The following is a 576,716-nucleotide window of genomic DNA, read 5'->3' on the forward strand; positions in this document are numbered from 1 at the left end:
CTCTTGTTTTTGTAATGGTTTTATTTAATTTGAAGAAGGGATTTCCTGGCCCAAAAAAGGGAAAGAAGAAAAGAAAACCACCAGTTTAAACATTCTGCTTCCCGCTTACCTTTTGTCATCATTAGCATGAGAAGAGCTAGTCATTTTGTAGTTATTCAACATATATTTATTGAGCAGCAACTGTATGCCAGGTCCGTGTTAAATTCTGGGGATATAGCTGTGAACAGGACAACCATAGTCATCATTCCCTAATTTTCTTAAAAATTATTTTCAAGATGTTTATCAGGTCTACTGTTAGGCCTCAGGCTTCCAGGCAAAGCAATACATGAAATCTCTAGAAAGTCAGAGCTGAATGGAGCCCTGCAAATATTTTTTTATATGTGTGATATATAGAGATTTGATATATAGAAATAGAGATACTGAGGTCCAGACTTGTGAGGGCTTTTCCCTGAAGTGTTTCCCAAACCTGTATGATCCCGAGGCTTTTTGGTCCATCTTATTTCCCTGTGGTCTTTGGGAGTGTCCCTAGATATCATGGCTGTGATGTGTACCCCATATCAAGGCACTAAATCTAGCTCAGTGCACTAGCTCTAGATTTCTAGATAAACCCTTGTGGGATTAAGAACAGTAAAATAAACAGGCAACCTTCCTTGACTGTTACCATGGAAATACCAGGGCTCATTCGTGCCGATTGTGATTGACTCGTTAATTCCCACAGTACTGTTGGCTACCATGTGGTCTGCTTTCCCACCCATCCCACTTTGCTCCTAGGAGGCAGAGATGAGGCTCTCAGCAACTGCCTTTGTTGAATTGGTTCATACCCACTGCCATATCACTCTGTTCTCTCTTACCACTCAGATAGGGTGAGAGGGTATTTGAACCATGTTTGACATTAACAGCCACAGACCCCTTCTGCTCCCTCTGCCCTGTGACAGGCCTTCAGAGGCCCCCTAAGTCTTCTCTTCTCTAGGACAAAAAGTGCTGGCTCCTTACATGGTTCTTCATGCTGTTGCTTTTCAGGCCCTTCTACCCTGCTTACTCCCCTCTGGCTCTGTATCCTTTTCTCCAAGTTCCTCTGAAAACAGGGCTCAGAATTGAATGCTGCTCTGCTTCAGTGTTGGGACTACCTTCCTATTAAATCTCTCATTCCACCTTCTCAATGTGTTTCTTCTTTTTTTTCTTCCCTATTTTAACTAGAGGTTTTATTTATTTTTTTCCCTGAACCTCAATATCTATATCTTTATTTTTATTTCTTTAAGTATAGTTGATTTTTCCCTAACTTAAAATAGCATTCTTTTTGGGGGGACAGTCACATTCCATACCAGCTCATGTTAAACTTACATACCCTCAAAAATGAGTGAATGAAAAAAAGCATATTGATTGACTCCTAAACCAAACCTCTATTCCTCATTGCTGTGGAAAATTTGATATAGTTACCAGATCCACCAAAGAAAGGGGATGAAAAATAAAAACAAGACTCCAGAGCACTAGTTATCTCTCCTGGCCTTTCTCCCCTGAGAAGCCTAGGCAGTTGTGTGTTGTAAGAGCTGAGGGCAACATTTTGGGGTTCTCTGACTACTACCATATTCTTATGTCCCGTCTCTTATTTCCTTGATAAAGGCAGTTTCAATTATTTGTATTCCCTTTAGAAAGTCATGTGTCTTAAATACTAGGGCTGGAAATTTTGAGAGGACATTGGATTTTCCCCCTTTCCTTGATAATATTGTGTTCAAGGCGGCCTTCCTGAGGCTGTGTTTTCTTTATACTCTCTGGCAAAGACTTTCCCCCCATTTCTAATCTTAAGTATAATTTTAAAAAATAGCATTAGAGGAAGTTTGAAAATAGGAACAAAACCAACTAGAATCTACCAAATATAAGAGAACTGTTTGCACTTTTGCATAATTCCTTCAAATATGTCCATATGTATATGTATTTACAGAGTTGTTATCATAGTGCCATAACATTCTTTTTTTGTGTGCCATAATATTCTCTGTCCTGCTTTTCAACATTGTATCATAAACACTTCTCCATGTTTCTAGATAATCTTCCCAAACATTATTTTCAATGGCTACATAATATTCCATCAAGTTAAATGTACCAGAATGTATTTATAATCTACCATTAGCTTTAAAGAAAAACAGTTGACAAAACACTTCAGGGTTTTACCATCCTATGGGCAGTTACATTTCTCCTAATAAATAGCTTAATGTTCTCTTGTTACATCATATGTAATGTAATAGAAAGAAAATGATGGCCCTGACAAGGACAATGAATATCATACTGGGGAATTAGAAAGCTGACTGACATCTCTATCTGTTCTCTCTTCCACAGCCCACTTTTTGCTTCTCTTTCATTTATGTCATATTCCATACTGATGTTAAGATCTAGTATCCCTGTTGCACTTTGGGCATTTGATAATAATTTCTACCTTCCCTGAGACCTTTCAAATGGGAGCCATGAACAAAACTATTAAATACTTCCTGAACTGACTTTTGAGGATGAATGAGCTGCCATGATGGCTTCTTCTGTTTCCCAATGTGGTCACTCACCGATACCAACTGCTTACCCAGACATAACATGCTGATATGACACTGGTACCAGTTTTTTCCAGCTATGCTCACAGGCCTACCTTAGGGAGAAAAAGTTGGAGCAGGGTTGAGGAAGTCTTTGCCCCCTTGCCTAATGCCAAGATGGAAAAGTTCTTGCTAGATGATGTGCTCACTGCTTTCCCTGCTCCACTGTAGCTAAGATACTTCTGATAGGGTGAGAAAGAGAAAGAGAGAGGGAAGGAGAGAAGGGACAGAGACAGATGCAAGCAAACCGTGGGAGTTAGGTATTTGGCAGGATGGGCATCTAGGAGTTTATTGCCTCTCTCCCTATACATCAAGGAAAGCTTTCTAGGGAGGCAGCATTTTGGGAGTTACTTCAGTAAAGGTAGTGGAGCTAAAAGAGTATTGTGGGAATAGAGGGCATCTTCTTCCCGGTTAGGAATTGGAATGAATGAATGTAGAGCATCTTGAGCATGGCAATCAGTGAGGGTGGCAGCATTAGTTAAATAAATGTCAACACAGGTGCAGACTATTAATTTTCAAACTGTTGAAAGACACTAATTAATGGCTGAATTGGAGTGTGAAAAGAGATAAAGGAAGTGAGATTTTGGTAGAGGTTGGTAAAGGGCATTGAAGCCGGGAATCAGGGTCTTCCTGGAGTATGCCTACATGCCCTAATTGAAAGCAGTATTAGGGGAGACAAAGTGGAGGTAGAGACAGGGCCAGAAGTGGTAAGTCAGTTACTGCACTGCTCTTTATTATATTAGAGGCTCAACACGTAAGAAAGCTGTTACCGTGTTTCCCCGAAAATAAGACCTAGTCAGACAATCAGCTTTAATGCGTCTTTTGGAGCCAAAATTAATATAAGACCCAGTCTTATTTTACTATAATATAAGACTGGGTCTTATATAATATGTTATAGTATAATTAATACAATACAATATAATGTAAGACCGGGTCTTATATTAATTTTTGCTCCAAAAGACGCATTAGAGCTGATTGTCTGGCTAGGTCTTATTTTCGGGGAAACATGGTATGAAAATCGCATTTAGGTTTTTTAGATGAAAGCAAGTGACCATAATTCATTCTCACCAAGAACATGTTCACATACTAATAGTTTCTAATGAGGACAGTGGCCATTAGTTAAAAATCTACACCAGTATATTTAATATGGACGACTGTGTGTATGTTTGTGTGTTTGTTTTGCCCTACAGTATGCCCCGAGTCTGATTGTGTTATCTCAGTGCTCTCTTATTAGACTGAGAATCTTTCATTGATTCTTCCCTTTCATCAATGGCTAGCTGTATTAATTCACCTGATTTTTTCCCCTTTTTTTACAAATGTGTCCTGAACACTTACCCTGTTAAAAACATCATGCCTGAACACTTATAGGCTTGTTGATTGGGCTCATCCAAACGATCTCTCCTGGCCAGCTACCTTAGATGGCTAAGAGATTGCTTTAAGGAATAGTTTGGATTTGTCAATTCCTGTTTGCTTTTTGGAAGTTTTCCTGCTGGGGCCTCTGTTGCCAAATTGTTTTCAATGTTATGAAGACCTTTTGAGTCAGTCCTATAAGAAATAGAACTTGAGAGAGTGAATAGATCCAGCTAAACCAGTAGCTACTAAAATGAGTAAAAGTGTTTGCGCTTAACCAGCTTCTGAGAGAGGGCTCTATGACTTCTGGGGTCCTTGTCGTGGAGGATAGTGGGCAAAGCTCTATACTCTGGAGACTTTGTACCCTGAAGACCTTTGCTTGAGATCCAGCTTTCCTAGTTTCTCACTGGTGGAGTGGTTTCCTTCTTTAAACCTCAATTTCCTCAGATGAAAAATGGAAATAATTATTCCCTGTCTACTTCATGGAACTGAAATTAGGCTCCTAAGTACTTAGGAAGTAGTAAAGACCTTGAGGAATCAGGGAAATCCTCAGCCTGGGCTCTTTCTTTGTCTGCAGGGCTACCTGAAGCAATGCCGGAAGAGAAGGGACATGTTCAGCGATGAACAACTGAAGGTGATCTTTGGGAACATTGAAGACATCTACAGATTTCAGATGGGCTTCGTGAGAGACCTGGAGAAACAGTACAACAATGATGACCCCCACCTCAGTGAGATAGGACCCTGCTTCCTGGAGCACGTAAGCATCTTCCCCTTTGGGGAGGGTTTTGAGAGAGGTTACGAAGCAATGGAAGGAGTGTCTGAGCTGTCTGGTCCTGCTCAGCTGCTTTGTCCTGTGGTAGGGGATGGATTTCTCTCTGACTCTGATGTTGACATCTTTGCCAGGGTATCAGGATTTAGGAAGGTACTGTGATTTGGACTCTCTTTCTTTACCTTTCCCCTCCCTTTTCTCTCTCCTTCCTGACCATTACCAGTAGGATTTTTCTTCAGCTTCTCTTTTCTGTTCCTGTTGGGTTCAGTTTCCATGGGATCCAGTGTTTTAAAAAGGATTGAAATTATTCACTGCATGGAGAACCCAGGAATCTGAGAAATAGGAGAGACCATGGTCAGCGTGAAAGTGGGCACCTATGAGGCATTTAGGGGAAAGCACTAGGGTAGGAGAAGTGATGCGTATAGGAAAAGAGGCCACATGATTTAGAGGAAGTAGTTCTAGGAAATAGGAAAGTGAGAATTTGAGTCCTGTGTCTGTAATGGCTGTCTGGGTACCTTTGGGTAAGTCCCTTACCTTCTTTGGGCCTCCTCATCTAGAATATAAAGTTTCATTGTATACTTCTGTGGTTCTCTAACATCTTTTGGGTCTCATTCACAAGTGACTTAATTGTTTTAACTCTTTCCACCTTTGTATAAAGTTTTTAGTTTTAAAGAGACAATATATGCACATGATACAAAATTCAAATGACACATAAAAGTGTGCAGCTAGAAGTTTTCTTGCAACTTTCTCCTTCTTTGTTTATAGGAATGTGTGTTGGGGAGTGGTGGTACATATCCGTAAGACTATCCCTATGTTCTGTGATTTGCTAGAAGGACTCATATGACTCAGCATATAGTCATACTCATGGTTATGACTTATTACAGCTAAAAGATACAAACCAAAATCAGCAAAAGGAAAAGGCAAATGGGGTAAAGTCTGGAGGAAACCAGGCTCAAGTTTCCAAGAGTCCTTTCCCAGTGGAGTCATACAGGATGCACCTAATTCCCCTTGCAGTGAGTTGTGACAACTCGTTAAATGTTGTTTACCAGGGAAATTCATTAGGGATTCAGTGCCCAAGGCTTTTATGGGGGGAGGCTGGTCATGTAGGCCCCCTCTGCCTAGCACGTACCCAAATTCTAGACTCCCAGAAGGAAAGGAGGTATTCAATATAAACCACATTGTTTATACAGACAGTTTAGCACAGAGAGCCAGTCTTGTCAGGGAATGTCGAGAACCCTCTTGAGATCCAAGGTCCAAGATGCCAGTTAAGGGTCAGCATTTCAAGCATGTCTTTCTAAGGGTAGCATTTTCAGGCATGATATGTAAACTCTTTTCTGTGCCATATTTAAAGTGGTTCAGCCATTCCAGAAAGTATCTAGAAAGTATTTATCAAAGTTTAGCATGTGTATGACTTAGTGGTTCCATTCTTGAAGATGTATCCCAGAGAAGTTCTCGCAGAGGTCCACGAGGGAGCATTTACAAGGCTGTTCATTGCATGGCAGTGTTGTATGTGGGAGAGTGTAATTAGAAGCCATTTAGGTATTTATCACCAGAAGATGGATAAGAAATAGATAAGGAATGCTTACTGTGGGGTATTTTATAGCAAGAAACAACAGAGTAGTTGTATGAACCTTTTAGCACTGCGTATAGATATCATAAACATAGTGTTGAGTGAGGTAAGTAGAATATAGAATATTGGTTCTCTGTTGAAGCCTGCCCTGTGCATTGTAGGGTGTTTAACAGCATTTCTAGTCTCTACCCACTGAATGCTAGTAGAAACTCTCCCACCCCAGTTGTGACACCTGTAAGTGTCTCCAGACATTGTCAAATGTCACCTGAGGAACAAAAAAGGACCACTTATCTATTGGAATGATCATATGCTCTTATCCCTTAATCTGTTAATGTAGTGAATTTGGATTGAGTAATTTTTATATGTTAAATGAATGTTGCATTGCTGGGATAAACCCTACCTAATCATGGTGTATTATCCTTTTTTATGTAATAATTTGCCTTGAAAAAATTGGATTGTTTGCCCTTTTATTAATCAGTTCTAGGATTGTTTTTATCGGCTTTTCTAAGGTATAATTACACACAGGATTCACCAATTTTAAGTGTATAATTTGATGAGTTTTAGGAGACCTATATAGTAGTGTACATATCATCATAATCAAGATACAGAACATTTCTATCACGTCACCAAGTTCTCTCTTTTTCCCTTTGTAGTCAATCCCTGCTCCCACCCTTGGTCCTTGGCCAACACTATTCTGCTTTCTGTTACTGTAATTTCACTTTTTCTAGAACGTCATATAAATGGAATCATACAATAGTAATCTTTTTTTTAAAGTTTTTTTGGGTGGCAACTGTTAGTAAAATTACATAGACTTCAGGTGTACAATTCTGTAATAGATCATCTGTATATCATGTTGTGTGTTCACCAAGAGTCAGTTCTCTTTCCATCACCATATATTGGATCCCGTTTACCTCATCTACCACCCCCTACCCCCTTACCTTCTGATAACCACTAAACAATAGTAATCTTTTATGTTCAGCTTTTTTCACTTAATATAATACCTTTGATATTCATCCATGTTTTTGAATGTATCAACAGTTGGTTTTTTTTATTGCTTAGTAATATTCTATTGCATGGATATACTACCCATTTACTAGTTCATTCCATGACATCTCGGTTGTTTACTAAGTTGTTTACATTTGTGGGATTACTGATTGCGTGGTAAGTGTTCGTTTAACTTTGTAAGATACTGATAAACTATTTTTCAAAGTTGTTATACCACTTTGCTTTCTTCTAATATATGAGTTCCATTGCTACCCATGGTTGCTCTCATGTGGTATTATCAGTATTTTTTTTAATTTATTTTTAAATTTATTGGGGTGACAATTGTTAGTAAAATTACATAGATTTCAGGTGTACAATTCTGTATTACATCATCTATAAATCCCACTGTGTGTTCATCACCCAGAGTCAGTTCTCCTTCCATCACCATATATTTGATCCCCCTTACCCTCATCTCCCACCCCCCACCCCCCTTAACCTCTGGTAACCATTAAACTATTGTCTGTGTATATGAGTTTTTGTTTCTCGTTTGTTTGTCTTGTTCTTTTATTGTTTTGGTTTATATACCACATATCAGTGAAATCACATGGTTCTCTGCTTTTTCTGTCTGACATATTTCGCTCAGCATTACACTCTCAAGATCCATCCATGTTGTCACAAATGTTCCTGTATCATCTTTTCTTACCGCCGAATAGTATTCCATTGTGTAAATATACCACAACTTCTTTATCCATTCATCTATCGAAGGACATTTTGGTTGTTTCCATGTCTTGGCCACCGTAAACAAAGCTACAATGAACATTGGAGCACACATGTCTTTATGGATAGACGTTTTCAGATTTTTTGGGTAGATACGCAGCAGAGGGATTGCTGGGTCATATGGTAATTCTATTCGTAATTTTTTGAGGAACCTCCACACTGCCTTCCATAACAGCTGCACCAGTCTGCATTCCCACCAACAGGGTATGAGGGTTCCTTTTTCTCCACAGCCTCTCCAACACTTGTTACTATTTGTCTTTTTGAGGATAGCCATTCTGACTGGGGTGAGGTGATATCTCATTGTGGTTTTGATTTGCATTTCTCTGATGATTAGTGATGTTGAGCATTTTTTCATGTCTATTTGCCATTTATATGTCCTCTTTGGAGAAATGTCTCTCCAGGTCTTCTGCCCATTTTTCAATTGGGTTGTTTGTTTTTTTGTTGTTGAGTTGCATGAGTTCCTTGTATATTCTGGATATTAGCCACTTATCGGAGGCACTGTTTGCAAAAATCTTCTCCCAGTCAGTTGGCCGCCTCTTTATTTTGTTAAGTTTATTCCTAGGTATTTTGTTCTTTTTGCTGCAACTGCAAAAGGAATTGTTTTTTGTATTTTTTTCCCTGAGATTTCATTGTTAGTATATAGGAACGCAATGGACTTTTGTATGTTGATTTTGTAGCCAGCAACTCGACTGTATTCGTTGATTGTTTCTAAGAGCTTTTTGGTGGAGTTTTTAGGGTTCTCTATATATAGCATCATGTCATCTGCAAAGAGTGATAATTTAACTTCTTCATTCCCAATTTGGATGCCTTTTATTTCTTTCTCTTGCTTGATTGTTCTGGCAAGGACTTCCAACACTATGTTGAAAAGCAGAGGTGATAGGGGACATCCCTGTCGTGTTCCTGAACATAGAGCAAAGGGCTTCAGATTTTCTCCATTAATTATGAGATTAGCAGAGGGCTTGTCATATATGGCCTTTATTATGTTAAGGTATTTTCCTTCTATACCTATTTTATTAAGTGTTTTAATCATAAATGGATGTTGTATCTTGTCAAATGCTTTTTCTGCATCAATTGATATAATCATATGATTTTTGTCCTTTATTTTGTTTATGTGATGTATCACATTGATGGATTTGGATGTTGAACCATCCTTGTGCCCCGGGATGAACCCCACTTGGTCGTGATGAATAATCTTTTTAATGCATTGTTGTATTCGATTTGCTAGAATTTTATTTAGGATTTTTGCATCGGGATTCATCAGAGATATTGGTCTGTAGATTTCTTTTTTTGTATTGTCATTGTGACACCAGGTTTTGGTATTAGGGTAATGTTGGCCTCATAAAATGAGTTAGGGAGTACTGTCTCTTCTTCAAATTTTTTGGAAGAGTTTGAGCAGGATTGGTATTAGATCCTCTTTGAAAGTTTGGTAGAATTCACTAGTGAAGCCATCTGGTCCCGGACTTTTACTTTTGGGAAGGTTTTGGATGACTGATTCAATTTCGTTACTGGTGATCGGTCTGTTTAGATTTTCCAGTTCTTCATGGTTCAGCCTTGGAAGGCTATATGTTTCTAAGAACTTGTCCATTTCTTCTAGGTTGTTGAATTTCGTGGCATATAGTCCTTCATAGTATTCTTGGATGATCCTTTGTATTTCTGTGTTGTCGTGATAACTTCCCCTTTTTCATTTCTGATTTTGTTGATTAGTGTCTTCTCTCTTTTTATCTAAGTAAGCCTTGCCAAGGGTTTGTCAATTTTGTTAATCTTTTCAGGAACCAGCTCTTTGTCACATTAATTGTTTCTAGTGTCTTTTTATTCTCTATTTCATTTAGTTCTGCTTTAATTTTTGTTATTTCCTTTCTTCTGCTGACCTTAGGTTTTACTTGTTCTTCTTTTCTAGTTCTTTCAGGTGTAACATGAGGTTATTTATTTGTGAGTTTTCTTGATTCTTGAGATAGGCCTGTAATGAGATAAATTTCCCTCTTAAAACTGCTTTCGCTGCATCCCAAAAATTTTGGTAGGATGTATTTTCATTGTCATTTGTTTCTATGTATCTTTTGATCTCTCCTCTATCTTCTTCTTTGACCCAGTCGTTCTTTAAAAATATGTTGTTTAATTTCCATGTCTTTGTGTTTTTTCCCGCTTTCTTTTTGCAGTTGATATCCAATTTCAAAGCCTTGTGATCAGAGAATATGCATGGTATTATTTCAATCTTCTTAAATTTGTCGAGACTGATTTTATGTCCCAATATATGGTCTATCCTTGAGAATGTTCCATGTACACTAGAAAAGAATGTATAGTCTGATGTTTTAGGATGAAGTGCTCTATAAATGTCAATTATGTCCATTTCATCTATTGTGTCATTCAGGGCTGATATTTCGTTATTTATTTTCTGTTTGGATGATCTATCCATAGCTGTCAATGATGTATTTAAGTCCCCTAGTATAATTGTGTTTTGGTCAATTTCTCCCTTTAGTTCTGTTAGTAGTTGCTTGGTATATTTGTGCTCCCTGATTGGGGGCATAAATATTGATGACTGTTATGTCTTCTTGTTGTACAGTCCCTTCACCATTATGAAATGTCCATCTTTGTCTCTTGTTATCTTTTTCACCTTGAAGTCTGTTTCATCTGATATCATTATGGCTACACCTGATTTTCTCTGGGTACCATTTGCTTGGAGTGTCAATTTCCACCCTTTCACTTTGAGTCTATGCTTGTCCTTGTAGCTGAGATGTGTCTCTTGGAGACAGCATATGGTTGGGTTTAGTTTTTTGATCCAATCTGCTACTCTGTGCCTTTTTATTGGTGAGTTCAGTCCATTTACATTTAGGGTGATTATTGATATGTGAGGATTTCCTGTCATTCTATCTTTAGTTTTCTGGTAAGGCTGTGTCTCCATTGTTTCTTTGCCTTTTTGTTGTTGTCTATTATTTCTGTGTGGTGGTATTATATGATGTTTCCCTCTGTTTCTTCTTTTATTACAGTATGTATTTCAGTTCTGGATTTTTTTTGAGTGGTTACCCTTAAGTTTATGTGAAAGAAAGTTTGATATTTAGAGTATTCCGTTTTCTTAAGCATACTTACTTTCTCCATTCCCGTATTCCGATTCAGGCCTTTACTCTCCCCTTTTTTATGTTTTGGTTGCCACAAATTGTCCCTGTTGATGGTGGTCGAATAGCCTCCTTTAGTATTTCTTGTAGTGCAGGTCGTGTATTAGAAAATTCCCTCAGCTTCTGTATGTCTGGAAAGGTCTTTATTCCTCCTTCATATCTAAAGGATATCTTTGCTGGATATATTATTCTTGGCTCATAATTTCTCTCTTTCAATAGTTTGAATATTTGGTTCCACTCCCTCCTGGCTTGTAGAGTTTCTGCTGAAAAATCTGATGATAATCTAATGGGCTTTCCTTTGTAAGTTACCGTCTTCTTTTCCCTGGCTGCCTTGAGGATTCTTTCTTTGTCGTTGATTTTAGACAGCTTCAATACAATGTGCCTTGGAGAAGGCCTGTTGGGATTGATATAATTAGGTTTTCTATTTGCTTCTTGGATTCGAGGTTCCAGTTCTTTCCACAAGTTTGGGAAGTTCTCATCAATAATTTGTTTGAATATATTCTCTGTTCGCTTCTCTTTTTCTTCTTCTTCTGGTATGCCCATTATTCTTATATTGCTCTTTCTGATGGAGTCAGAAAGTCCTTGTAGAGTTCTTTCATTTCTTTTAAGTCTCAAGTCTCTTTCTTCTTCCATCTGTGTCATTTCCAGGTTTCTATCTTTGATGTCACTGATTCTTTCCTCCATCTGGTCAACTCTACTACCTAAGCTGGTTATTTCATTCTTAATTTCTTCTATTGAGTTCTTAATCTCCAGAAATTCTATTTGGTTCTTTTTAAAATTTCAATCTCTTTCGTAAAATGCTCATGCTGTTCTTTGATTGTGTTTCTGAGTTCATTTAACTGCCTATCTGTGTTTTCTTGCATCTCGTTGAGTTTTTCAGAACTGCAATCTTGAATTCTCTGTCATTTAAGTCACATATTTCTGTATCTTTAAGTGCCTTTTCTGGAGACTTTTCACTTTCTTTCTGAGCTATCTTGTTGCCTTGGTTATTCATGGCAATTACCGGTTTACTGTTTCTCTTCGTAGACATCTACAGAAGTGGCTTCTGCAACAGGTTGATAGGAAGCGATCTTTCTTTTGTTTTCCAGTACTTATTGGTAGAATGTTTTATTTTTTCTCCGACTGCAGCTTATTTTTCTGCTCCCACACGATAGTACTATGTTTTCTCCGCACTATTCCAGCTTCTCAAACAATGGGGGGATTCTCTGGGAGACGGGCTTCTCCTCTGTTAATAGTTCGTCTAGGTCACAGGCTGCAGTGTCCCGGTCAGTATGTGGAGATCTTTTGATGTTCCAAAGCTCTTCCAGCACCTGATTCAGAGCCCCTATGTTTCACCAGTTCTGTTTCCTCCTACAGGGATCTGCCCAGATAGGTGGGGCTAGGGGCGGGGTGAGTTGTGAGAGGTGGCCCAGAGCAATGGCCGCGACCACCACCACAGCTGGTCCTGTTTCTACAGCTCCCTCCCCTTGCCAGAACTAGTTGGGCAGTGAATCTGTGTCTGTGGTCCACAGTTCTCAGAACAGCAAATATTCTGTTCTTTTGATCTGACACTGCTACTGTTCTGCTTCTAGCACTGGGCAGGTGGGGGCGGGCGAGCTCTGGGAGGATAGGGAGGGGTGGCTAGTCTCAGTGCCTAAGGCTTCCATTCTCTGCTTGGCAGTGAGGTCTTAAACCACCGTTTTCAGCCTTTTTCCCTCAGTCTTTTCTCCGAGGTCTCTGCCGTGAGCGTTGGGTTCAGCCGTGTTATATGCTGTCCCCTCAGCCCTGTGGGGCCCTGGCGGAGCCCTAGCAGTCCGAGTTCTTCCCTCTCCCCCAGCTGCGGTAGCTCTGGGATGCAGCGAGCTCGGAGCACTGAGCTAGGTGTGCGTCCTATGCCTGCGCGGTGCTCCGTCTCTGCACTTCTCCCTTCCCTCCTCCCCAGCTCGCGCGATTCGCCCACCTGTAGGTGATTTCGGTAGTGGGCCTCTTCGTCTTGCCTGTCTGCTGTGCAGGGAGTCCTTTGTGGTGTTATTGTTGTTCGATTCTTTGTAAATTCCAGGGGAGCTTTACAGAGCCTCACCTCACGCCGCCGTTTTTACCCTGTTCAAATAATAATTTTTAAGTCCATGTGTAATAACTCCATCTTGATTTTTTTGTCTATCAATTTCTATTGCCTGTTATTTCTCTTAGGTTTTTTTTCATGTATCATGTTTTTGTATGAGTACTGAAGAGTGTATAAGAAAAACTATAGAGGTTTTTTAAAACTTGGAAATAATTACAAACTTACCGAAAAATTGAAAAATAAGAAGAGTACGAAGGACACCTATATACCATTTTCCTAGATTCACCTATTGTTAACATTTCACTGCTTTTACTTTGTAGTTTGAATATGCTCTCCCTCTCTCTCCTTCCTCTCTCATTATCCCCTCTTTCTGTATGCATATTTATATATGCATAGATACATACACATATACATACACTTAATTATTTTTCCTCAGCTATTTATGTTTAACTTGCCTACACCACAGCCTCTTTACCCCTAAATATTCCAAGGTATATTTCCTAAAGGATATTCTATGGAGACAATTTCAGGCTCTGGGTGATGGGATTCCTTTAAGCAGAAATTTATTATATTTTTCTGGCTTTTCTCAGTACAAGATTTATCTAAAACAACTTAGCCTGCCATTGCCAGAAATGGAACTTCTTACCTATCTCTTTTTATGATCTAGTGCCAGAGTTTTATTGCCAGAGTGTGTTTTACTTTGCAAGGGCCAGTCTCCCATCATTACCCTTCTTTAATATAATTTCTTTATTATTCCTATTTATTTGTTTTTTCTATTTGACTTTTTACCATCAGTTTGTCTATTTCCCAAATAATGCCTTTATTTTGTATTATTAAATTATGAAATGTTAGGAAAGTTGGATATCATTATCATTTTAATATTCCTGCATAAGAACAGGGTCTCTTTTTCTATTTCTCTGAAACTTCTTTTGGAATTCTCAGTAGCCTTTCACTTTTTCATTATTTTTCCTCTGCTCACAGCAAGATGGATTCTGGATATACTCTGAGTACTGTAACAACCACCTGGACGCCTGCATGGAGCTCTCCAAACTGATGAAGGACAGCCGTTACCAGCATTTCTTTGAGGCCTGTCGCCTCTTGCAGCAGATGATCGACATTGCTATTGATGGTTTCCTTTTGACTCCAGTCCAGAAGATCTGCAAGTATCCCTTACAGTTGGCTGAGCTCCTCAAGTATACCGCCCAGGACCATAGGTAAGGGGAAGCAGGATGAAGGAGAGAGCCTCCTCTACTTGTTGGTCCTCCCTTTTGTCTTTTCTGAGCTTCTGTTAGGTTATCTGCACAATGAGATGATGACATTATCTCTCTTGCGTCACAAGGCTGTTATGTGTATCAAGTGATGGAATGCTTGTTAGATTTGCTTATAAAGTTGTAAATTAGTGTGCACGCAATGTCAGTATACATCATTGTTATTGTGCCACTTAGACCCTGCCTTCAGGGAGCTTATAGCCTGGTCCTTAGTCCTGAGTTTAGCCAAAGGAGTCAATCCAGATGGAATATTGTTCAACTGATTTATTCTACTCTGCTTGATAGATTCAAATATCCTGGTAACAGCTTGCCCAACTGTATTGACCTTAGATTTCTTCTGCAAGGCTATATCCCTGGTCTTCTTCAGTCTTTTCTACCCTCCTCTGCCTCATTTCAACTGTACCTTTTACTTAGACCCAGAGCACGACTGGGGGGAAATAGACTTGAGACTTGCCCTGAGTTCTTCTCAAAGGTTTTCAGTATTTTCAAGAAAATCAACTCAAAATGGACCAAGGAGCTTCTCTCTCTTAGAATGGAAATGAAACCCCTAAACCGCTACCAGTAAGGTGCATGTTGGGAGTCATCTCCAACAATGGTGTTGGTCTACAGTGAACCATCCCCCTCTTGCGCATGCTTTATTTCATGACCTAGAGTCCCCAGCCTGTTTCTAGCATGCCTTTAATTGGTATTAAATCCCTGACCTTGACTTGTTGGCCCAGCTCTCAGCTTTCTTTCTGATTAAGCACTCCAAGAAGAAAGAAGACCTTTGCCCAGTTTTATTTTGCTTTCTGCCTGATTCTTATTAGACCTGCTTCCATCTTTCATTTGGCTCCATTATCTGATTTCCTTGGAGCTGACTTCTAGACCTAGTTGCATAAGGCCATGGGTGTGGGCCAATTGGTTTTGTTTATGTCCAACTTCTAGGCCAATCCCTGGGTGCGTTTTGAAGTTGATGTTGTTTCTTTAGCAAACCATGGCTCATGTGCTTCAGTGGTTCTGGAGCCCTGAACATATTTCAGTATAAAGCTAAATACAGTGGCACTGGACTCTCCCTTTGTGTGAGTAACAACACCAGTGGTAGTTCTGCCTGCCATGATGTGTAGGATGTGAGGGAGGAAGGTGGAGAAGGATCCTGCACAGGAGAATTCTGCTCTCTCCCCAGTGAATCTGTTTACTAGCTGGGGGATGGTGGGAATGCTCATTAGAAATTTGGAGGTGACCAGATCTCACTTGAAAAGATTTAATACAACCCATTGCCAGAACTGAGTACCAAGTTTTCTAAGGATACAGTTTTTTTGTGTGAGCACTAATAGGTCACAGAAGAACTCCCACTAAAATTAAGATCCTTTAAAAATAAAATGAAAATATTTATGGCACCTGAAATGGAAAGGCCCTTTATGGAAAGTATTCTAGTCAGATTTCCTCCTTCAATGTCCGGGAAAACTGAAGTCCAGACTAGGAAAACAACAAAGAGCAAGTCTGTGGCAAAACAGGGACACAAATTGTGATCCGTGGTCTGGGAACCTAGCTTTTTAAAGAGACTTCTGAGTGATTTTCATACCCAGGAAGGTTTGTGAGCCATTGTATTAACCAGTCTAGAAGGTGTCCTCCAGCTCTGCCAGTGCATGGTTTCATGAGCCTAAATGACCTCCACGGTATACTTCTTGGTGCTAAGTGACCAGAAGCAGCCTCTATTGTACCTAAATCTCAGTGGAGCGGCCTTCAAACCAATAGTTTTAAAACCGGGATATTCAAAGAGTGGTTCTCAAATGTTTTTATATCACAGCTCATCTCCCACCTACCTCTGAATATCTGTTCTGTGGAACCTAGCAAGAGGCTCTAAAAAATCATACTTGGGGATTGATGATATCAATTAGGTAATTATATACTGCATAATTGCTTTTAAGAGCCCAGAAAGACCATTTTCAAAGCACAGCCAAAAGCTATGTTAGTTTCTTAGGTGAAAGCAACCCCAGGGCCTTACTGGGTTTAATGGGAGCCAGTAAGACAGGACATGTGCCTGGCACTTGCCATTCCTGTGCTCCTTCACCTTGTGACTAGAACCCCTGCCTCAAGGCCTTTTGGCCCTCTGGGTCTCCGGCCCCCTTTCCTTCTACCTCTTGAGCTCCAGAGTGCTGAGAGAATGGCTTGGGCAATAGCAGGCTACATCAATCCCTGTCCTCCTTCATCATGACCGGTGGGGCCCAGCATTATCCCCAGACCACAGGCCACGCCACCCCTTGTGGCAGATTTCAAAGCTGTCAAGATGACACCTCCTGTGATGCATGTCATAGAGTAGCTTGGATTTGTAGGCAATTAGAGGCTGCTGTCAGCTTGAAGCCTTATCAGATAGGTGTTTAGATAGGTAAGTCTGAAATGCAGGCAGTCAGAGTGGCTTCTGAGGTAGAAGATTAGATGGATGGAGAGTGATAAATGGAAAATACTACCTTTCCTTACAAAAGGCTGACATGTCCCCTCCCCACCACCCAACCTTCCTTAAGCTGACAAGAATGTAGACTGTATACAAGAAGGAGTTCATCTGACATGTCTGGAATAATACAATCTTGTTTAAGTCAGTCTCCTCATTAGCCGGCTGGACCCAGACCTCATCTGGAGACTTGAGAGCACTGAGCAGGGTTCAGGCTGGACCACAGCTATTCACTTCTTCTCTTGCCCACTCCTAAATCTGTGGGGGCAAGTTAGAGATGGGCACATCCCCCCTCTAACCATTGTGAGAAAGGCAGCCAGCTAAAAATGGCAAAGTTTGGCTGACAGTAATGGCACAGTGGCAGCGATGAATCAATGATTGAGTTGGGCATGAGGTAATAAGCATTCTCATGCCAGTGCTGTCCAATAGAACTTTCTGTAATGGTGTAAAGGTTCTAAATCTGTGCTGTCCCATATAGTAGCCATGGGACATGCATAGCTATTGAGTACTGAGAAATGTAGCTGGTTCAACTTAGGAACTAAATTTTTAATTTTACTTCATTTTGATTAAATGTGGCTAGTGGCTATCATATTGAACAGTGTACCTCTGTGCTTTACCTCCCAGAAAGTGGCTTAAGGTATTTTCCTTATGCCATCAAATCAGAGAGAGGAATGGAATGGGAAACTGAAATTGGGCCCAAAGAACAGGGACACTTATTTATGTCAGCATGTTCTACACTGCAACCACCCCTTCCTTTATCACCCTATCCTGCTTCTAAATGGCAGGCTCGAATAGTACTGCCAGGAAGAAACTGACAGTGTTACAGAACCCAAAAGATCCCCCATAGGCTGGAGCAAGTAACCAAAAGAATGAGATGTAACATGAACAAATGTAAAATGTTGCAGTTGTGCCTAAGAAATCAACAGTTCAAGTACAGATGGAGAGAGATGCAGCTTCCTGATTGTATGCTTTAAAGAGATTTAGGAAGTGTTAGTCAACCATAAGCTCAATATGAGTCAGCAGTAGGGTCCAGAAGAAAAACTGATAATAGCTAACATTCATAAAGGCTCAGGATAAAGAGTAAGTTTTGTTTTGTTTTTAGCAGAGTTGTCTTGAGGCAGAATAGACTGGTTAGGAGGTGTAGTAAGCATCCCGTCCCTGGAGGTGATATAATGCAATAAGTAGTGTTTGAAGACTCGCCTGGCAGGTGTACAGAAAACAGATTGGAGCTGCGGAGACCAGCTAAGAGGAGGAGCTACACGGCACCTGCCCTGGCAGTTAGAATTTCCTTCCCTGTGCCTATGTTTGGTTCTCCACCCCACACTTCAACATCTTAGAAAATGAAAAGACAGTTGCTGTGAATCTTCTTTTTTCTTCTCTCTTTCTAATTGGTGCTGGGACAATGAGCAGGTTAGTAACCACAAAACATGTTCAGCTTCTCTAAGAAAATATTATTTAAGACTGAATTCATCTTCCTGCCTTCTCAGTTTATTGTAGCTCCACCAAATGTCTGGGATCTCACTTTCAATCGTCCTTTAACAGGAGTCGTTCAGTGGAAATCAGATCAGACAAGCAGAGAAAACTGGGCAGGGTGATATAACCTTCAACAAATGGGCCATCCATAGTCCTAGGAAGCTGGGCCTAGGGTTGTATTTCTGGGACTAGAGGCTTTTAGAGGCAACCCATGTGATGTCTATACTAGAGGAATGTTCGATTTGTATTAATAATACTGCTAACATTTACTATGAGCCAAGAGAAAAATAGTTTACATGGATGATTAAACCCTCAACAAATCCTACTGTAATTCTCCCCATTTTATGGGAAACTGAGCCACTGAAAGGGTGAATGAGACTTGCCAAAGGCCTCACCATTAGTTAATGGCAAAACTAGGGTTTTAGCCCAAGGAGTCTGGCTCCAGACTCTGTTCTAACCACTGCATACTATCTCTATATTGTACAGGAGGAAAGGAGTGGATGTTATTTCAGTCACTGGAAGAGTTCCCTAGAAATAGGTGATAGAAGAGATAGTAAAGTTGTCTGGACCATTCCATCTGTGGGGCTCCCTTCTTGGTTCTTGGCTAGTTGTATTGGATAGGACACAAAAACAATGGTGTAAAAAAGATAGGAGTCTATTTCTCTTTCATGTAAATGAAGTCTGTAAGGAGGCAGTCTATGGCTGCCATGGTGGCTCCATGGTCATCAGAGACTTGGGTTCCTTCTAAATTTCTGTTACCCTATTCCTAGGAATATGGACCTAACCCTTATGGTACAAGATGGCTGCTGGAATTTAAGCCATTGCATCGACATTCCAAGCATCAGGATTGAGTAAGGGCCAAAGAAGGGCATGTTGTTTTCCTTAAAGGACATTTCTCAAAAGTTCTGCCCAATACTTTAATTTACATTTCATTGGACATAACTTAGTCGCATAGTCACCCCTTACTGTAAAAAAAGGATGGGTAATGTACTCTTACTCCATGTGGCATGAGTTCTATCTGAAAATCAGGGCTCTATTATATTAGGTTGGTGCAAAAGTAATTGTGGTTTAAAAGGTTAAAAATAATTGCAAAAGCAACAGTTACTTTTATACCAACCTAATACAAAGTAGGAAGCGGAGAATGGATGTTAGGATTGGCACCCAGCATATTGATTCTCTGGCACATTGATTCATTCAACTTGTACTTTTGTGTCTTCACAGTGACTACAGGTATGTGGCAGCTGCTCTGGCTGTCATGAGAAATGTGACTCAGCAGATCAATGAACGCAAGCGACGTTTGGAGAATATCGACAAGATTGCCCAGTGGCAGGCCTCTGTCCTAGACTGGGAGGTAGGATCCTTACCAACAGAGACATTGGGGAGTCTGAATAGCTTAGCCGGAACTTCTCATAGCCAAGGATGGGCGAAGAGGGATTAAATTTGAGGAGTAGCAGGAAGGACTTAGATTAGAGCCAAGGTAAAACTTCCTGCTAATGAGAGGTGTTGTGTACTTGAATAGCTTTCAAAGAAGGTTGGAGAAATCTATGTGGCAGCATTGAGAAAGGAAAGGATCATCTATCTGGGTATTGCCAGGAAACAATTGGGTTGATTCAGTTGCCTTTCAGAGCTCTTTCAAGTCCTGGAATGTCATCACCACTAGATGAATACTTGGATAAGGAATCGTACATGCTAATTCACTCCCAGAAACAGAATACAAGGTTGGTTCTCTGGTGCAGGCTAGCCAACATCTTTTCCTCTCGGTGGGATCATCTCACCCTGACATAACTACTAGGTACACCTAAACCTGTGCACTTCAGGCCATGACCATCATCCCTGCCAAATTGACAGACCAAATTCTGGTTTGTTTGTGTGTGTGTGTGTTTAATCATCTGCTTACAAAAATAATCCCGGGTAGCCTTCCATTCCATTAGACATAGCCCCAACCTCTTTGAACTCAGAAAGCCTGTAGTGGCTGAAGTCATGAAAGACTTCCCTTCCTAGGTGCTTACTTGCAGAGGACGTGGACAGCCTAACAAATAAATGGAGATTTTACCTCTGTAATGCCAGTGCTCTGTTGAGGTTTCTGTTCAATAGAAGCACGGCTGTGAATGTTAAGGCCTCACAGGTACTAGTGTGTTGAGCACGCTATTCAGTGTTTTTCTCTGGTGCCCACCAACAGAACCAAGAGTAATGGCATTTCACATTTATCTCTCAGGCCCAGGTTGTGAAATCTGACAGCCCACAGGCTAACATAACCAAAGCAGGAGAGACTAGACATGCTACCAGGGAGGAGGCAGCAATCTTGTCTCGTGGCCTCAACTCAGGCATCATTTCCTGGGATTGAGAGGTAGTATTTCTGTAAAATTTTAAGTAGTTTAGCACATTCCAAGGGAATTAAGCATCAGCCTTACAAACAGCTACCTAACCAAGGTCCAGAAAGAAATCATCTTTCCTTTATTCTACTAACTCTGTTCCTCCTTAATGTAGGTAACTGGAAAAGACCACAATTCTGAGCAGCTGGCATGTTTTTGAGTTTTATTTGAAGGATAATGTCCTTATACAGAGTAAAAAAAAAAGATTCTTTGAGATTCAGAGAAAGGAATGAATCTATATAAAGAGATTCTCTTGCTCATAAGATGAAGCCAGCATTGACCCAGACTTGTTAGGGAATCATGGCTTCTCCTTCACTTGTGTTGGGTTTGCTTTGGCTAGTTGCCTGATCAGAGGCACAGGGCTGGACCAAATGACCTTTAGCTAGCCCATCAACTCTAAGGCACTCTAAAACTGTGGTTGGTTAGCAGGCCTCTTTTTCTCTACCCCTGGCAGGGTTCTCTGTAAGAGGAGATTCCCAGTAGCAGTTGTCTTCCTACTTCCTAGAATACCTTCCCAATGCCTGGAAGACCTTCTAGTCCCTTCACATACTCTGGGGCTTCATTCCCTGCAGCTGGGGCCATGGAGGACCAAGAATAGCTTGAAATCCCTTGGTCTATCCAGGGAGCTTCATTAATACCAAATTCAAAGGTGTAAGCTATGATTTAAAGACTTAGCATCTCAGGAGGAATTTCATGTGTTTTTGTCTGTGGGTAAGGGGTGGAACAAAAAAGGAATTCTGAGCCAAGATTGATAGAACACTTTATCTCAGCCTCCTTTGTTCACATGATTGATTGGTCTTCTAATCTCATGCAAGCCCCCACAACCCTGGCACCCTCCAGCTTGGTGAAGCCCTTCTTCATCTAAATTGGTAAGAAGAAAAATTCCTCGTGGTCCCCTTTTCAGACTCTGGGGTCACTGTGGAACTTACTAGCTCCAGAGAAATTGCCCTCTAGGAAGCCTTTTCTCCAGCAAGGCCTTGTGGGTGCTTATCAGAGTCCTAGGTCTAAAGTGTCTGTAATGTTCGTCACATCTATTCTTAAAAACTTCTAGAATGTCAAATTCACCAGGACTTTTAAAGGAACCGCCCCCACAACAACCTTGGCCATGTTTGTGCTCATGTGTATACATACACACATGCACATGTGATGATGCTGGAAGTCTGAGCAGCCTATTCCTGACCAAGGTCACATAGCAAATCAGTGACAAAACTAAAAGTTAAATATAGTCTCCAGATCCCCTGTGTGGTGTTCTTTTCACTGCTGCATCACATGCTCTGACAACCTTCTTCATCCTGTAGTCCAATTCCTTTCCTTTGTGATACTTCAGGGACTTGTATTTGCTGTAATGGTCCATATCTAAGCAAGACAGTAAGTCTGCTTAGATATGGGGGGGACACAAATCCCAGTACAGCTAAAGGTGGATGAGTACAGGTTATCTCCTCCAGAAAGCAGTAGGACATGCCTCTACTCCACGACTTGCTGGCCCTTAGCACAGGTTGCCCAACCTCACTGGTTCCCTGGTATAGGTTCTTTGTATGTTCCACCTGTCCAAGCAGTTGAACAGGCAGAGAGAGGTCCTGCCAGCTTGCTGAAGCTGCTGTGGACAAGCCTTACAGATCAAGAAAATGAAGCAGTGCTTTGTTATCTCTGCCACTGCCATGCCTCCCCCACATGTTTGCATAAACAGCGTGGCTGTCAAAAGCATCCACGTGATAATTTCAGCTTAATTTGTCAAATCAAAAAGAAGTCATAGAGGAAACCTTTAGAGCTTAATCTCCCTTGAAGAGGAACTTTGAAGGAGGGTGGAGGGTTGATGGCATACAGGCAGTTGGTGCCTGCTCAATAAATAAGAGCACCTGGCTAGAGAACAGGAGGTCTTACATTTTCCAGACCTGACACTGCCTCAACTTATTCCATGAGCGTTCTGGGTCTTTTGCCTAACTCCAGTTACCATGCCAGCCTATGGGGACTAGAGTTCATGAAGTACCCCCCTGCTCTGCCCCACCCCCCGTGGCTCCTAAAAAATAAATGGATGAGTGAAAGTGTTTACCTATACCTCTAAGTAATAATAAATACTTTAGAGAAGCTTAGGGAAACAGCAGGGAGAAGAAACCTGTTCCCAAGGACTGCGGTTTCTGGGGAATTTCCATGTCTGATTTCTGTGATTCTGATGTTTGGTTGAGTTGTCACTGTACCTTCCTTTACACTCATTAGATCCACTTGAAAGGAAGGGAGAAGGGACAAATCCCTGACAGCTTCTTTTTTTATCTTTTAAATGTACCATGCTGACATTGTTTAGTAAAATTATATAGGTTTCAAGTATACATTTCTATAACACATCATCTATATATTGTGTGTTCACCACCCAGAGTCAGTTCTCCTTCCGTCACCATATATTTGATCCCCTTTCCCCTCTTCTACCATCCCCCTCCCCCTCCCCTCTGGTAACCACTATACTATTGTCTACGTCTATGAGTTTTTGTTTGTTTTCCCACATGAGTGAAATATGGTTCTTGACTTTTCCTGTCTGACTTATTTGACTTAGCATGATAATTTCAAGCTCCATCCATGTTGTTGCAAATGGCAGTATTTCGTCTTTTCTCATGGGCGAGTAATATTCTGTTGTATATATGTACTCCATCCTGACAGGTTCTTTTTAATCTTTCTTTTCTGGAGATTTTTACCAGGAGTCCAAGTTTGGAGCTCATGTTTGGGAACTTGGTTATGAGTGGTTGTGATTTCCTCCTCATGGCACCCCTCCCCTCACAGCCTGGTTGTGTAATACACAATGACCTGCTTCCAGTTTACCATTGGATGATTTAATCCAAAGAAGTTAGAGGAAACACAAAAACCCAACATTGATGGAGGCAGCAAAAGCATCTATTTAAAAGCTAACGTGGCTTGATGAGGCATACTCCTGGGACGAGGAGATCAAATGTGGGGCTGGATGGATTTGTTATTTCTCTGCCCTCCTGTCCACAGGCAGCATTGAAAATAAACTCTATGAAAAGGATGGCATTTCCATTGTTCTTTCCCTGGATCTGCTCAGGCCACAACCACACATCGGACAGTCATTCTGTAATCAGAATGGAGTGCTGAGCATTGGGATTTTGAGATGAATGAGATGTGGTCTTGTGTATCCAGTGCAGGCAGATAGGTTATAGGCAGAGGGAACAGTGTAAACAAAATCCTAAAGGAATGGAAGAGAACAGGAGGCCCATGGGGAGGGATCAATTGGAAAGGATTGCACTTTTGGGGACAAGGCGAAGAAACGTGTAGTGTAAGTGAGACAGAGGAGGCAAAGGGTGAGAGCTCTGAACTCGGAGAGGGCCCTTTCCTTCACATGAACTGAATTGATGCTCTCAAGCAGTCATATGAGGTGAGCCAAACAGGAATCACTATGTTATCTCCATTGTCTAAGGAAACAAACTGAGGGTGGTTAAGCTACTTCCCACGGGCACAGAGTAAGTTGGTAACAGCACTGGGCCCAGAACCCAAGTCTTCTGAGAGTCTCACCTCAGAAGTTTCCCAAATCCGCGGATTGCTGCATTAAGAGATCATCATTCTACTGTGGTTTGAGACTTTGGAGCATGGACTTTGGAGGGAGTCTGGCCTAGATTCAGCCACTTTGGAACAATTACTTCCAATTTCTCTGAACTTGGTTTTGGCAGTAATAACAGTACATTATTGTGTTGTTGTGAGTGTGAATAGGAATATGTGGCACAGGGTACAGGGCACACAGTAATTGTCAGGATAGTAACTATCATTTATGTAGATCATACAGTGTGATGTGCACTTTCCTAAGCATTGTATATATATACATTTATATAATCTTCAGAACAGGCAAATGAGGTGGGTACTGTTATTACCCTGATTTTAAATATGAGGAAACTGAGGCACAGAGAGTCTATGTGAGTTGCCCAACATCAACTGTCAACCAGCTTTGTGAGCATAGGTGGTGTATTTTTTCAAGTTTTTGTTTGTTTTTGTTTTCGTTTGCTTGCCGGAGTTACATGTGGCAAGAACTACTTAAAATAGAATTAGATTATTCCTGGCTGGTATAGTGGGTGGACCAGATGACACTGAGTAATCCTCCTGGTCTGTTCATTCTGTTTAACATGTGGTATCTCTAAAAGTAATCATGGCCATCTTTGCATGGCATTTGCATGGCTCCTTTTTTATAGATTTCTTTTATTTCATACATACTCAAAATGGATGGTGGCACATTTTCCTGGCCTACTTCAGTGTGGGACATGGCATACTGATACCACTCTCACCTTTTCATTCCTCCAACAGGAAAGTCCTGCACAGCTCCCTCATCCTAAGGGCTTCCTCTCTCAGCCTTGGGCCTCCAGAGGTGCTGTGCTAATATGTGGGCCCCTCAAGGAGGAGTGTTTATCTAAGTTCCAAGGTATCCCTGAGGTGGAGTCTGAAGTTACAGTAGTACCCCTGACCTTTCTTTCTGAGATTGTGTTATTAGAAAATATTTCTACTGAGCTCCCCTTTTCCTTCTCATCCCTTAGAATGGAAAAAAAAAAATGGTATGCTCGAAACAGCTGGAAAAACTGAGACCCAGAGAGAGGAAGGGTCTGACCGTCCAGTGATTTTTGGCCTAGAGACAGTATAACGTAGTGGCAAGAGTGAGCACATTCTCTGGAGCTGCAGAATTAGGGCTGGGTTGTGGATCTGTACCTAACTAGCTGGGTGACCTTGGCCGATCACTTGACTTCTCTGTACCTTGGATTATAAAATGAGAGCAAGAATATCTACCTCCCAGGCAATTATGAGGCTCAGAAGACATAGGGTGAAAGTATGTAACATGATGTCTGACCAATTAGGTGCTCAGTAAATGTTAATTTTCCTGAGTCCTGGGCCACTGATTTTGACCCCATCTTCACATAGGCCCTAGAACACACATCCCTGTGCCCGTCGCTTTGGCATAGTTTGCCTTGTGTTCCATGATTTCTGAGCATACCTGTATTAGTCTCCTCCACTGAGATGTGCGCTCCTTGAGAACAGGTACCAAGTCTAGCTTGTCATCTGATAGACACCCCCACATACTTTTGACCTAGCAGAGTTACCATAAAGAAGGGGCCCTTGGAAACTCTGGAAGTAAATGACTTAGGAATCAGGTGTCTTGGTGCTTTTTTGCATCTGACTCTGCATAGCAAGGAAGGGAGAAGTGGTTTCAGGCTCTCTGGATAACAAACCAAGGAAGCATGTAGTTGTGAAGCTTCCTATTTAATCAGTAGATTTTAATGAACTGAGAGCAGAAGGAAAAACTATTTGAAGGGAGTGAGAGAATTCTATTTCCCTCTATTATCATCATCTTCTTGCTGGACCCTGTACGCTTCTTCTTGTCTGGAAAACAGAGAGACTTCTACCACCTGCCAGGCTTACTCTTCAGGTACAGGAATGAGTCTAAAAGACTGGAACTAGGATGAAATACTGGGGCAGAGAAAGATATTCATAGAGAAAAACAGAGAGAATGAGAGAATTAACTTCATGGCAGCTGGTGCCCCTAGGGCCAGAGGGCAACTGACTATAGCAGTCCTGGATGGGGGGCTCATTTGACCTCAGGGTGAACAAGAGTATGAGTCTTTCCAGCTCATGGAGACTTTTAAGGATTCCCAGGAGGCCTTCCCTTTATCCCTCCTTCCCCTGCAGTCCTTTCTGTCCTCCACCTGCCCCTGAGTATGCCCAGCCCTAGGTGCCTCCAGGTAAGTGATGGGTCCATCCCTTCTACTTGGCTACTTCTCACTGTCACGTGTCCTTCCCAGGGCGAGGACATCCTAGACAGGAGCTCGGAGCTGATCTACACTGGGGAGATGGCCTGGATCTACCAACCCTATGGCCGCAACCAGCAGCGAGTCTTCTTCCTGTTTGATCACCAAATGGTCCTCTGCAAGAAGGTAATCCCACCCCCTTCTTCCCTGAGGGCTATGGGCACTTCAGGTGGTACCAGCCCCTCTTTCTGCATCATCCCCAACTCCCAATGAAGTAGGCTAAAACTGATGGGTGAAAAACAGGAGATTAGGAGAAATTCCACATCAGGATCACTGGTATGGCATGAAGATCACAGGCAGAGCTGGCTTACGGGCAGTGAAACTCTGAAGTTGTACATTTTGTCTTGGTATCTTTATTAGCATTTACCCTCCTGCCCCTCATGGTGATTCTTCTCACTGTCTTCCACCAACAACTGACAGCCTGTTGGTTTATACCAATTGTTAAAAATTGTAAATATTTCTATCCCAGTTGGTGAACAGTGGCTTCCCTGTGCACCTCCCCCTATTTCCACTCTAATGACTCTGGTCACCTGGCCCCCTGATTGCCGTAAGAACCAACAAGGGGCATCCTAACTTTCCCTCTTTCCCTCACAGGTAGGTACCCTTTGTGGCATAGGAATTTCCCCTGTATCCTTACCCATTTTCTACGCAAGGTGTGTCACTTCCCTACAACTCTCAACCGTGCTATTCTCCATCCTCCATTCTCTGTAATCCATTTGAGAAGTCTTGCTTTTCTCATTGACCCTGGCTGACTCAGTGTGAGTGTTGCTTTCCTGGTTTCTTATCCTTGGCAAGTAGGAGGATGGCATATATTCTCAGACTGATTCCTCCTGATGGGATACTGTTCCCCTCATCTCCTCTCTCATGATAGAGAGTGCAGACCACTTTGGCTCCAGGGAGTAGTTGGGGAAAATTTGGGACCAGGGAAAGTGAAAAACGAGGGAAAAAACAAAGAATGCTTAGAGTGACTTTCAAAATTCACCATCCTACCCTTGACTCTTTCTCCATTACCCAATCCCTTTGTTCTCTTTCTCGTCCTGTAGCAAACTTGTCTGAAGAGGAATGCTGAGTCATGAAACACCTGATTGAACACTGTCATTTTTTTTCTAGCCTGGAACACGAACCATACTTTTGATTTAAAGCCCCCTGTTCTGTGTGTACCACATCTTACATTTTATCTTTGTCTATTTGCCTTTGACAGTGGACTGAGAGGACAAATTGAGCTTCGAGTCTAAATGCCTCAGTTTTGGGGGATAAGCTTTGAATGCTAGTTCTGGAACCAATAGCTGGTTAGTTAATGGGTACAATAACTACCTTCATTGGGAGCTGACCCTGAAAGAGAACCTTTATGATTCTGGAACTTAGCCAAACACCCAGACCTCTTTTTAGCTCCCCCCAACTCTTCCTAGGACTTCTATCAAATCAGTAGGCAGGATTTTTGAGGGTTAATTTAGAAAGCCAATGAAATTCTCAGAATACCAGCCATGTCACCAGTAGGCATGTGCCCATTCTTCCCACTGAGGCATGTTTGCTCTCAGAATAACCAGTCATAGAGAGACAGAGCAAAATAATTAGGAAGCTGATTCATTTTAGGGACTCCTGCCATTGAGACCCTGTTAATTTTGGCATCTGTCAGCCAAGGTTCAGATTATTTTGATTAAAATGTGAAACATGGCTCTAGAAAGCAGTGGCTATAGGATATAGGGTCAGGAGCCAGGACAAAATAATGAGGCAAAGGCTAGGAATAAAGGGGAGAAACAAAATGAACAGCAGGCTTAGGTTAGGAGCCAAGGGGCAATAGAAGACCAAAATGATGAGTCAACTCTAGATCAGTTAGTAGGAGCCCATTATTAAGGAAAAACAGAAATCCATGTATAGGAAAGATTGAAACACCTATCCCATCTATATCTGAGATAATTTGGCCCAGTCCTAAGTTCCCATCCTGAAGATTCTCTTAATTCCTAGTCCGTTATATAAAATCTTCCCCAGTTTGTAATTGTAAGTTGGAATTGCCTGAGCCACTTAGAAGAGCTTGAAAAACTGGTAGCTTATTTCAGTGTGTGTGTGTTTATGTGTATGCGCGCACATGTATGTGTGTCTGAAGATACTTTGTTCGTTTATTTTAAAATTTAATTTATTGAGGTGACAATGGTTATTAAAATTACATAGGTTGCAAGTGTACAATTCCATAAAACATCAGCTGTATACTTTTAAATGTCTATTATAGTAGGTTTGAAGATACCAATGGCTTCTAATTATGTGATCCCTTCTTTAACTTTTGCTGTCCTCCCTCTTTCCTTGTCACTTTCTTTTGAAAAATTTACATAAGACTCTTTGTTCTCTTTCTCCTTGTCCTCTACGATGGCCATCTTTGCTTCTCTGTATCTCACTGCCCTGTTATTTTGGTTAGCATATGTTTTGTTATTTTTTCCTGAGATGATTATACTGGAAATTATTTTTCTGCTTTAGGGGATTTTCCCCCTTTTTGTTGATGTTTTTCCTTTCACTTTTTACTGAGGAAAGAAGGAGTGACTCTTTTCCCTCTCCTCAGTTATTCATCCATTGATGCTCCTACAGCCATGCAGTTGCCCCAAACAACCTTTTCCCTATGTCGTCTGTCATCAGTTGTGCCAGTCTGGAATACTCTATTATCCCTGAGTCATAACTACTTGGTATTTGTGTTGCTTGCACCATATTCTTGGAGGATTAGAACTAAACAGAATGTAATGATGTGTGTGAGAGAGAGAGGACTTCTTCTGTTCAAGGAACTTTCTGCATTTGTGCCCTTTCTTCTTTCACTGACTGTCCAAACTTGGAGGATGAGCCATTTGGGACAACTAGAAATGCAAAAATAGCAACACAGATGGGGCTAGAGCAGAAAGAAAATGAGGACTTGAAACCAGAAAACCTTGGTCCTAGACTCTACTGTCTGTTTCTAATTTATCCTACCTTGGGAAGTTCTTTAAGTCTTAGTTTTCCTCAGTGTCACATCAGACTGATGACAAAATTTGTCTCAGGAGGCTTTGAGAAGAATCACCTGAGTTAGTGGAAAGCAATGAAGTATAGTGTTAAGAGCATGGATTCTAGGGTCAGACAAGAGGACACCAATTTCCTTTTTCCCATGAGCTGCATTGTGTGACTTTGGACAAATTCTCTATGCCTATTATTATCCCCTCATTTGCAAAATGAGAATCATAATGGTGTCTACATCGAAGAGAAATTGCAAGGGTTAAAGGAGAATATGGTTTCAGTGGCTGGCAAACAGTGAGTACTTAGTGAATGCCAGCTATTGGTACTACTACTGTATACTCAGTGTTACAATCATTTATTCAACAAATTTTTATTGGGCAGCAATATAAAGAATGTTAAACAAGCACAGATTTTACAGCCAGATAGTCTGGACTCAAAACCCCCCTCTGCCATTTAGTATGTTTTTCCAGGACAAGTTTCATAACTGCTCTATGTCTACAGTTCCTCATAAAATGGAGTTATAACAGTATCCACCTTGTAGAATTGTTGTAAGGATTATTTAAGTTAAGAAATGAAAAACATTTGACATTAAGGGTTGACTGCATAAATAAAATGTGATACATACACAATTGAATATTATCTACCCTTAAAAAAGAAGGAACTTGGAGACATCATCAATATAGCGGCATGAGGTGAGCCTCTGTAAATCTCCTTTGGATTTTACAACAAATGGGACAACTATAATTCCACAAAGAACTCCCTGCACAGCAGATAGGCAAGACGAAGAGGCCCACTACTGAATTCACCTAAAGGTGGGCCAATCGCGCGAGCGAGGGTGGAGGGAAGGGAGAAGTGCGGAGACGGAGCCATGTGGGCACAAGACGCAGATCTACCTGAGTGCTCTGAGCTCGCTGCATCCCAGAGCTACCACAGCTGTGGGAGAGGGAAGAAATCAGATGACAAGGGCTCTGTTTGTGTCCCACAGGGCTGAGGGGACAGCATATAACACAACTGAACCCAACGCTCATGGTAGAAACCTTGGAGAAAAGACAGAGAAAAAGGCTGAAAACAGTGGTATCAGCCCTCACTGCTGAGCAGAGAACAGAAGCCTTAGGCACTGAGACTAGCCGTCCCCTCCTTATCCTCCCAGAGCTCGACCCACCCCCACCTGCCCCGTGCTAGAAGCAGAACAGTATGAGTGTCAGATCAAAAGAACAGAATATTTCCTGTTCTGAGAACTGTGGACCACAGACACAGATTCACAGCCCAACTAGTTCCGGAAAAGAGGAGGGAGCTGCGGAAGCAGGCCAGGCTGTGGTGGTTGTCACCTCCATTGCTCTGGGCCACCTCTCACAACTCACCCCGCCCATGGCCCCACCTATCTGGGCGTATCCCTGCAGGACGAAAGAGAACTGCTGAAACATACAGGCTCTAAATCTGGTACAGGAAGAGCTTTGGAACTTCAAAAGCTCTCTGCATACCCACATGGACACTGCGCCCTGTGACCCAGGTGAACAATTAACAGAGGAGAAGCCCGTCTCCAAGGGAATCCCCCCCATTGTGTGAGAAACTGGAATAGTGCAGAGAAAACATAGATTTACAGTGTGAGAGAGAAAAAAAGGCTTCAGTTGGAGAGAAAATAAAACATTCTACCAAGAAGTACTGGAAAACAAAAGAAAGACCTCTTCCTATCAACCTGTTGCAGAAGCCACTCCTGTAGATGTCTAGGAAGAGAAATAATAAATCAGTAATTGCCATGAATAACCAAGGCAACAAGACAGCTCAGAAAGAAAGTGAAAAGTCTCCAGAAAAGGAACTTAAAGATATGGAAATATGTGACTTAAATGACAGAGAATTCAAGATTGCAGTTCTGAAAAAACTCAACGAGATGCAAGAAAACACAGAAAGGCAGTTTAATGAACTCAGAAACACAATCAAAGAACAACATGAGCATTTTACGAAAGAGATTGAAATTAAAAAAAAAGAGTCAAATAGAATTTCTGGAGATTAAGAACTCAATAGAAGAAATTAAGAATTAAATAGCCAGCTTAGGTAGTAGCATTGACAAGATGGAGGAAAGAATCAGTGACACTGAAGATAGAAACCTGGAAATGACATGGATGGAAGAAGAAGATTTGAGACTTAAAAGAAATGAAAGAACTCTACAAGAACTTTCTGACTCAATCAAAAAGACCAAAATAAGAATAATGGGCATACCAGAAGGAAAAGACAGAGAGAAGGGAACAGAGAATATATTCAAAAAAATCGTCGATGAGAACTTCCCAAACTTGTGGACAGAACTGGATCCTCGAATCCAAGAAGCAAATAGAACACCTAATTACCTCAATCCCAACAGGCCTTGTGCAAGGCACATTGGATTGAAGCTCTCTAAAATCAACGAAAAAGAAAGAATCCTCAAGGCAGCCAGGGAAAAGAAGACTGTAATCTACAAAGGAAAGCCCATTAGATTATCATCAGATTTTTCAGCAGAAACTCTACAAGCCAGGAGGGAGTGGAACCAAATATTCAAACTATTGAAAGAGAGAAATTATGAGCCAAGAATAATATATCCAGCAAAGATATCCTTTAGATATGAAGGAGGAATAAAGACCTTTCCAGACATACAGAAGCTGAGGGAATTTTCTAATACACGACCTGCACTACAAGAAATACTAAAGGAGGCTATTCGACCACCATCAACAGGGACAATTTGTGGCAACCAAAACATAAAAAGGGAGAGAGTAAAGGCCTGAACCGGAATATGGGAATGGAGAAAGTAAGCGTGCTGAAGAAAATGGAATACTCTAAATATCAAACTTTCTTTTACATAAACTTAAGGGTAACCACTCAAAAAAAAAATCCAGAACTGAAATATATACTGTAATAAAAGAAGAAACAGAAGGAAACATCATAGAATACCACCACACAGAAATAATAGACAACAACAAAAGGCAAAGAAACAATGGAGACACAGCCTTACCAGAAAACTAAAGATAGAATGACAGGAAATCCTCACATATCAATAATCACCCTAAATGTAAATGGACTGAACTCACCAATAAAAAGGCACAGAGTAGCAGATTGGATCATAAAACTAAACCCAACCATATGCTGTCTCCAAGAGACACATCTCAGCTACAAGGACAAGCATAGACTCAAAGTGAAAGGGTGGAAATTGACACTCCAAGCAAATGGTACCCAGAGAAAATCAGGTGTAGCCATAATGATATCAGATGAAACAGACTTCAGGGTGAAAAAGATAACAAGAGACAAAGATGGACATTTCATAATGGTAAAGGGACTATACAACAAGAAGACATAACAGTCATCAATATTTATGCCCCCAATCAGGGAGCACCGAAATATACCAAGCAACTACTAACAGAACTAAAGGGAGAAATTGACCAAAACACAATTATACTAGGGGACTTAAATACATCATTGACAGCTATGGATAGATCATCCAAACAGAAAATAAATAATGAAATAGCAGCCCTAAATGACACATTAGATGAAATGGACATAATTGACATATATAGAGCACTTCATCCTAAAACATCAGACTATACATTCTTTTCTAGTGTACATGGAACATTCTCAAGGATAGACCATATATTGGGACATAAAATCTGCCTGAGCAAATTTAAGAAGATTGAAATCATACCAAGCATATTCTCTGATCCACAAGACTTTGAAATTGGATATCAACTGCAAAAAACGAGCGGGAAAAAACACAAATTCATGGAGATTAAACAACATACTTTTAAAGAACGACAGAGTCAAAGAAGAAGTTAGAGGAGAGATCAAAGATACATAGAAACAAATGACAATGAAAATACATCCTACCAAAATTTTTGGGATGAAGCAAAAGCAGTTTTAAGAGGGATATTTCTCTCATTACAGGCCTATCTCAAGAAACAAGAAAACTCCCAAATAAATAACCTCATGTTACACCTTAAAGAACTAGAAAAAGAAGAACAAATGAAACCCAAGGTCAGCAGAAGAAAGGAAATAACAAAAATCAGAGCAGAACTAAATGAAATAGAGAACAAAAAGACAATAGAAAAAATTAATGTGACAAAGAGCTGGTTCTTTGAAAAGATTAACAAAATTGACAAACCCTTGGCTAGACTCACTAAGATAAAAGAGAAGACATTAATTAACAAAATCAGAAATGAAAAAGGGGAAGTTATCACGGACACCACAGAAATACAAAGGATCATCCAAGAATACTATGAAGGACTATATGCCACCAAATTCAATAACCTAGAAGAAATGGACAAGTTCTTAGAAACATATAGCCTTCCTAGGCTGAACCATGAAGAACTGGAAAATCTAAACAGACCGATCACCAGTAATGAAATTGAATCAGTCATCCAAAACCTTCCCAAAAGCAAAAGTCCGGGACCAGATGGCTTCACTAGTGAATTCTACCAAACCTTCAAAGAGGATCTAATACCAATCTTTCTCAAACTCTTCCAAAAAAATTGAAGAAGAGACAGTACTCCCTAACTCATTTTATGAGGCCAACATTACCCTGATACCAAAACCTGGTAAGGACAACACAAAAAAGAAAACTACAGACCAATATCTCTGATGAATACAGATGCAAAAATCCTAAACAAAATTCTAGCAAATCGAATACAACAATGCATTAAAAGATTATTCATCACGACCAAGTGGGGTTCATCCTGGGCACAAGGATGGTTCAACATCCACAAATCCATCAATGTGATACATCACATAAACAAAATAAAGGACAAAAATCATATGATTATATCAATTGATGCAGAAAAAGCATTTGACAAGATACAACATCCATTTATGATTAAAACACTTAATAAAATAGGTATAGAAGGAAAATACCTTAACATAATAAAGGCCATATATGACAAGCCCTCAGCTAATCTCATAATTAATGGTGAAAAACTGAAGCCCTTTGCTCTACGTTCAGGAACACGACAGGGCTGTCCCCTATCACCTCTGCTTTTCAACATAGTGTTGGAAGTCCTTGCCAGAGCAATCAGGCAAGAGAAAGAAATAAAAGGCATCCAAATTGGGAATGAAGAAGTTAAATTATCACTCTTTGCAGATGACATGATGCTATATATAGAAAACCCTAAAGACTCCACCAAAAAGCTATTAGAAACAATCAACAAATACAGTAAAGTTGCCGGCTACAAAATCAACGTACAAAAGTCCATTGCATTCCTATATACTAACAATGAAATCTCAGAAAAAGAAATACAAAAAACAATTCCTTTTGCAATTGCAGAAAAAGAATAAAATACCTAGGAATAAACTTATCCGTGAAGGACCTATATGCTGAGAGCTATAAGACATTTTTGAAAGAAATGGAAGAAGACACAAAGAAATGGAAAGACATTCCGTGCTCATAGATTGGAAGAATCAACATAGTTAAAATGGCCATATTACCCAAAGCAATATACAGATTTAATGCAATCCCCATTAAAATCCCAATGGCATTTTTTAAAGAAGCAGAACAAAAAATCATCAGATTTATTTGGAACCACAAAAGTCCCAAAATAGCCAAAGCAATTTTAAGAAAAAATAACTATACTGGAAGTATCACACTCCCTGACTTTAGCTTGTACTGCAGGTCTACAATAATTGAAACAGTATAGCATTGGCAGAAAAACAGACACATAGACCAATGGAATAGAATTGAGAACCCAGAAATAAAACCACATAAATATGACAGATAATTTTTGACAAACACACAAAAAACATACAATGGAGAAAAGACAGCCTCTTCAATAAATGGTGCTGGGAGAATTGGATAGCCATGTGCAAAAGAATGAAACTGGACTGCTGTCTGTCTCCATGTACCAAAATTAATTCCAAATGGGTCAAAGACTTAAGCATAAGACCTGAAACAATAAACTGCCTAGAAGAAAACATAGGTACTAAACTTATGGACCTTGGGTTCAAAGAGCATTTTATGAATTTGACTCCAAAGGCAAGGGAAGTAAAAGCTAAAATAAATAAATGGGACTATATGAAACTTAAAATCCTCTGCACAGCAAAAGAAACCATTGAATAAATAAAGAGGCAACCAACTGAATGGGAGAAGATTTTTGCAAACAGTGCCTCCGATATAGGGCTAATATCCAAAGTATACAAGGAACTCATGAAACTCAACAACAAAAAACAAACAACCCAATTGAAAAATGGGCAGAGGACCTGAAGAGACATTTCTCCAAAGAGGACATACAAATGGCAAATAGACATATGAAAAAATGCTCAACATCACTAATCATCAGAGAAATGCAAATAAAAACCACAATGAGATATCACCTCACCCCAGTCAGAATGGCTATCATCAACAAGACAAATAGTAACAAGTGTTGGAGAGGCTGTGGAGAAAAAGGAACCCTCATACACTGTTGGTGGGAATGCAGACTGGTGCAGCCGTTATGGAAGGCAGTGTGGAGGTTCCTCAAAAAATTACGAATAGAATTACCATATGACCCAGCAATCCCTCTCCTGGGTATCTACCCAAAAAATCTGAAAACATTTATACATAAAGACACGTGTGCTCCAGTGTTCATTGCAGCTTTATTTACAGTGGCCAAGACATGGAAACAACCAAAATGTCTTTCAATATATAAATAGATAAAGAAGTTTTGGTATATATTCACAATGGAATACTATTCGGTTGTAAGAAAAGATGAAATAGGACCATTTGTGACAACATGGATGGATCTTGAGAGTATAATGCAAAGCGAAATAAGTCAGACAGAAAAAGCTGAGAACCATATGATTTCACTGATATGTGGTATATAAACCAAAAACAACAAAATAATAAGACAAACAAATGAGAAACAAAAACTCATAGACACAGACTATAGTTTAGTGGTTACCAGAGGGTAAGGGGGGAAGGGGGTGGGAGATGATGGTAAAGGGGATCAAATATATGGTGATGGAAGGAGAACTGACTCTGGGTGGTGAACACACAATGGGATTTATAGATGATGTAATACAGAAACATACACCTGAAATCCATGTAATTTAACTCACAATTTTCACTCCAATAAACTTAAAAAAAAAAAAAAAAAGAAGGAACTCGTGCTAGTTGCAGCAACATGGATGAACCTTTAGGTCATTATGATAAATAAAATAAGACAGAGGAAATCAAATACAGTAAGATCTCGCTTATATGTGGAATCTAAAACAGTTGAATACATAAAGACAGAGAGTAGAATGGTGGTTGCCAGGAGCTGGTGGGGGAGGAGGAATTATGACAATGTTTGTCAGATGGTAAAAGCCTTTAGTTATACAGGATGAATAAATTCTAGAGAGCTAATGTACAGTATGATGACTGTAGTTAGCAATACTGTGTTTTATACTTGAAATTTGCTAAGAGTAGATTTTACATTTTCTCATCACAGAAAAGGTAACTATGTGATGTGATTAATATGTTAATTAGCTTGAAGTGGTAACCATTTCACAATATATTTGTAAATCAAAACATCATGTTGTACACCTTAAATATATGCAATCTTTGTCAATTATACCTCACGAAAGCTGGGGGAAAATGCGAAATATTTAGAATAGTGTCTGGCACATAATTTATGCTGGTCAAGTATTCACTGTTGCATAGTTGTTATTATTTTGTTAGTATGTTCTCTAGATACTGGAATACAATAATGAGAAAGATAAATCCATTCCCAGCCTCATGTGCCTTCCCCAAGATCTAGAGAGAAAACCAGGGTGACCCAGGCTAGAAGGTAATAGGGCCCCATCTTAAAAGGTAGGGAGGACCTTAATGACAAGCAAGTGAGGCAGACTGCAATTCTGAACATTCCCAGTTGCATTCCCGTATTGCAGCATCTGTCATTTGTACAAAATGTCCTACAGTGTCTCACTAAACCCCATGAAAACCCAGTGAGGCCAAATTCAAACAGCTCCCAAGTATGTAATGTTATGGACAGGTCAGCTTCTTACTGGAGTCATGGCTAGGGCCAGGATGCTTGTCTGCAGACCAACAGGGCCCTCCTGGAGAAGCACTAACTCCCTTCATATCCTTCATTTTGGACGAGTGGAAGGGAAAAGGAGGAAGGTTGGCATACTATCAGAGACAACTCCAATAAGGCAGGGAACTTATAGTGACCTAGATAGCATCTGTGGTGAACACCTATTTACCATGTTCCTATGAAAGCATTCAGTCCACCATTAACAAGTGGCATGTGGGCAGCCTGGTCCCAATAGGACCACAGGCAACCAGGGCTCAGAAAGCTTTGATTCCTTGCCACGGGCAGAAGCTGAGCAGAGAAACTTCTGAGGCTTTGTCTGCTGTCCTTCCCTGGACAATCCCTGAGTGAGGCAGACCAAAGAAGGTACTGGCGCAGAGTAAATGGCACTAAAAGCTGTGGAACAGAACTAATGCAGCTCAGCAGTGTGGTGGCTGAGTGTCAGTTATATAAGGGTGTATAGTCGGTGCTAGCATTCAGAAAAGGGAAACCACAATGAAGAGCCAGAGGGTGCAGTCAGGGAAGGCTTCTTTGGGGAGGAAGAATGTGTGAATTTGACCTTGAAAGCTAGAAGTATTGGAATAGGAGGCATCGCTGAGGCAGGGAGGAGATAATGATGCAAGCCTAAGTATAGATCTATACTGAAAGGTGTATGGGATTTCCAGAGATAGTGGGGTAGCTATGTAAATTTTTAAATATTCAGGGTTACCGTTGCTTTGATTTATTTTCAGGCACAATATTTAACTTACTTTGAAAGAAGCAGTGAGATTTTTAAATTCATCAAAAGGTGTTTTAAAGCACTACAAAATATTGTTCTGGGAGCAAGAAAGCTCAGCACCATATTTATCAGAGAATAATGGCCTCATGGCATGGTGATTGCATGTTTAGATTTGAGCTTTACAATCATTTTGCAAGGTAAGGATGACTCTCCTAATTTCACAGATGAGGAAATTAAGGCTCGGAGAGATTAAGTGGCTTGCCCAAGACCACAGAGCTAGTAGGTTAAGCAGCTAGGACTCAAACTCAGGGCTTTGGATTCTTCACTCTTTCCACTGTTCCATGCTACTTTGTGGCCTTAGCTACCCTTTCTGAGTGGATTTTCTGAACAGTGGGTCATTCTTAATCATTCCTATCACATCCTTACACTTGACTCTATAGCTAATCTGGTGCCTAGAAACTCATATTCAACCCTCTGGGGAGGCAGAAAGAGCAGGAAAAGGGAGAATTTTAATGACACATCTCTCACCCTCTTCCCCTGCTACAGAGCTAGAATTCTGTCTAGTTGCTTGGTATCCTTAAATACCCAAAGAAACAATAGGAGATTCAGTTGACACTTTTAATTTAGCTCCAAGATCGTGTACATCCTTTCCATTTTTGGAAACCAGCAAAGATTTTGAAGGATAACAATGATTATGAAATTCCAACTCAGAGGGAAAGGAAGCTGGAGGCTGAAAGTAGGAATATAGGGAGGTTGAGGCTGCCTGTGTTCTAGCCTGGTGGGCACCCACCTATTAGCTGTGTGGTCCAGACCTGGATTCCTAGGTCTATGTGTAATTAATTGTATTATGTATTGTAAGGCAGGTTTCAAGCTTTTACGAGATCAACCTAGACTACATTGATCCATTCTCCTCAGCTTGTCCTGCTTTTGTAGTTAGATTAGCCATCAGGACCCACTTTTTGTGCACATGCCTCTCAAAGTGTTCTGAAGATGTGGAAGTCCGTGCATAGGAGCCACCCTGTTCTTTTGGCCAGAAATGAGCCTGTCGATTTTGAGCATGGTAAAAGGAACCCTGGCTCCACAATAGGCTTGAAGCAACACTGGCCCACTCTGTATAGCTGACCTCTTCCTCTCCTGTGAACTTGGTGCCAGGAGCACCCATCAGATCAGATCCTATCTGTACTCACAGCCTATTTATGTGCATGATCATTATGAGAGGAAAAAGAACAATGTAATACCATGTTTCCCTGAAAATAAGACCTAGCCAGACCATCAGCTCTAATGCGTCTTTTGGAGCAAAAATTAATATAAGACCCAGTCTTATTTTAATATAATATAAGACTGGGTCTGATATAATGTAATGTAATGTAATGCAATATAAAGTGTTAATACCGGGTCTTATATAATATAATGTAAGACTGGGTCTTATATTAATTTTTGCTCCGAAAGATGCATTAGAGCTGATGATCCGGCTAGGTTTTATTTTCAGAGAAACACGGTAGTTATTTTTTGCAAAGCAACTCAACAACATCTGTATTTTCCAGCCTGAAGCTGCAAGATTGACAAATCCTTAAGTGCAGCCTTCCCCAGCACCACTGAAAAGCCCAGTTTACCACACAGTGTGAAGAGTTAGGATTGGGAATGTGGGTGGCAAAAGGCAAATCCTTTGCAGGTAGCCTGTAGCTGAGAATTAAGGTGTGTCAGGCAATTTGAGATAATGGGAATAGTTTAACCAAATCATATAATATTAGTAAAATTTAATGAGCATTTCTGACTGTATCAGATTGTCTAAAAGGCCAAATACAAGCAGAGAGAAGGGACAGTTGGCCAGAAAGGGCTCCTGCTACTCCCAATAGAGGACATCTGTTATGACAGGGCTCACTGGGGCCCTCTTTGGCCAGACTCAGCCTCACATGCCCCTATGTTAGGTGTTCTCTTAGGGGAAGTTTAGGGCAGTACTGAGAGGAGGAGGGGCTGAAAGGCCACTCTGAGAAATACTTATCAGACCTTACATTCCATAGGCCCAGTGGTCATTTCATCTATCCCTCAGTTTTTCTTTTTTTAACTTATGAAATATTTGACATTCAAAAAGATATAAAAATAATGTAATGAGCACCCATGGACTTATTTTAAGAAGTCCAGAAAAAAATGTATATACATTTTAAGAAAGGAAAACTGTATTAAAGTTGTAATACTTAATATATACCCATAACAAAAGATGAATACAAGTCACATTTGACTTCTGCAATTACAAGAGGTGCTCAAACTCTTTACCATCAGCATGCAGACACTTCTGATTACAGCGAACTACTGCTTGAGCAACGTTAACCAAAGTGTCCACTTACATACATTTTTTTGGCACCCCTGGTAATTACTTTACAAATAATCTTCCTCCTCTCACTCTCTGCTTCTTCTCTTCCTTCCCTGCCTCTCCCCATGTTCTTCTCTGTACTCTCTTGAATTTGACATGCATCATTGTCATATATTATTTTTATCGTTTTCGTACCTGTGTATGTATACCTAAACATTCTGTGGCAATGCTTTGTATGTTTTTAAACCTTATATAAGTGGACTAGATATAGATGAGATAAAACTATACAGAAAGGAAACCAGGGGAATGATAATCATTGGATTTAAGATCGAGATCGCTTTGGCATCGTAGCTTTTGGATTGGGTGGTGGGTTCACCAAAACTTAATACATTATTAAAAGTAAGTAAGTAAATCAGTAGAGAAATAAGAGCACCATGCATGGACTGATGATGAGTGTTTCATGGACTGAGATTAATCCAATTCTATGCAACCAGGAGCAAAACAACAATGATAACAACAGATAGTCAATATACTCTTTGTATCCATCTACAACTTTTATTTTCTCTCACAATAAGATTTGTGAGTTCATCCATGTTGATATATGAAACTCTTTGTTCACTTTTACCCCCGTTTCTCCTGCTAGACTAAGCCTGATCCAAAAAATCCCCAGAGACTTAAGTGTTTCACCCTCCCCAGGTAATCCTTCCTGGCCAACAGCCTGTGTCCACTTAGCTATTCTTACTGTTCATCCTGCCTCTGATATGCACTGGCCTGCTGGAATTCCTCAGTGTCTTTAGGTAATCAAGCCAGCTCATATGATATGTCTGGAAGGTTTGCAAATATTTTGGAATAAGAAAAACCTTTTCTAGCAGTGCTTGTGTGGTTTACTACTTCCTGTTTTCCATCAGCAATCTTGCAACCACATAGAAGGAACGATGTTGGGGTCTGAGACAGAGCTTCTGGTGTATGACAGAGGCTTTCTCTAAGAGCATCTAGTTAACCAACCTGTCACTGTCATACTGCTAAGCTAACCTGCCCCAATTTACACCAAACCAATTCCCATTGATATTCCAAAACAGTGGTAGTGTTAAGTGTTAGTGTCCTCCTGTGCCCATGTGCCAACTGTTCTGGTACCAACTCTCCACAAACCTTTAATAAAAAGCCTTCTTTTCCTTCCTACCTAGGACCTCATTCGGAGAGACATCCTATATTACAAAGGCCGCATTGACATGGATAAATATGAGGTAGTTGACATTGAAGATGGCAGAGATGATGACTTTAATGTCAGCATGAAGAATGCCTTTAAGCTTCACAACAAGGAGACTGAGGAGGTACATCTGTTCTTTGCCAAGAAGCTAGAGGAGAAGATACGCTGGCTCAGGGCTTTCAGAGAAGAGAGGAAAATGGTACAGGAAGATGAAAAAATTGGTAAGTGACCTGAGAGGAGAAAGAAGAATATAGAGGATTTGAATTAGTTTTCATTTTTTTAGAGGTGGAAGGGAGATTTCAATTTACTTTCTTGGTTCCCTATTATTAGGTTCTTTATGGTAGATACCAGTAGTTTCCATTAGTCAGGGTTAAGTGACAGTTATAGGTTGGCCTCCCCATACAGTCTCATTATTAGACAAGACTATTACACTGAAAATAAACCTCAGGTTCGATTCCCTCAAACATATGAACATTTATTAGCATGCAAACACAAAAGCAGTCATACAACCGATTCTGTGATCTCAGTGCAGTCCCAGCTGTACTTAGATATATGCCAACATCTTCTGTGAAAAGGTTAGTCAAGGCAGATTTGGTAATATTATAGCTACAGGATTTAGCTAACTTTTTAGTCAGAATTTGGTGACAGAATCTTCTGTTGAGTTTCAAGACATAGCATCTGTTTTCAATGTCAAGTTTTAGGCTTCCTTCTGAAGGATATAGGCCATAGGACTCACTGGATTCTTAAACCCAGTTTTTGGGAGGGCTAAGGTGGCTGTAAGACATTTGTGGCCAGTGCACATTTTGAATAACATTCATTTTACCAATGAAAGTTCATTTTTAACTTGCGTTAGGCTAATTAGGCCTCATGCGTTAAGATGACTGAATTGTTGGTAGCAATGACCTCTAGAGTAAAGATTTCTGGGTGTTTAATATGTTAACAAATCACCTGTTGAGTGTATATTCCTGATTAGGGCACTTCAAATGTTAATTAAATACTCCTAGAGTATAGATTAAAATGAATGTATATGTGTATATCACACTTTCTGAATGAAAGTATTTTAAGTAGATTATAGAAAATATATCAGGGTCCAAAACCATAACCACTTTCCATTCACACTAAACCATACTCTTTGGCTTGAATGAGGTTCCCTTTTCTAGAGAGGATATAGCTGGTAGAGATATTTTTTATGCTGCTTCCCCAACTGTGGGATTTAGGTGCCATTGGATGTAGCTTTGTGCTTTACAAAGTGCTGTCAGGTCTCTTGCCCATTGTCCTTTGCTTCTGGTATAAAAATACAAACAGCCAAGTTTTGTAGTTACCTGAGGAAACAGTTTCCGTTTTTGCCTTGCTCCTCATGGGATTAGACTTGACCTTAAAATATCTGTATGCTCAAGTTGATAAAAACTGCCTCTAGAAAAATGGCACTACCCACTGAGTCCTGGTACAAATGGATTCTCCTATTTTTCAGTGTTGGGGTTTGAAATGGTCCAGAGGCAAGGAAGGATAATCAGAAAGACACTGCTTAGTCTAAACCTGGTCTCCTCAGGTTTGGGGTAGAACGCACATTGATAATTCACATTGTAGTCAAATTGCTTTAAGCATATGGGCACTGAATTGGCATATGATGTACAGTGGTACAGGGATACTACTGGCTGCTTCTCTTAATAGTAGGCTGTAGCAGCCTGTGACACTGCCTAGGTTGTTAGAGCTATTAAAGGAATTGTCTTAGTGTGCTTTCTAAAGCCTTTAGATCAACTAGAAGATTCCCTACCATTCCCTCTAGTTACAACATGATATCTCAAACACAATGCCCTGATAACATGAAACTTTGAAAATCTGCTTCTAATGGAAAAGCTTCCAGAAGTCCAGAAGTTATTTCCTGACAGGCCTATGTTCATCTTTAAAAAAATAAGTTTTTTATTTTATTTTTCTGATTATAAAAGTAATCACTTTCATTGTAGGCTTTCATTTGTAGGTTAAAAAATATAAGAAAAAAATTAAAATCATACATTAATATATCACCCAAAGCTAAATTTTATAAATATTTTAATATATTTTCCCTATCTTTTGTTTCCATAATAAATAAAAAACCAGGGGGTTTGAATCTTTTGGTCTCCCCCCAACCCCTGTCTCTCCATGATGGATAGATACGATTTTATATCCTTATTTTTCACTTAAAATGACATCATTAGCATTTCCCTAAATAATTTAACATTTTAATCATTTTATGGTTATCATATGGATTTAAGATAATTTTTTGTATTTTATTTCTACTTTTTAATTATAAAATAAATACATGGTCATAATAACCATTGAAACATATGAAAACGTAATAAAGTTTAGCAGTCTTTTTCCTTCTCTGTCATTCCTGTGCTATGTGAGATAATCAGTATTAACTTGGTGTGCCTTTTTACATACTTATGCTCATATAAATGTATATACACACATCAGACTGTAAACGTTTGTTTACAGCATTATACATATTACTTTGTAACTTGCTTTTTTATTTTTCAATTACAGTTGACATTCAATGTTATATTAGTTTCAGTTTTACAGGATAGTAGTTAGACATTTATATAACTTACGAAGTGATCCCCCCGATAAGTCTAGTACCAATCTGGCACCATACATATTTATTACAATATTATTGACTATATTCCCTAGGTGAACAATATAAAATTGAATTATAACTCTTTCTATCAGTCAGGGTTCAACTAGAGAAGCATAACCAATAGGAGATGTATCACTATTAAGAGATGTATTACAAGGAATTGACTTATGTGATCATGAAGCCTGGCAAAGCAACTCCAAAATTGTAAGGCAGGCAGTCAGGAATGGCAGACATGGGCAGGCTTGAACTCATGGGCATAGGCCAAAGCTGTCATCTACAGGCAGGAAGACCATGAGAAGGATGAAACTCCACGTACATGGGCTGAAACTATGAGGTAGAGTTTCTTCTCTCTTGGGGGGAGATCTCAGCCCTACTTGTTTTTTAAGTGGTAAAAAGAATTACTATGAGCTCTATGCTCTAAACCAATTTTAAGTGCACAATATAATAGCATAAATGATAGGATCAATGTTGTACAGCAAATCTCTAGAACTCATTCATGTCTTGTATAAATGGACTTTATACTTATTGAACAGCAACTCCCCATTTTCCTCTCTCTCCAGCCTGGGAATCACCATTCTGCTCTGTGTATCGCTGAGCTTGACCTCATATTTAGTTTAGATAACTCATACAAGCAGAATCTTGCCATATTTGTCCTTCTGTGACTGCCATATTTCACTTAACATAATGTTCTTCAGATTCACCCATGTTGTCACATATGGCAGAATTCCCTTCCTTTTTAGGCCTGAGTAATATTCCATTGTATGTATATACCACATTTTTAATCCACTCATCTGTTGATGAACATTTAGATTGTTTTTACGTCTTGGCTATTCGGAATAATACTGCAATCAACATGAGAGTACAGATATCTCTTCTAGATCCTGATTTCAGTTATTTTGGATATATACCCAGAGGTATTTTTTTGTAATTTTATGAGGACCCTCCATACTGTTTTCAATAGTGACTGCATCATTTTAATTCCCAAGTATACTATGGTTCCAGTTTCTCCACATCCTTGCCAATACTTATTATTTTTTGTTCTTTGATAATAGCTATCCAAACAAGAGGGAGGTGGTATCTTCTTGTGGTTTAGATTTGCATTTCCCTAATCATTAACGATGTTGAGAATCTTTACATACTTATTGGCCATGTGTTTGTCTTCTTTGAAGATGTGCCTATGCAAGTCATTTGCCACCCCTTTTTTATTTGTTGTTGTTGGTTGTTTGTCTGTTTTGTTTTGCTGTTGAGTGTTCCACATAGAAGTTCCTTATATGTGGAAATTAGCTCATTATCAGATATATGGTTTGCAAATATATTTTCTCCAATTCCATAGGTGGCCAATTCATTCTGTTTCTTTCTTTTTTGTGTGCAGAAGCATTTAAATTTGATGTAGTCCCACTTGTCTGCTTTGCTTTGTTGTCTGTGCTTTTGGTGTCAGATTGAAGAAATCACTACCATGACCAATGTCAAGAAGCTTTTCCCATGTGTTTTCTTCTACGACTTTTACAGTTTCAGGTCATACATTTAAGTCTTCAGTCCACTTTGAATTGATTTTCATGTATGGTATAAAGTGGGAGGAGGTCAATTTCATTCTTTTGCATGTGGATATCCAATTTTTCCAGCACCATTTGTTGAGAAAACTCCTTTCCTAATTGTGTATTCTTGGCACTCTTGTTTAACTGTATATGTGTGAGTTTATTTCTGGGCTCTCTGTCCAATTCTTTTGGTCTGTACATCTGTCTTTATGCCAGTCTCATACTGTTTGAATTACTGTAGCTTTGAATGTTTTGAATCAAGAAGTGTGATGCCTCCAGCTTTGTTCTTTTTGCTCAAGATTGCTTTAGCTGTTATGGGCCTTTCGTGGTTCCTTCTGAATTTTAGGGTTGGGATTTCCGTTTCTATAAAAATGCCATTGGAGTTTTAATAGGATTACATTGAATCTATAGGTTGCTTTGGGTAGAATGGACATTTTAATAATATTAAGTCTTCCACTACAAGGAAAGAAAACTACAGGCTAATATCCCTAATGAACATAATGGAAAAATGCTCAGTAAACCAGTAGAAAACAGATTTCAGCAGCAAAAAAGGATCATACACCATGACCAAGTGGGATTTATCCCTGGGATGCAAGGATGCTTCAATGTATGCAAATCAACTAGTGTGATACACCACATTAACAAAATGAAGGCTGAAAATCACACAATCATCTCTATAGATGCCGAAAAAGCATTTGACAAAAACTCATCACCCTTTCATGATAAAAACTCACAGCAAAGTAGGTTTAGAAGGAATTTACCTCAACACAATAAAAGCTATATATGAAGGCCCATAGCTAATATCATATTCAAAGGGGGAAAAACTGGAAGCTTTTTCTTTAAGAGTAGGAAGAAGATAATGATGCCTACTTTTACCACTTCTATTGAACATAGTAGTGGGCGTACTAGGCAGAGAAATTAGGCAAGGAACCAAATAAAAGACATCCAAATCAGAAAGAAAGAAGTAAAATTATTCTTTTTGAAGAGGATATCATCTTATATATAGAAAACTGTAAAGACTCCACAAAAAGCTCTTACAAGTAATAAATGAAGTTAGCAAAGTTGCAGGATGCAAAATCAACATATAAAAGTCAGTTGTGTTTCTATACACTAACAACAAACTATCTGAAAAGGAGATTAGTAAACAATCCCATTTACAATCACATAAAAAGGAATACAACACTCAGGAATAAATTAACCAAGGAGGTGAAAGGCTTATACACTGAAAACTGCAAAACATTGTTGAAAGAAATTAAAGAAGACAAAATAAATAGAAAGACATTCTGTGTTCATAGATTGGAAGGCTTAATATTGTTAAAATGTCCATTCTACCCAAAGCAATTTACAGATTCAGTGCGAACCTATTAAAACTCCAATGACATTCTTTAATGGAGATAGAAAAGACAATCCTAAAATTCATGTAAAACAACAAAGGACCCATAATAGCTAAAGATATCCAAGAGAGAAGAATAAAGCTGGAAGCATCACACTTCCTGATTCAAAATATTTTACAAAGCTACAATAATTAAAAGAGTATGGTACTGGCATAAAGACAGATATGTAAACCAGGAGAATAGAATGAAGAGCCCAGAAATAAACCCACATATATGCAGTCAACATGTCTTCAACACGGGTGCCAAGAATACACAATTAAGAAAAGATGGTTTCTTCAAAAAATGGTGCTGGGAAAATTGGATGTTAACACAGAAAAGAATGAAATTAGACTCCTACCTTACAACATATGTGAAAATCAACTCGATGGATTGAAGACTTAAATATATGACCTGAAACTATAAATGTCCTAGTAGAAAATATAGGGTAAAGGCTTTTTGACATTGGTCTTGGCCAGGATTTCTTGAATATGATACCAGAAATATTGGAACAAAGCAAAAATAGACAAGTGGGACTATATAAAACTAAAATACTTCTACACAGCAAAGGAAATAATCAAAAGGACAGAAATGCAACCTGTGGAATGGGAGAAACTATTTCAAACCATATACCTGATAAGAGGTTAATTTCCAAAATATATAAGGACCTCCTACAACTCAATAGCAAGAAATCAAGTAACTCAATTAAAAATGGGCAAAAAATCACACTGATGTTTCTGTTATTTCATTAATTACTTTTTGCCATTTGATTTTTTCCTTCCTTCTGAGACTTCTATTATCTCTGTAAATATTTCCTGTTGTAATCGCTTATCTTTTTACTCATTATTTACTTTTCTTTGGATTTCTTCTTTTGATTGAGAAATATTTTTCCACTTTACACCATTCTTTATTCAACCATTCTCCATTTAAGAGCCTCTTAAATCATGTTCTCACTTTTCTTTGACCCTCTGTACTGTGAAATGCATCTTTGTAGCTAAATCTTTGTCCAAGCTTCTTGCTGCATTTCTTTTTCAGTTTTCAAGACTTTGGATATGTGTTGCCAAAATTACTCTTCCAGAAATATTGTACTAATGTATACATTTAATAAAGGTCTATGTTTATCTTAACAAAATCATGTGTTTTTATGTTTATAGGATTTGAAATTTCTGAAAACCAGAAGAGGCAGGCTGCAATGACTGTGAGAAAAGTCTCTAAACAAAAAGGTAAAGCTGCCTTTAATCACCACTAGCTACCCCCAGCCCCACTCACTCTCTTTATGAGACTGGGAAGCCATAGGCTATGTGCTTGCATATTTGTAGGCTTATTGCCCTGCTGAAGTTCTCTTGAGGTAATGGGGAGTGTCTGGGTCTCAGGTGTCTCTGATGACAGGTGGCAAATGGCCTTAATAGTTTAAAGCTTAGGAATGAATAGTGTAAGGTAGTTATGTCCAAAGATAGCTCATTGGTGCAGGGAAAGATAGAATCTCTGAAGAAGGTTAAGATTAGTGAGACAAAAATCCTTACATACAAGGGAACCCACATAAGGCTATGAGCAGATTTCTCAGCAGGAACCTAGCAGACCAGGAGAGTGAAATGACATATTCAAAGTGTGAAAGACAAAACTGCCAACGAGGAATACTGTACCCAGGAAAGTTGTCCTTCAGAAATGACCCAATGGGTCAAAGAAGAAATCAAAAGGTGAACAAAAAATTATCATGAGATGAATGAAAATGTAAACACAATATACCAAAAGTTATGGGATGCAGCAAACGCCGTTTTAGCAGGAAAGTTTATAGCTATAAATACCTACACTGAAAAAGAAACAATTTCAAATAATCAACCTAACTCTACACCTCAAGAAAAAAGAAAAAAGAATAAGCTCAAATTTAGCAGAAAAAGAGGAAATAACAATCAGAGTAGAAGTAAACAAAACAGAGAACAAAAAAATTAGAAAATGTCAATGAAATTAAGAGCCAGCTTTTTGAAAAGATAAACAAGACTGACAAACCTTTAGCTGGATTAAGAAAGAAAGACTCAAAAACAAACAAACAAACAAAAAACATGAGAAATTAAAGAAGATATTAGAAATGATATCACAGAAATAAAAATAATTATAATATTAAGAACAATTATACACATCAAATTGGATAACATAGAAGAAATGCATAAATTCCAAGAAACATACAGTGTACCAAAACAGAATCATAAAGAAATAAAAAAATCTGGAGGATTACATCATAAAAATGGTGGCGTGAAGTGAGCCTCTTGAAATTTCCCCTGGAATTTGCAACAAATTGAACAGCTATAATTCCACAAAGGACTCCCTGCACAGCACACAGGTAAGACTAAGAGACGCACAACTGAAATCATCTAAAGGTGGGCAAATAGGGTGAGCAGGGGAGAGGGAAGGGGGAAGTGTGGAGATGCAGGCTGCGTGGGCACAGGATGCAGACTGGAGCTCAGAGCTTCTAGCTCCCTGTATTACGGAGCTATTGCAGTCAAAGGAAAGGGAAGAATTTGGACTGCTAGTGCTTTGCTTATGGCCCACAGTCCCACCTGAGGGATCAGCATATAACACAGCTAAACCCAGCGCTCACAGCAGAGACCTCGGAGCAAAGACTGAGGGAAGAAGGGTGAAAACAGCAGTTTAAGACCTCACTGCCAAGCAAGGAACATAAGGCATAGCCGTGGAGCCTAGCCGACCCCTCTCACCCTCCAAAGATCTCCCCACCTCGACCCTCCCAAGGCTAGAAGCAGAACAGTAGCAGTGTCAGATCAAAAGAACAGAATATTTGCAGTTCTGAGAACTGCAGCTTGCTACTGCACTGCCCACACTCACAGCCCAACTAGTTCCGGTGAAGGGGAGGGAGACTTGGGTGCAGCACTGGCTGTGCTGGTGGTTGCTGCCGTTGCTCTAGACCACCTCTCACAATCCACCCTGCCCCTGTCCTCACCTATCTGGATGGATCCCCGGAGGAGTAAACAGAGCCGCTGAAACGCATAGGCTCTCAAACTGGTGCAGGAAGAGCTTTGGAACTTCAGAAGCTGTCCACATCCCCCCATGGAAGCGATGCCCTGTGACCCAGGCAACCTGCTCACAGAGGAGAAGTTCGCATTCCAGGGAATCCCCTCATTGTGTGAGAAGCCAGAACAGTGTAGAGAAAATGTAACACTACAGCATGAGAGAGAATGAAAGGCTGCAGTCAGAGAGAAAATAAAACATTCTACCAACACCTACTGGAAAACAAAAGAATAACCTCTTCCTATCAACCTGTTGCAGAACCCAGTCCTGTAGATGCCTGGAAATAATAATTCATTAATTGCCATGAATAACCAAGGTAACAAGGCAGCTCAGAAAGAAAATGAAAAGTCTCCAGAAAATGAACTTAAAGACATGGAAATATGTGACTTAAATGACAGAGAATTCAAGATTGCAGTCCTGAAAAAACTCAACGAGATGCAAGAAAACACCCACAGGCAGTTTAATGAACTCCGAAAAACAATCAAAGAACAAAATGAATATTTTACTAAAGAGACTGAAATTTAAAAAAAACCAAATAGAATTTCTGGAGGTTAAGAACTCAATAAAAGAAATAAAGAACGAAATAGCCAGCCTAGGTAGTAGAGTTGACCAGATGGAGGAAAGAATCAGTGACACTGAAGACAGATATCTGGAAATGACACGGATGGAAGAAGAGAGAGACTTGAGAGTTAAAAGATGTGAAAGAACTCTACAAGAACTTTTTGACTCCATCAGAAAGAGCAATATAAAAATTATGGGCATAGCAGAAGAAGAAGAAAGGGAGAAGGGAACAGAGAGTATATTCAAACAAATAGTCAACGAGAACTTCCCAAATTTGTGGCAAGAACTGGATCCTTGAATTGAAGAAACAAATAGAACACCTAATTACTGCAATCCCAACAAGCCTTCTCCAAGGCACATTGTATTGAAGCTGTCAAAAAATTAACTACAAAGAAAGAAACCTCAAGGCAAGCAAGGAAAAGAAGACTGTAACCTACAAAGGAAAGCTCAATAGATCATCATCAGATTATTCAGCAGAAACTCTACCAGCCAAAAGGGAGTGGAATCAAATATCCAAAGTACTGAAAGAGAAAAATTATGAGCGGAGAATAATAAATTCAGCAAAGATATCCTTTATATATGAAGGAAGAATAAAGACCTTTCCAGAGATACAGAAGCTGAGGGAATATTCTAGCACACGACCTGCACTACAAGAAATACTGAAGGAGGCTATTCGACCTGAAACAAAAAAGCAAAAGAATACAAAACCATGAGTAGTATTATGAACAGACAGAAGCAGGAAATGGCAACCCCTACACCAAATAGGACACTATACACTTAAACATAACATACAGGCTAAAGAAGGAAAGAAAAAACACTTAAAAAAAATAGAGGAAAAAGACAACTTGCTGCTGTCACACAGAAATCAACTCACAGTATAAATAAGGATAATTTGTGAAAACAAAAACATAAAATGGTAGAAAGTAAAGGTCTGAACTGTCACAAAGGAATGGAGAAAATAAGCATACTAAAGTAAATGGAATACTCTAAATATGAAACTTTCTTTTACATAAACTTAATGGTAACCCCTCAAAAAATCCAGAACTGAATATATAACATAAAAAAGAAGAAACAGAGGGAAATATGATGGAATACCACCATGCTGAAATAATAAACAGCGACAAAAAGGCAAAGAAACAATGGAGACACCATCCTACCAGAAAACCAGAGCTAGAATGATTGGAATTTCTCATATATCAATAATCACCCTAAATGTAAATGGACTGAACTCATCAATAAAAAGGCACAGAGTAGTAGATTGGATCAAAAAACTAAGCCCAACCATATGCTGCCTCCAAGAGACACATCTCAGCTACAAGAACAAACATATATTCAAAGTCAAAGGGTGGAAACTGACACTCCAAGAAAAAAGTATTCAGAGAAAATCAGGTGTACCCATACTGCTATCAGATGAAACAGAGTTCAGGATAAAAATGGCAACAAGAGATAATGATGGACATCTCATTATGATAAAGGAGACTTTACAACAAGAAGACATAACAATCTTCAATATTTATGCCCCCAATCAGGGAGCACCGAAATATAAGCAAATAGTAACAGAACTAAAGGGAGAAACTGACAAAAACACAATTATAGTAGGGAACCTAAACACATCATTGACAGCTATGGATAGATCATTAAAACAGAAAATAAATAATGAAATAGCAGCCCTAAATGACACATTAGATGAAATGGACATAATTGACATGTATAGAGCACTTCATCCTATAACATCTGCCTATACATTCTTTTCTATTGTATATGGAACATTCTCAAGGATAGACCATATGTTGGGACTTAAAACTAGCCTCAGCAAATTGAAGAAGATTCAAATCATCCCAAGCACATTCTCTGATGACTAGGATTTTAATTGGGTATCAACTGCAAGAAGAAAGCAGGAAAAACCACAAATATGTGGAGATTAAGAAACATACTTTTAAAGAACAACTGGGTCAAAGAAGAAATAAGAGGAGAGATCAAAAGATACATAGAAACAAATGAGAATGAACATACATCCTACAAATTTTTGAGATGGAGCAAAGGTAGTTTTAAGAGGGAAATTCATATAATTACAGGCCTATCTCAAGAAAGAAGAAAAATCCCAGTTAAATAACCTCACGTTACAGCTTAAAGAACTAGAAAAAATAGGAACAAATGAAACCCAAAGTCAGCAGAGGGAAGGAAATAATAAAAATCAGAGCAGAACTAAATGAAATAGAGAACAAAAAGACAATAGAAAAATTAATGCAACAAAGAGCTGGTTCTTTGAAAAGATTAATAAAATTGACAAACCCTTGGCTAGACTCACTAAGATAAAAAGAGAAAAGACACAAATAAACAAATTCAGAAATGAAAGAGGGGAAGTTACCACGGATGCCACAAGAACACAAAGGATCATCCAAGAATAATATGAAGGACAATATGCAACCAAATTCAATAACCTAGAAAAAATGGGCTAGTTCTTAGAAACATAGCCTTCCTGGACTGAATCACAAAGAATTGGAAAATCTAAATAGACTGATCAACAGCAATAAAATTGAGTCAATCATCTGAAATCTTCCCAAAAGTAGAAGTCTGGGACCAGATGGCTTCTAGTAAATTCTACCAAATATTCAAAGAGGATATAATGCCTGTCTTACTCAAACTTCTTCAAAAAACTGAAGAAGAGACAATACTCTCTAATTCATTTTATGAGGCCAATATTACCCTAATACCAAAACCTGGTAAGGATAACACAAAAAAGAAAATTACAGACCAATATCTCTGATGAATACAGATGCAAAAATCCTAAACAAAATTCTAGCAAATCGAATGCAATGATGCATTAAAAAATTATACATCATGACTAGATGGGGTTCATCCCAGGGGCACAAGGATGGTTTAACATATGCAAATCCATCAATGTGACACACCACATAAACAAAATAAAGGACAAAAATCATATGATGATATCAATAGATGTAGAATAAGCCTTTGACAAGATACAACATCTATTTACGATTAAAACACTTAATAAAATGGGCATAGAAGGAAAATACCTTAACATAAAAAAGGCCATATATTACAAACCCTCAGCTAAGGTAATTAATGGTGAAAAACTGAGCCCTTCGCTCTACGTTCAGGAACACGACAGGGCTGTCCCATATCACCTCTGCTTTTCAACATAGTATTGGAAGTCCTAGCCAGAGCAACCAGGCAAGAGAAAGAAATAAAAGGCATCCAAATTGGGAATGAAGAAGTTAAATTGACATTTTTTGCAGATGACATGATGCTATATATAGAAAACCCTAAAGACTCCACCAAAAAGCTATTAGAAACAATAAACAAATACAGTAAAGTTGCCGGCTACAAAATCAATGTACAAAAGTCCATTGCATTCCTATATACTAACAATGAAACCTCAAAAAAAGAGATAAAAATAACAATTTCTTTTGCAATTCCGACAAAAAGAATAAAATACCTAAGAATAAACTTAACCAAGGATGTGAAAGGCATATATACTGAAAAGTATAAGACATTTTTAAAAGAAATTGAAGAAGACACAAAGAAATGGAAAGACATTCGTGTTCATGGATTGGAAGAATCAACATGGTTAAAATGGCCATATTACCCAAAGCAATTTACAGATTTAATGCAATCCCCATCAAAATCCCAATGGCATTTTTTAAAGAAATAGAACAAAAAATCATCAGATTTGTATGGAACCACAAAAGACCCCGAATAGCCAAAGCAATCCTAAGAAAAAAGAACAATGCTGGAGGTATCACACTCCCTGACTTCAGCTTGTACTACAGGGCAACAATAATCAAAACAGTATGGTACTGGCAGAAAAACAGACACACAGACCAATGGAATAGAATTGAGAACCCAGAAATAAACCCACATAAATATGGACAGATAATTTTTGACAAAGAAGCCGAAAACATTGAATTGAGAAAGGACAGCCTCTTCAATATATGGTGCTGAGAGAATTGGAAAGCCATGGGTAAAACAATGAACTAGACTGCTATCTGTCACCTTGTACCAAAATTAACTCAAAATGGATCAAAGACCTAAACATAAAACCTGAAACAATAAACTGCATAGAAGAAAACATAGGTACTAAACTTGTGGATGTTGGGCTCAAAGAGCATTTTACAAATTTGACCTCAAAGGGAAGGGAAGTGAAAGCTAAAATAAATCAATGGAAGTATATCAAACTAAAAAGCTTCTGCACAGCAAAAGAAGCCATTGACAAAATAAAGAGGCAACTGACCGAATGGGGGAAGACTTTTGGAAACAATGCCTCTAATGAGGGGCTAATATCCAAAATATAAATATGTTTGGAAACCTCACTGAACTATTTGTACAGTGCTTCCAATGTAAATGCCTGGTGGCTAGTTCACAAACTTAATTGTCACACCTCGGAAAGGCGGAAGTGAAATTGATTCTTTTTGCCTATGGCAAGATTTTATATATAGAAAATCCTAAAGACACCACCAAAAATATTGTTAGATCTAATCAATGAATTCAATAAGGTTGCAGGATGCATTACAACCTACAAAACTGAGTACCATTTTTATACACCAACAATGAATTTTCTGAAAAACAAATAAAACAGTCCACCTATAATAGTATGAAAAATGATAAAATTCTTAGGAATATATTTAACCAAGGAGGTGAAAGATATACATGTATACTGAAAACTCTAAGACATTTATGAAATAAATTGAAGAAGACACACAATGAAAGCTTTCCTGGATTGGAAGAATTAATATTGTTAAATTGTCCACAATGCCCCAATCCATGTATAGATTCAATTCATTCCTAATCAAGTTTCCAATGGCATTTTTAACAGAAATAGAAAAAAAAATCCTGAAGTTACTGTGGAAACATAAAAGATTTTGAATAGCCAAAGCAATCCTGAGAAAGAACAAAGCTGGAAGCATCGTACTTCCTGACTTCAAATTATATTACAATGCCTTCGTATTCAAACAGTATGCTACTGGGAAAAATAGTTACATAGACCAATGGAGGAGAATCTAGATCCCAGCAATAAACTCATGTATATACAGTCAACTAATATTTGACAAGGGAGCCAAGAATACTCAATGGGAAGGACAATCTGTTCAAAGTGGTTCTGGAAAAACTGGATATTCGCATGCAAACGAATGAAAGTAGACCCCTATCTTACACCACTCACAAGAATTAACACAAAATGGATTAAAGACTTCAATATAAGACCTGAAACCACCCAATTGCTCTAAGAAAACATAGGAGAAACGCTTGTTGACATGGGGCTTGGTAATGAATTTTTGGATGTGACATATAAGGCAAAAGCAACAAAAGCAAAAAATAAACAAGTGGGACTATATCAAACTAGAAAGCTTCTGCACAACAAAAGTCAACAAAATGAAAAGTGAACCTATGAAATAGGAGAAAATATTTGCAAGCTACCTATCTGATAAGGGATTAATATTCAAAATATATAGGAACTCATACTATTCAATAGCAAAAAAATTAAAAGAAACAAAAATACACAAATAGTCCTTTTGGAAAATGGACAAAGGACCTGGATAGACATTTTCTCTAAGAAAATAGAGACACTACAAGATAATACAGGCCAATAACCATGATAAATATAGAAGCAAAAATTCTCAAAAAATACTAGCAAACTTTGATGGAAGGAGAACTGACTCTGGGTGATGAACACACAATGGGATTTATAGATGATGTAATACAGAATTGTACACCTGAAATCTATGTACTTTTACTAACAATTGTCACCCCAATAAATTTAATAAAAAAAAATTAAAAAAAAATACTAGCAAACTAAATTTAACAGCACATTAAAAGGATCGTATACCATTTTCAGGCGGGATTCATCTTTAGGGTGCAAGGGTGTTTCAACATGTGTAAATCAACAAATGTAATATACCACATTGAAAAATGAAGGATGAAAATCACATGATCATCTTAGTATATGCAGGAAAACCATTTAACAAAAATCAACATCCTTTCATGACAAAAACTCTCAATAAATTGGGTTTACAAGGAACGGACCTCAGTATTATCAATGCCTTATATGACAGGTCCAACACTAATAATATTCAATGGTGAGAGGTTGAAAGGTTTTCCACTAAGATCAGGAACAAGACAAGGGTGCCAACTCTCACCACTTCTATTCAACATAGTGCTAGAAGTCCTAGCCAGAGCAATAAGGCAAGAAAAATAAAAGTCAGAAAGAAGTAAAATTACCTCTGTTTATAAATGGCATGATTTTTATGTAGTGAGAACTCTAAAGACTTTCTCAAGAATTGATAATGTTAGAACATTAGAATAAGACAGGAAATCAGTAATGTTTCAGGACAGAAAATCAATGTACAAAAATCAGATGGATTTCACTAACGATGAACATCCAAAGAGAAATGGAGAAAATCCCATTTGCAATAGCACAAAATAGAATTAAATACTGGGAAATAAATTTAACCAAGGAGGTTAAAGACCTGTACAATGAAAACTATTAGATGTTTATGAAAGAAATTGATGAAGACACAAATAAATGGAAAGATATTTAATGTTCATGGATCATAAGCATTAATATTGTGAAAATGTCCTTACTACCCAAATCCATCTGTAGATTCAATGAAATTCCTCTTAAATTCCATGGCATTTTTTACAGAAGTAGATAAAACTATCTTAAAATTCGTATGTAACCACAAAAGACTCCAAATAACCAAAGCAATCCTGAGAAAGAAGAACAAAGCTGGGAGCATCATGCTTTCCAATTTCAAACTATATTACAAAGCTATGATAATCAAACAGTATGGTACTGGCATAACAACAAACATATAGAACAATGGAACAGAATTATAAACCCACACTTATAGTCAACTAATATTTGTCAGGACACCAAGAATACTCAGTACGGAAAGGATAGTCTCTTCTATAAATGGTATTGGTAAAATTGAATAGTCACATGCAAAAAAAAAGTATTGGACCTCTATCTTACACCATTCACAAAAATTCAAAATGGATTAAAGACTTAATTGTAAACCCAATACTGTAAAATTCCTAGACATAAGGAAAATAGTCCTTGACATTAGTCTTGGCAACAAGTTTTTGAATATGACATCAAAAGCACAAGCAACAGAAACAAAAATAAACAAGTGGGACTACATCAAACTACAGCAAAAGAAACAACACAATGAAAAGACAGCCCACGGGATAGGAGAAATATTTTCAAAGCATATATCTGATAAGGAATTAAAATTCAAAGTATATTTATCCAAAGAAACCCAAAACATACTTTGAAGGGACACATGCATCCATATGTTCATTGCAGCATTATTTACAATAGCCAAGATAGGGAGTCAACCCGAGTGTCCATCAATGGATGAATGGATAAAGACAAGGATATATATATATATATATATATATATATATATATATATATATATATATATATATATATATATATATATATTATGGACTATTATTCAGCCATAAAAAAGAATGAAATCTTGCTATCTGCTGCAATTTGGATGGATCTAGAGGGTATTGTGCTGAGTGGAGTATGTCAGAAGTGAAATACAAATGTTATATGATTTATATGTGGAATCTAGAGAACAGGATAAATGAACAATTAAAACAGAAACAATCTCATAGATACAGAAAGCATTTTGATGATTACCAGAGTGGGAGAGGAGTTGGGGGGATGGGTGAAAGGGGAGGGGCATTAAGAGGTACAAATGGGTCGTTACAAAGTAGTCATGAGGATATAGAGTATAGCATGGGGAATACAGTCAATATTGTAATAACTACGAATGGTATCAGATGGGTACTGGATTTAACAAGGTGATCATTTCATAAGTTATACAAATGTCTAATCACTCTGTTATACACCTAAAACTAATAAAAGTGTAAAAAAAGAAAAATATTTTAAAAAGTAAAATTCAAAGTGTATAACCAACTCATACAACTCAATGGCAAATAAACAAAGAAAACAAAACAAATAAGTAGTCCAATTAAAAAATGGGCAGAGGACCTGAATAGACATTTTTTCCAAAGAAGACATAGAGATGGGCAGCAGATACATGAAAAGGCCCTCAACATCACTGATTATCAGAGAAACAGAAATCAAAATCACGGTGAGATCTCACCTCATGTCTATTGGAATGGCTATTAACAAAAAGACAACATAACAAGTGCTCGTGAGGATGTGGAGAAAAGAGAACCCTTGTGCACTATTGGTGAGAATGTAAATGGTGTGGCCACTATGAAAACAGTATGAGGCGTTCTCAAAAAATTAAAATTAGAACTGCCATCTGATCTAGCAATCCCATTTCTGAGTATATATAGGAAGGAAATGAAATCAGGATCTCGAAGAGATATCTGCACTCTCATGTGTTCATTGCAGCATTATTCACAATAGCCAAGATGTGGAAACAACCTACTTGTCCTTCAGCAGATGAATGGATAAAATAAATGTGGTGCATACATACATACATACATACATACATACATACATACATGCATACATACATACTCACACAGTGGAATACTATTCAGGCATAAAAGAAGGAATACCTGCTATTTGTGGACCTTGAGGGCATTGTGCTAAGTCAAATAAGTCAGATAGTAAAACACAAATACTATATGATCGCACTTATATTAGGAATGTAAAAAACGCAAACTTATAGAAACAAAAAGTAGATCCGTGATTGCCAGAAGCTAGAGTTAGAGGAAGTGGGGAGATGTTGGTCAAAGGAAACAAACATCCAGTTATAACATGAAGAAGTACTGGGGATATAATGTACAGTATAGTGACTGTAGTTAACAATACTCATCATATATTTGAGAGTTGCTGAAAGAGTAGTTCTTTTTTTTTAAATTTATTGGGGTGACAATTGTTAGTAAAATTACATAGATTTCAGGTGTACAATTCTGTATTACATCAGAAAGAGTAGTTCTTAAATGTTCTTACCACAAAAAAGGTAATTATATGAGGTGGCGTATGTACTAGCTAACCTTATTGTGGTAATCATTTCTCAGTATATACGCGTACATGTTTCAAATCATCGCGTTGCACACCTTGAACTTACACAATATTGTCTGTCAGTTATATCTCAACAAAACTAGAAAACAAAAAATACTGCCTTTTAGGGAAAAAACAGTTCCTTCCTACTGAAGTGCCAATGGCTGATGATGACTTAATATGATACTACTTCCAGGGTAATAGGATCAAGTCATCAAACAAAGAAGCTATAATGTTGAAATTTTAGATACTGGCCAGCAGATGAGGAAGGTACGTGGGAGCAGCAGAGAGGTCTTTCTTGCATTCTGTGTCATATGTTATATGCCTCAGACTATTCTGTTCTGAATGTAGATTAGGATTAAACTTTAAATTTAGGTCCCTTGGTTCCCTCAATCCTCCATTCATGTGGATTTTGCTTTATGGTTGCAAACCCTCCTAATGAAAGTTGAGAAGTCATTGAAGCATTCCTTTTGAAAGGTCACAAATATATTCTAAGTCTCCCTTGTGTTCCATGAATCATATCTTCTGGTAGTGAGTTTGTTTTCCCTCTCAACTACCAATATCACTTTCCTATTAAATACAGTTTCGTTACTCTCAACCTGATATAGAATACTAGATCACGCATACCTTAGCTTTTAGAAAAACATTTCGGGTAAGGGGGGCGGGGGGTGGGGGTGGGAGATGAGGGTAAGGGAGATCGAATATATGGTGATGGAAGGAGAACTGACTCTGGGTGATGAACACACAATGGGATTTATAGATGATGTAATACAGAATTGTACACCTGAAATCTATGTAATTTTACTAACAATTGTCACCCCAATAAATTTAATAAAATAAAATTTAAAAAAAAACAAAAAAAAAAACATTTCCCCCCAATTATCTGTCCTGAAGTCAGTAGTTCATAACAAGCCTCTTTTATCACTTCCAGGGGGGTAGTGGAGGAGGTAGAAAATGTTGTTTGACGTTAAATGGAGATCATTGGGTTATTTGCAGGACCAAGCCCTGCATAATGTATTATGGTCTCTTGGAAAGAGCTCTGAACTGAGAAGTCAAAGGATATGGGTTCTAGCCCTTGCTTTGTGACCCTGGGTATGACGTTTTCCTCCAGGTCTCAGTGTACTCATCTGTAAAATGGCTGATGGAAATAACCCAAGTTTCTCTGTGATACTGTGTAGATGGGAAAGCATGTTTGTTGCAATAATCACCACACCATTCCAAAGTCTGTTAAGGAATGTAATTCTTCCCTTGGATGATTTTCAGTTCTAGTTCACACTCTCTAAAACAGACTGCCTTGAATTTTCTGCTCAAAGTCATCCTTGGGTAATTTGAGAAGTCCCTTGCTACTTAACTTATACCCTTTCCCTTTGATCTTCCATCTACTCTAGGTGTCAACTCTGCCCGATCAGTTCCTCCTTCCTACCCACCACCGCAGGACCCGTTAAACCAGGGCCAGTACCTGGTCCCCGACGGCATCGCTCAGTCACAGGTCTTTGAGTTCACCGAACCCAAGCGCAGCCAGTCACCATTCTGGCAAAACTTCAGCAGGTTAACCCCCTTCAAAAAGTAATACCTGCAGGGAGGCAGATAATTTTAAAATAAAGTAAATAAAATTATATTTATAGATGGACCTTTTTTCGGAGAAGCACTGTTGAAATTTATATATATATATATGTATATATATATGTATATATATATATGTGTATATATATGTATATACATATATATATATACATACACACACACACACATATATGGATGTATACACACATGCAGAGACCCTTGAGTGTGCATACACACACACACACACACACACACACACACACACACACACATACACACACAAGGACCAAAAATGTTTTCTGTTGTTTTGGAGAAGTGAAATCTGTAGTTGGTAGGAAGAGGTACCAATGACTTCCAAACATGTGATCCCTTCTAAAAAGTTTTCTGTTCTTACCCTGTCCCCCTCCCCTTTACTTTCAGAAATTGACATTTCTATTTGTTCCTTTTCTTGTTGAGATAATCTCTTTGCTCCCCTGTGATTCCTTGACTTGACTTGTCATTATTACCTTAGTTGTATTTGTATTGTTGTTGTTGGGGTTTTTTTTGTGGGTTTTTTTTTTTTTTTTTTTTTTTTTTTTGTGATGATACTGATGCTGATGACTTTTTAATTTAATTTAATGTGGTGGAGTTTGGAAGTTTGGAATTTCTTTTTTTCCCCTTTTCCCTTTCACTAGGTAAAGGGAGGAGGGTCCCCATTCTCTTCTCCCTCAGCTGACCGTCTGTGAATGTTTCTGCAGCCCTGCAGTTGCCCCAAACAGCCTTTTCCCTGCATCTTCTGTCCTCAGTTGTGCCAGTCTGGACATGCTCTGTTGTGCCCTGTGATAACTGCTCGATATTTCTATTGCTTTCACTGTGTTTTAGGTGTTGTAGAGGGATCAAAACCAAACAGAAGCAAGGGATTGTCAGAGTATAATGATGCTGGAGAGGACTTGTGTTCAGGGAATATTCTGCATTTGGGCTGTTTCTTTTCCTAGCACTGGGGTTTCCCATACTGCAGCACTGCTGAGTCATGATAGTTTTGTGTCTGGGATTTCGTTTGGGCAAATTCTTCTTCTTCAAGACACTTTGGTTATGGTTTTCCTTCTAAGCCTATCCCACCCCTAACCTAAAAGATCTGAACTGGAAGCAAAGAGGCTGAGACTCTGCCTCCTGTGGGAGGAATTCCAACTGCCTCCAGCAGCAAGTAGGTTTACGGTGGGGCTCCTCACCGCCATGAGTTTGAGCACCTGCTCATCCCTGTTTCCATTTGCAAATTGTTTAGGCATCATTGATAGGAGTCTATGAAGGGGTCAAAACAGAGTCCACCTGACCAATATCATGAGCTGTCTTTAAATTATTGACCTGGACAGGATCCAAGGCTGACAATAACCTCTTACAGGAAAGAATAGGGATGGGTATGGAAAGAGACAGCCTTGGCCCAAGATTTGTACCTGCAGTTCCTACCATTCAAGTTATGTGAGACTTCCCCCATTGTTAGCAGATTGCGTGGACATTCTTCCATGGCGCCTTCCTTCCCCTCTTCCTATTTTCCTTCTTTCTCCTGCTCTCCTGGCAAAGAAGGATTGTTGGTGTTGACATAGTTAAAACACTTCAGGTACTTGAAGGAGGCCCTGTTTCCAACATTCTCCCATCTCACGACATTTGAAGCAAGTAAGTGAGGACCCCAGGGTACTTTTCCCTGTGGAGAAAGGATCTGAGACAGAGATGCTATCCTCAGGCTCATTTTTGGCAGGCTTTACACTTGGGCAAAACTAACTTCTCCCACAAAGAGGCAGGTTCCCTGTGGGTGCAGGAGTATTTACCCCTCCCACATGGCCTTTTGGGTGGATAGACCTTGAATAGCAAGGAGAATGGGGCACAAAGGAGTGAGTATTGGCACTGCTATGCAGAGCCACTCTAGTGAAAAATCTGTAGATTGTGAGTCTGTCCTGGACCCCATGGGAGAAGACTTCATCATGAAAGGTCCTCAGCTTATTGAGCAGCAGCCATGTTTGCATGGGGCCCTCAGTGTAGCTGGTTTGATTCCTGCTCTATGTCTCCTGGCACAGGTGAGGCCATGTCCAGCCTGGAATGTTTTCCTCTGTGGGAATCAAATTACAAGACATTTTAGCTCCCATTTCAGCACACACAAATCGGACTTGTGGAGTAGGCCAAGGATAAGCTTGCGCCAGGCAGAGGTCCAGGGCTCGGGACTGGCCACCACTGCTCAGCACATGACCCAGCTACTTCAGCCCCCTTGGCAAGGGACCTGGTACCCAGTGCCTAAGCTAAATTGGCCTCCCTGGCAAATAGGATGTGTTTCAGTGGCTGCATAGGCCTCCCTTGAACTTACATCCTTTTCCTACTTGTTATTCCTTCCCAGTAGGCTTCCCCTTGACATGTTTTCCAGGGTCTTGGGGCACACCGAGAGGACATGCTTAGACAAGTCCCTAGACCTACATACAACATCTCTTGACCATGCCCTCTTGTCCCCACACTCCCCTGGGCCTGTGCCCAGAGCTCCAGGATCAGGGATATCACCTCTTGCCACCATTCTCTCATCTACCCATCTCTCATCTACCCAACCCTCTGACCTCACCAGATACCAATAACATGAAAACAATAAGAAATCAATTTGCCCTGGGTTGTAGTGTTCCACCAGCCTATGGCAGCCAATCAGACCAGTGGCCAGCAGCCCCAAGGGGAGCCCCATTATATGGGTTCATGGTCCAAGCCTATTCTGTGTCCTTACAGCAGTGCTATCCCCAAGAACTCTGTAAATCTTCTCTGTTTCTGCATGGCCCTGAGCTCCCTTTTCCTCAACTCAATGAGGCCTGGATTTGCTCTTCAAAAGGCTTTGCTAGTGTGTTCTATGGGCCCTGCTGTGGGATGGTCCTAACACAGAAATCTAACTCCTTTTTCTCTCCCTCTCTCCCCTTCTCTCTATGTGTATATCTCTAATGGATTTATAAGGACAGCAACAAGGAAGTTCTAACAATTCTAGTGTAAAGCCGAATAGTGATCTTTTAGTGCTTTGGGGATGGGGTGGGCTGGGGTGGATGGATGGGCAACAGTGATTTTGATTACCCCTGCTGCTCTGCATTTGCCAGTTTATTATTTTTTCTTCTATCTGACTGTTTGACCCTGTCAAACAAGTGTCAAAGTTGTGTGTTTAAAAAACTGTTTAACAACAAAAATATGATGTTGTAATGACACAAAGCCTTATGAAAATATTTATGGAGTTCAATAAAAGAAGTAAAAAGACACCTCCAGGCATAGCTCATGTGCCATTTCTCTCTCTCTCTCTCTCTCTCTCTCTCTCTCTCTCTCTCTCTCTGTGTGTGTTTGTGTTTTGCCAATTACAAAATAAAGGGAATTTACCTGCTGTAGGGGCAGCATACCCCAACCTAATCTTGGCCTGCCAACCCTGCTGTACCATTTCCAGGCATTCTATTGGCTGTGACCTTCCATGTTCTTTCTGGAAGAGCTGGTCACAAGAATCAAGTTTGATCCTGTAATCAGGGCACTTACAGTTTCCTTATGGATGGGACTGTCCTTCAAGTTGCATGGCTCTTTGACCAGACTTGAAGGTCCATTCCTAACCTTGTTCTTTTTCCTTGTAGCTGCAAGTTCAGTACCTGCCCTGGGGACTTATGGAAGCATAAAAGCTGTTTTTTTGCACCCAGCCAGAGACCATATCACTTAGGAATCCCCTACCCCCAGTTCTTTCCTAATGCTTCTGGTCCTGTCTCCTCAGAGGTAGACACATTCCTTATGCATTCCCAAAAGTGGGTGGAGTGACCTTACTGTTTCTTTCTTCATGCTGTCACCTACACATAGATGCTCCTTGCTGCCCACATGGCCCCCAAGTGGTGTCTTATGCTGCCCATCAATGACACAATAGTGCGTCTATTCTGGCACTGCCGCACCTGCCTTTTTTTCCCTACTTAAAATCAGTTATAAATGAAAATTTAGCACACCACCTGCCTTTCTTGAGAACAACTAAACACTGACCCTAATAAAGCACTTGTTTACTAAAAGGGTCCAGATAATTGTTCCAACCTACAAGGTTGGGAGGAAGAATAGGTATTGTGCCTCTGGGTTAAGGTGTAACCCCTGTCTTTCTACATCTTGGGGATGCCCACCCCAGGATTTGGAGAAAGTGATGGTTAAACCATCTCAGTAACATTTACCCCTTTTCCATTTCTTGGCTCTCTCCTCATTTAACCTTTTTCTCTACTGTCCCCACCCTTTCCCTTTTCCATGGGGTCTGCCAGCTCTCTCCACCAAACTCAGAAAGCTCAGTTCTCAGCAGTCAGCCTCCCCAGCTTCCAGACATGAGTCTCAATTACTTCCTACAGAGCAAGAGGCCTGCATCTGGTCTTAGTGCTCCCTGACTGCCTTCTGAAGATCCTAGACTGGAGAGTGGGGAGACAAATGGTGAGGGTCTTAAACTCCTGGATACAGCTGGTTATCTCCTAAGGTACCTAAAATCAAACATGGCTTATCTGCAGAAGAATTACAGTAGCACATAGGTTTTCGAACATCTCCATTGAACATTTCAGTTTATGAACGCTGTAAATTTTATGGATCTATGGTATCATTAGATAGTAAAATTCATGCTAAATTTTCAGTTTTAGGGGTTGATTTTAAAGGTCTGGAATGGATTCATCCATTTTGCATTCCTTTCTATGGGGAAACCGTGTCTGTTTTCAAATGTTTCAGAACTTGAACGGTCTTCTGGAATGGATTATGTTCGAAAATGAGGTACCACTGTATTTCTGAAAACACCATATGGTCCACATGATAAATCCATATTCTTTATTACCATAAAACATGGCTGTACTACTTACAAACGTATTTGCTAAGAGCAATTACCCACTTCCCTTAGTTTTATTACAGAGTACTCTATATTCACTGACGAGAGTGCTGCTATATTCATTTATGGAAGTGCCACTTGCCTGTCTACTAAGTTTCCAATTTGCTTTGTCTAATTACTAAGTTTCTCCACTTGACTGGGAGTGGACGGGGCACTGGATTTAAGTATCATTTTCAGGAGGCCTTCAAAAGGGGAGGGCCATAGGGCCTTAACCCATCCCACGGTCATTGTGTCAAGGATGATAGCTTCTTGCTCTACTTTCCTCAGGATTTTCTGGGAGGCTCAGGGGTTGGGAGAGATGTCTTATGGTATGCCCAGACGGCCAGAACTAGAATGGAGAGAGGATACTCATCCCATTTTCCAGGAAAGGCTTCATCGTAAGTCATCACTGGCCTATTTCTATCCTGTAAAGATTCCCACCAGGTCTATGGAGAAGGCCTACGTTTTGATTAAGGACAACAATTCCTCCTATTTTCAATGACCTTATATAAGGGTCTCATATAATCTTTATGACAACCATTTGGCAATGGGGTTATTAACCACACTTTACACAGGAGAAGACGGGGGCTCACTTAAAGTGGCTAGTCAAGGTTCCCAGCTTGTGGGTATTCTTCACCTATCCTCCATCCCCCTTCAAACTGATCTCAGAGCTTCTCACTCTCAGAGTATTCCTGGGGGGTGGCATGGATTTAGGGGTTGGAAGCTAGGATATAGAATGAGCTGATACTAACACGTGAATGAGTGTCGCTCCCTGTACTTTCATTGAGGGCCCTATTAAGTTTTCTAATCTAGGCCTGCAACAGGTTACTGCAGCTATACGAGTACCAAGAACAAGTGGGAAGAGGACCAAGGTCTCTGCTGTGGGCTTTGGCTTACTTCAATGTTTCAGTCACTGAGGTCACCACTGTGCAACTTGGCCCACTTAGCTTTCCGACCTTTTGGGATTTCCTTCTTTATATTGACCTGCTCACCCCTGGCTCCCAGAGGTTTCTGTTCTGACCAGGATATTGGGCTGATGAGATAGATCTTGCTTTATAGGCCTTTTACTGCCAGGCCCAAGAAAACAGTGTGAGACTTCCAAGCATCTCTCAAAGTCCTACTACCTGCAAGACAACAGTTCAGCCTAGCCATAGGTTGATTAGACTAGCTGGGTTTGCAATACAGTTGGAGGGATGTTTGGAGGTAAAATTCATGTCCCCTGGATGCACACTATTCTGGTTCCATCTCTCCCATTTCTGTCTTGGGCTGTGACCTCCTTCTCCACTAAGCCATGAATGTCATATGGACACTTTTTTCTTATATGGTAGGGGAAGAGTAAAAAGGAGTGGCCCATGGGCATAGAGTGGCCCTGTGCTCTTCAGAAGCAACTTTTCTATTTAGCTCACCAATAGATCATTTAAGGCAGCTTCCTAGGTGCCTATGTCAATCTTGAGAATAGCCATGCCTCTCCACAGTCCTGCTGCCAATCAGCTAAATTAGATTCAACCCGCATATCCTAAATATGTAATCTGAGCCAGGCCTTGTGGTAGATACACTAAGGATGCCAAGATGACTAAAGGAAAATCTGTATCCATAGTCACCCAGAGTTTAGTGAGTATATATTGTAAGCATGGGCCATAAGTGGGATGGATGAGGGCCTGGAGGCACTCAGAAAATGTGGTTAATTCCGATTGAGGAAGATCTCTAATCAAGATAAATTTGGTTGTGCTATAGTAACAGATATCCCCAAAAGCTCAATGGCTTATCATAGAAGAGTTTATTTCTTGTTCATGCAAATCCTGCTGTGGGTCCAGGTGACTCTTCAGGGCAGCTGTTCTCCATGTGATAGTGCACAACCTGGGATGATTTTGCCTTACTACACTTCCATCTCCACACATATTTCCATATTCACCAGAGCTGGAGAGAGAGCCCCACAGTGTTCCTCACAGTTAAACTAGCCCTGCTTTCAGTCATAGTCCCAACAGCCAGAACTGATCCCATGGACTCACTCAACTTCAAAGGAGCAGAAAACTGTAAAAGTCATTTGACTCAGAAGAGCAGAAGAACTAGATATGGATGAACATTAGAAATCTCTACCAAAGAAGGAAAGGTTTGAACTAGACCTCAAAAGACAAGGAAAATTCTGTTATGAAAGTTAGAGCAACTGAGAATATAAGGTGACCATTCCACATACAATATCATCCTTCTGATACCAATTGCAAGTCCAAACCAAGACCACCCTTAGGTATGACAATTCACTAAAAAGATTCACAGAACTCACTGTTATACTCACAGTTACAGTTTATGAAGTCTAAAGGATACAGACTAAAATAAATGAAGGGAAGAAGCACAAGGCAAGTCCAAGAAAAGTAATAAATGGGGAGCTTCAGTTGTCCTCTCCCTGTGAAGTCAAGACAGTTATTTTTTCTGCATCAATATGTGACAATTTGCATGGAGTACTGCCAATCAGGGTAGCTTCCCTAAGGTTCTAGAGATTTTAATGGGGCCACATCATTGCCCCTGTGGCTGATCTCAGTCTCCCATCTACTCAGGAAGTGATCTGATGCTGTATTACCCAGACCCCGATCCTAAATCACATTGATGTAGCCAAAAACCTCACCCTAAATCATATTATTAGATTCCTATCAGACAATGACATTCCTAGCACTTAGAGATTTTCTCGCAGAAGGTGAGGTGAAAGACCAGACCTCTCTTTGGGCAAGGAAAGATTTTCTTTCTTTTTTTTTTTTTTTTTTTTTACCTACACACATGTGTAATAAGCAGGGGCAGAGGGTGGGAAGAGAAATAGAGGGCATTCCAAGTGGAGGAAATAGCATGACTAAAATCCTGGTGGATTAGATCAGACTGAGTAAAAAACTCTGTATATCACTTTATACTAATTTATTTATTAATCCAGCCAATATGTATGTGCATGCTTAACGCTCCAGTCTCTGGCATATAGAGGTGAACAAATTTGACACCACTCCTACTTGCAAGGTGCTTATGGAGGGGTAAATCACCTTCAGGTACAAATTCCTTTGTAAGTGTACATTCTTGGGATAAGATACGTGAGCTTCCAAGCTCTGGTAGCAAACCACCCACAAGTAAAGCTTCAGCCAGACTTCTAAATGTCTGGTCACTGGATTCCATGCCCTTTGTCTCCTGTTCAGCATTAGCTAAGGCATCCCACACTCATTTCCAGCCCCATACCTATAGGTATATATACTTTCCCCATTTCACAGATTAAACAACAGGATCAACTCAGAAGCCTTTTTGAATTATTAATAAATACTACCTAGCATTTATGGAACACTTGCTAATATGCTAAGCTCTGTGATAGTCCTCACCATAGCCCTAAGGGATAGGTATGAATATTTTTCACATTTTACTGATGAGGAAAGTGAAGATCAACATCACAGAGTTAATGCGTGAGCTGGGCTTGAAACTCAGACCTGCCCCATGTGAGGTTCTTATAATACTGTACCACCCATTCCTATAGAAACATGGCACTAGACCAAACACCCAGAAACTGTTGAATATATTAGAGCTAATGATAACATTGATAAGAATAAAAGCTAACATATTGTAGCAGAGGCTGTTGGTCTTCTCTCCATTTCCCCTTATCATTTCTGTGGACACAAACCTGACTTTTAATATCCAGCACCTGCATCTTTTTTGGAGGGTTGCCCTCAGGCTACAGGAACCCACTTTGCCCAGAATATAGCAGGCCAGAACTACCTTGGAATTACTGCTTTCTCTGCCTTGAGAGTAGCCCTTACCAACGACCAGTGAGGGAGAGGTATAAATGTCCTGGTTCCCTTGACCCTCAGGTGTGATAATTCAAACGTGTGTTTAACTCTTTCCCCCCAATTTTCCTAGTGATTAAGCTTCAGCTGCCCACTATGGTAGCTGGTTCAATAAGAAACCCTGTCAGGTGGGGTCTCTGGTCCTGCTCCCCACACAAGAATGCAGGACATGGTGAGGCCAAAAAGGAACACACATGGAGCCATAGATAGGGGAGTCATACAACTATAGTCTTGCTGGTGGCTGGGTTGGAGACACAGGAAGCAGAAGCCACAGTATCGACAACCTACCATCTGCTTCTCTGCCAACAAACCTCACTTGCTAACTGCAATCTGCCTTGCTAACTGCAATCCACTCTTGATAACTCAGCCACCATCTTTTTGCTGGCCCCCATTTTCTGCTAGTATAGCCACGGCAGTTATATTAATGGCCAATGGCTCACTGGTTACGGCTGATGGCCAACTAGCCACAGCTGATGGCCATCCAATCACAGTTGATGGCCATTTACTACCCGAGTGAGCACCTTTCCACATGAGGGTGAGAGCCTGGAAACTGTACTCCTGGCTTTGTCCCCACACTCCACCCCTACAGGGTCTCTCCTCACAATCTGCACAACAAGTGTCTTCCGCAAGGGGCCCTGTGTAAGGAGCCTGGAGGTGAATGCAGTATCCTGAACACAGCTAGGCTCTCTGGGCACAGCCAGCATTTCTCAGTGCACCAGCAGTCCTTCTGGTCACAGCCAGACATCCTGGGCTTCTTAGGGTACCACCAGTTTCCGTGGGCATAGCCAGGGCCTCTGAGGGCACTGCCACTCTCTCTGGGCACAGCCAGACTTCCTGGGCTCAGCCAGAGTTCTCAGGGCACTGCCACTCTCTCTGGGCTCAGCCAGACTTCCTGGACACAGCCAGGGCCTCTCAGGGCACTGCCATTCTCTCTGGGCACAGCCAGACTTCCTGGGCTTCTTAGGGTACCACCAGTCTCCCCAGGCACAGCCAGGTCTCTCAGGGCACCGCCAGTCTTTTTGGGCACAGCCAGTCTTCCTGGGCACAGCCAGGGTTTCTCAGGGTACCACCAGTCTGGGCACAGCCAGGGTTCTCACATATTCTCGACAGCGGCCGGTAGAGACACAAAAGCAAACATCCGCCAGTTCCACTACATGGTGGTACGTTCCCAAGCAAGTAGTCAAGTGGTCCATTAAATTAGGGATGGAACCCATGCCCCACAGTCCACAGTCGTTCGCCAGGGCTGTGCACTGGCCTCACAATCTGTGCCCCCTCCGCAGGGCAAGGGCTCCAAGTCCTCCCCAACCTGGGGGTGAGGGCCTCAGCAAGCACTTCCCAGCCCATAGGGCCACAAAGACCTTCGCTTTCTCTAGCCTATGCTGGTTGGGGAAGCGTCCACGTCTTCCCACACCTCCACGGGGTCCAGCTCTCTGGCAGCTGCTCCTCCTGGTCTTCTTAAGACTGAGCTTTCATACGTATAAACTGCTCCATTACCTTTCAGAGAGTTTTGGCCAACACCATACCCTGCTCGCTGTGCCATTTGTCATGCAGGGTGTCATGCGGGGTCTCTGGTCTTGCTCCTCACACAAGAATGCAGGATATGGTGAGGCCAAAAAGGAACACCCACATAGATAAAGGAGTCATACCACTATAGTCTCACTGGAGACTGGGTGGGAGACACAGGAAGCAGAAGCCACACTATCCGCAACCAACCTCACTTGCTACCTGCAATCTGCCGTGCTAATTGCAATCTGCTCTTGCTAGCTCAGCCACCACCTTCTTGCTAACCCCCTTTTTCTACTAGCGTAGCCACGGCAGTTATATTAGTGGCCAATGGCTTACTGGTTATAGCTGACGGCCAACTAGCTACAGCTGATGGCCATCCAATCACAGTTGATGGCTTTTTACTACTCGAGTGAGCACCTTTCCACGTGAGGTCGAGAGCCTGAAAACTGCACTCCTGGCTCTGTCCCCACACACACCTTATTGGCTGCATTCACTTCCTTGTATCACTTACCTACTTTCCTCATATCAGATGGTGTGCTTCTTTGGGAGATTCATCCAAGACACATGAATCAGTGCTCACTACATATTGTGTCAAGTGTTATACATTCTCATTGAAACATTCATTGGTGCTTTTGTCAATTAGGAATTGTGTTTGGCTGTATAAAATAGGACCCCTCAAATAAGGCAAACCCCTTTTTAGATCAGACTCAATTAAGAGACACATATTTAAACAAAAGGGAAGAAAGAAATAGTGGCATTTCAGGCAGCAGCTGAGAGAGTGACATAGCACCAGGAAGTCTTTATTGGTGTGGGGACAGAGCCAGGAGTGCAGTTTCCAGACTCTCGGCCTCACACAGAAAGGTGCTGGCTCAGGTAGTAAATGGTCATCAACTGTGATTGAATGGCCATCAGCTGTGGCTAGTTGGCCCTCAGCTGTAACAAGTGAGCCATTGGCCACTAATATAACGGCCGTGGCTATGCTAGCATTAAATGGGGGGCTAGCAAGAAGATGGTGGCTGAACTAGCAAGAGCAGATTGCAATTAGCACGAGAGAGTGTGGATTGAGGATCGCGTGGTTCCTGTTTCCTGTGTCTCCCAGGAAGCGAGATTATAGTGGTATGACTCCCCTATATATGGTTCCGTGGGTGTTCCTTTTTAGCCTCACCATGTCCTGCATTCTTATGTGGGGAGTGGGACCAGAGACCCCTCATGAAACCCCACATGACAATTGGTATCCCAGAAATCCCATTAGGGAAATGGTTGTATTGAGGCAGAGCAGTGCAGTAAAATTATTTTCAAATTTCAGGGTCATTAGATCAGTTTAGTTGAGCATGACTAGCATTTTAAAAAATGAAATGAATGGAATGGAATTACTAGAATAGAATAAAATAGAGTACTGCAGGTAGAAAACATATGTAGTGTTTTGGAGTTGAAAGGTATGTGTATTGGGGTGCAATATTAAAGGTATTTCTTACTGTAGGTTGTAACAAAGAATGTTCCAGAAACAGTGGTGTGAAGCCAAACTGCCTGGGTTCAAATAATAACTCTACTGTTTGTTGGCTATGTGACCTTGGGTAAGTTACTTAACCACTTCATGCTTCTGTTTCCCTATCTAAAATAAATAGGAATTATAATTGTACTTATCCATGACTTAAAAATTGTTGATTACCTTTCTAGTAACTATTTCTTCTTTCTTATTTGCAACTTGAACACTCATTTTGTTTGAGGCAACCATGTGCTCAGTTAAATACTCATTTTTCCAGCCTTTCTGTAGCAAAAGGTAGCCGTATGACCAACAACTGACTAAGGAAATGTAAGAGAAAGAATGCTGATAGAGTATTGGTTTCTATTTTTTTTCTCTTTCTAAAGTTTTTATTAAAAAATATAGTTAACATACAATATTATATGAGTTTTGGGGGTACACCATAGTTGTTCAACATTTATAGACCTAAAATAGTGATCACCATAAGTCCGGCAACCACCTGACACCATACTGTGTTATCACAATATTATTGACTATATTCCCCATGCTGTATGTTATTTGTTTTATACCTGCAAATTTGGGCCACTTATGGCTCCTCATCTTTCCCCACTTTTAATTTTCCAATAAGTTTATATTCAATATTATTTTATATGAATTTCAGGGGTACAACATAGTGGGTGTCATTTATATAATTTAAGAAGTGATCCCCCTGACTAGTCTAGTATCCACCTTGCATTATACAAGGTCAGAAAATTAAGTTCCCTAACTCATCCTAGAAAAAGTGCTTCATATCTCATCGTTGAATATCACTATGGTCACCTTCGAAGTACTACTCCCCTTGGGAAGCTACTACACACCGACACCAGCGCCTAGTCCACCCTTCAAAGCAATTTTGGAACTCTTTTTCTGGAATGGCCATCAGAGCTGTCATCGTATTACTCTTGATGTCCCAAGTGTCATCAAAATGGCTACCTTTCAATATTTCCTTTATCTTCGGGTAAAGAAAGTCATTGGGGGCCAGATCAGGTGAGTAGGGAGGGTGTTCCAATACAGTTATTTATTTACTGGCTAAAAATTCCCTCACAGACAGTGCCATGTGAGCTAGTGCATTGTCGTGATGCAAGAGCCATGAATTGTTGGTGAAAAGTTCAGGTCATCTAACTTTTTCACGCAGTCTTTTCAGAACTTCCAAATAGTAAACTTGGTTATCTGGTTGTTGAGTTGATACAAATTCATAATGAATAATCTCTGTGATGTCAAAAAAGTTTAGCAACATTGTTGCAACAGGTTTGCAAACTTAATTGTCATACCTCATACATAGCTATTACCATATTATTATTTTTTTAAATTTTATTTTATTAAATTTATTGAGGTGACAATTGTTAGTAAAATTACATAGATTTCAGGTGTACAATTCTGTATTACATCATCTATAAATCCCATTGTGTGTTCATCACCCAGAGTCAGTTCTCCTTCCATCACCATATATTCGATCCCCCTTACCCTCATCTCCCACCCCCCACCCCCCGCCCCCCTTATTATTATTGACTATATTCCCTATGCTCTAAGTTACATCCCCATGACTGTTTGGTAACTACCAATTTTTGCTTCTTAGTCTCTTCACCTATTTCACCCTGCCTCCCAAACCCCTCCCATCTATCACCCCAACAAATCTAGTACCCATCTGACACCATACACAGTTATTACTATATTATTGACTATATTCTTTATGTTATACCCTACATCCCAATGACTACTTTGCAACAACCAATTTGTACTTCTTACTCCCTTCCCTTTAATTCATTCACATACTGAAGCCTCCTCCCATCGGCAAACCATCAAAATGTTATCTGTATCTATGATTTCTGATTTGTTTGTTTATTTATTTTGTTCTTTAGATTCCATACATAAGTGAAATCACATTGCATCTGTCTTTCTCTGTCTGACATACTCCACTCAACACAATACCCTCCACGGCCATCCATGCTGCCACAGATAACAAGCACCCATTCCCTTCCATGGCTGAGCAATATTCCGTTGTATATATGTACCACCTCCTCTTTATCCATTCTTTCATCTACAGACACCCAGTTTTCCCCGACATCTTGGCCATAGTAAACCATGTTACAATGATCATATGGATACACATGCCCCCTCAAAGTAGCGCTTTGGGTTACTTTCGATAAATATGAAAAATTGGGATTATTGGGTCTTTTCTTTGTCTCATTATAGCCTTTGTTTTAAAGTCTATTTTCCTTGGTATAAATGTGGCTACTCAAGCTTTTCTTGTTTGTTTGTTTCCATTTTCATTAAATATCTTTTTCCATCTCTTTACTTTCCATCTGTGTGTCTTTCAATCTGTAGTGATATTTTGTAGGCAGCATATGTAAGGGTTTTGTTTTCTTAGACATTCAGCCTTCCTATGTTTTTTGATTGGAACATTTAATCCATTTACATTGAAAGTAATCATTGATAGATATGTAGCTATTGCCATTTTATTATTCATAATTTTGATTTTTTTCCATTAAAAGATGTCCTTATAATATTCCTTGTAATACTGGTTGGGTGATGACTAACTCCTTTAGCTTTCTCTTATCTGGGAAGCTCTATCTGTCCTTCAATTCTAAATGATAGCCTTGCTGGTTAGAATAGTCTTGGTTGTACATCCTTGTGTTTCATCACTTGGAGTGTTTCCTGCCATTCCCTTCTGACTTCAAAGTTTCTATTGAAAAATCAGCTGACAATTTTGTGGGGTCTCCCTTATAAGTTACTAGTTGCCTTTTTCTTGCTGTTTTTGGGATTCTCTCTTTGTCTTTAACCTTTGTCATTTTAATTATAATGTGCCTTGTTGTAGTCTTGTCTGGATTCATCTTGTTTGGGACTCTCTGTGCTTCCTGGGCTTGTATGTTGGTTTCCTTCACCAGGTTATGAAAGTTTTCCGTCATTGTTTCTTCAGATAGGTTCTCAATCCCTTGCTTTCTCTCTTCTCCTTTCGGTACCCCTATGACACAAATGTTGTTACTCTTGATGTTGTCCCAGAGGTCTCTTAAACTCTCCTCATTTTTTGGGGATTCTTTTTTCTTTTTGCTGTTCAGATTGGGTGTTTTCTGCTACCTTGTCTTCCAAATTGTTGATTCATTCCTCTGCTTTAACTAGTTTGCTGGTATTCCTTCTGGTGCATTCTTCATTTCAGTTATTGTAGTCTTCACTTCTGACTGGTCCTTTTTTACGGTTTCCATATTCTTTTTTATGCTTGCTATCTTTTTGTTGAAGTTCTCACTAAATTCCTTGCACATCCTTATAATCATTGTTTTAAACCCTGTGTCTGGTAGTTTGCTTGCCTCCATTTCATTTAGTTCTTTTTCTGTAGCATACTCCTGTTCTTTCATTTGGGACTTATTTCTTTGTTTCTTCATTTTGGCTGCCTCTCTGTGTTTGTTTCTATGTACCATGTTTCCCCGAAAATAAAACCTAGCCAGACAATCAGCTGTAATGCGTCTTTTGGAGCAAAAATTAATATGAGGCCCAGTATTATATTATATTACATTATATTGTATTATTATGTTATATTATGTTGTTACATTATATTATATATTATATAAAATTATTAAATTTTAAATATTAAATTTTGCTCCAAAAGATGCATTAGAGCTGATTGGCCAGGTAGGTCTTATTTTCAGGGAAACATGGTATGTGGCAGATTTGCCATGTCTCCCAGTCTTGGCTGGATGTCCTTATGTAGTAGGTGCCCTGTGGGGCCCAGTGGCACAGTCTCCCTGGTCACCCCCTCTGGGTACGCCAAGAGTGTCCCTTGTGTGGGTTCTGTGTGCCCTCCTGTTATAGTTGAGCCTTGATTGCTATTGGCACATCAGTGGGTGGCATTGACCCTCAGGCTGATTGGCTGTGGGGTTTGGCCCTGTCTGTAGCTTATGGGCTACTGTGGAGGGGTGCTTACCCCAGTGAGTGGGATTCACCCCAGTAGACTCTGGTGCCTGATGAGACCGCCCTTTATGTAAGCTGCTTGTGGGGCTAATTGGGCAGTGTTCTGCTGTGGTCTGAAGTGAACCTCCAGGTACATTGGTTCTGGGTTCTCTTCGGAGGGTCTTCAGTGCAGGCCTATGCCACCCCTGCCTGTGGCCAGCCAGGGACTAGTTGGTAAGAACTACAAAGCATTCCATGTTTTTTTGCTGCCTGTGCTAAACCTGGAGGCATGTGGGAGAGGCCATGCTCTGAACCGGGGATGCTGCCAACAGTACTGAGCCTGGGGTAGCTCTGCAAAAAACCAGGACACCCCAAGGCCTACTGTCACCTGCAGGCTCCCTAAAAGCTCAGCCACTGACAAAGCTTTGTGTGGTATGCAAGTTGGATGAGGCAGGGTCTCTGGGAGTCACTAGAATGGGAAGAGTTGTGTTCATCAGGTTAATGTAGATTCTTGTTTGGTGCCAGTGCTGAGCTGGAGCTACTCAGGAAAAGTATCAGAGCACACCAAATACAGTCATCACCCTCCCAGGGCCCATAGACTCCAATAGTTTTCAAAGAAAGAGTGCAATTCAGCAGGGCTGGCTGCTCACCGAGAAAGTGCCTTGGGCATTAGGGGAGTTTGGTGGGTAGTGGTCCTTGTGCAGCAGCCGGGTGGAGCCCTGCACTTCACCAGGCCATTCAGATTCAGATTTGGCCACAAGCATAGGGGGCGGGCTGAACACATTAAACATTGTGGCTGCCTGCCCAGCTATACCAGAAGAGGACCCCACACAGGGAAAATGGTGACTGTCCTCCAGCCCTAGCCTCAAAGCAACACAACTCAGTCTGCTTCCCATATGCCTCTGACACCTTCTGAGTCGTGGTCCTTCTGCTGGAGCCCAAGGTGAGTACCTGTGAGCAAGTGAATCTGTGAGGGCTGTTTAAGAGGACATCTGGGTTTCCTGCAACCTTCCGTTCTGGAATCCCCACTGTTTTTTACAGCCAGGCGTTGTGGGGACTCCTCTTGCTGACATCAGTACTCCAGGCTGGGGAGCCTGGAGTGGGGCTGGGGTCCTTCGCTCCTCCAGGGGGAACCTCCATGGCCAAGGTATCCCTCCCTATTTTCAACCGCCACATGAAGGTTTGGGACCAGCCTGGTTCATATCTTCACCCCTCCTACCAGTCTCAACATGGCTTCTTCTTTATATCCTTAGTTATACAACTTCTGTTCAGCCAGACTTCAGATGGTTCTCCAGATTTATCGTTCTGTAATTTAGTTGTAATTTTAATGTGTTCACAGCAGGAAGCAGGCACTGTATTTATCTGCTCTGCCATCTTGGATCTCTTTGGGGGCTGATTTCTGATCAATCTTTTGCTCTCCTGATAAAAAGGAGAAATACAGCTGACATCAATACCTCTTCTCTTTTCCCTACTTCAAATGCAGATGTGATGCCTGGAGCTATGGCAGCCATCTGTGACCATGAAGTACCAAGCATGAGGCCAGTGTCCTACATAATAAGGATGGTAGCAAGTAAAGACAGGAAAAGACTCAGTCTCTAATGGTATCAATATACTACAGAAATAATCAGCAACCTCTGGATTATTATGTGGAGAAAAGAAATTCCATTTTAATGGTTCACAATTAGATGAAGTTTATGTTACTTGAGACAAAAAGAATTTCTGACTCTCATAAGGATTTGTCATGATTATAAAATAAGTTAATACATGTAAAAACACCTACAACATTGGTAGCTCAATAAAATTAATGCTGTTATTATTTTTATTACACTAAATCACTGTAAGGTTCAGAGAAGGAAAAAAGGAAAGGAGGTGTTCTGGAATCATAGTTTCCTCTTCTGTAAACTGAAAGGGGTTGCTCATAGGCTGCCAAAGCCTGTCCAGCTCCCTGTGCCATGAAAGTAGAAGTAGAATGGTTCAGAAAAATCTTGAAAGTTTTACTGTGTCCTTTTTGGGCTCATCATGTCTTCTGAGCTCACTGAGGCTGGAAGCCCAACACAGCTGAGGCAAGGGATCTTTCCTGGCTTCTCCTGCTGTTCTTAGTTCTAAGAATTAAAAAGAGCCCATTACATCTGGCATTCACCTGGGCTTCATACCTATCCAAAGAGAGATTGAGGCCATTCCCTTTACCTGGTAAAGTGTAGATGTCTATAAAATGAAAACCACTCATTATTTTACAGGTAATCAGTCACTTCCCTTCCGCCTGAGGAAACCCCTAATAGAAAGAGCTCATGCTTGTAACCCCTAGAAGTCCCTTCTTCAACTTTCCTGTTCCTATCCCTTTCCCTACTCACATAGGAGACACAGGCTTAGCCCCCCCCCGCCCCCCCCCCCCCCGTATCATAGAGAACCTGGGATAAGTCACTTCTGTCCTACTCCAGGCCTGGGTGCCCCTGGAACTAGGCCAGTGGTCAGAGGGAAGCACACAAGGTCATTCACAAGCAATATAAAAAAATATTGTAACTTCTCTACTATCTAAAAAAAATAAGAAGGAACTTAAGCTGTCTCAATAATTAAACATGGATTGTCAGTAGCACATGATTATAATTTATAATAAATACACCTATATTAGGAAGGTGTGCTCAGAAATGATTTACTGATGAGGTGCATTATCCAAAAAGTTGAAAAAAACACCATTCCTTATATTTTTAAAAAGATTTTTTGAGTGCTTGCCATGTATACAAATTCTATTCTAAGCTGACCCTACAGAATTCTATTTTGACCCTACAGAGCAGGATCTACCTCAACATGGCACTGGTGTCTGCCCAATCTGTCCTTGGGTGTGTCATTCTTGAAAACAGCTGCGTGATGCTCCAACTCATTTCAAGCTGGCTACTGGGTGTGCCAGCCCCAGGGCCACCTGGGAGGGATCCCACTGCAGGTCAATTTCAGCTGTAGCCTGTGTCCCACCTGGGGCCACCTGGCAGGAGCCACAAATCAATCTGCAGATGGCCACCACCTGTTCCATGCTTGGAGGTGCCTTGCGAGGCCAAGCCACAAACCACGGCCGACTGCCGCTAGTGCCAGGCTCAGGGCTGCTCAGCCAGAGAGGTACAGGACACTCTCAAGCTAGATGCTGCTTGTCTGGGTTCCGCAAAACTTTGAGAGACCCTAAGGAAGTCTGGAGCATGAACCAAGGCAGGCAGTTTGTGCAAAAAGAGCCACTGGAAGTGACTTGGGTGTACCCAAAAGTTGGGCAGGGTGGGGTCTTAGAATCACCAGGGCATGGCAAACGAATGGTATCGGCCAGCTTGATGAAGACTCAGATATGGCGGCCTCCTGGGTCTGTACACCGGGAAGGGGGACGGCTCACCAAAGAAACAATGGCTTCTACCAGCTCCTCCTTCTGAGAGAAAGCTGCTCCTCCAGCCCTTGTCTTGAATCCAGACATTTCAGTACCCCACCCGCCCATATACCCCCGTCTGCTCTCCAGCTGCTGCCCCAGAGTTGGAGCCCAGAACCAGTGATTCTGTTGGTAAGTCCCTGTGCGGTCCCTTTAAGAGCAGCACCTGGGACTCCAGCTAGCCTCCATCTCACTCAGCCACAGTCTCCTCTGGTTTTTACAGCCAGAAATTATGGGAACTTCTCTCCCCAGCACTGGATCCCTGGGCTAGGATCCCTTGCTTCTCGGGGCGGGGGGACCTCCACAGCCAAAATACCCCTCCTGATTTTTAATGATCACATGCAGGTGTGGGACCAGCCTGTTCCGAGTCTCTGCCCCTCCTACCAGTCTCAAGGTAGCTTCTTCTGTGAGTCCTTAGTTGTAGGGCTTCAGTGATCACTTCTTTAGGTATACAAATGTTAAATAACTATTATGTACACCTGAAACTAATATAATAATATTGTATGTTACTTGTAGTTTAATAAAAATCTTTTAAAAAGTCAAATTGACCCAAAATTAACTAATTGACTAATTACCCTCAAACAAAACAGCAAATAAAAAAGTCCTGATCATCTGTGTTGTTCAACCCAGTTATCAGAATCACTGCATACCTCTTTATCTCTTGTCAAAAATCTACAACATCTTTACCATTGCTTTTTCTACCTCCAATTCTCCCTTTACCAATTCATCCTCACATAGCAGCCAGGATTTGCCTTTTTAAAATCCTATCTGATTGCTATTTCTTTAACTAAATATTTTTGATGAGTCTGGTTGACTATTGGGGACTGCAAACTCAAATTCTCAGAGATGAAGAAGGTGATAGAAATGAGCTGAAAGAGAGTTGTGGGAACTGGAAAGAACTGAAGAATGTGTGGCCACATAGAAAATCATTCAAAAGCATACTTTTAAAAGAACACTAGTTTTTTAACTACATATTTACATAACAAACATATTTAAACCCCCAAATAACAACAGAAAACAAATTTATAAATCAACTATTTTATCTGATGACTCAAACCTGACCTACTGGCCTAAACTTCCCAGCCTGGAATACAAGGGCTTTTACAACCTGGCCTAAGGCTAGGTTTTCTGGTTCATCTCTTGGCACTGCCCTCTCTCTCCAACAACACAAAGCTTCTTGCCCTTTCTCAGAATTATTTGCAACCTCTGTGCTTTTGTGCCTTTGCTAGCTTTTGTGAAGAATGCTCTTATGCTCTTTTTGCTGCTCAACACCTACACACCTTTCAATTTTCTAATAAAGTGAAACTACTCCTCGGAAGGCTCCATTTAGTAGAATTAAACATTCCCTCTTCAGTAAAAAATCCCATCATGCCCTCTTCATTATTTTATTGATACTATTTAATTGTTTCTCAGAGTGTGGTTTTTGACTCTATTTAATAGGTTATGAATCAATTCAGTATACGGATAACCAGCTTAAAAAAAAAAAACCCAGGGAATACAATAGAATAAAAAAAATATCAGGTCCATAACATGTAATAAGGACAAGTATTATTTTATTAAACTTCTGTTTCAATTATATACAAATGTATGTGTGTATTGGGTCACAATGTAAAACATGTTTTTTACTATGAGTTGCATTAAAAAAATTTGACAAATGTGAATTAGTATATTAAAAAAAAATTCTATCCTTTTAATATGGCTGTATCCTCTAATAGACTGAACATCTTGAGAGGCTGAATCAACATATTCACCATTGTATTCACCCACAATAAAGCCTAGTGGGAGGCCTGACACATAGTAGGTGCTTTTTAAAAGTTGATGGCATTGTTGAATGAGGAAAGTGAGAGCTAGTAAAGGTTACTAGGCAAAGGTAAGAGATAGTACTACAATCAGGTCCCCTGATTTTTCTGATTATATGTTCCTTATTAAAGTCTATAGCAAAATTGAGGAGCCTTATCTGGGCGATGCTGGTTGTACTGCTTCAGCCAAACCCAACCTGCCTGAAACTGCTCAGTGAATGATGTCATTATCAGTCATTTCCAAAGCCAGATATTTGAGTCTTTCTTCACTATAGTTCTCCATTGATCCACTCACAACCCCTCACTAGACACAATTGTTCACCAAATCATATAGAATAGATCTCACAAATGTCTCTCTGATTTGACTTCTCTTCACTTGGACTGCTGCTTCAGCCTCCTACTGTGTTTCCCCGAAAATAAGACTGGGTCTTATACTAATTTTTGCTCCAAAAGACATATTAGGGCTTATGTTCAGGGGACATCATCCTGAAAAAATCATGCTAGGGCTTATTTTACAGTTAGGTCTTATTTTTGGGGAAACACAGTAAGTGGCTCACCTCACTTTCGGTCTCTCTGCCACGCTGTCCAGAGTGGACATCCTTAAAAACAAGTCATTTTTTTATTCCTTTGCTTTAAAATTTCCATTGTTTTGCCAAGTTTGGCTCCATTCTAGTCTCTCAGCCTGTCTCCATCCACTTCCCACCCCACCCTTCATTTACCCTTCCTGTCCTCTAGTCCTGGCTGGGTCAGGGGTGGGGGAAGTGTTTTTAAGAAAAAAGCAATGTCAGTCCCATTTGCAGAGTCTCATGTAATTAATCTAGGGTGGGGCCTGGACATCAGTGTATTTTAAAAGGTCCTTAGGTGGTTCTAATATACACCTAGGTTTGAGAACCACCTGTCTATCCCCGAACTTCTGACATTCCCCTAATGTGCCATGGCATTTCAGGTCTCTATGCTTTTGCACTTACTGTTTCCTTTGCCTAAAGAACTTCTTTCTTTTTTTTTTAATTTATTGGGGTGAAAATTGTTAGTAAAATTACATAGATTTCAGGTGTACAATTCTGTATTACATCATCTATAAATCCCATTGTGTGTTCACCACCCAGAGTCAGTTCTTCCATCACCATATATTTGATCCCCCTTACCCTTATCTCCCACCCCCCACCCCCCTTACCCTCTGGTAACCACTAAACTATTGTCTGTGTCTATGAGTTTCTGTTTCTCATTTGTTTGTCTTGTTCTTTTGTTGTTTTTGGTTTATATACCACATATCAGTGAAATCACATGGTTCTCTGCTCTTCCTGTCTGACTTATTTCGCTCAGCATTACACTCTCAAGATCCATCCATGTTGTTATAAATGTTCGATAGATGAATGGATAAAGAAGTTGTGGTATATATACACAATGGAATACTATTCGGCGGTAAGAAAAGATGATATAGGAACACTTATAAGAACTTCTTTTTATTACTTGATCTTTGAGCCCCAAAGAAAAGTGATATCCTCTTTGAAACTTTCCTTTATTCCCTCAGGCAGCCTTTTGTTCATTCCTCTGTTTCAGCAGTGATCACCTCATAGTATGTAATTTATTCTCTGTTTCTTTTTTAAAACATGAGACACCACATTGTTTTGTTATGATCAGTTTACAAGCTTATAGTTAGGACATAGGTTCAGTTGCTGTTACAGGAACCCAATTTAACACTGGCTTAAATAAGATAGAAGTTGATTTGTCTCTTACTTAATAGTCTAGGCCAGTGGTTCTCAACCAGGGGCCCCAAGGAAATATTTGTCTGCTGATGGTTCTTGTGGCAGGGGGTTCTACTGACATCTAGCAAATAGAGGCCAGGAATCCTGAAAATATCTTACAATGTACCACAAAGAATTTTCTGGCCAAATGTTAATAGAGACACTGTTTAGTCATGAGCAGTTCAGGGCTGATAGGATGGTTCTGCTCTGTGAGCTTATCCTTCCATCTTTTACTCTACCATCTCTGCAGGTTTTCTCACATCTGAATGGCTCACCAGTATAGCTCACCAGCCAGAGAGAAAGGGAAAGAGGGACAAGAAGGAAGACACACCTCTTTCTTTTTTTATTTTTTTATTTTATTAAATTTATTGGGGTGACAATTATTAGTAAAATTACATAGATTTCAGGTGTACAATTCTGTATTACATCATCTATAAATCCCATTGTGTGTTCATCACCCAGAGTCAGTTCTCCTTCCATCACCATATATTCGATCCCCCTTACCCTCATCTCCCACCCCCCACCCCCCGCCCCCATTACACCTCTTTCTTTTAAGGCATGACCTGAAAGTTGCACACATAAATGCTCACATCCTATTGCCCCAAACATGGCCACACAGTTTGCCTAGCTACATAAGATGTTTGGAAGTATGGTCTTTAATCTGATCTGCTATGTGTCCTGCCATGAACTTTATTATTATGTAAGAAGGGGAGACAATTATAGACAGTTCCTGACTTATGGTAGTTTGACTTATGATTTTTGACTCCATGATGGAACAAAAGTGACATGCATTCAGTAGAAATTGTACTTCAAATTATGAATTTTGATTTTTTCCCAGGCTAGTAATATGTGGTATGATATTCTCTTGTAATGCTGGGCAATGGCAGTGAGCCACAGCTTCCAGTCAGCTACGGATCACAAGGGTAAACAATCGATAATCTACATTATACTGTGTTGCCAGCATTTTTGGACACTGTGTTTTCACATCCTATAATGTCTATAAAACAACCATCTGGGTCTCTTGCTTCTGGTGGGAAAAATAAGAGGAAGGCAATAACCCTTGAGATGAAACTAAAGATCATTGTCCAACTGTAGGCAAATGTAAGTGTTCTGAGCATGTTTAAGGTCAGTTAGGCTAAGCTATGATGTTTGGTAGGTTAGGTATATTAAACTCAATTTTGACTTATGGTATTTTCTACTTATGAGTATGATGGGTTTATCAGGATGCAATCTCATTTGTAAGTCAAGGAGCATTTGCAGTACTTTCTGCCACAGTGCCTATCCTACTAGATGTTGTCTCCAGAGTGAATATTGTGTCTCATTCATCTCTACATCCTCAGAGTATTGGCTAGACCTAGCACCTGGAACCCAGTAGTTGTTCAGGAAAGGCTTGCTGAATGAAGGGCTATAAACCAGTCTTAGATGCGACATTGGTCATCTGAAGACTGGTCTTCATTTTCAATCTCAAAATTTGTCATAGATACAGACCTATATTATCATTTGCCTTCTTTTAAAATTTTTTATTTAAATATATATATATATATATATATATATATATATATATATATATATATGTGTGTGTGTGTATATATATATATATATATATATATATATATATATATATATATATATTTTGATTATGGTTGACATGCAATATTATATTAGTTTCAGGTGTACACCATAGTGATTAGACATTTATATACCTTATGAAGTGATCACCCCCAAAATCTATCTGGAACCATGCATAGTTATTACAATATTATTGAATAAATTCCCTATGCTGTATTTTATATCCCTGTGACTATTTTGTGTAACTGGTAATTTGTACTTCTCAATCACTTTCACCTTTTTCTCCCACCTGCCCACCCCCCCATCTAGGACTCTCAGTTTGTTCTCTATATTAATGAATTTATGTTTTGTTTGTTGATTTATTTTGTTTTTATAGATTCCACATATGAATGAAATCATGGTATTTGTCTTTGTCTGTCGTATTTCACTTAGCATAATACTCTCTAGGTTCATCCATGTTGTTACAAATGGCAAGATTTTATTCTTTTTTATGGCTGAGCAATATTCTATTATATATATGTACCACATCTTCTTTATCCATTCATCTATTGATGGACACTTAGGTTGCTTCCCTAGCTTGACTGTTGTAAATAATGCTGCAATGAACATAGGAAATCATATATTTTTTCAAATTAGTGTTTTGGATTTCTTTGGATAAATACCCAGAAGTGGAAGTGTTGGGTCATATAGTAATTCTATTTTTAAATTTTGAGGCACCTCCATACTGTTTTCCATAGTAGCTGCACCAATTTACAGTCCCACCGACAGTGGACGAGGGTTCCTTTTCTCCACATTCTCACCAACACTTGTTTGTTGATTTATTGATGAAGCCATTCTGAAAGGTGTGAGGTGATATCTCACTGCAGTTTTGATTTGCTTTTCCCTGATGATTAGTGATGTCCTCTTTGGAGAAATGTCTATTCATGTCCTCTGCCCACTTTTTTAATTAGATTTTTTTTTTTTTATGTTGAGTTGTATGAGGTCTTTATATATTTTGGACGTTAACCCCTTATTGGATATATCATTTGCAAATATTTTCTCCCATTCAGTAGGTTGCTTTTTTGTTTTGTTGATGGTTTCCTTTGTGATGCAAAAGCTTTTTAGTTTTATGTAGTTCCATTTGTTTATTTTTGCTTCTGTTGTCTTTGCCCTAGGAGACATATCCACAAAAATATTGCTAGGACCAATGTCATATAATTTATTGCCTGTGTTTTCTTCTAGGAGTTTTATGGTTTCAGGTCTTACATTTATTACTTGACTTCTTTTTGATTGCCAAGACCCTAGTAGGGCAGTTGCATGAGCTTCCTCATGACCCTATGGCACCTATCTCCCAAATGTCCACAGCTTGGAGTGTTACCTTGAAATTCCTTCCTGTTTGGTGCTATCTCTGGCCAAAGAGAAATACAATCATAGCCCAGAGTATCTTTTGGAATTATGGTGAAGTTATATTTGTTGGCTGTGGGATAGCTATTTAGATCTCCTTGAAAATGTCAATTGGGCACTGTCACAATCTGCCAGTCCTCCTCAGGCCACTTCCATTTGTTTTACCTATAGCAGGAATAGTCTATTAAAAATCATTCCAAACTGATATTACTTATTTTTTATTATTCTTTATTTAATTGCTTATAATTTCACAAGTATGACAGACCTTTTGGCAGCTGGAGAGTAGAGGAGACAGCTTGGGATGATCCTACACCACCACACACATCCTTTCAGAGGCAAAGGAAGGAGCTGCCTCTTGGTTCCACACCATGTTGAGTTTATGATAAAGTGAATGATTCCTCCCATGTTTTCCCCTGGCTTTACCTCCTGCTTTTCAACCCAGCTTTTATCTCATTGAGTCCTTTCAATTTTTCCTATGGGTAATCTAGCCAATGGTTCACAACCCTCTTCTGGCCACCACTTTCCAATGTGAGCACCAAAATGAAGACTTGTTAAATGATTCCCAAATGGACTGATTACCATGCAACTATTTATTCTATGAGAGCCAAAGTTGGGAACTGAAGCATGTTAAAATAGGAAGGACCCTGGACTGAGCCTCAAGGTCTCTCAGTTCTAGCTTGCCTTGGTTAATAAGTCACTGAGTGATCTTGGACATGTCCTTTCCCTTCTCTCTACTTCTGTTTCTCAATTGGTATAAATTAAAAGGGTTATACTAGAAAACTCCTGAAAGGATTCCAGTTTTATTAGGCCTTTACATCAGTAAAGTGTTTTCACATGTACAATCTCAATGGTTTGTGAGCTCTGTAATCAAGCAAATCTGATTATGAATCCAGGCCTGACCACTTTCTAGGTGTGTGATCTAGGGTAAGTTATTTATTCTGATTTAGTTTCTCTTGGCCAGCAGCCTTCAGGGGAATAGAATGGTGTGAGAAGCAGAGCCCTTGTCCCCCCAAGTCCAGCATTGTGAGGGACTCAGGTAGCCTTCTGGATTTTCTTTTCACAGTTTCACGGAAGGGAGAAAGAGGGAGGTGAAAGTAGAGTGTCAGCCTGGGGCTCTCTCCTTTTCTTCCAGAACAGTGTGTATCCCACTCTCCTCTTTCCATAGCCCAAGTCACTCTCTTTATGGGGAAGAGACAGGAATAGAGAGATTATTAAAAAGAGGCATTCAGGTCCAGACACCCACTGTGTCCTGCTCTGTTACCTAGGGAAAGGCAATGACCTCTTTGTGCCTCAGTTTCCACCTTTGTAACACGAAGGGTTAGGACTAGAGATCTGTAAGGGCTCCATATGGCTCTTGAAGTCCGGGGCTCTCCACTCACTGTGGTCACCAACACCCCCTACCGCATGTCCTTTGCCCCTTACCAGTTACTTCCTTAGAATCTGTATCCTCATAACCCCTCCAGTTGCCAGAGTGCTGTTCTTTCTGTTTCTACCCATCCTGGCCACAGCAAATTGTGGTACCCATCTGCCCCCAGACCTCATCTTCTGGGCAGACTCAATCTCCTGCCTCAGAAGGCCTGAAGCCAGCTCCAGAACTGTTCTCCTTGGAGAGCACTTGCATTGACGTCTGTGTTTCCTCTCCTTCCCCAAACCCCCCCCCCCCCACATCCTTCCCGGATACTATGCTAAATCCAGGCCAAGAAGAAATCGGCCTGGGGGAGGGAACTGGTGGGCTCTTGAAAGGAAGAAAGGGAAATGCAACCCCATCAGGAGCTCCCTCCCTAGCGCACTGAAGCGTTTAGCTGTAGAGTCATCAGTGGGTTAGAGACGCCCTCCTGGATAGCTGTACTAGTCTCCTCTGGGCTCCTTACAGACGACCGACCGCACTCCTCCAGGCTCCCTTTCCTGGTTCCTCCCTCCTTTCCATCCTCTTCCCCTGTTGTCCCAAACTTCCTCCCTCCAGAGAAAAACTTTGCCGCCTCCTCTCAATAGAGAGGCAGAAAATTGGGAGCGCCTCAAGGAAACTGAGCGGACCTGTGCGGTCGCCGACGCCTCAGTCGCAGTTTCGGAATAGGGGTGCTCTGAACCCCAACAGCTCACCTACAGCCAAAGGTTGCCAGGGAATTGCGGGCCTGGGAGGAGACAGGGTGTTAGGCAGAGAGCGAGAGTCCCTGTGAGACTGCCCAGGCTGTGCTGGTCTCACGCAATAGCTGGGTATCTCCGAGGCCCTAGGAGAGGTCTCAGGGGAAGAGGGAGCCCTGGGTTGAGAGAATAGCAACGGAGGCGGGGCGCGCAGGGGCGGTAGGGTCAGAATTCAGAGGTGAGAAGCCAGAGGACACAGTTTAGATCCCTTATCTTAAACTCTTAACCCCCACTTCCTGCCTTTTTCATCGGAGCAAGGAACGAGAAAACTCAGGAGGAAGCAAGAGTGCAGCACTGCCCTCTGTGCCCCAGGATGCTCGCGTCCCGCCATGGCCATGGTGCCCTGGCTGCCTTGGTCTCCCGCTTCCTGATCACCCTGCTCCGGACTCCAGGTAAGCGACGGGGCGCCTCACAGCTGACAGAGCGCCGCGTGCAGTGCTGATGTTCAAACCTCGCAGCTTACCCGGGAGAGGTCAGGTTAGGAGTGCCAGACAGAGAATAAGGGGTCTTCATTGGCCTGTGGCCTGCTGGGCGGACCTCTGAGCCTAGACCCGCAGCCAACTAAGGCTGGAGGCTACCGTGGTCAGCAGTGGGCCAGCGAAGAGAAACAGGGAGCCCCCAAGGCGAGTGTGGCCAAACCTGTGATAAGAAATTTTGGGGCACAATGGTTGGTAGCCCTTGGGTGACTTTCCTAACACGAAACACACACTCGCTGCAAAAGATCTAGAAAATTCCCCTGTGGGAGTGATATCTTCATTTATTCTAGGTTATGGAGCATTGCCTTTCCCCTCTGTTGTATTGCCATAACTCCTGCAGGTGGGCGCTGATCTTTCTACAGAGCCTCTAGGCAGAGTGCAACCTATATCGCCAAGATTAAGTCCTTAAATTTTGAGGAACTGAGCAATTAAAGGGAAAAGACACATTTGTAGTCTTTCTCTGACCTTTGAAGGGCGCGATGAGAAAAGAAAGGGACAAAGAATTCAACTTGGTTTCTTTTTTGGATGCAGTTTTTCAAATGTGTTGTTGTTTATAACGCTTGAAGATTTGTCTGTCCCAAATATGTTTTAAATTATATTTTGAAGGAAAAAGCCCAGAAAAACAACAAAACAAAAACAAAGAAAGCCCCAACTAAACACAGAAGTCATTGTTTGGGTCAGCCTTGGTACTCTTTCCTGTAAAGCAGAGGCAGGTGAAGTGACTCTCTGGTAGATGGTGCCTGCTGTTTCAAGTAGTGATAGTGATTGCTTTCCCAGCCTGGAAACCCTAGAAGGTCCTCAACCTTTTGCTGGAGGGCCAAATGCTTGAAAACACTAGCAGGATTGTAAGCAGCACCTGTCCATGCCTTTGCTGGAGTCTCGATGTGACTTGCTTAGCTGCCTTTAGATCTCCTGAGATGCCAAAGTATTCACAAAATACCAGGGCAGAGCTATCCATCCACAGTCCCCCAGCCAATTCCTGATGTGGCCTAGGTGTGGGGAAAGCAGTAAACACGAGACACAATTGGAAAATCTGAATAGCTTATCTTTTAGTTGCCACCTGCATTTTCCTTCATCATCCGATTTTCTGTTCTTGGAGTTTCAATACTCTCTCCCATCTTTTCCAGGCTTGTGTTGAACCGAACCTTTATATCACCAGTAAAAATCTGGAGTTGTGACTCCTTGGTCAAATTATTTAAATTACTTGGACCTCTAAATGTCCATTGAGATCATTCAGTCCAATATAATGGTAGTGATAATACATCATGTGTTAGTCATTTAACAACTCTGTCTTGAGATGTCTGTGGTAGAGTGTGGAGAGGTGAGTATCTGAAGAACTGGTTTTTGGTCCTGGCCCTATCATAAATACATCATGTTCCCTTCTTCTCTATGAGCCTCAGTTATTTACTTGTAAAATAAAAGAACAAATTCTCATTTGACTTCCATATTCTTTATCAAGGAGAAAGAGCATACCAGATCAGAAAGAGTAAACCAAATATTGGTGGGAAGGAGATAACATTTGCAATGGATTAGAGATAGACAGTAGCTTACTGCCAGAATTGGGTGTCAGTCTTCCAGCTAGAAGAATGGTTGGGCACTGAGAAAACATGTGGATACATACTACTGAACCACTGAAAATAGTCACTAAGTAGTCAGCGATGTCACATATCTAGAGATGGTTAGCTATAGTCCTATATTTCAAAAAGAAGTAAAATTATTACAAAATCCATGTTATTGATGCTTCTCTTTGTAAGAATATAGAATTAATTATTTACAAGTTTATTACCAAAGCTGTTAGAAGAGGAATTCATAATCATTAGGTCTGATGTTGGTTCATTGAAGATAGGACTTGGCAGAACAACTTTTTGCAGTAGGATTTCTGGAATGAAAACAGAGGAATGCTGGAGAAATAGAATATTGGGGCCTCCCAAGGCATTTAGTAAAGTCTCTTCCTGTTAAGATATGTGGAGATTAGACTTAGGGGAATTTGTAAATGTTTGGAATAGCCTCAGAAATGCTGGTTAGAGGGTACACAAAAGATATATTTTTAGAATGGATATGAGTCTGGAGGATAATTTCTGAATGAGGACAAAAAAGCTATGCTTTGGCTTCATTCTCTGATAATTTTGTGCTTGAGTAGAAGGATGATATTGATGGCATAGTGAGCAAATAATCAAATAAAAAGAAGGGAGATATAGTCAATTATAGAAATAGAATAAAAAAGGGCAATAAGAAATTAAATAAGCACAAATGCAAGTTCATGACTGTGGGTTGCCCTCCCCCCAAAACAAGAGAAAGGGGGAAATAAAACCTTTAAGAAAAGAATTAGGAAGACATGACTTATAGACACATATTTGTGAAAAAGACAAAAGATAGGTATTTTTCAACCTATATTGCATTGTTGACATATTGAACTTACAGGCAAGTAAAACATATATTTTTATTTTAGATGATCTTAATAAAATAAAATCCAGACCCAGAAAGGCTCAGAAAGATGCAAAAAGACCCAGAAAAGTTCCACTCTCTTCTTCACTGATCAGGCTACATCTGTTGTACTGCAGAGTGGCTTTGGGCCCCACATTTTCAGAGAGACACTAACAGACTGCAATGTTTTCATAAGGGATAAAATAGGATAGAGAGAGTCCTTGAAAGTTTTTCAGGTAAGGAATAAAAAGTATAGGGATATTTAGCTGGGAGAAGAAAAGGCTCTTTGAAATGGGGTAGGGTTTGGGTGGGATGGGCTGGGAAAGCTGTCTACAAGTGGTTGAAGAGCCTTTTTGCACACAAGAACATTCCAACCATTTCGACTGCTGCAAATGAAATGTGCTAACTTAGGGGCCAGAGAATTCCCTGTAACTGTGGATATTCAGAAAGGAATAAAATTACAAAGAATAAAGTCCCCCCCCACCTCCTTGTGATAGTCCTGTGGATATTTGAAGATGTCTCACTACTCTGTGCTAAACTAGCCTAGGTCCTTCCATACTTTTTCACATAACATGGTTCTGGATCCCTTCTCTGTCTCAGTCATCCTTTTCTGGACATAACACATTTATGGCTTAATTAAATTAGGGAGCAAGAGGCCAAACAAGAAAACAAGCAAAAACAAAAAGCTTTATTATCTGATGAAATTATCAGTCCATGCAAGGCTCTCTGGCAATGATTTGGAAGAGTAAAGGTTGAAATGATTGGAAGAAAACAGATGTGGAGAAGCTTTGTGGATTCTCAAATACATTTCATATCTGTTATTCAAGGATTCCATGATCCCAGTAAATATCATTTGCTGCATATACATAGTTGATGTTTATTAAGGATCTAAGGCATAATAGAAGTTGCTAAGTAAAACTAGCTGAAACCTGGGCATACGGTAGTGATTTGATGAACAAAAAATTGTGGTTCTTGCAAGGGAAGGATACAACCATGTACCTGTCCCTCTGCTACTTCAAAAGGCCAAAGTGGAAGTTAACTGATCCTCAAACGTAGGTGTTGTCTTCATGGTGGTAACCTGAACCATCTGAATTATGGTGGCTCAGACACTTATCTCTAATTGGGAATCTTTTGAAAAATCCATTATTTTCATCTAGTGAACCTAATGGGCATCTTACCAAATGGTGTATGTTGGGGGGGGAGTTGGAATCTTTAAGATTCAGCTGAAATTAATTTCTTGGACTTCTTTTCTGTTAGGGCTGCAAAAGGACAGGACATTGCATCTCTGAAGAGTAGGTGGAATAGAAGCAGAGGCTTGGTGACTGGAATGGTGATGTGTTCAGGGTGCATTACACATTCCTTATATTTGGTAGCCCCAGGCTCTCTGTTTTGAAGTCTTGTAAAAGTTCCCTCAATTTCTACCAGCTTTCCTGCTGTCCTCCCTCTCTGCCTTTCTGTATAATGGAGATGTACAGCTGGCCTGATGCTCACAGTTGTCAGCATTCCACACATCTTGGATGCAAACGCAGCTCCTAGAATGGGGCCTGGTGTTTTTGTCTTCGGGTCAAAATGCTGAACTTTGCACTGCTGACCTCTAGCGTTCCAGGGGTGGGGATGATGGGGAGGCCAAGTAAGTTAGGATTTGATCCCTCTATCTGTACCTCCTTCAACTGGAGAAGCTCTACTCTTATTTTATATACTGAGTTTAGAATAGAAGTTCATTTGAAATCATGATCCAGCTGCTAAAATTAAAAAGAAAATAAACGGAAGCATGCTGGACTAGATGATCTCAAGGGCTTTCAAATTTCTGAGAGTCCATGAGTCTCAGACATCATTTCCAAGGAAACTGAAGTTTCCTAGGAGCAGGGGATCTTAGAAAGTTAACCCTGTCTTTCCCTTTTCTAAGTGGTAATGTAATATATTTGAAGAACTTGGGCCCAGCCCCTTCAAATACTAAGGTTCCAATTTATCGACTTGGTATTTAAAGTGCCATCAATGTTCTTGCAGCCATCTAGGAGCCAAACATGTGTTCTGGAATCCTGGGATCAAATATTTGGATTTCTTGTCTCATCTATAGAATCATATGGCCACAGATGGTCAGAGCTGCAAGTTCTCTCTTAAGGTGACCATACACCCCGGTTTGTCCAGGACAGCTGGTGTCACCTATTGTCACTGATTGTTAACGTTTTTCAGCTCTGATGATAAATTATATGGTCACCCTACTTTGAAGCCCACTGGTCTCACCCCTCTGGGTTACAGTCAGGAAACTGGAGGCCCAGAGAGGGGAAGAGACTTGTCAAAATTCACACAGCAACTTAATGCCATCTCTGGAAATCTGGCTAGAATTATACACCTGGTTCTTAGTACTGTAGCATTGATCTGGTAAAATGAGTATTTCCTTTTAATTTGTTTTAAAGAATTTCCCAGCAGGTACTCATACCTCTAGTTCTTAGTACTACTCTGTTTATTCCTCAGGCCCAGTCTGAACATATATTGTTTCCTAGCTGTACTTTTCCAAAGATATCAAAAGAAATACATAGGCAAAGAGCTCTCTGTCTTCTACTTTTAGGATTTCTCAAACGATTAAATAGGGGTGGAATTTCTTGATGCTGGCAATACTGGTGAGTCTGGCTACTACATAGGTCTCTCTCCAATGGAGACTGCATTTCCTCAATTCTGTGTGGAGCCCACCCAGCTGCCTTTCTGATGAGATGAGCTCTTCCATATCAGCCTCATGAAACAATAGATTCTCCCTGCTAGAGGGAAGAGACTGAAGAGCATTTAAAACTTGGTCCTTCCTTTATTTAACTCTTATATTACCTTCTTGCCAAGTAGTTGTCCAGTTTCTGCTTGTACATCAATAACTTAGGATACAGCTTGTTCCATCTTAGGAAATCTCTGGCTATTAAAATATCTTCCTTATGTTCAACTTAGACATTGTCTCCCTGTGGCTACTGCCCACTAATCCTAAATCTAATCCCCCACTTTGGGCAATGCAGAACATAATTATCTTCACTTTTCCCATAATATCCCTGCAGAGATCTGAATATGAAAGGAAGTTAACATTTAAGTGTTTATTATGCCAGATACTATTTTAAACACCTTACCTTATTAGCTTGTTTAATCCCCCCAATAATTCTCAGGGAAGTACTATTATTCACCTTATTACAGATCAAAAAACTGAGACAGGAATGAGCAGTGACTTGCCCAAGACAGACACAATTTGAAGTGAAGAGGCCTAGCTCATGATCTTAACCATGTTCTAATTTATGCTCTTAACCACTAGGCTGCACTGTTGAAATCATGTCTCTTGTTCCTCCTGAGCAACCCTTCTCCACCTTGCTTTTCTTTCCTCTAATAAAGTGAACTTAGGCTCGTAACTCAATTGGCTCCCATCTGCCCCTCCTCAAAAATTAACAATAAAGCCTTTTGCAGGGGAAGGAGACTTTCAAAGCTGGGGTTGGGCCACCTTAGCAGTGGATAGAGGGAGAGGTGAACAAGTGGAGAAGATTCTTATCTGAGAGGTGAACTTGTGGCTCTTTGTTATTTCCTTGGCTCTTTCCAATTTCAGGGCAAGCATTGGCCATAGATAGATCCAAATTTGGCCCCAGTCTGTCTGGCACCCCTGGATGGGAAGGAAATTTATGGATATTAAGTCTATTTTCAGATCCTACCCAGTTTAGCTTTGCTTCTCCAGATAGGTTTCCTTAGATCTTCCTGTGTTCTTTCATAACTGTGGGAAAGACACTGTCAAGGAAGTAAATGAGGATGTTTGCCCACAATCAGAGATTGTTTAGGAAAAAGGGTCAAGGTGGTTTGACCCTTGTACAATCTGACCAATTCTCTCTTCCTCTCTCTTCCTGTCTTATACCCCCCGTGCTTCCTAGCTTCCTTCTGTTTCCACTTCCCCCTCTTTCCCTGCAAAAACTCCCAGGCGCCCTTCATCCAGGCTGCATTGATGGTGTAAAGAGTATGTTTTGGGATCCAGATAACCTGATTCTGGGTCTAGCTTTGCCATGACTTACTGTGTGATGTGAAAGTGTCTGTTGCTCTCTCTGAGCATCAGTCTCATCATCTTAAAATGTGAGAATTGGACTAGAGACAATCTTTGAAGTGTCCTGCTGCTTTGAAGCAGAGTTCTCTATTTCACTCTCCATCATCTGTATCTTTCAGTGTTTCCTTGTTCTCCTTCTCTTCTCTTCCCCTGAATTTCCAAAGTTGTAATAAGAAAGCACCATCCATTTTAGGATCAGAATTGAGGATTTACCCAGTCTCCATTGGTGGAGACAATTTCAAACAGAGGCAGAAAGAATTGTGATAGTTTATTTTATTAGGGGATACAATCACTTATTGATGGCAGGGATGCTACATTATAAGAATGTAAAACAGTAGAAATTAAAAGTGGCAGAATTATATAAGTAGATGAAAGATTTTTAAGCAGGTACAAAAATGGTGGAGACATTTATTAGAAATTGATTTGACAGTATGTGGAATTCTTTCCAAATGTGATGTTAAAGTTTAGGCAGGAGTTACATTTATTTCTCACTTTCCTAAAGAATAGAAATATGATGACGAAATGGCTGGAAATGGAGGAACATGATGTGATGGGTCTGTCTGGGTCAACTTTATCTCCAAAAATGCAAGTTCACCATATGGGGATGAGAGGAATTTAAATATTTGCTTCCCTGGGCTATAGGTTAGAACAGTTAGCAATCAAAATGTCACTTTTTTTTTTTTGCTTTTTAAACTCAATTTTACCTGAGGGAAAATGTACACATGGTAAAACACACACACATTTTAAGTTTATAGTTTGATAAGTTTTGACCAATGTGAACACCCATATACGTAGCTACCACCATTGCAATCAAGATGTGCATGATTTTCATCATTCCAGATAGTTCCTTTGTGGCCTTTTATAGTCACTGAGTTTCTTTTTTTTTTACCTCCACTCTACTGATATGTGGTCTGTCTCTATAGCTTAGTTTTGCCTGTTCGAGAATTTTATATAAATGAAATCATACAGTTTGTACTCTTCTGTGTCTAGTTTCTTTTGCTCAGGAGATTTTCTTTTCTTTTTTCTTTTTTAACACGCTCATTTTTATTATTGTGGTAAAAAAAAAAAAAACCACATAGCAAAATTTACCATCTTAACTATTTTAAGTGCATATGCACGTTGTTGTGTCACAGATCTAGAATTTTTTCACCTTGCAAAACTGAAACAACTCCCTATTTCCTTCTCCCTCCCACTCTCATAACCATATTCTACTCTGTGTTTCTATGAGTTTGACTACATTAGATATAAATGAAATTATTTAGTATTTGTCTTTCTGTGACTGGCTTATTTCACTTAACATAATGTCCTCAAGGTTAATCCATGTTGTAGCTTATTGCAGATTTTATTTTTTTTAAGTGAAGCATAATTGGCATAAAATATCCTATTAGTTTCAGGTGTAAATCATAGTGATTTGATATTTGTATACATTATGAAATTATCCTGCAATAAGTCTAGTTAACATCTGTCATCACATAAAGTTATTACAATATTATTGACTACATTCTCTATGCTGTACACTACATCACCAATAACATTTATTTTTTTAAAGACTTTTATTAGAAAATATAGCTAACGTACAATATTATATCGGTTTCAGGTGTAAACTATAGTTGTTCAACATTAACATACCTAAAGAAGTGATCACCATGATAAATCCAGCAACCATATGACACAGCACCACGCTATCACAATATTATTGACTATATTTCCTATGCTGTACATAACATCCCCATGACTCACTTGCTCTATATATGGAAATTTGAACCTCTTATTCCCCTTCACCTTTTTCCCCCTTTTTAAAATTTTTCAATTACAGTTAACATTCGATATTATATTGTATTAATTTCAGGTGTACGCCATAGTGGTTAGACATTTGTATAATTTAAGAAGTGATCCCCCTGACTAGTCTAGTACCCACCTGGCACTATATATAGTTAATACCATATTATTGACTATATTCTCTATGATTTACATCCCATGACTATTTGTAACTACCAGTTTGTACTTCTTAATTCCCTCACCTTTTTCATACTGTCCCCCAATGTCCCTCCCATCTATCACCCTGATAAATCTAGTACCCATCTTACACCATACATGGTTATTACAGTATTATTGACTATATTCCTTCTTCGATACCCTACATCCCCATAACAACTTTCTAACAACCAATCTGTACTTCTTAATTTCTTCCTGTTTTTCATCCACCCTCTCAACTCCCCTCCTATATGGCAACCATCAAAATGTTCTTTGTATCTATGAGTGTGTTTCTGATTTGTTTTTGTTGTTGTTGTTCTTTAGATTCCACATATAAGTGAAATCACATTGCATCTATCTTTCTCTGTCTGATATACTTAACTCAGCACAATACCCTCCAGGTCCATCCATGATCCTGCAGATGGCAAGAACCCATTCCCTTCCATGACCAAGCAATATTCCATTGTATATATGTAGCACCTCCTATTTATCCATTCATCCATTGATGGACACCCAGGCTGCCTCCACATCTCGGTTTTTGTAAATAATGCTGCAATAACCATATGGATGCACACATTTCCTCGAGGTAGCATTTTGGGTTTCTTCAGATAAATACCCAGAATTGGGATTACTGGGTCCTTCTTTGTCCTTGTTACAGACTTTGTTTTAAAGTCTATTTTGTCTGGTACAAGTATTGTTACCCCAGCTTCTTTTGCTTTTATTTCCATTTCCATTTTCATTAAATGTCTTTTCCCATCCTTTTACTTTCAGGCTGGGTGTGTCTTTCAATCTAAAGTGAGTCTCTTGTAGGCAGCATATGTAAGGTTTTGTTTTCTTATCCACTCAGCCACCCTATGTTCTTGATCCAAGCATTTAATTCATTTACATTGAAAGTAATTGTTGATAGATAGGCAACTATTGCCATTTTATTATTCATATTTTTTTTATCTTTATTTCCTTCTTAAAAAAGTCCCTGTAACATTCCTTGTAATACTCGTTTGGTGGTAATGAACTCCTTTAGCTTTTTCTTGTCTGGGAAGCTCTTTATCTGTCTTTCGATTCTAAATGGTAGCCTTGCTGGATAGAGAAATCTTGGTTGTAGGTCCTTGCTTTTCATCATGTGGAATTTTGTGACAATTCTTTCTGTCCTTCAAGTTTCTGTTGAGAAATCAGCTAACAATCTTATGGGGCTCCCTTATAAGTTACTAGTTGCCTTTCTCTTGCTTTGAGGATTCTTTGTCTTTAAACTTTGCCATTTTAATTATAACGTGTCTTGGTGTGGGCCTATTTGGGTTCACCTTGTTTGGGACTCTATGAGCTTCCTGGGCTTGTATGTCTATTTCCTTTGCCAGGTTAGGAAAGTTTTCAGTCATTATTTCTTCCAATAGGTTCCCAGTCCCTTGCTTTCTCCCTTCTCCTTCTGGTACCCCTATGATGCAAATGTTGTTACACTTGATACTGTCCCAGAGGTCTCTTAACCTTCCCTCATTTTAAAAATTCTTTTTCCTTTTGCTGTTCCAATCAAGTGTTTTATGCTACCTTATCTTTCAAATTGTTGGTTCAATCCTCTGCTTCATCTAGTCTGCTGGCTATTCCTTCTAGTGCATTCTTCATTTCAGTTATTGTGTTCGTCACTTCTGACTGGTTCTTTTTTATGGTTTCTGTCTTTTTTTTTTTTAAATGCTTGGTATTTCTTTGTTGAAGTTCTCACTGAGGTCCTTGAGCATCCTTATAACCAGTGATTTGAACTCTGTCTCTGGTAAGTTGCTTGCTTCCATTTTCTTTAGTTCTTTTTCTGGAGTTTTCTTCTGTTCTTTCATTTGGGGTGTATTTCTTTGTTTCCTCATTTTGGCTGCCTTTCAGTCTTTGTTTCTCTGTATTAGGTAGATCTGCTATGTCACACAGTCTTAGCCAGTTGGCCTTAAGTAGTAGATGCCCTGTAGGGCCCTGTCATAGTCTCCCCTGTCACCCACTCCAGGTGCTCCAGGAGTGTCCCTTGTGTGGGTTGTGTGTGCCCTACTGTTATATTTGAGCTTTGATTGCTATTGACATATCAATGGGTGGGATTGATCCTCAGGCTGATTGGCTGTGGGATTTGGCCCTGTTTACAGCTTACTGGCTTCTGTGCTTGGGGCTTACCACACAGATCCGGATGTGCCCCAGCAGGCTCTGGTGCCTGTTGAGACCACCCTTTTGGGTGTTCCACATATAGGGCTAACTGGGCAGTGCTCTGATGTGATCTGAAGCAAACCTCCAAGTATATTGTTTCTGAGGCCTCTTGGGAGGGGTTTCAGTGCAGGTCCAGGTCAGCCACTGCCTGTGACCAGCCAGGGACTACCTGGTGAGGGCTACCAAGTGATCCACAGTTGGTCACTGCCTGTGCCAGTCCTGGAGGCGTGTGGGAGAAGCCGCACTTCGAACAAAGGACATCTGCCACCAGTACTGGGCCTAGGGTAGCTCCACAGAAAGCCAGAAGACATCGAATCTTGCTGATGCCTGCTGCAGATTGCAGGTTCTGGTAAGGTTCAGCTGGTAAATCCTCCTGAGGTACAGAGTTGGGTGTGGCAGGGTTTCAGTGAGTCAGCAGGGCAGAGCTGCAGAGCTCACCAGACCAATCAACTTCAGATTTGGCCGTAAGCATAAACATAGGGGGAAGGCTCAACACAGAAAAGATGGCAGCTGCCTGCCGGTTGCAGGAGAGTTGGACGGCACACGAAGAAAATGCTGACTGTCCTCCAGGCCTCCCCCCAAGGTCACATACATCAGTTTGCCCCCGGTATATTTCTGACATCCTCCCGAGTCACTGTACCTCTCCTGGAGCCCAAGATGAGTGCCTGTGAGTGAGTGAATCTGTGCATGGGCCCCTTATGAGGATGGATGTGTTTCCCGCAGCCTTTTGTCCTACCAGGATTGTGGGACTCCACTGTTTTTCACAGCCAGATGTTGTGGGGGCTCCTCTTCCTGACACCAGTACTCCTGGTTGGGGAGCCTGGTGTGAGGCTCAGGTTTCTTGCTCCTCCATGGGAAACCTCCATGGTCGTGATAGCCCTCTCAATTTTCATCTGCCATATGGAGGTTTGGGGCCAGCCCGTTTCGCATCTCTGCCCCTCCTACCAGTCTCAAGGCAGCTTCTTCTTTATATCCTTAGTTATAAAACTTCTGTTCAGTCAGACTGCAGATGGTTCCCCAGGTTGATTGTTCTGTAACTTAGTTGTAAATTTGATGTGTTCACGAGATGAGGCAAGTACGGCGTTTATTGACTCTGCCATCTTGGATTGTTCTCTCAATGACATTTTATAACTGGAAGTTTGTACCTCTTAATCCTCTTTATCTATTTCACCCATCCCGAACCCCTCCCTGTTTGATAACCACTAGTTTTCTATATCTATAAACATGTTTCTGTTTTATTTCTTCTTTGGCTTGTTTTTTTAGATTCCACATATAAGTGAAATCATATGGTATCTGCAGGGAACAGAGTAGGTTCTTGATAAATATTTGCTAATAGGATGAATAGAATCACTCAGATCTCTGCTTGTATATATGGGGAAATTTGTGATTCAGAGTGGGGAAGCAACTTGTTCAATATCTTACTGTTACTGTCAGAGCTGGAATTGGAAGAGCCTATATCCTTTGACTTCTAATTCTTCCCACTATATGAAGTTGCATGTATAATTCAGTAAGTAAATCATTATATATTTTATTTTAAAATTATATACCTGTGAATCAGGTTACATTGTTTAATTTTCTCAAGGCTTCATTGACTTAAGACCTATGCTTATATTACTCAGGAGCATGCCAAGATCTAGAGAAAAGGATGGTCTCCATTCCAGAGCCCTTTCTACAAGGGTAGGAGAATCCCTCTCCGCTGAGTCTCTGAGGTGGTAATGGAGGAAGTGGCATTTAAGGTGGCATGCTCACTAATTAGAGCTTTCATTAATTCCATATTCTACTTGTTGTCATGTCACCTATGTCCCATTAATTAATTGCCTCAGAACCCAGGATCCTAAGTTCCCCAATCTTTGGAGAGATGACAAAAACCTGTTTTAGGTTTGATTCTTTTTCCTACTTGTGCCTTCCCAGCTGCACTTGATGAGTTGGAATACCTAAAATAAATACTGCCATTAACAGTCCATATCAAGCCTGGGCACCAAACTTGGGGTTAAGAAAATCATATTTATTATAAATTGGTCTCACCAGAGAAAGTCATGAGAGAGCCAGCAATCTCCAGAACTGTTAGCCTTTCCTCCTGTGGGGAACAGTCTGACCCATTGATAACAAGATACCAGAAAGAAGCAACATGTTTTAAGCGGGAATGGTACACAGCAGAAAACATTCACAATTTTTCAAGAAAGGAGATACAAAGAAAAGAAATTTGACTGTGTTGACTGATTTTTCTGCTTTTAAACCCAGAGATTTCAGTTCAGTGTAAACAGTGATGTGAAGTTCTGAACACTAAAATGTGATTCAAATAACTGGTGAGGAAAATGTTGAGGGAGAGAGCAACAGTCTTTTTTGTTGTTTAAGTCATCCATATACTTCTTTAGAAAAGCCATTTTCATTTTTCTTCAATACCCTGGTTTATCATCATTGTTAGTATTATTTTTAAATTTTCCCTCTGCGATGAGTTCCTGGAGACAAAGAAAGGTAAATGACTCCTTCTCACACAATGGCCCCAGTTTTTTAGTTGAAAGTGTCTGGGGGGTTTGTTGATCTGGCCATCTGATCTTGACAATCTCTAGGTGCTTGTTTTACCACAACGTATTATTTTGAATTTCAAACATGGTGTTTTAGTTCCTTTGGTTTCTTCGAATACAGCCGGGTGGTGGGATGGGAAGCTAGAAAGGTTGAGAGGCTGTGGACTGTGCATAGGTAAATGGGAGGACATGGGGAGATAGGGAGGACATGGAGAAGTAGGGAACACAGGGAAGGGGGCTGCTGTTTTAATGTAAACAAAGCAAACAGCTTATATTTGAGCTCCTGTCAATGCAGTTTAGCAGGTCACTGAAATCAAAAGTCAGTGTATGAGAGAAGTTGTTTAACGTTTAATAATTATGTAGAGTTCTGGAAACCCAGAGTCCAATTAGCATAAAGTTATTAATTATAGCACTTACCTTAATCACTTAATTCTGGACCATTTTAGGTTTTATATTTTTGGAGGGGATGTAGGGAGGCAGGCAAGCAAATCTCTTTACATTTTTCTTTCTCTCTAGATCATCACAATTACTATAGACAAAGAGCTTTTTCTCCAATTTTGTGCAGAGTATAAAGACAGTTTTCTTCCTTCAATCACTAAGGATTTGTAATTTGGTGTGCAGGGAAAGTTCTGGAACCAGCATGGTGCAGTGCAAAGAACAATGGCTTAGGAGTTAGGACACTGGGTTCCAGGCCTGACTCTGCTGCTTGTTCACTTTTGACTTAGAGTCCAGACAGAGGAAGTGACTAGTGCCCGTATTTATACTCTAGTATTAAGGGGGAGAACTTGGTTTTTTCCAAGTTTGGACAGGCTGTGGTTCTGGCATTCTAAGAAATGAGATGCATCACACTGCAGTTTCTCCTTGCTTTGGAGTCCATCCTCCTTGTAATTTTGGCAGATGTTACTTGTTTGGCTTCTGTAAGACAGGTCCATTGGAGTCATTAATTTCCTAACTTTTCACCTCAGTACTACTAATGGTTGAAGAGCATGAATGTGTGGCTTTTGGAATCTTGTGACCTGGTAGCCATCTTAAAATGTCCTTAAAACTTTTTTTATTGCAGTACAACATATGTGCAGAAAAGTATACATACAGATTTGTGTACAGCTTGATAAATTTTCACAAACTGAACACACCTGTATAATCAGCATCCAACTCAAGAAACCGAACATTACTAGAACCCAGAAATGAATCTTCTACCCACTTTGAATACAACCTTTCCAAATGTAATTATTATCCTGTATACAAACAGTGTAGATTAGTTTTGTGGGGGTTTGTGTTTATAGAATTATAATCAGTATGTATTCTTTAGTGTCTTCTTAAAGATTCATCCAAATTGTTGTAAGTAGCCATAGATCATTCTTGCTTATTGCTGTGTAATATTTCATTGTATGAATACATCACAATTTGAAATGTACCTAGTTTTTTGCAAGCTATTAATTTAGGCAAAAACTGTTTGCTTCATAACATGGTGTTTCCAAAAATTTCAGTCAAACAACGAATCATAAAAATCCTTCAATTTTCACAACAAAGAAGAAAAACAAAAGCACAAATAAGATTGATTGTCGTTAAAATCTTAGAATCTGTTGGTGTTGTTTTTGTATGTACACACAAAATCTTTTAAAAGAGTAAACCATCCTTTCATCTTCCAGTAATTCACCAAAATGACCAACACAAAGGGAAAGAGGAGAGGCCACCACTACATGTTCTCTAGGCCTTTTAGAAAACATGGAGTTGTTCCTTGGGCAAATCTACAAGAAATGCGATATTGTAGACATCAAAGGAGTCGGCACTGTTCAAAACGGAATACCCCACAAATGTTACCATGGCTAACCTGGAAGGGTCTACAATGTTACTCAGCATGTGGTTGCCATTATTGTAAACAAACAAGTTAAGGGCACAATCCTTGCCAAGAGAATTAATGTTCTTATTGAGCATAGTAAGCACTCTAAGAGCTGAGATAGCTTCCTGAATGGTGTGGAGGAAAATGATTAAAAAAAGAAGGAAGCCAAAGAAAAAGCTATCTGAATTGAACTGAAGCACCAGCTTGCTCCACCCAGAGTAGTACACTTTATGAGAACCAGTGGAAAGGAGCCTGAGCTGATGGAACCCATTCCCTATAAATTCATGGCATGATAAGTGTAAAAAATAAAAAACCTTGTACTGTTAAAAACATTTCTCTTAAATGAGTAGAAATGTGGTGTCCCCTCCCCCCAAAATTTGTTTAAATTTTGTGTCCTAATTCTTTGGGTGATGACTTTACCATTCAAGTGTAGTGTTTTTTCTTGCTGAAATACATGAGGTGGTTTATTGTGCAACTCCATTGGTTATGAAACTGCAAATAAAGAAAGAAAAAAGAAAAACAAGAGACAGAAAAGAAAAGAAGAAAAAAGCAAACCTTACCTTCACCTTCCCTTAAATCCAAGTTCTAAAGAGAAAACTTTGCCTGTATAAGTTTGAGAACCACAAACCTGGAAGACTTTGTTTTTTGACCTTAGCAATGGGGAAATGAAGAGAAGAAGCTCAAGTTACTTGTCAGGCTCAGTAAAACTCAGTTACTTGGCTCAGGGTTTTGTTGTCATCAGCCCACCCTCATGTTTTATCTTAGCCCAGCAATAAAGATGATCCTGGCAGATGGTCTGGGCCAGGAAATTTATGTCTTGGTTGATGCAAAGTTACTTTATTTGATGTTTCTATTTTTCTGTGGACAGAAGAGAAATAGATAACAATTACCAATTGTTTAGTGCTTCACCATTTGCAAAGCAATTTTCCTGACAATTCTATGAGGAATGTGATTATTATATTCTGCTACCTATCCCATTTTACATAAGAGGAGACCCAGACTCAAGAAATTTGGTGCTTTGTTTGCCTACGATGGCAGAGCTGATCAGTATCAAGGCTTAAAGGATGATTATATAAGTACTGTACAGGTTTCAGCTGTTACAAGCAGATCACATGTGCTTCTCAGACTTCATGAGGATATACAGTGGTTGCTCAGACTAAATGCTTCAAGGTGTAATGCAAATCATGTTTACAACTGGCTTCCATTCTTGCCTTCTCTGCTGTACTTGTATACCACATCCATATTAATCATCTGGAAACACTTCTTTCATCATGCCACTTCTTATATCAAGAGCTACAAATTTCTCATTGCCTTCATGATCAAGTCCAAATTCCTTGGCACATCTTTGCTCAGACCCTCTCACAATTTGATGCCTACTTCACCTCCCCAATACGAGTATGTAGAAAATAAAGTAGGGGAGAACTTCCTCAGGATACAACCTTCGTCCTGTTTTAATTACCCATCTGGCTTCTCCCATGGCAAGTCTCCTTCCTGCCCTGGGAGAAGGGGGAACACAGACTTCTGAAATCTTGACTTTGGTGAGGCGTCAGTTTGGCCTTATCCATGTGACCTTGCACAAGTTATTCAGCCAGGCTGGTCTTCAATTTCTTGAGTTTTTACAGAGGAAAAAAACAATTCTAGCGTGCCATGAGAATAGTCCTTTTTTCCTTCAAAAATTCCCTTTAATGCCAAGACATGGTAAATGGAGGGAACTAGGACCTGAAGAGATTTTGACCCAGTGGGTTTCCCTCCAGAATCACAGCAGGTAGGGTATGAAATGTTTTGATTTTCTTAGAAGGCCACTGGAAGCCTTTGTTGTTATTATTGACATTAGGGGTATGATGGTATAGGAGTGAAAAGGCTGGCTGTGTTTGGACTGACTATTGTTCTCTGTTAAATGTTAGGAAGAGAAGCAGAAACCCAGCTCTGTGTTCCTGACCAGGAGAGCCTATTCTTTGTTATCACAGAGAAGGAAATGATGTTCTTGCTAAGCTGCTTCCATTATGTCTGATGATAATGCCTACAGAATGGGAGGATTTCAGCAGTCAGAGGCTTTGCTTGGCCTGGGCCCCTGCTGTGCCATGCCTGAGCAGAAGTGCTCTACTCAAAAGTCATCCCTATAGGAGAAAAATCTGCTGGCATGGTCTATGATATTAGCAGCACTAGGGCACCAATGAAAATATCCCAGCAGATGCCAAAGAAGCTGGTTGTTAACCTGGCAAGAGGCCAACATTTGATACCCAGGGTATTGCAAAACAACAGGATGTCAGGGATTGGAAGGACTTTAAGGGTCCTGTTAGGAACCCCCTATTTTCAATTTCAAAACAGGTGACTGATCATAGCTTTTCTGAGTCTTTCCTTCTTCAGGCTAAAGAACTATATATATATATATATATATATATATATATATATATATATATATATATATATATATATATATTTAAATATTAGCCAGCCAGGAAATTTCTGGTCACCTTACAGAGTCCCTAGAGCAGTGATTTTGTTGCTTCACACTCTGAAGATCTTTTCTAAGAAGGTTAGGGAGATTTCCACTGGGGTTAGAAAAGTAAATGATTTGCAGCCACATGGCAGGAGAGGTTTAAGTTTACCAAAGGGTAAATTTGAGACATGCGTCATCAAGAGGTCTCTTGGCTTTCTTTACATATCCTGAGGAAAATCATCCAAAGTCACACAGGATGCAAACTTGGAGTAGCCTGAATGATTTTCAGGGAAGAGGAGACTATCCTGTAGCTAGATGGTGAGGGATCATTGAACTTTTATAACTCCTGGAAAATGGACGTTTTCTCTATCCTTTTGCCCAAATACTATAGGCATTATCACTTCTCTGCTTCCCATCATGATTCCCTTCCCCATTCTCCAATTTTTTTAAATAATGGGGCCAAGAAAGCATGGCCATTTGCCCTTAGGTACCACATTCACTTAGAGACTTCAAACCAAGTATAAACAAAAGGAGAAGAGAGATTACATTTCCCTAGGCCAGTTACTTCATTTTCTTTGCCCTGCTGCCCACTTTAATTAATCCTCTTGACTCTAGACAAATGAACAAACTGCTGCCCAGCTGACCAAATGCTGTGATGACAAAGATAGTCAGAGTTTGTTCATCGACAGTCCAATCCCTTCTTATTTTACATATAGGGAAAATGAGTGCCAGAAAAACTTCGTCTAAAGCATCATGGCACACTGGTGGCAGAATCAGTTAGAGCTCTGTTTTTCTGGTCCTTTTAACTACATCTCTCAGCCTATGGGATATGAATTCTAGAGCACGAAAAGTTTCTGCTAAAAATTATTTTGGAATTTAAGTAGCAGGGCTTAAGGCTTTGGTCCCAGTTAAAATGCAAGTATAGAGGGTAGGAGTGGAAGGAAAACATTCTCTTAATAGTTTCTGGTAACTTAGTGTGAATAAGTTTTCAGGTTTTTTTGTTTGTTTGTTTTTGTTTTTTACCTCAGATCACTTTTACAGGAAGAAGAAATTATGTGGGCAGCATGTACCCAGGGAGAAAAATACAGTGGCAAAATAACTGGGGAAATGGGCATGATTCCAGATTTTTTCTGGAATAGAACAGTTGCCTCTGCTCATCAATCCATGGTAAAGACACTAACTCCACCTGCCTGCTCTCAGTATGATCTGAGGATAATATCTCCTAAATGGTGCCAAGGCCAGGAGGAAAATTGTTTCTTTAGAATGCTGGTGTTCAACTAAAAGTACTTGCGTGCTCAATTCTGTTGAGTGTTGACTGAGTATAGCACAGTGTGGGATGTACGTGTAGAGCCTTGCTGAAGAATCTGCTTCCTAGGAGTATTCTACGCTGCCATATTTGAGCTTGGGGTTGCTAAACAACTGCCTTGAATTAACTCTTCCCAACATATTAGGTTGGTGCAAAAGCAATTGCAGTTTAAAAGATTAAAATTGAAAAAACTGAAATTACTTTTGTACCACCCTAATAGCATGGTGTCAAATGGCTTCTCAAGGTTAGAGAGAGGAACCAAGAGAAAACACTAGGTAAGCATGGCATGGATTGAGTCCCATTTGTGCTGGCCAGGACTAGGTCCTTGCTAGGGCCAGCTACGTGCAAAATGACAACTACACTTAGCCACCATTTCCATGTCTATGCTCCCTAAGGCTCTGGGGCAGGTAGAAGAACCCACTATATGCTTTGCAGGGATGCCACGGACTACAGGGATACCATGCTTGAGGGGTGGAGATAGGAGTGAAGAAACTTACCAACATCAGTGAGAAAAAAATATATATAAGATTTAAAGAGAGTGGGAAAATCCCCAGATCATCAAGACAATTTTCTAGATTAATTTACTCCCTGTTATGACTTCTATTTATCTGCTGATTACCTGTCTCTTCCTCACATCTAACTATCCCGGCATGTGTCTCCTGACCCCTTACCCGTCTAAGGATCATCACCTAAGGAGCTGACTAAAAACTGACAGCAGCCTCTTATGTATTGAAAGGAGAGGGCCCAGGAATGGGAAAGGATGTGGAAATGATATATTATGAGTAATGGTTGAGGGACCTTGGCATGCTTAGGAGAAGAAAGACTTGGAGGAGGAGTGGCAAGAGGTTTATGGTTTCATATTCTTATGACAGCTCTCAGCTGAATATAGAGAAAAGAACCCTTGGAGATTAGGATTCTAATCCAATTTCTGCTACAAATCCTCTGTATGTACTTGAACAAACTTCTTCTCTTTTTTGAGCTTACCTCTCTTATTTGTAGGTCAAGAATGCAGAACTAAGACACATGGGTGGATGTTTCACTAAGATACAGATTTCAGCTCAATTTAAGGAAGAAATTCCTACAATCAAAGTTGTCTAAAGGGTTTCCTTAAGAGGTAGTCTGTTCCCCATTGGGACTGCTTTTGAATTTATTGCCTATTTGTATTTCATCTTCTGGGAAATTTCTGTTTATATTCTTTGTCTACCTTCTTAATTGGGATTTTGACTTATTCTTACTTGTAGGAGCTCTTTATATATTTAACCTTCATTAGTTATATTATAAATATTTTCTACCAGTCTATTGCTTATCTTTTTAAAAATATAACTAACATACAATATTATATTAGCTTCAGGGGTACACCATAGTATATATATATATATATATATATATATATATATATATATATATATATATATATGATCACCATGATAAGTCCAGCAAGCACCTGACACAGCACTATGCTATCACAATATTATTGACTATATTCCTTATGCTGTATATTACATCCCCATGACTTACTTATTTTATACCTGGAAATTTGGACCACTTATTCCCCTTCACCCCCCTCCCCCCATTTTTTAATTTTTTAATCACAGTTGACATTCAATATTATTTTATATTAATTTCAGGTGTACAGCATAGTGGTTAGACATTTATATAATTTAAGAAGCGATCCTCCTGACTAGTCTAGTACCCACCTGGCACTATACATAGTTATAACCATAAGATTGACTATATTCCCTATGCTTTACATCCCCGTGACTATATTGTAAGTACCAATTTGTACTTCTTGATCCCTTCACCTTTTTCACCCTGCCCCTAACCCCCTCTGAACTATCAGCTTGATAAATCTAGTACCCATCTGACACAATACATAGTTATTACAATATTATTGACTCTATTCCTTATACTATATCCCACATACCCGTAACTACTTTTTAAAAACAATTTGTGCTCTTTAATTCCTTCCCCTTTTTTTCACTCACACCCCCAATCACCCTCCCATCAGGCAACCATCAAAATGTTCTCTCTATCTATGAGTCTGTTTCTGTTTTGTTTGTTCATTCATTTTGTTCTTTAGATTCCACAAATAAGTGAAGTCACATTGCATATGTCTTTCTCTCTCTGACATACTTTACTCAACAAAATACCCTCTGGGTCCATCCATGCCACCACAGATGGCAAGAACCCATTCCTTTCCATGGTCAAGCAACATTCCATTGTATATATGTACTACCCCCTCTTTATCTATTCTTCCATTGACAGACACCCAGGCTGCCTCCATATCTTGGCCATTGTAAACAATGCTGCAACGAACATATGGATGCACAGGTCCCCTTGAAGGAGCCTTTTGAGTTTCTTTGGATAAATATCATTAAGTGGGATTACTGGGTCCTTCTTTGTCTCTTCTTATAGCCTTTGTTTTAAAGTCTATTTTGTCTGGTACAAGTATTGCTACCCCAGCTTTTTTTTTTCATTTTTCATTTTCATACCATGTTTCCCCGAAAATAAGACCTAGCCAGATCATCACCTCTAATGTATCTTTTGGAGCAAAAAATATTGTAAGACCTGGTATTATATTATATTACATTATATTACATTACATTACATTACATTACATTATATTATATTATATTATATTAAAGACCCGGTCTTATATTATATTAAAATAAGACCAGGTCTTATATTAATTTTTGATCCAAAAGATGCATTAGAGTTAATGATCCGGCTAGGTCTTATTTTCAGGGAAACATGGTAAAATATCTTTTTCCCACCACTTTACTTTCCATGTGTGTCTTTCAATTTGAAGTGAGTCTCTCATAGTCATCATATGTAAGGCTTTTGTTTTGTTATTCATTCTGCCCTCCTATGTCTTTTAATTGGAGCATTTAATTTATTTTCATTGAAAGTAATTGTTGATAAATTATAACTATTGCCATTTTATTATTCATAATTTTGATCTCCCCCTCCCATCTTAAAGAAATCCATCTAAGATTCCTTGTAATACTGGTTTGGTGGTGATGAAATCCTTTAGCATTTTTTTGCCTGGGAAGCTCTTTATCTGTCCTTTGATTCTAAGTGGTAGCCTTGCTGGATAGAGTAATCTTGGTTGTAGGTCTTTGCTTTTCATCTTGTGGAATATTTTGTGACAATCCCTTCTGTCCTTCAAGTTTCTGTTGAGAAATCAGCTGACAATCTTATAGGGGCTCCCTTGTAAGTTACTAGTTACCTTTCTCTTGCTGCTTTTTGGGTTCTCTCTTTGTCATTAACCGTTACCATTTTAATTATAATGTGTCTTGGTGTAGTCTTGTTTGGATTCATCTTGTTTGGGACTCTTTGTGCTTCCTTGACTTTGCCAGGTTAGAAATGTTTTTTATCATAATTTCTTAAAATAGGTTCTCAATCCCTTGCTTTCTCTTTTTTCCTTTTGGTAACCCCATGACGTGAATCTTGTTATGCTTGATGGTGTCCCAGAGATCTCTTAAACTCTTCTCATTTTTTTTTTCGGATTCTGTTTTCTTTTTGTTTTTCCAATTGTGTGTTTTCTGCTACCTTGTCTTCCAAATCGCTGATTCAGTCCTGCTTCAATTAGTCTGCTGGTGATTCCTTCTAGTGTATTCTTCATTTCAGTTATTGTATTTTTCACTTCTGACTGGTTCTTTTTAATGGTTTCTATGTCCTTTCTTATGCTTGCAATATCTTTGTTGAAGTTCTCACTAAATTTCCTGAGCATCCTTATAACCAGTGTTTTGAACTCTGTGTATGGTAGGTTGCTTGCTTCTATTTCCTTTAGTTCTTTTTCTGGAGTTTCTCCTGTTTTTTTATATGGGACATATTTCTTTGTTTCCTCATTTTGGCTACCGCCCTGTGTTTATTTATATGTATGTAGTAGATCTTCTATATCTCACAGTCTTAGCTGGGTGGCCTTAGATAGTAGGTGTCCTGTGGGGTCCTGGCACAGTTTCCCTGGTCACCTTCTCTGGGTGCTCCAGGAATGTTCCTTGTGTAGGTTGTATGAGCCTTCCTCTAGTTGAGCTTTGATTACTATTGGCACATCAGTAGGTGGGATTGACTCTTTGGCTGACTGGCTGTGGGGTTTGTCCCTGTCTATAGCTTCTGGGCTGCTATGTCGGGGGCTTATGCCTCTGAGTGGAATTCACCCCAGTGGGCTCTGGTGCCTGTTAAGAACACCCTTTGTATGTGCACTTGTGGGGCTAATTGGGCAGTGCTCTGCTGTGGTCTGAAGCCAACTTCCAAGTATGTTGGCTCTGGGGCCACTTGGGAGGGGCTCCAGTGCAGTCTCAAGTCATCCACTGCCTGTGACTGGCCAGTTACTACCTGGTAGGACCTGCAAAGTGATCCGCAGTTGTTCTCTGCCTTTGCTAAAGTTGGAGGCATGTGGGAAAGGCCACAGTGCGAACCAAGGATGACTGCCACCTCTACCAGGCCTGGAGTAGCTCTGCAAAAAGCCAGGATATCCTGAGACCTACTGCCACCTGTCAGCTCCATTAAGGTTCAGCAAGTGACAAAGTCTCATGCAGTATGTGAGTTAGGTGAGGCAGGGTCTCTGGGAGTCACTAGAGTGAGAAGAGTTGTGTTCACCGGGTTAATGTAGACTCTGGTTTGGTGCCAGTGCTGAACTGGAGCTACTGAGGAAAAGTCTCAGAGCACACCTTAGCCAGTTGCCCCCTGCTGGAGCAGGCAGACTCTAATAGTTTTCTATGAAAGAGTGCAATGTGAGTGGGGCTAGCTCCTCTGGAGAAAGTGCCTCTGGCATTAGGGCAATTGGGTGGGATGGGGTTCCAGTGGAACTCACCAGGCCAATTAGATTCAGATTTGGCTTTGTGGGGGAAGGCTCAGCACAGGAAAGATGGCACTCTCCTGCCAGCTGCAAGGGAGAAGGATCCCACACATTGAAAATGGCAATTATCCTCCAGCCCTTGCCCCAAGCCACCCATCTCAGTCTGACAGCTGTATGCCTCCAATGCCCCCTGAGCCACCATCCCTCCTCTGAAGCACAGGGTGAGTGCTTAGGAGTGAGAAAGTCTGTGTGTGGGCCTGTTAAGAGAACATCTGGGTTTCCCACAGCCTTCCATCCTACCCAGATGGTCGGAAACCACACTGTTCTTCACAGCCAGATGTTGTGGGGTCTCCTCTTTCCAACATCAGGACTGCAGGCTGGGGAGTCTGGTGTGGGGTTGGGGTCCATCACTCCCCTGGATGGAACCCCCATGTTCGAGATATCCCTCCTGATTCTCAACCAACACAGGGAGGTTTGGGGATAGCCTGTCTCCTGTCTCTGACCCTCCTACCAGTCTGGACATGACTCCTTTATAGCCTTAATTATAAAACTTCTATTTATCCAGTTTTCAGATGGTTCTTCAAGTTGACTGTTCTATAATTTAGTTGTAATTTTAATGTGTTCATGGAAGGAAGCACACATAGTGTTTATCTCCTCTGCCATTTGGATCTTACTGCTTATCTTTTAACTTTGATCGTTTGTTGTATAGAAGCTTTAAATTTCTCAGCATTTTCCCTTGTAGTCCTTGTATTTTATATTTTGCTTTAAAAGCACTTTCTTTCCCCAAGATTTTACAAATATGCCTTGATACTTTTATAATGTTCTAATACTTGTATGGTTTTCTTTCTCTCTCTTTTTATAATTAAAGTATTAAGATATCTTTCATTTATATTTGTATATGGTGTGAGGGAGTGACCTAACTTATTTTTTGTAAATAATTGACAATTGTTCAACATTACTCATTTAATATGTCACATATACACACTCTTTTCAGTTCCATTGATTTGTCTATTCTTGCACCAATGCCACACTGTGGAAATGGCTGTAACTTTATGGTATGTGTTGATACCTGGTGGAACAAGTACCTGTTCAAAGATTAGTTTGTTTGCTTTTAATGTCTTGCTTTTTTATGCATATTTTGTCTTGCAGGTGATCTTTAAAGTTTGCCTGTCAATTTCCACAAAAAATGTATTTTGGGAGTTAGACTGGAATTTATTTTATAAATTCAACAGGAAGAATTAGTATATATAAAACAATAACTTTTTTGCGGAACAAATAATGTTTCCCTTTTTTATTTTTTAATAATTTTTAAAAATTATCTGTACTACATCATCTATAAATCCCATTGTGTGTTCACCACCCAGAGTCAGTTCTCCTTCCATCACCATATAGTTGATCTCCCTTACACTCATCTCCAACACCCCCATCCCCCTTACCCTCTGGTAACCACTAAACTATTGTCTGTGTCTATGAGTTTTTGCTTCTCATTTGTTTGTCTTGTTGTTTTAATGCTTTGGGTTTATATACCACAAAACAGTGAAATCATATGGTTCTTTGCTTTTTCTGTCTCACTTATTTCACCCAGCATTATACTCTCAACATCCATCCATGCTGTCACAAATGTTCCTATATCATCACTTCTCACCACCAAACAGTATTCCACTGTGTATATATACCACAATTTCTTTACCAATTCATCTAGCGAAGGACATTCCAGCTGCTTCCATGTCTTGGCCACCATAAACAAAGCTGCAATGAGCATTGGAGCACACGTGTCTTTATGTATAAATGTTTTCATATTTTTGGGGTAGATACCCAGGTGAGGGACCGCTGGATCATATGGTAAGTCTATTCGTAATTTCCTGAGGAACCTCCACACTGCCTTCCATAATGGCTGCACCAGTCTGCATTCCCACCAAGAGTGCATGAGGGTTCCCCCCACCACAGCCTCTCCAACACCTCTTACTATTTGTCTTGTTGATGATAGCCATTCTGACTGGGGTGAGGTGATATCTCATTGTGGTTTTTATTTGCATTTCTCTGATGATTAGTGATATTGAGCATTTTTTCATATGTCTATTTGCCATTTGTATGTCCTCTTTGGAGAAATGTCTCTTCAAGTGGTCTGCCCAGTTTTCAATTGGGTTGTTTGTTTTTTTGCTGTTGAGTTTCATGAGTTCTTGTATATTTTGGATATTAGCCCCTTATCAGAGGTACTGTTTGCAAAAATCTTCTCCCATTCAGTTGGTTGCCTCTTTATTTTGTCGATGGTTTCTTTTGCTGTGCAGAAGCTCTTAAGTTACATATAGTCCCATTTGTTTACTTTCACTTTTTTTTTTTAAATTAAATTTATTGGGGTGAAAATTGTTAGTAAAATTACATAGATTTCAGGTGTACAATTCTGTATTACATCATCTATAAATCCCATTGTGTGTTCATCACCCAGAGTCAGTTCTTCCATCACCATATATTCGATCCCCCTTACCCTCACCTCCCCCCCCACCCCCCTTACCCTCTGGCAACCACTAAACTATTGTCCGTGTCTATGAGTTTCTGTTTCTCATTTGTTTGTCTTGTTCTTTTGTTGTTTTTGGTTTATATACCACATATCAGTGAAATCACATGGTTCTCTGCTTTTTCTGTCTGACTTGTTTCGCTCAGCATTACTCTCTCAAGATCCATCCATGTTGTCACAAATGTTCCTATATCATCTTTTCTCACTGCTGAATAGTATTCCATTGTGTATATGTACCACAACTTCTTTATCCATTCATCTATCGAAGGACATTTTGGTTGTTTCCATGTCTTGGCCACCGTAAACAAAGCTGCAATGAACATTGAGCACACGTGTCTTTATCTCTAAATGTTTTCAGATTTTTGGGTAGATACCCAGGAGAGGGATTGCTGGGTCATATGGCAATTCTATTCGTAATTCTTTGAGGAACCTCCACACTGCCTTCCATAACGGCTGCACCAGTCTGCATTCCCACCAACAGTGTATGAGGGTTCCTTTTCTCCACAGCCTCTCCAACATTTGTTACTATTTGTCTTGTTGATGATAGCCATTCTGACTGGGGTGAGGTGATATCTCATTGTGGTTTTGATTTGCATTTCTCTGATGATTAGTGATGTTGAGCATTTTTTCATATGTTTATTTGCCATTTGTATGTCCTCTTTGGAGAAATGTCTCTTCAAGTCCTCTGCCCATTTTTCAATTGGGTTGTTTGTTTTTTTGTTGTTGAGTTGCATGAGTTCCTTGTATATTCTGGATACTAGCCCCTTATCGGAGGCACTGTTTGCAAAAATCTTCTCCCATTCAGTTGGTGGCCTCTTTATTTTGTCAATGGTTTCTTTTGCTGTGCAGAAGCTTTTAAGTTTCATATAGTCCCATTCGCTTATTTTAGCTTTTACTTCCATTGCCTTCCAGCTCAAGTTCATAAAATGCTCTTTGAACCCAAGGTCCATAAGTTTAGTACCTATGTTTTCTTCTATGCAGTTTATTGTGTCAGGTCTTATGCTTAAGTCTTTGATCCATTTTGAATTAACTTTGGTACATGGTGACAAATAGCAGTCCAGTTTCATTCTTTTGCACGTGGCTATCCAATTCTCCCAGCACCATTTATTGAAGAGGCTGTCTTTGCTCCATTGTATGTTTTTAGCTTCTTTGTCAAAAATTATCTGTCCATATTTATGTGGTTTTATTTCTGGGTTCTCAATTCTATTCCATTGGTCTATGTGTCTGTTTTTCTGCCAATACCATGCTGTTTTGATTATTGTGGCCCTGTAGTACAGGCCAAAGTCAGGAAGTGTGATACCTCCATTATAGTTCTTTTTCTTAAGATTGCTTTGGCTATTCGGGGTCTTTTGTGGTTCCAAACAAATCTGATGATTTTTGTTCTATTTCTTTAAAATATGCCATTGGGATTTTGATGGGGATTGCATTGAATCTGTATATTGCTTTGGGTAATATGGCCATTTTAACTATGTTGATTCTTCCAATCCATGAGCACGGAATGTCTTTCCATTTCTTTGTGTCTTCTTCAATTTCTTTCAAAAATGTCTTATAGTTTTCAGCATATAGGTCTTTCACATCCTTGGTTAAGTTTATTCCTAGGTATTTTATTCTTTTGCTGCAATTGCAAAAGGAATTGTTTTTTGTATTTCTTTTCTGAGATTTCATTGTTAGTATATAGGAAGGCAATGGACTTTTGTGCGTTGATTTTGTAGCCAGCAACTTTACTGTATTCGTTGATTGTTTCTAATAGCTTTTTGGTGGAGTCTTTAGGGTTTTCTATATATAGCATCATGTCATCTGCAAAGAGTGATAATTTAACTTCTTCATTCCCAATTTGATGCCTTTTATTTCTTTCTCTTGCCTGATTGCTCTGGCAAGGACTTCCAACACTATGTTGAAAAGCAGAGGTGATAGGGGACATCCCTGTCGTGTTCCTGAACGTAGAGCAAAGGGCTTCAGTTTTTCTCCATTAATTATGAGATTAGCAGAGGGCTTGTCATATATGGCCTTTATTATGTTAAGGTATTTTCCTTCTATACCCATTTTATTAAGTGTTTTAATCATAAATGGATGTTGTATCTTGTCAAATGCTTTTTCTGCATCAATTGATATAATCATATGATTTTTGTCCTTTATTTTGTTTATGTGATGTATCACATTGATGGATTTGTATGTTGAACCATCCTTGTGCCCCGGGATGAACCCCACTTGGTCGTGATGAATAATCTTTTTAATGCATTGTTGTATTCGATTTGCTAGAATTTTATTTAGGATTTTTGCATCGGTATTCATTAGAGATATTGGTCTGTAGTTTTTTTTTGTGCTGTCCTTACCAGGTTTTGGTATCAGGGTAATGTTGGCCTCATAAAATGAGTTAGGGAGTACTGTCTCTTCTTCAATTTTTGGAAGAGTTTGTGCAGAATTGGTATTAGATCCTCTTTGAAGGTTTGGTAGAATTCACTAGTGAAGCCATCTGGTCCCGGACTTTTGCTTTTGGGAAGGTTTTGGATGACTGATTCAATTTCACATTGGTGATCGGTCTGTTTAGATTTTCCAGTTCTTCATGGTTCAGCCTTGGAAGGCTATATGTTTCTAAGAACTTGTCCATTTCTTCTAGGTTGTTGAATTTGGTGGCATATAGTCCTTCATAGTATTCTTGGATGATCCTTTGTATTTCTGTGGTGTCCGTGATAACTTCCCCTTTTACGTTTCTGATTTTGTTAATCAGTGTCTTCTCTTTTTTTATCTTAGTAAGTCTAGCCAAGGGTTTGTCAATTTTGTTAATCTTTTCAAAGAACCAGCTCTTTGTCACATTAATTTTTTCTATTGTCTTTTTGTTCTCTATTTCATTTAGTTCTGCTCTAATTTTTATTATTTCCTTTCTTCTGCTGACCTTGGGTTTTACTTGTTCTTCTTTTTCTAGTTCTTTAAGGTGTAACATGAGGTTATTTATTTGAGAGTTTTCTTGTTTCTTGAGATAGGCCTGTAATGAGATAAATTTCCCTCTTAAAACTGCTTTCGCTGCATCCCAAAAATTTTGGTAGGATGTATTTTCAAACTTTCACTTTTATTTCCATTGCCTTTGTAGTCAAATTCATAAAAAACTCTTTGAACCCAAGGTCCATAAGTTGAGAACCTATGTTTCCTTCTATGCACTTTATTGTTTCAGCTCTTATGCTTAAGACTTTGATCCATTTTGAATAAATTTTGATACATGATGACAGGTAGCAGTCCAGTTTCATTCTTTTGCAAGTGGGTATCCAATACTCCCAGCACCATTTATTGAAGAGGCTGTCTTTCCTCCATTTTATGTTTTTAGCACCTTTGTCAAAAATTATCTGTCAATATTTATGTGGTTTAACTCTGCATTCCCAGTTCTATTCCATTGGTCTATGTGTCTGTTTTTCTGCCAATAGCATGCTGTTTTGATTATTGTAGCCCTGTAGTACAAGCTAAAGACGGGGAGTGTGATACCTCCAGTGTTGTTCTTTTTTCTTAAGATTGCTTTGGTTATTCAGGGTCTTTTGTGGTTCCAAACAAATCTGATGCTATATGGTTCTATTTCTTTAAAAAATGCCATTGGGATTTTGATGGGGATTGCATTGAATCTGTATATTGCTTTGGGTAATATGGCCATTTTAACTATGTTGATTCTTCCAATCCATGAGCACGGAATGTCTTTCCATTTCTTTATGTCTTCTTCAATTTCTTTTAAAAAATATCTTATAGTTTTCAGCATATAGGTCTTTCATATCCTTGGTTAAGTTTATTCCTAGGTATTTTATTCTTTTGCTCCAATTGCAAAAGGAATTATTTTTGTATTTCTTTTTCTGAGATTTCATTGTTAGTATATAGGAATGCAATGGACTTTTGTACTTTGACTTTGTAGCCGGCAACATTTCTGTATTCATCGATTGTATCTAATAGCTTTTTGGTGGAGTCTTTAGGGTTTTCTATATATAGCATCATGTCATCTGAAAGGAGTGACAATTTAACTTCTTCATTCCCAATTTGGATGCCTTTTATTTCTTTATCTTGCCTGATTGCTCTGGCAAGGATTTCCAACAGTATGTTGAAAAGCAGAGGTGATAGGGGACAACCTTGTTGTGTTCCTGAACGTAGAGCAAAGGGCTTCAGTTTTCACCATTAATTATGAGATTAGCTGAGGTTTTATCATATATGGCCTTTATTATGTTAAGGTATTTTCCTTCTATACCTATTTGATCAAGTGTTTTAATCATAAATGGGTGTTGCATCTTGTCAAACGCTATTTCTGCATCAATTGATATAATCATATGATTTCTGTCCTTTATGTTTTTTTTATCTCATGTATCACATTGATGGATTTGCGGATGTTGAAACATCGTTGTGCCCCGGGGATGAACCCCTCTTGGTCGTGATGAATAATCTTTTACATGCATTGTTGCATTCAATTTGCTACAGTTTTGTTTAGGATTTTTGCATCTGTATTCATCAGAGATATTGGTCTGTAGTTTTCTTTTTTGTGTTGTCCTTACCAGGTTTTGGTATCAGGGTAATGTTGGCCTCATAAAATGAGTTAGGGAGTACTGTCTCTTCTTCAATTTTTTGGAAGAGTTTGAGCAGGATTGGTATTAGATCCTCTTTGAAGGTTTGGTAGAATTCACTAGTGAAGCCATCTGGTCCCGGACTTTTGCTTTTGGGAAGGTTTTGGATGACTGATTCAATTTTGTTACTGGTGATCAGTCTGTTTAGATTTTCCAGTTCTTCATGGTTCAGCCTAGGAAGGCTATATGTTTCTAAGAACTTGTCCATTTCTTCTAGGTTATTGAATTTGGTGGCATATAGTCCTTCATAGTATTCTTGGATGATCCTTTGTATTTCTGTGGTGTCCGTGATAACTTCTTTTCCATTTCTGATTTTGTTAATTAGTGTCTTGTCTCTTTTTATCTTAGAGAGTCTAGCCAAGGGTTTGTCAATTTTGTTAATCTTTTCAAAGAACCAGCTCTTTGTCACATTAATTTTTTCTATTGTCTTTTTGTTCTCTATTTCATTTCGTTCTGCTCTGATTTTTGTTATTTCCTTTCTTCCGCTGACCTTGGGTTTCAATTGTTCTTCTTTTTCTAGTTCTTTAAGTTGTAACGTGAGGCTATTTATTTGGGATTTTTCTTGTTTCTTTGAGATAGGCCTGTAATGATATAAATTTCTTCTTCTTGTTTGCCAAAAATTTTGGTAGGATGTATTTTCATTGTCATTTGTTTCTATGTATCTTTTGATCTCTCCTCTAATTTCTTCTTTGACCTGGTCATTCTTTAAAAGTATGTTGTTTAATCTCCATGTATTTGTGTTTTTCCTGTTTTCTTTTTGCAGTTGATATCCAATTTCAAAGCCTTGTGATCAGAGAATATGCTTGGTATGATTTCAATCTTCTTAAATTTGCTGAGGCTGATTTTGTGTCCCAATATATGGTCTATCCTTGAGAATGTTTCATGTACACTAGAAAAAAACGTATAGTCTGATGTTTTAGGTTGAAGTGCTCTATAAATGTCAATTATGTCCATTTCATCTAATGTGTCATTTAGGGCTGCTATTTCGTTATTTATTTTCTGTTTGGATGATCTAGCCATAGCTGTCAATGATGTATTTAAGTCATCATTGTATTAATTGTGTTTAGGTCAATTTCTCCCTTTAGTTCTGTTAGTAGTTGCTTGGTATATTTTGGTGCTTCCTGATTGAGGGTATAAATGTTGATGACTGTTATGTTTTCTTGTTGTATAGTCCCCTTTACCATTACGAAATGTCCATCTTTGTCTCTTGTTATCTTTTTCACCTGAAGTCTGTTTCATCTGATATCATTATGGCTACACCTGATTTTCTCTGGGTACCATTTGCTTGGAGTGTCAATTTCCACCCTTTCACTTTGAGTCTATGCTTGTCCTTGTAGCTGAGATGTGTCTCTTGGAGACAGCATATGGTTGGGTTTAGTTTTTGATCCAATCTGCTACTCTGTGCCTTTTATTGGTGAGTCCAGTCCATTTACATTTAGGGTGATTATTGATATGTGAGGATTTCCTGTCATTCTATCTTTAGTTTTCTGGTAAGGCTGTGTCTCCATTGTTTCTTTGCCTTTTTGTTGTTGTCTATTATTTCTGTGTGGTGGTATTCTATGATGTTTCCCTCTGTTTCTTCTTTTATTACAGTATATATTTCAGTTCTGGATTTTTTTTGATTGGTTACCCTTAAGTTTATGTAAAAGAAAGTTTGATATTTAGAGTATTCCATTTTCTTCAGCACGCTTACTTTCTCCATTCCCATATTCTGGTTCAGGCCTTTACTCTCCCCCTTTTTATGTTTTGGTTGCCACAAATTGTCCCTGTTGATGGTGGTCGAATAGCCTCCTTTATTATTTCTTGTAGTGCAGGTCGTGTATTAGAAAATTCCCTCAGCTTCTGTATGTCTGGAAAGGTCATTATCCTCCTTCATATCTAAAGGATATCTTTGCTGGATATATTATTCTTAGTTCATAATTTCTCTCTTTCAATAGTTTCTATATTTGGTTCCACCCCCTCCTGGCTTGTAGAGTTTCTGCTGAGAAATATGGTGGTAATCTAATGGGCTTTCCTTTGTAGATTACCGTCTTATTTTCCCTGGCTGCATTCAGGTTTCTTTCTTTGTCATTGATTTTAGACAGCTTCAATACAATGTGCCTTGGAGAAGGCCTGTTGGGATTGAGGTAATTAGGTGTTCTATTTGCTTCTTGGATTCGAGGATCCAGTTCTGTCCACAAGTTTGGGAAGTTCTCATTGACAATTTGTTTGAATATATTCTCTGTTCCCTTCTCTCTTTCTTCTCCTTCTGGTATGCCCATTATTCTTATATTGCTCTTTCTGATGGAGTCAGAAAGTTCTTGTAGAGTTCTTTCATTTCTTTTAAGTCTCAAGTCTCTTTCTTCTTCCATCCGTGTCATTTCCAGGTTTCTATCTTCGATGTCACTGATTCTTTCCTCCATCTGGTCAACTCTACTACCTAAGCTGGTTATTTCATTCTTAATTTCTTCTATTGAGTTCTTAATCTCCAGAAATTCTATTTGGTTCTTTTTAAAAATTTCAATCTTTTCGTAAAATGCTCGTGTTGTTCTTTGATTGTGTTTCTGAGTTCATTAAACTGCCTTTCTGTGTTTTCTTGCATATCGTTGAGTTTTTTCAGAACTGCAATCTTGAATTCTCTGTCATTTAAGTCACATATTTCCATATCTTTAAATTTCTTTTCTGGAGACTTTTCACTTTCTTTCTGAGCTGTCTTGTTGCCTTGGTTATTCATGGCAATTAATGATTTATTATTTCTCTTCCTAGACATCTACAGGAGTGGCTTCTGCAACAGGTTGATAGGAAGAGGTCTTTCTTTTGTTTTCCAGTACTTGTTGGTAGAATGTTTTATTTTCTCTCTGACTGCAGCCTTTTTTTCTCTCTCACACGGTAGTGCTGTGTTTTCTCTGCACTATTCCAGCTTCTCACACAATGGGGGTATACCCTGGGAGGTGGGTTTCTCCTCTGTTAACAGTTCACCTGATTCACAGGGCGCAGTGTCCCGGTGGGTATGCGAAGAGCTGTTGAGGTTCCAAAGCTCTTCCTGCATCAGATTCAGAGCCTGTATATTTCAGAAGTTCTGTTTACTCCTGCAGGGATCTGCCCAGATAGGCGGGGCCAGAGGCGGGGTGATTTGAGAGAGGTGGCCCAGAGCAATGGCGGGCGACCATCACCACAGCCGGTCCTGCTTCCACATCTCCCTCCCCTTTGCCGGAACTAGTTGGGCCGCTAATCTGTGTCTGTGGTCCACAGTTCTCAGAAGAGCAAATATTCTGTTCTTTTGCTCTGACATTGCTATTCTTCCGCTTCTAGCACTTGGCAGGTTGGGGCAAGGCGAGCTCTGGGAAGGTAGGGAGGGGGCGGCTAGTCTCAGGCCTAAGGTTTCTATTCTCTGCTTGGCAGTGAGGGCTTAAACCACCATTTTCACCCTTCTTCCCTCAGTCTTTTCTCTGAGGTCTCTGCCATGAGCATTGTGTTCAGCTGTGTTATATGCTGTCCCCTCAGCCCTGTGGGCCAGAAACGGAGCCCTAGCAGTTTGAGTTCTTCCTTCTCCTGCAGCTGCAGTAGTTCTGGGATGCAGCGAGCTCGGAGCACTGAGCTAGGTCTTCGTCCTGTGCCTGCGCGGCTCCGTCTCCGCACTTCTCCCTTCCCTCCTCCCCTGGTCGTGTGATTCGCCCACCTTTAGATGAATTCAGTAGTAGGCCTCTTCGTCTTGCCTGTCTGCTGAGCAGGTAGTCCTTTGTGAATTTATAGTTGTTCGATTAGTTGTAAATTCCGGGGTAGATTTATAGAGGCTCACCTCACCGCGCCATTTTGATGGCATCTCTTTTTTCCTGTCTCTTTGTTGAAGTTCTCACTCAGATTATTGAGCATCCTTATAACCAGAGTTTTGAACTCTGTGTCTGGTAGATTATTTGTCTCCATTTTGCTTAGTTCTTTTTCTTGAGTTATTTTCTTTCATTTGGGACATATTTCTTTGTTTCCTCATTTTGACTGTGTCCCTGTGTTTTTCTTTCTATGTTTTAAGTAGGGATGCTATGTCTTCAAGTCTTAGCAAAATGGCCTTATGTGTTAGGTGTCCTGTGGGACCTTGTGATGCAGTCTCTCTGATCACTTGAGCCAGGTGTTCCAGGTGTGTCCCTTGTGTGGGCTCTATGTTCCCTCCTGTTTCAGTTCAGTTTTGACTACTATTTGCACATCAGTGGGAAATATAGAGTTGCAGGCCGATTGGTTATGAGGACTGACTGTGACCACACTGGGTAGCTGTTGTATAGAGGTTGACCCTGTGTCAGGATTTGCTTTAGTGGGGCTCTGATGCCTGCTAAGTGTGCCCTTTAGTCCCATTTGTGGAGTGGTTGAGTGGTGCTCTGGTGTGGTCTGAAGCTGGCCACTGGGTGTGTTAATTCTGGGGCCTCTTGGAAGGGTCTCTGATGCAAACTAAGATCAACCACTGCCAGTTCCCTTCCCAGGGCCACTTGGTATGAGCTACAAAGCAATCTGCAGTTTGTTACCACTTTATCTAGGCTTGGAGGTTCCTGGAAGAGGCTTAGCTGAAAAAAGTCTGGCTGCCTCTAGTGTCAGGGTTGGGACTGCTTAGCAAGAAGGACAGGGTATGCTGAGGCCAGATCTGCTTGTTTGGATTTTGTGAACGTTTGAGAAGTTTTAGAAAATTTGCAGCATGAGCGAAGAGAGTCATTTGTGTGGAAAAGGCATTAGAAGCAGCTTAGGTGGGCTCTCAAGTTGGTCTCAGGGAATCACCAGGGCAGAGCGAATGGTGTTAGCCAGGTTGATGCAGACTCAGATATGACACCTGCTTTTGTCTGTATGCTGGGTGAGGGGAGGGCTCAACAAAGGAACAATGTCTTCTGCCGGCAGTTCTGTCTTGGAGAAAGCTGCGCCTCCAGCACTCACTTTGAAGCCAGACAATTCGATTCCTCCCTGTATGTCCTTGGCATCTTTGGATCTACTGCCCCAGTGCTGGAGCTCAGAGCTAGCGAGTCTGACAGCAAGAAAGTCCATGTGTGGACCTATTAAGAGAAATTTGTGGGGGTACAGCAGCCCTCCATTTCACTCAAATGATTTTTATAGCCAGTTGTGGAGACTTCTCTTCCCAGAACTAGAACCCAGGGCTGTGTAGCATGGTGTTGGGCTGCGGCTTCTCACTCCTCAGGGGGAACCTCTGTAGCTGAGATATCCCTCCCAAATTTTAACCATCATATGTGGGTGTTATGACAGCCATTTCACGCTTCAGCCATTTCTACCAGTCTTGATGCAGCTTCTTCTGTTTATCTTTAGTTATAGGATGGCTGTTCAGGTAGACTTCAGGTGATTCTCAATGATGGTTGTTCTGTAATTTAGTTGTAATTTTTATGTGGTAATGGGAAGAGGTGAGCACAACATTACTGTATTTTGCTGTGTATGATCTGCTCCTGTGTACAATGTGTACCCACGTTTTTGGCCCAAACTTTCAGGGGAAAAAATCTTTCACTTTACCTTTTTATTTCAATTTTTTATTTGTTTATATTTAGGTACTTATATTTTATATTATAAAATAATTTTAACATTTTTTTAGCATATTATGGTACAAGAAATTTTATGTAACAAATAATTACAAAACAAAAGAACAGATATAAGGTACAAGAAATTTTATGTACCGGTAACAAATTTACAATATTTATGCATCATAGAAGGCCAAGAACTCTTCATCATTGCAAGTTCATCGTAAATTCAACAAAACTGATTATCATATTCTAGGGTATTATTTTGCATACAGATATCATTATTGATTTCTATAGTTACACTTTTAACTCATACACATGAATAAAAGAATTAAAAACATTTACACAGCTACAGAATTACTACTACCCATATATAATATGCATCTTTTTTCCCCTCACAAATTTGGGCCAAAAAGTGCACTTTATACACGGCAACATACAGTGCCTACTCCACCATCTTGACTGGAAGCCTAATATATCTTCATACAGGTATTTTTGTCTTCAGTAAGTTTCATTTCTTAATAAACATTACACAGTTATTTGGTTTATTCTTAGATATTTAATACTTTTTGTAACTAGTATGGAAAGTACCTTTTTCCCCATTACATTTTCTGATTGGTTATTGCTGGTATAGAGAAAAGCTTCCGGCTTGTTTGTATCAATCTTATATATGGTCAGCTTACTGATTTCTAATAGCTTTTGCTGAACTTGAATATAGGTCAATAATTATTATCTAGAAGTAATGAAAGTATAACTTCTTTGTTTTTAATATTTGTAATTTGTATATTGTTCAAAGTTCAGTTGTAGATGACAGAAACCTCCCTAGATATGCTAAGTAGAAAGCCATTTAATACAGTTCACTGAATAATTGTAAAATTGTTGGAAGGTTTGGCAGATTAGACTCTAGGTTTGCCCTCAAGGTGTGACTTCCAGAACAACTGCCAAGGAAACAGCTACTTTTCTGCTAGGATCAGTAGACTTGGTATTAAGAAATGGCTGCCTCAGTTGCTGGCTGCAGGATCACTCCACTTTAGCTATGACTGGGGATCAGATCAGGAATCTACCCCCCGGATTGTTGGTTCCAGAGCCATACCATGCCTGCTGGATGCACATCAGCAAAATGGATGTCTTGCGTATTACTTTTATTCTCACTAACTCAGTTCCAAATTCAAATTGTGCACTAGTACAATTGATTGGTGGAATCTAAATCATATATACCTTGGAAATGTAGTTTTTTACTTTCCAGGCTGTACAGCACATAGAGGCACACTAGAAACAAGTTGGGAGTTACGTTAATCTAAAACATTAGCCACACTCCTTACTTTTTTTCTTACTTTCTTCCCATGGTTGGGATCTCTAGTGCAATGTTTTTCGATGTTTCATGAGGTTTGCTGTAGATTTCTAGTAGCTTTATTTTATTGGGTATAAGAAGTCTTTTTTTGTTTGTTTGTTTGTTTTTGTTTTTAGTATTAAGCTATCGCATTGCATTCCTGGTATAAACTATACCAGTTTTATGTCAGGTCCTCATATGTTATTTTAATTCACAGCTTGCTTCAATTTCCTAATGTTTTACTTAGAATTTTTTTAAAAAATTTTCTGTACATAAATAAAATTGGCACATAGCCTTCTTTTTTTGTGCTGTCCATATTCACTTTTGATTTGGGGTAATACCAGCTTCTTAGAATGAGATGGGAAGATCTACATCTTTTCCACCTTTCTAAATATAGTTTATATAATTAGTTCATAACGTGGAAATTATACTTACATGTCATTATATAGTCATGAATTTTTCCCTGGTTGTTTTTTCCATGTGCATTTTTTCTCCTAGGTAATTAGCAAATCTCATGAATGTAGGACCTTGCCTCATAATTTGTCCACCTTTCCATTGCACAGAATTGAGGCATATAGCAGATTCTCAATTAAAAACTAGGTGAATTCCCTGCCTTCTCAGAAAACACCTTTTTGGCAGAGATATAGGAGTACTAATATCTCAGACATTTTACCAATCAAGGAGGGAAGAAGCAGAAAACTGAGGGAGAAAGTGATGAGGAGAATGCAGGGAAAAAATAAGTGACAGAGAAGGGCTTTCATTGACCTTGATTTACCTAAACATTTTTTTAATTAAATTTATTGGGGTGAATATTTATTGATGTGTATATATTGCTGAAAAACAGCCCAGTTCCTGGATTCAGAGCTGGGTCTGGTCCTGATGTGGGATGGAAACCATCATCTCCATGAGTCAGGGATAGCCTGTCTAGTACTGGGGCAATGGCAGGATAAATTCAAAACAGCACAGGGCTGAACTAGCTGATGGATTTCATACACTTCCTTCCACCCAGGCCTTTCCTAGGCCCACCTACTCAGCCCACCCACCCATTCACTCATTCTCTTCCATACCCTAGTTGCTATCAAAATCAAATCCTGGTTTCACTGCCCATAATGATGCAAGGAATATAAAAGATAAAGAGAACCTTTTCAGAATGCATAGCTGTGGTAAGAGTGGGGTGCATTCTCTTTCCAGAGATCATCCATCGTTTTGCACTCTACAGACTATAAATGTCTTGGACAGGCACTTCAACTCCTTCAACTACAGGCAGATTTGTAGTTTTGTTTCAAGCAGATCGCTCTTCTAAAGTTTATAAAGGATTTATATATATTATTTTATTTACTCTTGAAAAGAATTGTAAGAAGTGGGTGTCATTACAGATGTGGAAACTGAGGCTTCCGGGAGGTTAAAGTCTTTCATAGGGTCATACACAGATAATAAACCAGATATTACTATTTTCACACAGAGCTGTTTTAAAGATCCATTGAAAAATGATAATGGGAAAAGCACATTGTAAATTATAGAGTATTACACATGTGTAAGGGATATTATTATTGTTATTATTATTGCACATATTAATCAGATATTTGGAATGGGAGAGTTTGGGGTGCTTAGCCCTTGGCTGGAGCTGGGAGTAGAGAATAATACACATGGTATGCAAGAGCAAGAGGAAATATATTTACTGCCCTCTGGGAACTAGGTGATCTTGTTGGTATAAACTAAGATATATTCTAATATAAGAAACAAGTCAGAAGGCAACCTAAGCAGAATAATTAAGTGTCTACTGTGTGGTTGTGAATAAGTGCAATGTAAACAGGAAGAACATGAGAGATGGTCACAGTTGTTAGTGACCGACAACATTCATCCAGTGGGCCTGGAGCTCTGTCTACATGGAATGGTGAGTGGAATTTGGATAAGTGGAAAACAGCAAGAAGAATTTCTAATGTGATAAAAAATACCATATGTAAAAGTGGGAAGGCAAGAATTAGCCCCATGATAAGTGAGGCCTCCTGACTGACTGTGGCAAGCACATGGTGGGTAATTATGGGAGACCAAATTGGAAAGGTAGATTGGAATCACATGATTGTGGGACTTAGGTTCATTTATCAATTTGTGCTCCAGCTGAGCTGCATGGAATGGGAAGTCTAGAAGAAAGGACTAGAAACAGACAAGGTAAGCACTTACACAGAAATGATAGTTGAAGGTATGAATGTAGATTAGCTTTAAGAGAGAAAGGATGTGGTGTCTCAGTTACAGGGTAGAAGAGGAAGCCAGTGAAGAAGACATCTTCTTCAGTCCTGGGGGACCCTATTTACCATGACTTCTTGAGTACTTTAGCAGCAATCTCCTGAAGCTATAAAGGGAAATGAGATGACATTTCCTCTTTAATGAGAGCCCACAACATGCTTAATTGCTCCATTAATTAAAAACCAAACAAAATCACAATAAAACTTCTCAAAGCAACCAGAGAATTTGTAAGTGGACTTTCATGATTAGACTTTAAAAACAAAAACCAACCAACCAAGAAACAAACAAAAACAGTAGAAAAGTTTTTCAGGAGGTCAAATATACTAGGGAGGTTGAGTGCAATGCCTGCTGGCTTCCTTCTCATACCTTGTGGGCTTTCACCTTGAATAATAAAAGACTCAGTTTTGGAAGAAATACTTGTATTGCTAGTCTTTCAATTTTTTCCCAAGTTGGGTTTTCCAAGCCATCATTAATGTCAAACAGGTTTTGGTTGTAAGCTCAGAAGGAAAGGCCCTCCTTGTTTCAGACCTGGGAAGGAAGGGGCCTTGAAACCCCAGAGAAGCAGACAAAGGAATTCCGTACATTATTCCTTTGGTTGGGGGAGGGAAAAGGTAGGTTAAACATAGGATTTCCTTTTAGTGTAGTAAATAGACTGAAGGCCATTTGTCAACAGTTGGTAGTAATACATTTCACTACCCCCACACCAGTCAACATCAACAGGCACCCAAAAAATGGAGAAGAGAATTCTGGGCAAGCTAATGCAGAAGGCTGACTCTACTTGGGTAGTGAATTTGAAACCTGACCTCTCTCTTATTACACAGGATTGGCACTGGGTGGAAAGTTTCCCTCTAATCTGTGAGTTGTTTGAGTAGGGACTAGCAATCCTAACATGTGTGCTCTAATATCTCATTGTGGTTTTTACTTGTATATCCCTGATGGTTAGCGATGTTGAGAACCTTTACATGTACCTGTTGGCCATTTGTATTTCTTCTTTGTAAAAATGTCTATTCAGGTTCTTTGTCCATTTATTTAAATTTACTTTTTTAAAAACAATTTTAAAATAATGTGTATTACTTATGTTAAAATAATGCATATTAATTGTATGAACTTTTAAAAATAAAGTAATTTACCACCATGGATCATGCACTATATACAATTTTTGTGTATTTTTCCAGACTTTTCTTGTGAATATATACAATGTTACATATGAAGTACAAATAGTATTATATTTTAATATAATTATATTTTCACTTTTTATTAACTCATCAACATTTCCCCATTTCATTAAATATTTTCTACAACATGATTTTTATTGAATTGATATTAATTCATTTGTTCAATTAATATTTATTATGGAGTGTACATAACACATATGAGTGAGCCATATTTTATTTAATGAGACATTATTGTTAGACATTTCAATTATTTCATTGTTTAGCTGTTATGAATAAGGTTCACATAATACCTTTGTATGTAAATCCTTAATTTTCTTTCTGACAACTTTCTTAGGACAGATCCTAGAATTGGAAATCCTGGATCTGATTATATGTGTATTTGCAAGACTTTTAATACATTTTGTCAAATTGAACTTCAGAAAGAGTATATCATTTTTTCTGTGCCCTGCATGAGACAGCCATCTTGCCCTATACTTGCCAGCATTAAATATTATCCTTTGGAAAAGCTTTATAAATTTGAAAGGCAAAAATATATGTTACATTCACTGGTGTTGCTATGTCTCTTCAATTTGCACTAGTATCACACCATTTAAATATTGTTTATTAAAAATAAATTTTAATATCTAGTTAAATCCCCCAACTCTTGTTACTTTGCTTTAAAAAGTAACTCATGTGTAAGTCTTAGCCATTTATTCTGCCAAATCAACTTCAAAAATGTTTACTTCCTTAAATTTACAAATTACTTTGAAAGGGATTAGACAGATTTACAATATTGGGTCTTACCATCCAGGAGCATAATACACATCTCTAAATTTTCTAGATATCTTTTATTTTTCTTAGAAAAGTTTTGTAGTTCACCTCACATATATTCTGAACATTCTTGTTTTGATTTTATTTATTTGTAGGTATTTCATAGTTCTATTATGATTGTAAATCAAATATATTTTTGTTAATTTCGAACTCATTTGTGCTGATGTGTGTGTGTGTGTGTGTGTGTGTGTGTGTGTGTGTGTGTTTACATATATATGAGAGAGAGAGAGGAGCCATGCTTTACATTACTTTCAGGTGTACAAATCAACATAATGATTAGACATTTACACCCCTCACAAAGTCATAAACCTGCCCCAAGTCTACTACCCCTCTGACATCATATATAGCTATTACAAAACCATTGACTACATTCCCTATACTGTACTTTACATCCATGACTACACACACACACACACACACACACACACACACACACACACACATACACACACACACTGTCGGACAATTAAGCTTGCAAATTTGTTGCAATGATGCTGCTAACCTTTTTTGACATCAGAGGGATTATTCATTATGAATTTGTACCAACTGGACAGTTAACCAAGTTTACTATTTGGAAATGCTGAAAAGGCTGCATGAAAAAGTTAGACGACCTGAGCTTTTTGCCAACACATGGCTCTTGCATCACGAAAATGCACCAGCTCACACAGCACTGTCTGGGAGGAAGTTTGTAGCCAGTAAACAAATAACTGTATTGGAACACCCTCCCTACTCACCTGATTTGGCCACCAATGACTTCTTTTTTTACCTGAAGATAAAGGAGATACTGAAAGGAAGACATTTTGATGACATTCAGGACATCAAGAGTAATATGATGATAGCTCTGATAGCCACTCCAGAAAAAGAGTTCCAAAACTGCTCTGAAAGGTAGACTAGGTGCTGGCATCAGTGTATAGCTTCCCAAGGGGAGTACATCAAAGGTGACCATAGTGATATTCAGCAATTAGGTATGTAGCACTATTTCTAGGATGAATTGTTCAACCTAATACATATATATTATACTTACAGTTATTATACTTATAGTTGACATTCAACATTATTATATATCAGCTTCAAGTGTAGAGTGCAGTGGTCAGGCATCTACACAATCTATGAAATGATCCCCTCAATAAGTCTAGTACCCATCTGGCATCCTACATAATCTTTACAACATTATTGGTTATATTCTCCATACTGTATTTCAGATCCCTGTGACGATTTTGTGACTACCAATTTGTACTATCTAATCCCTTCACCTTCTCCCCCATTCCCCAAACACCCTCCCATCTAGTAACCATCAGATTTTTCTCTGTATCTCTGAGTCTATTTTTGTTTTGTTTGCTCATTTATTCTGTTCTTTAGATTCCACATATAAGTGAGATCATATGTTATTTGTCTTTCTCAGCCTGACTTATTTCACTTAGCATAATATCCTCTAGGTCCATCCATGTTGTTGCAAATGGTAAGATTTATTTCTTTTTTTGTGGCAGAGTAATATTCTATTGTATGAGTATAAATGTACCACAATTTCTTTCCAGTCGCCTATTGATGGGCATTTCAGTTGTTTCCATATCTTGGCTGTTGTGAATTGTGCTGCATAAACATAGGGGTGCACATTTTTTTGAATTAATGTTTTGGATTTCTTTGGATAAATACACAGCAGTGTAATTGCTGGGTCCTTCTTTGTTGTTATATTCTTTGTTTTAAAGTCTATTTTGTCTGATATAAGTATTGATACAGCAGCTTTTTTTCCATTTTCATTTTCCTGATATATCTCTTTGTATCCTTTTACTTTGTCTCTGTGTATCTTTCAATTTGAAATGAGTCTCTTGTAGGCAGCCTATGTATGCATCTTGTTTTCTTATCCATTCAGCAAACCTATCTTATGATTGAAGTATTTAAGAGACTTATATTTAAAGTATTTTTCTTTTAAATTTATTGGGGTGACAATTGTTAGTGAAATTACATAGATTTCAGGTGTACAATTCTGTATTACATCATCTATAAATCCCATTGTGTGTTCACCATCCAGAGTCAGTTCTCCTTCCATCACCATATGATTGATCCCCCTTACCCTCATCTCCCACCCGCCACCCCCTTTACCCTCTGGTAACCACTAAACTATTGTCTGTTTTTGTTTCTCATTTGTTTGTCATGTTCTCTTGTTGTTTTTGGTTTATATACCACATATCAGTGAAATCATATGGTTCTCTGCTCTTTCTGTCTGGCTTATTTCGCTTAGCATCATACTCTCAAGATCCATCCATGTTGTCACAAATGTTCCTATATCATCTTTTCTTACCGCCAAATAGCATTCCATTGTGTATATATACCACAACTTCTTTATCCATTCATCTATCGAAGGACGTTTTGGTTGTTTCCATGTCTTGGCCACTGTAAACAAGGCTGCAATGAATATTGGAGCACACGTGTCTTTATGTATAAATGTTTTCAGAATTTTGGGTAGATACACAGGAGAGGGATTGCTGGGTTATATGGTAATTCTATTCGTAATTTTTTGAGGCACCTCCACACTGCCTTCCATAACGGCTGCACCAGTCTGCAATCCCACCAACAGTGTATGAGGGTTCCTTTTTCTCCACAGCCTCTCCAACACTTGTTACTATTTGTCTTGTTGATGATAGCCATTCTGACTGGGGTGAGGTGATATCTCATTGTGGTTTTTATTTGCATTTCTCTGATGATTAGTGATGTTGAGCATTTTTTCATATGTCTATTTGCCATTTGTATGTCCTCTTTGGAGAAATGTCTCTTCAGGTCCTCTGCCCATTTTTCAATTGGGTTGTTTGTTTTTTTGTTGTTGAGTTTCATGAGTTCCTTGTATATTTTGGATATTAGCCCCTTATCGGAGGCACTGTTTGCAAAAATCTTCTCCCATTCAGTTGGTTGCCTCTTTATTTTGTCGATGGTTTCTTTTCCTGTGCAGAAGCTTTTAAGTTTCATATAGTCCCATTCGTTTATTTTAGCTTTTACTTCCATTGCCTTTGGAGTCAAATTCATAAAATGCTCTTTGAACCCAAGGTCCATAAGTTTAGTACCTATGTTTTCTTCTATGCAGTTTATTGTGTCAGGTCTTATGCTTAAGTCTTTGATCCATTTTGAATTAATTTTGGTACATGGTGACAGATAGCAGTCCAGTTTCATTCTTTTGCACGTGGCTATCCAATTCTCCCAGCACCATTTATTGAAGAGGCTGTCTTTCCTCCATTGTATGTTTTTAGCTTCTTTGTCAAAAACTATCTGTCCATATTTATGTGGTTTTATTTCTGGGTTCTCAATTCAATTCCATTGGTCTATGTGTCTGTTTTTCTGCCAATATCATGCTGTTCTGATTATTGTAGCCCTGTAGTACAAGCTAAAGTCAGGGAGTGTGATACCTCCAGTACTGTTCTTTTTTCTTAAGATTGCTTTGGCTATTCGGGATCTTTTGTGGTTTCAAACAAATCTGATAATTTTTTGTTCTATTTCTTTAAAAAATGCCACTGGGATTTTTATGGTGATTGCATTAAATCTGTGTATTGCTTTTGGTAATGTGCCCATTTTAACTATGTTGATTCTTCCAATCCATGAGCATGGAATGCCTTTCCATTTCTTTGTGTCTTCTTCAATTTCTTTCAAAAATGTCTTATAGTTTTCAGCATATAGGTCTTTCACATCCTTGGTTAAGTTTATTCCTAGGTATTGTATCCTTTTTGCTGCAATGCAAAAAGGAATTGTTTTATGTATTTTTTTTCTGAGATTTCATTTTTAGTATATAGGAATGCAATGGAATTTTGTACGTTGACTTTTAGCCGGCAACTTTACTGTATTCGTTGATTGTTTCTAATAGCTTTTTGGTGGAGTCTTTAGGGTTTTCTATGTATAGCATCATGTCATCTGCAAAGAGTGATAATTCAACTTCTTCATTCCCAATTTGGATGGCTTTTGTTTCTTTCTCTTGCCTGATTACTCTGGCAAGGACTTCCAACACTATGTTGAAAAGCAGAGGTGATAGGGGACAGCCCTGGCGTGTTCCTGAACGTAGAGCAAAGGGCTTCAGTTTTTCACCATTAATTATGAGATTAGCTGAGGACTTGTCATATTTGGCCTTTATTATGTTAAGGTATTTTCCTTCTATATCTATTTTATTAAGTGTTTTAGTCATAAAAGGATGTTGTATCTTGTCAAATGCTTTTTCTGCAACAATTGATAGAATCATATGACTTTTGTCCTTTATTTTGTTTATGTGATGTATCACATTGATGGATTTTCGTATGTTGAACCATCCTTGTGCCCTTGGGATGAACCCCACTTGGTCATGATGAATAATCTTTTTAATGTATTGTTGTATTTCATGTGCTAGAATTCTCTTTAGGATTTTTGCATCTGTATTCATCAGAGATATTGGTCTGTAGTTTTCATTTTTTTGTGTTGTCCTTACCAAGTTTTGGGATCAGGGTTATTTTGGCCTCACAAAATGAGTTAGGGAGTACTGTCTCCTCTTCAATGTTTTGGAAGAGTATGAGCAGGATTGGTATTAGATTCTCTTTGGAGGTTTGATAGAATTCACTAGTGAAGCCATCTGGTCCAGGACTTTTGCTTTTGGGAAGGTTTTGGATGACTGATTCAATTTCGTTACTGGTGATCGGTCTGTTTAGATTTTCCAGTTCTTCATGGTTCAGCCTTGGAAGGCTATATGTTCCTAAGAACTTTTCCATTTCTTCTAGGTTATTGAATTTGGTGGCAAATCGTCCTTCATAATATTCTTGAATGATGCTTTGTATTTCTGTGGTGTCTGTGATAACTTCCCCTTTTTCGTTTCTGATTTTGTTAATTAGAGTCTTCTCTCTTTTTATCTTTGTGAGTCTAGCCAAAGATTTGTCAATTTTGTTAATCTTTTCAAAGAACTAGCTCTTTGTCACATTAATTTTTTCTATTGACTTTTTGTTGTCTATTTCATTTAGTTCTGCTCTGATTTTTGTTATTTCCTTTCTTCTGCTGACCTTGCGTTTCACTTGTTCTACTTTTTCTAGTTTTTTTGTCAGAGAATATGCTTGGTATGATTTCAATCTTCTTAAATATGCTGAGGCTGATTTTATGTCCCAATATATGGTCTATCCTTGAGAATGTTCCATGTACACTAGAAAAGAATGTGTAGTCTGATGTTTTAGGATGAAGTGCTCTATATATGTCAATTATGTCCATTTCATCTAATGTGTCATTTAGGGCTGCTATTTCGTTATTTATTTTCTGTTTGGATGATCTATCCATAGCTGTCAATGATGTATTTAAGTCCCCTAGTATAATTGTGTTTTGGTCAATTTCTCCCTTTAGTTCTGTTAGTAGTTGCTTGGTATATTTTGGTGCTCCCTGATAGGGGGCATAAATATTGATGACTGTTATGTCTTCTTGTTGTATAGTCCTCCTTACCATTATGAAATGTCCATGTTTATCTCTTATTATTTTTTCATGCTGAAGTCTGTTTCATCTGATATCATTATGGCTACACGTGATTTTCTCTGGGTACCATTTGCTTGGAGTGTCAATTTCCACCCTTACACTTGGAGTGTATGCTTGTCCATTTAGCTGAGATGTGTCTCTTGGAGACAGCCTATGGTTACGTTTACTTTTTTGATCCAATCTCCTACTCTGTGCCTTTTTATTGGTGAGTTGAGTCCATTCACATTTAGGGTGATTATTGATATGTGAGGATTTCCTGTCTTTCTATCTTTAGTTTTCTGGTAAGGCTGTGTCTCCATTGTTTCTTTACCATTTTGTTGTTGTCTATTATTTCTGTGTGGTGGTATTCTATGATGTTTCCCTCTGTTTCTTCATATTACAGTATATATTTCAGTTCTGGATATTTTTTTGAGTGATTACTCTTAAGTTTATGTAAAAGAAATTTTGATATTTAGAGTATTCCACTTTCTTCAGCATGCTTACTTTCTCCATTCTCATATTCTGGTTCAGGCTTTTACTCTCCCCTCTTTTATGTTTCAGTTGCCACAAATTGTCTCTGTTGATGGTGGTCGAATAGCATCCATTAGTATTTCTTGTAGTGCAGGTCGTGTATTAGAAAATTCCCCCAACTTCCGTATGTCTGCAAAGGTCTTTATTCCTCCTTCATACCTAAGAGATATCTTTGCTAGTTATGTTATTCTTTGCTCATAATTTCTCTCTTTCAGTAGTTTTGAATATGTGGTTTCACTCCCTCCTGGCTTGTAGAGTTTCTGCTGAAAAATCTGATGGTCATCTAATGGGCTTTCCTTTGTAGGTTACCGTCTTCTTTTCCCTGGCTTCCTTGAGGATTCTTTCCTTGTCATTGATTTTATACAGCTTCAATACAATGTGCCTTGGAGAAGGCCTGTTGGGATTGAGGTAATTATGTGTTCTATTTGCTTCTTGGATTCGAAGATCGAGTTCTGTCCACAAGTTTGGGAAGTTCTCATTGATGATTTGTTTGAATATACTCTCTGTTCCCTTCTCTCTTTTTCTCCTTCTGGTATGCCCATTATTCTTGTATTGCTCTTTCTGATGGAGTCATAAAATTCTGGTAGAGTTCTTTAATTTCTTTTAAGTTTCAAGTCTCTTTCCTCTTCCATCCGTGTAATTTACAGGTTTCTATCTTCGATGTCACTGATTCTTTCCTCCATCTGGTCATTTTACTACCTAAGCTGGTTATTTCATTCTTAATTTCTTCTATTGAGTTCTTAATCTCCAGAAATTCTATTTGGTTCTTTTTTTAAAATTTCAATCTCTTTCGTAAAATGCTCATGTTGTTCTTTGATTGTGTTTCTGAGTTCATTAAACTGCCTATCTGTGTTTTCTTGCATCTCATTGAGTTTTTTCAGAACTGCAATCTTGAATTCTCTGTCATTTAAGTCACATATTTCCATATCTTTAAGTTCCTTTTCTGGAGACTTTTCACTTTCTTTCTGAGCTGTCTTGTTGCCTTGGTTATTCATGGCAATTACTGATTTATTATTTCTCTTCCTAGACATCTACAGGAGTGGCTTCTGCAACAGGTTGATAGGAAGAGGTCTTTCTTTTGTTTTCCAGTACTTGTCGTTAGAATGTTTTATTTTCTCTCTGACTGCAGCCTTTCTTTCTCTCTCACATGGTATTGCTATATTTTCTCTGCACTATTCCAGCTTCTCCCACAATGGGGGATTCCATGGTAGATGGGCTTCTCCTTTGTTAATAGTTCTCCTGCGTCACAGGGTGCAGTGTCCGTGTGGGTATGCGGAGAGCTTTTGAAGTTCCAAAGCTCTTCCTGCACCAGATTCAGAGCCCGTATGTTTCAGCAGTTCTGTTTACTTCTGCAGGGATCCGCCCAGATAGGTGGGGCCAGGGTGGGGTGAGTTGTGAGAGGTGGCCCAGAGCAATGGAGGTGACCACCACCACAGCCGGTCCTGCTTCCACAGCTCCCTCCCCTTTGCTGGAACTAGTTGGGCTGCGAATCTGTGTCTGTGGTCCACAGTTCTCAGAATAGCAAATATTCTGTTCTTTTAATCTGACAGTGCTACTTTTCTGAATCTAGCACTGGGCAGATGGGGAGAGGGCGAGCTCTGAGAGGGTTGGGAGGGGGCGGCTAGTCTCAGTGCCTAAGGCTTCCATTCTCTGCTTGGCAGTGAGGGCTTAAATCACCGTTTTCAGCCTTCTTCCCTCAGTCTTTTCTCCGAGGTCTCTGCCATGAGCGTTGGTTTCAGCCATGTTATCTGCTGCCCCCTCAGCCCTGTGGGTCATAAGTGGAGCCCTAGCAGTCCGAGTTCTTCCCTCTCCCACAGCTGAGGTATTTCCGGGATCAGCGAGCTCGGAGCACTGAGCTAGGTCTGCGTCCTGTGCCTGTGCGGCTCCGTCTCCGTACTTCTCCCTTCCCTCCTCTCCTGCTCGTGTCATTTGCCCACCTTTAGGTAAGTTCAGTAGTTGGCCTCTTCGTCTTGCCTGTCTGCTGTGCAGGGAGTCCTTTGTGGAGTTATTGTTGTTCCATTAGTTGTAAATTCCAGGGGAGCTTTACAGAGGCTTACCTCATGCCGCCATTTTGATCAGCTCCACCACAAATTTAATAACCTTGAAGCAATGGAGAAGTTCTTAGAAATATCTAACCTTCCTAGACTGAATCATGAAGCACTGGAAAACCTAAATAGGCTTATGAACAGTATGGAAATTAAAACAGTCATCAAAAACCTCCCCAAAAGCAGAAATTCAGGACCAGATGGCTTCACTAGTGAATTCTACCAAACATTCAAGGGTGACTTAATACCCGTCCTCCTCAAACTCTTTTAAAAAATTGAAGAAACAATATTTCCTAATTCATTTTATGAAACCAACATTACCCTGATACTAAAACCTGGTAAGAAATCACAAAAAGTAAAAGTACACACCAGTATTTCTGATGACTACAGACACAAAAATCCTGCAAAAAAAATACTAGCAAATACAATAGAACAATACATTGAAAAGATTGTACACTGCAATCAATTGGTGTTCAGTCCAGGGAAACAACGATGGTTCAACATAAGCAAATCGATCATGTGACACACCATGTAAACAAAATAAATAGAAAAATTATATCACTATATTAATAGATGTAGAAAATATATTTGACAAGATAAACATCCATTTATGATTAAAACATTTATAAAATGGGTATAGAAGGAAAATATCTCAACATACTAAAGGCTATATCCAACAAATCCTCTCAGCTAATGTCATGTTTAATGGCGAAAAACTGAAAGCTTTTCCTCTATACTCAGGAGCAAGACAGGCATTCCTCCTATCAGCATAATATTGGAATTTCTAGCCAGAGCAATCAGGCCAGAGAAAGAAATTAAAGGCATCCAAAGTATGAATGAAGAAGTTAAGTTGTCACTTTTTGAAGATGATGTGATTTTTTACATAATAAACCCTAAAGGTTCCACAAAAAAAACTATAAGAAACAATAACCAAATACGTTAAAGTTGCAGGATACAAAGTCAATGTAGAAAAACCCATTATATTCCTATATACTAACAGTGAAATCTCAGAAAAAGAAATACAAAAAACAATTCCTTTTGCAATTGCAGCAAAAAGAATAAAATACCTAGGAATAAACTTAACCAAGGATGTGAAGACCTATATGCTGAAAACTGTAAGACATTTTTGAAAGAAATTGAAGAAGGCACATAGAAATGGAAAGACATTCTGTGCTCATGGATGGGAAGAATCAACATAGTTAAAATGGCCATATTACCGAAAGCAATATACAGATTTAATGTAATCCCCATCAAAATCCCAATGACATTTTTTTAAAAGAAATAGAACAAAAATCATCCGATTTGTTTGGAACCACAAAAGACCCCAAGTAGCCAAAGCAATGTTAAGAAAAAAGAACAATACTGGAGGTATCACACTCCCTGACTTTAGCTTGTACTACAGGGCTACAATGATCAAAACAGCATGGTATTGGTAGAAAAACAGACACATAGACCAATGGAATAGAATTGAGAACCCAGAAATAAAACCACATAAATATGGACAGAAATTTTTCACAAAGAAGCAAAAAACATACAATGGAGAAAAAACAGCCTCTTCAATACATGGTGCTGGGAAAATTGGAAAACTACATAGAAAAGAATGAAACTAGATTGCTGTCTATCCCCATATACCAAAATTAGCTCAAAATTGATCAAAGACCTAAATATAACTCCAGAAACAATAAATTGCATAGAAGAAATCATAGGTACTAAACCTATGGACCTTGGGTTCAGAGAAGATTTTATGAATTTGACCTCAAAGGCAAGGGGAGTAAAAGCAAAACTAAATGAATGGAACTATAACAACTAAAAAGCTTTTGCACAGCAAAAGAAACCATCAGCAAAATAAAGAGGCAACCAACCAAATGGGAGAAGATATTCGCAAACAGTGCCTCTGATAAGGGGCTAATATCCAAAATATATAAAGAACTCAACAACAAGAAAAAAAAAATCCTATTAAAAAATGGGCAGAGGACCTAAACAGACGCTTCTCTGAGAAGACAGAAGACATACAAGTGGCCAATAGATATATGAAAAGATGCTCAACTTCTTTAGCAATTAGGGAAATGCAAATCAAAACCACAATGATATACCACCTCACTCCTGTTAGAATGGCTATGATTAACAAGGCAAGTTATAACAAGTGTTGGAGAGGTTGCGGAGCAAAAGGAACCCTTAGACACTGCTGGTGGAAATGTAAATTGGTACAGCTACTATGGAAAACAGTATGGAGGTTCCCCAAAAAATTAAGAATAGTGTTACCATATGACTCAGCAATCCCTCTTCTGGGTATCTACCGAAAAACCTGGAAATATTTATTTGTAAAGATGTATATACTCCTATGTTCACTGCTGCAGTATTCATGGTAGCCAAGATGTGGAAATAACCAAAGTGTCCTTCCATAGATGATTGGATAAAGAAGATGTGGTACATATATACAAACGAATATTATTCAGCCATAAGAAAAGATGAAATACTGCCTTTTGAGACAACATGGATGGATTTTGAGATTATCATGCTAAGCGAAATAAACCAGACAGAAAAAGTCAAGAAGCATATGACATCACTCATATATGGGATATAAAACTGAAAGCAAGAAATGAACGAGATAAACAAACACAAACTCATAGACACAGACAGCAGTTTAGTGATTATCAGAAGAAAAGGTGGGAGAGGGAGTGGTAGAAGAGGGTAAAGTGTGTCAAATATATGGTGATGGAAGGAGAACTGATTCTATTTGGTCAACACACAATGCAATGTATACATAGTGTATTATAGATTGTACACTTGAAACCTATGTAATTTTGCTAACCAATATCAGCCCAGTAAATTTAACACAAATTAAAAAAAATAATAATATATAGGGTTCAGGCAAGGATTAAGTTATATAATACATATAAGGAATTTATAACATTTCTTCAATAAATGACTGCTATTATTATGTTAAAAACGATTTTGATATCAACACCAACATTTTTCCATGATTTTTTGGATGTATGTTTGTTTGTTTGTTTTTTTCCAGTTTTGTTGAGATATAATTGACATACAGCACTGACATAAAGTATATAGCATAGCGACTGGACTTATATTGTGAAATGATTACCACAATAAGTTTATATATCTCATATAGACACAAACAACACAGAAAAAGAAAAAAATATTGTGTTTTCCATTGTAATGAGAACTCTTAGTATTTACTCTCGAAGTTTTAACTATAGTCGTCATGTTGTACATTACATCTCTAGTACTTATTTATGTTATAATTGGAAGTTTGCAATTTTGACCATCTTCATCCAATTTCCACCCCCCACATACACACATGCACCCCACCTCTGGTAACCAGAACTGTGATCTCTTTTTATGAGGATTTATTTTGTTTTAGAGTCCACATATTAAATGTGACCATAAGGTATTTGTATTTCTTTATCTGAATTACTTCACTTAATATAATGCCTTCAAGGTCCATTCATGTTGTTACAAATGGCAGGATTTCCTTCTTATTATGACTGAATATTCCATTGCATATGCATATATATATATATATATATATATATATATATATATATATATATATATTCTATCACATCTTCTTTATCCATTCATCTGTCAATGGACACTTAGGTTGTTTCCATATCTTGGCTATTGTAAATAAAAATGCTATGAATGTGGGGTACAAATATTTCTTCAAAACGGAGTTTTAACTTTCTTTAGACATAATTCCAGAAGTGGAATTTCTGGATTATATGGTAATTCTATTTTTAATTTTTTGAGGAACCTGCATACAGTTTTCCACAGTGACTATACCAGTTTACAATTCCACCAAACATATTCTTTTCTCCACATCTTTATCACCATTTATCTGTTTTCTTTTCTTTCCCTCCTTTTTCCGCTCCCCCCTCCCCTGTTCGAGCCATTATTTCTCAGTCTAGTTATATAGTACACAGCTCCCTGACCCATGCTGGTATTATGAGCCTTGTGCTTCCCCTCGTGGGCCCACGGTCAGCCACTCACAGCAGCTGCACTGGCAGCTCCTGGCAGAACATAGTAGCCCGCGGCAGCTCACGCCGACTTTTGGCTGCTCACCACAGCCCAGCTCCAGGGAGAGCTGTTGTTCACAATCTTAGCTGTAGAAGACGCAGCTCACTGGCCCATGTGGGAATCAAACTTGCGACCTTGGCATCAGGAGCACGGTGCTCCAACCACCTGAGCCACTGGGCCAGCCCAATCTCTTTTTTTTTTTTTTTTGGTGATAGCCATTCTCACAGGCAATAGGTGATATCTCACTGTGGTTTTGATTTGAATTTTCCTTATGATTAGTGAGGTTGAGAATTTTTTCATGTATTCATTGGCTGTTTGCATATCTTCTTTTACCAAGATTTTTAAATCTAGACTTTTGTCTTCCTACACCTTCTCCTTCCTTACAATCACTGTTCCTGCCTATATTCCTCAAGTGTACCTGAAAAGTAGAAATTAATTAGAAACTGCAGAGGGATAAATGAGCCTACCTTTCACAGTGGTAGTGGTTTTTTTCTTTTTGTTTCTGTTTAAGAAATGTCCATCTGCCTTTGCTGTAGAGAGGTAGTAGACCTATGTTGGCCAAGATTCCACAGAGACAGTGTAGCGTGGGCTGGTTTCCGGTCTGTTTTTCCTCTTTTGCAGCAACAATGGTCTAGGCATGTCATGGCAAGCACTTACAGGAAACTAGTGCCCTTGTGACTCTTCCCTATCTGAGTATTCCTGAAGAAAACTCTTCCTTGGTAACTCCAGGAAGAATGTGCCAAACTCTGGTCTCTCATCTTTTTTGTGGACCTCCTCTCTGATATATTTTCTCATTTCTTCCTTATGTTTTTTCACTCACAGAACATAGGTGTCAGCATGTAATGGAGGAATGGCATGAAATGTAGAACAACTGAGCTCAAAATTTTTCTTCTATAATTTTTAGCTGTATCACTTTGGATAGTTCGTTTCTTTCTCTGGGCCTCAGTTTCCTCAGCTCTAAACAGTTGGAACATTGTAACTGCTTGAGCATGCTGAATATATAAAATGATAGTGGACAGGAATATGCTTTGTAAGCTGTCATGAGCTATCCAAATGTAAGGGCTTGTTATGAGTATATCATCATTAAGATCCCAGAACCAACTAATGTCAGTCATCAATATGGGAAATGTGAGCCTGCCCTGCCTTTACATGTTTGTGTGCAGTCTATTGTTTTGACAGGTGGTATCAGCTTATCAAAATGGCACATAAACCTAGCAAGGTACAACTGTATTGGTGCTCACCTTTTGTTGCCAAAATATACAAACAAATAAACAAAAAGCATACTGACCTTTTTAATGCTAAATGTCATTAATGAAGCCTTCAACCACTTAAGGAAATAAACAAATGATTTCATTAAGAACAGACATGATGGAGAGACATTTCACTGGCAAGGTTATATGAATAGTAACTAAGAGCATGAAAAGATATTCAACATCATTAGCCATTAGGGAAATGCTAAGACCACGATACAGCTACTAGAACAGCTAAAATAAAGTATAGTAACAATATAAAATGCTGGTGAGGATGTAGAGAAACTAGATCACTCATACATTGATGGTGGGAATGCACAATGATACAGGACTCTCTGGGAAATAGTTTGGCAATTTAAAAAAAAACTAAAAACACAATTTCGTGTAACACAGTAAGTGCACTCTTGAACATTTATTCCATAGAAATGAAAGCTCAGTTTACTAAAAAACCTTTATTTACATGTTCATAAAAACATCATTAATAATAATAATAATATAAATAATATACCCAACCTAGAAATAGCCCAAATGTTAAAGATATTGTGGTACATCTATACCAAAGAATACCACTCAGCAAAAATGAGGAACCAACTATTGATGCATACAACTTGGATGAATTTCCAGAGAATTATGCTGAGTGAAAAAAGGCAATCCCAAAAGTCACATACTGTATGATTGTATTTATGTAAGATTCTCAAAATGTAAAAGAAACATTGTAGAGATGGAGAACAGATTAATGGTTGCCAGGGGTTAGGGATGGTGAAGTTGGGAGAAGTCAGTGGATATGACTATAAAGGAGATCTTTGTGGTGATGATTTTGTATCTTAATTGCAGTGGTTATATGATCTGGACATGTACCAATGTTAATTTCCTAGTTTAGATATTGTACTATAGTTAAGTAATATGTAACCATTGAGGGAAAATTGAATGAAAGATAAAACTGTACCATCTTTGCAACTTTCTGTGATTCTATACTTAAAGTATAGAATGTAAAACTAACTCAGTGGCTTATCTCAGGTAGACTTGAAGTAGGTCCCTAACTCTTCAGTCCAGTCTTTCCTGGAATCAGGGTGACATAGAAGCCAAAGTAGGGGTTGGATATCTAACTAAAGAGGGAACCATCACACTGTTACTGCTTCCTTTGAAGTGGGAGGTGGATTTCAAACCTGCAAACAGATGAAGCTGAAGTTGCTTGTGAAAGGCCCACTACTTCTTAGCAAGTCTCAGAGTTAAACCAATAAACAGGGAACAGGATCATTCCTTTAAACTCATGTCCTGAACCCACCCTTCTGGATCTCTGCAAAATGGCTGAACATGTCATTTGGTTGCTGTTGGTGAGCCATAACCTGCTTGTTCAGTGTTCTGAAGAATTAACATGGACATAGCAGAGTGAGTTTGAATTTTCTCTACTAGGTCTTTTCAATTTCCAACTTTAATTTGCTTTATTTACAATTAATATCTGTTTGTTGTTGTTCATGCGTTTGAGTGAGAGTCTTGAAATCTGAGACAGCACGTCTCAACTAGTTCAATAAAGATGGTTTCTGCCTGATGTTGATGCCCAATATTCAAGGCCCAAACCATCCAAAAGATGAAGTGTTTTAGTATGAATTGTCCACTTGAGGCCTTTCCTTGATCCTGATTACTGCTCTCACAGCTCTGACATGAGGGTTACACAATGTAGCTCAAATATTCCAACCTAACAGCATTTGTCCTTGTGCCCTGCCCAACAATCCTCTCCATGCTCAACTTTGCCCTTGGGGAATCTTCCTGTCTGTCATTGTCCTCAGGGTACTTTCCCACCTGGAAGACCCACTCCTTTCCTGCTAGTCACATTCCACCAGATCTTTAATACCTAACTGAAATGCTACTTCCTCCATGAGGTTCTTCTAATCACCCTGGCTTTCAGTGGCTCTCTCACGCCTCTTCTCTAGGGCATTGTTGGTAGCACCTTCATATGTAGAATATCTCAGGTCCTCTGAATATTCATGATTTGGGGATATGTCTTATATCTTTTTCTGTCAGTGTTAGCTCCTAAAGCCTGGTTTATCTTGTTCATTCCTATTTCTGCCCTCTACCCTCAGCATGTAGCCCAGGATATGGCATATAATAGGGTTCAGATTGCTAAATGTGAATGAACCCTCTGCCCATTTCTAATTGGGTTGTTTGTTTTTTTGGTGTTGAGTTTAATGAGTTTTTTATACATTTTGGATATTAACCCCTTATCAGATGTATCATTGACAAATATCTTCTCCCATTCAGTAGGATGCCTTTTTGTTTTATTGATGGTTTTCTTTGCCGCAAAAAAACTTTTTAGTTTGATTTAATCCCATGTGTTTATTTTTTCTTTTACTTCCCTTGCCTGAGGGGATATATCAGTAAAAATATGACTAATGATAACGTTTGCAAATTTACTTCGTATATTTTCTCCTAGGAGTTTTATGGTTTCAGATCTTACATTTAAGTCTTTAATCCATTTTGAATTTTTTCTTGTATATGGTGTAAGCAAACAGATATATGAAAAAATGCTCAATCTCACTAATCATTAGAGAAATGCAAATAAAAACCACAATGAGATACCATCTCACACCTGTCAGAATGGCTATCATCAATAAATCAACAAACAAGTGCTGGTGAGGATGTGGAGAAAAGGGATCCCTCATGCACTGTTGATGGTGTTGCAGATTGGTGCAGCCACTATGGAAAACAGTATGGAGGTATCTCAAAAAATCGGAAATGGAACTACCTTATGACCTAGCAATTCCACTCTTAGGTATCTATCCAGAGAAATCCAAAACACCAATTCAGAAAGATTTACGCACCCCTATGTTTATTGCAGTGCTATTCACAATAGCCAAGACATGGAAACAACAGAAATGCCCATCGGTAGATGACTGGATCAAGAAACTGTGGTACATTTCTACAATGGAGTATTACTCGGCCATAAAGAAGAATGAAACCTTACCATTTGCAACAATATGAATGGACCTAGGAAACATTATGCTAAGTGAAATAAGTCAGAGGGAGGAAGACAAATACCATATGATCTCATTTGTATGTGGAATCTAAAGAATAGAATAAATGAACAAACTAATCAGAAACAGTCTCAGAGATATGGAGAAAAAAACAGGGTTGTTAAAAGGGTGGAGGGTGGGGATGAGGGAGAAGGTGAGGGGATTAGAAACACAATCAGTAACCACAAAATTGTAACGGGGATACGGGAAAGGCATTTTGGGGAACATAATCAATAATGCTGTAAAGATTTTGTAGGGTATCTGATGGACACTTGTCTTATTAGGGAGACCACTAGGGATAGTAGATTGGGGGGAAGGGGTTAAAAAAATGTGAATGAGTAACTTGTATCACCTCACTATTCAGGTAAGCATTAGACTTATGTTTTGATTTTGACATATAGATTTTTTTCTGTATTTGTCTCCATCACTGCTAACCACTTAGGGCGGTAAGCTCCCAGAGGGCAGGGATGTAATCTGTATATGTTTTCTTTAAACAGGATCTAGTAGAGTCTTAAACTTGCATTTTCATATAGTGGAAAGACCATTGGCTTTCCAGTCAATAATTATTGGTTAGACTCCTGATTTTACCAATTAACAGCTGTGTAACCTTGGATAAGTTCTTTTACCTCTCTGAAACTTCAATTTCTTTGTCTATAAAATAGAAATGATAATATGTATATTTCAGAGGCATTGTAAGACTGAAAATAAATTACACATGAAAGGCACTTGACATATTTAGTGATTATAAGATTTCCCCCTCCCCTCTTCCTCTTTAATTCCTTTGAGCATAGTCTAGTCACTGGAAGGAAGCTGAAGTGGGCAACCTGTAGGACTGGATTCTAGTCTTTGTTCTGCCATTTACTCACTGTGTATCCTAAGGCAAGTTTCATCCTCTTTGGGCTTGGTTCTTTCATCTGTAAAATGGAGATGGTGATAATTTCTGTTTTCTTTTCCTCATATGTTTATTAAGACAATCAAATATGATAGTAAAAACAAAGAGTTTCTTTAAAATGTCTAAATGTAGGATATAGTTATTGTTATATTCTGGTAAATACTTTTGAGGGATAAAGGCACAACACACAGGCTAACTTGAAATTGACAGAACTCACCTGACTGTGTCCTTATTCATTCAAAATTCATATTGTTCCATTTGGGTCCCTATTTTTTCTATCTGGTCATTTCCAAGACAAATGGCTTTACGTATGGCCAAAACATGAACTGATCAACTATAACGGAATTAACTGTTGTGGACATGATTTCATCTTTGCCTCTGATTCCAGGTCATCTTTACCTGGGTAAGTTAGATCAGAGTTATTTTCCTGAGCATTCTGGGTATCCTCCATTTTGTAGTTTTGGTTTCTTCTCCAGCAAGAATGTATTATCTCAGTGGTCACAAGGAGAGAAAAGTGAGAGAAAAGATTCAAGTGTCATCTTCCTAGCCTCCTGGTGAGTTCATGACTATAGATGAAAAAATCATCAAATGATATTTCTACAAGACAAGGTAGCACTAGATGGGGGATTCCCTATCATTGAAAATGGAAAAGCTTCATACTAAGCTTTTGATATTTAGAAGGAGAAAAACGTAAAGTACTTTTCCAAAACCTAGAGATCTCCAGGAGGTGAGAAAAAATTACTGAAATTCTTCATTGTGGTGAGGTGGGGAATGCTGCCTGCTCTTCCTAATGAGAATCTCAGAAAAGCACAGGGGAAGGGCAGTGTTGGGAAGTGTTGCTGACAAGATTGGCCTTGGCTTTTGTTAGAATGACCAAGAAAAGGACCAACCAAGAAAAGGAGTCATTTGGGATCTACCAGTTTTATCAACTTTATTGAGCTAATATTTACATAGAATAAAATGCACATTTCAATGGACTTTTACAAATGTAAAAGTATCTATGTATATCAGGAGATTTTGAAGCCTCATCTTATGGACTTTTAAACCACAATTTGGTGGTGAGCATGCTATAATGCATACAGATATTAAATGATAATGTTGTACACCTGAAACTTATGTGTTATTAACCAGTATTAACTCAATTAAAAAGAAGTTCTGTCAGAAGGAAGTCTTGATGCAGAAGTATCTGCTCAAAGACAAGGCAAGATCCAGAGGTTGTACATAGAATTCTGTAGTTGTATTATCAGTATATTGGCAAAGGAAAGAATAGTAGGATACAGTTTGCTCTCATAAAGAAGCCTATATAATTGTGGCTTAAAATAAGAGAGTAATAGAGATTTCTGGAGGCAAGCAATCAAGAGCTCTGCTCTATAAGCTCATTGAGGGACCCAGGCTCCTTCTCTCTTACTGCTCCACTACATCTAGGGTATTGTCCTATCCACATTGTCCACCACCACATACATATTTCAAGTATAAGAAAGAGGGACAGTAGGCAATTGAAAAGCACACTCCTACCCTTATAACATGGAACAACTTTAACCCACCATTTTTATTTGCATCCAATTTGTCAGAACATGGTCATATACATAGGAGGGAAGTGAGGATGTATAGTGTTTATTCTGGGCAGCTATGTACCCAGCTACAAACTCCATTAGTGTGTTAGAGAATTTTTATCACAAGACAATTCGCTTTTCCTGCCACAGGTGGTTACTCTAGGCCAAGTGACTGATTGTTAGCTCCTTAGCATGTATCTATGAGGGTTTTGTTCCCTGCACTCACCAGAGAAACTGGAGCCTTCTCTGACCTATCTATTCAGTCTCAGTCAGAAAGTACTCAATAGCCAAGTTTCAGCTGAACAGTCCACCTTTGCCTCTTTGCCTTACCTCTACACCTAACCAGCAGAGATCTGCCAGGCAAGTAAACATGGCCCTTCCCAATGCTCTGATCTCTAAATTTCTCCTTTTTTGTTGTTGTTACAATGCAAAACCTACAAGTTTTGTTTGGGTCTTTCTAGATTTATAGTTGACTGCAAATGTTCCGAACTCTGGGGCTATTTTCATCAAATCCCTCCTGTAAATCACACCATACAAACTGTATTTCTTCCCTTCTTAATCATTCTTTCTCCTCCCCCACTTACCACATCCATCAATCAGGCTGGTCAAGCCAGGACTCAGGGCCCTGATAAGGCTGTCTCTGTATTTCATGTTCCATTTTCCTCTGGAAACTGCTCTGGGAAACCAAGTGCTCCTTGTCAATGAACACAATGGGACTGAGTAATGAACTGCTGCAGTAAAAGGCCAGACCTCTGGAGAAATGGTCTTGAACTCTTCAGATCCCAGTGCAAATTTTCTTGCTCTATAGTTCTGTCTTCTATGGGAAGCAGACTTCCTCCAGGGCATGACTCTCATGAGGAATCCAATGAGGATGGGCATTCATATTCTCCATTTCTTGAGCTTTTAATGCCATGGAATGTCAGAGTGAAAGGGGATTTTTAGAAATCACAAAGCCTAGGTAGTCTAGTTCCCTTCCTTTTATGGATAAACTATGACCCAAAGGAAATAAACATGATATATCCAAGATCACATGGCCAGTCATCAGCAGGATCTGGCCTAGAAGGTAGGTTTCTTGATACATAAAGGTTAATGTGGATTGAGTATTGCTATGTACGATGCTTTCTAAGCACTTATATGTATTAACCCACTTAATCCACACAATAGCCCTATCAAGTGGGTCCTATTATTATCATCTCCATTTTACAGATAAGAAAACTGAAGCCCAGATTGGTTAAGTAATTTGTCCACAGTCACAAAACTAATAAATGGGAGAGTCAGAATTCAAACCTAGGGGGTCAGCTCCAAACCTCATACTCATAAGCACTCTGCTTTCCTGTTACTCAGAGTCTGGCAGGACCTGGAAGATTATTTACCCCTGCCTGTGCCTGACCTATGATTGTTTTCCTCAGTCAGCCCGTGATCATACACTGCAGGTAACACCAAGCCCAGTACTCTTGCCTCAATATCATGCTTGTGCCTTTAATCAGAGAAGGTTTTCTGACTGTCAATACTGTAGGGCTGATTGATTTCCTCTTCTGAAGGATGGTTGGAGTAGCCAAGTCTGTAGCCAGAATTAACAAGGGAATATTTAAAGGAACAGACAGACCCCTGTAGGCCAGTTCTTCCACCCAAATTGTCTTATCTGTCAACTATCTGTCTTACCTGGCAAATACAGAAAACGGCAGACCTTCTCTGGAAATGGCAACAACTGCGTCCTGCTGATCCCAGGAAATTTCCCACCCATAGCCCATCTGCAGAGAGGCAGCTGCAGATTCTGTGAGATGGAACGGCAGTGGATTGTATACTGTAGGCTCGCTGCTGCTGAACTGACTCCTGCAGCCTGCTTTATGCTGTACGTTCTGGCATTTGCAGTGCTGATTGCTCTTCCTGAAGGGGAGTCTTCGCAGCAAGGAGGTCACAGGAGGGGACACATGTACAGTTTTAGTTTATACTGTCCTTTGGAAGCATAGTTTTAAGAAAATGGGAGAGATGCTTCTAGTTATCTATACTCTTCAGAAATTGCAAAAATGTATAGATCATACGTGCCACAGGCTTCTTTGGGGGCACAGGGAAAGAAAGCAAAGCTGAAGACACAAAGAAACTGACAGCCTGCAGAGGGGGAAGGGAAACGAAAGGAGAGCACTTCTGTGAGTCTCTGGAGTGCCATTAATAAGAAGTGTCCCCTTAGCTTCCTTCATGGTGTTTCCTCTTCATCAGCAATTGGCACACCCAGAAAGCATTTCCAGCCCTTATTCAAGGACAAGAAAGTATCTGCCTGACCGTGGCCTGTGATCAACAATAGAGGCAATCTTGTGGTTACCAATTTGTGCTTTCTAATCCCCTTATCTTCTCCCTCTTCCCCACCCCCTCCCAACTAGCAACCATTAGTTTTTCCTCTATATTTCTGTTTATTTTGCTCATTTATTCTTTTCTTTAGATTCCACATATAAGTGAGATCATATGGTATTTGTCTTTCTCCGTCTGACTTATTTCACTTAGCATAATGTTCTCTAGGTCCATCCATATTGTTATAAATGGTAAGATTTCATTCTTCTTTGTGGCTGAGTAATACTCCATTGTATAAATGTCCCACAGTTTCTTAATCCAGTAGTCTACTGGTGGGCATTTCTGTTGTTTTCATGTCTTGGGTGTTGTGAATAGTGCTGCAATTAGCATAGGGGTGCACATATTTTTTCAAATTAGTGTTTTGGGTTTTGCTGGATAGGTACCTAAAAGTGAAATTGCTGGGTCATAAGGTAGTTCTATTTCCAGTGTTTTGAGATACTTCGATACTGATTTCCACAGACGCTGCACCAATCTGCAATCCGACCAACAGTGCATGAGGGATCCCTTTTCTCCACATCCTCACTGGCACTTGTTGTTTGTTGATTTATTGATGATAGCCATTCTGACCAGAGCGAGATGGTATCTTATTGTTGTTTTTATTTGCATTTCTCTAATGATTAGTAAGGTTTGTGGAATATAATCAATAATGTTGTAAAGATTTTGTAGGGTGTCCGATGGATACTTGTCTTATTAGGGAGTCCACTTCATGGATGCTATAGATGCCTGACCACTGTGCTGTACACCTGAAGTTGAAGCTGAGTAATAATTAATGTCAACTATAATTTAATATGTATATAGTCACAGGGTGTGGAGTACCACATAGTGAATAGAGTCAATGAAATTGTAACCACTATATACAACGTCAGAGGGGTAGTAAATTGGGGGAAAGCAGTTATCACTTTGTGAGGGGTGTAAATGTCTAACTACTACATTGTTTTGTACCTGAAACTGATAATAAAAAAGAAATGTCCCCCTCTACTCCCTAGCTTTCTTCATGGTGTTTCCTCTTCATCAGCAATTGGCACACCCAGAAAGCATTTCCAGCCCTTATGCAAGGAAAAGAAAGTATCTGCCTGACCTTGGCCTGTAATTAACAAGAGAGACCATTTTGATCCAAGCAGCTCCTTCAGAAGGATACACTTTTCTGCTGCTGATGTATTGACAAACCCGACCTGGTGTTTCCTCTTGACAAATGTTGGCATAAAGGGGTAGAAGTGAGTTTGCCTCACCACCAGCAGTTCTAGAGTTTGGGGTATTATTTGGCAGAGGTTTGAAAAGAACACGTCTGGGTGTCAACTCTAGATGAAAATGATTTTGGGGGTAAATGGCTGTATGAGATGCAGGAAAGAATTTGGTTTTAGACTTCTTTGTTCCCTCATTCATTTTAGCTCTAAGCCCCATGTATCTAGGGAAGTTATAAATACTTCATTCTCACTCTTTTTCCAGATGTATTCTTGTCAAAGCATCAAAGCAGCTTAATGATTGTCAGAGGCAGTGCTGACATTCAATCACAATGCACTGAGCTACTGGTTAGAACTGTATACTATAGTGGTTGGCTAGGAGTACAGTCTTTGGAACTAAGTGCTTGGGTTAAATCATAACGCTACCACTTACTAAGTGTGTAATCTTGGGCAACTTAATCTCTCTTTTTTAACTTATTTTTATTTATTTATTTTACCTTTGGTAAAATGGGGATAATAGTACTACTTATTGATACTTGTAATATCCCTTAATAAGTGTTAGCCATGCTTGAATCCTATTCACTCTTGTTATTTTTCTGGCCAGCACAGGACTAAGATCCTTTCTGTCTAGGCCCCGTGTCAACAGTTCAAATTTGTGTCAGAATTTTTCTCTTTCAAGCTGTTGGATTTTCGCTACTGACTTTTTTAAAACATGTTTCTTCCTTTAAGTCCAGGAAATATATACAAAGGAGCTTCTTTAGCTTTCCCTTATTTAATCCGCTTTCCTAAATTTTTTAAAGTTTATTTTACTTCTAAAGCATAGTTTCTTTACAAACCCAAGTTCCATAACCTCTTGCTCCAAAGCAATAGCAAGGTGTACATGTTCTCAGTTCGAGGTCTTCTCAGTTCAGCCATTAGTGCATCCAACCCTTAGGTATATTTTCATTATTTTGGCCCGATCCAAATTAAACTGTTACTCTTGTTAACAACCACAGAATTCAGAAGAGGGATCACACAGTCCTCAGATGCACCCATGCTGTCTCTGTGTTACTCTGTACTTTTTGTGTACACCCCAAACTCTCTCCACCTGGCATTCACATTGAATTTGAACATATTTTGTTAGACATGACAACTCCCAGCCCTTTTTCTCTCTGTTTCCTGAGAACCACCCCTCCATCACTTCCAAGGAAAACAAACTCTTAGCCAATGGGGCAGAAGTCCAGAAAATCTGAGCAAGCTTAAGTTGAAGGGAGAAACACTGAGAGACCAGCAGAAGGGCATGTGCTAAGTGAACGGGGTTTGGAGGTCATCATCCCTAACATTAGAGAGACATGCACATTTCTTCTCCCTTTTTCTTTCCCTTTGTCTGCAGTTGGTACGTGTGAGGCTCCAGAGGGTGATTATGATCTAGCAGAAAGTGAACCTGACCAGAGCCAGATATTTGACTTTTGAATGTAGTTAGTCCCAGGTGTTCCCTGGATCAAACTTGTGTGGCTTTTAGGCAAGGCAACTTCTGGGTCTTGGTCTTTCTCATAAGAAAAATGGAGTTAATAACATATCATTCATGGAGATGCTAGAAGTAATTTATGGGTGTGTGTATATAACATGTTTGGCAGAATAGAAAAACACTAAGTAAAATTTAGGAGGGACTCCTTAACCCATCCCTAGGAGCCCAGAGACAACAGTTATGAGAGTATGTGTATGAGTGTTCACTTGTACTTGTGGGGTAAAGTCCTTCCTGCATATAAAAGACTGTGTTCCAGGTGTACCTGGTTTACCATTTTTTTATTAGTTTCAGGTGCACAAGACAAAGCAATACTTAGACATTTATGATTTATATACCTCACACTGTGTGAACCCCCCTTTCCCCATCCACTATCCCTCTGACATCGCACAGAGCCATTACATTTCCACTGTCTATATTCCTAATGCTGTACTCCGCTTCCTGTAACCATATACATACACACATATATAAAATAATAGTTGGCATTCATTATTATTCAGCTTCAGGTGTACAGTGCAGAGATTAGGCATCTACATCATCCCTGAGGTGGTCTCCCAAATGGGACAAGTGTCCATCGGATACCCTACAAAATCTTTACATGATTGATTACATTCCCCAAATTAATATTCAAAACCCCATGGCTGTCTTGTGGTTACCGACTATTTTCTAACCCCCTCACCTTCCCCCTTATCTCCCCCCACCTATCTAGCAACCCTCAGTTTTTCCTCTATGTCTCCAAAACTGTTTCTGATTAGTTCATTCACTTATTCTTTTCTTTAGATTCTGCATATAAGTGAGATCATATGGTATTTGTCTTTCTCTGTCTGACTTATTTCACTTAACATAATGTTCTCTAGGTCCATCCATGTTGTTGCAAATGGTAAGATTTCTTTCTTCTTTATGGCTGCGTAATACTCCATTGTATAAATGTACCACAGTTTCTTAATCCAGTCATCTACCGATGGGCATTTTGGTTGTTTCCATGTCTTGGCTATTGTGTATAGTGCTGCAATAAACATAGGAGTGCATAAAGATTTTTGAATTGGAGTTTTGGATTTCTCTGGATAGATACCTAGGAGTGGGATTGCTGGATCATAAGGTAGTTCTATTTTCAGATTTTTGAGATACCTCCATACAGTTTCCCATAGTGGCTGCACCAATCTGCATTCCCACCAACAGTGCACAAGCATTCCCTTTTCTCCACATCCGCACCAGCACTTGTTCTTTGTTGGTTTATTGATGATAGCCATTTTCACTGGGGTGAGGTGGTATCTCATTGTGGTTTTTATTTGCATTTCTCTGATGGTTAGTGAGGTTGAGCATTTCTTCATATATCTGTTTGCCATCTGTATGTCCTTTTTAGAAAAATGTCTCTTCATGTCCTCTGCCCATTTTTTAATTGGGTTGTTTGTTTTTTTGGAGTTGAGTTGAGTGACTTTTTTATAAATTTGTGATATTAACCCCTTATCTGATATATCACTGGCAAACATCTTTTCCCATTCAGTAGGATCCCTTTTTGTTCTATTGATGGTTTCCCTTGCTGTGAAAAAACTTTTTAGTTTGATGTAATCCCACATGTTTATTTTTTCTCTTACTTCCCTCGTGCAAGGGGATATATCAGTAAAAATCTTAATCCGGGTAATGTCTGTGAAGTTTCTTCCTATATTTTCTTCTAGGAATTTTATGGTTTCAGATCTCACATTTAAGTCTTTAAGCCATTTCGAATTTATTTTTGTATATGGTGTAAGGAGGTGGTCCACCTTCATTTTTTTGCATGTGCCTGTCCAGGTTTCCCAGCAACATTTATTGAATAGACTGTCTCTACCCCACCGTACATTCTTGCTTCCATTATCGTAGATTAAATGGCCATATAGCCATGGATTTATTTCTGGGCTCTCTATTCTGTTCCATTGATCTATGTGTCTGTTTTTATGCCAGTACCATGCTGTTTCGATTACTGTAGCCTTGTAGTATAATTTGATGTCAGGTATTGTTATACCTCTCACTTTGTTCTTATTTCTCAAGACTGCTGAGACTATCCGGGGTCTTTTATGGTCCCATATAAATTTTAAGATTATATGTTCTATTTCTGTGAAAAACGTCATTGGTATTTTGATAGGAATTGCTTTGAATCTGTATATTGCCTTAGGCAGTATGGACATTTTAACTATATTAATTCTTCCTATCCATGAACATGGTATGTGTTTCCATCTATTTGTATCTTCTTTCATTTCTTTCTTCAGTGTCATAATTTTCTGAGTACAGATCTTTTACTTCTTTGGTTAAATTTATTCCCAGGTATTTTATAGTCTTTGGAGCAATTGTAAATGGGATTGTTTTTTTTTTAATTTCTCCTTCTGATATTTTATTATTGTTATTTACAAATGGAACTGAATTCTGAATATTGATTTTGTATCCTGCTACTTTACTAAATTCATCTACCAGCTCTAATAGTTTCTTGGTGGAGTCTTTAAAGTTCTCTATATATAGTATCATGTCATCTGCAAAGAGTGTTAATTTAACTTCTTCATTCCCAATTTGGATGCCTTTTATTTCTTTTTCTTGTCTGATTGCTGTGGCTAGAACTTCCAGCACTATGTTGACTAGAAGTGGAGAAAGTGGGCAACCTTGCCTTTTTCCTGATCTTAAGGGGAATGGTTTTAGGTTTTTCCCATTGAGTATGATGTTATCTGTTGGTTTATCGTATATGGCCTTTATTATGTTGAGATATGGTCCCTCTATTCCCACTTTCTTCAGAGTTTTTATCATAAATGGCTGCTGAATTTTGTCAAATGCTTTTTCTTCATCTATTGATACGATCATATGAGTTTTTTTCATTTTGTTATGTGGTGTATCACAGAAATTGATTTGTGGATGTTGAACCACCCTTGCATACCTGGGATGAATCCCACCTGATCATGGTGTATGACCTTTTTAATGTATTGCTGAATTCTGTTTGCTAATATTTTGTTGAGGATTTTTGCGTCTATGTTCATTAGCGAATTGGGCCTGTAGTTTTCTTTTTTTGTGGTGTCTTTGTCTGATTTTTGGATCAGGGTGATAGTGGCTTCGTAAAAAGTGTTTGGGAGTCTTCCCTCCCTCTGGATTTTTTGGAAGAGTTTGAGGAGAATAGGTGATAATTCTTTTTTGAACGTTTTATAAAATTCACCTGTAAAGCCATCTGGTCCAAGGCTTTTGTTTTTTGGGAGATTGTTGATTACTGATTCAATTTCCTTGGTGGTAATCAGTCTATTCAGGTTTTCTGTTTCTTCTTGAGTTAGCCTTGGAAGACTGTACGCCTCTAGAAAATTGTCCATTTCTTCCACATTGTCAAATTTGTTGGCATACAGTTGCTCATAGTAATTTCTTAAATTTTTTTTGTATTTCTGTGGTGTCTGTTGTCACTTCTCCTCTTTCATTTCTGATTTTATTCATCTGAGTCCTCTCTCTCTTTTTTTAATGAGTCTTGCTAAAGGTTGGTCAATTTTGTTTATCTTCTCTTAGAACCAACTCTTGGATTCATTGATCTTTTGTATTGTTTTTCTGGTTTCTATTTCACTTATTTCCACTCTGATCTTTATTATCTCCTTCCTTGAACTCCCTTTGGGCTTATTTTGCTGTTCTTTTTCCAGATCCCTTAAGTGTGAAGATAAACTGTTGATTAGTGATGTTTCTTGTTTCTTTAGGTAGGCCTGCAATGCTATGAATTTCCCTCTTAGGACTGCTTTCACGGCATCCCATAGATTTTGGGTCATCGTGTTTTCATTTTCGTTTGTCTCGAGATATCTTTTGATTTCTTCCTTGATCTCCTGCTTGACCCATTCATTATTTAGTAACATGTTATTCAGCCTCCATGAATTTGTGTGTCTTCCAGTTTTTTTCCTGTAGTTCATTTCTAATTTCATAGCACTGTGGTCAGAGAAGACAATTGGTATGATTTCAATTTTCTTAAATTTATCAAGACTTGTTTTGTGGCCTAACATATGGTCTATCTTGGAAAATGTTCCATGTGTGCTTGAGAAGAACGTGTATTCTGCAGCATTGGGGTGAAATGCTCTGAAAATATCGATTAAATCCAAGTGGTCCAATGTATCATTTAAGGCTGTTGTTTCCATATTGATTTTCTGTCTGGAAGACCTGTCCCTTGTTGTCAGAGGTGTGTTGAAGTCCCCTACTATGATAGTGTTACTGTTGATCTCTGTCTTTATGTCAGTCAATATCTGTTTTATATATTTAGGTGCTCCTATGTTGGGTGCATAGATGTTTACTAGGGTTATGTCCTCTTGTCGGATCGATCCCTTTATTATTATATAGTGCCCATCTTTGTCTTTTAATATTTTCTTCATTTTAAAGTCTATTTTGTCAGAAATAAGTATTGCAACTCCAGCTTTTTCTCATTTCCATTTGCATGAAATATCTTACTCCAACCCTTCACTTTCAGCCTGTGTGTGTCTTTTGATCTGAGGTGAGTCTCTTGTATACAGCATATACAAGGGTCTTGCTTTCTTATCCACTCAGCCACCCTATGTCTCTTAATTGGAGCATTTAATCCATTTACATTTAAAGTGATTATTGATAGATACATAGTTATTGCCATTTTTAAATTTGTAGTTAGATTGTTTTCATCTTTCTTCTATTTACAGAAGTCCTTTTAGTATTTCTTGCAATGCTGGCTTGGTGGTAATAAATTCCTTTAGCTTATTCTTTTCTGGGAAGCTCTTTATCTCTCCATCAACTTTAAATGATAGCCTTGCTGGATAAAGCAATCTAGGTTGTAGGCCTTTGTTTTCCATCACTTTGAGTATCTCCTGCCACTCCCTCCTGGCCTTCAATGTTTCTGCAGAAAAGTCACTTGATAGTCTTATGGGAGGGAGTTCCCTTGTATGTAACCCTCTGTCTTTCTCTTGCTGCTTTTAGGATTCTCTCTTTGTCTTTAACCTTTGCCATTTTAACTATAATGTGTCTTGGTGTGGACCTGTTTGGGTTTATCCTGGTTGGAACTCTCTGCACTTCCTGGGCTTGTATGTTGGTTTCCTTCATCAGGTTAGGGAAGTTTTCAGACATTATTACTTCAAATATGTTCTCAATCCCTTGCTTCCTCTCTTCACCTTCTGGTATTCCTATGATGCACATGTTGTTGCACTTGATGTTATCCCATAGGTCTCTTAAACCATCTTCATTGTTTTTTTATTCTTTTTTCTTTCTGTTGTTCTGTTTGTGTGATCTCTGCTGACTTGTCTTCTAAGTCACTGATTCGATCCTCTGCTTCATCTAACCTGCTGTTAATTCCTTCAAGTGAGTTCTTTATTTCAGTAACTGTGTTCTTTAGTTCTAACTGGTTGTTCATTATGATTTCTACATCCTTCTTTATGTCATCTCTAAGCTCCTTAAACATTCTTATCATCAGTGTTCTGAACTCTGTCTCTGATAGGTTGGTTACCTCTGTTTCATTTGGTTCCATTTCTGGAGGTTTCTTCTGTTCTTTTATTTGGGACATGTTTCTTTGTTTCCCCATTCTGGCTGACTCTCTGTGTTTGCTCCGATGTATTAGGTAGATCCCCTAGAGTTCTTAGTTCTTGCTGGGTTATCTTATGTAGTATGTGTTCTTTATATTTGACTTGCACTACTTCGTTCTTCTCCTCTGTATGTGCTCCAAAGATGACTCTTGTGTTGTGTATATTGTCCTGTTAAAGAAGATCTTTAATTGCTTTTCGCTTGTGAGTAGGTGGGGTTAACTCCTAGACTGACTAGTTGTGAGACTTGGCTCTGCCCACTGCAGGGTGTTCTGCTGCGTGAGAGTTGACCACTTAAATGTGGTTTGGCCTCTATGGGCTCTTGTGCCTGTAGAGAATTCCCTCTGGGTGTGTCCCTTGTAGGTCAAACCCGGTAGTACTCTGTTTTCGTCTGGAGTTGGCCTCTGGGTATGTTGAATCTTGTGCCTCTTAAGCTGCGCCCGGTAGGGCAATTTCAGAACAAAGCAAATCACCAAGCACAACAACAACAGCAGCAGCAAAGAAAAAATCAAATACATTCACATGTAAAAACAACCAACAACCCCCACTCAACACAGGCAAAGATATCAAAGATATAAAGAAAAAAAAAAAAACCAAAACGAAAAGCAGCGCCAGTCTTGGCTTACGCCCACCAAGTAATCTCCAGGTTTTCCTCTGCTCTACCAAAGAGTCCCCTGCGTATTGTGCAGGCAGAGTCGGTCACCTGGTGCCCAGAGTGACATTGGGACTGCAGATTTAGATGTGTGGGCCTGAGGGGTCTGGATGGTAGTTTTTACAAAGCCAGTGCAGTTTCTGCTCTTGCCTGCACATATGCACACTGAGAGTAGCACCACCAGCCCTGTGTTCAGTTCTCCTGAGTCTTAGGGCACTTCTTCCGTGTGTGTGTGTGTGTGTGTGTGGCGGGCAGGAGATATCTGAGCTGCTAAAAGCTGGGAGCTGCATCTGCCACTTACTGCTGATCCCTGGGTGTGCCTCTGCAGTTGTTAATTGCCTTGCCCTAGGCAGGCCAGAATGGGTGGGGGCTGGGGATGAAGGGGTCTTTTCTCTCCCAGCCCAGCCATGTTGCAGTCTTCCTGCAGGCCAGAAAAGGTGGTGGTTGGGGGCAGAGGAGACCCCTCTCTCCTAGCCCAGCAAAAACCACACTCTTCCCAGCCTCCTCCCTGGGCCAGAGCCATCTGCCAGTCTTCCTAGAGCCCAAGCACCAAGGCTCCTTTGCAATCTGACACCACTCCTCAGTTCAGGGGCCAGTTCAAGTCTCTGGAAGGGCGTGGGCAGGATTGGAAGAGCGGGGGAGGGGCCCAGGTATGGAGTTTGTGTCCTTTGTCCAGCCTAGGGCTTATCTTGAGGTATCAGCTGAGGTTATTGCCTCAAATGCTAGATATGCTGCCCCCTTGGCGGGAGAGATCAGCTGTGGGACGCAGGGGAAGAGCCCACCTCCTGGCTATTATGTTCTCTGTTCCGTCCTGGGATCCCCTGCGACTCTGCAGCTGCGGGTGTCGCCGACGTTTCCAACGCCTCAGATGCCGGCCGTGTTTCCGCAACCGTAGTTGCGGCCGCGTTTCCACAGCCACAGATTTGGGCCTCACCTCCACAGCCAAAGGTGCAGGCCAAGTCCCCACAGCCGTAGATGCGGATCACATCTCCACTCTGCTCCCTTCCCTCTTCCGCTGCTCGCCCAATTTTCCCACCTGCACGAGTAATCCTTGCATGAGTGTCTTAGCTGTTCTGCGTGATGAGCAGAGAGTCCTTTGATGGGTTATAGATGTCCCGTTTCTGATAAGATCCGGAGGAGAACTCAAAAAGTGCGCCCCGCTGCCGCCATTCCTATGACATCACCCCTGGTTCACCATTTGATTAAACTTCTCTCACCAGAAAAGGCAAATTTCCCCCCAAAATAGGAGTTGGGGACTATAAATAGTATTATTAAAGAATTCTGGCTTCTACAAAAGCATTTTTCAAAAAACAAAACCAAAACCAACAGCTAGTTGTTGTACTTGGGCTACCAAGCTGTACTGAACACAAGTGTCCTGGGAGCTCATGGAAATATTTCTCTGTCTCCACACACACAATTTTATATTCCCAGGTAGAACCCAGATGCAGGAGACAGTTTCTTAGCCTTGATTATTTATGTCAGTGGTGGACATTATAGGCACCAAGACAGAAAATTAAGGAAATTATTGCTGTGAAATAATCACTATCATCATCATCATCATCATCATCACTTAATGAGTAACATGTTTTCAATATATTAACTAATTTATTCTCACCTCAAACCTATGTGATAAGTTTTGTTATTATCCCCGTTATATATATAAGACAACTGTGGCAGAGTTAAGTAATTTCCCCATGGTTACATAGGTAATAAATGGTAGAACTGGCTCCCAAACCCAGGTGGTCTGCCTCCACATTCTGTGTTCTTAACCTCTGCACTAGATATGATGAATTACTGAAATATTCCAAACCACATAATTTATTAACTCAACAAGCATTTATTAAATTGATTACTCCCTTGTGTGGGCTCCCACAGCTTTTTCATACCTTTTGTAGCATTTAATATTTTCAATGCAAATATTTTTTGATGTCTGTTTTTCTTACTAGACTGGGAGCTCTTTGAGGGTAAAGACCATGCCTGAAGCCTGTTTCACTCACGGTATCACTTATACTAGAACATGGCATGTTCTTTGAGCTGGCCATGGGGCAACCTCTGCTATGTGCTTTGGAGTCAGGTAAATAAACACAGTCTCCAGCATCAGGGAGCTCCCAATCTCTGAGATGGCCAGACATAGGAAAGATGGCATTCCATCATAAGGCAGAGTGAAATGAGACCTGTAATTATTGTCCGTACAGTTTGTTGCTGGAACCTCAGGTAAAGGGTGAATTAATTCTCAATGAACCTGGAATAAAATGTTCTGGGTAATATTGCTATGAAATATAATGTAAAATAACACCATCACTCAATACAATTTAGCTTTAGTTTTATTTTAGTCAATTTCTTAGACATTTTGGCATTAGGGCATTAGCCCTGGTATTCAGAGAAAGATAAACTATACTTCATAGATGCAAACAGCACAGTTTAATGTAATGAGCCATTAAAGACACACATCAGAGTCATGCAGACCCAAGGTTGAATCCCAGCCCTTACACTTATATGCTATCTGACTCTGAATCTCAGGTTTCTTTTCTTTAGCCTTGGTTTTCTGAATTGCTGAAAAAGATAATAATAGTACCTACCAGATGGATTTGTTGTGTTAATCAATGGGTTAAAATAAATAAAACTATTAACAGATTTAGTAGGTACTGAATAAATAATAGTTTCCTTTCATTTCAAACAATTAACAATAAATATATTTGTTTGCTGGCTTATTTACTTAAGTTTTATTAGTTATTTTGAATAGGCAATTTATTCTCATAATATGTAATTGAAAACATATGTAAGGGTGTTGTACAGGTCAGCTGCAGCTTCAAAAATGCTTCCTAGCAAAGTAACCCCAAACCCAGCACCAGTATCACATATATTAAACAAAGGACTTCTATGATAGTATCTGCAAATAACTCTCAGAACTGAAAAAAGAAAAAAAAAGACAAATACCACCCCCACCAAAGACACAAATATTTGAACAGACACTTCTTAAAAGAAGTTATATGGGTGGCCAATAATCATATGAGACTATGTACTACATTATTAATCATCAGAGAAATGCAAATTAAACCCCAATTAGATACTTCTGCATACCCTTTAGATTGGTTATAATTATAAAATACTGACCATATGAAATGTTCGCAAAAATGTGGGTCAAATGGAACTCCCATTCTCTTGCTAGTGAGAATGCAAAATGGTCTAAACACTTTGGAAAACAGTTTGTCAGATTCTTAAAAAGCTAAACATATGCCCATTACATGCCCCAATCATTCCACCCCTAAGTATTTATCTAAGATAAATGACACTGTATATCCACACAAAGACTTACATGAATGCTCATAGCAGCTCTATTCATAATAGCACCAAATCGGAAACAACCCAAATGTCCATGAACAGGTGAATAAACAAAATGCGATATATCCAAGCAATGGAAAACTGCTTGGAAATATAAAAGACGGGACTTTCGATATATACTATAACAGGAATGTGTTTCAAAGTCATTATTCTGAATGAACGAAGCCAAGTATGAGAGTATATACAATTCAATTTATTTAAAATTGTAGAAAATTCAAACTGATCTATAGTGAAAGAAAGCATATCATTGGTTGCCTGGGGCAGGGGTGGAGAGAAAGATGGATTACAAAGGGGTACAGGGAAACTTGGGAGTGATAGATAATTATCTTCATTGAAGTGATAGTTTCATGTGTGTATTCATACATTAAAACTGATAAAATTGTAAAATTTAAATTTGTGCTGTTTTTTACTTTAATTATACCTAATTAAGTTATGTTTAAACAACATCAGTGCCATACCATATTAAATATTTACTTCTTGCTCATGCAACTGTGAGACTTCTGGTGTTCTGATGATTTAGAGTGATTCTACTGGGTTTAGCTTGAGCCTGTGGGGCCTAGGTCTGCTCCAGTTGTCTCTCATTTTTCTTGGACCAGCAACCTACCTAGGTCCAGTTTTGTTATAGTGATGGCAGAAGAGGAAGTGATTGAATAAGAACATGCAGTGTCTTTTAACACTTCAGAGTGACATTGGTGCACTATCATTTCAATCCAAATTCCATTCTCTAAAATCAAGTCACATGACCAAGACCAACATCAGTGAGTTGGGAAAATAGAGTTTTTGAACTCTATTGGGTAGTATGGAAAAGTAATTGCAAACAGTGATTCAGAACATCACAGGTGTATACAGTGAAAAGCCCCCATTACATCCACTATTCTCTACCATCCCAGTTTCCCTCCCTGGAGACAACCACCAACACCTAATTTTTTTGTGTGTCTTCCAGTTATATGCCTGCATAAGTTAATATCTACATTTTCTTCTTTTACATAAATGGTTATATGCTATACATACTGTTTTTATTTTATTTATTTTGGAGACTGCTCTATAATATTATATAAAAAGCTTCTTTTTTTCTGTTTTACTTCTGTATATGCCCTCATATGTAGGTACCATAATTGGTAGGTACCATAATTGGTAGGTACCATATGTAATGTAGGTACCATAGGTACCTCATATGTAGGTACCAGTCCCTTATCTATAGGCATTTTAGCTATTTCTAATAGTTTGCTATTACAGAAAATCCAGCAATTGGCTTCACGTACACATCAATTTATACATATGGAATGATATTTGGATACATCTGATGACTAACTTAAAACATTCTAAAAGCAATAAATTTTATTTTGGTTCAGGTCTTGCCAGTAAAGAGACACTGATGAAACCAGAACTGAGCATTCTTGGAGATCAAGTGGTGATCCAGGCTGGTGGAATATTTGACATAACCTGCAGGTAATAATACCAAGGCCCTTGAACTTTCCCTGATTAAAAGAACCATGGTAGGGAGCTCAGAAAATTTTTTTTTTATCACACGCCATATTCTTTATTCCTTTTACAACAATAGATAATAAGTTCTGAAAGGTCATATTTCTTGCTATAAGTTTTCACAACGTGTACTTCTCTGGGTGGAGCTGGTTAACTTTTAAGCTGAATCCAGGTGTCTGTCTTTGGTTCCCTTTTCTTATCATTAACTTTTTCACACATTTCAAGAAACTAATTTGACTTTTAAAGTCCTTAATATGCAGAATGTACATTAATTCTTTTGGCAAGGATCTTGCTCTTAACTTATTTGTTTATAACAATGCCAGTAGCACAGCATGTTACAACTGGAGCAGACCTAGGAAATGTTACCTATTTCCTTGATATCTACAGCATCACATTTCTTGTAGATTCACCTGTATGTGGCCAAAGGAACAATTTCATGTTTTTAAAAAAATATCTAGAGAACTAAAAGTGGGTTCCTCTTCTCTTTCCCTTTGTGTTCTTCATTTTGATGATTATTAGAAGATGAAAATTCTAGTAGAAAGAGGATAAGTTCAGTTTGAATGATCCAGGGAGAATCTTACACTATATGAACAGTAAGTATGGGGGTGGGGGAAAAAAAGCAGGTTAGAGATGGAGATGTGAGAATCACTCAAACAAACTGGAGGAAAGTTGAAACTATATGAATAGAGGAGCATAATAAGGGAGTGTGTGTTGAGTGAGGAGAGGAAAAGGTATACGTCATAATCTTGAGAAGCCCTTGTGCTTCAAGATTGCATGGGCAGGAAGGGTATTTGGAATAGTGCATGAATAATGAGTAAGAGGAATAAACAAGAGAGAATTGTGATAAGGGAGAGGAAGTTTTAAAGAAAAAAGGAGTGGTCAAATTCTGTGGCAGATACATGTGTAGGTGCTCAATAAATGTGTATTGACTCTAACTGAACTGAAAGCAGAGTACAGCGCCTCCTCCTTCTTTAAGCTAGCCAATGCCTCAGTGTATAGGTAAAGGTTAGGTTGTAATGTATGCAGTAGGAAACCCAAGTTAACAGTGGGTTTTAGAAATAAAGTTGAATTAAAAAGACCAAAAGGTGGATATCTGGGGCTAACATCCCAGTCCCATGCAATCATTAGAAACTCAGACTCCTGTATTGTAATCTTCATTAACTAACAGCTTCCACTATGTGGTCCAAAACGGCTACTCAAACTCCATCCACCATGTCTGCATTCAAGCTAGTTGAAAAAAGGAAGGTAAAGAAAGACATGCCCTCTCTCTCTCTCTCTCTCTCTCTCTCTCTCTCTCTCTCTCTCTCTCCCTCCCTCTCTCTCTCTTACTTTCGCTCTCACTCTTGCTTGCTCTCTGCTCAAAGACTTAATTTTATTTTATTTTTCAACAATTTTATATTGTTTCATTTACAGCTGATGAAATATTAGTTTCAAGTGTACAACATAGTGATTAGACATTTATACAACTTATGAGGTGATCACCTGATGAATCTAGTACGAATTTGACACCGTACATAGTTACTACAATATTATTGTCTGTATCCCCTATGCTATGACATCCCAGTGACTATTTCGTAAATGCCAACTTGTACTTCTTAATCCCTTTCTCCTTTTCATCCATCACACGAATGCCCCTCCCATCCGGCAACTATCAAAATGTTCTCCATATCTGTGAATTTCCTTCTGTTTGTTTGTTTATTTTGTTTTGTTTTTAGATTCCACATATAAACATATAAGTGAAATAATATGGCATTTTGCTTTATTTTTTTTCTGATTTTTTTTTAATTTATTGGGGTGACAATTGTTAGTAAAATTACATAGATTTCAGGTGTACAATTGTGTATTACATCATCTATAAATCCCATTGTGTGTTCACCACCCAGAGTCAGGTCTCCTTACATCACCATATATTTGATCCCCCTTACCCTCATCTCCCACCCCCCACACCCCTTACCCTCTGGTAACCACTAAACTATTGTCTGTGTCTATGAGCATCTGTTTCTCATTTGTTTGTCTTGCACTTTTGTTGTTTTTGGTTTATATACCACACATCAGTGAAATCACATGGTTCTCTGCTTTTTCTGTCTGACTTATTCCACTCAGCATTACACTCTCAAGATCCATCCATGTTGTAACAAATGTTCCTATATCATCTTTTCTTACCGCCGAATAGTATTCCATTGTGTATATATACCACAGCTTCTTTATCCATTCATCTATCGAAGGACATTTTGGTTGTTTCCATGTCTTGGCCACTGTAAACAAAGCTGCAATGAACATTGGAGCACACGTGTCTTTATCGCTAAATGTTTTCAGATTTTTTGGGTAGATACCCAGGAGAGGGATTGCTGGGTCATATGGCAATTCTATTCGTAATTTTTTGAGGAACCTCCACACTGCCTTCCATAACGGCTGCACCAGTCTGCATTCCCACCAACAGTGTATGAGGGTTCCTTTTTCTCCACAGCCTCTCAAAGACTTAAGCATAAGACCTGACACAATAAACTGCGTAGAAGAAAACTTAGGTACTAAACTTATGGACCTTGGGTTCAAAGAGCATTTTATGAATTTGACTCCAAAGGCAATGGAAGTAAAAGCTAAAATAAATGAATGGGATTATATGAAACTTAAAAGCTTCTGCACAGCAAAAGAAACCATTGACAAAATAAAGAGGCCACCAACTGAATGGGAGAAGATTTTTGCAAACAGTGCCTCCGATAAGGGGCTAGTATCCAGAATATACAAGGAACTCATGCAACTCAACAACAAAAAAACAAACAACCCAATTGAAAAATGGGCAGAGGACCTGAAGTGACATTTTCCAAAAAGGGCAAAGAAATGGCAAATAGACATATGAAAAAATGCTCAACATCACTAATCATCTGAGAAATGCAAATAAAAACCACAATGAGATATCACCTCACCCCAGTCAGAATGGCTATCATCAACAAGACAAATAGTAACAAATATTGTTCTTTTTTCTTAAGATTGCTTTGGCTATTCGGGGTCTTTTGTGGTTCCAAACAAATCTGATGATTTTTTGTTCTATTTCTTTAAAATATGCCATTGGGATTTTGATGGGGATTGCATTGAATCTGTATATTGTTTTGGGTAATATGGCCATTTTAACTATGTTGATTCTTCCAATCCATGAGCACGGAATGTCTTTCCATTTCTTTGTGTCTTCTTCAATTTCTTTCAAAAATGTCTTATAGTTTTCAGCATATAGGTCTTTCACATCCTTGGTTAAGTTTATTCCTAGGTATTTTATTCTTTTTGCTGCAATTGCAAAAGGAATTGTTTTTGTATTTCTTTTTCTGAGATTTCATTGTTAGTATATAGGAAGGCAATGGACTTTTGTACGTTGATTTTGTAGCCAACTTTACTGTATTCGTTGATTGTTTCTAATAGCTTTTTGGTGGAGTCTTTAGGGTTTTCTATATATAGCATCATGTCATCTGCAAAGAGTGATAATTTAACTTCTTCATTCCCAATTTGGATGCCTTTTATTTCTTTCTCTTGCCTGATTGCTCTGGCAAGGACTTCCAACACTATGTTGAAAAGCAGAGGTGATAGGGGACATCCCTGTCGTGTTCCTGAACGTAGAGCAAAGGGCTTCAGTTTTTCTCCATTAATTATGAGATTAGCAGAGGGCTTGTCATATATGGCCTTTATTATGTTAAGGTATTTTCCTTCTATACCCATTTTATTAAGTGTTTTAATCATAAATGGATGTTGTATCTTGTCAAATGCTTTTTCTGCATCAATTGATATAATCATATGATTTTTGTCCTTTATTTTGTTTATGTGATGTATCACATTGATGGATTTGCGGATGTTGAACCATCCTTGTGCCCCGGGGATGAACCCCACTTGGTCGTGATGAATAATCTTTTTAATGCATTGTTGTATTCGATTTGCTAGAATTTTATTTAGGATTTTTGCATCGGTATTCATCAGAGATATTGGTCTGTAGTTTTCTTTTTTTGTGCTGTCCTTACCAGGTTTTGGTATCAGGGTAATGTTGGCCTCATAAAATGAGTTAGGGAGTACTGTCTCTTCTTCAATTTTTTGGAAGAGTTTGAGCAGGATTGGTATTAGATCCTCTTTGAAGGTTTGGTAGAATTCACTAGTGAAGCCATCTGGTCCCGGACTTTTGCTTTTGGGAAGGTTTTGGATGACTGATTCAATTTCGTTACTGGTGATCGGTCTGTTTAGATTTTCCAGTTCTTCATGGTTCAGCCTTGGAAGGCTATATGTTTCTAAGAACTTGTCCATTTCTTCTAGGTTGTTGAATTTGGTGGCATATAGTCCTTCATAGTATTCTTGGATGATCCTTTGTATTTCTGTGGTGTCCGTGATAACTTCCCTTTTACGTTTCTGATTTTGTTAATCAGTGTCTTCTCTCTTTTATCTTAGTAAGTCTAGCCAAGGGTTTGTCAATTTTGTTAATCTTTTCAAAGAACCAGCTCTTTGTCACATTAATTTTTTCTATTGTCTTTTTGTTCTCTATTTCATTTAGTTCTGCTCTAATTTTTGTTATTTCCTTTCTTCTGCTGACCTTGGGTTTTACTTGTTCTTCTTTTTCTAGTTCTTTAAGGTGTAACATGAGGTTATTTATTTGGGAGTTTTCTTGTTTCTTGAGATAGGCCTGTAATGAGATAAATTTCCCTCTTAAAACTGCTTTGGCTGCATCCCAAAAATTTTGGTAGGATGTATTTTCATTGTCATTTGTTTCTATGTATCTTTTGATCTCTCCTCTAATTTCTTCTTTGACCCAGTCCTTCTTTAAAAGTATGTTGTTTAATCTCCATGTATTTGTGTTTTTCCACTTTCTTTTTACAGTTGATATCCATTTTCAAAGCCTTGTGATCAGAGAATATGCATGGTATGATTTCAATCTTCTTAAATTTGTTGAGACTGATTTTATGTCCCAATATATGGTCTATCCTTGAGAATGTTCCATGTACACTAGAAAAGAATGTATAGTCTGATGTTTTAGGATGAAGTGCTCTATAAATGTCAATTATGTCCATTTCATCTAATGTGTCATTTAGGGCTACTATTTCGTTATTTATTTTCTGTTTGGATGATCTATCCATAGCTGTCAATGATGTATTTAAGTCCCCTAGTATAATTGTGTTTTGGTCAATTTCTCCCTTTAGTTCTGTTAGTAGTTGCTTGGTGTATTTGTGCTCCCTGATTGGGGGCATAAATATTGATGTCTTCTTGTTGTACAGTCCGCTTCACCATTATGAAATGTCCATCTTTGTCTCTTGTTATCTTTTCACCTTGAAGTCTGTTTCATCTGATATCATTATGGCTACACCTGATTTTCTCTGGGTACCATTTGCTTGGAGTGTCAATTTCCACCCTTTCACTTTGAGTCTATGCTTGTCCTTGTAGCTGAGATGTGTCTCTTGGAGACAGCATATGGTTGGGTTTAGTTTTTTGACCCAATCTGATACTCTGTGCCTTTTATTGGTGAGTTCAGTCCATTTACATTTAGGGTGATTATTGATATGTGAGGATTTCCTGTCATTCTATCTTTAGTTTTCTGGTAAGGCTGTGTCTCCATTGTTTCTTTGCCTTTTTGTTGTTGTCTATTATTTCTGTGTGGTGGTATTCTATGATGTTTCCTCTGTTTCTTCTCTTATTTCAGTATATATTTCAATTCTGGATTTATTTTGAGTGGTTACCCTTAAGTTTATGTAAAAGAAAGTTTGATATTTAGAGTATTCCATTTTCTTCAGCACTTACTTTCTCCATTCCCATATTCGGTTCAGGCCTTTACTCTCCCCTTTTTGAGTTTTGGTTGCCACAAATTGTCCCTGTTGATGGTGGTCGAATAGCCTCCTTTAGTATTTCTTGTAGTGCAGGTCGTGTATTAGAAAATTTCCTCAGCTTCTGTATGTCTGGAAAGGTCTTTATTCCTCCTTCATATCTAAAGGATATCTTTGCTGGATATATTATTCTTGGCTCATGATTTCTCTCTTTCAATAGTTTGAATATTTGGTTCCACTCCCTCCTGGCTTGTAGAGTTTCTGCTGAAAAATCTGATGATAATCTAATGGGCTTTCCTTTGTAAGTTACCGTCTTCCTTTCCCTGGCTGCCTTGAGGATTCTTTCTTTGTCGTTGATTTTAGACAGCTTCAATACAATGTGCCTCGGAGAAGGCCTGTTGGGATTGAGGTAACTAGGTGTTCTATTTGCTTCTTGGATTCGAGGGTCCAGTTCTGTCCACAAATTTGGGAAGTTCTCATTGACAATTTGTTTGAATATATTCTCTGTTCCCTTCTCTCTTTCTTCTCCTTCTGGTATGCCCATTATTCTTATATTGCTCTTTCTGATGGAGTCAGAACGTTCTTGTAGAGTTCTTTCATTTCTTTTAAGTCTCAAGTCTCTTTCTTCTTCATCTGTGTCATTTCCAGGTTTCTATCTTCGATGTCACTGATTCTTTCCTCCATCTGGTCAACTCTACTACCTAAGCTGGTTATTTCATTCTTAATTTCTTCTATTGAGTTCTTAATCTCCAGAAATTCTATTTGGTTCTCTTTTGAAATTTCAATCTCTTTCGTAAAATGCTCATGCTGTTCTTTGATTGAGTTTCTGAGTTCATTTAACTGCCTATCTGTGTTTTCTTGTATCTCGTTGAGTTTTTTCAGAACTGCAATCTTGAATTCTCTGTCATTTAAGTCACATATTTCTGTATCTTTAAGTGCCTTTTCTGGAGATTTTTCACTTTCTTTCTGAGCTATCTTGTTGCCTTGGTTATTCATGGCGATTACTGGTTTACTATTTCTCTTCCTAGACATCTACAGGAGTGACTTCTGCAACAGGTTGATAGAAAGCGGTCTTTCTTTTGTTTGCCTGTACTTGTTGGTAGAATGTTTTATTATTTCTCCAACTGCAACTTATTTTTCTTCTCCCACAGGGTAGTGCTATTTTCTCTGCACTATTCCAGCTTCTCACAGAATGGGGGGATTCCCTGGGAGACAGGCTTCTCCTCTGTTAATAGTTCGTCTAGGTCACAGGGCGCAGTGTCCCTGTGGGTATGGGGAGAGCTTTTCATGTTCCAAAGCTCTTCCAGATCCTGATCCAGAGCCCGTATGTTTTAGCAGTTCTGTTTACTCCTGCAGGGATCCGCCCAGATAGGTGGGGTCAGGTGCGTGGTGAGTTGTGAGAGGTGGCCCAGAGCAATGGCGGTGACCACAACCACAGCCGTTCCTGCTTCCATAGCTCCCTCCCCTTTGTCGGAACTTATTGGGTTGTGAATTTGTCTGTGGTCCACAGTTCTCAGAACAGCAAATTTTCTGTTGTTTTGATCTGACACTGCTACTGTTTCGCTTCTAGCACCGGGCAGGTGGGGGCGGGGCGAGCTCTGGTAGGGGAGGGAGGGGGTGGTTAGTCTCAGTGCCTAAGGCTCTGTTCTCTGCTTGGCAGTGAGGGCTTAAACCACCGTTTTCAGCCTTTTTCCCTCAGTCTTTTCTCCGAGGTCTCTGCCGTGAGCGTTGGGTTCAGCCGTGTTATATGCTGTCCCCTCAGCCCTGTGGAGCCCAGGTGGAGCCCTAGCAGTCCGAGTTCTTCCCTCACTCGCAGCTGCGGTAGTTTCGGGAAGCAGCGAGCTCGGAGCACTGGGCTAGGTCTGCGTCCTGCGCCCGCGCGGCTCCGTCTCCGCGTACTTCTCCCTTTCCTCCTCCCTCCACTCACGTGAATCTCCCACCTGTAGGTGATTTCAGTCGGTAGTGGGCCTCTTCATCTTGCCTGTCTGCTGTGCAGGGAGTCCTTTGTGGAGTTTTTGTTGTTCGATTCTTTGTAAATTCCAGGGGAGCTTTACAGAGACTCACCTCACGCCGCCATTTTTCCGGAAAACATTTTCTCCTTCAATTTTCAATGATAGCTTTGCTGGGTAGAATAATCTTGGTTGTAGGTCCTTGCCTATCATCACTTTGTGTATTTTGTGCCAATACCTTCTGGCCTGCAAAGTTTCTGTTGAGAAATCAACTAGTAGTCTTATGAGAGCTCCCTTGTAGGTAACTAGTGGCTTTTCTCTTGCTGCTTTTAAGATTCTTTCTTTGTCTTTAACCTTTGGCATTTTAATTATGATGTGTCTTGGTGTGGGCCCGTTTGGGTTCACCTTGTTTGTGACTCTGTGCTTCCTGGACTTGTATATCTATTACCTTCACCAGGTTGGGGAAATTTTCAGTCACTATTTTTTCAAATATGTTCTCAATCCTTTGCTGTATCTTTTCTCCTTCTAGTACCCATATGATGAAAATGTTGGTATGCTTGATGTTGTCCCAGAGACCCCTTAAACTACCCTCATTTTTTGAAAATCCTTTTCTCTTTTTGCTGTTACAGTTGGGTGTTTTCTGTTACCTTATCTTCTAAATTGCCAATTCAATCCTCTGCTTTATCTACTATTGATTCCCTCTGATGTGTTCTTCATTTCAGTTACTGTATTTTTCTTTTTTGACTAGTTCTTTTTTATATATTCTATCTCCATTTTTATGCTTCCTATCTCTTTGCCGAAGTTCTCCATGAGATCACTGAGCATCTTTGTAACCAGTGTTTCAACTCTATGTCTGGAGATGGCTTGTATCCATTTTGTTCAGTTCATTTTCTGGACTTTTGGTTTGTTACTTCAATTGGGACATGTTTCTTTGTCTCCTCATTCTCACCACCTCTCTGTGTTTGATTCTATATATTAGGTAGAGCTGCTATATCTCTTCGTCCCAATAGAGTGACCTTATGTAGTAAGTGTATTGTAGGGCACAGTGGCACAGTCTCCCTGATCACTAGAGCTGGGTGCTTCAGCTGTGTCCCTTGTGTGGATTGTGTGTGTCCTCCTGTTGTAGTTGAACCTTGGTTGTTGTTTGCACATCAATGGGAGGGATTTACCCTCAGGCTGATTGGTTTTGAGTATTGGTCATGACTGCAATGGAGGAGTTGTTGTGCAGGGGGCCAACCCTAAGGAGCAGGAATTATTTTAGCAGGGCTCTGGTGCCTGCCCAGTCTGCCCTTTTTGTGCCTTCCTAAGAGATGGCCAGATGATTCTCTGGCTCGATCCAAAGCTAGCCACTGGGCATGCCAGCCCTGAGGCCTCCTGGGAGGAGCCCTGTTCCAGACCAAATTCAGTTGCAGCTTCTATTCTGCCTGGGGCCAAATACAAGTCACAGGCAGGAGTCACAAAGCAATCTGCATACTGACACCTGCTCTGGGCTGAGAGGTACCCAAAGAGGCCAAACCATGAACTGAGGCTGGCTGCCACTAGTGCCGGACTTGAAGCTGCTCAACAACAGATAATGGACATGCCAAGGCCAGATGGTGCTTTTTTGGGTTTTGTGAATCTTTGAGAAATTTTAGGAAATTCTGTAGCATGAGTCAGACACACCATTTGTATGGAAAAGCCACTGGAAGCAACTTGGGTTGGCCTTCAAGTTGGGTGGGGCAGGGTCTCAGGTAGTCACCAGGGAGTGGTAAATGGTGTTAGCTAGGTTGATGGAGACTCATATATGGTGCCTATCTGTATGATCAGTCTGGGTGAGGGAAGGGCTCAACAATACAGTTCGTCTCCCATATGTCCCTGGCACCTTTGGAGCTGCTGCCCCAGCTCTGCAACTCAGAGTGAGTGAGTCTTTTATTGAGTAAATCCATGCACAGGCCCTTTAAGTGGAATTCCTGGGACTCCAGCAGCCCTCGGTCCCACTCAGCCACATTCTCCACTGTTTTTCAGAGCCACAAGTTATGGGGACCTCTCTTCCCAGAACTGGTACCCCACACTGGGGATCCTTGTGTGGGTCTGGGACTCCTCACTCCTCAGTAGAAACCATTGCAGCTGAGCTATCCCTCCCAATTTTTAACCACCATGCATGGGTGTGGTATCAGCCCATTCCACATCTCTGCTCTTCCTACTAGTCTTGAGATGGCTTCTCCTGTACATCCTTAATTATAGGACTTCTGTTCAGCTACACTTCAGGCAGTTCTCAATGATGGTTGTTTTGTAGTTTAGTTGTAATTTTGATGTGGTGTGACAAGAGGTAAGCACAGCATTTACTTACTCTGCCATCTTGACTGGAAGTCCACGCCTTCTCTCTTTAAGAACATTTCCCAAATGCTCTATACACCACTTGTGCTTATATCCCTTTGATTAAAACTTTGTCACATGGCCACACTTAGCTGTAAGAAAGGTTGGAAAATGTAGTGTTTTTTTTCCAGGAGGCCATATACCCCACTAAAAAAGTGAATACTTTATTACTATGCAAAATCAAGAACAGATATTGCCATGCCTAGTGATTTACACTAGATAAAGTGTAGCAATAAGAGTGATATTTATTTTCCATTTCCATAGCACAACTAGAAGGTGGGGTCCTCCCATCCTAGGTCTTGTACTCCCCCTCCAGAGGATCCCCTTTTCTCCTAGCTCTAAGCTTCCAACACTATAGATGAATATTTATCAGGGGATTTGAGCAAAGCATTTTGTTTTTGGAAGCTGTCTTTTCCCCACCTGTTGGCCTTCTCAGCCACTTCTCTGCATGTAAATCATAATTGAGGTGCCAGCCTCAGCGCATTATCAGCCACTGCTCACACAAGACTACTTTATCCCAGTGACCCTGAATGGTATCTGACCTATTAGCCATCAAATAGAAACTGTCACCAATAGCTTTCATGTGTCCTGGACTGTCATGTTCCACTAGATCATACTTAACCCCAGGGCCTCTTTCCAGGGCCTTTAAGCCTCATAAAACCCAGCTCTCATTGACCATAAGTTGTGAACACTTAACCCCAGGTGAAGAATTTGAGACAGACTTGGCTGTGGCAGGGAGACTGGTTAATACTTTAGGGGATATTTGTTTCAGTGCTAAGAGGATTCCATAAAAAGCTCATCTGGGAGACAGACTAATAATGCCTTGGGTGTAAATGGGGGGATAAAATAAGGAAGATTGCCTCGTGAAATCACAAATGACTTCTCAGAAGGTTTCAGAAATATAAGGGGCTCCTCTAAATCCCTTATTAAAAATGGGGAAGATGAGGACTGAAGAGGTGACAATATTTACCCAAGGCCACATAACTGTGCAGTGGCAGGGCTGCTACCTTACTTACAATTTGCACTACACTAAAATAAATTTTTGAATGTTCATTCACTTACTCTTAAATTATCATATATATACCAGGGGTGCCAAAACAAAATGTATACACATGACTTGTATGCATCTTTTGTTATCAGTATATACTGAGCATTACAATTTTAATACAGTTTTTTCCTTTCTTAAAATGTATATACATTTTTTGTCACACCTTCTGTATGAGGTCTGACAATTAAGTTTGCGAACTTGTTGCAACGATGTTGCTAACCTTTTTTGATATCAGAGGGATTATTCAGTATGAATGTGTACCAACTGGATAAACAGTTAACCAAACTTTCTATTTGTAAGTGCTGAAAAGGCTGTGTGAAAAGTTAGACGACCTGAAATTTTCGCCAACAATTCATGGCTCTTGCATCATGACAATGCACCAGCTCTCACGACTTTGTCTGTGAGGACGTTTTTAGCCAGTAAACAAATAACTGTATTGGAGCACCTCCCTACTCACCTGACCTAGCCCCCCATGACTTCTTTCTTTACCTGAAGATAAAGGAAATATTGAAAGGAAGTCATTTTGATGACATTCAGGACATCAAAGAATATGACAACAGCTCTGATGGCCATTCCAGAAAAATAATTCCAAAATTGCTTTGAGAGATGGACTAGGTGCTGGCATGCATGCATAGCTTCCCAATGGGAGTATTTCGAAGGTGACTAGTGCTATTCAGCAATGAGGTGTGTAGCACTTTTTCTAGGATGAGTTTGTAATCATAATTGTCAGACCTTGTATATATCTTTCAAAAGAGATTCAATATACTAATATATTTTAGCCCCACTTCAACCCCATAGAGTAGGTATAAAAAAAGGATTGTTTTCCTCATATATTCATTCAAGAAACATATATTTAGCACCTACTATGTACCAGATGTTAGGCTAGGTGCAGACGATATGGTACTAAACAAAATAGGCAAAGATCTTTGCCCTCATGGAGATGACATTCTTGTGGGAGAGACAGAAAATAAACAAAATAAGTAAGAAAATTGTATAGTATATTAGAAGATGATAAGTGCTGCGGAGAAACTATCAGGGTAAAGAGACATAGAGTAAAGGGGAGGTGTTTCTTCTAAACTGTTGGTCAGGATAAAAGTGTTATCTTAACAGAGACATAAAGGAAGGAGCCATGCACATATGTGGAGGAAGAATGTCCCATACAGAGGGAATAACAAATGCAAACACCTTAAGATGGGGTAAATTTGGCATGGTCATGAAACAGTAAGAGGTTGGTGTGGCTGGAACAAAATAAGTAGTGGGGAGAAAGATAGGAGATTAGAATAGAGAAGTGCTAGAGTTTTATAGATCACAGTGAGGATTGGAATTTATTCTGAATGTCATGGGAAACCACTGGAAGAATTTAAGCAGGGGAATGATGTGACCTTATATAGTTTTTTAAGTCTCCCTCTGGATGCTGTGAGGGTTATGGGTTATGGAGAGCAAGAATCAGTGGCTATTGCAGCGTTCCAGGTGATGGGGGCTATGACAGGCTGCCAATAGTAGAGGGAATGACAAGTGGTCAGGTTCTGAGTATTTTAAAAGTAGAGCCTACAGGATCTTCTGATGGATTGGAAGTGGAGTATGAGAGAATGATACCATGTTTCCCCGAAAATAAGACCAGGTCTTATATTAATTTTTGCTCCAAAAGATGCATTAGGGCTTATGTTCGGGGATGTCATCCTGAAATATCATACTAGGGCTTATTTTCCAGTTAAGTCCTATTTTTAGGGAAACACGGTATGATTCAGAAATGATTCCCATGACAGATAAAGCTGATAGCCACAATAGCTACCATTTGTTGGGTAGTTATTCTGTGTCAGGATTTGTTCAAAGTACTTTACATGGATTGACTCAGTAAACCTTCACAATGAATCTGTGAGGTAAGTTCTATCAGTCTCACTTTATAAATGAAGATACCAAGGCCTGAAGTAAAGAAGGGACTTGTTAAGTATCCAATACAAGAACCAAATCCTCCTGACTCCCAAGCCAGTGGGCTTTTCATTATGCAAACATACATGCAACTCTTCATACTTTCCAAGACTTGGCAAATCTGTGGAGCAGGCTGAGCTCATGTTTTCTTTCCTAGCTCCAACAGGGACTTACCATGCTCCCTTGTGTTGGACTTGTATCCATCTGCTCAGCTGGGCCTTACTAATGTTTCCTGGTCCAAGTTACCCAAGTTCCTGAGCCTTAAGCTGCAGGCCTTTGGTGGTCTTACAGGCAAATACAGAATCTTGTGGAAGGTGGGTGGAGGAAATGAATCAGCCTGTGAGAAAGCCTAAGGCTCTGGAATGTGATTCTCCCCAGAATGTTATCAGGAATAGGAGGCCTAGTCATTCCAAGCATTCAGCTGCTCAATCCCTGGCATGAGAATATGCTGTTGGAGTCACTGGAATTCAGTTTCTTTCTCAGGAATGTTTTAAAAAGTGTTCTCTCAGGCTCAACCAAATATCCAGGAACACAGCAGAGCATCAGACATGGAGTCCAAGAATAGGTCTAAATCTGGAGTGAACACATGTAACCAGCTCCTCCTCCTTTACCTCCACCCCTACTTACTCATCCCAGACCTTCACCTTTGTGCGCTTGCCCAAGCCTGATCTCTTTAAAGATCCCCATACCCTGGTCATCCCCACTCTACCCTAAATAATAAGTCCTGTGCCCCACCTTCAGGAAATCTATTAATCTAATGCATGCCCAACTGATACTGAAATATTTTGGTAAGGCATATTGCCACAGATTCCTTCTAAAGTCAATGGAAGAGTAAACCCCCAATGTGATACAAAGTTATTTATTATTAAGAAACAACAATTGTCAGAGATTTCATTAGTGATAGAATGGGATACTGTGGGGAAAAAGAGGGTGATAGTCAGTTTTCCACCACTAGAGGTATTGAAACTGAGGTTCAGTAGGTTGGGATTCTGTAGTAGGAATTCAAGCATCAGATAGAGGCTTGAATTCTGGGCTCAGCAAATTATAGCCCTTGCAGCCATTATTATTATTATTATTATTTTGGCCCTATAAGCTAGGGTTTTGTTTTATATATTTAAAGGGTATAAACATAAGAATTCGAGACAGAGACTCACAAAGCCTAAAATATTTATGGGACCCTTTTATAGAAACCATTTTGCTTTTATAGAAACCAAGTATAGTCAAGACGGTGGAGTAGGTAGAGCCTGTGCTCACCTCTTCCCATGAACACACCAAAATTGCAACTAAATATAGAGCAAACTTTGCTGATAACTAGCTGAACAGAATCCCTATAACTAAGGATATAAAGAAGAAGCTATACAAAGATACAGAGGCAACACACAGAGAGAACACCATGTGACATGGAGGTAGAGAGTGGAGGGATGCATCTACAAGTCAAGGAATATCAAAGATTGTCAACAACTACCAGAAGCTAGAAGAAAGGCATGGAACAGATACTCCCCCAGTACCTCCAGAAGGAACCAACCTTGCCAGCACCTTATTTCGGACTTTCAGCTTCCAGAACTGTAACAAGGAAAAGACGTACACAGACTGCCTTCAGTGATGAAAATGAATGCAATATTTATGCCCCTTTTCCTTGACAGACTGGATACAAGAGGAAATACAGGCTTACCAATAAAGGAAGATCTGAAAATACCTTCCTTACCCAAAGATGCACAGGAACATGGGAATGCATAGGAAGTAACTTCATCACCTCAGCCACCATAGGTCACAGGCTTTGAGACCAAAGTGTATTTCAATTAAAGGTAGTTCAGCATTAGTGGGGATGTGTCCAGAACTACAGTGATGCACACCTTGTCATTGTTCATCTGGAATTCATATTTTCCCAAAGAATGCCTTAAAGGGGCCTGTTTTTCTCCATTAGATATGGGATACCTCTAGAGGGCAGGATGTCCCTGGAGCGACCTCGAACAGCTTTGCCTCCCTTCTGCACCACACCCCAGTGCAGTCTTGCAGCTGGGTGGATTTCCTTACATCTTATACCACAACACAGCCACAGCAATGTATGCAGGAAAGAATGCATTTAGATTGCTTTCCTCAGAGCTGCAGTGCCCAAGGCAATAGTTAAAGCTTTTAGGACTCAATTCCTGCCTGTACCTTGCCTGGTTTCTGAGTCACCAGGAACTAGTAATTACCTTCACTGATGTTCTAAAGTGATGATAAACTCCCCCCAAAAAAAGTGAAGAAGCCATGTTGTGACAGGTAGGAGAAGCAGAGATGTGGCCTAGTCAGGTACCACACCTAAGGTGTGGCAACTCACAACCTGGAGAGAAATCACAGCCACAGTGGTTCTCCCTGAGAAGTGAGGGCCCAAACCCTACACCACGTTCCCCAGCCCAAGAAATCTGTGGTGGAAGATGAGTCCCTATAATATCTGGCTTTGAAAACAGGCAGGGTTACATCTGAGAGAGACAAAGGGCTGGGGGAGACTGAGATACTTCTAATAAAGAGCCTAAGAAGAAATTCACTCACTCTAAGCTTCAGTACAGAGTAAGCACATTGAGATGTACCTGGGACATACAAGGAGAAATTAAATAGACTAACTTTAGAGTGAGTGCTAGAGGGGCAGGGATCAGTGGGAATTCTCTCTGGGGATGGAAACACTGGTGGGTACTATTTTTTGTTTGTTTCTTGTGTGTTCTTTTTCCACCTGGCTGGCCTGGAGTAGGTACATACCAAATCTGTCACCCTCTTTATTGATTGATTGACTGATTGGTTTTCACTTACAGTTAACATTCAATATTATTTTGCATAGTTTTGTTCTCTACTAACCTAGTTAACACCATTACATTACCCCAGTGAGGGCCTTTCCAAAGTAGCTCCAGACGTGCCATACATGATAGCCAACCTTGGCTAAACTCATAACTTATTTCAAGCAGCTCCAAACCCACCACATATGGCAGCTGGCCTCAACTCATATTGTAACATTTCTCAAGTGTCCCCAAGTCCGGCACAAACAGTGACCAGTCTCAGCTCACATTATAGCTATTACCATGTGGCCTCAAGCTTGGCAAAGTGGTGACTGGTTCTGGCCTACACCAGAGTACCTCCCAAGAGACTCCACACCCAAAACACCTGGTGGCTGGCCTCAGCCTGCACCAGAGCCCCACCCAAATGCCTCCACTAGTGACACACAGATGGGCAGCCTCAGCTGACACAGGAACACCTCTAAAGCAGTTCCCACTCATGGGGCTAGCCACCACACATCAGAATTTCTGTAGTAATCATGGCCAGTCCTCACAGCTAGTTGGCCTATTTGTCAACCTGACCCACTAGTGCACCTGTAGTAATTGCAGCCAAACTACAACAGGAGGACATACACAATCCACGCAGGGGACATACTTGGACCACCTGGCTCTGGTGACCCCTGAGCCCCAAGGGACACCTTCTACAAAAGGCTACTCTTTCAAGACTGAAAGATGTAGTGTATCTACATAATACATAGAAACAAACACAGAGAGAGAGCCAAAATGAGGAGACACAGAAATATCTACCAAATGAAAGAACAGGACACAACTTGAGAGAAAGAACTAAATGAAATAGAGACAAGAAATTCACCAGATAAAGCATTTAAAACAATGGTTATGAAGATGCTCAAGAACTTGGGAGAAGAATGAATGCACTCAATGAGAACTTCAACAAAGAGACAAAAATATATGAAAAAAGAACCAATCACAACTGAAGAATACAATGACTAAAATGAAAAATACAGTACAGGAAATCAAGAGCAGATTACATGATGCAGCAAAAATAATCAGTGATCTGGAAAAAAGATAATGGAAATCACCCAAATGGAAAAGCAAAAAAGAAGTAAGAATTTCTAAAAATGAGGATAGTTTAAGGGATCCCTGGGACAACATCAAGAATACCGACATTCATATCATAGGGTTCCCAGAAAGAGAAGAGCGAGATAAAGGAACAGAAAACCGATTTGAAGAAACAATAGCTGAAGAATTCCCTAACCTGGTGAAGGAAACAGAAATCCAATACCAGGAAGAACTCAAAGAGGCTCACTCCAAGACACATTATAATTAAAATTTCAAAAGGTAAAGATAAAGAGAGAATCTTAAAAGCAGCAAGAGAAAAGCAGCTAGTTATGTACAAGGGAACCCCCATAAGACTAAGTTAACAAAACAAAGGATAAAAATCGTGTGATCATCTCAATAGACACAGAAAACACATTTGACAAAATACAACATCTAATCATGATAAAAACTTTCAACAAAGTAAGAATAGAGTTAACATATCTCAACTTAATAAAGGCCATATATGACAAACCCACAGCTAACATCAGATTCAATGTGAAGAAGCTAACGGGTTCTCCCCTAAGATCAGGCACAAGACAAGGATGTCCACTCTCACCACTTTTATTCAATATGCTATTGCAAGTCTTAGCCACAGAAATCAGACAAGAAAGAGAAATAAATTTATCCAAATTGGAAAAGAAAAGATAAATTTGTCACTATTTGCAGATGACATGATACTATATATACAAAACCCTAAAAACTCAAACAAAAATCTATTATAATTAATAGATAAATTTAGTAAAGTGGCAGGATGAAAAATTAATATACATAAATCAGTGGCACTTCTATACACAAAGAATGAATTAGCAGATAGAGAAATTATGAAAACAATCCCATTTACAATTGCATAAAAAATACGTGGGAATAAATTTCACCAAAGAAGCAAAAGGTCTGTACTCTGAAAAGTATAAGACATTGATGAAAGAAATTGAAGATGACACAAATACATGGAAATGGAAATATATACCATACTTATGGTATATAAGAATATTGTTAAAATGTCTATACTATCCAAAGCATTCTACAAATTCAGTGTAATCCCTATCAAAATATCAATGGAATTTTTGACAGATTTGGAAAAAATAATGCTAAAATTAATTTTTATTTAATTTATACTTTTATTTATAAGAATCACAAAAGACCTAGAAAAGCCAAAGCAATCTTGAAGGGGGGGAAACAAAGCTGGAGGTATCACCCTCCCTGATTTCAAACTATACTACAAAACTATAGTAATCACACAGTATGGTCCTGGTTAAAAAACAGACATATAGATCAATGGAACAGAATAGATAGCCCAGAAATTAACCCATACTTATATGGTCAATTAATCTGTGACAAAGTAGACTGGAAATACAAAGGGGAAATGACACTCTCTTCAATAAATGGTTTTGGGAGGACTGGACAGATACATGCAAAAAAAGTAAAGCTGAACACCTTTCTTACACCATATACAAAAATAAACTCAAAATTGACTAAAGACTTAAATGTATGACCCGAAACAAACAAACAAACAAACAAACAAACAAACAAACAAAAACTCCTAGAATAAAAGACAGGCAGTAATGTCTTAGACATCAATTTTAGCAATGTTTTTGGATAAGTATCTTCAGGAAAGGGAAACAAAAGCAAAAATCAACTAATGGTTCTATATCAAACTAAAAAGCATTTGCACAATAAAGAAACCATAAACAAAACAAAAAGTGAATGGGAAAAGATGTTTACAAATGCTATACATGATAGGGGGTTAATATCCAAAATATATAAAGAACTCATACAACTCAATGTAAAAAACAAACAAACAAACAAACAAACAATCTGATTAAACAATGGGCAGAGGACCTGAGCAGACATTTCTCCAAAGAAGACATACAGATGGCCAACAGACATGAAAAGATGCTCAGCATCACTAATCATTAAAGAAATGCAAATCAAAACCACAATGAGACACCACCTTACACCTTTCACAATGGCTATTATCAAAAAGTCAACAAACACAGTGTGAGGGATATAAATGATAAACGTCTAAGTTTTGCTTTGTCTTGTGCACCTGAAACTAATTAAAAAAAAAAAAAAAAAAAAAAAAAAAGTCAACAAAATTCTGAGCTTCAGAAAACCCAGATCTGCCTCTGAAACCCAATGCTATAATCAACAATGTTGTAAAGATTACGTAGGTTGCCAGATGGGCACTGGACTTATTAGGGAGACCACTTCATAGACTGTGTAGATGCCTGACAACTGCATTGTATACCTGAAGCTGAAGTTGAATAATACTCAATGTCAACCATACACACACACACACACACACACACACACACACACACACACATAGTGACGGAATGTGGAGTACAGCCTAGGGAATATAATCAGTCAATGGAATTGTAACAGCTATATATGATGTCAGAGGTGTAGTAAATCAGGGGGGTGTTATTACTTTGTGAGGGGTGTAAATATCTAACTATTACATTGTTTTGTACACCTGAAACTAATAAAAAAGTTAAAACTAGCTAAAACTATATAAAATGATGAACTCAAAAAAAAAAAAGAAGTAAAAAAATAGGAAGTGTTGGTGAGGATGTGGAGAAAAGGGAACCCTTCTGCACTTTTGGTGGGCCTACAAATTGGTGCAGCCACTATGGAAATCAGTATCAAGATTTCTCAAAAAATTAAAAATAAAGCTATAATATGACCCAGCAATCCCTCTTCTGGATATTTATCCAAAGAAAACAAAAACACTCATTTTTACAGATGTGTGAACCCTTATGTTCCCTGCAGCATTATTTATAATAGTCAAGATATGGAAGCAACCTAGGTTTCCATTGATAGATGAATGGATAAAAAATGGATAAAGAAGATTTTATATACACACACACATATGTAATGGAATATTGCTCAGCTATAAAAATAAATGAAATCTTGCCATTTGCAACCACATGGGTGGAACTAGATGGCATTATGCTAAGTCAAATAAGTCACACAGAGAAAGACAAATACCACATGATTTCACTTATTTGTGGAATCTAAGAAGACAAAACAATCAAATAAAACAAAACAGAAACAGACTCTTAGATACAGAGAACAAACTGATGGTTGCCCGAGTGCGTGAGGGGATAGCTGAAAAGTGAAGGAGGATAAGAGGTACAAACCACTAGTTATTAATAAAATATATTCACAGGGATGTAATATACAGCATAGGGAAAAGAGTCAATAGTATTGTAACTTTGTATGGTGACAAATGGTTACTAGACTTATTGTGGTGATCACATTGTATGGAATGTACTGTATTTTGCTGTGTATAATGTACACTTTTTTGCCCAAATTTGTGAAGGAAAAATAAGGATGCACATTATACATGGGTAGTGCTAACTCCTTATCTATGTAAATGGTTTTAATTCTTTTATTTATGCTTATGAGTTAAAAGTGTAACGCTAGAAATCAGTAATGGCATCCATATGCAAAATCATACCCTGGAATACGATAGTCGGTTGTGTTGAACTTACGACCAACTTGCAACAATGAAGAGTGCTTGGATTTCTATGATGTGTAAATATTGTAAATTTGTTACTGGTACATAAAATTTCTTATACCTTTTATCTGTTCTTGTGTTTTGTAATTATTTGTTACATAAAATTTCTTGTACCATAAAGTGTTAGAAAATAAATGCTAAAATTCCTTTATAATACAAAAAACAAGTATTTAAATGTAAACAAATAAAAATTTAAATTAAAAATTAAAACAAAAGATTTTTTTCTCCTGAAAGTTTGGGCCAAAAACATGGGTACGTATTATACATGGGAGTGCATTATATATGACAAAATACGGTAAATGTTGAATGACTATGTCATACACCTGAAACTAATATAATATTGTATGTCAACTATACTTTAATTGAAAAAAAGAAACAATTTCGGCTACCCTTGAACCCACGATGCTGTTTGCTTGCTTACTGGCTTTTATCTGGGGTCAGAGAAAACTATGTGGAATAATCCTGAGGACTTCCCAGGTCAGGTTGGGTTGGACTGGGACATTGTCCAGAGCAGTTAGAGGTACTACATACCTAGGGGTGAAAATTGGAAGAACAGTATCAGTTGTTGGCTCCAATGGGCAGGTATGAGACTCCAGTCAGGTGAGGCAAGCAGGGTTCAGGAAATGTGAACTCTAGGAACAAGTTGTCATTGAATCCAAAGCCCAACAAAAACAATAGACTTTCAAAAGGCAGCTGAAAACAGTACAGAATGTGTATTAGTTTACTAGGGCTGCCACAAAAAAGTACCCTATACTGGGTGACTTGAACATCAGAAGTTTATTTTCTCACAGTTCTGGAAACTAGAAGTCCAAGATAAAAGTGTCGAGAAATTTTGTTTCTCATTAGGCCTCTCCCTTTGGATTGCAGATGGCTACCTTCTCATTGTGTCCTCTCATGGTCTTTGCGTGTGCATATCCCTGGTATCACTGTGTGTCCCAATCTCCTCCTCTGATAAGGACACTGATCAGACTGGATTAGGGCCTACCCTAATGGCATCATTTTAACTTAATTACCTCTTTCATTCAAGGCTCTACATCCAAATATAATCACATTTTGAGCTGCTGGGGGTTAGTGCTTCACGATAAGGACTTGTGGAGGACACAAATCAGTCTATAAGAGGATGCACCTTCTCTTAGGTTGTTTGACTATGAGGACACAGAGTATATTTCAAGATCCCAGATTGAGGCTGGACATACCCTGAAGAGGTCAGAGTTCAAGTAGGAACAGAGACTCCAGTGGTAGGGAGTGAACAGCCAATGGAGGACTCTGGAGTCAGGCTGAAGAACTGTGACTTGGATTCATTTCCTTCTCACTTCCAGAGACAAAACCTGGTTCTAACTTCAGGGTGCAGGAGCTGGAAGGTGAGGGATGGGGTTGTGAGATGTGGGCAGAAACTGCACTGTTGTTCTCTATCTGATTTTCCTCCTGGTCTTGCTTTCTATAAACCACACCCTTTTATTTTTTAGCAGTCTTAACCACAATCATCGTAACATATTATCTTTTCAAAATGGTTGGAAATACATTGCTTTTAAAGAATGCACTCAAGGTGAGCAATGACCCCCCCATATAGCACTTCATGGTTTACCTTCTGTTCACTTCAGTGAATTTATGAGTCATGATAAACAGTAGTCTAACAAATATGTAAATGCTGGAGACGATATGATATGATATGGGGAAGGGTATCTTTCTTTGACATGAGAACAGCAGTCAAATCTAGCTCCATCCTGCTTCCTAACTCCCACTGCCTTTCACACAAGCCGAAGGCTTGCATTTGCAAAACATTTTTACGTAAGGTCTCTGAGGGAAACTTCACAGCATCCTGTAAGAAAAGGATCATAGTCCCGGTTTTTACAGATGAGAAGCCTGAGACCTAGAAAGGTGAATTAACTGGACAAGGTGATATAACTAAACAACGGTAATGCTGAGATTCAATATCCAGGTTCTTTTGCCCTGATTGCTTTTTTCCCCAATTATTGTGCCACAGATTCTTCTTATTATGAGGAAGTGGGAGGAGGAGAAAATAATCGCTGGTGAGATGAGGATATAGAGCCCAGTTGTTTTTTCTGATCTTGGAAAAAATGTAGTAAATTTTGACTTAATTTTGTCCCTGGTTCTCTACCACTGTATGAAGGGAGTGGTAGTCTAGTCACATGTCTTTTCAGAACTTATTTCCCAGAAAAGCATTTGAAATTCAGTGAGGCAATTTGGTATAATTCAAAGATAAAAATAAAAACCTAGACTGGGACCTAGTACATATGACTTTGAGTTTGGGTCCTGCTGGCAACTTTCTGGGCAAGGCCCTTTACCTCCCTGAGTATTGGTATTCTCATTTGATCAGTGAAAACAACAAATCCAGAAAGAACCTAAGAAATCACTTAACCCAACATTATCCTGTGCCTTTAGAAGTTTATTGTCAAATGCTCCAAAGTCCATCTATTGGTGGAGAGAGCTGGGCTAGGAATATTGAGTAGAGGAGGAGATACACCAGGAGACAGGGAGAAAGAAGGATGAAAATGTAAATCAAGTTTTCAGATGCTCCTCATGCCCACAGTTAAGTGTTCTAATCTTCTGTGCCTATTCTTTCAAGGGAACTGAGCTATCCGTTATAACTATTCCTTTAGAACCCAGGTTGGGAGCTGGAGCAACATTACTTCTTCACTATCCCTCCCATACCTGACCAGCATGTTTTCTTTTTGTTGTGCTTTCAGGGGATCGGCTGCCATTACCTGGACCTGGGGCACTGGGTCTACCGGGGGTCGGGCCCGCAACTTGGAGCATCCCTGCTCTGATAATCCCCTTGTTACTTGCAACCAGCTCACCATCTTCCACACAGAAGCCGGTGACACAGGTTACTTCATATGTAGCTACAAGGATGTTGCTGACATCAAGGATCCTAATGGCAAGGCCAGTGTATACGTGTATGTCCAAGGTAAATGAGTGAGTGCCTTCTGCTTTGGGACTGAAGGATTTTGCATTTTTTCTGGATGTGTATGTACATGAAACCCTAGGTAAGCTTGGAATAAGGTGCAATGATTTTCTATGGAAAGGGGAGAAGCAGGAAGACAGTAAAGCAAGAACATGCCTTGTGCTTTCTAAATTCTGTTAATGACAGTCCAGCTGTGCCTTCCATACTCACATGTATTACAAAGGTGAAGTTTTTGATCCTTTACCCCAGGAGACAAGAAAAATAGTATGAATTAGTTTCCAACCTGAGTAGTTACCAGCAGTGTATGAAAGGAAGGAGATGCAGAGAGGCAGATGCCCCTGATAAGCTATATAAGCAACCTTGGCTTTATCTCCCTCTACCTCCAGCTGACCAGGAGGCTCTTTCATTTTTTAATTTATTGGGCTGACAACTGTGAGCAAAATTACATAGATTTCAGGTGTACAATTCTGTATTACGTCATCTATAAATCCCACTGTGTGTTCACCAACCAGAGTCAGTTATCCTTCCGTCACCATATATTTGATCCCCCTTACCCTCATCTACCACCCCCCAACCCCCTTACTCTCTGGTAACCACTAAACTATTGACTGTGTCTATGAGTTTTTGTTTCTCATTTGTTTGTCTTGGTTTTTTGTTGTTTTTGGTTTACATACCACATATCAGTGAAATCACATGGTTCTCTGCTTTTTCTGTCTGACTTATTTCGCTCAGCATTACACTCTCAAGATCCATTCATGTTGTCACAAATGTTCCTATATCATCTTTTCTTACCGCCGAATAGTATTGCACTGTGTATATATACCACAACTACATTTTTTTAAAATTTTATTTTATTAAATTTATTGGGATGACAATTGTTAGTAAAATTACACAGATTTCAGGTGTACAATTCTGTTTTACATCATCTATAAATCCCATTGTGTGTTCATCACCCAGAGTCAGTTCTCCTTCCATCACCATATATTCGATCCCCCTTACCCTCATCTCCCACCCCCCACCCCCCAACCCCCTTACCCTCTGGCAACCACTAAACTATTGTCTGTGTCTATGAGTTTCTGTTTCTCATTTGTTTGTCTTGTTCTTTTGTTGTTTTTGGTTTACATACCACATATCAGTGAAATCACATGGTTCTCTGCTTTTTCTGTCTGACTTATTTCGCTCAGCATTACACTCTCAAGATCCATCCATGTTGTCACAAATGTTCCTATATCATCTTTTCTTACCGCCGAATAGTATTCCATTGTGTATATATACCACAACTTCTTTATCCATTCATCTATCGAAGGACATTTTGGTTGTTTCCATGTCTTGGCCACCATAAACAAAGCTGCAATGAACATTGGAGCACATGTGTCTTTATGTATAAATGTTTTCAGAGTTTTTGGGTAGATACCCAGGAGAGGGATTGCTGGGTCACATGGTAATTCTATTCGTAATGTTTTGAGGAACCTCCACACTGCCTTCCATAATGGCTGCACCAGGCTGCATTCCCACCAACAGTGTATGAGGGTTCCTTTTTCTCCACAGCCTCTCCAACACTTGTTACTATTTGTCTTGTTGATGATAGCCATTCTGACTCGGGTAGGAGATATCTCTTTGTGGTTTTCATCTGCACTTCTCTGATGATTAGAGATGTTGAGCAATTTTTCATATGTCTATTTGCCATTTGTATGTCCTCTAAGGAGAAATGTCTCTTCATGTCCTCTGCCCATTTTTCAATTGGGTTGTTTGTTTTTCAGTTGTTGAGTTTCATGAGTTCCTTGTATATTTAGGATATTAGCCTCTTATCAGAGGCACTATTTGCAAAAATCTTCTCCCATTCATTTGGTTGCCTCTTTAATTTGTCAATGGTTTCTTTTGCTGTGCAGAAGCTTTTAAGTTTCATATAGCCCCAATCGTTTATTTTAGCTTTTACTTCCATTGCCTTTGGAGTCAAATTCATAAAATGCTCTTTGAACCCAAGGTCCATAAGTTTAGTACCTATGTTTTCTTCTATGCAGTTTATTGTGTCAGGTCTTATGCTTAAGTCTTTGATCCATTTTGAATTAATTTTGGTACATGGTGACAGATAGCAGTCCAGTTTCATTCTTTTGCATGTGGTTATCCAATTCTCCCAGCACCATTTATTGAAGAGGCTGTCTTTCCTCCATTGTATGTTTTTAGCTTCTTTGTCAAAAATTATCTGTCCATATTTATGTGGTTTTATTTCTGGGTTCTCAATTCTATTCCATTGGTCTATGTGTCTGTTTTTCTGCCAATACCATGCTGTTTTGATTATTGTAGCCCTGTAGTACAAGCTAAAGTCAGGGAGTGTGATACCTCCAGTATTGTTCTTTTTTCTTAAGATTGCTTTGGCTATTCGGGTCTTTTGTGGTTCCAAACAAATCTGATGATTTTTTGTTCTATTTCTTTAAAAAATGCCATTGGGATTTTGATGGGGATTGCATTAAATCTGTATATTGCTTTGGGTAATATGGCCATTTTAACTATGTTGATTCTTCCAATCCATGAGCACGGAATGTCTTTCCATTTCATTGTGTCGTCTTCAATTTCTTCTAAAATGTGTTATAGTTTTCAGCATATAGGTCTTTCACATCCTTGGTTAAGTTTATTCCTAGGTATTGTATTCTTTTTGCTGCAATTGCAAAAGGAATTGTTTTTTGGATTTCTTTTTCTGAGATTTCATTGTTAGTATATAGGAATGCAATGGACTTTTGTACGTTGATTTTGTAGCTGGCATATTTACTGCATTCATTCATTGTTTCTAATAGCTTTTTGGTGGAGTCTATAGGGTTTTCTATATATAGCATCATGTCATCTGCAAAGAGTGATAATTTAACTTCTTCATTCCCAATTTGGATGCCTTTTATTTCTTTCTCTTTCCTGATTACTCTGGCAAGGACTTCCAACACAGTTGAAAAGTAGAGGTGATAGGGGACAGCCCTGTCATGTTCATGAACGTAGAGCAAAGGGCTTGAGTTTTTCACCATTAATTAAGAGATTAGCTGAGTGTTTGTCATAAATGGCCTTTATTATGTTAAGGTATTTTCCTTCTATACCTATTTTGTTAAGTGTTTGAATCATAAGTGGGTGTTGTATCCTGTCAAATGCTTTTGCTGCATCAATTGATGTAACCATATGATATTTGTCCCTTATTTTGTTTATGTGATGTATCGCATTGATGGATTTGTGGATGTTGAACCATCCGTGTGCCCCGGGGATGAACCCCACTTGGTCGTGATGAGTAATCTTCTAAAGCATTGTTGTATTCGATTTGCTAGAATTTTGTTTAGGATTTTTGCATCTGTAGTCATCAGAGATATTGGTCTGTAATTTTCTTTTTTTTGTGTTGTCCTTACCAGGTTTTGGTATCAGGGTAAAGTTGGCCTCATAAAATGAGTTAGGGACTACTGTCTCTTCTTCAATTTTTTGGAAGAGTTTGAGCAGGATTCGTGTTAGATCATCTTTGAAGGTTTGGTAGAATTCACTAGTGAGGTCATCAGGTCGAGGACTTTTGCTTTTGGGAAGTTTTTGGATGACTGATTCAATTTCATTAATGGGGATCAGTCTGTTTAGATGTTCCAGTTCTTCATGGTTCAGCCTGGGAAGGCTATATGTTTCTAAGAACTTGTCCATTTCTTTTAGGTTATTGAATTTGGTGGCATATAGTCCTTCATAGTATTCTTGGATGATCCTTTGTATTTCTGTGGTGTCTGTGATAACTTCGTCTTTTTCAATTCTAATTTTGTTAATTAGTGTCTTCTCTCTTTTTATCTTAGTGAGTCTAGCCAAGGGTTTGTCAATTTTGTTAACCTTTTCAAAGAACCAGCTCTTTGTCACATTAATTTTTTCTATTGTCATTTAGTTCTGCTCTGATTCTCGTTATTTCCTTTCTTCTGCTGACTTGGGTTTCATTTGTTCTTTTTCTAGTTCTTTGATATGTAACATGAGGATATTTATTTGGGATTTTTCTTGTTTCTTGAGAGGCCTGGAATGATATAAATTTCCCTCCTAAAACTGCTTTCACTGCATCTCAAAAATCTTTGTAGGATGTATTTTAATTGTCATTTGTTTCTTTGTATTGTTTGATCTCTCCTCTAATTTCTTCTTTGACCCGGTCGTTCTTTAAAAGTATGTTGTTTAATCTCCATGTATTTGTGTTTTTTCCTGCTTTCTTTTTGCAGTTGATATCCAATTTCAAAGCCTTGTGATCAGAGAATATGCTTGGTATGATTTCAATCTTCTTAAATTTGTTGAGACTGATTTTATGTCCCAATATATGGTCTATCCTTGAGAATGTTCCATGTACACTAGAAAAGAATGTATAGTCTGATGTTTTAGGATGAAGTGCTCTATAAATGTCAATTATGTCCATTTCATCTAATGTGTCATTTAGGGCTGCTATTTCGTTATTTATTTTCTGTTTGGATGATCTATCCGTAGCTGTCAATGATGTATTTAAGTCCCCTAGTATAATTGTGTTTTGGTCAATTTCTCCCTTTAGTTCTGTTAGTAGTTGCTTGGTATATTTCGGTGCTCCCTGATTGGGGGCATAAATATTGATGACTGTTATATCTTCTTGTTGTACAGTCCCCTTCACCATTATGAAGTATCCATTTTTGTCTCTTGTTATCTTTTTCACCTTGAAGTCTGTTTCATCTGATATCATTATGGCTACACCTGATTTTCTCTGGGTACCATTTGCTTGGAGTGTCAATTTCCACCCTTTCACTTTGAGTCTATGCTTGTCCTTGTAGCTGAGATGTGTCTCTTGGAGACAGCATATGGTTGGGTTTAGTTTTTTGATCCAATCTGCTACTCTGTGCCTTTTTATTGGTGAGTTCAGTCCATTTACATTTAGGGTGATTATTGATATGTGAGGATTTCCTGTCATTCTATCTTTAGTTTTCTGGTAAGGCTGTGTCTCCATTGTTTCTTTGCCTTTTTGTTGTCTATTATTTCTGTGTGGTGGTATTCTATGATGTTTCCCTCTGTTTCTTCTTTTATTACAGTATATATTTCAGTTCTGGATTTTTTTTTGAGTGGTTACCCTTAAGTTTATGGAAAAGAAAGTTTGATATTTAGAGTATTCCATTTTCTTCTGCAGGCTTACTTCCTCCATTACCATATTCCGGTTCAGGCCTTTACTCTCCCCTTTTTTATGTTTTGGTTGCCACAAATTGTCCCTGTTGATGGTGGTCGAATAGCCTCCTTTAGTATTTCTTGTAGTGCAGGTCATGTATTAGAAAATTCCCTCAGCTTCTGTATGTCTGGAAAGGTCTTTATTCCTCCTTCATATCTAAAGGATATCTTTGCTGGATATATTATTCTTGGCTCATAATTTCTCTCTTTCAATAGTTTGAATATTTGGTTCCACTCCCTCCTGGCTTGTAGAGTTTCTGCTGAAAAATCTGATGATAATCTAATGGGCTTTCCTTTGTAGGTTACCGTCTTCTTTTCCCTGGCTGCCTTGAGGATTCTTTCTTTGTCGTTGATTTTAGACAGCTTCAATACAATGTGCCTTGGAGAAGGCCTGTTGGGATTGAGGTAATTAGGTGTTCTATTTGCTTCTTGGATTCGAGGATCCAGTTCTGTCCACAAGTTTGGGAAGTTCTCATCGACAATTTGTTTGAATATATTCTCTGTTCCCTTCTCTCTTTCTTCTCCTTCTGGTATGCCCATTATTCTTATATTGCTCTTTCTGATGGAGTCAGAAAGTTCTTGTAGAGTTCTTTCATTTCTTTTAAGTCTCAAGTCTCTTTCTTCTTCCATGTGTGTAATTTCCAGGTTTCTATGTTCGATGTCACTGATTCTTTCCTCCATCTAGTCAACTCTACTACCTAAGATGGCTATTTCATTCTTAATTTCTTCTATTGTGTTCTTAATGTCCAGAAATTCTATTTGGTTCTTTTTTAAAATTTCAATCTCTTTCGTAAAATGCCCATGTTGTTCTTTGATTGTGTTTTGGAGTTCATTAATCTTCCTTTCTGTGTTTTCTTGCGTCTTGTTGAGTTTTTTCAAAACTCCAATCTTGAATTCTCCGTCATTTAAGTCACATATTTTCATATCTTTAAGTTCCTTTTCTGGAGACTTTTCACTTTCTTTCTGAGGTTTCTTCTTGCTTTGGTTATTCTTGGCAATTATTGATTTATTATTTCTCTTCCTAGACATCTACAGGATTGGCTTCTGCAACAGGTTGATAGGAAAAGGTCTTTCTTTTTTTTCCAGTACTTGTTTGTAGAACGTTTTATTTTCTCTCCGACTGCAGTGTTGTTTTTTTCTCTCTCACATGGTAGTGGTATGTTTTTCTCTGCACTATTCCAGCTTCTCACACAATGGGGGGATTCCCTGGGAGACGGGCTTCTTCTCTGTTAATAGTTCACCTGGTTCACAGGGCACAGTGTCCATGTGGGTATGCGGAGAGCTTTTGAAGCTCCAAATCTCTTCCTGCACCAGGTTCAGAGCCCGTATATTTCAGCAGTTCTGTTTACTCCTGCAGAGATCCACCCAGATAGGTCAGGCTAGGGGTGGGGTGATTTGTGAGAGGTAGCCCAGAGTAATATGGGCGACCACCACCACAGCCGGTCCTTTCTCCACAGCTTCCTCTTCTTTGCCGGAACTAGTTGGGCTGCGAATCTGCATCTGCGTTCCACAGTTCTCAGAACAGCAAATATTCTGTTCTTTTGATCTGACACCGATACTGTTCTGCTTCTAGCACTGGGCTGGTTGGGGCGGGAGAAGCTCTCGGAGGGTAGGGAGCGGGCGGGTAGTCTCAGTGCCTCAGACTTCCATTCTCTGCTCGGCAGTTAGGGCTTAAACCACTGTTTCAGCCTTCTTTCCTCAGTTTTTGCTCCAAGGTGTCTGCTGTGAGCATTTCATTCAGCTGTGTTATATGCTGTTCCCTCAGCCATGTGGGCCATAAATGGAGCCCTAGCAGTTCAAGTTCTTCCCTCTCTCACAGCTGCAGTAGCTCCGGGATACAGCGAGCTCGGAGCACTGAGCTAGGTGTGTGTCCTGTGCCTGCGCGGCTCCGTCTCCACACTTCTCCCTTCCGTCCTCCCCTGGTCGTGCGATTCGCCCACCTTTAGGTGAATTCATTAGTAGGTCTCTTTGTTTTGCCTGTCTTCTGTGCAGGGAGTCCTTTGTGGATTTATAGTTGTTCGATTAGTTGTAAATTCCTGGAGAGATTTACAGAGGCTCACCTCACGCCACCATTTTGATGATGTCTCCTAAACCAGGAGGCTCTTATCATTTTGATCTCCTTTCCAGAACTTCTGTGGCTTGGCGCTATGGTGCAAAACCTGGATGATTACTCCTTTTGGATTATAATTTCCTCTTTGAGAACACAGAGGGTAGCTTTCAGAAGCGTGTTTTCTTTCTCTTCTAAATAACCATTCTCTCTCTGAACCATATCTTCACTTCCTTATACATTAACTGACAGCCCAATTTTCCATAAGGCCACACGGTTAGCCCTGAAGAAGATCTAAATTCCAACCCAAAGTCCTCCTAGGTTTTCAAAGCCAGGGGTTAAGCATGTCTAGTTGACCATAGTAAAAAGGGCTAGAATGAAGCAGAAACAGCTCTAGGCTAGTAAACCTGGATTCTAGTCCTGACTTCACTGTTTTTTAGCTTAGGGACCTTGTACAAATCACTAGTCTCTCTGATTCTCAGTCTCCTCATCTGTGAAATTCAGGCTTTTCATAAGGATTAGAGATAATATATATAAAACATTTTAATTCAATGCTTTACACTTAGTAGGCATTGCATAAAATATATAAAAATATTTTATAAACTGTTTGTTGTCATACAAAAGAAAATGTGGGTTATTGTCACTATGTTATCCCTGATGGAACAACCTTAGCTGCTCTGTGATGAATCCTAGGTGAGGAGGAGATACTAGTGGTGAAAAGGCAATGGTACAATAACTAGATATCATCATCCAGGGAAGTTTATGACTCAGCGGGAAGACCAGCCTGCCAGGAAATCAGGATGTTGACAGGGAGATAGGCTGAGACTGAAATAATGACATAAAACTTGGGAGGTCCTGGAAACTTGGGAGGCTAAAGAGGTTGTGCCTCATCTTATGTTCCCTAACCCTTGATTCTCGTTTCAAGCTGAAATGAAGTTTGAAGTCTTTTGTTGTTGTTGTTGGTCTGAGCTCTCCAAACAGATTTGGAAGTGAGTGTGAAGATCCTGAGATTTGACTCAAATCAGAAATATGAAGGCTCTTCTTAGAGATACTAACCTCCATGAATTTACCTTTGAAATGTTTACGTCCCCACTACCCCAACCCTTACTCCCTAGATATCATGCTGCTATCCCAATAGGAGACACTGTGAGAATAATAAGCCTTGGTATATGCAAGACCCTTCCAGTTCTGGCTTGCATTCTGAGAGCTGGCCTCTTAAAATGCAGAATCTCTGGGAGTGAGGCCTTGGCATCTGAATTATTATTTTTTATTTAGGTATATTGTGTATACAATATTATATGAGTTATATTCATTTTTCAGGTATACAATATAGTGATTTGACATTTTGATACCTTATAATGTGATCACCCAACTCATTCTAATAATCATCTGTTACCATGCAAAATTATCACAATATTGTTGAGTATATACCCTTTGCCCTTTTCATCCATTTCCCCACACCCTCCTTTCTGGTAACCATTCCTTTGGTCTCTGTTTGTATCAGCTGTCTTTGTTTTGCTATGTTTGCTTGTTTGTTTTGTTTTTTTTAGATTCCACATATAAGTGAAATCATACAGTATTTGTCTTTTTCCTGTCTGACTTATTTCACTTAGCGTAATACCCTCTAGATCCATCCATGTTGTCACAAATAGCAATATTTTATTTTTTATTGCTGTGTAATAGTGTATGTGTGTGTAAAACATTTTTATCCACTCATCTATTGATGGACACCTACGTTGCTTCCATATCTTGCCTACTGTAAATAATTATGCAATAAACACACAGGTGCATATGCATATATCTTTTCAAATTAATGTTCTCATTTTTTTTAAATAAATACCCAGAAGTGGAATTGCTGGGTCATATGGTATATCTATTTTTAGTTTTTTGAAGAATCTCAATACTGTTTTCCATAGGGGCTGCACTGGTTTACAGTCCCAAAAGTGCACAAGGGTTCCCTTTTCTCCGCATCCTCACCAACACATGTTATTTGTTGACTTTTTGATAATAGGCATTCTGACTGGTGTGAGGTGATGTCACATTGTGGTTATCATTTACATTTCCCTGATAATTAATGATGTTGAGCATCTTTTCATATGTCTGTTGGCCATCTGTATGTCTGCTTTGTAAAAATGTCTTTTCATGTCCTCTGCTCATTTTTCGATCAGATTGTTTATTTTTTATTGAATTGTATGAGTTTCTTATATTTTGGATATCAACCCCTTATCAGATATATCATTTGCAAATATATTTTCCCATTCAATAGGTTGTTCTTCTGCTTTATTGAAGGTTTCCTTCACTGCACAGAAGATTTTTGTTTTATGAAATCTCATTTGTTTATTTTTGCTTTTGTTTCTTTTGCTTAAGGGGATGTATCCAAAAAGATATTACTCAGACTGATGTCAAATAGTTTACTTCCTATGTTTTCTTCTAGGAGTTTTATGGTTTTAGGTCTTGCGTTTAAGTCTTTAACCCATTTTGAGTTTATTATTGTATATGGTATAATAGATGATCTAGTTTCTTTCTTTTCTTTCATTTTTTTTGCATGCATCTATTCAGCTTTCCCAACACCATTTATTGAAGAGACTGTCCTTACTGCATTGTGTACTCTTGCCTCCTTTGTCATAGATTAATTGACCATATAGGCATGGGTTTATTTCTGGGTCCTCTATTCTGTTCCATTGATCAATGTGTCTGTTTTTGTGCCAGTACCATAGTGTTTTGATTATTGTAGCCTTGTAGCATAGTTTGAAATCAGGGAGTGTAATACCTCCAACTTTGTTCTTCTTTTTCAAGATTGCTTTGGCTATTTGAGGTCTTGTGTCATTCAATATAAATTTCAGGATTATTTGTTTTAATTCTGAGAAGAATGACATTGGTATTTTGACAGGAATTACATTGAATCTGTAAGATTACTTTGAGCAGTATGGTTATTTTTACAATATTAATCCTTCTGATACATGAGTACTTTATATCCTTCCATTTACTTGTATTCTCTTCAATTTCTTTAATCTCTTATACTTTTCAGAGTACAGGTCTCAACTCCTTAATTAAATTTATTCCTAGGAATTTTATTCTTTTTGAAGCAATTATAAATGGGATTTTTTTCTTAATTTATTTTTTTGATTGTTTATTATTAGTACATAGGAACATAACAGATTTCTGTATATTAATTTTGTTTCCTGCTACTTTACTAATTCTTTTATTCTATTAACTTTTTCCTGGATTCTTTAGGGTTTTCTATACATAATATCATGCCATCTGCAAATAGTGACAGTTTCACTTCTTTCTTTCCAAATTTGATGCCTTTTATTTCTTTTTCTTGTCTTATTTCTGTAGTTAAGACACCCAGTACCATATTGAATAATAGTGGTGAGAATGGGTATCCTTGTCTCATTCCTCATCTTAGAGAAAAAACTTTCAGCTTTTCACTATTGAGTGTAATGCTAGCTGTGGGCTTGTCATGTACAGTCTTTATCAAGTTGAGGTTAGTTCTTTCTATTCCCACATTGTTGAGAGTTTTTATCATAAATGGACATTGAATTTTGTCAAATGCTTTTTCTTTATCTTTTGAAATAACCATAAGATTTTTATGCTTGGTTTTATTGTTTTGATGAATCATGCTAAATGTTTTACACATATTGAACCACATTTGCATTCATGGTATAAATCTCACTTGACCATGGCATATAATCCTTTAATGTACTGTTGAATTTGGTTTGCTAGCATTTTGTTGAGAATTTTGTCAACTATGTTCACCAGGGATATTGGCCTGCAATTCTCTTTGTTGTAGTGTCTTTTTTTCTGGTTTTGGTGTTAACTTAATGCTGGCTTTGTAGAATGAGCTGGGAAACATTCCTCCCTCTTCATGTTTTTGGGGGAGAGTTAGAAAAGGATAATTACTAATTATTCTTTAAGTTTTTTGTAGAACTCACCTGTGAAGCCATCTGGTCCTGAACTTTTGTTTGTTGGGAAGTTTTTAATTACTGTTTCAATTTCATTTCTAGTAAATTGTCTGTTCAGATTCTGTTTCTTCCTAGTTTGGTAGGATGCTTTATTTTCTCTCCAACCACAGCCTTTTATTCTCTCTCATGCTGTAGTTTTATATTTTCTCTGCACAATGGGAGGATTCTCTGGAAAGTGAGCTTCTCCTCTACGAGCAGGTTGCCTGGGTCTCAGGGCACCACCTCTGTTGGGGAGATGTGGAGAGTTTCTGAAGTACCAAAGCTTCCTGCACCAGTGTCAGAGCCTGTGTGTTTCAGTGGCTCTGTTTACCCCTGCAGGGATCTGCCCAGATAGGTGGGGGTAGGAGTGGGGTGGGTTGTGAGAAATGGCTGTGAGCAATGGCGGTGACCACCACCACAGTCAGTTCTCCTTCCACAGCTCCCTTCCCTTTGCCGGAACTAGTTGGGCTGCGAATCTGTGTCTGCGGGTCCCAGTTCTCAGAACTGCAAATATTTTGTTCTTTTGATCTGACACTGCTACCATTACGTTTCTAGCACTGAGCAGTTGGGGGTGGGGCGAGTTCTGGGAGAGTAGCTTCAGGTGTACAAAACAACATAGTGATTAAAGATTTACATACCTCACAAAGTGATAATCTCAGCAAGTCTACTCCCCATCTGATACCATACATAGCTATTACAATACCATTGACTATATTCTCTATGCTGTACTTTACATCCCATTACTATATACAGAGGGTGCCAAAAAATGTATACACATTTTAAGGAAGGAAAAAACTGTATTAAAATTGTAATACTCAATATATACCAATAACAAAAGATGAATACAAGTCACATTTGACTTCTGTAATTACAAGAGGTGCTCAAAGTGGTTACCATCTGTAATTTTTTTTAAATTTATTGGGGTAACAATTGTATATAAACCAAAAACAACAAAAGAACAAGACAAACAAATGAGAAACAAAACTCATAGACACAGACAATAGTTTAGTGGTTACCAGAGGGTAAGGGGGGTGGGGGTGGGAGATCAGGGTAAGGGGGATCAAATATATGGTGATGGAAGGAGGACCATCTGTAATTTTAATGCACTTTTTTCCTTTCTTAAAATGTGTATACATTTTTTGGCACCCTGTGTGTGTGTGGATGTGTGTTATCATATTTAATTATAGTTGACATTCAATATTAATATATATTAGTTTCAGGCGTACAGTGTAGTGGGTAGGCATTTATATAATTTATGAAGTGATCCCCCTGATAAGTCTGTTACTCATCTGATACTATATATAGTTTTTACAATATTATTGACTATATTACCCATACTGTGTTTTGCATCCCATGAGTATTTTGTAACTACCAATTTGTACTTCTTAATCCCTTCATCTTTCTCACCCATCCCCCCAACCCTGCTCCCATCTAGCAACCATCAGTTTGTTCTCTTTATCTATGAGTCTATTTCTTTGTTTTTTTTCAGTTTGTTCTTTAGTTTCCACATATAAATGAGATCATATGGTATTTGTTTTTCTTAATCTGACTTATTTCACTTAGCGTAATACCATATAGGTCCATCCATGTTGTGGCAAATGGTAAGATTTCATTTATTTGAGAGTAACACTTCATTGAATATATGTACCACAATTTCTTTATCCAATTGTCTATGGAAGGGTATTTTCATTGTTTCCATATCTTGACTATTGTTAATAGTGCTGCAGTAAACATAGGGGTCTGTATCTTATTCATCTCTTTTCACATTCTCTGTTTTCAAGTCTATTTTGTCTGATATGAGTATTGCAATCACAGCTTTCTTTTCATTTGTATTTACATGGAATATCTTTTTCCATCCCTTTACTTTCAGTCTGTGTGTGTCTTTTGATCTAATGTGAGTCTCTTGTAAGTACCATGTAGATAGGTCATGTTTGGGATCTAATTTTAAAAAGCTTTCCTGGTGTAATTAACCTGGTGTCAGTAATTAGATAAAGTGTATTTTTTTCTACTCTGACGCTCAGGCATTTCTCTATCTTAATAATGGCTGGTTGACTCTTATATCTAATACCTGAGAGGAATATGAAAGGACAGATCCCCCAAGGAGAATATTAGAGGTTACATATAACTGAACTGGTGGAATAGTTCTTCACGAAGGCTTTCTGGAGAAGAAACTAGGTCTCAGGTTCTGTATGTGCAAGAGTTCATTCCAAATTTGATTCTGTCTTGCAAGGGTAGTAAAGTAACTGAGATTAGATTGACCAACTGACAGTAAGGACTTTCAGACACCAGAGAGAAGGGTGGGGTCAGGTGATCTTTAAGGTTTTGTCCAATATTAAGAATGTCTGAGTCTGTGATCTAAACATGGGCAGGACTGGAATGGTGCTGGGATTTCTAGGCAGGGGAACAATACAAGCAAAGGAGTAGAGACCATAGGAACTGCTTGGGTCAGAGTGAGTGGATGAGAATAACTGGTGTGGAAGGATTTAGGGAGAGGGACATTTGGGAGAAGGCTTATTAAGGATAAGTTCTCTCTCTTGAGCAGTCCACCCAAGATACTCCTCTAAGAAATATTACTAACTAACACCATAATGCATTCCACACTTAGATTTTCTCTAAGAAAGGAGCTTGATTCCCTGTCCATCTCATTACGCTTCTCCCTGCAGAGTGAGAAATGGCAGAGCAATATGGCCTCTTCCATTTGGAGAGACTTGTCTAACTTCAATTTTGTATTCCAACCTCTGACTCATACAAACTTTTTTCCACTACCTTAGGCACTCAGCTAACCCTAGCAGATGACACTTCCCAGCAAGTAATACTTTCCCTGCTCCTGTGAGAGGAGGTCCAGAGCTTAAGAATGGGGAGTGAAAGGAGGAGGGCTGGACACCACAGCAATTTTACAGCTGTATCATAGCCCTCCTCGATAGCTGGGGACCTGAGGCTGCAAATAATGCAGACCCTCATGAGTGGGATTAATGTCCTAATAAAAGAGACCTCAGAGAACTCTCTTGTCCCTTCCACCATGCGAGGAAACAGCAAGTAGATGACTGTCTGTGTACAAGGAAGCAGGTTCTCACCAGTCACCAAATCTGTTGGTGACTTAATCTTGGACTTTACAGCCTCCAGAATTGGTAGAAATAAATTTATGTTGCTTATAAGCCACCCAATCTATGGTGTTCTGTTATAGCAGCTTGAATGGGCTAAGACACCACCCTATTTATAATTGAAGGGCAACATTCCCTATGCACTTCCAATGCATTATTTATTGCCATAGCACATTTCCCACCATCTAACATTCCATATGTGTTACTTAGTTTTTGTCTGTATCCCTCACTATTCTGTAAGATCTATGAAGACAGATATGATTTTTGTCTCTCTCATTCAATGCTCTATTTTTAACTTCTACAAACAACACACAAAGTTGTTGTGTAAGTGCTTGTTTAATGAATCAATGCTTGAGGCCTAAGTCTTGAGGAATACCTAACCTGGGCCATGACGTATTTGAAAGTGCTGGAATAGTACCTCTTTAAGTGTGTATATGATGTCAGCAATGTATGTGTATAGAACGGGAAAAGAATATCATACCCACTTTTCCCTGAAGTGGACATATTCCTGAGAGGCTGACCTATGAATCAGATGGTTTAGGGCAGCACTGACCAAAAGAGATATGATGCAAGCCACATGTGTTATTTAAAAATTTCTGGTAGTTATATTTAAAAAGGTAAAAAGGAATAGGTGAAATCAATTTAAATAATATATTTAAAATAAGATATACAAAATATTATCATTTCAACTTATAATCAACATAAAATATTAATGAAATATTCTTTTTGTCTTACTAAGTCTTAGAAATGCTATGTGTATTCTACATTTACAGCATATCTCAATTCACGCTAGCCAAGTTTCAAGTGCTCAATAGCCACATGTGACGGGTGGCTACCATATTAGATGGAGCAGCTTTAGGAGCTCAGTCCAAAGCGGCCCTCTTCCTTTTAAGAATAAAGCTAAAGGTATACAAGATGTCAGAGGGGTAGTAGCTTGGGGGATGGGGGATATTATTGTGTGAGGGGTGTAAATGTCTAACTATTATTTTGTTTGACACCTGAAAGTAATTGAAAAATAGAATAAAGCTAAAGGTATAAGTGAATGCATGTTTCATCCTGTTGTCTTCTGGGAGAAACTCCTTCTTTTTTTTTTTGGCCCCAAGATGCACATTACTCTCTCTCTGAAAGAACATGGGGTTGGTGTTGCTTTCTCTGCTCTTCTCATGTGGAAAGCCAAATGGAGGGATGGAGGTGGACGGGGTGCTGCTTACTTTGAGTCTAGATCCTTAGGCTATGAGGAGCCAGTGATATCAGCCCTCAGTTTGGGCTGCATCGCCACTTTCCTCAGCTCGTGGTGTATAGTTCTCCTTTACCTCCTCCTATAAGCCCTCAGACCTTCCCTTCTGCATAGAGCAAGGAAACCTGGAGAGTTCAGATCACAAAGATGAAAATAGCTTTCAGCCCAGCAATCGCTTCTCTGTACTTTGAATGACTCAGCTTTTCCATTGTATTCTGATAAAGATCTTAGAAGGAGGTCACATGTGTATAGGTTTCTTCCACACCTTTTCCTCTTCCCTCTAGATTTTGCTATTGACCCAAAGTACCCAGGCATTGTGAATCTCTGGTCCACACCCTGTTTTCCATTAGGAAACTACTCTCTTCAACAACACAATAGCTGAGTCAATAGAGATAGGACAGGTCCCTGTTACCCAGGATGGGAGTGTCCTTTCCTCACCAGCCCCAGTCCAGCTCTGGACTGGCTGTGGTCTAGCACTGGGTCAGTCCAATGATTCATAAAACACAGAAAAAAATGAGACTCTTAAGGGCAAGGTCCATAATTTCACTCCCTTGTAACTTGTCAGTGCTGGAGCATGCCAGGGGTAGGGGTGGGGATGCTAACAGGAACTGTTCTGGATGGTTTTATCTGAATACATCTTGGTTTAGGGCACAGGTGTGGAGCCAATGACTCCGAGAACTACAAGATTATCAAGGTCTGTCATGATCCATAGAGGTTGGTTTATCATACCCCCTCAAAAAAGAATTAGAGAAAACAAAGACATGTTTAAGGTCACATAGGGAGTTAATGGCAGAACAGAGGCTAAGACCCAGAGTTCACAATTCCTAAAGTCAAGATCCCAACTTTTGGAGTAGTTGACTTCATATTATCCTCCTTAGAGCCAATGTAGTGTGCATGGGGTCTCCCACATCACTTGCTGGGGAGAGCGGTTTGGGGCTTTTAAGAGGGCTGAACTCCATGTCGTCAACCAGAGTATATCTGCTCTTATTTGCTTTGCTTGTGTGTTTATGTATGTGTGAGGTACATATAAGATTTCAGTTTATCTTGACTCTTTTTTTTAATTTATTGGGGTGACAATTGTTAGTAAAATTACATAGATTTCAGGTGTACAATTCTGTATTACATCATCTATAAATCCCATTGTGTGTTCACCACCCAGAGTCAGTTCTCCTTCCATCACCATATATTTGTACCCCTTATCCTCATCTCCGACCCCCCACCCCCTTACCCTCTGGAAACCACTAAACTATTGTCTGTCTATGAGTACTTGTTTCTCATTTATTTGTCTTGTTCTTTTGCTGTTTTTCGTTTATATACCACATATCAGTGAAATCATATGGTTCTCTGCTTTTTCTGTCTGACTTATTTCGCTTAGCATTATACTCTCAAGATCCATCCATTTTGTCACAAATGTTCCTATATAATCTTTTCTTACCGCCAAATAGTATTCCATTGTGTATATATACCACAACTTCTTTTTCCATTCATCTATCGAAGGACATTTTGGTTGTTTCCATGTCTTGGCCACTGGAAATAAAGCTGCAATGAACATTGGAGCACACGTGTCTTTATGGATAAGTGTTTTCAGATTTTTTTGGGTAGATACCCAGGAGCAGGATTGTTGGGTCATATGGCAATTCTATTCGTAATTTTTTGAGGAACCTCCACACTGCCTTCCATAATGGCTGCTCCAGTCTGAATTCCCACCAACAGTGTATGAGGGTTCCTTTTTCTCCACAGCCTCTCCAACACTTGTTACTATTTGTCTTGTTGATGATAGCCATTCTGACTGGGGTGAGGTGATATCTCATTGTGGTATTTATTTGCATTTCTCTGATGATTAGTGATGTTGAGCATTTTTTTATATGTCTATTTGCCATTTGTATGTCCTCTTTGGAGAAATGTCTCTTCAGGTCCTCTGCCCATTTTTCAATTGGGTTGTTTGTTTTTTGTTGTTGAGTTGCATGAGTTCCTTGTATATTTTGGATATTAGCCCCTTATCGGAGGCACTGTTTGCAAAAATCTTCTCCCATTCAGTTGGTTGCCTCTTTATTTTGTCGATCGTTTCTTTTGCTGTGCAGACGCTTTTAAGTTTCATATAGTCCCATTCGTTTATTTTAGCTTTTACTTCCATTGCCTTTGGAGTCAAATTCATAAAATGCTCTTTGAACCCAAGGTCCATAAGTTTAGTACCTATGTTTTCTTCTATGCAGTTTATTGTGTTAGGTCTTATGCTTAAGTCTTTGGTCCATTTTGAATTAATTTTGGTACATGGTGACAGAAAGCAGTCCAGTTTCATTCTTTTGCATGTGGCTATCCAATTCTCCAGCACCATTTATTGAAGAGGCTGTCTTTCCTCCATTGTGTGTTTTTTAGCTTCTTTGTCAAAAATTATCTGTCCATATTTATGTGGTTTTATTTCTGGGTTCTCAATTATATTCCATTGGTCTATGTGTCTGTTTTTCTGCCAATACCATCCTGTTTTGATTATTGAAGCCCTGTAGTACAAGCTAATGTCAGGGAGTGCGATACCTCCAGTATTGTTCTTTTCTTAAGATAGCTTTGGCTATTCAGGGTCTTTTGTGGTTTGAAACAAATCTGATGATTTTTTTTTTCTATTTCTTTAAAAATGCCATTGGGATTTTGATGGAGATTGCATTAAATCTGTATATTGCTTTCGGTAATATGGCCATTTTAACTATGTTGATTCTTCTAATCCATGAGCATGGAATGTCTTTCCATTTCTTTTTGTCTTCTTCAATTTCTTTCGAAAATGTCTTATAGTTTTCATCATATAGGTCCTTCACATCCTTGGTTAAGTTATTCCTAGGTATTGTATACTTTTTGCTGCAATTGCAAAAGGAATTGTTTTTTGCATTTCTTGTTTCTGAGATTTCATTGTTTCTACATAGGAATCCGATGGACTTTTGTTCGTTGATTTTGTAGCCAACCACTTTAATGTACTTGTTGATTGTTTCTAATAACTTTTTGGTGGAGTCTTTAGAGTTTTCTATATATAGCATCATGTCATCTGCAAAGAGTGACAGTTTAACTTCTTCATTCCCAATTTGGATGCCTTTTATTTCTTTCTCTTGCCTGATTGCTCTGGCAAGGACTTCCAACACGATGTTGAAAAGCAGAGGTGATCGGGGACAGCCCTGTCGTGTTCCTGAACGTAGAGCAAAGGGCTTGAGTTTTTCACCATTAATTATGAGATTAGCTGAGGGCTTGTCATATATGGCCTTTATTATGCTAAGGTATTTTCCTTCTATACCTATTTTATTAAGTGTTTTAATCATAAATGGATGTTGTATCTTGACAAATGCTTTTTCTGCATCAATTGATATAATCATATGATTTTTGTGCTTTATTTTGTTTATATGATGTATCACATTGATGGATTTGTGGATGTTGAACCATCCTTGTGCCCCGGGGATGAACCCCACTTGGTCATGATGAATAATCTTTTTAATGCATTGTTGTATTCGATTTGCTAGAATTTTGTTCAGGATTTTTGCATCTGTATTCATCAGAGATATTTGTCTGTAGTATTCTTTTTGGGTTGTCTTTACCAGGTTTTGGTATCAGGGTAATGTTGGCCTCATAAAATGAGTTAGGGAGTACTGTCTCTTCTTCAATTTTTTGGAAGAGTTTGAGCAGGATTGGTATTAGATCCTCTTTGAAGGTTTGGTAGAATTCACTAGTGAAGCCATCTGGTCCCGGACTTTTGCTTTTGGGAAGGTTTTGGATGACTGTTTCAATTTTGTTACTGGTGATCGGCCTGTTTAGATTTTCCAGTTCATCATGGTTCAGCCTTGGAAGGCTATATGTTTCTAAGAACTTGTCCATTTCTTCTAGGTTATTGAATTTGGTGGCATATAGTCCTTCATAGTATTCTTGGATGATCCTTTGTATTTCTGTGGTGTCGTTTGTAACCTCCCCTTTTTCGTTTTTTCATTTTGTTAATTAGTGTCTTCTCTCTTTTTATCTTAGTGAGTCTAGCCAAGGGTTTGTCAATTTTGTTAATCTTTTCAAAGAACCAGCTCTTTGTCACATTAATTTTTTTCTATTGTCTTTTTGTTCTCTATTTCATTTAGTTCTGCTCTGATTTTTGTTATTTCCTTTCTTCTGCTGACCTTGGGTTTCATTTGTTCTTTTTCTAGTTCTTTAAGGTGTAACATGAGGTTATTTATTTGGGATTTTTCTTGTTTCTTGAGATAGGCCTGTAATGATATAAATTTCCCTCTTAAAACTGCTTTCGCTGCATCCCAAAAATTTTGGTAGGATGTATTTTCATTGTCATTTGTTTCTATGTATCTTTTGATCTCTCCTCTAATTTCTTCTTTGACCCAGTCGTTCTTTAAAAGTATGTTGTTTAATCTCCATGTATTTGTGTTTTTTCCTGCTTTCTTTTTGCAGTTGATATCCAATTTCAAAGCCTTGTGATCAGAGAATATGCTTGGTATGATTTCAATCTTCTTAAATTTGCTGAGGCTGATTTTATGTCCCAATATATGGTCTATCCTTGAGAATGTTCCATGTACACTAGAAAAGAATGTATAGTCTGATGTTTTAGGATGAAGTGCTCTATAAATGTCAATTATGTCCATTTCATCTAATGTGTCATTTAGGGCTGCTATTTCATTATTTATTTTCTGTTTGGATGATCTATCCATAGCTGTCAATGATGTATTTAAGTCCCCTAGTATAATTGTGTTTTGATCAATTTCTCCCTTTAGTGCTGTTAGTAGTTGCTTGGTATATTTTGGTGCTCCCTGATTGGGGGCATAAATATTGATGACTGTTATGTCTTCTTGTTGTATAGTCCCCTTTTACCATTATGAAATGTCCATCTTTGTCTCTTATTATCTTTTTCACCCTGAAGTCTGTTTCATCTGATATCATTATGGCTACACCTGATTTTCTCTGGGTACCATTTGCTTGGAGTGTCAATTTCCACCCTTTCACTTTGAGTCTATGCTTGTCCTTGTAGCTGAGATGTGTCTCTTGGAGACAGCATATGGTTGGGTTTAGTTTTTTTGATCCAATCTGCTACTCTGTGCCTTTTTATTGGTGAGTTCAGTCCATTTACATTTAGGGTGATTATTGATATGTGAGGATTTCCTGTCATTCTATCTTTAGTTTTCTGATAAGACTGTCCCTCCATTGTTTCTTTGCCTTTTTGTTGTTGTCTATTATTTCTGTGTAGTCGTATCCTATGATAATTCCATCTGTTTCTTTTTTTATTACAGTATATATTTCAGTTCTAGATTTTTTTTTTTGACTAGTTACCCTTAAGTTTATCTAAAAGAAAGTTTGATATTTACAGTATTCCAATTTCTTCAGCATGCTTACTTTCTCCATTCCCATATTCCGGTTCAGGCCTTAACTCTTCCCCTTTTTATGTTTTGGTTGCCACAAATTGCCCCTGTTAATGGTGTTCGAATAGGCTCCGTTATTGTTTCTTGTAGTGGAGGTTTTGTATTAGAAAATTTGCTCATTTTCTATATGTCTGGAAAGGTCTTTATTCCTCCTTCATAACTAAAGGATATCTTTGCTCGATACATGATTCTTGGCTCATAATTTCTCTCTTTCGATAGTTTGAATATTTGTTCCATTCCCTCCTGGTTTCTAGAGGTTTTGCTGAAAAATCTGATGACAATCTAATGGACATTCCTTTGTAGGTTACCATGTCCTTTTCCCTGGCTGGCTTGAGGATTCTTTCTTTGTCATTGATTTTAGACAGCTTCAATACAATGTGCTTTGGAGAAGGCCTGTTTGTATGAGGTAATTAGGTGTCCTATTTGCTTCTTGGATTTGTGGATCCAATTCTGTCCACAAGTTTGGGAAGTTCTCATTGACAATTTGTTTGAATAGATTCTCTGTTCCTTTCTGTCTGTCTTCTCCTTCTGGTATGCCCATTACTCTTATATTGCTCTTTCTGATGGAGTCAGAAAGTTCTTGTAGAGTTCTTTCATTTCTTTTAAGTCTCAAGTCTCTTTCTTCTTCCATCGGTGTAATTTCCAGGTTTCTGTCTTCAATGTCACTGATTCTTTCCTCCATCTGGTCAAGTCTACTACCTAAGCTGGCTATTTCATTCTTCATTTCTTCTGTTGAGTTCTTAATGTCCAGAAATTCTATTTGCTTCATTTTTAAAATTTCAATCTCTTTAGTAAAATGCTCATGTTGTTCTTTGATTGTGTTTCTGAGTTCATTAAACTGCTTTTCTGTGTTTTCTTGCATCTCGTTGAATTTTTTTCAGAACTGCAATCTTGAATTCTCAGTTGTTTAAGTCACATATTTCCATATCTTTAAGTTCCTTTTCTGGAGACTTTTCACTTTCTTTCTGAGCTGTCTTTTTGCCTCAGTTATTCATGGCAATTACTGATTTATTATTTCTCTTCCTAGACATCTACAGGAGTTGCTTCTGCAACAAGTTGATAGGAAGAGGTCTTTCTTTTGTTTTCCAGTACTTGTTGGCGAATGTTTTAGTTTCTCTGCGACTGCAGACTTTTTTTTTCTTCTCTCTCACAGTAGTGCTATGTTTTCTCTGCACTATTCCAGCTTCTCACACAATGGGGGTATTCCATGGTAGACGGGCTTTTCCTTTGTTAATAGTTTTCCTGCGTCACAGGGCATAGTGTACATGTGGGTATGCGGAGAGCTTTTGAAGTTCCAAAGCTCTTCCTACACCAGATTCAGAGCCCGTATGTTTCAGCAGTTCTGTTTACTCCTGCAGGGATCCACCCAGATAGGTAGGGTCAGGGGCGAGGTGAGTTGTGAGAGGTGGCCCAGAGCAATGGTGGGACCACCACCACAGCTGGTCCTGCTTCCACAGCTCCCTCCACTTTGTTGGAACTAGTTGGGCTGTGAATCTGTATCTGCAGTCCACAGTTCTCAGAACAGCAAATATTCTGTTCTTTTGATCTGACAGTGCTACTGTTCCGCTTCTAGCACAGGTAGATGGGGGCAGGGTGAGCTCTGGGAGGGTCGGTAGGGTGTATCTAGTCTCAGTGCCTAAGGCTTCCAGTCTCTTTGGGCAGTGAGGGCTTAAACTACCGTTTTCAGTCTTCTTCCCTCAGTCTTTTTTCTGAGGTCTCTGCCGTGCGCGTTGGGTTCAGCCATGTTATATGCTGCCCCCTCAGTCCTATGGACCATAAGCGGATCCCTAGCAGTCCGAGTTCTTCCCTCTCCCGCCGCTGAGGTAGTTCCAGGATGCCGCAGGATTGGAGCTGTGAGCTACGTCTGATTTCTGCGCCCGTGGGTCTCCATCTCCGCACTTCTCCCTTCCCTCCCTCCCTGTTCGTGTAATTCGCCCACATTTTTGTGAATTCAGTAGTGGGCCTCTTCGTCTTGCCTGTCTACTATGCAGGGAGTCTTTTTGTGGAGTTATTGTTGTTCCATTATTTGAAAATTCCAGGGTAGATTTACAGAGGCTCACCTCACGCTGCCATTTTGATCCTGATCCCAGGTTGTGTTTCTCCACATATGCCTGTGCATCCACAACGCAGCTTCTAGTCTATCTTGACTCTTAAGAGCACTGACTTTAAAGCTTGATAACCTGGGTTGAAATCGTGACTTACATAACAGCTATGCGGTTTCTTACATTACTTAACGTCTTGTGTTTCAGTTTCCTCATTTATAAAATGGGAATAGTAATCAACCTTATACAGCTCTTGTGTGGATTGCACAGTGCTTAGATTAGGGATAGGTACAGAAGTGTTCAGTAATATTAGTCATCAATATTATATCATGTATAGAAAGGGTTTCACTGTTTTAGATAAAATTTTTAAACCACTGCTTTGCACCCAATTCTTTTCTTTTCTAATTATTATTATTAGTTTCAGGTGTACAAAACAACATAGTGATTATACATTTATATACCTCACAAAGTGATAACTCCAATTAGTGTATTACCTATCTGACACTGTACATAGTTATTGCAATATTAATGACTATATTCTCAATGCTGTACTTTATATTACGTGACTATTCTTTTAATTATAGTTGACATTCAATATTATTTTATATTAGTTTCAGGTGTACAGTGTAGTGGTTAGACATTTATATTCTTTTCAGCACTTCCTGTCAATATCTTCTTTTTTCTTAAGTATCTACAGACATTCCAAGGCCTCCTCTAGCTTGTACCTGCATGGTGTCAGGGTTTGGGCAATGTGTATCAGATCACTGAGTGAAGACTATGGAGAAAGAGATTGGAAGACAGATTTCTATTAACCTAATTGTGTGAACCTAGCCAAGTCTTTTCCTCTTTTTGAGCCTCAGTTTTCCTGTCTCTAAAGAAGTGGACTGATCTAGCTGAACTAGGTGGTTCCTATGGTATTTTCCAGCTCCAAAGACCTCTGTATCCAAAAATACCTTGTGAAACCCCTACTCAGATACTCTCCAGGGTAAGTTCTCTTATGTGGTTTCTGAACCATTTTTTACCACAAGCTTTTCAGCTCAGGAACACCAAAATTTCCCTGTTTTTTGGAAGCCTAGAGTCTCTGCTGGCAACTGGGAAGGAAGAACACTTATCTGAGGGGCTCAAGATCTCCAAGACATTTTCACATTGCATTCATGGCTGTAAACAAGTTGAACTTGAGTCATGTTTGTCTCACTGGGCTCCATTGCTTCCTCTCCTTTTCCTTGCATAAGTTATACACTAGGTGTCGGGATGCCAGTGTTTCCATTGCTGTCCAGATTCTTGGGGCCATCTGTGTTTTACTGGGTTTCACACTAAGGAGCTATACCTAAATTGGACATCAAAAGAAAACCTGGATACCAAGAGCCTCTGTGCCATTTGATCTGAGCCCTTCTATCTTTCACAGTGTCTTCCACCACTTCCCATTAACCTATCTCTGAGCAGTTATCAGGTGACACAGATCAGCCAAGAAAAGTTTATCAAGTAAAAACCTCTTCTACAAGCAAACTCTGATTCACTGAATTCTAGCCCTGCTGGAAGCTTGGAAAGGAGTTTCAGTGCATTTACTTTTTGCATTGGACTCTTAGAGACAAGGCTGTCAGATCTGATGGGGGAAATTTAGGAGTATGTTTTTCAATATTTTGGGTCCGCTGTGTTGATCTGTTTGTATACATTTACATGTTATGTTCCCTAAATCCTAAAACCAAGTTTATCTCATGGCTTGTGGCATGTTCTGGGCCTGCCACCTCCACATTTCTGCTCATGAGGTGCTCCCATGCTGGAAAGTCACCAGACATTCTCCCCCATCTCTGCCTGAAAATCATATCCATCTCTCAAAGGACCATCTTAAATTTCACCTCTATCATCTAGAATGCCAGAATGCTGAAAATGAAGGGAATCTCACATTCTTTCACTTATTAGATGTTTGTTGACTTCTTACAATATGTCTGGCATCATGATAAATACTAGACACACACACATCAATTAAGATGTGTTCTCTGCCCTTATGTAATAGACAGTTTTGGAGGGAGCAGAATGACATGATATTTCGAATAAATATTTTAACAAATCTTTCTAATATAGCCATAGTGCTTAACCATTTTGGAGTCAACATCAGGATTAGGTTCGTTTGTAACTTAAAATCCTAAACAATAGTGACTTAAACAGGACATAAAGGTATTTATCATGACGTCATAAAAATGGTGGCGTAAGGTGAGCCTCTAGAAATCTCCCCTGGAATTTACAACAAATTGAACAACTATAACTCCACAAAGGACTCCCTACACAGCAGACAGGCAAGACCAAGAGGCTCACTACTGAAATCACCTAAAGTTGGGCAAATTGCATGAGTAAGGGAAAGAAGGGAGAAGTGCTGAGACGGGGCCATCAGGGCGCAGAACCAAGATGCAGCTCGGTGCTCCAAGCTGGATGCATCCCGGAACTACCACAGCTGCAGAGAAGGAAGAACCTGGACTGCTAGGGCTCCGTATATGGCCCACAGGGCTGAGGGGAGAGCATATCACACAACTGAACCCAACGCTCACGGCAGAGACCTTGGAGCAAAGACTGAAGGAAGAAGCTGAAAACGGTGGTTTAAGCCCTCACTGCCAAGCAGAGAATGGAAGCCATAGGTACTGAGACTAGCCGCCCCCTCCTTGCCCTCCCAGAGCTCGCCCAGCCCCCACCTGTTCAGTGCTAGAAGTAGAATAGTAGCAATGTCAGATCAGAAGAACAGAATTCTTGCAGTTCTGAGAACTGGTTCCCAGACATGGACTCACAGCCCAACTAGTTCTCACAAATGGAAGGGAGCTGTGGAAGCAGGACTGGCTGTGGTGGTGGTTGCCCCATTGCTTTGGACAACACACACAACCGAACCCGCCCCTGTCCCCACCTATCTGGGTGGATCACTGCAGGAGTAAACAGAGCTGATGAAGCAAACAGGCTCTGAATCTGAAGCAGGAAGAGCTTTGGAACCTCAGAAGCTCCCCACATCCCCCACGGAAGGATGCCATATGACTAAGGTGAACTGTTCACAGAGGAGAACCCCGACTTCCAGGAAATCCCCCATTCTGTGAGAATCCGGAGTAGTGCAGAGAAAACATAACACTACAGTGTGAGAGAGAATGAAAGGCTGCATTCAGAGAGAAAATAAAACATTCTACAAACACCAACTGGAAAACAAAAGAAACACCTCTTTCTATCAATCTGTTGCAGAACTCACTTCTGTAGATTTCTAGGAAGAGAAATAATAAATCATTAATGGCCATGAATAACCAAGACAACAAGACAGCTCAGAAAAAAGTGAAAAATCTCTAGAAAATGAACTTAAAGATATGGAATTATGTGACTTAAATAACAGAGAATTCAAGATAGCAGTTCTTAAAAACTCAACGAGAAGCAAGAAAATGCAAAAGGCAGTTTAATGAACTCAGAAACACAATCAAAGAACAAAATAAACATTCTACGAAAGAGATTGAAATTTGAAAAAAGAACCAAATAGAATTTCTGGAGATTAAGAACTCAACAGAGGAAATTAAGAATGAAATAGCCAGCTTAGGTAGTAGAGTTGACCAGATGGAAGAAAGAATCAGTGACATCAAAGATAGAAACCTAGAAATGACAAGGATGGAAGAAGAAAGAGACTTGAGACTTAAAAGAAATGAAAGAACTCTACGAGAACTTTCTGATTCCATGAGAAAGAGCAATATAAGAATATGGGCATAGCAGAAGGAGAAGAAAGAGAGAAGGGTACAGAGAATATATTCAAACAAATTGTCGATGAGAACTTCCCAAACTTGTGGACAGAAATGGATCCTCGAATCCAAGAAGCAAATAGAACACCTAATTACCTCAATCCCAACAGGCCTTCTGCAAGGCACATTGTATTGAAGCTGTCTAAAATCAACGACAAAGAAAGAATCCTCAAGGCAGCCAGGGAAAAGAAGATGGTAACCTACAAAGGAAAGCCCATTAGATTATCATCAGATTTTTCAGCAGAAACTCTACAAGCCAAGAAGGAGTGGAACCAAATATTCAAACTATTGAAAGAGAGAAATTATGAGCCAAGAATAATATATCCAGCAAATATATCTTTTAGATATGAAGGAGGAATAAAGACCTTTCCAGACATACAGAAGCTGAGGGAATTTTCTAATACACTACCTGCACTACAAGAATGCTAAAGGAGGCTATTCAAACACCATCAACAAGGACAATTTGTGGCAAACGAAAGTTAAAAATCGGGAGAGTAAAGGCCTGAACCGGAATATGGGAATGGAGAAAGGAAGCATGCTGAAGAAAATGGAACACTCTAAATATCAAACTTTCTTTTACATAAACTTACACTAACCACTCAAAAAAAATCGAGAACTGAAATATATATTGTAATAAAAGAAGAAACAGAGGAAAGCATTATAGAATACCACCACACAGAAATAATAGTCAACAATAAAAAGGCAAACAAACAATGGAGACACAGACTTACCAGAAAACTAAAGATAGAATGACAGGAAATTCTCACCTATCAATAGTCATGCTAAATGTAAATGGACTGAACTCACCAATAAAAAGGCACAGTGTAGCAGATTGGATCAAAAAACTAAATCCAACCATATGCTGTCTCCAAGAGACACATTTCAGCTACAAGGACAAGCATAGACTCAAAGTGAAAGGGTGGAAATTGACACTCCAAGCAAATAGTACCCAGAGAAAATCGGGTGTAGCCATACTAGCATCAGATGAAACAGACTTCAGGGTGAAAAAGGTAACAAGAGACAAAGATGGACATTTCATAATGGTAAAGGGGACTATACAACAAGAAGACATAACAGTCATCAATATTTATGCCCCCAGTCGGGGTGCACCGAAATATACCGAGCAACTACTAACAGAACTAAAGGGAGAGATTGAGCAAAACACAATCATGCGAGGGGACTTAAATACATCATTGACAGCTATGGATAGATCATCCAAACAGAAAATAAATAACGAAATCACAGCCCTAAACGACGTATTAGATGAAATGGACATAATTGACATATATAGAGCACTTCATCCTAAAACATCAGACTATACATGTTTTTCTAGTGTACATGGAACATTCTCAAGGATAGACCATATATTTGGACATAAAATCAGTCTCAGCAAATTTAAGAAGATTGAAATCATACCAAGCATATTTTCTGATCATAACGCTTTGAAATTGGATATCAGTTGCAAAAAGAAAGCTGGACAAAACACAAATACACGGAGATAAAACAGCATACTTTTTTATTATTATTTGTTTCAGGTACACAAGACAAAGTAATACTTAGACATTTACCATTTATGTCCCTCACACTGTGTGAACCCCCTTCCCCCATCCACTATCCCTCTGACATCGCACAGAGCCATTACATTTCCACAGTCTCTATTTCTAATGCTGTACTCCACTTCTTTTAAGTATATACATACACACACACACACACACACACACACACACACACACACACACACACACATATATATATATATATATATATATATATATATATATATATATATATATATATTTATAGTTGGCATTCATTATTGTTCAGCTTCAGGTGTACAGTGAAGTGATCAGGCATGTACATCATCCCTGAGGTGGTCTCCCAAATGGGACAATTGTCCATCCGATACCCTACAAAATCTTTACAACATTATTGAATACATTCCCCAAATTAATTTTCAAAACCCCGTGGCCATCTTGTGGTTACCACCTGTTTTCTAATCCCCTCACCTTCCCCCTTATCCCCAGCCCCCCATCTAGCAACCCTCAGTTTTTCCTCTATGTCTCCAAAACTGTTTCTGATTAGTTCATTCACTTATTCTTTTCTTTAGATTCCACATATAAGTGAGATCATATGGTATTTGTCTTTCTCTGTCTGACTTATTTCACTTAACATAATGTTCTCTAGGTCCATCCATGTTGTTGCAAATGGTAAGATTTCTTTCTTCTTTATGGCTGCGTAATACTCCATTGTATAAATGTACCACACTTTCTTAATCCAGTCATTTACTGGTTGGCATTTCGGTTGTTTCCATGTTTTGGCTGTTATGTATAGTGCTGCAATAAACATAGGAGTGCATAGAGATTTTTGAATTAGGGTTTTGAATTTCTCCGAATAGATACCTAGGAGTGGAATTGCTGGATCATAAGGTAGTTCTATTTTCAGAACTTTGAGATACCTCCATACTGTTTTCCATAGTGGCTGCACCAATATGCAATCCCACCAACAGTGCACAAGCGTTCCCTTTTCTCCACATCCGCGCCAGCACTTGTTGTTTGTTGATTTATTGATGATAGCAATTTTGACTGGGGTGAGGTGGTATCTCATTGTGGTTTTTATTTGCATTTCTCTGATGGTTAGTGAGGTTGAGCATTTCTTCATATGTCTGTTTGCCATCTGTATGTCCTTTTTAGAAAAATGTCTCTTCATGTCCTCTGCCCATTTTTTAATTGGGTTGTTTGTTTTTTTGGAGTTGAGTGACTTTTTTATAAATTTGTGATATTAACCCCATATCAGATATACCATTGGCAAATATCTTTTCCCATTCAGTAGGATCCCTTTTTGTTTTATTGATTGTTTCCTTTGCTGTGAAAAAATGTGTGATGTAATCCCACATGTTTATTGTTTCTCTTACTTCCCTCACGTGAGGGGATATATCAGTAAAAATCTTACTCCGGGTAATGTCTGTGAAGTTTCTTCCTGTATTTTTTTCTATAAATTTTATGGTTTCAGATCTTACATTTAAGTCATTAAGCCATTTTGCATTTATTTTTGTATATGGTTTAAGGAGGTGGCCCAGCTTCATTTTTTTGCATGTGTCTGTCCAGGTTTCCCAGCACAATTTATTGAATAGACTGTCTTTACCCCACCGCACATTCTTGGTTCCATTGTCGTAGATTAAATGGCCATATAGGCATGGATTTATTTCTGGACTCTCTATTCTGTTCCATTGATCTATGTGTCTGTTTTTATGCCAGTACCATGCTGTTTTGATTACTGTGACCTTGTAGTATAATTTAATGTCAGGTATTGTTATACCTCCCACTTTGTTCTTATTTTTCAAGAACTCTGAGGCTATCCAGGGTCTTTTATGGTCCCATATATATTTTAGGATTATATGTTCTATTTCTGTGAAAAACGTCATTGGTAGTTTGATAGGAATTGCATTGAATCTGTATATGGCCTTAGGCAGTATGGACATTTTAACGATATTAATTCTTTCTATCCAAGTACATGGTATGTGTTTCCATCTATTTGTGTCTTCTTTCATTTCTTTCTTCAGTGTCTTATAATTTTCTGAGTACAGATCTTTTACTTCTTTGGTTAAATTTATTCCCAGGTATTTTATAGTCTTTGGAGCAATTGTAAATGGGATTGTTTTTTTTTAATTTCTCCTTCTGATGTTTTATTATTGGTATATACAAATGCAACTGATTTCTGAATATTAATTTTGTATCCTGCTACTTTACTAAATTCATCTATCAGCTCTAATAGTTTCTTGGTGGAGTCTTTAGGGTTCTCTATATATAGTATCATGTCATCTGCATATAATGTCAATTTTACTTCCTCCTTACCGATTTGGATGCCTTTTATTTCTTTTTCTTGTCTGATTGCTGTGGCTAGAACTTCCAGCACTATGTTGAATAGAAGTGGAGAAAGTGGGCAACCTTGCCTTGTTCCTGATCTTAAGGGGAATGGTTTTAGCTTTTCCCCATTGAGTATGATGTTAGCTGTGGGTTTATCATATATGGCCTTTATTATGTTGACATATGAACCCTCTATTCCCACTTTCTTAAGGGTTTTTATCATAAATGGCTGCTGGATTTTATCAAATGCTTTTTCTGCATCTATTGATATGATCATGTGATTTTTATTTTCATTTTGTTAATGTGGTGTATCACATTAATTGATTTGCGGATGTTGAACCACCCTTGCATAACAGGGATGAATCCCACTTGATCATGGTGTATGATCTTTTTAATGTATTGCTGAATTCTGTTCGCTAGTATTTTGTTGAGGATTTTTGCATCTATGTTCATTAGAGATATCTGCCTGTAGTTTTCTTTTTTGTGGTGTCTTTGTCTGATTTTGGGATCAGGGTGATAGTGGCCTCTAAAAAGTGTTTGGGAGTCTTCCTCCTTCTGGATTTTTGGAAGAGCTTGAGGAGAATAGGTGATAATTCTTTTTGAATGTTTTGTAAAATTCACCTGTAAAGCCATCTGGTCCAGGGCTTTTGTTTGTTGGGAGATTGTTGATTACTGATTCAATTTCCTGGTGGTAATCAGTCTATTCAGGTTTTCTGTTTCTTCTTGAGTTAGCCTTGGAAGGTTGTATGCTTCTAGAAAATTGTCCATTTCTTCCAGATTGTCAAATTTGTTGGCATATAGTTGCTCATAGTAATTTCTTAAATTTTTTGTATTTCTGTGTCTGTTGTCACTTCTCCTCTTTCATTTCTGATTTTATTAATTTGGGTCCTCTCTTTTTTTAATGAGTCTGGCTAAAGGTTTGTCAATTTTGTTTATCTTCTCTAAGAACCAACTCTTGGATTCATTGATCTTTTGTATTGTTTTTCTGGTTTCTATTTCATTTATTTCCACTCTGATCTTTATTATCTCCTTCCTTGTACTCCCTTTGGCTTATTTTGCTGTTCTTTTTCCAGATCCCTTAAGTGTGAAGATAAACTGTTGATTAGTGATTTTTTCTTGTTTCTTTAGGTAGGCCTGCAATGCTATGAATTTCCCTCTTAGGACTGCTTTCGCTGCATCCCATAGATTTTGGGTCATCGTGTTTTCATTTTCGTTTGTCTCGAGATATCTTTTGATTTCTTCCTTGATCTCCTGGTTGACCCATTCATTATTTAGTAACATGTTATTCAGCCTCCATGAATTGGTGTGTCTTCCAGTTTTATTCCTGTAGTTCATTTCTAATTTCATAGCACTGTGGTCAGAGAAGACAATTGGTATGATTTCAATTTTCTTAAATTTATCAAGACTTGTTTTGTGGCCTAACATATGGTCTATCTTGGAAAATGTTCCATGTGCGCTTGAGAAGAACGTGTATTCTGCAGCTTTGGGGTGAAATGCTCTGAAAATATCATTTAAATCCAAGTGGTCCAATGTGTCATTTAAGGCCGTTGTTTCCATATTGATTTTCTGTCTGGAAGACCTGTCCCTTGTTGTCAGAGGTGTGTTGAAGTCCCTACTATGATAGTGTTACTGTTGATCTCTGTCTTTATGTCAGTCAATATCTGTTTTATATATTTAGATGCTCCTATGTTGGGTGCATAGATATTTACTAGGGTTATATCCTCTTGTCGAATTGATCCCTTTATTATTATATAGTGTCCATCTTTGTCTTTTCATGTTCTTCATTTTAAAGTCTATTTTGTCAGATATAAGTATTACAACTCCAGCTTTTTTCTCATTTCCATTTCCATGAAATACCTTACTACAGTCCTTCACTTTCAGCCTGTGTGTGTCTTTTGATCTGAGGTGAGTCTCTTGTATACAGCATATACAAGGGTCTTGCTTTCTTATCCACTCAGCCACCCTATGTCTTTTGATTGGAGCATTTAATCCTTTTACATTTAAAGTGATTATTGATAGGTACATAGTTATTGCCATTTTTGAATTTGTAGTTAGATTGTTTTCATCTTTCTTCTATTTACAGAAGTCCTTTTAGTATTTCTTGCAATGCTGGCTTGGTGGCAATAAATTCCTTTAGCTTATTCTTTTCTGGGAAACTCTTTATCTCTCCATCAACTTTGAATGATAGCCTTGCTGGATAAAGCAATCTAGGTTGTAGGCTTTTGTTTTCCATCACTTTGAGTATCTCCTGCCACTCCCTCCTGGCCTTCAATGTTTCTGCAGAAAAGTCATTTGATAGTCTTATGGGAGTTCCCTTGTATGTAACCCTCTGTCTTTCTCTTGCTGCTTTTAGGATTCTCTCTTTGTCTTTAACCTTTGCCATTTTAACTATAACGTGTCTTGGTGTGGACCTGTTTGGGTTTATCCTGGTTGGAACTCTCTGCACTTCCTGGGCTTGTATGTTGGTTTCCTTCATCAGGTTAAGGAAGTTTTCAGACATTATTATTTCAAATATGTTCTCGATCCCTTGCTTCCTCTCTTCACCCTCTGGTATTCCTATGATGCACAAGTTGTTGTGCTTGATGTTATCCCAGAGATCTCTTAAACCATCTTCATTGTTTTTTTATTCTTTTTTCTTTCTGTTGTTCTGTTTGGGTGATCTCTGCTAACTTGTCTTCTAAGTCGCTGATTCGATCCTCTGCTTCATCTAACCTGCTGTTAATTCCTTCAAGTGAGTTCTTTATTTCAGTAATTGTGTTCTTTAGTTCTAACTGGTTGTTCATTATGATTTCTCTATCCTTCTTTATGTCGTCTCTAAGCTCCTTAAACATTCTTATCATCAGTGTTCTGAACTCTGTCTCTGATAGGTTGGTTACCTCTATTTCATTTGGTTCCAATTCTGGAGGTTTCTTCTGTTCTTTTATTTGGGACATGTTTCTTTGTTTCCCCATTCTGGCTGACTCTCTGTGTTTGCTTCAGTGTATTAGGTAGATCCCCTAGGTTTCTTGGTTTTTGCTGGGTTATCTTATGTAGTAAGTGTCCTTTATATTTGACTTTCACCATTCTCCTATTCTCATGTGCGTGTTCTCCAAAGGTGACCCTTGTGTCGTGTACATTGTCCTGTTAAAATTGGTCTTTAATTGCTATTGGCTTGTGAGTAGGTCGGATTGACTCCTAGGCTGACTAGTTGTGAGATTTCGCTCTGGCCACAGTGGATGTTCTGCTGCATGAGGGTTGACCACTCAAATGAGGTTTGGCCCCTATGGGCTCTTGTGCCTGTAGAGAATTCCCTGTGGGTGTGTCACTTGTAGGTCAAACCCAGTAATACTCTGGTTTGGTCTTCAGTTGGCCTCTAGGTGTGTTGAATTTTGTGCCTCTTGAGCTGGGCCCTGGTGTAGGGCACTTTCAGAACAAAGCAAATCACCAAGCACAACAACAACAAAGAAAAAACCAAATACACTCATATGTAAAAACAACTGATAACCAATACTTAACACAGGCAAAAATATCAAAAATACAAAAACAAAACAAAAAAGCAGTGCCAGTCTTGGCTTAAGCCCACCAAGTAATCTCCAGGTTGTCCTGTGCTATACCAAAGAGTCCTCTGCATCTTGTGCAGGCAGAGCTAGCCACCTGGTGCCCAGAGTGACCTTGGGACTGCAGTTCTAGATGAGTGAGGGTATGGGGACTAGATTGTAGGTTTTACAATGTCAGTGCAGTTTCTGCTCTTGCCTGCAAATACGCGCACTGAGAGTAACACAGCCAGCCCTGTGCCCATGTCTCCTGAGTCTTAGGGCACTTCTTCCTTGTGTGTGTGTGTGTGTGTGTGTGTGTGTGTGTGTGTGTGTGTGTGGAGGGTGGGAGGTTTCTGAGCTGCTGAAAGCCCAGAGCTGTGTCTGCTGCCTGCTGCTGACCCCTGGGAGTGTTTCCGCAGTTGTAATTGCCCTTCTCTAGGCAGGCCAGAAAAGGTGGGGGCTGGGAATGGAGGAGTCTTCTCTCTCCCAGCCCAGCAGTGTCACACTCTTCCCAGCCTCTTCCCTGGGTCAGAGCTGTAAGCCGGGTCTTCCTAGATCCTGAGTGTTATGGCTCCTCTGTAATGTGACACTACTCCTCTGTTCAGGGGCCAGCTTGTGTCTCTGGAAGGATGGGGGTAGGATTGGGAGAGTGGGGGCAGGGGCCCAGGTGTGGTGTTTAAGTCCTTTGTCCAACCTAGGGCCCAGCTGGACGTCTCAGCTGAGGTTACTGCCTCAAATGCTGGATACGCTGCTCTCTGGGCAGGAGAGATCAGCTGTGGGATGCAGGGAAAGAGCCTGCCTCCTGTCTCTTGTGATCTCTGTTCTGTCCTTGGATGTCCTGTGTCTGCTGCTGATGCGGCCACGTCTCCACTTGGCTCCCTTCCCTCTTCCCCTGTTCGTCCAGTTTGCCCACCTTCAAGTAATCCTTGTAGGAGTCTCTTTGCTGTTATGTGTGATGAGCAGAGTGTCCTTTGATGGGTTATAGATATTCAATTTGTTGTATGTTCCAGAGAAGAACTCAAGAAGACCACCTTGCTGCTGCCATTTTTATGGCGTCACTCCTGCATTCTCAAATTATGAATGGATTTATGATTTGGGGTGAGATGAAGGTGGGACTTTGGGGTTTTAACAAACAAGCAAAGAGAACAGAGGTGGAATGGAGTAGAAAGGAATGGATTGCGGTATGAGGGAGACAGGTTTGATGAGCAGAGCATCCCTATGTCTCAGAAGTAGGTTCTGAAATTTTTATCATGAGAGAAAGCAAATGAGAATCTTTCAATATTTAATGTGACCAAACGGTTGTATGGGTTCATATCCATTTTTAAAAATTTCTCCTTTGTACAGTATTGCTATGAAAAAATCAGAAGGAAGGAAAATAATTAATTGAGCACCCAGTATAGGCCAAGTACCTGCATATATGAGTATGTTATCTTATTTAATTCTCACTGTGACTCTATGAGTAGATATTAATTTTCCCAGTTTGGAGATTAAGGCACAGGAGCAATTAATAAGAAAATATACTAGAATTGGGAGCCTGAAGAGTGATGGGAAAATTGATTTATAAAATGTGAAGTCAAAGTTTGCAAGTGAGGACCTTAGGGACTCAGCTCCCCAACTTCCATAAGTAAGGTACTGGAGCTGGAGAGAGTATTGTGGTTCCAAGTCTCCTTGATGGTAAAATACTGAAGTCTAACTAGGCCGCCAGTCTACTTCTTTGGGCCCTTAATTTGAATATCTATACTTTTGCCTTGTTCCTATATGAAAGGAATATCATTTATCTTTTAGGCACCTCAATTTACTCATTTGGAAATACCTCTACTACTGGCACTGTTTGTTGTAATACGTCCTACAACCTTATATCAGTAGTAATTTTCACTCACTCAACAAATATTTATTGTCTGCCATGTGCCATAAACTGTAGTAGGTGCTGATAGTAATTGTGGCAGTAGTTGGCCATGTCTTATACTGAGAGCAACTGTTCTTTATGCTGACTGTAACTGTGGATTCTCTGGTCTCCTTGTCTCCCCCCCCCCATATATTTTTCTGCATCTTGAAAACATGAGCTGTTAGGGTAGACTGTCCCTACTTCATGTGGGACCTATTGTCTGGGGTTACCAATTGCAGAGTTTTTTGAGGGATCCCACCCTTTTTCTGGCCAGCACCACCCAACTCCATACAAGTTGCTCTCATAGAAGCTGATCAACTAGGAAAGCTGATTTATAGTTTAATTCAACAAGGATCTATCAAAGATTCCCCACAGTAGACTCATAGATAAAGCAAAATGTTAGAGCTGAGGGGTTTTAGAAATCTCATCCAAGCTTCCAAGTTCGCTTTGGTTAACCAAGAACCCCCTCCATTAGGCCATTTGCAAAAGTGAGGAGATGTGGCTCCCAGTCCCTGGGTATTGAAACTAAAGTGAGAGGGTAGAGGGCTTGAGATCACTACAGAAAGTCAAATTTTATGAAGACTCTAGCCAGTAATGAGTCTAAGCCCAGATTTCTTTCATCTCCTGCTTTGATTCTCCTAAGTCATTTTCTTAGGATAGTTTGGAAAGAGTCCAAGTGTCTCTTTGTTTTACTTTTGGCTATTAGATATTGGACTGCAGGAACAGAAAGATCACTTTAGATAAAAGTAAGTACTTCTGTGATTTTTAAATTAAATTAAATTATAGTTGACATAAAATATTAGTTTCAGGTAAAAATACATAGTGATTCAACATTTATATTTCTTACGATGTAATCACAATAAATCTAGTAACCACCTGTCATGATGCAAAGTTATTATGATAATATTGAGTATTTTCCCTATGCTGTACATTACATCCCTGTGACTTTTTTTTAAATAACTGGCGGTTTGTACCTCTAATTTCCCTTCACCATTTCCATGTATCTCCCCATCCTCCTCCCCTCTGGCAATCTTCAGTTTATTTGTATCTATTAGTCTGTTTCCATTTTGTTTTATTTGTTCATTTGTTTTGTTTTCTTAGATTAAGTAAAATCATACGGTATTTGTCTTTCTCTGTGTGATTTATTACACTTCACATCATACCTTCTAGGCCCACCCATATTTTCACAAATGGCAAGATTTCATTCCTTTTTTAACCATTGTATATATATATATATATATATATATATATATATATATATATATATATATATATATATATATATATATAGTTTATCCATTCATCTATTGATGCACACCTAGGTTGATTCCATATCTTAGCAGTTGTAAATAATGCTGCAATAAACATAAGAGTGTATATATCTTTTCAAATTAGCATTCTGGTTCTCTTCAGAATAAATATATCCAGAAGTAGAATTGCTGATACACATGGTAGTTCTATTTTTAATTTTTTTGAGGAACCTCCATACTGTTTTCCACAGCAGCTACACCAAGTTACCAACAGTGCATGAGAATTCCCTTTTCTCCACATCCTTACCAACACTTGTTATTTGTTGTCTTTTTGATAATGGCTGTTTTGACAAGTGTGATGTGATATCTAACTGTGATTATGATTTGCATTTTTCTATGATTAGTAATGTTGAGCACCTTCCATATATCTGTTGGCCATCTCTATGTCTTTGGAGAAATGTCTGTTCAGGTCCTCTACTCATTTTTTAATCGGATTGTTTGTGTTTTTGATGATGAGTTTTATGAGTTCTTTATATTTTGCATAGTAACCCCTATTTGGATATATCAGTTGCAAGTATCCCATTCAGTAAGTTGTCTTTTTATTTTGTTGATTGTTTGCTTCACTGTGCAAAAGATTTTTGGTTTGATGTTTTTGTTTAGTTTTGTTGCCCTTGCCTGTGGATACATATCCTGAAAAATATTGCTAAGACCAGATACTTGGTTGTGATTTGCCCATGTGCACCACTGTAAGGATGCATTATACACATTCTTTGCCATGTTCTCTGGATAAATAGGCACTATCTCCTTGTGGTTGCTGAAATTTCTTTAGCTGATATGATCAGTTATAAGACAAGAGTTTATTTGAGTGATTTACTTCTTCAGCTGCTTCTCAAAACCCTTTGATTCTTGGATATGGCTTTGTAAAGCTGATGCTAGGACCTCTCTGAAGGTTCCAGAGATGGATGGAGCTTATTAGCATAGATACCACAAGTCTTGGCTCTCCTAACTCTATCTCTGTGATTTATATAATTGCTGACCCTCAGTTTTCTCATCTTTAAATTGAGGATAATATTACCTATCACTCTGAATTGTTATGATGCTTAATGAAGAGGATAGATGTAACTTGCCTAACACTGTTACATAACAGCAATTTTGTTTTACAGTGGCCATTGCTGTTATTATTACTTGAACACAGTTCTCTTGAGCACAGTTTGGTGTTTTTTTACTCCCACTCTACTCTAGTAGTCATCACCTGCTCCTTTTTGCATCTATTCTGCCTCTAATTATGGACCTTTTTACTCTTCAGTTCTCCCTGAGATATCCCATAATTTTCTCCCTCTTATTACTTCCCCATCCACTTTCCTTAAATTCAAATATTGACTGATTGAGTCATACCTATATTTTAGCAGCATAATCTAACAAATAGGTAAATCCAAAAATAAATGTTAGTGTTATGGAGAGGAAGCAAAATCAATTTCAGACTTGTAGCCTATGTAAGTGAGAGATTTCTGATGCCATTAAAAGAGATGGGAAATTAAAGGAGTTTTTGGAAGGAACATGATATGTTTTAGATTATATCACGGAAGGTCAAGTGGTTGTAGCTCAGCTCAAGAGACATCTCTTGACTGCAGATAGACAAATGGCTGGACGTTTTGCAGGAGAATTGCTGGAGTATAAATAAAGTCATAAATATGATCTCTAACTGAAGCCACAGAAGGAGCTGTGATTACTGAAGAAGAGAGCTTGTAGAGAAAAAAAATGGACAGTTGAGGCATGAACGTACATTAGAGAAAAAGAGAAATTGGAGCTAACAGGAGAATTTGTAAGCTGTCTTGTGCAGTATTTAGTGTTTAAGAAGTACTAGCAAGGACATGTTGAGGAGTGACAAAGTACAGAATAAGGACTAATATTAGGTTCCGTTGAAGAGGGAAAACCGAGGAAGCAGGAATATATAGCAACCAAGATTATTTTCAAAGATACACAACTAAAAGCTCACTTTCTCTAAGTATTCTCAATTCTCTGATTGACATTCTGCTTACTTATAATGTGAGAAGTGCTTACACTGCAAGTGCCTATTATAAATTTATTGATTGGGTCCAAGATCTCTTATAAGAAGACAAAGTAGATGCAAGCTGAGCATGCTTGTGGTCATTCAAATGCATTTTCATTTATAAAAGGACAGTAGTAATTTGATTTTCATGTGTATGGGGAGCTGGTACTGAAATAAATGATCATCATTGGTATACAATTATAATATGCCTAATTTATTAATCACTATAGATATTAGCTCAAATGGTTGTGACATAATCATTATGTGCAGGGAACCCATATGTTTTAAAGCAGTTTATATGGAAAAGCAGTAGGGAGTTTAGATGATGGAAAGTTTGATGTGTGTCAGAAACACCATGATGTGGATGAGAGATTTGACTTGTACCATGTGGCCTAGTGAGGTTGAACTAACAGAATTGATTTCTCTTACCTTTATGAACAGACTTGTGTACTTTCCTGGCCCTTGTGAAAAAAAATCCCTGGCCTGGGAGTAAGGAGACCTGTGTTCAAGTCCTGGTTGATTCCCTTGTTGAGTCCTTTTCCTTCTCTGAACCTTAGTTTCTTATAGTAGAGAAATAAATATAATAATCTCTAAGGGTCGTATAAAAACTAGGGACTCTAACCTGATGACAATACCAACCCTGGTCTGATTTCTCACCCCGGCAGATGACAAGCAGATCTTTGTGCAGACCTACAGCGATATGCCACTGGTGATCACTGTGTTTACTGGAACCCAAGAGGTGGTTGTGCCATGTCGGGTCACTTCTCCTGATGTCAATGTCAAGCTTCAGTTGGTAAGTTGCATTATCGGGATCTCAGATAGAGGACTTGCTGCTATTTAGAGTATGAAATACAGAGAGTAGCGGACAGTATTTCAGTCTCATTTTTGGTACTTGCTCCAGCTATGTTGTGTTTGCTTCTTTGAAGCAGCACATAGAAGCAGACATACTACCATTTTGCCTTGGACCAGTGTCACCACAAGAGGGTTGTACAAAGTAGGGGGAAAGGAGATGGATGCTTAGATGCTTAGATGTCCTGTAAGGACCAATGTGGATGACATTTAAATATCCATGTCCAGAGATCTGGGGCCAGATTGTTTGTTTTTATTAAATAGAGTGAAAATGATGGATAGTTTTCAGAAATACGTATAAGGAGAAGAGGAGAGGGAGTGGAAACCCACCTATCTAGCTTGATTAGTTAAATCAATCTTGGTGATAAACGTAGAAACATATGTCCCTTGTAGATCACTTCACAGCTACCAAAGCCCTCAGCATCCATAGTTGTATAACATTACTACAAATTTTAAAATTGATTCATGTATATCATCTCCTTTGAAATGCACATGTAACTGCTCTGTAAAGTGGATAAAACTGGCTTTATTATTTCTATTTTACATATGAGGGATCTTAGGCTTAGAGAAAAGGAAGAACTTGCTTATGGTCTATATTTCATAAAGGTAAGAGTCAAAAGTAAAACCCAGGTATTCTGATTCCCTTTCCAGTGTTCATGGCCTCCTTCAGAGTGACAGGCTACCTCTGTTCCTCTCCTGGCTGCGCTGTTCCTTTGCTCCCAAGCCCTTTCTCATTTTCTTGTTAGGGAAAAGTTGTGAACCTTCCACAGCAGCAGGCAAAGATCCTCTTATTCTGCTTCTATAGAGGGAGTGTTGGCACTTTCCCCAGTGCCTTTTGTCAGTACAGCTGTGACAGCTAAGAGGTGGGTCAGCCAGGAAATTGTCTGGTAGCAGCAGCTGATGTGGCATAGGAAGATGCATAAGCCCACTTGGCAGGAGAATATAAGCTCTAACAAGTTCCACCAGACCCTGGAATCTGCTAGCTACTCCATGAAGGCCACACTATCCTTTTTGGTAAGCCCTCCTCTTCCCAAGGCTGTCTGCCCCTAAGGTTATTAGAAAGTCCTTTATATGCTCAGTGAAGCAGTCCTCAGAGCCATGCTGAAGTCCTCTCTCTACTGAGCCACCAGCTCCCACTCTTCCCTGGGACATTCTATCAACTCTTCTAAAGGAAAAAGGAAGGTGCTCCTTGTCTTTGCGACTTGGTCCAAAAAGAAGCAGTGGTGCGTGGGGATAGGTGGATCAGGGAGGATGCAGTCTGTAATAGAGTTTATGTGCTTGGCTGGCCACCTCATCCTTCCTCTACCTACTATGTAGGGAAGGTGGCCTGATCCACCCACCAGGACTCCTTTTCCTCCTCTCCAGGCTAGCCTCCGGTGGGACTTGGAGTCACTGTGTCTCTTTCTTCTGCCAAAAGGAAACACTAGGTGGGGAAGGGACTGAACTGGCTAATTTCAGACATCCTTTTCTAAAATTAAACCTCACTAGTCAGCCAATTTACCTCCAGAGGATGTCCCTGGGTATGGGAGTAGAGATATAACCAGGATTTGCTTTTCTCTAAGGCCTTAGCTGCTGTTCTACCTAAGATTTAATTAGAGTAGGCAATCTCATGGTAGCCAGAAAACCCACTTCCACTCAAAGGAGATTCAAAACACCATCCCATAACATTCCACATTCTTTTATAATCGACTGACATTTTCCACAGTTCATGTTAACTTCTTTATTATCTCACTGTATTTTGAATAAAAAAATTCATCTTAACTGCTGCCATTTAAAGAGAGCTATAGGCTGAAGACCCTACATCAACCCTTAGACACGAGTTTCAGCCTGAAGCTTGGCTACTGTGATCTGAGAGGTGGATAAAAGGGATGCCCCTGAAGAAGGTATAGGAGAGTTGTTTTTTTTAATCACACTGTAAATACTGTGTTTCCCCGAAAATAAGACTTAGCCAGACAATCAGCTCTAATGTGTCTTTTGGAGCAAAAATTAATATAACACCCGGTATTATGTTATATTATATTATATTATATTATATTATATTATATTATATTATATTATATTATATTATATTATATTATATTATATTATATTATATTATATTATATTATATTATATTATATTACATTATACCGGTCTTATAGTAAAATAAGACCAGGTAATTTTTGCTCCAAAAGATGCATTAGAGCTGATTGTCTGGCTAGGTCTTATTTTCAGGGAAGCACGGTATGCAGGTTGGATAATGATCTTTAGCCAGGTAGGGGACTGAATGTGGATATACCTTGTAAAATGCAATAGGCTGTACAACTAAAAGTACTGTATAATGACGATCATTAGGACTGAAATTTCACTTCTTGGTTGTGTATGTCTACTTCCTGCTCTGTCACACAAGACCCACATAAGTGTTTGCTTTCTCCTTCTTGCCTTGTCAGTCGCATCACTGGATTTCAGTGATACTCAGAAGGTGGAGGAGAGAGAAGAGTGCCCCTTTTTCTAACGTGTTGCTTCAGCAGAAGTGAGCTTTAGTTAAAAGAGAGCCAACAGTGTATTCAAGGGAATTTACCCAATACTAACAGTAACTAAAGCCAAATTCATGAAGAAGAAAAACACAACTCATCCTGAGGTCAAATTCAATATAATTTGCTTCAGTCCAACACAAGTACCACTTACTACTTTGTGCCAAGCACTGCCCAAATATAGTAAAAGCAAATTACCATAATGAGTTACCATAAACTGAATGGCTTAAAACTACAGAAATATATTCTCTCATGAGTCTGGAGGCCAGAAGTCTGAAATCAAGGTGTTGGCAGGGACATGCTTCCCCTAAAGCCTCTAGGAGAGAATCCTTCTTTGCCGTTTCCAGCATCTGGTGGCTCCACACATTCCTTGGCTTGGGGCTGCATAACACTGACCTATGTCTCTGTCTTTACATGGTTTCCTCCCTCTGTCTCTCTGTGTGTTTTCTCTTCTTCTGTCTCTTATAAGGACATATATCATGGGATTTAGGGCCCAGCCTAATCCAGGATGATCTCATCTCACGATCCTTAAGTTAGTTATATCTACAAAGATTCCTTTTACAGATACAACCTTTTACAGAAATAACATCTCATTCACAAGTCCGAGTAGATATGTCTTTTGGGGGGAATCACTATTCAACCCACTATAGGCCCTTACCAGTGCCAGACACTCCGCTGAGAGCTTTACTTGCATGATCTCATTTAATATCCACATTTGATGTTCTCAGGGTTCAATTATTGCCTACCAAGTAGTGTGGTATTAGTGTGTGTATGTGTGTGTGTGTGTGTGTGTGTGTGTGTGTGTGTGTGTGTGTGTGTGTTGGGAGAAGATTTCATACTGGCCTTAGTAATTTGTTTGAACAAATGCCCTATTAGATGCCTGTATGTACCAGACACAATAGGAGTGCAGAGGAGGAAGAGACTACTTGCCTAAGGCAGTCTTAAGTGAGGGGGTGAGCTAGTGACAACTGGGTCCTGATAAATAAGCAGAAACACCATAGGTAGATAATTGGGAAAAGAACACAAATAGAGATGAAAATATGAAGGGATAGCTAGTATTATTGGTTGAAAGTTATAGAAATCCAACCAAATCCAACATACTAGAATTGCCTTAGGTAAAATCGAAAGTGTATTTCAAAAGGAAGAGTATGGCTAAGCCTCAGAGGCATGTGTTCAGTAACAGCTCCTCTCTCAAATACCACAGACCTGCTTCTTTCATAAAGGGGATGTGGTTGTCTACACTGCAGTAAGTCTTCATTGCCAAAGAAGAACTGAGAGGCATTCCCTCTCTGACAACAAATTAGAAAATTATCAACTTAGAAAATATAGGAAGGGTTTAATTGCCCTACCTAGAATCCTATGCCCACTTCTTGACCAATAACTGTGGCCAGAGAGGCAGGCTTTGTATGAAATTGGCAGCTCCCATACCAGCTACATACTTAAATCACATGTTTGTGTAGTAGGGAGAGGGATGTCAGAGCAGGTTAGTAGGAAGGGGTAGAGACAATAATAAGAGGAGGGTCCTATTCTGAGAAACTGTGTCTAATATAGATAAATTAAGTGTCTAATATAGATCTAATTTAGGATGGAAGGGAAGGGGAAGGGCAGAACAGAGAGATTTTGAATCTAATAGCAGAGATTTTTAACCTTGGCACTACTGAAATGTGGTTTCAGATAGTTTTTTGTTGTTGGGTGTGGGCTATCCTGTCCATTGAGGGATGTTTAACAGCATCCCTGGCCTCTACCCACTAGATACCACTAGCAACTCATTCCTCCCTTTACCAAATGTCCCCTGGGGAGCAAACCCCCTCCCCCATCCTCTTGAGAACCACTGATCTACAACATTAATTAAGTGAATGAAGTGCTTTCTTAGGACTGAAGCTTTAGTTGATCAAATGGAAAACCAATTAAGACACAGAGTTTTCATTTTGGCTTTGCAATCAGATTGTGGAATATTTTAGTATCCCACTGACACTGAGTTTCTGCATAAGCATGCAATAAACTCAAGTTTTTTGACTCTCCTCTATTACTGGATTCAGTTACCTTCTCAGTCATTCTCTCTTTTTAAAAAATTATCCCATGTTATTTGTGTTTTCCTTATCTCATGCTATTGATTTTTAATTGTTAGGTTCACTGAGGACCCTAGTGTTTGGTAGTTAAGTACATTTAGGTGATGGTGAAATTAGTAATGATATAAGGGCTTCTCAAAAGGGTCCAACAAAGATTCTGGTGAAAAGTGATTTTTGAAAAATGCTTTTAAATATTTTGATTTGATTTAATAATTAAGAAGTTAAAAGACATGAAACTAAAAAGAAATGTGGTAAACTTTCAACTCTAAGTTTTGTTTTATTAGACAAAAATGATGATCTTATTCTGAGGTTAAGGATAAGAAGTCTCTGAGTAGATTCTGTTGGGTAATAATAAGAGAACTAAACTGGGAGTCAAAAAGAGATAGAACCTAGCAATTTATGAATGCCTGTTTCATAATGCCTTCAGTAACATTTCATATAATTTTTAAAATTCAATTTTGATTGGCAATAAACATAGTTGATGGAATATTAAGTGGCTGCAAAATTTATGTTTATAAACTTTTGGATAACATAGACAAATGCTTAGGCTTGACTAGTGATTGGCAACCTTTTTCTGTAAATGATCAGAAAATAAATATTTTATGCTTTGAAGGCCATATGTTCTCTGTCACAATTATGCGATTGTAAACCCCGAAGCAGCCATAGACAATATGTAAATGAATCAGTGTGGTCATGTTCCAATAAAACTGTATTTATGAACACTGAAAAAAAAAAAAAAAAGAGATAGAACCTCAGTGTTGGAAGAGACCTTGGAGTCTAATTTTCTACCTGATACAAAATTTTTTTTATAGCATCCCAGACAAATAGTCATCCAGCTCTTCCTTCATGAGGTCACTATCTTCTGATTAAGTCAAAATATGCATCATTGTCATTTCCACTCATGGGTCATCATTTTACCCTCTGAAGTTATACTCAAGTTTAATTCTTCTCCCAAGTTCCCAAGTAAGAATTCTTCATATACTAGGAAAAGAGCTACCCCACCCCCAACCAATCACCAATCTCACCTACCACTTTCCATCCTCAAATGTTCTCTTTTGTCAGGCTAAAAACGTTCTGTTTCTTAAAGTATTCCTTATAGCACAAGGCTTCCAGAAACTTCATAGTTCTGATCATCCTCTTTTGGTCATGCTTCAATTTGTAAAGATCCTCCTTAAAATATAGGGTCTATTCTCACACACCAGTGGACATTAATTGGTATAGTCTTGCTGTGATGGACTTTGGCAAAATACATCAAGTGCCTGGAAAATGCTTGTACCCTTTGACCTAATAATTATGCATCATGTCTGGTGAATAAGCAAAGACTTAAACATAGATATATTCATTGCCACATTATTGTAAATAGCAAAACCAAAAATTATTATAACAAACATTTAACAATAAAAGAATGGTTAAATAAATAATAAAATAACCAATATTATACTGCCATTAAAATTATGTTTATGAAAAGTTTTTAGTAATATGAGAACATGCTAATGATATAATGTAAAATGGAAAATAACAGGATAAATTGTATTTACAGTATAAGTATATTTATGTAACAATGTATACCTACATAGCAAAAGGACTATAAGTAAATATGTTTTGTTGTTCCTCGTGGCTGTTTCTGGGTTATAAGTCATTAGTATTTTTCATTATTTTCTCCAATATTTTTGAAAAATATTCACAATTGGTATGTATTACTTTTTTATTCACCAAAAGAAGATTTAGCAATCCAGGTCTGTTTAGAAAGCACTAGCTGAGAGTAAGCATTCAGTCTATACTGTTTGCAGCTAGAACCCTGGGGCCTAGCACAGAGTAGACACTATTACATGTTAAATGTTTGATTGAATGAATGAAAATACCAGCTACAAATGGACTTTATGTAGGCCACTAAGTTCATTAAAGTCTTTTTCACATGTCCTTTCCTGAGACAGAAAGAGCCACCCACAGTGACAGAGCATCAGTAAATATCAGATGCCCTGATGACCAGATGTAGAAACTGGGAACCTGACAGTTCTGGTTCTCTCACGTATCTTAAAAAGAAGGCCATAGTGAATCTTAGTATAGGCTCTAAACATCTCTAACAGAAGAAATCTGAGCCTTGATATTTAATCTAATAATAAGCAATCAGTTGGGCAAGGTATCCCCTATAAACCTCATCTGTAAAATGAGAGTAACAGTAATACCTACCTCATAGGGTTGTTGTGAAGATTAAATGAGCTAATACAGTGCCTGGCACATACATAGCAAGTGTTGTGTAAGTGTTTACTAGTACAATTATTATTTGTTGAGTATCTACTCTGAGCCCAGAGCTGTGCTAATCTCTGAGAAGAAAACAAAGGCTAACCATCCCAGACTCAATCCGGAGGCAGTTTGGGCCAGAGAGGGGGAGGACATGCTATTTCTCTCCTATGGCTTCAAAGCAGATCGCTTGGGCATGATACTGAGGACTGGTGAGAACTTTACATTTATGTCTTCCTGTGTCCTCTTTTCCTTGCCCCGCAGTTACACTCTGCCACATTCAGCTATGCAAGCCAAAACTGGGATCCCCGGAAAGGCTTCACTGTGACCCGACCCTCCTACCACTTCTACAGCAGCATGCTCCAGTGCATTGCTGAAGTCAATGGGAAGACACACAGGTCATTGTATCTCCCACAGCGTTTGGGTACGTGATCTTGTGCTTTCAGGTTAGGAAATGGGATCCTGCTCCTCCTGAGAATCACTTCCTATTTGTATAAACCTTACTCCAGCTACAATCTCTTCCATATTAATAACCAGGGATTCTAAGCTTTTGTTTTAAGAACTGTATGTATGTCAGTAAAAAAAAAAAAAAGAAAGAAAAAATAAGCCCAGTTTTGGACTGTTTCCAGTTGCCTGATTTGTTGACCCATAAAATTAATGGTTTGGCAGCGTCTAGCAATAAATACTGAGCTTTTATAAGTATTTATAAAACTATGAAATGATAGCATATATTGTGGCTAAACAATAGACATCTTGGAGCTCTGTGTTAATGTTGCCTTTGTATAGAAGTCAAGATGGGCCTCTAACTCAGGGAAGACCCGTTACTCAGAGAATTCAGAAAGGTGGCAGAGTTAGCCACAGAAGGGCTGAATGGCTTGAGATAGTAGAACGAAAATCTTCCTGATGGAGAGGTTATTGAACTGGTTATAAAATTTCCTAAGCAGGATTCTAGAATCCTTTTCACTGAAAAACCTTAAGAACTAGAAAGATAATCCCTGCCACCACCACCAAGCTTCTTGATATAGTTTATGTAAAATCTCATCTAGTGGTTTCTGAATCATGGAACCTTCTGTTTTGGTTTTGAGTCTACATTTCCCAACTAAGAAAGGGAATGAGGAATTGGGAATTCTAAAATATACTCCATAATCAAGATTTTTAACCTTGCCTTCTTTGTCAGTATCACCATGCTATATGATCTATTTTCCAGAAACCAAGAGAGAAAATATCTCCATCAGATACAACCACCAGAGACTTCTAATGGGAGACACCCTTTTCCTGCAGTGTGTTGCAGAGACCACGTTCAATGGACGAATCAAACTGAACTGGGTGTTTAATCGGCAAGATGTAAGGACACTGTTCCTACTCCAAATATTTACAAATCTGCCCATATCCTCTCTCCCTGCCATTCCCAGTCGGTTCCTACTCTGGGTCAAGAACCAGGCAAAGTGCTAAGCGGATCAACAAAACTGAGTAATAAGCAGCTTCTGCATTTAAGGAGGACAGTCTTGTTGGGGGACTGGCATTTCACTTTGCATCATATCAAGGTTCATTAGTTATATATGTGATTTAATAGAAGTGCAGGAAAAATGTCAGCTCTTCATAGGGATTTTCTTCAGCTTCCTGTAGAGCTGTGATAAGTTAGGTACCCAAGAGTGCGCAATAGTATCAATTGAAATTATATTCCTTTTTTCTTTCCCTCCCCACAGTCCAAGACAATACCCAGGTGTTGTGAAGTGAAAAGGAACTTGTATCAAGGGTCCCCTGTGTACAAAAGCTATAGCAACTTGACCATCTGGAATGTAACTATGGAAGACAAGGGTTTGTACATTTGCAGGGAAGACAACAACAATGCCCTGCAAGCCAACATCACCATCACAGTGTACAGTATGTAAAACTTTCTTTCCCAATTCTTTCTTGAGGACTGGCCTGCCTTCTGTTGTCTCCCTATGTACCATGTTTCCCTGAAAATAAGACCTAGCCAGACCAACCGCTTTAATGCATCTTTTGGAGCAAAAATTAATATAAGACCGTGTCTTATTTTAATATAATATAAGACTGGGTATAATATAATATAATACAATATAATATAATGATATAATATCGGGTCTTAGTTTAATATAAGACCGGGTCTTATATTAATTTTTGCTCCAAAATATGCATTAGAGTTGATGGTCCGGCTAGGTCTCATTTTTGAGGAAACACGGTATAAGGAATCATGCAGACATATCTTCATTTTCTCTCCCAGTATTACGGTCTCTAAGGCTTAGAGTCCCAGTGCTTTGGTGTGGAAATCAGAAAAGCTAGCAAATGTCAGGAAGTCCCTTTTTTGTTCTTTCACTCTGCCATGGGGAGCACTGTGATTTAACTCACACACTTTTGCATCTTGTTGACTAGTTAATAGTTGTATGTTTTAAGAACTTGGGGTGAAGTAGCTCATCAGTATTTTGGTCTGTGTAAAGACTAGATTCTTGAATCTTCTCTCTCCTTTGCCAATTTGCAGTATGACCTTGGATAACTTCCTGAGCTTCATTTTTCTCATCTATCTATCATCATCATCATTTTACTCATCATCATAATATAATGTTTGAGGGTGCTTCTAGCTTGTTTTTCTGATATCAGTGTGACCATAGATTGCCTAGTGGAAAGACTTAAGTGAACTTCAATTTAATCTGATTACCTTGTGTTTGTGAAGTTCTTTTCTTACAAAGACACATACACATACATATGCATGCATACACATATCCTCACACATGCTCACACACATTGATATCCATATGCATCCTAGCACAGTTATATAGATATACCTAATTTTTGCATGTATACATGAGAACCCTAAGCCACAAACACTAATATCTATCCACACACAAATCCTTAAAAATACAAACACACACATTCTGGGTGTTTTCTGTAGTAAGAAATTTAACCATTTAAGCTCAGTTCAACCCTCTACAGTATGGTTTGTAAGGTAACCTACCTTAGTTCTATCAGCTTCTGGGTTCCATATAGCCACTGCTATCAATTGGGCTGCCTTTTGTTTCAAGCAAAAGAAAAACTGACTGAAAATAAGGACAATAATCTCATACAACGAGGAGTCCTGAGGTTTACAGTTCCAGTGCTGATAGACTTAATGGATCAGCAGTGTCCTCTAGAAGCCAGGTTCCTTTCCCTGTTTTACTCTGCCACTCTCAGAATCTTCAAAGTGCCCCTCATGTCACCACATGCCACAGTCCCAGACCCCATATGCTAATAATAGTGTCTTAGAGACAGGAAAAAGTGAAAATCCCATGACTTGTGTCTCTTTTTAAGAGTTTCAAAAATCTTTCCAAGAAGTCCGTAAGCTAATTTACCCTTTTGTTTCATTGTTCAGGAATACATTACCTATCCATGTTTAAATAATCACCTGGCAAGGAATAAGACCAACATGATTGGCTTAATTAGGTAGTTCTCAACTCACAGGAAGTATTGGAAATGCATGAGGGCATTTTTTCTTTATAAAAATGACTAGGAGTTACTACTGGCAATGATTGAACAGAGCAAGGATTATAAACAGCCTTCAAATTTTAAAATAGTATTGCACAACACAGAATTATCCCGTACAAAATGCCAACAGTGCTTCCCTCCAATCCACATTGAGAAACACCAGCTTATGACTGTTGAGATTGATCCTCTGGGGCTGGGAAGGATGTGACTGCTAATAGAAAGGGTGAACAAAATTGGGATTCAGTTATACCTTCTTTTTCTGACTCCATCCTTGTTCTACTTCCAGAGAAAGGCTTCCTCAATGTGAGTTACAAGAGAAGACACATCTATGAGGTGACAGCTGGGCAAAGTATGTTCAAAATGGGAGTAAGGGTGGATGCTTTCCCTCGCCCCAATATAACGTGGTAAGTAGAGCATTCTTTCCTGGGTGTCTCTGTTTCCCAGAGTATTTTAACCCCCACCCTTAAGAGCTGCCCCTTCAACACACCCTTACTGAGGGTCAGTCATGTAGCAGAACCTGGGGTCGGTACTGAAGACTCAGAAATATACTCTAACCCTAACCCTATTTTCAGGAGACTCACAGCCTCAGAAACTAGTGCTTTATCTCCTCCTCCACAGGTTTCTTTGTTTCCTCTTTCCTTTCTTGATCTCTCATATGTTTGGAAAAAAATGTGTTTTCTACTCTGAAAAGAGAGGAAGAGGTATGGATGGGAAAGTAGCCAAACCACTGTAGAATTCCACAATCTCAGATTTGGAGGGAGTCTGGAAGGTGACCTTACCCAGTTTAATAGAGGTCCTTGAATACTAGGATAAGAAGTGATAAGGTAGAAAGAATATGGGTTTTTGAGCCAGACAAACCTGTGTACCAGTTCCAGTTCATCAAGTTACCAACCAAGTTACTTAAATCCTCTGAACTTCCGTTTCTTTATCTGTAAAATCTGGATGATGATGTCCTATGTTATAGAATTGTTCTGAGGAGTAAATGATAAATTGTTGCTGTTGTTGTTATCTGTATTGCTTATTAAGGTATGTAATAGAGAACCATCAAAGATTCTGGAGTCAGGAGTGATAGATTTGAAGCTAAGCTTTAGGAGGATTAATGTGGCCTTATGTGGTTTGGAAAGGAGAAAGACTGGAGAAATAGCTACCAGTTTAGGGGGTTTTAGCAATAGTTCATGTGAGACATAATATGGGCCTGCATAATCTGGAGACAATGGGAATATAAGAAGGGATAGATCAGAGAAACATTGCAGAGGAGAATCTTCAGGATTCAGTATCCAGTTAGATATATGAATCAAAACCCAAGGATCTGAAATGCTTCACAGTTTTCAAGTTTGGTGGAATATGAGACTGGTGGTGCTATTAACAGCATGAGTTTCATCAGGATGAAAAGGGGAGCATGAAAGAAACACGATGATGAGCTCATTTAGAGGCGGTTAATGAATATTTGGAAGTATGGGTCTGAAAGTAGGTGTTGAAGCTGTAAACTGGAGAATGGATAAATACCCCCAGGCAGAGTGCATAGAGAGAAAATAGCCCAAAGGTGGAACCCAGGGGAACATTTATTTATATTGGGGGTGGGTTGTTTATAAGCCTTTCTTATCCTACTACTATGAATTACTGATGTTTACACAACACCCTACATGTATTCAGCTCACTAGCAACTCCTAAAATTTCTTATTCAAAGCCCTCTTTCTCATTTCACTGGTCTGCTGAAATATTTTAAGTGCTTGCTCTGTATGGAGCACATATTTAAGGGGGAAGGAAATAGAAGACGAGTCAGGGAAGAAGAGAGAGAAACAATGATTAGAACAGTGTCCCAGAGGCTAAGAGAGGAAGACTTGGTCACTAAGTCAAACAATTCAGAAGACCTGAGGGTTATAAATACTGACAGAAGGTCACTGGCTTTCATAAATAAGGCACTGCTGGTGAACTTGGGGAATATGATTTTGAAAGAGTGTCAGGGAGGAAAACCAGAGTTTAAAATGTTAAGGAATGGATGGAAAGTGAAGAAGTGAAAGCATAACTGAGGGCACTTTCCAAAAGTTTTGACTATTAAGGAAAGAGGAAGAGAAAGATTCAATCTTTAACTACCAGTGTGGCTATTCTAAGGTACTCCAGCCTGGGAATTGTATGGAAATGATTCCAATGTTTTGCCTTTCCTTGCTGATTATGATGAAGCCTAACCCAAATGCCCCAGAAAGCTGGATGTGCTAGAGGTCAGCACTGTACTAATCATTCTTTCCCCATGCCTCACAGGTTCAAAGACGGAAAGCCACTCCCAGTAAACCATACCATTCAGCCTGATCCTCTTAAGTACAAACTCACAATACTGGAAGTGAATGTAAAGCATGCTGGGAACTACACTTTTGCCCTGAGCAACATCAAGCATGGCCTCTACAAAAACCTAACCATACAACTGATTGTCAATGGTGAGTTTTGGGGATTCGGGAGTCATGTGACTGTTCTGGGTTCCTGTCTCTATTTTGTTAGGAAAAAAAAAGATTCAAAGCAGGGATATGATAGGAACTACCTCAGGTATGCAGAGACAAGGGTTTTGACGCTGGTTTTTGGTCACCAGGAGTTTGCTGATTAGCCCTCTATGCTGATAAAATTTTCAGAGTTCTGATGAATTCATTTCCTGTAATTTTCTGATACCAGAGACCTTAAAATTGGTCTCTTCTTATTGAGAAAATGTAATTTGAGGTTAAGAGAGCCAAAACTCCATCTCAGTACCTTTTTCTGTACATGAAAGGGACTGGAAGGAGAGTATTATATTGTCTTCCATGGCTTATCCTAGATCCACTCCAGCTGATTTCCCTTGAAACTGAACAAAATGATATAATCAGACATTCTGAGCACAGCCACCACTGTCTGCCTCCAGTTTTATCTAGCAGCTTGAAAGCCAGAGTGACTTAGCTAGCTTGTCTCTTCCCCCAAACCAATGCTCAATTCTAGTCTCTGTCCCTGCATTGTCTTCCAGCAGAAGAGCTTCCAACCATTATGAGAAGCTTAGCTTACCTTTCACCTATATGTTGGTTTCTGATAAGGAGGTGGGAAGTGGTGGAGTCCATGATAAATAAGAGACATTCTTGGATAGAATGGTAATTTCTTTTTTCAGCCTTTGCTCATCATAGAGCAGACTAAGAAGGCAAAGCCAGGTGGGTTCTTATTTGGCTCTAGGACTATGCCTCCCCATCCTTTCTTCCTCCACACCAATGCTTTACAGAGGTGTAGGTAGGGGTTGGGGGAGGGGAGAGAAGCTTCCTAGATTCTTATCCAGCATCTTTGTGTTATACAGCATCTTTGTGTTATCTATGTTATTTGTCCATTCTTGCTTACCTATGAAAGTTCCCTGGATTTCTCCGGGCCTTCCAATATCAAAACAAGTGGGATAATTTGAAAATCTAAAAATAGCTATCACCACTATCTCCACCACTACCATGATTGCCATGGTTAGATAATTTCCAGTCTGGAACTGGGATAAGCACTCGGAGGCTTGTTGACATCCCTGCTGGTCTCCTAGTCAAGGCTTATCACTTGTTACCCTGGCAGTCAGTTGGGCACGTAATAAAGGAAAGTTTAGGCTTAGAATCTATTCTCAAACCCAGATTCTCTGATTCAAGCTTTTACTGGACTTGTGACCTTTAGCAATTCCCTTTGCCCTTATGATCCTCTCTTTTATCATCTTTAAAGTAAGTATCATGATACCTGCCTTATAGGGCTGTCATAAAAATAACACAAAGTGAAGAAAGTCTCATCCTTTGTTGCCATCTTTTCCTTATCATTTATCAGAGTCTTCTGTTAAAATTGTTGAACGTTACTTCTTCGGCAGCATTTCTTAGGCACCCTAGTTCCCAAGAAATAGTTTCTATATCAAGTGAAATGTCAAGACACAGATTATAGTCTATTCCAACTAAATAATGGCCAAAGCCAAAACATAGACCAAAATTCCTCATCTGTACCCACCATTATCACTTTCTCTATGTTCCCCCTGTGCTAAAACTATTCTTTGCCTCAGGATTTCACCATTGGAATATCTGAAGAGGAAAGAAAGAGGGCAAAAAAAAAAAAAAAAAAAAAAAGAAAAAAGAAAAAAAAAAAGAAAGAAAGAAAAAACAAAAACAAAAACAAAAACAAAAACCTGTTAACACTTTCCATCCGTCCTAAGGGTTCTCTAGTTAAAAGCTGTGTAGGTTGTGTTTTTTCAAAATCATGTGGACTTCTTTTTCTCTTATGATTCCAACTGATGCCTTAGTGCTACCACCTTATTAGATAAACTCATTTCAGAGTTTTCCAGGACCAAAAAAAAAAATCTCTGACCATGGTAGATAGGGAACAAAGGTGCTGGCCACCAGCTGTGATCTCTTTCCCCACATCCTTACAGAGTGAACTGATGAGGCTTTGTTTTCTCCTCTTACTGAAGCCCACACTTGCCTTTCACAGTCCACTGATGGCTGAAGAAATAGTTGATCTGTAGGCACGGGGTTGGGGGGAGGCATAAGTCTGTAGTCTCTGTATTAGCTCCCTACACTAACCCCTGCCTACCTGAAAAGAAATCTGGAGTACAAATTTTGGTCCTAAAAGACTCAGATAGTTAAGTCTGATTTAAGTGCCCATACAGACAGGGTTGCATAGCCCTGGACTAGGCCTACAGGATACATGATTAAAATATAACTATGGGTTCTCACTTTTCAACCTGCATATACTCTAGTAGAAGAAATAGAAAAGCAGCATAGCAGCACAGCCTAGCAGAAATAGCCTACCGTCCCAAATGGGAAAAATCACTCCAGATATAAAGCTAGGAAACAGGGGTCAGGAGAGAACAAATAACCCAAGTAGGGGTCACCCAGCTAGTTCAAAGCATAGGAGCATCTGATTATACCACCTTATCCTGTTCATTTTAAAGATGGGGGAAAAACTCAGGGCCAGAATGAGGAAGTTACTTATCCAGGGTCTCATATAGCAAGTTAGAAAGCAGCCAAAACTTAACGTAACCTTCTGTGTTAGTTAAGTTCTAGGTTTGGCTGCTGTTTTAGATACTCCAAATGACAATGACTAAACTTATTGTGGTGATCATTTCACAGTGTATACAAATATCAAATTACTGTGTTGTACACTTGAAACTAATAAAATGTTATATGTCAATTATACCTCAATAAGAATTAACAATATTAATATAACAAAGTAATTACAATAATTTCTTAAATATGCTTAAACATTTGAAGACTCATAAAAAAACAACAACAACAATAACAGTGACTTAAACAAGATAATACAGAACCACCCTGGTCAATGATCCAGGATCCTTGCTGCTCTGCTGTTCCTAAGGTTTTGTTCTTTTTTTTTTTTTTTAATTTATTGGGGTGACAATTGTTAGTAAAATTACATAGATTTCCAGTGTACAATTCTGTATTACATCATCTATAAATCCCATTGTGTGTTCACCACCCAGAGTCAGTTCTCCTTCCATCACCATATATTTGATCCCCCTTACCCTCATCTCCCACCCTCCACCCCCCTTACCCTCTGGTAACCACTAAACTATTGTCTGTGTCTATGAGTTTCTGTTTCTCATTTGTTTGTCTTGTTCTTTTGTTGTTTTTGGTTTATATACCACATATCAGTGAAATCACATGGTTCTCTGCTTTTTCTGTCTGACTTATTCGCTCAGCATTACACTCTCAAGATCCATCCATGTTGTCATAAATGTTCCTATATCATCTTTTCTTACCGCCGAATAGTATTCCATTGTGTATATATACCACAACTTCTTTATCCATTCATCTATTGAAGGACATTTTGGTTGTTTCCATGTCTTGGCCACCGTAAACAAAGCTGCAATGAACATTGGAGCACACGTGTCTTTATCTCTAAATGTTTTCAGATTTTTTGGGTAGATACCCAGGAGAGGGATTGCTGGGTCATATGGCAATTCTATTCGTAATTTTTTGAGGAACCTCCACACTGCCTTCCATAACGGCTGCACCAGTCTGCATTCCCACCAACAGTGTATGAGGGTTCCTTTTTCTCCACAGCCTCTCCAACATTTGTTACTATTTGTCTTGTTGATGATAGCCATTCTGACTGGGGTGAGGTGATATCTCATTGTGGTTTTGATTTGCATTTCTCTGATGATTAGTGATGTTGAGCATTTTTCATATGTCTATTTGCCATTTGTATGTCCTCTTTGGAGAAATGTCTCTTCAAGTCCTCTGCCCATTTTTCAATTGGGTTGTTTGTTTTTTGTTGTTGAGTTGCATGAGTTCCTTGTATATTCTGGATACTAGCCCTATATCGGAGGCACTGTTTGCAAAAATCTTCTCCCATTCAGTTGGTGGCCTCTTTATTTTGTCAATGGTTTCTTTTGCTGTGCAGAAGCTTTTAAGTTTCATATAGTCCCATTCGTTTATTTTAGCTTTTACTTCCATTGCCTTTGGAGTCAAGTTCATAAAATGCTCTTTGAACCCAAGGTCCATAAGTTTAGTACCTATGTTTTCTTCTATGCAGTTTATTGTGTCAGGTCTTATGCTTAAGTCTTTGATCCATTTTGAATTAACTTTGGTACATGGTGACAAATAGCAGTCCAGTTTCATTCTTTTGCACGTGGCTATCCAATTCTCCCAGCACCATTTATTGAAGAGGCTGTCTTTGCTCCATTGTATGCTTTTAGCTACTTTGTCAAAAATTATCTGTCCATATTTATGTGGTTTTATTTCTGGGTTCTCAATTCTATTCCATTGGTCTATGTGTCTGTTTTTCTGGCAATACCATGCTGTTTTGATTATTGTAGCCCTGTAGTACAAGCCAAAGTCAGGAAGTGTGATACCTCCATTATTGTTCTTTTTCTTAAGATTGCTCTGGCTATTCGGGGTCTTTTGTGGTTCCAAACAAATCTGATCATTTTTTGTTCTATTTCTTTAAAATATGCCATTGGGATTTTGATGGGGATTGCATTGAATCTGTATATTGCTTTGGGTAATATGGCCATTTTAACTATGTTGATTCTTCCAATCCATGAGCACGGAATGTCTTTCCATTTCTTTGTGTCTTCTTCAATTTCTTTCAAAAAAGTCTTATAGTTTTCAGCATATAGGTCTTTCACATCCTTGGTTAAGTTTATTCCTAGGTATTTTATTCTTTTGCTGCAATTGCAAAAGGAATTGTTTTTGTATTTCTTTTCTGAGATTTCATTGTTAGTATATAGGAAGGCAATGGACTTTTGTGCGTTGATTTTGTAGCCAGCAACTTTACTGTATTCGGTGATTGTTTCTAATAGCTTTTTGGTGGAGTCTTTAGGGTTTTCTATATATAGCATCATGTCATCTGCAAAGAGTGATAATTTAACTTCTTCATTCCCAATTTGGATGCCTTTTATTTCTTTCTCTTGCCTGATTGCTCTGGCAAGGACTTCCAACACTATGTTGAAAAGCAGAGGTGATAGGGGACATCCCTGTCGTGTTCCTGAACGTAGAGCAAAGGGCTTCAGTTTTTCACCATTAATTATGAGATTAGCAGAGGGCTTGTCATATATGGCCTTTATTATGTTAAGGTATTTTCCTTCTATACCCATTTTATTAAGTGTTTTAATCATAAATGGATGTTGTATCTTGTCAAATGCTTTTCTGCATCAATTGATATAATCATATGATTTTTGTCCTTTATTTTGTTTATGTGATGTATCACATTGATGGATTTGCGATGTTGAACCATCCTTGTGCCCCGGGATGAACCCCACTTGGTCGTGATGAATAATCTTTTTAATGCATTGTTGTATTCGATTTGCTAGAATTTTATTTAGGATTTTTGCATCGGTATTCATCAGAGATATTGGTCTGTAGTTTTCTTTTTTTGTGCTGTCCTTACCAGGTTTTGGTATCAGGGTAATGTTGGCCTCATAGAATGAGTTAGGGAGTACTGTCTCTTCTTCAATTTTTTTGGAAGAGTTTGTGCAGAATTGGTATTAGATCCTCTTTGAAGGTTTGGTAGAATTCACTAGTGAAGCCATCTGGTCCTGGACTTTTGCTTTTGGGAAGGTTTTGGATGACTGATTCAATTTCGTTACTGGTGATCGGTCTGTTTAGATTTTCCAGTTCTCCATGGTTCAGCCTTGAAGGCTACATGTTTCTAAGAACTTGTCCATTTCTTCTAGGTTGTTGAATTTGGTGGCATATAGTCCTTCATAGTATTCTTGGATGATCCTTTGTATTTCTGTGGTGTCCGTGATAACTTCCCTTTTACGTTTCTGATTTTGTTAATCAGTGTCTTCTCTTTTTATCTTAGTAAGTCTAGCCAAGGGTTTGTCAATTTTGTTAATCTTTTCAAAGAACCAGCTCTTTGTCACATTAATTTTTTCTATTGTCTTTTGTTCTCTATTTCATTTAGTTCTGCTCTAATTTTTGTTATTTCCTTTCTTCTGCTGACCTTGGGTTTTACTTGTTCTTCTTTTCTAGTTCTTTAAGGTGTAACATGAGGTTATTTATTTGGGAGTTTTCTTGTTTCTTGAGATAGGCCTGTAATGAGATAAATTTCCTCTTAAAACTGCTTTCGCTGCATCCCAAAAATTTTGGTAGGATGTATTTTCATTGTCATTTGTTTCTATGTATCTTTTGATCTCTCCTCTAATTTCTTCTTTGACCCAGTCCTTCTTTAAAAGTATGTTGTTTAATCTCCATGTATTTGTGTTTTTCCGCTTTCTTTTTACAGTTGATATCCAATTTCAAAGCCTTGTGATCAGAGAATATGCATGGTATGATTTCAATCTTCTTAAATTTGTTGAGACTGATTTTATGTCCCAATATATGGTCTATCCTTGAGAATGTTCCATGTACACTAGAAAAGAATGTATAGTCTGATGTTTTAGGATGAAGTGCTCTATAAATGTCAATTATGTCCATTTCATCTAATGTGTCATTTAGGGCTACTATTTCGTTATTTATTTTCTGTTTGGATGATCTATCCATAGCTGTCAATGATGTATTTAAGTCCCCTAGTATAATTGTGTTTTGGTCAATTTCTCCCTTTAGTTCTGTTAGTAGTTGCTTGGTGTATTTCGTGCTCCCTGATTGGGGGCATAAATATTGATGACTGTTATGTCTTCTTGTTGTACAGTCCCTTCACCATTATGAAATGTCCATCTTTGTCTCTTGTTATCTTTTTCACCTTGAAGTCTGTTTCATCTGATATCATTATGGCTACACCTGATTTTCTCTGGGTACCATTTGCTTGGAGTGTCAATTTCCACCCTTTCACTTTGAGTCTATGCTTGTCCTTGTAGCTGAGATGTGTCTCTTGGAGACAGCATATGGTTGGGTTTAGTTTTTGATCCAATCTGCTACTCTGTGCCTTTTTATTGGTGAGTTCAGTCCATTTACATTTAGGGTGATTATTGATATGTGAGGATTTCCTGTCATTCTATCTTTAGTTTTCTGGTAAGGCTGTGTCTCCATTGTTTCTTTGCCTTTTGTTGTTGTCTATTATTTCTGTGTGGTGGTATTCTATGATGTTTCCTCTGTTTCTTCTTTTATTTCAGTATATATTTCAGTTCTGGATTTTTTTGAGTGGTTACCCTTAAGTTTATGTAAAAGAAAGTTTGATATTTAGAGTATTCCATTTTCTTCAGCACTTACTTTCTCCATTCCCATATTCCGTTCAGGCCTTTACTCTCCCCTTTTTGAGTTTTGGTTGCCACAAATTGTCCCTGTTGATGGTGGTCGAATAGCCTCCTTTAGTATTTCTTGTAGTGCAGGTCATGTATTAGAAAATTCCCTCAGCTTCTGTATGTCTGGAAAGGTCTTTATTCCTCCTTCATATCTAAAGGATGTCTTTGCTGGATGTATTATTCTTCGCTCATGATTTTTCTCTTTCAATATTTTGAATATTTGGTTCCACTCTCTCCTGGCTTGTAGAGTTTCTGCTGAAATATCTGATGATAATCTAATGGGCTTTCCTTTGTAAGTTACCATCTTCTTTTCCCTGGCTGCCTTGAGGATTCTTTCTTTATTGTTGATTTTAGACAGCTTCAATACAATGTGCCTTGGAGAAGGCCTGTTGGGATTGAGGTAATTAGGTGTTCTATTTGCTTCTTGGATTAGAGGGTCCAGTTCTGTCCACAAGTTTGGGAAGTTCTCATTGACAATTTGTTTGAATATATTCTCTGTTCCCTTCTCTTTCTTCTCCTTCTGGTATGCCCATTATTCTTATATTGCTCTTTCTGATGGAGTCAGAAAGTTCTTGTAGAGTTCTTTCATTTCTTTTAAGTCTCAAGTCTCTTTCTTCTTCCATCTGTGTAATTTCCAGGTTTCTATCTTCGATGTCACTGATTCTTTCCTCCATCTGGTCAACTCTACTACCTAAGCTGGTTATTTCATTCTTAATTTCTTCTATTGAGTTCTTAATCTCCAGAAATTCTATTTGGTTCTTTTTAAAATTTCAATCTCTTTCGTAAAATGCTCATGCTGTTCTTTGATTGAGTTTCTGAGTTCATTTAACTGCCTATCTGTGTTTTCTTGTATCTCGTTGAGTTTTTTCAGAACTGCAATCTTGAATTCTCTGTCATTTAAGTCACATATTTCTGTATCTTTAAGTGCCTTTTCTGGAGATTTTTCACTTTCTTTCTGAGCTATCTTGTTGCCTTGGTTATTCATGGCAATTACTGGTTTACTATTTCTCTTCCTAGACATCTACAGGAGTGGCTTCTGCAACAGGTTGATAGGAAGAGGTCTTTCTTTTGTTTTCCAGTACTTGTTGGTAGAATGTTTTATTTTTTCTCCAACTGCAGCTTATTTTTCTTCTCCCACACGGTAGTGCTATGTTTTCTCTGCACTATTCCAGCTTCTCACACAATGGGTGGATTCCTGGGAGATGGGCTTCTCCTCAGTTAATAGTTCGTCTAGGTCACAGGGCTCAGTGTCCCGGTGGGTATGTGGAGATCTTTTGATGTTTCAAAGCTCTTCCTGCTCCAGATTCAGAGCCCGTATGTTTCAGCAGTTCTGTTTACTCCTGGAGGGATCCGCCCAGATAGGTGGGGCCAGGGGCGGGGTGAGTTGTGAGAGGTGGCCCAGAGCAATGGTGGCGACCCCTACCACAGCCAGTCCTGCTTCCACAGCTCCCTCCCCTCTTCCGGAACTAGTTGGGCTGCGAATTTGTGTCTGTGTTCCACAGTTCTCAGAACAGCAAATATTCTGTTCTTTTGATCTGACACTGCTACTGTTCCGCTCCTAGCACCGGGCATGTGTGGGCGGGGCGAGCTTTGCGAGGGTAGGGATGGGGTGGCTAGTCTCAGTGCCTAAGGCTTCTGTTCTCTGCTCGGCAGTGAGGGCTTAAACCACCATTTTCAGCCTTCTTCCCTCAGTCTTTTCTCCGAGTTCTCTGCCGTGTGCGTTGGGTTCAGCCGTGTTATATGTTGTCCCCTCAGCCCTGTGGGCCATAAAGAGAGCCCTAGCAGTCCGAGTTCTTCCCTTTTCCGCAGCTGCTGTAGTTCCAGGAAGCAGCGAGCTCGGAGCACTGAGCTAGGTCTGGGTCCTTTGCCCTCGTGGCTCCATCTCTGCACTTCTCCCTTTCCTCCGCCCTCCAGCTCATGTGAATCTCCCACCGGTAGGTGATTTTGGTAGTGGGCCTCTTCATCTTGCCTGTCTGCTGTGCAGGGAGTCCTTTGTGGAGTTTTTGTTGTTTGATTCGTTGTAAATTCCAGGGGAGCTTTACAGAGGCTTACCTCATGCCGCCATTTTCCTCCCAAATCGGTTTTGTTCTTATTCATATGGTCTGAGGTAGTTTTCTATCACCAAATGGGGAAAGAGAACTCACACTCTACCGTTTAAGGACATGACAGGGAATTTGCACATACACCAGAACTTAGTCTCATGGTCACCTTAGCTGCTAAAGTGGTTAAGAAACATACTCTTTAAATAAGCAGCCATATTTCCAGTTATAAAATCTATTACTGTAGATGAAGGGGAAGAAGAAATAAGGGAAAAATAAGCAGTGTCTGCCATACATACTGTTACACAACTATAGTTCAAAGACAAAGCCCTAAACTTTGTCTTCAAGCATTTGTCCTTTCCTGTAGTTTCTTTGATTAACACTTATATCACCTTCAGTTCTGGATAGGGTTGTAGTCATATTTCTAACCCAATGACTCATGGTAAGATAACAGAGAGCAGGTGGTGCTGTGCTTGGTTGGATATGCTCATTAATGTGACCCTAAAGACCTTCAGTCTTGGGGAAGTGGAGTTAGCAGAGTTGGGTACATGGGTGCTCTCCTCAATTGCTGCAGCCACCACTGATAACTGGCCCCACACTCATATTTGGGGGAGATTGAAAGTTTAGCAGCTCAGTACAGAAGAGTCTCTGTCTGTCCCTCTGATTGCCCTGACTATCATAGGAACCATCAGACTATAGGCTGCCCCACAGTTTCTGAGCTTCCCCTCCATTGCTCTTCGTGTCATGGAAGGCATGACTGGGATATGTGGCCTTGCTGAATGGAAGAGTAGAGAGAGAGAAAAGGGAGAAAGGGAGGGATAGGATTGGCTCCACTCCCAGCTAGGAAGCAATGGAAATCCCCATTGAGGGGGTCTATGAAGATGCTCTCCCCACATCCCTAACATCTGCTCTTCTTACTTTACCCAACCACTTGGGCTCCACTGGGAAAACTTCTTAACATATTGTCCAGAATATTTTTAGATCAGGTCATTTTGCATGCCCTTTTTCATAGCCTCCCAGCCTCCCCAAGAGCAGATCACCCTTCAGAGGATTTCTGTCAAAAGCCAAGATAATGCAAAGTGATTGAATTTGTGCTAGTACTAACTGGATTGTGGCAGGATGGGAAGAAGCATCCCCAGAGACATATAAGCCTTACTCCCAAATCAAAATTTTCCAAATTCTATCTCTCACTTCCACAATTTCTACATTTGTAGAGTCGGTGTGATAATAATATATAACCGTAGACACCTTTCTGTCTAGTATATGTTTATCCTGGAAAAAGTAAAACTCTGTCTATCTTGTATGACCCTGAAAGACAGAAACTTAATTGAAGGGAGTCAGTTTCTGGCTAAATATAAGAATTGTGTCTTTTAAACTATAAAACTTATTTCAAACCATATTATAAAGCTATAGTAATCAAAACAGTATGATAGTGGCATAAAAACAGACACATCAATCAATGGAAGAGAATAGATAGCCCAGAAATAAACCCACATATATATGGTTAATTAATTTATGACAAAAAAGTCAAGAATATACAATGGGAACAGACAGTCTATTCAATAAATGGTGTTGGGAAAACTAGAGAGATGCATGCAAAAGACTGAAACTGGACCACTATCTTACATCATATACAAAAGTTAACTCAAAATGGATTAAAAACTTGAATGTAAGAGCTGAAACCCTAAAGCTCCTAGAAGAAAACAGGAGGTAAGCTCCTTGACATTGATCTTGGCAATGATTTTTTGGGCCTGACTCCAAAAGCAAAGGAAGCAAAAGCAAAAATAAACAAATGAGACAACATAAATCAAAAAACTTCTGCAACATAGTGAAAAGACAGTCTACTGAACAAGCAAAGTTATTTGCAAATCATATCTAATAAAGGGTTAATATAAAAAATATACAAAGAACTCATATAATACAACAACAAAATGATCCAACTTAAAAAAAATGGGAAAAGTATCTGAATAGACATTTTTCCAAAGAGGACATGCACATGGCCAACAGGCACATGAAAAGCTGTCAAACATCACCAATTATCAGGGAAATGCAAATCAAAACCACAATGAAATATCATTTCACACCTGTCAGAATGGCTATCATCATCAAAACAAGAAATAACAAGCGTTGGTAAGGATGTGGAGAAAATGGAACCCTCATTCGTGTGACGGGCCAGCCGCCACGAGTCGATCAGTACCTGAATGGGGGAGTGGGAATGAAATAAAAGACACACACAAATGCTAATGCGGCCGGTCTTCAGTCATGCTGAAGCCCTGAGTTTATTATCTCTAACCAATATATACAGTTTGAGTACGTGCAGTTAAACGAAGAAGATATGCATTATCTCAGTGAAAGTAAATCTTTCCAGCCTCAACCTTACTTTGACATAGAAGATACAAGGTCACTGAAACTCACAAAAGTAAATATCTCAAGGAGACAGAACCTACCAATTGTCCAGAAAGCCCTTAGTTTTCTGTGTCTGGGAACTGGCCGTTTTCACCACATTCCTCAGCAGCCATTAGGCGCTTCTCAGATAAGGTAGAGGCAATGTTATGGGGGCAGAAACCAAGCCAGTCTGCAAGGTTCAGGGCTGCAAGAAACCATGGCTCCCCACACATTCGGTGTTGGTGGGAATGTAACTTGGTAATGTATTTACATATAGTCGTATACATACACACATAATAGAATACTACTCAGCCTGGAAAATAATGAAGTATTTCTACTTGTGACAACATGGATAGATCTTAAGTGTATTGTGCTAAGTGAATTAAGTCAGACAGAAAAGGGCAAACGTCATATGATTTCAGTTATATGTGGAATATGAAAACAAACAAGCAAACAAACAAAGAACCAAATGAACAAACAAAATAAAACCAAACTAGAGTTGTAGATACAGAAAACAGATTGGTGCTTGCCAGAGGGAAGAGGAGTTGGGGAGTTGGGAGAGTGGCCAAATGGGTGAAGGGGATCAAGAGGTACATACTTCTAGTTATAAAATAAGCAAGTTATAGGGGTGTAATGTACATCATGGGACTATTGTCACTAATATTTTATTAACACTGTATGGTGACAGATGGTAATTAGACTTATTGTGGTGATCATTTCACAATGCATACCAATGTTGAATCATTATGTTATATACCTAAAACTAATATAATATTGTATGTCAATTTAAAATTAAAGCAAAATAACAACAATAAAACAATGACATTTTTGAATAATGGAACAACTATCTTGTGAGACAATGAGCATCCTGTGTATAGAGACAGCACAACTACTTGGTAGAGATGGGATAGGAAATGTTTTGATATCCAAAGGCCTTTAAAGCCCTGATAATCTTGAGACTGTTTTCCAACACAGATTATAAAAATAGCACATTCATTAGCCATGTGCATTCAGTGTTAAACCCAGAGTTGCATGCTAAATATAGAATTTAGTACCAGTACCTTTAATGTCTGTGACCTAGGCCTGGCTAGAGAGGGAAGTATAGGACCGAAAAGTGTGACCAAGTACTGCCCGTCTATCAGCCTCAGCAGTCCTTCCTGGGTCTTTACTACCTCTGACAGCCAGAGCCAAAGAGCAAGAAGAGAAAACATTTCCAGGGTGGATCACAGAATTGATGAAAAATAAACCTTACTTTTTCTTTCCTTCTGAACATGTCTTCTCAGTCAAAATGCAGACAGGAACACCATATTGTTTTCCACTTCCTAAGTCAGTTGAACACTAGTTTTCATGGGGGGGAAATGCCCAGAGAAAAGAAGCACAAAATAAAACTAAACAGAATTCATTAGGTCAATTCTCTCTCCCTCTCCTTCTCCTTATGAGTCATTTAGGACAAATGGTCATCCAAGTCAAGGCCAGTCCAGCTTGCAGCTCCACTGGCTGTTCCCATCTCCCAATTATTTGCTCCCTGCACCTAATTAGTGCCGGAATGTTCTTTCAGTCACTGGAAAGTCTGAAGAGAAGGGTGAGGCCAGGAAGACCTCTGGAATTAGCAGTTAAGCTTTTCAAGGCTGTTCCTGTTCCTTTCAGTGTCCTTCCTTAGTTAGAGAGAGGCAGGCAGCTATCCATCACAACCTGGTGGGATGACTCCTTTGGGCTCAAATGGAGCCAAAAGAGCCAGTCTGGCAAGTAGATGAATGCTGACAGGAGCTTTGTGGAAAGGCCTGTGCCAAGGGTTCTTGTTCTGAGCAAGTGAGCACATAATATCTCCCTGAACATTATGTAGAATCCATGTGTACCTGTGATCAGAACCTTACCTTTCAGGCAGACCTCAGGGCTCCCCGGCTAGGTACTGCATGCCAAAAAGTTCATAAACGCTGTTTCTTTTACCCAAATGAGGGGCCAGGGGAATAAGGGCACAGGGCTTTTGCCAAAAATCCTAACTATGTGTCTTGGCTACTTTTTAAAACTAACTAACTAACTAACTAACTAACTAACTAACTAACTAACTAACTAACTAACTCTGTCTCTATCTCTGTCTCTTTCTCTTTCTCTGGTTCTTTCTCCCTCCCATCACTTGGGAGAGAGGCAGCAGAAATAAAACAATTCTTTCCCTCATTCATAAAAAATCAATTAATCAAATGTTTATTGAGCTAACTACTATTTTCTAGGTACTATTCTAGAGACTGGGGTTGTTGCAGGAAATAAACGCACAAAAATAATTCTAGCTTTCCTGAAACTTATGTTATAGAAGAATACACATAGGAAAACAAAACCAATAAATAGTACTCATAAGTACTCATAAGTATTATGGATAAATAGAAAGCAATGGCAAGGGGCTAGTGAATGATGATGGGATGATGCCATTTTATATACCTTATTTTTTTCTCAATCTTTGATTGGCTACTCCCTAAACAGCTAAATCAGTTTGAATTCAGGTTCTTATGGAGCCAAATATGCAGAAAAGACAGATGTGACTTGAAGAAAGAAAAGTCATTGGCACCACATGGGCCAGGTATAATTATACAGAATTATGCTTTAGGCATTTTCCTCTTGAATTCTTCACTCCCTCACCATAACAAAAACAAATTGTAAATTGCTAGTGGTAATCCACGACAGTCTTTCCTCTGAGGTCACCTAACCCAACAGCCCTATTTGTTTGTTTGTTTATCTATCTACTTATTAAAGTATAGTTGTTGTGCAATATTATATTAGTTTCAGGTGTACAACACAGTGATTTGACATTTATATACCTTATGATGTACTCACCACAGTAAGTGCTATAGTCATCTGTCGCTATACAAAGTTATTACGATATTATTAACTATTCCCTGTGCTGCACATTATGTCCCTGTGACTTAATTTATTTTATAACTGGAAATTTGTACTTCTTCTTCCCTTTCTCCTTTTTCACCAATGGCTTCACCATCACCCCACCTCCAACCCCTCTGGTAACCATCAGTTTGTTCTCAGAAACCTGTGAGTCAGTTTCTGTTTCCAACACCTTATTTTAAAGTTGGGGATGATGAAGGAATTGGCCAAGGTAATTCAGTTAGCTAATGGAAAAATCTGAGACAGAGCCCACACTCAGGTGCTCTAGTTCTTTGGAGCTGTCTCACCGGTTTTGAAATGTACTTCTTATAGTTCATGTCCTATACTCCAAAGCCAATGTAGATGGCTGAATTGGAAAACCTAGTTTTTCCTCCTCTGTGTCTAATTTACTCTCACACTACAAAGAGTCTTACAATACTTCTAACACCAGATGTGTGGGTGTCTTTCCCCCACCAAGCAATTCTATGTGACACCAGCTGGGTGTCCTACAATTTCACTCTCATGAAACTTAAACTATAGAAGGGTATCCACCTGGAGATAGATTCCCACAGGTTACGGGCTCAGTCTCACAAGGCAGCCCCCATTTCAGATGCCAATCACAAGTAATAGGTCTCCCAGTTACACACAACTTCTGAGTGACTGGCCTACAAATTGGAAGTTCCCACAACCCCCTCCTCAGGTTTGATTAATTTGCTAGAGTGACTCAAAGAACTCAGGAAAACACTTACTTATATTTGCCAATTTATTAAAGGATATGATAAAGGATACAGATGAAAAGCATGAAGAGTTACATAGGGTGAGGTCCGGGAGGGTACCTTTGGAATTGGGGTATATCACCCTCACTGCATGTGGATGTGTTCAGCAACCTGGAAGCTCTTTGAACCCTATACTATTGGGATTTTTATGTAGGTATGATCTGTTATCAACTCCATTTCCAACCCCTCTCCCCTCTCTGGAGGAAGTGGGTAAGACTGAAAATTCCAAGCTTCTAATCATGGCTTGGTCTTTCTGGTGACCAGCCCCTATCCAAAAGCCGTGCAGGAGCCCACTCAGAATTGCCTAATTAAAACAAAAGACACTCCTATCACCCAGGAAATTCCAAGGGATTTAGGAGGTCCATATCAGGAACTAGGGTCAAATACCAAATATTAGAACAGAAGATGTTCCTAGTGCTTTTATCATTTAGGAAATGCCAAGGTTTTAGGAGTATTGTAATCTGACATTGGCCTGGGACGTGACTGCTTAAGATGGTTAGATGCAGGGCATAGATCACTAGTAGCAGAGAGGGTGTTTTATTTTCGATAAAGAGATAAACTGTTTTTTTTCTGACTTGTACAATATTGGAAAAAATTAAACCCTGAACCTTTAATGGGGGCCCCTGTAATTTTAAGAAACTCCCAGTTACTCCTATCAGCTTGAAGTTCTAAAATTGGTTTCAGGAATTGCCTTCCTATATATCTGAAGCAACAGCAATGCAATCTATCCTCTTAGGGATCTGAACCCGAGGAGCATTATGAATCTCAGCAGTTTCTCTTCACTAGACAAGGGGAAGGGTGTACCCCCAGCCACCAGATCAATCTATAAAGCACTTTTGTGCCCATGGTCTCAATTCATCCTCATGAGTACTCTGAAATATGATTTTTATTCCTGTTCTTCATAAAAATCCCAGGATGTAGATACTATTGTTACCCAATTCAAAGATGGCGGGATCAAGGCACAGAGAGGTTAAGCAACTTGCTCAAGATCTCACAGCAGGCAAGTGGCAGAACTAAGATTTTAACCTATGCAAAGGTTCTAGAGGCCATGCTCTCAAACATGGAAAACCCCAATGGGAAGTTCCAAAAATACTCGTAGCTTGAACATGACCTATGAGATTCTTTCCAGTGGCTGTTCTGGAAACCCCTGCCTTGCTGCCAGGCCCTAGAAATGCCTTGATCAGTCTAGAAAAGAAACACTTTCCTTTACCTTCTTAGATCTGGGGAAATTTGCCCTAGTTGGTGAGCTTATCCTAGGTCATCTCAGGCCACTTTCCAAGTCTTTCTGATGAATTTTATGTAATTTTTTTTGAATGTATCAGAGGACCTGATCACAGGCTCCAGAGGAAATGATAATTTGAGTTGGGATGTTCCTGCCATAGTAAGAGAACGTTTGGGAATGAGGCCACAGTTCCCAGAGGACAGGGCCCTGGCTTTGGAGTTAGACAACTTTGAGTCCAAATTCTAGCTCTGTCACTAGTTGTGTGGCTTTTGTCAAGTCCATTGATCTCTCTGAGCTTGTTTTCCTTGTCTTAAATGTGGATGACACTGACTGCCAAATGGAATTATGAGGATTAAACAAGATGATAAGTGTAAAGCACTTATCACAGGGCTCTGGCATATAACAGTTGCACCAGAAATCTCTCTCATCTCTGAGAATGAGAGAAAACATGGTATAATGCATGGAGCTTCATGCAGTTTTGGCGTATGGCAGAATTCTGCTTCACTTGTTCCTAGCTGTGTGGCTTTGAGCATATCTTTTAATTTAGAACACCCTTTTCTCTTTTCTTTGAAACAAGGGTAATAATACCTGTTTCTTAGGGTTCTTATGAAGATTGAATGAGTTACTTCATTGAAACTTCTGGCATGGTGTAAGCCTAAATAAACAGCAACCTCTTTTATTATGAACAAAATGTAGTGCATTACAGGCTGGCATTCCACAAATGTAACTTCCATTCTTTCCCCAGAAATCAGTCTTGACCCGTCAGATAGTTAAGTTGACTGCCATTTGACTCCTGCTCAATCTTAATTTTCTTCAGGTCTAAGTACAAAGCTTTTCAAATAACTCTTCCCACCCAACCTTGCAATATACGTAATAATGCGCAATTAGCTTACTTCTTTATTGGAATCACAGTATTCAGGCTTGCATTAAGATTTGCTGTTAGAATCTTTCCCATGATTCTTCTTAGACTCAAATCATATTTACTACCATTCTAGGCTCACTTGATGATGTCACTATTTGAGACTGACTAAAGAAAATGGGTGGACTTTCTCCAAGTTCTCAGCTCTGTAGAACTTTGAGACTATTTGCTCCAACTCAATTAGGTTTAATTCCAAAAACAATGACTCCAGCCAGGATAGCTTAACCAATCAGTGATGGCTCTCTGGACTACCAAGTGCCCATCACAATGGTGATTAACTTACCCAACCAAATTTGAAGGGCATAATATATATGAGGTATATTTGGGATAATCATGCAGAAACTAGCCTTTCAAGTCATTAAGGACCTCCTTGACTGTTTGTGATTCAGGGGACTCATAAAACAGTGGTGGCATTGGGGACAGTTGTCACTCCTAGGTGGCTGTAAATACATTTAAAATAATAGACCGCATGGCTCTGAGCTTCCACTGCCTGCTTGGAGCTCCAGACGCCATTCTCAGGAAAGCCAAGAACTCCCAAGAATAAAGTGACCTTTGTGCCAATATCCTTATACAAACAGTACCTTATTCACTACCTGTCATGTTACATAGCACCCAAGAGGCACTCAAGAAATATCTATTGAGTGGATTGAGAATTCTATAGATTCAAATAACCACAAAAAGTCAGTGCTGAGAGAGAAACAATAACCATTTAGACTTAATGCACCCCCAATCTGGCAGATTGGGTAACTGAGATCCAAGAGAGAAAGAGACTGACTCAGGGTCACACAGTGACCTAAATATACCTGCCCTGTTACAAGACATGGCATATGCCTGCAAATCTGGATGTGTTTACAGTAAAGGGATTTAGAATCATAACTGGGGGACAATATCCCTTGTCCTAGGATTTTCAATCAGTACTTATATGAATCTAAATGTTCCAGACCCTTAGAGAGTGACACTAGCCCTGCCAGAATTAATTCTCCAACTGGACCCTTTGGATCCAGCTTGATTATTTATTTCACCCATCTATTAATCCTCTCATTATCATGTGTATTCATTCTCTACCAATACCAATCAAGAGCAAATATTCTTAATTATTTCTATAGTTCCTTTAAAAGGGAGCAGTTCCATTATCACATCCAGCACTGGAAGTCAAAGACTCCAACACTGTTTTTGATCTGATAGTCACATGCCCTTTCATTCCTAAGTTCTTAATACTGGAACCAAAAATGCACTCAACGAAAATGAAAAAAAAAGCTCTGAGATCATGGAAAATGGGAACAATACATGTTGATCCTGGAATTCATTTACCAGAGGAAATCCGGTAGCTGTCTTTATTTTACTTGCTTCAAACAAAGGGAAGGGTGCAGGACAAGGAAATTGTGTAAAGCGGAGGTGGGACTTGATTCCAGGCGGAGCCGGGAATGTCTAAGTAGCTATTGCTAGAGGTAGTATTGTGAGAACCGCAGGTTCAAGGGCAGTACTGCTCCCAGCCAGAGACACGCAATTATATTAGCTGTTCTTTTCTTAGAATGTGTGTATTTCAGAGGCTGAGCGAGCCAATTTTCCAGCCCTTCCCCTCTCATCTAGAGATACCTATTTGAGCCTAGAAAAGGTGAGAACCCTTTTAAAGTTTGATGTAACAGCCAAGAAGCAGAAAAGGAAAGATATTGCTGATCCTGGGATAGAAGCTAAAGTTGGTAAGGCCTGGGAGGGGAGAAGTAGAAGGAGGGAGTGGAAGAGAACATTGAAGGCAGTCACCAAGTAAGAAGCACTGGGCAACAGTTTGTATTTACTAATCCCCAGGAAAAAAGCATCAGTCAAGGTCAAAACAAGCCTGGTCAGCCTACCCTCCATCCCATCATGTAGAAATTGTTTTTGCTGTAGTAAAGACCTGTTAGTTAACTCTTAAATTTTCTTTGTAGAAATACAACTCAGGTCTGGTTTAAACAGGAATGCTCAAACACCCAAACCACATCCCCACTTTTCTGAAGGTTTGAAGATCTCACAACAGCATTGGAGGCAGCAACACTGAAAAGCAGAGTGGAATTCTGCTTTGCCTGACATGATACAGAACTCTGGCCTAACACATTCTTTCAAACATGTATTTATTGAGCACCTGCTGTGCACCAGGCACTGTACAGGCTCTGGAGGTACAGCAGGGAGTAACACTGACAAGAGTGTTCTGTTACTGAGTTGTTCTTGTAGTGAATGTGGGAATAAAGAGGAGAGATCAAGTATGATGCATGGGTTTCTGGCTGAGGTGACCGAACAAATTACTGAAAAGAAGACGAATGGGGGAGGAGGGAAGAGAGGAGTTTTCGTTTTGAAAAGAGGCACAATGTAGTGGTTATAAATCTGAGTGCTTGAGTCAGATTGTCTAGGTTTAATTCCTCACTTCACAATCTTACTAACCTTGGGCAAATTACTTCACCCTCTGCATCTCAGTTTATTCATTTGTAAAATGGGGCTAAAGGAAGTCCATACTTAGTTGGGATGTTATGAAGTTAAGTGTGATACTATCTATAAAAAAATACTTAAAAACAGTGCCTGACACTTGGTAAGCGTTATATATAAGTTCGATATATTATTATTATTATTATTATTATTATTATTATTGGAAATATTGAGATTGAGACATATATGGAACAGTATAGCTGTAAACAGTTATGAGAGAGGGCTTTGGAGCTAGAATACCAGCGTTCATAATCCAGCTCTTCCACTTACTAGCTATGTGACTTTGGGAAAGCTACTTAACATTTCAAGCTGTCAGTAGGGATAATCACTGTATCAACCTCACAGGGTGAGGATTAAATGAGTGCATTTGCATAAAGCACTTAGAAAAATGCCTTGTACCTGGTTCAATTAACTATAAGTAGCATCGATATTATTAGTGTTATCATTCAACTAGAGAAATTAAGCAAGCAGTTGGATGTATAAGTAACGGACTCAGAAATGAGATTTGTGCAAATCAGATAGAAACCTTTTATTGTTGTTGGTTTTCTTAAATCCAAATGCAAAAAATAAATGTTACAGAAAATAGAAAAAGGCCAATTGATAGCTTTTGTAATTAAGTTCAACATATAACACTTGGGCATTGACTTTGTGCCCAGGGTACAGAGATGAACCTGATGTCAATCCTGCCTTTAAGTAAACTTCCAATCCAAAAGACTATTGTAAAATCCACACATCCTGCCATTTGGGTCCTTGGAATTTACTTCTCTTCAGCAGGGCCCTATTATGCCTACTAGAGGTGAAATATAAAAAATAATCACAAGTAGGGCACAGACACTGATCAATCAATTCAGGCTTTAATGCTATCTTGGAGCTTTGGGCCCCTGTTGGGTCAGATATTAACCCTTTAGTTGCTAGGTCACGGGGATGACATGGGGAAGGGCCTGTTCATGGGGAGGGATCAGGGTGGTGACAGTGAGGAGAGGGCACTTAGGAGGTGGGAGCAGCAGCTACTTATAAACTGATGCAGAAATATTTCAATATTCTAACCATTGGAATTCCTGTATTGGTAGTACCAACTAATATATCAAACATGGTGAGGGACCTTAATCTCTACCATTTTTTTCTCTTGTCCAGAAAAACCTAAGATCTACGAGAAGGAGACAGATTTGAAGAACATCCAGCCAGTACTCCTAGGCAGTGAGAACATCCTTCGCTGTACAGCAAGTGGTCTACCTTTGCCCTCCTTCATGTGGGCCTGGGAGCCCTGCAGCCATAAAGATGAGTTGTAAGTGACTCGCAGACCAAAGAACCTCACATGGTTCAGAATCTTGGGTTTACTGAGCTACACGATGGACTGGCAGTCTTAAGATCTTACCAGGAGATTTTCTTTTTCATATCATGTGACAGGTGTTGTCCATGGTTTTGGAATGGGGCCCAGGAAGCTAAAAGAAGAGGTAGTACTCCAATAGGTGTCAAATCCCAGGATTTTGCCAGTTCCTTTTAAAATCACACCCTCACATTAGAGGTATAAACAACTGTTATGGTTAACAGGCCAGGGAAATTTAGATTTAGATTGTGACTTGAGATTTAAGTGGGAGGAGGAACGGAATAGGGCAGGTTTCCAAGTATCTGTCATTGCATGGAAAAAAAATACTGTGTTTTCCCGAAAATAAGACCTAGCCGGACAATCAGCTCTAATGTGTCCTTTGGAGCAAAAATGAATATAAGACCCAGTTTTATTTTAGTATAATATAAGACCCAGTCTTTTATATTATATATTATATTATATTATATTATATTATATTATATTATATTATATTATATTATATTATATTATATTATATTATAGACCCAGTCTTAATTTTTGCTCCAAAAGACATATTAGAGCTGATTGTCCGGCTAGGTCTTATTTTCGGGGAAACATGGTAGTAATGGTTTTGGAAAGTGGACATGTTTCATTTGTTTGAGAATTGCTTCCATAATAAGCCTGATTGGAATTATAAACCCACAATGGGAAAATCTGTCAGCCAATAGCATTTTTAGATCTCAGCACACTTATTTAGGCTCCTGTGATCCTTGTGTAGAAGATAGGGCAGGGATTCCTCTTCCCCAGTAACAAATGGAGATACAGAGGCTAAAGGGGATAAATGACTCACTTGTCACAACACAGAAGTCGAGATAAATCACAATGAGAGCCAGTTACCCTAAGAGTTTCCATTTATTGAAGCCCTACTGTATGCCTGGCACATATTAGATACTTTGATTTTTGCTTCAGAGCAATAAGCTCTATTTCAAAATGACTGCTTTTATGTGGTCCCTATAAGAATTTTGAGTTACATGTTGCCTCTATAAGAATCAGGGGAAAAAAGGGAAATTCAGAGAGGTAAAGTGAATTGCCCCAAATCCCAGAGTAGGCAGCATTTAAGAATACTTTATCAATGCTCACCACCCATCTCCTACCACATAACCCCCCTACAGGCTTGCCACATGCAACAAATTCCCTGCTTTTCCGTAACTCCGAAAGGGTGCAGGGAATAGTTCTCTTGGATTCCCACTGTTGTCTGAAGGTTGACATATTAGTTGACCAGGGAAGTTCATATTATTAACTCATTGCTGCACTGTGCTGAAGGTGGAGTTCTAAGCACATGGTAATGAATGAGGGAGTATCACTAGGAGATAGTTGAGCTCTGAGTGGGGAGAGTCTAGGAAATCTAATTTGGAAGGAACAGAGTTTGTTGATGTGGCCTTGGTTCAGAGGAAAATGTAGGAAATACAGTTATCTGACCAAGACCTAGATCTTCAAACAGCAGGGGCTCTCAGTCTTTGTCCCACAGGTACTTTCCAACCAGCTCTCATATGCCAGCTCCACTCAATTGCTTCCTGCTTATAAATAGGTCCTTGGGAAACATCCTTATCGCCTCTCAATAGGCACAAAGAAAGTGCTCTTGGGGGAGAATAACAGTGGCTTATCCATTTGCTTACTTTGGTTCTGCCCCGCCTCCTTTCCTTCCTCTGACATTCTGTAATTCCCAAGTTACCTCCATTGTTCTCACTCAGCTGAGCTACAGTAAAGCCAGGTGTATTTTTTACACCAATTTTCTATTTGGAAGAAAAGAGGAGGGTGAAATGTGAATATTTTTTCTGCGAGAATGCCTTTTCCAAGTGCCTCTCCTAACAAAGTTTTTATTAAGTAAATGGCTATTGAGTACGTATTATATTCTAGAAGTCATGCTAATTCCTATTACATTTATATAAAAATTGAATGGAGTTAATATTAGCCACATCATGAGGTTGTTTAGAGATTCAATTCTTGATTGTACATCAGATAAATACCCAGAAGTGGAATTGCTGGGTCATAAGGTAGTTCTATTTTTACTTTTTTGAGGAAACTCCAAATTGTTTTCCATAGTTGCTATACAAATTTGCAATGCCACCAACAGTGCACGAGGGTTCCCTTTTCTCCACATCCTTGCCAGCACTTGTTTGGATTTATTGATGATAGCCATTCTGACAGGTGTGAGGTGATAACTCATTGTGGTTTCAACTTGCATTTCTCTGATGATTAGTGATGTTGAGCATCTTTTTATGTGTCTGCTGGTCATGTGTATGTCCTCTTTGGTGAAATGTCTATTCAGGTTCTCTGTCCATTACTTAATTGATTGTTTGGGGTTTTTGTGTTGAGTCTTATGAGTTCTTTGTAGACGACTAGATAAAGAAAATGTACATATATACAATGGGATATTACTCAGCCATGAAAAAGAATGGAATCCCGCCATCTGTGACAACATGGATGGACCTAGAGGATATTATGCTAAGTGAAATAAGCCATACAAATACCATATGATGTGACTTATATGTGGAATCTGAAGAAAAAAATAAATGAACAAACAAAACAAACAGACCCAGAGATACAGAGAACATACTGATGGTTACCAGACTGGAGGGTTTGGGGGGGCTGGGTGAAAATTGTGAAGGGATTAAGAAGTACAAATCAGTAGTTACAAAACAGTCATGGGAATGTAAAGTACAGACTAGGGAAGATAGTCAATAATATTGTAATAACTATGTACAGTGCCAGGTGGGTGCTAGACTGACTGGGGGGATCACTTCATAGGTTATGTGGCTATCTAGCCACTATGCTGTTCACCTGAAACTAACATAAAATAATACTGAATGTCAACTGTAATTTAAAAATAAAAATACAAAAATATTGACTGTACATGAAGAACAAAAGAGGATTATGATTGGGGCAGGACCTACTTTGGATAAAAAAGACATATTTTGGCAAAGAAAGGCTTTATGAGGAAGAAATATCTAATCTCAGACTTAAAAGATAAGGAGCCAGCCATTCAAATAGTTATGCAACAGAAATATAATTTTCTAGTAGCCACATTATACAAAGTAAAGAAAGTAAAATTAATTTTAATAATATATTTAACCCAATATATTCAAAATAGTGTCATTTAATAAGCAATCAATACATTAATGATATATTTTCAGTCCTATTTTTCATATTGTCTTTGAAATCTTGTGTGTATTTTATACTTACAGAACATCTCAATTTGGCTTAGCCTCATTTCAAGTGCTTATTGGAATCTCCAAACAAGTCCACAACATGGCTAATATTAGCTCCATTCAACAGTTTGGGAAACTGAGTCTCAGAAAGGGGAAGTGAGTGGTCAGAAGCCACACAAGTTTGCAGTGCTTGGGCTGAATTGCAGTTCTGCTGAGTACAAGTGCAGTGCCTTACCATTCCCTCTAGTAATCTGACTTCCTACATGTCTTGGCTGGCCAATAGTGCTCCAGAGCTATTCTCATGAGCCTCTCCTCTTTGTTGAAGGTTCAGAGTAAAAGAGCTTATTCAGAAAGAGGTACCAAGTAAAGTAGAATCTAATAGGGCTTCATATTCTATATGAAGCAAGGGTATGGCCTAAATAAGAATAATACTTTTTCTTATGTTTACTGACCTCCAGCCACAAAGACCTCCTTGTTCCTGGAACATGTCAGGCATGCTCCTAGCTCAGAAACTTTGCATTTGCTCTTTCCTCCACCTGTAATTCTCTTCCCCAGAAATCTTTATGGCACACATTTGATTTCTTTTAGACTCTGTTCAAATGTCACCTACTCATAGGGGCCTTTCCTGACCATTTTGTCTTCTAAACTATGTACCTTTCCAACCCATTAATCTATTTTTATTTAACCATGACACGGTTCAAATGACTTTACATACTCTAGATCAGGGGAAACTTCCTGTCCAGAATCTTCTGGATGACATATCTTCCTAGACTAGAAGACAAGCTCTCTGCAGTACTTGGCATGCATTTCTATCAAGAAGACTGTAAATGTGGTCTCATTCTTTTCCAGGTGTATGGAACGGGGCAAGCGGATCCAGCTTTCCAATGTGACTCTGAAAAGTGATCTCCCTACAGGCAACAGGATCCTGTCCATTGAGGAGACGGTAGTAACAAGTGGAGAAAAGACAAAGGTAGAATTCTTGGAGTTGCTGTGGTAGAAGTAACCTCATAACCTGTATATGAGTGGGCCTGCTGTTCAGGCGCCGATGTCACATTCCAGGAACTCCTGGGATCTAGGGTCTGGTTGAAGACTGTTGATTATAAAAACCAAGCTTTAGTCATGGCGTAGTCACCTTTAAAAGAAATCTACTCTTAGGTCAACTCTTTCTGTGTCCCAAGGTGTTGAAAATAGCCTTGCAAGGGAGGCTATTGTAAAAGCACCTGCTCATCTGGAATTCTGGAATCTCTGGGGCAAGTGGGGAAAGGAAACATTAACAAGTCATTTTGGGGGAAAGGGGCCAGAGAAAGGCTTTTACAATCCGATACAGCACATACACACAGCACATAGAGGCCTCGGTTTACCTTGATGCTGTCAGACCTGTGCTCAACCCCTCTATCCAATGAAAGAGGCAAAAGAAAATGCCAAAATATGGACACCAAGTAGAATGTGGCAAATGGAGAAAAAAGGAACATTAATTAAGGTCTGTAGGATCTTACCAACAATAGCAGTGCTGTGCGATGGAAAACCCATCAGACTGGAACCCAGAAGACCTCTTTTGGAATTCTGGCTCCATCACTTACTCACTGGCTGTGTGAATTTTGGCAAGTCACTTCCCCTCTATGGAGCTCAGTTTCACAATAAGTGAAATTTATTCATTCATTCAACAATTATTCATTGTGTCTACTATATGTCTGGGACTGTGACAAGTATAAAGCAGACATCCTTTCCGTCTTCATGGAGCTTATTATCTATCATGGGATATGGATAAAAACAATAGACTAGTAATTTTTACAAATGTAGATTACTGTAATGTCCACAAATAAAAAAATGAGTGTAATTTCATGGGGGGGGGCATGACATGCTTTGGATAAAAAGACATATTTTAGTGAAGAAAATCTTTCTAAGGAAGAAATATTTAATCTCAGACTTAAAGGACAAAGAGCCAGCCATGCAACCAGTTATGTAACAGAAATATATACAAACCACAAAACTAAGCCACATATGTAATTTTGAATTTTCTAGTACGACATCATACAAAGTAAATAAAAGTGAAGGTAATTTTTGTAATATATTTAACCCAATATACCCCAAATATTGTCATTTCATAAGCAATCAATAGAAAATATTAATGATATTTTCAGTCTACATCTTTGAAATCTTGTGTGTATTCTATATTTACAGACATCTCATTTGGCACAACTGCATTTCAAGTGCTCACTAGCCACATTTGACTCATGGATACAGTATTAGTACACATCTAGGCATTTTATTTATTTTTACATTTTTAAAAATGTATTTAATATTTTTAAAGATTTTTATTAAAAATAATGTAAAGATTTTGTAGGGTGTCAGATAGTCACTTGTCTTACTAGGGAGACCACTTCATGGATCGTGTAGATGCTTGACCACTGCACTGTACACCTGAAGCTGAAGCTGAATAATATTGTATGTCAACTATAATTTTATATATATATATATATATATATATATAAAACTATATATAGTATGTCAACTATAATTTTATATATATATATATAAAATTATAGTTGACATATATATGTATATAAAATTATAGTATATATAATTTTGCTGTATATATATATAGTCATGGGATATGGAGTATAGCACAGGGAATAGAGTCAATGGAATTGTAACAGATATATACAATGTCAGAGGGGCAATAGATTGGGGGAGGGGTTTAGCACTTTGTGAGGGGTCAAATGTCTAACTATTGCATTGTTTTGTACACCTAAAACTAATAAAAAAGATCGTTATTAAAATATGTCTAACATACAATATTATATTAGTTTCAGGTGCACACTATTAATTATTAAGCATTTATATATCTAAAGAAGTGATCACCATAAGTCCAGCAACCTTCTGACACCATACCACATTATCACAATATTATTGACTATATTCCCTGTGCTGCACATTACATCCCCATGATTTATTTGTTTTGTACCTTGAAATTTGGACCTCTTATTCCCCTTCACCTTTTCGCCCATTTTAAAATTTTCAATTACAGTTGACATTCAATATTATTTTATATTAATTTCAGGTGTACAGCATAGTGGTTAAACATTTATATAATTTAAGAAGAGATTTCCCTAACTAGCCTAGTACTCACCTGGCACTATACATAGGTATCACCATATTATTAACTATATGCCCTATGCTTTACTTTACATCCCCATGACTATTTTGTAACTATCAGTTTGTACTTATCCCTTCAGACGTTTTCACCCTGTCCCCCAACCACCTCCAATTATCACCCCAACAAATGTAGTATCCATCTGGCACCATACATAGTTATTACAATGTTATTGACTATATTCCTTATGCTATATCCTACATCCTCATGATTACTGGATAACCACCAATTTGTACTTCTTAACCCCTTACCCTTTTTGACTTTATTCCCAACCGCCCCCCCCTTGCATCTGGCAACCATCAATATGTACTCTGTATCTGTGAGTTTGTTTCTGTTTTGTTTGTTTATTTTGTACTTTAGATCCCCACATATAATGGAAATCACACTGCATGTGTTTTTCTCTGTCTGACACTCCACTCAGCATAATACCCTCCAGGTCCATCCATGCCACAGCACATGGCAACAATCCATTCCCTTCCCTGGCTGAGCAATACTCTATTGTAGATATGTACCACCTCCTGTTTATCTACTCTTCCATCAACAGACACCCAGGCTGCCTCCACATCTTGGCCATAGTAAACAATGCTGTGATGAACATATGGATGCACACATCCCTTCAAAGTAGCGTTTGGGTTTCTTCAGATAAATACCCTGAAGTAGGATCACAGGGTACTTCTTTGTCTCTTGTTATAGCCTTTGTTTTAAAGTCTATTTTGTCTGGTATAAGTATTGCTATACCAGATTTTTCTGTTGTTTTAACTTCTATTTTCATAAAATATCTTTTTCCATCCCTTTACTTTCCATCTCTGTACGTCTTTCAATCTGAAGTGAGTCTCTTGTAGGCAGCATATATAAGGGTCTTGTTTTCTTATCCATTTAGCCCTCCTATGTCCTTTGAGTGGAGCATTTAATCCATTTACATTTAAAGTAATTTTTGATATATATGTAGCTATTACCATTTTATTATTCATAATTTTGATTTTCTTTTCATCTTAAAGAAGTCCCTCTAACATTCCTTGTAATACTGGTTTGGTAATGATGACCTCCTTCAGCTTTTTCTCGTCTGGGATGCTCTTTATCAGTCTTTCGACTCTAAATGATAGCTTTGCTGGGTAGAGTAATCTTGGTTGTAGGTCCTTGTTTTTAATCACATTGAACATTTTCTGCCAATCCCTTTTGGCCTATAGTTTCTGTTGAGAAATTATCTGACAATCTTATGGGATCTCCCTTATAAGTTACTAATTGCCTTTCTCTTGCTGCTTTTAGGATTCTCACTTTGTCTTTAACCTTTGCCATTCTAATTGTAATGTGTCTAGGTTGGGCCTCTTTGGTTTCATCCAGTTTGGGACTCTCTGCACTTCCTGGACTTGTATATCTATTTCCTTCACCAGGTTAGGAAAGTTTTCAGTTATTATTTCTTCAAATAAGTTCTCAATTCCTTGCTTTCTCTCTTCTCCTTCTGGTACCCTTATGATACATATGTTGTTATGCTTGATGTTGTCTCCTAAACTATCCACATTGTTTTGGATTCCTTTTTCTTTTTGCTGTTCCAATTGGGTGTTTTCTGCTACCTTGTTTTCCAAATCGCTGACTTGATCCTCTGCTTCATCTATTCTGCTGGTGATTCCTTCTAGTGCCTTCTTCATTTCATTTATTGTATTTTTCACGTCTGACTGTTTTTTTTCTATGGCTTCTATGTGTTTTTTTTTTATGCTTGCTATCTCTTTGATGAAGTTCTCACTAAGTTCCTTGAGCATCCTTATTGCCATTGTTTTGAACTCTGTATCTGTTAGGTTGCTTGCCTCCATTTTGTTCAGTTCTTTTTCTGGAGTTTTCTCCTATTCTTTCATTTGGGATGTATTTCTTTGTTTCCTCATTTTGGCTGCCTCTCTGTTCATTTCTATGTGTTAGGTAAATCTACTACATCCCTCAGTCTTGACCAGGTGGCCTTATATACCGTGATTCCCTGAAAATAAGACTTAACCAGAAAATAAGCCCTAGCATGATTTTTCAGGATGACATCCCCTGAACATAAGCCCTAATGTGTCTTTTGGAGCAAAAATTAATATAAGACCCGGTCTTATTTTGGGGGAATCATGGTAGTAGGTGCCTTATGGGGTCCAGTAGCACAATCTCCCTGGCCACCTGTGCTGGGTGCTCCAGGAGTGGCCCTTGTGTGGGTTGTGTGTGCATTCCTTTTATAGTTGACTCTTGGTTGCTATTGGCATGTCAGTGGGTGGGATTGAGCCTCAAGCTGATTGGCTCTGGAGTGTGGCCACATTCATAGCTTACAGACTGCTGTGCGGGTTGCTTACCCCAGGGAGTGGGATTCGCCCTAACAGGCTCTGGTGTCTGTTGAGACCGCTCCTTGGTTGTGCTGCTTGTGGGGCTAATTAGGTTGTGCTCTGCTGTGGTCTGAAGCCAACCTCCAAGTATGTTGGTTCTGGGGCCCTTTGTGAGGGGCTCCAGTGCAGGCCCAGATCAGCCACTGCCTGTGACCAGCTGAGGACAATCTAGTAGGAGCTACAAAGTGATCTGCAGTCATTCACAGCCTCTGCTAAACCTGTAGGTGCATGGGAATGGCCACACTGCAACCGAGGACATTTGCCACTAGTGCAAGGCCTAGGGTAGCTCCACAAAATGCCAGGACACCCCGAGGCCTGCTGCCACCTGCTGGCTCCCTTAAGTTTCAGCCACTGCTAAAGCCTTGTGCAGTATACAAGTTGCATGTGGCAGGGTCTTAGGGAATCAATAGAGTGGGAAGAGTTATAGTCACCAGGTTAATGTAAATTTTGGTTTCGTGCCAGTGCTGAGCCTAAAGTTACTCAGCAAAAGCCTCAGAGAACACAGACGCTAGTCGCCTCCCACCTGGTATATGTGGGACTCTGATAGTTTTTCAAGAAAGAGTGCGATGTGGGTGGGGCCAGCTGCTCTTGGAGAAAGTTCCTCCAGCATTGGGGAAGTTGGGTGGGGCAATGTTCCAGTGAGTTAGCAGGGTGGAGATGCAGACCTCACCAGACCAATCAGATTCAGATGTGGCCTGTGGGGGGAGGGCTCAACACAGGAAAGATGCCACCTGCTTGTCAGCTGCAAGGTAGGAGGACCTCCTCACAGGGAAATGGCAACTGTTCTCTAGCCCTTAACCCAAAGCAACATGCGGTTTGCCCCTGTATGCTTCTGACACCCCCCAAGTCACTGTCTCTCCACCAGAGCCTAAGGAGAGTGCCTGGTAGTGAGAGAGTCTGTGTGCATTCTGTTTAACAGTATATCTGGGTTTCCCACAGTCCCACCCAGATGGTTGGGATTCCCCACTGTTTTATACAGACAGATGTTGTAGGGGCTCCCCATTCCCTGTACCAGTACTGAGGGCTGGGGAGTCTAGTGTGTGGCTGGGGTCTCTTGCTCCTCCAGGGGGAACCTCCAGGGCTGAGATATACCTCACAGTTCTCAACCACTCCACAGAGGTTTGAGGCCAGCCTGTTTTTCCTCTCCACCCCTCCTACCAGTCTCAATGTGGCTTCTTTATATCCTTAGTTATAAAACTTCTGTTCAGCCAGATTTCAGATGGTTCTCCAGGTTGATTGTTCTATAATTTAGTTGTAATTTTCATTTGTTAATGGAAGGAAGCAGGCACAGTGTTTATCTACTCTGCCATCTTAGACCTTCCATCAAGGCATTTTCTAAGACACTAAGGCCATAATGTGTTCGTTTGGCAAATTTGAGAAACAGAGAGAAAGACAGTGTAGCTAGAGTGTAGTGAGGGAGAGAGTGATAAGAATTGAAGCCAGAGAGGCAGACATGGACTTGATGATGCAGGGCCTTGGAGGACATAGTAAGACTTCATCATTTCATCCTCAGTGCAAAGAGAAGTTGTGCAAAGATTTTAAAAGCATGACTCAAAGTATCTTTTAATGAGATCACTTGGTTTACTGTCTGATTTCTTTGAAAACTCGAATTGGTTTGAAGGGAGCAAGAGAGGAATCAGATAGATCAGGTAGAAGTCTATTTCTGTGGTATAGGCAAGAAGGGTACTGGCCTGTACTAGGAAGGTTGCAGTATAGATAGAAAGAAATTTATGGACTTTGGATATATTTTGGAAGCATCACTGACAAGTATTGCTGATAGGATGTATGTGTTTGGAAGAGAGGGAAAGAGAAACCAAGAAATATTCCAGACGTCATCAAAATAGCAGTGTGAGGTGAGCTTCAGGAAATCTCCCCTGGAATTTACAAAGTATTAAACAGCTATGCCTCCACAAAGGACTCCCTGCACAGCAGACAGGCAAGATGAAGAGGCTAACTACTGAATTCACCTAAAGGTGGGCAAATTGCGCGAGCAGGGGAGGAGTGAAGGGAGAAGTGCAGAGACAGAAATGCGCAGGCGCATGACAGTGACCTTGCTCAGTGCTCCAAGCTCGCTGCATCCTGGAACTACCACTGCTGCGGGAAAGGAAAGAACTCGGACAGCTAGGGCTCTGTTTATGGCACACAGGGCTCAGGGAAGAGCATAAAACAAGACTGAACCCAATGCTAACCACAAACACCTCAGAGCAAAGACTGAGGGAAGAAGGCTAAAAACGGTTGTTTAAGCCCTCACTGCCGAGCAGAGAATGGAAGCCTTAGGCACTGAGACTAACCTCGCCTCCAGACCCTGCCAGAGCTTGCCCAGCCCCCACCTGCCCAGTGCTAGAAGCGGAACAGTAGCAGTGTCACATCAAAAGAAAATAATATTTCCAGCTCTGAGAACTGTGGTCCGCAGACACAGATTCACAGCCCACAAGTTCCAGCAAAGGGGAGGAAGCTGTGGAAGCAGGAATGGCTGTGATGGTCGTCACTGCCATCGTTCTGGGCCACCTTTCACAACTCTCCCTGCCCCTGTCCCCACCTATCTGTGCAGATCCCTGCAGGAGTAAACAGAACTGCTGAAACACACGGGCTCTGAATCTGGTGCAGGAAGAGATTTGGAACTTCAAAGGCTCTCCGCATCTGCACAGGGACTCGGCACCCTATGACCCAGGTGAATTGTTAACAGAGGAGAAGCCCACCTTCCAGGGAATCCCACAATTGTGTGAGAAGATGGAATAGTGCAGAGAAACCACACAACACAGTGTGAGAGAGAAAAAAGGGCTGCAGTCGGAGAGAAAATAAAACATTCTACCAAAATGTACTGGAAAACAAAAGAAAGACCTCTTTCTATCAACCTGTTGCAGAATCCACTCCTGTAGATGTCTAGGAAGAGAAATAATAAATCATAAAACTCCACGAATAACCAAGGCAACAAGATGGCTCAGAAAGAAAGTGAAATGTCTCCAGAAAATGAACTTAAAGATATGGAAATATGTGACTTAAATAGCAGAGAATTCAAGACTGCAGTTCTGAAAAAACTCAATGAGGTGCAAGGAAACACAGAAAGGTAGTTTAATGAACTCAGAGACACAATCAAAGAACAACACGAACATTTTACCAAAGAGATTGAAGTTTTAAAAAAGAACCAAATAGAATTTCTGGAGATTAAAAACTCAATAAAAGAAATTAAGAATGAAATAGCCAGCTTAGGTAGTAGAGTTGACCAGATGGAAGAAAGAATCAGTGGCATCAAAGATAGAAACCTGGAAATGACATGCATGGAAGAAGAAAGAGATTTCAGACTTAAAAGAAATGAAAGAACTCTACAAGAACTTTCTGACTCCACCAGAAAGAGCAATATAAGAATAATGTGCATACCAGACGGAGAAGAATGAGAGAAGGGAAGGGAGAGTATATTCAAACAAATTGTCGATGAGAACTTCCCAAACTTGTGGACAGAACTGGATCCTTGAATCCAAGAAGCAAATAGAACACCTAATTACCACAACCTCAAAGGCCTTCTCCAAGGCACATTGTATTGAAGCTGTCTAAAATCAACGACAAAGAAAGAATCCTCAAGGCAGCCAGGGAAAAGAAGACGGTAACATACAAAGGAAAGCCCATTAGATTATCATCAGATTTCTCAGCAGAATCTATATAAGCCAGGAGGGAGTGGAACCAAATATTCAAACTATTGAAAGAGAGAAATTATGACACTGCTACTGTTGTGCTTCTAGCACTGGGCAGGTGGGGGCAGGGCGAGCTCTGGTAGGGTAGGGAGGGGGTGGCTAGTCTCAGTGCCTAAGGCTTCCATTCTCTGCTCAGCAGTGAGGGCTTAAACCATCGTTTACAGCCTTCTTCCCTCAATCATTTCTCCGAGGTCTCTGCTGTGATCGTTGGTTTCAGCCATGTTATATGCTGCCCCCTCAGCCCTGTGGGCCATAAGCAGAGCCCTAGCAGTCCGAATTCTTCCGTCTCCTGCAGCTGCGGTAGTTCCGGGATGCAGCAAGCTCGGAGCACTGAGCTAGGTCTGCATCCTGCGTCTGCGCGGATCTGTCTCCTCACTTCTCCCTTCCCTCCTTTCCTGCTCGTGCGATTCACCTAACTTTAGGTGAATTCAGTAGTGGGCCCCTTTGTCTTGCCTGCCTGCTGTGCATGGAGTCCTTTGTGGAGTTATTGTTGTTCAATTAGTTGTAAATTCCAGGGTAGCTTTACAGAGGCTCACCTCACGCCGCCATTTTGATGACATCAATGACTCTGGTAGTTTTGATCATGCTGAGCTTTTTCAACACTAATGAAGGATCTGTTGAGTATAAGGAAGATGTTATTTACATCATTCCTATATATAGAAAAACTGAGGCATACACGACCTCTGGAATATATGATGTTTCATGAAATTAGGGCTGTTTGCCCACTTTGTTCAATACCACTAGAATATGACTGGCATACAATAAGTGCTTAATAAATATTTTCCAAATAAAGAATAAGAGTAGAACATTTGCAGAAGTAAGAGCAGTCCAGAGTTGAAACAATGGGTTCTTTTCTGGGCAATGAATTAAGACTGATATGGACAAAGGAGAACATATTTATAGACACTTAAAATATAATTGGGAAAATAAGACACATATGAGTTCAGTGATAACTAACAAAAAGGCAGTGTGTGCTCATCACCAAATTGCAGGACAATGGGAAAACCTAGCTAGATGCAAGTTTATCTCTGTATTCTGCCACTCACTGGCCTTGTGAATTTGTCATGTAACCCTTCTCTTAAGTAGGCTTCCTTTTCTTAAGTAAGCTTTCCTATAAAATGGAAATAGGATGACCTTCCTGCCAGTGATCTTGTGAAACATAAGTGAGATATTATATGTCAAGTAATTTAGCACAGTGCCTGATACGTAGGAGGTGCTTGTTAAAGGATAGATATTATTGCTTGTTATTACTGATACTAATGAACACAGAGGAGAAAGCTATCATTGGAATTGGGGATTAGAAAGGGTTTCACAAAAGAGTTTTGATTTGAGATAAACACATAAAAGTTTGATAGAATACATATTTCTGCTTTTTCCCCCAGTAGGGTAAAACATTTCTAGAAGGTAAAGACTAGAATTAGTCTGTATTCTATATTGCCCTTTTAATAACTAACATATGTCAACTAGATCATAGAAATGGGAATCCAAGAATGTGAAATGGATCTATATGGTGGCAACTTTCTACATTTTACATGACATAGTACAATATTGTCTCTATGAAGACTGAAAATTTAAGGATGCACAATATAATCCATAGAGGAAAACAATAAAAATATAATTCAAAGAGGAATAGATAATAAGTTATTACATTAATTAAAATGCAATAATAAAAATGTTCAAATAACTCAAAAAAATGCAGGAAAGGAAGAACAACGAAACAAAATCAAAGAAGACAAATAGGAAACAAATGATAAAAGGTTAAATCTGAATATGACCATATGATAATTATATTAAACATTTATAGGCTAAACACTGAAATGAATGGGCAGAGATATATAGATAAAAATGCAAGACTTAACTATGTGCTGTGTACAAGAGACACATTTTAAATATGATGCAGATAGATTTAAAATAAATGCATAAAAATATATACCATGCAATCATAAGAAGGCTGGAATGGTTTTATTAATACCAGATAAAATTGACTTCATGACAAAAGTGTTACCAGAGAAAAGAAGGGGACCTCTTAATGATAAAGGGTCAATTCATCAGGAATACATAATAATCACAAATGTGTGCCTCTAAATATATAAAGCAAAAACTGACAAAGTTATAGGAAGAAATGGAAAGTTCTACAAAGTAGGTTTTAATATTCTTTCTCTCAGAATTGGTAGAACAACTACACAAAAAATTTAAAGACAGAAAATTTGAACAGTGTTCTCAGTCACCTTAGGTTATTGATATTTTTAGAACACTACATCCCCCAAAAAACCAGAATGCACATTTTTTTGCAAGTGCACACAGTATATTCACCAAGATAACCCAGGTGCTAACCCATAAAACAAGTCTCAAAATTTTTGAAATGAATGAAATCATGTGGAGGTTGTTTTCTGATGAGAACATAATTAAATTAGAAATCAATAACAATATGATATCTAGGAAAACCCAAAATATTTGGACATACCTAACATGGTTGCATGAAATTCTCCTGTGGGTTAGTAACTATTAGATGAAGGGAAGATAAAAAGAACGTTCAGATTTGGGGATGGGGACAATGACTTGTGTTGGCAAATTCCTTTCAGGGCTCTACTAAAGCCTTGGAAGATGAGAAGCACTGTTCAAAGGTCATTTTGTTGACCAGGCCTGAGGATCTTTATGCTTAGCTGTTAAAATTTTATGTGAGCACATAGGTTTTCATAAATGGCCTAATTCAGGGTTCCAGACTGAAAATAATGAACACTATCAACTTGGATTAAAATAGACACAAGCACAAATACACATGCTTGCACACACACACACACACGTGCCCATGTGCACACACACACAATCACACCATACATTTCGATTTAAAGATGCTAAACATCTATGGAAATATCTGCATCTTTTATGAAGTCATTTTTCCTCTAGAATAATATGAATTTGGCCTTACTTCTTATGGACATTCTGTTTCTACACAGGTCTTATTTGATTGAGAGGATCCTTGGGTATCCCAGCTTTGAGCACAGGAGGAAGGCTGCAAAGGGAGGCCTAGGACTTGCTTGTGTTGAGGAGGAAGGTGAAGTTCAGGTACCCAGGATGTCACAATTCTAAAGACCACTCTCTTGTACTACCAACAGCAATGAATGTGTGTCAGTTTGCTATTGCAGCTGTAAGAGATTACAGCAAACTTGGAAGCTTAATACAACACAAATGTATTATCTTATAGTTCTGTGGGTCCTAAGTCTAGGTAAAGTGTTGCTCTGCTGGATCCCCTGCTTAGAGTCTCACAAGGCTGAAATCCAGTTATTGATAAGGCTGTCTTTCTTTCTGGAGGCTTTAAGGAAAAATCTGCTTCCAAGCTCATTTAAGTTGTAGGACTGCTGTTCCATTTCCTTTTTGGCTGGCGGCTGGGGTTTATCTCAGCTTCTATAGGCTGCCCACATCCCCTGATCATGGCCCCCTTACTCTAACTTTAAAGCCAGCAACATCGTGTCGAGTCTTTCTCATGCCTTTAATCTTGCTCTGCCTCCCTCTAATGCTGCATTTCTCTAACTCTTCTGTGTCCCACTTCCACTTTTAAGAACCCATGTGATTACATTGGGCCCACCTGGAAATCCAAGATAATCTCCCTATTTTAAGGTCAGTTGATTATCAGCCTTAATACCATCTGCAAAGCCCTTTTGTCATGTAAGGAAATATCTTCATGGGACTTAACAACAGGAGGCAAAAGTCCTGAGGATCAAAATTCATAAGGCATTACCCAATAAAGTGCTCAAGGGACAATTCTGAGTGAGGTCAAAATTTGTGAGCTTGGAGACAAATCTTGGAGAGAAAGAGAATCAGGTAAAGGAAGATTTTTGAGTGATATATCTTATTTAAAGTTAAACAAAATAAAATTATTTTTTAAGGCTTTATTTACATCCTCCCTCAAAATGATTTTTGTTCCAGCTCTGGTTATGTATTAATTGTGTGATACCTCAGTGAGTAGCTTGCCTAGGTTAAAGGGAATAGCACAGCTAGGAGGAGATGTAAGAAACCTAAGAGCTCATCTTGCCTATTTTTCACACTCTGCAGATGAGGAAACTGAAATCCAGAGAGGTAATGGTTCTCCAGCCAATTGATGGTAGAACTGGGACTAGAATCCAGGTCCCCTACTCCTGTTACCGGAGAGTGGGCTATTTTTGTTGAGTGGGCTGTTCTCGGCGTCTCGTGCAAAGAATTGAGCAAGACACAGAACTAAAGTGGTAAAAGAGTAGTTTATTAGAAGAGATAGTACACTCCAAAGGATTTGGATCAGGCCCCGAGCAAAGGCAAGGCTCAAAAGGGTTAAAGGGCTTGGACTGGTGAGCACTTGGAGTTTTTATCCATTTTTTCTCTAGAATGGACTGTTCCTTTCCTGACATGGGACCTCTTGGTTGACACCTGTGATTGACAAGAGGCAATTACCTCATCTTTTTAGACTGCACATGTTACTTCCCAGAATTCATTCTGTTATAATGATATTAATGAACTCCCAGGCATATGTATGATATTATAATGTGATGGTATAATGAGGCCCAAGTGAAATGAAGGTCGTCGTGGCCTTTACTGCTCAGGTATGAATGGCCGGTTTAATCTAGTTGGGTATTTTGTACCCATTTGTTCTTCCTAGGGGTAGATAATTACAATGAAAAGGGAAAGTTTTGGGTGGAGAGGGGAGGTTTTTTGGGCGGTCGCATTCTGTGAGTTGTGTTGGACGTGCAGGAATGCAGAGACCCGATGCCTAGCTCTAACTGCCTGCCTTGTTTTCTGCTTGAGTGACATGATCCCCATAAAATCTCTATGGGAAGTTGAGGGACAGAAGGTCTTGTCTTCTGTATCTGCTTTCTGCTGGGCAGGGGCGTAGAGCTGTCCCTACCTATTGGGGGATTCATGGCATTCTCACCCTATCTGATCTCAGATGAGAGGAAGGGGTCTTGAGATCCACCTGGAAGACCGTGTTGGCTTCTTTGGTTGTGACTGGTAACCTTGCTGGGTCATCCTCTGCATCCCCAAGGCCCACGAATGAGGAAAAAATAGATTTTAATTAATCCATTGAGGTGTTGTTAATTGTCCAGGAGTTAGGCCCGGAACTGGTAGGAGAGAGCATTAGGCGTCAATAATTACAATCAACAAGTATGAATCAGAAGTTTTAGGGTAATTATCTAAAGCAGGGGTAGAAGCTGAAAAACTGGGGAAATGGAAACTTAAGGATGAAGGTAATTTAAATTTTCTTTTTTTTTTTTTATTAAATTTATTGAGGTGACAATTGTTAGTAAAATTACATAGATTTCAGGTTAAATTTTCTATAGGAAAGAAAACTCAAAAGTTTTTCAGTTTTGGGAGGGGGCTACTCATTGGCCCGTATCACTCCTAGTCCAGTATGTCATATCAAATTGTTCATGTCTCACAGTGGTAAATACAGTTGTATATCTTAAAGATAAAATTTATTTCAGGTCTTCCTTCCTTCTTTCCTTCCTTCCTTCCTTCCTTCCTTCCTTCCTTCCTTCCTTCCTTCCTTCCTTCCTTCCTTCCTTCTTGCCTTCCTTCCCTCCCTTACTTCTCTCTCTCTCTCTCTCTCTCTCTCTCTCTCTCTCTCTTCAAAAATACATCATCATAATGGGGATAAATAATTGTGAAAGTAGACACTGTACACTAGCACTGTAAGGGAGTCCAGGTGTTCCTACCCAGTCAATGGCAACATTGGAAAACGGGCATCTTCAGCTGAAGAAGTAGTCACTTAACATTCTTTTTTAGGATCTGCATGATAGACCCTGCAGATTCCACAGTCCTCAAAGGAAAACATTGTTAAGCAATCAGACTCTGGTAATGAGCATGACCTGAACCCAAATTGATTAATCTCAACTAAGTCCATACCTTGAGATAGGACACGTAATAAAAAAATAATTTGGTCTAGTTAATATCAATGAGTATATATTTTCCTCATAAGCCTCTTGGTAAACTGGTTGTAGAAGAAATATGATTGATGACAGAAGACAAGTAGGAAAAAGCTTGTTTTTGCCAATAGAATCCTGAATTTTCACCTGTGCTCCACTCTTAGATAATAAGGTACTTTTTGTTCTTCAGAGCCTACTTATTCAGAGCCTGCTTTCTAGGTCTCTTTCATCTTCTCCATCCACCTTAAATTTTGTTTTTCTATTGATTATCTCCATGACAGTCAATGGATAGGAAAAGAGGAAGACAAATAGTTCAGATTTCTGAGATATTCTAAGCCAAAGACTAGTGGGAAAGAGGTTAAGTCTAATGCTTAAAAAAAAAAAATCAGACTTGGATTTTCCACTTTCTTCACATAGATTTACTATTATTATTATTATTATTATTATTATTATTATTACATTAGCCAGAATGATTATTATCTCTTCTGAATTCCTTTAATTTCCAAGGCAGTAAAATACAGTGGTGAAAAACAGGGGTTCTCAAGTCAACCTATAGTTCTAGATTTCAATGTCACTTCCATTATTTCCAAGCTTCATGGCCTTCAGTATTTCACCTCTCTAAGCTTTAGTTCCTCATCATTCAAGAAAGGTATTATTAATAGTTTCTACTTTATAGAGTTGTTGGGATTATTAAATTAGATGAAATGAGATAGGACATATAAAATACTTATCATTGTGCCCGACACCGAGTACAAAGTATTAAATATTACCTGTCAATATTTTGAAACTTATGCTGACTAGGGAAATTAACTCCTATATGGCAGGCTTGTGAAAGATTCTATATTTATAACAGTTTCCCCATGAAATTAGATAATTTCTTATTTTCAGCCCCTTTCCAGGAGATCAACATTCAAAGAAGACCTTGAAAAATGTTTGTTAAATGAATGAATGAATAAATAAATATAGCCCTACTTCCCAGGTAGCCTCATGTATTAGTCACGATGCCCCCCGTTATGCTATGGAAACAAACAACTCCAAAATCTGATTGGTTCAAAACCACAAAGGTTTATATCTCGCCCATGCAATATATTCAATTGCTCATCAGAAGTAGAGCTTTTTTTTAAATTTAGGTTGGTGCAAAAGTAATTGCGGTTTTTGCAATTATTTTTAACCTTTTAAACCGCAATTATTTTTACACCAAACTAATAATTGTAGCCATTTAGAGATGGAGGCTGGCAGATTAGCCATTATCTCAAACACGACTGATTGTTATGCTGGAAAGAAAGAGCTCTGGAGGGTTTCACCATAGCAATTCAAAGTGCTCCAGCTTAAAAAAGACCAGCATCATTTCCATTCTCAAATCCTTGGCCAGAAATAAGTCACATGCTGCACTGAACCAGAAGGGATCCAGGAAGGAAAATCTACTATGTGCCCAAAAGGGGTAAGAATTAGAAATATTTGGTGAATAGCATTAATATCTACCATACCTTGTAACTATGACTAATGAATCTCTTCTCTCTCTTTAGACTCTGAGCACCCTGACCATATTGACCAGCAACATTTCTGGTATATACTACTGCACAGCTGTAAACAAGGTTGGCACAGATGAGAGAAGCATTCAATTCTATGTCTCAGGTAAATTCTGAACCAGAGAGGATAAAACAGACAAGATACATCTTTCATGATGTAATTAAAGATGCATGGAAAATGTACTTTTTCTCAAATCTAGGCCTGCAAAGTTGACTGAGAATCAGAAATTGAAAGCTCATTATATGAGCTTAAGGTAAAATTCTGCTGAAATGCAAATATCCTGGAAGGGGCAACACATTAAGTCAGTATTAGACATGAACACCTTAGCCAGAATCTGATTGTTATAACTTTCCTTTGAATTTTAGTGTAATTGTTTTATCTCTTTATTGAGGTGACAATTATTAGTAAAATTACATAGATTTCAGGTGTACAAGTCTGTATTACATTATCTATAAATCCCATTCTGTGTTAACCACCCAGAGTCAGTTCTCTTTCCATCACCATATATTTTATCCCACTTACTCTCATCTCCCACCCCCACCCCCCTTAACCACTGGTAACCACTAAACAATTGTCTTTGTCCATGAGTTTTTGTTTCTCATTTGTTTGTCTTGTTCTTTTGTTGTTTTTGGTTTATATACCACGTATCAGTGAAATCATATGGTTCCCTGCTTTTTCTGTCTGACTTACTTCGCTTAGCATTATACTCTCAAGATCCATCCATGTTGTCACAAATGTTCCTATATCATCTTTTCTTACCATCGAATAGTATTCCATTGTGTATATATACCACAACTGCTCTATCCATTCATCTATCGAAGGACATTTTGGTTGTTTCCATGTCTTGGCCACTGTAAACAAAGCTGCAATGAACATTGGAGCACACGTGTCTTTATGTATAAACGTTTTAAGATTTTTGGGGTAGATACCTAGGAGAGGGATTGCTGGGTGATATGGTAATTCTATTTGTAATTTTTTGAGGAACCTCCACACTGCCTTCCATAAGGGCTGCACCAGTCTGCTTTCCCACCAACAGTGTATGAGGGTTCCTTTTTCTTCACAGCCTCTCCAACACTTGTTATTATTTGTCTTGTTGATAATAGCCATTCTGACTGGGGTGAGGTGATATCTCATTGTGGTTTTAATTTGCATTTCTCTAATGAATAGAGATGTTGAGCAATTTTTCATATGTCTATTTGCCATTTGTATGTCCTCTTTGGAGAAATGTCTCTTCAGGTCCTCTGCCCATTTTTCAATTGGGTTGTTTGTTTTTCTGTTGTTGAGTTGCATGAGTTCCTTGTATATTTTGGATATTAGCCCCTTATCGGAGGCACTGTTTGCAAAAATCTTCTCCCATTCAGTTGGTGGCCTCTTTATTTTGTTGATGGTTTCTTTTGCTGTGCAGAAGCTTTTAAGTTTCATATAGTCCCATTCATTTATTTTAGCTTTTACTTCCATTGCCTTTGGAGTCAAATTCATAAAATGCTCTTTGAACCCAAGGTCCATAAGTTTAGTACCTATGTTTTCTTCTATGCAGTTTATTGTGTCTTTTATGCAGTTTATTGTGTCAAAGACCTGACACAATAAGTCTTTGATCCATTTTGAATTAATTTTGGTACATGGTGACAAATAGCAGTCCAGTTTCATTCTTTTGCACGTGGCTAGCCAATTCTCCCAGCACCACTTATTGAAGAGGCTGTCTTTTATCGATTGCATGTTTTTCACTTCTTTGTCAAATTTATCTGTCCATATTTATGTGGTTTTATTTATGGGTTCTCAATTCTATTCCATTGGTCTATGTGTCTGTTTTTCTGCCAATACCATGCTGTTTTGATTATTGTAGCCCTGTAGTACAAGCCAAAGTCAGGAAGTGTGATACCTCCAGTATTGTTCTTTTTCCTTAAGATTGCTTTGGCTATTCGGGGTCTTTTGTGGTTCCAAACAAATCTGATGCTTTTCGTTCTATTTCTTTAAAAATGCCATTGGGATTTTGATGGGGATTGCATTAAATCTGTATATTGCTTTGGGTAATATGGCCATTTTAACTATGTTGATTCTTCCAATCCATGAGCACGGAATGTCTTTCCATTTCTTTGTGTCTTCTTCAATTTCTTTCAAAAATGTCTTATCGTTTTCAGCTTATAGGTCTTTCACATCCTTGGTTAAGTTTATTCCTAGGTATTTTATTCTTTTTGCTGCAATTGCAAAAGGAATTGTTTTTGTATTTCTTTTCTGAGATTTCATTGTTAGTATATAGGAATGCAATGGACTTTTGTACGTTGATTTTGTAGCCAGCAACTTTACTGTATTCGTTGATTGTTTCTAATAGCTTTTTGGTGGAGTCTTTAGGGTTTTCTATATATAGCATCATGTCATCTGCAAAGAGTGATAATTTAACTTCTTCATTCCCAATGATGCCTTTTATTTCTTTCTCTTGCCTGATTGCTCTGGCAAGGACTTCCAACACTATGTTGAAAAGCAGAGGTGATAGGGGACAGCCCTGTCGTGTTCCTGAACGTAGAGCAAAGGGCTTCAGTTTTTCACCATTAATTATGAGATTAGCTGAGGGTTTGTCATATATGGCCTTTATTATGTTAAGGTATTTTCCTTCTATACCTATTTTATTAAGTGTTTTAATCATAAATGGATGTTGTATCTTGTCAAATGCTTTTTCTGCATCAATTGATATAATCATATGATTTTTGTCCTTTATTTTGTTTATGTGATGTATCACATTGATGGATTTGCGGATATTGAACCATCCTTGTGCCCCGGGGATGAACCCCACTTGGTTGTGATGAATAATCTTTTAATGCATTGTTGTATTCGATTTGCTAGAATTTTGTTTAGGATTTTTGCATCTGTATTCATCAGAGATATTGGTCTGTAGTTTTCTTTTTTTGTGTTGTCCTTACCAGGTTTTGGTATCAGGGTAATGTTGGCCTCATAAAATGAGTTAGGGAGTACTGTCTCTTCTTCAATTTTTTGGAAGAGTTTGAGCAGGATTGGTATTAGATCCTCTTGGAAGGTTTGGAAGAATTCACTAGTAAAGCCATCTGGTCTAGGACTTTTGCTTTTGGGAAGGTTTTGGATGACTGATTCAATTTCGTTACTGGTGATCGGTCTGTTTAGATTTTCCAGTTCTTCATGGTTCAGCCTTGGAAGGCTATATGTTTCTAAGAACTTGTCCATTTCTTCTAGGTTATTGAATTTGGTGGCATATAGTCCTTCATAGTATTCTTGGATGATCCTTTGTATTTCTGTGGTGTCCGTGATAACTTCCCCTTTTTCGTTTCTGATTTTGTTAATTAGTGTCTTCTCTTTTTATCTTAGTGAGTCTAGCCAAGGGTTTGTCAATTTTGTTAATCTTTTCAAAGAACCAGCTCTTTGTCACATTAATTTTTTCTATTGTCTTTTTGTTCTCTATTTCATTTAGTTCTGCTCTAATTTTTGTTATTTCCTTTCTTCTGCTGACCTTGGGTTTCAAGTGTTCTTCTTTTTCTAGTTCTTTAAGGTGTAACATGAGGTTATTTTTTGGGATTTTTCTTGTTTCTTGAGATAGGCCTGTAATGATATAAATTTCCCTCTTAAAACTGCTTTCGCTGCATCCCAAAAATTTTGGTAGGATGTATTTTCATTGTCATTTGTTTCTATGTATCTTTTGATCTCTCCTCTAATTTCTTCTTTGACCCAGTCGTTCTTTAAAAGTATGTTGTTTAATCTCCATGTATTTGCGTTTTTTTCCTGCTTTCTTTTTGCAGTTGATATCCAATTTCAAAGCCTTGTGATCAGAGAATATGCTTGGTATGATTTCAATCTTCTTAAATTTGCTGAGGCTGATTTTATGTCCCAATATATGGTCTATCCTTGAGAACGTTCCATGTACACTAGAAGAAAATTTATAGTCTGATCTTTTAGGATGAAGTGCTCTCTATATATGTCAATTATGTCCATTTCATCTAATGTGTCATTTAGGGCTGCTATTTCGTTATTTATTTTCTGTTTGGATGATTTATCCATAGCTGTGAATGATGTATTCAAGTCCCCTGGTATAATTGTGTTTTGGTCAATTTCTCCTTTAGTTCTGTTAGTAGTTGCTTGGTACGTTTCAGTGCTCCCTGATTGGGGGCATAAATATTGATGACTGTTATGTCTTCTTGTTGTATAGTCCCCTTTACCATTATGAAATGTCCATCTTTGTCTCTTGTTACCTTTTTCACTCTGAAGTCTGTTTCATCTGATATCATTATGGCTACACCTGATTTTCTCTGGATACCATTTGCTTGGAGTGTCAATTTCCACCCTTTCACTTTGAGTCTATGCTTGTTCTTGGAGCTGATATGTGTCTCTTGGAGACATCATATGGTTGGGTTTAGTTTTTTCGATCCATTCTGCTACCCTGTGCCTTTTTGTTGGTGAGTTCAGTCCATTTACATTTAGGTTGATTATTGATATGTGAGGATTTCCTGTCATTGTATCTTTAGTTTTCTGGTAAGGCTGTGTCTCCATTGTTTCTTTGCCTTTTTGTTGTTGACTATTATTTCTGTGTGGTAGTATTCTATGATGTTTCCCTCTGTTTCTTCTTTTGTTACAGTATATACTCTGGTTTCTCTTCAGATCGTATAAATCTTTCGCCTTTTAATCATTCTTTAAAACTAAAAGCATTATAATTTATTGTAAATATTTTAAAAGTTTTTAGACATAGATAAATCATTTCTTAAGCCAATTGCTTACCTATTCTTTTGTAGCAGTGAACATAGGCTTTAGAATCAGATGTGTCTTCCTGGGTTCAACCTTTCCTCTGCTTCCTTCTAATTTTTTTTTGCATTTTCTCATGGATTGTATGACCTTAAGGAAGTGGCTTCAACTCTTTGACCTTCTGTTTTCTCACATATACTGTGGAAGTAATGATACATACTCCAGAGGGTTAGTGTATGAGAATTAAGTGAGATAGTATCTATGAAGTGTCTATTAAGTCCTTGATAAATGGTAACTATTTTGTATACATTCTCCAACCACGGAAAATAATAAGAAAATCTATGTAGCCTGTGTAGTGAAATACTGGGCAAAGTCATAGTAGGCAATCAACAGATATTTATCTCTCTGTGCATCCTCCTACCTTATTTTGCTCCTAAGCAAATTAGGGGGAAACATAACAGAGTGAGGCCAAGAAGAAATAATGGGAGCAGGTCAGGTACCTGGATGGTCAGAATGCTTCATCAAACCAAGGTGGAGGGAAAGTTGTTGAATAGGAGAATGAGTTTTAAAATGAACTCTAAAGTGTTTCACACTTCTTGTTCACTACTTAGTGATGTATAATGATGGTCACAGTGTAGCTTATCATACATACAAAAACAAGTGAAAGTTTAGGAATAACAGGTGGTGAGCAGAACTAAGCTCTCTGGAGATTTTTAGTTTAAGGCAACCTCACTCCTAAATTGTCTTTTCTGGAAGATGGGGCTGAGACTCCAGAGAAAATAATAGTATGTACCATGGATAGCTAACCTTGACAAGTCAGGTGTGAAAAATTACAACTGAGCTGTTTCATTCAGCTGAGAGCTTGTGCAACTTCTGGAGTGGAGTTGGAGAACTGAGCACAATGGATGATTTATTGGCATAAACAGCTGCTAGTACAGATAGCTGCTGAGTTCCGATTGGCTCATGGCTTTCCCAAAACAAAGGCTTCTGAAGACATTCTGGAAACGTAAGATCAATGAGTCTGCCTTTCTTATTCTGGAGACTGATGGATTCATACATCATAATAATAACAACCACCACAGCTAACATTCATCGAGCTCTTCCTATGTGCCAGGTACTATGCTATATGCTTTAAATGGTTTAATGCAACTAATTCTCACCACAATCTTGTTAAGTGGACACTGTTATTTTACAGATAAAGTAAATGTAGTAAAGCTCAAATATAGCTAGAATGAGGTGGAGCTAAGTGGCATGGCTGCAGAATCTATGCTCTTAATAACTTACTTAATCTCACCAAATCACTGAAGCAACCTACACTATATGGAGAAATTGGCATGGCTTCTATAAAAAACCTCTTCCAAGACTCACACTGTGAAGCAAAGCACCCTGATGGTCAGGGCAAAAACCCTATTGGCCTAGCTTCTGAACAATTATGTCTCTTTTCACTTGAGATATTTACTCCCTGATAACCACTGCTGCCACAATTCTGGCCTCAGAGGGATTCTGTTCCCCTGTTAATACTCAGGGCTAAAGATGGAAAAGGGGTCATTTCCTTGATTCTCTGTAGCTCAGCTGGATCAAAGTGGAAATATTCAAAATAATTTTATTGAAAGTTACGAAAAACTCAAGAAATATAACCACTTAGGAGGGTGTCATAAAGCTAGACAACCTGGCTCATCTTCAGCTCATGATTCACCACAGAGCTTCCTTCTCAGCTTACTCAAAGACAGTTTCTGTGTAGCAGAAAACAGTTTATACTTCTATCTCCAGAGTCTGGGGATTCTTAGATTCCTTGAAGCCTAAGACAAAGGCCTCCTTTCTAGCTTATTCTAGTAGTGTTCTTTATGTTTTTGTTTCAGTTGATTTCTTGGATACTAAAATATTATTCCTGAAAATAATATCATAGCCATCCTTTAGGGAAGAACTTATCCATATAGGCCTCATCAAGATGAACTTCTTAGAATTGCATGGTACAGCAAGCCGCAGTGTAATGTTCATACAGAAAGTGTACACACATAGAAAGAGTCATTCCTTTATAGATCCTGATGGGAGAAATCAGGCCTGCCTCACTTATGGGAATTATTTGAGAGGATACATGTAGCTAAGAAAGAAACATTGAATATAATTCATTTAGACTTTCAGAAAGCCCTCTGAGTAGAAACTTTGAGAATTTTCCACCATAGAAAAGGAACGAAGTCACAATGGTATTGGAAGAATGATTTATATTAATGGAGCAAAAGAAGACCTTCTCTGGTTGAGGATATATAAATAACAGTGTGTGCTCTGGAATTTGTTCTGAGAACAGTCTTCTTGATCTGAAAAGAGTGTTCACAGTGATAGTTTCCAAGCTTACAGGTAATACTAAGCATTTTTAGATAATGCAGAGCTGAGCCAACAGGGAGACACCTCAGGATGATTTCAGGAAACAATGGGCCCAGGAACTAAGGACAGCAGTCAGGCCAGAGAATTGGTGAGGGGAATGAAGAGCAGTTTAAGTCAAAACCATCCTGGCCTCTCTCTTATTCTCTCCAAGTCCTGTACAAAAAGTAATAATAAGGTTGACAGGGTAGCCCTGTGTCTGTAGTTTTAATAGAAAGAGTGGGCTAGAAGACAGAGGACTGGACTACATCTTATAGTAGGCCTGGGGTCTGTGAGTGAACAGATGTTCCCGCCACCACACATACATGAGAATGAGTCATTGAGAATGGAGGCAGCAAATTTAGTCTTTTCCATTTTTTTTCTGGACAGCAACTTCTCTCCTTTCTCAAGTCATGTAATAGCTGTATGGAAAACAGCTGGAGTGAGCTGAGAAAGGTTCAAGGAGAGTGTCCTAACAGAACAGCATGGACTCCCAGTTGAGGGAAAGGCTGGGGAGGAGGAAGCTTGTGTATTCTGAATAAAACAGAATGATTTCTTAAAATCCCTGGCGGCACACTGCTCTGCCAGACACACATAATTCCTGTCCCTGTTCTGGATGCCCAGAAAAAGAGACTGTTTTGTGTCTTACCCTTTATCTTCAGAAAGACAGAGAGGAGTAAACAAATGTGCAGACACTTGGCACTCCTGACTACCAAATGTCAAACATGGGAAGTAGTCCCCAAGGGAGATAGGACTGTTCAAGCAACTCACCCTACTTCTCAAACACCATCACCAATTATGTATAAAATATACTGAATTTAACTATAATTTCATTGCTCTAATTTCAGCTTCTTCCCCCACTCTCATTCTGTTCTCCATGGAAACAGGCTGGTGATTCAACTTTCAAGCACCGTTTCGTAGACTTAGAGATTGTTATGCACCCCAATCAGCTTGATTTTCCCTAAGTAGCTCAGAGAAAAAGGCTGAAAGATTTTGTTTATGCATCAGTCATCTTCATTACCAATGACTGCCCCATCTAATTTATTCTGGGGAGGTGGGGGGAATAGGGTGGTGCTAGGTCATAGGAAAACTATAATCCAAGACCAAAGGAGAATTATAAATGAGAAATTAGAAAACCAGTGATATAGTCTTGGCTCTATTGCTAAACCTGGTTGTATGATCTTGGTAAATTATTTCCCTTCCCTGGGACTCAGCTTGCCCATCTATAGTATGAGAAAAAAAAACCCAGTAGAGATAAGCTGATGCAATAGCAATTCCATAACAATGACTTTGGGAAGGGTCTTAAGATATAATGTATGAAGCATAGGAAGAGAGAGGGAGATGGGAAGACTGGGAGGGGTGGGAGATGAGGAAGGAAAGGATCTCTGTTCTTGCTATTCCAGACTCTGAAAATCTGCCCTCTGTTACTTGCACATTTTGTGAATTTTTCCACTTATATAAATATTTGTGTCCATTCATTAGCACATTTCTGACATGTTTACAGGACATCTGATATGTTATTTCAGATCATTTTGCCCCTCTTTTGCCTAGTCCAAACCAGAGGCAGCTGGACTGTCCCAATAGCTTCAGAAGCAGAAACCATGGAATGTAGAAGTTTTAAATTAAATCACTCATAGATAAAATCCCAGGAAACTAAGACCTTATTATTATTACTATTATTATTATTATTGCTGTTGTTGTTGTTGTTATTCTAATTAGTATTATTTGCAAATATAGAATGAGCCAGGCAAAACCTTCTTTCTTCTGTCATTTTCTAAGATCAGCTTAGGTGCCCAATGTAGGTGGCTGCCTTAACTGAGAAGAGGGACCTCGGATGACGGTATAGATTTTCTCAGGGCTCTTTAACATGATGATGACTTCGTGGTTTTAGGGGAAATTTACCATATGTACAAGCAAGTTTCCAGGAAAGGGCATCCCCACTCTGATCCCAAGCAACCCAGAGCACAGTGTCAGCAAGGAAAACCTGTAAAGATTTGGCTTTACAAATGTAATTGCAGACAGTTCCTACCAGCTCTTTTCTCTGTCCCCATTGGTGGGTAGAGCCTTGAGCCACCACAGTTTACTACAAACTGAGTTTCTTTCTTCTCTAGAAGGAATGACTGTTCTAAGCTCACATGCTTAAGCCCCAACATAACAGAGGGACTTTACTCTTGTCAAGTTGCTTCTCAGCGTGGAGGACTACTGATCTGAATAGGACCTCTCTGAGCAGATGACATGAGAAAAGTAACGGTCATATTCAAAACTTCTCTGCCAGAGCATATGTCCAAAAGAAGCAGTGGAATGAAGTAGAATTGAACCCCTTCTAGTCTGTGTTGTTCAGAATATAAAAAAGATAACCCACAAGGATTCTCTGCCTGAACGTAACAGTGGAAGTGACATATGAACTACTCATCTTTTCCAGATATAATTAAACTGAGTATTAAAAACATAGGCACCTAAAAGATGGAGAGTAGTACAAACTCAAAATGGAGTCTCCAAACTCTTCTTTATCCTAAGGCTAAGCACTAATGGCATAAGTGGGACTTTTCCCGAGTATAACTCAAGTCCCTGGAGGATTTTTATTTTCAAGCAAATTAATGCTTTTTGAATGCTTTCACCCCTGCCCCAACTCACAGTTGTTGTTTTTAATAATTACAACCAAAAGCACATGTCTAATTATTTTCATTCACTGAGCTTGTCTGTAATTTTTTATGGCCAATGACTGTAGGTTGAAACCTGTTCTTTTAGGGAACAAATAGCTAGTTTAAAGAGACTGAGCTGTTACAAGCTGATAATTTGGGCTCAGAGGACCTTTGGCAACTGCCATGGTTTATATCTGAGTTTTAGCAATGCTAAAACAACTGCAAAAAAGCTGGAATTCAGATACCCAAAGCCCCTTGGCTACCTCTGGCAATCTTCCAAAGACTTTGATGTATATGACCTCAATTCTTTTCCATTTGTCACAAAAATCAATGGCATTGTGGTTTTCAGATAGATTTGGGGTTTCAGAAGATGCTCTGTACTTCCCATATGCCTCAGATGGGGAGTTTTCTGGACAGCTTTTGACTTTTCCAGAAGCAAATCGCATGGGAGGGTATTCCTAGAGAATTAAGGGTGAAAAAAATAGAGTGTAGAAAAGCTTTTGTTATTTGTCCCCTTTCAATGTCCTAGAATTGCACATTGCCAAGATCCTAAAATTCCTTATAGATCACCTAGTCCAAACTTCCTCTCCCTTCTCCTAATGTTTCAATTACAACCACAACATTTCCTCCAAGGAGTCATTCAACTTCAACTTGAGTGTCTCCAGTGATAGAGAACTTTTGCGTTTCCCTGAAAATAAGACCTAGCTGGACGATCAGCTCTAATGCGTCTTTTGGAGCAAAAATTAATATAAGACCGTGTCTTATTTTAATATAATATAAGACCGGGTCTATGATATGATATGATATGATATGATATGATATGATATGATATGATATGATATGATATGATACAATAATATAATATAATATAATACCGGATCTTATATTAATTTTTGCTCCAAAAGACGCATTAGAGCTGATGGTCTGGCTAGGTCTTATTTTCAGGGAAACACGGTCTTCCCCTACTTCCTGAGGCACCCTTCTCCTTCTTGGGGCATGTCTATTAGAAAGTTTGTCCTTTTACTAAATTTTCTTCCATCCACACTCCTAATCTCACTGAAGTAGCAACAAAGCCTGTCTGCTTATTCTTCCTAACGACAGACCTTCAAAGATCTGAAGACAAAAATATCCAGATTTTAATCCCTTCATCTGGTCCCCATAAGTCATGATTTCTAGAGTGCACACCATATGAGAAAATAAGTATTTTATATGTATGAGTCATTGGAGACATCTATATTAGGCTGAGGTGGGAGAAATAAGGCAGTGACACATCCTCTGAAACATCAGGCTTGAAACCCATTAATTCATACAGCCATATAGGGGAAGGGAAAGAAAGAGAAAGGAGGGAAATTAGAGGCTGAAATGCAGCCAGCAAAACTAGCTACCACTTCCTGTTAGATTCACCGGTCAGGTCAATTGCAGTCATGCAAACACAGCAACCTTCTTGTCTCTCTCCTAAAAAGCTTTAAATGTCGATGTCTTAGTCAGCTTAGACTCTCATAACAAAATACCACAGACTGGATGGTTTAAAGAACAGGAATTTCTCACAGTTATTGAACCTGGGGAAGTCCAATTAACATGCTGTCCAATTTGCTTCCCAGGTGAGGGCTCTCTTTCTGGCTTGCAGAGAGTGGAGAGAGAGAAGATTCTGTTCTCTCTTCCTGTTAGAAGGACACTAATCCCATCATAATGGCTTTACCCTGATTACCTCATATAAACCTCAAATTACCTCTCAAAGAATCCACGTCCAAATAGCATCACATTGGAGGTTAGTACCTCAACATATGAATTGGGGGGCACAAAAATTCAGTCCATAATAATCAAGTATCTCATCCATTCCAGTACTCAGTTCTTTGTTAAATAAGGCACTATTAGCTTCAGAGGCTATAGCTGAAAAATACCTTCATGGCATAGAATTCAGGGCTTTGATTTTACCTTTCACAATTTCAGACATGCATGAGAACTTTTGTCAGGAAGCATGATCCAGCCTGGCCTGAAGCATGGCTGTTCACCTTCATGAGACCCTCTGGCCTTTTGGAGCCTGACTGTATAATAGTTTTAAGCCTAGTAACTATAGCTATGCTAAACTCATCTCCCAAAAGGCAGTCTCCAGGATCCCCATCAATATCTTGTTGTCAACTGCATTACAGAAAAGATGATCATTACATACAACATCTTAAAACATTGGTCAATGATTGTTGAGTCTTCATAAAGTGCTTTGTAATAGCCAAGAAGGGATTCCTTACCTAAAGCAGTTTTATACTCTAAGGAGTCAAGAAAAGGTAATGAGTGAGACAAGATGGAACATCATGAAAAATACTCAGGGACACTTATGAGAATAAAAATACATTATGTGATAGTTTGCTCTAAATTTTGAAGTATAGTCAATGCATATTATTTGCCTTCCTATTCTTGATAAGGTATCTTCAAGCATCATACAAACCAACTGATAATAAAGAGAAACATGTAACAAATACCTCAAGGCATTATGTATATAATGTCAGATAGTATTAGCACAGAAAAGGAAGTGGTCAGTTTGGGCAGGGGCAGCCAAAGGGGCTTCAAAAAGACCAGAACAGTGATGGATGAATAGGTATGATTCAGGAAAACAGAGAGGTTGGGAATGGCATTTCAAGGGAAGAAGGTGGCATGAACAAAAGGTATACAGGTTGGAATTGATCAATCAACACTCATTCATTCTACCAATATTTATTAAACATCTGTGACATGATAAGTGCTATGCTAGATATTAGGGCTATTGCACTGACTAAAACTTGTGTGGTCCTTGTCCTCATAGAGTTTACATTGCAATGATAGAAAGAAACAATAAATAAATGAATAGCTATTTTGTACTTGTGATAAATGCATGAGAGAGAGAATAGTTAGGTAGAGAGGGGAAGCCTACTTTACAGTGGGTGGTCAGAGAAGACCTATATGAGGAGGTAACTTTTAACTTGGCCCTAAAAGATTACCAGAAGCCAATGTAATATAATTGTGGAACATGTGGAACAATTGAGCATGTGAGAACAGATTTATGGAGAAGCTGGATGACATAGTTGGTGAGGAAGAGTGGGGCCTTAGAGGGGCCTACCTTGAGGAAGGAATATAAACTTTATCTGGAGGCAGTGGGGGAGTCATTGAGAGCTTTGGAAAGGGGTTTTGATCAAAGTTATGGTGCAGGAGGATAAATGAGGTAGCTTGAGAAAATTAGTTTGGAGAATGGTGTGACTGGAGGAGAGCAACTCAGTTAGGGAAACATTATAATTGTCCAGGCATGAGGTAATGACTGCCCAGGCTAGGATAGCTGCATAGTGGAAACTGAGAGGAAAGATGAAGTGAAAGCTGTGGCAAAGGAACAATTCATAGGACTTAGCAACTGATGGGAGGTGGAATGCAGAAGATGAGGGAGAGAGAAGAATCAAACATGATAGTGAGCTTTTAATCCTTGGTTATAGCAAATAGATGTCTTCCACCAGAGAAAAATTCAAAAGACGAGTTGGTCTGAGGGAGAAATAATCAGAGGTTTTGTTGAGTTATTGTTGACATGATAGTGGGATCCCCAAGTGGAAATGTCCAGTAGACAAATGGCAATGTGGCCTAAAACTGGCCATGGAGAAAAACAATAGCTCCAAATTGGGCATGTGATTATGGGAATAAAAAAATTAAGGGATGGGGGAAATTATCCTGTATTCAGCAATCACCTATTAATGCCTGAATGGGTCTTCTGCATTAACTGGATGCTGGGATTCAGGACTATGGAGTTTCACTACCCTACCGAGTGGGTTAGATAACAGGGGCACAGATTTTGAAAGCTGTCAGCTCAGTTGTTCAGCCAGCCATATTCTTCAGTCAAGAATATCACAGCTGTGAATGATTAAGAGGTAGACTTTATCAAGATAAATATTGGTACAAGGCACATTAAGCAAATCTTGGGGTGCTGGAAGCAAGTAGCCACAAGAAATGATAATACAATTGTATGACAAGTAGAATGTTTTAATCATTTATTTCTATCTCAAAACTTTGACTGCAAGATAACATTCTATCATTTCTGACCCCCAACACACACCCCACACACAAATGCAATGGAATGGTTAAAACTCTTAAGCCTGGATCAGCACCACCAGCAGTTCTTATCCAACAACTAACCTCCCAGACTGTAGCCATTTCTGTTTAAAAGAAAGTGTGTGTAGAGTTGTGTGTGTGTGTGTGTGTGTGTGTGTGTGTGTGTGTAATGTTCTGATGTGAAAATTGATGTATCTCTTGGGGGTAAGAACATTGGTATGACAGTCAATTTTTTCTTTACAATTTATATCAATTCTATTTGCAAAAAAGTTTAAAAGTGTTTCTGTATGCTGTCTTCCAAGTGAAAATCTGGGTATCCTGAGTTTCATTTCAAGATCCTCTCTTTTCTTTCCAGATCACATCTGTGGGAAACTGGTCAGTGTTACCATCTGGCTTAGAGCTGTTGTGCTACATTTTTTCTAGGGGAATTCACATTTAAGTGTATTTTCCTGCATACATCATGTTTTAATTTAATAAAAAGTATCTCTAGCATAGATTCCAAAATAAGAAATTACCTGTGGAGAGGCAGCATGAAATGGCAAAAATGCAAACTCATATCAGTAGACCTGGGGTTTCAGTCTTGTCTCTGCAATTTATTTGGTATATGTTTTTTTCTTTTTTAGTTAGTGAAATTAGGTTGATGGTATCATTAGTTTTGAAAAGTAACATAAGGGGATTGCTGTGAAGGTTTGTAAGTTGGACAATACATATGGTAGCCATCTATAATGGCAGACTTTCAGACTCTGATACTTTAGTGACATTATTGGGTTGGGGAACTATTTGGCCTATCACATTATATCAGTCAAGAAGCTTCATTGTCTACCTTCTTCAAATAAGCCTTCTTGGGAACTAATTCAGAGCTGTACTCAGTATGTGGCTAAAAGTGGCCTCTGCCATTGTTGGCATTTAGAATGAAATGCAAGAAATGTTGGGTTTCTACAACTGGGCACTTGTCCTCGAGGGAGTATGTTTTGTCTCTGCAATGTGGCTTTCAGGAAAAAGAACAAAGCATGTGTTATATAGCAGTTTCTCCTGCCTAGTCATATTCACAGTGACATTTCTTCACCTTCACAGATGTGGCTGGTTTCGTGGAGGCAGAACCCCTGGTCTCAATGATCGAGGGCTATGATGCTCGGCTCAAATGCAAGGCAGCTAAATATATCTACAATCATCTCGCTTGGTTCAGCCCCCTTGGAGAGAAGTTTCCTGTTATAGACACAGAAACCTTAAAAAATAACTACTCCATCTCACTGACGCTGGTGATTAAGAATGTGACCCAGAAGGATAAAGGGCAGTACAAGTGCAAGGCTTGGGCCCAGAGGAACATCACCAAAATGATGCAACATAATACTCAGCTCTTAATTAGAGGTAGAATTGGAGGGGCTTTCTCATAACTTCTTAGCATTTAAGCCAACTGCTGGGTGGGCTATGGAACCATGATATGGCTCTTGCTTCTGTATTACTTATAGGCTAAGCCAGTCAATCTTTTGTTTCCTGAAGCCTCTTGGGGATATTCCAAGGAATAGATCTCGAATGAATTGTATTCTCTGTCAAACAGATGAAAGAAAAATTTGGAAAAGGAACTTTTTGATCCTTCTAATACCAAGACTCTTCAGCAGTCAGTTTTATTGCTTGAGGTTGCTAAGGGTCACCTTAGTAAGTGTGAAGATTAAGGAATAACTTGAAGGACACAAAATGTAAACCACTGCACACTTTACCCATACAGTAGATTTTTATCCCTATCCATCCTATCTTCTCCTGAATATGGTAACACTTAACCATCCAAATATCTGATTAGACATGAGGGGTGAGACAAAGATTAAATGCCGTATTTGTGGTACCCTGCATCAAAATCTTGTCTTTTTTTTACCCTGGTCTCTACAGAAAGAGTGGCTCCATTCATTGTTGAGAATCTCACCAATATTGAGGTCAACAGCAGTGGCAAGATTTTGCTGGATTGCAAAGTGAATGGAACACCATGGCCCAAGATCGACTGGTTGAAAAATGGAGTTCCTGTTCTCCCTGCTTCAGGTGAGTCTGAAGATCTTGTGTAGTTATTTCCAAGTCTGAGGACCAATCAGGAAGGCTTGAATTGGTGTAACAACTTACAGATTACTTGACTTTGAAACCGTTCCAAGTTTGATTTAATGAGATGGGGCTTCACATGTTCTAAGACTGGGCTTCAGGGATAACACCTCAGATACTAATGACGGGGGTATTGTCAATGCAGGAATCTTTTTTGAGAACAACACCCTTATTATTGAGCGAGCCAAGAAAGAAGATGAGGGCTTATATCTATGCAAAGCAACCAATGAGTTGGGGGAAGTCAGCACAGCAGCTTTTATCACTGTGGAAGGTAAGTTGGAAATTCCTGGCTACATTGGTAATCAGTAATGGAACTCAGAAAAGAAAATAAATGCATTTGGTGATGGGTGCACAGTGTGGAAGAACAATGAAGAAGGCAAGCATGGGTATACATACAAGTACTGTCCTTAATATATCCACTTTCAATGGGAAGGTGTGTGGAATAGTTTGATTTGGAAAACCTGAGTTCACATCCCAATACTTGTGAACTTGGTGGGATCTAGGACAAGTCATTTAGCCTTTCTGGGTCTCAGATTTCTCATTTCTGAAATGAGAATAACACCAGCTGTACTCTATCTCTCACAGTACAAATGAAGGCCAAGACACAGGAATGCTTTACAAAATATAAACTATCAAATGAGAGTACTTTTTTTTTGGTTGATTGGAAAATATTGGGAGGCATTTGGAAATAAAACCAGAGAATGTTAGACCTCTGATCACCTTTCATTGTAAATATGAAGCCTAAAGAGAGTAAGACACTTGAAGCTTATGGAAAGGTCTTTTGACTGCAGTGTCCTATGCTGCTATGATGAGTATTTAACTGTTAAGTGCAAAGCTGTGTGTGTTCAAAGACATGTTACTGGTTGGAATACCGTCTTGGCCTCACTGCAGCCATTTGAACATTCAGCTATTCTTGTCTATCGCATATCAGGCAAACCATATAAGCTGATTTAACAATCTGGCCTCCCAGGGATCTGAGATAATCCACAGAGTGTGTACTATAAAAAACAGAAATTATAATAATATGAATAAAATAGCTAAAATAAATTGTCTGCCATGTATTGTGTTACTTTCACTTCTCATTATCTCCTTTATTTAATCCTCTCGATAACTCTATGTGGTATTTCATTATTCCCATTTTTAGATAGGGAAACTGAGTCAAAAAGAGGTTAGTAACTTGCTTAAAGTCATGCAGCTGGTAAGTGGTAGAGCCAGGATTTAAACTCAGGCAATTTTCTGCCACAGAACCAATGGAGCTATGAATATACATACATACATACATACATACATACATACATACATACATGCATATATATATATATATATATATATATATATATATATATATCCATATCCAGTATGTTTTCAACTCGTATTTTGAGTCATCTAGTACAATTATCAGGGATGTTTTTCTCTAAGTATCAGTAGGCAAGGCCCACACACCATAAAAATTTCACACATGCATACACACATTTTGGCGACATTAGTCCTTTAGAAATAAAATGTGCTTTGTAAAAGGCAGTAATTTTCTCTTGCTTCTCCTCAGTCTCTGCAATGAATTAACTCATTTTCCTTTTAATAAATTCTGACTTCTTTACAGGCTCTGAAGAGAAATCTAATATTGAAGTCATCATTCTTGTTTGTACTGGCCTTGCAGCTACCCTTTTCTGGCTTCTTCTTACCCTGGTCATTCGCAAACTCCGAAAGGTAAGGGACAAAAAGTATTTTGGGGCCTTGGGGCTGGCGCATTCTGTAGTTTAGATGGTTTTAAGGCTGAACCTGGTTTATGTTTTTGTCTCAGATCAGTTTCTTGAAAGATGGCAATATTTATCCAGGCTAGGGAGAGTGTGTCCAAGCAGTGTGTGTGTGTGTGTGTGTGTGTGTGTGTGTGTGTGTGAGAGAGAGAGAGAGAGAGAGAGAGAGAGAGAGACAGCGAGAGAGAAGTGTGTGTGTGTGTGTGTATGTGTGTGTGTGTGAGAGAGAGAGGTGTGTGTGTGTGTGTGTGTGTGTGTGTGTGTGTGTGTGTGTGTGTGTTGGGGACTAAAATGTAATAGAGTTTTTACTTCCTGCCTCCTAAAACATTGGGAACTGATAGAAGAACACATCTTCCCACTCAGATTCTATCTTGAATTTTTCGTTAGTACAGCTAATGCTGTCAAGGATTATTTTTAGGGGATTGTAATGTATCAGCTGGGTTGGTGGCTAATATTCATACTTATATCTATATAAATATTATATCTACTAATGTGATATGTTTTCATAGAACATGGATTAACATATAGTTGCCACAGCTAAAGCCCTACTAAGTGATAAATGGGCTTTTATTTACTTTTGTTTCTGAGGCTACTTGTTTTTAAAAAAACATTTTTCATGTGTTAAGAACTCCATTTTGTAAAAGTTAAACTATTAGGGGAAAAATTAATGTGAACTTAGGCACAATCTCCTTTTGCTGAGCACTGATGCAGGTAATTGGCAGGAAGAGAAGATTAGGTCTGTCATTCCTGATGAAATGTGTCAGAAGTCTTCTAGGCCAAGCTAATGGACAGCTGTGGTAGACATTCCAGGAGTGTGATGGAGCTCCAAGTTTTCCTGCTAGTTAAGCCACTGGGTCATATCTCAGCCCCAAGCCATGCTAGCTGTCACGGGTCCTTTTCTTTCTTTAGACTCCAGGAACTCAGATTCCTTTTCTCAAATGATGGCACCAACTTTACCCTATTTCAGATTCCCCTCTAGGCTGGTTATAGAATTGGCCAGTCTTATTGGTTTCCCTTTCCTTGCTAACATTGAACACAAGAACCACATCTTTTGACTTAAAAGGGTTTCAATGCTATTACAGAGAATAAATAGAAAGAGACAAAAATGAATGCAGGGATGGGAGAGGAGGTTGACAAAATGTCTTGCATCTTATTAAAGATCTCCTAGATATTAGCTCTAGTCTGGGATCCCTTATTCCACATGTCTTCCTGATTTTCTTCTTTATTAATAAAGGTAGAACTTAACATATCTTCTCCTTTCCCTAGAACAAACTTCTGCTTCTTTTTTGCCAACATCCTGACATAAGGATGCATCTAGGATGGCAATAAAGGTTGGAAGTAAAAGATTGTATCTTAGCATCAAGTTGGTCTTTTTTTTTTTAAATATTAACATTTAATGTAAACATTTATTAAACATTTACAATGCAGTAGATACTGTGCTAAGTGTGTGAAATGAAATATTTGTTTTATTTTATTAAATTTATTGGGGTGACAATCGTTAGTGAAATACATAGATTTCAGGTGTACATTTTTATCTCAGGGGACTTCTAGGTGCATGATGTCCATCCTGGTCACAGGAAAAGCAACTCAAGGCCATCATTTCCCATTTGGTCTCCACACTGAAGTTTGAGGTGGAGTCATCTACTCTTTCCTGTCTTTCTTAATCACAGGATCAGTAGATGTTTGATGTGCCTCAGACTGTGGTCTTTGTTGGGGCCAGAGTCATAATCTCGCAGCATGCACATATTTCTTCTGTTCCTAACTTAGTGTGTGACTTTCGACAAGTTATTTTACCTCTCTGATCTTACATTTCTCCATCTGCAAAATGAGGGGATTGGACTAAAGGCCCTGTTTTCAAAGTTTTTTTTTTTTTTTTTTTTACAGAGACCATCAGTGAAAAATACACTTTCTGCCATGATCCAGTATATAACTGAATTAGGAGTTTTATTAAAAATTACTTACTTGTACTGCATGTAATACTCTCATATTTTCTTTCTTTTTCTTTTTTTAAATGCTGGCTGTGAACTTCTATATTTTTCAACCAACTGATAAGCCATAACCCAATCTTTGAAAGCCTCTAACTAGTTATAATTTCCTATGAGTCCATTTTTCTAACTCTTTCTTTTTTAACTGAAATTGAATCTTCTCTATATTGAGAGAGTGATCTACACTGGAAAATTTAGGGCTGGGACTTAAAGTTTTTGTGGCATTAGCTAGACTCATCTTGGAGAGAGAGAAATGATCCACTTGGCTCACTTCCTCTAAGACTGTCACATAAGTAATAACGTCAGTAAATTACACCATCTGGGGCTTGAGAAACCTAACCTCAAGCCCTTAGTCAGCTGTCATACCTTCATAAGGAGTGAGAGAAAAGTGACTGACAGCAAAGGCTGCTCTTGGAACCAGAGAATGTGGAAACAAAAAAAGATGCTGAAGCTCAACTAGAGCAGTATTCCTAAAACAAAATAGAAAGCATACCAGTAAAATGTCTAAATTCTGTGCCATTGATTCCAGGAGTGAGGAAGTAGGAAGGAAGTGCTGAATAGAATAGAAATAATAGTCCCAAAGTAGATGATGAGAGATGGAGGAAGGAAGGGCCAGGAATTGGTTGAGAACAATGATCTCTGATTCTCTTTATGGGTGAAAAGCCCAAAAGGAGGAAGTGACTTGCCTAAGGTCATGAACTCCTTAATGGAAAATCCAGAATGAGAACACATATCTAGTTATTGTGTTTTTTTTGTTTTGTTTAATGAAAACAAATAAATGGGTAATAATAACGTATCATTGTGTTTGAAAATATAGGAAATCCCAATATATGAAGAAAAAAAAAAAATAGTATTCACAGACAACCAATAATAAATTTTGTTGGATTTCCATCCTTTTACTTTATTGTGGATTTTGAGAATGGCTGATGTCATATTATATATTGCATTTTTGTATGCAGTATTAATCCAATTTAATATAATCTTTTACTATTTTACTCACTGAAAACATCATTTTAGTAGCTACAGAATAGATCTAAAACCAATTGAACATATAAATCCCAGTTTCTTACATTCCCAGTTTCTTACTAATAAAAAGAACCACGATGAATATCTTTGGACATAAAGGTTTTTTTCTTGATATTTTAATATTAAAATTTAAAAGTAGAGAAAAGTTAAAAGAATTTTAAGTAAACACACATACACCCACTATCTAGATTCAATAATTAACATTTTTTTGTATTTCCTTTATCACATATCTACTTTTCTATCAATTTTACTATTTATCCATCAACCCATTTTATATTTTGATGCATTACAAACCAAGTTGCAGACACTATATTTTACCTTTTAATATTTAAGCATGCATATTATTAACTAGAGTTCTATTTATATAACATTCTCTCTTTAAAATTTATGTAGTTAAATGCATAAAACATAGGTATACCATTTGATGAGTTTTAATACATGCATATACCTTGTGTCACCCCAATCTATCTAAAGATACACAATATTACCATCACCTCAGAGAGTTCCAACTTGGAGCCAGTCCCCATCCCTATCTCCATCCCCACAGAAAGAAGTGCAGTTTTGAATTTTTTTACTGGAGGTTTGTTTTGTCCATTATAGAAATTCATGTAAAAAAGAATCAAACAGTATATTAGATTTCCTCCATTTAGCATAGTGTTTTGAGATTTGTCCATGTTATATGCATTTTATTATTTTTAATTGTTTATTCTTTGTGATTGCTGAGTAGGATGTCATTGTATAAATATAAGAGTTTGTTTAGCCACTTCCCTGCTAATGGATCCCTGGGCTGTCTCCATTTTGGAACTATTATGAATAAAGTGCTGTGAACATTTTACCAAGTGTACCTGGTGGGCATACGTATGCTATCATTTTACTTGGAAAATATCTAGAATTGAAAGATATATGTCATAGGACAGGTGTATGCTTAGTTGATTTTTTTTTTTTTTAATTAAATTTATTGGGGTGACAATTGTTAGTAAAATTACATAGATTTCAGGTGTACAATTCTGTATTACATCTTCTATAAATCCCATTGTGTGTTCATCACCCAGAGTCAGTTCTTCCATCACCATATATTCGATCCCCCTTACCCTCACCTCCCCCCCCCCCCTTACCCTCTGGCAACCACTAAACTATTGTCCGTGTCTATGAGTTTCTGTTTCTCATTTGTTTGTCTTGTTCTTTTGTTGTTTTTGGTTTATATACCACATATCAGTGAAATCACATGGTTCTCTGCTTTTTCTGTCTGACTTGTTTCGCTCAGCATTACTCTCTCAAGATCCATCCATGTTGTCACAAATGTTCCTATATCATCTTTTCTCACTTTAACTTGCAGAAATATTTCCAAGTGGTGTGCCATTTTACAATTTTGCCAACAATGAAAAAGGTCTGTTTTTCCACAACCTCACCAACAGTTGATGTCAATCTGTGTTTTTTTTTTTTAACATTCAGTATTGTTTTATATTAATTTCAGGTGTATAGCATAGTGGTTAGACATTTATATAATTTAAATATCTATCCTCCTGACTAGTCTAGTACCCACCTAGCACTATACATAGTTATTACCATATTATTGACTATATGCATATTCCCTATGCCCTACATCCCCATGACTATTTTGTAACTACCAATTTGTATGTCTTAATCCCATAACCTTTTTTACCATGCCCTACAAACCCTTCCCATCTATTACCCAGATAAATCTAGTACCCATCTGGCACCATAAATAGTTATTACAGTATTATTGACTATATTCCTTATGCTATACCTTACATCTCCATGACTACTTTGTAACAACCAATTTGTACTTCTTAATCCCTTCCCCTTTTACAACCCTCCAAACTCTCTCCCATCTGGCAACCATCAAAATGTTCTCTGTGTCTATGAATTATTTTCCGTTTTGTTTGTTTGTTTGCTTGATTGCTTGCTTGCTTTCTTCTTCTTGTTTCTACATATAAACAAAATCACATTGCATCTGTTCTTGTTTCTCTGAAATACTCCACTCAGGGCAACACACTCCAGGTCCATCCATGCTGCCACAGCTGGCAAGAATCCTTATCCTTCCATGGCTGAGAAATTTTCCATTGTATATATGTGCCACCTAATCATTATCCATTAATCCATTGATGGAAAAATAGGCTGCCTCCACATGTTGTCCATTGCAAACAGTGCTGCAATGACAATATGAATGCACAGGTCCCCTTGAAGTAGCATTTTCGGTATCTTCAGGGAAATACCCAGAAGTGGGATTACTGGGTCCTTTTTGTCTCTTGTTATAGAGTTTGTTTAAAGTCTATTTTGTCTAGCATAAGTATTGCTACCACTGTTTGTTGTTTGTTTGTTTACATTTTGCTTTTCTTTTCTTCAAATTTTTTAATTTTTCCTTTTTCAATTTATTGCGGAGACAATTGTTAGTAAAATCACACAGATTTCAAGTGTACAATTCTGTATTACATCATCTATAAATCCCATTCTGTGTTCACCACCCAGAGTCAGTTCTGCATCCATCACCACATACTTGATCCTCCTTACCCTCATATCCCACACCCCAACCCCCCTACCCTCTGGTAACCACTACACTATTGTCTGTGTCTTAGAGTTTTTGTTTCTCAGTTATTTGTCCTCTTCTTTTGTTATTTTTGGTTTACATACCACATATCAGTAAAATGATATGGTTCTCTGCTTTTTCTGTCTAATTTATTTCGCTTAGCATTATACTCTCAAGATCCATCCATGTTGTCACAAATGTTCCTATATCACCTTTTCTTACCACCGAATAGTATTCCACTGTGTATATATACCACAACTTCTTTATCCATTCATCTATCGAAGGACATTTTGGTAGTTTCCATGTCTTGGCCACCGTAAACAAAGCTGCAATGAACATTGGAGCACACGTGTCTTTATGTACAAATGTTTTCAGAATTATTGGATAGATACCCAGGAGAGGGATTGTTGGGTCACATGGTAATTCTATTTGTAATTTTTTGAGGAACTTCCACACTACCTTCCATAACGGCTGCACCAGTCTGCATTCCCACCAACAGTGTATGAGGGTTCCTTTTTCTCCATAGCCTCTCCAACACTTGTTACTATTTGTCTTGTTGATGATAGCCATTCTGACTGGGGTGAGGTGATATCTCATTGTGGTTTTGATTTGCATTTCTCTGATGATTAGTGATGTTGAGCATTTTTTCATATGTCTATTTGCCATTTGTATGTCCTCTTTGGAGAAATGTCTCTTCAAGTCCTCTGCCCATTTTTCAATTGGGTTGTTTGTTGTTTTTGTTGAGTTGCATGAGTTCCTTGTATATTCTGGATACTAGCCACTTATCGGAGGCACTGTTTGCAAAAATCTTCTCCCATTCAGTTGGTGGCCTCTTTATTTTGTCAATGGTTTCTTTTGCTGTGCAGAAGCTTTTAAGTTTCATATAGTCCCATTCGTTTATTTTAGCTTTTACTTCCATTGCCTTTGGAGTCAAGTTCATAAAATGCTCTTTGAACCCAAGGTCCATAAGTTTAGTACCTATGTTTTCTTCTATGCAGTTTATTGTGTCAGGTCTTATGCTTAAGTCTTTGATCCATTTTGAATTAACTTTGGTACATGGTGACAAATAGCAGTCCAGTTTCATTCTTTTGCACGTGGCTATCCAATTCTCCCAGCACCATTTATTGAAGAGGCTGTCTTTGCTCCATTGTATGTTTTAGCTTCTTTGTCAAAATTATCTGTCCATATTTATGTGGTTTTATTTCTGGGTTCTCAATTCTATTCCATTGGTCTATGTGTCTGTTTTTCTGCCAATACCATGCTGTTTTGATTATTGTAGCCCTGTAGTACAAGCCAAAGTCAGGAAGTGTGATACCTCCATTATTGTTCTTTTTCTTAAGATTGCTTTGGCTATTCGGGGTCTTTTGTGGTTCCAAACAAATCTGATGATTTTTTGTTCTATTTCTTTAAAATATGCCATTGGGATTTTGATGGGGATTGCATTGAATCTGTATACTGCTTTGGGTAATATGGCCATTTTAACTATGTTGATTCTTCAATCCATGAGCACGGAATGTCTTTCCATTTCTTTGTGTCTTCTTCAATTTCTTTCAAAAATGTCTTATAGTTTTCAGCATATAGGTCTTTCACACCCTTGGTTAAGTTTATTCCTAGGTATTTTATTCTTTTTGCTGCAATTGCAAAAGGAATTGTTTTTTGTTATTTCTTTTCTGAGATTTCATTGTTAGTATATAGGAAGGCAATGGACTTTTGTGCGTTGATTTTGTAGCCGCAACTTTACTGTATTCGTTGATTGTTTCTAATAGCTTTTTGGTGGAGTCTTTAGGGTTTTCTATATATAGCATCATGTCATCTGCAAAGAGTGATAATTTAACTTCTTCATTCCCAATTTGGATGCCTTTTATTTCTTTCTCTTGCCTGATTGCTCTGGCAAGGACTTCCAACACTATGTTGAAAAGCAGAGGTGATAGGGACATCCCTGTCGTGTTCCTGAACGTAGAGCAAAGGGCTTCAGTTTTTCTCCATTAATTATGAGATTAGCAGAGGGCTTGTCATATATGGCCTTTATTATGTTAAGGTATTTTCCTTCTATACCCATTTTATTAAGTGTTTTAATCATAAATGGATGTTGTATCTTGTCAAATGCTTTTTCTGCATCAATTGATATAATCATATGATTTTTGTCCTTTATTTTGTTTATGTGATGTATCACATTGATGGATTTTATGTTGAACCATCCTTGTGCCCGAGGATGAACCCCACTTGGTCGTGATGAATAATCTTTTTAATGCATTGTTGTATTCGATTTGCTAGAATTTTATTTAGGATTTTTGCATCGGTATTCATCAGAGATATTGGTCTGTAGTTTTCTTTTTTGTGCTGTCCTTACCAGGTTTTGGTATCAGGGTAATGTTGGCCTCATAAAATGAGTTAGGGAGTACTGTCTCTTCTTCAATTTTTTGGAAGAGTTTGTGCAGAATTGGTATTAGATCCTCTTTGAAGGTTTGGTAGAATTCACTAGTGAAGCCATCTGGTCCAGGACTTTTGCTTTTGGGAAGGTTTTGGATGACTGATTCAATTTCGTTACTGGTGATCGGTCTGTTTAGATTTTCCAGTTCTTCATGGTTCAGCCTTGGAAGGCTATATGTTTCTAAGAACTTTTCAATTTCTTCTAGATTATAGAATTTGGTGGCATATAGTCCTTCATAGTATTCTTGGATGATCCTTTGTATTTCTGTGGTGTCCGTGATATCTACCCCTTTTACATTTCTGATTTTGTTAATTAGTGTCCTCTCTCTTTTTATCTTAGTAAGTCTAGCCAAGGGTTTGTCAATTTTGTTAATCTTCTCAAAGAACCAGCTCTTTGTCACATTAATTTTTCTATTGTCTTTTTGTTCTCTATTTCATTTATTTCTGCTCTAATTTTTGTTATTTCCTTTCGTCTGCTGACGTTGGGTTTTACTTGTTCTTCTTTTTCTAGTTCTTTAAGGGGTAACATGAGGTTATTTATTTGGGAGTTTTCTTGTTTCTTGAGATAGGCCTGTAATGAGATAAATTTCCCTCTTAAAACTGCTTTCGCTGCATCCCAAAAATTTTGGTAGGATGTATTTTCATTGTCATTTGTTTCTATGTATCTTTTGATCTCTCCTCTAATTTCTTCTTTGACCCAGTCCTTCTTTAAAAGTATGTTGTTTAATCTCCATGTATTTGTGTTTTTCCGCTTTCTTTTTACAGTTGATATCCAATTTCAAAGCCTTGTGATCAGAGAATATGCATGGTATGATTTCAATCTTCTTAAATTTGTTGAGACTGATTTTATGTCCCAATATATGGTCTATCCTTGAGAATGTTCCATGTACACTAGAAAAGAATGTATAGTCTGATGTTTTAGGATGAAGTGCTCTATAAATGTCAATTATGTCCATTTCATCTAATGTGTCATTTAGGGCTACTATTTCGTTATTTATTTTCTGTTTGGATGATCTATCCATAGCTGTCAATGATGTATTTAAGTCCCCTAGTATAATTGTGTTTTGGTCAATTTCTCCCTTTAGTTCTGTTAGTAGTTGCTTGGTGTATTTGGTGCTCCCTGATTGGGGGCATAAATATTGATGACTGTTATGTCTTCTTGTTGTACAGTCCCCTTCACCATTATGAAATGTCCATCTTTGTCTCTTGTTATCTTTTTCACCTTGAAGTCTGTTTCATCTGATATCATTATGGCTACACCTGATTTTCTCTGGGTACCATTTGCTTGGAGTGTCAATTTCCACCCTTTCACTTTGAGTCTATGCTTGTCCTTGTAGCTGAGATGTGTCTCTTGGAGACAGCATATGGTTGGGTTTAGTTTTTTGATCCAATCTGCTACTCTGTGCCTTTTTATTGGTGAGTTCAGTCCATTTACATTTAGGGTGATTATTGATATGTGAGGATTTCCTGTCATTCTATCTTTAGTTTTCTGGTAAGGCTGTGTCTCCATTGTTTCTTTGCCTTTTTGTTGTTGTCTATTATTTCTGTGTGGTGGTATTCTATGATGTTTCCCTCTGTTTCTTCTTTTATTTCAGTATATATTTCAATTCTGGATTTTTTTGAGTGGTTACCCTTAAGTTTATGTAAAAGAAAGTTTGATATTTAGAGTATTCCATTTTCTTCAGCACGCTTACTTTCTCCATTCCCATATTCGGTTCAGGCCTTTACTCTCCCCTTTTTGAGTTTTGGTTGCCACAAATTGTCCCTGTTGATGGTGGTCGAATAGCCTCCTTTAGTATTTCTTGTAGTGCAGGTCGTGTATTAGAAAATTCCCTCAGCTTCTGTATGTCTGGAAAGGTCTTTATTCCTCCTTCATATCTAAAGGATATCTTTGCTGGATATATTATTCTTGGCTCATGATTTCTCTCTTTCAATAGTTTGAATATTTGGTTCCACTCCTCCTGGCTTGTAGAGTTTCTGCTGAAAAATCTGATGATAATCTAATGGGCTTTCCTTTGTAAGTTACCGTCTTCTTTTCCCTGGCTGCCTTGAGGATTCTTTCTTTGTCGTTGATTTTAGACAGCTTCAATACAATGTGCCTTGGAGAAGGCCTGTTGGGATTGAGGTAACTAGGTGTTCTATTTGCTTCTTGGATTCGAGGGTCCAGTTCTGTCCACAAATTTGGGAAGTTCTCATCGACAATTTGTTTGAATATATTCTCTGTTCCTTCTCTCTTTCTTCTCCTTCTGGTATGCCCATTATTCTTATATTGCTCTTTCTGATGGAGTCAGAAAGTTCTTGTAAGTTCTTTCATTTCTTTTAAGTCTCAAGTCTCTTTCTTCTTCTATCTGTGTCATTTCCAGGTTTCTATCTTCGATGTCACTGATTCTTTCCTCCATCTGGTCAACTCTACTACCTAAGCTGGTTATTTCATTCTTAATTTCTTCTATTGAGTTCTTAATCTCCAGAAATTCTATTTGGTTCTTTTTTAAAATTTCAATCTCTTTCGTAAAATGCTCATGCTGTTCTTTGATTGAGTTTCTGAGTTCATTTAACTGCCTATCTGTGTTTTCTTGTATCTCGTTGAGTTTTTTCAGAACCGCAATCTTGAATTCTCTGTCATTTAAGTCACATATTTCTGTATCTTTATATGCCTTCTCTGGAGATTTTTCACTTTCTCTCTGAGCTATCTTGTTGCCTTGGTTATTCATGGCGATTACTGGTTTACTATTTCTCTTCCTAGACATCTACAGGAGTGACTTCTGCAACAGGTTGATAGAAAGCGGTCTTTCTTTTGTTTGCCAGTACTTGTTGGTAGAATGTTTTATTATTTCTCCAACTGCAACTTATTTTTCTTCTCCCACACGGTAGTGCTATGTTTTCTCTGCACTATTCCAACTTCTCACACAATGGGGGGATTCCCTGGGAGATGGGCTTCTCCTCTGTTAATAGTTCGTCTAGGTCACAGGGCGCAGTGTCCCAGTGGGTATGCGGAGAGCTTTTGATGTTCTAAAGGTCTTCCTGCTCCAGATTCAGAGCCATATATTTCAGCAGTACTGTTTACTCCTGCAGGGATCCGCCCAGATAGGTGGGGTCAGGGGCGGGGTGAGTTGTGAGAGGTGGCCCAGAGCAATGGCGGCGACCACCACCACAGCCGGTCCTGCTTCCTTAGCTCTCTCCCCTTTGCCGGAACTACTTGGGCTGTGAATTTGTGTCTGCAGTCCACAGTTCTCAAAATAGCAAATTTTCTATTATTTTGATCTGACACTGCTACTGTTTCTCTTCTAGCACCGGGCAGGTGGGGGCGGGGCGAGCTCTGGGAGGCGAGGGAGGGGCCGGCTAGTCTCAGTGCCTAAGGCTCCGTTCTCTGCTTGGCAGTGCGGGCTTAAACCACCGTTTTCAGCCTTTGTCCCTCAGTCTTTTCTCCGAGGTCTCTGCCGTGAGCGTTGGGTTCAGCCGTGTTATATGCTGTCCCCTCAGCCCTGTGGAGCCCTGGCGGAGGCCTAGCAGTCCGAGTTCCTCCCTCACTTGCAGCTGCGGTAGTTTCGGGAAGCAGCGAGCTCGGCGCACTGAGCGAGGTCTGCGTCCTGCGCCCGCGCGGCTCCGTCTCTGGGCACTTCTCCCTTTCCTCCTCCCTCCACTCGCGCGAATCTCCCACCTGTAGGTGATTTCAGTCGGTAGTGGGCCTCTTCGTCTTGCCTGTCTGCTGTGCAGGGAGTCCTTTGTGGAGTTATTGTTGTCCGATTAGTTGTAAATTCCAGGGGAGCTTTACAGAGGCTCACCTCCCTCCACCATTTTTCCGGAAGTCTGTATTTTTTACATTGTATGTTTTTGGCTTCTTTGTCAAAAATAACTGTCCATATTTATGTGGTTTTATTTATGGCTTCTCAATTCCATTCCATTGGTCTATGTGTCTGTTTTTCTGCCAATACCATGCTGTTTTGATTATTGTAGCCCTGTAGTAAAAGCTAAAGTCAGGGAGTGTGATACCTCCAGAATTGTTCTTTTTTCTTAAGATTGCTTTGGGTATTTGGGGTCTTTTGTGATTCCAAAGCAATATGATGAATTTTTGTTTTATTTCCTTAAGAAATGCCATTGGGATTTTCATGGGGATTGCATTAAATCTGTCCATTGCTTTGGTTAATATGGTCATTTTAACTGTGTTGATTCTTGCAATCAATGAGCATGGAATGTCTTTCCATTTCTATGTGTCTTCTTAAATTTATTTTAAACTGTCTTTAGTTTTCAGCATATAGGTCTTTCACATCCTTGGTGAAGTTTATTCCTAGGTATTTTATTCTTTTTGCTGCAATTGCAAAAGGAATAGTTTTTTTGTATTTCTTTTTCTGAGATATCATTTTTAGTATATAGGAATGCAATGGACCTTTGTACGTTAATTTTGTAGCTGGCAACTTTACTGTATTTGTTGATTGTTTCTAATAGCTTTTTGGTGGAGTTTTTAGGGTTTCCTATATATAGCATCATGTCATCTGCAAAGAGTGATAATTTAACTTCTTTTTTTTTTAATTTAATATTATTAAATTTATTGGGGTGACAATTGCTGTCCCCTATCACCTCTGCTTTTCAACATAGTGTTGGAAGTCCTTGCCAGAGCAATCAGACAAGAGAAAGAAATAAAGAAATTAAATTATAGAAGTTGTGGTATAATTTAACTTCTTTATTCCCGGTTTGGATGTCTTTTATTTCTTTCTCTTGCCTGATTGCTCTGGCAAGGACTTCCAACATTATTTTGAAAAGCAGCGGTGATAGGGGACAGCCCTGTCGTGTTCCTGATCGTAGAGCAAAGGACTTCAGTATTTCACCATTAACTATGAGATTATCTGAGGGCTTGTCATATGTGGCCTTTACTATGTTAAGATAGTTTCCTTTTATACCTATTTTATTAAGTGTTTTACTCATAAATGGATATTGTATCTTGTCAAGTGCTTTTTCTGCGTCAATTGATATAATCATATGATTTTTGTCCTTTATTTTGTTTATGTGGTGTATCACATTGATAGATTTGCGGATGTTGAACCATCCTTGTGTCCCAGGGATGAACCCCACTTGGTCATGATGACTAATCCTTTTAATGCATTGTTGTATTCGATGTGGTAGAATTTTGTTTAGGAATTTGCATCTGTATTCATCAAAGATATTGGTCTGTAGTTTTCTTTTTTGTGTTGTCCTTACCAGGTTTTGGTATCAGGGTAATGTTGGCCTCACAAAATGAGTTAGGGAGCACTGACTCTTCTTCAATTTTTTGGAAGAGTTTGAGCAGGATTGGTATTAGATCCTCTTTGAAGGTTTGGTAGAATTCACTAGTGAAGCCATCTGGTCCCGGACTTTTGCTTTTGGGAAGGTTTTGGATGACTGATTCAATTTCGTTACTGGTGATCGGTCTGTTTAGATTTTCCAGTTCTTCATGGTTCAGCCTTGGAAGGCTATATGTTTCTAAGAACTTGTCCATTTCTTCTAGGTTATTGAATTTGGTGGCATATAGTCCTTCATAGTATTCTTGGATGATCCTTTGTATTTCTGTGGTGTCCGTAATAACTTCCCCTTTTTCATTTCTGATTTTGTTAATTAGTGTCTTCTCTCTTTTTATCTTAGTGAGTCTAGCCAAGGGTTTGTCAATTTTGTTAATCTTTTCAAAGAACCAGCTCTTTGTCACATTAATTTTTTCTATTGTCTTTTTGTTCTCTATTTCATTTAGTTCTGCTCTGATTTTTGTTATTTCCTTTCTACTGCTGAGCTTGGGTTTCACTTGTTCTTCTTATTTTAGTTCTTTAAGATGTAACATGAGGTTGTTTATGTGGGATTTTTCTTCTTTCTTGACATAGGTCTGTAATGATATGAATTTCCCTCTGAAAACTGCTTTCGCTGCATTCCAAAAATTGTGGTAGGATATATTATCATTGTCATTTGTTTCTATGTATCTTTTAATCTCTCCTCTAATTTCTTCTTTGACCCAGTCGTTCTTTAAAAGTATGTTGTTTAATTTCCATGTATTTGTGTTTTTTCCTGCTTTCTTTTTGCAGTTGATATCCAATTTCAAAGCCTTGTGATCAGAGAATATGCTTGGTATGATTTCAATCTTCTTAAATTTGCTGAGGCTGATTTTATGTCCCAATATATGGTCTATCCTTGAGAATGTTCCATGTACACTAGAAAAGAATGTATAGTCTGATGTTTTAGGATGAAGTGCTCTATATATGTCAATTATGTCCATTTCATCTAATGTGTCATTTAGGGCTTCTATTTCATTATTTATTTACTTTTTGGATGATCTATCCATAGCTGTCAATTATGTATTTAAATCCCCTAATATAACTGTGTTTTGGTCAATCTGTCCCTTTAGTTCTGCTAGTAGTTGCTTGGTACATTTTGTACTCCCTGATTGGGGGCATAAATATTGACGCCTGTTATGTCTTCTTGTTGTGTAGTCCCCTTTACCATTATGAAATGTCCATCTTTGTCACTTGTTATCTGTTTCATGCGGAATTCTGTTTCCTCTTATATAATTATGGGTAGACCTGATTTTCTCTGGATGCCGTTTGCTTTGAGTGTCAATTTCCACCCTTTCACTTTGAGTCTATGCTTGTCCTTGTAGCTGAGATGTGTCTCTTGGAGACAGCATATGGTTGGGTTTTGTTTTTTGATCCAATCTGCTACTCTGTGCCTTTTTATTGGTGAGTTCAGTCCATTTACATTTAGGGTGATTATTGATATGTGAGGATTTCCTGTCATTCTATCTTTAGTTTTCTGGTAAGGCTGTGTCTCCATTGTTTCTTTGCCTTTTTGTTGTTGTCTATTATTTCTGTGTGGTGGTATTCTATGATGTTTCCCTCTGTTTCTTCTTTTATTACAGTATATATTTCAGTTCTGGATTTTTTTTTTTTTTTTTTTTTTTTTTTTTTTTTTGTGGTTATCCTTAAGTTATGTAAAGGAAAGTTTGAAATTTAGAGTATTCCATTTTCTTCAGCACGCTTACTTTCTCCATTCCCATATTCTGGTTCACGCCTTTACTCTCCTCCTTTTTATGTTTCAGGTGCCACAAATTGTCCCTGTTGACGGTGGTCAAATAGCCTCCTTTAGTATTTCTTGTAGTGCAGGTCGTGTATTAGAAAATTCCCTCAGCTTCTGTATGTCTGGAAAGGTCTTTATTCTTCCTTCATATCTAAAGGATATGTTTGCTGGATATATTATTCTTGGCTCATAATTTCTCTTTCAATATTTTGAATATTTGGGTCTACTCCCTCCTGGACTGTACAGTTTCTTCTGAAAAATCTGATGATATTCTAATGGGCTTTCCTTTGTAGGTTACCATCTTATTTTCCCTGGCTGCTTTGAGGATTCTTTCTTTGTCGTTGATTTTAGATAGCTTGAATTCAATGTACCTTGGAGAAGGCCTGTTGGGATTGAGGTAATTAGGTGTTCTATTTGCTTCTTGGATTCGAGGATCCAGTTCTGTCCACAAGTTTGGGAATTTCTCATCAACAATTAGTTTGAATACATTCTCTGTTCCCTTCTCTCTTTCTTTTCCTTCTGGTATGCCCATTATTCTTCTATTGCTCTTTTTGATGGAATGAGAAAGTTCTTGGAGAGTTCTTTCATTTCTTTTAAATCTCAAGTCTCTTTCTTCTTCTATCTGTGTAATTTCCAGGTTTCTACCTTTGATATCACTTATTCTTTCCTCTATCTGGTCAACTCTACCACCTTAGCTGGTTATTTCCTTCTTAATTTCTTCTATTGATATTTTTTTAAATTTATTGGGGTGACAATTTTTAGTAAAATTACATAGATTTCACGTGTACAATTCTGTATTACATCATCCGTAAATCCCATTGTGTGTTTACCACCCAGAGTCAATTCTCCTTCCATCACCATATATTTGATTCCCCTTACCCTCATCTCCAATCCCCCGCCCCCCTTACCCTCTGTTGATTTCTTAATCTCCAGAAATTTTATTTGGTTCTTTTTTAAAATTTCAATCTCTTTCGTAAAATGCTCATGTTTTACTTTGATTGTGTTTCTGATTTCATTAAACTGCCTTTGTTTTTTTCTTCCATCTTGTTGAGTTTTTTCAGAACTGTATCTTGAATTCTCTGTCATTTATGTCACATAATTCCATATCTTTAAGTTCCGTTTCTGGAGTTTTTACACTTTCTTTCTGAGCTCTCTTGTTGCCTTGGTTATTCCTGGCAATTACTCGTTTATTATTTCTCTTCCTAGAGATCTGCAGGAGTGGCTTCTGCAACATGTTGATAGGAAGGTCTTTCTTTTGTTTTCCAGTACTTGTTGTTAGAATGTTTTATTTTCTCTCCGACTGCAGCCGTTTTTTCTCTCTCACATGGTAGTGCTATGTTTTCTCTGCACTATTCCAGCTTCTCACACAATCGGTTGGGGGTTCCCTGGAAGACAGTTTTCTCCTCTATTAATAGTTCACCTGGGTCACAGGGCTGAATGTCCGTGTAGTTATGCGGAGATCTTTTGAAGTTCGAAAGCTCTTCCTGCATCAGATTCAGAGCCCATATGTTTCAGCAATTCTGTTTACTCCTGCAGGCATCCGCCCAGATAGGTGGGGCTAGGGGCGGGGTGAGTTGTGAGAGGTGGTTCAGAGCAATGACGCGACTACCACCACACCCAGTCCTGCTTCCACAGCTCCCTCCCCTTTGCAGGAACTAGTTGGGCTGTAAATCCATATCTGCGGTCCACAGTTCTCAGAACAGCAAATATTCTGTTGTTTTGATCTGACACTGCTACTGTTCCATTTCTAGCACCGGGCAGGGAGGGGCGGGGCGAGCTCTTGGAGCTAGGGAGGTGGCAGCTACTCTCAGTGCATAAAGCTTCCGTTCTCTGCTCGGCAGTGAGGGCTTAAACCACGGTTTTCAGCCTTCTTCCCTCAGTCTTTGCTCTGACATCTCTGCCTTGACCGTTGGGTTAAGCCATGTTATATGCTGTCCCATCAGCCCTGTGGGCCATAAATGGAGCCTTAGCAGTCCAAGTTCTTCCCTCTCCCGCAGCTGAGGTAGTTCTGGGATGCAGGGAGCTCAGATCACTGAGCTACGTCTGCGTCCTGCGCCCGCGTGGTTCCGATCCACACTTCTCCCTTCTCTCCTCCCCCTCTGGCGTGATTTGCCCACCTTTAGGTGAATTCAGTAGTGGGCCTCTTCGTCCTGCCTGTCTGCTGTGCAGGGAGTCCTTTCGGGAGTTATAGTTGTTCAATTAGTTGTAAATTCCAGGGCAGCTTTACAGAGGCTCACCTCACGCCACCGTTTTGATGACATCCTCCATTTTCATGAAGTATCTTTTTCCCATTCACTTACTTTCAGTCTGTTTGTGTGTCTTTCAATTGGAAATGAGTCTCTTGTAGGCAACATGTGTAAGTGTCTTGTTTTCTTATCCGTTCAGCCACCCTATCTTTTGATTGGTACATTTAATCCATTTACATTTAAAGTAATTGTTGATAGATATACAGTTATTTCCATTTTATTATTCATGTTTTTGCCTTTTATGTCTTAAATATATCCCTTTAGCATTCTATTACTAGTTTGGTAATGATACACTTCTTTAGCTTTGTCTTGTCTGGGAACCTCTTTGTCTGTCCTTTGATTCTAAGTGCTAGCTTTGCTGGGTAGAGTAATCTTGGTTGCTTTTCATTACTTGGAATATTTCATGCCAATCTCTTCTGGCAGGTAGTTTCTGTTGAGAAAACAGCTGACAGTCTTATGGGAGCTCCCTTGTAGGTAACTAACTGCTTTTCTCTTGCTGCTTTTAAGATTCTTTCTTTGTGTTTAAAATTTGTCATTTTAATTATTATGTGTCTTCGTGTGGGCCTCTTTGGGTTCATCTTGTTTGGGACTCTGTGCCTCCTGAGATTTATGTTTATCCTTTTCACCTGTTTAGGGAAGTTGTCTGTCTTTTTTTCTTCAAATAGGCTTTCAATTCCTTGTTCTCGCTCCTCTCCTTCTGGTACCCTTAAGACACCAATGTTGGTACGCTTGATGTTGTCCCAAAGGCCCCTAAACTCTCTTCATTTTTTTGGATTCTTTTTCATTTTGCTGTTCTGATTGGGTGTTTTCTGCTACTTTATCTTCTAAATCTCTGATGCTATCCTCTGCTTCATGTAATCTGCTGATCCCCTCTAATGTATTCTTCATTTCAGTTATTGTAGTCTTTATTTCTGACTTCTTTTTTTGTATTCTATCTCAATTTTTATGTTTCCTATCTCTTTGTTGAAGTTCTCCCTGAGATCATTGAGCAGTCTTATAACCAGTGTTTTGAACTCTCCATCTGGTAGATTGCTTGTTTCCATTTTCTTAATTTTTTTTCTAGTGTTTTGTTTTGTTCTTTTATTTCAGTCGTGTTTTTTGTCTACCCTTTTTGGCTATGCCCTGTGTTTGTTTCTATATATTAGGTAGGGCTCTTAGGTCTTCCAGTCTTATTAGAGCAGCCTTATGTAGTAGGTATCCTGTGGGTCCCAGTGGCAAAGTTTCTCTGGTCACCTGAGCTGGGTGCTCCAGGTGTGTCACGTGTGTGGGTTGTGTGTGCCCTCCTGTTTTAGTTGATTGCTGTTAGCACATCAGTGGGTGTTTTGATCCTGACTAGCTGGGAGATTGGCCAGGACCACAGTGTGTTAGTTTCTGTGTGGGTGCTGACCCCAGGGAACAAGATTTTCCCCAGTGGACTGTGGTGCCTGTTAGTCCACCCTTTGGGTGTGCCACTTGCGGGGCTATTTGGGTGGTGCTCTGTTGTGGTCTGTAGCCTGTTACCTGGCGTTTTGTTTCTGGAGACACTTTGGAGAGGCTCTTGTGTAGGACAATGTCAGCCACCGCCTGTGACCATCCTGGGGCTGCCTTGTAGGAGCTACAAAGTGATCCACGGTTGGTCACTGTCTGTGCTGGTCCTGGAGGAGCTTGGAAGAGGCCACACTGTGAACCAGGGCCAGCTTTTACCAGTGCCATGCCTGGGGCAGCTGAGCAGAAGGCCCAGGGCACCCTTAGGCATACCTCCACTTGCCGGCTGCCTATAAGGCTAAGACCCTGAAAGAGCCCTCGAGTGGTATGCAAGTTTGATGAGACAGGGTCTCGGAGTAATCATGCTGGGTTGAGTGGTGTTCACCAGGGTAATATAGATTCAGATTTGGTGCCAGTGCAGAACCTGGGGCCACTCAACAAAAGGCACAGCACACTGAGAAAATTCATGGTCTGCCTAGGGCCCCCTGACTCCCAAGCGTTGTCCAAGTAAGACTGCAACATTGGCCCTGCTGGCTATCTGCTGCTGAAAGTCTCCTAACCCCGATTGCTTTTAGTTCTAGATGTTTTGGGGCCTTGTCTCTCAGGTGCATGTATAAATATTTGGGGTGCTCAATGTGGGTTTTAAAATCTTAGCTTCTCAGAGTGAAGCTCTGGGTTTTGAGTTCCCTCCCAATTGTGAGTCACTGTGACTATGGTGGGGTTTATGGTGAAATTTTGTCTCAGCTTTTTGCACCCACTTGAATAGGTATTTTTTTCATTTGCCTGATGAGTAAGAGTTGCTCAGCTAGTTCCCTGGCCCCCAGAGGAAATTGGTTTATATGTAGCTTATAAAGATCGTGAGTTCAGGATTTTCCTACATCCACAACTTGAATTGTAACCTTTGAGATATTCTATTATGTGTCTGCTACTTCCATTTGGTCTATTGTGTGATTCAAGTCCAACTTTTTCTTATTGATTTTCTGTTTGGGTGATTCATCTATTCTTGAAATTTGGGTATTTATATCCCAAGCATTATTGCATAGTTGTGTATTTCTCCCTTCAGGATTATTAGTATTTTCTTAATATATTAGACACTGATTTGCAGTTTACATATGTTTATGATTGTTTAATCTTCTTGATGAAATGGCCCTGTTATTATATAATGGCCTTCTTTTGCTCTTGTTACTTGTTTAGTCTTAAACTCTATTTTGTCTGCTAGAACTATAGCCATCCCCATTTTCTCTTGGTTTCCAGTTGTATGAAATCTCTTCTTCCATTTATTTATGTGAACATATGTGTGTACTTAAAGCTTCAGTTGAGCCTATCATAGGTAGCATATAGTTACATCTAGTTTTTATTAATTCATTCAGCATCTCTGTGTATTTTTATTGGTGAATTCAATCCATTTACATTTAGAGTAATTATTGATATATAAGTAATTATTGATATATAAGGACTTACTAATACCATCTTATTAATTGCTTTTTGGTTATTTTGTAGTCCATTTTTCATTTATTCCTTCTCTTTCATGTACTAATTAGTGTATTTTCATTCATCTGAAAGAACTTTTAACATTTTTTGTAAGGAAGGTCTACTGGTGATTAATTTCCTCAGCTTTTATTCTCTGGGAAAGTATTTCTCCTTCATTTCTGAAGGTTAACATTTCCGGATAGAGTATTCATGGGTAACAAATTTTCTTTTAACACTTTGAATATATCACTTCCCTCTCTCCTGGCCTGTAAGGTTTTTGATGTTAAATCCACAGAAAGCCCAGTAGGACTCCTTTGAATGTTACAAGGTGGTTTTTTTTCCTGACTGCTTTGAGGATTCTATTTTGTTTTGACAGTTTCATTTTTATGTGTCTTGAAGAAGTTTTGAACTGAGATAATGGGGTAACCTATTAGCTTCTTGAACTTGGATGTTTAAGTCTTTCTCCAGGTTTGTGAGATTCTCAGCTATTAATTTTTTAAATAAACTTTCTCTTCCCTTCTCCTTCTCTTCTTCTGGAACTCTGAAGACTTTGATTTGTTTTTTTGTTTGTTTGTTTTATTTTGTTTTTGATTGCTTGTTTTGCTTGGTGCTATCCCATAGAGCACATAGGCTTTCTTCTCTCTTTTTCGTTCTTTTTTGTTGTTTTTCTCCAATGACTGGATTATTTCAAAGGTTCTAGCATGTAGATCATTGATTCTATCTTTTTTTGGTCTATTCTGATAATGCTCTCTATCACATTTGTTGTTTTATTCATTGAATTCCTCATATCCAAAATTTGGATGTTTGGTTCTTTTTTATATTTTCTAGATCTTTGTTAATTTTCTCATGTTGTTCATACGTTATTTTCCTGATTTTGTTCAACTGTCTTTTGTGTCTTCTTATAGCTCACTGAGTTACCTCAAAATGGCTAATTTAAATTATTTACTGGGTAAGTCACAGAATTCCAGTTTTTTGAGATTGGATACAGGAAAATTATTGAAATTTTTAAATGATGTTTCCTTGATTTTTTCATTTTCCTTGGAGTTTCGTGTTGATTTTGCATTGAAGTAACAGTCACCTCCTTCAATCTTTACTAGTTGCCTTCAGTTGGGAGATACTTTTCCTTGGTTCTGCTTATATTTGGGGCTTTCTCCAACCTTATAAAAATGTACTTGTCTCATGCTTCTTGCTCTCTCTTATGGGAGAATTCCTAAACTTGCATATTTTCTCTTTATCTTATAATTTACCAAGCTGGCTTCTGGAAACCTCTCTTGTTTCCCTGAAAGTTGTGCTACAGCTCAAGTTTGTGGTTTCTCACTTGACCTCAGAGCTGAATCTGTTTTCTGCACACACTTCTTGTTTGCTGGAGCTTGCTCTTGCCACTGTATTTGGGAGGATGCATAAGAAGCTGGCTACAGTGTGGGAGGAGTTGTGGTTTTAACATCGGGGTATTAGAGGTGCCCACATATTAGGTGTGTGGATCCTCCAGTGAGGATTTTCCACTGGCCCTTGTGTGGGTTTCCTGCTAGAGTGATTTTCTGCTTATAATTAGAAAGTTTAATCCATTTATACCTAATGTAATTACTGACATTAAGGCACTTACCTCTGCCATTTTGCTGTTTTCTCTATGTCTTAAACATTTGTTTTTGAAGTTCTTCTTTATAACTTTCATTTATAATTGATTTTTTCTAGTGTCTCAAGTGCTGTGCCATGTCACAGGTTGTTATGGCAAATACCTGTGCCTACAAATGCTTTGGTATAATGATACCTGGGAAGCTACCCCTTCCCTGGTCATGCTCCAATTTGTATAAAACAAAGAGAAGATTTTTTTCACTTGTGTTTGAGGGAGTTGCCAGGCATGTTGAGACATACAGCTATGATATTTTTAGAATAAACCTCATATTGCTCCCCCTGGCACTAGCAAAATGCACTAGGCGTGCTTGCTACGAGCTTTATGGCTTCTGCCAATATGGGGTATAAAGGATGAAAGGCAGGTAATTTTAAATGACACAGAGCTCTAGTACCATAAAGTAGATGCTTCTTTCTTTCCCAAGTCTTTCCCAGTTGTCATAAGGTTTTTTTGTTTGTTTGTTTGTTTTATTTATTAAGATCTTTTTTTTTATTGGGGAAGGGGAACAGGACTTTACTGGGGAACAGTATGTACTTCCAGGCCTTTTTTTCCATGTCAAGTTGTTGTCTTTTCAATCTTAGTTGTGGAGGGTGCCATTCAGCTTCAAGTTGTTGTCCTTTCAGTCTTAGTTGTGGAGGGCACAGCTCAGCTCCAGGTCCAGTTGCCATTTTTCTAGTAGCAGGGGGCACAGCCCACCATTCCTTGTGGGAGTCAAACCAGCAACCTTGTGGTTGACAGGACGCATTCCAACCAAATGAGCCATAGGGAGCTCAGTGGCAGCTCAGCTCAAGGTGCCGTGTTCAATTTTAGTTTCAAGGGGTGCTGCCCACCATCCCTTGTGGGAATCGAGGAATCGAACTGGCAACCTTGTGGTTGAGAGGATGCGCTCCAACCAACTGAGCCATCCAGGAGCTCAGCAGCAGCTCAGCTCAAGGTGCCGTGTTCAATCTGGGTTGCAGGGGGCACTGTCCACCATCCCTTGCGGGACTCGAGGAATTGAACTGGCAACCTTGTGGTTGAGAGCCCACTGGCCCATGTGGGAATCAAACCCGCAGCCTTCGGAGTTAGGAGCATGGAGCTCTAACTGCCTGAGACACCAGGCCGGCCCTGTCATAAGGTTTTGACTAGGTTCACAGTTATGCAAAAGATTATTCTGAACCTTTTTGCCACCTCATTAGTTGATTTTTGGGGTGGACATAACCATAGATTTGCCTACTCTGCCATGTTGGGCACTATCCCTCTTTTATTATTGATTTTTAACTAGTTCTTTATAATATGGTAATTAATTTGTTATGTTCATGTAACTATTTTCCTAGTTTGTTGTTTTTGTTTTAATTTTTCTTCATGGAGTGTTCTTTATTATATTTATGTTCTTGATGTGTCATTTTGACTTTATGAAGAACACCATAATGTAAAATGGGAAACTCTAGAGACCTAGTACATCATCAGAAGATCGAAAAAGTAATAACATGGTTTTACTTTTCCTTTCTGCAGCCCAGTGTGTCAGAAATCAAAACTGGCTACCTTTCCATCATCATGGATCCTGAAGAGATGCCCCTTGATCAACAATGTGACAGACTTCCTTATGATGGCTCTAAATGGGAATTCCCTAGGGACCGGTTACAGCTGGGTGAGCAGCAATCTCTGTTATGTGACACTTCCACATATCTTTCACTATAGTTACAATATCATTGAGTAAAATGCCCCCAAAGAAGTAGTGACTTCAAATCCAGAATAAACTTGGTGTATTGTATGTAGTGCTGTTTAACTGCATTCAGGATGGACCAAGACAAAGTGGGATGCGTTTCAAAGATGGTAATGGGGAGAGGAGAAGCCATATATTAGGGGAGCAGAATGGCATTGTACACATAGCATGAGACTGAGAGGTTTTAGATGTACAAACTCAGTGACCTTAGGCAAGTCAAGTTGCTTAACTTCTCTGATCCCCTTTTTTTTATTTTTTTTTTATTTTTAAAAAATAAACTCATAGACACAGACAATAGTTTAGTGGTTGCCAGAGGGTAAGGGGGGCGGGGGGTGGGTGGTGGGTGATGAGGGTAAGGGGGATCGAATATATGGTGATGGAAGGAGAACTGACTCTGGGTGATGAACACACAATGGGATTTATAGATGATGTAATACAGAATTGTACACCTGAAATCTATGTAATTTTACTAACAATTGTCACCCCAATAAATTTAATTTAAAAAAAAATAAAAATAATTGTTTTATTTTTCATTACAATTGACATACAATATTAGTTTCAAGTGTACAACATAGTGATTAGATATTGGTATAACTTATAAAGTAATCAACCCAATAATTCTAGTACCCATCTGACACTATACATAGTTGTTACAATAATTTTTGCTATGTTCCTTATGCTGTATTTCATATCCCCATGACTATTTTGTAACTACTAATTTGTACTTCTTAGTCCCTTCCCCCTTTTCACCCATCCCCCAAAACCCTCCCAGTTGACAACCATCAAAATGATCTCTGCATCTCTGAGTTTGTTTCTATATTGTTTGTTTGTTTTTTTCTTTAGATTCCACATATAAGTGAAATCATATGGCATTTATCTTTCTCTGTGCGACTCTATTTAGTACAATACACTCCAGATCCATCTATGTTGTTACAGATGGCAAGACTTCATTTTTTTATGGCTGAGTAATATTCATATATATATATATATATATATATATATATATATATATATCACCTCTAATTTATCCATTCAACCATTGATGGACACCCAGGTTGCCTCCATATCTTGGCTATTGTAAATAATTCTGCAATGAACCTATAGATACACATGTCCCTTTGAAGTAGTGTTTTGAGTTTCTTCAGATAAATACCCGGAAGTGAAATTACTGGATCCTTCTTTGTCTCTTGTTATTGCCTTTGTTTTGAAGTCTATTTTGCCTTCTATAAGTATTGTTACCACAGCTTTTTGTTTATTTGTTTGCATTTTCATGAGATATCTTTTTCCATCTCTTTACTATAAGTCTCTGTGTGTCTTTCCATCTGAAGTGAGTCTCTTTTAGGCAGCATATGTAAGGGTCTTGTTTTCTTATTCATTTAGCTACCCTATCATTTGGAGCATTTCAGCCATTTACATTTAAATAATTGTTGATAGATATGTAGTTATTCCATTTTAATATTCATATTTTTAATTTTTTTCTCATTCTTCTTAAAGAAGTTTCTCTAACATTTCTTGTAATACTGATTTGGTGTTGATGAATTCCTTTAGCATTTTCTTGTCTGGGAAGCTTTTTATCTGTCCTTCGAATCCGAATGATAGCTTTGCTGGGTAGAGTAATCTTGGTTGTAGGTCCTTTTCATCGTTTTGAATATTTTGTGTCAATCTCTTTTGGTTTGCAAAATTTCTGTTGAGAAATCAACTGACAGTCTTATGGGAACTCCCATGTAGGTAACTAACTGCTTTTCTCTTGCTGATTTCAGATTCTGTCTTTGTCTTTAACATTTTTCTTTTTAATTATGATGTGCCTTGGTGTGAGCCTCTTTGCATTTATCATGTTTGGGACTCTCAGCACTTCCTGGGTTTATGTGGCTATTTCCTTCTCCAGGTTAGTGAAGTTTTCTGTCATTATTTCTTCAAATAGGTTTTCTTTTCTTTCTTTTTAAAGTTTATTGGGGTGACAATTGTTAGTAAAGTTACATAGATTTCAGGTGTAATATTCTGTATTATATCATCCACAATTTACGTTGTGTGTTCACCATCCAGAGTCAGTTCTCCTATCACCATATATTTGATCCCCTTTGCCCTCATCTACCAGCCCTTTCCCTCCTTACCCTCTGGTAGCCACTAAACTATTGTCTGTGTCTATGAATTTTTGTTTCTCATTTGATTGTCTTGTTCTTTTGTTGTTTTTGGTTTACATACCACATATCAGTGAAATCATATGGTTCTCTGCTTTTTCTGTCTGACTTATTTTGCTTAGCATTGTATTCTCAAGATCCAGACATGTTGGCACAAATTGTCCTATTTCATCGTTTCTTACCGTTGAGTAGTATTCCATTGTGTATATATACCACAACTTCTTTATCCATTCATTTATCAAAGGACATTTTGGTTGTTTCCATGTCTTGGCCATCATAAATAAAGCTACAATGAACATTGAAGCACACTTGTCTTTATGGATAAATAAATGTTTTCAGTTTTTGGGTGTTTTTTTTTTGTAGATACCCAGGAGAGGGATTGCTGGGTCATATGGTAATTATATTCGTAATTTTTTGAGGAACCTCCACACTGCCTTACATAGTGGCTGCACCAATCTGCATTCCCACCAACAGTATATGAGGGTTCCTTTTTCTCCACAGACTCTCCAACACTCGTTAATTTTTGTCTTGTTGATGACAGCCATTCTTTTTCCTTTCTTTTTTTTTTCTTTTTCTTTCTGCCTTTTTTTTAAAAATTTTATTTCATTAAATTTATTGGGGTGACAATTGTTAGTAAAATTGCATAGATTTCAGGTGTACAATTCTGTACTACATCATCTATAAATCCCATTGTGCATTCACCACCCAGAGTCAGTTCTCCTTCCATTACCATATATTTGATCCCTTTTACCCTCATCTACCCCTCTCCCCCCCTTACCCTCTGCAAACCACTAAACTATTCAATGACAGTCATTCTAACTACTGTGAGGTGATATCTCATTGGGATTTTATTTGCATTTCTCTGATAATTAGTGATGTTGAACATTTTTTCATGTCTATTGGCCATTTGTATGTTCTCTTTGGAGAAATGTCTATTCAGGTCCTCTGCCCATTTTTCAATTGGACTGATTATGGGTTTTTTCTTGAGTTGTATGAGTTCCTTATATATTTTGGGTATTAGCCCCATATTGGATGCACTGTTTGCAAAAATCTTCCCCCATTCAGTGGGTTGCCTTTTTATTTTGCCGATTGTTTCTTTTGCTGTGCAGAAGCTTTTCAGTTTGATATAACCCCATTCATTTATTTTAACTTTTACTTCCCTTGCCTTTGAAGTCAAATTCTAAAAACCCTCTTTGAACCCAACGTCCATGAGTTTAGTACCGTTTTTCCCTGAAGATAAGATCTAGCTAGACAATCAGCTCTAATGCATCTTTTGGAACAAACATTAATATAAGACTCGGTATTATATTATATTATATTATATTATATTATATTATATTATATTATATTATATTATATTATATTAATTAACGGGTATTATAATATATTATATTGTGTTGTATTCCATTGAATTGTATTATATTATATTATATTATATTATATTATATTATATTATATTATATTATATTAAAGACTTGGTCTTATATTATAGAAAAATAAGACCGGGTCTCATATTAATTTTTGTTCACATTAGAGAACGCATTAGACGCATTAGAGATGATTGTCTGGCTAGGTCTTATTTTGGGGGAAACACAGTACCTTTGTTTTCTTCCATGCAATTTATTGTTTCAGGTCTTATGTTTAAGTTTTTGATCCATTTTGAGTAAATTTTGGTACACAGTCACTGATAGCAGTCTACATTTATGCTTTTGCACGTGGCTTTCCAATTCTCCCAGCAACATTTATTGAAAAGGCTGTCTTTCCTCCATTGTATGTTTTTGGCTTCTTTGTCGAAAATTATCTGTCCATATTTATGTGGGTTTATTTGTGGGTTCTCAATTCTATTCCATTGGTCTGTGTGTCTTTTTTTCTGCCAATACAATACTGTTTTGATTATTGTTGCCCTGTAGTACAAGCTGAAGTCAGGGAGTGTGATACCTCCAGCATGTTTTTTTTTTTTTCTTCTTAGGATTGCTTTGGCTATTTGGAGTCTTTTGTGGTTACATACAAATCTGATGATTTTTTGTTCTATTTCTTTAAAAAATGTCATTGGGATTTTGATGGGGATTGCAATAAATCTTTATATTGCTTTGGGTAATATGGCCATTTTAACTATGTTGACTCTTCTAATACATGAACATGGAATATCTTTCCATGTCTTTGTGTCTTCTACAATTTCTTTTAAAAATGTCTTATACTTTTCAGTGTATGAGTCTTTCACATCCTTGGTTAAGTTTATTCCTAGGTGTTTTATTCTTTTTGTTGCAATTGCAAAAGGAATTGTTTCTTGTTTTGTTGTTTTTTTTTTATTTATTTTCCTGAACTTTCATTGTTAGTACATAGGAATGTAATGGAATTTTGTACGTTGTTTTTGGAGCTGGCAACTTTTCTGTAGTACTTTATTGTTTCTAATATATTTTTGGTGGAGTCTTCATGGTTTTCTACATATAGAATCATTTCATCTGAAAAAAATGACAGTGTAAATTCTTCATTCCCAATTCACATGCCTTTTATTTCGTTTTCTTGCCTGATTGCTCTGTCTAGGACTTCCAACACTATGTTGAAAAGTACAGGTGATTGTGTTCCTGAAGATAAAGTGAATGACTTCAAGTTTTAACTGATAATTGTGATGTGAGCTGAGGGTTTTTCATAGATGGCCTTCATTATGTTAAGGTATTTTCCTTCTATACCCATTATATTAAGTGTTTTAATCGTAAATGGAGATTGTATCTTTTCAAATGCTTTTTGTGCATCTATTGATAAAATCATATGATTTTTGTCCTTTATTTTGTTTATATGGTTTATCACATTGATTGATTTGTGCATGTTGAACCATACTTGTGCCCCTGGGATGAACCCTCCTTGGTCGTGATGCATAATCTTTATCATGCATCATTGCATTTGATTTGATAGAATTTTGTTTAGGATTTTGTATCTGTGTTCATCAGAGATATTGGTCTGTAGTTTTCTTTTTGTGTTATCCTTACCAGGTTTTTGGTATCAGGATAATGTTGGTATCACAAAATGAGTTACGGAGTATTATCTCTTCATTTTTTTTGGAAGAGTTTAAGTAGGACAAGTATTAGATTCTCTTTGAATGTTTGGTGAATTCACTAGTGAAGCCATCTGGTTCCAGACTTTTGCTTTTGGAAAGGTTTCGGATGACTGATTCAGTTTCCTTACTGGTGATTGGTCTATTTAGATTTTCTAATTCTTTGCGATTCAGCCTAGAAAGGCTATACGTTCCTAAGAACTTGTCATTTCTTCTAGGTTACTGAAATTGGTGGCTTATATTCCTTCATAGTATTCTTGGATGATGCTTTGTATTTCTGTGGCATCCGTGATAACCCCCCCTCTTTCATTTCTGATTTTGTCTTTTCTCTTTTTATCTTAGTGAATCTAGTCAAGGGTTTGTCAATGTTATTAATCTTTTTAAAGAACCAGCTCTTTGTTGCATTAATTTTTTCTATTGGTATTTTGCTGTCTATTTCATTTAGTTCTGCTCTGATTTTTATAATTCCTTCCTTCTGCTGACTTTGGGTTTCATTTGTTCTTATTTTTCTAGTTCTTTAAGTTGTAACATGAGTTTATTTATATGGAATTTTTCTTCTTTCTTGAGCTAGGCCTATAATGGTATAAATTTCCCTTTTAAAAGTGCCTTCACTGCATCCAAAAATTTTGGTAGGATGTATTTTCATTGTCATTTGTTTCTATGTATCTTTTGATCTCTCCACTAATTTCTTCTCAGTCATTCTTTAAAAGTATGTTGTTCTTCTCAGTCATTTTTTAAAAGTATGTTGTTTAATCTCCACATATTTGTGGGTTTTCCTGCTTTCTGTTTGCAGTTTATATCCAATTTCAAAGTCTTGTGATTAGAGAATATGCTTGGTATCATTTCAATCTACTTAAATTTGCTGAGGCTAGTCCCAATGTATTTCCCAATGTATGTTCTATTCTTGACAATGTTCCATGTACACCAGAAAATAATGTATAGCCTGATGTTCTAAGATGAAGCACTCTATAAATGTCTGTTATATCCATTTCATCTTACGTGTTATTTATGGTTGATATTTCTTTATTTATTTTCTGTTTGGATAATCTATCCATAGCTTTCACCTACTATAATTCTGTTTTGGTCAATTTCTCCCTTTAATTCTGTTAGTAGTTGCTTGGTATATTTCGGTGCTCCCTGATTGGGGGCATAAATATTGATGACTGTTATGTCTTCTTGTTCTATAGTCCCCTTTATCATTCTGAAACATCCATCTTTGTCTCTTGTTACCTTTTTCGCCCTGAAGTCTGTTTCATCTAATATCGGTGTGGCTACACCTGATTTTCTCTGGATACCATTTGCTTGGAGTGTCAATTTCCACCCTTTCACTTTGAGTCTATGCTTGTCCTTGTAGCTCAGATGTGTCTCTTGCAGGCAGCTTATGGTTGGGTTTAGTTTTTTTCATCCAATCTGCTACTCTGTGCCATTTTATTGGTGAGCTCAGTCTATTTACATTTAGGGTGATTATTGATCTATGAGTATTTCCTATCATTTTATATCTTGTTTTCTGAGCCTTTTTGTTGCTGTCTATTGTTTCTTTGCCTTTTTTGCTGTCTATTATTTCAGTGTCGTGGTATTCTGTGCTTTTTCCCTGTGTTTCTTCTTTTTTTTTATGTTATATATTTCATTTCTGGAATTTTTTTGAGCGGTTACCATTAAATTTATGTAAAGAATGTTTCATATTTAGAGTATTCCATTTTCTTTCTTTCTTTGTTTATTTCTTTATTTATTTTAATTAAAGTTTATTGGGGTGACAACTGTTAGTAAAGTTACATAGATTTCAGGTGTACAATTATGTAGTACATCATCTACACCTCACATTATGTGTTAACCACCCAGAGTCAGTTCTCCTTCCATCACCATACATTTGATCCATTTTCTTCAGTGTGCTTATTTTCTCCACTGTCTTGTGCCAGTTCAGACCTTTATTCTTTCACCTTCCATCCTTTTGTTGTCACAGATTATCCCTATTTATGCTGTGAGTTGATTTCTGCACTGCAATAGCAAGTTGTCTTTTTCCATTCTTTTTTTTAAATTTTATTTTATTAAATTTATTGGGGTGACAATTGTTAGTAAAAAATTACATAGATTTCAGGTGTACAATTCTGTATTACATCATCTATAAATCCCATTGTGTGTTCACCACCCAGAGTCAGTTCTCCTTCCATCACCACATATTTGATCCCCTTTACCCTCATCTCCCACCCCCCACCCCCCTTACCCTCTGGTAACCACTAAACTATTGCCTGTGTCTATAAGTTTCTGTTTCTCATTTATTTGTCTTGTACTTTTGTTGTTTTTGGTTTATATACCACATATCAGTGAAATCATACGGTTCTCTGCTTTTTCTGTCTGACTTATTTCGCTCCATTCTTTTTTTCGCGTATTTTTCTTCTTCTTCTTTGCGCTGTATGTTATGTTTAAGTGTATAATGTCCTATTTGATGTATGGGTTGCCATTTCCTAGTTCTGTCTGTCAGTTCATAATACTACTCATGGTTTTGTACTCTCTTGCGGTTTGTCTCAGGTCAAATAGCCTCCTTCAGTATTTCTTGTAGTGCATGTCATGTTAGAAAATTCCCTCAGCTTCCATATCTCTGGGTAGGTCTTTATTTCTCCTTTTAATCCAAAGGACATCTTTGCTGGATATATTATTCTTGGCTCATAGTCTCTCTCTGTCAATAGTTTGAATGTTTGATTCCGCTCACTTCTCACTTGTAGATTTTCTGCTGAAAAATCTGATGCTAATCTAATGGACTTTCCTTTGTAGGTTACCGTCTTGTTTTTCCTGGCTGTGTTGAGAATTCTTTCTTTGTCCTTAATTTTTGATATCTTCAATACAATGTGCCTTGGAGAATGCCTGTTGGGGTTGAGGTAATTAGGTGTTCTATTTGCTTCTTGGATTCGAGGATCCAGTTCTTTCCATAAGTTTGGGAAGTTCTCATCAACTATTTGTTTGAATATAAAGTCCTCTCTGTTCTCTTCTCATTTTCTTCTTTCTGTATGCCTATTATTCTTATATTGCTCTTTCTCATGGAATCAGACAGTACTTGTAGGGTTTTTTCATTTCTTTTAACTTTCATGTTTCTCTCTTCTTCCATCTGTGTCATTTTCAGATTTCTATCTTCAATATCACTGCTTTTCTTTTCCATCTGGTCAGCTCTATTAACTAATATGGCTATTTCATTCTTCCTTTCTTTTATTGAGTTCTCAATCTCTAGAAATTCTCTTTGGTTCTTTTTTTAATTTCAATCTGTTTGGTAAAATGTTCATGTTGTTCTTTGATTGTGTTTCTGAGTTCATTAAACTGCCTGTCTGCGTTTTCTTGCATCTCATTGAGATTTTTTTCAGAATTACAATTTTGAATTCTCTGTCATTTAAGTCACATATTTCCATGTCTTTAAGTTCATTTTCTGGAGATTTTTCATTTTCTAGCTGAGCTGCCTTGTTTCCTTGGTCATTCATGGCAGTTAATGGATTATTATTTCTCTTACTAGGCATCTACCAGAGTAGGTTCTGCAACAGGCTGATAGGAAGAAGTCTTTCTTTTGCTTTCCAGTAGGTGTTGATAGAATGTTTTATTTTCTGTCCAACTGCAGAGTTTTATTCTTTCTCATGCTGTAGTGTTATATTTTCTCTGTACTGTTCCGGCTTCTCACAATGAGGGGGTTCCCTGGAAGGTGGGCTTCTACTCTGTGAGCAGGTATCCTGGGTGTCAGGGCACCAACTCCATGTGGGGCTGTGGAGAGCTTCTGAAGTTCCAAAGCCCTTCTTGCACTAGTTTCAGGGCCTGTGTGTTTCAGTGGCTCTGTTTACCCTGAAGGGGTCCACCCAGATAGGTGGTAGCAGGGATGGGGTGGGTTGTGAGAGGTGGCTCTGTGCAATGGCTGTGACCACCAGCACATCCAGTCCTGCACCCAAGGCTCCCTCCCCTTTGCCAGAACTAATTGGGCTGTGAGTCCATGGCTGCAGTTCTCAGAGCTTCAAATATTATTTTCTTTTGATGTGACTCTGCTACCATTCTGCTTCTAGCACTGGGCAGGTCGGGGTGGGGTTGGGTGAGCTCTCGGAGCGTAGGTAGGGGTCGGCTAGGCTCCGTGCCTATGCCTTCCATCGTCTGCTTGGCAGTGAGGGCTTGAACCACCATTTTTACCTTCTTCCCTCAGTCTTTGCTCCAAGGTCTCTGCCATGAAGGTGGGGTTCAGCTGTATTATATGCAGATCTCCCAGGTGGGAATGTGGACCATAAGGGGAGTGCTAGCAGTCCAAATTCTTCCCTGTCCCATGACTGTGGTTGCTCTGGCATGCAGGGAGTTCAGAGCTCCATTCTGTGTCCTGTGGCCCAGGAGGCCCGCATCTCCGCAATTCCCCCTTTCCTCCTCCCCTGCTCACCCAGTTTGCCCACCTTTAGATGATTTCAGTTGCACATCTCTTAGCCTGTCTGCTGTGCTGGGAGTCCTTTGTGGAATTATAGCTCTTCAATTTGTTGTAAATTCCAGGGGAGATTTCAAGAGACTCATCTCTCACCTCCATTTCTATGACATAATCCCAATTTACATATTATTAACAGGTATGTGTTAACAGCTTCACCTGAATAACAGGTTTGTATATATAGGCCACCATAAATCTGCCCCAACCCACATGGTTCTTTCTATCAATGTCTGGCATGGCAGAGCCCTTTATTCACTTATTCCACACATATTTATTGGTCACCTACCATATATTAAGCATTTTTCCAGATGCCTGGGATATGTCAATGAAGAAGTCAGACTTCATGGAACTTATTTTTGATTGGGGGAATTGATAATAAATATTCCAGTGTAATGTTACCTAATGGTAAGTGTTATGAAGGGTAATAAGGGAAGTTGAAGAAATGGAGAGTAACAGTATTGTTACTTCACATGGGGTGGTGTAGAAATGCCTCCCAGAGAATGCTGACTTCACAGTTATGATGCCCATTACAAGAAGCCAACTATTCATTTTTCACTGGAGTCTTTCAGTGGCTATTGCTCATTTACACTTCTCATCCCCTCAGGCAAAATCCTCGGCCATGGTGCCTTTGGTAAAGTGGTAGAAGCCTGTGCATTTGGCATTGACAGAGCTTCAACTTGCAAAACAGTGGCAGTGAAAATGCTTAAAGGTAATGTTTATATTCCTTTTGAGGCCATTGGGGGCATCTGCAAGGATGCTTGGTGTCAGGTAGAAAACCGGCTGTAATAGATATGAAGTTGAAATACTGAAGGGAGTTAACTATAACCAACTTTCACCCTAATTTGATCAATATTTTCCATGGAATCTTTAGCCATGGGCACATGAGCCAATCATCATGGTACCTTGTGTGTTAGCCTATTTGTCCTCTTTTGTATTCAGAAACATAAATATAGAAGAAAAGATTTGGGATTTTCAGTTGTTGGTAAGGCGAATATGAGTCAGCAATGGTATTTGGGCACCAGAATTCTTACATAGTCTTCTATTGCATGAGTAGAATTATATGATATAGAATAAGCTTGGATAGAATTGTACCTGGATTCTGCACTGTTCAGTCTGCATAAACCTCTAGTGTGATTCCAATCTTGAATAGATAAACTTGTGTGTATTTAAGCATCCTAATACCATTCAGTCCATGTCTCTGATTCCACATAGAAAAGCATTTAAATCAAACTGGGCCAATCCGCCAATTACCTGTCCAGGACATTAATTCAGAAAAAAATTTTTATCACAAAAGAAGTAGCTATCAAAGAATGTCATTTTCAAAATTAAAAAGTGTAATATAATTGAGGCTGTCAGTACATAAAGCTCAGAATCCAGGCAGGCTAGTGCATGGGAAGCTATTATGTATCCATTTATAATATTGTTTGGAAAGCACAAAAGTTAATCATTGTGTTCTGGACATTTCTACCAGAATTCTTTAGCAGTAAACAGGATCTCCTATGCTCCTGCTGCCTTTCCCAGGGGAAACAACTCTTTTATGTGTTACTGTGTTTGTTTCAAGCAGATTGTGCAACTTCCAGTGAGTTTAAGGCTTTGATGTCAGAATTGAAGATCCTTATTCACATCGGCCACCACCTCAATGTGGTTAACTTGCTGGGTGCCTGCACCAAACCTGGAGGTAAGGAGTCTTTCACACCTGGCCATAACTGCCCTCTAGGGATCAGAGCACTCAGAAGCAAAGTAGGCCCTCATTTAGACAGGCCTTCAAGTACAGCATGTGAATTCTTCATAGAGACCTTCCTATGCACAGAACCTCTAGATCCCAGGTTCTTTGGCCCCCTGTTCTAGGCAATACTGTGCAATATGTAAAGGGATCAGATGTATCTCTAAGATTCTTGCCAGCTTGGACATCCTATGGATTCTTAGACACGTTAGTTGAAGAGAAAATATTGGGGTGCTAAGGAGGTATGCCAATACATTCAGGGAAAGGGACTTCATAACCCTCTTGAGTTTCCCATTTCAGCTTCCACCTTCTTAGCTTAGCACCCGCCACCATAACTTAAGGAGGGATTTCACACACTAAGTCAATTAGAAATTCTACAACCCCTGTCCATTTACAGATTTGAAGCCACTTCTTGACTATACCAAAAGCCTTTTGTTCCTCTTTTAAATCGCTACTGTCCATTGCCCTTTCATTTAACTTTATCTTAAACAACATTTTGTGAGCCCCTACTGATTTTATGTAAGGCACTATGCCAGAGGCTTGGAAGGAGTTTGTGGAGGGTGGTGCTGCTGAACTACACAAATAAATAAAAGATGCCTTCAAGCCACATATAATTTGTGATGTGTTCAAGCACAGATAAAATGTAGGCTATGGGAAACCTGCAGACAGCCTTAAGCCATGGAATAACACAATGATAGTTAAGTGATGCCTTTCAGTAAGATAGTGGTGTTGGGGGGTGGGTAGGGTAACAATGTGAAGAGTGAAGACAGGAGCCCTGATTAGTCAATGGATGAAATATCCAGCTGGTTGGATGCGCCTTTGCCTTCGTCATTGGACTGTAAGCTGCATGTGGTCAGGTGCTCTGTCGTGCTCATTCTTCTAACCTTCGTGTTAGCCAGCCGAGAACACCTCAGTAAATGCTCATTGTGGCTTATTGATTATACTTTTCCCTTTCTGCCAAATTTTCCTTCATCCCACTCATCAGCCAGCCAGATGTTTCTGGAATAAGTCACCATTTTATCCAGCACAATTAATCAGTCAACTGCTTTGCAACTGGAGAAATCCTTTATGAGATTTTAGGAGATCCTTGGTCAACAGGTTACCTGGACAAGGCTATCCCAAGAATTAGTAACCCTTCATCATCATTCCTGGAAAGATGACTGTGGGCTGTACTTTTGGCAGGTCCTTTGATGGTCATTGTAGAATTCTGCAAATATGGAAACCTGGCCAACTTTCTGAGAGGAAAGAGAGGAGATTTTATTGCATCCAAGGTAAGTTTCCCAACTGAATTCCACACTCCATCTGCATTTTTGAATCCTATATAGATGTTTTCTAATGAGAGAGAGAGAGAGAGAGAGAGAGAGAGAGAGAGAGAGAGAGAGAGAGAGAGAAGGAAGGGGAGGGGAGGGGAGGAGAGGAGAGGCATCCGATAGAAATTTAAACTCAGTGATCTCTGAAGTCACTTCCAATGCTGAGGTTTCTCTGAAACAGGCTACTCAGCATTTTCCTCTCATTGGCTGAAATTATATCTTTGGTTCGTGTCACCCTCAGATTACACTATGAGGTTCAGAGTAATCAGGTAGCCTAAGATCCTATCATGCCCTTATTCTTCCATAGCCATGAACCTGAGTTCTCTGAAATCACCTGAGACCTGGGAAAGGGTCCTTCATCTTCCCTAATTGTAGCAAAGACAAAGGGAGTAAAGTAATGGTGATAAAAAAAAAAAAAACAGAGGGTGTCTCCATTTTATGATATTCTCCATTTCTAAGCACAGAGCTCAGGAATATGGTATTCAGACACCCTTTGTGGTACCACATGCCATCATATATCCCGGTACTAGGAAGGTCTTCTGACTTATGGGGCAAGGAAACCCTTTAAACAGCCAGATCTGGGATGTTTCCTCTCATCATGGATGAGTCAATTGACATCATGGCATAGAGAACAGAGCCCTCGACTGGTAGTCAGCACTGTTGCTACCTCCCAAACTATCTGTTTCAGTAATTGCCTCACACCTCTCTAGGCCTCAGTTTCCCAATGGAAACATAAACTAGGGTGGAATAGATAATTTGTAAGTCTCTCCCAGATCTGAGGCTCTATTTAATCTCTCAGGCTCTGATCAATATGGATAAAAATGTGAAGATCTTTCATGATTCTGACGGCAAGCCCACCCAGCTGATTAAGCACCGTCTGGAGAGTGTGGCTAGCACAGGAAGTTCTACCAGCTCTGGCTTCATTGAAGACAAGAGCTATAGTGAATCTGATGAGGAGGAAGAAAGTAACCGCCACCTTCTGGGGGCTACAATAACCCACCGCGTAGGTATGTGGGGCCCTTTTCTGGCTGACACTCAAGGCTACCAGATGTTTGAGGGTAAGGGCTGGGTTGGAGGGGTGAGGCCACTATCCCAACAAGGTCAGACCAGGGTTGTGGGAGGTGGTGTAGAAAACCATGTGCCTTCTTCTATAATTGTTGATACTCAGCTTAGAGGACTTGTGGTTCTAAGCTCAACTTGCACTTCTATTAGCAATCAGAAGTAGTTTACAATGACATGGTCTCACATTGTTCTAGACCTTTACAGTTTCCAAAGTCCTTTCCAATGAATTCTTTCCTTGAGCTTCATGACTTCCCTGTGAGATGAATAGGGATGCTTATCTCAATTAGACAGAGGAGAAAACTGACACTCAGAACAGGGATAATAGAAAATATATTTAACAGATACTGCCTGTTAGTCAAAATATTTAACAGATACATAAGATATTGACAAATGGGTATTAATATGTAAGTATTAATACAGATATTAAAATGTTTTGCAAAATATAGCACAGATAGTGGCCAATCAGAATAGATGCCTGATGTAGCCCTAGAGCAGGGTCTTGGGGTTGCTGGATTAGGGTAAAGTCTGGGCAGGAATGGAATAACTATAGTGGTGGGGGCACTTGGAGAGCTCGGAGCAGTAACTACTTACCAAGTAGTATGGAAATATTTCAAGAGTAAGCAACTATTATAGCTGTACCAGTGTGTACCACCTCAATATTGGTCTGTCTCAGCTAATTAAGAGAAGTAGGAGTTGAACTCAAGTATCCCTTCCATTTTACTACCCCTGTGGTTTGAACTGACAGGTTTAGGCACTGACTTTGAGTGACACTTGTCTTATTCTGCTTGAGGTTTCTGCCTGACTGTGGCATCCACTGTTGCCCCTGATCTTTCTGGTTTGCTATGGTCCTGGTTCTGCTCTATTCCTCTTATTGTCCTTTTGGTCACACATGAATTAAGTGTGCTATCTGTCTGGCTTTAATGCATGTTGAAACATTTCCTGGTCTGAGAGTTAGTAGACCTGGGTTTTATTACTGACTGTGCCACTGATGTACTTACAGTGTGATCTTGGAAAGTCACATCTCAAGGCTTTGTTTTTCCTACTTGTAAAGTGAAATCAATAACTTGGACTAGAATCATTGTAAAGGCCCTTATAATCCCAATCTGGTGTTGTTAGAACACCAGGAAGGGAGGAAGGAATTTCTGAACTTTTCATCTATTGACAGAAATTGGGGAATGGTGATCTAGCAACGAGTGTGGTATGTAGTGACCATACGTTGTGATTACAAAAATTCGGACCTGTTGTCACCATGAATCATGGAAATTTCCTGAAAATTTCCAAACTTTGGCATCCAACAGACATCTTTAAGATTCTCTCTTGTACCCAGAATTGGCAAAGAAATCTGGACAAACCGTGTGTTCATTTTTTGGCGGGGGAGAATTGAAATATATGGTAACCAGACAGTAAAGGTATGAGCTCTTGAACCCCAGAAGACATTCTTATTATATTTGATTTACAAGATTACATGCCCATCACTTAAAAATACACATGAGTTCTTAGTAGAGTAAGTCCAGCCAAGGTCCTTTTGTCAAAAACCTTTGCCCCCATTCTGCAAGATTTTATGGAAGGCAGGACTTTCTTCCTCTCTAGGTCTTCCTACTGCTATCTCTACAGGCTTGTGAGGATGTTTTCAACAACTGGCCTTTCTCTATTCCCTTTTTTTCTCTTCTCTAGACTCAAATAATCTCTACAAGCACCCTCTCACTTTGGAGGACCTGATCTGCTATAGCTTCCAAGTGGCCAAGGGAATGGAGTTCCTCGCTTCCAGAAAAGTGAGCATTCATTCTTCCTGTTCTTTAATTTCCACTATTTGGGGAGGAAGGGAGATGGATTTCCATGATACCAGCTTCCATAGTAGTTTGTTTTTTTCTTTTCTCCCTAAAGTCTCCTCTTATACTTGTTTGTCTTCCCTTTTCTAATTGTTCTTTGAAAAATTCACACATTCACATTGCAGACAGCTACTCATTTGCCTACCTGCAGTTGTTAGCGACTTACTTTTCACACTCTAATATAAGAAATGGCTGGAATATTTAATGCCAGAAGTGCAGGTTATTATATATTGAAATAAAAATTTTCAGGAAATATCTGTTAATTGGTTGTTATGTTCTCTATGCTAACAGCTCGAGGTACAGACATGAAAGATACAAGTTCTCTTTCCTCAAAATTCACTGAGAAAAACAGGTACCACATATAACAAATAGGATAGACCCTATGATAGAAGTATGAAATAAGTGTGTTGTGACTGTATGAAAGGAAGCCTCGAGAATCTGTACTTTTTTCGGAGGAAGTTATATTTAAGCAATATCATGAAGACATGAAAACTAGGAAATTTTCCATAATTCTAAATACTAGAACATAAGATGCATGGAGGTGGGGCAGATGAGGAAATGTAGCTGAACAGAGAGCTTGACATTAATTATGAAAGGCTTTGGACATCATGCAAAGAAAGTTAACTTTGATGGTTTCCAGTTGTCACAAGATAAAAATGTTTAAGCAGGAACATGCTCAGGTTTGGGCTTTGGGGACCAGAGTGGACCATGTACTAGTTAATGGGACTAGACTGGAGATAACAGTTTGTGGACCATTGCAGTTGTTAAAATGAGGGAAAGGAGGGGTCTCTCTGACCCAGAGCACTAGCAATGGAATGCAGTGGAGAGAATAGATCTATGTTCTAAGGTAATATCCCAGTGTCCAAAGGACAAAACATGTTAGTGGTAGCCAAATGTGAGGAACCATTCCAGCGTAGTGGAACCTAGCCAAATTTCACAACAGATGAACTCATCAGTCTCTCAGTAAATGTTAGCTTTAAACACATATTTCTGAGGCTGAACACTTCTAAGGCACATTCCTGTTCTGGGTTTTCATTCCTTTCTCCAGCACACTCAACACCCAGCCCTTCTCATGGATGAAAATCTGTAAGCCTGCACCATCCTAGAGCCTAGCAGCTCTCCGAGCCTCCTTTGTCCCTTTTCTTTAGTGCATTCATCGGGACTTGGCTGCACGGAACATCCTTCTAGCTGATAATAACATTGTGAAGATCTGTGACTTTGGTTTGGCCAGAGACATCTACAAAGACCCTGACTATGTCTGGAAAGGAGATGTAAGTTCAAGGTTCCCTGGCATAAAGCCCCAAACCCAGGCTCTTGGGCTCTGTTGGGGTTATGGCTGTTATTCTCATGGCTCTCTCCCATTTTGATTTTCTAGGCAAGACTCCCACTTAAATGGATGGCACCTGAAGCCATTTTTGACAAGGTTTATACTACTCAGAGTGATGTGTGGTCGTTTGGAGTCTTGCTGTGGGAAATATTCTCTCTGGGTAAGTGCTTCTCTTTATGGCCACCTTCTCACCATTCCCAGTCAACATTGGCTACAATCCCAGAATTTGAAAGACCTCAGGTAGTGGATACAATGGATTTGGGCAGAAAACACTTGTGACCAAGAACCAACAAAAACGGTCTCATTTATTTACTGATTGATCAAATTTATTCAACAAATAATTTATTGAGAAACTGTTGTGGGCCAGGCATTCTGAGTGCTATGGTTACAGTAGTAAACAAAGCAGATGATAATCCCTGCCACCATAGATCCTACATTGTAGTCAGAAAAGACTGACCTTAAACACTTAAATAAAATATAGATCATTTTAAATGATGTTGGGTAGTATGGAGAAAAATTAAGAGGAGAGATAGGGAGTACTGGGATAGAGCAGAATGTGGGTTGGTTTTTAAAATGGGTGGTTAAGTTGAGCCTCACAGAAAGTAAAATGCTGCAGTAAAGACCTGAAGAGTGAGGAAATGAGCCACACAGCTACTGTGTTTCCCCAAAAATAAGACCTAGCTGGACAATCAGCTCTAATGAGTCCTTTGGAGCAAAAATTAATATAAAACCCGGTATATTATATTATATTATATTATATTATATTATATTATATTATATTATATTATATTATATTATATTATATTATATTATATTATACACCTGGTCTTATAGGGGCAAAGGAGGCTTTTCACATATGTAGGGTGACTTTTGAGCAGATTAGGAAAAAGAGAGGTAGCTAGCCATCTGGCCATCTGGAATGAGAACATTCCAGGCACAGCAAACAGTGAGTCCAAAAGCCCTGAGGTTAGAGCATGTTTGATGTGTGAGAACAACAGTGAGATGTTGTGGCTGGAAGGAACTGGGTGAAAGGTGAGTGCTGGATGATGAGCATAGAGAGATAGCCAAGGACAATTTCATGTGGTGCCTTATAGGCTATGGTAAGGACTTTAGATGGAGCTGAAGCAGATATATTAGCATGGAGAAGATGCCCTATCTGACTTCAAGACAGATCTGAGTATGAATCTCAGTGTGGCCTCTCATTAACTGTATCACTTGAACAGGTCACTAACTACTCCAATCTGGGTCCCAACATCTATAAAACGGGGTTAATAATTATGGTATCACAAGGTCATTGTGTTAAAGTACTATTTGAACTATAAAGTGGCTTACAAATATTTAGTGTATTCTCCAAAGTTTGGAATTCCAGTCTCCCCAATCTGACCTCAGATTTTTGACATGGGTGGCTAATACTGTATCTAATACCTGAACAAAAGCAGAAGAAAACCAAATGGTAGACTGTTTCATAAAAATAAAAATAAAAGACCTTTCTTCTTACAGCATGCGTATGTAAATTCTCATTTGCATATACATTGTGGTAACTATGTTGTTTGGGTTATTAAACTTGTATGATAGTATAATGGATGGAATTTTGCTGAAAAACTCATACCTGGCTCAGGAGGAGAGTGGGAGAAGGCTCATAAGTCTGAGTCTTCACACAGGTCCTGAGGTTAGGATCAGGTGGAAGGGAGAGAGCAGGGGCCAATTCTTACTAAGCCTAGAGTGTTGAATCAGTCCAAACCCAGAGCTGAAAGAAATTACTGGGAAAGTAAGACGAGTTTTTTGTTTTGTTTTGTTTTATTTTTAATTAAAGTTTATTGGGGTGACAATTGTTAGTGAAGTTACATAGATTTCAGGTGTACAATTCTGTATTATATCATCTATAAATCACATTGTGTGTTCACCACCCAGAGTCAGTTCTCCTTCCATCACCATATATTTGATCCTTTTACCCTCATCTCCTACCCCCCCCACCCCCTTTACCCTGTGGTAACCACTGAACTATTGTCTGAAAGACGAGTTTTGAAATAGGAAAATATTTAGTTTGAGAGGATTTATGACTTTCCTTTGAAGGCAACCCTGTGATCAGCTACCAGGGGCAAGATGGTAGCTCAAGGTATCTAAAAGATAGGTTGATGGGAGAGAAAGAGACCAAGCAAGGGGTCTAAAAAGCTTAGTCAAAACCTGAGGCTCAAGATTGCCACAACCTCATGCCAAGATAGTCTTCCCAAGAATTATGATCTATTCTGGCCTTGCAAGGAGCATTGGGAGTGTTTTCCTAAGGAGGTGTTGACCCACTTACATATGCCACTTAAAAAGTGGAAACTGTTTAACAGACACTTTGCTCAGAGTACCATCATAGTGACCTATACAGTAGGCACTCAAAAAATTGGCTGCTTGTGGAAAGAACAAATCACAGCTTGACCCACCTAGTTTGAAAATGAGCTCTTGCTTCCAAGACTGCAGTTGTACCCACTGACTGAACTTATACTGACTGGTTGAGCAACACCTTCACCAAGATCCAGTGTTAACATTTGGTTCCACCAAGAGAAGTCACAGGGAGGCCCACTTTTGGCTGAGTAGGCGTAACAGACAACTACAACAACTAGGGTTAATGAAAGATGCTACTTAATGGTCAAATCCAACTAGTTTGGGGCAGCTGGATGGCTCAGTTGGTTAGAGCAGGAGCTCTTAACAAGGTTGCTGGTTTAATTCCCACATGGGATGGTGGGCTGCACCCCCTACAACTAAGACTGTAAACGGCAACTGCGCTTGGAGCTGAGCTGCATCCTCCACAACCAGATTGAAGGACAATGACTTAGAGCTGATGGGCCCTGGAGAAACACACTGGTCCCCAATATTCCCCAATAAAAAAAATCCAACTGGTTTTGTGCCCTTATATTTTGAGCAATAATACATAAATTTCCAATTCTCAGTACTGTTTTACTCTGCCTATTTTTTTTTTTTTTTTTTTTTTTTTTTTTTTTTTTTTTTTGCCCTTTATTGCCATTTTTTATTCATATATATATTTTTTTTTAATTAGTTTCAGGTGCACAAGACAAAGCAAAACTTAGACATTTATCATTTATATCCCTCACACTGTGTGAACCCCCCTCCCCCCATCCACTATCCCTCTGTACGTTCCCAAAACCTCTCACCTTCCCCTTATCCCCACCACCCCGCCCCTCTAGCAACCCTCTGTTTTTCCTCCATGTTTCCAAAACTGTTTCTGATTAGTTCATTCACTTATTCTTTTCTTTAGATTCCGCATATAAGTGAGATCATATGGTATTTGTCTTTCTCTTTCTGACTTATTTCACTTAACATAATGGACCTACTCTGCCTATTTTTAACCCTAGAACTAGGCACAGCAATTAGCATTATGAAAACCCAGGCAATAGATTTGACATACGTGATGTCACATTTGATGATATATGCTGAAATTCTGACACATGAGTAAAGTAAAACCTGGTTTCTATTCATTTAGCATCTATTAACATAATCACAAACCATTGCTTTTTAAAAGAAAAAAGAAGAACCATGTACCAATTAAATGGATTAGAAGTTTATTACATCAGAGCTATAATTTAATTAAACAAACATTTGGTGTGTGCCTTCCACATTAAAGGCATTGTGAAGTAAGACAGTTCCTAGCTTCCAGTGGCTAACAATTGAGTTGGGAAGAGAAAAATACACCCAACTAATTCTAATGCATGACAGACTGTGACAAGCCCTATAATAAGAGTCCAGACAAAGTACATAAAGAACACAGGAAGGATAAGATGAGTTTCTACTTCTGGGGAAGAAAGGATATGTAGAAAAGCCTCTTAGAGAATGAGCAAGCTGAATTGGGCCTTGGAGGATAAGAAAATGAAAATGAAGTTTGAGGAGGAGGTTTCAGAGAAAGGTATGGGTAGGGTATTTCAGAAAGAGGAGAGTATGAGCAAAAGCATAATGTGGAAGAGTGGTTTAGGTTATGGATATGTTTAAAAAAACACTTTTGCCTAACTGATCACTTTAATCCAGGACCCATGGAAACAACACTATTATTAAGTCTCAAACCAGACAAGCATATGTATCTGTCTGTAGTTTTAGGCATAATAAATACTTGTAAATATATTTTATATGTCTGACCACAGCTTTATGTATGATACATACTGTTTGATAGCTTTATTAAGGTATAATTGATATTTTTAAAACTGCACATACTTAATATATACAATTTTACGAGTTTGGACACATTCATATACTGACATATAATCGCCACAATCAAGGTAAAAACACATCCATCACCTCCAAAAGTTTTCTTTTGTCCCTTTGCTATTTCTGTGTGTGGTTAGAACATTTAATGTGAGATCTACCCTATTAACAAATGTTAAGGTGCACAGTACAGTTTTGTTAACTATAGGCACTATGTTGTACAGCAGATATCTAAAACTCATCCATCTTGAATAACTAACATTACACAAGTGTACAACTCCACATTTCCACCTCCCCATTCTCTGACAAACTTCATGGCATTTTCTGCTTCTGTGTTAGACTATTTTATGAGTACATGCCTCATGTAAGTTGATCATGCAGTGTATGTGTCCTTTTCTCCTTCTGTGACTGACTTATTTTACTTAGCATGTTTTCCAGTTCCATCCATGTTGTGACAAATTATAGTATTTTGTTTTTCAAGGCTGCATAATATTCCATTGTTTGTGGATATATATCACATTTTCTTCATCCATTCATCTGAAAATTTGAGCTATTATGAAAATTAACTATTATGAACAAGGCTGTGATGAACATAGGAATAGAGATTTTTTTTTTTGAGGTCCTGATTTAAATTCTTTTGGATACAAACTCAGGAGTGAGATTGCTGGATCTTATGATAATTCTAGTTTTGATTTTGTGGGGAATTTCCATGCTATTTTTTTATAGTGGCTGTACCATTTTACATTCCCACCAAGTATACAACAAATATAATTTGTGCACATCCTTGCCAATACTTATCTTTAGTTTTGTTGTTGTTGTTTTTAATAACAGCCATCCTAATAGGTGTGAGGTGATACCTTCCTGTGATATTGATTCGCATATCTCTAATGATAAGTGATGGTGCGCACCTTTTCATGTATGTCTTTTTGAGAAAAAGGTCTATTCGAGTCATTTTCTTATATTTTAACTGGGTATGTTGAGCTAGAGTTGTTTCTTATATATTTTGGAAAATAATATTTTATCAGATACATGATTTGCAAATATTTTCTCCCATTGCATAGCCTGACTTTTCACTCTATTAATTGTTTCCTTTTCTGTGCAGAAGCTTTTTTGTTTGATGTAGTCCTTCTTGTATATTTTTGCTTTTGTTGCCTGTGCTTTGGTGTCATATCCATGAAATCATTTCCAATATCATGAAACTTTTCCTTTAGTGTTTTTTTCTAGGAGTTTTATAGCTTCAGGTCTTAGTTTAAGTCCCTAATCAATTTTTTAAAAATTTATTGGGGTGACAATTGTTAGTAAAATTACACAGAATTCAGGTGTACAATTCTGTATTACATCATCTATAAATCCCATTGTGTGTTCACCACCCAGAGTCAGTTCTCCTTCCATCACCATATATTTGATCCCCCTTACCCTCATCTCCCACACCCCACCCCCCTTACCCTCTGGTAACCACTAAACTATTCTCTGTGTCTATGAGTTTCTGCTTCTCATTTGTTTGTCTTGTTCTTTTGTTGTTTTTGGTTTATATACCACATATCAGTGAAATCGTATGGTTCTCTGCTTTTTCAGTCTGACTTATTTCGCTCAGCATTTGTTCATCCTTTCCATTGTTTTTTTCTAATCTCTATTTCTTTTATTTCCATCCTGATCTCTATTGTTTCCTTTTTTCTGTATTTTGGTCTTCACTTGTTCTTGTTCTAGTTCCTTGAAGTGTAATTAAAAGCTACTCTGAATTGAGGAACTTTTGAAAATAATTCAAATTACCTGAATTACATCACAGTCTTCATGCTTTATAAAAGTAATTATCACTCCATATGAGACATTAAGTATTCATGTTACAGACAATGACTGATGACCCCAAGGATATGCAGACCCCTTGCTATAACTCCAGTCTTCTGGGAAGGTAATGATCCACAGGTTTGGAAGTATTGGATTAGATGACACAATCTTAACTTATGAGACCTGAAATATCACATCAACAAAACAGTCCCCAAATCTGGAATGAAATACAGTAAGCAATAATACATTACTTCACATAGCAAGGGAGAGGTGACTAAAATTAATAGTATGTTACAAGTTACCTTGAGTTAAGTAACAGATGAGGTTTCTATTGTTTAGCTAACTTGAAAAAAACTAAAAACTTGAAACCAAAGTTGTGTCTTTCTCCAAATATTAAGTGTATACAGTTTGATAGTTCATCATTCTTATTAGTCTTACTCTAGGTTTCATCTTTGGGTTGTTGTTTTTTTGTTTGTTTGTTTTTTGTTTGTTTGTTTTTTGGTTTGTTTGTTTGTTTTTTGTTGTTCTTATTTGTTGATGTTTTCCTTCTAACTCCAATTTTCTATTTTAAACACCTGTAAGCCATTTTAAACACTTTTGGAGATTTAGGTGGGGTACAAATGACTTACACTAAAAAGTTTTTATAGATACTCATTGTTTAAATGAAATTTTAACAATATTGACACCGTCTTGAATCTTAAAGACCTAGCAAATGTATTGTAGTTTTCAGAACTATTGAATAGAAGCAACCAAATAAGAGTCATGACTTTTGAAATGTAGCCTACCCATGCACAGACATAGGCGTTCAAAGAGACTTGTGCTTTAATATTTTGTAATCTCTTAATCTACTTTAAACTGTGATTTGAACTTGGGAAATGTACTTTTCCTTTACCATAAAACATATTTGTAATTAAAATTTCCATTTATCAACTTGAAATTTACTCTCAGGCCTTATTTCTCTTTCGAGTTTGGATGCCACCAAGACTAAATTTCCCAAGTTTGAGACAGATGTCCACACTGGCTGGAAATCTGCTTCCTTGTTGCTCTTGAGACCTGGACTACAATAGAATGTGATAGGTTAAAGTATGCTATGAAAGGGCATTCAGAGACTGCAAAAGCAGATATTGTTTGATTAAAAACAAAATTACCCATCTTATATTGAAAGGTGGGTTACCTCATACACTGTTGGTGGGAATGCAGACTGGTGCGGCCGTTATGGAAGGCAGTGTGGAGGTTCCTCAAAAAATTACGAATAGAATTACCATATGACCCAGCAATCCCTCTCCTGGGTATTTGTACACGTGAAATCTATGTAATTTTACTAACAATTGTCACCCCAATAAATTTAATAAAAAAAAAAAAGAAAGAAAGAAAGGTGGGTTACATTCCAGCAAATTACAGGGAAATGGCTGAATATATTATTTAAAGGCATGAAATTGTTGCCAAGTCAATGGAAAGTCATCAGTAGGTTTTTAAAACCCCTACCTTCATCTCAAAACACTTTATAAATATGGTTTCTGGGAGAATCATTTATGTCAGGTCTCTGAATTGCCAAGGTAGATGGAAGTCTTATGTCATATGCTCTATGTAGATCTGGAGCTGTTTGTCCCTCCTCAAAATTCTCTTTAGGTCTCTGCCTTATACGATCTTGATGGGTTGTTTATCTCATGAGAATGAATGGGATATATGTTTTTTCTTATATCCCAGGTGCCTCACCATACCCAGGAGTGCAAATCGATGAAGATTTCTGCCGTCAGCTGAAGGAGGGAACACGAATGAGAGCTCCTGAGTATTCCACTCCTGAAATGTAAGTTATTCTTCAGGCTAAGGGGCATCAGACAAAATTAATTTGGATAAAAGAGTCAAAGTAAACATAACAGATAATAGAAGATAATACATGAAATTTTATTCAATGCCAAGGCACTTCTTTTGCACTTCTCAAATGTACACATATTCCTCAGAGTTATTGCGGGTTTAGTTCAAGACCCTCACAATAAAGTTAATATTGCAGTAATGCAAGTCACACATTTTTTTTTGTTTCCCAGTGCATATAAAATTTATGTTTACACTAAGCTGTAGTGTGTTAAGTGTGTGATAACATTATATCTAAAAAAGCAATGTACGTACCTTAATTAAAAATATGTTATTGCTAAAAAATGCTAACCATTAACAGATTTCAGCAAGTTGTAATCTTTTTCTGTTGGAGTATCTTGCCTTGATGTTGATGAAAATGCAATATCTGTGAGGTGAAAGGCAAAATAAATTGATGTATGCCTGTCATAATTGAAAAATGATCTAAGAATCTAGAAATACAAATTTCATGTGAAGATGCATATACTGACATTTTTCATCAAATTCATAAGTTGTAGAAGGTATTCATGTATTAGATGTAACCATAGCACTGGCTAGGTCCCTTCTAGCCTTAGATTCTATACTTACATGTTTATTTTTCAAAACTTTGAATAAAAATTACCATCCAGAATCTTGAGTTCCCAGAACAGCCTCTCTTGGGCTTCTGGCAGAGATATGGTGACACACGTTACACCAAACTGGAGCCAAGTTCTTGGGATCTCTTACTGGATCACTAATTGAATCTACACAATTACAACAGGTGCTAAAAGCAGATTTGAAGACCTGTAACATCACAGAGATGTATAGATAAGTTAATGGCTTCCAATTGTTTTAATCAACAGCAATTCCAGCAAAACTGTATTTACTACTTAGTTGATGGCTTATTGGCCTAAGTCATTGGAAAGAACAGGTTTGGATTCCAGTGTTGCTGCTTAAAATCTAAAAATGATGGCATTTTTACACCATTTTATAAAGATGTATAAAGATATTTGAAGATCAAACTCCAATTATATAAGCTTCTAGATCATGAGGAGAGCCTAAAGTCCAAGAGTATTTGAAGCCACTTGGCCTCATGACAAATGTAGCAATCTCCCCATCCACATCATTCTTGTACTGCCAAAGGAGTTTGGCAACAAACCTAAATGCTAAGTTGTTCTCCTTAAGTTATGGCTTTCTAAATATTCAGGGGTTATAAGTGGACTAATTAAGGTTGATTACATGCATACAGACCTGCAACAAGTGGGCATGAAGGGGACATAGGAGTAATGAACAGGTACGGACCAAGCAAACTTTTCAGAAACCTCATTCTACGACCATAGCAGAGAATATGGGTTGAGGGGTAACTGTGAAGATATGATTTGAGGTGTCACCCATAGGAAAAGTTAGAGAATCAATGTGAATGGGGAATGGAGACTTTCTTGGCATTTTTTTTCAATCTTCAGCTACCAGACTATGCTTGATTGCTGGCACAGTGTGTACACCCTGAGACCCAACTTCTCTGACCTGGTTGGGCGTCTTGGAGATCTCCTTCAGGCCAGTGTTCAACAGGTATCCATTACTTTTATTCTATCATTCAGCATCTTTTTAGTGTTGTGTACTAAGTCACAGTTTTTGGAGCTGTGAACACTGTAATGCCAATATTCAGTGCTCAGGGAGCTCATAATCTAGCCTGTGGGAATGTGAGGAAAATACTTATAATAGGAAAAGTAAAATGGGAAAACAAAGAAAATAATAAGCCCCCAAAGAGGGTACATGTGATTAGAGACATCTCAGTTCTTCATTAAAATATTTGTTGATCATCTTGTCTGTGCCAAGTAGTACACTGGGCACTGTTGATGTAAAGATAAAAAGACATGGCCTCTGCTCTCAAGCAACACACAATCTGGTAGAGAAGACAAATAAGAAAACCAAGGCTTGTAGCAGAGTATGATGATTACCAGGAAGAAGGGATATAAGAATCTTGAGAGATGAGCAGAAGTTAAACTATTAGAAAAGAGCAAGAAGGATTCAAAGCAGAGGGAACAGCATTTTCTTTTTTTTTACTCCCTTCATTTACTTCATGAGTATCTGTTATGTAGCAAAACACAAAGACAAAAATGTCACACCATACTCTCAAGCTTACAGCCTAGTAAATATACAATGTATGTCTAATAATCCAAAATTTAGATTAGTATTCATTTTCTTTGATAACCAGTGTTAGAGTTTTTAAAAGTAAAACTTGGAGAGAACCTAAAATGGAAAAATTCAGAGAGTGAAATAAGTTATTTTTTCCAGTGTTACAAATGTCAACCTTAGTTCTGAAAACAGCCTTGAGGTATTTTGAGGAAGATATCCAATTTCTCACTATTAAGTACCATGTTAAGTGAAGATTTTTTTGTAGATGTTCTTTATCATGTTGAGGATGCCCTCTTCTATTCCAAATTTGCTGAGAGTTTTTATTATGAAAAAACTGTTGGATTTTGTCAAATACTTTTTCTATATCAACTGATAAGATCAGATAGTTTTTCTTTTTTAGCCTTTTGATATGGTGGACAGTACATTGATTGATTTTCCAGTGTTGAACCAATATTTCATATCTGAAATAAATCCCACTTGAGATTTTATATAGATATAGATATAGATGATATTGATATAGATATAGATATAGATATAGATTCCATTGTATACATGTACCACAATTTCTTTATCCAATTGTCTATTGATGGGCAATTGGGCTGCTTCCATATCTTGGCTATCGTAAATAATGCTGCAATTAACATAAGGGTGCATACAGTGTTTTGGATTTATATACCTCAACAAAACTGGAGGAGAAAAGGGACCAATGAAGCGTTCTTCTTTTTTATTCAGTTTCAGGTGTACAAAACAATGTAACAGTTAGACATTTCACCCCTCACAAAGTGATAATCCCCCTCCCCCAGTCTATTGTCCCTCTGACAGCATATGTATCTATTGCAATTCCATTGTGTCTATTCCCTATGCTGTACTCCATAGCCCATGACTATATATAAAATTGTCATTATACACAGATGACATGATACTATATAGAGAGAAACCCAAAGACTCCACCAAAAAAACTATTAGAACTGATAAATTAATTTAGTAAAGTAGCAGGATACAAAATTAACATTCAGAAATCAGTTGAATTTGTATACACCAATAATAAACTATCAGAAAGAGAAATGAAGAAAACAATCCCATTTACAATTGCTTAAAAAATGATAAAATACTTAGGAATAAATTTTACCAAAAAAGTAAAAGACCTGTGCTCAGAAAATTATTAGACACTGAAGAGAAAGCAAAGAAGATACAAATAAATGGGAGCACATACCATGCTCATGGATAGTGTGTTTTGGTTTTGGGTTTGTTTTTTTTAACCATGGATACCTACAACAGCAAACAATCCACCTCTAATATTCAAAGTAATTTATTAATTCAGGTATTTACAAGCTACTTACATTGCTTTATAGCACTAAGTATGCAAGTTGAGGCAGGAAGTAGCTTTTGGAGCTGTATGGCTAAATGAGTTTCTCAGCATGTAAACTTGGTACATGTATGACTCTGGGAAAGTCATGTCCCCAGCTCTTTTAAGGCTCAGGTTTCTGAACTGGAAACATATAAAATGAGGAAATTGAGTGGTCTCCATCCTCCCCCTCTCCCTTACTTTCTAGAATCTGAAGCTATACAGCACTTGATTGTGATGATTTTCTTAATACTGGAGTAGTGTGCTGTCTATTTCTCAGCAGTGAGATCCAAAGCAGCACTTTGAATTCCATTTTTGCTGTATCAGATTCAGAGCAGGTAAAATACACAAGGCAGGATTGTTGCTTAGACTCAGGACTGTGAACAGGGAGAGGACAGGGAAAAAACAGGTAAATTACAGGTCATGTTGTAAACTGAGACATTTATGGAAAAGCCCATCACCTTCCCACATGACCATGATTTAAAAAATGACAATACACAGTAATTAAGAAAAATTATCTGGAACAGAATCCTTTCCTTACACTTGTTAACTTTCTGACCTTGGGCGTATTACTTAACCTCCCTATGCATCTGCAAAATTGGGTACTAATAGTACCTTTCTTCATAAGATGTGATCAGTAAATGCAAAAAAGTAGATCTAAAGCACTTATTACAGAAGCCGGTACGTAGTAAGCAGTGCTTAATGCTAACCATATTTAATCATGTTTCGAATTTGGTTATTAGATAATGGATTACATAGAAAGCTAAGGGTTAGATGATGTAATCAGACAACTCTAAGGGCGATGAATAGCAGGAAAACCTGTGTTTTAATGGGGAAACTATCGCCAACACTGCGAGACTTGTTAAGCTCAAATTTGCCCTACCTTCATCCCATGGAGGATTATTTACTTAATAAGAGAGAGGGTAGAGGAAATTAAGAAGGAAGAAGGGAAAATCCCTTATAAAACATTTTTTATAAAGAACATTGTATCCATAAGTTTGTAAATACATCTTTATTAATCCATCTCTATGGCACAAAAGATGTGGCTGAGAGCTAAACTTTTTAAGCAGGTTTTTAAGGTAAATAAAAAAGTAGAGCAAACTTCTGAATTGTCCAATAAAGGCCAACAGCTCTTCTTATATAGCCAGATGCCACCAGGAAAGGAAATCACAAATTCAAATTAACATATCTGTCCCTTGGGGATGATAGACATGTCTGTTTTCTCATGCAGGATGGCAAAGACTACATACCCCTCAATGGCACTGGTGGAACACCCACATTCGTGGCCCTGGATCCTGTACAAGAAACCATAAGCAATAACATCACCATGGAGGCCAGGTGAGGTCCAGTAGCTTCTGCTTCTTTGAGGTGATGGTTTAGAAAACTATTAACAAGCATAGTTGTCTAGAATCAGTAATTGTTTGGAAGGGGTGAGAAATTATATTTTTCTCTTCCCAGTCTGAGTTCTGAACCAACTGAAACATAAATGATAGTGCCAATTTAAGGTCTTCCTTCCAGCTTTATTGTTAAAATAAACTAGATTAGAGAATTGGTTTACAGGTGCAACCAGATGGACTTGTTAGCAGTCTCCTGGATTAGATTTACCCAAAATTGCAGGGCTTCTCCTCCGGGAGAATACACTCTTTGCAAGGAAGGAAGTCCTAAAAAGAGGGAGGACTTGAGAAGAGCATGACAATTACTTCTGCTCACCAATCTGATAACTCACTTTCCATCTCACAGTTGGGGCGAGGTGTTTGAAAGATTGGGGAGGAGTGTGACTTTTACAGGTTGTCCTCCACATGAAAATGAGAGATGTTAAGAATAAGTGTTACTGCCAAAAGGGAGCTATAAGAATAGTAGTTAGAGAGAGGCCCAAGGACAAATGAGGGTAAATAAGTACAATTCAATCGACCGAGGTGAACAATGAACACTTATTAAATAACTTTGTTTTCAACATTAGTGTTAGGCACATTTATGTTCAATAAGGCCGCTCAAAACAACTGACAAGCTACTAGGGAGATAAGACATGCACAGTAATGAACAAGTCTAGGGAGTTTTGTCAAGGGAGCAGAAATAAGTTATATGAATTGTCTTTTTAATTACAGTTGACACTCAATATTATGTTAGTTTCAGGTTTACAGCATAGTGGTTAGACATTTATATAACTTACAAAGTTATCCCTCAATAAGACTTGTACTCACCTGGCACCATACATACTTGTTACAATATTATTGACTATATTCCCTGTGCTGTACTTTACATCCCCATGACTATTTTATAACTGCCAATTGGTAGGGATTAAGTCTTGTGGGAGTTCAGAAAACAGAGAAATCAGCATAGTCATCAAACAGAGTAACCATTTACAGTTGTGTAATTTGTGTAAGACACAAGATACTCAACTCAGGGGGCAAATGGGGACTGAATCCAGCTCATGTTCTGCTTAACAATCCCTATGCCCTGACACAGCTCTGTCTGCCTAGAGGAAGAGATATCTTTCACAGATTTGCTTTACTATTCATTAAAAGTCAGGTTGAGGATTCCATCAAAAGGTGGTAACTGTTACTTAATCTACACAAAATCTAGGTGGTCTTGGCCTCAGGGGAAGATTCCTAGAGGAGCTGAGACTTAGAGTGAGCCCACGAAGGGTGAGCAGCATTTACACAGTAGTTCCTCATATCCTATCTTATGGTTGAAAATTTGTGTGATTCCAATGATATTGTGCTGGACCTAGGTGTACTATACAGCCCCATTACTAATCATATAAATCGTTTCTAAAGGGATTCATTTGCCAAAGTATCCCATATTTTAGACATCACCTGGTTCAGTCAAGTCTAGCCTATTTTGCATTTGATTGGTTGACATTTCTTTCTAACACTTTAAGCATTTAATGAAGGATACAAGTCACAGTGTTCTACAGAGAGAGGACAATCATGGAGTTGTCCCAGCTGGAGTGTTAAGGAATAGATAGCACAGTCCTTTAGATTCCACCTTTCTCTTAAGAATGGAGAGCCAAAGATATGAGGGTCAGAATTTTCCAGTCCGTCTGGAGAAACACTGAGAATTGAGCTCCAGTCTATGAGGCCTTGTCCAGTAGTTTATTCAACACCCCCTCTTATTGTTCAACCACTGGCTGGGCCTATTATTTTCAACACTATGATTTAATAATGAGGAGGAAAAGAATGCCTTCTCCACTTAGAGATTTTTCTTTAGGAGAGCTACATGATGAAAGTCTTGGAGAGAAGGGAATTCATTTTATAAAGCCAGCCCAGTCCTCAATATGGGGTCATTGGGTCAGTGAAGCTGCTTCAGGACAGAATTCCTCTCTGGAAACAACAAGGACACTGACATAAAAAATGCGCATCCTGGAAGCATTCCTTTTTTATTGCCATCTAGAGTAAGTCACCTATAAGATGACATAGGAAAATCCACCCACTGTTTGCCTATGAAGATCAGTAATTAGACAGCTATCCACAAACAAAAACAGTTCTGCGAGCAAACTGGAGTCCACTTCAGAAACTTCAGCAACATAATGGAAGAAAAAAACTGGAGAATAACAAAAAGGAAAACAAATCAGCTTTATTTTGCCTGCATCATCCCATTTCCCAAGCCAGTATTTCTCAGTGCCTAGATGGAACTCCCCACCTAGAAAAAATTTTCCTCACTGGGAAATAGACAGTGGGGTGAATGTCCCAATTCCCCAGTTTTTGAAGGCATTATACCCAGGACTGGCTTCAGTTTCACCCCACCCAGAGACTACTAACAAAACTAGATGTATAGGAATAAGGAAGAAAAACAATGGCTGCCAATATCAGCCATGCAATAGGAGTTACCATGGTACTCAGTCTCAGTAGATGTTACCACTAAAGAAACCAAAAGCCAGTACAGCTACTGTGGACCCCCTGCAGATTTTACCAGTTTTCACATCATACATATATACATTGGCAAAATACCAGCTGCCTGAATACCTTCCAGCTCCCTCTTCCCCAGACCCTGTACCCCCACAAGATACAGGGTCTCCATTGGCAGCTAGCCCAGCCCTCTGAAGCTGCATGAGTATAAGACCTCATCCTATACACCTGTACAGAAGTGTATCCTCATCCTATACATCCTATACACTACTAATGTGCACACACTTGCAGTTAGCCCCTTCAGCTGTGCACCTGTATGCCACTGGCCTGCTGCTGGTCATCTATCTCCATTGACATGTGCCTTGGGGAGATCATACAGTAACAAGAGGGATCAGGGACCCTGCAGCTATTCGAGGGCTTAGGTCCAGTCGTGTCTCATATCACTGGCTGGCACCAAGGGGCTCACCTACAGCTATCTGTTCCAGGTATGTACATGTATGCCCAAGGCCTGACTCTCAACACTGGTCTCCATTGACATGTATCCATGGTGAGACCCAGCAGCCATGGTAGAGCATGCCAACAGTCAGGGCCCCTTCAGTGGCCAGTGTACTTGCATTTACACAGGGGAGAGAAGAAATATGGATATCCACATTTATGAAGCTAATAAGTCACTTCAAAATTTCAACCCAAAATTATCTCTAAGACACATTATAATAAAACTGTCTAAAATCAAAGACAGAGAAGTGGTATCATCAAGGTAGTGACATAGGTCATTCCTGAATATGCTTTCCGTCACAAGAGCAACCAACAACTATTTATAAACAAAACAATTCCCTTGAGAGAATCCTAGAACACAGAAGTGTGGCTGAAGCATCCTCCTGCACCACAGATATCAAGACAAGCTGCATTAGAAGGGTAAGAGGAATGGCTACACAATGACTGCATTGGCCCTCACCATGCCAGAGCATCACCAAGCAGAGAGGTCTTTCCTGAACCTACGGTGTTTCCACTGGGAAAAGAGAGCCTAGGGGAACATCCAGGCCCCTGCCCTCCCCCCACACAAACACCACTGTGGATGTTTGTGGAAGCCACTGCTCTGGTCTTAGGAAATGGGAATTGTAAGGGAATCAGTGGGGCTCAACCACTGGGAACATGACTGTGATGGAGAAGAGAGGAGTGTCTTGCAACAACCAGCACTTGGGTCTTAGAAGACTGAGGTTCTACCTGCAGAGCCCAAGTAGTAGACCCAAGCAACAGCTTTGCTCATCTGCAGAAGCAAGATGGTGATGCAGTCCAACGCAGGAGCTCTGTTGGGTGCAGGTCTACTTGATTTGTTTTATTGGACATGGAATCTTGTCTGTTTATACCCAGGCAGGGTAGCTGAGTCATAGGTGCACATGCTATGGAGAGTGGCTTCCAGCACCATCTGACCAGAAGAGCTGGCCAGAAAATCTGAAAGCTTTGTAACTCAGCAGTGCTCTAGCCAACAGGCAAGCAGGCAGAACTGATGGCCCCCAGGCAAAGCAAATACTGGGAAACAAGTATTCACCTGCTACGCCCAGGCAGAAGACTTAATTCATTGCTTCATCCACTACTAAGTGTAGCTCCCAGCCCCTCCTGACCAGATATTCTGTTCAAGAAAATATGGGCGTGACGTCATAAAAAATGGCAGCATGAGGTGAGCTTCTTGAAATCGTCCCTGGAATTTACAACAAAGTGAACAACTATAACTCCACAAAGGACTTCCTGTGCAGCAGACAGGCAAGATTAACAGGTGTACTACTGAAATCACATAAAGGTGGGCAAATTGCGCGAGTAGGGAAGGAGGGAAGGGAGAAGTGCTGAGCCTGGGCACTGCGGGCAGAGAACGCAGACCTAACTCAGTGCTCTGAGCTCGCTGCATTCCAGAACTACAAGAGCTGCAGGAGAGCGAAGAGCTCGGACTACTTGTGCTCCACATGTGGCCCACCCGGCTGAGTGGAAAGCATATAAGACGGCTGAAGCCAAGACTCACGGAAAAGACATCGGAGAAAAGACTGAGGAAAGAAGCCTGAAAACGGTGGTTTAAGCCCTCACTGCCAAGCAGATAATCGAAGAGTTAGGCAATGAGACCAGCCGCACCATCTCTAACCTTCCAGAGCTCCCGGCCACCCACCTGCCCAGTGCTAGAAGCGGAACACTAGCACTGTCAGATCAGAAGAACAGAATATTTGCAGTTCTCAGAACTGTGGTCTGCAGACACAGACTTGTAGCACAACAAGTTCCGGCAAAGGAGAGGGAGCTGTGGAAGCAGGACCAGCTGTGGTGGTGGTAGCCGCCATTGCTCTGGGCCACCTCTCACAACTCACCCACCCCTGTCCCCACGTATCTGGGCAGATTCCTGCAGGAGTAAACAGAACTGCTGAAACACACTGGCTCTGATCTGGTGCAGGAAGAGCTTTGGAATTTCAAAAGCTTTCCACATGCCAACAGGGACGGCGCCCTGTGATTCAGGCAAACTGTTAACAGAGGAAAAGCCCGCCTTCCAGGGAATCCCCCCATTGTGTGAGAAGCTGGAATAGTGCAGAGAAAACAACACTACAGTGTGAGAGAAAAAAAAAAGGGCTGCAGTCAGAGGGAAAATAAAACATTCTACCAACACGTACTGGAAAACAAAAGAAAGACTTCCTCCTATCTACCTGTTGCAGAACCCACTCCTGAAGATGTCTAGAAAGAGAAATAATAAATCATTAATTGCCATTGATAACCAAGGCAACAAGACAGCTCAGAAAGAAAGTGAAATGTATCAAGAAAATTAAGTTAAAGATATGAAAATATGTGATTTAAATGACAGAGAATTCAAGATTGCAGTTCTGAAAAAACTCTACAATATGCAAGAAAACACAGAAAGGCAGTATAATGAACTCATAAACGCAATCAGAGAACAACATGAGCATTTTACCAAAGAGATTGAAATTTTGAAAAAGAACCAAATAGAATTCCTGGAGATTAAGAACTCAATAGAAGAAATTGAGAATGAAACAGCCAGCTTAGGAAGTAGAGTTGACCAGATGGAGGAAAGAATCGGTGACATCGAAGATAGAAACCTGGAAATGATACAGAAGGAAGAAGAAAGAGACTTGAGACTTAAAAGAAATGAAAGAACTCGACAAGAACTTTCAGACTCCATCAGAAAGAGCAAAATAAGAATAATGGGCATACCAGACAGAGAAGAAAGAGAGAAGGGAACAGAGAGTATATTCAAAAAAATAGTCGACGAGAACTCTCCAAACTTGTGGACAGAACTGGATCTTTGAATCCAAGAAGCAAATGGAACACCCAATTACCTCAACCCCAATAGATCTTCTCCAAAGCACATAGTATTGAAGCTGTCAAAAATCAACGACCGGGAAAGAATCCTCAAGACAGCCAGGGAAAAGAAGACAATGACATACAAAGGAAAGTCCATTAGATTATCATCAGATTTCTCAGCAGAAACTCTAGAAGCCAGGAGGGAGTAGAACCAAATATTCAAACTATTGAAAGAGAGAAATTATGAGCCAAGAATAATATATCCAGCAAAGATATCCTTTAGATATGAAGGAGGAATAAAGACTTTTGCAGACATGCAGAAGCTCAGGGAATTTTCTAATACACGACCTGCAGTACAAGAAATACTAAAGGAGGCAATTCGACCACCATCAACAGGGACAATTTGTGGCAACCAAAACATAAAAAGGGGGAGAGTAAAGGCCTGCACTGGAACATGGGAATGGAGAAAGTAAGCATGCAGAAGAAAATGGAATAATCTAAATATCAAAATTTCTTGTATATAAACTTAAGGGTAAACACTCAAAAAAAAACCAGAAATGAAATACATACTGTAATAAAAGAAGAAACAGAGGGAAACATCATAGAATACCACCACACAGAAATAATAGACAACAACAAAAAGGCAAAGAAACAATGGAGACACAGCCTTACCAGAAAATTAAAGATAGAATGACAGGAAATCCTCACATATCAATAATCACCCTAAATGTAAATGGACTGAACTCACCAATAAAAAGGCACAGAGTAGCAGATTGGATCAAAAAACTAAACCCAACCATATGCTGTCTCCAAGAGACACATCTCAGCTACAAGGACAAGCATTGACTCAAACTGAAAGGGTGGAAATTGACACTCCAAGCAAATAGCATCCAGAGAAAATCAGGTGTACCCATACTGATATCAGATGAAACAGACTTTAGGGTGAAAAAGATAACAAGAGACAAAGATGGACATTTCATAATGGTAAAGGGGACTATACAACAAGAAGACATAACAGTCATCAAATTTATGCCCCCAATCAGGGAGAACCGAAATATACCAAGCAACTACTAACAGAACTAAAGGGAGAAATTGACCAAAACACAATTTTACTTGGGGACTTAAATACATCATTGACAGCTATGGATAGATCATCCAAGCAGAAAATAAAGAAAGAAATATCAGCCCTAAATGACACATTAGGTGAAGTGGACATAATTGACATATATAGAGCACTTCATCCTAAAACATCAGACTATACATTTTTTGTAGTGTACATGGAACATTCTCAAGGATAGACCATATATTGAGACATAAAGTCAGCCTCAGCAAATTTAAGAAGACTGAAATCATACCAAGCATATTCTCTGATCACAAGGCTTTGAAATTGGATATCAACTGCAAAAAGAAAGCTGCAAAAAACACAAATACATGCAGATTAAACAACATACATTTAAAGAATTACCGGGTCAAAGAAGAAATTAGAGGAGAGATCAAAAGATACATAGAAACAAATGAGAATGAAAATACATCCTACCAAAATTTTTGGGATGCAGCAAAAGCAGTTTTAAGAGGGAAGTTTATCTCATTACAGGCCTATCTCAAGAAACAAGAAAACTCCCAAATAAATAGCCTCATGTTATACCTTAAAGAACTAGAAAAAGAAGAACAAGTGAAACCCAAGGTCAGCAGAAGAAAGGAAATAACAAAAATTAGAGCAGAACTATGAACTAGAGAACAAAAAGACAATAGAAAAAATTGATGTGACAAAGAGCTGGTTCTTTGAAAAGATTAATAAAATTGACAAACACTTCGCTAGACTCACTAAGATAACAAGAGAAAGCACACAAATAAACGAAATCAGAAATGAAAGAGGGGAAGTTATCATGGATGCCAAAGAAATACAAAGGATCAGAATACTATGGATGACTATATACCACCAAATTCAAAAACCTAGAAGAAATGGACAAGTTCTTAGAAACATATAGCCCTCTTAGGCTGAATCATAAAGAATGGAAAATCTAAATAGACCTATCACAAGTTAGGAAATACAATCAGTCATCCAAAACCTTCCCAAAAGCAAAGTCCAGGATCAGATGGCTTCACTAGTGAATTCTACCAAACCTCCAAAGAGGATCTAATACCTGTCCTACTTAAACTCTTCCATAAATTGAAGAAGAGACAGTATTTGTAACTCATTTTATGAGGCCAACATTACCCTATACCAAAACCTGGTAAGGATAACACAAAAAAAGAATACTACAGACCATTTCTCTGATGAATACAGATGCAAAACCCTAAACAAAATTCTACCAAATCGAATCCAATGCTACATTAAAAAGTTTATTCATCACGAACAAGTGGGGTACATCCCAGGGGCACAAGGATGGCTCAACATACTCAAATCCATCAATGGGATACATCAGATACACAAAATAAAATACAAAAATCATATGATTATATTAATTGATTCAGAAAAAGTGTTTGACAAGTACAGCATCCATTTATGATTAAAACACGTAATAAAGTAGGTATAGAAGGAATATACTTTAACATAATGAAGGCCATATTTGACAAACCCTCAGCTAATATCATAATTAATGGGGGAAAACTGAAGCCCTTTGCTCTACGTTCGGGAACACAACAGGGCTGTCCCCTGTCATCTCTGCTTTTCACCATAGAGTTGGAAGTCCTTGCAAGAGCAACCAGGTAAGAGATAGAAATAAAAGGCATCCAAATTGGTATGAAGAAGTTAAATTTTCCCTATTTTCCGATCATATGATGCTCTATATAGAAACTCTGAAGACTACATGAAAAAGCTGTTAGAAACAAGAAACGAATACAGAAACAATAAACAAATTGATTTTGCCGGCTACAAAATCAATGTACAAAAAGTCCATTGCATTCCTATATACTAACAATCAAATCTCAGAAAAATATATAAAAGAAAAACAATTCCTTTTGGTATTGCAACTAAAAGAATAAAATACCTAGGAATAAACTTAACCAAGGATGTGAAAGACCTATATGATGAAATGGTAAGACATTTTTTAAAGAAACTGAAGAAAACACAAAGAAATGGAAAGACGTTCCGTGCTCATGGATTGGAAGAATTAACATAGTTAAAATGTCCATGTTACCGAAAGCAATATACAGATTTAATGCAATTCCCATCAAAATCCCAAGGGCATTTTTAAAAGAAATGGAACAGAAAAAATCATCAGATTTGTATGGAACCATAAAAGACCCCAAATAGCCAAAGCGATCCTAAGAAAAACGAATAATGCTGGAGGTATCACAGCTTGTATTACAGGGCAAGAATAATCAAAACAGCATGGTATTGGGAAAAAACACACACAGACCAATGGAATAGAATTGAGAACATACAAATAAACCCACATAAATATGGACTGAAAATTTTTGACAAAGAACCAAAAAAACATGCAATGGAGAAAAGACAGCCTCTTAAATCAATGGTGCTGGCAGAATTGGAAAGCCACATGAAAAGAATGAAACTGGGCTTCTATCTGTCACCATGTACCAAAATTAATTCAAAATGGATCAAAGACTTAAGCAGAAGACCTGAAACAATAAACTGCATAGAAGAAAACATAGGTACTAAACTTATGGACCTTGGGTTCGCATTTTATGAATTTGACTCCAAAGGCAATGGAAGTAAAAGCTCAAATAAATGAATGGGACTATATCAAAATTAAAAGCTTTTGCACAGTGAAAGTAACCATCAACAAAATAAAAAGGCAACAAACTTAAAGGGAGAAGATTTTTGCAAACAGTGCCTTTGATAAGGGGCTAATATCCAAAATACACAAGGAACGCATACAACTCAAACAAAAAGACAAACAACCCAATTAAAAAATAAGCAGAGGACCTGAATAGACATTTCTCCAAAGAGGACATGCAAATGGCCAATAGATGTATAAAAAATGCTCAAAATCACTAATCATCAGAGAAATGCAAATAAAAACCACAATGAGATATCACCTACCCCAGTTAGAATGGCTATCGTCAACAAGACAAATAGTAACAAGTGTTGGAGAGGCTGTGGAGGAAAAGGATCCCTTATACACTGTTGGTGGGAATGCAGACTTGTGCAACCACTATGGAAGGTGTTGTAGAGGTTCCTCAAAAAATTAAGAATGGAATTATCATATGACCCAGCAATCTCTCTCCTGGGGAAGTCCAAAAGACCTGAAAACATTTATACATAAAGACACGTATGCTCCAATGTTCATTGCAACTTTATTTACGGTGGCCAAGACATGGAAACAACCAAAATGTCCTTCGTTAGATGAATGGATAAAGAAGTTGTGGTATATGTACACAATGAATACTATTCGGTGGTAAGAAAAAATGAAATAAGACCATTTGTGACAACATGGATGGATCTTGAGATTATAATGCTAAGCGAAATAAGTCAGACTGGAAAAGCAGAGAACTATATGATTTCACTGATATGTGGTATATAAACCAAAAACAACAAAAGAACAAGACAAACAAATGAGAAACAAAAACTGAAAGACACAGACAATAGTTTAGTGGTTATGAAAGGGTAAGGGGGGAGGGGAGTGGTAGATGAGGGTAAAGGGGATCAAATATATGGTGATGGAAGGGGAACTGACTCTGGGTGGTGTACACACAATGTGATTTATAGATGATGTAATACAGAATTGTACACCTGAAATGTATGTAACTTTACTAACAATTGTCACCCCAATAAACTTTAATTAAAAAAAGGAAATTAATAATAGGAGGATAATTGGAATATTCACATATATGTGGAAAGTAAAAAAATATATGCATCTGAAAAATTAATGTGTGTGAGGGATATAAATGATAAATGTCGAACTATTACATTGTTTTATACACCTGAAATTTAAAAAAAAATAATGGATCCAAACTAAATAATTCAAAATGGAAATCAAAAAGCATCTTAAGACAATTGAAAACGGAAACACACACAACAAAACTTATGGAATGCAGCAAAAACAATGGTAAGAAGAAAATTTACAGCAGTAAATGCCAACATTAAGAAAAACAAAACTGTCAAATGAACAACCCAAATTTACACCGTAAGGAACTAGAAAAACACATGCAAAGTAAGTCAAGGTTAGCAGGAGGAAGATATAAATAAGATCAGAGCAGATAAATGAAATACATAATAGATAAACTGTAGAAAAGGTGAACCAAATTAAGTTTTTTGAAGATAAAACTGACAAACTTTTTTCTTGGCTAGATATGCCAAGAAAAATGAGGCTTAAATAAGTAAAATTATGAATAAAAGAGGAGCTTTAACAACTGATACCACAGAAATACAAAGGATCCTAAGAGACTATTATGAATAAGTAATTATACACCAAGTAATTGGACAACCTGGAAAAGTGGATAAATTCCTAGAAATATGCAACTTACCAACTCTGGATTATGAAGAAGTAGAAAATGTGAACTGACTAATAAAGTGTAAGGAGATTGAATCTGTAATCAAAATCTCTTAACAAAGAAAGTGTCCGTACCAGATGGTTTCCCTGCTGAATTCTAACAAACGTGAAAGAAGAATTAATGCCAATTCTTCTCAAACTTTTCTTAAAAAATGAAGAGGAAGGAGGATTTCCAAACACATTTTACAATTCCAGCATTACCCTGATACCAAAGCCAGATTAGTACACTGCAAGAAAAAACAAACAAACAAAAAAATTGCAGGCCAAGATCCCTCATGAATATAGATGCAAAACCTCTCAAAAAATACTAGCAACCCAAATTCAACAGCTGTAAATGTATCATACACCTTGATCAAATGGAATTTATTCATGGGATACAGCAATGGTTCAACATATGCAAATAGGTAAATAAATAAAATTAGTAGAATTAAATACAAAAATCATATGATCATGGCAATTGATGCAAAAACCTCATTTGACAAAAATCAATATCCATTCATGACAAAAACTCTCAATAAATTAGGTGTAGAAAAACATACTTCAACATATAAAGGCCATATATAACAAACCCAGAGCTAACAATGTACTCAATGGAGAAAATTTGAAAGTGTTTTTCTGTAGCTAAGGAATAAGACAAAGGTACCCACTCCCACCACTACTTTCCAACATAGTACTATAAGCCCTAGCCCATCAATTAGGCAACAAAAGTAATAGAAGGCATTCATTTAGAAAGAGACAAATAAAATTGTTTCTGTTTGCTGATGATATGATATTGTAAATAGAAAATCCTAAATTGTCTACTGAAAAACTGTTACAGCTAATAAATTCATTAAAGTTTTGGGATACATAATGAATATGCACCCTTCTATACAGCAACAATAAACTATCTGAAAAAGAAATAAAGAAAACAATGCCATTTACAAATTATAAAAAGCTTTAAAATTGGACTAAATTGGACTAAGCAAGTTAAAGACATGTATGGAAAACCATCTTTTCTGTGGTATTCATGGTAACTTCTCTTTAATTTCTAATTTTGTTTATTTGTGTCTTTCTCTTTTTATTTTAGTGAATCTAGCCAAGGGTTTGTCGATTTTATGGATCTTGAGTTTATTATGCTAAGCAAAAGAAGTCAGACAGAAAAAAGTTAAGAACTATATGACTTCACTCATATCTGGGATATAAAACTGAAAGAGCCAAAGGAACAAGACAAACAAAGAAACAAAAACTCATAGACACAGACAACAGTTTAGTGGATACCAGAGTGTAAGGGGGGTGGGAGGGTGGTAGATGAGGGTAAATGGGGTCAAATATATGGTAATGGAAGGAGAACTGACTGTGGGTGGTGAGCACACAATGTGATATATATCTGATGTATTATAGAACTAGACACTTGATACCTATGGAATCTTACTAACTATTGTCACCCCAATAAATTATTTTTTTTTAAATTCAAAAAATATGTATATGGAAAACCGTAATACATCAATGAAGGAAATAAAAGAAGACAGAAATAAATGGAAAGATATCCTGTGTTCATGGACTAGAAGAATTAATATTATTAAGATGTCTATCCAAACCAAAGCCATCTATAAATCCAATGCAATCGCCATCAAAATCCAATGGCATTTTTTTTAAGTAGAAAAAGAAATCCTAAGATTTTCATGAAAAAAGATTTCAATGGTGTCACAAAAGACCCCAAATAGTCGAAGTAACATTTAGAAAGAAGATCAAAGCCAGAGGCATAATACTTTTGATTTCAACTATATTACAAAGCTATAGTAATGGTACTGGCATAAAAAAACAGATATGTAGACCAATGGAACAGAATTGAGAGACCAGAAATAGATCCACACATATATGGTCAACTAATATTTGACAAGGGAGCCAAGAATATTCAATGGGGACAGGATAATATCTTCAATAGATGGTTTTGGAAAAACTGGGTATATGCATGCAAAAGAATAAAATTGAGCCTCTATCTTATACCACTCACAAAAATTATCTCAAAGTGAATTAAGGGCTTAAACACGTATACTTGAAATTTGCAGTGAAAGTAGAACTTTATGTTCTCACCACAACAACAAAATGGTAATAATGTGAGATGAAGGATGTGTTAACTAACCTTATTGTGGTAAGCAGTTCAAAATATATATGTGTATCAAATAATCACATTGTACACCTTAAATTTACACATCGTTATATGTCAATTATATTTAAATAGATAGAAAAAAATTTCCATCTCATTATCTCGATGCCCCATGTCCTTGCTCAGCAGCCACTAGTTGGTGAAACTATCAATGTTTAGGCCTGGATTAGTAAGTAAACCCTGCCTGGACCACCCCGCAAAATTTCTCATTAACAGATTTTATATTAGTTCAGGAGACTCTGTCAGTAACTATAACAAAAATACTAAGGGCTAACATTTATCAAGTATTTACTAATTTCCAGGCATTACTAAAATTATCTTAGATGTATTTACTAATGTACTGTAAATTATACCTTAATCACTATTATTACCTCCATTTTATAGATGAAGAAACTAAGACACAGGGAGGTTAAGTAATGTGTCAAAGGTCTCAGAGCTAGGACTCAAACCCAAGCAAAGTGGTCCCAGAGCCCATGATCTTATCTGCCTGTAAAATGCCAGAATTGTCTTCCCACTTCTCTGCTGCATTTTCCTCAAGATCTTTGAACAGTGGAAACTATTATGGGGTATTTTGGAACCAATGGAAACATCTGAGAGACAGACAGTGAGAGAGAACTACCTCTTATACATGTATATTTTTCAGCCATGTCTAAAACACCTTCATATCTGCTTCTACAATGGACCTTGCAAGTATCCTAGGAGCCATGTAGGGTAGATCTAACTCTATTTGTCAGAAAGTAAAATTGAGGCCTTGAGCTGAGACTGATACCCAGTCTTACAACTCTCAGCTTAAGACTATTTTCCCCTCCATCATCACAATGGCTCAAAACTAAATTGTGTCCAGAAGAGAAAGTTTTATGCAATTAGTGTATGTTTCTTATTCCAGTTTTTGTTTTGTGATACTTTTCATGGATTGTGAATAAATAAATATCAAGTTTGGCTTTTTCATGAAGTTGATGCTTTCGTCATTGACCCCTCAAAGTAGCTTTAGGTCTGTCCAAGTCATCTGTAGTTTACAACTATAATTGGATCACCTGATTTTAGGGTTGATACCCTCAGTTAAGACATCCAAAACAAAAGGAGGATGGAAAAAATATACTTAAGTTTTTTACAGGCATCAATGAAAGAGAAGTCAAAGCAATAAACTAGCTCAGAATCAATGAATTTCACTCAATTACAGAGTTTCGTTTGTTTTGTTCTGTTTTTCCCTCTAAGGATAACCTGAGACATATAAGAATTTCCTAGTCAGAGAAGCACTAAAGTGGAAGAAAGTATTTAGGGGAAGGAAGTACTTTGAGCTGTGAAACGAAGCTATTATCTTTGCTGAAAGTTTTCTCAGTGATTTTTCTTAGACCCATAGAATTTCAGAGCTTTGATGGGTTTTGGAGGTAAAGGGAAGTGAGTTCTGATTTAGGACTCAGGAGACCTTGATTCTGATTTATGACATAACCTTAGGCAAGTCCCTTCCTCTCTCTGGAACATGGTTTTCCTGCCAAGCAACATGAGGAAATTGGTCAAGGTCAGTGGTTCTCAAACTTCAGTGTGCATTAGAATCACCTGAAGGGCTTGCTACAACACAGATTTCTGGGCTCCATCAAAAAATTGTAATTTAATAGGTCTGGGAGTGTATTGGAGATTCATAAATTTTTAACAAGTTCCCAGGTGATGCAGTTCTGGTCCATGAATTATACTTTTCCTTTTACGTTTTTATTTTTTTATTGTTTAATTATAGTTAAAATTCAATATTATATTAGTTTCAGGTGTACAGCATAGTGGTTAGACATTTATATAACTACCCACCTGGCACCATACATAGTTATTATAATATTATTATCATAAATTATATAAATATCTAACCATTATGCAGTACACCTGTGCACTTGAAACTAATATAAAATAATATTGAATGTCAACTGTAATTGAAACAAAATTAAAAGAAGTACAAATTGGCAGTTACAAAATAGTCACAGTGATATAAAGTCCATGGACCATACTTTGAGAACCACTTGTCTAGTTTACTTCAAAGGGCCTCAGTGCTCTAGAGTCCTAAGTTAGCTCACTTGTACCAATGGTTGTTTAACTTCTTCTCAGTCATGGGATACATTTTGGCATCTAATAAAGGCTATTGACTCTTTCCCTAAACTATGTGTATACTTAACTTTGCATACAATTTGAGGAGGTTTATGAGGGCTCTATCTTTGTACACTTGGTGATAGGTCTTCCAGGTTAAAAACTCTTGATTATGAACAATACTCTTCCCATTTTACAGATGAGGAATTTGAGTCTCTAAAGCCTGGGTGGTGACTTGCTGACAGAAAACTATCAATTTGAAGAGTCAAGAATCAAGCTTAGGAGTCTTAAAACTATTATGGGCTAATTTGGGAATGCCACACTGCCTCAAGTGTCATTGATAGAGTCACAGCCTTTTCCCACGGGCATTGTCAGAAGATTTTCCAAAGAGCTAAAACATATACTTTCTAAAAACCATGATATAGGCCGAAATGTCTAAAACTCTGAAAGGAATTGTCACATAAGAAGCAGCAATCCCAGAAGAGAGAAAAGAGGACCTCATACTAGACTCTTCTTTTTTTCCACAACAGCATTGAACCCCAGAAGGATCAATTGATTGGGTCATTTAATGAGATGAAGATGCCCAAGGAAAATAAGGAAGCTGTACTTGAGGTTAGTATTTTTTTATTTCTCCATAGGTCCAGTGACAAGATACCTGGTGATTCCTTTGTAAAGCATTCTCTAAGGTAACTCACATGCACTTTGGGATTGACCTGAGATAGAGCCCAGATTGCTGACAAGAATAAGAGATGAACTGGTAAGACAAAGTGAGAATGAGAATGGTACAAAGGCCCTTGGAAAGTACTTAATTCAATCACCATTTAACAGAGAAAATCTGAAGACGTGATGGGTGATGTGACTTACAGGTCACAGGGCTAGTGGCAGAAGTGTAAAAACTCAAATTCATGCCCTTTATGACCTCATAAAAAGCTTATTACGTTAAAAAATGATGAACTGGAAAAATATATCAGGATTTTAAATCCCAAAATAAAATTAAATGAATAATTTTCCCAGTACAATCATTAACATAAAGCACTTGAAAGAATACCTTGTAAAATGTAAATGTCAGATATTATCACTGAAAGACAAATTTATGGCTGCTGCCTTAGCTAAATGGATGCCACTTTTAAAATCTAGCCACTGAATCTGGCACAAATTCTTTTTTTTTAAATTAAATTTATTGGGGTGACAATTGTTAGTAAAATTACATAGATTTCAGGTGTACAATTCTGTATTACATCATCTATAAATCCCATTGTGTGATCATCACCCAGAGTCAGTTCTCCTTCCATCACCATATATTCGATCCCCCTTACCCTCATCTCCCACCCCCCACCCCCCGCTCCCCTTACCCTCTGGCAACCTGGGGTGCTTCTTTTTGAAAACCTTCCAAGACAAATGTAATTCTACACAATAACCTAGGACAGCAGTTCAGCACATAAATAGTGTTCCAATATAATAACAATAGATTATTTTCCAAAAGACCCCAGTATTGCTTATCATATGGTGTGGATCTAGGGTATCACTGCAGCATTTCCTCAAACCTAAACCAAAGAAAGAAACTCAAATAACCTTACAGCCCTTCTGCTTTGTTCCTGTTTATCCCTAACCACTAATAATGTCTTCTGATCCGTGGGAATGTATTCAATGGACACTTTGCTATATTTGGCACTCCATAGCCAATCAATAATAGGACAACTAAACAGAAGATCAACAGGGAAATAGAAGACTTGACCACTACACACCACCTAGAACTAATAGATATCTATATACCATTTCACTTGACAACTGCAAACTACACTGTACTGGAGTACACATAAAACATTCTTTAGAATAGATCATGTGTAAGGCAATGAAAGAAGCAACTGTTGACTTAAAGGACTTGAAAGCATGCAAAATATGTTATTGAACAACAGAAGAATGAAATTAGAAATCAACAATGGAAGTAAATTTTGAAAATTTGAAAATATACAGAAATTAAACAACATATCCTTAAACCAATGAGTCGAAGAAAATTTATTTTGGGGCCGGCCCGGTGGCTCAGGTGGTTAGAGCTCCATGCTCCTAACTCCGAAGGCTGCTGGTTCGATTCCTACACGGGCCAGTGGGCTCTCAACCACAAGGTTGCCAGTTCAATTCCTCGAGTCCCACAAGGGATGGTGGGCAGCGCCCCCTGCAACTAAGATTGAACACAGCACCTTGAGCTGAGCTGCCGCTGAGTTTCCGGATGGCTCAGTTGGTTGGAGTGCATCCTCTCAACCACAGGGTTGCCGGTTCGACTCCTACAAGGGATGGTGGGCTGTGCCCCCTGCAACTAGTAACGGTGACTGGACCTGGAGCTGAGCTGCGCCCTCCACAACTAAGACTGAAAGGACAACTTGAAGCTGAACAGCACCCTCCACAACTAAGATTGAAAGGACAACAACTTGACTTGGAAAAAAGTACTGGAAGTACACACTATTCCCCAATAAAGTCCTGTTCCCTTTCCCCAATAAAATCTTTAAAAAAATATATTTTAATTATAAAATATATTGAGATGAGCACAAACAAAACATATCAAATCTTACGAGATGTAGACCAAGCAGGGCTTAGAGGAAAAAATATAGCTGTAAACATCTTAATTAAAAATTATATTAAAATTATATATTAAAAATTACAAATATATCAGAGGGTAAGTGGGAGGGGAATTCTAGAAGAGGGTAAACAGGATCAAATATATGGTGATGGAAGGAGAACTGACTGGGAGGTGAACACATAATAGGAGATATAAATGATGTATTACAGAATTGTACAACTGAAATCTATGTAACTTTACTAACAATAGTTATCCAAATTAACTTTAATTTTAAAAAAAAGCTCATCCCTCCCCCCAAAATTATAAATCAATAACCTATCCTTCTACCTTAAGAAACAGGAAAAGTAAGAAAAAAGTAATCTAAAAGCATGCAGAAGGAAGGAATAATAAAAGTCAGAGCAAAAATAAATGAAATAAAGAGGAGAGAAACAAGGCAAATCAACAAACCCCAAAATTGGTAATTTGAAAAGAGCAAGAAAATAAACTTTTAGCCTGGTCTCACCAAGGCGAAAAAAGAGGATGTTCAAATTACTAGAGTCAGGAATGAAGGAGGGGACATTACTACTGACTTTACATAAATAAAAAGGTTTATAATGGAATCTTATGAGTAACTGTATGTAAAAAAATTAGATAGTCTGAAAATGGACAAATTCCAAAAAGACACAAATTACCAAAATTGACACAAAAAGAAATAAAGTGAATAGACCTATAACAAATACTGAGATTGAATCAGTAGTCAAAAATGCCCAAACATTCAGATCCCAGGACCATATGGTTTCAGTGTTGAATTCTCATAAACATTTAAAGAAATTAATATTAAGTCATCACAAATTCTTCTAAAAATAGAAGTGAAAGCACCACTTTCCCATTCATTCTATAAGGCTAGCATTACTCTGATATCAAAATGAAACAAAAACATCAGAAAAAATACAATGCAACCATTATTTCTTGTAAATATAAATGCAAAAATCCTCAACAAAATACTAAAAAACAACCCCACAACATATTAAAAGATGATGCACACAACTAAATAGGATTTATCCCAAAAATTCAAGGTTAATTCAACATTAATGTAATGTACCATATTAATACAATAAATTTTTAAAAAATTTGTCTCAATAGACACAGAAAAAAGCATTTGACAAATTCCCACATCATTTTATAATAAAACACAAGAAACTAGAAATAGAAGGGAATTGATGTGATAAACAGCATTAATGAAAACCTCAGAGCTAAAATCATACTTAGTGGTGAAAGACTGAAAGCTTTCCCCCTTACAACAGAAACAAGACAAAAATGTGCACTCTTGCCACAGCTATGAGAATTATACTGGAGGTACCAGGCAGGAGAAAAAAAAGGCATAGAGATTGGAAAGGAATAGGTAAAACTATGTGTATTTGCAGATAGTGAGATATATTTATCTTGTTTGATTATATATATTTACATATACTCACATATATAAAGCATCCACAAAAAAACAAGTAGACCTAATAAATAAATTCAGCAAAGCTGCTTTAGAATACAAGATCAACACACAAATAATAAATCAGTTTATTTCTATACACTAGCAATAAAGAAACCAAAAAAGAAATCAAAATAACTCCATTTACAAAAGCATCAAAAAGAGTAAAATACTCTTTTTTTAAGGAATAAATTTAACCTAGTATATGCAAGACATAGACTTTTACAAGAACAAAACATTGTTGAAAGAAATTAAAGAAGACATAAATTAGTGGGAAGATATTCTGTGTTTATAGATTGGAAAAATTAATATTGTTAAGACATCAGTACTACACAAAGTAATCTACAGATTCAATATACTCCCTTCAAAAATCCCAATAGTGTTTTTTTCTTTTTGTGAAATAGGAAAGCCACTCCCAAAATTCATAGGGAATTGCAGGGATCCAAAGCCAAAATAATCTTGAAAAAGAACTAAGTTGAAGGACTCAAATTTCCTAATTTCAAATCTTACTACAAAGCTACAATGATCAAATCAGAGTGGCACTGGCATAAGGATAGGCATGTAGATCAATGGGTAGAATTTAGAGACCCAAAATAAATCAGTACATCTATGGTCAATTGATTTCAACAAAAGTGCTAACACCATTCAATAAGGGAAAGATGTAAATTTTTTTCTACAAACAGTGCTGTGAAAACTGGTTACCCACATGCAAAATAATGAAGTCAAACCTGTATTTTACATCATGTATGCAATTAACTCAAAGTAGACTAAAGTCTTCAATGTAAGAGATAAAACTACTAAAGCTGTAGGAGAAAAAAAGTATCATAAATCTGTGTTACTTTGGATGAGGGGATGATAATTTAGATGTGAAATCAAAAGCACAAGCAACCAAACAAAAAAATAAATTGAACTTCACTAAAATTACAACTTTCGTTCTTCATGAACACTATCAAGAAGGTCGAACAACAACATACAGAATGGAAGAAAGTATTTGCAAATAATATATATGTAAAGGATTCGAATTTAGAATATACAAATCACTCTTAAAAGTAGACAATAAAAAGAAAAATAACCCAATTGAAAAATAGGCAGACGATTTGAATATTTTCCTCCAAGGTAGATATACTAATGGCCAACACAAGAAAACATGCTAAATGTCAGTAGTCATTAGTAAAATGCAAATTAAAGCCACAGTGAGATACTACCTCACACTCAAAAGGTGGCTGTGAAAAACAAGAAAAGAAAAAAAAAAACACAGACTATATAACAATGAATGGTGAGGATGCAGAGAAATTGGAACATTCATACATTGCTGGTGGGAATATAAAATGATATAGCCAAGACATCATGAAAATGGTGGTGTGAGGTGAGAATCTGTAAAGCTCCCCGGGAATTTATAACTAATCTAACAACAATAACTCCGCAAAGGACTCCCTGCACAGCAGACAGGCAAGACGAAGAAGCCCACTAATGAATTCACCTACAGGTGGATGAATCACGCGAGCGGGGGGGGGGGGGAGGAGGAAAGGGAGAAGTGCAGAGACAGAGCCACGCAGGCGCAGGACCTAGCTCAGTGCTCCCAGCATGCTGTATCCCGCAAGTACCATAGCTGCAGGACAGGGAAGAACTCGGGCTGCTAGAGCTCCGTTTATGGCCCACAGGGCTGAGGGGGCAGTGTATAACACGACTGAACACGATGCTCATGGCAGACCTCGGAGAAAAGACTGAGAGAAGAAGGCAGAAAACAGTGGTTTAAGCCCTCACTGCTGAGCAGAGTATGGAAGGCTTACACACAGACAAGCCGCCCCCTCCCTACCTTCCCAGAGCTCGCCCCGCCCCCACCTGCCCAGTGCTAGAAATGGAACAGTGTCAATCAAAAGAACAGAATATTTGCTGTTCTGAGAACTGTGGACCGCAGACACAGATTCACAGCCCAACTAGTTCCGCCAAAGGGGAGGGAGCTGTGGAAGCAGGACTGGCTGTGGTGGTGGTCTCCGCCATTGCTCTAAGCCACCTCTCACAAATAACGCTGCCCCTGTTCCCACAATCTGGGTGGATCCCTGCAGGAGTAAACATAACTGCTGAAACACGTGGGCTCTGAATCTGGTGCAGGAAGAGCTTTGGAACTTCAAAAGCTCTCCGCATACCCACATGTACACTGCGCCCTGTGACCTAGACGAACTATTAACAGAGGAGAACCCCGTCTCCCAGGGAATCACCCTATTGTTTGAGAAGATGGAATAGTTCAGACAAAACATAACACTACCAATGTGAGAGAGAGAGAGAGTAAAAAGGCTGCAGTAGGAGAGATAATAAAACAATCAATCAACAAGTACTGGAAAACAAAACAAAGACCTCTTCCTATCAACCTATTGCAGAAGCCACTCGAGTAGATGTCTAGAAAGACAAATAGTAAATCAGTAATTTCCATGAATAACCAAAGGCAACAAGACAGCTCAGAAAAAAAGTGAAAAGTCTCCAGAAAAGGAACTTAAACTTATGGAAATATGTGATTTAAATGACAGAGAATTCAAGATTGCAGTTCTGAAAAAACTCAACAAAATGCAAGAAAACACAGACAGGAAGCTTAATGAAAACAGAAACACAATCAAAGCACACCATGAGCATTTTACGAAAGAGGTTGAAATTTTAAAAAAGAACCAAATAGAATTTCTGGAGATTAAGAACTCAATAGAAGAAATTAAGAATGAAATAACCAGCTTAGGTAGTAGAGTTGACCAGATGGAGGAAAGAATCAGTGACATCGAAGACAGAAACCTGGAAATAACACAGATGGAAGAAGAAAGAGACTTGAGACTTAAAAGAAATGAAAGAACTCTACAGGAACTTTCTGACTCCATCAGAAAGAGCAATATAAGAATAATAGGCATACCAGAAGGAAAAGAAAGAGAGAAGGGAACAGAGGATATATTCAAACAAATTGTCGATGAGAACGTCCCAAACATGTGGATAGAAGTGGATTCTCTAATACAAGAATCAAATACAACACCTAATTACCTCAATCCCAACAGGCCTTCTCCAAGGCACATTGTATTGAAGCTTTCTAAAATCAACGAAAAAGAAAGAATCCTCAAGGCAGCCAGGGAAAAGAAGATGGTAACCGACAAAGGAAAGCCCATTGGATTATCATCAGATTTTTCAGAAGAAACTCTAAAGCCAGGAGGAAGAGGAACCAAATATTTAAACTATTGAAACAGAGAAATTATGAGCCAAGAATAATATATCCAGCAAACATAACCTTTAGATATGAAGGAGGAATAAAGACCTTCCAGACATACAGAAGCTGAGGGAATTTTCTAATACACGACCTGCACTATAAGAAATACTAAAGGAGGCTATTCGACCACTATCAACAGGGACAATTTGTGGCAACCAAAAAACAAAAAGGGGGTGAGTTAAGGCCTGAACCAGAATATGGGAATGGAGAAAGTAAGCATGCTAAAGAAAATGGAATACTCTAAATATCAAAATTTCCTTTACATAAACTTAAGGGTAACCACTCAAAAAAAAAATCCAGAACTGAAATATATACTGTAATAAAAGAAGAAACAGAGGAAAACATCATAGAATACCACCACACAGAAATAATAGACAACAACAAAAAGGCAAAGAAACAATGGAGAAACAGCCTTACTAGAAAATTAAAGATAGAATGACAGGAAATCCTCACATATCAATAATCACCCTAAATGTAAATGGACTGGACTCACCAATAAAAACGCACAGAGTAGCAGATTGGATCAAAAAACTAAACCCAACCATATACTGTCTCCAAGAGACACATCTCAGCTACAAGGACAAGCATAGACTCAAAGTGGAAGGGTGGAAATTGACACTCCAAGCAAATGGTACCCAGAGAAAATCAGGTGTAGCCACACCGATATCAGATGAAACAGACTTCAGGGTGAGAAAGATAACAAGAGACAAAGTTGGACATTTCATAATGGTAAAGGGTACTTTACAACAAGAAGACATAACAGTCATCAATATTTATGCCCCAATCAGGGAGCACCGAAATATACCAAGCAAATACTAACAGAACTAAAGGAAGAAATTGACCAAAACACAATTATACTAGGAGACTTAAATACATCATTGACAGCTATGGATAGGTCATCCAAACAGAAAATAAATAACCAAATAGCAGCCCTAAATGACACATTAGATGAAATGGACACAATTGACATTAATAGAACACTTCATCCTAAAACATCAGACTATACATTCTTTTCTAGTGTACATGGAACATTCTCAAGGTTAGCCCATATATTGGGAAATAAAATCAGTCTCAGCAAATTTAAGAAGATTGAAATCATACAAAGCATATTCTCTGATCATAAGGCTTTAAAATTGGATATCAACTGCAAAAAGAAAGCAGGAAAAAACCCAAATATATGGAGATTAAACAACATACTTTTAATGAATTACGGGGTCAAAGAAGAAATTAGAGGAGAGATCAAAAGATACATAGAAACAAATGACAATGAAAATACATCCTACCAAAATTTTTGGGATGCAGCGAAAGCAGTTTTAAGAGGGAAATTTATATCATTACAGGCCTGTCTCTAGAAACAAGAAAAATCCCTAATAAATAACCTCATGTTACACCTTAAGGAACAAGAAAATGAAGAACAAGTGAAACTCAAGGTCAGCAGAAGAAAGGAAATAACAAGAATCAGAGCAGAACAAAGTGAAATAGAGAACAGAAACACAATAGAAAAAATTAATGTGACAAAGAGCTGGTTCTTTGAAAAGATTCAGAAAATTGACAAACACTTGGCTAGACTCACTAAGATAAAAAGAGACAAGACACGAATTAACAAAATCAGAAATGAAAAAGGGGAATTTATTACGGGGACCACAGAAATACAAAGGATCGTCCAAGAATGCTATGAAGACATATATGTCACCAAATTCAATAACCTAGAAGAAATGGACAAGTTCTTAGAAAAATATAACCGTCCAAGGCTGAACCATGAAGAACTGGAAAATCTAAACAGACAGATCACCAGTAACGAAATTGAATCAGTCATCCAAAACCCTCCCAAAACAAAAATCCGGGACCAGATGGCTTCACTAGTGAATTCTAACAAACCTTCAAAGAGGATCTAACACCAATCCTGCTCAAACTCCTCCAAAAAATTGAAGAGGAGACAGTACTCAATAACTCATTTTATGAGGCCAACAGTACCCTGACACCAAAACGTGGTAAGGACAACACAAAAAAAGACAACTAAAGACCAATGTCTCTCATGAATACAGATGCAAAATTCCTAAACAAAATTCTCGCAAATTGAATACAACAATGCATTAAAATGTTTATTCATCACGACCAAATGGGGGTCATCCCCAAGGTACAAGTATGGTTCAACATCCGCAAATCCATCAAAGTGATACATCACATAAACAAAGTAAAGGACAAAAATCATATGATTATATCAATTATTGCAGAAAAAGCATTCGACAAGATACAACATCCATTTATGATTAAAACACTTAATAAAATAGGTATAGAAGGAAAATACCTTAACATAATAAAGGCCATACATGACAAGCCCTCAGCTAATCTCATAATTAATGGTGAAAAACTGAAGCCCTTTGCTCTACGTTCAGGACACAACAGGGCTATCCCCTATCACCTCTGTGTTTTATCATAGTGTTGGAAGTCCTTGCCAGAGCAATCAGGCAAGATAAAGAAATAAAAGGCATTCAAATTGGGAATGAAGACATTAAATTATCACTCTTTGCAGATGACATGATGCTATATATAGAAAACCCTAAAGACTTCACCAAAAAGCTATTAGAAACAATCAATGAATACAGTAAAGTTGCCGGCTACAAAATCAACGTACAAAAGTCCATTGCATTCTTATATGGTAACAATGAAACATCAGAAAAAGAAATACGAAAAAATATTCCTTTTGCAGTTGCAGCAAAAAGAATAAAATACCTAGGAATAAACTTACACAAGGATGTGAGGGACCTATGTGCTGAAAACTGTAAGACATTTTTGAAAGAAATTGAAGAAGACATGAAGAAATGGAAAGACATTCCATGCTAATGGATTGGAAGTATCAACATAGTTAAAATGGCCATATTACCCAAAGCAACATACAGATTTAATGCAATCCCCATCAAAATCACAACAGCATATTTTAAAGAAATAGAAAAAAAATCATAAGATTTGTTTGGAACCACAAAAGATCCCAAATAGCCAAAGCAATTTTAAGAAAAAAGAACAGTACTGGAGGTACACACCCTGACCTTAGCTTGTACTACAGGGCTACAATAATCAAAACAGCATGGTACTGACAGAAAATGAGACACATATACCAATGGAGTAGAATTGAGAACCCAGAAATAAAACCACATAAATATGGACAGACAAATTTGACAAAGAAGCTAAAAACATACAATGGAGGAAAGACAGCCTCTTCATTAAATGGTGGTGGGTGAATTGGATAGCCGCGTGCAAAAGAATGAAACTGGACTGCTATCTGTCACCATGGACCAAAATTAATTCAAAATGAATCAAGGACTTAAGCATAAGAACTGACACAATAAACTGAATAGAAGAAAATATAGGTACTAAACTTATGGACCTTGGGTTCAAAGAGCATTTTATGAATTTGACTCTAAAGGCAATGGAAGTAAAAGCTAAAATAAACGAATGGGACTATAAGAAACTTAAAAGCTTCTGCACAGCAAAAGAAACCATCGACAAAATAAAGAGGCAACCAACTGAATGGGAGAAGATTTTTGCAAACAGTGCCTCAGATAAGGGGCTAATATCCAAAATATAGAAGGAACTCATGCAACTCAACAACCAAAAACAAACAAACCAATTGAAAAATGGGTAGACGACCTGAAGAGACATTTCTCCAAAGAGGACATACAAATGGCAAATAGACATATGAAAACATGCTCAACATCACTGATCATCAAATAAATGCAAATAAACACCACAATGAGATATCACCTCACCCCAGTCAGAATGGTTATCATCAACAAGACAAATAGTAACAAGTGTTGGAGAGGTTGTGGAGGAAAAGGAACCCTCATACACTGTGGGTGGGAATGCAGACTGGTGCAGCCATTATGCAATACAGTGTGGAGGTTCCTCAAAAAATTACGAATAGGATTACTGTATGACCCAGCAATCCCTCTCCTGGGTATCTACCCCAAAAATCTGAAAACATTTATACGTAAAGACACGTGTGCTCCAATGTTCGTTGCAGCTTTGTTTACGGTGGCCAAGACATGGAAACAACAAAAGTGTCCTTTGATAGATGATTGGATAAAGAAAATGTGATATATATATATATATATATATATATATATATATATATATATATATATATATATGCAATGGAATACTACTCTGCCATGAGAAAATGTGAAATTTGGGACAACATGAGTGGATCTTGATATTAAAATGCTAAGTGAAATAAGTGAGATAGAAAATGTTGAGAAGCATATGATTTCACTGATACGTGGTTTATAAAACTGAAAACAACAAAAGAGCAAGGCAAACAAATGAGAAAGAAAAACTCATAGACACAGACAATAGATTAGTGGTTACCAGAGGGTAAGGTGGGAGGGGGGTGGTAGATGAGGGCAAAACGGATCAAATATGTGGTGATGGAATGAGAAGTTACTCCGTGTGGTGAACACATAATGTGATATACGATGATGTATTACATAATTGTACACCTGAAATCTATGTAGCTTTGCTAACAATTGTCACCCAATAACCTGTAATTTAAAAAAAAAAAAGAAATGACCCTAACTTTACACACATCACTTCCATCCATATCCAAATGTCCGGAATAGTCATAGGGTGGCATTTAGCTTCAAGGGACCCTAGGAAATGGTTTTTAGCTGGGTGTTATGTGCTCAGCTTACTAAAAGGAAGAAGGATAGTCTGGATTCTGGGAGCCTTCATCAACCTCTCAGATGCCTGGTTCCATGGGCCGAATAGCATACTAATACTTGTATCCTTTTTCTCTCCAGGACATTGAAGGAGATTATGCAACTGAGCTGAATTGGGATGAGATCAAGAGCCAGAAACGCCTGGAAATTCACTCCTGGCCACATGGGATCATGGCCTTAAGGTGAGTACAATATTTAGAGATATGGAGTCAGGGGACAGAAACACATATATGATTACAATCCACAGTGTCAGTAAAAGGTATGTTACCTAAGAGATGGTTTCTCCCTCCCACAGGTATTCAGGATATGAGTGCTCTTTTGCGCATTCGTGATGAGAGACACATTTTACCAGATACTCACTGACGTTCTATCCATTATACCTAAAGCCCTCACCTTCTCAAATTATTCTAATAGAATTTGAAACCACTTAGAAGATAGATTAACCAAGGTTAATATTGGGGATTAATAGGTATTGAGAAGAGAAGTCTTCAAAACTGTTAATGCAAACTTTATTCACATATTTAACTCCTATTATATGCCAGAAGATGGGGATGCAAAAAGAAATAAGATACAGTCCCTGAGTTTAAGGAACTTAAAGATTAGATTGTAATAATCTGTTTGCATTCTAGTTTTTCTACTGCTCTGTAAGTGCTGTTCATTGTTTTCCTAGGCTGGCAGAGGGCCTTTTTCCACACCCAGATTGTGGGTTGTGTAAAGTAAGGGATTATACTGTGTTTTCCTGGCCACCATTTATAGGCCCTCTAGTATAAAAGGTGCTCAGTCAGAGACTGGCTCCCAGCACTGTTTGACGCAAATGGCACACATTCATTCATTGATGTATTCACTCATTTATTTCAGCAAATATTTACTGCACACCTATTTTGTGCTGGGAGTTATTGTAGTGCTACCAACACATCTTGAAAAGAGAGAGTAGGAAAGGGTGTCACATGAGACAAGATCTTTGGGTTTTAGAAGGGCAAGATCATTTAGGCTTTGTGATCTTAGAATTTTTTTTTAATTTATTGGGGTGACAATTGTTAGTAAAATTACATAGATTTCAGGTGTACAATTCTTTATTACATCATCTATAAATCCCATTGTGTGTTCATCACCCAGAGTCAGTTCTCCTTCCATCACCATATATTTGATCCCACTTACCCTCATCTCCCACCCCCGACTCCCCTTACCCTCTGGTAACAAGTAAACTATTGTCTGTGTCTATGAGATTTTGTTTCTCATATGTTTGTCTTGTTCTTTTGTTGTTTATGGTTTATATACCATATATCAGTGAAATCATATGGTTCTCTGCTTTTTCTGTCTGATTTATTTCCCTTAGCATTATACTCTCAAGATCCATCCATGTTGTTACAAATGTTCCTATATCATCTTTTCTTATCGCTGAATAATATTCCATTGTGTATATAAACCACAACTTCTTTATCCATTCATTTATTGAAGGACATTTTGGTTGTTTTCATGTCTTGACCACCGTAAACAAAGCTGCAATGAACATTGAAGCACACGTGTATTTATGTATAAATGTTTTCAGATTTTTTGGGTAGATACCCAGGAGAGGGATTGCTGGGTCATACGGTAATTCTATTCGTAATTTTTTTTTATATAATTTTTTTAAATTTATTGGGGTGACAATTGTTAGTAAAATTACATAGATTTCAGGTGCACAATTCGGTATTACATCATCTATAAATCACATTGTATGTTCACCACCCAGAGTCAGTTCTCCTTCCATCACCATATATTTGATCCCCCTTACCTTTATCTCCCACCCCCCAACCCCCACCCCCTTACCCTCTGGTAACCATTAAACTATTGTCTCTGTCTATGAGTTTCTGTTTGTCATTTGTTTGTCTTGTTCTTTTGTTGTTTTTGGTTTATATACCACATATAAGTGAAATCACATGATTCCCTGCTTTTTGTGTCTGACTTATTTCGCTCAGCATTACACTCTCAAGATCCATCCATGTTGTCGCAAATGTTCCTATATCATCTTTTCTTACCGCTGAATAGTATTCCATCATGTATATATACCACAACTTCTATATCCATTCATCTATCGAAGGACATTTTGGTTGTTTCCATGTCTTGGCCACCGTAAACAAAGCTGCAATGAACATTGGAGCACACATGTCTTTATCTATAAATGTCTTCAGATTTTTTGGGTAGATACCCAGGAGAGGGATTGCTGGGTCATATGGTAATTCTATTCATAAATTTTTGAGGAACCTCCACACTGCCTTCCATAACGGCTGCACCAGTCTGCATTCCCACCAACAGTGTATGAGGGTTCCTTTTTCTCCACAGCCTCTCCAACACTTGTTACAGTTTGTCTTGTTGATGATAGCCATTCTGACTGGGGTGAGGTGATATCTCATTGTGGTTTTTATTTGCATTTCTCTGATGATTAGTGATGTTGAGCATTTTTTCATATGTCTATTTGCCATTTGTTTGCCCTTTTTGGAAAATGTCTCTTCAGGTCCTCTGCCCATTTTTCAATTGGGTTGTTTGTTTTTTTTGTTGTTGAGTTTCATGAGTTCCTTGTATATTCTGGATATTAGCCACTTATCGAGGGACTATTTGCAAAAATCTTCTCCCATTCAGTTGGTTACCTCTTTAGTTTGTCGATGGTTTCTTTTGCTGTGCAGAAGCTTTTAAGTTTCTTATAGTCCCATTCATTTATTTTAGCTCTTACTTCCATTGCCTTTGGAGTCAAATTCATAAAATGCTCTTTGAACCCAAGGTCCCTAAGTTTAGTACCTATGTTTTCTTCTATGCAGTTTATTGTGTCAGGTCTTATGCTTAAATCTTTGATCCCTTTTGAATTAATATCGGTACATGGTGACAGATAGCAGTCCAGATTCATTCCATTCCACGGGGCTATCCAATTCTCCCAGCACCATTTATTGAAGAGGCTGTCTTTCCTCCATTGTACGTTTTTAGCTTCTTTGTCAAAAATTGTCTGTCCATATTTATGTGGTTTTATTTCTGGGTTCTCTACTCTATTCCATTGGTCTCTGTGTCTGTTTTTCTGCCAATACCATGCTGTTTGGTTATGGTAGCCCTGTAGTACAAGCTAAAGTCAGGGTGTGATACCTCCAGTATTGTTCTTTTTTCTTAATATTGCTTTGGCCATTCGGGGTCTTTTGTGGTTCCAAACAAATCTGATGATTTTTTGTTCTATTTCTTTAAAAAATGCCATTGGGATTTTGATGGGGATTGCATTAAATCTGTATATTGCTTTGGGTAATATGGCCATCTTAACTATGTTGATTCTTCCAATCCATGAGCACGGAATGTCTTTCTATTTCTTTGCATCTTCAATTTCTTTCAAAAATGTCTTATAGTTTTCAGCATATAGGTCCTTCACATCCTTGGTTAAGTTTATTCCTAGGTATTTTATTCTTTTTGCTGCAATTGCAAAAGGAATTTTTTTTATTTCTTTTTCTGAGATTTCATTGTTAGTATATAGGAAGGCAATGGACTTTTGTGCGTTGATTTTGTAGCCAGCAACTTTACTGTATTCGTTGATTGTTTCTAATAGCTTTTTGGTGGAGTCTTTAGGGTTTTCTATATATAGCATCATGTCATCTGCAAAGAGTGATAATTTAACTTCTTCATTCCCAATTTGGATGCCTTTTATTTCTTTCTCTTGCCTGATTGTTCTGGCAAGGACTTCCAACACTATGTTGAAAAGCAGAGGTGATAGGGGACAGCCCTGTCGTGTTCCTAAACGTAGAGCAAAGGGCTTCAGTTTTTCACCATTAATTATGAGATTAGCTGAGGGTGTTTCATATACAGCCTTTATTATGTTAAGGTGTTTTCCTTCTATACCTATTTAATTAAGTGTTTTAATCATAAATGGATGTGGCATCTTGTCAAATGCTTTTTCTGCGTCAATTGATATAATCATGTAATTTTTGTCCTTCATTTTGTTTATGTGACGTATCACATTGATGGATTTGTGGATGTTGAAGCATCCTTGTGCCCAATGGATGAACCCCACTTGGTCATGATGAATAATCTTTTTAATGCTTTGTCGTATTCAATTTCCTAGAATTTTGTTTAGCATTTTTGCATCTGTATTCATCAGAGATATTGGTCTGTAGTTTTCTTTTTTGTGTTGTCCTTACCAGGTTTTGGTATCAGGATAATGTTGGCCTCATAAAATGGGTTAGGGAGTACTCTCTCTTCTTCAATTTTTTGGAAGAATTTGAACAGGATTGATATTAGATCCTCTTTGAGGTTTGGTAGAATTCACTAGTGAAGCCATCTGGTTCAGGACTTTTGCTTTTGGGAAGGTTTTGGATGATTGATTCAATTTCGTTACTGGTGATCGGTCTGTTTAGATTTTCCAGTTCTTCATGGTTCAGCCTAGGAAGGCTATATGTTTCTAAGAACTTGTCCATTTCTTCTAGGTTATTGAATTTGGTGGCATATAGTCCTTCATAGTATTCTTGGATGATCCTTTGTATTTCTGTGGTGTCCGTGATAAATTCCCTTTTCATTTCTGATTTTGTTAATTAGTGTCTTCTTTCTTTTTCTCTTAGTGAGTCTAGCCAAGGGTTTGTCAATTTTGTTAATCTTTTCAAAGAACCAGCTCTTTGTCACATTAATTTTTTCTATTGATTTTTTGTTCTCTGTTTCATTTAGTTCTTTTCTGATTTTTCTTATTTCCTTTCTTCTGCTAAACTTGGGTTTCACTTGTTCTTCTTTTCTAGTTCTGTAAGGTGTAACATGAGGTTATTTTTTTGGGAGTTTCCTTGTTTCTTGAGATAGGCCTGTAATGAGATAAATTTCCCTCTTAAAACTGCTTTCGCTGCTTCCCCAAAATCATGGTAGGATGTATTTTCATTGTCATTTGTTTCTATGTATCTTTTGATCTCTCCTCTAACTTCTTCTTTGACCCAGTCGTTCTTTAAAAGTATGTTGTTTAATCTCCATGTATTTGCGTTTTTTCACGCTTTCTTTTTGTAGTTGATATCCAATTTCAAAGCCTTATGATCAGAGAATGTGATTGGTATGATTTCAATCTTCTGAAATTTGTTGAGACTGATTTTATGTCCCAATATATGGTCTATCCTTGAGAATGTTCCATGTACACTAGAAAAGAATGTATAGTCTGATGTTTTAGGATGAAGTGCTCTATATATGTCAATTATGTCCATTTCATCTAATGTGTCATTTAGGGCTGCTATTTTGTTATTTATTTTCTGTTTGGATGATCTATCCATAGCTGTCAATGATGTATTTAAGTCCCCTAGTATAATTGTGTTTTGGTCAATTTCTCCCTTTAGTTCTGTTAGTAGGTGCTTGGTATATTTCGGTGCTCCCTGATTGGTGGCGTAAATATTGATGTCTGTTATGTCTTCTTGTTGTACAGTTCCCTTCACCATTATGAAATGTCCATCTTTGTCTCTTGTTATCTTTTTCACCTTGAAGTCGGTTTCATCTGATATTATTATGGTTACACCTGATTTTCTCTGGGTACCATTTGCTTGGAGTGTCAATTTCCACCCTTTCACTTTGAGTCTATGCTTGTCCTTGTAGCTGAGATGTGTCTCTTGGAGACAGCATATGGTTGGGTTTAGTTTTTTGATCCAATCTGCTACTCTGTGCCTTTTTATTGGTGAGTTCAGTCCATTTACATTTAGGGTGATTATTGATATGTGAGGATTTCCTGTCATTCTATCTTTAGTTTTCTGGTAAGGCTGTGTCTCCATTGTTTCTTTGCCTTTTTGTTGTTGTCTATTATTTCTGTGTGGTGGTATTCTATGATGTTTCCCTCTGTTTCTTATTTTATTACAGTATATATTTCATTTCTGGATTTTTTTTTGACTGGGTACCATTATGATTAAGTAAAAGAAACTTTAATATTTATAGTAATTCATTTTCTACGTCATGCTTACTTTCTCCATTCCCATATTTCGGTTCAGGCCTTTACTGTCCCTCTCTTTATGTTTTGGTTGCCACAAATTGTCCCTGTTGATGGTGGTCGAATAGCCTCCTTTAGTATTTCTTGTAGTGCAGGTCGTGTATTAGAAAATTCCCTCAGCTTCTGTATGTCTGGAAAGGTCTTTATTCCTCCTTCATATCTAAAGGATATCTTTGCTGGATATATTATTCTTGGCTCATGATTTCTCTCTTTCAATAGTTTGAATATTTGGTTCCACTCCCTCCTGGCTTGTAGAGTTTCTGCTGAAAATTCTGGTGATTATCTAATGGGCTTTCCTTTGTAAGTTGCTGTCTTCTTTTCCCTGGCTGCCTTGAGGATTCTTTCTTTTTCGTTGATTTTAGACAGCTTCAATACAATGTGCCTTGGAGAAGGCCTGTTGGGATTGAGGTAACTAGGTGTTCTATTTGGTTCTTGGATTCGAGGATCCAGTTCTGTCCACAAGTTTGGAAAGTTCTCATCAACAATTTGTTTGAATATATTCTCTCTTCCCTTCTCTCTTTCTTCTCCTTCTGATATACCCATTATCCTTATATTGCTGTTTCTGATGGAGTCAGAAACTTATTGTAGAGTTCTTTCATTTCTTTTAAGTCTCAAGTCTCTTTCTTCTTCCATCTGTGTCATTTCCAGGTTTCTATCTTCGATGTCACTGATTCTTTCCTCCATATGGTCAAGTCTACTACCTAAGCTGGTTATTTCATTCTTAATTTCTTCTATTGAGTTCTTAATCTCCAGAAATTCTGTTTGTTTGTTTTTTAAATTGCAATCTCTTTTGTAAAATGCTCATGCTGTTCTTTGAGTGTGTTTCTGAGTTCATTTAACTGCCTATCTGTGTTTTCTTGTATCTCGTTGAGTTTTTTCAGAGCTGCAATCTTGAATTCTCTGTCATTTAAGTCACATATTTCCATATGTTTAATTTCCTTTTCTGGAAACTTTGCACTTTCTTTCTGAGCTGTCTTGTTGTCTTGGTTATTCATGGCAACCACCTATTTATTATTTCTCTTCCTAGACATCACCAGGAGTAGCTTGTGCAACAGGTTGATAGGAAGAGGTCTTTGTTTTGCTTTCCAGTACTTGTTGATAGAATGTTTTATTTTCTCTCCTACTGCAGCCTTTTTTTCTCTTACACTATAGTGCTATGTTTTCTCTGCACTATTCCAGCTTTTCACACAATGGGGAGATTCCCTGGAAGGTGGGGTTCTCCTCTGTGAATAGTTCACCTGGGTCACAGGGTGCAGTGTCCTTGTGGGTATGTGGAGAGCTTTTGAATTTCCAAAGCTCTTCCTGCACCAGATTCAGAGCCCACGTGTTTCAGCAGTTATGTTTACTCCTGCAGGGATCCACCCAGATTGTGGGAACAGGGGCAGCGTTATTTGTGAGAGGTGGCCCAGAACAATGGCGGTGCCCACCACCACAGCCAGTCCTGCTTCCACATCTCCCTCCCCTTTTCCGGAACTTGTTGGGCTCTGATTCTGTATCTGTGGACCACAGTTCTCAGAACAGCAAATATTCTGTGCTTTTGATCTGATACCACTATTGTCCTGCTTCTAGCACTAGGAAGGTGGGGGCGGGGCGAGCTCTGGGAGGGTAGGGAGGGGGCAGCTGTCTCAGTGCCTAAGGCTTCCGTTCTCTGCTCAGCAGTGAGGGCTTAAACCACCATTTTCAGTCTTCTTCCCTCAGTCTTTTCTCCGAGGTCTCTGTCGTGAGCATTATGTTCAGCCGTGTTATATGCTGTCCCCTCAGCCTTGCAGGCCATAATCAGAGTCCTAGCAGTCCAAGTTCTTCCCTCTCCCTCAGCTGCCGTAGTTCTGGGATTCAGTGAGCTCGGAGCACTGAGCTAGGTTTGCATCCTCTGCCCGTGAGGGTCTGCCTCTGCACTTCTCCCTTTCCTACCCCCCTGCTCATGTGATTCGCTCGCCTTTAGGTGAATTCAGTAGTGGGTCTCTTCGTCTTGCCTGTGTGCTGTGCAGGGAGTCCTTTGTGGAGTTATAGTTGTTAGATTTGTTGTAAATTCTAGGGGAGATTCACAGAGGCTCACCTCATGCTGCCATTTTGATGATGTCTCCCTAAAGTAATTCTTGATTGGTATGTGCTTAGTCCATTTTGTTAATTGGTTTTTTAATGTTTTTGTAGTTGTTCTCTGCTCATTTTTTCTTCTCTTTACATCTTTTATTTATATTAACCTACCCCCAAAATCCCCTCCCATCATTCACCCTGATAAAGCTAGTACCAATCTGACACCATACATAGTTATTACAATATTATTGGCTATATTCCTTATGCTATACCCTACACCCCAATGACTACTTTATAACAACCAATATGTACTTCTTAATCCTTTCCCCTTTTTCACCCACTACTCTCAACCCACTCTCCCATCCAATAACCATCAAAATATTCTCTGAAGTGTAAGATATTCATAGTAGCAGTAGTACGAGTGCTGCACAGTGCATTGTGCCATGTCAAAAAGAACAAGACATAGTTCCTGTCTAGAACAATAGACATGGAAGACAGATGAGTGATTCAGAGATGGCAGTGGTTGGATAGAAGCAGTTTTATGGCAAGTTATATTAAATTCTGAGACTATTGGAAGACTTGTTTAAAAAGGGAATTTACAAAGTAAATCCAATTTTGAGAATAGATCTTGGAAATGTTTGCTTCAAGTGATTTAGGTTTTCTTATATTTATTAAAAGTGAATTACATAAGATAAGAATGTACATTTTGTTAATAAAATTTCACTTTCTTATGTTTAAAAAAATGTTCTGTGTATCTATGAGTTTGTTACTGTTTTGTTTGTTCATTTACTTTGTTTTTTAGATTCCACACATATAGGAAAACACATTGCATCTGTCTTTCTCTGTTTGATATACTCCACTCAGCACAATACCCTCCATCCATGCAGCCACAGATGGCAAGAACCCATTCCCTTCCATGGCCGAGCAATATTCCATTGTGTATATACCACCTACTCTTTATTCATTCATCCATCGATGGACTCCCAGTCTGCCTCCCCATCTTGGCCTTGTAAACAATGTTGCAATGGACATATGGGTACACATGTCCCTTCAAAGTAGTGCTTTGTTTTCTTTGGATAAATACCCAGACGTTGTATTACTGGGTCTTTTTTGTCTTCTGTTATAACCTTTGTTTGAAAATCTGTTTTGTTTGGTATAAGTATTGCTGTGGCAGCTTCCTTTTCTTTCTTTCTTTCTTTCTTTCTTTCTTTCTTTCTTTCTTTCTTTCTTTCTTTCTTTCTTTCGTCTCTCTCTCTCTCTCTCTCTCTCTCTCTCTCTCTCTCTCTCTATCTCTCTCTCTCTCTCTCTTTCTCCCTCTCTTTTCCTTCCTTTCTTCCTTTTCTTTTCCTTCCTTCCTTCCTTCCTTCCTTCCTTCCTTCCTTCCTTCCTTCCTTCCTTCCTTCCTTCCTTCCTTTCCATTTTTGTGGAGTATTTTTTTTCCATCCCTTTACTTTCAATCTGTGTGTCTTTTGACATGAAATTAGTCTCTGGTAGGCAGCATATGTAAGGGTCTTTTTTGTTTGTTTGTTTGTTTTTCCATTCTGCCACCCTATCTTTTGAGTGGAGTATTTATTCCATTCACAATTAAAGTAGTTGCTGATAGATATGTAGTTATTGCCATTAATTTTTTATATTTTTTATTATTTTTTTCATCTTAAAGAAGTCCCTTTGACATTCTTTGTATTACTGGTTTGGTGGTAATGAACTCCTTTAGTGTTTTCTTGTCTGGGAAACACTTTATCGGTCCTTCAACTCTAAACGATAGCTTTGCCGAGTAGAGTAATCTTGGTTGTAGTCCTTGTTTTTATCACTTTAAGTATTCTGTGCCAATCCTTTCTGGCCTGCAATTTCTGTTGAGAAATCAGCGATGGTCTTATGAGAGTTCCCTTGTAGGTAACTACCGTGTTTCCCTGAAAATAAGACCTAGCCAGACAATCAGTTCTAAAACATCTTTTGGAGTAAAAAATAATATAAGACCCAGTATTATATTATATTATATTATATTATATTATATTATATTATATTAAGCATACTACATTAAAGACCGGGTCTTATAGTAAAATAAGACTGGGTCTTATATTAAATTTTTGCTCCAAAAGAAGCATTAGAGCTGATTGTCCAGCTAGGTCTTATTTTCAGGGAAGCACGGTAACTGCTTTCCTCTTGCTGCTTTTAAGATTCTCTGTCTTTAACCTTTGACATTTTAATTATGATGTGTCTTGATGTGGGCCTGTTTGAGTTTATCTTGTTTGGGACTCCCTGCACTTCCTGGGCTTGTATATCTATTTTCTTTGCCAGGTTAAGGATGCTTTACATCATTATTTCCTCAAATAGTTTTTCAATCCTTGCTCTCTCTCTTCTCCTTCTGGTACCCCTGTGATGCATATGTTGGTATACTTGATGTTGTCCCAGAGGCCCCTTAAGCTATCCTAAATTTTTTAGATTTTTTTTTCTGTTCTGATTGGGTATTTTCTGCTACCTTATCTTCTAAATCACTGATTTGATCCTCTGCTTCATCTACTTTTGATTCCCTCTATTATACAGTTCATTTCAATTATTATATTCTTTATTTCTGATCCGTTCATTTTTTGTTTTCTGTCTCCATTTTTATATTTCCTATCTCTTTGTTGAAGTTCTCTCTGAGATCATTGAGCATCCTTACAGCCAGTGTTTTGAACTCTGCATCTGATAGAATGCTTGTCTCCCTTTTGTTTAGTTCTTTTTCTGAAGATTTGTTCTTTTATTTGGGACATGTTTCTTTGTCTCCAATTTGGCTGTCTCCTTCTGTTTGTTTCTGTGTATTGGGTAGGGCTGCTAAGCCTCCCAGTCTTAGTAGAGTGGTCTTATGTAGTAGGTGCCTTGTGGGGCCCAGTGGTACAGTCTCCATGTTCACCTTAGTTAGGTTCTGCAGGTGTATCCCTTGTGTGGGTTGTGTGTGTCCTCCTGTTGTAGTTGAGCCTTGATGATGTTGGCACTTCAGTGGGAGGGATTGACCCTCAGGCTGATTGGTTGTAAGGACTGGCTGTGACTACAGTGGAGGAGCTACAGTGCAAGGGCTGACCCTACAGAGCTGGATTCACTTTAGCAGTGCTCTGGTTCTTGCTGAGTCCACCCTTTGTGTGTCATCCTTGGAGGTGGTTGGATGAAACTCTGGCTCAATCTGAAGCTGGTTACCAGGTGTGGTAGCACCAAGCCTTCCTGGGAGCTGCCCCACCACAGGCCAAGTTCATCAGTATCTGTGCCCTGCCCGGGGCCTCTTGTCATGAGCCACAAAGCAATCTACCGATGGCCACTAGTTGCACTGGGCTTTGTAGTGCTTTGAGAGGCCAAGCCACAAACTGAGGCTAGGTCCCACTAGTGCCAGGCTTGGGGCTGTTTACCAAGATGTACAGGACACACTGAGGTTAGATGCTGCCTGTTTGGGTTTTGTGAAACTTTTAGAGATTTTAGAAACCTTTGAGAGATTTGTCTTGGCAGCATAAGCTGTATGGAGAAACCACTGGAAGCAGCTTGGGTCGTCCTACAAGTTGGGTGGGGTGGTGTGTCAGGGCAGCACCAGATTGGGGCAAACAAATGGTGTTAGCTATGTTGGTGGAGACTCAGATATGTGTGTCTTTTCTTTCGATTTGTTGGTTTTCTTTAGTGTTTGTAGGGGTTCCTTTATTTTTATTTTTTGTGTATTTTTGTAGGTTTTTGGTTGTAGTTTGTAGTTACCATGAGGTTAATATTATATACATGTTTATCTATAGCAATCTATTTTAAGCTGATGGGCATTTAAGATCAAACAGATTATAAAACCACTACCCCTCCCCAACATTATATTTTTGATGTCATATTTTATATCTTTTTATTTTTTTTGTGTCCCCTATTTGTTTAGTTATAGGTAATTTTGCTACTACTTTTAACTTCCATATTGGCTTTTTAAGTGTTTGATCCCCTATGTTTATTATATATTTGCTTTTACTGGTGAGATTTTTTTCTTTCCTGTATTTTCTTATTTCTGGTTATGGCCTTAGGTTCTCTGCATAAAGAAGACCCTTTAACATTTCTTGTAATTACAGTTTAGTGATTGTGAACTACTTTAGTTTTTGCTTGTCTGAGAAACCCTTTATCTCTCCTTCAATTCTGAATAACAATCTTGATGGGTATAGTATTCTAGGTTGTAGGTATCTTTTTTGCATCACTTTAAATATTTCCTGCCACACCCTTTTGGCCTGTAAAATTGATGATGAGAAATCATCTGATAGTCTTTTGGGGTTTTATGTGACTTATTTACCTCTTGCTCTATTCAAGTTTGTTTCTTTACCATTTTTTTCTTTTCTTTCTTACCTTCTTTATTTATTTATTTATTTATTTATTTATTTATTGACATTTTAATGATATTATGTCTTTCTGTGAGTCTTTTGGGATTCATCTTGTTTGGAACTCTTTGTGTTTCCTGTACCTGGATGTCTGTTTCCTTCCCCAGATAAGGAAAGTTTTCAGCCATTATTTCTTCAAATATACTTTCTGCCCTTTTCTCTCTCTTCTCCTTCTAGAATCACTGCAATAGAAACAGTAGAGCACATGATCTTGTCCCATAGGTCCCTTATACTACCCTCATTTTTAAATCTTTTTTTTTTTTCATTTTGCTTCTCTGATTGGGTGATTTCCACTATTCTGTTTTGCAGGTCTTGCTAATCTGTTGTTCTGGATTAACTAATCTGCTGTCAATGCTTTCTAAAGTATTTTTTCATTCCAGTTATTGTATTCTTCATTTCTGATTATTTATTTATTATATTTTCTACCTTTTGTTGAAATTATCTCTGAATTCTTCTGTTCCACTCTCAAGTTTATTGCACATCCTTATGACTGTTTCCTTGAATTTTTTATCATGCAAATTATTTTTCTTTATTTCATTCGAGTTTTTCCTCTGGGATTTTTTTCTTTCTTCCTTCATTTGAGCCATATTCTTCTTTCTCCCCATTTTGTTTAACTTTCTATTTTTTTTCCTATGAGCTAGAGGAAATAGCTATCTCTTTCAATCTTTAAAAAGTAGACTTGTGTAGAAGTAGCCTCTGTGAAGACTGTCCAGGACGGTTTATAGGCTGGCTGAAGTTGAGGCAGGCTTTGCAGGGACTGGTGTGTTGCATGGCCAGAAAGAGAGGGTTCCAGGTGGGGTAGCCTGGTGTACATTCATGTGCTGTAGCTCCTTATTGTTCTGGCTATCCCTGGTCAGAATGCAATCAGGGCTTGGGAACCTTATATTAATTTTTGCTCCAAAAGACATGTGTGTGCTTCCTTGCCCATCTGATCTGGGCATGGCTGCCCAGTGTGTGTGTGTGGCATACCCTGTTGCTTTGTCTGTTACTGAGCTGAGTCTGTTAGGAGCTGCTGTGTGTGTGTGTGTGTGTGTGTGTGTGTGTGTGTGTGTGACAGCACCCTATTTGTTCCACACTTTCTCCAGGCAGGGCAACCCTGTATTCACATGCAGCAGTGCCCTATTAGTTCTACACTTTCTCTATATGGGGCAGCCCTGTGTGCATGTACCATGATGCCTTGATAGTTCTTCATTTTCTTTGGATTCTGTAATCCTATGTGCACATACAGCATCTCCTTACTAGTTCCACACTTTCTTCCAATGGGGTGGCCCTGTGTGCAGGCACTGCATTACCTTGCTATTTCCACACTTTCTCTGGGTGGTGTAGCTTTATGTGTATGCGCAGCAGCACCCTACTGTTTTCACACTTTATCTGGATGAGGAAGCCCTATGTACAAGAACTACAGTGCCCTGCTAGGTTTACACTTTCTCTGGATGGGGCAGCCCTATGTGTGTGTGGAGCTCAGTGGTTGTGTGCAGCAGTACTTTGTTGTACCTGCTGAATCAATTTCCAGGTGGAGGGTCCCTGTATTTGAGCACTCTGGCACACTTCTGTTCCTTTTGTAGCTAGCTTCATGAGGAGTGCCTTGGGATGGTTACAGCAGCCCTGAAGTTTGGCCAGATCACCTGAATAAAGCACCCTCTTGCTATCCAAGTGCAGGGGAAATGCAAAGAATTGCACTCACTGGTCCCTCTGGTCCTGGGGAGTTCCCTCAACTCCTGAAGAGCTCTAACAGTTCCCCAACCTTCTCTGTGTCGTCTCTTTCTTTTGTTTGTTGTGCAAAAGCTGCTAATTTGGCCCTCTGTTATCTCTCAGGAAGAATTGCTCTAAATATGAATATACATATGATGTGTCCTTGGGAGGGGAAAAGCTCAGCATCTTCCAATGCCCCATCTTGGACCTGCCTCTCCTTAATGTCTTTTGATGATTCCTGGTTTCATGCCTCTTAGGATTCCTGTCTAAAGATACATGGTAGATAAAGAGTAAACTCTGTGAATTCACTACATTGTTGTACCTCAAATCCTCAGATTCCTAAGCTATTTGGCTTCTTTTTTCCAGTTTTCAGAGTCCTTCTATCATTTCCTGTTGAGCTGTTTCCAAGACATTTAGTTGTATTAAAATGGGAGTCACAGAGAAATGAAAGTGTATGCCATTTTGTTAGTATTTGCTTTTTATTCTTCACAGCTGCACTATTCATTTCTCCTGAGCCAGCTCATTCCATCAAGCTGGGATATTGGCAGTCCCACTAGTCATTGAATGTCATCCTCAAGAGTTTAGGGAAAAATGTGTACTGTGATTCATCTGGGAATGCTATTAAGCCAGCAATAGCCCTGAGCAAGGGCAGAGCAGTTTATTGCTCTTTGTTCATGTTGGGAAAGAATGTGTTCTCTACACATCCTCCTGTAGATTTCATTTGAGATCTGCTGGAGATTCAGGTTTCAATGTTGATTCATGATTTGTGTAGTTTTCAGGGCAGCCACCTGTGACATAAAGTAATTCCAGTTTCTTGTCCTTTTTCCTTTTCATGTGCATCACATTTAACCAGGTTCAGTTTTTCAGAAAGCCACTAGACTTGGCATTGGGCTGCAGGTATAAACTATGTTACTCTGGGTCAGCCACCACCTATTCTGCCATATGTTGGGCTCAAATACAGCCATATGCACAATCCCTTTGGCTGCAGCATTCTCGTATCTAGCATGACAATTCCACTCAAAGACCAAGGCGGCCATATATGGTTGTGCAGGTTGTGTCCTGTACAAGGGTACCCAGGCCATGTATCCTATCATGGTGACACATCTATTTTTATCCCAAAGAAAAGGGCCCTTTTCTGTAATCCACACAAAAACGCCAAATGGTCTACTGGAAGCCCTGTCAATGTTCATCCCTCTACAGTTGCTCCATGATGACTAAGGAAACCTAATACTTCTAATTGGAAGCATTGATTTGAGCATTCCTCTGAAAATTTTGGAAAAGAGACTTAACTACCTTTCTGAGCTTCATTTTCCGTATTTATATAATGACAAAAAATAATGGTTATTTTGTATGGACATTTTAAGTGAAATTAAATGAGACTGAATACATACAAGTGGTTGTAAATTGTGACGTTCTATACAACTGGTGGTCATTGTACTGCAGTCTAGATGAAGAAATAAAACAAACATTAAAAAGTCACCAACCAAACAAAGCGTGGAACGTAAAATGGTACAAGGGATGGGGCAAAGGGACAGCATTAATACTAACAGCTAACACGTTTAAAACACTTACCATGTACCAGTCTGTTCCAACTACCGTGCTTCCCTGAAAATAAGACCGGGTCTTATATTAATTTTTGCTCCAAAAGATGCATTAGGGCTTATGTTCAGGGGATGTCATCCTGAAAAATCATTCTAGGGCTTATTTTCTAGTTAGGTCTTATTTTCCAGGAAACACGGTAGTTTATGTGTAAAAACATATTTTGCCATTACAATTCTATGTGGTTATTATGTATTTCCTTGATGAGGAAACTGAGGCACAGAGAGCCTTAGTAACTTAACCAATAGCATAGCTGGGATTTGAACCTAAGAAATCTGGCCTCTAGAGTCCTCTCTTCTGACTACATACTTTAAGAGTTCAGAAAGGGAAGGCTTCCATACTGGGATGGTAGGGTGTGGCTTTCTGGCAAAGTGGGATCTGAATAAGACCTGTGAAGATGAGTATAATTTAGATGAGTGTGTAAGAAGAGAGAAGGTATTCCAGTTAGAAAAAGGCATGAGCAAAAGCAGAGAAAGAAGGAGGCCAAGAAGTGTTTGACAGGTAGGAGAATAGACAGATTTGGCCATGGTGGGGAAATGAGGTGGCTCCAGGTCCACTTAACCACGGCCTACTTTTAGGACAAAGCTTAAAAGTTTATTCTCAATGTGAGATGATATGACACTTGTTATCATAGCCTCTCTCAAGTCAGGCAGCTTTTACCCAGGAGATAAATGTCTTAAGCCACAAAAGAGTAAGCGGTAATGGTGAGAGTAAGGCATCTACTACCTGCCAGAGAAACCATATATCTTTAAGTGATAAGACACCATATCAGGGGTCCACTTTGCTACAGAGGCCTGGGCCCCTCATACATGACTCCCTATCCCCATATTCCCTGAACCCATGCAAGCTTATTTAAGGAGGGTATGGGGGAAGCTGTAACATTTTTTTCAACTTGAAAAATTCTAGATGTAACTGAATTAGATTCCAGGAAAAATAAATATGTGTTTTGTTTCCTATGAGCTGGCGTAGAATAAAATTATAGCTCTTAATCAAAGTTACTATGTAAAGTACTCTCATTAAATACTCATTAAGAGCTCTGTTAACCTCGTAGAAAGATGGGGGTTCTTGCCCCCAGATCATAACCCAGCATTTGGCTCCAGAAGGCCTGGGACCCAAAATAGTCTGTACAACAAGGAAGGACCCTTGAGTCAGTGCCCACAGGCACTAACCTCCACTCAGGGCTGCCAAGGATTATTGGATGAGAGAGACACAGAGAGAAGGAAGTTCCATTCTGCCTTAGGGGCTCAGGATGAGGAAGAGAGGGAATAGGAGTAGAGAGACTCAGGGCCCTGATGCCACTACAGTGCTCCAGGATTCAGAGAAGGGAATTGCTTCCTGCTGCCCCACCCCTACTGAAACCATTCTGGGAGGCCAGGAAACCTTTCACTCCTGCTTTTACATATGAGGAAAGTGAGTGATAGTCAAGAGAAAAACTAGTGTAGGGTGACAGAGGATTCTTCTTGTGGCAGAAAGCATGATACCTGAAAGCTTTAAGTTAAACTATATGTAATTGCCGTTTTTATAGGCCAGAAATAGTCAAATAAGATACTAGAGCCCAAAAGACTTTAAAGATCCTCTAATCCAACTCTCTTTCCTCATATTCATCCTACAGATGAAGAAATTGAAGCCCATAATGTGACTCTTCCAAAGTTACACAGCTCTGTTGAATTTCCTGGGGCTTGAAGCAGTATTAACAGTGAATACAAGCCACATTGTAAATATTCCTGGTGGCTTTCCCCAGTCAGATTAGAAACTGCCTGCTAGAAAGGACCACAATTCCAATTCCTATTTCTTCAGTTTCCCCATTTGCCTAGCACAAGATCACCACATCAGTGCATTTACACCTACACTGACCTTTGACTTCCCCAAAGGGAGAAACTTGATATTTTCAAAAGGAGCTTCCTCAATGTCTGCCAGCCTCTGGAACTCCTCTGTCTAAAATATGCTCTCCTATCTGCCAAACTATCAGTCCTAAGCTAAGCATGTTTTTTTTTTTTTCTCTCCCTCTGACCAGCCTGAGAACTGTCAGCAAGAACAACGAGACCATTCAGAGGGAGACTGAGATGGAGTTTGTAAAATACCACTCAGCCCTTGAGCTTGAAGAGGAAGACCAGATGAAAGAGACTTCCCTCCTGCCACTGGATCCTACCCTCGAATGCCACAGTCCACCACCCGACTATAACTCTGTGGTCCACTATAGTATCCTACCCATGTAATCTAATACCAGTGCCCTTCCTTTGCTGCCCCTTTTCAAACTAATCTCTTTTTGCCTCAGAAATCCCCAATTCTTTCCACGTCCAGGTCATAATAACAGAATTACTAACTTGGGATTGGAGAATGAAAGAACATCTCGACAGAGAATCTCTATTCTTCACACCTTTGGGGGATACAGCTGGCCTAAACCAGGCCCCCAGGCCTGATAGAGAGACAACAAGATGTTCAGTCCCATTTCTTTTCCTATTAAACACCAGTTACCCTACTTGGGTGTTACAGACCCACAACAGCACCTTCAGTAATTCCATATGGAACCATCCCAACTTGGCCCATTATACTTCTATGAGGGCCACTGAAAGGAACAATCTCTGTTGACCCCTCAAAGACCTGCAGAGCCTCCAATAAGGAACTTTGACCCCATCATATTCAGATCTTAACAATCAGCCTCCAAGCAGGGCTTCGTAGACTTTTACCTGGATAAAAGTCTTAGAAACAATTAAAGCAGCCATTGTTCAGACCTAAAATCGACTAGGGTTTGACAGTGGAAGTAGTAGACAGCTCTTTGCCTGCAATGTTTCCCATGAGGCATCTAACACTCCACAGCCTCCTTTGCATTCAAGCAATTTCTAACAGCTCCAATGGAAATTGGGCATGCCTTGTATATTTAGGATACGCTCCACATACACTGCCAGTATCATCACCTTTGTGTTGTTCCCATGCCAGAAAACATCCAATCAGATTCTCTGGCTATTACCCAATACTCATGTGGATTTCAAGAACACCATGACTTTAATATATAAGCCCCCAAATCCACATGTCAGGTAAACAGCAGCGCACAAAGTGTATCTGCATGGACTCAGACAAAAGAAATGAGGGGAGGGTTTGTACCTGCTGCCCTTCCAGATTGGCCTGTACTTCTCCACTTCCAGAAAGCCCCTGTAGCTACCTCTCTGTTGAAGAAGGAACCTGTAGTTATCCTCCTGGGGGCCAAGGGTGATTATGCTAAATACTGACACTATCTGTAGTCTCCCCTTTCAAAAGCAACTATGCAGTTGAATCACATCGAACAAGGCAGTGCCTCCCAACTGCACCCTAAACCAAAGATCATGAAGTTACACCAGGCTAGACAACATGCTCATCCCTGGATTGCATGAGGAGACTATCCACTGACTTTAAAAGTAGTGAGCCTCTTCCTCTGATTCATTTTCATAGCATCAGGGGGAAAAAAGAAGCAAGCAGCATTCTACAAAAATGAGCACCTGAAAGACACTCTGGTTCTTTCCTACTTCCCCTTTTGTAAACAGGAAAAGTAAGAACCAGAAAAGAGAAGGGGCTTGCATGCATGTTTCCTGACTACTACTCAATGCTTTCCATTGTTTGGACGATGTAGCCACACATGTGCATATATATAAACACCTACTAATATAAACAAGAATGCCACTGGAAGAAACCCCAAGAGTAGTTTTTTTTTCCCCCCTTTGCTTTCTTTTTGGCTAGCATACACCCAGAAAATATGTCTTCTTCATGGAAACAGAGGCCTGGGCTTCTGCTCCAACTACTCCCATCTCTTCTGTAGTGGCCCAAAGAATCCTAGAACTGCTCAAAGTCAATTTTCACTTGTGACCCAAGAGCGTTAGTGATGTAAAAGGCAGTGAAAGTCAGGCTAGGTCCATGTCCTGTCTATTTAAGAAGTTTGTAAAACTGCCCAGACACACAGGGCTATAAGTCCTAGAAAAACCCTGGTTTGGGGATACTCAGAACCAAGAGGTAACTGCAAACCTTTTTACCTGCCCATGACTTAGCCTACTGACAATACTAGAAACATCTGTGCTTGGCTCAACAAGTAGTGCCACGTGTGTGGTGGAAGAAATGGGGGAATCACCACCAGCCTCCAACCACTGTGTATCCTTGAAAATAAGACCTAACCGGAAAATAAGCCCTAGCATGATTTTTCAGGATGACATCCTCTGATCATAAGCCCTAATACATCTTTTGGAGCAAAAATTAGTATACGATCCAGTCTTATTTTCAGGGAAATACAGTACTACCAGGGTGGTCTTCTTCTTCCAGCTTTCTTCAGGAAGTGATTATGTTGTGGCTGTGCTCCCAGGAAATGGTCTGAATAAGCTTTGCCACTGACTTAAGTAGATCCTGTGAGTTGAATGAAGTAAGCTACCACTAGGAGGTTATGGTGAAAGGCCAAGCCTTGTTCCTTCCTCTTGCCTGTCTCTGCTGAGGAAATTATGGGTCTAGAGATAGGAAGAAATTGATCATCATTTGAACACCTATCCAGTGAGAATTCCCAGTTGTCCCTGATGGTCAGCAGCTTTGCTATGGGACAGCCTTGGCTAACACAAATTATGCGTAGTGGGATACCCAGGAACAGAGTCAATGATACTCTCGTCACATTTATGATTTAGCTTAACTGGGGGAAAGAGTCTTTCAAGTGTTCAAAAAATTCTCCAGTGATGTGCATCATTCTTCTATCCAGTGTTTTAGTGAAGAGAAGTTCATCCCATAATTTGTTCAGCAAGAGGATTCCCCTTTGGCTGGACATGCTTGTATTGCATCTGCTTTATAAAAAAGTGTTTCCTTGAGGCAGACACTGACCAGAACTTTCAACAGGACTTCATGTAGCTACAAAGGCAATATAGACATCTTTAGTAAATTCCAAGGATCCCTCACAAGATGTCTCAGGAAATATAATTTATGAAGAAATGACCACATTCCTCTCCATAAGATTTCATGATGGGTTGCTTAGACCAGCAAACAACAGTAACATTTTAAAGTGTTAAACTGTTGAACTAAATGTTACTCTGAAGTTCCAGCTTTTGAATTGATATCATTCATACCTTATCTTGTTAGTATAATTAAGTCTGGACTAGCTGTCCTAGAGCAAAAAGCCACTTCAGAGTGGGCTGCCTTGGCCCAATTACTTAAGGCAATTGCCTCCACTTTTTCACTACTGTTCTCAACTGCTGAAGATCTCTTTTGTCTCTGTCCCCATTCTCCACTGTACCTCATATTGTGCCAAGGCCAGGGAAGATAAGCAGTAAGGGAGGCTCCTCACTTCTGTTTACCCCCTGAATGGGGGAAAACTTCCATCAAGAATGTCCCTTCTCACCTGAAGGGTGGGCAGGTATCCCAGACCTCTGCAGACCATAGTGAGCAGGTATAGTGAAGCAACCAGCATTCCATTACCTTATTGAAATATTCTTGTCCACAGCCTACAGTGGATACATTACCCAAATGTTACTGTCTTTTGTAGATATTTTACTAATCTATTGTTTTAAGCTTAACTATTACTCCTTCAAATTACTAGAGTATATTTTTATGTAGCCATATACACATATATACAGAAATGATGTTTCTAACTTGTTATGCCAAACCAAAAGTTGCATATTATAATGGCAACCTTCTGCAGGTTGAACCACTTCTCATGCAGAGTGAACAATGGTTTCCAATAATAGTTCCAAATGTCAGACACTTCATTCCTCTCTGGGAATTACGAGACCATATCTTCTTGCACTGAGCTGCTTCCAGTGCTCCAGGTTGGGCAAATGTTCTGTCAAGCTCTAGGTAAGTTTCACTCTGCTGATAGCTCCCTTTCACTCAAGAGGATGAGAAGGAGAAATGAAGAATGGGTTGGTATTGACTCTGTTACCTATACAATTACTTGTGTGGTTGGGGAGTGAAACTTGAATTGTTAAGGGAGTCCAACTAACCACGTTTCTCAGGGATTGTTGCATGGTCCCCAGGAGTATTTCTAGTAACTTTTCTTTCTCTAATTTAGTTGGTAAAGTCTCAAGATCTTGCACTCAACATGATGGACTTTTCTTTGTCACATCGTCTGGACTACTTAACTTATTATTTCCAGACCATGGGAACAAGGCCCTTAGGACTTGGAGACACTTTTAACTCTCCAAACGAAAATTCTGAGGCCTCCAATATCCTTCTTAGGAGAATAAATGCATAGCTCATTGATAATTGCTTTTATTTGCCTATTTGGACTCCTGTGTATCTGTGAGTGCTTAGCAGCATACTTGTTAGGGAATCACTCCCAGGAGTTGGCAAAGGTGATTTTGCATGGCTGGGAAGGGTACTTTGGCTAAGATGCCCCCCTCTGCTCTGCAGTTCTACAAACGCCTCCAAGAGGCCCTCTGACCCCAATATATATATATTCATGCCAAAAGTAGCTGATAACAGAGATAGGACTGGTTTGCATACAGAGTGCTAATCTCACTCTGGTATGGTCACCAGCAGCTAGGCTGTGCTTTGTTTCCACAGTCCCTCCATTCCTCATAGACAATGTGATTCCTCCCAGAGATCCATTCTTACCTCATTCCGACCTCTCTAATCTTATCTCTTGGAAGGCATTTGAGGCGAGCTATTCAAAGAAATCACAGACCACTCTCTCTCTGGCACCCAGAGATACACTTACAGCTAAGGTAGCAGCAGTAGTGCAACCACAAGGACATGCCTGACTGGCCCTGCCAATAAGTAGTCTAATGCAGCACTTCAGTTCTTTGAGACATGGAACTCCTCATCTGTCTCAAATAAGTCCTCACTGTATTATTCTTCCTCTCTGAATTATATAAAAGGCTCATCAACCTTTGGGGCCATCCTACCCTGCTGGTATTTCTCCCCTACCAAGATGATGCCATTCTGAACTGGGACAACTATTCCCCTTAGGTAAAAGAAAACCATTTGCTCCCGAAATAGGGTAACAGAAGAATGACAGGACGTTTTTGGTAGAGGATTGTCCTTTAACCCCTACCTTGTAATATCAAATTTTCAGTTTACCACACAGAGAAAATGGGAAGCTCTCCTTTGGACTGATGATAGTGCAATGCTAATACGGAGGTGGGCAGAGGGCCCTGGCTGGCCAATGAATGAATGTCAGGATAGTGCAATGTAGGGCTCAACAAATTTCCAGCTCTGATAAAAATTCCACTACATAAAAAGCAACCCTCTACCTCCCATAGCTCACATTTCCTTTGTAGACCTTGCTCTCCCTAACTACAAACATGCCAGAAAAATCCTAAACCTAAATAAATCCCCCATAACATACAGCTTTTCCCTAGCTTTCCCCTTAGCCACATGGAGAATGTACCCATGTGAAGAAATCCTCCCCTTCCATAAATTGTATCTTATTATTATGTAATCAAATCGTATTGTATCTTTTATTTTAAATATAGAACTATATATGTACACAATCCAGAGTCATTGTATCTCTGATCTTATTTGGCATTTATATGTTTGTGAAAGCTTTAGCTGCTGCCTCTTCCAAGCAGTACCTCTACTTCCTCTATCACTTCTACTTGGGATGGTTTTACAAAGATGAATATTATATGTGAAGTAAACAAACTTTCAGAAGACCACAAGTTTCCATTATTTCACAGGTCTGTGAAGGCAAAGAAGTGGCCTAGCTGGTTTTCAATCTGGCTTAGGACACACCTGTACTGCTGGTATCCTGTGACAACCAGGAGGGTGTTCCTGGAAACATTCAGGTTCGTCACTGGTGGGTATCAGGGAACCTGGGCCAATGGCTGACCAGTGTTTGTCTTTCTCTACGCTACAGTGTATTCGGGACGGCAAATGCAGGGTCCCTGTTTGGAAAAGAAGCTAAATGCAGAAGTTGCTCAGATTGTCCAAATAAGCAACCAGTCTCTCTTTTTTTAAATCAGTTTCAGGCGTACAAAACAACATGATTAGACATTTACACCCCTCACAAAGTAAAAACCCCCCAAGTCTATTAATCTCTGACATTGTATATATCTATTACAATACCATTGACTGAATTCCCTAGGCTGTACTTTACGTCCCATGACCATACATGTATCTCCATATATATATATATATATATATATATATATATATATATATATATATATTCAAGGCCAACAGGAAGAGTATATGCAGAAATGCAAAGTATTTTATAAATGATGAACATCAGGGAAATCAGACAAGAATTTTAAGCAGAATGTAGATGATGATGCACTTCCATGAACAATAGTGCAGATAGCATGGTTTCTATAACCACAGGGCAGTGAGAAGTGAGGAGAGGAATAGAGCAAATGGTATGACCTGGAAGTTGACAAGCACATATACCTTTCAAGCTCAGATTCAAAAATCATCAGACAAAGAACTTTAACATAGGGAAAGCCACCAAGTCATTTATAACTTTATCCTTAAAAATTTGATTCCAGCATTCAGAAATAAATGCTGACTTAGCTCCTTCTATGTAGCAAGCACAGACCCAATGTGAATAGATGTACCTACTTGGTGCCAGGCACCATGCTAGGCTTATGGATATAAAGGTGAATAAGACAAAGCTCATGTCTTAAAGGAGCACAAAGTTGATTCTGAATGAAAGAGATCATTAGAGACAGTACCAAAAATTTAAGTCCTAAATTCCATGTGTTGGTGGGGATCTAGAGCAACAGGAACACACATATTTTGCAGGTGGTGGAAAAGGGTAATTGGGAAAGAAATGATTTGGGATTAGTTAGTAGAGTTGAAGGGGTGAATGCTCTCAAACCTAGAAAATGTGTTCCGTGGGGCAGACCATAGAAAATCTCCTAAAACATATTCATAAGGAGAATGTACAAGCTGTTCATTACAGCATTATTTATGATAACCAAAACCTGAAAATACTATGCAATAGGTCTGACAATTAAGTTCACGAACTTACTGCAATGCTGTTGCTAACATTTTTTGATATCAGAGGGATTATTCATTATTAATTTGTACCAACTGGACAAACGGTCAACCAGTTTATTATTTGGATGTGCTGAAAAGGCTGTGCAAAAAAGTTAGACAACCTGAACATTTCACAAACAATTTATGTCTTGCATAACGACAATGCACCAGCTCACACAGCATTGTCTGTGAGGGAGTTTTTAGGCAGTAAACAAATAACTGTATTGGAACACCCTCCCTACTTACCTTATCTGTCCCCCAATGACTTCTTTCTTGACCCGAAGATAAAGGAAATATTGAAAGAAAGACATTTTGATGACATTCAGGACATCAAGGGTAACACGACCACAGCTCTGAAAGAGTCATTCCAGAAAGAATCTCAAGAGACGTCTTCAAAATGGTGGCATGAGATGTGCCTCTGTAAAGATCCCTTGGAATTTACAACTAATCGAACAACAATAACCCCACAAAGGACTCCCTGCACAGCAGACAGGCAACACGAAGAGGCCCACTACTGGATGCACCTAAAGGTGGACGTATCATGCCAGCGGGGGAGAAGGGAAGGGAGAAGTGCTGAGACGGAGCCATGCAGGCACAGGACGCAGACCTAGCTCAGTGCTCCAAGCTCGTTGCATCCCACAACTACCACAGCTACATGCAGAACTCAGACTGTTAGGGCTTCCCTTGTGGCCACAGGGCTGATGGGGCAGCATATAATAGGGCTGAACCCAACACTCATGGCACAGAAGTCAGAGAAAAGACTGAGGGAAGAAGGCTGAAAACCGTTGTTTAAGCCCTCAATGCAGAGCAGAGAACGGAAGCCTTGGGCACTGAGACTAGCGGCCCCCTCCCTACTGTGGTGGTGCTCGCCCCCATTGCACTGGACCACCTCTCACAACTCGCTGCGCCCCTGGCCCCACCTATCTGGGCGGATCCCTGCAGGAGTAAACAGAACTGCTGAAACATACAGGCTCTGAATCCGGCTCAGGAAGAGCTTTGGAACTTCAAAAGCTCTCCGCATACCCACAAGGACACTGCGCCCTGCAACCCAGGTGAACTATTAACAAAGGAGAAGCCCGTCTCCCAGGGAATCCCCCCATTGTGTGAGAAACTGGAATAGTGCAGAGAAAACATAGCACTAGCATGTGAGAGAGAGAAAAAAAAAGGTTGCAGTCAGAGAGAAAATAAAACATTCCATCAACACATACCGGAAAACAAAAGAAAGACCTCTTCCTATCAACCTGTTGCAGAAGCCACTCCTGTAGATGTCTAGGAAGAGAAATAATAAATCAGTACTTGCCATGAACAACCAAGGCAATAAGACACCTCAGAAAGAAAGTGAAAAGTCTCCAGAAAAGGAAATTAAAGATACGGAAATATGTGACTTAAATGACAGAGAATTCAAGATTGAAGTTCTGAAAAAACTCAACGAGATGCAAGAAAACACAGAAAGGAAGTTTAAGGAACACAGAAACACAATCAAAGAACAACATGAGCATTTTAAGAAAGAGATTGAAATTAAAAAAGAACCAAGTAGAGTTTCTGGAGATTAAAAACTCAATAAAAGAAATTAAGAATGAAATAGCCAGCTTAGGTAGTAGAGTTGACCAGATGGAGGAAAGTATCAGTGACATCGAAGATAAAAACCTGGAAATGACACGGATGGAAGAAGAATGAGACTTGAGACTTAAAAGAAATGAAAGAACGCTACAAGAACTTTCTGACTCCATCAGAAAGAGCAATATAAGAATAATGGGCATACCAGAAGGAGAAGAAAGAGAGAAGAAAACAGAGAATATATTCAAACAAATTGTCGATGAGAACTTTCCAAATTGGTGGACAGAACTGGACCCTCGAATCCAAGAAGCAAATAGAACACCTAGTTACCTCAATCCCAACAGGCCTTCTCCAAGGCACATTGTATTGAAGCTGTCTAAAATCAACGACAAAGAAAGAATCCTCAAGGCAGCCAGGGAAAAGAAGACGGTAACCTACAAAGGAAAGCCCATTAGATTATCATCAGATTTTTCAGCAGAAACTCTACAAGCCAGGAGGGAGTGGAACCAAATATTCAAACTATTGAAAGAGAGAAATTATGAGCCAAGAATAATATATCCAGCAAAGATATCCTTTAGATATGAAGGAGGAATAAAGACCTTTCCAGACATATAAAAGCTGAGGGAATTTTCTAATATACGACCTGCACTACAAGAAAAACTAAGGAATGCTATTCGACCACCATAAACAGGGACAATTTGTGGCAACCAAAACATAAAAGGGGGGAGAGAGTAAATGCCTGAACCGGAATATGGAAATGGAGAAAGTAAGCGGCCTGAAGATAATGGAATATTCTAAATATGAAACTTTCTTTTAAATAAACTTAAGGTTAGACAGAGAAAAAAAATCCAAAACTGAAATATATACTGTAATAAAAGAAGAAACAGAGGGAAACATCATAGAATACCACCACACAGAAATAATAGACAACAACAAAAAGGCAAAGAAACAATGGAGACACAGCCTTACCAGAAAATTAAAGATAGAATGACAGGAAATCCTCACATATCAATAATCACCCTAAATGTAAATGGACTGAACTCACCAATAAAAAGGCACAGAGTAGCAGATTGGATCCAAAAACTCAACCCAACCATATGCTGTCTCCAAGAGACACATCTCAGCTACAAGGACAAGCATAGACTCAAAGTGAAAGGGTGGAAATTGACACTCCAAGCAAATGGTACCCAGAGAAAATCAGGTGTAGCCATAATGATATCAGATGAAACAGACTTCAGGGTGAAAAGGATAACAAGAGACAAAGATGAACATTTCATAATGGTAAAGGGGACTGTACAACAAGAAGACATAACAGTCATCAATATTTATGCCCCCAATCATGGAGCACTGAAATATACCAAGCAACTACTAACAGAACTAAAGGGAGAAATTGACCAAAACACAGTTATACTAGGGGACTTAAATACATCATTTACAGCTATGGGTAGATCATCCAAATAGAAAATAAATAACGAAATAGCAGCCTAAATGACACATTAGATGAAATGGACATAATTGACATATATAGAGCACTTCATTCTAAAACATCAGACTATACATTCTTTTCTAGTGTACATGGAACATTCTCAAGGATAGACCATATATTGGGACATAAAATCAGCCTCAGCAAATTTAAGAAGATTGAAATCATAAAGCATATTCTCTGATCACAAGGCTTTGAAATTGGATATCAACTGTAAAAGAAAGCGGAAAAACACAAATACATGGAGATTAAACAACATACTTTAAAGAAGGACTGGGTCAAAGAAGAAATTAGAGGAGAGATCAAAAGATACATAGAAACAAATGACAATGAAAATACATTCTACCAAAATTTTGGGATGCAGCGAAAGCAGTTTTAAGAGGGAAATTTATCTCATTACAGGCCTATCTCAAGAAACAAGAAAACTCCCAAATAAATAACCTCATGTTACACCTTAAAGAACTAGAAAAAGAAGAACAAGTAAAACCCAAGGTCAGCAGAAGAAAGGAAATAACAAAAATCAGAGCAGAACTAAATGAAATAGAGAACAAAAAGACAATAGAAAAAATTAATGTGACAAAGAGCTGGTTCTTTGAAAAGATTAACAAAATTGACAAACCCTTGGCTAGACTTACTAAGATAAAAAGAGAGAAGACACTGATTTAAAAATCTGAAATGAAAGAGGGGAATTAATCACAGACACCACAGAAATACAAAGGATCATCCAAGTATACTATGAAAGACTATATGCCACCAAATTCAATAACCTAGAAGAAATGGACAAGTTCTTAGAAACATATAGCCTTCCAAGGCTGAACCATGAACAACTGGAAAATCTGAACAGAGCAATCACCAGTAACGAAATTGAATCTTTCATCCAAAACCTTCCCAAAAGCAAAAGTCCGGGACTAGATGGCTTCATTAGTGAATTCTACCAAACCTTCAAGGAGGATCTAATACCTATCCTGCTCAAACTCTCCCAAAAAAATTGAAGAAGAGACAGTACTCCCTAACGCATTTTATGAAGTCAATATTACCCTAATACCAAAACCTGGTAGGACAACACAAAAAATGAAAACTACAGACCCATATCTCTGATAAATACAGATCAAAAATCCTAAACAAAATTCTACCAAATCGAATACAACAATGCATTAAAAAGATTATTCATCACGACCAAGTGGGGTTCATCCCCAGGGCACAAGGATGGTTCAACATCCACAAATCCATCAATGTGATACATCACATAAACAAAATAAAGGACAAAAATCATATGATTATATCAATTGATGCAGAAAAAGCATTTGAGAAGATACAACATCCATTTATGCTTAAAACACTTAATAAATAGGTATAGAAGGAAAACACCTGAACATTATAAAGGCGAAATATGACAAGCCCTCAGGTAATCTCATAATTAATGGAGAAAAACTGAAGCCCTTTGCTCTATGTTCAGGAACACGACAGGGCTGTCCCCTATCACCTCTGCTTTTCAACATAGTGTTGGAAGTCCTTGCCAGAGCAATTAGGCAAGAAAAAGAAATAAAAGGCATCCAAATTGGGAATGAAGAACTTAAATTCTCACTGTTTGCAGATGACATGATGCTATATATAGAAAACCCTAAAGACTCCACCAAAAAGCCATTAGAAATAATCAACGAATACAGTAATGTTGGTGGCTACAAAGTCAACGTACTAAAGTCCATTGCATTCCTATATACTAACAATGAAATCTCAGAAAAAGAAATACAAAAGACAATTCCTTTTGCAATTGCAGCAAAAAGAATAAAATACCTAGGAATAAACTAAACCAAGGATGTGAAAGACCTATACGCTGAAAACTATAAGACATTTTTGAAAGAAATTGAAGAAGAACAAAGAAATGGAAAGACATTCCGTGCTCATGGATTGAAAGAATCAACATATTTAAAATGACCATATTACCAAAGCAATATACAGATTCAATGTAATCCCCATCAAAATCCCAATGGCATATTTTAAAGAAGTAGAACAAAAAATCATCAGATTTGTTTGGAATGACAAAAGACCCCAAATAGCCAAAGCAATCTTAAGAAAAAAGAACAATACTGGAGGTATCACACTTCCTGACTTTGGCTTGTACTACAGGGCTACAATAATCAAAACAGCATGGTATTGGCAGAAAAACAGACACATAGACCAATGGAATAGAATTGAGAACCCAGAAATAAAACCACATAAATATGGACAGATAATTTTTGACAAAGAAGCTAAAAACATACAATGGAGGAAAGACAGCCTCTTCAATAAATGGTGCTGGGAGAATTGGATAGCCACGTGCAAAAGAATGAAACTGGACTGCTATTTGTCACCATGTACCAAAATTAATTCAAAATGGATCAAAGACTTAAGCATAAGACCTGACACAATAAACTGCATAGAAGAAAACATAGGTACTAAACTTATGGACCTTGGGTTCAAAGAGCATTTTATGAATTTGACTCCAAAGGCAATGGAAGTAAAAGCTAAAATAAACGAATGGGACTATATGAAACTTAAAAGCTTCTGCACAGCAAAAGAAACCATTGACAAAATAAAGAGGCCACCAACTGAATGGGAGAAGATTTTTGCAAACAGTGCCTCCGATAAGGGGCTAGTATCCAGAATATACAAGGAACTCATGCAACCCAACAACAAAAAAACAAACAACCCAATTGAAAAATGGGCAGAGGACTTGAAGAGACATTTCTCCAAAGAGGACATACAAATGGCAAATAGACATATGAAAAAATGCTCAACATCACTAATCATCAGAGAAATGCAAATAAAAACCACAATGAGATGTCACCTCACCCCAGTCAGAATGGCTATCATCAACAAGACAAATAGTGACAAATGTTGGAGAGGCTGTGGAGAATAAGGAACCCTCATACACTGTTGGTGGGAATGTAAACTGGTGCAGCTATTATGGAAGGCAGTGTGGAGGTTCCTCAAAAAATTACGAATAGAATTGCCATATGACCCAGCAATCCCTCTCCTGGGTATCTACCCAAAAAATCGGAAAACATTTATACATAAAGACAGGTGTGCTCCAATGTTCATTGCAGCTTTGTTTACAGTGGCTAAGACATGGAAACAACCAAAATGTCCTTCGATAGATGAATGGATAAAGAAGTTCTGGTATACGTACACAATGGAATACTGTTCAGCGGTAAGAAAAGATGATATAGGAACATTTGTGACAACATGGATGGATCTTGAGAGTGTAATGCTGAGTGAAATAAGTCAGACACAAAAAGCAAAGAACCATGTGATTTCACTGATATGTGGTATATAAACCAAAAACAACAAAAGAACAAGACAAACAAATGAGAAACAAAAACTGATAGACAGATGCAATAATTTAGTGATTACCAGAGGGTAAGTTGGGTGGCGGGTAGGAGATGAGTGTAAGGAGGATCAAATATATGGTGATGGAAGGAGAACTGACTCTGGGTGGTGAACACACAATGGGATTTATAGATGATGTAATACAGAATTGTACACCTGAAATGTATGTGATTTTACTAACAATTATCATCCCAATAAATTAAAAAAAAAGAGTTTCATAATTGCTTTGAAGGGGGTCTAGTTTCTGGCCTTGTGTGTAGCTTCCCATGGGGAGTACTTTGAAGGAGACCATAGTGATGTTCATCAAGGTATGTAGCACTTTTTTTTGTATTACTTTATCTTTTTTTATTAGTTTCAAGCACTCAAAAGAATTTAATAGGTAAATATTTATCATTAATATCCCTCACACTGTTTCAACCCCCCTCTCCCCATCCACTATCCCTCTGACATCGCACCCAGCCATTACATTTCCACTGCCTCTATTCCTAATGCTGTACTCTGATTCTTGTAACTGTACACACACACACACACACACACATATATATGTATGTATGTATCTATATAGACATACATATGTATGTATCTATATCTATATCTATATCTATATCTATATCTATATCTATATCTATATCTATATCTATATCTATATCTATATCTATATCTATATCTATATCTATAAACTTGTAGTTGTCATTCATTATTGTCCAGCTTCAGCCTCAGGTGTACAGTGCAGTGATCAGGCATCTACATCTTCCCTGAGGTGGTCTCCCTAACGAGACAAGTGTCCATCGGATACCCTACAAAATCTTTATAACATTATTGATAACATTCCCCAAATTAGCTTTCGTGATCCTGAGGCAATCTTATGGTTACTGACTGTGCTTTCTAATCCCCTCACCTTCCCCCTTATCCCCACCACCCTCTCATCGAGCAACCCTCAGTTTATCCTCTATGTGTCTGAGACTGTTTCTGATTAGTTCATTCACTTATTCTTTTCTTTAGATTACACATATAAGTGAGATCATATGGTATTTTCTTTCTCTGTCTGACTTGTTTCACCTAAAATAATGTTCTCTAGGTCCATCCATGTTGTTGCAAATGGTAAGATTTATTTCTTCTTTATGGCTGTGTAATACTCCATTGTATAAATGTACCAGTTTCTTAATCTAGTCGTCTTCTGATGGGCATTTCTGTTGTTTCCATGTCTTGGCTATTGTGTATAGTGCTGCAATAAACATAGAGGTGCATAAATTTTTTTGAATTAGAGGTTTGGATATCTCCGGATTGATACATATGAGTGGAATTGCTGGATCATAAGGTAGTTCCATTTTTAGATTTTTGAGATACCTCCATAATATTTTCCATAGTGGCTGCACCAATCTGCAATCCCACCAACAGTGCACAAGTGTTCCCTTTTCTCCACATCCTAGCCAGCACTTGTTGTTTGTTGATTTATTAATGATAGCAGTTTTGACTGGGGTGAGGTGGTATCTCATTGTGGTTTTCGTTTGCATTTCTTTGATGGTTAGTGAGGTTGAGCATTTTTTCATACGTCTGTTTACCATCTGTATGTCCTTTTCAGAAAAATGTCTCTTCATGTCCTCTGCCAATTTTTTAATTGGGTTGTTTCTTTTTTTGGAGTTGAGTTGAGTGAGTTTTTTATAAATTTGTGATATTAACCCCTTATCAGATATATCATTGGCAAATATCTTTTCCCATTCAGTAGGATCCCTTTTGTTTTATTGATGATTTCCTTTGCTGTGAAAAAACTTTGTAGTTTGATGTAATCCCACATGTTTATTTTTTCTCTTAATTCCCTTGCCTGAGGGGATATATCAGTAAAAATCTTACTCCTGGTAATGTATCTAAAGTTTCTTCCTATATTTTCATCTAGAAATTTTATGGTTTCAGGTCTTACATTTAAGTCTTTAAGCCATTTTCAATTTATTTTTATATATGGTGTAAAGAGGTGGTCCAGCTTCATTGTATTGCATGTGTCTGTCCAGGTTTCCGAGTATCATTTATTGAATAAACTGTCTTTGCCCACCATAAATTCTTGCTTCCTTTGTCGTAGATTAAATGAGCATATAGGCTTGGATTTATTTCTGTGCTCTCTATTCTTTTCCATTGATCTATGTGTCTGTTTTTTATGCCAGTACCATGCTGTTTTGATTACTGTAGCCTTGTAGTATAATTTGATGTCAGGTATTGTTATACCTCTCACTTTGTTCTTATTTTTCAAGATTGCTGAGGCTATCTTGGGTCTTTTATGATTCCATATAAATTTTAGGATTATATGTCCTATTTCTGTAAAAAACTTTGTTGGTTGTTTGATAGGAATTGCGTTGAATATGTATATTGCCTTAGGCAGTATGGACATTTTAACTATATTAATTCTTCCTATCGAGGAACATGGTATGTGTTTCCATCCATTTTATCTTCTTTCATTTCTTTCTTCAGTGTCTTACAATTTCCTGAGTACATATCTCTTATTTCTTTGGTTAAATTTATTCCCAGGTATTTTACAGTCTTTGAAGCAATTGTGAAGGATTGTTTTCTTAATTTCTCCTCTGATATTTTATTATTGTTATATACAAATGCAACTGATTTCTGAATATTAATTTTGTGTCCTGCTACTTTACTAAATTCATTTATCACCTCTAATAATTTCTTGGTGGAGTCTTTAGGGTTCTCTATATATAGTATTATGTCCTCTGCATATAATGACAATTGTACTTCCTCCTTAGCGATTTGGATGCCTTTTATTTCTTTTTCTTGTCTGATTGCTTTGGCTAGAACTTCCAGTATTATGTTGAATAGAAGTGGAGAAAGTGGACAGCCTTGCCTTGTTCCTGATCTGAAGGGAAATGGTTTTACCTTCTGCCCATTGAGTATGTTAGCTAGGGGTTTATCATGTTATGTTTAGATATGATCCCTCTATTCCCACGTTCTTAAGGGTTTTTATCATAAATGGCTGCTGGATTTTATCAAATGCTTTTTCTGCATCTATTGATATGATCATATGATTTTTATTTTTCATTTTGTTAATGTGATGTATCACATGAATTGATTTGCGGATGTTGAACCACCCTTGCATACCAGGGATGAATCCCACTTGATCATGGTGTATGATGTTCTTAATGTATTTCTGAATTCTGTTCATTAATATTTTGTTTAGGATTTTTGCATCTATGTTCATTAGAGATATCGGCCTGTAGTTTTCTTTTTTTGCAGTGTCTTTGTCTGATTTGGGGATCAGGGTGATAGTGGCCTCGTAAAAAGTGTTTGGGAGCCTTTCAGCCTTCTGGAAGAGTTTGAGAATTATAGGTGATAATTCTTTTTTGAATGTTTTGTAAAATTCACCTGTAAAGCCTTGTGGTCCAGGGCTTTTGTTTGTTGGGAGATTGTTGATTACTGATTGAATTTCACTGGTGGTAATCAGTCAATTCAGTTTTTCCGTTTCTTCTTCAGTTAGCCTTGGAAGTTTGTATGCTTCTAGAAAATTGTCCATTTCTTACAGATTGTCAACTTTGTTGGCATATAGTTGCTCATAGTTATTTCTTAAATTTTTTTGTATTTCTGTGGTATCTGTTGTCACTTCTCCTCTTTCATTTCTGATTTTATTAATTTGGGTCCTCTTTTTTTTTTTAATGAGTCTGGCTAAAGGTTGGTCGATTTTTGTTTATCTTCTCTAAAAACCAACTCTTGGATTCATTGAACTTTTGTATTGTTTTTCTGGTTTCTGTTTCATTTATTTCCGCTCTGATCTTTATTATCTCCTTCCTTGTACTCCTTTTGGGCTTATTTTGAAATTCTTTTTCCAGATCCCTTAAGTGTGAAGATAAACTGTTGATTAGTGATTTTTCTTGTTTCTTTAGGTAGGCCTGCAATGCTGTGAATTTCCCTCTTAGGACTACTTTCACTGCATCCCACAGATTTTGGGTCATCGTGTTTTCATTTTCATTTGTCTCGAGAGATCTTTTAATTTCTTCCTTGATCTCATGGTTGACCCATTCATTATTTAGTATCACGTTATTCATTCTCCATGAATTGGTGTGTCTTCCATTTTTTGTCCTGTAGTTCATTTCTAATTTCATAGCAGTGTGGTCAGAGAAGACAATTGGTATGATTTCAATTTACTTAAATTTATCAAGACTTGTTTTGTGGCCTAACATGTGATCTATCTTGGAAAACGTTCCACGTGCACTTAAGAAGAACGTGTATTCTGCATTTTTGGGGTGAAATGCTCTGAAAAATAACGATTAAATCCAAGTGGTCCAATGTGTCATTTAAAGCCATTGTTTCCATATTGATTTTCTGCCTGGAAGACCTGTCCCTTGTTGTCAGAGTTGTGTTGAAGTCCCCTACTATGACAGTGTTACTGTTGATCTCTGTCTTTATGTCAGTCAACATCTGTTTTATATATTTAGGTGCTCCTTTGTTGGGTGCATAGATGTTTACTAGGGTTATGTCTTCTTGTCAGATCGATCCCTTTCTTATTATATAGTGCCCATCTTTGTCTTTTAATATATTCTTCATTTTACAGTCTATTTTTTCAGATATAAGTATTGCAACTCCAGCTTTTTTCTCATTTCCGCTTGCATGAAAAATCTTACTCCAACCCTTCACTTTCAGCCTGTGTGTGTCTTTTGATCTGAGGTGAGTCTCTTGTATACAGCATATACAAAAGTCTTGCTTTCTTATCCACTCAGCTGCCCTGTCTTTTGATTGGAGCATTTAATCCATTTACATTTAGAGTATTGATAGGTACATAGTTATTGACATTTTTTAGATTTGTAGATTGTTTTCATCTTTCTTCTGATTACAGAAGCCCTTTTAATATTTCCTGCAATGCTGGCTTGGTGGTCAAAAATTCCTTTAGCTTATTCTTTTCTGGGAATCTCTTTATCTCTCCTTCAATTTTAAATGATAGCCTTGCTAGATAAAGCAATCTAAGTTCGAGGTCTTTGTTTTCCATCACTTTGAGTATCTCCTGCCACTCCCTCCTGGCCTTCAATGTTTCTGTAGAAAAGTCATTTGGCAGTCCCTTGTATGTAACCTGCTGTCCTTCTTTTGCTGCTTTTAGGATTCTCTCTTTGTCTTTAAACTTTGCCATTTTAACTATAATGTGCCTTGGTGTGGACCTGTTTGGATTTATCCTGGTTGGAACTCTCTGCACTTCCTGGGCTTCTATGTTGGTTTCCTTCCTCAGGTTAGGGAAGTTTTCGGACATTATTACTTCAAATATGTTCTCAATCCCTTGCTTCCTCTGTTCACCTTCTGGTATTCCTATGATGTGCATGTTGTTGTGCTTGATGTTATCCCAGAGGTCACTTAAACTATCTTCATTGTTTTTTATTCTTTTTTCTTTTTGTTGTGCCATTTGGGTGATCTCTGCTAACTTGTCTTCTAATTCGCTGATTCGATCCTCTACTTCATCTAACGTGCTGGTAATTCCTTCAAGTATGTTCTTTATTTCAGTTATTGTATTTTTTAGTTCTAACTGGTTGTTCATTATGATTTCCCTATCCTTCTTTACCTCATCACTAAGCTCCTTAAACATTCTTATTGTCAGTGTTCTGAACTCTGTCTCTGATAGTTTGGTTACCTCTGTTTCATTTGGTTCCAATTCTGGAGGTTTCTTCTGTTCTTTTATTTGGGACATGTTTCTTTGTTTCCCCATTCTGGCTGACTCTCTGTGTTTGCTTGGATGTATTAGGTAAGTCCCCTAGGGTTCTTAGTTTTTGCTGGGTTATCTTATGTAGTATGTGTCCCTTATATTTGACTTGCACCACTTCCTTCCTCTCCTCTGAGTGTGCTCCAAAGGTGACTCTTTTGTTGTGTATATTGTCCTGTTAAAGTTGATCTTTAATTGCTTTTAACTTGTGAGTAGGTGGGATTGACTCCTAGGCTGACTAGTTGTGAGACTTTGCTCTGCCCACAGCAGGATATTCTGCTGTGTGAGGGTTGACCTCTTAAATGAGGTTTGACCTCTATGGGTTCTTGTGCCTGTAGACAATTCCCTCTGGGTGTGTCACTTGTAGGTCAAATCCAGTAGTACTCTGGTTTGGTCTGGAGTTGGCCTCTGGGTGTATTGAATATTGTACCTCTTAAGCTGGGCCCTGGTAGGGCAATTTCAAAACAAAGCAAATCACCAAGCACAACAACAACAAAGAAAAAAACAAATACATTCGCATGTAAAAACAACTGATGACCCACACTCGACACAGGCAAAGATATCGAAGATATAAAAACAAAACAAAACAAAAAAAGCAGCACCAGTCTTGGCTTAAGCCCATCAAGTAACCTCCCGGTTTTCCTCTGCTGTACTAAGGAGGCCTCTGCATATTGTGCAGGCAGAGCAGGTCACCTGGTGCCCAGTGTAACCTTGGGACTGCAGCTTTAGATGAGTGGGGCTAAGGGGTCTGGATGGTAGTTTCTAGAAAATCAGTGCAGTTTCTGCTCTTGCCTGCACATATGCACACTGGGAGTAGCACCACCAGCCCTGTGCCCAGTTCTCCTGAGTCTTAGGTCACTTCTTCCGTGTGTGTGTGTGTGTGTGTGTGTGTGTGTGTGGCGGGCGGGAGATTTCTGAGCTGCCGAAAGCCCAGAGCTGCATCTGCTGCCTACTACTGATCCCTGAGAGTGTCTCTGCAGTTGTAATTGCCCTGCCCTAGGCAGGCCAGAAAGGGTGGGGGCTGGGGATGGAGGGGTCTTCTATCTCCCAGCCCACCAATATCACACTCTTCTCAGCCTCTTCCCTGGGTTAGAGCTGCTAGTTGGTCTTCCCAGATCCCAAGCACTATTGCTCCTCTGTAATCTGACACTACTCCTCAGTTCAGGGGCCAGCTTAAGTCTCTGGAAGGGTGGGGCATAGGATTGGGAGAGTGGGGGGAGGGGCCCAGGTATGAAGTTTATGTCCTTTGTCCAACCTAGGGTCCAGCTGGAGGTCTCAGCTGAGGTTACTGCCTCAAATACTGGATATGCTGCCCTCTCGGTGGGAAAGATCAGCTGTGGGATGCAGGAAAAGAGCCCACCTCCTGGCTTTTGTGGTCTCTGTTCCGTTCTGGGATCTCCTGCATCTCCACAGCCATGGATGCGGGCCATGTCTCCACTCCGCTCCCTTCCCTCTTTCCCTGCTTGCCCAGTTTGCCCGCCTTCAAGTAATCCTCGTACGAGTCTCTTAGCTGTTCTCTGTCATGAGCAGAGAGTCCTTTGATGGGTTATAGAAGTTCAGTTTGTGGTAAGATCTGGAGGAGAACTGAAGCAGTCTGCCTCGCTGCTGCCATTCCTATGTAGCACTTTTTCTAGGATGAGTTCATGAACTTAATTGACTGACCTCAGATGTTATCAAAAAAAAAGAATGGATACATTGTCATAGCTATTCAACAAATATTTATTAAAAATATGTTGTGTACCAGGCCCTGTCTCTGTCACTGGTGATGTTTCAGTGAAAAAGACATTTTCCCTCATAGAGCTGACATCCTGTTGAGTATATTCATATAATAAAATACTATACAAGAATTAAAATGAATTAACCAGACCTACATATATAAATATTGATAATATTCAAACATACAACACACCAAAACAAAAAGCAAGATACAGAATGATGCATACAGTGTAATATGATTAATACAATGTTTGAAACCATTAAAGTAATTCTATACTATGTTTTAAGTATATACATAAGCCATGGGATTATAAATATTAACTCTGGGTATTGTTATCCTTGTCGATAGAAGGAGAATGTAATCAGAGAAGGTTATATAGGATCTCAACAATATTTTTAATATTTAATTGAATTGGGTACATGGTTGTTCATTACAATATTCTTTAGATCTTTCTATTCAAATAAAGTATTCTATAATGAGTTTTGAAATAGAGACTGTGCAGTAAAAGGCGAGAAGAAAGAACAGAGTGCTATGGAAACACCCAGAGGAAAAGAGTAATTCCTTGACATATAGAAAAGAAGGCCAGGGAGGTTTCTAGAGAAGATGATATTTAAATCAGTCCTATGCGGAGCAGGAATTAGCCATATGAGGCAGTAGATTGGTATGGGGATGTATTCCAGACAGAGCAAGCAGCATATAAAAGGTGAAGGGACCCTATTATCATGGAAAAACCTATATGATAGGCCCAGCTGTTGGCCTCACAAAAACCACAGAGCAAGCTTGACTTTGTGAGCTCCATGAAGGCATGGGAGGATGGCAACACAACCAATGCCAAACAAGTTCATAGGGTGAGTATTTTTGTGGTATGTTACGTACCCAGCCCAGTGCTTCCTGGAGATGGTTGCTCCCAAACCTAAATAAGAGTGAGAACCAAGGTCCGGGAGTAGTTAGCCATGAATGAAAAGCTAATTTTGTTTTCATGAAATGGGGAATCCTGAGAACTTGAAGGGAGAGAGGGAGCAGATGAAAGACCTGGAAACTGGCCAGGATGTTAGGGTTTGAGAAGAGGTTAAATTTTTCAGAGGTACCAAAAGGGAGAACTCAATGAGAGCTGGAATTATAAGGTGATATGTATGGGGGATGAGTAGGAGTTACATCTCTTCAATTTTATGTAATTTCATTCTTACAACAATCCCATGAAGAAGGTTTTTAACAGTATCCCCATTTTACAGATAAAGATACCAAGGTTCAGGGAATGGAAATGACTTTACCTAAGGCCACCTATCTGGGTTTGGAAACCAGATCTGTCATGTAGGATGCCATGTGGGGTCTCTGGTCCTGCTCCCCACATAAGAACGCAGGACATGGTGAGGCCAGAAAGGAACACCCACAGAGCCATAGATAGGGGAGTCATACAAGTATAGTCTCGCTGGTTGCTGGGTTGGTGTGGGGACAGAGCCCCAGAAAGTAGTTTCCAGGCTCTCAGCCTCACATAGAAAGGTGTTGGCTCAGGTAATAAATGGCCATCAACTGTGATTGGATGGCCATCAGCTGTGGCTAGTTGGCCGTCAGCTGTAACCAGTGAGCCATTGGCCACTAATATAACTGCCATGGCTACGCTAGCAGAAAAATGGGGGCTAGCAAGAAGGTGGCGGCTGGGCTGGCAAGCGCGGATTGCAGGTAGGATGGCGGAATGCGGGTTGCAGATTGCAGAGAAGTGGGCAGCAGACAGTGTGGATCCAGCCTCCAGTGAGACTATAGTGCCACCAGCGAGAATATAGTAGTATGACTCCCCTATCTATGGCTCCGTGGGTGTTCCTTTTTGGCCTCACCATATCCTGCGTTCTCTTGTGGGGAGCAGGAGCAGAGACCCTGCCAGACTCCCCTGCACGACAGTTGGAGACACAGGAAGTAGGAGCCACACGATCCGCAACCAAACCCACTTGCTAACTGCAATCTGCGCTTGCTAGCTCAGCCACCATCTTCTTGCTAGCCCCTATTTGCTGCTAGCATAGCCACGTCAGTTATATTAGTGGCCAATGGCTCACTGTTTACAGCTGAAGGCCAACTAGCCACAGCTGATGGCCATTCAATCACAATTGATGGCCATTTACTACCCAAGTGAGCACCTTTCGACGTGAGGCCAAGAGCCTGGAAATTGTACTCCTGGCTCTGTCCCCACAACATTCTTGTGACTCTACTCTTCCCACTGCACTATGTGGGAGGAAGGAGTAAAATGACGCACTGTGCTGACTTTGAATAGAAGGTGCTTGCGGGGACAGAGCCAGGAGTGCAGTTTCCAGGCTCTCAGCCTTACGTGGAAAGGTGCTGGCTCCGGTAGTAAATGGCCATCAACTGTGATTGGATGGCCATCAGCTGTGGCTAGTTGGCTGTCATCTGTAACCAGTGAACCATTGACCACTAATATAACTGCTGTGGCTACGCTAGCAAAAAGGGGGGCTAGCAAGAAGATGGTGGCTGGCAAGCACGGATTGCAGTTAGGACGGCGGGTTGCGGACAGTGTGGCTCCTGCTTCCTGTGTCTCCAACCCAGCCGCCAGCAAGAATATAGTAGTATGACTCCCCTATCTATGGCTCCGTGGGTGTTCCTTTCTGGTCTCACCATATCCTGCATTCTTATGTGGGGAGCGGGACCAGAGACCCCGTATGCCACCCTGAAAGACAGTGCTTAAGATAGGGTTGGAGAAATGGTGCCAGACACAGCTGCAGCTCACACATGGTTTACTTTCTTCCCCTAATCCCCAAGCCTGGAGCAGCAGGGTGTCAGCAGCAGAACACTTACTGCAACTGCTACACCTGATCCCATGGCTAGAGATGTTCTCCTCCCTACTCCTCTTAGTCTTGGCCTAAGCATGGACCCAAAGCCCTTTCTCTCATATTTTTCTTTCATGTAGCTCAGACCTTGTACAGAACTTGGCATGTTCAGTACAAACTAAAGAGGAATCAACTACAGAGACCCAAAGGAACATAGCAAAAACCAGTGTCCTATGTCTTTGTTTCATATTCTGATCTCAGGGATTCCAGGGAAAGCAGAAAGATTTGCTGAACCCACACAACCCATTCTACTAAGGGAACCAACCTCTTTCTGGGCTGCTGTGCCTTTACCTGTGCTCATTCCCTCCTTGTTTCCTCAACATGTCTGTAGGCCCTGAGGCCTCCCAGCCCCATACAGTGTCAAACTCACTAGCCCCTTACTGGATGGCCTTGAGTCAAGTTCTTAATGTGACTTAAAATGCAACTCTGTTTCCTTATCTGTAACATAGAGAAATAATATTAGCTATGTCATGGGCTTGTTGTGTGGACTATATGTTGGTACAAGTGTCATAGTCAAAACAGGTTGGCCCATAGTGAAGATTAAATAAATATTTTTGTAGTAATAATTATTGTAAGTATTATGAGCTATATTCCTCCTGCTTGCTTGAGCAATAAATGTCAATTATCAGGAAGCAAAATTCTTTCATGTTCTGGTTCTCAATGGAAGGAGCTTAGAAGTCACCATTTCTTCCTAACAACATAATGCTGAACAAACTGAGAAATCAACAACTCTTCTTCGATATGGAAGAGAAGTCAGGTCACAGGGCAAATTGCTGACCTCCAAATTGGAAAGACTGACAAGTAAATATAGAGAATCACAACTTATTTGAGCAGAAAAATCAGGAGCTGAGTGTTCTGTGGGAACCAGTGCTGTGGTAGAAAAATGAGAACTATAATTTAGAAACTGCCAAGGACACAGGGTAGACAAGTCTGAGGCTTAAACACTCTGTGGGGGTGATCCCGCACTTTTGTGAGTTTACCTTCAGGAGACTTACGAAGTCCTCATAGTGTATATGGGAGAAAAAAACCCTAATGATGTTGGCAGGGGGAGGGGGAAAGGAAGCATATTGAAACCTATATAATTTTATTAATCACTGTCACCCCAGTAAATTTAATTTCAAAAAAAGAAAGAATGACACCAGACCATTCTGTTCTTAACAAGGTCTACTCTCAGGTGAAACTAGTTAAACAGACCCTAACCTGCTGAGGTTTTATCAAAGCCTATGTGATTTGACAAAAAGGAAATAGTCAACTCTAGCAGCTCTAGCATTCGACATGGGTGAAGGGAAATGCAACTCCAACCCATGGTGACCATCTGTGGGGACAGAGCCAGAAGTGCAGTTTCCAGGCTCTCGGCCTCACGCTAAAGGGTGCTAGCTCAGGTAGTAAATGGTCATCAATTGTGATTGGATGGCCATCAGCTGTGGCTAGTTGGCTGTCAGCTGTAACCAGTGAGCCATTGGCCGCTAATATAACTGCTGTGGTTACGCTAGCAGAAAAATGGGGGCTAGCAAGAAGATGGTGGCTGAGCCAGCAAGCAGCGGAGTGAGGGCTGTGGATCGTGTGGCTCCTGTTTCCTGTGTCTCCAACCCAGCCTCCAGTGAGAATATAGTAGTATGACTCCCCTATCTATGGCTCCATGGGTGTTCCTTTTTGGCCTCACCGTGTCCTGTGTTCTTATGTGGGGAGCGGGAGCAGAGACCCCGCATGACACCCTGCATGACACATGGCGCAGCGAGCAGAGTCTCCCACATGACACATGGCACAGTGAGCAGGGTACGGTGCCAGCCAAAGCTCTCTGAAGGGTGGTGGAACAGTTTGTGTGTATGAACACTCAGTCACAGGAAGACCAGGAGGAGCAGCTGCCGGAGAGCTGGACCCCCGTGGAGGGGTGGGAAGACCTGGACAGTTCCCCAACCAGCATAGGCTGGAGAAAGCAATGGTTATTGTGGCCCTGTGGGCTGGGAAGTGCTTGCTGAGGCAGCCGGGATGCAGGACTTATAGTCCCAGGAGGAAACACTTGCTGAGTCCTCCGTGGGAGCTGAGGGTAAAGTCAAGGTCGTCACTCACCCCCAGGACAGCCTGGCGAATGACTATGGACTATGGGGAATTGCCTTTTATCCCTAATTCAATGGACCGCTTCACTGCTTGGGAACGTACCACCATGAAGTGGAACTGGCGAATGTTTGCTTTTGTGTCTTGACCGGCCGCCATCAAGAATATGTAAGCACCTTGACTGTGAGTCACTGTTGTTCCAGCAGGGTACCCTGAGAGGCCTAGAGAGAGTGGCAGTGCCCTGAGAGCCCTGGCTGAGCCCAGGAAGTCTGGCTGTGCCCAGAGAGAGTGGCAGTCCCCTGAGAGCCCTGGCTGAGCCTAGGAAGTCTGGCTGTGCCCAGAGACAGTGGCAGTGCCCTGAGAACCCTGGCTGAGTCCAGGAAGTGTGGCTGTGCCCAGAGAGAGAAGTGGTGCCCCGAGAGACCCTGGCTGAGCCCAGGAAGTCTGGCTGTGCCCAGAGAGAGTGGCAGTGCCCTGAGAGCCCTGGCTGAGTCCAGGAAGTCTGGCTGTGCCCAGAGAGAGTGGCAGTGCCCTGAGAGGTCCTGGCTGTGCCCAGGGAGACTGGTGGTACCCTAAGAAGCCTAGTAAGTCTGGCTGTGCCCAGAAGCACTGGTGGTGCCCTGAGAAACCCTGGCTGTGTCTGGGACGACTGGTGGTACCCTAAGAAGCCCAGGAAGTCTGGCTGTGCCCAGAAGGACTGGTGGTGCCCTGATAAACCCTGGCTGTGTCCAGAAAGCCTGGTTCTGTCTCGGATATTGCATTCACCTCCAGGCTCCTCGCACAGGGCCCCACACGGAAGATGCTTGTAGTGTAGTTTGTGAGGCGAGACCCTGTAGGGGTGGAGTGTGGGGACAGAGCCAGGAGTGCAGTTTCCAGGCTCTCGGCCTCACGCTAAAGAGTGCTAGCTCAGGTAGTAAATGGCCATCAATTGTGATTGGATGGTGTCGTGCGGGGAAGCCTGCGGGGTCTCTGCTCCCGCTCCCCATACAAGAACGCAGGATATGGTGAGGCCAAAAAGGAACACCCATGGAGCCATAGGTAGGGGAGTCATACCACTACGGTCTCACTGGAGACTGGGTTCACTGGACGTGCGACCTGCTGTCCCTTTTGTCTGCAACCCACCGACGACTCTCTTTCACTCTCCTCCTTCTCCTCTGCTAGTGTAGCCACAACAGTTATATTAGTGGCCAATGGCTCACTGGTTACAGCTGACAGCCAACTAGCCACAGCTGATGGCCATGCAATCACAGTTGATGGCCATTTACTACCTGAGCCAGCACCTGTCTATGTGAGGCCGAGAGCCTGGAAACTGCTTTCTGGGGTTCTGCCCCCACACTCCACCCCTACAGGCTCTCGCCTCACAATCTACGCGACAAGCGTCTTCCGCGAGGGGACCTGTGCGAGGAGCCTGGGGGTGAATGCAATATCCTGGACATAGCCAGGCTCTCTGGGCACAGTCACTCTCTCTGGGAACAGCCTGACTTCCTGGGCACAGCCAGGGTATCTTCAGGGCTCAGCCAGACTTCCTGGACTCAGCCAGGGCTCTCAGGGCACTGCCACTCTCTGTGGGCACAGCCACACTTCCTGGACACAGCCAGGGCTCTCAGGGCACTGCCACTCTCTCTGTGCCTCTCAGGGTACCATGTTGGAACAACAGCGACTCACAATCAAGGTGCTTACATATTCTCAATGGCGGCCAGTCAAGACATAAAAGCAAATATCCCCCAGTTCCACTACATGGTGGTATGTTCCCAAACAAACAGTCAAGTTGTCCATTAAATTAGGGATGGAAGGCAATTCCCCACAGTCCACAGTCATTCGCCAGGGCTGTCCTGGGGGTGAGGGATGACCTTCGCCTCACCCTTATCTCCCACGGAGGACTCAGCAAGCGTTACCTCCTGGGACTATAAGTCCTGCATCCGGGCTGCCTGAGCAGGAACTTCCCCGGCCCACAGGGATGCAACGACCTTCGCTTTCTCTGGCCTGTGCTGGTTGGGGAACCGTCCACATCTTTCCACCTCTCCACGGGGCTCCATCTCTCCAGCAGCTGCATGGCTTTTCCTGTGGTGGTGGGAGAACCGTCCATGTCCTTCCACCCCTCCACGGGGGTCCAGCTCTCTGGCAGCTGCTCCTCCTGGTCTTCCAGAGACTGAGTGTTCATACACACAAACTGCTCCACCGTCCTTTGGAGAGCTTTGGCTGGCACTGTCCTTTGGAGAGCTTTGGCTGGCACCGTCCTTTGGAGAGCTTTGGCTGCTCCAAAATGCTTGCTGCGCCATTTGTCATGCAGGAGACCCTGCTCTCTGCGCCATTTGTCATGCAGGGAGTCATGCAGAGTGCTCCATTTGTCGTGTGGGGAGGCCTGCGGGGTCTCTGCTCCCGCTCCCCATATAAGAACGCAGGATATGGTGAGGCCAAAAAGGAAAACCCACGGAGCCATAGGTAGGGGAGTCATACCACTACGGTCTCACTGGAGGCTGGGTTCACTGGACGTGCGACCTGCTGTCCCTTTTGTCTGCAACCCACCGACGACTCTCTTTCACTCTCCTCCTTCTCCTCTGCTAGCGTAGCCACAACAGTTTTTTAGTGGCCAATGGCTCACTGGTTACAGCTGACGGCCAACTAGCCACAGCTGATGGCCATGCAATTACAGTTGATGGCCATTTACTACCTGAGCCAGGCACCTGTCTATGTGAGGCCGAGAGCCTGGAAACTGCTTTCTGGGGTTCTGCCCCCACAGATGGCCATCAGCTGTGGCTACTTGATCATCAGCTGTAACCAGTGAGCCATTGGCCACTAATACAACTGCTGTGGCTACGCTAGCAGAAAAATGGGGGCTAGCAAGAAGATGGTGGCTGGCAAGCACGGATTGCAGTTAGGATGGCGGGTTGCGGACAGTGTGGCTCCTGCTTCCTGTTTCTCCAACCCAGCCGCCAGCAAGAATATAGTAGTATAACTCCCCTATCTATGGCTCCGTGTGGGTGTTCCTTTTTGGCCTAACCATAACCTGTGTTCTTATGTGGGGAGCGGGAGCTGAGACCCCACCTGACACCCTGCATGACACCATCCTGTTTCACATAAGGGGGAGAATAAAACTGAGAAACATTTTTCTTTTCTTTTATTTATTTATTTATTTATTTATTTTTTTTATTTTATTAAATTTATTGGGGTGACAATTGTTAGTAAAATTACACAGATTTCAGGTGTATAATTCTGTATTACATCATCTATAAATCCCATTGTGTGTTCATCACCCAGGGTCAGTTCTCCTTCCATCACCATATATTCGATTCCCCTTACCCTCATCTCCCACCCCACACCCTGCCCCCGTTACCCTCTGGCAACCACTAAACTATTGTCTGTGTCTATGAGTTTCTGTTTCTCATTTGTTGGTCTTGTTCTTTTGTTGTTTTTGGTTTATATACCACATATCAGTGAAATCACATGGTTCTCTGCTTTTTCTGTCTGACTTGTTTTGCTCAGCATTACTCTCTCAAGATCCATCCATGTTGTCACAAATGTTCCTATATCATCTTTTCTTACTGCCGAATAGTATTCCATTGTGTATATATACCACAACTTCTTTATCCATTCATCTATCGAAGGACATTTTGGTTGTTTCCATGTCTTGGCCACCGTAAACAAAGCTGCAATGAACATTGGAGCACATGTGTCTTTATCTCTAAATGTTTTCAGATTTTTGGGTAGATACCCAGAAGAGGATTGCTGGGTCATATGGCAATTCTATTCGTAATTCTTTGAGAAACCTCCACACTGCCTTCCATAACGGCTGTACCAGTCTGCATTCCCACCAACAGTGTATGAGGGTTCCTTTTTCTCCACAGCCTCTCCAACATTTGTTATTATTTGTCTTGTTGATGATAGCCATTCTGACTGGGGTGAGGTGATATCTCATTGTGGTTTTGATTTGCATTTCTCTGATGATTAGTGATGTTGAGCATTTTTCATATGTCTATTTGCCATTTGTATGTCCTCTTTGGAGAAATGTCTCTTCAAGTCCTCTGCCCATTTTTCAATTGGGTTGTTTGTTTTTTGTTGTTGAGTTGCATGAGTTCCTTGTATATTCTGGATACTAGCCCCTTATCGGAGGCACTGTTTGCAAAAATCTTCTCCCATTCAGTTGGTGGCCTCTTTATTTTGTCAATGGTTTCTTTTGCTGTGCAGAAGCTTTTAAGTTTCATATAGTCCCATTCGTTTATTTTAGCTTTTACTTCCATTGCCTTTGGAGTCAAGTTCATAAAATGCTCTTTGAACCCAAGGTCCATAAGTTTAGTACCTATGTTTTCTTCTATGCAGTTTATTGTGTCAGGTCTTATGCTTAAGTCTTTGATCCATTTTGAATTAACTTTGGTACATGGTGACAAATAGCAGTCCAGTTTCATTCTTTTGCACGTGGCTATCCAATTCTCCCAGCACCATTTATTGAAGAGGCTGTCTTTGCTCCATTGTATGTTCTTAGCTTCTTTGTCAAAAAGTATCTGTCCATATTTATGCGGTTTTATTTCTGGGTTCTCAATTCTATTCCATTGGTCTATGTGTCTGTTTTTCTGCCAATACCATGCTGTTTTGATTATTGTAGCCCTGTAGTACAAGCCAAAGTCAGGAAGTGTGATACCTCCATTATTGTTCTTTTTCCTTAAGATTGCTTTGGCTATTCAGGGTCTTTTGTGGTTCCAAACAAATCTGATGATTTTATGTACTATTTCTTTAAAATATGCCATTGGGATTTTGATGGGGATTGCATTGAATCTGTATATTGCTTTGGGTAATATGGCCATTTTAACTATGTTGATTCTTCCAATCCATGAGCACGGAATGTCTTTCCATTTCTTTGTGTCTTCTTCAATTTCTTTCAAAAATGTCTTATAGTTTTCAGCATATAGGTCTTTCACATCCTTGGTTAAGTTTATTCCTAGGTATTTTATTCTTTTTGCTGCAATTGCAAAAGGAATTGTTTTTGTATTTCTTTTCTGAGATTTCATTGTTAGTATATAGGAAGGCAATGGACTTTTGTGCGTTGATTTTGTAGCCGGCAACTTTACTGTATTAGTTGATTGTTTCTAATAGCTTTTTGGTGGAGTCTTTAGGGTTTTCTATATATAGCATCATGTCATCTGCAAAGAGTGATAATTTAACTTCTTCATTCCCAATTTGGATGCCTTTTATTTCTTTCTCTTGCCTGATTGCTCTGGCAAGGACTTTAACACTATGTTGAAAAGCAGAGGTGATAGGGACAGCCCTGTCGTGTTCCTGAACGTAGAGCAAAGGGCTTCAGTTTTCTCCATTAATTATGAGATTAGCAGAGGGCTTGTCATATATGGCCTTTATTATGTTAAGGTATTTTCCTTCTATACCCATTTTATTAAGTGTTTTAATCATAAATGGATGTTGTATCTTGTCAAATGCTTTTCTGCATCAATTGATATAATCATATGATTTTTGTCCTTTATTTTGTTTATGTGATGTATCACATTGATGGATTCTTGGATGTTGAACCATCCTTGTGCCTCTGGGATGAACCCCACTTGGTTGTGATGAATAATATTTTTAATGCATTGTTGTATTCGATTTGCTAGAATTTTGTTTAGGATTTTTGCATCTGTATTCATCAGAGATATTGGTCTGTAGTTTTCTTGTTCGGTGTTGTCCTTACCAGGTTTTAGTATCAGGGTAATGTTGACCTCATAAAACGAGTTAGGGAGTACTGTCTCTTCTTCAATTTTTTGGAAGAGGTTGAGAAGGATTGGTATTAGATCCTCTCTGAAGATTTGGTAGAATTCACTAGTGAAGCCATCTGGTCCAGGATTTTTGCTTTTGGGAAGGTTTTGTATGACTGATTCGATTTAATTATTGGTGATCGGTCTGTTTAGATTTTCCAGTTCTTCATGGTTCAGCCTTGGAAGGCTATATGTTTCTAAGAACTTGTCCATTTCTTCTAGGTTGTTGAATTTGGTGGCATATAGTCCTTCATAGTATTCTTGTATGAGCCTTTGTATTTCTGTGGTGTCCATGACAACTTCCCGTTTTTCATTTCTGATTTTGTTAATTAGTGTCTTCTCTCTTTTTATCTTAGTGAGTCTAGCCAAGGGTTTGTCAATTTTGTTAATCTTTTCAAAGAACCAGCTCTTTGTCACATTAATTTTTTCTATTGTCTTTTTGTTCTCTATTTCATTTAGTTCTGCACTGATTTTTGTTTTTTAAATTCTTCTGCTAACCTTGGGTTTTATTTGTTCTTCTTTTTCTAGTTCTTTAAGGTGTAACGTGAGGTTTATTTGGGATTTTCTTTGTTTCTTGAGATAGGCCTGTAATGATATAAATTTCCCTCTTAAAACTACTTTTGCTGCATCCCAAAATTTTGGTACCATGTATTTTCATTCTCATTTGTTTCTATGTATCTTTTGATCTCTCCTTTTATTTCTTCTTTGACCCAGTCGTTCGTTAAAAGTATGTTGTTTAATCTCCATGTATTTGTGTTTTTCACGCTTTCTTTTTGCAGTTGACATCCAGTTTCAAAGCCCTGTGATCAGAGAATATGCTTGGTATGATTTCAAACTTCTTAAATTTGCTGCGACTGATTTTATTTCCCAATATGTGGTCTATCCTTGAGAATGTTCCATGTGCACTAGAAAAATATGTAAAGTGTGATGTTTTAGGTTGAAGTGCTCTATATATGTCAATTATGTCCATTTCATGTAATGTGTTACTTAGGGATGCTATTTTGTTATTTATTTTCTGTTTGGATGATCTATCCATAGCTGTCAATGATGTATTTAAGTCCCATAGTATTATTGTTTTTTGGTCAATTTCTCCCTTTAGTTCTGTTAGTAGTTGGTAGGTATATTTTGGTGCTCCCTGATTGGGGACATAAATATTGATGACTGTTATGTCTTCTTGTTATAGTCCCCTTTGCCATTACGAAGTGTCCATCTTTGTCTCTTGTTACCTTTTTCACCCTGAAGTCTGTTTCATCTGATATCATTATGGCTACACCTATTTTATCTGGGTACCATTTGCTTCGATTGTCAATTTCCACCCTTTCACTTTGAGTCTATGCTTGTCCTTGTAGCTGAGATGTGTCTCTTGGAGACAGCATATGGTTGGTTTAGTTTTTGATCCAATCTGCTACTCTGTGCCTTTTTATTGGTGAGTTCAGTCCATTTACATTTAGGGTGATTATTGATATGTGAGGATTTCCTGTCATTCTATCTTTAGTTTTCTGGTAAGGCTGTGTCTCCATTGTTTCTTTGCCTTTTTGTTGTCTATTATTTCTGTGTTGTGGTATTCTATGATGTTTCCCTCTGTTTCTTCTTTTATTACAGTATATATTTCAGTTCTGGATTTTTTTTTGAGTGGTTACCCTTAAGTTTATGTAAAAGAAAGTTTGATATTTAGAGTATTCCATTTTCTTCAGCGCTTACTTTCTCCATTCCCATATTCCGGTTCAGGCCTTTACTCTCCCCCTTTTTATGTTTTGGTTGCCACAAATTGTCCCTGTTGATGGTGGTCGAATAGCCTCCTTTAGTATTTCTTGTAGTGCAGGTCATGTATTAGAAAATTCCCTCAGCTTCTGTATGTCTGGAAAGGTCTTTATTCCTCCTTCATATCTAAAGGATATCTTTGCTGGATATATTATTCTTGGCTCATAATTTCTCTCTTTCAATAGTTTGAATATTTGGTTCCACTCCCTCCTGGCTTGTAGAGTTTCTGCTGAAAAATCTGATGATAATCTAATGGGCTTTCCTTTGTAAGTTACCGTCTTCTTTTCCCTGGCTGCCTTGAGGATTCTTTCTTTGTCGTTGATTTTAGACAGCTTCAATACAATGTGCCTTGGAGAAGGCCTGTTGGGATTGAGGTAACTAGGTGTTCTATTTGCTTCTTGGATTCGAAGGTCCAGTTCTGTCCACAAGTTTGGGAAGTTCTCATCGACAATTTGTTTGAATATATTCTCTGTTCCCTTCTCTCTCTCTTCTCCTTCTTGTCTGCCCATTATTCTTATATTGCTCTTTCTGATGGAGTCAGAAAGTTCTTGTAGAATTCTTTCATTTCTTTTAAGTCTCAAGTCTCTTTCTTCTTCCATCTGTGTAATTTCCAGGTTTCTATCTTCGATGTCACTGATTCTTTCCTCCATCCTGTCAACTCTACTACCTAAGCTGGTTATTTCATTCTTAATTTCTTCTATTGAGTTCTTAATCTCCAGAAATTCTATTTGGTTCTTTTTTAAAATTTCAATCTCTTTCATAAAATGCTCATGTTGTTCTTTGATTGTGTTTCTGAGTTCCTTAAACTGCCGTTCTGTGTTTTCTTGCATCTTGTTGAGTTTTTCAGAACTGCAATCTTGAATTCTCTGTCATTTAAGTCACATATTTCCATATCTTTAAGTTCATTTTCTGGAGACTTTTCACTTTCTTTCTGAGCTTTCTTGTTGCCTTGGTTATTCATGGCAATTACTGATTTATTATTTCTCTTCCTAGACATCTACAGGAGTGGGTTCTTCAACAGGTTGATAGGTAGATGTCTTTCTTTTGTTTTCCAGTACTTGTTGGTAGAATGTTTTATTTTCTCTCCGACTGCAGCCTTTTATTCTCTCTCACCTGATAGTGCTATGTTTTCTCTGCACTATTCCATCTTCTCACACAATGGGGGGATTCCCTGGGAGACGGGCTTCTCCTCTGTTAATAGTTTTCCTAGGTCACAGGGCGCAGCGATCATGTGGGTATGTGGAGAGATTTTGATGTTCCAAAGCTCTTCATGCTCCAGATTCAGATCCCATATGTTTCAGCAGTTCTGTTTACTCCTGCAGGGATCTGCCCAGATAGGTGGGGCCAGGGGCATGATGAGTTGTGAGAGGTGGCCCAGAGCAATGGCCTTGACCACCACCACAGCCGGCCCTGCCTCCACAGCTCCCTCCCTTTTGCCAGAACTAGTTGGGCTGCCACCCTGTGTCTGCGGTCCACAATTCTCAGAACAGCAAATATTCTGTTCTTTTGATCTGACACTGCTACTGTTCCGCTTCTTGCACTGGGCCGGTGGTGGCAGGGCGAGCTCTGGGAGGCTAGGGAGGGGTCGGCTAGTGTCAGTTTCTAAGGCTTCCATTCTCTGCTTGGCAGTGAGAGCTTAAACCACCGTTTTCAGCCTTCTTCCCTCAGTCTTTTCTCCGAGGTCTCTGCCATGAGCGTTGTGTTCAGCCGTGTTATATGCTGTCCTCTTAGCCCTGTGGGCTATAAATGGAGCCCTAGCAGTCCGAGTTCTTCCCTCTTCTGCAGCTACAGTAGTTCAGGGATGCAGCAAGCTCAGAGCACTGAGCTAGGTCTGCGTCCTGAGCCCGTACCATTCCATCTTCACACTTCTCCCTTCTCTCCTTCCCCTCTCGCGAGATTTGCCCACCTTTAGGTAAATTCAGTAGTTGGCCTTTTCATCTTGCCTGTCTACTGTGCAGGGATTCCTTTGTGGAGTTATAGTTGTTCGATTGGTTGTAAATTCCAGGGGAGCTTTATTGAGGCTCACCTCACTCCGCCATTTTGATGACGTCCTTTTCCTATTGAGTTCTTAATTTCCAAGAATTCTACTTGGTTCTCTTTTGAAATTTCAACTCTTTAGTAAAATGTTCATGTTGTCCTTTGATGGTGTTTCTGAGTTAATTAAACTGCCTTTCTGTGTTTTCTTGCATCTTGTTGAGTTTTTTCAGAACTGCTATCTTCAATTCTCTGTCATTTAAGTCACGTATTTCCATATCTTTATGTTCATTCTCTGGAGACTTTTCACTTTCTTTTTGAGCTGTCTTGTTGCCTTGGTTTTTCACAGCAATCAATGATTTATTATTTCTCTTCCTAGACATCTACAGGAGTGAGTTCTGCAACAGGTTGATAGGAAGAGGTCTTTCTTTTGTTTTCCTGTACATGTTTGTAGAATATTTTATTTTCTCTCCAACTGCAGCCTTTCTTTTCTCTCTCACACTGTAGTGTTACGTTTTGTCTGCACTATTTCAGCTTCTCACAGAATGTGGGATTCCCCAGATGGCGGATTTCTCCTCTGTTACCATTTCGCCTGGGTCATAGGGCACCGTCTCCCTATGCAGAAAACTTTTGAAGTTCCAAAGCTATTCCTGCACCAGATTCATAGCCTGTGTCTTTCAGCAGTTAATAATGCAGGGATCCACCCAAGTAGGTAGCGACAGGGGCGGGATGGGTTGTGACAATCAGCCCAGAGCAATGGCGGTGACTACCACCACAGCTGGTCCTGCTTCCACAGCTCCCTCCCTTTTGCTGGAACTAGTTGGGCTGTAAATCTGTGTCTGTGGACCACAGTTCTCAGAATTGCAGATATTCTGTTCTTTTGATCTGACACTGCTACTGTTCAGCTTCTAGCACTGGGCAGGTGGGGGCAGGGCGAGCTCTGGGAGGGTTGGGAGGGGGCGGCAAGTCTCAGTGCCTAAGGCGTCCGCTCTCTGTGGCAATGAGGGCTCAAACTCCTGTCCTCAGCCTTCTTCATTCAGTCCCCGCTCCAACGTCTCTGCCGTGAGCGTTGGGCTCAGCCATGTTATTTGCTGTCCCCTCGGCCCTGTGGGCCACAAACGGAGCCCCAGCAGTCTGAGTACTTCCCTCTTTCGCAACTGCAGCACTTCCGGGATGCAGTGCACTTGGAGCACTGAGCCTGGTGTGCTTCCTTCACTCGCACAGCTCCGTTTTCGCACTTCTCCCTTCTCTCCTCCCCTGCTCACACAATTTGCCTACGTTTAGGTGAATTCAGTAGTGAGACCCTTCCTCTTTCCTGTCTGCTGTGCAGGGTGTTCTTTGTGGAGTTATAGTTCCTCCACTTGTTGTAAATACCAGGGGAGATCTCCAGAGGCTCACCTCATGCCACCATTTTGATGACGTCTCCCTCCATATGATACTTTAGAAAATGCAGAGGCTTTGAATCCAGACAGGCCTGGATTTCTTTGTCAACTCTGACCTTGGGTAACTTACCTAAACACTCTAACCTTCTATTTCCCCATCTATTAAGTAGGAACAATAATAGCAGTACCAACTTCATAAGTTTATTATGAGGATTACATGAGATTATATATATATATATATATATATATATATATATATATATATATATTTGTCATGTGCACAGTAAGTACCTAAAATGATAGGTGTTATCATTACCTTCCTCAACTATGGGTGTTGTGGTCAGGCCCTCTCATAGAGGCAGTGTGAGGTGAGGAAATGACACAGGCTTTGGAGCTAGAAAACTCTGGGTTTAGGACTTTGGAGCAGTTACTTAATCTCTCCGAGTCTCAGTTTCTTCATCTGGATGGCTGTGAAAATAAAATGTGATACTGAATACATAATTTCGTTACCAGAACTAAGTAGATACTTCATATCAATACCCCACCCTCTTGCCTGCATAGAATCGTGAAGGTTGAAAGCACAGTGACGAGAAATATTTCACCCATCACCTGCCATTTTCCACTCCCTCACATTGTCATGAGGAGTTTCCTAACACTCATGACACCTCTCATTGAGTTTCCATACAACTTTCTATCATCTACATCGTATTTCCCATATTCCAGGTCTTTACTATAAGGTGTGAAAATCAGGTGTATGTACAGGACCACTTTCATTCACGTATCCAATCACCTTGCTGTACATTCTTATCCTCATCCTCTTGTGCTTTTCCCTCATAGCCCATATCACAGTCTCTAATCACTCAATTTTTATTATTCACTTAATATGTGAGTCTTCCAGTATATTATAAGTTCCACGAAGGCATGGCAGTATCCCTAACACCTTGCAAAATTGAATGAAGATATGAATAAATGAATGAAGGAATGAATACCAACTCATGAAGTCTTTGGTTGTGGTTGGTTGGTGGGAATAGAACAGCCTGGAAGCAAACATGAACATACTCCTCATCACCCAGGAAATATAGAAAAGGTCTTCCTCAGTCCAAGAGAGTCTGGGTGCAAAGTCCACCCAGTCAGAGAAGCTGTAGAGGAGTCCTTTGGGAACTGCCAGGAGGAGATACCTTTAGCCTGCTTTATTATACATAATTTTCTCTCCAATTATTATGTTTCTGAAAACAAATAATATATTTAGACCACAAAGGCCTATCCTGAGAACCACCTCTTCCCAAAACAATTCAGATCACTACTGACTACCCTGTTGCACTGGATACAACTGCAATCTTCAACCTCACAGAGACAATTTGGGTGATGGCATACCCTTGGGCAAGCGACCTCACTTCTCTGAGCCTCAGTTTCCTGATCTGTAAAAGAGGAATAATTATTTCCACTGTGCAGGATTGTTAGAAATATAAAATGGGTAGAGATGTGTGCTGTTTATTCTCCACTGCTGCCTGTCTCCACATCAATTTTCCTCCCTTTTCTGTTCTGCTTCATGCCCTATGGACTCCATATCCTAGGATCTCTTACCCTTGGACTTCTGGTTAGATTTGATGTAACCAATGGGATTAGATATTAGAATGAAAGAGAGGTCGGGGTATTTATTCCTCACTCTCTCATTCCTTGGAGCCATGTTTCTGGCAGTATCTGTGTACCCCCACAATTACAGCTCCCTCCACTCAGCCTCTTCTTCACTTGGCTCTGCTAACACCACCTCCCTGCTTCTTTCTTATTCTCTAGAGGGTAGTAATAACTTACCACTATTGCTAATCTCTGGCTGCCTCGCCAATCCTTGTTGTTCTTGTAATTCTGTCTCTACCTCTTTATGTAGATCCTACATACTTCTGTATATAGACTCTTCTTTTGAGTCATCTTGGGTGAATACTTTTTCCCTGCCCATACTTTGACTGATAAAAAAGAGTGAAAAAATTTTGTGAACTGTAAAGGCTGTTGCAGTGTTAACTTATTAAAAAAACAGTTAAGGCCAATTACAGCTAGCACCCACCTTCTCCCAACCCTTACAACCTACACAGGCATGTGGAACTCCTAGCCTGAAGAACTGTGCCTCAGTTTCAGATGAGACGGCCTTGGAGGGCATCTAGAGCTGAGATCCTCACCCTAGAAGCCTGGCAGGAGCGCATAGGACAGCATAGTGAGGCTACTTGGGAAGCAGTCTTGTGATAAACAAGGGCAAGTGCAATAAACACAGTGGCCTGTCACAGAGGGAGATGCTTCCAAAATCTGTTGATTTTTAAACCATTCAACTTTCAGGAAATAAAAATCTTCAAGTTTCCACAGGTCAATTTGCTTTCAGGAGGAGCTGGACTGGACATCTTGTTTCTTTTCAATGCAGCCTTAATACTTTTCTGGGAGTACTCTGACCTTTCGTTCCAGTCTAAGTTTCAAATCCCATTTAGGCCTTAATAGTTAATTGTAGGGAGGAAGGCTTTGGCTGTTGTCTGCCTCACAGCCCACTGAGTATCCCCCTTACTAGTACCCCAGTGTTCCTGGGACTCAAGGGGAAGTGGACCTAATCAGAGCTTCATTCTGAAAAACTGCTCTTTCATCCATCAACCCATTAATTTTCTCACTTCTAAGGCAACCTAGTAGGAAAGGCGGGGATTACTATCTGCATTTTATAGAAGATGAAATTTAGGCTCAGAGGAGTGATGTGGCTTGTGCAAGATCACACCAAATAAAGGAACCAGGGATACTGACTCTTCTGTTTATTCTTCCTCCAAAATAAACCCTATGTTTGTCTTCTTTTCACATTCACTACCACAACCACCCAGTCCAGGTCACCATCACCTCTTACCTGGACTATTCATAATCTCCCTACTTCCCCCATACAATCTTCCAACCATTTTAATTCTCTTCATGGTAGCCTGGGTGATCGTGGTAAAACAAAAATCAGATCATGTCACCACCCTGCATAACCACTTCTTGGCTTACAATTCCACGTAGAATAAATTCCAGTTCCTGTGACATATATGGTCTACTCCTGCTGACCTCCCCACCTCATTTCCTCCCACTTCCCTTTCACTTCAGACACAATACCCTTCATTCTATTTCTGAAACATGTCAAGGTCTTTCCCATCTCAGACCCTTTGTACATGCTACTCTCTTCCTGGAGCACTCTTCTCTCCCTTCACTCACCTTCATGCCCTGAACCCCCTTTTCCTCCTGAAATACTCTGCTTAGAGGTCACTTTTCTTCCTCTCCCTATTATAATACCAGTTAGTTTCTATGACATTGCTTTTTTGTTCTCCTCAGAATCCCCCTTTTTTAAAATTAAAGTTTATTGGGGATGACGACTGTTCATAAAGTTACATAGGTTTCAGGTGCACAATTCCATAATACATCATCTATACATCATGCTGTGTGTTCACCACCCAGACTCAGTTCTCCTTCCATCATCATATATTTGATCCCTTTTACACTCATCTACTGCCACCCTCCCCCTTACCCTCTGGTAACTTCAAAACTATTGTCTGTGTCTATGAGTTTGTTTGTTTTTTAATTTTTTTTTATTATTTTTTTGATTAAATTTATTGGGGTGACAATTGTTAGTAAAATTACATAGATTTCAGGTGTACAATTCTGTATTACATCATCTATAAATCCCATTGTGTGTTCATCACCCAGAGTCAGTTCTCCTTCCATCACCATATATTCGATCCCCCTTACCCTCATCTCCCACCCCCAACCCCCCACCCCCCTTACCCTCTGGCAACCACTAAACTATTGTCTGTGTCTATGAGTTTCTGTTTCTCATTTGTTTGTCTTGTTCTTTTGTTGTTTTTGGTTTATATACCACATATCAGTGAAATCACATGGTTCTCTGCTTTTTCTGCCTGACTTATTTCGCTCAGCATTACTCTCTCAAGATCCATCCACGTTGTCACAAATGTTCCTATATCATCTTTTCTTACCGCTGAGTTTTTGTTTCTTCATTTGCTTGTCTTGTTCCTTCATTGTTTCAGTTTTATATACCACATATCAGTGAAATCATATGCTTATCAACTTTTTCTGTCTGACTTATTTCACTTAGCATAATAATCTCAAGATTCATCCATGTTGTTTCAAATGGCACTATTTCATCTTTTCTTATGGCAGAACAGTATTCCATTTTAACAGTTTTAAAATTTTTTTTACTTACTAGTGTGTCTTACCCCCACTAGTTTGTGAATTTTGACAAGGCAGGAACCATGCTTTTCTTTATCCCCAATATACGGTACATAGTACATGACAATATTTGTTGACTAAATGAATTAATGGATGAATATAAGACTCTAAACAGGAGGGAGGAAAAATGGCGGCGTGAGGTGAGCCTCTGTAAAGCTCCCCTGGAATTTACAACGAATCGAACAACAAAAACTCCACAAAGGACTCCCTGCACAGCAGACAGGCAACACAAAGAGGCCCACTACCGAAATCACCTACAGGTGGGAAATTAGCGCGAGCAGGGGAGGAGGAAAGGGAGAAGTACGGAGACGGAGCCATGCAGAAGCAGGACGCAGACCTGGCTCAGTGCTCCGAGCTCACTGCTTCCCGGAAATGCCGCAGCTGCAGAGAGGGAAGAAGTCAGACTGCTAGGGCTCTGCTTATGGACCAAGGGCTGAGGGGGCAGCATAAAACACTGCTGAGCCCAACGCTCATGGCAGAGACCTCGGAGAAGGACTGAGGGAGGAAGGCTAAAAACGGTGTTTTAAGCCCTCACTGCCAAGCAGAGAACAGAGCCTTAGGCACTGAGACTAGCCGCCCCCTCCCTACCCTCCCAGTGCTCACCCCGCACCCACCTGCCAGGTGCTAGAAACGCAAGAGTAGCAGTGTGGGAGAAGAAAAATAAGCTGCAGTCCGAGAAAAAATAAAACATTCCACCAACAAGTACTGGAAAACAAAAGAAAGACCTCTTCCTATCAACCTGTTGCAGAAGCCACTCCTGTAGATGTCTAAGAAGAGAAATAGTAAAACAGTAATTCCCATGAATAACCAAGGCGACAAGATAGCTCAGAAAGAAAGTGAAAAATCTCCAGAAAAGGCACTTAAAGATACAGAAATATGTGACTTAAATGACAGAGAATTCAAGATTGCAGTTCTGAAAAAACTCAAAAAAATGCAAGAAAACACAGATAAGCAGTTAAATGAACTCAGAAAAACAATCAAAGAACAGCATGGGCATTTTACGAAAGAGATTGAAATTTTAAAAAAGAACCAAATAGAATTTCTGGAGATTAAGAACTCAACAGAGGAAATTAAGAATGAAATAGCCAGCTTAGGTAGTAGAGTTGACCAGATGGAAGAAAGAATCAGTGACATCGAAGATAGAAACCTGGACATTACACACATGGAAGAAGAAAGAGACTTGAGACTTAAAAGAAATGAAAGAACTCTACAAAACTGTCTGACTCCATCAGAAAGAGCAATATAAGAATAATGGGCATACCAGAAGGACAAGAAAGAGAGAACGGAAAAGAGAATATATTCAAAAAAATTTTCGACAAGAACTTCCCAAACTTGTGGACCGAACTGGACCCTCGAATCCAAAGGCAAATAGAACACCTAATTACGTCAATCTGATCAGGCCTTTCCAAGGCACATTGTATTGAAGCTGTCTAAAATCAACGACAAAGAAAGAATCCTTAAGGCAGCCAGGGAAAAGAAGACAGTAACTTACAAAGGAAAGCCCATTAGACTATCATCAGATTTTCAGCAGAAACCCTACAAGCCAGGAGGGGGTGGAACCAAACATTCAAACTATTGAAAGAGAGAAATCATGAGCCAAGAATAATATATCCAGCAAAGATATCCTTTAGATATGAAGGAGGAATAAAGACCTTTCCAGACATACAGAAGCTGAGGAATTTTCTAATACACGACCTGCACTACAAGAAATACTAAAGGAGGCTATTCTACCACCATCAACAGGGACAATTTGTGGCAACCAAAACTCAAAAAGGGGAGAGTAAAGGCCTGAACGGAATATGGGAATGGAGAAAGTAAGCGTGCTGAAGAAAATGGAATACTCTAAATATCAAACTTTCTTTTACATAAACTTAAGGGTAACCACTCAAAAAAATCCAGAACTGAAATATATACTGTAATAAAAGAAGAAACAGAGGAAACATCATAGAATACCACCACACAGAAATAATAGACAACAACAAAAGGCAAAGAAACAATGGAGACACAGCCTTACCAGAAAACTAAAGATAGAATGACAGGAAATCCTCACATATCAATAATCACCCTAAATGTAAATGGACTGAACTCACCAATAAAAAGGCACAGAGTAGCAGATTGGATCAAAAACTAAACCCAACCATATGCTGTCTCCAAGAGACACATCTCAGCTACAAGGACAAGCATAGACTCAAAGTGAAAGGGTGGAAATTGACACTCCAAGCAAATGGTACCCAGAGAAAATCAGGTGTAGCCATAATGATATCAGATGAAACAGACTTCAAGGTGAAAAAGATAACAAGAGACAAAGATGGACATTTCATAATGGTGAAGGGGACTGTACAACAAGAAGACATAACAGTCATCAATATTTATGCCCCCAATCAGGGAGCACCGAAATATACCAAGCAACTACTAACAGAACTAAAGGGAGAAATTGACCAAAACACAATTATACTAGGGGACTTAAATACATCATTGACAGCTATGGATAGATCATCCAAACAGAAAATAAATAACGAAATAGCAGCCCTAAATGACACATTAGATGAAATGGACATAATTGACATTTATAGAGCACTTCATCCTAAAACATCAGACTATACATTCTTTTCTAGTGTACACGGAACATTCTCAAGGATAGACCATATATTGGGACATAAAATCAGTCTCAACAAATTTAAGAAGATTGAAATCATACCATGCATATTCTCTGATCACAAGGCTTTGAAATTGGATATCAACTGCAAAAAGAAAGCAGGAAAAAACACAAATACATGGAGATTAAACAACATACTTTTAAAGAACGACTGGGTCAAAGAAGAAGTTAGAGGAGAGATCAAAAGATACATAGAAACAAATGAAAATAAAATACATCCTACCAAAATTTGTGGGATGCAGCAAAAGCAGTTCTAAGAGAGTGACTTATCTCATTAGAGGCGTATCTCAAGAAACAAGAAAATTCCTAAATAAATAACCTCATGTTACACCTTAAAGAACTAGAAAAAGAAGAACAAGTAAAACCCAAATTCAGCAGAAAAAAGGAAATAACAAAAGTTAGAGCTGAACTAAATGAAACAGAGAACAAAAAGACAATAGAAAAAATTAATGTGACAAAGAGCTGTTTCTTTGAAAAGATTAACAAAATTGACAAACCCTTGGCTAGACTTACTAAGATAAAAAGAGAGAAGACACTAATTAACAAAATCAGAAACAAAAAAGGGGAAGTTATCACAGACACCACAGAAATACAAAGGATCATCCAAGAATACTATGAAGGACTATATGCCACCAAATTCAATAACCTAGAAGAAATGGACAAGTTCTTAGAAACAAATAGCCTTCCAAGGCTGAACCATGAAGAACTGGAAAATCTAAACAGACCGATCACCAGTAACAAAATTGAATCAGTCATCCAAAACCTTCCCAAAAGCAAAAGTCCGGGACCAGATGGCTTCACTAGTGAATTCTACCAAACCTTCAAAGAGGATCTAATACCAATCCTGCTCAAACTCTTCCAAAAATTGAAGAAGAGACAGTACTCCCTAACTCATTTTATGAGGCCAACATTACCCTGATACCAAAACCTGGTAAGGACAGCACAAAAAAAAACAGACCAATATCTCTGATGAATACCGATGCAAAAATCCTAAATAAAATTCTAGCAAATCGAATACAACAATGCATTAAAAGATTATTCATCACGACCAAGTGGGGTTCATCCCATGGCACAAGGATGGTTCAACATCTGCAAATCCATCAATGTGATACATCACATAAACAAAATAAAGGACAAAAATCATATGATTATATCAATTGATGCAGAAAAAGCATTTGACAAGATACAACATCCATTTATGATTAAAACACTTAATAAAATGGGTATAGAAGGAAAATACCTTAACATAATAAAGGCCATATATGACAAGCCCTCTGCTAATCTCATAATTAATGGTGAGAAACTGAAGCCCTTTGCTCTACGTTCAGGAACACAACAGGGCTGACCCTATCACCTCTGCTTTTCAACACAGTGTTGGAAGTCCTTGCCAGAGCAATCATGCAAGATAAAGAAATAAAAGGCATCTAAATTGGGAATGAAGAAGTTAAATTATCACTCTTTGCAGATGACATGATGCTATATATAGAAAACCATAAAGACCACCAAAAAGTTCTTAGATACAATCAATGAATGCAGTAAAGATGCTGGCTACAAAATCAACGTACAAAAGTCCATTCCTTTTCTACATACTAACAATGAAATCTCAGAAAAAGGAATACAAAAAACAATTCATTTTGCAATTGCAGCAAAAAGAATAAAATACCTAGGAATAAACTTAACCAAGGATGTGAAAGACCTATATGCTGAAAACTATAAGATATTTTTGAAAGAAATTGAAGAAGACACCAAGAAATGGAAAGACATTCCGTGCTCATGGATTGGAAGAATCAACATAGTTAAAATGGCCATATTACCCAAAGCAATATACAGATTCAATGCAATCCCCATCAAAATCCCAATGGCATATTTTAAAGAAATAGAACAAAAATCATCAGATTTGTTTGGAACCACAAAAGACCCTGAATAGCCAAAGCAATCTTAAGAAAAAGAACAATAATGGAGGTATCACACTTCCTGACTTTGGCTTGTACTACAGGGCTACAATAATCAAAACAGCATGGTATTGGCAGAAAAACAGACACATAGACCAATGGAATAGAATTGAGAACCCAGAAATAAAACCACATAAATATGGACAGATAATTTTTGACAAAGAAGCTAAAAACATACAATGGAGCAAAGACAGCCTCTTCAATAAATGGTGCTGGGAGAATTGGATAGCCACGTGCAAAAGAATGAAACTGGACTGCTATTTGTCACCATGTACCAAAGTTAATTCAAAATGGATCAAAGACTTAAGCATAAGACCTGACACAATAAACTGCATAGAAGAAAACATAGGTACTAAACTTATGGACCTTGGGTTCAAAGAGCATTTTATGAATTTGACTCGAAAGGCAATGGAAACAAAAGCTAAAGTAAACGAATGGCACTATATGAAACTTAAAAGCTTCTGCACAGAAAAAGAAACCATCGACAAAATAAAGAGGCCACCAACTGAATGGGAGAAGATTTTTGCAAAGAGTTCCTCCGATAAGGGGCTAATATCCAGAATATACAAGGAACTCATGCAACTCAACACCAAAAATCAAACAACCCAAGATGATGTAATACAGAATTGTACACCTGAAATCTATGTAATTTTACTAACAATTGTCACCCCAATAAATTTAATAAAATTTATAGAAAAAAGAAAGAAAAGCAAAATGGGCAGAGGACTTGAAGAGACATTTCTCCAAAGAGGACATACAAATGGCAAATAGACATATGAAAAAATGCTCAATATCACTAATCATCAGAGAAATGCAAATAAAAACCACAATGAGATATCACATCACCCCAGTCAGAATGGCTATCATCAACAAGACAAATATTAACAAGTGTTGGAGAGGCTGTGGAGAAAAAGGAACCCTCATACACTGTTGGTGGCAATGCAGACTGGTGCAGCCTTTATGGAAGGCAGTGTGGAGTTTCCTCAAAAAGTTACGAATAGAATTGCCATATGACCCAGCAATCCCTCTCCTGGTTATCTACCAAAAAATCTGAAAACATTTAGAGATAAAGACACGTGTGCTCCAATGTTCATTGCAGCTTTGTTTACGGTGGCCAAGACATGGAAACAACCAAAACGTCCTTCGATAGATGAATGGATAAAGAAGTTATGGTATATATACCCAATGGAATACTATTCAGTGGTAAGAAAAGATGATATAGGAACATTTGTGACAACATGGATGGATCTAGAGAGTGTAATGCTGAGCGAAATAAGTCAGACACACAATGGTTTGGTGGTTGCCAGAGGGTAAGGGGGGTGGGGGGTAGGGGGTGGGAGATGAGGGTAAGGGGCATCAAATATATGATGATGGAAGGAGAACTGACTCTGGGTGGTGAACACACAATGTGATATATAGATGGCGTAATACAGAATTGTATACCTGAAATCTATGTAACTTTACTAACAATTGTCACCCCAATAAACTTTAATGAAAAAAAAAGATTTTCAAAGAGTTTTATAAGGACTGGTAATAGTTCTGCTTTAAATGTTTGGTAGAATTCACCACTGAAACCATCCAGTCCTGAGCTTTTCTGTGTTAGGAGGTTTTTGATAAATGATTCAATCACTTTACTCGTAATTGGTCAGTTTAAATTTTCTGTATTTTCATGAATCAGTATTTGTAGGTTGTATGTTTTTAGAAATAGAAATATATCTATTTTTCTAGGTTATCCAATTATTGGTGTATAATTCTTCATAATAGTCTTTGATGATTCTTTGTATTTCTGTGGTATCAGTTGTAATGTTTTCTCTTTCATTTATAATTTTGTTGTTTTTGTTCCTCCCTCTTTTTTCCATGGATAGTCTAGCCAGTTTTGTTAATTTTTTTTACCTTTTCAAAGAAGCAATACTTATTTTGTTAATCTTTTCTTTTATTTTTCTGTTTTCTATATCTTATCTAATCTTTATTATTCCCTTTTTTCTGCTAATTTTGAGATTAGCTAGTTGTTCTTTTGAAAGAATTCTTGAGGTATAAATTTAGGTTGTTTATTTGTGATTTTTTTAAATGTAGGCATTTATTGCTATCAACTTCACTTTCAGAGCTAATTGTTCTGCATCTCGTAAATTTTGATATGTTGTGTTTCCATTATTTGTTTGCTTCATGGTTATTTATTTTAATTTCCCTTTTGATTTCTTGTTTGCTCCGTCAGTTATTCAGGAGTGTGTTGTATAATTTTTATGTATTTGTGAACTTCCCATTATTTTTTCCTATTACTGATTTTTAGTTTCATATCATTGTGATCAGAAAAGGTACTTCGTATTATTTCAATCTTCATACATTTGCTAAGGCTTATTTAGTGACTTAATATTTGGTATATCCTGGAGAATGTTCCCTGTGCACTTGACAAGATATGTATTCTGTTTCTGCTGAGTGGAATTTTCTATATATGTCTGTTAGTATAATTTCCTCTAATGTATAATTGAAGTCCAGCATTTCATTTCCTCTAATGTATAATTCAATTCCAGCATTTTATTATTGATTTCCTGTCTAGATGTTCTATTCATTGTTAAAAATGGAATATTTACTACTATCATGTTGTCTTTTTCTCCCTTCATATCTGTTAGTATTTGCTTAATATATTTAGGTGCTCCAAAGAAGGGTGCCTATATATTTAATATTGTTATATCTTCCTTTGAATTGACTCCTTTAATATTATATAATGACCTGTTATTTTCTGGAACTTTTTTCTGTTCTTTTATTTCGGACATGTTTCTTTGTCTCCCATTTTGGCTGCCTCCCTGTTTTTGTTTCTGTGTATTATGTAGGGCTGCTGTGCCTCCTGGTCTTACTAGAGTGGCCTTATGTAATAGGTGCCCTGTGGGGCCCAGTGGCACAGTATCCCTGTTTACCTGAGCCAGATACTCCAGGTGTGTCCCTTGAGTAGGTTGTGTGAGGCCTCCTGTTGTAGTTGAGCCTTGGTTGCTGTTTGCATGTCATTTGGATGGATTAACCTTCGGGCTGATTGGTTGTAAGGACTGGCTGTGACTATAGTGGAGGTACTGTTGTTCAGGGGTTGACCCTAGAGAGTAAGATGCAGTTTAGCAGGGCTCTGGTGGCTGCCCAGTCTTCCCTTTGCATGTGTTATCCTTGGAGGCAGCCAGGCGTTGCTCTGACTCAGTCCAAAGCTGGCCACTGGGTGTGCCAGCCCTAGGGCCTCCTATAAGGAACTCTGCCATAAGCCAAGTACAGCCAGCACTTGTGCCCTGCCCCAGGCCACCTAGCATGAGCCACAAAGCAATCTGCAGGTGGCCGCCACCTGTGCTGGTCTTGGAGGTACCTCAAAAGCTCAAGCTATAAACTAAGGCCAGCTGCCACTAGTGCTAGACTTGGGCTGCTTAGCAAGATGTACAGGACATAGCAAGGCCAGATGCTGCTTGTTTTGGTTTTGTGAACCTTTGACAGATTTTAGGAAAGTCTGCAGCATGAGCCAAGACAGGCCATTTTCATTGAAAAGCCACTGGAAGTGGCTTGGGTGGGCCTGAAATTTGGGTGTGGAAGGGTCTCAGGGAATCACCAGGGCAGGGCAAAGAAATGGTGTTAGCTAGGTTGATGGAAACTCGTGGCAGTAGCCTGGGTCTGCTCACCAGGATGGGAGATCGTTCAACAAAGAAAGAATGGATTCTGCCAGCACTTCTGTCTGGGAGAAAGATGCCCCTTCAACTCTTGTCCTAAAGTGAAACAATTCAGTTCTTCCCTGTATGTCCCTGGTGCTTTTCAAACTGCTGCCCCAGAGCTGGAGCTCAGAGTGAGTGAGACAATTGGAGAGTAAGTCCATTTGCAGACCGCTTAAGAGGAATGCCTGGGGCTCCAGCTGCCCTCCGTCTCACTCAGCCACAATCTCCTCTGGTTTTCAGCCAGAAGTTGTGGGGACTTCTTTCTCTTCCCAGCACTGGAACTCTGGGCTGGGGTGCCTGGTGTGGGGCTGAGATTCCTCACTCCTCCGGTGAGACTTCTGTGTCTGACCTATCCCTCCTGATTTTTAACCACTGTCTGTGGGGGTTGAACCATGCTATTCCTTGTCTCTGCCCCTCCTACCAGTCTCAAGGGGGCTTCTTCTATATGTGGTTAGTTGTAGGCCTTCTGATTGCTAAACTTCATGCAATTCTTAATGATGGTCATTCTGCAGTTTAATTGTAATTTTTATGTGATAATGAGAGGAGGTAAACACAGTGTTTCCCTACCCTGTCATCTTGACCAGAAAATCAGCACTATATTCCTTTTGATTGGAGAATTTTATCAATTCATATTTTAAGTAATTATTAATAGGTAAAAACAATCTAAAGTAATCCTGTTAATTGTTTTCTGAATCTTTCGTATTTTCCTTTTTACTTTCTTGTTTTCCTTTTATTTTCTTACTTTTGGGTTGATAGTTTTTTTTAAATTTTATTTTATTAAATTTATTGGGGTGACAATTGTTAGTAAAATTACATAGATTTCAGGTGTTGATATTTTTCCATGTTGGTATGCTTTGATTACATTCTCTTTATTTGTATCTACTGTATAAGTTTTTGCTTTATAGATACCATGAGGCATATATAAAACATCTCATGGGTATTAGTCTATTTTAGGCTGATAACATCTTAAATTCAATTGCATACATAAAAAAATCTACCCTTTTACTACCCTCTCCATAATTTCTGGTTTTGATATTATAATTTACCTGTTTACATTGTTTATCCATTAACAAATTATTACAGCTATAGTTGTTTTTAATACTTTCCCCTTTAAACCCTGACATTAGGGTTAAGTGATCCATATTACAGTATTAGAATTTCTAAGTTTCATTATAAATTTACATTTATTAGCTTTTATATATTTTACTTTCTTATTACTAATTAGCATCCTTTCCTCTCAGCTTGAAGAACTTTCATCATTTCTTGTAAGGCAGCTCCAGCAGTGATAAACTCCTTAAGTTTTGTTTGTATATGTTTTCTCTCTCATTCATTTCTTCTTTTTCTCTTACTTTTTAAATTATTGACAAGTTCGTTTATTTCACATATTAGGGATCATACACTTCACCAGTTTCATATCCTTCTTTTTCTCTTTTCATGTAGAAATAACTTTAAACTTAAACAAAGTTTGCTAAAACTGTACAAACTTTTTTTTTTAATTAAGTGTGTTGGGGTGACATTGACTAGTAAAATTATATAGGTTTCAAGTGTACAGTTCCATAATACATCATCTATATATTGTATTGTGTGCTCACTACCCAGGTCAGTACTCATTCCATCACCATATATTTGACCCCCTTTACTTTCTCCTAACACCCCTCTCCCTCCTTACCCTTTGGTAACCACAAAACTGTTTTCTGTGTTTATGAGTTTTGACTTATTTTTTTGTCTTTTTCATTTGTTGCTTTTAGATTTATATCCCACATATGAGTGAAGTCAGATGATTCTCGACTTTTACTGTCTGACTTATTTCATTTAGCATGATAATCTCAACATCCTTTTATGTTGTCACAAATGGCAGTATTTCATGTTTTCTTATGCCCAAATAATATTCCATTGTATATATGTACACATCTTCTTTATCCAATCATCTATTGAATGACACTTTGGTTGTTTCCATGTCTTGGTCACCTTGAATAATGCTGCAATAAACATAGAGGCACATATAACTTTATGGATGTGTTCAGATTTTGGGGGTAAATACCCAGAAGAAGGATTGCTGTATTGTATGGTAATTCTATTCTTATATTTTTGAGGAACCTCCATACTGTTTTCCATAGTTGTACCAATTTATATTCCCACCAGCAGTGTATGAAGGGTTTTTTTCCACAACCTCTCCAACACTTGCTATTAATTGTCTTGTTGATAATAGCCATTCTAACAGATGTGAGGTGGTATATTATTGTCATTTTGATTTACATTTCCCTAATAGCTAATGACATTGAGCATTTTTTCATACATCTGTTGGCCATTTGTATGTCTTCTTGAGAGAAGTTCAAGTGCTCTGCCCATTTTGTTAATTGGAGTGTTTGTTTTTTTGTTGTTGTGTTGTGTTAGTTTTATATATTTTTAATATTATCCCCTTATTGGAGGTGTTGTTCACAAATATCTTCTCCCATTCAGTTGGTTGCCTCTTTGTTTTGTTGATGGTTTCTTTTGCTGTGCAGAAGCTTTTTAGTTTGATATAGTCCCATTCATTTATTTTTGCTTTTATTTCCTTAGTTTTGAGGTCAAATTAATACAATCCTCCCTAAACCCAATGTTCATAACTTAAGCACCTATGGTTTCTTCTATGAAATTTATCATTTCAGATCTTATATTTAGGTCTTTCATCTGTTCTGAATTAATTTTGGTGTGTGGTAACAGAAAGCAGTCTAGTTTCACCCTTTTGCATGTGGCTTTCCAATTTTCCCAGCACCATTTATTGCAAAGGCTTCTTTTTTCCATTGTATGTTTTTGGCTCCTTTTTCGAAAATTACCTGCCCATATATGTGGGTTTTTTTCTAGGTTCTCAATTCTATTTCATTGGTTTGTGTGTCTGTCGTTCTGCCAATATCATGATGTTTTGATTCTTGTCACTTTGTAGTATAATTAGAAGTCAGAGTGTGTGATACTTCCTGCTTTGTTCTCTTTTCTCAGGATTGCTTTTGCTATTTGTGGTCTTCTGTGATTACACACAAATCTGAAAGTTCAACATATTGACAATAAAGCCTTTCTATATTTTTACCAGAAGGTGGTGCTATAGAACAAGTTTTTTATTTCTCTTACCAGCAGTTGTTCAGGGCTAATGTGCTAATGTTGCAATCATGTTTAGAAAAAAAAAGCTGGTGTTTAAAACGTGTGTTGGGGGGCGGGAGGGTGCTTGTGAAAGAGTGGGTGAATGTGTGTGCTTGCCTGGAGCTTTTGGAGTGCCCAAATCCCTGGTAGAGGAATTTTCAAGTGGGGGAGTCCCAGAAATTGGACCACTTGCCGTAATCCAAGGCCATATAGCAAGAAACACTTTCATTTAGTTCTTTGCCTTCCTCTCCTTCTTTTAGCTTCCCAAGACAGCACGTTCCACCTCCAGCACGTTCAGATGAGCAGAACCCCATTCACCTTCTTCACCCACTACCTCTTCTGACACTGCCACACTGCCACCTCTGCCTCTGGCACCAACACTCCCCTGGATTCACAGCTTCCTCCAAGGTCTAATCCAGCCACTTTCAGATGCACAGATGGAAGGGTCTATTGAGTATCCTGGTGTGCTGAGCAAAGGCACTTCTGCTTATTTGTCAATGTCAAAATAGTTGTAATTCAAAAGGAAGGAATAAAACAGGGAATAACTCACTCTGCAATAATGCTGAAATGATTGCCCTCTTATTTCTTTTTTTCCCATTTTTTATTAGTTTCATGTGTACAAAGCAATGTAATAGTTAGTGATAACCCACTCCCCAAGCTACTACCCCTCTTACATCTTATATAGCTGTTACAATACCATTGAATACCTTCCCTATGTTGTACTCCACATTCTGTGACCATATATACCTATATATTTGGTTATAGTTGACATTCAATATTAGTCTACTTCAGCTTCAGATGTATAGCACATTGCTCAGGCATCTACACAGTCTATGATGTGATCCCCCTGATAAGTCTAGTGCCCATCTGGCACCTTACATGATCTTTACAACATTGTTAATTATATTCCCCATACTGTATTAACTGCCAATTTGTATTTCTTAATACCTTCACCTTTTTCACCCTGCCCCCAACCCCATTCCTATCTATCCCCTGATAGATCTGGTATCTATCTGGCATTATACCTAGTTATTACAATATTATTGAGTATATTCCTTATGCTGTGCTCTACACCCTCATGACTACTGTATAACAACGAATTTGTACCTTCCCACCTCACTCATCCTTAACCCCCTTCCTATCTTAAAGAAGTCCCTCTAAGATTCCTGGTAATACTGGTTTGGTGGTGATGAACTCCTTCAGCCTTTTCTTGTCTGGGATTCTTGTCCTTCAATTCTAAATTACAGACTTGCTGTGTAGAATAAGCTTGGTTGTATGTCGTTGTTTTACATCACTTGGAATATTTCCTGCCACTCCCTTCTTGCCTGCAAAGTTTTTGTTGAGAAATCAGCTGGCAATTTTATGAGGGCTCCCTTGTAGGTAACTAAATGCTTTTCTCTTGCTGCTTTTAAGAGTCTCTCTTTATATTTAAACTTTGGCTTTTAATTATGCTTTGTCTCAGTGTTGGCCTCTTTGGGTTCGTCTTGTTTGGGACTCTATGTGCTTTCTGGGCTTGAATGTGTATTTCCTTCACCCGGCTAGGGAAGTTGTCTCTCATTATTTCTTCAAATAGGTTTTCAATTCTTTGCTTTCTCTCATCTCCTTCTGATACCCCTATAATGCAAATGCTGGTATACTTGATATTGTTCCAGAGGCCCCTTAAACTCTCCTCAGTTTTTTGGATTCTTTTTTCTTTTTGATGTTCTGGTTGGGTGTTTTCTACTACCTTATCTCCTACATCACTGGTTTGAGTCTTTCTCATCACCTGAGCCACGTACTCCAGGTGTGTCCCTTGTGTGGGTTGTGTGTGCCCTCCTCTTGTAGCTGAGCCTTGGTTGATAACTGCACATTGATGTGAGGGACTGATCCTTGGGCTCACTTGTTGGGAAGACTGTCTTGACTACAGTGGTTGTGCAGGGGCTGACCCAATGGCTCCAGCTCGTTTTGAAGCTGACCACTAGGGACACCAGCCCCAGGACTACCTTGGAGGAGATTTGCTGTAGGTCGACTTCAGACACAGCCCGTGCCCCACCTGGGACCACCCAGTGGGAGCCAGAAAGAAATCCGCAGATCGCTGCCACCATAGCTGCCACCCATGCTGTGCTTGGAAGTGCCTTGAGAGGCCAAGCCATGAACCTAGGCCGGCTGCCACTTGTGCCAGCTTAGGACTGCTCAGCCAGAGGTACAGGACATGCTCAAGCCATATGCTGCTTGTCTGGATTCAAGGAACCTTTGAGAGACTAGGAAAGTCTGCAGCTTGAGCCAAGGCAGACAGTCTGCATGAAAAAGCTACGGGAAGCAGCCTGGGTGTGCCCAAAAGTTGGATGGGGCCAGGTCTAAAATTGCCAGGGCATGGCAAACTAACTGTGGAGACTCAGATATGGCAGCCGCCTGTGTTCGCTTGCACCAGGAAGGAGGGAGGTGCACTCAACAAAGAAACAATGGCCTCTGGCAGCTCACCTGTCCAGGAGAAAGCCATCTCTCCAGCCCCCATCCAAGCCGGACAACTCAATTCCCCATCATTTGTCCCTGCCACCTTTTCAGTTGCTGCCCTAGCACTGGAGCTCAGATCGAATGAATCCATTGGTGGGTAAGTCTGTGCACAGTCCCTTTAAGAGGAACACCTGGGAGAGCCATTGTACTCAGTCTCACTCAGTCACAATCTCCGCTGGTTTTGACAGCCAGAAATTATGGGGACTTGTTTCCCTGGCACTGGAACCCTGGGCTGGAATGAGGCTGGGATCTCTTGCCCTCTAGGGGATGGGGAGGGACCCCCACAGCCAAAATAGCCCTCCCAATCTTTAATGGTCACACATGCGTGTGGGACCAGCCCATTACACTTCCACATCTCTGCCCTTCCTACCAGTCTGGAGGTGGCTACCTCTGCACATCCTTAGTTGAAAGGCTTCAGTTCAGCTTAATTTTAGGCGATTCTCAATAATGGTTGTTTTTGTAAATTAGCTATAATTTTGATGTGGTTGTGAGAGAAGATAAATACAGCGTTTACCTACTGCACCATCTTGGTTCCTCTGCCCTCTTATTTCTTAATGTAAACATTTATTGCTATGACCTTCCCTCTTAGAACTCCTTTTGCTGTATCTCACAGTTTTGGGTATGTGATATTTTCATTTTCATTTGTCTGAAGATATTTTCAATATTGTTTTAATTTTTCATTTGCTCTATCAGTTATTCAGTAGTATGTTGTTTAATCTTCACATATTTGTGCATTTTCCAGTTTTCTTCTTATAATTTATTTCAAATTTTATATTCACACTGCTGTGTTTGAAAAACATAGCTGGTATCATTTTAATCTTAATAATATTAAGATTTGTGTTGTAGCCTAACATATGATTCATTCTGGAGAATGTTCCATTTGCACTTGAGAATAATATGTATTTTGCTGTTTTAGGATGGAGTGTTCTATATATGTCGGTTAGGGCTATGGATTTATAATGCTATTCAAGTCTACTTTCCTTACTGATTTATTATTGTAGAACTGCCTATATGTCCCTACAATTTAGTCAATGTATGTGTGTCATATATCAATATATGACCCTACAATTTAGTCAATGTATGTGTGTCATATATTTTGCAAGCTCTGTTGTTTGGTACCTATATAATTACATATATGGTCCTTCTTTGTCTTCTAACAAATTTGTACTTGAATTCTATTATGTGTGATATTAGTATAACCACGCCAGCAATGTTTTGCTTATTATTTGCACAGAATATCTTTTTACATCCTTTCATTTTCAACATATTTTGTGTCTTTGCATCAAATGTTAGTTTCCTGTAGAGAGGATATAGGAGGATCATTTTAATTTAAATCTATTCTGCCTCTCTCTGTTTTTTGATTGGAGAGTTTAATAAACTTACATTTGAAGTGGTTACGATAAGGAAGGACTTATTTCAGCTATTTTGCTATTTGTATATAGTACATCTTACACACTATTTGCCTTTTAATCCCTCCATTATTGTCCTCCTTTGCATTTTTTTTAGTGAACTATTTTTATTACTTTTTCATTTTCTTTTGCTGATAATTTTTATGTCTTTTCTTGTGGTTACAATAGGGATTATATTTAGTATCCTAAATTTATGACAATCTAGTTTTTTTTTAACTTTATATTATTAAATTTATTAGGGTGACAATTCTTAGTAAAATTAAATAGATTTCAGGTGTACAATTCTGTATTGCATCATCTATAAATCCCATTGTGTGTTCATCACCCAGAGTCAGTTCTCCTTCCATCACCATATATTCGATCCCCCTTACCCTCATCTCCCACCCCCCACCCCCCACCCCCCTTAACCTCTGGCAACCAGTAAACTATTGTCTGTGTCTATGAGTTTCTGTTTCTCATTTGTTTGTCTTGTTCTTTTGTTGTTTTTGGTTTATATACCACATACCAGTGAAATCACATGATTCTCTGCTTTTTCTGCCTGACTTATTTCGCTTAGCATTACTCTCTCAAGATCCATCCATGTTGTCACAAATGTTCCTATATCATCTTTTCTTACCGCCGAATAGTATTCCATTGTGTATATATACCACACCTTTTTTTTTTAAATTTTATTTTATTAAACTTATTGGGGTGACAATTGTTAGTAAAATTACATAGATTTCAGGTGTACAATTCTGTATTACATCATCTATAAATCCCATTGTGTGTTCATCACCCAGAGTCAGTTCTCCTTCCATCACCATATATTCGATCCCCTTACCTCATCTCCCACCCCCACCCCCGCCCCCTTACCCTCTGGCAACCACTAAACTATTGTCTGTGTCTATGAGTTTCTGTTTCTCATTTGTTTGTCTTGTTCTTTTGTTGTTTTTGGTTTATATACCACATATCAGTGAAATCACATGGTTCTCTGGCTTTTCTGTCTGACTTGTTTCGCTCAGCATTACTCTCTCAAGATCCATCCATGTTGTCACAAATGTTCCTATATCATCTTTTCTTACTGCCGAATAGTATTCCATTGTGTATATATACCACAACTTCTTTATCCATTCATCTATCGAAGGACATTTTGGTTGTTTCCATGTCTTGGCCACCGTAAACAAAGCTGCAATGAACATTGGAGCACACGTGTCTTTATCTCTAAATGTTTTCAGATTTTTGGGTAGATACCCAGGAGAGGGATTGCTGGGTCATATGGCAATTCTATTCGTAATTCTTTGAGGAACCTCCACACTGCCTTCCATAACGGCTGCACCAGTCTGCATTCCCACCAACAGTGTATGAGGGTTCCTTTTTCTCCACAGCCTCTCCAACATTTGTTACTATTTGTCTTGTTGATGATTGCCATTCTGACTGGGGTGAGGTGATATCTCCTTGTGGTTTTGATTTGCATTTCTCTGATGATTAGTGATGTTGAGCATTTTTTCGTATGTCTATTTGCCATTTGTATGTCCTCTTTGGAGGAATGTCTCTTGAAGACCTCTGCCCATTTTTCAATTGGGTTGTTTGTGTTTTTGTTGTTGAGTTGCATGAGTTCCTTGTATATTCTGGATACTAGCCCCTTATCGGAGGCACTGTTTGCAAAAATCTTCTCCCATTCAGTTGGTGGCCTCTTTATTTTGTCAATGGTTTCTTTTGCTGTGCAGAAGCTTTTAAGTTTCATATAGTCCCATTCGTTTATTTTAGCTTTTACTTCCATTGCCTTTGGAGTCAAGTTCATAAAATGCTCTTTGAACCCAAGGTCCATAAGTTTAGTACCTATGTTTTCTTCTATGCAGTTTATTGTGTCAGGTCTTATGCTTAAGTCTTTGATCCATTTTGAATTAACTTTGGTACATGGTCACAAATAGCAGTCCAGTTTCATTCTTTTGCACGTGGCTATCCAATTCTCCCAGCACCATTTATTGAAGAGGCTGTCTTTGCTCCATTGTATGTTTTTAGCTTCTTTGTCAAAAATTATCTGTCCATATTTATGTGGTTTTATTTCTGGGTTCTCAATTCTATTCCATTGGTCTATGTGTCTGTTTTTCTGCCAATACCATGCTGTTTTGATTATTGTAGTACAAGCCAAAGTCAGGAAGTGTGATACCTCCATTATTGTTCTTTTTTCTTAAGATTGCTTTGGCTATTGGGGGTCTTTTGTGGTTCCAAACAAATCTGATGATTTTTTTGTTCTATTTCTTTAAAATATGCCATTGGGATTTTGATGGGGATTGCATTGAATCTGTATATTGCTTTGGGTAATATGGCCATTTTAACTATGTTGATTCTTCCAATCCATGAGCACGGAATGTCTTTCCATTTCTTTGTGTCTTCTTCAATTTCTTTCAAAAATGTCTTATAGTTTTCAGCATATAGGTCTTTCACATCCTTGGTTAAGTTTATTCGTAGGTATTTTATTCTTTTTGCTGCAATTGCAAAAGGAATTGTTTTTTGTTTATCTTTATCTGAGATTTCATTGTTAGTATATAGGAAGGCAATGGACTTTTGTGCGTTGATTTTGTAGCCAACTTTACTGTATTCGTTGATTGTTTCTAATAGCTTTTTGGTGGAGTCTTTAGGGTTTTCTATATATAGCATCATGTCATCTGCAAAGAGTGATAATTTAACTTCTTCATTCCCAATTTGGATGCCTTTTATTTCTTTCTCTTGCCTGATTGCTCTGGCAAGGACTTTAACACTATGTTGAAAAGCAGAGGTGATAGGGGACATCCTGTCGTGTTCCTGAACGTAGAGCAAAGGGCTTCAGTTTTCTCCATTAATTATGAGATTAGCAGAGGGCTTGTCATATATGGCCTTTATTATGTTAAGGTATTTTCCTTCTATACCCATTTTATTAAGTGTTTTAATCATAAATGGATGTTGTATCTTGTCAAATGCTTTTCTGCATCAATTGATATAATCATATGATTTTTGTCCTTTATTTTGTTTATGTGATGTATCACATTGATGGATTCTATGTTGAACCATCCTTGTGCCCGAGGATGAACCCCACTTGGTCGTGATGAATAATCTTTTTAATGCATTGTTGTATTCGATTTGCTAGAATTTTATTTAGGATTTTTGCATCGGTATTCATTAGAGATATTGGTCTGTAGTTTTCTTTTTTGTGCTGTCCTTACCAGGTTTTGGTATCAGGGTAATGTTGGCCTCATAGAATGAGTTAGGGAGTACTGTCTCTTCTTCAATTTTTTGGAAGAGTTTGTGCAAGATTGGTATTAGATCCTCTTTGAAGGTTTGGTAGAATTCACTAGTGAAGCCATCTGGTCCCGGACTTTTGCTTTTGGGAAGGTTTTGGATGACTGATTCAATTTCGTTACTGGTGATCGGTCTGTTTTGATTTTCCAGTTCTTCATGGTTCAGCCTTGGAAGGCTTTATGTTTCTAAGAACTTGTCCATTTCTTCTAGGTTGTTGAATTTGGTGGCATATAGTGAAGATTTGGTGGCATGAAGATAGTATTCTTGGATGATCCTTTGTATTTCTGTGGTGTCCGTGATAACTTCCCCTTTTACGTTTCTGATTTTGTTAATCAGTGTCTTCTCTCTTTTTATCTTAGTAAGTCTTGCCAAGGGTTTGTCAATTTTGTTAATCTTTTCGAAGAACCAGCTCTTTGTCACATTAATTTTTCTATTGTCTTTTTGTTCTCTATTTCATTTAGTTCTGCTCTAATTTTTGTTATTTCCTTTCTTCTGCTGACCTTGGGTTTTATTTGTTCTTCTTTTTCTAGTTCTTTAAGGTGTAACATGAGGTTATTTATTTGGGAGTTTTCTTGTTTCTTGAGATAGGCCTGTGATGAGACAAATTTCCCTCTTAAAACTGCTTTCGCTGCATCCCAAAAATTTTGGTAGGATGTATTTTCATTGTCATTTGTTTCTATGTATCTTTTGATCTCTCCTCTAATTTCTTCTTTGACCCAGTCCTTCTTTAAAAGTATGTTGTTTAATCTCCATGTATTTGTGTTTTTCCCTTTCTTTTTACAGTTGATATCAATTTCAAAGCCTTGTGATCAGAGAATATGCATGGTATGATTTCAATCTTCTTAAATTTGTTGAGACTGATTTTATGTCCCAATATATGGTCTATCCTTGAGAATGTTCCATGTACACTAGAAAAGAATGTATAGTCTGATGTTTTAGGATGAAGTGCTCTATAAATGTCAATTATGTCCATTTCATCTAATGTGTCATTTAGGGCTACTATTTCGTTATTTATTTTCTGTTTGGATGATCTATCCATAGCTGTCAATGATGTATTTAAGTCCCCTAGTATAATTGTGTTTTGGTCAATTTCTCCGTTTAGTTCTGTTAGTAGTTGCTTGGTGTATTTTGGTGCTCCCTGATTGGGGGCATAAATATTGATGACTGTTATGTCTTCTTGTTGTACAGTCTCCTTCACCATTATGAAATGTCCATCTTTGTCTCTTGTTATCTTTTTCACCCTGAAGTCTGTTTCATCTGATATCATTATGACTACACCTGATTTTCTCTGGGTTCCATTTGCTTGGAGTGTCAATTTCCACCCTTTCACTTTGAGTCTATGCTTGTCCTTGTAGCTGAGATGTGTCTCTTGGAGACTGCATATGGTTGGGTTTAGTTTTTTGATCCACTCTGCTACTCTGTGCCTTTTTATTGGTGAGTTCAGTCCATTTACATTTAGGGTGATTATTGATATGTGAGGATTTCCTGTCATTCTATCTTTAGTTTTCTGGTAAGGCTGTGTCTCCATTGTTTCTTTGCCTTTTTGTTGTTGTCTATTATTTCTGTGTGGTGGTATTCTATGATGTTTCCCTCTGTTTCTTCTTTTATTTCAGTATATATTTCAATTCTGGATTTATTTTGAGTGGTTACCCTTAAGTTTATGTAAAAGAAAGTTTGATATTTAGAGTATTCCATTTTCTTCAGCGCTTACTTTCTCTATTCCCGTATTCCGGTTCAGGCCTTTACTCTCCCCCCTTTTGAGTTTTGGTTGCCACAAATTGTCCCTGTTGATGGTGGTCGAATAGCCTCCTTTAGTATTTCTTGTAGTGCAGGTCGTGTATTAGAAAATTCCCTCAGCTTCTGTATGTCTGGAAAGGTCTTTATTCCTCCTTCATATCTAAAGGATATCTTTGCTGGATATATTATTCTTGGCTCATGGTTTCTCTCTTTCAATAGTTTGAATATTTGGTTCCACTCCCTCCTGGCTTGTAGAGTTTCTGCTGAAAAATCTGATGATAATCTAATGGGCTTTCCTTTGTAAGTTACCGTCTTCTTTTCCCTGGCTGCCTTGAGGATTCTTTCTTTGTCGTTGATTTTAGACAGCTTCAATACAATGTGCCTTGGAGAAGGCCTGTTGGGATTGAGGTAACTAGGTGTTCTATTTGCTTCTTGGATTCGAGGGTCCAGTTCTGTCCACAAATTTGGGAAGTTCTCATCGACAATTTGTTTGAATATATTCTCTGTTCCTTCTCTCTTTCTTCTCCTTCTGGTATGCCCATTATTCTTATATTGCTCTTTCTGATGGAGTCAGAAAGTTCTTGTAAGTTCTTTCATTTCTTTTAAGTCTCAAGTCTCTTTCTTCTTCTATTTGTGTCATTTCAGGTTTCTATCTTCGATGTCACTGATTCTTTCCTCCATCTGGTCAACTCTACTACCTAAGCTGGTTATTTCATTCTTAATTTCTTCTATTGAGTTCTTAATCTCCAGAAATTCTATTTGGTTCTTTTTAAGATTTCAATCTCTTTCGTAAAATGCTCATGCTGTTCTTTGATTGAGTTTCTGAGTTCATTTAACTGCCTATCTGTGTTTTCTTGTATCTCGTTGAGTTTTTCAGAACTGCAATCTTGAATTCTCTGTCATTTAAGTCACATATTTCTGTATCTTTAAGTGCCTTCTCTGGAGATTTTTCACTTTCTTTCTGAGCTATCTTGTTGCCTTGGTTATTCATGGCGATTACTGGTTTACTATTTCTCTTCCTAGACATCTACAGGAGTGACTTCTGCAACAGGTTGATAGGAAGAGGTCTTTCTTTTGTTTTCCAGTACTTGTTGGTAGAATGTTTTATTATTTCTCCAACTGCAATTTATTTTTCTTCTCCCACACGTTAGTGCTGTTTTCTCTGCACTATTCCTGCTTCTCACACAATGGGGGATTCCTGGGAGACGGGCTTCTCCTCTGTTAATAGTTCATCTAGGTCACAGGGCGCAGTGTCCTAGTGGGTATGCGGAGAGCTTTTGATGTTCCAAAGCTCTTCCAGCTCCTGATTCAGAGCCCGTATATTTCAGCAGTTCTGTTTACTCCTGCAGGGATCCGCCCAGATAGGTGGGGTCAGGGGCGGGGTGAGTTGTGAGAGGTGGCCCAGAGCAATGGCGGCGACCACCACCACAGCCGGTCCTGCTTCCACAGCTCTCTCCCCTTTGCCAGACCTAGTTGGGCTGTGAATTTGTGTTTGCGGCCCACAGTTCTCAAAACAGCAAATTTTCTGTTGTTTTGATCTGACACTACTACTGTTTCGCTTCTAGCACCGGGCAGGTGGGGGCGGGGCGAGCTCTGGGAGGGGAGGGAGCAAGCGGCTAGTCTCAGTGCCTAAGGCTCCGTTTTCTGCTCGGCAGTGAGGGCTTAAACCACCGTTTTCAGCCTTTTTCCCTCAGTCTTTTCTCCGAGGTCTCTGCCGTGAGCGTTGGGTTCAGCCGTGTTATATGCTGTCCCCTCAGCCCTGTGGGCCACAAGCGGAGCCCTAGCAGTCTGAGTTCTTCCCTCAATCGCAGCTGCGGTAGTTTCGGGAAGCAGTGAGCTCGGAGCACTGAGCTGGGTCTGCGTCCTGTGCCCGCGCGGCTCCGTCTCTGCGCACTTCTCCCTTTTCTCCTCCCTCCACTCTCGTGAATCTCCCACCTGTAGGTGATTTCAGTCAGTAGTGGGCCTCTTCGTCTTGCCTGTCTGCTGTGCAGGGAGTCCTTTGTGGAGTTTTTGTTGTTCGATTCGTTGTAAATTCCAGGGGAGCTTTACAGAGGCTCACCTCACGCCGCCATTTTTCCGGAAGTCAATTTTCTTTATTTCTTTCTGTTCCTCAGACTCAATAATTTCAATCATCATATCTCCAAGTTCACTGATTTCTTTCTTCTACTAGCTCAAATCTGCTTCTGAACACTTTTAGTAATTTTTTCCTTTCATTTATTTTGCTTTTCAGCTCCAGAATGTATATTTTATTCTTTTTATAATATTTATCACTTTATTAATATTTTCATTGTATTCATGCATAATTTCCCTGATGTCCTTTAATTCTCTGTTGATGTTTTTCATTAACTCTTTGTGCATATTTTCAAAAGTTGTTTTAAATTAAGTGTCCATTCCAACAGTTTAGTGGTTACTAGAGGGGAAGGGGGGGATATTAGAAGAAGGTAAAGGGGGTCAAATATATGGTGATGGAAGGAGAACTGACTCTGGGTTGTAAACACATAATGCAATATATAGATTGATGTATTATAGAACTGTACACTTGAAACCTATGTAGTTTTGTTGACCACTTTCACCCCAATAAATTTTAATTAAAAAATTAAGTGTCCATTGATAGGTGACTGGATAAAGAGAAAAAGTGGTACACACACACACACACACACACACACACACACACATGCATGCACGGACAATGGAATATTATTCAACCATTGAAAAAATGAAACTTTTCCATTTGTGACAACATGGATAAACCTTGAGGGCATATGCTGAGTAAATTGAGTCAGACAGAGAAATAAAAATACTCTATGATCTCACCTATACATGGATTCCAAAAAATAAAGAAGATTGTAGATACAAAGAACAGATTGGTGGCTGCCAGAGGTGGAGGTGGGGTGGGTAAAATGAGTGAAGAGAATCGAAAAGTACAAACTTTCAGTTGTAAATTAAGTAAGTCATTGGAATATGATGTAAATTATGGTGACATTGTTAATAATACTATATTCCATATTTGAAAGTTTCTAAGAATGTAAATCTTAAAAGTTCTCATTACAAGAGAAAATTGTAACTGTGTAGTGATGGATGTTAACTAGACTTATTGTGGTGATCGTTTTGCAATATATACTAATATTCAGTCATTATGTTGTACACCTGAAACTAATATAATGTTGTATGTCAGGTATACATAAATGAAAAAAAATAGTTCTTTTTATGTCTTTCTAGCAGAAATGTTGCCTTGACTTCCTCAAGGATGGTTTCTTTCTATTTGTTTTGTTCCATTGAATGAACCATACTTTACTGTTTCTTTGTATGCCTTGTGATTTTTTTGTTGAAAACTGGATATTTGAATATTATAATTTGATATTTCTGTAAATCAGATTCTCTACCTTTACAAGGTGTGCTGTATTTTTGTTGAAGGCTGTGGTAATCTGTTTGATTAGTGACAATCTCAAACTTTTTTTGCATAAAGACTGTATTTTTTGTTGTGTGTGGCTGCAACCATCTCTGTTCCAAAGCTTGTGTTCAGCTAGGGTTTTAACAAAGATTTCCTTGAATGTCAGGAGCTAAGAAACAAACAAATAGCACTACCTCTCTCAGTATTTTTAGATTGTCCCTGTGCTTGGGCATTCCTTCAACATTTAACTAAGCTTGCTCTTAACCTAGAAATCAGATTGATGTGAAAGCTTGTGGTCTTCTCCAGTGTTTTCTGAGCATGTTTCTTGCTCTGGGCCTGGGCATAGACTTTTAAATTCCTCCATATATACTGTTGCTTTCAAATATCTTAATTTTCTAAAGAAACTCTCCCCGGCTTTTTCCTTTGGGCCTCACATGGTCTAGTGCATGTTTCAACCAAGAATTTTTGCCCCAGGCATCTGTAGTTTGTGAGCTAAGCTCACATTATTTCTGAGCATTGCCCGCTGCTTTTCAAACCAGAGATACAAGTTAGGAAAAACAGATAAGCACCTTGTGTCAATAATTTAGGTAGCTTCCAGACAAGTTAGAACAGACGTACACAATAATTTGCAAATAAGTTATGCTTTGCTGTCTCTGGAACCAGAACTCAGGGTCTCATTCTGGGAATGTTGGCTTCCCTCTCTAATATTACTGCTGTACTGGGGTTGGAGTAAGGCAATGGCCAGTAAAAACGCCAGAAAGTTTCCTACCATTCTGAATTTATATTTTAGTTCAGCGTTCATTTAATTGCTATAAACCTTTGCCTATTTTCCAGTGGCCTGACAGAGTTGCTTCTGATAGTTACTGCTTGCTATTCATTGTTTTTGTTGGGAGATATGAGCTTAGAACTGTGTACTTGCTGAAGACTGAATATGTTTGTCCCCTCAAATTTATATCTTGAAACCTAATCCTCAATGTGACTGTATTTGGAGGTGGGGCCTTTCAGACATGAATATATCATGAGGGTTGAACCCTCAAAAATGAGATTAGGTTTCCATTGTCACCCCAATAAATTTTAATTTAAAAAATGAGATTAGGGTCCCTATAAAACTACCCAGAGTGCTCCCTCATTCCTCTCTCATATGAGATCACAGTGAGAAGATGGCTCTCTACGAACTATAAAGCAGGTCCTTACAAGACACCGAATCTGCTGGCACTTTGACCTTGGAGCTCCCAACCTCCAAAACTGAGAAATAGGTATGTGTTATTTAAGCCACCCAGTCAATGGTCTTTTTGTTATTGCAGGCTGAATGGACTAAGACACTACTCTACCATTTGGTTGAGGCCACTCCCTTACAATAGAGATTTTTATGTATCATATTTGTTTTAAAAATTATATATTTAATACATAGATGTATATGATGTCTGACAATTAAGTTCGCGAACTCACCCTAGGAAAAGTGCTACATAGCTCATTGCTGAATATCACCATGGTATCCATTGAAGTACTTCACTTGGGAAGCCATGTACTGACACCAGTGCCTAGTCCACCCTTCAAATCAATTTTGGAACTCTTTCTGTAAGGGCCGTCAGAGCTATCGTCGTATTACCCTTAATGTCCTGAATGTCATCAACATGTCTTCCTTTCAATATTGCCTTTATCTTCAGGTCAAGAAAGAAGTCATTGGGGGCCATATCAGGTGAGTAGGGACGGTGTTCCAATACAGTTATTCGTTTACTGGCTAAAAACTCCCTCACAGACAGTGCTGTGTGAGCTGGTGCATTGTCATGATGCAAGAGCCGTGAATTGTTGGCGAAAATTTCAGGTCATTTTCATCTAACTTTTTCATGCAGCCTTTTCAGCACTTGCAAATAGTAAACTTGGTTAACTGTTTGTCCAGTTGGAACAAATTCATAATGAATAATCTCTCTGATATAAAAAAGGGTTAGCAACATTGTTTTGACTCTTGATTTGGACTGATGGAAGTTTTTTGGTCTTGGATAATTGGCTGACTTCCATTGTGCACTTTGATGCTTTGTTTCAGGGTCGTATTGTACGCCCATGCTTCTTCACCAGTGATACCATGGCCCAAAATATCGTCTTGCCTCTCCAAAAAGTCTTGACAAACTTCAACTTGCCATTGCTTTTGTTCATCGGTGAGCTCCTTTGGGACCATTATTTGCGCACACCTTTCTCATGCCAAGATTTTCAGTTAAGATTCTCCTGTTTCGCTATCATGTTTACTTGGTCTGCTATGCTTCTCACAGTCATCTGATGATTTTGATGCACAATTTGATGAATTTTTGCAATGTTTTCTTCAGTTCTGCTCATTACTGGCTGTCCCAACCTCTGTTCATCAATGAAGCGGGCTCTACCCTCAGAAAAACATTTAATCCATTTGTATACTGCTGTTTTCTTCATAGCACTATCCCCATAAACTTGGACTAACATGTTCCTGATTTCACTTCCACTCTTGCCAAGTTTAACAAGAAATTTAATGTTTGTTCATTGCTCTTATTCAAGCTCAGCCATTTTTGTAATGACATGCAAAAACACACAATAACAATAATGAACACCACTCAGCAAGACACTGCCACACATCAACATGAACACAGCTGTGAGACACTGATATACCAAGGTTCTGAAACTTTATTGAGCTGTTTGTACTGTGCTGCCAATATAAGAGCACAATAGCAAGTTTGTAGCTTGATTGTCAGTCCCCGTATTTCTTTCTGGTTTCAATTTAATCTAATATTTATCTGATTACTAGCTTAGTGATTTTGTTATGCCTCTTTCCAAGGGGAATAAAGAAGGAGTGAGGGTACATGAAGAATAGGCAATGGATTATCTGCCCTTACCCTGTCTGATTGAGTCGTCAGTCATACATGTCTAGTTGTGTGGCTACAGTAAACCAGCATCCCCTATGGCACTACCCCACACTACTTGGCACCTATTTATTATAGATAGGATTATTCCCTCAGGCAATCAGGTCAACATGTATTTATTTAATACCTACCATGTGCCTTAGTGATTCTGTGGGCCTTTCTCTGCAGAAACCAGTATAAATTTAAGGAAGTATGGGGCTATTTCCAACATTGTTAGAAATAACTGTGGTAGAATCTGCTCACGTGCAGCATGAACAATGGGATGTGTACAGCCAGAGGGCTGTGGAGGATCGTGCAGGTAGCAAAGGTAGAACAAATGCCCCTACAGCCCCAAACTGACCAGGTCCAGTCAGTACAACATCATCAGTGCAATGGACCAGTGTAATATCTTGTTGAAGGGAAATGTGATCAGGATCCCAGTGAACTAAGAGTACTGGTCAAGATGACACAGTAGATGGATGCTGTACCTTCCCCCTCCCATGACCACATCAAATTAAATTATAGAAAAATCAACCTGGAGAACCATCTGAAGACTAGCTGAACAGAAGTTCTGTAACTAAGGATATAAATAAGTCACATTGAGAGTGTTAGGAGAGACAGAGATATGGAAAAAGTTGGTCCCACACCCACATGTGGTGGTTAAAAATTGGGAGGGATATCTCAGCTGCAAAAGTAACCCCAGAGGAGTGAGGGGTCCCAGCCCCACACTAAGCTCCATAGCCCAGAGCACTAGTGCTGGAAGAGTAGCTGCCACAACATTGGGCTGTGAAAATCAGTGGGAATTCTGTTCAACCTGATGATATTGAAGGCTGTTGTAATCCCAAGAATCTCTTAAAGGGCCTGCTCACAGACTTACTTGCAGGCTTTCATCCTGGGCTCTGGTTGAGGAACAACTCAGGGTGTTCCATAGACATCAAGGAGAAGCTGAGTTGTGCAGCTCCACAGTGATCTGAATCTGTATTAACTTGGTAAACAACTCTCACCCCAACCTGGTGACACCCTGATACGTTGCCTCACCCAACTCATGTATTACCCAAGGTTCTTTCAGTGGCTGAACTTTCCAGTCAGCTGTTGCCCTCAGGATATACTTCTGCTGAGTGGTTTTAGGCAGGTACTGGCAGCAGCTGGCCTCTGTTTCCAGTGTGGCCCTTTGCATGTGCCTACAGGCTTAGCACAAGCAGCTACCAACTGTGGATCACTTTGTAGCTGTTACTGATACCCCAGGATCAGAAAAATGCATGACTGAACTTAGCCTACACAAAAGCCCCTCCAGGGAGGCCCCAGAACCAACATACCTGGTGGATAGTTTCAGACATAACTGTACATAACATAGTACAACCTAATTAGTTCCACAGGCAGCACACCCAAAGGGTGGACTTGGCAGGCACTAGAGCACACTGAGGCAAATCCTGCTCCACGTGGTGATCCCCCACAGAGCAGCCATATGCTGTGGTCATGGCCAATACTCACAACCAGTCACCTTGAAGATCAAACCCACCCACTGAAGTGCCAACAGCAATCAAGGCTAAACTACAACAGTAGGGCACACACAACAAACATGGGAAGCTCCTGGAGTACTGGGCTCAAGTGAAAGGGAAACTGCCCCACTGGGCCTGACAGAAGATCTACTACATAAGGCCACCTTGCCAAGCCTGGGACACATAGTAGATCAACCTAATACACAGAAACAAACATAGAGAGGCTGCCAGAATGAGGAGAACAAGAAACATGTCCCAAATGAAAGAATAGGACAAGACTCCAGAAAAAGAGCAAAATGAATTGGAGGCAAGAAATCTACCAGATACAAAGTTCAAAAGAGTATAAGGATGCTCAAGGAACTTACTGTGTTTCCTTGAAAATAAGACCTAGCCGGACCATCAGCTGTAATGCGTCTTTTGGAGCAAAAATTAATATAAGACCTGGTATTATATTGTATTATATTATATTATATTATTATATTATATTACTGGGTCTTATATTATATTAAAATAAGACCAGGTCATATATTAATTTTTGCTCCAAAAGATGCATTAGAGCTGATGGTCTGGCTAGGTCTTATTTTCAGGGAAACACGGTAGTGAGAACTTCAACAAAGAGACAGTAAGCATAAAACAGAGACATATTAGTCATAAAAAACAATGAGTCAGCAATAAAGAATACAATAATTGAAATGAAGAATACATTACAAGGAATCAACAGCAGATTAGATGAAACAGAGGACCAAATCAGCGATTTGGCAAACAAGGTAGCATAAAACACACAATCAAAATAGCAAAAATAAATAAACAAAAATAATAAACATTTAAAAAAATCACAAAGTGAATATAGTTTAGGGGACCTTTGGGACAACATCAAGAGTAACAACATCTGCATCATAGGAATACCAGAGGAGAAGAGACAGAGCAAGGGATTGAGAAACTCTTTGAAGAAATAATGATTGAAAACTTCTCTAACTTGGTGAAGGAAATAGATATACAAGTCCAGGAAGCACAGAGTCCCAAAGAAATGAATCCAAAGAGGCCCACACCAAAACACATAAATAAAGTGGCAAAGGTTAAATATGAAGAACGAATCTTATAAGCAGCAAGAGATAGTCAGTTAGTTACATAAAGGGGAGCTCTGATAAGACTGTCAGCTGATTTCTCTACAGAAACTTTGTGGGCCAGAAGGGATTGGCATAAAATATTCAAAGTAATGAAAAGCAGGGACCTAAAACCAAGACTACTCAACTCAGCAAAGCTATCATTTAAAATTGAAGGGAACATAAAGAGCTTCCCAGAGAAGAAAAAGCTAAAGGAGTTCACCACCACCATACTGGTATCATAAGAAATGTCAAAGGGAATTCTTCAAGAAGGAGAAGGGGGGAAAAACATAAATATGAATAATAACATGGCAATAACTATGTACCTATCAATAATCACTTTAAATGTAAATAGATTAAATGTTCCAATCAAAAGATATAGAGTAGCAGAATAGATAAGAAAACAAAACCCATACATCTGCTGTTTACATGGAAGCAGATCGAAAGACACAAATAGACCAAAAGAAAAGGGATAGAGGAAGACATTTCATGCAAAAGAAAAAGAAAAAATAAAGCTGGGGTATCAATACTCACATTCAACAAAACAGACTTTAAAACAAAGGCTATAATAAGAGACAAAGAAGGACATTTCATAATGATAAAGGGATCAATCAAGAAAGAGGATATATCCCTTCTAAACATTTATGCAGCATATATATATATATTTCGTCATATATATATATATATGACTAAATAAAGAGCAAGATCAATAGTAGTACAATCACAGTAGAGGATTTTAACACCTCTTTGTCACCAATGGATAGATCTTCCAGACAGAAAATCAACAAGGAAGCTGTTGCCTTACAAGGTAGCATAAAACCAGATGGATTTAATTGATATTAGACCAGATGGATTTAATTGATATTTTTAGAGCATTTCAATACAGAGCAGCAGGATATACATTCTTTTCAAGCATACATGACACATTTTCCAAGATAGTCCACACATTGGGCCACAAAAGAAGTCTCAATAAATTTAAGATGGAAACAATATCAAGCAACTTCTCTGACCAAAATGGTAAGAAACTAGAAATCAATTTTAAAAATACCTGAAAAACACACAAAACATGGAAGTTGCATAACATACTACTAAACATTGAATGTGTTAAAAACAAGATCAAGGAAGAAATCAAAAGACACCTTGAGACAAATGATAATGAAAACACAAGGACCCAAAATCTATGGGCCGTAGCCAAAGCAGTCATGAGAGGGAAATTCGTACCAATAGAGGACTACCTCAAGAAACAAGAAAAACCTCAAATAAACAATATAATCTCACACCTAAAGGAACTAGACAAAGAAAAACAACCAAAGTCCAAATGAGTTGAAGGAAGGAAATAATAAACATCAAAGCAGAAATAAACAAAATAAAGGCTAAAAAACAAAAGATCAATGAAACCAAGTGCTTTGAAAAGATAAACAAAATTGATAAACCTTTAACCATACTCATTATGAAAAAAAGAGAGGTATCAAATACATAAAATAAAAAATGAAATAAGACCAGTGACAACCGACATAACAGAAATACAAAGGATTATAAGAAAATATTATGAACAATTACATGCCAACAAATTGGGCAATCTGGAAGAAATTGATAAATTTCTAGAAATATACAATCTTCCAAGACTGAATCCAGAAGAAACAGAAAATGTGAACAGGCCGATTACTACTAAAGAAATCTAATCAATAATCATAAGACTCTGAAGAAGCAAAAGCCCTGGACCTGATGGCTTCACAGGTGAATTTTCCCAAATATTCAAAGAAGAATTAACACCTATTCATCTCAAACTATTCCAAACAATTCAAGAAGAGCAAAGGCTCCCAAGATCATTTTACAAGGTCAGGATTACCCAGATTTCAAAAGCAGAGAAAGACATTACCAAAAAAAAAAAAAAAAAAAAAAAAAAAGGAAAATTATACACTAATATCCCTGATGAATATAGATGCAAAAATCCTCAACAAAATATTAGCAAACTGAATTCATCAATACATTGAGAAGGTCATACACCATGATCAAGTGCGATTTATTCCTGGAATGAAAGATTGGTTCAATACCCTCAAATCAATAAACATGATACACCACATAAACAAATGAAGGATAAAAAATCATATAATCAGATCAATAGATGAAGAAAAAGCATTTGACAAAATCCAGCACCAATTTACTATAAAAACTCTCAGCAGAGTGGGAAAAGAGGGAACATACTCATATCTCAACATAAAGGCCATATACAACACATTCACAGTGTAACTGTGACCCATACCTTCAACTTTGAGATTTAAACCTCTGATGTAATTCGATTTGATAGTGGTTTGGCTTGGGACTTTTCAATAGTCTTTTTTTCCTCCTTTCTTTACCTCCTTCCCCTCCTTCCAAACCTTGATAACTCTGTTTATTGTACATTTACTATGCGTACCAGTTCCAATGGTTTGTTTACTTCAGGCCCATGCCTGGTCCAGTGACTTGGGAGAAGTTTTGCATCTATATGGGATCCGCTTCTGATCCTATGGCAGACTAGCCCTTGGGAAGCACTTTTTCCTGGAGTTGTCTGGCCAACTTCTCCTTTTTTTCTTTGTTCTGCCTCTGCTTGCATGCCTATAAAACCTTTTGATGGTATTAAGAGCATTTCACTACAGCGCAGCAAGTGGGAAAGCAGTCTTTGTGACAGGAAGTCCACTGCCCTCCCTTAATGCTGCATTTTGGAATAAACCTGCTTTTCTTTCCACCAACCTTGCCTTTCGAGTTTTGGCTTTCATAGAGCAAGCAGGTGGACCTTTTGTACGGTAACAACAGCTAACATCATACTCAATGGGGAAAAGCTAAAAGTGTTTTCCTTAAGATCAAGAACAAGACAGGAATGCCCAATGTCACCACTTTTATTAAACGCAGTATTGGAAGTCCTATCCACAGCAATCAGACAAGAAAAAGAAATAAAAAGCATCCGAATTGGAAAGGAAGAAGTAAAACTGTCATTTTTGCAAATGACGTGATACTATATAGAGAGAGCGCTGAAGATTCCACCAAAAAATTCTTAGAACTGATAAATGAATTTGGTATAGTAGCAAGATACAAAATTAATATTAACCATTCAGTTGCATTTTTATACACCAATAACAAACTATCAGAAAGAGAAATTAAGAAAACAATCCCATTTACAATTGCATCAAAAAATTAAAATAACTAGGAATAAATTTAACCAAGGAGGTAAAAGATGTAGTCAGAAAATTATAAGACATTGAAGGAAGAAATTGAAGAAGATACAAATAAATGGAAGCATATATTGTGCTTATGAATAGAAAGAATTAACATTGTTAAAATGTCCATACTACCCAAAGCAATCTATAGATTTAATGCAATCTCTATCAAAATGCCTACCAATGACATTTTTTACAGAAGTAGAGCAAATAATTGTAAAACTTATATGAAACCACAAAAGGCCCTGAATAACCACAGTAATCTTGAGAAAGAAGAACAAAGTTAGAGTTATCACACTACCTGATAGCAAACTATACTACAAGGCTATAATAATCAAAATGGCATGGTACTGGAATAAAAACATATCAGTGAAACAGAGTAGAGAGCCCAGAAATAATCCCACACCTACATTGTCAATTAATCTATGACAAAAAAGGCAAGAATATACAATGGGGTAAAGATAATCTACTTAATAAATGGTGTTGACAAAACTGGACAAATACATGCAAAAATATGAAACTAGACCACTTTCTTACACCATATATAATGGTGTAAGTTCAAATTGGGGAGGGAGGGATTATCACATTGTGAGGGGTGTAAATGTCTAAATATTACATTGTTTTGTACACCTAAAACTAATTTAAAAAAAATTAAAAGCTTTAATGAAAGATCCAAAATCGTAAAACTCCTTGAAGAAAACAGGCAGTAAACTCTGACATTGTGTTTAGTAATATTTTTTTTCTTGATATATCTCCTTAGGCAAGGGAAACAATGGAAAGAAGAAAGAAATGGGACTATATCAAACTAAAAAGTTTTCCACAGCAAAGGAAATCATCAGCAAGAAAAGACAACCTACCGATTAGGAGAAGGTATTTGCCAATGATACACCTGATAAGGCATTACTACCCAAAAATTTATAAAGAACTCATAGAACTTAACACCAAAAAAATCCAATTAAAAAATGGGCAAAGGACCTGAATAGACATATATCCAAAGAGGACACATAGATGGCCAATAACGTATAAAAAAGATGCTTGACATCACTACTCATCAAAGAAATGACAATTAGAACCACAGTGTGATACCACTTCATACCTGTCAGAATGGCCACCATCAATAAATCAACAAACAAGTGTTGATAAGGATGTGGAGAAAAGGGAACCGTCGTGTATATTAATGGGACTGTAAATTGGTGGGGTGCAGTCACTATGGAAAACAGTATGAGGGGGCGGCCAGTTAGCTAAGTTGGTTACAATGCGGTGCTCTTAATATCAAGGTTGCCGGTTCAATCCCCATATGGGCCACTGTGGGCTGTGCCCTCCACAACTAGATTGAAACTACTTGACTTGGGGCTAATGGGTCCTGGAAAAACACACTTAAAATAAATAAATGTTTAGAAAAAAGAAAAAAAAAGAAAGAGAACAGTATGGAGATTCCTCAAAAAATTAAAAATAGATCTACCTTATGATCCAGCAATTCCACTTTTGAGTATTTAGCTGAAGAAACACAAAACACTAATTCAAAAATATATATGCACCCCCATGTTTATTGAAGCATTATTTACAATAGCCAAGATATGGAAGCAACCTAAGTGCCCATTAATGGAAAATTAAATAAAGAAGCAGTGGTACATATATACAATGGAATATTACTCCACCATAAAAAAGAATGAAATTTTACCATTTATTGCAACATGGATGGACCTAGAATATATTTTGCTAAGTGAAATAAGTCAGACAGAAAAAGACAAATATCATATTATCTCACTTATACGTGGAATCTAAAGAATAGAATAAATGAACAAACAAAACAAAAATAGACTCATAGACAGAGAGAACCTGGAGACGCATGATAGAGGTCATGCTGTGAACTGAGTACATTTGCCACCAGTACTGGGCCTAGGGTAGCTCTGCAAAATGCCAGGATACCCCTGAGCCCTGCTGCCACCTGCCAGTTCCCTTAAGGTTCAGCCACTGAAAGAGCCTCTTGCAGTACGAGAGTTGGGTGAGGCAGAGTCTCAGGGAGTCACTAGAGTGGGAAGAGTTTTGGTCACCAGGTTAATGTAGACTCTGGTTTGGTGCCAGTGCTGAGCCTGGAATGACCCAGCAAAAGTGTCAGAGCACACTGTAGCCAGTCACTGCCTGCCAGCGGCCCCATGGACTCCAATAATTGTCCAATAAAGAGTGCAATGTGGGTGGGGCTGGCTGCTCACAGAGATAGTGTCTCCTGTGTTGGGGGAGTTGGGTGCAGCAGGGTCCCAGCTGAGTCATCAGGGAGGAACTATAGACTCACCAGACCAATCAGATTCAGATTTGGCCCATGGGGGCAGGCTCAACATAGGAAAGATGGCACCTGTCTGCTGGCTTCCCAGGAGAAGGACCTCACACAGGGAAAATGCCAACTGTCCTCCAGTTGTCTGCCTCCGTATGTCTCTGAGGCCCCCCAATCCACCTTCCTCCGGAGCCCAAGGTGAGTGCCTGTGAGTGAGTGAGTCTGTGCGTGTGCCGTTTAGGAGGATGTCTGGGTTTCCTGCAGCCTTCTGGCCCACCTAAATGGCTTGAATACCCACTGTTTCTCAGAGCCAAATGTTATGGGGCCTGGCTCCTCTTCCTGGTTTCAGTATTTGGGCTGGGAAGCATGGTGTGGGAGGGCTGGGGTTCCTTGCTCCTCCAGGGGGAATCAAGGTGGCTGAGATATCCCTCTTGATTCTCAATTGCCACACACAGGTGTCAGGCCCGTTCCATGTCTCTGCTTCTCCTACCAGTCTTGATGTGGCTTCTTCTTTATATTTTCAGTTATAGGATTTCTGTTGGGCTAGACTTCAGGTGGTTCTCCATGTTGATTGTTCTATAATTTAGTTGTAATTTTAATGTGTTCAAGGAAGGACACAGACACAGTGTTTACTCCACCATGTTGGATCTCTTGCAAATTAATCTTGTATAAAACAGTATGAAGTGGAAAATAATTTATTAATCAGTCAGGAGTTTTAGGTGATCAGTCATTATTGTATCATCTTTGGAAAAAAGCTGCTCATGAGAATGATTTAAAAAACTAATTTATACTTGCTGAATTTTGGCTAAATTGCATGTAGTATGATCTTGCAAACTTTTAAATCAATATCACATGAACATGTTTATGTTGAAAGTTATTCAAACCAGTTGTATAAATTTGCCTGTAATCTCTGTAAGTCAGCATACAAATTAACTAGGCTGATATAATTTTGCCCAATATAAATGTCACAGTCTGGCTATAAGTTTTCCAAGGTCTGTGTGGTGACTCCTCATAACAGGGACCCAGGCTCTTTCTATCTTGTTGCTCTGGTGTTTAAGTATTCAACCCTGAAGTTATAGTGTGAAAACAGTACATAGACAACATGTAAATAAATGATTGTGGCTGTGTTCAAATGAAATTTTATTTTTGGATACTGAAATTTTAATTTCATATAACTTTGACATGTAACAACATGTTATCTCATTTTTTCTACCATGTGAAAATGTAAAAATCATTCTTAGCTCTTTGGTCATATGCAAACAGATTGTAGACCAGACTTGGCCCTTGAGTTGTCGTTGAAACCTGCACTAGTAGCTGAGGTTAGCATTTCTCCACCTTCGTCAGGTTGGATATAACATTTTTGTGTGAGCATCCTTGTTCCAGATCTTTGAGGGACCTGTCCTTGTTTTCTAAGGACATTACAATCCTGTCACCTTGACAATACAATGATTGCAGATTTCCTTACCTTAAATACCTTATTGAGGTCTCTGGCAGTGTTTGTGCATTTGATTCACTTTAGGTCTGGGATGTAGTTATGTGTTGGTTTACCATTTAATTTTAGCAATCATTTTTGTCTCCTACTTTTTATTTTAATCAATATTTATATAGTACTTATGTGCCAGTCATTATTATCAGTGTATTACATATATTAATTCCTCACAAATAACCTATGAAAAAGGTACAATTATGATCTGTATTTTATAGATGGAGAAAGTGAAGCTCAGAGAGGTTAAATAACTTGAGATAATAACACAGCTAGTAAGCGGCAGAGCTAGGATCCAACTCTAGGCAGCCTGGATCCAGAGCCCACTCTGCCTTTTGATTCTTGGTATTTTTTTTTCACACCAGAAATAATGTAGGAAAATTCCTTTCCAAACTCTGAGATCTTTATGCCAGTCACATAGGACATCTCTTTACTGTGCACTAAATTAGCATCACCAGCGTTCTTAGAGGGTTAGGACTGCTGATTAAAGTATACCTATGCTGTGATAGAGAACTCATTCAGGGACCTGGTTAAATTTCCCTCTCTGAAGATTAAATTAAATGAGAAATTTATGGTTCTCAGTTCTCTTAATCTGAACTACACACTGTGGATCTATCTGTCTCCACTTACTGTCCTTTTGCTTTCAAAATGGTGCTCAGTGGAACAAAAGAGAAATATGAGTATTCTGAATGACTTTTAGTTTATATTTAAGTACATAAATGAACAAGAACATTTCAGAGAGAAGCACTGTTATAAAGAAAATAGAACAGGGTGATGAGGCAATATGATACAGAATGATTGCAGTGATTGTATAGGGTTAGAAGATTAGGGAGAAGACCTCACTGGGGGACATTTGAACCAAGATACAAATTCAAAATGGAGCCAACTTTTCAAAGTTCTAGAAATAGATATTTCAGGTAGAGGGAATAGTAAGTGAAAAAATCCTAAAGCAGGAAGGAGTTTGTATAGTTGAGAAAGGTTCTTTCACCTTTATCAAAAAAAGTGTAAATATACAAAAAGTGTCATATATATATATACATATATATATAGTATTTTTACATTATAAAAATATACAAACATTAAAAAGGATGAGATGAAACATAAATAAAAATTGACATGCTAATATATTTTCCACAGCCCATTGGATCACCTTGTATATCTCTTGGCATGTGCATTCCCTACTTTTGCAATTGTAGATTTGATCTATAGCACCATGTTTTCCCAAAAATAAGACCTAACTGGACCATCAGCTCTAATGCATCTTTTGGGGCAAAAATTAATATAAGATTAACTAGTATTATATATTATATTATATTATATTATATTATATTATATTATATTATATTAAAAAGACCGGGTCTTATATGATAGTAAAATAAGACTGGGTCTTATATTAATTTTTGCTCCAAAAGACATATTAGTGCTGATTGTCCGGCTAGGTCTTATTTTAGGGGAAACACGGTATTACTAAGTGTGGTTAACAGGTCTGTTCTGGCACATTTTAGATCTTTGTGTCCCACATTTTGCCTATTTATTTAACAAACATAGGATTTCCCGCTTGCCAAACATTGTTTTAAATGTCTTATTTTAACTTGCTTAATTTAATCTTTACAACAAGCAATTAACAGATGAAGAGCCTGAGGCACAGAGAGGCTAAGTAACTTGCTAAAGGTCACATAGCTGAAAGAACAGAGCGGGATTCTAACCAAGGCAACGTGGCTTCAGAATCCCCGAGTTTAACCTTTGTGGAAAGTCTGGGTCTCCTAATTTCTGATCTGCATGGCTTTCTCTATTTCTTGTTTCAGGGACTTGACTTTATAACTGGTCACAATAAGTTATTGGCCTTGGTTAACTCTGACAAGCCTGCAATATGCAGCAGCTCTGTCTTTCTGACAGGAGTACTCAGAACATCAGGTTTTGCTAGGCTCCCTGACTATAATACAGGGCTTTTTAAAAAAATCCCTTCTGGGGGAGGCCGGTTAGCTCAGTTGGTTAGAGCGTGTGCTCTGTGTTCTTAACAATGTTGCCAGGTTTGATCCAGACATGGGCCACTGTGAGCTGTGCCCTCCACAACTAGATTGAAACAACTACTTCACTTGGAGCTAATGGGTCCTGGGAAAACACACTTAAAATAAATACAAGTTTTTTAAAAAAAATCCCTTCTGTGAAGATTCTTCCTGCTTGAAGTCTGAATTGACATTTGCACATTGCCTAGATCCCTCTTATAAAACATTATGTATTTCTAAAGCTATGTGAGGTGCTATTATCACAGGGTTTTCCTGTGTATACAATCAATTTTTTATTGATTCAATATTATTTATTTTCTCTTTGTTAATTTAATTACAAAAATGACACATGCTCATTATAATTTTTTTTTTTTATGGTGGGCACAGCTCATAGTGGCCGACGCTGGGATCAAACAGGCAACCCTGGTGCTACCAGCACCACACTCTAACCAACTGAGCTAACCGGCCACCCCATAATAATTTTAATAATACAAAGCTGTGTATAGTTGTTGGTGGAAGTTCCCAATTCCTCTTATTCTTTTCTTTATAATTCCCTGTTTAATGCCATTGAAATAGACAAAACTTTCAGTAGGCTATTCTACATTTCACTGGTCATGGCTGCTTGAGCTTAAACTCAAAAAAGCATTCTCTCCATTCCTTGGGGTGGCTACATCCAGGAAGAAGGAACCATTACCAGGGAAACGAAATCACGTGGGAACCTCTGGACACAAACTACCATGTTTTCCTGAAAATAAGACCTACCCCAAAAATAAGCCCCAGTTAAGATCATCAGCTAGACGGACGCATTTAGTACGTTATGACAATGTTCCAGAAGAAGAAGACATGACTGTATTTGAATAAATGTAGATTGTTGTACATGAAAAAGTAAGACATCCCCTGAAAATACTCCCCAATGCATCTTTTGGAGCAAAAGTTAATATAAGACCCAATCTTATTTTGGGGGAAACAAGGTAGGTGCAGAGAACCTGACCTGTGCTGGGGTCTGCTTTTCCGATGGGAGTTGTGGGAGCCTGAGCGTTGGCGTCAGGTCAGCACACCGCCCAGTCAGAAACCTCAGGGCACCAAATGAGCAGCCAGGGCAGGCTGGAGCCTACCAGAAAACTTGGATCCTGCGGCCAAGGGCACAGACTTTGGTGAAGCGGAAAGTAGCTGACAGCCTGATGAAGGCAGCTGCGTGGTAAACTGGATTTGAACACCTGATGGGAGTCAGCGAGGGAAGATGAGCTAGGGCTCAGATCTTTATTATTCTGCTTGATTTTCCAAGAGGGACGTTGACCTGACCAGTGGGCCGCTAGGGGCCGGGGTGGGGGAATAATGGGCACAAATAGCAGGACCAGAGGGGTGAAGGTACCCTGAGACACACGGGTCCTGTTTTGATTGTCTTTTCTCGCTTGCTATTTCCTTTTTATTCTTGTTCTTCCCCCCACCCCAGCCCCTGGTCCCCTTCTACATGTTTTCTTTGCTCCAGAACCTGAATTCGAATGTAAGCAGTTTGGCGCCTGACCCAGTTCTCTATTAACCTTCCTGCCAGGTACAAAGAGCTGTTAAAATGGAAAAATGGGCAAAAAATCAGAAGTAGTTATTCACACATGACTGGTAAACATTTGAAAAGTCACTTAACTTCACTAATAAATACACATGAAAAAAAATAGATAGCATATTAAGATTGACAGGATGGAAAAAAATGTTTATACCCAGTGTTGTGCAGAGTTTGGGAAAACTGGGACTCAATTACAGCATTGTTAAGAGTGTAGATTAATAAAACAATTTATTGTTAGGCAATTTGGCTTGTGTAACAAACTTGAAAATCTGTACTCTTTGGCCTAGAAATTCTACATATAGGAATGTATCCAATAAGATTACTAATAGAAATAAAAACATACACACATACATATCATGTGTTAATTGCAGCATTATTTGTAATAGCAATTGTGGTAATTGAACATTGAATATTTGATGATGATATTAATTTTTATGTGTGGTAATAGGATCGTGATTATTTAAAAGAATCTGTCTTTGGAGATTATTCAGAAATATATACATATAGAATAATATGATATCTGGTATTTGCATGAAAATAATTGGTGTTGGCTAATGGATTAGGAACTAGCTAAACTGACAACAGTTGAAGCTGTGTGTTGGGAACATGAAAGAGTTCATTATTATTATTCTCTCTACTTTTGTATGACTTCAGGACTTTCCATATGTTAAAAATAAACTAGTAGAAAATTCGAAAATTATGGAAGAGTGTTAGTAAATAAATATCATCTCTAAATCCACTGGACAGTTGTAACCAGTGTTAAATTTTGGTGTGTGTATGTATGTGTATGTGTGGTGAATTGGTGCTCAACATTTGTTCAACCTTCCTGCTGTACTCTAGTAAAAGCATTTAAAAGTATAGATTCAAGACAGGTTGTGTGGATAAGAATCCCATCTCTGCCATTTACTTTCTGTATGATGTTGGACAGGGTACTTACATTCTCTGAACCTCAGTTTCCTCATCTGTGAAATGAGATTGATTCTATATATTATCAAATCCAATCAGTAGTAAGGTACACTATTATTTGTGCCACTATAGAAGAAAAATAACTTCCAAATAAATTGATGCACATCTTGATTTCAGAGGTATTAGAATATGAAAAGATGAATCTTAGAATTAGTGAAATGTGGTGGCTACCTCATAGGGTTTTTATGAGAAGTAAATAAGTTTATAAATGTGAAGTGCTTTGCACATAGGTACTCCTAAATATGACATCACTATTTTCACCAACATCATCATAAGAGTGCTACCTAAAAGAGCTCACCTAGGCATCTTCATGAATTTTTCTCCCATTTCAGCATGGAAGCCAAATTACCAGGATCTTATTTGGGGTTTAATGTAATAGCCAATACTTCTGGGAAGTGTATTTTTTGCAATATTCTAAATTGATAATGTATGAGAATGTTCTCTTGCTGTATGGTTGGTAAAAGATAGAGTATTTATAATAGCAATTTTGAGAAACGGTAAGGGAGGAGCTGGATGTGCTAATATGGAAATATGTCTGTTATAATGATTAGTACATAAAGCAAATCATTAAACAAAATGTATGGTTTAAGTAGGCAAAAGCTTATGTTGTTTATACATGTGTGTATATTTATGGTGTATATGTGTGTGTGTTTGTATAGGTAATAGATGATAGAAAGATAGATAGATAGATAGATAGATAGATAGATAGATAGATAGATAGATAGATAGATGATAGATAGATAGATGATAGGTTCCAAACTTTTCAAAGCGGTTGCCTCTGAGCAGTGGGATTCAGATTAGAAGGAAGTAAAGTGAGACTTGCACTTTTTCCTCTATATATTTGGTATTGTTTGATTTTATACTATGTATTACTTTTGCAATAAAATATAATTTTGAAAAAGTCAAGCATGAGATTTTTTTCAGAGTATGCAAATCTACTCACTAAATTTTTCTTCAAAGTAAGATTCGTCCTCTTAACATCTTGTCATAGGCTTATACCATGAAACTTTTAATGAAATAAGTCTAAAACACTATATTTTTCTCAAATTATAAAGTTTTCATAGCCAGCACATTGTTGCCAGTCCTCACAGATGTTAAGCCTGTTCATAATGGCCCAAGTATACTAGTAATGTAGCAACAAATTACCAATACCATAACCTACTATTAATTACATTTGTCCCCAAACAGGATTTTATAAGGGATGTCATAAACAGTACCTTTAGGGTTCCTCACATTAAAATTGAAATACAGAGCAATTTCACATCAGTTATAGGGAATAATGATGCTGCACATGTTACATATGATCACAGTATATCTTTTGAAAGTCTTCACAAAGAGTTCACTGTAAAATCTGAGCTCCCTATATTGTTTCCCTTAGATTGATGCCTCTGAAATACTTCACAGACATACATCTCAAGAGTTTAGATTGGTAGAAGGCCTTTTCCTTGTGATCTGAAGCTGCAATTACAACATGACACCAAGCTCCCTCTCTCTGTCCCAAATATTAAGCACGGAGTTTTTTGCTTTGTTTTGTTTTGTTTGTTTGTTTGTTTGTTATCTATTTGAAACCTCAACTTAAACCTTTTGGAATTTCAGTTGTCAATGTGAATGTAATATATAATTCCAAAATATATTCTAAAATAGGAGTTACCATGATCTATTAATTTTTGCTAGTTTATGCTTTGAAAGCAAACAGCCTCAAGAACTCAGTAACTTACAATAACAATGTTTTGTTTCTTTTTCACATTACTTGTTAGCTTAGAGGTGTACTATGAATCATCTTCACTCTAGAATTTAGGTTGGAGAAAAGCCTTTATCTGAGACAAGCTGTTCTTATCCTACAATGAAAAGAGGAATGGTAGAGACATGCAATGTCATTTTATTTTATTTTTAATGCAAACTCATTTATTAGATGTGTGACCTTCTACAACTGACTTAAACTCTGAGTGCGACTTTTCCTCATCTGTAGACAGTAATACTGCGGAAGCCAAAAACATCTATATACATTTTAAGAGATGTTATCTTAAAATGTATATGCATTTTTTGGCACTCTCTGTATTTACCTTGTGGCTTTTTATAAGGAATAAATGAAATTGTACATGTGGAAGCACCTGAGAAATAGGAAGAACTCAGTAAATATTGTTATTAATAAATCTTGCCCCAGAAAACCTGTCCTAGAGATTAAATTGTGCTATAACTACTTTTCCTACTGAAACTATGATTCTGCTATCTCCTTTCTTCCCTCCTCCCTCTTTTTATTTCATCAAACCGTTGGTAATTTTAGTAAACTTTAACATTTGGGGGCTTGTTCCATAAGACCTATTTCCTGTAAGGAGCACAAGTTTGTGAAGAGAACTTTTAGAGCTTTGTTTTTTCTTGTAGTCTTCCACCTTAATTTATTTTTCCATTGTTATTGTCAAATAATTTGCTTTGCGTCTACCAGCTAAATTGTCTTAAGATTTCTTCTTGCAAAGAAAATAAAGGGTTAAAGCAAAGGCGCTGCCTACTACTGATTTGAAAAGAGTTGCTGGCTGGTTGCCCTTTAGTCTTTCTTCTACTTTAACTCTTAACCTTCTTGGAACCTTCAAATCTGTGAGTCAAAGAAATGTCAGGACCAGTAGTGTTTGAACATCTCAACTGAAATTAAAAAGGAAGCCCTAGATGTAAACAATGTCTTTGGAGCCATTATAAATAATTTTCTTCTTTCTGCTCTCAAGTACTCAAACATCTTATTTGAAGCATTCTGTTACTCTAAGCAGATTGGAGTTGCTCAAGTAAAAGCTAATGTTTTATCTATATTTTAGTAAATTTGGCCACCAACATATGTGTAACTCAGGAAGACTCACTATTTTTAAGTTAATGAAATCATAGATTATCGAAAGTTGTTAATGGTGGTAGACTTTTCCTTCTTTCTCATTTCATGTGAAAAGCGGAGATGGCAAATATAATTACGCAAGAGGATACTACATGTTTTACAAAAGAAGTTTTCAGAGAATTTATCAATTCCTTTTTCTTCTCTGACTCTACCCACATCCTATGAGCTATATGGCAGGTGATAAAGATTTCTTAGTCTCAGACTGATGATATCAGATCGAGAAGGTATTTCATGTATGATCTAGTGTCCAAGTCGTTTCATTTTTCACTTTTGGAAACCTGGGTCAAGAGAGTCAAACTAATTATTCAGGTTATTCAGGTAGGTAATGACACACACAGAAATTGAAAGAACCCTTGATTTTTCACTCTACTTGTGTTCTCTGCAGACCCTAAATTGATCATTGGTGAGTCACTTAGCTAGTGCCCAGTCACATACTGCTATTTTGTTTACTGGCCTTTGGTGTTCTGTTTGGATCTTTAGCATGCCCACTAGGTGGTGTATTAATATAGAAACTTTGCTATGGACAGGGTTTTCCCCTAACTGGAACAAAAGGAGCCAAATAGAGTTGACATGTAAGAATGTTAAATAATTGGGTAAGGAGTTAGATCTTTTTGTTTGTTTGTTTGTTTGTTTGTTTTTGGCCATTTATTTTGTTCTTTAGATTCCACATATAAGTGAAATCGTATGGTATTTTTCTTTCTCTGTCTGACATATTTCACTTAGCATAAATACCCTTTAAGCCCATCCATGTCATGGCAAATGGTAAGATTTCACTTTAATTCTAATGGCCGAGTAATATTCCATTGCATATGGTGTGTACAATGTCTTCTTTTTTTAAAATTTTATTTTATTAAATTTATTGGGGTGACAACTGTCAGAAGACTGGTGCAGCCGTTATGGAAGGCAGTGTGGAGGTTCCTCAAAAAATTACGAGTAGAATTGCCATATGACCCAGCAATCCCTCTCCTGGGTATCTACCCAAAAAATCTGAAAACATACAATGTCTTCTTTATCCAATTTTCTATTGATGAGCACTAAGGTTGCTTGGCTATTGTAAAGAACACTACAGTGAACATAGGGGTGCATATGTCTTTTCAAGTTAGTGTTTTGGAATTCTTCGGATAATACCCAGAAGTGGAATTTCAGGGTCAAAAGGTAGTTTTATTTTTAATTTTTGGGGAAACCTCCATACTGTTTTCCATAGTGTCAGCACCAATTTGGAATCCCACCAACAGTGTGCAAGGGTTCCCTTTTCTGAACATCCTCGGCTACACTTGCTGTTTGTTGATTTATTGATGATAGCCATTCTGACATGTGTGAGGTGATATCTCATTGTGTTTTAATTTGCATTTCTCTGAGGATTAGTGATGTTTAAAATCTTTTCATATGTCTATTGGCAATCTGTATGTCCTCTGGATAAATGTCCATTTAGGTCCTCTGCCCATTTTTTCATTGGATTGCTGTTTCTTTCTTTCTTTCTTTCTTTTTTTTTTTTTTTTTTTTTTTTTTGGTGTTAAATTGTATGGGTTCTTGATAAATTTTGGATATTAACTCCTTATTGGATATATCTTTGGTGAATATCTTCTCTTATTCAGTAGATTGTATTTTCCTTTTGTTGACGGTTTCCTTTGCTGTGCAAAAACTTTTCAGTTTGATGTAATACTATTTGTTTATTTTTTTCTTCTGTTTCCCTTGCCCAAGAAGACATATCAGAATAAATATTAGTAAGAGCAATGTCAGAGACATTACTGCATATGTTTTCTTCTTGGAGTTTTATGGTTTTGGATTTTACATTTAAGTGTTTAATCCATTTCTAGTTTATTCTTGCATATTGTGTAACAAAGTGGTCTAATTTCATTCTTTTGCACGTATATGCGCAGTTTTCCTAGCATCATTTATTGAAGAGACTGTCTTTACTCCATTTTATACTCTTGTCTCCTTTGTCATAGATTAATTGACCATGTAGGCCTTGGTTTATTTCTGGGCTCTCTATCCTGTTACATTGATCTGTGTGTCTGTTTTTGTGCCAGTACCATGCTGTTTTGATTACTATAGGCTTGTAATATAGTTCAATATCAGGTACCATGATACCTCTAATTTTGTTGTTACTCAAGGTTGCTGTGGCTGTTCGGGGTCTTTTGTGGTTCCATATAAATTTTAGGATTATTTTTTCTAGTTCTGTGAAAAATGCCATTGTTATTTTGATAGGGATTGTATTGAATCTCTAGATTGCTTAAAGTAGTACAGACATTTCAATGATCTTAATTCTTCCTATCCATGAGCACGGTATATGCATCCATTTATTTGCATCTTCTTCAATTTCTTTCTTCAATATCTTAAAATTTTCTGCATATAGATGTTTTACCTCTTTGGTTAAATTTATTCCAAGGCGTTTTATTTTTTTATACACAATTGAAAATGAGATTGTTTCATAATTTCTCTTTCTGATAGTTTGTTATCGGTATGTAAACATGCCACCAATTCTGAATATGAATTTTGTATCCTGCTACTTTACTGAATTCATTTATCAGTTCTAATGGGGTGTGTGTGTGTGTGTGTGTGTGTGTGTGTGTGTGTGTGGACTCGTTAGGGTTCTCTCTATATAGTATCATGTCACATGCAAATAATGACAGTTTTACTTCGTCCTTTCCATTTTGGATGCCTTTTTTGTTCTTGTCTGATTGCTGTGGCTAGGACATTCAATATTATGCTTAATAAAAATTGTGAAAGTGGACATACTTGTTTTTTTCCAGATCTTAACGCAAAGGTATTTACCTTTCCCTGTAGAGTACGATATTAGTTGTGGCTTTGTCATATATGGCCTTTGTTATGTTGAGGTATGTTCTTTCTATTTTCACTTTGCTTAAAGTGTTTATCATCAATTAATGGTGGATTTTGTCAAATGCTTTTTCTGGATCTATCGATATGATCATATGATTTTTATTCTTCATTTTGTTTATATGGTGTATCATGTTAATTGATTTGCGGATATTGATCCAACCTTGCATCCCAGGAATAAATCACAGTTGATCATGGTGTATAATCTTTTTATTGTTTTTGCTGAATTTGGTTTGCTAATATTTTGTGAAGGATTTTTGCATGTATGTTTATCAGGGATATTTGCCTATTATTTTCTTTTTTACAATGTTTCTGTCTCTTTTGGAATTAGGATAATGCTGGCTTCATAAAATGAGTTTGGGAGCCTTCCCTCCTCTTGAATATTATGAAATCATTTAAGAAGAATAAGTGTTAATTTTTCTTTGAATGTTTGGTAAAATTCACCAGTGAAGCCATCTGGTCCCAGACATTTGTTTATTGGAAGTGTTTTTTTTTTTTTTTTTTTTTTTTTTTTTTTAATTTTATTTTATTAAATTTATTGGGATGACAATTGTTAGTAAAATTACATAGATTTCAGGTGTACAATTCTGTATTACATCATCTATAAATCCCATTGTGTGTTCATCACCCAGAATCAGTTCTTCCATCACCATACATTCGATCCCCCTTACCCTCATCTCCCACCCCCACCCCCCGCCCCCGTTACCCTCTGGCAACCACTAAACTATTGTCTGTGTCTATGAGTTTCTGTTTCTCATTTGTTTGTCTTGTTCTTTTGTTGTTTTTGGTTTATATACCACATATCAGTGAAATCACATGGTTCTCTGCTTTTTCTGTCTGACTTGTTTCGCTCAGCATTACTCTCTCAAGATCCATCCATGTTGTCACAAATGTTCCTATATCATCTTTTCTTACTGCTGAATAGTATTCCATTGTGTATATATACCACAACTTCTTTATCCATTCATCTATCGAAGGACATTTTGGTTGTTTCCATGTCTTGGCCACCGTAAACAAAGCTGCAATGAACATTGGAGCACACGTGTCTTTATCTCTAAATGTTTTCAGATTTTTGGGTAGATACCCAGGAGAGGATTGCTGGGTCATATGGCAATTCTATTCGTAATTCTTTGAGGAACCTCCACACTGCCTTCCATAACGGCTGCACCAGTCTGCATTCCACCAACAGTGTATGAGGGTTCCTTTTCTCCACAGCCTCTCCAACATTTGTTACTATTTGTCTTGTTGATGATAGCCATTCTGACTGGGGTGAGGTGATATCTCATTGTGGTTTTGATTTGCATTTCTCTGATGATTAGTGATGTTGAGCATTTTTCATATGTCTATTTGCCATTTGTATGTCCTCTTTGGAGAAATGTCTCTTCAAGTCCTCTGCCCATTTTCAATTGGGTTGTTTGTTTTTTGTTGTTGAGTTGCATGAGTTCCTTGTATATTCTGGATACTAGCCCCTTATCGGAGGCACTGTTTGCAAAAATCTTCTCCCATTCAGTTGGTGGCCTCTTTATTTTGTCAATGGTTTCTTTTGCTGTGCAGAAGCTTTTAAGTTTCATATAGTCCCATTCGTTTATTTTAGCTTTTACTTCCATTGCCTTTGGAGTCAAGTTCATAAAATGCTCTTTGAACCCAAGGTCCATAAGTTTAGTACCTATGTTTTCTTCTATGCAGTTTATTGTGTCAGGTCTTATGCTTAAGTCTTTGATCCATTTTGAATTAACTTTGGTACATGGTGACAAATAGCAGTCCAGTTTCATTCTTTTGCACGTGGCTATCCAATTCTCCCAGCACCATTTATTGAAGAGGCTGTCTTTGCTCCATTGTATGTTTTTAGCTTCTTTGTCAAAAATTATCTGTCCATATTTATGTGGTTTTATTTCTGGGTTCTCAATTCTATTCCATTGGTCTATGTGTCTGTTTTTCTGCCAATACCATGCTGTTTTGATTATTGTAGCCCTGTAGTACAAGCCAAAGTCAGGAAGTGTGATACCTCCATCATTGTTCTTTTTCTTAAGACTGCTTTGGCTATTCGGGGTCTTTTGTGGTTCCAAACAAATCTGATGATTTTTTGTTCTATTTCTTTAAAATATGCCATTGGGATTTTGATGGGGATTGCATTGAATCTGTATATTGCTTTGGGTAATATGGCCATTTTAACTATGTTGATTCTTCCAATCCATGAGCACGGAATGTCTTTCCATTTCTTTGTGTCTTCTTCAATTTCTTTCAAAAATGTCTTATAGTTTTCAGCATATAGGTCTTTCACATCCTTGGTTAAGTTTATTCCTAGGTATTTTATTCTTTTTGCTGCAATTGCAAAAGGAATTGTTTTTGTATTTCTTTTCTGAGATTTCATTGTTAGTATATAGGAAGGCAATGGACTTTTGTGCGTTGATTTTGTAGCCGCAACTTTACTGTATTAGTTGATTGTTTCTAATAGCTTTTTGGTGGAGTCTTTAGGGTTTTCTATATATAGCATCATGTCATCTGCAAAGAGTGATAATTTAACTTCTTCATTCCCAATTTGGATGCCTTTTATTTCTTTCTCTTGCCTGATTGCTCTGGCAAGGACTTTAACACTATGTTGAAAAGCAGAGGTGATAGGGGACAGCCCTGTCGTGTTCCTGAATGTAGAGTGAAAGGGCTTCAGTTTTCTCCATTAATTATGAGATTAGCAGAGGGCTTGTCATATATGGCCTTTATTATGTTAAGGTATTTTCCTTCTATACCCATTTTATTAAGTGTTTTAATCATAAATGGATGTTGTATCTTGTCAAATGTTTTTTCTGCATCAATTGATATAATCATATGATTTTTGTCCTTTATTTTGTTTATGTGATGTATCTCATTGATGGATTTGTGGATGTTGAACCATCCTTGTGCCCGTGGAATGAACCCCACTTGGTCGTGATGAATAATCTTTTTAATGCATTGTTGTATTCGATTTGCTAGAATTTTATTTAGGATTTTTAAATCGGTATTCATCAGAGATATTGGTCTGTAGTTTTCTTTTTTTGTGCTGTCCTTACCAGGTTTTGGTATCAGGGTAATGTTGGCCTCATAAAATGAGTTAGGGTGTACTGACTCTTCTTCAATTTTTTGGAAGAGTTTGAGCAGGATTGGTATTAGATCCTCTTTGAAGGTTTGGTAGAATTCACTAGTGAAGCCATCTGGTCCCGGACTTTTGCTTTTGGGAAGGTTTTGGATGACTGATTCAATTTCGTTACTGGTGATCGGTCTGTTTAGATTTTCCAGTTCTTCATGGTTCAGCCTTGGAAGGCTATATGTTTCTAAGAACTTGTCCATTTCTTCTAGGTTGTTGAATTTGGAGGCATATAGTCCTTCATAGTATTCTTGGATGATCCTTTGTATTTCTGTGGTGTCCGTGATAACTTCCCCTTTTACGTTTCTGATTTTGTTAATCAGTGTCTTCTCTCTTTTTATCTTAGTAAGTCTAGCCAAGGGTTTGTCAATTTTGTTAATCTTTTCAAAAAACCAGCTCTTTGTCACATTAATTTTTCTATTGTCTTTTTGTTCTCTATTTCATTTAGTTCTGCTCTAATTTTGTTATTTCCTTTCTTCTGCTGACCTTGGGTTTTACTTGTTCTTCTTTTTCTAGTTCTTTAAGGTGTAACATGAGGTTATTTATTTGGGAGTTTTCTTGTTTCTTGAGATAGGCCTGTAATGAGATAAATTTCCCTCTTAAAACTGCTTTCGCTGCATCCCAAAAATTTTGGTAGGATGTATTTTCATTGTCATTTGTTTCTATGTATCTTTTGATCTCTCCTCTAATTTCTTCTTTGACCCAGTCCTTCTTTAAAAGTATGTTGTTTAATCTCCATGTATTTGTGTTTTTCCGCTTTCTTTTTACAGTTGATATCAATTTCAAAGCCTTGTGATCAGAGAATATGCATGGTATGATTTCAATCTTCTTAAATTTGTTGAGACTGATTTTATGTCCCAATATATGGTCTATCCTTGAGAATGTTCCATGTACACTAGAAAAGAATGTATAGTCTGATGTTTTAGGATGAAGTGCTCTATAAATGTCAATTATGTCCATTTCATCTAATGTGTCATTTAGGGCTACTATTTCGTTATTTATTTTCTGTTTGGATGATCTATCCATAGCTGTCAATGATGTATTTAAGTCCCCTAGTATAATTGTGTTTTGGTCAATTTCTCCCTTTAGTTCTGTTAGTAGTTGCTTGGTGTATTTGGTGCTCCCTGATTGGGGGCATAAATATTGATGACTGTTATGTCTTCTTGTTGTACAGTGCCCTTCACCATTATGAAATGTCCATCTTTGTCTCTTGTTATCTTTTTCACCTTGAAGTCTGTTTCATCTGATATCATTATGGCTACACCTGATTTTCTCTGGGTACCATTTGCTTGGAGTGTCAATTTCCACCCTTTCACTTTGAGTCTATGCTTGTCCTTGTAGCTGAGATGTGTCTCTTGGAGACAGCATATGGTTGGGTTTAGTTTTTGATCCAATCTGCTACTCTGTGCCTTTTTATTGGTGAGTTCAGTCCATTTACATTTAGGGTGATTATTGATATGTGAGGATTTCCTGTCATTCTATCTTTAGTTTTCTGGTAAGGCTGTGTCTCCATTGTTTCTTTGCCTTTTTGTTGTTGTCTATTATTTCTGTGTGGTGGTATTCTATGATGTTTCCCTCTGTTTCTTCTTTTATTTCAGTATATATTTCAGTTCTGGATTTTTTTGAGTGGTTACCCTTAAGTTTATGTAAAAGAAAGTTTGATATTTAGAGTATTCCATTTTCTTCAACGCTTACTTTCTCCATTCCCATATTCGGTTCAGGCCTTTACTCTCCCCTTTTTGAGTTTTGGTTGCCACAAATTGTCCCTGTTGATGGTGGTCGAATAGCCTCCTTTAGTATTTCTTGTAGTGCAGGTCGTGTATTAGAAAATTCCCTCAGCTTCTGTATGTCTGGAAAGGTCTTTATTCCTCCTTCATATCTAAAGGATATCTTTGCTGGATATATTATTCTTGGCTCATGATTTCTCTCTTTCAATAGTTTGAATATTTGGTTCCACTCCCTCCTGGCTTGTAGAGTTTCTGCTGAAAAATCTGATGATAATCTAATGGGCTTTCCTTTGTAAGTTACCTTCTTCTTTTCCTAGGCTGCCTTGAGGATTCTTTCTTTGTCGTTGATTTTAGACAGCTTCAATACAATGTGCCTTGGAGAATGCCTGTTGGGATTGAGGTAACTAGGTGTTCTATTTGCTTCTTGGTTTCGAGGGTCCAGTTCTGTCCACAAGTTTGGGAAGTTCTCATCGACAATTTGTTTGAATATATTCTCTGTTCCTTCTCTCTTTCTTCTCCTTCTGGTATGCCCATTATTCTTATATTGCTCTTTCTGATGGAGTCAGAAAGTTCTTGTAAGTTCTTTCATTTCTTTTAAGTCTCAAGTCTCTTTCTTCTTCCATCTGTGTCATTTCCAGGTTTCTATCTTCGATGTCACTGATTCTTTCCTCCATCTGGTCAACTCTACTACCTAAGCTGGTTATTTCATTCTTAATTTATTCTATTGAGTTCTTAATCTCCAGAAATTCTATTTGGTTCTTTTTTAAAATTTCAATCTCTTTCGTAAAATGCTCATGCTGTTCTTTGATTGTGTTTCTGAGTTCATTTAACTGCCCATCTGTGTTTTCTTGTATCTTGTTGAGTTTTTTCAGAACTGTAATCTTGAATTCTCTGTCATTTAAGTCACATATTTCTGTATCTTTAAGTGCCTTTTCTGGAGATTTTTAACTTTCTTTCTGAGCTATCTTGTTGCCTTAGTTATTCATGGGGATTACTGGTTTACTATTTCTCTTCCTAGACATCTACAGGAATGGCTCTGCAACAGGTTGATAGAAAGCGGGCCTTCTTTTTTTTTCCAGTACTTGTTGGTAGAATGTTTTATTTTTTATCCGACTGCAGCTTATTTTTCTTCTCCCACACGCTAGTGCTATGTTTTCTCTGCACTATTCCAGCTTCTCACACAATGGGGGGATTCCCTAGGAGACGGGCATCTCCTCTGTTAATAGTTTGTCTAGGTCACAGGGCGCAGTGTCCCGTTGCATATGCGGAGAGCTTTTGATGTTCCAAAGCTCTTCCATCTCCAGATACAGAGCCCGTATATTTCAGCAGTTCTGTTTACTCCTGCAGGGAGCCGCCCAGATAGATGGGGTCATGGGTGGGGTGAGTTGTGATAGGTGGCCCAGAGCCATGGCGGCGACCACCACCACAGGGAGTCCTGCTTCCACAGCTCCCTCCCCTTTGTCGGAACTAGTTGGGCTGCAAATTTGTGTCTGTGGTCCACAGTTCTCAAAACAGCAAATTTTCTGTTGTTTTGATCTGACATTGCTACTGTTTCGCTTCTAGCACCGGGCAGGTGGGGGCGGGGCGAGCTCTGGTAGGGGAGGGAGGGGGCGGCCAGTCTCAGTGCCTAAGGCTTCCATTCTCTTCTCAGCAGTGAGGGCTTAAACCACCATTTTCAGCCTTCTTCCCTCAGTCTTTGCTCCGAGGTCTCTGCTGTGAGCGTTGGGTTCAGCCCTGTTGTATGCTGCACCCTCAGCCCTGTGGGCCATAAGCGGAGCCCTAGCAGTCCGAGTTCTTCCCTCTCCCGCAGCTGCAGTAATTTTGGGAAGCAGTGAGCTCGGAGCACTGAGCTAGGTCTGCATCCTGTGCCCGCACCGCTCTGTCTCCGTGCACTTCTCCGTTTCCTCCTCCCCTGCTAGCGCGATTCGCCCACCTGTAGGTGACTTCGGTAGTCGGCATCTTTGTGTTGCTTGTCTGCTGTGCAGTGAGTCCTTTGTGGAGTTTTTGTTGTTTGATTCATTGTAAATTCCAGGGGAGCTTTACAGAGGTTCACCTCACTCCACCATTTTTCCTCCTTGATCTTATCTTCATTTTTATGTTTCTTGTCTCTTTGCTGATGTTTTCCCTGAGATCATTGAGCATTCTTCTAACCAGTGTTTTGAACTCTGCAATTTATAGATTGCTTTTCTCTATTCTGTTTAGTTCTTTTTCTGGAGCTTTTTTCTGTATTTTCATTTGTGACATGTTTCTTTCTCTCCCCATTTTTATTGCCTCCCTGTGTTTGTTTCTATATATAAGGTAGGGCTGTTATGTCTCCCAGTCTTAGTAGAGTGACCTTATGTAGTAGGTGTCCTGTGGGGCCCAGTGGCATAGTTTCCCTATTCACCTAAGCTGGGTGCTGCACATGTGTCCTTTATGTAGGTTGTGTGTGCCTTCCTGTTGCAGTTGATCCTTGTTTGCAAGTAAATAAGAGGGATTGATCCTCAGGCTGATTGGTTGTAAGGACTGGTTGTGACTACAGTGGAGGACCAATTGTCCCGAGGCTGACCCTATGGAGCAGGATTCTCTTTAGCAAGTATCTCGCCTGCTCAGTCTGCCGTTTGGATACATGGCCTGCAGAGGCAGCCATGTTGTACCCCAGCTTGATCTGAAGCCAGCTACTGGGGGTGCTGGCCCCACGGCCTCCTGGGAGGGGCCCCACACAGGACAAGTTCAGCCACAGCATATGCCCTGCCCAGAGCCACCTGGCATGAGCCACAAATCAATTCACAGATGGCTACCACTGGTGCTGGGCTTAGAGGTGCCTGGGAGAGGCTATGCTGTGAACCAAGGCCAGTTACTGCTATCACCAAACTTGGGTCTGCTTAGCAAGTATTATGGGGCACACTGAGGCCAGATGCTGCTTGTTTTGGGTTTGTGAACCTTTGAGAAATTTTAGTAAAGTTTGAAACATGAGCCAGGACCATCCGTTTGTATGGAAAAGCCACTAGAAGCAGCTTGTTTGGACTCGCAAGTTGGGTGGGGTGAGGTCTAGGAATCACCAGGGCAGGGTGAACTGTGTTGACTATGTCGATGGAGACTCAGATATAGCACTTGCCTAAGTCTGCATGCTCGTAAAGGGAGGGCTGAATATAGGAACAGTGGTTTCTGCCAATACTTGTGTCTTGAAGAAATCTGCCTCCCAGCCCTTACATTAAAGTCAGACAATTCAGTTCCTCCCTGTATGTCCTTCAAACCTTTCAAGCTACTGCCCCAGCAGAGGAGCTCAGAGTGAGTGAGTTTGTCAAGGAGTAAGTTTGTGCATGGGCTCTTTAAGCAGAACACCTGAGACTCTAGCAGCCCTTTGTCTCACTCAGCCACAGTCTCTGCTGGTTTTCACAGCCAGAATTTGTGGGGACTTCTCTTCCTTGGCTGGGGAGCCTGGTGTGGGGCTGGGACCCCTTGTTCCTCAGGGAACCTCTGCATCCAAGATATCGCTCCTAATTTTTAACTGCCAAACACAGGTGTGGGACAAGCCCATTCTGCATCTCTGCCCCTCCTACCATTCTCAAGGCGGCTTCTTCTGTACATCCTTAGTTGTAGGACTTCTGTTCAGCTAGACTTCAGGTGATTCTCAATGATGGTTGTTCTGTAGTTTAGTCGTAATTTTTATGTGGTCATGAGAGGAGGTAAGCACAGTATTTATCTACTCTGCCATCATGATCGCCCATTAATACATATCTTTTTATTCCTTGAAATTTTCCCAGTAGTTTTTGTTCATAAAGAGGCAGGGCATTTACCCGGCAGTTTTCTACATTCTGGATTTTTGTGATTCACCCTGTGGTTTGTTTAACATGTTAATCTGTCTCCCATATTTCCTAGAAATTGGTAATTAGTTCTATAGGCTTAAACCAGATTTAGGTTAATTTTTGTAACAAGTCTACTTTATAGGTTGTATGTATATTATTTATCAGGAGGAACATAAAAGATGGTTGTCTCTTTTACTGATGTTAGTGCCAGTCGTGATCATTGCCTAGGACAGATTAAATAATTTATTAGGGGTTGCATAATTGTGATATTCTAAGTATAATATCATTTCTTTGTATATTAGCTGGAACATTTGTTAAAGAGAAACTTTACTTCATCAACTATTTGGCTGCCCTGAAGAACAGCTCATGCAAGAAAGGAAAGATTCTTGATTCTTTTATTTATTAGTTTTCAGAATTTGTTCTTGTCCTAGCATCCATCTTTGTTGTAACCAGAGTGTTTTTAACTATAACTATCAATTCATGAATGTAACATATTTTATATGTTTTAAATATATGGTGGTTATTATCCTTATTGGAGGTCAATTTGTTTGATATTTGGCCCTTGGGGACCTCTTTAGATTGGCACTTGTGTCGTTATGACTTGTCCATGGTAGTTTTTGATAGCTTTCTTGCTTTCTGATATGACAAGATGTTCCAGTCTCATTTTGTACATTTCCTTCCCTAAACCAGAAATTATCCAATTCTTCCTCAGCTGTAAAATTAATATAAAAATAAACCACCTACCCAATAGGCTCATTGTGGGAATAAAAATAGTTTATGTATGTAGGGAACTTAGAACAGTGTCTAGCATGTTATAAATGTTATGTAAGTGCTGAATTATCATATTAGTGGTAGTAGTACTACTGATTATTAGTAATTTTGAAAGATGAAAGGTTGTACTGATTGTATGAAACTTCTTTTTTTATTGGGATATAATTGACATATAACATTATATTAGTTTATGTGTACAACATAATGATTTCATATTTGTATATACAAATGTTCCTTGATTTATGATGAGGTTTTGTCCTCATAAAACCCATCATAATTTGAAAATATTGTTAGTCATCAGTGCACTTATACACCTAACTTACATCATAGCTTAACCAACCTACGTTAAACGTGCTCAGGACACTTACATTAACCTACAGTTGCACAATTATCTCGAGCTTCATCTCAAGAGTAATTGCTTCCCTCTTTTTCTTTCATGAGAAGTAGGAGACATAGGTGGGCATTTTGTAGAGATGATGGGATGCCAAAACATAAAACACAATATCCAAAATGGTGGCAACACAGTACACTGTAGAGTATCAGCTGTTTACCCTTGGGATCATGTGGCTGACTGGGAGCTGTGGCTCACTGCTGCTGCCCAGCATCATGAGAGTATTGTACCACAAATCACTAGTCTAGGAAAGACCAAAATTCAAAATTTGAACCATGATTTCTACTGAATGCATATCACTTCCACCTCGTCATAAAGTCTAAAAATCATGTCAATCCATTATAAGTTGAGGACATTCTGTATTGTAAAATGATCACCACAGTAAATCTAGTTAATATCTGTCACCATACATAGTTACAAATATTTTTTCTTGTGATGAGGACTATTAAGAACAGAGTCAATGGAATTGTAACAGCTATATACGATGTCAGGGGGTAAGAGATTGGGAGAGGGGGGTTATCACTTTGTGAAGAGTGTAAATGTCTAACTATTACATTGTTTTGTACAATTGAAACTAGTAAAACAACAACAGCAAAAAAGATTTACTTCCTTACCAATTGTCAAATATGCAATATCATATTATTAGCTATAGTTCCCATGCATTATTTATTTTATAACTGGTTTGTACCTTCTGACCTCCTTCACCTATATCACCCACACCCACCCCCCACCTCTGGCACAATGTATTCTCTATCTATGAGCTTTATTTGTTGGTGTTTTGTTTTAAATTCTGCAAATAAATTAGATCATATTGTATTTGTCTTTCTCTGTCTGACTTATTTTATTTAGCATAATGCCCTCAAGGTCCAACCATGTTGTTTCAAGTGACAAGATTTCATTTTTGTGTGGCGAGATTACATATTATACACATACACACATACACACACACACACACAGAGGGTGCCAAAAATGTATACACATTTGAAGAAAGGAAAAAACTGTATTACAATTGTAATACTCTATATATACCAATAAGAAAAGATGAATACATGTCATGTTTGACTTCTGCAATTACAAGAGATGATCTAAGTGGTTACCATCAGTGTCCAGACACTTTTTATTATGGCAAACTACTGCTTGAGCAACATTGACCAACATGTCCACTTATATACATTTTTTTGGCACTATATATATACCAAATCTTTAGAACACTTAGATTTTTTTTCCACGTCTTGGCTATTGAAAATAATGTTGCAATGAACATGGGAATACATATATATATATTTTAATTAGTGTTTTTGTTTTCTTTGGATAAATATCCAGAAATGGAATTGCTGGGTCATGTGGTAGTTCTATTTTCAACTTTTGAGGAATATCCATACTGCTTTTCATAGTGACTGCACAAATTTACACTCCCACAAACAGTGAACAAGGGTTCCCTTTTCTCCACATCCTTGCCAACACTTGTAATTTCTTGTCTTTTTGATAATAGCCATTTTAACAGGTGTGAGGTGGTATCTCACTGTGGTTTTGATTCGTATTTCTTTGATGAATAGTGATATTGAGCATCTTTTCATGTACCTGTTGGTCACCTGTATGTCTGTGAAGCTTCATTATACCTTTTATAAGTTTACTCACAATTTAAGTATCACTAAATATCTTTTAGACCTACAAAACATTCTCAACGGATTGATGTGACTGAGAAATATAAAGAAATCCTGAACTAGGTTAGTGATTTGGGCATGAAAAGAAACCTGTTTATATGGGCAGTGCCTCTATAATATGCACACAAGCTGTTGCAAAGATTAGAATACATGACTTTGAATTCTTGTCTATAGTAAGGCCCAGTTTATAGTCTGGTGTTCTTGATGATTATTCTTAAAAAGTTAGGGACATTCTTTGTTTGAAGGCACATGTGACATAGGCCTAAAGTTTCTCTAAGCTGCAATAAGTTCTGTTGTGAATTTGGGCTTCTGTAGAATGTTGGAGACATTGTTATGTGGTTGGTGTGTTTTTTGAGAAGATAACCTTGTGAAGAATTTCTTGTTTCATTATAATACCTAAAATCTACTTATATGAGGTGTGATTAAAAAAAAATATGGTGAATGTTTAAATAAAAAAAATATTACAGTAAAAGACACATTGCCATTAATCCCCCTTGTTTTGAACACTTTCATCCCATCATTCTTGCCACTTTCTGAAGCAGTTGTGAAAGTCCTCTTTCATGAGTGTCTTTAGTTGTACTGTTGTGGCTGCCTCAATATCCTGAATTGATTAAGAACATTTACTTTTCATGGTCATTTGACTTTGGGGCAGAGCCAGAAGTTGTACAGGGCCCGATCTGGGGAATAAGGTGGATGAGGACACACCATAATGTTTTTATTTGACAGAAATTGCTGTACTAGAAGTGATGTGTGACACAGAGCTTTTCCGTTGTGATCACAAAATACAATGAATACTGCTGCCAAGTGCCATCTGACAGAAAGTCAGGGATCTTCAATATGTGAAGTGGCATGTTGAACCTCAGTAACAGTGTGTGACAAGCTTCAGCTTGTTGGGTGCAGTCAGTCAGGTATAACCTATGGTTGAGAGAAGGTGTGTTTTAAAGCGTGCCATAAATCATCCTCCATCATGACAACACTCAGTGTCACATGTTTCTTCTGGTATACGGCAATTTCTGTCAAATAAAAACATTACAGTGTGTCCTCTTCCACGTATTCCCCAGATCTGGCACCATGCGACTTCTGGCTCTTCCGCAAAATCAAAATGATTCAGGCCATCGAGGCATCTACCACAGCACAATTAAGGACACTAATGATAGAGGACTTCCAGAACTGCTTCAGAAAATGCCAAGAATAATGGGATAAGTGTGTTTGAAGAGAGGGAAAGTATTTTGAGGGGGATTAATGGCAATGTGTCTTTTACTGTAATTTTTTTTTTATTTAAACATTCATCATATTGTTTGGTCACACCTTGTATTACCATCTGTCTGTACAATAAAGGGAAGCCAATTTTCCCTTGTCTCACATATAAATTGGTCATATAATTTGATCAACTCTAAAGTCATTGGCAATTTACTCACTGTGTGCTTTTGGGCCTCATGCCTGTCCCTAATATAATTTTATTTGTAGAAGGGAGCAAGAAGGAATCACATAGTACAGTATGTGGTCAACCCTATCCAAGAAATAACTACAGGTCACTTCCTTCAGTTGGGCTATGAACAAGGAATCCCCTTCAGAAGGGGTAGTGGATGTGGAAAGCAAAACTGAATGGGTTACCTGTTATAGCTAGTAAAATCAGCCTTTTTATTACAGACCACAAATATGCAAACGAGCCTAGCTAGACATATGTAAATAAAGAAATATGTGTTCGAGGCTATATATAAAATACATAAACATAAATATTGGCCCTTAAGTGTTATGTGTGGAATTTCATGCAAATAAGGAAATATTTAATGATACTCTTTCAAAAAGAGCCAAAGTGGAGCTAAGTATCAGTAAATTCAGAAAATATATGCCAGTTAAAACAATTAGATACCAGATTTAGACATGAAAAACATATTTTACACTCAGTACAATCTTAATGTTCTCTACATGAAGAGAGGATCTATTTTATAAAGTGGGGGAAAGCTAAAAGAATAAGAGTATTGATTAACTAATTATAAAGTCTTCTACTGTGATTAAAGGTGATGTAGGAAATTGGTGATAACATTCTCATTGAACAAGTAATTGATAGATATTTATAGAAATTGTGTGAACAGCTATATGTCTTAAAAACTAAGTATCATTGCCAAAGTGATTATTTCTAATCTTGTACATGCAAATCTGTAAAGGTGAAACCAATTAGTTCCAAGGAAATTATCAGAGTATTAAAAACCTTTACAAATATTACGTTACACCATACATATATATGGCCCAATTTTTTCCATGTAATTATAAATGAGCCACAAGCCACAAGGATTGAGAAATTGAACAGGCTTTGGATCCACGTAATCCTGGATTTGAATCCATGCCCCACCACCTTCCAGCTGTGTGACCTGGGGCAAGTTACCTAACATTTCAGAGCCTCAGTTGCCTCATATATAAAATTGGAGGAATAACACCTCATAGCATAATACTTACGGTATTTTTAATTTTGTAAGCCTGTCAAAATCAATCAGCTATTTGAATTCAAGGTATGGCTGTTACTGTATTTGAAGCTTTTTTTTTTCTTTCCGATTAACAGAGAGAGTAAATGGCTTGTAATCTTTATAAGGAGGGCAGGATGAGTGGCCATCTTACTTAGCACTGCATCCCTAGAGAATAGCACAGTGCATGACACATAATAGTTACTCATTAAGTGTTTTTGGAATAAATAAATGAAAAAGTATTTTCACATTGTGCCATTAAACTAGAATTCAGCACTTTAGAACAACTGTGGAATATACAGATTACTACAGAGAATGATTCTTAGAGTACTTTTCAATACAAGATTTTTAATAATCTCAAGTGACAGAAACAAACTTCCTAGTAGTTTTGTTGAGCCAAATTTAACAGGTCAATGGACTAAGTTCTAAATACCAACTGTCTTATATATTGGCAAATTTCTAAATACTACAACATCTTGAAAATCCCTAAGCCTTGTGGACAATTTTAATTTTTTTAAATTTATTGGGTTGACAATTGTTAGTAAAATTACATAGATTTCAGGTGTACAATTCTCCATTACATCATCTATAAATCCCATTGTGTGTTCACCACCCAGAGTCAGTTCTCCTTTCATCACCATATATTTGATCCCCCTTGCCCTCATCTCCCACCCCCACCCCCTTTACCCTCTGGTAACCACTAAACTATTGTCTGTGACCATTTTAATTTTAATGTATTTATAAGTACAGCATCTGTGGGCTAGCTAATCACTGAAGAGAAAGATATGATTAAGATAAGGGCTTTGATCTGAGCAAGCTCACAATCTAATTTAGACAGCAAAATAAGACAGCCAGCAATTACAGTATTCTCTTATGAGTGCTATAAGAGGTATGAATTTGTCAACAGGGTAGCAGAAGGCAAGAGGTCCAATTTTGCACTAGGGCCAAGTGTGGTATTATGGTGTGTTGTAAAATGGTGGGATGGTGCCAGGAAATGCATCTCAGAGGTATTAAAGAATTGGAGGTGAGTAAGAAGAATAGATAGCTAAGATTTAGTCACTCAAATGAGGGAACAGAGGACATCATAGGAATGGCAAAAACAGGGTGCATGTTTTGAGATCTCCTCCGGATCGTATCACAAACGGGACATCCATAACCCATCAAAGGACTCTCTACTCATCACGCAGAACAGCGAAGAGATTCGTGCAAGGATTACTTGAAGGACAATATACACAGCGCAAGAGTCACCTTTGGAGCACACGCAGAGGAGAAGAACGAAGTAGTGCAAGTCAAATATAAAGGACACATACTACATAAGATAACCCAGCAAGAACTAAGACCTCTAGGGGATCTACCTAATACATCGAAGCCAACACAGAGAGTCAGCCAGAATGGGGAAACAAAGAAACATGTCCCAAATAAAAGAACAGAAGAAACCTCCAGAAATGGAACCAAATGAAACAGAGGTAACCAACCTATCAGAGACAGAGTTCAGAACACTGATGATAAGAATGTTTAAGGAGCTTAGAGACGACACAAAGAAGGATAGAGAAATCATAATGAACAACCAGTTAGAACTAAAGAACACAATTACTGAAATAAAGAACTCACTTGAAGGAATTAACAGCAGGTTAGATGAAGCAGAGGATCGAATCAGCGACTTAGAAGACAAGTTAGCAGAGATCACCCAAACAGAACAACAGAAAGAAAAAAGAATAAAAAACAATGAAGATGGTTTAAGAGACCTCTGGGATAACATCAAGCACAACAACATGCACATCATAGGAATACCAGAAGGTGAAGAGAGGAAGCAAGGGATTGAGAACATATTTGAAGTAATAATGTCCGAAAACTTCCCTAACCTGATGAAGGAAACCAACATACAAGCCCAGGAAGTGCAGAGAGTTCCAACCAGGATAAACCCAAACAGGTCCACACCAAGACACATTATAGTTAAAATGGCAAAGGTTAAAGACAAAGAGAATCCTAAAAGCAGCAAGAGAAAGACAGAGGGTTACATACAAGGGAACTCCCATAAGACTATCAAATGACTTTTCTACAGAAACATTGAAGGCCAGGAGGGAGTGGCAGGAGATACTCAAAGTGATGGAAAACAAAGGCCTACAACCTAGATTGCTTTATCCAGCAAGGCTATCATTTAAAGTTGATGGAGAGATAAAGAGCTTCCAAGAAAAGAATAAGCTAAAGGAATTTATTACCACCAAGCCAGCATTGCGAGAAATACTAAAAGGATTTCTGTAAATAGAAGAAAGATGAAAACAATCTAACTGCAAATTTGAAAATGGCAATAACTATGTACCTATCAATAATCACTTTAAATGTAAATGGATTAAATGCTCCAATCAAGAGACATAGGGTGGCTGAGTGGATAAGAAATCAAGACCCTTGTATATGTTGTACACAAGAGACTCACCTCAGATCAAAAGACACACACCGGCTTAAAATGAAGGGTTGGAGTAAGATATTTCATGCAAATGGAAATGAGAAAAAAGCTGGAGTTGCAATACTCATATCTGACAAAATAAACTTTAAAATGAAGAACATATTAAAAGACAAAGATGAACACTACATAATAGTAAAGGGATGAATCGACAAGAGGACATAACCCTAATAAACATCTATGCACCCAACATAGGAACACCTAAATATATAAAACAGATATTGTCTGACATAAAGACAGAGATCAACAGTAACACTATCATAGTTGGGGACTTCAACACACCTCTAACAACAAGGGACAGACAGGTCTTCCAGACAGAAAATCAATATGGAAACAACGGCCTTAAATGACTCATTGAACCACTTGGTTTTAATCGATATTTTCAGAGCATTTCACCCCAATGCTACAGAATACATGTTCTTCTCAAGCGCACATGGAACATTTTCCAAGATAGACCATATGTTAGGCCACAAAACAAGTCTTGATAAATTTAAGAAAATTGAAATCATACCAATTGTCTTCTCTGACCACAGTGCTATGAAATTAAAAATGAACTACAGGAAAAAAACTGGAAGACACACCAATTCATGGAGGCTGAATAACATGTTACTAAATAATGAATGGGTCAACCAGGAGATCAAGGAAGAAATCAAAAGGTATCTCGAGACAAACGAAAATGAAAACACGATGACCCAAAATCTATGGGATGCCGCGAAAGCGGTCCTAAGAGGGAAATTTATAGCATTGCAGGCCTACCTAAAGAAACAAGAAAATCACTAATCAACAGTTTATCTTCACACTTAAGGGATGTGGAAAAAGAACAGCAAAATAAGCCCAAAGGAGGGAGATAAGATCAGAGCGGAAATAAATGAAATAGAAACCAGAAAAACAATACAAAAGATCAATGAATCCAAGAGTTGGTCCTTAGAGAAGATAGACAAAATTGACAAACCTTTAGCCAGATTCATTAAAAAAAAAGAGAGAGAGGACCCAAATTAATAAAATCAGTAATGAAAGAGGAGAAGTAACAACAGACACTGCAGAAATACAAAAAATTTTAAGAAACTTCAATGAGCAACTATATGCCAACAAATTTTACAATCTGGAAGAAATGGACAATTTTTGAGATGCGTACAACCTTCCAAGGCTAACTCAAGAAGAAACAGAAAACCTGAATAGACTGATTACCACCAGGGAAATCGAATCAGTATTCAACAATCTCCCAACAAATAAAAGCCCTGGACCAGATAGCTTAAAAGGTGAATTTTACAAAACGTTCAAAAAAGAATTATCACCTATTCTCCTCAAGCTCTTCCAAAAAATCCAGAAGAAGGGAAGACTCCCAAACACTTTTTACGAAGCCACTATCACCCTGATCCCAAAATCAGACAAAGACACCACAAAAAAAGAAAACTACAGGCCGATATCTCTAATGAACATAGATGCAAAAATCCTCAACAAAATATTAGCGAACAGAATTCAGCAATACATTAAAAAGATCATACACCATGATCAAGTGGGATTCATCCCTGGTATGCAAGGGTGGTTCAACATCCGCAAATCAATTAATGTGATACACCACATTAACAAAATGAAAAATAAAAATCACATGATCATATCAATAGATGCAGAAAAAGCATTTGATAAAATCCAGCAGCCATTTATGATAAAAACCCTTAAGAAAGTGGGAATAGAGAGATCATATCTCAACATAATAAAGGCCATATATGATAAACCCACAGCTAACATCATACTCAATGGGGAAAAGCTAAAACCATTCCCCTTAAGATCAGGAACAAGGCAAGGTTGCCCACTTTCTCCACTTCTATTCAACATAGTGCTGGAAGTTCTAGCCACAGCAATCAGACAAGAAAAAGAAATAAAAGGCATCCAAATCGGTAAGGAGGAAGTAAAATTGTCATTATATGCAGATGACATGATACTATATAGAGAGAACCCTAAAGACTCCACCAAGAAACTCTTAGAGCTGATAGATGAATTTAGTAAAGTAGCAGGATACAAAATTAATATTCAGAAATCAGTTGCATTTATATATAACAATAATAAAACATCAGAAGGAGAAATTTTAAAAAATCCCATTTATAATTGCTTCAAAGACTATAAAATACCTGGGAATAAATTTAACCAAAGAAGTAAAAGATCTATACTCAGAAAATTATAAGACACTGAAGAAAAAAATGAAAGAAGATACAAATGGATGGAAACACATACCATGTTCATGGATAGGAAGAATTAATATAGTTAAAATGTCCATACTGCCTAAGGCAATACACGGATTCAATGCAATTCCTACTAAACTACCAAAGATGTTTTTCACAGAAATAGAACATATAAACCTAAAATTTATATGGGACCATAAAAGATCCCAGATAGCCTCAGCAATCTTGAGAAATAAGAACAAAGTGGGAGGTATAACAATACCTGACATCAAATTATACTACAAGGCTACAGTAATCAAAACAGCATGGTACTGGCATAAAAACAGACACATAGATCAATGGAACAGAATAGAGAGCCCAGAAATAAATCCATGCCTATATGGTCATTTAATCTACGACAATGGAAGCAAGAATATACGGTGGGGTAAAGACAGTCTATTCAATAAATGGTGCTGGGAGACCTGGACAGACACATGCAAAAAAAATGAAGCTGGACCACCTCCTTACACCATATACAAAAATAAATTCAAAATGGCTTAAAGACTTAAATGTAAGATCTGAAACCATAAAATTCCTAGAAGAAAATATAGGAAGAAACTTCACAGACATTACCCGAGTAAGATTTTTACTGATATATCTCCTTGCAAGGAAGTAAGAGAAAAAATAAACATGTGGGATTATATCAAACTAAAAAGTTTTTCACAGCAAAGGAAACCATCAATAAAACAAAAAGGGATCCTACTGAATGGGAAAAGATATTTGCCAATGATATATCTGATAAGGGGTTAATATCACAAATTTATAAAAAACTCACTCAACTCCAAAAAAACAAACAACCCAATTAAAAAATGGGCAGAGGACATGAAGAGACATTTTTCTAAAAAGGACATACAGATGGCAAACAGACATATGAAAAAATGCTCAACCTCACTAACCATCAGAGAAATGCAAATAAAAACCACAATGAGATACCACCTCACCCCAGTCAAAATGGCTATCATCAATAAATCAACAAACAACAAGTGTTGGCGCGGATGTGGAGAAAAGGGAACCCTTGTGCACTGTTGGTGGGATTGCAGATTGGTGCAGCCACTATGGAAAACAGTATGGAGGTATCTCAAAAATCTGAAAATGGAACTACCTTATGATCCAGCAATTCCACTCCTAGGTATCTATCCGGAGAAATCCAAAACTCTAATTCAAAAAACTTTATGCACTCCTATGTTTATTGCAGCACTATACACAATAGCCAAGACATGGAAACAACCGAAATGCCCATCGGTAGATGACTGGATTAAGAAACTGTGGTACATTTATACAATGGAGTATTACACAGCCATAAAGAAGAAAGAAATCTTACCATTTGCAACAACATGGATGGACCTAGAGAACATTATGTTAAGTGAAATAAGTCAGACAGAGAAAGACAAATACCATATGATCTCACTTATATGTGGAATCTAAAGAAAAGAATAAGTGAATGAACTAATCAGAAACTGTTTTGGAGACATAGAGGAAAAACTGAGGGTTGCTAGATGGGAGGGGAGTGGGAATAAGGGGGAAGGTGAGGGGATTAGAAAATAGTCAGTAACCACAAGATGGCCACGGGGTTCTGAAAATTATTTTGGGGAATGTAATCAATAATGTAAAGATTTTTTAGGGTAGCCAATGGACATTTGTCTCATTAGGGAGACCACCTCAGGGATGATGTAGATGCCTGATCATTGCATTTTACACCGGAAGCTGAAGGTGAACAATAATGAATGTCAACTACAAGTTTGTATGTATACGTAAGTATATATATATATATATATATATATATATATATATATATATATATATATGTGTGTGTGTGTGTGTGTGTGTGTGTGTATGTGTCTATGTATGTACTTACAAGAAGCAGAGTACAGCATTAGGAATAGAGAGTGGAAATGTAATGGCTCTGTGCGATGTCAGAGGGGTAGTGGTTGGGGGCAGGGGGGTTCACACAATGTGAGGGATATAAAAGATAAACATCTAAGTGTTACTTTGTCTTGTGCACCTGAAACTAATTTAAAAAAGGTTAAAAATAAAAAAAAAATGAGGGAGCACATTACAGGCAGATGAAACAAATTTTTTTTTAATTAAATTTATTGGGGTGACAATTGTTAGTAGGGAATGCAGACTGGTGCAGCCGTTATGGAAGGCAGTGTGGAGGTTCCTCAAAGAATTACGAATAGAATTGCCATATGATCCAGCAATCCCTCTCCTGGGTATCTACCCAAAAAATCTGAAAACATTTAGAGATAAAGACACGTGTGCTCCAATGTTCATTGCAGCTTTATTTACGGTGGCTAAGACATGGAAACAAACAATATTTTTTAATGCCTTGAACTGAGAGAAAAATGCCATACTTTGGGATCACTGAGATATTTGTATAGCTGGAGGTTATGTTTTAGGTATCTGGAGAAGAACTGGAATTAGGCCTAATATATACAAAGTTCAGAACTTTGGGTTTTATTTATCAGAGTACAATGAACATAATTCTACCCTTTTCCTGATAACTCAGGGCCACAAATGTACATTTCATTTCCACACTGAACATAATGGAATGCAATTTTCATTCCTGGACTACTGTGGGTTTTAGGACCAGTTTACCTTACATAAGATGTCCTAAATTGCTGCAATTCTGTAATTTTGATCTATAATTACAATAATTTTCACATTTATATTCTTACTCTTAGCTGCTGCCATTCACAGCTTGTAGTGTGCCAACTTTTGCAACCCTTATCCTCTTTTCTAAATTATGTTTTCCATTCTGCTGTAGGCTAACAAATTAAATAATTAAATTTTCTACAATTATGTGTAAATTAAGATTAAGTTCCATATGAAGATACATAGCACATTTGCTACTGTAGCTCCTTTCTTGTCCATGGCTGACAGTGCCAATTTATCATAGCATCTCTTCCCATAGAGTCAATTTAGGGCCTTGAGATTATTTTTTAACATAATCCTATATACAAATCCCAATATATTTAATTAGTTGAAGTTAGTTAGGAGGATAGACATTTTTTATGAGGTGCCCAGATTAAGCATTGTTTCTGGGTGTATCTGTGAGGATGTTCCCAAATTAGATTAGTATTTTAATTGGTAGACTCAGTGAAGTAGATTGCCCTCCCCAATGTGGGTGAGCATCATCTAATTCATTGAGGGCCTGAATAGGACAAAATGCAGAACGAAGAATTATTCATTCCCTGCCCGCCTGCCTGAGCTGGGACATTGGTCTTCTTCTGCCCTTGGACTGGGATTTACACTATCAGCTCTTCTGGTTCTCAGGTCTTCAGACTTGAACTGGAACTAGACTGCCAGCTTTCCTGGGTCTCCAGCTTGAAGATTGCAGATCGTGGGACTTCCCAGTCACTATAATTACACAACCTTATTCTGCATAATAAATCTTCACATGTATAAAATCTCCTATTGTTTGTGTTTCTGAACCCTGATCAATATATCTGTATACTCTTTCAGAAGTGAAAATGTAAACTTCAATTGAAGTGTCTTCAAGCTGATTTCAGACTAGACTCTGAGTTAATGAGTTTTTATTAGTTTAGAAGCATAGAGAATGTGAATATGTTATCTTAGTTTAGATTAATTTAACTCTGAAGTCATAAGACAGAGATATTCCAAAATGGAACTCCTGACATTTTCTTCTTGCTCTGATTTATCTCTCCAGGGCAGCTTGAGGAGGTGTTGAATGCACCTGAATTTAACATGGCAACTGGATCTTCCCATGGTTAGCTTAATAAACTATCCAAGGCTCCAAATGTCACCTTTAGCATAGCATTGGCACAGTCTTCATTTAATCACATCTCAGGCTTGAAAGATTTCATTAAAATATAATTTTATTGATAGATTCATAGGAATAGTTGATTTTTCAAGTATCTAATATATACCAGAGCAGTTTGAAAATAGTTTCCTGATATTTTACAGGAAGTATATTGTTTACTGTCTCTCTAGGTGTCAAGAAAAATCTCTTAAAGGAATAGTTTGCTCTGTCAAAACCTTTGTTCTCTTTCCGTAGGTGATTGATTTCTTGAGGTCATTTTAGAAGGCCTGATCATCATAATTGTTAATAAAATGTTCTAAAGTTATATATAACTGTGTATTAGTAAGTATTAAATTTACATTTGGATTACCAATTAGTGATAAGAAAATTTTTTGAGATTATCCAATAACTGCAGGGGCTAGGGAGGCTTACCTGTGGGCAAAATATAAATTTTCTAAGGCATTTGAATTTGTTGTTGGCATGAGCACTTAAAATAATAAAAATGATTGTCTCTCTGCTGCTCTGGCCCCATATTTGTCCTGAAGTGATAAAATTTAGGTTTTGACTCTGCATCAATTAAAATGGGGGCGGTCATTTTAACAGAGCCTTATATCCTGATTGTGGTGGTGTGTGACTGATGAACTCCAGCTGGTGAGGCCTTGTTCTCTCAGGCTGGAAAACAGATGACCCCAAGGCTGAGAGCTCTGGATGTACATTCCCCTTATACTCCACCTACTGTGTCACCATTTGGGTGTTGTGTGTTTTGCAAAAATTCTCCACATCTTATTTAGGAGATGGAACTTAGGGGTGGTGGGTACTGCAAAACAAACAAGCAAAAATAGTATATTTGCTTAAGTGCCCATTCAGAATTTAACACAAAGGAAACTCAGTCTTCATAAATTTCCTTTGCACTTAACTCTAATTAGCTTCATTTGAGTTGGAATTGGCAGCTGTTTACTGACATGTAGTGGAAACATGCACAGCTTAAAAAGGATTTAGAAAGGAATCAAATGACATGGGGAAGCTTCAGGGGAGCATAAAATAAAGTGAAATTTGAACTTACATCCTGGGTAGTATTTCCTATCACGGAAAGAAACTGTTGTTTAGAAGAGACAAATATGGTAGCATGACATATTTTATGAAAAAACTTTTTAGATTAATCATGATCCTGAGCACTCTACCTAAGCAAGAAGCCTTAACCCTTAAGCCTGCTTAACAGAGAACATTTCAGAATTGTTCTTAGGTAAAGCCTCATGACAACATTAAGGCCAAAGGTACACAATGCAAAAATGTGTCAAGTGTAAAATATATGTTCCCCTTGCCCTTCCTCTCCTGGCTCCATGATTCTGAGCTACATGGATCTTATGAAAGGAACAAGATGAAATAAATTGAGAGTTATTATGGGACCATAGCTTTATTGCCTAAACCAGCTTAGAGCAGAATAATTGCTGGTCTGGCCAATATTGGTACCTATAATGGTCTTTAGGTACTTCAAGTATGGAAGATAACTCAGCTGGAAATTGACAGAATTTGAGCAGTGTTGAGGAGAGACTGTGGAGACAGGCATAAGGGGAATAAAAAAGTGTCTGCCTCTCAGATACTGGATGAAAAACCTATATGATGTGATTATGTCTTCATTTGTTCCCAGTCAAAGAAGGACAAGATGTTTTGGAAAGGTTCTTTCCTTACCCTTGTCTTACCTCCATAAAAAACACTGCTTTTTCTTTCCTTGACTGCCCAGGGTAATTTATGCTGTTTTTAAAAGGCCCCTTGTTGAAGTCACTTGTAATTATATTCTGTCTTTTGAGGTGTTGGCAACTATACCCAATTTCCTGTCACCTGCTAGTTTAATTAACAGACCTGTAATGCAGTTTGTCACAAAAAGAAAGAAACTTGATCTTGTTGGAATTGAGGCACTGATTAAATGTTCCTGAAGAGATTTATGATCTAGACTTCCAAAAATAATACTCATATTAAAAAACCACTTGCCAATAATTAAATTGGATTGAATCTTTAGTTTGATTTAAATTTGACATTATTATTAATGAAGCTTCTAATCCTCTATATTTTATGGTAAATTCCAACTGCATTTATTTTCCTTTGCTTACCCTCTGATTAGAGAATAACCTTCAAATAAGCATGTACTTAAGTGAATGTATTCGTGGTTACAAATAATCAGAGAAATTGTTTTTTCTTAATTATGATATAATAGGATCTAGTAACTTTTTTGACCAGTATGAAAATCTATACTTGGTTGTGGGGGCAGAGCCCCAGAAAGTAGTTTCCAGGCTCTCGGCCTCACGTGGACAGGTGCTGGCTCAGGTAGTAAATGGCCAACTGTGATTGCATGGCCATCAGCTGTGGCTAGTTGGCCGTCAGCTGTAACCAGTGAGCCATTGGCCACTAATATAACTGCTGTGGCTACGCTAGCAGAGAGAGGGAGAGAGGAGAGAGAAAGAATGGGGGCTAGTAAGAAGGTGGCGGCTGGCCTGGCAAGTGTGGATGGCGGTTTGCGGACAGTGTGGATCCAGCCTCCAGTGAGAGTATAGTGCCGCCAGAGAGAATATAGTGGTATGACTCCCCTACCTATGGCTCCGTGGGTGTTCCTTTTTGGCCTCACCATATCCTGCGTTCTTGTATGGGGAGCGGGAGCAGAGACCCCGCAGGCCACCCGCCTGAAAGATGGTGCAGCGAGCAGGGTCTCCCGCACGACAAATGGCGCAGCGAGCAGGGTACGGTGCCGGCCAAAGCTCTCCGAAGGACGGTGGAGCAGTTTGTGCGTATGAACACTCAGTCTCAGGAAGACCAGGAGGAACAGCTGCCGGAGAGCTGGACCCCCGTGGAGGGGTGGGAGGATGTGGACAGTTCTCCCACCAGCACAGGAAAAGCCATGCAGCTGCTGCAGAGATGGAGCCCCGTGGAGAGGTGGAAAGATGTGGACGGTTCCCCAACCAGCACAGGCCGGAGAAAGCGAAGGTCGTTGCAGCCCTGTGGGCTGGGAGGTTTCTGCTCAGGCAGCCCGGATGCAGGACTTGTAGTCCCAGGAGGTAACGCTTGATGAGTCCTCCGTGGGAGATAAGGGTGAGGTCAAGGTCGTCCTTCACCCCAGGACAGCCATGGTGAATGACTATGGACTATGGGGAATTGCCTTCCATCCCTAATTTAATGGACCGCTTGACTGTTTGTTTGGGAACTGTTGTTAGTGGAACTGGGGGATATTTGCTTTTGTCTCTTGACTGGCTGCCATTGAGAATATGTAAGCACCTTGATTGTGAGTCGCTGTTGTTCCAGCAGGGTACCCTGAGAGGCACAGAGAGAGTGGCAGTGCCTTGAGAGCCCTGGCTGTGTCCAGGAAGTGTGGCTGTGCCCACAGAGAGTGGCAGTGCCCTGAGAGCCCTGGCTGTGTCCAGGAAGTGTGGCTGAGCCCACAGAGAGTGGCAGTGCCCTGAGAGCCCTGGCTGTGTCCAGGAAGTGTGGCTGAGCCCACAGAGAGTGGCAGTGCCCTGAGACCCCTGGCTGAGTCAAGGAAGTCTGGCTGAGCCCTGAAGATACCCTGGCTGTACCCAGGAAGTCGGGCTGTTCCCAGAGAGAGTGGCAGTGCCCTGAGAGCCCTGGCTGAGTCCAGGAAGTCTGGCTGTGCCCTGAAGATGCCCTGGCTGTGCCCAGGAAGTCGGGCTGTATCCCAGAGAGAGTGGCAGTGCCCTGAGAGCCCTGGCTGTGTCCAGGAAGTGTGGCTGTGCCCACAGAGAGTGGCAGTGCCCTGAGAAATCCTAGCTGTGCCCGGGGAAACTAGTGGTACCCTAAGAAGTCCAGGAAGTCTGGCCATGACCAGAAGCACTGGTGGTGCCCTGAGAAACCCTGGCTGTGTCCGGGAAGACAGGTGGTACCCTAAGAAGTCCAGGAAGTCTGGCTGTGCCTAGAAGTACTGGTGGTGCCCTGAGAAACCCTGACTGTGCCCAGAGAGCCTGGCTATGTCCAGGATATTGCATTCACCTTCAGGCTCCTCGCACAGGTCCCCTCGCGGAAGACGCTTGTCGCGTAGATTGTGAGGCGAGAGCCTGTAGGGGTGGAGTGTGGGGGCAGAGCCTCAGAAAGTAGTTTCCAGGCTCTCGGCCTCACATGGACAGGTGCTGGCTCAGGTAGTAAATGGCCAACTGTGATTGCATGGCCATCAGCTGTGGCTAGTTGGCCGTCAGCTGTAACCAGTGAGCCTTTGGCCACTAATATAACTGCTGTGGCTACGCTAGCAGAGAGAGGGAGAGAGGAGAGAGAAAGAATGGGGGCTAGTAAGAAGATGGCGGCTGGGCTGGCAAGTGTGGATGGCGGTTTGCGGACAGTGTGGATCCAGCCTTGTGGGGGCAGAGCCCCAGAAAGTAGTTTCCAGGCTCTGGGCCTCACATAGAAAGGTGTTGGCTCAGGTAGTAAATGGCCAACTGTGATTGCATGGCCATCAGCTGTGGCTAGTTGGCCGTCAGCTGTGACCAGTGAGCCATTGGCCACTAATATAACTGCTGTGGCTATGCTAGCAGAGAGGAGAAGGAGAGAGAGAAAGAATGGGGGCTAGCAAGAAGATGGCGGCTGGGCTGGCAAGTGTAGATGGCGGTTTGCGGACAGTGTGGATCCAGCCTCCAGTGAGAGTATAGTGCCGCCAGAGAGAATATAGTGGTATGACTCCCCTACCTATGGCTCCGTGGGTGTTCCTTTTTGGCCTCACCATATCCTGCGTTCTTGTATGGGGAGTGGGAGCAGAGACCCTGCAGGCCACCCTGTATGATGCCCAGCATGACAAATGGCGCAGCGAGCAGGGTATGGTGTCGGCTGAAACACTCCGGAATGTACTGGAGCAGTTTACACGTATAAAAGCTCAGCTTCGCGAGCAGGGTATGGTGCCGGCCAAAGCTCTCCAAAGGACGGTGGAGCAGTTTGGGTGTATGAACACTCAGTCTCAGGAAGACCAGGAGGAGCAGCTGCCGGAGAGCTGGACCCCCGTGGAGGGGTGGGAGGATGTGGACGGTTCTCCCACCAGCACAGGAAAAGCCATGCAGCTGCTGGAGAGATGGAGCCCCGTGGAGAGGTGGAAAGATGTGGACGGTTCCCCAACCAGCACAGGCCGGAGAAAGCGAAGGTCGTTGCAGCCCTGTGGGCCGGGGAAGTTCCTGCTCAGGCAGCCCTGATGCAGGACTTGTAGTCCCAGGAGGTAACGCTTGCTGAGTCCTCCATGGGAGATGAGGGTGAGGTCAAGGTCATCCCTCACCCCCAGGACAGCCCTGGTGAATGACTATGGACTATGGGGAATTGCCTTCCATCCTTAAGTTAATGGACCACTTGACTGTTTGTTTGGGAACTGTTGTTAGTGGAACTGGGGGATATTTGCTTTTGTCTCTTGACTGGCCGCCATTGAGAATATGTAAGCACCTTGATTGTGAGTCGCTGTTGTTCCAGCAGGGTACCCTGAGAGGCACAGAAAGAGTGGCAGTGCCCTGAGAGCCCTGGCTGAGTCCAGGAAGTCTGGCTGAGCCCTGAAGATACCCTGGCTGTGCCCAGGAAGTCGGGCTGTTCCCAGAGAGAGTGGCAGTGCCCTGAGAGCCCTGGCTGAGTCCAGGAAGTGTGGCTGAGCCCTGAAGATACCCTGGCTGTGCCCAGGAAGTCGGGCTGTTCCCAGAGAGAGTGGCAGTGCTCTGAGAGCCCTGGCTGTGTCCAGGAAGTGTGGCTGTGCCCACAAAGAGTGGCAGTGCCCTGAGAAATCCTAGCTGTGCCCGGGGAAACTAGTGGTACCCTAAGAAGTCCAGGATGTCTGGCTGTGCCCAGAAGTACTGGTGGTGCCCTGAGAAACCCTGGCTGTGTCCGGGAAGACAGGTGGTACCCTAAGAAGTCCAGGAAGTCTGGCCGTGCCCAGAAGCACTGGTGGTGCCCTGAGAAACCCTGGCTGTGTCCGGGAAGACAGGTGGTACCCTAAGAAGTCCAGGAAGTCTGGCCGTGCCCAGAAGTACTGGTGGTGCCCTGAGAAACCCTGGCTGTGCCCAGAGAGCCTGGCTGTGTCCAGGATATTGCATTCACCCCCAGGCTCCTCGCACAGGTCCCCTCGCGGAAGACACTTGTCGCATAGATTGTGAGGCGAGAGCCTGTAGGGGTGGAGTGTGGGGGCAGAGCCCCAGAAAGTAGTTTCCAGGCTCTCGGCCTCACATAGAAAGGTGTTGGCTCAGGTAGTAAATGGCCAACTGTGATTGCATGGCCATCAGCTGTGGCTAGTTGGCTGTCAGCTGTAACCAGTGAGCCATTGGCCACTAATATAACTGCTGTGGCTATGCTAGCAGAGAAGAGAAGGAGAGAGAGAAAGAATGGGGGCTAGCAAGAAGATGGCGGCTGGGCTGGCAAGTGTGGATGGCGGTTTGCGGACAGTGTGGATCCAGCCTCCAATGAGAGTATAGTGCCGCCAGCGAGAATATAGTGGTATGACTCCCCTACCTATGGCTCCGTGGGTGTTCCTTTTTGGCCTCACCATATCCTGCGTTCTTGTATGGGGAGTGGGAGCAGAGACCCCGCAGGCCTCCCTGCATGACAAATGGCGCAGCGAGCAGGGTCTCCCGCACGACAAGCCTCCAGTGAGAGTATAGTGCCGCCAGAGAGAATATAGTGGTATGACTCCCCTACCTATGGCTTGTGGGTGTTCCTTTTTGGCCTCACCATATCCTGCGTTCTTGTATGGGGAGCGGGAGCAGAGACCCCGCAGGCCACCCCGCCTGAAAGATGGTGCAGCGAGCAGGGTCTCCCGCACGACATTGGTCTAGAAAACCAAGTCTAGAAAATCTATACTTGGTCTAGAAAACCGTCCAATATGTTGTTGGTTTAAGCTAAGTTCTACTGAATTCTGCTGTCTTGTCCCAAATGTCTTGTCCTATATTTAACAAAACTAGTTCTGTGCTAAAACATGATATCTCACTTTTGTTTCAGCCTCCATTTCTTTGATAACCATAGAGGTTAAACTGTTTTTACATTTTCTGATAACTACCATCCTTCAGCAAAACTTGACTTGTGTTGCAGTGGACTTTCTTTTTCACCCTTCTCATTAGCAGCCCCCATTGCTTAGCACTGCTCTCTGATCTGTCCAAATTCTGTTGTGCCAATCCTCTTTGTGGAACATCCTGTTGTATGCTATAATTAGCGAAAACGTTTCCTTGGAAGTTATAATTGTCACTTTAAAAAAATGAACTGACTATTTTGTAACTACCAATTTGTACATCTTAATCCCTTCACCTTTTTCACCCTGCCCCCAATATAGTCAATAATATGGTAATAACTATGTATAGTGCCATGTGGGTACTAGACTAGTCAAGGGGATCACTTCTTAAGTTATGTAAATGTCTAATTACTATGCTGTACCCCTGAAATTAATATCAGATAATATTGAATTTCAACTGTAATTGAAAATGTTAAAAAGGGAGGTAAATGTGAAGGGAAATAAGAGGTTCAAATTTCCAGGTATAAAACAAATAGGTCACCAGGATTTAATGTATAGCATAGATAATATATTCAATAATATTGTGATAGTGTGGTAGTGTCAGATGATTGCCGGACTTATCATGGTGATCAATTCTTTAGGTATATAAATGTTGATTAACTATAGTGTACACTTGAAACTAATATAATATTGTGTGTTAGCTATATTTTACTAAAAATCTTTTAAAAAAACTGAGATTCCAATTTGTAAATCAGCTTTGTGACTTGGGGGTTGCATGAATATATTAATTAGGGCTTAATCACAATAGCTTGAACTAAAACACAAGATGTTTTTAACTGAAAATCTGAGGATAAAACTGTGGAGTAGTGGTAACTATGCAACTCAGCCTATTCACATATATTTTGTTTATCTTGACCCACTATATGCCATACCACTATATGCACAACGTTACTAAGCACTGAGGGTACTCTAGAAGGTCAGATGTTCTGCTTCAGGAAGTTTGTATTCTAATTAAGGAGTTGAAGCTGTTTGAGACAGAATATAATTAAATGCTAAATTGTGTAATAAATAAGTGCTGTAGGAATTCAGGAAAAGAAAAAAATTCCACTTGGATATTAAAAATGATACAATCTAAGTGCTTATTTTGTGTTTAGAAAAATTGAGGCCTAGAACTGTTAAGAAATTTGGCCAGGGTCACATAACTCTTAGCCTCACAACTGGAACTAGAATCCAGGACTTCTGAATCATTCCAGGCTATACTCCACTAGAGGAGACTCCCAATTTTGGCCCCAGTTAGTTCTTGGACAATGATTTTAAGAGAAACCCTAAGCTAGATGCTCATTTACTAAATATTTAAGTAATATTTTGGCTTACCATTCCTGAAAACACATTGAATACTATGAAATACCAAAATTCATCATAAACATAAATGAAAAGTAAATAACTATATTCATTTATAAATTATTATTAAATATATAAAATCAGTTAAGGAAAAAAAGCTGCATATAAATGTTCCTTTTAGGGAAATGTTCTGCATAGCTGGATTGACTTAGTATTCTGAACTATGAGTCCAAAATTGGGACTAAATATGTCTTCATTTTTGTCTGGTGAATATCTCTGAAGCAATTCATGATTGCTCCAAGAATTTGTGAACTAAATTAAAAATTAGTAATTTCTGCCTTGAAACTTTTTAAATTAAAATTTTATATGAATGCCTAGTTGTGAACGTGTTTTTTTAATGACACATATTTGGAGAGAGGCAGTTTTCAAGGCAATGTCTTTTTCCCTGATCTCTCGCTCTCGCATTTCAATAAGAGTTAGATCAGTCACTTCAGTTCTAGACAGGTTTGTCAGTGATGGCAACTGATACAGCGAGCAGGCATTTGGGCTTCAGTGTTGGCATTGATACAGTTATTGGGCAGTCTAGTAACAATTTGGGGCACAGGTGAGGGACCACAAGTCAAGATATTTTAAATCCTGGATTTCCTATATACCTTATTGGATATGAGGGTGAAGAAGAAAAAGAAACCAAGTTCAGGCGTAAAGACATAGAATTAACTCTGTGTGGGACAGAAATGGGGAAACGGGAAAGGAAATTCTGCTGCTGATGATACAAATAAACACGCATACTTGTATTGAGGTCTGTGGGGGGCAATAGAGATGCTTTCCTTGAATAAAGCTTTGGTGTGATTTGTTTTATATCATATCTAGGCCTTTATGTTGACAGCCCACCTTAAGTCCATACACATCACTCCCCCCTTCCCATTAGACCTCACTCCAGTGGCCAGATGTATAGCTTCCTCTGCCACTTGGAATGCACTGACTTCAAGCAGTTGTCTCAGTGATACTTTCTGTTTGTTTTCTTGAGAACAAGCCAAAGCAAAGCTGGCTGAGATGGAGCCAAAATTGCCAGATGTTACTGGATGTTATATTGTGCTCTCTAGGGAAAGCAATATTTTTCAGTGAAACTTGCAATTATTTCTTATGAAAACTATTCCTGAAAAGTTAAAAGAAAGAGAAGTTTAAAACCAAACAAGTGTTTGGAGATATGACATTGTAGTAGACACTTTCTGTCTCAAACACACCTAACTAGGTAGGAGCAAACTGATAAGCAGATAGTGGGCAGGGGTCATGCAAGGAGTATATAGATTTGGTGTTATTGCATTTTTCCCCCCTCTCAATTCCTACTCCTATGCCAACTTCCTCTACTGTTAATACCCAACTTGAACATATCTTCCTATTTGGAGCACAACTCTTCCAGAGTTTGCCTGTATTACATAGAGCTTGCTATATTCTTTCACTCCACCTGTCACTCCCTTTTTGAGATAATATGAGCTTTTTGAGTGCCATTTCTTATTCCTTACTGTGTCCTAAGAAGTCCCTAGAATAGTCATGTGCTAAAGTTAGGACCTCAATCAGTATTTGTTGAAATTATTTGCATGTTTTCCACAAGCATAAGGCAGAGTGTGAGGAAAATAAGAAAGTAACGATATAGAGAATATCAGAGGACAAACAAACAGGAAGAAGGGCATGAGAATGAACTGGTTCTGTTTTTTTCATTTGTTTATTCAATCCTTTATTCATTTTTTATTCAATCCTTTATTCATTTTTGAATGTTCTAGACATTTCCCCGGCCTTGGGTCTATAGAAATGAATAAAACACAATCTGTTCCCTTATAACATACTACCTCTATTTGTTTCATTTTATCTCATTGTTTTTCCTCAGTACATGTTCTAGGCATTTTCCAGGCTCTGGGGGAGAATGAATTGGTTATTGAAAGAGTTTAACTAGTAAAAGAGATAAAATAGTCAAAGGGAAGAAAGAAGATGGAAACTAAAGTTGTGTGACATCAGTGGTAAAAGGGCTGTGAGAATAAGGATCCACTTGTGTATGATGTACAATTTCTGCTTTTCCCATCTTAAAATTTGTAATCAAAATTCAGTATTAAATATTCTTGGGATATTTAGCTATATATTTTAACACATATTTGAAAATATCCTTCAAATGCAAATTTTAGGAGAAAAATATTTTTTCACAGAATAGGCAAATTGCAGTTATCAGCTTTTAAAATAAAATTTTATAAAACTATTCAAATAATCATTTATACTCAGAGATGGAATGTGCCTTTAAAAGATTTTATGTGAGGTTCAGAAATCCTTTTATATAGCGTTAGGTAAGCTTAATAATTGCCCCAAAGATATCCAGTTTCTAATGCTTGGAAATTGGAAATATTACCTTTTAAGACATAGCGGATGTGATTAACTATAGGATCTTGAGATGGGGAGATTATCCTGGATTAACTAGGTGAGCCCAACATGCAATTACAAGTTTCCTTATAAGAAGGAGGCGAAAGGAGATCTGACACAGAGAAGGCAATGTGATCACTGAAGCGAAATGTTATGTATGGCTTTAAAGACAGAAGGGATCACAAGTCAAGGAGTGCAGCTCTAGAAGTTGGGAAAATAAAGTAAATGGATTCTCCCCTAAAGCCTCCAGAGAGAATGCAGCCCAGCCTATATATTTAAAAAAATATTAAATTTATTGGGGTGCAATCAGTTAGTAAATTACGTAAGTTTCAAGTGTACAATTCTATAACACATCATCGATCTATTGCATTGTGTGTTCACCACCCAGAGTCAGTTCTCCTTCCATCACCATATATTTGATCCCCTTTACCCTCATCTACCACCCCCGCCCCCTTTTACCCTCTGGTAACCACTAAACAGTTGTCTCTGTCTATGAGTTTTTGTTTGTTGATTTCAGATTATTGAAACTGACTTCAGAATTCTGACCTCCAGAAGTGTAAGAGAATCAATTTGTGTTGTTTTAAGCTACAAATTTTTGCTAATATGTTACAGAAGCCATAGGAAACTAATACATAGCCTTTTTAAATACTAATGAAATTATCCCAAAGTCTCTGAGATCTTCTTTGGAAATGCCTGTACTAAAGGAATATATTATTTACTTGCAGCAGCTATTAAAATCCTTCACAAATCAAAATACAATTCTTCAAAAATGCTGCAAAATATCTTCCTTTTATGGTTGTATAGTCATTTTGGAAACATTATTTTTCTGAACATTTAAAACTCTTAAATATCTTAATACGTAAGGATTTTTGTCAGTGATTTTAATTATCTTTTCACCGCATTTTGAAATGATTCAAAAAATCCAAACATAACAGGTTTTATGTAATAAAATGTATCTAAACCTAAATTATATAAATACCATTACCTAATCTGAAGGTTCCTACTCTTTATCTCTGATTTGTTTTACAGAAAGGAATCAAGTTAAAAGAAAAGAAAAAAAAGTTTTATCCTTGTGTTAACTATAAATTTATTTATGTAATATGTTGTGATAGAGAAAAAGTTATAATGGGAATAAAGAGGAAGGGTATTTTTAAAAACAGAATTTTTAGAAACTTTAATTTTTGAGGATACCTCACAACATATCATGGATACAGATAAGAAAACAATAAAATTACTAAACAGATGAATTCCAAAACACAATTCGGTATATTAAATTCAATTATTTTCTTTTTGTAGCTTATAATTGGAAGTACATCCTTGTTTAAAGGGCTTTGTAAAAGTCAGAAATAAATATTAGTTATCTCACCTCTAGGTTTCTCATTTACATTTTCTTTTCACTGATTTAGAGTGCTTTTACCAAATATTCACACCTCAATTCATTTTCCTGCAGCCAGAGCAAGAATGTCTACTGAATCTTTTCTTTTAAGATTTTCTAAGACCTTCTACCTCCTTAGGGGCAGATAGCTTTATGATTTTTTTAAGTTGTGAAATACATGATACATGAAGAATATATAAAATATATATAGATAACAGAGTAACTATAAAATGACAATTGTGTACATCTAGAATATTCACTAGTTTTGTAGATACTTCCTATGGAGGTAGACCAATTTTTGGTAATTAAAAAAGGTTATCTTTTGTGTTTAGTACAGCAAGCAAAAGAGTAGGATAGAGAGAAATGTATCAATTGATTCAATTGAAAAGAAAAATGGAGATGATTGTACGTGAATAGAATTCATGAGGAAAATGCTGGGAAATACTATGTTGTGATTTATATATTTTAATGTAGGTAAATACAAACTTATTCTATAGTGTATGAAATCTGTCTTTATTTCATATATTACAGTAAACATTTTCTTATGGAGTTGTGTATTGATTCACTCATACTCAAAGTTTTTATTTTATTTTATTATGGAAGGAAGAATTTACATGATATCTACTCTCTTAAATTTTTATGTGTACAATTTATAATTGATAACTATAGGTACAATGTTGCACATCAGATACTCAGAGCTTATTCATCTTGTGTGACTGAAACTTTTTGCACCTTGAACAGCAACTCCCCAACTCACCCTTAACCCAACCCCTGGCAACCACCATTCCATTTTGATTCTATGAATTTGACTATTTTAGATGCCTCATATAGGTGGCATCATGCAATATTGTTTCAGTGAGTGGCTTATTTCACTTAGCATAATGTCTCCAAGGTTCATCCATGTAGCATATAAAGGCTGAATATTACTCCATTGTATGTACATACCACACTTTTTTATCCATTCATCTCTGCAAGGACACTTATGTTATTTCCACATCTTGGCTATTATGAGTAGTGCTGCAGTGAATATAGGAGTGCTAATATCTTGTCGAAATCCTGATCTCAGTTTTGTGTGTTTTTTTTGGATAAATTCCCAGAAGTGGGATTACTGGATCATGTGGTATTTCTGTTTTTAATTTTTTGAGGCACATCCATACTGTTTTCTATTACTGCTGTACAATTTTGCATTCCTATCAATAGTGTGCATGGGTCTGGGTTTCTACCCATCCTTGCCAACACTTGTTGCCTTTTGTTTTTTTGTTTTTTTATTTTTTTAATTATTTTTTTAGTTAGAGTTGACATTCAGTATTATTTTATATTAGTTTCAGGTGTACGGTGTAGTGGTTAGACATTTATATAATTTATGCAGTGATCCCCTCGATTAGCCTAGTACTTCCCTGGCACTATACATAGCTGTTGCAACATTATTAACTATATTCTCTATGCTGTAATTTAAATCCCTTCACACTCTTCACCCAGTTCCCCAACCAATAATAGCTTTCCTGACAGGGGTGAGGTGATATTTCATTGTGATTTTTATTTCAATTTCCATGATGAATACAGACATTGAGCATTTTTTTTCAATTGAAGTTTATTGAGGTGACAATTGTTAGTAAAGTTACATAGATTTCAGGTGTACAATTCTGTATTACATCATCTATAAATCCCATTGTGTGTTCATCACCCAGAGTCAGTTCTCCTTCCATCACCATATATTCGATCCCCCTTACCCTAATCTCTCACCCCCCACCCCCCGCCCCCCTGGAGTTGAGTGAAGTTTTTCATAAATTTTTGATATTAACCTCTTATCACATATATCATTGGCAAATATCTCCCATTCAGTAGATCTCTTTTTGTTTTATTGATGGTATTCTTTGTTGTGAAAAAACTTTCTAGTTTGATGTAATCCCACATGTTTATTTTTTCTCTTACTTCCCTTGCCCAAGGGGATACATCAGTAAAATCTTACTCCACGTAATGTCTGTGAAGTTTCTTCCTATAGTTTCTTCTAGGAATTTCATGGTCTCAAATCTTACAATTAAGTCTTTAATCCACTTTGAATTTATTCTTGTATATGGTGTAAGGAGGTGGTCTAGCTTCATTTTTTTGCATGTGTCTGTCCAGGTCTCCCAGCACCATTTATTGAATAGACTGTCTTTACCCCACCGTAGATTCTTGCTTCCATTTTCATAGATTAAATGACCATATAGGCATGAATTTATTTCTGGGCTCTCTATTCTGTTCCATTGATCTGTGTGTCTGTTTTTATGCCAGGACCATGATGTTTTGATTACTGTAGCCCTTGTAGTATAATTTGATGTCAGGTATTGTTATACCTCCCACTTTGTTCTTATTTCTCAAGATTGCCGATGCTAACTGGGATCTTTTATGGTTCCATATAAATTTTAGGATTATATGTTCTATTTCTGTGAAAAACGTCATTGGTAGTTTGATAGGAATTGCGTTGAATCTGTATATTGCCTTAGGCAGTATGGACATTTTAACTATATTAATTCTTCCTATCTATGAACATGGTATGTGTTTCCATCTATTTGTATCTTCTTTCATTTCTTTCTTCAGTGTCATAATTTTCTGAGTACCGATCTTTTACAATTGTAAATGGCATTGTTTTCTTAATTTCTCCTTCTGATATTTTATTATTGGTATATACAAGTGCAACTGATCTCTGAATATTAGTTTTGTATCCTGCTACTTTACTAAATTCATTTATCAGTTCTAATAATTTTTTGGTGGAGTCTTTAGTGTTCTCTCTATATAGTTTCATGTCATCTGCATATAATGACAACTTTACTTCCTCGTTACCAATTTGGATGTCTTTTACTTATTTTTCTTGTCTGACTGCTGTGGCTAGAACTTCCAGCACTATGTTGAATAGAAGTGGAGAAAGTGGGCAACCTTGCCTTGTTCCTGATCTTAAGGGGAATGGTTTTGGCTTTTCCCCATTGAGTATGATGTTAGCTGTGGGTTTATCATATATGGCCTTTATTATGTTGAGATATGATTCCTCTATTCCCACTTTCTTAAGGGTTTTTATCATAAATGGCTGCTGGATTTTGTCAAATGCTTTTTCTGCATCTATTTATATGATTATATGATTTTTATTTTTCATTTTGTTAATGTGGTGTATCACATTAATTGATTTATGGATGTTGAACCACCCTTGCATACCAGGAATGAATCCCACTTGATCATGGTGTATGATCTTTTTAATGTATTGCTGAATTCTGTTCATTGATATTTTGTTTAGGATTTTTGCATCTATGTTTATTAGAGCTATCGGCCTGTAGATTTCTTTTATTGTAGTGTCTTTGTCTGATTTTGGGATCAGGGTGATAGTGGCCTCATAAAAAGTGTTTGGAGCCTTCCTTCCTTCTGGATTTTTTGGAAGAGTTTGAGAAGTATAGGTGATAATTCTTTTTTGAACGTTTTGTAAAATTCACCTGTAAAGCCATGTGGTCTGGGGCTTTTGTTTGTTGGGAGATTGTTGATTACTGATTCAATTTCACTGGTGGTCAGTCAATTCAGGTTTTCCGTTTCTTCTTCAGTTAGCCTTGGAAGGTTGTATGCTTCTAGAAAATTGTCCATTTCTTCCAGATTGTCTGATTTGTTGGCATATAGTTGCTCATAGTAATTTCTTAAATTTTTTTGCATTTCTGTGGTGTCTGTTGTCACTTCTCCTCTTTCATTTCTGATTTTACTAATTTGGGTCCTCTTTTTTTTTTAATGAGTCTGGCTAAAGGTTTGTCGATTTTGTTTATCTTCTCTAGAAACCAGCTCTTGGACTCATTGATCTTTTGTATTTTTTTTTGGTCTCTATTTCATTTATTTCCACTCTGATCTTTATTATCTCCTTCCTTGTACTCCCTTTGGGCTTATTTTGCTGTTCTTTTTCCAGATCCCTTAAGTGTGAAGATAAACTGTTGATTAGTGATTTTTCTTGTTTCTTTAGGTAGGCCTGCATTGCTATGAATTTCCCTCTTAAGACTGCTTTTGCAGCATCCCATAGATTTTGGGTCATCGTGTTTCATTTTCATTGTCTCGAGATATCTTTTGATTTTTCCTTGATCTCATGGTTGACCCATTCATTATTTAGTAACGTGTTATTCAGCCTCCATGAATTGGTGTGTCTTCCAGTTTTTTTCCTGTAGATAATTTCTAATATCATAGCACTGTGGTCAGAGAAGAAAATTGGTATGATTTCAATTGTCTTAAATTTATCAAGACTTGTTTTGTGGCCAAACATATGATCTATCTTGGAAAATGTTCCACATGTGCTTGAGAAGAATGTTTATTCTGCAGCTTGCTTTGATGTGCAATGCTCTGAAAATATCGATTAAATCCAAGTGGTTCAATTTGTCATTTAAGGCCGTTGTTTCCATATTGATTTTCTGTCTGGAAGACCTGTCCCTTGTTGTCAGAGGTGTGTTGAAGTCCCCTGCTATGATAGTGTTACTGTTGATCTCTGTCTTTATGTCAGTCAATATCTGTTTTATATATTTAGGTGCTCCTATGTTGGGTGCATAGATGTTTACTAGGGTTATGTCCTCTTGTCGGATAGATCCCTTTATTATTATATAGTGCCCATCTTTGTCTTTTAATGTATTCTTCATTTTAAAGTCTATTTTGTCAGATATAAGTATTGCAACTCCAGCTTTTTTCTCATTTCCATTTGCATGAAATATCTTACTCCAACCCTTCACTTTAAGCCTGTGTGTGTCTTTTGATCTGAGGTGAGTCTCTTGTATACAGCATATACAAGGGTCTTGCTTTCTTATCCACTCAGCCACCCTATGTCCTTTGATTGGAGCATTTAAACCATTTACATTTAAAGTGATTATTGATAGGTACATAGTTATTGCCATTTTTTAAATATGTAGATTGTTTTCATCTTTCTTCTATTTACAGAAGCCCTTTTAACATTTTCTGCAATGCTGGCTTGGTGGTAATGAATTCCTTTAGCTTATTCTTTTCTGGGAAGCTCTTTATCTCTCCATCAACTTTAAATGATAGCCTTGCTGGATAAAGCAATCTAGGTTGTAGGCCTTTGTTTTCCATTACTTTGCATACCTCCTTCCAGTCCTCCTGGTCTGCAATGTTTCTATAGAAAAGTCATTTGATAGTATTATAGGAGTTCCCTTGTATGTAACCTGCTATCTTTCTCTTGCTGCTTTTAGGATTCTCTATTTGTCTTTAACCTTGCCATTTTAACTATAATGTGTCTTGGTGTGGAACTGTTTGGGTTTATCCTGGTTGGAAATCTCTGCACTTCCTGGGCTTGTATATTGGTTTCCTTCACCAGGTTAGGGAAGTTTTCGGACATTATTACTTCAAATATGTTCTCAATCCCTTACTTCCTCTCTTCACCTTCTGGTATTCCTATGATCTGCATGTTGTTGTACTTGATGTTATCCCAGAGGTCTCTTAAACCATTCTTATTGTTTTTAATTCTTTTTTCTTTTTGTTGTTCCATTTGGGTGATCTCTGCTAACTTGTCTTCTAAGTCGCTGGTTCGATCCTATGCTACATCTAACCTGCTGGTTATTCCTTCCAGTGTGTTCTTTATTTCAGTTATTGTATTCTTTAGTTTTAACTGGCTGTTCATTATGATTTCCCTATCCTTCTTTATGTCATTGCTAAGCTCTTTAAACATTCTTACCATCAGTGTTCTGAACTCTGTCTCTGACAGGTTGGTTACCTCTATTTCACTTGGTTCTAATTCTGGAGGTTTCTTCTGTTCTTTTATTTGGGACATGTTTCTTTGTTTCCGCATTCTGGCTGACTCTCTGTCTTTGCTTCGATGTATTAGGTAGATCCCCTAGAGGTCTTAGTTCTTGCTGGGTTATCTTATGTATTATGTGTGCTTTTTATTTGATTTGTACTACTTGGTTCTTCTCCTCTGTGTGTGCTCCAAAGTTGACTCTTGCGTTGTGTATATTGTCCTGTTAAGAAGATCTGTAATTGCTTTTCACTAGTGGGTAGGTGGGGTTAACTCCTAGGCTGACTGGTTGTGAGACTTGGCTCTGCCCACCGCAGGGTGTTCTGCTGCATGAGGGTTGACTGCTCAAATGAGGTTTGGCCCCTATGGGCTCTTGTGCCTGTAGAGAATTCCTTCTGGGTGTGTCACTTGTAGTTCGAACCCAGTAGTACTCTGGTTTCGTCTGGAGTTGGCCTTTGGATGTGTTGAATATTGTGCCTCTTGAGCTGGGCCCTGGTGTAGGGCATTTTAAGAATAAAGCAAATCACCAAGCACAACAACAACAAAGAAAAAACCAAATACACTCACATGTAAAAACAACTGAGAAGCAACACTCAACACAGGCAAAAATATCAAAACTACAAAAACAGAACTAAAACAGAAATGCCAGTCTTGGCTTAAGCTCACCAAGTAATCTCCAGGTTGTCTTCTGCTGTACTAAATAGTCCTCTGTCTCTTGTGCAGGCAGAGCCAGTCACCTCGTGCCCAGAGTGACCCTGGGACTGCAGTTCTAGATGAGTGGGGCTATGGGTTCTGGATGGTAGCTTTTAGAAAGTCAGTGCAGTTTCTGCTCTTGCCTGCACATATGCGCACTGAGAGTAACACAACCAGCCCTGTGCCCAGGTCTCCTGAATCTTAGGGCACTTCTGTGTGTATGGGGGGTGGGGGGGGGTGCGGGAGATTTCTGAGCTGCTGAAAGCCCAGAGCTGCATCTGCTGCCTGCTGCTGACCTCTGGGTGTGTCTCCGCATGTGTAATTGCCCTGCCCTAGGCAGGCCAGAAAAGGTGGGAGCTGGGTATGGAGGAGTCTTCTCTCTCCCAGCCTAGCAGTGTCACACTCTTTCCAGCCTCTTCCCTGGGTCAGAGCTGTATGCCAGGTCTTCCCAGATTCTGAGCGCTACTGCTCCTCTGTAATGTGACACTACTCCTCAGTTCAGGGGCCTGCTTGAGTCTCTGGAAGGACTGGGGTAGGAGTGGGAGAGTGGGGGGAGGGGCCCAAGTATGGCGTTTACTTCCTTTGTCCAACCTAGGGCCCAGCTGGAGGTCTTAGCTGAGGTTACTGCCTCAAATGCTGGATATGCTGCCCTCTCAGCAGGAGAGATCAGCTGTGGGACGCAGGGAAAGAGCCCACCTCCTGGCTTTTGTGGTCTCTGTTCTGTCCTGGGATACCCTGCATCTCTGCAGCCACAAATGCGGGCCACGTCTCCACTCTGCTCCCTTCCCTCTTCCCCTGCACACCCAATTTGCCCACCTTCAATTAATCCTCCTACAAGTCTCTTAGCTGTTCTGTGTGATGAGCAGAGAGTCCTTTGATTAGTTATAGATGTTCAATGTGTGGTAAGTTGCAGAGGAGAACTGAAGAAAACCACCTCACTGTCACCATTCCTATATCGTCACTCTAGTTGTAATTCTTATGTGATGAACATGGATGCAAAAATCCTAAATAAATTACTAGGAAATTGAATACAACAATACATTGAAAGGATTATATGTCCCAATCAAGTTGGGTTCATTCCAGGGATACAAACATCATTCTACATCCAGAAATGGATCAATGTGTTACACCACATTAACAAAATAAAGGAGAAAAATAGCGTGATATCAATAGATGCAGAAAAAGCATTTGACAATGTACTGCCTCCCATTTATGATTAAAACACACAATAAAATGGATTTTGAAGGAAAACACTTCAACATAATAAAAGCCACATATGACAAAATCTCAGATAATATCATACTCAATGGTGAAAAACTGAAAGCTTTTCCTCTAAGATCAGGAAAAGAAAAGCATGTCCACTCTTGCCACTGTTATTCAATGTAGTACTGGAAGTTCTAACCAGAACAATCAGGCAAAAGAAAGAAACAAAAGGCATCCAAATTGGAAATGAAGAAGTAAACCAAGCCTACACTTACTACCATGCAGAAAATTTCTAGCACCAGGCACAATTTTGTGATTTTGTTTCATCTTATCTCTTGCTATTCACTTATTTTTCTGAGTGACCATCTTAGAATGTATCCATGATAATTTTCCAATTCTAGAAAAATGCTTACTTTTGGAACCATATGGATTCTTTCCTGGCAAGTGATTCCCCTACTTGCATACAGCATTGAACAGTATACACATTCTTATTCTGTACAATATATTCAGTATGAATTCATTTAAAGCCACAATTTCTTCATTCTCCTTCACAATAAAGATACAGCTCTTTCTGTGATATACTTTTGTTTCAATTTTTAAAGAAAAGTTATTCTTACACTTGTTAAAACAGTAAGGAAAACTTTATTCTTTCACTCCAATTAGGTAAAAGAGTAACAATCATCAAGACCTACAGTTCAGAAGTTTCTAGTACTGATAATAAACAATATTAATTAAGGCTTGAATACAAATCAAAGACTAATTGTAATGAATATCTATAGGATTATCTTGACCATGTTTACATAGTTTAAGAGATCTAAACAATTTTTTTTTCATAAATAGGATTCTTTGTTACCAATGACTTTTAGAGGTCTAGGGATCTTTGATATAATATGGCAGAGGAAAATAAATAAATAAAGCTATTCAACAAGTACTGGAGGTCTTAGCCAAAGCAAATAGTCAAGAAAAACAGACAATAGTTTAGTGGTTACGAGAAGGTAAGGGGGGAGGGAGGCGTAAATGAGGGTAAAGGGGATCAAATATATGGTGATGGAAAGAGAACTGACTCTGGGTGGTAAACACACAATGGGATTTATAGATGATGTAATACAGAATTGTACACCTGAAATCTATGTAATTTTACTAACAATTGTCACCCCAATAAATTTAATAAAATAAAATTTAAAAAAAAAAGAAAAGAAAAAAATCCAGCAACTGTTCATAAAAAACAAAAATATAAACCTCAGAAAACTAGATATAGAGGAGAACTTCCTTAATTTGGTAAAGAATGTCTACACAAAATCCTATAACTAGCATCATACATAAAGGTAAGAGACTAGAAATTTTCCCATTAAGAACAGGTACAGGGCAAGGATCTTGCCTTTCATCATTCCTTTCCAACATCATACTGGAAGTTCTAACTAATACAGTAAGAAAGAGAAATAAAAGTAATGAAGTTTGGAAAAGAAGGGATAAATTATCTTCGTTCACAGATGACATGATCATCTATGTAGAAAATCTGAAAGAATTAGAAAAAATCCTGGAACTAATTAGTGATTATATCAAGGTTGCAGGATACACAGTAGATAAATAAAAGTCAATCACTTTCTAATATTCCAGCAGTAAAAAATGGAACTTGAAATTAAAAACACAATACCATTTATATCAGCTCCTAAAATATAAAACACATAGGCATAAATCTAACAAAATATGTACAAGATCTATAAAAGAACAACTACAAAACTCTGATGAACTAAATAAAAAAACTCAATAAATGAAGAGATATTCCATATTCATTAATAAAAAAAACACTCAATGTTGTGAAGATATCAGTTCTTCCACACTTGATCTATAGATTCAATGCAATCCCAGTCAAAATCTCAGGAAGTTATTTTGTGGATAATGATAAACTGATTCTAAAGTTCATATGAAGAGGTCAACTACCCAGAATAGCCAAAACAATATTAAAGAAAAGGAACAAAGTTGGAGGACTAATAATACCCTAATTCAAAACTCACCATAAAGCTACAGGAATCAAGACAGTGTGGCATTGGTGAAAAAGAGATAAATAGATCAGCGGAACTGAATAGAGAGCCTAGAAATAGACCCACAAAAATACAGTAGTCAACTGACCTTTGACAGATGATTAAAGGTAATACAATGCAGCAAAGATAGTATTTTTAACAAGTTGTGCTGAAACAACTCAACATCCACATGCAAAAAAGTGAATCTAGATGTAGACCTGACACCCTTTATAAAAGTTACCTCAAAATGCACCACAGAGCTAAATATAAAATGCAAAACAATAAAACTCCTAGAAGATAACATAGAAAAAACCTAGATGACCTTGGGCATGGCAATGACTTTCTAGATACAATACCAAATGTACAATCTATGAAACAAATAATTGATAAGGTGGACTTCAATGAAATTGAAAGCCTCTGCTTAGCAAAAGACAAAAGAAAAGCCACAGACTGGGAGAAATTTGTAAGAGACACCTCCGATATCCAAACTGTCATCCAAAACATACAAAGAACTTTTACAAGAAAACAAATATTCTGATTTAAAAATGGGCCAAAGATCTTAACAGACACCTCATCAAAGAAGATACACAGATAGGAAATAAGCATAAAAAAAGATGCTCCACATCATATGTCATCAGGGAAATGCAATAAACCAACAATGAGATACCACTACAAACCTTTTACGATGGCCAAAATCCACAACACTGAAAACAACAAATGTGGAGCACCAGGAACTGTTATACATTGATGGTGGGAATACAAAATTATACAGCCACTTTGAAACACAATTTGGCAATCTTACAAAACTAAACATACCCTTACCATAATGATCCAGAAACTGTGCTCCTTGGTATTTACTCAAAGGAGTTAAATTTTTAGTTCTACACAAAAACCCGCACATGAATGTTTATAGAAGCTTTATTTATAATTGCCAAAATGTATAAGTAACCAAGATGTCTTTCAGTAGGTGAATGGATAAACTGTCACATATCAAAATAGTAAAATATTATTCAGTACTAAAAAGAAATAGCTATCAAGCTATGAAAAGACATGGAAGAACCAAAAATGCATATTACTAAGTGAAATAAGTCAATCTGAAAAGGCTACACACTATATGATTCCAACTGTATGACACTTTGGAATGGACAAAACTATAAGATAAAGTAAAAAGATCAGTCATTGCCAGATGTGGAGTGTGGAGGGACAGATGAATAGGAAGAGCACAGAGGATATTTAGGGCAGTGAAAATACTTTGTATGATGTCATAATGATGGATATATGTCATTATACATTTGTCTAATCCCATACAAATTAGAACACCAAAAGCAAACTGTATGTAAACTATAGACTTTGGGTAATTATATCATGTCAATATAAGCTCATCCTGGGTAAAACAAAACACAACAAAAAAAACTGTATCATTCTGGTAAGTGATGTTGATGATGGGTGAGGCTCTGCGTGAGAGAAAGCAAGTGATATGTGGGAAATCTCTGTATTCTCCCCTCAATTTTTCTATGAACCTAAAACTGCTTTAAAAAATAAAGTCTTTTTAAAAACAGAAAGAAGGAAAAGGCATCCAAATCAGAAAGGAAGAAAAAAAAGTATCCCTGTTTGCAGATGATATAATCTCATATAGAAAAAAGAAAGACTCCACAGATCTGTTAAAACTTATAAACAAATCACTAAAGTTTCAGGATACAAAATCAAAATGCAAAAATCGGTTGTGCTTCTACTGTGTTTCCCCGAAAATAAGACCTAGCCAGACAATTAGCTCTAATGCTTCTTTTGTAGCAAAAATTAATATTAGACCCCATCTTATTTTACTATAAGACCAGGTCTAATAATATAATATAATATAATATAATACAATACAATACTGGGTCTTATATTAATGTTTGCTCCAAAAGATGCATTAGAGCTGATTGTCAGGCTAGGTCTTATTTTCAGGGGAACACAGTATACACTAATGTCAAACTCTCTGAAAAAGAAATTAGGAATAAAATCCCTTTAACAATAGCACAAAATAAAATATTGAAGAATAAACTTAGCTAAGAAGATGTAATACTTTTATACTGAAAACTACAAGATATTGATGAAAGGAAATATCTATATCAGCCAAAGCAATTTACAAATTAAATGCAATCTGTATCAAAATCCCAATGACATCTTTTACAGAAATAAAAAAAAATTCTAAAACTCACATGAAACCACAAGAAACCAAAAATAGCCAAATTTTGATAATGAAGAACATACCTGAAGGCATCACACTTCCAGATTTTAAAATATATTACAAAGGTACAGTAATCAAAACAGTAAGGGTCTGGCATAAAGACAGACACATTGACCAATGAAACACAATAGAAAGATAAATCCACACATCTGTGGTGAACTTGATCTTTAACAAGGGTTTCACAAATATAAAATGGACAAAGGATAGTCTCTTCAACAAATGATGTTAGGAAAACATGGTGTTAGCCTATCCATAAGCAAAGACATAAAATTTGATCCTTGCCTACAACATAGTCTTGCTATTGGTATCAAGACTAGCACAATAGAGGAGAGAGATAAGGCTGGACACTGAATACAGCAAGATAACTGGGGATTTATAGCCAATGAGCAGTTAGGCGATCAGCAAAAATGTTAATTAACTACATAGGACTTTTTAAGTTTGTGTTTCTAGAACTTTTCATAATGAATCTCAGATTAGACTTTCAAAGTTTCTTGAGTATTAGAAGCTAAGAATATGCAATCAGACATCACTTGAAATAGTATAGATTTGGGTAAATCCCTCTCTTCTCAAGATCCCCAAAATATCCTAGGGTTCCTCGTTCTGCAGGAAGTGACCTTCCTTACTCACCTCTAAGACTGGGAACCATGTAAGTCAAGTACCAGGCTAATTTTTCCAAGAAAGATTAATTCCTTGAAACTGTATGCTCATTTCTGATTCTATGCACATCATTCTCAAATATGATATTCCATTCAGTTTGGTCACATAACCAATATTTCCAATGATGTCTTGTTACAAGGACAGATTCTTATTGAATTTATACAAATAATTGTATTAGCATGAAATCAGACCATCAAATACAAGTTTCTGAATTCTGGAGGGATCAGATAGGGAGGAAAATTAATGTTAATTTTATTTCTATGTATAAATATATAATCTACTAATTGAGCATATTATAGATAAGAGAAAGTGGAAAGGGATTCCCTATATCCAGAAAATAAAACATGAAAGAACCAGCAATTTTCCAAACAATAAACCATAAAAAATTGTAATCATTCTTCATCAGTTCATTCAGTCTAATGTTTGTTCTACTTTATCTTGGGTTAACAGTTTTGTGAATCCATCAGTTTCTCCACTAGAGTTCTGAAAATCCTTACTCAGTCCAGTGATAGAGTCTCACAGGTATTTAAGCAATATTATCAGGAGCATGGGCCACAAAGTTCCTGTCACAGTCCTTTCCTTCGGTCTCTAAGATAATTCCATTTTATTGAAGATGAAGCATTCTGGTCTGTAGCACATTGCAAATTCCTTCTGAGAAGAGTCAGAGTAATAAAAAACCTACTTGAGGATGACAGAAGACTTAAATGGTCATAGATAAAAATCTGATGGAAGTTTACTGTAAAAATGACATAGTTAACAAGTAAATGTGGTTATTTCTGTGACATACAACATTTTGAAATAATAAGTGGAACTATGACTGATAACATTACCAGCACATATCATTGATATTGAATATACTGACAAATTTATATGAACCTCATATAATTTCCAAAATATTTATATTAATAATATTTACCCATAGAAATATAACCTGGGGAAGGTTAAGCATCTTTTCTTATCCAACACTTTTCGTGCAATTCAATATATCAAATGAACCTAATCATATTAACATCCTTCTTTTTACAAGGTGAAATAACATTTGACATTTTCCAGGGGTCCTATGTGAAGCCTCAAGGTTGGTTAAAGATCAGGATTTCCTTTAATTTAGTTTTAGGAAAGCAAAATATTAAAGGTTGTCAAAAGTGCAAAAATGTTTTGAACACTTGACTAAATAAGATCATAAGTCACTATAAACAATACTTGACTATCTATTAAACAATGTGACAACAAAATAATTCAAAAGACAAATACCATATGGTTTCACATATATGTGGAATCTAAAAACAAACAAAATAAAACAAAAACAAAATCACAGAAACAGAGATCAAAGGGATAGCTACCAAAAGGGAGGGGTGGGAGGATGAGAGAAAGGAGAAAGGGGAATATAGCCAATAACATTGTGATAAATTTGCACAATGACAGGTGATTACTAGAATTAGGGAGGTCATGGCATTCTAAGGTATATAAATGTCAAATCACTATATTATACACCTGAAACTAATATAATCAATATAAGATTGTACACGAACTCTATGTAAATAAAAAAATAACTATAGGAGATAATATGGCTTTTAAAAAAAACACCTTGGGCCAGCCCGGTGGCTCAGGAGGTTGGAGCTCCATGCTCCTAATTCCGAAAGCTGCCAGTTCGATTCCCACATGGGCCAGTGGGCTCTCAACCACAACGTTGCCTATTCAATTCCTTAAGTCCCTCAAGGAATGGTGGGCAGCGCCCCCTGCAAATAAAATTGAACATGGCACCTTGAGCTGAGCTGCCGCTGAGCTCCCGATGGCTCAGTTAGTTGGAAGGTGTCCTCTCAACCACAAGGTTGCAGGTTCGACTTCCACAAGAGATGGTGGGCTGTACCCCCTGCAACTAGCAATGGCAACTGGACCTGGAGCTGAACTGCACCCTCCACAACTAAGACTGAAAGGACACCAACTTGAAGCTGAACCACACCCTCCGTTCAGCTTGTTGAAAGGACAAAAACTTGACTTAGGAAAAAAAAAAAAGTCCTGAAAGTACACACTATTCCCCAATAAACTCCTGTTCTCCTTCCCCAATAAAATCTAAAAAAACAAACAAAAAAAAAAACCTCAAGTCTTTTTTTTAAATTTTATTTTATTAAATTTATTGGGGTGACAATTGTTAGTAAAATTACATAGATTTCATGTGTACAATTCTGTATTACATCATCTATAAATCCCATTGTCAAGTCTTTTAAAAAGCGAGAAGACTCCATTCTCTTAAATGATCAAGGACATCATAAAGGTTAACATAAAGCTCAGGAAACTATTCTGATAAGACACAAAAATCTTGCTTTCCTATGCAGACTACTTAAAAGGTAATAAAAAAAATCATTTTACAATTTCTTTAAGACGATACCAATAATCCAAGAAAACTATCCTTTTGACAGAGAGAATAACAAACTCTGGTTTTGCATCAGTGTACTTTTAGTATTAAAGTTTATATAAAAACACATTATAAATAAGCCCATCCTAAAATAAGTCCATCAGGCTTCTGTAAGCTTTTTTTTTTTTAATTTACTGGGGTGACAATTGTTAGTAAAATTACATAGTTTTCAGGTGTACAATTCTGTATTACATTATCTATAAATCCCATTGTGTGTTCACCACCCAGAGTCAGTTCTCCTTCCATCACCATATATTAGATACACCCTACCCTCATCTCCCACCCCCCACCCCCCTTACCCTCTGGTAACCACTAAACTATTGTCTGTATCTATGAGCTTTTGTTTCTCACTTGTTTGTCTTGTTCTTTTGTTGTTTTTCGTTTACATACCACATATCAGTGATATCATATGGTTCGCTGCTTTTTCTGTCTGACTTATTTCGCTTAGCATCATACTTTCAAGATCCACCCATGTTGTCACAAATGTTCCTATATCATCTTTTCTTACCGCCAAATAGTATTCCATTGTGTATATATACCACAACTTCTTTATCCATTCATCTATCGAAGGACATTTTGGTTGTTTCCATGTCTTGGCCACTGTAAACAAAGCAGCAATGAACATTGGAGCACACGTGTCTTTATGTATAAATGTCTTCACATTTTTTGGGTAGATACGCAGGAGAGGGATTGCTGGGTCATATGGTAATTCTATTCGTAATTTTTTGAGGAACCTCCACACTGCCTTCCATAACGGCTGCAAGAGTCTGCATTCCCACCAACAGTGTATGAGGGTTCCAGTTACTCCACAGCCTCTCCAACACTTGTTACTATTTGTCTTGTTGATGATAGCCATTCCGACTGGGGTGAAGTGATATTTCATTGTGGTTTTTATTTGCATTTCTCTGATGATTACTGATGTTGAGCATTTAGTCATATGTCTATTTGCCATTTGTATGTCCTCTTTGCAGAAATGTGTCTTCAGGCCCTCTGCCGATTTTTCAAATGGGTTGTTTGTTTTTTGTTGTTGTTGAGTTTCATGAGTTCCTTGTATATTTTGGATATTAGCCCTTTATCAGAGGCACTGTTTGCAAAAATTTTCTCCCATTCAGTTGGTGGCCTCTTTATTTTGTCGATGGTTTCTTTTGCTGTGCAGAAGCTTTTAAGTTTCATATAGTCCCATTCGTTTATTTTAGCTTTTACTTTCATTGACTTTGGAGTCAAATTCATAAAATGCTCTTTGAACCCAAGGTCCATAAGTTTAGTACCTATGTTTTCTTCTATGCAGTTTATTGTGTCAGATCTTATGCTTAAGTCTTTGATCCATTTTGAATTAATTTTGGTACATGGTGACAGCAGTCCAGTTACATTCTTTTGCACGTGGCTATCCAATTCTGCCAGCACCATTTATTGAAGACGCTGTATTTTCTGCATTGTATGTTTTTTGCTTCTTTGTCAAAAATAATCCGTCCATATTTATGTGGTTTTATTTCTGGGTTCTCAATTCTATTCCATTGGTCCATGTGTCTGTTTTTCTCCCAATACCATGCTGTTTTGATTATTGTAGCGCTGTAGTACAAGCCAAAGTCAGGAAGTGTGATACCTCCATTATGGTTCTTTTTTCTTAAGATTGCTTTGGCTATTCGGGGACTTTTGTGGTTCCAAAATTTTTTGTTCTATTTCTTTAAAAACTGCCATTGGGATTTTGATGAGGATTGCATTAAATCTGTATATTGCTTTGGGTAATATGGCCATTTTAACTATGTTGATTCTTCCAATCCATGAGCACAGAATGTCTTTCCATTTCTTTGTGTCTTCTTCAATTTCTTTCAAAAATGTCTTATACTTTTCAGCATACAGGTCCTTCACTTCCTTGGTTCAGTTTATTCCTAGGTATTTTATTCTTTTTGCTGCAATTGCAAAAGGAATTGTTTTTGTATTTCTTTTTCTGAGATTTCATTGTTAGTATATAGGAATGCAATGGAATTTTGTACGTTGATTTTGTAGCCAGCAACTTTACTGAGTTCGTTGATTGTTTCTAACAGCTTTTTGGTGGAGTCTTTAGGGTTTTCTATATATAGCATCATGTTATGTGCAAAGAGTGATAATTTAACTTCTTCATTCCCAAATTGGATGCCTTTTATTTCTTTCTCTTGCCTGATTGCTCTGCCAAGGACTTCCAACACTATGTTGAAAAGCAGAGGTAATAGGGGAGAGCCCTGTCATATTCCTGAACGTAGAGCAAAGGGCTTCAGTTTTTCACCATTAATTATGAGATTAGCAGAGGGCTTGTCATATATGGCCTTTATTATGGTAAGGTATTTTCCTTCTATATCTATTTTATTAAGATTTTTAATCAAATGGATATTGCATGTTGTCAAATGCTTTTTCTCCATCAATTGATATAATCATATAATTTTTGTCCTTTATTTTGTTTATGTGATGTATAACATTGATGGATGGGCGGATGTTGAACCACACTTGTGCCCTGGGGATGAACCCCACTTGGTCGTGATGAGTAATCTTTTTAATGCATTGTTGTATTCGATTTGCTAGAATTTTGTTTAGGATTTTTGCATCTGTATTCATCAGAGGTATTGGTCCGTAGTTTTTTTTGCGTATGTTGTCCTTACCAGGTTTTGGAATCAGGTTAATGCTGGCCTCATAAAATGAGTTAGGGAGTACTGTCTCTTCTTCAGTATTTTGGAAGAGTTTGAGCAGGATTGATATTAGATCCTCTTTGAAGGTTTGGTAGAATTCACTAGTGAAGCCATCTGTTCCCGGACTTTTGCTTTTGGGAAGGTTTTGGATGACTGATTCAATTTCATTACTCGTGATTGGTCTGTTTAGATTTTCCAGTTCTTCATGGTTCAGCCTTGGAAGGCTATATGTTTCTAACAACCTGTCTATTTCTTCTAGGTGATTGAATTTGGTGGCATATAGTCCTTCATAGTATTTTTGAATGACCCTCTGTATTTCTGTGGTGTCCGTGATAACTTCCACTTTTTCATTTCTGATTTTGTTTATTAGTGTCTTCTGTCTTTTTATCTTAGTAAGTTTTGCCAAGGGTTTGTCAATTTTGTTAATCTTTTCAAAGAACCAGCTCTTTTTCACATTAATTTTTTCTATTGTCTTTTTGTTCTCTATTTCACTGAGTTCTGCTCTGATTTTTGTTATTTCCTTTCTTCTGCTGACTTTGGGTATCACTTGTTCTTCTTTTTCTAGTTCTTTAAGGTGTAACATGAGGTTATTTATTTGGGATTTTTCTTGTTTCTTGAGATAGGCCTGTAATGATATAAATTTCCCTCTTAAAACTGCTTTTGCTGCATACCAAAAATTTTGGTAGAATGTATTTTCATTGTCATTGGTTTTTATGTATCTTTTGATCTCTCCTCTAATTTCTTCTTTGACCCAGTCATTCTTTAAAAGTATGTTGTTTAATCTCCAAGTATTTGTGTTTTTTCCTGCTTTCTTTTTGCAATTAATATCCAATTTCAAAGCCTTGTGATCAGAGAATATGCTTGGTATGATTTCAGTCTTCTTAAATTCGCTGAGGATGATTTTATGTCCCAATATATGGTCTATCCTTGAGTATGTTCCATGTACACTAGAAAAGAATGTATAGTCTGATGTTTTAGGATGAATTGCTCTGTATATGTAAATTATGTCCATTTCATCTAATGTGTCATTTAGGGCTGCTATTTTGTTATTTATTTTCTGTTTGGATGATTTATCCATAGCTGTCCATGATGTACTTAAGTCCCCTAGTATAATTGTGTTTTGGTCAGTTCCGTTTCAGGCCTTTACTCTCCCACTTTTTATATTTTGATTGCCAGAAATTATCCCTGTTGATGTTGGTCGAATAGCCTCCTTTAGTATTTCTTGTAGTGCAGGTCGTGTATTAGAAAATTCCCTCAGCTTCTGTATGTCTAGAAAGGTCTTTATTCCTCCTGCATAATTAAAGGACATCTTTGCTGGATATATTATTCTTCTCTCACAATTTCGCTCTTTCAACAGTTTGAATATTTGGTTCCACTCCCTCCTGGCTTGTAGAGTTTCTGCTGAAAAATCTGATGATAATCAAATGGGTTTTCCTTTGTAGGTTACCGTCATCTTTTCCCTGGCTGCCTTGAGGATTCTTTCTTTGTCGTTGATTTTAGACAGCTTCAATTCAATGTGCCTTTGAGAAGTCCTGTTGGGATTGAGGTAATTAGGTGTTCTATTGGCTTCTTGGATTCGAGGGTCCAGTTCTGTCCACAAGTTTGGGAAGTTATCATCCACAATTTGTTTGAATTTATTTTCTGTTCCCTTCTCTCTTTCTGCTCCTTTTGGTATGCCCATTATTCTTATATTGCTCTTTCTGATGGAGTCAGAAAGTTCTTGTAGTGTTCTTTCATTTCTTTTAAGACTCAAGTCTGTTTCTTTTTCAATGTGTGTAATTTCCAGGTTTCTATTTTTGATGTCACTGATTCTTTCCTCCATCTGGTCAACTCTACTAACTAAGCTGGTTATTTCATTCTTAATATGTTCTATTGAGATCTTAATCTTTACAAACTCTACTTGGTTCTTTTTCAAAATTTTAATTTCTGTCGTAAAATGCTCATGTTGTTCTTTGATTCTGTTTCTGAGTTCATTAAACTGCCTTTCTGTGTTTTCTTGCATCTCGTTGAGTTTTTTCAGAACTGCAATCTTGAAATCTCTGTCATTTAAGTCACATATTTCCATATCTTTAAGTTCCTTTTCTTGAGACTTTTCACTTTCTTTCTCAGCTGTCTTGTTGCCTTGGATATTCATGGCAATTACTGATTTATTATTTACTTGCGAGATATCTATAGGAGTGGCTTCTACAACAGGTTGATAGGAATAGTTCTTTCTTTTGTTTTCCAGTACTTGTCAGTAGCATGTTTTATTTTCTCTCCGACTGCAGCCCTTTTTTCTCTCTCACAGTGTAGTGTTATGTTTTCTCTGCACTATTCCAGCTTCTCACACAATAGGTGATTCCCTGGAAGGCGGGCTACTCCTCTATTAACAGTCCACCTGGGTCATAGGGCACCATATCCGTGTGGGGATGCGGAGAGCTTTTGAAGTTCCAAAGCTCTTCCTGCACCAGATTCAGAGCCTGTGTGTTGCAGCAGTTCTGTTTACTCCTGAAGGGATCCTCCCAGATAGGTGGGGAGAGGGGCAGGGTGGGTTGTGAGAGGTGGCCCAGAGCAATGGTAGTGACCACCACCACACCCTGTCCTGCTTCCACAGCTCCCTCCCCTTTGCTGGAATTAGTTGGGCTGTGAATTTGTGTGTGTGGATCGCAGTTCTCAGATTTGCAAATATTATATTCTTTGATCTGACACTGCTACTGTTCTGCTTCTATCACTGGGCAGGTGGGGGCGGGTGAGCTCTGGGAGGGTAGGGAGGGGGCGGCTAGACTCTGTGCCTAAGCCTTCCTTTCTCTGTTCGGCAGTGAGGGCTTAAACCACCATTTACAGTCTTGTTCCCTCAGTCTTTTCTCCGAGGTCTGCCATGAGCGTTGGGTTCAGCCATGTTATTTGCTGCCCCCTCAGCCCTGTGGGCCATAAGGGGAGCCCTAGTAGTCCGAGTTCTTCCCTCTCCCACAGCTGCGGTAGTTCTGGGATGCAGCAAGCTTGGAGCACTGAGCTAGGTCTGCGCCCGCGCAGCTCCGTCTCCGCACTTCTCCCTTCCCTCCTCCCCCGCTGGTGTGATTTGCCACTTTTCGGTGAATTCAGTAGTGGTCCTCTTTGTCTTGCCTGTCTGCTGTGCAGGGAGTCCTCTGTGGAGTTATTATTGTTCAATTAGTTGTAAATTCCAGGGGAGCTTTACAGAGGCTCACCTCACGTCGTCATTTTGATCCAAGATGTCTCCATTTTCTTACTTGCTTTTGTCAGCTTTGACCATGCAACATAAAATTCTTTTTCCACAAACCTTCTACCACTTTTTATATCCATTCAGTTTTTGTCCTATATTTTCCTTTTTCTCATACTGGAAAAATCAGTCGTTTTTTAGGACAAAGTTTCTCCTTCTTCCCTTAAAAATTCTTTATATTATGCATAAGTTTCATTATTAAAAACACATCCCACTTTCATTGTATACTTTACAAACAAAGTTTTTGCTGTTCACTCTCATTATTTATACTAGTTTTGTCATATATTGATTATATTTTTTAACCACTAGTAACCTTTTTTATAGAGAAAACTAGTAAGTAGACAATTGAGAATTGTCTGTTACATACCAGAATACTGTAGCAGACTAGGAAACTTTATGAGTATACTAGCTCACAATTTTATAGGCATGTTTTCTCATAGTACAATTTTTCAATATGCAAAAAACATGTTTATTAACATACTCAAATGTATTTAGCTTCTCTGTACCATTCAAAAATAAAAATTTAAAAATATATAAACTTAAACTTATGAGTACCTTAGTATTGTATCTCACTTAGAAATTATCTAGCTATCTAATGAGTATCTCTTACTTGGCATAACTTTAAGATTCAATGTTACCAAACCAATTTTGGAAACCACTTTTAAGCAGACATATTATAACATTAAACAAAGGTAGCCATCATCTCAAGCTAGTTCTCTGTTAAAATTTTTTACACTTATATGCATGTTAGGGAAGTATCAAAAACCAAAGAACCTTAAAAATGTTTAATACATAATATTATTTTACTGCTGCGCTTGATATGCATGAAGTAATTCATTTTTACTGCATCTTTATTTGCACATTTATTCTTAAATTGAATCTATAGGGTGACGTCATCAAAATGTCTGCCTGAGGTGAGCCTCTGGAAATCTCCCCTGGAATTTACAACAAATTCAACAACAATAACTACACAAAGGACTCCCTGCACAGCAGACAGGCAAGATGAAGAAGCTCACTACTGAATTCACCTAAAGGTGGGCAAACTGCGTGAGCAGGGGAGGAGGGAATGGAGAAGGGCAGAGATGGGGCAGCAAAAGCGCAGGACAGAGACATAGCTCAGTGCTCCAAGCTCGCTGCATCCCGGAACTACTGTGGGACGGGGAAGAACTTCGACTGCTAGGGCTCCGCTTATGGCCCACAAGGCTGAGAGGAAAGCACATAACACGGCTGAATCAACGCTCACAGCAGAGACCTCAGAGCAAAGACTCAGGGAAGAAGACTGAAAAAGATTGTTTAAGTCCTCACTGCTGAGCAGAGAACGGAAGCGTTAGGCACTGAGACTAGCCGCCCCCTCCGTACCCTCCCAGAGCTCACCCGCCCCCACCTGCCCAGTGATAGAAGCAGAACAGTAGCAGTGTCAGATCAAAGAATATAATATTTGCAGTTCTGAGAACTGCGATCCACACACACAAATTCACAGCCCAACTAATTCCAGCAAAGGGGAGGGAGCTGTGGAAGCAGGACAGGGTGTGGTGGTGGTCACTACCATTGCTCTGGGCCACCTCTCACAACCCACCCTGCCCCTCTCCCCACCTATCTGGGAGGATCCCTTCAGGAGTAAACAGAACTGCTGCAACACACAGGCTCTGAATCTGGTGCAGGAAGAGCTTTGGAACTTCAAAAGCTCTCCGCATCCCCACACGGATATGGTGCCCTATGACCTAGGTGGACTGTTAACAGAGGAGTAGCCCGCCTTCCAGGGAATCACCTATTGTGTGAGAAGCTGGAATAGTGCAGAGAAAACATAACACTACACTGTCAGAGAGAAAAAAAGGCTGCAGTAAGAGAGAAAATAAAACATTCTACCAACAAGTACTGGAAAACAAAAGAAAGACCTCTTGCTATCAACCTGATGCAGAAGCCACTCCTGTAGATGTCTAGGAAGAGAAATAATAAATCATTAATTCCCATGAATAACCAAGGCAACAAGACAGCTGAGAAAGAAAGTGAAAAATCTCCAGAAAATGAACTTAAAGATATGGAAATATGTGACTTAAATGACAGAGATTTCAAGATTGCAGTTCTGAAAAAACTCAACGAGATGCAAGAAAACTCAGACAGGCAGTTTAATGAACTCAGAAACAAAATCAAAGAACAACATGAACATTTTACGAAAGAGATTGAAATTTTGAAAAAGAACCAAACAGAATTTCGGGAGATTAAGAACTCAATAGAAGAAATAAAGAATGAAATAGCCAGCTTAGGTAGCAGAGTTAACCAGATGGAGGAAAGCATCAGTGACATTGAAGATAGAAACGTGGAAATGACACGGATGGAGGAAGAAATAGAATTGAGACTTAAAAGAAATGAAAGAACTCTACAAGAACTTTCTCACTCCATCAGAAAGAGTAATATAAGAATAATGGGCACAGCGGAAGGAGAAGAAAGAGAGAACAGAACAGAGAGTATATTCTAACAAATTGTCAATGAGAACTTCCTAAACTTGTGGACAGACTTGGATCCTCGAATCCAAGAAGCAAATAGAACACCTAGTGACCTCAACCCCAACAGGCCTTCTCCAAGGCACATTGTGTGGAAGCTGTTGAAAATCAATGACAAGGAAAGAATCCTCAAGGCAGCCAGGGAAAAGAAGATGGTAACCTACAAAGGAAAGCCCATTAGATTATCATCAGTTTTTTCAGCAGAAAATCTACAAGCCATCAGGGAGTGGAACCAAATATTCAAACTATTCAAAGAGAGAAATTATGAGCCAAGAATAATATAGCCAGCAAAGATATCCTTTAGATATAAAGGAGGAATAAAGACCTTTCCAGACATACAGAAGCAGAGGGAATTTTCTAATACATGAGCTGTACTACAAGAAATACTAAAGGAGGTTATTCGACCTCTATCAACAGGGAAAACATGTGGCAACCAAAACATAAAAAGGGGGAGAGTAAAGGCCTGACCCGGAACATAGGAATGGAGAAAGTAAGCATTATGAAGACAATGGAATACTCTAAATATCAAACTTTCTTTTACATAAATTTAATGGTAACCACTAAAAAAAAAAATCCAGAACTGAAATACATATAGTAATAAAACAAGAAACAGAAGGAGAAATCATAGAATACCACCACACAGAATAACAGACAACAACAAATAGGCAAAGAAACCATGGAGACACAGTCTTACCAGAATAATAAAGATAGAATGATAGGAAATGCTTATATATCAATAATCACGCTACATGTAAATGGACTGAACTCACCAATAAAAAGGCACAGAGTAGCAGGTTGCATCAAAAAACTAAACCCAACCATATGCTATCTCCAAGAAACACATCTCAAATAATACGACAAGCATAGACTCAAAGTGAAAGGCTAGAATTTGACACTCCAAGCAAATGGTATCCAGGGAAAATCAGGTATAGCCATAATGATATCAGATGAAACAGAGTTAAGGGTTAAAAAGGTAACAAGAGACAAAGATGGACATTTCATAATGGTAAAGGGGACTATACAACAAGAAAACATAACAGTCATCAATATTTATGCCCCCAATCAGGGAGCACCAAAATATACCAAGCAACTACTAACAGAACTAAAGGGAGACATTGACCAAAAAAACAATTACACTAGCGACTGAAATACATCATTGACTCTTATGGATAGATCATCCAAACAGAAAACAAATAATGAAATAGTAGACTTAAAGCCCTAAGTGACACATTAGATGAAATGGAGATAATTCATATTTATAGAGCACTTCATCCTAAAACATCAGAATATACATTTTTTTCTAGTGTACATGGAACATTCTCAAGGACAGACCATATTTTGGAACATAAAACTAGCCTCATCAAATTTAAGCAGACCGAAAACATAACAAGCATATTCTCTGAACACAAGGCTTTGAAATTGGATATCAACTGAAAAAAGAAAGCAGGAAAAACCACAACTATGTCGAGATCAAACAACATACTCTTAAAGAATGACTGCATCAAAGAAGAAATTAGAGCAAAGATCAAAAGATACATAGAAACAAATGACAATGAAAATACATCCTACCAAAATTTAATATGGCCATATTACCCAAAGCAATATACAGATTTAATGCAATCCCCATCAAAATCCCAATGGCATTTTTAAAGAAATAGAATAAAAAATCCTCAGATTTGTTTAGAATCACAAGAGATCCCGAATAGCCAAAGCAATCTTAAGAAAAAAGAACAATGCTGGAGGTATCACACCCCATGACTTTAGCTTATACTACAGGGCAACAATGATCAAAACAGCATGGTATTGGCAGAAAAACAAACAACGGAATAGAATTTAGAACTCAGTAATAAATTCACATAAATATGGACAGAAATTTTTGACAAAGAAGCAAAAAACATGCAATGGAGAAAAGACAGCCTCTTCAATAAATGGTCTGGCAGACTTGTAGAGCCACATGAAAAAGAATGAAACTGGACTGCTATCTGTCACCATGTACCAAAGTTAATTCAAAATGGATCAAAGACTTAAGCATAAGACCTGACACAATAAACTGCATAGAAGAAAACATAGGTACTAAACTTATGGACCTTGGGTTCAAAGAGCATTTTATGAACTTGACTCCAAAGGCAATGGAAGTAAATCTAAAATAAACGAATGGGACTCTATGAAACTTAAAAGCTTCTGCACAGCAAAAGAAACCATTGACAAATAAACAGGCCACCAACTGAATGGGAGAAGATTTTTGCAAACAGTGCCTCCGATAAGGGGCTAATTTCGAAAATATACAAGGAACTCATGCAACTGAACGACAAAAAAACAAACAACCCAATTGAAAAATGGGCAGACGACCTGAAGAGACATTTCTCCAAAGAGGACATACAAATGGCAAACAGATATATGAATAAATGCTCAACATCACTAATCATCAGAGAAATGCAAATCAAAACCACAATGAGATATCACCTCACCCCAGTTAGAATGGCTATCAAGAAGACAACTAGTAACAAGTGTTGGAGAGGCTGTCGAGAAAAAGGAACCCTCATACACTGTTGGTGGGAATGCACACTGGCGCAGCTGCTATGGAAGGCAGTGTGGAGGTTCCTCAAAAAATTACACATAGAATTGCCATATGACCCAGCAATCCCTCTCCTGGGTCTCTACCCCAAAAATCTGAAAACATTTACACATAAAGACACATGTGCTCCAATGTTCATTGCAGGTTTGTTTACATGGCCAAGACATGGAAACAACAAAAATGTCCTTTGATAGATGAATGGGTAAAGAAGTTGTGGTATATATATATACACAATGGAATACTATTCGGCGGTAAGAAAAGATGATATAGGAACATTTGTGACAACATGAATGGATCTTGAGAGTATAATGCTAAGCGAAATACGTCAGACAGAAAAAGCAGAGAACCATGTGATTTCACTGATATGTGGTATATAAACCAAAAACAACAAAAGAACAAGACAAACAAATGAGAAACAAAAACTCATAGACAGAGACAATAGTTTAGTGGTTAGCAGAGGGTAAGTGGGGTTGGAGTGGAAGATGAGGGTAAGGGGGATCAAATATATGGTGATGGAAGGAGAACTGACTCTGGGTGGTGAATACACAATGTGATTTATAGATGATGTAATACAGAATTGTACACCTGAAATCTATGTAATTTTACTAACAATTGTCACCCCAATAAATTAAAAAAAAATATTAAAACATGTAGAAGAAAAATACTAATAGTTCTGCCTCACAGAATCACTATTTACATTGAATTTAATTTCATTGTATTTTCTTCCATTTTTAAGTATTTTTAAATACTTAAAATATTTTTGTTTTTACATAATTATGACTATAATATATATAGAGAAATTTATGTGTTTTTTTAAATGTTCTCAAGTTAACATTAATTCTTTTTCAAGATTATTTTAGTAACTATATATGATATGACATTGAATGAATATACTAAAATTTACTTCAAATTTGCCCTGTTGTATATTTAGGATGTTTTGATTCATTTTCTGTTTATCATAATGATTAGCAATCTAATTATTTAGACAGTTTTTCCATACACCATGTTAGAAGGGATCCACATTCATTTAAGAGGTGCAGTTGTCACTGCAAAGAGAAATCACAGCAGTTAGGTGAGAAAAGCTAGTCATTTAACAGAAAAAATTATTTTGCTGTCCAATTATTAGCTTTAAAATATTATGGACTAAACTCAAATGCTAGGCCTATAGATATACATATTCTTCTTTACATTAAAATCACTGAGAGAAAACGATATTTATGATTAAGTCATCTGGTATAGAAAATTTCTAGAAACTGAAAAATATAACAAAATAAATCAGACTATAGCACTGGCTAACATAATCCTCCTTTAAATACTTTCAGAATGCTGTCTCTGGCTTACATCAAAATCCTTTCAGGCCAATTATAACTTCACTTACTTGAGCCACTTGATATTCATCATGTGGAGAGAGTTCTAAGGTAATTAACTACCCACCTGTTTGTTTATTTATAGTCTATTTGGTTAAATAGACTGTCTTCTCTACGCCTGTGTTCTGCCAGACTTCTTGAACTGGCTAATCAAAGCACTATGTTTGCTAGGCAAACAGAGAAACTAAAAATCGTGGAGACCATAATTTTTATCTTAATTAAATAACAGAAAATTGCATCCACACAAAACAAAGGATAGAAGACTAGTAAACCATACCAGGTGGCCTGCATTAGACTATTTAAAAATCACAAAAAGCACATATGCTCGCCAAGCTTAACTTCAATGAAGAGGAATTAAGTTACACAGAAAACAGAGGTAGCAGGGCAAACATCTAGTCCCTGTGGACCTAAGCAGTTCTAAGACTAGGCTTCCTGGAGGGTGGGAGTCACAAATCTAACCATTATCATCCATAATATATACATACCTCTGTGTCTAGTCTGTGTTCTTGGGATGACCTCCCTAGGAAAAACAATCTGAGTGAATCAATTTGTTGTGATTTAATACTGGATAAAGTTTCACGTCAAACCACCTCATTACCTCAGATAACAATTCCTGGTTGTCATTATTGATGAAGTAGCAGGGTTGGTTTCATTTGACACACGTAGGGCAAGCCTAGAAGGCCCTATATGATCTGGTACTTGATTGCTTACTGACCATAGGTCATAATGCTCACCCTTTGCTCACTCTATTCCAGAGATTCTGGCCATTATGTTCCCTAAAACATCAAGTTCACACCATCCTCAGAGTTTTTGCATTTGCTTTTCCAATTGCCTGGAATGCATTTCCACTAGATCTTCCTATGGCAAGTGCCATTCATTTCAAATGTCATTTTGACTGTCCTTTGTAATATTCACTACCCACATCATTCTCTTTTTCATTATCCCTTTTATTGTTTTATTGATTTTTTGGATATAACACCTGTCATGCACGGTGTCATGGGGGGGGGGGTGTCTCTGGTCCCGCTCCCCACATAAGAACGCAGGATATGGTGAGGCCAAAAAGGAACACCCACGGAGCCATAGATAGGGGAGTCATACCACTATAGTCTCGCTGGTGGCTGGGTTGGAGACACAGGAAACAGGAGCCACACAATCCGTAGCCTGCCAGCCGCTTCTCTGCCAACCAACCAACCCCTTGCTAACTGCAATCTGCTCTTGCTAGCTCAGCCACCACCTGCTTGCTAGCCCCTATTTGCTGCTAGTGTAGCCATGGCAGTTATATTAGTGGCCAATGGCTCACTGGTTACAGCTGACAGCCAACTAGCCACAATTGATGACCATCCAACCACAGTTGATGGCCATTTACTACCCGAGTGAGCACCTTTCCATGTGAGGGCGAGAGCCTGGAAAGTGCACTCCTGGCTCCGTCCCCACAATACCTAAAGCACAAGCAACAAAATAAAAAATAAAAAAAATAAAGTGGGACTACGTCAAACTTAAAAGCTTCTTCACAGCAAAAGATATGACCAATAAAATGAAAAGGCAGCCTATGGAATGGGAAAGAATACTTGCAAACCATATATCTGTTAAGGGGTTAATACCCAAAATATTAAGAACGCATAAAACTCAATAACAGAAAGGCAAATAAACCAATTAAGAAACCAGCAAAGTATTGTCTGTGTCTATGAATTTTTGTTTCTCATTTGTTTGTCTTATTGTTTTGTTGTTTTTGGCTTATAGTTTAGTGGTTATCAGAGGGTAAGGGGAGAGGGGGGTGGTAGATGAGGGTAAAGGGGATCAAAAGATGGTAATAGAAGGAGAACTGTCTCTGGGTGGTGAACACACAATGGGATTTATAGATGATGTAATACAGATTGTACACCTGAAATCTATGTAAGTCAGATTGCATTATAAACCCCAATTACTAACAATTTGTCACCCCAATAAACTTAAAAAGTTTACTTACAATTGTCACCCCAATAAACTTAAAAAACAATTGTCACCCCAATAAACTTAAATAAAAAAACAGCAAAGGACATGAATAGATATTTTTTCAAAGGAGATATTTGAATGGCCAGCAGGTAAATGAAAAGGTGCTCAACATCACTAATAAACAGGGAAACGCAAATAAAAACCATAATGAGATATCACCTTATACGTGTAAGAATATCTATTATAGAAAAAAAAAGATGAGATAACAAATGCTGGCAAGGACGTGGAGAAAAAGGAACACTTGTGCTCTGTCACTGGGATTGTAAATTGGTACAGCTGTTATGAAAACCACTATAGATGCTTCTCAAAAAAATGAAAATAGAGCTACCATATCGTCCAGTAATTTCACTTCTGGGAATATATCCAAAGGAAATGGAACCACTAGGTCGAAGAGATATTTGTACCCCCATGTTTATAGCAGCATTATTTACAATATCCAAGAAATGGAAACAATCTAAGTTTCTATCAACAGATAAATGTATTTAAAACATACAGACATGTGGAATATTATTCACCCATAAAAAAAAAAAAAAAACAAAAAAACAAGGAAATCTTTGCATTTGCCACAACATGGATAGACATCAGGACATCATGTAAGTGAAATAAGTCTGGCAGGGAAAGTATGATCTCACTTATATGTGGATTCTAAAAAATTAAAAATAAAAACCCATAGAAAATTGAAAAAGAGATCAGATTTGTGTTTACCAGAGGCAGGTGGAGGAATTGGATGAAGATCATAAAAAGGTAGAAACTTGAGTTTTAAGATAAATAAGTACTGTGCAACATGATGACTATAGTTAACACTGCCATATAGTATATTTCAAGGTTGTTAACAGAATAGATCCTAAAAGTTCTCATCACAAGGAAAACATTTTTTAAAATGTTTAAATATAGTTGGTATATAATATTATATTGGTCATATTAGTTTCAGATGTACAGTATAGTGATTTAACATTTTTATACTTTACAATGTGATCATCCCACTATTCTACTAATCATGTCACTGTGCAAACTTATCACAAAATTATTGACTATATACTCTTTCACATTTTTTCACACATCCCCCCACCCTTCCTTTCTGGTAACCATCCCTTTGGTCTCTATTTCTATGAGTCTGTTTTTCTTTTGTTTTGTTTTTATTGTTCATTTGTTTTATTTTGTTTTCAGATTCCACATATAAGTTAAACTGTACAGTATTTGTCTTTTTCTTCCTGACTTATTTCACTTAGCATAATGCCGTCTAGAGCCATCCATGTTATTACAAGTAGCAAGGTTTTCTTTTTTATTGTTGTATATTTCATTAAAACAACATTTGTTTTCTACTTGTTTTTGTATCTATATGAGATGAAGGATATTAACTAAACTTATTGTGGTAATCATTTCACAACATATGAAAGTCAAATTATGCTGTTCAACTGAAATTTATATAGAACTGCATGTCAATTATATCACAATAAAAGAGGAAAAATATCTGTCCTTACCACTTTAGTGTCCGTTTTTGTTTATCTTTGGCAGCTTTTAGAGACCAAAGGATGTGTATTTTATAAAACTTTATTATTATTGTTTGCAAAATGAAACTGTAGAAGAGCATCAACTTTTGTATTAATGTCTTTTCCAAAACACTTTCAAAGGTCATATGATAATTTTTCTAGGTTTTGTTGCCAAAATGGAAGAAACACCTTTCCAAATAAATTGATATTGTCTTAATTTAGGTTAATATCAGAGGTATTTCTAGACTACTTTTAAAACATATTCTTAAGAAAGAAAACCTAGTGAGGTGGCCAGATGGCTCAGTTGATTAGAGAAGTGAACTCTGAACAACAGGGTTGCTGGTTCAATTCCCACATCGGCCAGTAAGCTGTGCCCTCCACAACTAGATTGAAGGACAACAACTCGGAGCTGATAGGCCCTGGAAAAACACACTGTTCCCCAGTATTCCCCAATTTTTTAAAAAAAGTAGATGTTCTCTCCACCTCGCTCTATAAGGCTGGAAAGTATTTTTTTAGAAAAAGAAAGAAAAGCTAGTAAATTTTCAGAGTGCAACAATATTTCCCTATATACTTTTTTAGCATACAGTACACCTAACTAAAAATACTGAAAATGCTCCTAGCTTTCTAATTCCTGAAAGAGTTGTTCTTTGGTCAAAAATATTTTTCAAAGTTTTTGAGGGTGGGGGGATGGCTCAGTTGGTTAGAGCCTGTGCTCTTAGCAACAAGGTTGCCGGTTCGATTCCCGCATGGATGGTGGGCTTGCGCTTCTAACAACTAGGTTGAAAAGGCGACTGGACTTGGAGCTGAGCTGCGCCCTCCCACAACTAGATTGAAGGACAGTCACTTGACTTGGAGTTGATGGGTCCTGAAAAAAACAGTTTCCCAATAATTAAGTAAGTAAGTAAGTAAGTAAGTAAGTAAATAAATAAATAAATAAATAAAACACATTTTTTAAATTCATTTTTTATTTATATAGTATTATGACAGATTTAAATCCCTCAAAATACATGTAGAGGGCTTTATTTGTTTTCCTTGGTTTTGTTTGGATCTTCCTATCCTTTTAACATCTAGCCTTCTTAAGAAAAAAAGAAAAGCAGACAAATATAGGATAAACAGAGCAACATTTTTATTTAAAGCCAATGAGAACAATCAAACGAAAACGCAAGAGGTTGTGTCCCTACTGGAAAACCCTTACTTTTTTCCAATTCTGTCTTGCTGTCTACGTTACTCATGACATGTAAATAGGGAATTTACAATCTCTGTACAATATTTTAAATACTGGCAACAGAGGGTTCTAAAACTCACACACATGCTGCACTATCTTGTAGTATAGCTAGTGTATTTTCCTAATTTGAAACATTGGCGTATGATCAAGGTGGGTGTTTTAAAAATTATTACAGTGTTATAAATTTTTATGCCTACAATATTTGCTGCTGACGCTCCGAAGAAAAAATCCTCTTGATTTTCATCCTCTGACCTTTTTTCCATATCCTTGACATTACTAGATTTTTAGATTATACATATTTTAGATCCCTAGTCCAAACAAAAGACTTGGTTTATACAGCATTATTGGAGGGCCAACTTTAAACAGAATATTGAGCTCCCATTATATCTACTTGGAAATTCTGGGTAACAGCTCCCAGTTACTCTCCTGTGAGAGGTTTTCCTCTATAATTTTGAGTTATATGGTCCTTTTGCAAACAAAATAGCCATTCTGTTATTAATCACCCACTAATTACTCTAAATGTACAATATAGTCACGGGCTGTGAAGTACAGCACAGGGAATATAGTCAGTGGTATTAGAATAGCTATGTATATGGTGTCAGATGGATAGTGGACTTGTTGGGGTTATCAATTTGTGAGGCATGTAAATGTCTAATCATTATGTTGTTTTGTACACCTGAAGATAATTAGAAAAAAAAACAACTCTGGGGAACAGAAACATAGGGGAATGAATTCAAGTGGCTTTATTGCAATGATTCTCAAAGTGGAGGTCTGGAGAGCTTGTGAAACAAATATGTTTATAGAATCCACCACAGACATTCTGGATCAGAGTCTCTGAGCGATGGGGCCTGGAATCTGCTTATTTTGCAAGCTTTCCAGCAAATTCTGATGTCTGCTGAAAGTTAGAGATCCACCGCCTTAAAGTGTGATCTTTGGTTCCACCCCACTGTCTCCAAGCCAGACCTCCTTTTCAGTCTGTATCCTACAGACTATGCAAAAGTTCTTAAGAGTGAAGAGTATGTCTTGGTGTACAGTTATGAATTTCAGTACTCTGAATTTCCTTAATCAGATGTAAATACCAATTTATTTTTATTGGTCTGAGCATTCCTTTGAAAAAATATAAGGCTGAGCTTCATCTCCTTTTTTGTTTTTCATGATGGTCCCTTTCCCGAGTATGTACATATATTTTAATTTTTCCTCTATAGAGGTAATCTAACATGGAGTTCTAAACTACTTGAGAATATAAAGTTATTGCCATATCTCTTTAAAAAATATATATATTAGTGGTGAGGTTTGGGGTGATTTTTTTTTTTGTTTCATCTTTACACTTTTATGTATAGTTTGGATTTCTTATAGTGAGCTTGTCTCCCTTCCTCTTCCTGACCTCCATTTTCAAAGAGTGTGTTCTAAAGTTCATATCTCAGCTGTGGAATTGGAAAGCAACTCCTGAATGGTCATTTGGGAATTTTTCAGTTCAGTTGTGTCCAGTTTAAGTTTCAATAACTTTATATCTGTGCTTTGATTCAGAGCAGACCAACTGAAAATTTTTTATTTTTTTATTAATCTCATAATGTAAACCTTCAGTTTGAGGGTTTATAAAACCTTCATTTTTTTTTGTTTGTTTTGTAACCCGCTTACAGGATTATACTCAGGGTTCTACTGTGTCATTCTTTTCAATGAAAGAAAAATTCATGTGTCAAGGGGGAAAAAAACCAACATCTAGTCCCTCAGGCATTCTTATTAGTCATAGAACTTACTGTTTTCAAAATAATTTGAAAGAAATATCTCAAAGCTTATTTTACTCTTTACCATAAACTTCATGGTGGTAATAGCTTTGTTTATATATTACATAGAAAACAGAACATATGCAATCGTCATGATTTCATAGTAATTGAACCTAATCTGATTTTGTAATAAAAAGGGCATTTTAAAAAAGCAGCAGTGAAATTCATTACTCTTAATGAATCCATAGTGTAATCTTTGACATTATATTTTATAAGGTAATTTTTCAATTTATCTGTTTCTCCATATTATAAAAAAATTGAAGTGATTCTATATCTATGTAGTATTATTCTTTAAGTAGCTTAAAATATTAAACAGTCTTCTACATAATTAAATACCATATTGTTTTCTGAAAAGTAAAAGGTAGATAGTGCTTTTCCTCTTTTATATATTTTAAACTATGGCACAGAAAGTATGAGTCATACGGCAATTTAGTAACAGAGTCAAATAATAAAACCCAGAACTTTTAGTGCCAGTTTACACTCTTAATACAGAGGGTTTTTCTCTCTGTTCATTGATTTTACCCATGCTTTTACAGCTTTAAAAATAATTTGAAAAATATCAATAACTATATTTAGGAATCAAAATAACAGAAAATTTTGTTGGTTTTTAATCATTGGTCCCCATCTTTAATTCAGTACTTAGAGGAAATCTTTGATATTTGGTGAACATTGTCAAATCTTGAACCAACACTCTCAATAATCAGAGCCAAAGCCTTTTTTCAGGATATAATTTACCAATTCACCAAGTTTTACTCTTCTCATCAACTCTTACATTCAACTCTACCAAAATACTATGACAAGATTAGATTTTTACAGGCAATTTAACAGCTCCACAAATCTCTCTATGGCTCTGAATTACCCAACTGAGAAAAAAAAAAAATCATTGTTCTGTTGGTTTTAAAGTGCTCTGTAGCTTTGCCCTCAGCTTACCTAGTTGCATATTCTCCATACATACAGTTTACACATACTAGCTAACTCGATAACTGTATCTCAATTCTGTTTCTTAATCCCACCTCTTTTTCAGAGCTTTCTATTTTCGTCAAATCATACAAGTTTGGAGCAAGAGGAGACTTTAGAGATAAATTAGTCCAAATCTCTTATTTTTTGTCTGATGAAGTAGAACCAAAGAGAGATTGAATGACTTGCCAAAAGTCACACAACTATTTTCCTGCACATAAAATGACATTTATTATTATTTACTTTAATAAGAAATATTATCATACTATTTACATTGTCAGCATCTTGTTACTCAGAAATATATATTGAATAACTTTCCTTATCTATTACGTTAGAGCTGTACTTCTTTTTCTTTTTTAAAAAATATTTTGAGATAATTGCAGATTCACATGCAGTTGTAAGAAATAACACAGAGATATCCTGTGTACTTTTTTTCCCAAATTTCCCCAGTGGTTACATCTAGCATTACTACAGTATAAAATCACAACAGGAAACTGACATTGATAAAATCTATCGAACTTATTCAGGTTTCACAAGTCATACATTGGCTCATTTGCATATATGTATTTAGTACTATGCAATTTTATCACATATGTAGATTGTGACTACCACCACAGTCAAGATAAAAAGAGTTCCATCACAAAGATCCTTGTGCTACCCATTTATAACTACAGCCACCTCCCTCCCACTCCAGCTCCCTAATCCTTGCAAGCCATTAAACTGCAATTCTGTCATTTCAAGAATTATATATAAATATAATAACAAGGTATGTAACCTTTTGATAGTGGCTTTTTAAAACCTCAGCTTAATTTCTTTAAGTTTCATCCAAATTGTGGCTTGTCTTATTAGTTTGTTCCTTTTTATTGTTGAGTAGCATTCCATGGTATGGTATCATTTTTTTTGTCATTCACCCTTTGAAGAACATGTAGTTTTCTTCTGTATTTTATGAATTATGAATAAAGTTTCTATGACCATTTACATACATGTTTTTATGTGAACATAAGTTTTTATTTCTCTAGGATACATGCCCAAAAATATGATTGCTGAGCTGTATAATACTTTCATGTTTATTTTCATGAGAAACTGCCAAATGTTTTCCAGAGAGGATACATAATTTTACATTCCAACCATCAATGTAAGAGAGAATCATTGTGTGCTTATTCCTTTTTGTGAAATGTTTGTTCATGTCTTTTACCATTTTCTAATTGGGTTGTTGGCTATTCTATTGTTGAGTTTTCAGAGTTCTTTATATTTTAGAGATAAGACTTTTGTTAAATACGTGATTTGCAGATATTTTATTCTTCTCTGTAGCTTATCTATTCAACCTAACAGTCTTTCATACAGCAAACGTTGTTGTTGTTGTTTTAATTTTATTTTAATGAGGTCAAATTTTCCAATTGTTCCTTGGAAGAACCTTAGTTTTGGTGTTAATTATTAGAACACTTCAGCTATGACTAGGTCCCAAATATTTTCTCCTGTGCTTTTTGTAAAAGCTTTATAGCTTTAAATTTTACATTTTAGTCAGCTAGCCATTTTGGGATAAATATTATATAAGATAAAAGATGCTGGGAAACCTGGGCAGACACATGCAAAAAAAAAATGAAGTTGGACCACCTCCTTACACAATATACAAGAACAAATTCAAAACGGATTAAAGACTTAAATGTAAGATCTGAAACCATAAAACTCCTAGAAGAAAATATAGGAAGAAACTTTACAGACATTACCCGGAGTAAGATTTTTACTGATATATCCCCTCGCACAAGGGAAGTAAGTGAAAAAATAAACATGTGGGATTTACATCAAACTAAAAAGTTTTTTCACAGCAAAGGAAACCATCAATAAAACAAAAAGGGATCCTACTGAATGGGAGAAGATATTTGCCAATGATATATCCGATAAGGGGTTAATATCCAAAATTTATAAAAAAACTCACTCAACTCCAAAAAAACAAACAACTCAATTAAAAGATGGGCAGAGGACATGAAGAGACATTTTTCTAAAGAAGACATACATATGGCAAACAGACATATGAAAAAATGCTCAACCTCACTAATCATTAGACAAATGCAAATAAAAACCACAATGAGATACCACCTCACCCCAGTCAAAATGGCTATCATCAATAAATCAACAAACAACAAGTGCTGGCGAGGATGTGGAGAAAAGGGAACCCTTGTGCACTGTTGGTGAGATTGCAGGTTGGTGCAGCCATTATGGGAAACAGTATGGAGGTATCTCAAAATTCTGAAAATGGAACTACCTTATGATCCAGCAATTCCACTCCTAGGTATCTATCCGGAGAAATTCAAAACTCTAATTCGAAAAAAATTATGCACCACTATGTTTATTGTAGCACTATACACAATAGCCAAGACATGGAAACAACCAAAATGCCCATTGGTAGATGACTGGATTAAGAAACTATGGTACCTTTATACAATGGAGTATTACGCAGACATAAAGAAGAATGATATCTTACCATTTGCAACAATATTGATGAACCTAGAGAACATCATGTTAAGTGAAATAAGTCAGACAGAGAAAGACAAATACCATATGATCTCACTTATATGTGGAATCTAAAGAAAAGAATAAATGAATGAACCAATCAGAAACAATCTCAGAGACATAGAGGAAAAGCTGAGGGTTGCTAGATGGGAGGGGAGATGGGGATAAGGGTGAAGGTGAGGGGATTAGAAAGCACAACCAGTAACCACAAGATTGCCATGGGGATACGAAAGTCAATTTGGGGAATGTAATCAATAATGTTGTAAAGATTTTGTAGAGTATCTGATGGACACTTGTCTCATTAGGGAGCCCACCTCTGGGATGATGTAGATGCCTGATCACTGCACTGTACACCAGAGGCTGAAGCTGAACAATAATGAATGTCAACTACAATTATATATATATGATTACAAGAAGCGGAGTACAGCATTAGGAATAGAGGCAGTGGAAATGTAAAGGCTGTATGCGATGTCAGAGGGGTAGTGGATGGGGGAGGAGGGTTATCACTGTGTGAGGGGTGTAAATGATAAATGTTTAACTATTATATTGTTTTGTACACTTGAAACTAATAAAAAATGTTTAAAAATAAAAATAAATAAATAAATGTCATAGAAGAAGTGACTAAAAAAATAAATAAGAGGTTTAGGTCTAGTTTTTTGTTGTTGTTGTTGGCAGTGCAATGTCCAGTTCCTTCAGCACCATTTGTTGAACATCCTATCCTTTCTCCATTGAATTGCTTTTGAACTGTCAAAAATCAATTGGACATAGTTGTGTGAGTCAATTTCTGAGTTCTCTTCTGTGTCATTGATCTGTAAACACTGTGCTTTCTTGATTACTGTAGCTGTGCAGTAAAACTTAACATCATGTAGAATGATTCTTTCTACAATATACTTTTCTTTCAAAATTGTTTTAGCTATTCTAGAGATTCTGCATTTCCAAATAAATTTAAGAAAAGCCTTTGGATGAGAGATATTTGTACTCACAAATGAACCACAGTTGACAATTTAGTGCCTTTAACCTTCAATAAAATATGAAGGGAAGGAAGGAAGAAAATTTCTATTCTTATTCCAGACATATCCTTTTTTATTTTTTATTTTGAAGTCTTTAATAATCCTGTATTGCATTGTAGAATTAAAGCACATGTAAAAGATGATAAAGGTGGCATCTCTCCATTTTTGCCCGAAAGAACAGGAATTTTCCAGATCTGTAGCAACTGAATTGCCTAAAGAATAGCTTGCCTAATTCATATGAATATTACATTACGTTCTTTAGCATTCATAAAATCCAACATGTCCTTTAGAGCATGTTACTTGTCTTTCTTCTTAGTTCAAAAATAACAAAAGAAGAATCCTATGCATTTCTATGAATAACCTCACTCATGTTTTCACAGAAATTTCAATATAGATCAATTTGGAGAGAATTAACATCTTTACTATGTTGAGTCTTCCGAGCTATTAACACAGTATGCCCTTCCGTTTGTTTAGGTCCTCTTTAATTTCTGGCATAAACATTTTTAATTTTCAGTATACAGATTGTGTACATGTTTTGATAGATCTATACCTAAGAATTTCACTTCCTTTAAGGTAACTGTAAATGTTAGCTCTTTGGTTGTCTCACAGGTTCCTGAGACTGTTTTTTTTTTCTTTTTTCTTTTTTCTCAGTCTGCTTTTCTCTGTTATTTATTTGGGGTAAGTTTTATTTTTCTGACCTCAAATGTGCTGATTCTGTCTTCTCTCATCTCTAGTCTTATATTGATCCCATCTCAGGAGACTTTTATTCTGCATATTTCATTTTTTCAATTCTAAAATTTCCATTTGGTAAGTCTCTCATCTCATTTGAGTTGTGATTTTCCTTGTTCTTTGTATGACTTGTGATTTTTATTTCATCCTTGTCATTTTTGATATTATATCATGAAACTCTGAATTCTATATAACCTGTTTTTATCAGACATCCCTACTGTTGTTATGTAGCTGGAGGACCTGGTGTGTGTGCATGTTTGACTTCTTGTGGGAATCTCTTGAGACCACCCTTGCAAAAGTGAAGCACTGACTCACACTGCTTCATTGCACATGGATAGGATGGATAGAAGTTTAGCACCCTTCTCAGATCTGCCAATTTCTTTATGGTGAAAGTTGGATACTGACCCACACCATCTCACTACTTTCAAGTGGGAGTGGAAGCTTATCTGAGCACTGGATCTCACTGACACCAAGAGTGTAGGGAAAGATGAGTACCACCTAGTCCCATCTTGTTCCCCGCATTCAGTCTCATTGATGACAGGTGGGAATGAAAGCTCAGCTCCTCATTGGGTTTCACTGACAGGGTGTGGGGAAACAGAGTGCTGACTAGCCTTGCCTCACTCTGCGTTAATATCATTGCTGTTGTGTTGATATGGGGGGAGGAGGTGGGGAAGGGCTATAGCATAGAGATCACTACCATTTCCTTATATCACCCGATAACTGTGAAAGAACAACTCATCATTAAGCTTCACTGATGCTTCTCTGGCAAGGAAGTCAGAGCACCATGCAAGGAGACTGGAAGGTCAGCTCTGTGATCAGCACCACCTATGCTACTCTTCTGACAGGGAAGCAGTTCTTGCTTAGGGAAGCACTGCCTGCTTCTGCCAGAGGAGTATGGAAGATCAGATCTCTACTTGGCACTGCCAATACTACACTGTCAGAGGAATTGGAACATTACCTGCTTCCACCCAGCAGTGGATTAAGATCAATTTCCTGCATTTGAGGCTGTTTACTAACCTTATTTCTCACCACAAGCCACATCCCCTGTTCCTTAGCCTGGAAAACTCTGTGCTCCAGTCACAAGCTCCTGACCAGTTTTTCACATATCCTATGTCCAGTTATCCCGCTGTGCCTTTCCTCCAGCTGTTTTTGGCTTAGACTGAAAAGGCCTCACTACCACCTTCTGAATGTCTTCCTTTTGTTGTCTTACCCATTCAAGTTGTCTTTTCCAATCTCTCCAACCATAACAAATCACTACCTCTTTTGGGTCCCCAGTGTTTAATAATTTTGTACTTCTTAGCATGTATTATAATTCGCCTTGTACAATGGAATTAATGACATTTATGCCTATCTCCACCACCCTTTACATTATGAATTAACACTTTATCTCCCAAACTTATTTTAAATAATGTTTTATTTATCCAGAATTTGGGCTTCCAGAAACTTGAAGCATTTGAAAGACTGCTCTGAAACTGGCTATAAGGGACAAAATCTTGCCAACAGTGGCCTCCTTGATTCACACTCAGACCCTGATCAAAAGGGCTTGAGTGTAAAATAGAACAGAAGTTTAGAGGTGGGACATGAGCCAGGTGGTTTGCAGAAAGACCTGGTAAGAGAAAAGGGCTTGGTTAGGAGTATTTACCATGAGCCAATTCATGTGCTAAGAAGTTCATTTGTATTTATCTCTAATCTTCACAGCTACCCTTTGAGGTTGATAATATTATCCATATATTACAGGTTGATGGTGTTCTCCTAATCATTTTCAGACTTATGGACACATATTCACAGGGTCAGTGATCTAGATGTTTTGAAAGGATAAATAATGCTGCTGTGGGAGATTTTAAGTCACCAGGACTCCAGTCTTCAGAGGCTTGTGTGAGACTAGTTTCATTTGGGAGGATTTCTTTGGATTGGAGCAGGGCAGCTGAAACCATTTATTTACTCATTTAACAAATATTTATTGAGTACCTATTCTGTGTAAGGCACTTGAATTGCAAGATAAAAGGCCTTTCTTGAATAGATTTATAGTCTAGTGGGCAGACATACAAAGTAAACATTATATCACAGTGTGGTAAGGCCCACTGAATCCGTAATGTTAGGGAATGGTCTAAATATCAGAATCATAGTTTTAGAGAAGAAAGAATATTAAAACATTATTTTGTCTCCTCAGGCTGCTTTGTGGGGTCATGAACAGGAATTCCATTGAAATATACAACCAAAGGGCATGAGTAAATTCTTTTCCCTGCATTTGTGGGCCCTGTGGGTGGTCTTTTTCTCTCACCTATCAACTGTTCTAAGCCAAAAGAGTTTGGCATATCTTGGTCTGGGGGAATACCGGGGGTGGGGGGGCATTATTTGTGAAACATAATGCCCTGACATTTACACATACCTTCTGACTTTCAGTGTATAGAACATACAGTATATGTGTGAATATGCACACACCACTATGCCATTCTAAAGAATATGGAAATACCTTTCAGTGTGTGTAGTTTTCTTTTTTTCCTTGGAATTACTTTCCTGTGTTATAGTTTGGAGAGTTATCCCACCTCCAAAGTCCTTGGCCTGGGAAACATGGGGAATTCGGGAATCCACTCATATTCTGCCCAAACAGCTATTAAATGATATGAGGACTAGGTTTGCATGTCCCTGTCTTGCAAGGTAGTGAAATATGGAGGCTGCCAGTATTGCTGCATTGCAGCTTTCTCCCCTGCTTTCCCACATGAATTAATGGTCTCTTTTATTTTTTTTAACCCATGATGATATGATGTCTTGTCACCAGTGAAGGGTAGAGGAATGAGAATGAGGGGCCTAGGCTTCCCTGGTTTTTATTGCCATCTTGTAAAGTAGGATACAGGGCTAAAAAAGTTTTAGATATTGTCATTTGATGCTCATAACAGCCCTGTGACTTGAGGTAGGTGAATTTATGGACACTGTATTTTCTACCTTTCAGATTTTCCATTCAACATGCATTACACTTATAATCAGAAAAACAACAAACATGTATGACAAAAACCCTTTCTTTTTTATTTCTACAAAATTGGGGTCACGATTTTGTTTCAATATCCTGCTTTTGCACACATTGTTTTTATCTCATGTAGATCTCCATGTCATTTTCTTTGAAAATATGGTTTATGCTAGCTCAATAAGTCCATGTATGAATGTAAACAATTTTAATTATCTATACTGTCTAGATCATTTAGGATAAATAATGGACCACCCATACAAAATAATATTATGGAACCATTAAAAATCATATTTTCAGAGTAATTACCTTGGAAAATGCTCATGATATAAATTATAAAAAAAACAAGCTATAAATGTATGAAATCTCCCAGTTTTGTGAAATATAAGTGTAAACTTATTAATGAGAATGAAGTCACAACATTTTGGTGTATGTCTAGATAGTAAGATTCAGGAGATTGAGGTTAGTTTTGTCTTTTATTTCATTGAATTTCAGAAAAGTTCCACAAATGTCAGTACATTTCTTTTACATTCAGACAATTAAAGAAAAAAACTTAAAAGATTATTTAAGAAAAGCATTACCAGGAGTGATCAGATAGAAAATAGAAAGGGAGTTTGGATCAAGATGGTGGATTGCAAAAGCATACAGGCTTTTTCTTCTCCGGTCTCATATCCCTTTAACTGAAAGAAAATAATTTGTATGTACAAACTCTTTGTGTATGTGTGTGTTGAGTATTATTTTTTTAAAGGCTTTGTGAGGAATTCCTGGAAGATAGAAAGCAGATGGAGCGGCTGTGGAGGAGGCTGGCGGGAGACAGGCGGCCAGAGAGAGGGAGGAGGGGAGCCGGCCAGTCTGGCTCTGGTTTGAGGGAAGCGGTTGGGGGGGGGGGGCGCATGAGGAAATGAAGGCGTGAGCGCCTGTAACTGGACTGAAGGCGGGTGCGCGCACTGACCCGCCCAGCTGCTGTGGACCGAGCGGAAGGGGGAACGGCTGGGGGGGTGGGGGCGGGGCCGAAGTGCAGGCGGGCTCAGAGGGGTCTGGTTCCCGAAGCAGCAAAAACCCCGGCGCCAGAGCTAGGCCGAGCAGTGCAGCGCTGCGAAGCCGAGGCCGCGCGGACTCGTCGGAGACCCACCGCCGCAGGCGCCTTTGCAGCTGCAGCCATCCCTCTTATTCCTTGCCTACCTTTCCCGTCGTCTCCGTCTCCATCGCCGTTTCTCAGCCGCAGCCCCAGCTATAACAGCTAAGTGGTCAATTCGGGACTTGGGGTTGGGAATCCGGGCGAGAGCCGGTACGGGCAGCACAAGCGAGCGCGCCATCTCCTGCGGCAACCGCCACTCCTGCAGACACCCCTCCCCGGCTGGAGAGGAGAATACTATCAAGAGGCCCAGGCTGTCCCAGTGCCCACGGTGAGAGTTTGAGCGTTTCTACCCAGCATTGGTGAAAGCCTTGTGCTCGGTGAAGGCAGGACCGAGGGGGAATCAGAGATCACGAAAGAAGATCTCATGTTGGATAGCGTTGAGTTTTTCTCAGTTTAACCACTTTTTCTCAGCTTAATCGAGCAAGTGGCAGCTTTGCCTGAACCTCCTTAAACTTAATCAAGCAAGTGGCAGCTTTGCCCGAGCCTCCTTAAAACCCGAGCCATGTCGCCCCCAACTGTGCCTCCGATGGGCGTAGACGGGGTGTCCGCATACCTGATGAAGAAAAGGCACACCCACAGGAAGCAGCGGCGCAAGCCCACTTTCCTCACTCGTAGGAATATCGTGGGCTGCCGCATTCAACACGGCTGGAAGGAAGGCAATGAGCCGGTGGAGCAGTGGAAGGGCACCGTGCTGGAGCAGGTTTCCGTGAAGCCCACTCTCTACATCATCAAATACGATGGCAAAGATAGTGTGTATGGATTAGAACTGCACCGGGATAAGAGAGTTTTAGCGCTAGAGATCCTTCCTGAGAGAGTGCCAACTCCTCGCATTGATTCGCGCCTGGCAGATTCCTTGATTGGCAAGGCAGTGGGGCATGTGTTTGAAGGTGAGCACGGTAGGAAAGATGAATGGAAGGGCATGGTCCTGGCGCGAGCCCCTGTAATGGACACTTGGTTTTACATCACCTACGAGAAAGATCCGGTCCTTTATATGTACACACTGCTGGATGACTACAAAGATGGTGACCTGCGCATCATTCCAGATTCCAACTACTATTTCCCTACAGCAGAACGAGAGCCGGGAGAAGTGGTCGACAGCCTCGTGGGCAAGCAGGTGGAGCACGCCAAAGATGATGGGTCCAAGAGAACCGGCATTTTCATCCATCAAGTGGTGGCCAAGCCGTCTGTCTACTTTATTAAGTTTGATGATGATATTCACATTTATGTCTATGGTTTAGTGAAAAACCCCTAAAGTCATTCTGCTCTTTGCAAAAGTTGTGGAACTATTGAATGTAAAATATGTCATGTTCATGTAATTGTGAACTTTTCAGAACAGTTTTGGTGTCAGGATTCAGGAATTTATTACTTAACTGTGCCTCCAAATCTTATATTGACTAGTTCCGCAGTTTTGCTCAAATGTACTTTGGTACCTACGATATTGCCTTGTTCTGTAATTGAAATTTTAAATTGGGTGCTAATACAAAATTGAAAAGTGTTTGTGACCATTGAAACAATGAAAAATTAGGTAAAGAAAAAATTAATGGTGTAACCCGGCACCATATCCTTCCCCCCATTTCCTTACCTTCCCTCTTTCTTCTCCCCAGGTTAAAAAAAAATGTTAAGAACATGATGTATATATATATATATATATATATATATATATATATATATATATATATCCTTCCACGTTTTTCCCATCCTCTTAAAAAAAAGTTTGTTATTTCTGTAAAAATTACAAGCTACATCATTTCTCTGTAATTGCTTTTCTCACTTGGCATATCCATGAAATCCCTCCTGATCAGTAGTTGGCAGATATCTTTCTCTCTCTCTCTCTGTCTGCCGCTCCCTCTCCTGCCCTCCTCTCCCTCTGGAATTCATTTTTGTATATGGTATAAGATAGAGGTCCAACTATACATTTTATTCATATTGGATACTTGATTGTGCCATCACATTTATTAAATATCACCCATTTTCTTCTCCCTCCCTCTTTCCCTTTTTCCCCCTTCCACTCCTCCCCCTCTCTTCCTCCCTCCAACAGCTGCATACACAGTGCATATTTAAGTATCAGAAAGGTATTCAACCATTCCATTGTTGGTGGTCCTTCAGATTATTTACTTTCTGTTTTTCACCATTGCACTGTTTCACTACATACTATACTAGTGCTTTTATTTCTGTAGGGTAAATTCCCAGAAATGAGATTGCTGGATAGTCGTGTATTTAATTTTAAAAGATATTACAAAATTATTGTCCCAAATGAAAGTGCTCATTTTCCAGCCTGCTCTCCAGCACTCTTTAATGTTTGCAAATCTGAAAGGTGAAAAATTACACAGTATTATTTCTTTAATTGTCAAACTCAATGAGGTCTACTGGGGGCGGGGTGAGGGGGGTTGTTTGTTTTTTCTGTTTGGATTTGCTCTTTTGTGATTTTCTAGTGTTCATCCTATGCTTGTTTATCTATTGAGTCTTGATCTTTTCTTTGTAAATTTGTAAGAAACATTACTATATTTGCTATATGGTGTATATTAACCATCTGTGTTATGATTTTGTCCTTTCTATCATTAATCATGACTTTATTGATGGTATCTTTTTGGGTTTTTATTTTTTATTTTTAGATAACTATCTCCTTTTTAGCTTTTTGGTTTTCTGTCTTTCTCAAATTAATGCCACCACCCAAGTCATGCAAATATTCACCAGCATTTTTTTCTAAAACATATTAATTTTAAGTTTTCTCTGTTTGATACATCTGGAATTTACTCTTGTATATGGATACCTGATTATGCTATCACATTTATTAAATAAATCATCTATTTTCAAGTTTCTGAGCCAGGTCACATTGTTTTAACTGTAGTGGCTTGACCTTAAATTTTGGACTCTGGTAAAGCAAGTTACCTCTTATTTGTATTGTTTTTCTTTTATATAACTTGTCCTTGACAGTCTTACATATGACAATTAAAAGCATTCTTTCCACATTAAAAAATTGGGTATCTTAGAATTGTATTACATTTTTTGCATACATATTTAGAGTATTATTTTAATAATACTAATCCTTAATACTCAAGGATTTGAGCACATCATTAAAATCTTTTGGTTTTGTTATTGTAATATTCATCTACGTCCATATATCAAATTTATTTCTAAATATTTTTAGTTTTTATCACATTTTGGCATTTTGAGTTGTATATTTTTTCATGCTCATTTGTAATATGCTATTTTTGGCAACATAGACAAACTATGCATCTTTTTTATTTTTACATTCTATTTAATCAGCTTACTAAATCCTGTAAATTGCACTGGGTTTTTCAAAAATAATATTTTGGGCTTTCTAGATACACAATCATTTCACCTGAGAAGAGAGATGATTTTGTTTCTTCTAATGTTTATATTGATTATTATTACATTAGCTGGATTCTCCAAAAACAATATTGGAAAATAATCTAACAGACTTGCCTGTCTGGTTCTTAATTTTCATGGAATTGTCTTTAGTATTCCCTATTAATAAGACATTTGCTATTGGTTATTGGTAAATAGTCATTAACATGTTTAGGGAGTTTCTTATATTCCTGTTTTACATAGCATTATTGCAAAAAGTGGCTTCTGAATTTTATCACATGACTTTTCAGCATGTATTGATAAAATCATACGACTTTTCCCTTAATTTGTTGGCATAATGATTTAGAGTGGTAGGTATTTGATGTTGATCCAATCTTGTATTTCTGGAATAAATCCTATTTGGTCATGGTGTAATAATCATTTGATACATTGCTGGATTTTATTTACCAATATTTTACTTAGAATTATTGCATTTACATTCCAAAGTGAAATTCTATTTTTTCTTTCTTACACTGTTTTTATCAAGTGTTTTTATTAAAATTTTGCTAGCTTAAAAAAATTGGTGAGTTTTCAATATTTCTCTGTGGTCTGGAATAGTTTAAATAGCATTAGAATTATTTGTTCTTTATAAATTAGCTAGTACTAAATTGTAAAACAGTCTAATCCCAGTAGCACTTTTGATGGTAGATCTTTAATCAGCTTTCTTATCTCTTCAATGGTAATTGGTTTATTCAAGCTTTCTATTAAAAAGGAATGTACATTCTCTGAAATACAAAGTTTAAAGTTTTCTCTATTATCAAGCTTCTTGATTGTATTATTCTGATACTTTGTCATTGTGTGTTGCATATGCATATGTCCTGGATATGTTCAACTCTGAAAATACTGTAATAAAGTCATCAGCTATATGATAGTTTAAATTCTCTTCATATTTTATTTTTTTTAAATTAAAACATAATATGGAAAGTATAAAAGAAACATTTGTTTAACTTCACCTAAAAATAACAAATGTCATCTTTGTGTTAGATCCAGATTTATATTCTTAAAAAGTCAGAGCATTACAAATAATACATATCTTTCTCAGTACCATAATGTTTCCTTCCTCTGCAGAGGCAGATACTATTATGAATTTGATGTGAATCTTGCCTATGTTTTATATATATTTACTGCAAATATAGCCATGGTTGATAATAGTATTGATTTTTGTGTTCTGTTTTTTTTTTAAATTTCAATATGAATGGTAAACTTTAAACCATGTGGAATTTATTTTGGTTTTTCTTGTAGGGATCTTTCTTTCAAATTGGGAAATGGATTGCAACAACAAAAACAACAAATAACAATGAACTTATAGTTACTGTTTCAGGTACTTTTACCACTCTTGACACACAGGGAGGCATAGCCCTAACCACAACACTGGCAACTGACTAAAAAAGACAACATTTCAGCTCTCATGGAGATTGTATCTTGGCTGTGGTAAAGCAGATATCCACAACCCACCCCTGGCTTCAAGATGAAAAATAGGTCTTATATTTTCCATGATAATATTGGGGTTATCCCACATTCTGACACTGAGAGGGAGTCTGGCCCTAATCCTGGCACTGTTTTAAGAGTTTTAGGACACGACAGTGGGCAGAACAAAAACCTTCCTTAATACGTTTTTTTATCCTTCAAGTAGACTTCAGACCAATGACAAAGATATAAGGTAGGTATAAAACAAGGTAAAAATAATGTGATAAATATTAAAGGATTAGAGGAGTGCATATGTACTATGTGACTATGTTATATAGTTTTTAGACAGCAAAAAAATACAAATGTGTATACGTTTAAATAAATAATAATGCTTCCTGTTCCTGCTCTCCCACTAGGCCCAAGTCCTGATTGTTTCATATTGTTTCGTGATAACATTGGGTTGTTAACATACAATAAGAGAGACTCAGCCCTGGCCTAGGATCTGGGATAGAACAATGAGCAATCTAGACAAAATCCCTGCTTTCTAGGAATGTGTCCTAATGGGAGAAAGAGAGCCACCACCACCCATGGCTCTTAGGCCTTACACTGATTAGCTGATAGTGATTTGAGGCTATCTCACAATTTGTTAGAGCAAAGTTTCACCCTAATTCTAACTCTGTTTTAGAGGTCAACTATATAGCAGTGAGCAAAATATGGAACTAAGTCTCAGTGGGAGGAAGATAAAAACAAAAATCAATATAGAATACTGTGTTCACCAACTATGCCTTTACTCCCTAACTTTCTGGGCTCCTAGACTAAAACCAAGTTTCAGATCATTCCATGGTAATATTCATATCACACCAGCTTGCTTTAAGTCAGAAGGAGGCTCAAACTTGACCAGGCAGTAAACATAACTGTCAAAGTCTTTATTCTCTTGGAGCTTAAATCCTATTGGGAACAGACAGATAGTCATCCCCTCTTCCTTGGGCCACCAGGCTAGAATCAGGAATTATATTGCTCTGGTGATATTGGAGTTTTCTCATATCCTGGCACTAAATCAGTGACAGGACTGACAATGGTTATGTCACTGTTTTAGGAGAGAGAAATAACCATAGACAGTCTTTGCTCCCATAATGCTTACAGCTTACATTGTACTGGATGGAGACAGATTACCATCACCTTCCTCCCAACACACTTTATGCGTACATCAGGCTGTGATGATTGCTTTGAAAAAAAGGTAAAACAGGCTAAGTAAAGTGACAGAGTGGGGTCGTGGGCATACTATTTTATATAGGTGGATAGAGAAGGCCTGTCAGAACAGATGACATTTAAGTAAACACCTGAATAAAGTGAGGGTGCAAACCATGTTGCTGATGCCTTGAGACAGAATGGACCTGGAGGTTTGTGGTAGCAGCCTAGTGTAGCCGAATTGGAAGTGAACAAGGAGGAGAATGGGAGGAGATGAAATCAGGCAGCTTGTCAGGGGCTAGATCCATGTACATATAGTCTTATGGACCACTGTAGGGATTTTGAATTTTAGTCTGAGGGAGATCGGAAGTCACCTGAGCAAAAAATATGACAATTGTCCCTATATCACTCATCGAATAATGTGGTTTGAAATACCTCCCTTATCATCTAACAAGATCTCATTTGTACTTAGTCTATTTTGCCCCATTAGACTATGGGTCTTTTATTCCTTTGAAATCCCCGGAGAACCCAGTACCTCCAATGTATCCATACCCTGGCTCTGCCAGTTTACTAATTCTGCCTCTTGGCTTTCTTCAGATGAGAAGATTAAAGAGATTAAGTCAAAATGAGTGTTTAAGCTTCCATAGCTACAGAATTTCACTGTATGTTTTTCAATGATGTGGTGAAAATGTGCCTGGAGATTTGGGACAGAGTATGGGACAAGGAATCCTAGCTGGGAGGTTAGACAGCAGCAATTCAGACAAAAAATTTTAAGCTGATAATTTTAGAAATTAATATTAAGGGGCACTATGAAGAGGAATTGATATTGTAGCTGATTAACTATAAAGAAAGACTTTCAATAGCCACTAACCTTGCCTGGTGCCGTATGGGGGTTGTTAATTGGTGTGGAAATTTAAAGCAGGTTCTTGTTGGTGCACAGCACAAATTATTTAGTCATATATGGGGATGGTATTTTTTTCATCTTCAGTTGTCTCTGATGCAGCTTATATGAAATAATTCTTTTTCTGTTAACTGAATACAACTCTGTAATTGCAAAAATTAAAATTGCAGCTGGTTTGTTGACATTCTGAATGCTTCTAAGTAAATACAATTTTTACATATATATATATATATATATATATATATATATATATATATATATATATATTAAATAAAAATTTGTATATATACAGAGGGTGCCAAAAAGATATATACACATTTTAAGAAAGGAAGAAAAACTGTATTAAAATTACGCTGATGGTAACCACTTTGATCACCTGTTGTAATTGCAGAAGTCAAAAGTGACTTGTATTCATCTTCTGTTATCAGTATATATTGATACAATTTTAATACAGTTGTTTCCTTTCTTAAAATATATATACATTGTGTTGGCACCCTCTGTATATCTGCCTGTGGCTACAAGCAGTCCTCCTCAGGTATTTTTTCTCCTAGTTTAAAGGCAAAGGATCGTAGTTAAAGAATTTCTTAAACCCAGGGAGGATCCTCCAAAGTTTTTTGAGGATAAATAAAAAGGCAGAAAATAAAATGGGAGGCCACTGGTCTGATTGAACTTGTAACTATAGCTGATATTCAAAGCCTAATAGGTTTTTTTTTTCTTTGGGGGGGCATTCTCTCCTAAGCTAAATGTACTCATAGGGAAAGAAAAGCATTTCAATATAGGTGAGTATGTCAGTCCTTTAATAAACCTTTTAGGGGGCAACCAAATTCTTTGAGGAATTTAAAACAGCTGTCCTTCTTTTACAAATCTAGTCTTTACAGGGCCAGGGGTGTGGCTGAAGAAACACTCAAAACCTACCAATTCTTTTTACCAATTCCAAAACCTTCCCTATTCATCTCAAAAGGCTTATAAATATTGAGTGTAGGAGTGTAGGAAACCGAAGTCCTTTTTGAGGAACTTACATTCTTTCCCTTTAAGATGTAAGTGTTCTACCTAGTCTTCTTGAGAAACTCTTATCTAGACCATTTTTATGAAATGCAGACTTCAAGGAGGTAATTCTTATCAGAATGGGTGGGAAAAGGAAAAAGTCATGCGAAACTTAGGCAAGAGAAAAATCATGTTTCTTCTCAACAAATAGTAGTAAAAAGCTTTAGCCATCTGAGCAGGTAACTTTAACTTAATTCCATCTACCAGAAAAACAACTTAGATCCAACTTCTTTTGTAACTAGTGAGTTTTGTATTATTCTACCTGATTTATTGCAGTGAATTTAAAAATGGAAGCTATGAGGTATTTGTGTATATCTGTATGTTCAAGTATATATAAACACATTTTATTAGATGTGTGGTATTTTTTAACCTCTGGATGGTATTGCCAAAATTAATTTGTAAAAGAGTTCTATTTAATTGGCTTAAAGAAAATTAAGAACTTACATAAATTAAATTCTCAGAAATAGAATAGAAACTAACCTAAATTAATTTCAAGTTTACTCAGAATTAAATATAATACTTGCATTCTACTTAGGCTTATTAGAGATCAGATAAGTTTATATAATCTGTTACAAAATTTTTTAGTAAAAAAAATAACTCAGTATGATAACATTTTTACAAGTAATCTAAACATAATTGTAAAGAACAAATAAATAGACGTAAGATAAAAAGGTTTCATGTGAATTTTTCCCAAATCTTTTTGGTAACTGAAACCTTAAAGTTCTGCTAAGATTAAATTTAATGATAGAAATTCATTACATAACCAGATCATTTCCAAACAAGATAAAACAACAACATTAATTATTTAATAGTTTTATGTACCTCCTCCTTATTGTAGAGGAATTGAAGATATCAGGGTCTATTAGTAAACATTTCTTGTGCCATGATGAGAAATTTACTTTGAGAAAGCACATATTTTCAAAAATTATAAAAAGTATTTATAAATTTGTCAAGTTACAGAATGCTAATACAGTGCACAATTGTTTACCTACTTTTTTTCACTAGAAATTAAAGGTTTCTAAAGGTTAAGAATTATACTTGATACATGCAGTTAAAGCTATTAAAATAATGGTAACAACACTGTATGCAAGGAAAGTAGGATGTGTGTTTTTAGTAAAGAAGGTATGAGGAATAGAAATGTATTTTTGTTGAGGAAAAAAGGTAATTTTGTCCCAAATTAAAACTGGTTGTTTCAAAATGGGAAAGAAAGAACAAGACAAACAAATGAGAAACAGAAACTTATAGACACAGATAATAGTTTAGTGGTTGCCAGAGGGTAAGGGGGGTGGGGGGTGGGGGGTGGGAGATGAGTGTAAGGGAGATCGAATATATGGTGATGGAAGGAGAACTGACTCTGGGTGATGAACACACAATGGGATTTATAGATGATGTAATACAGAATTGTACACCTGAAATCTATGTAATTTTACTAACAATTGTCACCCCAATAAATTTAATAAAATAAAATAAAAAGAATAAAAGACAAAGTAAACAGAAAATTGGGAAAAAACAGTTTTATCTTGTGTAGTCAAGCTGACTAAAAATTTAATTGTTACTATAAGGGTTTTAAAATTAAATTTTAATATCAATAGTTTACTTACGTAAACCTAAAATTCAATTTTTTTCATCTGCTAAAATGACAAAGTTTTCTTGGACTATTGGTCTGTTCCTGATAAGATATGGTGAAAGGTTATGTTCTTTACCTTGTAAAGTAATTTGTCTAGAGAACAAAGATTTTGTGTTTTATCAAAAATAAATTTCCTGTGCTTCATGCTGTCTTAATCAGGTATTTGATTACTAAAAAAGACAAACAAAAAAACACCTGAATCACCTCAATGTTAAAGAGGTAAGTTTTGCTCATAACTATGTAATCTTCTGTATTTGCCTTTGACATCCTTTTATTTTTTTAAATATTTTTTTATTAGAATATAGCTAACATACACAAATATTATATTAGTTTCAGGTGTATATTATAGTTATTCTACAGTACCCCCTTGGCACTATACATAGTTTTTACCATATTACTGATTATATTCCCTATGATAAATAAGTGATCACCATGATAAGTCCAGCAACCATGTGACATGGTACCATGCTATCACAATGTTATTGACTCTATTTCCTATGCTGTCTATTACTTCCCGAAGACTTATTTGTTTTATACCTGGAACTTTGAACCTCTTACTCTTTTTTATCTTTTTCCCCATTTTTAAATATTTTCATTAGAGTTGACTTTCAATATTATTTTATATTAGTTTCACATGTACAGCATAACAGTTAGACATTTATATAATTTACTAAGTGATCCTCCTAACTAGTACCCACCTGGCACTATACATAATTATTACCACATTATTGATTATATTCCCTGTACTTTACATTCCCATGGCTATTTTGTAACTACCAATTTGTGCATCTTAATCCCCTTCACCTTTTTCATCCTGCCCCCACCCCCTCCCAACTATATCCCCAGTAAATCTAGGACCAATCTGACACCATACATAGTTATTACAATATTATCGACTATATTCCTTATATTATACTCTACATCCTCCTGATTATTATGTAATAACCAATTTGTACTTCTCAATCCCTTTTCCTTTTTCACCTACTCCCAACCCACCTTCCATCCGGCAACCATCAAAATGTTCTCTGTATCTATGTGTTTCTTTCTGTTTCATTTATTTGTTTATTTTCTTCTTCAGATTTCACTTATAAGTGAAATCATATGACATTTTTCTTTCACTGTCTGACTTACTATACTCAGCACAGTAACCTCTATAGGTCCATCCATGTTGTCGCAGATGGCAAGATTTCATTCTTTCTAATGGCTGAATATTCCATTGTATATATGTACCATCTCTTCTTTGTCCTTTCATCCATTCAGGGACACCCAGGTTGGCTTCATATCTTGGCTACTGTAAATAATGTTTCAATGAAAATACCAAAGGTGCCAAAAAAGAAGGTATACAATACGACACTTTGGTGAACACTGCTTAAGCAGTATTTTGCAGTAATCAGAAGTGTCTGAACACTGATGGTAACCACTTTGAGCACCTCTTGTAACCACAGAAGTCAAATGTGACTTTCATTCATCTTTTGATATTGGTATATAGTGAGTATTACAATTTTAATACAGTTTTCCTTTCTTAAAATGTGTATACATTTTTTTTGTACCCTCTATATAAACGAGCATGGCTTCTTGAAATAATACTTTGGGTTACTTCAGATAAATACCCAGAAGTAAGATAACTACGTCCTTTTTTTGTCTCTTTTTATAGCCTTTGTTTTAGTCTAATTTTGTCTGGTGTAACTATTGCTACCCCAGCTTTTTTGTATGTTTATTTGTTTGCATTTTCATAAAATATATTTTTCCATCATTTTACTTTCAGTCTGTGTGTCTTTTGATCTGAAGTGAGTCTCTTGTAGGAAGCATATGTAAGGGTCTTGTTTTCTTATCCATTCAGCACCCCTATATTTTGATTGGAGAATTTAATCCATTTACATTGACAGTAATTGTTAATAGGTATATAGTTATTGTCACTTTATTATTCATAGTTTTTATTTCTTTTTTCATCTTAAAGAAGCCTGCCTAAGATTCCTTCTAATACTGGTCTGATGGTGATGAACTCTTTTAGCTTTTACTTGTCTGGGAAGCTTCTTTTCTGTCTTCAATTCTAAATGATAGCTTTGCTGGGTAGAGGGATCTTGGTTGTAGGTCCTTAATTTTTATCACTTTGAATAGTTCATACCAATCCCTTCTGGCCTATAAAGTTTCTGTTGAGAAATCAGGTGATAGCCTTATGGGAGCTCCCTTGTAGGTAACTAATTGCTTTTATCTTGCTGCTTTTAAGAGTCTTTCTTTGTCATTAACCTTTGGGATTTTAATTATGATATGTCTTGGTGTGGGCCTCTTTGGGTTCATTTTGTTTGGGACTCTCTGTACTTCCTAGGCTTGTATATCTATGTCCTTCACCAGGCTAGGGAAGTTTTCCAACATTATTTCTTCAAATAGGTTTTAAATTCCTCTCTCTCTTCTCCTTCTCATATCCCTCTGATGCAGATGTTGGTATGCTTGATGTTGTCACAGAGGTCCCTTAATCTATCCTCATTTTTTGGATTCTTTTTGCTGTTCTGATTGTGTGTTTTCTGCTACTTATCATTTAAATTGCTGATTCAATCCTCTGCTTCATCTAATCTACTGTTGATTTCCACTAATGTACTCTTCATTTCAGTTATTATATTCTTCATTTCTTACTGGTTCTTTGTTTATGGTTTCTATCTCCATTTTTGTATTTCCTATCTCTTTGTTGAAGATCCCCCTGAGGTATTGAGCATCCTTATAACCAGTGTTTGAAACTCTGTGTCTGGTAGATTGCTTGTCTCAATTTTGTTTAGTTCTTTTTCTGGAGCTTTACTCTGTTCTTTTATTTGGAATATTTTTCTCTGTCTCCCCATTTGTCTTCCTGCCTGTGTTTGTTTCTATGTATTAGGTAGGGCTGCTATGTCTCCCGGTCATAGTAGAGTGTTCTGATATAGTAGTTGTGCTGTGGGCCTTGGTGACAAAAATCACAAAATCCAGCATCCATTTATGATAAAAATTCTTAGTAAAGTGGGAATAGAGGGAACATACCTCAACATAGTAAAGTGCATATATGACAAACCCACAGCTAACAGCATACTCAACATTGAAAAGATTATAGCACTTTACATAAGATAAGGAATAAAACAAAAATGTCCACTTTCACCACCTCTCTTCAACATATTATTGGAAGTCTTAGTCACAGCAATCAGACAAGAAAAAGAAATAAAAGGCATCCAAATTGGAAAGGTTGAAGCAAAACTGTCAGTATTTGCAGATCACATAATACTGTATAGAGAGAACCCGAAAGAGTCCACCAGGGGGTAAGAAAACAACAACAAACAAACACTTTCAGAACTGATATGAATTCAGTAAATCCACAGAATACAAAATTAGTATTCAGAAATTGGTTGCATCTTTATACACAAATAATGAACTATAAGAAATAGAAAGTAAGAAAACAATCCCATTTGCAATTGCATCAAAAAATAGCTCGAGATAAATTTAACCAAGAAGGTAAAAGAGCTGTACCTGGAATATCATAAAACATTAAAGAAGATACAAATCAATGGAAGCATATACCATGCTTATGGATAGGAAGAATTAACATCATTAAAATGTCCATAGTACCCAAAGCAATCAATCCCTATCAAAATACCAATGGAATTTTTCATAGAACTAGAAAAAATAATACTTAAATTTATGCAGAACCACAATGACCCCAAAGAGCCAAAGCAATCTTGAGAAAGAAGAATAAAGTTGGAGGCATCGAGCTACTTGGTATCAAACTAAACAACAATGCTCTTGTATTCAAAACA

The 576,716-nt window shown here is 38.5% G+C and overlaps 3 protein-coding genes across 7 annotated transcripts in view; all 3 read left to right on the forward strand.

Moving 5' to 3' along the window:
• ARHGEF9 (Cdc42 guanine nucleotide exchange factor 9) overlaps positions 1–64,623 on the forward strand; it is a 185,155-nt gene extending 120,532 nt beyond the window's left edge. For 4 of the 5 annotated variants that reach the window (XM_019715751.2, XM_019715753.2, XM_019715752.2 and 1 more), the window contains exons 4-10: positions 4,501–4,680; positions 14,153–14,385; positions 19,562–19,691; positions 26,493–26,624; positions 41,676–41,919; positions 48,372–48,440; positions 61,204–61,433. In XM_019715751.2, the coding sequence (XP_019571310.1) occupies positions 4,501–4,680; positions 14,153–14,385; positions 19,562–19,691; positions 26,493–26,624; positions 41,676–41,919; positions 48,372–48,440; positions 61,204–61,385 (1,170 nt within the window). In that variant the 3' untranslated portion in view covers positions 61,386–61,433. Of the gene's footprint in view, positions 1–4,500; positions 4,681–14,152; positions 14,386–19,561; positions 19,692–26,492; positions 26,625–41,675; positions 41,920–48,371; positions 48,441–61,203; positions 61,434–62,052 lie in introns of those variants that run through there. The other variant, XM_074323195.1, reaches the window with a different exon arrangement.
• A 23,942-nt stretch (positions 64,624–88,565) lies between these two features.
• Positions 88,566–404,271, forward strand: LOC109436875 (vascular endothelial growth factor receptor kdr-like). Its single transcript, XM_074323230.1, has 31 exons — positions 88,566–88,939; positions 89,228–89,361; positions 165,762–165,858; positions 189,053–189,273; positions 229,166–229,293; positions 236,437–236,596; positions 237,380–237,516; positions 237,879–238,056; positions 239,939–240,056; positions 241,912–242,084; positions 263,114–263,264; positions 267,344–267,464; positions 283,103–283,211; positions 297,941–298,234; positions 298,751–298,897; positions 299,097–299,222; positions 300,552–300,658; positions 324,028–324,163; positions 334,462–334,566; positions 335,422–335,535; positions 336,763–336,851; positions 337,690–337,897; positions 339,627–339,724; positions 340,930–341,052; positions 341,157–341,268; positions 348,801–348,900; positions 350,387–350,492; positions 353,636–353,742; positions 369,746–369,827; positions 381,287–381,387; positions 398,856–404,271. Exons 2-31 carry the CDS (start codon positions 89,283–89,285, stop codon positions 399,055–399,057), a joined length of 4,029 nt encoding a protein of 1,342 aa, XP_074179331.1. The 5' UTR covers positions 88,566–88,939; positions 89,228–89,282; the 3' UTR covers positions 399,058–404,271.
• Positions 404,272–563,282: 159,011 nt separating this feature from the next.
• SPIN4 (spindlin family member 4) lies at positions 563,283–567,644 on the forward strand. Its single transcript, XM_019719130.2, has one exon. It carries the CDS (start codon positions 563,910–563,912, stop codon positions 564,657–564,659), a length of 750 nt encoding a protein of 249 aa, XP_019574689.1. The 5' UTR covers positions 563,283–563,909; the 3' UTR covers positions 564,660–567,644.
• Positions 567,645–576,716: the final 9,072 nt, after the last annotated feature.

This window comes from Rhinolophus sinicus, chromosome X, assembly GCF_036562045.2.
Source record: "Rhinolophus sinicus isolate RSC01 chromosome X, ASM3656204v1, whole genome shotgun sequence".
In the NCBI taxonomy this organism is placed as follows: Eukaryota; Metazoa; Chordata; class Mammalia; order Chiroptera; family Rhinolophidae; genus Rhinolophus; species Rhinolophus sinicus.

Coding starts and splice junctions, on each gene's coding strand:
- LOC109436875 (XM_074323230.1), top strand. CDS start 89,283: ATGCTCGCGTCCCGCCATGGCCATGGTGCCCTGGCTGCCTTGGTCTCC. Junction 283,212..297,940: donor CATTCAATTCTATGTCTCAG/GTAAATTCTGAA, acceptor TCACCTTCACAG/ATGTGGCTGGTTTCGTGGAG. Junction 298,235..298,750: donor TACTCAGCTCTTAATTAGAG/GTAGAATTGGAG, acceptor TGGTCTCTACAG/AAAGAGTGGCTCCATTCATT.
- SPIN4 (XM_019719130.2), top strand. CDS start 563,910: ATGTCGCCCCCAACTGTGCCTCCGATGGGCGTAGACGGGGTGTCCGCA.